The 506,993-nt window shown below is 27.9% G+C and overlaps 12 protein-coding genes across 23 annotated transcripts; 3 read left to right on the plus strand and 9 right to left on the minus strand.

Annotated features, from left to right (window-relative positions):
- Positions 1–12,879: 12,879 nt before the first annotated feature.
- Positions 12,880–102,844, minus strand: LOC123299082 (protein hu-li tai shao). Of its 5 annotated transcripts, XM_044881296.1 has the most exons (14): positions 102,827–102,844; positions 102,637–102,737; positions 67,073–67,120; positions 32,471–33,756; positions 31,278–31,401; positions 28,005–28,028; positions 27,417–27,533; positions 26,654–26,939; positions 26,265–26,384; positions 24,970–25,041; positions 22,739–22,801; positions 14,251–14,318; positions 14,054–14,182; positions 12,880–13,151 (listed from the first exon to the last, which is right to left on the minus strand). In XM_044881296.1, exons 4-13 carry the CDS (start codon positions 33,733–33,735, stop codon positions 14,054–14,056), a joined length of 2,268 nt encoding a protein of 755 aa, XP_044737231.1. In that variant the 5' UTR covers positions 33,736–33,756; positions 67,073–67,120; positions 102,637–102,737; positions 102,827–102,844; the 3' UTR covers positions 12,880–13,151. The 5 variants fall into 5 exon arrangements, with proteins under 5 accessions (XP_044737231.1, XP_044737232.1, XP_044737234.1 ...); XM_044881297.1 differs by lacking the exons at positions 102,637–102,737; positions 102,827–102,844 and adding an exon at positions 101,820–101,976; XM_044881299.1 differs by lacking the exons at positions 22,739–22,801; positions 102,827–102,844 and having other exon boundaries at positions 102,637–102,817.
- Positions 102,845–103,075: 231 nt separating this feature from the next.
- On the plus strand, positions 103,076–104,010 carry LOC123298341 (U4/U6.U5 small nuclear ribonucleoprotein 27 kDa protein). Its single transcript, XM_044880321.1, has 2 exons — positions 103,076–103,104; positions 103,258–104,010. The coding sequence occupies exon 2, from the start codon at positions 103,283–103,285 to the stop codon at positions 103,760–103,762; it is 480 nt and encodes a 159-aa protein (XP_044736256.1). The 5' UTR covers positions 103,076–103,104; positions 103,258–103,282; the 3' UTR covers positions 103,763–104,010.
- Positions 104,011–109,930: 5,920 nt separating this feature from the next.
- LOC123297915 lies at positions 109,931–113,339 on the plus strand. The gene is made up of 3 exons (XM_044879746.1): positions 109,931–110,355; positions 111,027–112,575; positions 113,037–113,339. The coding sequence occupies exons 1-3, from the start codon at positions 110,129–110,131 to the stop codon at positions 113,337–113,339; spliced, it is 2,079 nt and encodes a 692-aa protein (XP_044735681.1). The 5' UTR covers positions 109,931–110,128.
- On the minus strand, positions 113,336–116,402 carry LOC123297226 (beta-hexosaminidase subunit alpha-like). Its single transcript, XM_044878807.1, has 6 exons — positions 116,239–116,402; positions 115,943–116,073; positions 115,674–115,879; positions 114,952–115,064; positions 114,266–114,470; positions 113,336–113,969 (listed from the first exon to the last, which is right to left on the minus strand). Exons 1-6 carry the CDS (start codon positions 116,249–116,251, stop codon positions 113,402–113,404), a joined length of 1,236 nt encoding a protein of 411 aa, XP_044734742.1. The 5' UTR covers positions 116,252–116,402; the 3' UTR covers positions 113,336–113,401.
- A 5,691-nt stretch (positions 116,403–122,093) lies between these two features.
- Positions 122,094–122,732, minus strand: LOC123297921 (protein PET100 homolog, mitochondrial). The gene is made up of 2 exons (XM_044879752.1): positions 122,530–122,732; positions 122,094–122,447 (listed from the first exon to the last, which is right to left on the minus strand). The coding sequence occupies exon 2, from the start codon at positions 122,325–122,327 to the stop codon at positions 122,094–122,096; it is 234 nt and encodes a 77-aa protein (XP_044735687.1). The 5' UTR covers positions 122,328–122,447; positions 122,530–122,732.
- Positions 122,733–123,962: 1,230 nt separating this feature from the next.
- On the minus strand, positions 123,963–127,463 carry LOC123297558 (kallikrein-7-like). Of its 6 annotated transcripts, none has more exons than XM_044879270.1 (7): positions 127,314–127,463; positions 126,891–126,950; positions 126,193–126,394; positions 125,879–126,093; positions 125,171–125,274; positions 124,939–125,101; positions 123,963–124,291 (listed from the first exon to the last, which is right to left on the minus strand). In XM_044879270.1, the coding sequence occupies exons 1-6, from the start codon at positions 127,372–127,374 to the stop codon at positions 124,970–124,972; spliced, it is 774 nt and encodes a 257-aa protein (XP_044735205.1). In that variant the 5' UTR covers positions 127,375–127,463; the 3' UTR covers positions 123,963–124,291; positions 124,939–124,969. The 6 variants fall into 6 exon arrangements, with proteins under 6 accessions (XP_044735205.1, XP_044735202.1, XP_044735204.1 ...); XM_044879267.1 differs by having other exon boundaries at positions 123,963–124,528; XM_044879269.1 differs by having other exon boundaries at positions 124,935–125,101.
- A 4,847-nt stretch (positions 127,464–132,310) lies between these two features.
- Positions 132,311–346,701, minus strand: LOC123297349 (sestrin homolog). The gene is made up of 8 exons (XM_044878977.1): positions 346,154–346,701; positions 345,181–345,246; positions 298,913–298,942; positions 136,268–136,438; positions 136,008–136,190; positions 134,579–135,177; positions 133,588–133,882; positions 132,311–132,671 (listed from the first exon to the last, which is right to left on the minus strand). Exons 1-8 carry the CDS (start codon positions 346,613–346,615, stop codon positions 132,585–132,587), a joined length of 1,893 nt encoding a protein of 630 aa, XP_044734912.1. The 5' UTR covers positions 346,616–346,701; the 3' UTR covers positions 132,311–132,584.
- On the plus strand, positions 309,734–339,739 carry LOC123297350. Of its 3 annotated transcripts, none has more exons than XM_044878979.1 (2): positions 309,734–309,993; positions 337,847–339,739. In XM_044878979.1, the coding sequence occupies exon 2, from the start codon at positions 337,858–337,860 to the stop codon at positions 338,131–338,133; it is 276 nt and encodes a 91-aa protein (XP_044734914.1). In that variant the 5' UTR covers positions 309,734–309,993; positions 337,847–337,857; the 3' UTR covers positions 338,134–339,739. The 3 variants fall into 3 exon arrangements, with proteins under 3 accessions (XP_044734914.1, XP_044734913.1, XP_044734915.1); XM_044878978.1 differs by lacking the exon at positions 309,734–309,993 and adding an exon at positions 336,292–336,457; XM_044878980.1 differs by lacking the exon at positions 309,734–309,993 and adding an exon at positions 336,592–336,616.
- Positions 346,702–350,443: 3,742 nt separating the features above from the next.
- On the minus strand, positions 350,444–354,878 carry LOC123297508 (pyrroline-5-carboxylate reductase 1, mitochondrial). The gene is made up of 6 exons (XM_044879190.1): positions 354,458–354,878; positions 352,569–352,639; positions 352,325–352,504; positions 351,584–351,796; positions 350,719–350,923; positions 350,444–350,660 (listed from the first exon to the last, which is right to left on the minus strand). The coding sequence occupies exons 1-6, from the start codon at positions 354,525–354,527 to the stop codon at positions 350,578–350,580; spliced, it is 822 nt and encodes a 273-aa protein (XP_044735125.1). The 5' UTR covers positions 354,528–354,878; the 3' UTR covers positions 350,444–350,577.
- A 2,821-nt stretch (positions 354,879–357,699) lies between these two features.
- On the minus strand, positions 357,700–359,758 carry LOC123298330 (MICOS complex subunit MIC19). Its single transcript, XM_044880303.1, has 4 exons — positions 359,568–359,758; positions 359,094–359,197; positions 358,921–359,034; positions 357,700–358,052 (listed from the first exon to the last, which is right to left on the minus strand). Exons 1-4 carry the CDS (start codon positions 359,686–359,688, stop codon positions 357,858–357,860), a joined length of 534 nt encoding a protein of 177 aa, XP_044736238.1. The 5' UTR covers positions 359,689–359,758; the 3' UTR covers positions 357,700–357,857.
- A 203-nt stretch (positions 359,759–359,961) lies between these two features.
- Positions 359,962–360,952, minus strand: LOC123298282 (probable U3 small nucleolar RNA-associated protein 11). The gene is made up of 2 exons (XM_044880241.1): positions 360,780–360,952; positions 359,962–360,719 (listed from the first exon to the last, which is right to left on the minus strand). The coding sequence occupies exon 2, from the start codon at positions 360,715–360,717 to the stop codon at positions 359,962–359,964; it is 756 nt and encodes a 251-aa protein (XP_044736176.1). The 5' UTR covers positions 360,718–360,719; positions 360,780–360,952.
- A 3,133-nt stretch (positions 360,953–364,085) lies between these two features.
- LOC123297790 (venom peptide isomerase heavy chain-like) lies at positions 364,086–368,823 on the minus strand. Its single transcript, XM_044879576.1, has 6 exons — positions 368,738–368,823; positions 367,195–367,251; positions 366,935–367,127; positions 365,769–365,986; positions 364,333–364,439; positions 364,086–364,271 (listed from the first exon to the last, which is right to left on the minus strand). Exons 1-6 carry the CDS (start codon positions 368,802–368,804, stop codon positions 364,143–364,145), a joined length of 771 nt encoding a protein of 256 aa, XP_044735511.1. The 5' UTR covers positions 368,805–368,823; the 3' UTR covers positions 364,086–364,142.
- Positions 368,824–506,993: the final 138,170 nt, after the last annotated feature.

A 506,993-nucleotide genomic window follows, 5' to 3' on the forward strand; every position in this document is an offset into this window, starting at 1 on the left:
TTAGGTGGTCTAACAACACACAACAAGGGCATATTGAATGACCTGCCCTTTTTAAATTATGTGCCCGGCAAATTTTTAATTACTCTGCAAGGGGAAAATTGATAAATTAAACTAATACAACTAATATTTATTTATCGGAGGTTAACAAAAAAATAAAAGCATAACAAAATTTCGTTACAAAGAACCGTCGATATAAAATTCGTACTGCCCTGTATTTTAGGCTACTCGATATTCTATTCAACTAATACAGTCATCGAACAAAATTAACTTGTCAAACACTTCAATCTATTATATTGGTATTGCGCTTGAAATGAGTTCAATTCAAAATTCCAAATATCATAATTTAATTAAATTTTTTCTACATGCATTTTCATAAAAATTGATCAATTAATAAAATGGGTGTTTTCATCGAGAAAATACTGGGCATTATTATAGAATTTCGCTTTCTAAAATTTCTGAAAATTATCTGTCTCACAAATAATATCTCCCTCGAGGCACTCAATTTCGATTTAAATATTGGAATATTAATTAAGCTTATTCAAAGTTCCAAAAATTTCTGGAAAATTCAATTTTGTCCGTAAATCTTCTCAACTCCCCGATACACTTTGCAAATAAAAATGTGCACGAAATCTTCTCAAAAGAAGCCAATATGCTAAGAAGAGATTTATTTCCACGCATCCACACATACTTCGTTTGTAAAAAGTCTAATGTGAAGTTTTATCTAACTGTAACTACTCACACCCAGGCCCATAGACAAGGGTACGCCTGGACAGACCTAGCCTGCTCTAGAAAATCTAGAGCCTGCTCTACCCGATAGCTAATGCTTGTTAAGTATTTCAAATTTTTCTCAAAATGGCATTCTTAAAACAATACAAAGAAAGACAATCACCATGCTTGCGGGATACCTAATATATGATAAAACTGATGAAAGATCAGAAGAAGTGGACGAAAACTAAGCACATTACATAGCAATATTTTATTAAACACTGAAAGTTATTTTAAACGAAATGAAAATACGATTTATAGAAAACGATTAGCTCTTAATTGCAGTTTCTACTGCCGAAGAAGAAAACATTGATTTAGTGAAAGTAAATTACTTGAAAACTTTAGGTATATATAGTTTATACAAACCCAGAAGAGAGGGAGCCCTCGCAAAGAGCACAGCGACTATGTGGCGCCAACGAATATGCCAACATTTTGAACCTTCTCTACCACACGAAAAAAAAAACTAATAAACTTTAAGCATTGACATACTAATGAGAAAACTTAATCAGCAGAAGAACCGTTAACTAAAGTTTTTCTAATTATCTTTTTACAACAATTATTAAAATATATGCAACATTTTTCTTGAGTATCCCTAATAACACATGTACCCCTCTTATGTTATATTATTACGGCATGTAAGAAACCAAATTATTCTTCCAGATTCAAGTCACTAACACAAAACTGATATCCACTCTTATCGATGTTAATAACATTTGTTATTCTCAAACACTGAGAAATTCACTGGATACCCTTTCCGTCTTCTTATTTTTTAAATTTGTATGACTGTGAGATTAAATTTAACAGATTTTATCAGCCCCAGAACTGCAAATTATGATCCAAATTACTTACTATATAGCATTCTCAATTAATCAGAACGGTTACAGAGCTCTCTCACGCTTATTTAAAAAAAAATTCAACTGGAATAACCACTTGAAAATTTTTACTTTCGAAGAATTTTCTGTTTTACAGCATTTACTATCTCCGTAGTTTCTAATAAGAAAAAAGCTCTTTTAGAAATTATATGTAGGAATTCAGATACACTGTGTTTTCAATGACAGATAACAGATAAATAAAATATGATAATTAATTATAATGATATTTTTTAATTCACTAGCTGTAAACTATCCGCTTCGCTGGACAACTTCAATTTTAAAAACAAAGATTATGGTGTTATAACCATAGAAATATGAAGATAGAGAAAACGCTAGCCTGTAAGTGGATGCGATATGCGAAGAGAGAGAGAGAGGACTGTCAGTAAGTTCCCCTGTGTCCTTGTCTAATACATATACTTATACTTACATAATACGTATAATAAGTATATATATACATATGACTATGACAAGGACACAGAGGAACTCACTGACAGTCTTCTTTCTCATTCATCGTATCGCATCCACTTAAAGGCTAGCAGATCCCTCGCGTTCTAGCAGATTCTATGGTTATAACCATAGATAATAAATATTTATATTATACTATAGATAGGCATCTCTATCATCACCAAGGAAACTTGAGACTTAGTTCTCACTCCATTCACGAGATAGCGCTTCAATCAATTGACCGCCTTTTTTAAAATACTCAATGCCAAATTCTAAATACAATTTAAATTTTTACATTTTTTGTTTGTTTTACTGTTTTAGAACATGTTTTGGTATCACATTCTTTTTGAAATGCTATCAAATATCCTTTTTTCCAAATCATGTACTTAAAACAGTAAAACAAAAAAATAATTAAACATTTTAAAGTAAAAAAACGCTTTTAAATTATAAAATATATTTATTAAACAACTAATCTTTTATTGTTATTTATACTTTTATGTCTAATTTTTTTAAATAATTAATAAAAATTTTAAATTGTGTTTCTTACAACTAAAATTAAAACTAAAAAATGTTTGCATCCGTGTTGTAATTAAACTGAGGTAAATACGAATGCATTATCTCGAAGCATTTTGAATATATTTTTCGAAAATGTGTGTTTGACCGCAACAATAATTTTTTTTTGAATATGTCCTAATTTCAATTAAGGTATGTTCATTATCTGAAACAGCATCTTCTGTTCATGGTGGTAATGCAACAGCAGTTGATTCGCTGATTTGTTCCTCTTCAATATTTAAAGCCACAATCTTTCGACTGGTAGACGCAATAGGTGATCTTAAAAATTGATTTCATTTAAATTAGCCATATCGTTTACAGTAAAAATTTATTAAACAATTTTTTGGAACAGCAATTAAAAAACTCATGGTCTATATACATAACCAATCGCTATCGTCCATTTTTTAAATCGCTGTAAAATTAAGTCTTTCAAGAAGATTTCTTCCCAAGTTAATAATTTTTTTACTTACCTCAGAATTCTTAGGAATCTTATGTAAACTAATCTCGTTTTGCATTTTTCCACAAGCTTTCACACAACAATGAAAAACCATCTTTTAATTTTAATATTTATAATAAATATTTTATAATAACTGACACTATTTCAGAATAGTTTTTGTATTAAAGTCTGTCAAGTATGACCAGGTAACTACGATCAAATGGTTTCTATGGTTATATTTTTATGTTTGTAGATATTAAGAAAGTTTATGTGATACATAAAACGTTTTTGTAATATTCATTGCCTATAATATTTAAGTTAAGAGCTTGAATCTACTTTAGTGACATCTCTTGAATGGAGTGGTAAGTTTTTGGAGCTCACATGGTAAAAACTGTTCAACTTTCCCATCTATATTATAATTTATTGTCTATGGTTATAACCATAGATAATAAATATTTATATCTATGGTTATAACCTTCACTTCATATGCCGTCACTTACCCTTCTTTTGTTCCCAATTTCTTTAACCTCTAAAATTTCGCTAAATGTGAGATTTTCTCTCATCACAAGAGTAAGGATTGTGGTACGAAGGACGACCAATCTGAAGGATAAGTATACTACTTATTCTAGATAGCAGACGTAAAGACTATATGGGCGTAAATAAGAGACGAAAGAAGATATTACGCTCTCTGGAAAGTGACATTATTTGACCATACAATAGTGGTTTTTAGTGGAAGGTTTTCCACTGCAATTATTTTTGCCATATTTGCTTGGTATTAGGCATTAATAAGTCTTTTTAAGTCCATATTTTAGATACGGATTTCTAAAGAGGCTTGAATCATTAATTACAGTTTATTACAGTCAAGTTATTTTTATAAAATGACAATATTAACAATATCGATGTTACATATTACATATTACATGATACATTACTTTTGGTATACAATTTCTTATCGGTAGAATACAGTCGACTGTCGACAGTTTTCGTTCTACATATTTACTGCAACTAAAGTAAATTGAGCTTGAATAGTAAATGATTATTTTGTTATGATATCATAAAAACTAACATTCATTTAATATGTAAACAATTCATAAATATTTTTCCACTTGAAAATACAAAATCCTTTTTAATGGTTTAATAATACGAAATGGGAGGTATTAGATGCCTTTTTCTAACGACTAGTAATCGTAATAGAAGTGGGAAACATTAAAATTTTTATTCTTTATACAAAATTGAATTAAGGGGCGTTGTTTGGATCGGAAACTTTTGTTACATCTTTTAGATTATAAAATAAGTAACCATAACATGTAATCACTGACGAATATTTGTAATAGAATAAAATAAAGGTGAAAAACTACAACCCCGTCTACTACAAAATCACGCTCGAGAAAGTATGAAACAAGTTTGGTGTAATTTGTAAGAAAATATTATCATCTGATTTGTTATGATAAGTAAAATTGTCATTACCGTCGGGGGAAATCTAAGATTTCAGTTTTCCACAGTATGGTCCCCCGAATGTAATGACAATTTTACTTGTCATAACAATTCAGATGAGAATATTTCCTTGTAAATTACACCAAACCTTGTTTCATACTTTTAATAGATTTTGTAGTAGTCGGGGTTTAAATTTTTGAATGATTTACGTAGTAATATTTTATTGTGTATAATTAAAAATAATATAAGACTCTATATGGAGGTATATCAAATTACCATAAAGAAAACAACTATAAATTAATCAATATTTTATTTTTATTTACTTTACTTTTTAAATCCTACAACCAGCGGACGATCAAGACGCTTTCAACGATACTTCATTTGTCAAATTATGATAAGTAGTTTGGAAACTGTAAGGGAACAGATAAACATGCATATCTGTCAAACTGTAGTCGGGGTAAAAATAAACGAAATGTTACCGATAACATCTACGTCTCATAATAAGGCAAATAATGCCGGAAGTTGACAACAGAAATAATCTAGCTATATTAATATTTCGAGAGAATCCGAAACTTTATTGATGGCATTCGCTATAGCTTTTATGTAATAACCATTGCGTAAAAGAAAGTATAATATGAAGTAAAGTAAAATATAATATATTTAATAATAATATTTCATTTAAAATGATAGAACTTTAAATTTAAATTAAACAACTTGTGTATGAGATGATAGATATCATGAATTGTTTTAATTAAGTGTATTTTATGTCAATTTTTTTGATATTATATTACACATATTTTATCATAAAATATGAGTGTGAAGTTTAAGCTACTTTCTGCATAACACTTAATTTCAATTTGAGTGAACTTTCAGATATCATCAATTTGAGTGATTTTTTTATGGTTTGGCAAGAAATGTTAAATCAATCGGCTCAATAAATTATCAAAGACCATGCTACGGCCATTAAAAAGTGAGTAATACTCTTAAAAGTAAGCATAAACTTTGACATCGGTGACACATTTGGTTGGTATCGTCTAAAAAATTGCCATAAAATACAAATAAAAAAATTCATGATATATCATTCACAAGTTGTTTAATTAAAATTTAAAGTTCTATCACTTTCAATGAAAAAACCTTAACAATAACTGAATAACATCAAGGCATCGACTATCATTAAACCATCATTGAGGAAAAGTCTATTTAGAATCATAAGTACATCTGCTCTCATACATTCTGTTTTTTTTCAACGTTACTTTTTTTCAGGGCTTACTTGAAATTTCCTGCTGCCATCAAGCTATGCTCTTCTCTATAACCACCAAGTGAATGTCTGGGGATAGTTTTACCAAATTTCCTCAAAAAGTATAAAATGTTAAAAGATCAAAAAATTGAAAAAGTATAAGCAACCATATTAGATGAAATAGCTAATTGTACTTTTTCTTCGAAAAGATAGAAGAGAAAGTCAAAAAGATCCGTTTCTTAAAACTTACCTTCATCACATCTAAGTTTTCTTCTAGTAATTTTCTTTTTTTTCTGCCTTACCTGAATTCATCAAAGTTTTACTTGATAATCAAACAGCGACCACCCACATTATTTTTTATATGATTTATTTATTCAATATCTTCTTTATTTACAATTATTACAAACCTGGCCTTAGATGTGGGTCATGGGCAGGGCAGATGATTGGGAAAAGAATGTATCTACAGCAGGCTTTGATAAGAGTTATACTGATATATATATCTAGAGATCGTGGCCGAATAATTACTGAAAATCTTCGACTTATATCACGTTACATGTGTCTTAGCCGGTTACTTAATTATTGTCTATATAATGGAAATCAATTAGCCGATCCATTAATTATAACTGACAAACTGCCACTTCCGAACTTCGAACCCATACATAACCTTCTAATTCCAATTAAAGATTGCAGTGCCAATTTTCCACTGTATACTTGTAAGTGCATTCTTATGGTGAGGCTTTAGGTTCAAAATAAACAAATTTCTTTTTAGTGGATGGAAGTTTACAAATATGTTCACTGTGCCATTGTCATTCTAAAATGAAAAGTTGTCACTAAGCGTCATTTTCATTTACCACCAAGATATTTTACGGCCGCACTTTCGAAAGTAGAGGTATTGAAGGTTCCTCTACTTTTGAAAATGTGACGAAAAAGAAAGAGGATTTTGAAAATAAAGAAATTATTATTTCATTCATTCCCAAATTATATCAAGCTAAAAATATTCTTAACTGCAGTCGCGACATTAATTATTATTACTGTACAAATTGATGATTTAAACAAAAAATTAATAACAAAGTTCAAGCAAAAAGAAAAACTAAGCGAAAAAGCCAAAAACAATTCCAATATTCAAGTTGTGTTTCATTTTTATTTTTATATTCTATATTATAATTGTACATTTGAAAAGAAAAAATTTATTCTATACGAAATTTAAAAATGTAATTATTTTGTTTTTAAATGTATTTATCGCCGTTGTTTATCAAATGTGAAGGAGATTTCGTAAAATTTACGATGTCTCATTTTGTTTATTTATTGTTAGTAAGTATGTATGTAATACGTTTATGAACAAACAAATTTCAATACTATTTGAAACAATTCGGACTATTTCTATTTCATTCTTATGTTAATATAAAAATTTCAACTAACTACAAGAATGAATAGCCTGTCTTTATCTAAATGTTATTTTGTTAATGTGAAATTAACGGTAATTATAAAAGATGTTATAATCACAATATTTCACACTTGATATGATGAAAATTGTTTTATAAGTTTTAGTTGTTCATAAACTTCCAGAAATGCATCACGATTAGATTTTCTAAAAATGGTCTCAGGTTATATGCCGCTAATTATTTTATTAACCTTAAAACCATTTCTTGAAAACCTAATTACCAAACATTACTCAAAAAATTTATACAATTCGGTCCACAAACACATCAATTTGTTGTACAATTCTTCGCTTTAATTAACATATACAACCATGTAAAATTTTTAGTTTGATCTGTAACGAAGTAGAAAATCGTTGCGTTTAAGGACCGTTTTTGTATAAGTTATGGAATTATATTAAGATGATGTGATTGAATAATTAAAAAATATAAATATATTTTTAATTTATCTAACAATATATTATATTTTATACCGAAATAATTATTTATTTAAAAATAGTTAAGATTTAATTAAAAAATTTCGAAACATTTCTCGACGTAATAATATAAAAGTTAATGGAAACACCATATTGAATGGATTTTAATTTTTGATTAGAACTTCGTGGATTAGTTTGGGCTCATTTTTTTGTTCAACCTGTAAATTTAGAAAAAAAATGTTAGTAGCCCAATGTTAGTTTTAACGAACCCACACAACACTAAGGCAACATTCGATTATTGATCGTTTTGGCATTTAAGATTGGGCATAGGCATCAAAATATTTGCACACTAATACGAAAAAGCAATTATTATAGTCAATGTTATCATTTTACCAAATCAAAAATCGAATGCACCAAAGCACGTTGCCTTTCCAAATACACAGAAAATGAAAAATGAGATGGATCTGTTAAAAATTGAATACACATACATATGGGTGGATGAAATAAAATGAAACGTTACGCCGCAATCATAAATTGGGTATCCTGAATCTATCTCATTAAAAGGACAGTAATATAGAGGATAAAATACTAAAAAAAAATAAAGTTCCTTTACAATTTTAGAATCAATTAACGAAGGTAGAGATTCATTAATTATCGTTTTTAATTTTGAGCTTTTCTCGATTAATACTTGTTAAATTGCAATTTTTAAGATAAACTTAATTGCATAAAATAAACCTTATTACAAGGTGTATTTATCTAAGTTTAAATTTTACGGAAATATTTATAATTTTTATCGAAATATTACAGTTTGTTTTTATTTAAGTTTAAAGTTTACAGAAAACTTTACAATTTTTGAAGTTAGACTTCTTTAGACCCGCTTTGAAAAAATGATGAAAGTGAATTTTAAAAATTTTTGGGTTTGTTTACAAAATTTATAAATTATTATATTTGTTATTACCGAAGACTTTTTACGTGCGTACATACACAAATTTTTTTTTAATCGCAATATTTCAAATTTTGTATTCTAGAACCTTAAATATAAATATCTCTATAAATATAACTTAGAAAGATACTTTGAGAAACAATTGTAGTAAATTTTAATTTTTTCAAGTTTACCAAATAAATATTTCTAATTGACTAATATTAACCGAAAAATTCACAAAATTATTAATAATAATTAACAAAGAATGCTATCTCGTTAATGATATATATAGAATAAAAAAAACTCTTCTTAGAATTTCATCCGCTGTTATCACGCCATTCTCTTGCAGCGATAATTTCGAGGACACCCTGTATAACAACAAATACATTCCATAAAAATGGAACAAATATTAAGATTTTGATATAAAATGTAAAAGAATTTTTTGGTCATTGCCATTTTTTTTAATATATGAATTACTATATAGCGAATTATTCTTTGTTTATATTTTACTATCACAATCTTATTAAAGTATCTTAACACAACTAGAATTTCATTTTCGAAGCACAAAAGCTTTTTATTTATCTTCTCATGCTTTATTAATGATTTAAGTATATACTTTTTTTACTATGACAAAAAAATAAATTTAAAAAATTGATAAAAATAAATAAAAAATATATAATTTTTAAATAAACAACAAAATACTAACAAAAATTATAATTAATTATTTCAATAATACCTATATTTATACATGCCTTTGATTTTACTCAAAGGCAATATTGTCCTTGTACTAAGCTAAGGCTTACATGTCGTATTCTAAAAATAAGTTCATCAAGATATGTATTATTTAGACAAAAAAAAGGCTTTTTGCGATGCTACAAAAAAAATCAAACTCTGCATCATTTCCATTCCTAAGTCTTTTAATACTTTTCATGTTATTGTAAATTTCATGCACAGCAAACATGTTAGCTAATTTTATGCGTATTTTGGTCCACCTTTATTAAAATCCTACTAAAAACGCAATCTTTCGACGATCAATATCTAATCGCACCATTTTAAGTTAAATAATGCAATTCATTTTAGAAAGAGAACCGATTAACTTTTGTTTTGCATTTTTATTTCGGAATCATTTTATGGTATTAATTATTCTAATTAAATTTCATTTTTTCCTTAATTTCTTAAATTCATTTCGACTATAATACAAATACGTATTTATATAATACAAAATTGTTCTAGGAAATTCTGGAAAAATCGAAATTTAGTAATACTTAAAATTATTCTAATATAATAAAAATCACAACAAACCTCTACAAAATTATTTTTTCAACACAAGTATCACCTTCAAGTAATTCGAAAATTACAATTTCAACAAAAGCTTTAGCAAAAGAAGTGTTTCGATAAAATGGACGAAGTACATTATTAACAAAACGTACCAAGTGTAATCATATGCATTTCGAAAATATAAATTACTAATAGTCGCTAATTTAGTAATTTCTCTAAATAGTGACTACGATCTAGCTCATTTAAATTTTACCTTTTGGGATTCTCTTGCGCTTAAAGACAATATCGCAGTAAAAATTCTCAAAATACAGGCACGATTTTAAGAAATATGATGGGAAATTTCTTTAAAATTTAACTTTCTGCTGCAAGAGAAGACGATGCGGAAGCTTTTTAGATATTATCTTTCATTATTAAATGTTGAATTGAAATAAAAATATCATAATATTTCTAACGAAACTGTTGTTTTATAAACAAATTAAACTTTTTTGTTGATGCGTTCTAAATTTCCTGGCAAAAAACTGTGATACAAACGGGCTTTGCGACAAATTTTTATATATGGTAAATGTATTAAATTGAGATATTGAACGTAGAGAGATTGCTTTTTGAAGCATGCTATCATAAATTGTATAAATATAGGCACTAATGTTCTTTGTTTTTGAAATATATACTTGAATCTTTTTCAACATTGCAAATAGAGGCATCATTTATCAATATTCTTTTCTGTTTTTTATAGTTAAAAAAAAAAAAAGAAAACTCAATAACACCTCGATCAACTTTCGATAATAATTAGGTCTTATTTTAAAAAATATTGCTGAGTATAAAAAAATCTATTTAAAAGCATAAAATAAATTTTTATTCAAAAATAATAATAGTCAGTTGCCATCGGAGATGATACTATGACAAATATACAATTTTTTGTTTGTTTAATTTTAATTTCAACTAAATACATAAATAGTTTATAATTTTTAATAATTAAAATATAAATATATTATTATTTATTTTAATAATATTTTTAACGATTTTTATCGCAATATTTTTTTGTTCTATTTATGTATTAAGTTTTTATAAAAAATGTTAGCAACGAAACATAGAGGGCAGTGTATTATTATTTAGGCAAATTTTTCAAGCTTTTCCAATTTTATAATCTAGTAATAATATCAATGTAAAATCATGCTGCTGGATCATATCTTTTGGAATTTTTAAACATTATTGTAATTAATGAACACTTAAGATTTTCGTGAATTGTGCAACAATATATTTATCTTTATTTTTTTACACACAAACGTCTTCTTATAACTTTTTAATATAAATCAAAAAAATTGTATGCCCTCAATTCTTCCTCTATAACTAACTTAATTTTACAAAAAATGTAAACATAATATATTCTTATGTATTGTTATTAATAAAATTTAATAATAATGATTGGCAAATTAAATAAAACAGTCTTGTAATTCTCAGAGAACTGATAAATATCTCAATTGTGACAATTTAATTATGATATAAAGTGTATTAGATTTTTAATTTTTTTTTAAAAAGTACTCCTAAAATACATTCGATCAATTTATCACTTATTCACGATAGATTTGCCACCAGCACAGTCATAGCTGGCTATCAATAGGTCAAAAACAATGCATTTAATTCTAACAAATAAACTACAAGACAAAGATCTTACATTTTAAATTACACCCTATTTATTTTATGTCTTTCAAAATAATCTTCATTTAGAAAAAATTCTCTACAAATTGGTGAAGACTGATTACCAGAAGATTCGTACTGCTTGATATCGCTGGAAATAAAACGCTCCTCTATTTAGCCAGCTTAATCGGAAAATTATCTATATTGGTAAAGTTTTCTCAATGCATAATGTTATGCGAACCTTATTTTTTCGAAAATAAAGCAGAGCTGACAATTGGATTAGCCAGTTAGATTGCATGTTTTGTTTAACACGCTTACTTCCTTAGAGATAAACTTCCTCCTTCTGGAATTATGTTAAATTTTGTCTTTAAGTTTAATACAATGATCCAGCAACGTTTGAAGCTTTCAAAGTCAACAGCTGGGCAAAAATTCGTAAATTAAATCCAAAATTGTATAAAATAGTAACTGAAAAACTCTCTTGGAAAAAACATGCTATCAGAATAACCGAGAAAGCTAATTTCAAAATTAAAGTATAACATTTCTCAGAAAACTATTAATCGTTGAATAAATTAAAATGAAAGTTCTTGTTGGAAACACTGGAACCTTAAAATTCAATGCATTTCTGTTGACTTGGTAAAAGTTTTTAAAATTAGTTAAGAGTAGATTAAACTAAGCTTAATTTCAGCGAATAAGAAATTATTTGTACTTACACAATCGGAGTTATAACTCTATATGATAAATGCGAAGAAAAATGTTTATATCCAAGTTAGGAATTTATAACGGTTAAACTATGATTCAAAACTACTCGCTAAGACTAATAAAATTTGTCTTTGTACACGATTTTAAGACGAAGATATATTGCAATAATGAGAATTGTGTAATCCTTTTTCCTTTTTTTTCGTTACATGTCACTGTCACTAAAAAAATTCCACGTCAAATAAATAAAAATGCCAATTTTTCGAATAATAATAAAATGTGATGTATAAAATTTCGAAATCAAATAAAAATTATTAATAACAATACACATTAAAAAACGAACTTTGAACGAATATACATCATCAACTCTTTCTCTGAGCTTATAATATCTATAAAATTTTAAATATAACATCATTGCTTACTTTTTAGACAGGCTACTCTCAATATAATAATATTATAAATATAAAATTTTGCATAATACACTATAAAAAAAAAAGTTTAGGTATTAAATACCATAAACATATATACAGAGGTACCATGTTCAAAGATACACTCTGTATATATGTTCATTGAATTAAATTTTATATGGACAGTAAAAAATAAAATTGTAAGTTTTGTATTAAAAAGCATATTTAGCTAAAATTCATTTACAAATACATTATATATTAAATATAACTCAAATATTTTTTCTCTTTTCTCTTGTAGTTTGTTTTTTATGTTTTTTTTTTATTTTATTTTATTTATCCTCCACTATTCTCAAATTGCAACATATATATATATATACTTTGTTTTTTTTTTTTTTAAATTGATTCTTCGATAGTTTGTGAAAAACTCGATTAATTAAAATGTTTTTTTTTTTTTTTACGAACAAAACAAATGCAATAATTATTTAACGTGGTTAGAACACCACAACAACAATGAGGCAGCAACGCAACAAATCGAAGAGTGGCTTCTCATCACGCGGGTGGGTGGAGGCGGCTTATAAAATAATCTCTAACTTAGAGTTTATCAATAATGAGGCAGTGTATCTGTAATTAAAAAAAAAAATTTAACTTTGTATAGTAATCATATAATGACGTTTTACCTACAAGTAAATAGCGTAATTGTAGAATATGTGACGATCAAAATGATTAAGAAATTTTTGGATAAGGTGCATCCATAAAGCTACGCTGAACTAGCCTAAAATTAGACATTTTCGGCCTAAACTCGGAAAGTTACTTTTCGTCACCTTTTTGTGTACCCGCCTAGTTTATGTCGCGTAAGTATAATCCCTTTCTTTGACGATTTATGAAAGTTTAATATTTATATATTTAATTAACATTTGTGTTCTTGAATTCTCAAAACGATAGTATATTTTGCTCACTTAAAAAATTTTTGTGAATTTTACTATTTTAATTCCATCCAAGTTTTTGTGTTCTAACTTGAAAAATTATAAAAAATGGAGCAAAGAAATTTTTCTTAGATAGTAATTAGAGCCAAAAAATCACGATAATATATTTTTCATTTGACACTCTTTTCAAATTTGTATGAAATTGTTCCAAAGATCGCTCTTCGTATAGGATTTTGAACGATATCACAGAAACTATGCACTCAATCATTAAATGAATCCGATTTTTGTTTTTGGTTGAATATTTTTCATCGTATCACTCGAAATCTTCTGTGAAGAGCTCTAATTTGTTGAGCTTGACACATGTATAAAATTTTAGTGCTTAGATAATTAATAGCTTAGCTATCCTATGTTAATTGGTCGCCAGGATCTATCTGACATAAAACGTCATTTTGGAACAACTGAATGCTCAGCCTACAGATATATGTAACATATTTCATATTTTCGTTTGTCGTATCTTTAATTTTTCGTCATTTGCATAAAAGAAATTACTTTCACAATTGTTATGTAGTAAAATAGGGCGATTTTTTTAAAAATACATACCTATGCTTCAACTACCTTCTTTTTTTCTTTTTTCTTTTTAAGGAAAGAAGGAGTTCTTAATCCCTTCTTCTTCTTCTTATCCTTCTTCGGAGAATCTTCAGACACTGATAAATCTTTTGTAGGTGAACCCTAATAAAACAAATTTCCAATTAATAACTAAACTCATATAGAAATAAATTTTATTTTAGTAGACTTACTTCTTTACTACTCTGTGAGAAAGTACTCATGTGGGCATCGGAATGGTCACCATTTACGGTATTCTCGCCTAAAACATCAAAAACAAGAGAATTTAGTTACTAAGTTAATAACTAAAAATATACTTGCTACTTATTATTAGTATTACCACTCAATTTTATTATTTTGGGGTTAATATTTCATGCAGCGATATAACGTATGAGAATTAATATTTTTAAAAAGGTAAAATAATAAAAGAAAAGTAAAGAAAAATAAATACCATTTAAAATAAAGTTAACTTAATTCTTCATAGGATTATTTCAATTTCAAGATCTTCTAACTTCATTCCGAAATATTTTCTAGCTAATATTTTACCAAAGCTTATAAAAAATGACGTAGCATAAAAAAAAAATTGACATTTTTATGCAAAATACAGTTTTCGAGTTCTGAACCTAATTTCTTCGTAAGTTTGAATTTGATTCTGGAAAACAACTATTTTAACCTTCAGAGTTTAAAGATTGATATCGAATCGAGCTCTTTTGCATAATATTTAAAACTAGCTTCGGCAAACAGACAAATAATTTATTTTAAACTAAACTTAGAGATACATTTTTATTAAGACCTACGTCTTTACGTCCGACAAATTGCTTTCCATTTTTCCAAAAGAGGAGTTGTTTTCCAGAATTAAAAAATTAAGAATTGCTATATTATTGTTTTGAAAAGTATATATATTTCTATTCACGTATCGTTGATTTCTCGATTATTGCATATACTCCCCGATTTCTCATAAAATTGATAAGGGCAACTAGTGTATAAAATGTATATACTTTCCCACAAAACCTATAGAAATATAAACTGCTCAGTAATTTTTAGATCACTGTTATTTTTATATCATTAAAATTTGATAAACATACATTAGTACAAAACAAGAATTACTACGCTCACTAAGACTAAACAATTGAGTAATAGTTTAATTCATAATTATTGTTAATTAAAATCCAATAAGGAACCTTATCAGAAGTAGATGGTAAGGTTTCCTAATAAAAGCAAACTAATTTTCAATAATTGATTAAATTGACTCAAATTGTTGAACCTAAGTAAATGTAGTAACTTCATTATAAAAACTTTTTAAACTTTTATTGAAAAAAAAATTAAGAAAGCAATACAACAAGAATGTAGCATGATCATGCGTACAAAACAAAATGAATGATTCTGTTGAAGAGTTACATATTTTGAAAATTACATGCCATTCACATTAAAGAAATTTGATTTTCGCAAATATAATCAAAAATAAAACGATATATTCACAATTTAAATTATTATTTCAAAATACAATAAATATTGCTCCTATTTCCAATAAGATAAAGAAAATTATTTCTAATTTTTTTAAGTTTTTTCTATCTATAATTCGAATAAATAAATAATATTCAAGTAAAAAAAATTAATGCTTAGACGATTAAGTGGGAAGATACTTAAGTGCTTATAGAAAATATATTTAACATATATTTTTATGTTAACTTACCTCCTTAACTAACTTACATCTACATTTAATTCTAAACAATTCTAAGTGCATATGAAAGAGTAAATTAAGCAATCTATAAAAATTCTAATAAATTTCTTGTCTATAATAATTCTAATAATGCAGTCTTTGTGAATCATAAAAAATGAATTTTCTAATTTTTTGTGTATAAAACACTACATTCTACGCGAATTAGGTTCATAGCCTGATCTACAGGCTAAATAAATTTCTAGATGGTGTATTTTTCAAATTGTGTAAAAACATCACCCTTCACCAATACTTGAATCACCATAAATCATAAAATAATATGTTTATGCTAAGACTAGAGATATTTAATACGAATAATTAATTATTGTGCTTTGGATATTAAATCGATGAAATAAAAACGTCGTATTATTTATTGCCCAGAAACTTTTTAGAAAGAATTTAGTTCAATGTTTTTTCTATTTAAAACTTGTGTTATGAAATTTTTCCTAAATAATCAATTTTATTTAATCAATATTCATTTTTATATTTACAATTTTTTTTTTAATGTTCTTGGAAATAAAATTTTAAAAATATCTACTATAGATATTAAAAATTAAAGATAATTCCAGTATTTAAAAATATCTACTTCGATTAAAATATTAAATTTCGTATTTTTATTCACTTTAATTACACTTTTATAGCAAAATGCTCATCACTTTCAATCAAAAATATTATTTAACCGTGATTCTTTCTTTTTTTTTTTTAATTAATATTAACTTTAATTTGATTATTTTTTTAATTAAATGTAAAAGATGTAAAATAAAGGTTACAAAATTCCACATTTGCCTCAATATTTCTGTGTTGATAATTGATGGCTTTAAAAAAAATAATAATCAAAATTCAACAAAACGAATTATTTCATCGACCTAGCCTGGCAAATAATTGTAATATAAACACTTAAGTACACTAAAATTATTAGAATCACATACGAAAATCGCAAACTTAAATCACTTTCAATTAAGGTCAACAAATACTGCCACAGCTTTCAGTAAAATCTATATTTGATATATGAATTGCTTCATTTACACACGAATTTAAAATATTTTTTATAAAAATTTCATGTTTATTGATTTTCTCTTCAATTATTGAAGATAACTCAAAATTTGGAAATAAAGTCGAATTCATATCTGCGTGATAAGCTTTTGGGGGTTGGAAATTGAGATTGGAAATCTTTTGAGATTTTGTTTTCAAATTTTTTGGTGGAGTTAATGGAAAACTATGGCGACGTCTTGAAGATGATGTATTTAAATTAAACCAATATTTCGAACTACCATTTTTTCGTTCTGATACATTAAAAATTGATATTTTTGAATCATCTTCATTTATTTTCTGATTAGGGACTATTGTTTTATCCTGAATTGTTTCAGCTTTACTCAAATGTATTTGTTCTTCACCTAACTCGTGAGTCTTATCGTTGCTTTTAAGTACATCGACTACAGTTTTTAATGTTTCGTTCACAAACATTTCAATTTGCTCATAAATATTAATAAAAGACGGATCAATATATTGAGTAAAATATTTTATTATTAATTCGCGTTTTAACGGATTTGTATATAAAAATTCAAATTTAATACATAAATTAAGCATTATACGTTTTTGTATTAAATGAAATTTCATTTCATTAAATTTACCAAAATATTCGGTGTATAAACGTGTTAACGATTGTAATAGATCCAAATATCCCGGTGCTTGAAAAATATTATCACTTTTAATATTTTTGGTATTATTGTAATCATCGATATGATTATAAATGAAGTTATAAATAAAATTACAAATATTATTTTCGATAATGGTCATATGACGAACATCTTCAGGTGTTAACAAATATTCGGTTTCTTCTAATTGATATCCACGTTTTGAACCATATACAGACCTAGATAAATTATTTAATACATCGTGAACAACTTGACGATCATTTAATAATTTATAAACGCCTTCTAATAAATCGTCGAATATTTGTAAAACTATTTTTTGTGCAACATTAACTTCGGAATCCTTCGGTTCAATTTTTGTTTTTTCTAAATTTAACTTTGAATTTATTTCAAAATTATTAGTATCCGATTGAAGGCAAATATTTATCACCCCATCAACAAATTGTCTTTGAGAGCCTTCACCAATTTGAATTTTTGAATTATATAGTTTAAAAATAATATCTTCAATTGTATTATTATCATAATGAATTGTGATATCTAAATAAGAACTTTTTAATAAATATGGTGAATCTAAATTGAATTTTTTAAATATAAACCCAATCAAAACTTTCAAAATATTATAGATTTGCCCATTATTTGTATTATTGAAACATACTAATTTATTTTCTCGATTGTTACTCTCAACATCGGCGACATGTTTTAATATAATTTTTAATAAACTTGTAAAATCAAGCATAAAATAGTCATTGCGAATGGACAAGCTTAAATTTTTAAATGAATTCGAATTTTGTAACATTTCAAAAATTTCCTGTAAATTTGTATGGTATATATGAGCTATATTTTTTGGCGAATGAGTGAATTTAGTAACTCTATTGTCATGATTGATTTGCAGCTCTGAATGATCAATAGAAGCTGCATTTTTATGATCAAAACAACAATCATCAAAAACTAATTTATAAAAATTTTTATTGCTATCAATTAAATTACGATTCAAACAAGATGTTTTAACATTTTTTAAATATTTAAAATTTTCATTTTTGTAAAAATAATTTCCATTATTTTCGATGTCAAAATATTTCATCTCATCTTTAGATTTGATTGATTTAGAATAATCATCGTCCATTGGATGGAAAATTTCATTATAAAATTTTACGGTACAATCTAAATCCATAATATTATTTTCATCTATCATTGAGGTAGTTGTTGTTAAGTAATGACGCAAATCTGCTTTAAAAATATTATCAAATGTTTGGAAATCAATTTTTCGATATTTTAATAGTATTGATGTTTGATTGAAATAAATCGGTATAATATCGTTTACATTCGATTTTAAACCGTCATAAGTTTTAAAATAATTCCTTGAGTATTGTAACAACGAATTCATTTCGTTATCATTAAAATCTTCATCGTTGTCTCTTTTGTGAAAATTTTTATAAGTATGACTTACTGATTGAAAATTAATTTTTGAATATTTCAGAGGAGTTTTATTTCCATTAAAATCTACGATAACTGCATCATCATCATTTGAATAAACGAGATTTATATTACCAATCGTATCAAGTGATTTGTTTGCATCCTTAATAGTTACATCTTGGACCTTATTGTTAGAAATTTCGAAACTTGAAAAGTTATTAAAATTGAAATTATTCTCTTTATTTTCGATCTGATTAATAATTTCGGAATTTGACCATACAATCTCAGAAACATTTGAAATATTATTTAAATTGAAATTGTTATCGTTATTTTTCTTGATCAATTTATTTCTACTATTTTCGTTGTTCGATAATATGATTTCAGAAACATTTGAAATGTTATCAAAATTCAAATAATCCTCATTAAATTGACTAGTTTTAACAAAAGTGTTATTTATATTATATTTTTGTTTGTTATTATCGTTAAAATCAAATTTTTTATTTTCAAAATTCGGTAATAAAATTCCAGAAACATTTGAAACATCATAATTTAAATGACTCTCTTCGCATAGAAATGTTTTCGGACTTTCGGTGTTTTTATGATTTAAATAATATATATTTATATCATCGGATTCAGATGTTGTGTAATCTGTCTCTGAATCTAAATCAAGATGCAAGATATCATTTTGACTTTCATTATGATTCAAATGCAATATATTTATATCAGCTGATTCGGATGTTGTACAGCAATCTGAATCTGAATCAAGATGCAAAATATAATTTTCTTTCATATCGGATCTTTTGTAATCGTTAAATTTGTGACAATCTGGATCTACTTGAAATGTAGATAATCCATCAGAGTCTTTTTTATTTTCATCTAGTAAAAAAACAATTGTATCCTCGATTATAGTTTCATATTGTGTTTCAGTGTCGAAGACTTCTGACATAGCTCCATCAGCATTAAATTCGATGTGAACATCTTCTTCCGAAGTTCCAGAATTTAAATCAGTTTGTAAGTTATTTCTCAAAACATTTGAAGCAAATTCAATGTTACCGTCATTATTAATGCATTCAGTATTCGAATTGACTTCAATTTCAACAATTTCTTGTGAAATCGCAGCACTTGAAACGCTGTCGGTATTAACGTCATTGTAAAAAACATCTAATGAAATAGGAGTATTTGAAGTACAATCAGTATTAGATTCAAAACCAACAATTTCTGGTAAAATTGCATCATTTGAGACCCAATCGGTATAAGATTCTTTGTGTGAGATTTCTATTAAAATTTCAGCATTTGAAGTAAGGTTAGTGTTTGGCTCAATATCATCAATTTCTTGGGAAAGCATATTATTTGCCCTATCGGTGCTAGATTTATTGCCAACGATTTTGAGTGAAATCTCATCACCTAAAGCCCTAACAGTATAGTCAGTGTTAAGTTCATTATCAAAGATTTCTAGTGAAATCTCAGCTAGGGCTCCTACTAATGAAAAATCCCAATTTGTAGTCTGATCAATATTAGTTTCAATATCAACGACTTCTTGTGAAGTCGGAATATTTGAAGGCTTTTTAGTATTAAGCTCATTATCAACGACTTCTGGTGAAATTTCAGCATTTATTCCAGAATCCGTGGTATGTTCGATATCAACGACTTGAGTCGAGTCCTTATCATTTGAAGTACAACCAATATTAGGCTCAGAATCAATACCTTCTTGTGAAATAAGATTAGGTTGCTCAATAAGAATAAATGAATCCTGTAGTGACACATCCAATGTTTCTTTCGCTTCGAGTATAACATTTTTAAAAGTGTCATAATCTATGCTTAAATTTGTTGCCTTTTCTGTCATCTCATCAGCTGAATTGATCATTTCTTTCACAATATCAGAGGATTCACTATTACTTTCCTCTTCAATCGTAAATAGTGAAGGATGATTAATATCCAACTGATTTGCTGCTTCAGAAATTTGAGGTTTCTTCGTTGCGGTTGAATTTACTCGAAGAAAATTATCATTAGAGGATGTGGAAATAAAATCTTCACGTGGAATATCATCATCAAAACGACAATACATTCCACTTTCAATAATTTTTTCATCAGCTAAGCCTTCATTAACAATAGAATCCATTTCATATTCGATAAGAAATTTTGATTGAATATTTTCGCTATATTGGTTTAATTCCAACATCACTTTATCATAAACAGAGACAAAATAATCATTATTAGTATCCGAATCGGATGGAGTGTCACTCTCAATATTGAAAGGAGTACAAGCTGTGGCAACATATGGTTTACGACCTTTATTCACATCTGGTAATTCGATAAATGTGGTCTGTTCAACGGTATCGTCTGAACTAAAACTAAGTACAGTGGTGGAATTTAACGTTTCAGTAGTATCAAAAGGCATAAATGTTTCACTTGAACTTGAACTCATTTGTGTGCCAACATCAGAAGTTGGTACTTTAGAAAATATTCTATTCATTTGTGTACAAGCATCATTTTTATGAAAAATATTTGTTAAATTTTTATTAATAGGTTTGTTATCATTTGCATTAATTGTTATAAGCTTTGGACGCATGCGTGGTGCTGTATAAGTATGATGAGCTATATGAAAGTGCACAGGGTTTGGTATGAGATATGAGCTTGGTCGTGTTAATCCAATGGTTCTGTAGGTATTACTTGAGGTAGCTGATTCATCATCGCTACTTTGCCGCACATACCCACAAGCTGTAAGTAATAGCATACTGAAAATCACATTCAATAAAACAAGGAAACAACACAAGATTAGAAATAAACGTTTATAGAGTTTAAAAGAATATTATTCTGTTAAAAGTTAATTTTGTTTAAAGATTAAGTGTGAAAAATGAAAGCCAAGAAAGTTGATGATGTATAAACGCCTATTTATAACCTCCAAAATTAAATGATTTGTTGTAAAAGTTCTTGATGTTTTAAACGAAAAAAAATTAAGAATTGAATATTTTCTGTCGGATTTTTATCATATTAAAATTGTCCCAAAAAAGAAATAAAATTTGCCCAAAGGTTCCGATTAGTATTCTAATTTAAGCCCACTCTCTCTAAAATTTATTCATTAAAATATTAAACCATTGTTGTTGGTTTATGCATACATTATAAACAAAATTCGAAGGAAATTCATTATTCAATAATTTCAACCAGGATGGTTTGGTTAGTCATTTAGTAATCTCGATTTTTGATCAGTAAAGAAAAGTCGTTGACTGATAGGGTACATTTTAAGCAAGATAATTAAAAACGGAGCATTCAATTTACGAAATTTTTTTTAAAAATAATTCTCACTGGGAGTTTTTAAATGCTCGATGCTTTTTTAAACAGAATGTATTTGAAATTAATTTTAATAAAGTACGATTAATCCACAACCTTTTAATTTAATTTAATAATAAAAACAAAAACAAATAATATTCAAATTTCTTATTTTAACTATTCAACAGAAATGAGTTTTTCTTTACGACTACATTGCTAAACATAATGTACAATACATGAACTTTTACAACAATAAAAAATAAAAAATATATAATTTGTAAAATCTGTAAAGAAAATTTGGTGCAAACAACATAAATTATATGAAAACCAAATGTAGTTCTACTACACCACAGGGAATATTGGATAAATCCACATACCTTTTCCCCTCAGTTTTTTATAAGGTTCAGCGATCCATGATAGTTTTAAGTCATTGAGAGCATCTTCAGTAGTTTGCTCTGTTAGATGAAAGAAAGCAATCACATGCACATCATGCAAAATAAACCAATATTCAAAAAATGTTAAGGGGTAATGCATACAAGTATTTTTCATCAATAAATAAAAAATCTAATGTCTCGTATGCATTATTTAAATAATGAAATTAAAGCGCAAAATATAAAACAAAATAAATTTTACCTTTAGGTGGTAGGCGTGCATTATTTTTCCGTTCCATGGACAAAAATGTTGATACATCCGATTCTAAACATGCAGAGTAATAAACATGCATAATAATAAAATTTATAAAATTATAAATCTAAAAATAAATCAAATATGGATAATATTTTATTGGGGCACATCAGGATCGAATTACGTGTTTCTAGGGACACATTCCTTCATCGTCCACTTTAGATTCTATCCATTACGTGCAGAACCGAATTTAGCGCAGCACGCGGAAATATTTATAAGTTTTATAATTAATATGAGAGTTTTCGTACAATTATTTCATCATTTATGTCATAATATCTCATATTTTTAAATAAATAGTATTGATATTTTAAAAATAGTATTGATATTTTAAAAATATAATATTTTTACATAAAAGATGTAAAAGCTCATAGTAATAATATAAAAATTCGTAGCGCAGGAGCTGCTTTAGCTAAGCAAATTCTCTCAGAAATTGAAAAAAAAAACACATTTTTCTAAAAATCGAATATTGAATTTTTTAATTTTAAACATTATATTGAAATGTTATAAATGAGATTATTATTATATAATTATAATGTTATGATTTTTTCTTTGTGTATCAGATAGCCGCGCTTGTTATGCCGCTAATATACTACTACTAGTACCGAGTTCGAATCCAGCAGCAATCACAAATTAAAAAAAAAAAAATTTATTATCATATGTAACTCAATTGAATTGTTATGTATCTATTTAATTTTTGTCATGTTGAAATTTTCTTATTTTATTTTTTAATAACTCTGTATCGTTTTAAATAATTGAAATTCTTATTTTCGCGACGTTGCGAGCTCCTGTACTATGAGCTACGGCCTAAATCTGACTCTTTTTCTTGATCCATAGGAATTTAAAAGATTCAAACATAAGTTTGAAAACTCCTTGAAGTTGACAATAAAAGGTTTTGTTTTAAATTAATTATTATCTTTTAATCGTTTAAATGTCTTTAAGAAATTATGTGCTAAAAGAAGGATTGTGTTTCTAAAAAATAGAAGAGTCAAATATTCATACATAAAACTACTGCAATCCAGTAAAAGGTTTTCGGTAATCATGCAGATACATGAAGGAATCCATGATAATTCGGGGAAAGTTGAAAATCTCTTTACATGAAAGATGGAAACAAATATAAAAGACATAGATAGATCAGTTTCAAATAAATAATAACAAATTTAACACTAACAAATATCTACTGATTAGAAAGTTATTTCATTATATATGTAAATTTTATCCCTGAAATAAATATCTTTTGAAATGACATCAGTAAATATTTTAACTAATTAAAAAATAAAATAGATGAATATGAAGGCTAATCAAAACAGGCGGTCACTATCTTGATATTTCTATTCTCTATTGATGAGAATTTTGGTTTGGTTTTGATATGACCACTTACCATTATGCCATCATTTTCGGTTATATTTTACTAGGGAAATGGGAAGATAAAATAAACAAACTTTATACTTATAGTAACTACTCTAATTTAATTATAATTGTTTCCTTGAAAGTGTTCGAAAATTGGCCAATATTAACATTCCCCCGTAAATATCGACTATCATAAAATTATTTTTTCACCAAATTATCATTGACTACGACTCATGCGCTCTTAAATTGTTTGGATTTATTCAAACAACAATTCTAATCAATAACGATTATTTTCTGCAATCGAAAATTTGATCTGGTAGCATATTGAAACGCCAATAATAAAGAATATAAATCTTACGATTTATTTTAGAGCAACATGGAGCTATTAAACAATAGGTAATCGGGAAAAAATTATAATCGTTTTCGAGGTAATCGGAAGTTAAACATAGCGCATGGATCGTAGGTCATAGATATCTTTTCGGGCTAGAAAACAGCTACAATAATCATTGACATTTACTGGTTCATGTATAATTACCACATTTCGAACTGTCACGATAAGATTGATAATTATTTTTACTTATAGAATGTACAATCATTGTACCAAAAGAAAAACAATACACACTTAAAAGCCATTGCGTAAATTTAGTTTCAAATTTTTGCTACTGGGTAAACTACAAAAATACAAGAAGCATTTATTTAACACATAAATATAGGATGCCATAATATTGTATGGATTTATTTATTCACAAGGATTGTACAATCTAAGGGTCAGCTAGTTTGATAATTCTATCTTAATTACTATACAAATATTTACAGGATTGACTAGCACTTACCATCACTAAGCACCACTTCAGGTTGGCTAGGGCGAGGGGCAGTTTTAGTTTCTATTCGTAGCACACGTGGTTCTACAAATACAATAGCATATTTTCTAATATATGTTTTTAAATTGTTAGTCGAGGAATAATAAGAATAAACTGTTTGTTAATTAATAACTTTAATGAAATACTGGAAATAGATTTTTCGTAAAAATGCTTTTAAAATTTACGGTATTTTTTATCAATTTGGGCCTCTAACATTCAACTTAAGAATTTAAATGCCGTAATAAAAATTATTTGTTTACTCAAAACATGTACAATCATTTTGCGATTTTTTATTAGATCTTATCAAAACTCATCTGTTTTCTTGATCTTATTCAAATATCATCTGTTTTCCAAGAAAACAAGCAAACAGTCAGAATGCCCCTTCTTTGATTAAATTCACTTTATTAAAAAAGAATTTTTGGATATAAAAATATCTAGATATATCTATATTCTACGCGCAAGTGCAAATCTGGACACTTATTACATATACAAAGATTTTGTCATACTTCGTATATGATAAACATTAGCATACTAAATATATATACAATTTGTAAACCATATCGTTAGCTATTTATATTATATAAAGTAAGAAGAGTTCTTACGGATGTCCTTATGTATAAGATAAAGAGTGATTGAATATGTATATACATGAACCCAGCCGGCCAGAATCACTTGAAGCTTGATACATACAATACCAATCACACACAGTAACACATAACCATTACACACAGTAAACATTCCCTCTTTGTTTTATACATAAGAACGTCCATAAAAACTCTTCTTACTTCACATATTTTATATGGCTAAAGAGATCTTACAATCAGTATATACAAATTATTATACTATAGTTTATAAATAATGTATAAAGCCGATTAACTAACTACTCAAAGACGAATAACCTAAGTTTTACGTCTATTTAAAAAAAGATAACGGATTGATATCTCCAGGGTGTTAAGTGAAGCTTAGTACGACCCCACTACATAATTATAATTGATATATCTCCTTGAAGTGTAGGATGAAAGAATTATATTTCACTGTGGGATGTAGGAGTGAATCGATTGATTTGATTTTAAAGAGACAGGTTATTTTAAATTTTTTCTGTTCATACTTATGACTATGAACTTATAATTTTAACTACTCCGGTATACTCCGGTATATTCAAATTATTTCCAGTGTTTTCAAATTATTACATCAAATTTTTCACTATCCAACATAAGGATTTAAAGAATTTAAAAGGAAAGGAGAAGCATATTATAAATCATACATACCGTCCCTGCTTTCTTCTTCAGTTTCACTAGCGCCAGAAAGTGGAGATCGAACAGCATTAACATTTGTTTGATTAGTATTAAATGAAGACAAGGGTTCTGATTCGCTTAAATCCGTATCATCTATTTAAAAAAGAAAAAATACAAAGTTTACACTAAACATTTTTGCATCGAGTGCCAAAGTTCTTAAAAGTCTATTATGGATGCAATCTTCCCAATGTTTTCACATTAAATTGTTATGAAATAAAAGTCACAACCACCAAGATTTTATTTTCGGATTAAAAAATCGCATTGAAATCGATCCATCGGTATGACAAATACGCGATATCACAGACTAACAGACGCTTAAAACTCAATACATTCCTTTCTATTTTACTGATTAAAATACTTACATTCGCCTCTAGCTTTCCTTTCAACAACTTTTTTGTATTCATCTAATTCTTCATCAGTAACAGCATCAAATGGATTCTTAGCGTAGGGTGTTTTATATACCATTGCATTATGTTGGTATCCACGTTGTATGATACCTTTAGAAGCAGCACCAACCAATACAACATGATCACCTGTTTGTGTAACAGTTGCATCTTGCATTTTCTTAGCTTCCTCCCATGATACACCTTCTAATATATGTGATTGAGGTCCCGCCGAAATTTTATCTGCTCTTCGGTAATCTTTTATCTATATACATTATTTTATATTTTATTTTAAAATCATTAAGATTAAATTTCCCCGAAAATAATATTTTACTTTCTCTTCAAAATGACAAAATATTTACTTTGTGTCTAATTATTTTACGCCCTATATATTATTTATGATATATAAACCAACAAGTTAGTTTTTATCGTTATAGTAAAACGTTAAAGATGGAATAAATGAAGCAACCTGTGACGATCCGATACGATCTTTGTGAAATTCAAGTATTCTTTGCTAGAGTTCCTTTTTAATTTCTTTTATAATATTTTAATTCATCGTATCCTATTACTGTAAAGTATCCTCGAAATTCAACGATCATTTTCAAATTGATTCCCCCAAGACAGATCGTTTTACATAGGTCTCATTTGCTTTTATTATTTTATCATTTTGGCAGGAGTTAATTCCTTTGTATCTTTTCCGTCATCTTATTTTTCCCTATTAAAAATAATAAACTGAACTTACCTGTTGTTGAAGTTGTTTAAACTCTTTGGGATTTGTGTTCTTGGGTACAAATTGAAGGGCTCCATCAATTTTCATGGCAGTACCTGTCGAGTGAGTTGGAGATCCATCAGCTACCCACTGCGGAAAGACAAAACCAGCACATATTAGTGACGGCATCCAATATTTTTAATTGATTAATAATATTTTTTTGAAAATTAATAATTAGAAATTTGTTTTGATTAATTATTTAATAAAATATGTGCCTGCTTTTTTAAATTAAACATTAATTTTTAAAAATTTACATTAAAGTGCTGGTTTTGTCTTAAGGCACAGTAACAAGGATCAATTTTACAATGTCACAGAAAAAAAACAGGCACACACTTGAATTTAACAACTAATAAAGAATTCATTTTCGTCTAATTTTTTTGGCAATGGTGGAGTAAATTGATATCATGCTGTCTTATTTTTTTTGCATTCCGAGAAATTTTATAGAAGAATCGAAATTAGTTAAAAAAGAAAAATAAAAATAAACAAAAAAAAACTTAGACCAAATCCATTAGGAACAGGTTACGACAATAACTGGCCTATAGATGTGGACTAGAAAATTACCTCATCATTGTTCGAATCCACCCACTAAAAATAATAAAATAACATACAAAATATTTGTAGATTGGCTTTAGGTCTTTCAAAAATAATGAATTAATTCTTATTAATAAGTGTATATAGGACACTGACAGCTTTATTATTTTTGTTTATTAAAATTTTACATATTAATAATTAAACGAAAAAGTTTGTGTTTAAATAAACAAATAGCGTGTATATTATTTATTTATAAATGCAATTCAATTAGCAGCAATTTAAATTTTTTGCTCTATAAATAATAAATTTTACGTAAAATATTTTTTTTTATTAAATTAGATATTAGTACACATGATTTTGGAAAGTAAACATTTTCTTAACAAATATATTTACGAATGTTTTTTTGGCATTTTAAAATTTAATTAAATCGGCACATAAAAGACTAGATAAATATTTATGTAATATACTTCCGTGTAATTTGTTTAATTCAAATCTATCACATTTAATTAATTTTTTAAGGTGGAGTAATTTCTTAATTTATTATTGTTTTAAAATGGACTTAATTGAGGTATTTAAACATATAACTATTTCATATTTTCACTCTGATCAAATATGGTTACAAAAGACAAATGATTTCAAATAAATTAAAGTGCCGCATATTGATAAACAAGCAACCAGTAGGTTTGTGCACAAACATTACAAGAATGTAATACATATTGTCTATACGACTTGCGAAAAGACAAGAGCTACATATTTAGCACTTAATCAGGTTTATATACACTTTTCTGGTCATATTGGCATTAAATATACCTTCAAATAATCTTTAACATGAACAGACAGACATAATTAATAAATCGATTTACAAATATTATTCTCAATCGCAATACTTGTTAAGGGACATCGTTACCAATAATATGGGTTGAAATCCTTGTCAATCAATTTTTATGATAATGCATTTATTGTTTAAAATGCCTTGAATTAAGCACTGTCTTGATAAGCACTATGTCTTGATACTCCCAGTTGCAGTGATCGAAACAATTAAAGTAACTGTGCCAGATTTTATTTTAAACAAATTAATCACATATATTACTCAAAGCTTTGTTAATTAATTCTTATATGGCGATTTATAAATATTTTATTAGATACTAAAATAAAACATTTATTAAAAATAAAATTTCTAGTTATTTAAAAACTTAGAAACAATATAATAGATACGTATTTAAATTTGTGCAATATATAATTTTCTTAAATTATTCTTAATTTAATAAAATTAAAATTATTATAATAATTTTAAAAAATAGACTTAATATATCACAGTAATGCCCCGATTCTCAATCGAATTTCGATTTGTTAGGCCTAGGCTTGATTGGAGGTGATCAAGCTGTGATACTAGCCTCTTTTTACTCTGTGATAAAGAAATGTCCTATGAACTTTCAATCAATTATCATAATTTATAGTTACGATATTTCTGTATTACAGATTTAAAATAGCATCATCACATCTATAATCACTTGTTCTCAAACCTCAGCCTTTTTAATTAGCAATCAATATTCAAAACATAAATTGTCTCAAAATTATATAGAAACGTAAATTTCGTGAACTGAATTTCATGACAATGTAGCTTTCATTTAACCATGATTTCTTAAAGAGGGTTAATTCAAGAAAGCTAGTTTCGAGAATGTTAAATCAATTCGATTCTTTATAACCAAATTTTTAAAGCATTCCTTTTTATGGGTCTTCGATCAATTTCGAGGCATTACTCTATTTAAAAATGGAATGAAAGATAATATATTAAAATTGCACTAGATTCATGCCAACGGACCTATTTATTTCTTTGAACTTAACATAATATTTCATTACGTTTCGAGTATTAAATAGGGAATGATTTCTATATTATATTCGTTGATAATATCAATCACTGGATCTAAAGATACTACATTTCTCTTTTTTAAATATGTGCCATAAATGTATACATTTTAGTGAATGGATAATTATTCTAATTTACATTAAATTCTGTGTTCAAAAAAACTATTTAAGATTTTATTTTTGTACTATAATAAATATAACTAAATTGTGGAACTTTCGTTAACGTAATTTTGGAAATGTAGTTAACTTTTAATCGAATGTATTTATTTTGAGTTCACTTTTATAAATGCTAAATATACCCTTAATTACGTTTAGAATACGTATAAAATTATGTAAAAATAATTGTGGAATGTTTCATATATTTGAAAATTCTGAATTAATTTTACACCTTAAACACAAGAGCTCATTTATAGTCAAATTTCCCTAAACGAATATATTTTTGTAAATTAAATAATGAAGAATTATTAAGCCATCGAAATATTAAACATTTATGTAGCTGATTCGGTTTTCCATTTCAACATTAATAAACTATAATCTACTTAGAAGTTCTGTTAATTTAATTCTAAAACTGAGTTTTATATCATGAAAGCTATATATGGACGCGAATTATGTATGTATTGTCGTGGTATTAAGACCTAATCTAGTAATTTAATTTTCGATTCAATTCACAAATCATTATTGAGAGACCGTTACATTAAAAAAATTCATTGTTTGACGTTATTATGGGCTGGAGGACTCATTGGAACATATTTCTTTTAAAATCATACTGGCCAGGTTGACGATACCGACTTTGTATGTTCTAATTAAGCTGCATTAATATTAGAAAATGCTCAGAAATAGGACTTCTAAAAAAAATTCAAAACTTCATGTGACTTGAAAAATTGAAATGTATAAATACGTAAAGAAATTTATACGCTACATTACTATCGACATGCGGTCTCAGCCGTTCGAAATCTAGTCGATTTTATAAATGCCAATGGCATGCCCAAAAATAAACATAGATTTTAGAGCCAGTAACAAATTTATATATTTAATTCCATAAGTTATATAATTCTCAAATTTTCAATTACAAAAATATTCCCCAAGAGAAAGACTAATGTCGGCTCTTGAACTAATAATTATTATTTTCTGAATTGTAATCTTAAATTAAATGTCAAAACCTAATTGTATATTTATTTTACTTAAATATTCAAGCTGCATTTTTTTGCATAACACAATTAACTAGATAATATTTATATTAATATTAATAAAAGCTTTTGTAAAATTTCATAATGAGTGCTTTTATATTCACTATGAGTGCTTTTATATTCAAAATTAAACACAGATCTCTAATCTCTAATTACTTATGACGTTTAAATATAATGGAATGGATTATATAATCATTGTATTTGTATAACAACAATCTTATTCCTTATCCTCAAACTTAATATATTCTACCTTTGTAATCTTCTTTGGATCTGGTGTACCAGTTTCTAGTATTTCCACTTTTTGATATACATTGGGTGAATTTAACCATCTTGTACGATCCACTCCTTTTCGGCCGTCTAATCTCTTCCAGAGTCTATAAATAAAAATTATTATTAATATTTCTATTATTAAGGTAGTTGTAGTTCACTCACTCGTTCATCAGTCGTTATATTCAAGTTTATAAAAACATGCTCTTCGTGTACTAAAAGTGACAACAGTGTAAAATACTAATACATTGTATCTAGTCTACTCAATACACACACATACAACTGTAAATTTATAAATTGTTATTTTGCTTATCTTTACAACAAATGAGGCAAAAACAGTTTTTCGTCAATAAATTCGCCATAAATCAAAACTCGAAAAAAAAAGAGAACAGTTTTCGAGATATATAGAAAAGTATTTTTTTAAATATTCGGTACACCTGAACCACGCAAGATTAGATGATAGGAAATCATTCTTCATCTTTGGATCGCTCCCATCAAAATCTCTCAAAGCCTCAAAATTGTTTAACGAATAGTTTTCGAGCTACGGGCAATCAAAGCTACACATATATTATAGTTTAGTATGACTACCGTGTGTGATATGCATGTGTGTGTGTTTTTTGTATAGTTGTATTGTTTTTTAGTTGGTGCGTTGTACGTTATATCATTATTAAGGCGATAGTCATATACTAAACCGTAAGAGTTTTGATCCGAAGAACATTTTGGGGCGGTTAGAAAAATCGTCCGGGGCCCTTTTATACTTTGAAGTTTATTTTATTGTTTCGAGATTTTAACATTTCCAGAAGAAGATATTATTAGACATCATACATATACTCTGTATCTCTTCACTATCCCGTTGTCTTTTGTATTTTTAGTTTTTTTGTTTCAAATTTATGTTAATTGTTTAGTAAATTTTGAGAGGCCTCTCAATTATTAAAGGTAAAGGTATTTTTTAAGATTATAAATTTTGTTAACGGGGGTGTCTGGTTTGTGTAGTAACATTTGTATTATTCTTGACATTAACACTCTGAACCATCAGATGATGGTATTTTTTGCATTTTTACTTTTTGTTTCTGTTTCCTGAATATCTAAAGATATTCAGAAAGTCAGGACGTCATGTTTACAAAAGAATTAAAATTTCTACTATTTAAAAAAATTTGAATCAATCAAATTACTTACCCTTGTTTATATAGCTCTTCTTCTTCAAGAAGATATCCAAGTGAGGAAACAGCAGGAGGTACTTCACAATCATTTTTCGGTCTTGGAGGTTCATTTTTAACTAATGGATGACGGTAGATATAACCGGTTCTAAAACCAGCATTATCTAACATACGCATTAATGCCTCAAATTCAACACCACCAATACGCCATTTTCGTTCAATTTTATCAGCAAGTGCAGGTGGGACATCTGGTTTGGGAATACTTTCAGGAGCTTTACGTGCCGCTTCATATATTTGTTTTCGTGCTTCTTCTGAGACCAACACCAAATTATCTACACCAACAGGCATTAGTTTCAGTTGTGTTTCACATGCTAATACTGTGTTATACACATTAAAGAAAGCTTCTTCAATTGTTTCACCGCAGCATACAGCACCGTGATTTGTTAAGAATAAAACTTTGTTCATTGGTCCTAAATTTCTACCGATTTTTTCCCTTTCCTCTGGTTCTAAAGATCCACCTAAATATGTATGCGTGCTAACATCACCAATCACAACGGATTCTTGACTAATTGGAAGGAGTCCACATTTTAAGGATGATACAGCTAAAACTGATGGTGTATGTATATGTATAATACATTTAATGTCTGGACGAGCGGCATGGATGGCAGAGTGTAGCATATATCCAGATAAATTGACACCATAATTTGTGGTGCCTGCTTCAACAACATTTCCTTGCATATCAACTTTAATCAAACTGGACGCGGTGATTTCATGATATAATAAACCATATGGATTTACTAAGAAATGTTCTTGGTCTTGATTAAGTCTGGCAGTGATTTGATTACCGATTCCTTGAGTCCATCCATATAAATCCATTAATCTGAACACAGCTGCTAATTTACATCTAAGTATTTTTTCACCTTTTGCATATCCCATACTTTCAACACCACGAATATCATTTATTGGAATAACACAGTTGGAATTTTTGAACATATTACCAGATTGTGCTCGTGAACTGGGCACACCCATTAAATCAGATATTTGTTGTAATAAACCTGATGGACCGATACCACCCTCTTTCATTTGTGTTTCAATGATTCGTTCAAGTTCTTCACGGAATAGTCGGCTGTTCATTATTGATTCAACTCGTTTTCGTCGTTCCATTTCACGCATATCGGCATCTATGTCAGCCGGCCGTATTTTCGCTCGATCATCTTCATCCATACCATCTGAAATGCCATTTGTTTGAGGTGGAGGCTGTTCAACTTGGCTTATATCCGCCATATTGAATCAGTGTCGTTATATCTGAAACAATAAAGAAAAATATGTATTAACGATTTCTTTGAAATACAGATATAGGATATATTTAAAGTGGAATTTGAAGAGAGAACCAAAATTTAATTTAACTGGAAATGTAAGTTCCAAATAAAGTAAAAAAAAAAGGTTTTTCGCTATTTTAGGATAAAACAATTTTGGTACTGGGCGTGATGAAGAAATTTGAAAATCACTTTCAGTATGCCGAAATCGCTTATTTTTTTTAGCGCAATCGTTTCAGAATAATTTTAATGAGTGACCTAGGTATTTGGAGTAAAATTTCCTAGATCAATCATTTATTATTCACGAAGACTCCAAATGTATGTCAAGTTACATAACGTGTCAGATATCTGATGACGCTGGATAATAGCACTAGTTATTGATTGATTTAGGAATAAGGCGGATTTGATAATTTGAATTTTAGATCGATTTTCTCTTAAAAAGATAGTTATTCCTATGACAATACAATATTTTTAAAATTCCAACAGATTGTAAAAAAATAACTTGTGAGTCATTGGAAAAGTACAATATTCACACCATGCATCACAAAATTTTATCAACTGAATTTGTAACAAAATAAAAAATGCAATGCATGGTCTCGCATAATTACATCACTCCTATTTTAATAATGATTTACTTTTATCAATTCAAGTTTCAAATTTTATTTTTATGAATTTTAATTTTTAAATCGATAAAATTATTTATTTTTAGACATTTAAAACTCCTACACTACTTTTTGAAATATACGTTTTTGGAAAATATTTTTAAATGGAGACGATTTTTTTTAATACAAAGCAACAAGGACTTTACATAAGAGTTAAAATCGAAATGGTCACTAGGATGGAATTTATGATTTAATCAAAATAGTTTCGCGGCGCCATCTATTTTTGGATTTATTTCTTGTATCAAAATTACTTTATATACTGAGTTTTATCATATATATTTATTAGAGTTTTTACTATAATATAACCCGAAATTCCAGGAGAAGCCCCATATTTTGGAGATATTAACATTACGCAAAGGAATGGTTAAAATGTGTTTATCAGGTAACATATGTATGTGCGTTCCTTTATAACACACAAGAAGCCAACCAAATACGTGAGCTGACCTGGATGATTCTCACGTCAATCGATGTTTCTAATTCTTGCGAGTGTCACTGAAGATATGGCAGAAATGAAAATTCAATATGGTGACCATCATACGTCCGACTATGTTAAGTGGGGTATCTTTTAATAGCCAAATAGACAAATCGATTGACCATTAAAAGCAAGAACCATTAAAATTGGCTCACGCGTTTGGTGTCTGGACCGCCACAAAGATCGATTTTTTGAGAAGATTGCTCATATCTAAAAATTTTAGAAATATAATACGAATACCGGTTATAACCTCTAAGTATAAAAATATGTAACAAATTTCGTCTTATCACACATTTTTGGTAATGCATTTACAAATATTTGTAAGAAGATAAAGCGAAAAAAGATTTGATTTGTTTCAAGACAATGGAAGTAAGTAAATACTTTATAAATACTTTTTTTAATGTTTACATATTCAAAGGTTATCAGTTTTTCAATATCCTTTTTAAAACATTTAATCTCCTGTTGTCTGTGGGGGTGAATTCTTGTATCACAGTGTGTTATTTCCTGTCAAGGAATAAAATTATCGCCATAAGAATGTGATCAATTCAACGTTAAATTAATTAAGTTATAGACAAGAACAATGATTGCTATCTATCAATTGTTAAGTGTTGTGGTTTTTAGGCATTGTTCCAATATAAAATTACAATCTCCATTGGCTGTCAAATGGAATTAAATCTTAATCAATAGTCAGTTAAAATGACATTCTTGATATTTCATTCATTTTATTAAATCTATAACGTTTGATTAATTACTATGGGTTCACACATATCGGGTGCACCAAAATTAAGCTAACAAAATTTTAATTCCACGGTTGTTTAATAAGATGTCATTACTTACATAGTTGTACGTTTGACATCAAATTTTGGGCTCGCATATTTCTCGTAATTTAGCCATAAAAAATCATAAGGAGGGTAAAAATTTAGTTTAATTATTTTACGAGAGATAGAAATTAAAATCGATGATTTTTATAGAAAATCAATTTTCCTACAAATCCTATTTGAAACTTATATTCGCAACTTAATAACCATCGAGAAATTGGCAGAGCCGGAATTTTCTACTGAAAAAATTATAATTTTTCTTTGATACGTCTCCATTCGGACGAGTGTTCTAGTGTTAGAACCTAGAGAAAAGGATTGACAATAATTTTTTATTTGAGGTGAAAATTAAAATTAATTGAAATACAATTATTTTGGGAATGTCCCATTTGTTTTTCTATCTAGCAAGTTTTTCCTCAAAAAACTAGTTGTGTAAATATATTATAAAGGAAGAAATTGTTTTGGTCTACTAAATTTTAGACTTGTGCTGTAAAATAATTGCCATCCCTTACCTAGTCCAAACAAATATTTGCGAGTTAGCCCTAATAATATTTTAACTGCTTTTGTTCAAAACTTTTATTAAAAATTGGTAGAATTTGAAACAACTTCGAATTTACTAAGAAATATTACTGATATCTGTTACTATAAATAAAAGATAAAATTTTAGATTGATGAACAAAATTGAGAGTAATTAATGTACAAAATAATTTTTAATTTTAAATAGTCAATAATAAAATTCGACACAGTCAGATGAAGGCAATTTTGAATAAAATTAAATTAAAATTCCGAACAGTCAGTTTAATTGTTTTAATAAAAATTTATGTTTACAGCATCAATATATATATGTGCCCCTCTATAGAAAACTAAGCTACAGACTAGACGGTTCAGTTGTATAGAAAGAGATATAGTAAGCTGTTTATTAGATTGACTGATCCGTTTAGCACACACACTGAGAGGTATTGAATGAGAAGATTACAGGCGAGCATAGTCTTCCCATACAATAAAGAATATGAATGCAATTTTTTTTTTTTAGAAATTCTAAACAAAATATGAAAATACCGTAAAGAAGATGACAAAAAGTGAAATTAATTTTAAACTACTAATTAACACAAGTATTAGACAGAGAAAACCGACAGATACTGTGACGTGCCAGTTTATGTTTTTATTATGTTTTGCTAGAAAGAAATACAAACAAATCTTTGGAGGCTCTTATCTTGGTTGTTTTCATAGTTATAAAATAGATTTTCTCTGCTGTTTGTTACATTGATGAGCTATCACTAAATGAAGGAAAAAAAAATGCATTTTTTCTATTATACATAATAGGTCAAAATAAACTCTAGGATACTCAAAATGAATATTTTCTTTGGAAATTCAGCAATGAATTTTCCCGACATTTTAATATTTCTTAACTTCCGTTACTTTGCACAATAAACTGAAAATTTTGATGAAAAATCTGCCTGTTCTAAAATATACAAAAATCTGGGAGCCGTTTATATTTATTTATTTCGTTATTGTGGGTATAAACGGTGATCAGACCCGATTTTCAATTCAAAAAAAGTAATAAATCGTTATTCTTTGAAGTACACATGAATGAAAATTACTGGAGTAGGTCGGCTACAACTGTTATTCGAAGAAATCCCAATAATTGCTAGGAGGTTTGTACAAAAGTAGATTTTATCTATAGACTGGCAGTTACTAAAATGATTCTTCTTATTCAAGAGGTACTGATTATTAATTGAGGTATTGAAATCATTACTTTGGCACCAAAACGTATTTTTCGATTTTCAACGATATTTTTTTATGTCTGCTGTATATGTTAAATTGAATTCATTGACAACACAATACGTGAAACAAAAGTTTCAAGAAATTTGCAAGTCTAGGAAGAATTGAAAAATGATTGTTAGAGCATTATTAATTGACTTTCAATGACTTTCATTTGGCATTTAAACCGTAATAAATCCCAATTACTAATCAGTAGTTTTCAAATAATAAAAAAATTTTGAAAAGTATACGCTACGCGAGATTCGGTTGACACAAAGTTTATGTTAGTAGTACGATCTGCTACGGACCTAGTACTAAAACAACCATTTTGACTGATTATTCTTAAATGCATTTGACCTTTGTTATATTATATCGTGGAAGAAAAATGTAAGTGATGTTTGAGAGGAAGATGATGACATAATCGTAAATTATACATTTACATAATATTCTTATTTTTTAAAATTTTTGTTTAAAAATAAAAATACCTACTTCTTTCATTTATTAATTTTATTATTCACAAAATAACGTACATTAAAACTCATTTAAAATTTATTACCATTTATTTAAAAATAAATTCTAAGTTATTTGTCACAAAGTTTAGTTTTTAAAATAATATTGATTTCCATAAATTTTAAATTAAAATTATTTCATTTGTAAGTGCATAAATTATGTAATTTAAATGTTTTTTTGATAATTTCTCGCAAATAATTTTAGCAAACGATATTTTATCGTAAGTTTTTTACAAGTAAAATTTTAGAAATTTAAAAGTCTGTTAGTTTGTACGACAGTGATATGTGACAGCTTCAAGTTGGTTTTTGGTCGCACATTATCAGAAATTTTGCTAATATCTGAATTTGATATCTCCGAAATAAATTAAATAATTTCATTTGATAGCTCAGAAAAATGTATATAAAGATGTTTCCGATGTCGGTCAAAATCAATTCTTATAAAAATTTCTGGTAATGTATAATGTGTGGTCGGCTTTAATAGTCGGTACGACAATTTTATCTGTACGATTTTTTTTTGTATGCCTTTCATTGGTTTATTATTTTCACGGGGCTTTTTGATAATAATAATATTGGGTTTTAATCTCCGTTTCTCAGGCCACGTCTATAACAGAGGCCACTCAGAGGCCAATCCCATCTATACTTTTGTACAAACAGGGATAAAAAGCCACGGGTATCAGCTCTTACTAAATTACATTTATATAATTAAATGGATGATTTGTCTAGACCTTAATAAGTTCTTATTATTTAATAAAATACCATGAGTAAATAATATTATTCAAGTTCAAAATCGTTTGCACTCAACCGTGCACTAAAACTGCATAGAACACAATGCAGGAATCCAAGCATTTTCTTTCATTATTTCAATGGTATTGAGTTATTGCATTTGATTTTGTTTTGTAAATTAAATTTTTTTATATTTGACACATTGCTCGCTCTAGGGATGTGTGACTCACGAGACTGCATAGAGCAAAAGGCATGACAAATTTTTTCCCTTTAAAGAAAATTATAGCAAGCGGCACTTGTTTTTCCCAAAAATACATTTAAAGTGATAATTTTCCATGCATTTGAGTGTTATTTTATTTATAAGTGATTTTTTCTAAATCTTTAAACATCAATATTGTAAAAACTATGGTATATAATTTTCCCAAGTTCTAACAGAATTTATAAAATATAAAATCCGAAGTTAAAAGTATGATCATAAATTCACTTTTTGAGGAACTACCTTAATGAGGTAAGAAAAAGAATAATAATACATAAGAGGAAAACAGCAAATGGGTCCCTAGCACCTAGACCAAGAATTTCAGATTGACTAGAATTTATTAAGTAAAATAAATTTATCCGAGAATCATGTCTGCATTACTAAACACTTTTAAAAATTTATTACACCAAGACAATTCGTGATAAATAGTCCCAACAATACGTGATGCACGTAAAATAAATATCTTTTTGATCATATTAGAACAATAAAGTTAAAATAATTTATAAAATCTATTTAATTTACAGAGCATTGCAAAATTAGAAACCATAACGTTCAGAAATGATAGAACTGAATGAGAAAATAATCCACGATTTAAAAGTAGTACTTTTTCAATATATAATTATGGAAACTAGTGTGGAGCGTTTTTTGATATGCAATTTTTCGAAAACCCGAGCATAATTAATTTCGAAGGCAAATTCGAAATTGTCGTATCAAAATTGGAAAATTTTGCATTTGAAGAATCCCAAATTATTAACAAGTAAAGATTAGCAGATCAGTGTTATTTTTGGACTTATCAATATCTTTTTAAGTTATGCAATTCGAGTTTATTCAACATGCTGTATAATGTTTCTTTGTTTTTTTATTAAATTTATTACTACATTATTTGGTATTAAAAAAACTAGTGGTCACGTGACTAACTAATCAGTATCAGCAGAACATGTTGTTTTGCGTTGATGATGCGTCATCCACTGTTCGTCCGTCTGTCTACCATGATTATATTATTATTATTATAAAACAACGAGTCAATGGTCGTGGTAAGTGAATATGACTTCTTCACTGTTCACTCCTCTATTCCCCTTATCTAAATTAATAAACAAGTTACTCTCAATAATATGTCTTCTTACCTTTATTTCTCTAAAGCATAATTCTTCGCGTTAGGTATAAAGGGTTTAAGTCAAGCATATTAATTTCAAACTTGAAATAATTTCAAGTTGAATGTTTATTCTGACGCCACAAACATTTGTTTGTGGAGTTGTTTGATTGTGGATATTATCCTAACGTAATAACTAGTAGACGTGTGTCGTAATTTCGTAATTTACGTAATTTTCTTGATATATTTTTCGAGTTTACTCCTTCAGAATCGATTTTCATGTAAAGAGCCCGAAACTCACAATGACCTGAGGGACACAACACACTGTAGTTGTTACCTTAACTACTCAGGCATCGTACATCGTACGAGTTTTTTCGGGTTACCGTATAAAAAATTATTCTACATAGTATGTATAATAAACAAAGCATCTATTGTTTGAAACTGACAATAACCTGACGGGCATACCACGCTATACAACACTTAAGGATAAAAGTAAAGTCGTGCGTCGGAGCTGACATATACAATTTAATTTTTTTTGGCACAATGATAATAATTTGTACTTTAAGTTGCGATATATGGATATTTAATTTTAAATATTAGGTACTTTTCTATTTTATGAACGCCATATTCTTACAATGCCGTTATGCCAATGTATCAGAAAATACAAAATGTCTTCTTGACTTGATAATAAAAAAAACTACGTTCCATCCGCGAGGAGATCCTAGTAAAGGCAATGGTACGTTCAAGGAGCGAGGATTAAATTCTAAAGAGGCTAAAATTGAACTCCGTAGTTTTAAAAGCGGTATGGTTTAATGTGATTGATTGATTAATTTTACGCGTACCAGTCACACCTGATATTTATTAAGCTCTGGGTACCATCACTTGAATTAGCGGTAAATGGCTATAGAAGGTGGTGTTGTTAAATCTTCTCGAGTTAATTTATCACTTAGCTTAACCCTTGGCAATTGGTAAACTAGAGGCTTACACATTTATCTTAAAATGATCATTTTCTGACTTAACACTTTATACCTGACCACGAAGATAATTTTATATATTGCTGAATAAGTGAAATGCATAACCTTTCTGTTTTTAATAATGGAAGTTATAAATTTTTATTACATAATTTGATGAATATCTAATGTTTAGGTTGGATAATTTTGAACGCATACGGGTGTATAAATCATTAAGGAAAGTTTCAAAATATATGAGACATATAAAAACAAGTGGTTTTACAGTTAAGGGAATAACTTATTTTATGAAATCAGCATAATTATGCAATAATTTCCTTAAATAGCACCTTTAGGTTAATCGATAATTATAATTATTTATGCAAAATACTGGTTATTATAACCAAACCAATTGCACTATACTATTTTTAAGCTTGTTTACAGAAGTAAATCAGTTGTGGCCACCCGTAGTTCAGTGTATTAACACTTTTTTTAAAATACAATCACCAAAAATTAGTTTGGTCTGCAAAATTCGTAATAGGGGGATATCCTGTTATAACTCTCATACATACGTCTAATTTGGATAAACTGGACCCAACCCACTAACTACTTACATCATTTGAAGCTATTAAAAAACACGGTGATCACATAGGTAGTGTCATTTAAGGTAAATTTTGTTTGTAAAATTTTTTAGATAAATTGAAGTTTAGAGCTTCACAAATTGCACTTTCAACTTTCAAATAAAGTCTGTTAGACTTCTGTGCGATAATTATTTCAGGAGATACAGTATTCTAAAGTCAAAAGTTTTTTCTAGATAAAAAAAATTTGATAAAAATCGATTCCCATGTCATGAACTCTCTTTTAGCAACATTTGAACCCTTTTTGAGCTTCTGTACTGGTGAGTGTATTAACATAATTTTTGTGTCGATTAAAACACACCCGGTAACTTCTAAGCACCCGGTATTAATGGAGAATATAAAAATGATTAAAAAGGATTTTGGCAATATTAATATTGTATTAAAATGAATATTACTATCTAAATAGTAGGTAATTAAAAGTTATGAATGGTAATATTAGAGTATTATTTGTAATTTTATATGTTATTTATTCAAATAATGCCTCGAATATATAAATAATAATAATTTAATTCATTTCATTGGCTTCTGATTGCATATACATACGGGCGGTTATAGTTCGTACACGCGATTCGAATGCATCTAGCCAACTATATTCAACTTCAAACATGCAATCATTACCTTAATAATTCTAGGCTATAATGACCTTTTTGATAATATTTCCAAAAATTTAGGGGTGAATATAATATTTATTTCGGATATGTAATTATATATACAAGTATATGGTTTTCAACCCCTTTTTAGTAAATATAATTTTTGTATATGCACACTATTGACTTTGCATCAAGAAAATTATCGACATTAAGTATTACGTAGTCCGAAGAAAATAATTAAAATAATTGAGAAAATGTTGATTTTTGGAGATAAAATAAATAGTTGAGCGTATGACGTAACGCATTCAACATACGGGATTTCAGACTTTTATTTCGATGTGTAACACAATATCTCAAGGCAAGTTTAGACCTGTGGTTGAAATTATTTGTATCTTACCGATATTTGTCTTGGTTTTCGAAATATCGAAAACTTAATAATTAAACAAAATTTTTAATTTTCAATATTTTGAAGATATCGAAAAATTTTATTCTCACTTTTCGTTTTATTTTGCCTAGTTACAACACAATCAAAATTAAAAATATATATTTGTGTATACATATGTTGTCTACACTACCGTGCTCATACATCCTTAACTTTAATAGTTTTCATAAAATATAAAATTTAAAAATATAAAATTTCTATGATTCAAGATAAAACTAATGATTTTTCACATAAGATTAAAATTTAATGTCAAAACGTTTCAGAATTTGTGAGATAATTCATTTATAATAATTTTTCCACGCAATGAAATATTAAGTATTGAATTAGCATAAAGGCTTAATAAATAAAAACAGCAATAGAAAAGCAAGAAAACTGTTTAAACAAGGATGTCATTTTCCTTCTTTCCATATATTGTACTAGTCATGAAAATAATAAAAATTTATCATGCAGGACTAACACTGACTGAAAGAAAGACTGTTGTTTCAACTAGGTTATTTTAATCTCCAAGGTTGATTCGAGTGTTGTAGGTGGAATAAAATAAAAACTAATTTAACATATTCAGAGTAATTTGTGTATGAAAATTCATCCATCTCACTGGTGTATTACTAGAGTCATTTAACATAATTAACTGTTCAAATACGTGCTTTCATATACTGGTTGGGAAAAACAAGATTAAATTGACAAGATTAAGCTCTTTATGAAAAGTAGTTTTACTGTTCACCGGTAGCCGGCGCGAAATCAAAAACTTTAATGAAGAGTTAATAGTAAAAATGAAGATCAGCGCGTTATAGCCTTCACTCTTGTTTTCACTTTTTCCCCTTCCATAAGAATCGGTATAGGGATAGTTATTTACATAGGTAAAAGTAATCAAATAATCGGTTTTCATTTTCAAAAATGTAAAATTAATGAAATCTTTAGTTTGTGCTTTACGATGATGTTAAAAGATGGCGCAGTGAAATGTCAAAAAATAAATTAAATTTATTATTCACATTATTATTTTATTTTTAAATATTTTTATAAATAAATATTAGCTCATGTGTTATTCTGTGTATGAGCTATATTCTGTGTAAAGTTTAAGTAAAATTCATTGCGTAAATTTTGCGTGAAAGCGTAACAAACAAACTCACTTTCACATTTATAATATACTAGCTTGATACCCGCCGGCTTCACTGGACTTAAAAATAAAAACCACCGCTTTATAGCCTCCACTTCACTTGATTTCACTTACCCCCCTTCCATAACACTCGAATGGATTGTTTTACACAGCTAAAATATATGCACAGTTTCCAATTTTTTGAAGTGTATAATAGTTATTGAGTATATCAGAAAAGATGGCCATGAATTGTTTTACATTTACTATTTTAGATCAAAGGTGGGCCAGTAAAATGTCAGATTAAATTTGATTAATTAATTTATTTCTTTTACATATATCTTCATAAATTATAGCTCATGTTTATTCTGATGTATGAGCTTATTGTTGCACAGTTTCATTCAAATCCATTGGGTAGTTTTTGCTCGCAAGCATAACAAACAAACAAACTTCCTTACTTTGACATTTATAATGTAATAGGGATAGGAATGATCCCAATAATTTTTTATTGTATCAAAAATCGGATGAAAATATACAAAACGAAAAGATTGAAGAATTTAACAAGAATCTCTCTTTAAAAATTTAATTAAAAGGTTAAAAACATTTAAAGAAAATAAAATTAGGTTCATTAAAATGCGAATACACAGTGGATGATACTAAAAATAAATTTCCGATGAATATCATTTGACACACATTAAATAAACAAAACACTGTACACTGTCTGTAAGGTGTGGTTGACTGACACATATGTGTGTTTCAAAATGAATTATTATTAAACGATCCTATTTTATTTTGTGTATGTTATTAATATTACACAATACACAAAAATTATTATTTGTGTAATGGCCATGTGCTCTTCCCTAAAAAATTATATCCTCTCTATATCAAAGAATAAACCGTTGAAAAATCAACAATATTTCCTAATTTGATTGTGGATGTTTACTCTCAGAATTAGATTTAGCGACCTTGAGAAAACGTTACTTTAATTTAGAATGTGCTATTAAATATATTCTAGGTCTATGAAAATAAATTTGATATTGAAATAGTGAAAACAAACAATTGAATGAGTTAATTAATGAAATACCATGCATAGACAGTGTTGATTATCACATTACACATACATACATGTCACACATACATAACTGATATTCCCATATAATACATACTATATAATTTACACCTAATTGGCGACCTCACGGGTAAACAGTGATGTTTACGAAAAAATGTTTCAAACAAAAGTTGTTTAATTTTTGATAAGGAACATTTTTTACTTTAGTTCTATCTCTAACGGTTTACAAGATGGGTCTTACGGACCCAATTGATCTATGTTGCTCATTTACGAACTCGCCCTCACTTTTTACGTCCTGAGTGCGCTATAAAAATTTCATCTCGATATCTTTTTTATATCTTTTTCGTTTTTGAGTTATCGTGTTCACAGACGAACGGACAATCGAAAATGGACTAATTAGGTGATTTCATGAACACCTATAGCAAAATTTTGTGCGTAGCATCAATATTTTTAAGCGTTACAAACTTGGGACTAAACTTAGTATACCTTGCATATTACATATATGCATGGTATAAAAATGTAAAAACTAAATCCTTAATCCAGCCATTCCTGATGTAAGTAGCCTTCAAAGTTTTAAACAATATCAAATTATTTGATAATTTTTATTTATTTTCTAGACACCATATTGAATTTTCATGTTTTTTGAGTTTAAATTTGGATTCAACGAACTCAAAACCCTGTTTAGACGCATAATGCATTTTTTTTAAATTTTGTGGAGCAAATTTTTAATCGAAGGAATTGCGGCAAACAGATATATTATATTAGCATATTCATGGCATGCGCTAAATTTACCTGTCGCTTTCAATGAGCAGTTAACTCTTTGTCGTTGCAAACAATTCCTGCCGATAGAGAGAAATAAGGCGGCATTCATAAAAAAGTGTTTGAAACTCGTTCGGATTGTCTGTTACATACTCGAGTGGTAAAAGTCCTTGCTTTGTTATACTTGTTTCCTGTAATAATTTTTAAAATAAAGGACCATAACGCATTGGATATTCAGCAATTCATTCAGATATTCATATATGATAACTAAATAAAAAAGGATAACTATAAATCAAAATAAAAGTATGTTAAAAATTAGGACGTGGAAATTACATCATATTAATTGAAAAATTTAGATCTTAATTGATGTAAGGTCACTACAATTAGATATTTAGTGCAGTGCACTAGTATTTAGAGAATTATTATATCATAAATTGACGTCAGTTCTTTTACTAATTCATTCAATCTACTTTAAACATTCTATTTGTTCAAACATTAGTCAGTTTAAACTCGAGCAGAAAATTATTTAAAAGAATTAACATCACACAATCGTTCTAGAAATTGAACTTTTGTTATAAACGGGGAAAGCTTTCACCATTTGGGTGTAAAATTAACCTTAATCCGAATGTCTATTTTGGATCAAATCATTTTTATCGATAGAAAGATATAATCATTCATATTTGAATAAGATTTCATGGTCAGCTAATCAAACTTGCAGTTTTTTTTTGCATTTTTTGCTAAATGTAACGAATGTATTTTACAAAATAAGTGTGTATAACAAATCGAAATATTAATAGAATTTAATCTGGGGACATACTACATGAATGACTGCTAATATTATAATATGTAATAACATTTTCGTAAATAAATTTCGTACTGAAATCTCCATAATATTAACGAGTTTGTATGGTCAACCAGGTCAGAAAATTGAATTAATAGCAATCATTGAATTAATCAACTACCCCGTAAGAAAAAAAAAAAAAATTTGTGAATGTTGTGCGTTTGAAAGCGCCTAATGTGTACTCACTCAGAAGCTCATTTTTTGATTATTGATTTTTTCATGAAATAATACATTTGCTTGAACACAAAAAAACCACATGTTCATGAAACACGTTAACATTCATAAAAATTATTAGTTTGATGTGTATTTGTGTTACGTTGATGCTGTAAATGGATTATATATACCGTGGAACCTCGATATCTCGAACCTCGTTAAGTGGTAATCCTCAGTCGAAAAAAATGCCATTCCCTTCCGCTGAGCGCCGAAACACGCATTATCTCGAATTATTGAGACTTTTTAATTCGAACATAATGTTATTTACCTTCGAGGTATAGTACATATTTATATTCTGTAACTCCAAATTATAAAAGCCGACTCCGTAATTAAAATAATAACGTCGTAGTTAGTAAAATATAATCTCGCCTTTCTAAGTTGAAATTATTACAATTAAATTCTCTGTATCTCCGAGCTACTTGCTAAGTCGAAAACTCACTCGAAATTTTTTGTATTTCTCTTGAGGTTCGAGTTATCGAGGTTACACTGTATTTAAAAATGAAACTGCGCTTGTTTTTACGTCGGAGAGCCATTTATTTACATAAAATCATCTTTAAGTAAAAATGCCATGATCAAATGACTAAAATTAAAAAAATCATATTGAATTCTCATACCGTTTTATTTTTATCCCATTTTAAGAATGTGTGTCTTATCTGATCACACTTGAATTCAAGAAATCTTATGAGTACAAAAAATAATTTGTAAAAAATATTATATAAATTCCAGTGTGAAGGAAATAGAAGATTTATCAATATGTGCGGTAGTTATACAATAAAACTTGTAGCTAGTAAATAAATAAAAAACTTTTCATTTTTAATTACTAAACCATCATTATAAATTTTAATTGAAATTAATTAAATTTGAACATAATAGTAATAAAACATGATACGATATACTCGTATATCGTAATTCGTAATACAGTACAGCAGACACATTAAGTTCCAATAACGATTGAAGATAATAAAGCATTAATGATTGTAAACAATAATCATAAAGAAATATGAAACTGGAATTCAATAGAAAAATTATTCCATTAGAAGAATGTAATTGTAAACGTTCATGTTAGGTATAAGATTATTAGCCATTAGTAATACACTTCTATATATTGATTTAATTTAAGACTGTTCTATACACATTTTTGATTGGCGTGAAATCATTCATTGATTGGCGCTTTTATATTTCGAAATCCTGTTAATTTTCAAAATTTTTATTGTTTACACCCAGGTACTTTTACTTATTTCCCTGTAACTGGAAGTGAACAACGAAAAATTGTGAAAATTAACAGAATTTTCGAAAAATAAAGGTTTTCAGGACAGGTAAAATATGAATACCTATAACATATCCAAATTTTAAATCGATAAAGTAAAGGGTATAATCGCAGTTCTTGAAATTCAAATGTAACATTAGCCATTCTTATCTGGAAAATCGCTTTTCTTAGTAAATTTTTTTAAAGCTATGTTTCTTATTGCAGGATATTTGTTTGCTGGTTGGGAGTTAAAAGCAAAAAAACTGCAACAGACAACAAAAACCGACATCTAGGTTACCTAGGAAACTACAACTTTTTCAATCGATTCAGGTTGCCATGAATTTTGAAAAATTCAAAAATATTTGTACCTGTCAAAATTTTATGTTTTATAATTTAAAAAAATTGAGTTGTGAGAGTTATCAGAAGTTAAAGAAAACAGAAATAATTTAAAGTAAGTACTAAGTACAATGCAATTTTTATGTTATGTCATAATAAATATCCTAATTAAATCAAACGTAATGTACTTACATATTGGGTTGACTACTAAATCAGAAGAATGCCTTTTTTAAACTATTAATACAATATTTTATACAGTAAAACAGTAGCTATAAAATTAAATTCTTTAATGAATCAATTCAACAAGTATTTGACTTCTAAAATTAATACCATCAATTTTCAGAAAAATATCTTGTATATAAAAAAAGTAAGTGCTACGTTTATAATGTACGAAAGGAATATAGTTCCTACAGGATGTCCCACGACTCCTCTCGATATTTTTTTTCCACCAATGAATATTGAAGAGGACTCTAAAAAAAAATATAAAATTTCACGCCAATCAAAAAATCAACTTATATTGCTTATTACTTTCGTGATTATATTGCAGATTTATCGCTTCAAAGTTATTGGGGTAATTGTTCTTGTTTAATTCGTTTCACCTCGAGAGCTATCAAGAAGTTTCTTATCAGCAATTTCGAAAAACAGCATGTCAAGTTTATAGGTATACGAGATAGAGACAGGGATCATTCAATGGAAAATGTAATAACAGTTTATCTGTATACAGATGTCGTGCGAGTATTTAACACCATATTATTATTTGCTATATTATGTATACGTAGTGAAAAAACAAACATGTTTTAAGGCATTTATGATCATTATTATGTATTATTATTAATAGGAACAAATAATAGACATGACGATGTCATGGACATTGTTCTCTTATTAACTGTGCCACACCATCAGCAAAGTACCTATCAGACAGGGTGTCCTAAAAATAGTGAACAGTAAGAACTTCGCGGCTAATATAAGGGAAATCGAAATTTTTATAATATACAAAGTTTTATGGCATCAAGTCTACTAGAATTAACTACCAGGACATTTTTCGTTAAGCTTAGTATTTACTAAAAAATTTACGTTGAAAGCTTTAAAATTAATAATTTGAACTTTTTCTTTGGAAAGATGTGTCCGTTACAAAATAAACTCGAAATAAAATTTTAGAACTTTGAACGTAAAATTATTTGAAAATATTTGGCCTTATATCAGTCGAGAAATTCTTAAAGTGAATAGAAATAAGCATCGAAATCCCAATTCTTTAATTTGCCAATTCAGAAAACGCCTGAAAGCTTTTCGTATTGAAATTCCATCCACTATTCATGTTTCAGTTCTTCACTACTTTTCGGACACCTTGTATACTTTATGTTATTTCACTTTTAGAATAAAATATTAGATAAAGGCAACAAATTGATTTTCAAGTTAGTTATTCGTTTTACGTTTCGTAGATTATAAGATTTCACTTCGTTGATACGAAATGTGACGAAAAAGCTGGCACTGGATAATGCTTAATCAAATAAAAGTACTTTTTGTTTATCTTCTTATCATAGATGCGTTTTGATTGGTTACCGTAGCCTAACGCGAGTGATTTTCGTATCAATGCAATAAAGTCGCAAGTTGTATCTTAATCTAAAAATTTTTTTTAAAGTCTATTCTACAATAGGGAATAATCATAAGTTTGTTTTTGCTTTAATAAAAGTTCATTCATTTAACAAAAGAGAGAAAAATTATTATCCGAATAACTATAAAAACAACCTACTTAGAAACATTTGTATATATATTTTTCTAGCAAAACAGAATTTTACATGAATTCTAACAGCGAACAAATATACTATGTCCGATCTATCTGTCTAATTAGTAGTTAAAAATGCTTATGTCGTCCGTATTTCTTGGCCGATTTTAATTTTAATTACACTTTTTGACATCGCCAAATAAGCCATTTTGTCATTTATTTGACATTTTCTACAAGAAATGTTAGTAAAAATGTCTTATATTGCACTTTTCCGCCTGATACCTGACAAACGACTTTATTTGTTGATAAAACATGCGATTTTAGTCGAGGTAACGAATCAAATGTCAAGAGAATTATTTGGCATTCACAGACCTTTTGTCAATAATTTTTTGCTTCACGATATCTACTTCCATAATTTCGATTGAGCCAACATAATTATAGCGGCTTCGAAAAATATAAAACAAAATTTTCAATCTTATCCATACGGTTAACTAAAAGAAAATATCTTTTAGCTTCAACCAACATTGAAATAGATTTTAGTCACCTCTGAGAGAGAGGCGAGAAAATGGGGAACCCCGATCTGTCATCATTTAATAGTACATATCCATCTATATACATATCTTTTGTAAAAATAACTTAGGTAATAAAATTGATGTATTTCAGCTCACTGACTAGATGCGATACAAATATTTTATAGGCATACACGTGTGCGCAATCATAGACTTCTTGAATATATATTTGAATGCAATTAAAAAACAAAATTTACGATGTGGGTGATCTAAAATTATTATAAACTGAATAAATATACCTATGTACAAAAAAAAAACATTTTATTATCTTCATTTTAAAATCAGTGAACATGTCTTATCTATTAATGTTTACATTACAAGTTCGATAAGAGCCGATAAACAATTTTGTTTAAATAGAATTTGATGTGTGCTAAATGGTAATAAAACTAAAGTGTTTTCCAAATTCATTTAGTTAAATGAAACTGTAGCTTACTAGCTTACTTTTATAACAACCGGATGTTGGAGATTTTTAAATACAACTGTAACTCTTTATACTAAAAGAAATTTTTGAATGAAATAGTACAAAGAACCATTTACTTTATCAAGCTTCTTGCACTCTAAAAAACATTTTTGCCTGAAATTTCAAAAAATATTATTAATTGCTTTTGATCGGAAATTAATTTTTTGGTAGACTTAATGCCAAATTATTATCAATATTTGTTCGATAGTTTTAATTCTCAGTACATCTATTACATAATTCTCAGTTGCATCTTGGGGGATTTTTATATTACTCCGTTTTAAAATATCTTGAAATTAGAAGCAAAAATTATCCTCCAAATCCATAGCAAGTGTTGTAAAGTAATCCCATTTTTAGACAAAAAATATAATTATTGCCAAATTTATAAAAAAATTTTGTATTGGAACTACGTTCCTTATCACACGATATTTGTTTAGTGAATGGGAGGTAAAACCAAAAAAACTGCAGCAGACACCAAAAACCGACATCTAGGTTACCTAGGAAAATAAAACTTTTTCCATCGATTCAGGTTGCCCTGAATTTTCAGAAAATGCAAAAATATTTTTATAATCTGTCAATTTGAATTTTTTGTTAAAATTTTATGTATTATCAATTTAAAAAATTGAATTGTGGAAGTTATCAGAAGTTCAAGAAAACAGAGGTGATTTAAATTAAGTACTAAGTACAATGCAATTTTTATGTTATGTCATAATAAATATCCTAATCAAGCCGAACGTAATGTACTCACATATTGGGTTGACTACTAAATCAGAAAGTTAAAAATCAGTTTTTTTTTAAAACTAATATTACAATTAATTGATACAGTAATATTGCAATATTTACTTGTAACCTACCAGCTATTTTTAAGATTCGCTTATCTCTAACAAGTGACAGATTTATGATCTCTACTTTGTATTCAATCTGAGTTGATCAAATAAGCTCAATCCTCATTTACTTCGATTTTTAATTTTCAAATCCCGGTACGCTTCGAACACTTAAAAAATTGGAAATTCCAATCAAAATGAAGATATTTTTAGATCTACTGTTACTCGAAATTTTAATATTCTATTATTCGCTTCCGTTCGCAGTACATTCAAACGTACTGCGTGTTTCAATACAAATCTTTTAGGATGAAAAAACATTAACACCGAATCTGATTTCATCATATAAGTAATTATTATTGACCAAGTAATTTACTTTCACTTTTTTTTCAATATAGAAGTGAAGTATCTAGATAATTTTGTTTAAAAATAAAACCAGTTTTTTTTTTTTTTTTTTAAATGTGTACAAAACAATAAAATAATTTATTTAAAAAAAATTTAATTTTTATTTTAATAAATAATTATATGGCACGACTATGCGTTAACACTTGATTTAAGTATGTAATGATACTTATATGCCCTAACTCGCCCTATTTGTAAATCATTTTAATTATAGGTATAACAATTTCTTTTCTTGGATATTAAATCTGAAATTATGAGTTTGTTGAGTTGAGAGCCTATCAGCAGATGATATTTGACGGTAAAAAGAAATTAAATTATCATTTTTGATGAAGATCACGAATATTTTGAAGTTATTTCAAGTATTATTTTAAAATTTAAAAAGAGGAAACATTAAATCAGAATGGGGAATAAATCAGCTTCAAAATTCCATAACGATTCTCAATTTTTCTACAATCAAATACGTGATTTTTTTCTGACCTATAATCATAATCATTCGGAAACCAAGCTTTTTTTGTATTTATGCCTCATTCTAAGCCTTATATATTACACAAGTGAAATTTTCAAAATTTAAAAAAAACCGACAAATTTTCTTGACATGGAACCCTAAACTGCACTTAAAACATATCTAAGAACACTAAATCATTTTATAAACTGAACCGATTTTGAGATCATCGCCAATTATTGGTTCGGAACCCTAAACTCGCACTTGAAGGATAGTTAAAGACACTCTTCATTAAATTAAATTTCAAACGAAAGAAAAGAATCAAAATAGGTTCATCCGTTTAGGCGCAGACAGACAGGCAGGCAATCAGACACACATACACACATAGCGATCAAACTTATAACACCCCTTTCGGGAGTTAAAAATAGAGACAACCAACAATCTCTGATTACTTTTTAAGTGTAACAATTAAAATTTAAAAAATCAGGTATCGATAATATCAAAACAATCATATATTTTTTGCCTAAGGTAATTAACACCTAAAATTCATAAAAAGCACATGTTGTAATAATTACCTCAACAAAATACGATACCATGCGAATGTTTAGATTTTTTAAGTTTTACGATAATCTAATCAAAACATTTTCTGTATGTGTCAAATATTTATTAAAGTATAAAAGTATGTTAAAAATGGGCGCCTTCTTAACTATTCTTTAATGGATTTTCTTAAGACTAGACAAAAAGTATATCGATTCTATGAAATAATATAAACATTATGGCATAAACATTTTAAAATTGGGTGTTATTTATAGCATGATGTTAGAGAGAATTTTGTAGACCTAGTTCATAAAGTAAATATTAATGTTTTTTGATATATTCATATTTTAATATTATACCATTTCAGATTATTTTTATACCATGTATATATGAAATATATATACATATATATAGTATATTAAGTTTAGTCCCAAGTTTGTAACGCTTAAAAATTTTGTTATAGCTGTTCATAGAATCATCTAATTAGTCAATTTCCGGTTGTTTGTCTGTCGTCTGTCCGTTTGTTATCACGATTACTCAAAAACGAAAAGAGAAATGAAGCTGAAATAGCGTGCTGAGGACATAAAGAGTGAGGTCAAGATTATAAATGAGTAACATTGGTCAATTGGGTCTTGGGTTCGTAGGACCCATCTTGTAAACCGTTAGAGATAGAACAAAAGTTTAAATGTAAAAAATGTTCCTTATAAAAAAATAAACAACTTTCGTTTGAAACATTTTATCATAAACATCACTATTTACCCGGGAGAGCGCAAATTATGCGCAAACTGTATAGTATGTATGTTATGGCTATATCAGTTATATATTTGTGAGATGTATGTATGTGTAATGTGACAGAGTAATCAACACTGTAACTTTATGTAAAGAATTTAATCTGCAATTTACAATTGAATTTCCGAAAAATTTGTAGAGCACTTAGGATTCACTTTTTATTTTTCCATGCACTCAAATCTTTATACTATGTATTCTATTTTCTTTCGAAAAATCCCAGAAATGCGCTATACGAAGTGTCCCAAAAAAATTTATACACACTTTAATATCTCATTTTTTTCTAATCTTTTATTTTTTTCTAGGTATAACCCATTTAAAATAATGGCTGATAGTTAACTAGACTTTCAGAAACGTTAATTTTTATTTTAAAGTGCTACCATAAGTGTGAAGACGTTGTGAAAGTGCAAAGACGAGTTAGAAGGAAGTTTCAGATAGATCCACCGACGATGTATATAAAATATATTTAGCGAAATTCATACGCAGAAGCTGTGAACATGAATCGATTCGTGAATGACCTTAGGTTGAAGGAAGCAACATTATCTGCTAAAAAAAATTTTTTTCCTTGACTCTTGATTGCGTCCAAAAATCAATAATTTTATAAGCAAACAATAGAATTTTATAATGGGAAAATGGTTTATTTAGACTTACGTTCTTTATTGAGCCTTTCCCATCTTAAACCTCAATATCTATTATAGACATTGTTTAAAACAATTTGTGGCATTACTCTAGAGTTAACCAGATTCGAAAACTGATTTAGCTTAAGAAATACGTAAGAAAAACTTAGCTACAGTCATGAACACATCAATAACCTTCGAAAATTGTGCTTGGCGTTTGGACTATGAAGTAGAGTCATACAATTCAGCACCCGTTTAATAGTTTAGAAACATTTTATGAGTTTATCAAAACCATACATAAATTAAAAAGTAATTAATTTAGTTATAAACTTATAAAACAAGAACTGTTTTCATTAATTGATTGATAGTTTATTGTTTGTTTAGAACACTTGTTGATTACTTCAAGTTTTACAAACATTAGTTAATGCTTTCATAATGTTGTCAGGTTGAACTCTTTTATTCAAAAACTTATAAAATAGTAGGAAGAGATTTGAAAAAAATAAATAAATTTTTAACACATTTTATTAAATTGAATTGAATTATCCAACTGGCTTACTTCTTAAACGAAATAAGAATTCGAGCTAAAAATTTTCGAGAATACTATTGAGTCAAAATAATAACTCTATCATTAATTTTTATGATTATTTGAATACCTTCACATTGCACAGATTTGTAAGTATCCCGCTTTTCTCAAAAATAATTGTACAAAAAGCTAACGTTTCCGATGTCGGTTGGAAAGCCTTCCAATAAATACGCTAACAAATAACCTGTTACAAAAAGAGTGACGCAAGATGTATGAATTGGAGAATTTACAAACATAATTAATAATTCAGTAAGTTATTATCTTAGATCATATATTTTACTAGATAGGCCCAACGTATACCAAGTGTGTACATTTTTGCTTCACAGAAAAGATTATCAAAGACAACATTACAATATTGTAACAGCTGACAGAGAAACACAATAACATAGCATGGTATTCAATGCGCATGATCGTATTAACGGAAGTCAGCTGCTTCAATAGTTACTGTTTGTTTAATTAATTTTGTATAAAAGTTCTAAAAAATGGATAGATATTGTTTTGTTTGCAAGGAATATTAAATAATAAATAAAAGTTTAATTATTAAATAATATTTATTAAATGGCAATTATTATGTTGTAAATACGCGCTAGGATATTATATTGTATATTAATACATGCGCATTCATTACTATGCTCTCATTTATTATCCTTCTTAATCATCTTTCAGAGGTAGTTCCCGCTCTGTTGTTGCCAGTTCCATAGTAAAAATTCAAAGGTTATTTTAAAAACATTTTTAAATTCGAAAATAATGACTTCATTAAAGCCAACATGTATTTGCCGCCAATAAATTTTAAACAATAAACTTTTAAGGCGCTTGCGATTAAAGAAAATATAAAAAACATAGCCGGCGTGAACAAATAAAGTAAAATTTGTTATCAATATGTGAGAAACATAATAAAATTATAAATAAATTCATTCAGATTCACTTGAAATTCATTACAAACAAATGAAAGTTATTTTTAAAGTAACTTAGCCGTATAATTTATTTACAGAGTAAGATAATAATACATCGAAATTATAAAGTATTATAGAGAATTTTAAATTCACATCATATTATTTATATATTTATATTGGTTTATTTTATTTATTATACATGTAATATAAAGTGAAATTATTATGTAATAAATATAAATACTATTGTTTTTATTCTTAAAACTAACATTCAATGTAATTCATGAATATTCTGATGATTTAGTTTAAATTTTATTTTATTTATTAAAAGAAAGAGGTCGCCACCATCAATTAAAATATAAATTATTAATATTTAAACAATTAATATTAAAGTCAGGGGGAAATAATTATTCTTTCAGCATTGGTTTACCAAACCTTTGTTTTCCAGGCTAATGAATCAATTCTTGGTTTGGCACCGAAGCTTGAAATGATACGACCAATATTTTTACTGGAATGTCCTCAATACAACCTTTTAGGCAAATAGTAGTAAGAGTGCAAATAAAAAAATATAAGTAAAAAACCTTTATAATATTTTGTCTATTCAACAGTATTGGGTGGTATCACGACACGAAATACGAAACTTAAACGGACTGAATAGTTTTACCCAAAATTGTTTTTTCTTACACATTATTATTTCGTATAATTGTTTCTACGAAATCTAGAACCCATTCGAAAAAATTTTTTTACCATAAAAGTGGTTTGTTTTTCTATAGAGACGATTTTTGTTCAAATTGAATGAACAAACGCACAAACTATTAGTTTTACAAAAAAAATGTTTACGTATTTATAAAGAACAACTTTCTATTTAAAGTGTTCAACTAATGTTTAAATTGAGCCTGAAAACTTCGATGCATAGGATGTATGTCTTTGAAACTAACATTTTACGTTTGAAGAATTTTCCTCGATTAAACTTATTTATCAAGTTTCAAGCATATGTCAACTTAAAAAAAGGGGGGACACCCTGTAAATGCACATGTATGAAAAAAGTATAATCAAATCAACGTATCTTGTTGTGTCTGTGGACGACATACAACTATAGGGAATCACAGATTTTAATTAAAAATCATAGTCGAATTAAAGCAATCCGGATACGACTGGCTGAGTTGTTCAAGGCATTATGTGGTGGCAGACATGTATGAAAACTAGAGCATGTCCTACAAGTGGATCATGAACCTGGTGAATATGGACACGGACGTCCGGATATTTTATCGATCACACTTATATAATATACAAATATGTATATATGCATAAACATTATGTATTATAGTTCGTAATATGGTAGTCTTGGCAACGACGCGCGACGACGCCACAGACGTCGGCGCCACTACAATGATACTTGGTTGCTGTTCAGTTGGTTATGCGAACAAAGAGACACACATATTTACTACCTTAACAAGTCCTTTTGTCTACCTAGAATTTTTTTTTTCGTTACCTTTTTTGCAATGCGAACTTAGTATGTATATGATACTACAAAAGAATAATAAACGCTTTTCATAACAATAAGAAAAGTTTTTTTTCATGGGAATTATACTGTTTGGGTTTTTTATACTCTTATTGTGTCTGTCAAACAATATATAAAATGTTGACAATATATTTATTGTTATGCTTCTAGTAATCTTAAGGCACTTTTTAAGCTGCTTTTTAAAGAGATTAAAATAAACAAAAACAGAATTGTTGATTACTTTGAGAAAATTTTATAATAGGGTAAGATGTAGTATCTAGAGTACAATGTATATTAACTTATTCTGTATTTTTCCGAAAGAAATTGCGATATACTGGAAAGAAATAGCGAATTGCTGTACATAATTTGTATTGAAATGAGGATTTTTAATATATGGGTAGGATGCAAACTGTCAATATAATATTGTTTTCGAATGAACTAAAATTAACAACTTTTTCAAAAAACAGAATTTCTAATTGCTTTGAAAAGATTTTATATAGAGTAAGAAGTACTGGAGAGAAAAATGTATCTTAATTATTCCATAGTTTCAGCAGATATTGCTATTTTCTAGATAAAATTTGTATTGAAATGATAATATTTTAGTAGTATGCAGGTAGGCTGCAGACTGGTTGTCAATGTGGTTTTCATTTGAACAATAAAAAAGAAATAAAAAAATTACACAGAAGTCGGGATTTAAAATAAATTTTATTTTATCATTTTAATAAATATTGAGGAGTCTTAAATACGTAAAATGATGCCTTGAATCTAACAACATAATTTACCATTAACACAGTAACTAACATATATGCACTAAATTTTACAATTAAATTCATATTTTTTATTAGATACCCGGTGAACTTCGTTTCACCTACAATTAAATTAATTTTAACAATTGACAAGCGATTAACCTTAATCTTAATTAACCTGTAGCTCGAGTTCATTAATAGCTACTCTATGCTTGGCCCACCCGCTAAACACAAATTTTACTACTATTTCTTGGGCAGACCTTCAGCCTGACTGAAGCGTTCGGTAATGGAGCACGCTGCGATCGCATATAGCTCTAATAAATGCCTATTTACAATATCTTTATAATAATAAATAATACTTCAATAATTTTGAGAGCGTTAATTTGTGGAAGTTAACATTAATTAAACACATTTTAAGCAAAACAAAAATGTGTTTATTTAATGAATACCTCAATAATATTCAAATACCTATTCACAATTCTAAATAAATATGGTGGGAGCGCAAATAAATACATAGGTACATATTAAGGTCATATAATGCATTATTTATATGCGTTTCCACCATTTACTGCATTTAATATTTTTTCTTAAAGTATCTTATGTTTCGCTCAACTTCCTTCATTTTTTATTTCATAAGAACCTTCTCCTGACACTGCAAAAAAAAGAATTAGCGAAATGAATACATTCTTTCACGCGTGATGCGATGACCAGAGGAAATAGAGATTAATTTTTATACATATAGATAGAAACCAATTAATAGTTCAATGTTTTGAAGACTGGTCCAAAATGTCACTTTTATTTTTCTTCGTGTCTCACTCAAACATGTATTATAAATGTCATGAAAATTCAAAATGACATATTTATCGATTCAATGAACACCTCGCTATAGCGGGGTTTTCTATGTTTTTCTTCTATGTTCATAAAATATTCCGTTAATATTATAATTAATCGTAAGGCAAACATAATATTAACGACACTAAAATTAACTAGTTAAGAATCTTCTCAATACTGTGAGGTGTAAGAGGAGGGGGGTAATCCAAATGTAACAATGTTTATGAAGTACTCTTGTGCTTGTACAATATAATAAAAATAAACAAATCTGTTAACACTGTTATGAAAGCAAGGCATTTTATTACCTATATTTCATTTTAAAAATAATAAATAACTGTTCATTATATAAAATACAAATTGTACAAACACACAATTGTATTATGTAACATAATATATTCCCAAAACAAAAAAAATTGTTTATTGTTTAAATATGATACACTGAACACAAAATAAAAAATCAATTTATGTGCTCTAAAAATTTTATAACAAAATAGTAAAAATAGAATTTTGTTTATCAATCACAACAGGACATGAATTTAATGTAGTTATATTTTTAGAAAATACTATATCGTATGCTAGATGTCCTTTACGTAATTATTTACACGTAAGTAATTTTATAAAACGTTACCTTTTTTATTCATATTAGTGATTGTGAAAAAATAGCATTTGATAAAAATTGTTTTATATAATTAAAAACTAGGTCACTAATGGAGAAAAAAATGTGACCTAATTAATTAAAAGTTAAGAACGCATTTCGAATACACACGGATTTACGCATTTTATTGTACAAGATGAGCAGTGAAAGTCTGGCAAGAGAGGTAATGTTCAAAATGCCTTGACACTTGAGTGGCTCTATCAGATTATGAGAACATCCTGCGCCGTTCAAAATAACGAATTCCCATTAATGTACGGTATAGATCCCTATATATTATAAATGTCAAAGTAAGGATGTTTGTTTGTGTATTTGTTACGCTTTCACGCGAAGACTAATGCATGGAGTTGAATGAAACTTAACAATAATATAGCTCATACATCAGAGTAACACATGAGCTATAACTTATAAAAATATATTTTTTTTTAAATTAAATTTATTCTATGGTAATTTCACTACGCCAGCTATGAGCATCATTTTGAACCATAAATTTCTGTAAAAATGTTTGAACGAGATACAATTCATGGCCACCTGTTCTGATACAATAAATCAAGACTATACAATTTGTAAACCATATCGTTAGCCATTTATAAGAAGAGTTCTTACAGACGTTCTTATGTATAAAACAAAGAGGGATTGTATATGGGAATACATGAATCGAGCCGATAAACTCATCACTTGTACACATACAATATCAATTACACACACTAGCACATAACCATAACACAAAGTTATTTCTACCCTTATTTCGAGTGTTATGGAAGGGGGATAAGTAAGATCAAGAGAAATGGAAGCTATAACGCGGTGGCCTTTACTTTTAAGCCCAGCAAGCGGGCGGGTATCGATCTAGTAAAATAATAAATGACGAAAAGGTTGGATTTAATAATTTTATAAGAGTCCAGCCAGCTTAAGAAAAAATAATTCACTAAACAAAAACATGCAAAAAATATGCTAATTCCAAGTAGGGTGATTAATATAAAAATGGGTATTCCCAAAAAAGAAAAAATTAATTGAAATATTATTGTAATTATTTATATTTTAAAATCAATGCTACTTAATATTCATTCGCAGGTTATGCGTGACGGAATTTCTACTTCATACTCTGTCTACGCGTTATTATTAATGAAACAAATATTTGTATTTGTATAAAAATTAGAATTACACACAATGTCGTGTGTCGTGTCTTCCATTATAACATTCCAGTATAATTATAGTTCATTGAAACTAGTAGTTGATTTATCTGATCCAATTTTGATTATAATTAACAAGAATACTATTTTATATTATCTTTCGTCTACAAGCATATTAGGTGAGACACTGTCTATTACTTTTACAGAATGAATTTTGAGAAGAAGTTAAGAATAACCGCCCCCTTGAGAATTGTTTTTGTTCAAAAACAACTTAAATAATACCTCAAGGATAAACGAGCGACAGTGCATTTTTGGCTAAAAGGCTTGATTTTTTTTTTATATGAAGTTGGGCTAAGTCTAAATTAATTCTTAAAATTTTAAGGGGGGCAGGTTGCTCCACTTATTAAAAAAATGTCCACACAAATTTTCTCATTTATTATTACTTAATTTACGGAATTCCCTTAGATATACAACTACATTAAAATACTCTGATTAAAAGTTAAGAAGCTTTGCATAATTAATTTAATTTAAAACTAATAACAACTTGAAAAGTTTTCCAGTATGCGTCTATATCATTACGAAGATTTATTCAAAAGTTACTTATAATTACTTACATAAGGGAGTTTCAACAGGAAACGGAATTATGTAGTAGGAAACTAAATAATTCTGGTAGGCGTTCGTACAAGACTTTATCACATAGAAAACAATCGATATAATATTTTATATTGAAATAATATTATCCTGGGATATAATGTTTTCTTCATTCAAAGCAAGAATTTTTTTAATTCGAAAATTCTTAAAAATCTATTGAAGTTTATTAAAAAAAAAAGCTTCAAATAAAACTTGTTAATTTCGACTTCACAAATTAAGAGCTATATTTGAGAAAATAATAAAATTTGGGCATGCTATTCTTTTATACGACAGAAAAATGTATATGTGAAAATAGTTTTATATTATTTTGAAAATTAGATAAGAAACGGTTAAGTCTCTTCGACTAGGTAGTTGTTGAGGTTTTGGTTAGAACTAATATATCCGAAGTTTATATAAAGTATAGTAAATTCCGAAAAATTACTTCTTTAACAAGCATTTATAATAAAATAAAAAATGATGATTCGCTAATCTTTCCTGGAATCTATTAAATTTTCGTATGACTATGGTTTGCAGATTTTATCTATGAAAACTATTATACATTTTCAGTAAATAAGGGTTAGAACGCATACTTTAGCACGCAAATTTCAATTGAATATATTATAATAAAATTGCAAAACCAACAGAAAAAATTATCGCCTATCAATAATAACCTTGAACAAATAAGTGTATTGTTTTGTAAAATTTTTTCAAGTATATACAGAATTTTATTAAAAAGAATATGAAAAGCTTATATGATTTTTACAAAGTGTTCCATGTAAAAACATTAAAAATTTTGCATGTAGATAATTTTATCATATTTGTAAATGCTTAGCACAATGAGTCTTCTGTTTGACGTCACGTGTGACGTCATCGAGATCAAAGCATGATATAAACTAGCCACCACTATTCGCTTTTTAATTAGGTACAAGTAATTTTAGCCTATTAACATCCAGTGCTTATACGTACTTCTACGACGGTACTTGTACGTACCCGTACCATCGAATTAAACATCATTTGAAACTCCCTTAAAACTTAATTTTTTGAGACCCCTCGACTTCTAGCATCTGTAGATAATAATGCTTAAAGTCACAAATATCAACAAACGATCCTAAAATTTTTGAAACAATTAGACATTGGTTAGAGCAACTAGTTTGTCTCTGGTCCATACTAATTTGTTAATTGTCATTCGTTGCAGGATATCAATGTTTATGTTACTTTTCAGAGCTTGTGTATGCCATTGCAATTTTCATTCACTATTAAATGTTTTATGCATATAATAACCAACCATACTAACAATACAAAAAATTGGAAAATAATAATTATTAATTTGTATTTTCATGGGGCGGGAAAATTTAAGACAGGCGAAACCAACTATTAAATGTAAACCGAAAGAAATCACTTGGAACACGTATTAAAAAACTGTATTGGTAGATCGATGCTTGCCTATTAGTTTTCACTCCTGTCTACAAGTTAGATTTGTTACTCTCGAAAATGAAGTTCATAATGGGGCCTTGATAAAAATAAAGTTTGAGAGACGTTATTATAATGGGTCAAATTCTAACTTAACGTCAATTTAAACAAAAATTATCGTAATTAGATTTTTAATTTAACAGTTTCACAATCAGTAGTTTTGTTACAATCTTGCAGGCACATTTGTTGCTATAAAAGCTCATAACGTTTTGTTTTGATCGTCCGGTATAACCATACATAATGTATGCAGTAAGGAATTCAAAAACAGGAGAAAAAAATAGGCACATGTAGTACAAACAAGAAGGAGAACTTTTATACATTCAACAAATATAATAACACGGCGTCCGTCTTCTCCATTGTACATAGCGTCGTCATACGACGCCATCGAAACTGAAGTGCAGACGATAAACTATGTGAATATGTCAGCAGACAACTACTAACGCGACAAGTACATATTACTCATAATAGATGTCTCATTTACTATGATGCATTTATGTTCATAATTCCTTCTTACTTTCCCATTTATATCGTTTCATATATGAAGTATTTAAATAATGATATATTATAGAGAAAAAATTTTTCTCTTCATCAGTTTAAAACGAATTTTTTTTGTAGTCTTAACGGATTTTGCTTGTAAGTCCAATTGTTATTAAGAGTTTTTTTAAAACCTTTTCAATATAAAGAAAAATATATCTCTGATTTTTTTTAATAAATACAATGTGAAGGATAAGAGACTATACAATTTTTTTAGTCCGGCTTGGGGCCAAACTTTGGAAGAATATGAATTCTGATAGATTTTTGATCGTAAATTATTCAACATGCTGAAAAATTCGGGTAGTTTTTAATCACAAATTTTTGAACACGCTGAAAATTCAAGATTGTGTTATAGGAGGGGTCAAAGTTCGAACATGGGCAATAATACAAGCCTTTAAAAGGATTTGCCCGGTGTAATTTTTATCACAGCAGTCTTAAATAAGAAATACCTGAATATATTCCACCCTTGAGTGTTATTTACAAGATCATTCTATCCATAAAAACAGCAGATGAAAACTGAATTTTCGGATAAGTTATATTTTCCAGTGAATTTTCTCCTCGGGACTAGTACGTGTAATATTGATAAATTTTGATCTTGAACCTTCCGTATCTCAAAAACTAACATTTTAAGAACTTGTTTATGAAGATTTTTGATTCTCAGATCAAAATCGAAAAACCACAGTCTCATAAAGTTTGAAAGAGATTCGGTTTTTACCAAGATCTTTCCGTGCCTTCCTTTTAACTCGTATCTTTTCTAAACAACAAAATTTTGACCTTTAGTTTATATAAACCTTTTTTGAGTTTTCTTATAAAGCTGTGAAAAGTCCCTTTTAATACGAGTGCCACTAAGAAGTTTATATGGAGTTGAAGGTCTTAAATGAAATTTGTAGTACGCAAAAGCGGGAAACGAGATAAAATTCACAAAAATTATGAAGAAATTTTGGAGCTTGAATCAATTTAAAAAGAATCAAGTTATTTTGGTTTCATCTTGTGGCATCATAAGGTTCTAAGAAAAATAGAATTCTTCTAATGAAAGGACAATTTCTATTTACGTCGAAAAAAAACATAGATACAAGAAGAAAATAAGATGAAATTAAATAAACTCAAATAACAATTCTATTAAATTTTGTCACCATTTTTATTCCCAAGTTATGGTGAAGGTTCTCTCTTGAGAAGGGTACATAATTTTCCAGTAAATCAATAATATAAATAAGTAAAAATCTACTCATATTTCCTGTTCTTTTTGTATCCTAGTGTATACACACTAGATGCACTAAATTTAAATAGAAAAGCTAAACTATAATAGCACTATCGTTTACCACGTACACTTACAGTAGTACACCGAGGCAAAAAGAACAAATTATACATTTTTTATGTGATATATGGCGACATTATTATGCCTGATACGACCAACAAACTGTAAGTAAAGTCAATAGTATGTTATTATTTTTATTGGTATGCTATTCCCATAGCGTGTGTGCGAAAGAATACAACAAAAGTTGCTGTTTCTCTTAAAAAAAAAATATTTTTAACCACTTTCTCCGTATGGAAAAATGTAGGTATTACTTATAAGTAGGCCTTATAATATTTGTTCGTTTATTTTTTTATAATGAACATTTATAACGGCATAATATAATAAAATTTATAATTGTGTAAAATTTCATAAAACAATACTAAATGCAATAAATGTTTTAAAAAAAAATGCTGCAAAATATCATTATTATTAAACTTTATGTGACACGAAGAGGTTACATAGAACAGGAGTGACGGAATTCTAGATCGGATTCGAATCCCGATTTCTGTGTAATTTTTTGAGAACCTTTCTATTTGTTCAAATGAAAATACGTAACATGCATTTTCCATTAAAGTTACAGTCTCATCCTCATATGTTAAATGGTATAATATGTTGATATAGCAAATGCTATTAAAAGTATCATGTATCAGCGACTTTGACTTTAATATTTGAAATAAATGTAAAAAATAATTTAAGAATAAAAACATGAAACTTCACGTGAACTTTTCCCTTCATATCAAACTAATTCAATTAAATAGGTTCAAAAAGCACTTTTTTCTGTTATAAATTGAATACAGACAAAATTATTTTGAAGAAAATATGGTGATCCAAGTTATACAGGTTGAGTCGTGAGGCATGCATCGAACTCTAGGAGTGTATTACACAAAATTTTGCTACTTGTTTAGAAAAATTATAAACACACAATTTTTTTGACGATTTTAACCTCAAACAACTGTGGAAATTTAGGACAAAAAAAAAAGTGCAGCCGCGGTATTCTCCGGCTACGGAAAGTGTCCTGGCGACTATATTATTTGTATTATCGCAGGGAAGAATTTTTCTAATAAAAACAAAAACTTTCATAAAGAAATTTACAACAAGTGAAATTAAATATTTTATCAAAAAACTAAAAAATTTCAGTTTCAAAGGACAGAAATTTTACAAATTTTTATCGTTTTAAACCAAAATCATAAATTTACAGTGTAGTCACATTTCTACTAAATTGCATTTGAGCGTGCATTATTACTACTATGCATTATTATGAGAGAATTCCATGTTATTTTTAATATCAAAATGTACATATAAATATACTGGATACTAGCCAGTGGCGTAAAACTACTGTCGATTTACATGTGCTCGACCAAGCAAAATGGTCTCTCCCCAATATCAATTTTACAACAGGGGAAAAAACGAAAATTCTTTTACTCTGAAACTTATTTATTCATACAATACAAAATCTTTTTCCGATTTTTGTATATTGAAAAGGCGTTATAGATAATTAAAATCCCTCTTTCAAACTTTCATATTCGCTAGTACATTGATCAGAGGGGAATTGGCTAAACTTGCTTCTTCTTTTTCAATAAAAATAATGGCTAAAGACCTCAACTTTCTTTTCCTATTAAATTTTTGAATAGTTTCAATTTCGAAAAACTTCCTGCGATTGCTCTTGTGACAGGAATACTTAGAAATAAATAACAAGCAGGTATTAATCCTGTGAAACTACCACACGAAAAAAAATTTTAATTTTTAAAACTTTCCTGAAGCGTCCGCGTGAATTGTTACCTGTTTACATTATTGAGGATATAAAGGTTCTGTTTTTTGCCGTGTTGTGACATATACCCAAACTCTTTTCTACCACTCCTGCAAACCACGAACTTATTCGTATGTGTTATAGATGGCATCAATTCTAAATCTCGATTAGCGCAAATTAGGGAATTTATGAAATATAAGTTTTTAGCATTGGTTTATGTTCTAGCTAACAATGAATAAAACTAAATCAAAAAAGAGAAAAAATCTATGCAAAAAGTCTGAAATTTGTAAAAAAATCGCATGTGCTCTTCAGGGGGTCCTTTAGAGGCGCAAGGCTCGTATTCCGTGGAAAACAGTGAACATTGGTAGTTACGGCACTGGTAAAAGCAATGTTAAGAGCCGTAAGTTAAATTGTAAATTCCAAACAGTTGAGTTATTTTTTTTTTTGCTCTAAAAATAGATTTGAATATTTTTACGACACTTACCGTTAAAATAAAATCGTAATCCAATAATATGGATGGTGTCGATTAATCCTGTAACAAAAACAATCTTCATTATTATACATTTCATTGAAAACACAAAATTTCAAGGACAAAATTTATTTTATAGTTTTGTTTAAAAAATGTTACAATTTTATTAAAAAATCGATTTCGATTTTTCGATATAAAAAAGAAGAAAGATAACTAGATAGTTGAGACCTCCAGAAGGCACTTCTTCCTCGTCTTTAACTCAACCTACATAATGATTTTCAACCCTCCAATTTGGAGGTGTCCTACATACCGTTATCAGTTCATTGGAACAAAACGATAGAGATTGTCAAAATTAGCGGGCAAAATTCAAATATTTTTTCTTCCACAAAAAATAAATTCGTAAACTAAACGAATTTTTTTAAAACCCTTAAAATTTATGTTAAAAAGTTTTAAAAGTAAATATGATAAACGGTTGGATCGGATCGAGAAGTTAAACAGATGATAAATTGAAGTAAAATTTATTGTTAAAAAGTGTTGTTTTTAAGTATTAATCTACAAGACAGATATGGTCTGAGTACAATCGCAGGCGTTCTGAGAGACACAAATATTTTTGATCCCTAAAAGTATCTCCGAGATTTGTGTTAAAAATTCCGATATTATTTGAAGTAAAAAAAGAAAGCACAATATTATTACACACTTTATGCTTTAATATTTTCGTTTATATAAACAAATGAGTCAGAATAAGGAAAGCTTTCTCAACTAAAATATTATCCTTAGGAGATAAATAAAAAATAATCACTTTATGCCCGACCAAATCATTTTAAAATATTTTTATTGTTAAAAAAAATCCATTATCAAAATTATTTTTGAAAAACCTTCATGTCTAATATATAAAAAAAGAAAAATTAAAAATATATTCAAAATACCGAGAATTTCTATTATTATCTCATTCATATATGATTCATATAATTTAAAAAATAAAAAAGAGAACGACAAAAAAAAAGAAATAATATTGAAAGGAAATGTGGTAACAGGCGCACATAGACCTTTCTACACAACAATATGTGGGTGGGTGAAAGTTTTCTCTGTCTAACACATATATTATAAATAATAAATGGTGTATATGTAGTGCCTCACTATTACTGCATCATAGACATATACGACGTCATCAACGTACACGGAATATACCTCTGTATACATCAATCAAGGACAATGAACTCGCGACCTCACCAACCACACAATGAGGAGTCAAATTGATATCCATTGCCTGACTAACAGGTATTAATGTACGCAAGGTAATCATAATATTACAATATAGAGAAGGTATTACTTTTCTGATCAGTCTAGGGTCAGATGTTAAATTTATAATCATTTCAGAACGGCTGATCTGTGAGTATTTGTTTGCTGGTTGAGAGTTAAAACCAAAAAAATGCAACAAACACCAAAAACCGACATCTAGGTTACCTAAGAAACTAAAACTTTTTCAATTGATTCAGGTTTATAACTGTCAATTTGTATTTTTTGTCAAAGTTCAGAAGTTCAAGAAAACAGAGATAATTTCAAGTAAGTTCAATGCAATTTTTATCTTATGATATAATAAATATCCTAATCAAACCAAACGTAAAGTACTCATATATTGGGTTGACTACTAAGTCATAAGTTTGTCTTTTTTTAAATATGTAATACTACAATTATTTCATACTCCTAAAGACTTCTAAAATTAATACTTTAAATTTTCAGAAAAATATCTCGTTATAATGTACCAAGGTACGAAAGGAATATAATTCCTACCGGGTGTCCTATAACACCTCTCGATCTTTTTCACAAGACGAGAAAGAATCGTTTACTTGGTATCAAAAAGATCGTCATAAATGTAATAAACAAGTTGTTTTTAAAAAAAATAAAAATTATTCCGAATCTGCTGAAAATATTGTTAGAAAAATTTAAATGACGGTCAAATATTACGTCTGGTTCTAGACCTATGAATTTAATCGTACCCTCTGATAACAAAACATTTTATTACGACATGTAAACATGGACTTCAGCAGGTGCTAAATGCATTTGCAGTGTACTCACAATTGTCGCATTCGATCGCTAATTAACTGCATTAAATATTATACAGAGAACGTTATTATTTTAATGAATTTTTTAATTATTAAAAATCTAAACAATAAATAATTCCTATAAAATAGTTGCTATTGTCTATTTATATAAACAATTAACTTACTGTAATCTACTTAACATTACAATGTACAATGGTTTTAGCCGCCCTATTGGATTAGAACCAGAGTGATACGGTTGATCGAAACTTTTAAACTATATCAAAAAAACCAACCATCTTCATGCCAAAATGATATAATTTATTTCGAAACAGGATAGCTTTTTCTTAATTTTTAATACCCCTTGGGTATCTCAAAATATGATTGTTTCAGAGTCAAAATTATGAAAAACAAATCTATCTGTTCTTTCTCAAGACACTGATCTGATTAATGCGATCAAAGTAGGATTGTGTCTCGAGGGGGAACAGAGTTGATTGATTTCCGATGAATTTCCGATAGAACTCACGCTACATCGAAGTCGCTGATTTGCCACTCCGAACAAATCATACATACTTGAAAATTAGCCATGATGATAACTGGTGGATTGAGTAAAGAGATGTATTGCAAAAAACATTCACTTCTCATCCGGTAAAAAATCACTTGTTTTTCATGTCCCATCCTGTAATTTGCACTTGCTGGGTGACGATCAAAGTAGATTCTGATCATTCTTAAAGGCACATGATGTCCAGAAAAAAATTCTATCTTATTGAAATCAATACTGTCTTAATTTATGGGACCCGAGATATTGCTAAAGTTGTGTCATTTTCTCAGATCTGGTAGAATAATGGTCCGTAAAACAAAGATAAACACATCTTTTTCGATTTAATGGAATAATGACCTCCCCTCATTTTTATTAGTTTCATCATTAAATTTATATGATAAATAAATTCAATTTAATCACGAAATTTTATAATTCGTGATTAAATTGAAGAATTTCTGACGAGAGGAAAATTGCATGAGATGATAGCGTGTCACATACACGAATACTAACTAATATGTGAATGCGCTAAGAAGAAACCAATACGCACTTATTTTTATGGTGAGTATTACAAAAACGCAATTTTTAATTTTCCCCGTCCTTACTGAAAAACATGCGGTAATAATTTGTTAACAAAATTTTCTATGAATTTGATATTATAACATAATGTTAACGCAGTAAAATTGTTTCCCTTATTACGTTTACTGGCATAGCAGATAAATATGATGTTACGGTGTATATTTTTAGTGCTATATATAACAATTACGTCTTACATTTTGTACATGATTCTATATTTAAATTTTATTAACACGGAAGCTAACTATCATAATAATATATCATTGAGCATTAATTTTATAAAGTTTTCTTAGGAAAAATGATATTGCTGTTTTAAAAGTATATAAATTAGTTTTGAATTATTAAAATAAACATTTTACCCCTTTTTTTGCGTTCCTTAGGGACGAATATGTAGAATGTCGCTGCTTTTTAGGAAATCCGTACCGATTGTAATAAATAAAATTGGTGGTATAAAAACAGTGTACGAATATTTGGAATCGTAGAAAACAAATCAAAAATTTGTGTAGAAGTAATTTCATCACTACTGTATATCATACCCTGTATATAAGTAATATATATATCAAGGTATATTGTCTTTAGTCCCACATTTTTTAACGGTTAATTAGTCCATTTCCGGTTGTCCGCCCGTCTATCTGTAGACACGATAACTCAAAACGAAATGAGATATCAAGCTGAAATTTATAGCGTGCTCAGGAAGTTCGTAAACGAGTAACATAGGTCAAATGGGTCTTGGACTCGTAGGACCTATCTAGTAAGCCGTTAAAGATACAACAAAAGTTAAACTGCTATAAAATGTTCCTTATAAAACAATAAACAACTTTTGTTTGAAACATTTTTTCGTAAACGTCACTGTTTATCCGTGAGGGCTCAAATTAACACAAAACTTTAGTGTCCGTTTTCTCCAAATCTATAAAAGATAGAGTTGAAAATTTGCAGGTAACTTCAACTAGCGGTCTTGTAAAACATTCTAAAAATACTTAATTCTTAAAATACTAAATAATTGTGCTGGTTTTTTAAACTCTTCTAATTTATAAAGAAACACTGATATTCAACATTTTCTATACATTATATTTCAGTAATTAACTCAGCCAATTGTTTGTTTTCACTTGTTTTTTTCTAAGTATAATAAAAGGTTGAAAATGAGTGGAATAATTATCTAACCACAACCAATTATGAAAATTTGATAATTGCGAGACACAGAACTTTCTCAATAGAGCAGACTGCAAGATGATGACGTTTGAGACGGTATGACGATTCATCATGAGCAGTTCTGTACTTGTACCACAAGTTCTGAACCACAAGTTCAATTTTAACTGAACAGAAAAATTTCACTTTATCGAATCTTTTTTATCGATGCTATCTATATGCTTTAGATTTCATTATTTCAGAAAGCGGATGAATCAGGATTTAAAAATGTTTGTGAAATTTAATATATAAAATTTTTTCAACATCTTCAACATTTTTCAATCAAATTCACATGCACGCAAAAATATTTTGATCTTTCAAATTCAGGCCTGGGGTAGTAGAGTTCGAGTTCGAGAGAAATTCACGGTAAGAGAAAGAAAAATAATAAAAGATAATACTACAGAACCCTTATGTGATCGGTTTAATTCACTTAAAATCATTTTGTCCCCTCAGGTTTTTTTATTTGTTTTTGTTTTAAAAAATAATCCAATTCTATTATATCTTGCTTTACGTTATACGTACATATGGTGTATGCTGTATACAATGATAAAGTACCGTATCATTACTGTATTTCTGGTAGTACAACACACGATGACGACGCCTCCAAATACAACCTTTATCCATAACTTACTTACGTAGAGATAGTATTTTGCTAACGTAAACAAAAATTAATATTTACGAGAAAAAAAATGTATGCTGTTGGAATTGTCTTAGTTTTGTTTAGTCTTCTTCGTAACAATAAAAACATTTAGTAAATAACGACCTTAATCGTCTTGATAAATATTTTAAAATCAGAAGAATACGTCTACATAATTATTATGGTCTTTAGTTATTATCAAATTTAAATTATCACGTTTTAACAATATAAATATTGTCAAACATTTAAGTTTGAGAGCGTTAATTTGTGGAAGTTATTAACATTAATTAAATACATTTGCCGTTTGACACTCAGACAGATACTGTTCTTAATAATTAAAAAAAACTATTTCATCATTTTTAATTTTCCAGACAGAAATTTGGTTGCTTTTCTAACGCAACCAGCTTTACTAACATCCCGCGTTAATCAAGACCATCGTTCTCCAAGACATGCTTCATCTCTACTATTCTAGGATATGACACGTCAAAAAATCCTTGATCGTAGCTATCTATCGCGTGATAAATAAGCTCCCGAGTCGATGTTGAGCATTTTCTCTTATAAGACAGGTATAAAAGTCGAGAAAAATTTCTGCCCTTTAGCAAATAAGCTCCTTAATAATTTTACAAACGTTACATACTGCTGACAGACATTTCCCTCTTTCTCCCTGCACCCAAACGTCCGAAAAAGGGTAACTTGTTTTGTTTGATATTAATCGGGAAGAACCAGGGGAAAATGTCTGCTAGCATTTCGTACCATTTGTGCGGTCGTTAGGGAACTTATTTGGCAAGAAGCCAAAACTTTTGTTAATCATTATATTTCCTCCTTCCCCTCTATCTCGAAAATGATAGATCTACCATATATATGTCCTATGAGAGAAAATGTTCGCCATCGACTCAAAAGTTTTTTTACCACGCGGCAGAAAGTCACGATTCATGGGTTTTTTACGTACCATATCCTAGAATATACGTAATTTGTATAAGAAATAAAAAAAAATTCATTCACCTCTCAAAAACGTTGTCCTGTCGCTTAGAATACAAAATTTTTTTCAATGAGCAACGTATTTTAAGATAATTTTAAATTTTAGCCAAGTAAGATAAGTTGAGCGAGGGCATCTTTTTCTTGGTCGTCGTATTAGAAACGATGTCATAACCAAGCAAATAATAGATATTAAAAGTTGTAAATAATATCTGACATAAAAGTCGATTAGAGTCTGTAAAGAGAGATAAGATTTAATACACCACTTTGAATTATTATAATTTCAATAAATGAATCATTCGATTCTATCTAATGAGATTAAAAGTTGAAAGGTATACCTGAAGTCATAGTCCATCAGAGATTATAGAGAGATTAAGATTTATATCCCTCTGAATCATTCTAATTTCAATAACTATCATTAATAAATAAACATTTTTTGCTGCAGCAATAGCAAATATCCGGAATTTAAATTACCAAAAATAATAATTATAATACACCTATTGTTCAAAATGTATTAAATAATGAAAATATAGAGGTATACACATGTCGTTAATTTTTACAATCAGTCATCCATCCATCTGCCAACTATTTCCGCTTTAATAAAATAAATTTTATTTATTTGAATACATATGTTATTTAATTTAAATGAAATTTTATTAAGTCATAAAAACATCAAGTGGACCAATTGTAAAAAATTGTATAATTTATTATTTTGCTCTATAGGTCCTTATTGTTAAAAAGGTCCTAATTTTTTGCTCTGTTTCTTCAATTATGCGAATGGGCCCTAATAATACATATACAAAAGGCGTTTCGGTCAAATCGTCTGAAAATAAGATCGAAAATTCTACATATACAAAAGGCGTTTCGGTCAAATCGTCTAAAAATAAGATCAAAACTTCTTCTTCATCAACATGCTGGTAGAAGATTCCAGTGGGCTTAAAGTAAATTCATATGTTTGGATGAACAGTTCTGGAATATTTGTTGTCAAGGATGAAATCTAGAGATTTTAATTTTTACAATCAGTCATCCATCCATCTGCCAACTATTTCCGCTTTAATAAAATAAATTTTATTTATTTGAATACATATGTTATTTAATTTAAATGAAATTTTATTAAGTCATAAAAACATCAAGTGGACCAATTGTAAAAAATTGTATAATTTATTATTTTGCTCTATAGGTCCTTATTGTTAAAAAGGTCCTAATTTTTTGCTCTGTTTCTTCAATTATGCGAATGGGCCCTAATAATACATATACAAAAGGCGTTTCGGTCAAATCGTCTGAAAATAAGATCGAAAATTCTACATATACAAAAGGCGTTTCGGTCAAATCGTCTAAAAATAAGATCAAAACTTCTTCTTCATCAACATGCTGGTAGAAGATTCCAGTGGGCTTAAAGTAAATTCATATGTTTGGATGAACAGTTCTGGAATATTTGTTGTCAAGGATGAAATCTAGAGATCAGAAATTTCTATTATTATAGGACCGTGTACCTGTTGTAATATTCGCCTGAGGAGAATTATTGTCGCAGACCCCTTTGAAGGTTTCATTTTAAGATTTAACATATCTAAGAATACTCTCCATTAAATTACTTTTTTCCTTAAAGCCTTTTCCAAACTGAGCCGATTTTGACGATAATCCCCAATTGTTTAGTTTTTTTCGGGTACGGAATCCTTGAAAGATAGCTAAGAATACTCCCCATTCAATTAACTTTTAAACGAAACAAAAAAAAAAATCAAAATAGGTTCATCCCTTTAGGCTCAACCTGTCGAACCTGTGATACAACGATGTCTGTCGAATCTGTGGCGCTAAGATACCACAGACAGACAGACCCACATAGCGGTCAAACTTATTAACATCCCTTTTTTTTAGTTCGGGGGTATACCCGTATGGCCGTGTATTATGGCATTTGATTTCAAATATCTCAAAAAAATTGTATCAATACTTTTAATCAGCATAATTAGAAGGGCATTTTACAAGCTATTCAGACAATTTGATAAATCCTCGTCAGTGAGCTTCAGTGGAAGATTTTTGTAACGAATTTTGAAAACATGGCGTGATAAAATAGTGTATTAAACCAGCAAGATATTAAGTTTCAAGTATTTTTTCTATGTTTTCCAAGCAATCATAGGCGAAAAATGAATAGTTAAATTTTTCTACGGACCATCATATAATACAATAACTATAAGTGAGAATAAAAAGATATACTGTAATTGTTGTATTATTTACATAACGGTGTTGAGAAAACTTTTATATAAGTACTGCAGTATTTTTACTATGTTCTGCTACACACACACAAGATTCATAAAAAAAACTATACACAAAACATCCATTGTCATTTTGCTAATTGCTTTTCTTTGTTTATCACTATTAAATGTGTTTCAACTCATATATGATTATGATTACATTATTATGGGTTTTATTTAATCTGGGCACTAAGTTAAATATAAATCAAAGATATTATGCAATTAATGCAATTAATGCAGGCACTACCAAGGGTTCTGTGGACTTGAACGAAGAAGTTGAACTTGAGACATCATTTCCTAAGCTTTTTAACCGGTAGAATATGTTTTAGATGGTTTTAGACTCATCAATTCCGGCAATTTTCCGCAATCTGCTTATTCGTTTTTTTGTTAGAAAATGTGAATTGAGAAAAAAAGACCAATCGAGTGATTTTGGAACCTTCGAAAACAGATTCTATGGATCAAAAAACAAAGGAAATGACATTGACATATCTTAAAGCAAACCTAAATCTAAATATAGATCATTTCGTTTTATTTTTTTTATGCAAATAATCGACTTTTTATAGTTTCGAAATGACGAAACAGGTGTTATGGTAACATAGGAAATGATTAAATCTCGCTGAATCCCTACCAGCTTCTCCGAAATAGCAATAAGTTTTATTCTTATCCAGTTTTCTATATTCTAGTAGGTATTTATATAACATGTGCAACGAACGAAGGTGACTTTTTGTCAAATAAATCATCATTAAGATCTTTTAAGGCGGTATTCTGATCTAGAAATTTGAAATTTTTGTGTGTGTGTATATTTTCAAAGGTTAAACCCTCAAGAATGTGTCCTTAAATGGATTTTTCAAAATTCGATTTATTTTCGGAAATACAGTGGATTTTCTGGTAACGAAGTTCGAACTTATCCCTCTGAATTGCGAGATTCTGCTGATTCAAAAGAAGGTATAATAGCTCGGTTAACAGAAATAACTTTGCAAGACATTTCATATGAAGTAGAAGAGGGTCCAATGTGTATATGTGGGATCGCTGATTAATCCAAAGTCAGTAATATTATTACCCGAGTTACTCTTCCGAAATTGTCTCTCAAACTTAAAACGGGTTTTTCTTGAAACTAAATCGCTTCCCAGTAAATCAGTGCTTGAGAATTTACCAATCATTCATTGAATTCTACGAATTATTAAAAGAAACCGACACGTCCATTTTCGAACAGTTAAAATGTATTAGGTTGCAGAATAAATGAATCCATCAAAGAAGGTAATAGTCAACTCCACACGCATGTATGTAAGTGTAACGGTTTTTTGGGCTAATGAATTGAAATCGTGATGCGTTGCTAAATAATCGAGAGCAAATAAAATTTGAATTCAACAACAAATAATATTATATTTATTCATAAAAATTTTGTACTACTTTTTTTAATAAACTTTCAGTAGTCCATCGATTTCGATGAATCCATTTCGCCTGTATCGAATTAACGAGATTCTATCGTATAACGATAATTGCTTCATAAATGATTTAAATTACTAAATTATCTAACTGAAAGAAATAGCCTCACTTCTTTTAGGCAAGGTAAAGATAAATTGCTCAGAAGGCATTCATTACTTTACATAAAACAATTTTAATAATATACTAAGATGGTGTTTTTCGAATAAATACCACTTATTCATCATGATCATCATCGCGCGTCAGCTCAGTTTTGTAAACAAAAAAAAGAAATGTTACAATTTATTATTGTTATTGTTTTGTTAGTTTATTGACCTGACGACACATAATTAAATATTAATAAGCAATTTTTTACTACTGTTTTATATAATAACTAGTTGTACCCCGTGGCTTTGTATGTCTTTGGAATCCACATGAGACCCACATTCTTCTGCAAAATACCAACGAATTAAGAAAAAAATGAATATCCAATTTAAATTGGCAAGTGACCAAAAGTTTTAATGTAGTCTCTCGAATGATTTTCAGATTCAATTTTTTAAATTATGAATTTAAGTATGAAGCTATTGTATTTTTCAGCATAACTCTGTTAGTTAGAGCTCCTGCCTGTACATGGTTTTCCTTTTCTTCCATTGCTCTTTATCCATATAGAGCGTTCATTTCTAGATACAAATGGTTGAAATTTTGGAAGAAAAAGGATATTTTTGTTCATATTGTTTAGACTTATGTAGAAGTATCTTTAAAATTTACACTATCGACAATATTTATTGAGAAAAATTGGTCCTAATTGAAAACTACGGGCAGATATCTAATATTATCATCCATCTACTATGAAAAAACAGATTTTGTTATTTGTTATATGGCGCGGCTTTCGACCGCGTGGTAAATAAGCTTCTAAATCGATGTGTTCCCTCAAAGGATATACATATGACAGAGCGGCCATTTTCGAGATAAACGGAAAGGTGATAATAAAATTAGTAAAAATTGAGAAAAATTTCTACTCCTTACCAAATAAGCTTCCTAATGATGGCACAAAAGATACATACTGCTAGCAGATATTTTTCTCCACTTCCTCCTCCCAAACGCCCGAAAATGGGTAACATGGTTTGATTGATATTAGTCGGGAAGTATATCTGCTAGCATTACGCTACATTCGTGCATTCGTTAGGGAACTTATTTGGCAAGGCACATAAACTTTTTTTCAATTTTTACTCATTTCTTTTCAATCATATATATAAGAGAAAATGTTCCACATCGACTCAGGAGCTTATTGCCACATGGCAGAAAGTTAGGATTCATTGATTTTTTTTACTTGCCATATCCTAGAATAATTTTAAATAAATTATTTTTTGAAGTTAGGATTCATTGATTTTTTTAACTTGCCATATCCTAGAATAATTTAAGCCAAATTCTTTTTGAAGTCCGATAAATTACATTTAACGCATTGTTTCAATTTTTTATCAGGCAACGAAGGGTAAAAAATGTAACACAATTTGAAAATATTTTATTCACTAAGTAATTTGCAAATTCATTATTAAATCGTTAATTATTAAATAGTATCACGTTACAAAATTTTGCCATTTTTTATAACAATTTGTTACTTAAAATTCAGTTTGATAAGCATATTTTACAAATTTTAAATCAATACTATAATTGAGATTTTATTAAGTGTTTTGTTTCTTGACATTGTGAATAAACATATAATTTTTTAACTGCCTGTATATGATATTTTGCAGTATATAGTTTTGTGATAAAATGTTGTATCCACTTCGAATTGCATAACAAATTCTCTTTAAATTAATTTTTAATCAGTTTAAAATTATTTTTTTATCACAAACTCACTTGAAATAACCAAACACAAACCACATTGATGATAAAGTTTCAATGATAAAAAAAATTTAATGAAATTTTCTTAGCATAGAAACTAATTAGAACAATACAAGGGAGTGTAAAAATTAAAAGTCCTAAAGTTATGGACACATTGTTTATACACCCTCTATTATGGTCTTACAGATACGTGCTTTGAATTGGCGCCTTGATAGGATGATTAACCCTACAAATTTTATTCCTATTGATTTATTGATTTTTACAAGGTGATTGTAATATACAGTCACTGAACTTACAATTATTAATTTTGTTTGTACATAAATAATATTATTTTGAATTGATTATTTCAATATGGCTATAAATGTTTAACATATGTAACGTGAAATTTTAGTGTTTTACTGATGCATATGTGTTCTGAAAATGAAGGAATATTTGGATAAACTGTTTTAAATAAAAACTTCATCAATACTTAGTTTTGCTTTATGGCAAACATGAGGATTAAAGTTTTGAGATAGTGGATTTGATTGAGGGTGAATTTTTGATTTTATTAGATACATAAGCAATTTTTAAGGCCAATTGCTTCTCCAAATATTCCTTCCCTGATTCTCGAATGTGTGATATACTAGATAAACACTAGATAATCTGTGAGGGAAGGAAAGAATGGCTACCGAGACACCACGCAGGGACCCTCCACGCCGAGATCGTCGACATCAAGTGAGGATCACAGTGTCGAGATCATGGAAATGTATCTACAAATTTAAAAAAATTGCTACTATATTAAATAAAAGATTGTACAATTTATAATATTATTTATCATAATATTATGAATAAACTACTTATATAGATTTATGATTTAAAATTTGGAATCCCCTAATAAATAATTAAGACTAATTTGCATAAATATGGTAATAATTCTCGTGTCCATAAAAAAATAACACTGATGTTTATTTTGATATGTGTTATAATTAATACGATATGATAATTAGTACTAAGTCGACATGAAATTTTGTGTAATTCTTTCCGATAGCAAAACAATTAAGTTATAAAAAAAATATTATTTATTTACAAACGCAGCATGTGATTTGATTGACAGTGACTGAGGAGAGAGAGCAGAGGCGTGTAGCGTGGGTTAACATGATGATGAACAAGCGGAATAAATCGATATTAATTATATTTTGATTTCTTCATATTAAATTGTTTGTAATCAATTTTATATGGAGGTTTAAAATAAATTTCACATAATATTGGATTTTAGTTTGCATCAAAAAAGAAAGCTGTAAATGATTTTTTTTTTTCAATTATAATCTGTTAGTACTTAGGAAACAATTGAAAAATTGATTTTACAGATTTTTCTATTTAGTTTCTTCTTTCATATTCATTCTTTCTTTTATAATTTTATGATGCCTGATATGAATCAGGGAAATGAAAATGTGGATAGTATTTTGGGATAAATACCTGGGGATTTGGGGAGTCCCCAAATGAAAGAGAAATGTTAACGTTACTGTTTTCTATGTTTGGATTGGTACGCTGTTGATCTTGCGTTAACAGAACGTTGTAATTTTGAATAATCAGTGTTAATCAGTCAGATAATTTTGAATTAAATTCAGAAATTTCCTGTCTCTAGAAAGAGACTACTGACAAAGAATGAGATTATTTGATGTAAAAATTTAGTTTTGGGAGGTTACAGCTTATAGCGCTATCAAGCAATGTTTTAGTAGTTACTTTTTAAGAAATAAGATACAGGTAAACGCCGAAAACATCCAAAACGAATATACCAAATTTTTCATCATTTAAACCAAACACGACTTAAAATTGAACCAATCTGTATTATATTTTTTGGATTACCAGATTGCATTAATGTTGGTTGCCCTGTATATATGACGCACCTGTTCAATTTAAAAAAATAATATATTCCAAGTCGATGACCGTATATTATCCATTTTAGAAAAGACATAGACCCAGACAACAATCTTATTATTATTTATTAAATATTCAAAATGTTTTATGAATTTATAAAAACAATATTCATTTATTATGCATTAGAATAAAATAATATGATTGATTTGATTTCATAAAATGATATTCATACAGTGTGTAACACTTTGAGTGTAAGCACCCTTGACGCAATTTATACTGCTCTAAGAGACTATTAGATGGTCCAAGTTTTGAGCTGGAGCTATCATTTCATCCTGCTCGCTGTGGCATAGTAAACATATTATTGAAATAAATACCACGATATTCGAAATCAAATTGTATATTTTGTGATAATTTTTGTATTTTATTTTTACAAGTGTTACTGTAAAATTATGTAAAAAATGTTTCTAATGTGTGAAATTTAAGTCTGTTGTACGTTTTTTAATTACAATTTTTAGTAGATTTTCTTAATATATAATTTTATTTCGAGTATCGTGATATTTATTTCAATAACTATGTCTCAACTCGAAGTCAACAAAAATTTATCCTTATAGTAAGCATTGTTTTATTCCTGAAACTGTTTAGCATAAGCTTTTTTTATTATTAATATCTGAAATGCTAAAATATGAAGTTTCAAACAAAAATTACATACCCAATGTTTTTTAAATTTTTTTGTAATTGTGTTTTTTATTACAGATTTATTTGCATTATTTAGATTATTTGGTTGCGTAAAGTTTGAATGTTTCGATTAAAACTAATGTTTTTCGTATGGAGAAATGAATGTATTATACAAAATTGCCTGAACCCAGGATGTGCCGATGTAAGCCGGCGGTTTAAAAATATTCTACACATAAGTATTTTGTCGTTTTTATAAATATTTTTCTCAAGTTATTCCCCAGTTTCTAAAATTTACTGTGACACACGGTATATAATCTTTTTTGTTTATTTATGTATGAGTGGTAAAAAAAAAAAGTTTATGATTTATTATCGATAACCCAGTTAGGTGTCGCATATTATAATTGTCAATGATTAATCATTATTTGATATTTTGTAATCAGTACATGGAATCTCTGTTTTTACATGGAAAAATTTCATCATTCCATACGTGAATGAACTTGACTGAAATAAGACAGTTAGCAGAATTAATAATTACACATTTAAGCACTTTTAATTAACATTAAATAATCAAATTTTTTAAACGGGATCATAGTATTTTATGTAAATAGGGCTATTTTTATGTGAGTTGTTTGTATGAAAAATCAGTGTCACCAAAGCAAATTTTATCAAAATCGTTCGTTCTGCAGTTATAGAAGAATATTGGTTTCAAAATTGTAACTTCAAGAGCTTATAGCGCCAACTTTTACTGGGGCAAGTTTAGCTAAACCGACTATATGTGGTAGAGCTTTGTAGACTTTTTAGAATCACCTGTATAAGTATGGTGAAACTGAAAAGAGACACAGTCTCCCGGGAGCGTAACTGCACAAATATCTAACTAAACAATAAAAATTTTTTATTCTGATAAATACAATCAATGTATTAAAAATAAATCGAATTATGAAAAAAGTTTATATATAGGTTTATAAATGACTTATTCGATACTCTATCGAATGGTTTTACTCCATAAAATAATGGATACATAAAAAACCACTTACTAGTAGTTGGTGGTTTTTATATGATTTGCTTCATTTATATTTAATAAATCAATAAATTTTTTTCTAAATTTATTGACACAAATATTTTATTTTATTATAAAATCCGTAACGTATTCCTTTTTTTAAAATAATCAGAGTTAAAGTTAAAAAGTAAAGTCTAAGATCGTGTTAAAAGACAAGTGAAATTTAAAAAACCCCGGCAAATTTTTCGAGTACGGAACCCTAATATCTCACTTGAAACATAGCTAAGACCACTCTTCGTTAAATTAACTTTCAAACGAGACCAAAAAAAATTAAAATCGGTTCATACGTTTAGGCGCCCCTTTTTTTTATAACACCCCTTTTTTTTTAGTTTGGGTGTTAAAAATTTAAAATATCAGGTTTAAATAACTACATAGTACCGATTTTTAATGAATCAAATTATTAAAAAATTATTCGGTGAAGGAAATAATTTTAATAATTGGAGGTTTCGTACAATTACACTGTTAAAAAGAAACAGCTTCTATTAAAATTAAAAAAGCCCAATTAATTATAGTTCAAAGTATTACAGACAAGCCCTGGTCAGGAAAGCCAAAAGTTGTGATTTTGATACCTGTTAGAGCGTTCTTTTCCTCATGCCAGAGATTGATATCACAAATGTAAAACAAATGTTTATATTAAATCGAGTAATAAAATCAAAACTTACTTCATGGCACATATAAATGAACAAATAAATATTAAATTCTCACAGATGTAATTAAAAGGATTAACAATGTATGTTGTAATTATGACAATATTCCGTTGTATCATAAAATTATTCATAAATAAAATACGGTTTCTCTTGAATAAATAACCTATTCAAGTTTTCAATTATAAGATTTTTATCCGTTTAATAAAAATAAAATAATTTTTGCACCTTGTAATTTTCCAAAGAGCTTTATTTTTAATATAGAACTTTTTTTACTGTACCTCGACAAAGAAAATCGAATGAAATTAAATTTTTCTTACCTGTAACAAATAAAACAAAAAAAATTAAAATATGTTACTTTATGTTTTTGTTGTTTACTTTTAATCATGCATACGATATTTATTTACATCATGGTCTATTCGATTATCATTGATATTTTAATATGATGCATATACAGTGTAAACTAAATTGACAAATATCTTGTCTAGTAATTTTAATTCAAGAGAATTGAAAAAATCGATTTCCTAATTGGTAGGGCGCTTGACATGAATTCAAGTAGCCCGGGTTCGATTCCTGATTCGAGTGTATTTTTTTCAATTCTCTTTAATTAAGATTACTAGAAAAGATATTTGTCAATTTAGTTTACACTGTATACACAACAAAATAAAATATGATTTAAATTAAATTATTACTGTTAAATTATCTTTTAGTGTCAATTTACAAAAACCATTTTTGAGATTATTTTTGAATATTATTTGTCTTAAAAGCAAATTAGAGAATCAGCTCTAAAAGTACAAAAAACACATTGGCCTCCATGTGCTTGCTTTCAAGATGGCACTGGGCACTGTGGTTCTTGGTTTTAGTCCCGACATGATCTGCAATTTTTTTTAAATTTTTTATTTGAAATAAATTTGAAGAAGACTTTTCGCGTTGCTAGTGTGTATCAGATAGTATGTTATAATTCTATTTTTCTAATTTTGTTTTCTTCACCATTGCATTGTCCGAATGCGATCATTACAGGAAAATAAATCTAGAATAGAACTGAAAAACTTTTTCTAAATCGATGCAAATGGCTGGTAAATCTATGATACTTCTTGATTACTTGAATTCTTGTAACTGCATGGCAAAAGCTACCACACATTAGATTTCAATTGAAATTTAAAGTAACAATAGCCAACCAATCTTGGAGAACAACACATTGGATGTATGGTACATGAAGCGTAAAAACAACAATAAACTAAACAAATATTTTTGACCCACTTAACTTTACCAAAAAAATATATAACACTTAAAAAAGAACCGTTTATTTGGTGAATAATAATAAAATAAAATAATAAATAATAATAAAATTATTTTTATGAAGTAACTATAAATTTTTAATGGGTTGGTTCTTTTTGAATTTTGATATAAAAATATGTAATTAAAAATGTTTATTAGAAGACTTTTTATTGGTATCAAATATAATAAAAAATACTATGTTTCCTGATCTCAGTTCTTATTTGTAATAAAACAAAATCAGAAGGATATCGTACCAAACTTTTCTTACCGCAATACACCAATTTAAACAGAATATAGGAATAGGGAAAAAATAATAATAGTGATGTTGTCTAGATCCGATACTAAATATTTTGGTGGCATAACCAAAATTAGTTTTATAGTTTCGGAGGAAAATGGACACCAAAATTTTGACCCAATTTGCGTCCTCACAGATAAACAGTGACGTTTACGAAAAAATATTTTAAACAAAAGTTGTTTATTTGAAATTAATAAGCGACAAATATCCCAAATATAGGAAGGAAAGAAAGTTCACGTGTACTTGTATGTTTTCCTTTATTTTAGAATTAGAATTATAGATTATTAAATTAAAGTTAATAAAATTAATTTGAGACGCTATTACTTTTTTTTATTCTTCCTATTATTTGTAGATTTAACTGCTTGTCTTAAAATAATATGAAACTTAGAAAAAAGCAGTGCTAAAATTTTTGTATTAACTTTAATAATTAATCTATAATTTAAAATACACAAGTTCCGTATAGAATAATCCTTCAAAAAGTCTAATGTTATTGAAATTCGACAAATTTTTGCCAAATAATCAAATTGGATAGGCTTTTTTTTTTACAATTAAATTATAATTGCCAAAATATCAAGCCCGTTCATTCAACATCTTATCTACTAATCACCTATATTACAGAATTCTAATTTTAAGTCACAATGGACAATACCTACAATTTTATGTGTCAAATGGGATTCGAGTAGCATTAATTTTTGTTATACACGCATAAAAATAATGCCCTTTTACAATGCGACAATGTAGAACATTAAATAATAGTCTTTGTGTTATATTTAGTTTATTGTCTATTGTTACAACATTGGCCTAGGATCTGTAGGTAAAGTAGCAAGCACCATTTGAGCTATTGCCCGTACAAAGGACACTTATGGCAAATTGGAGTATAAAAAAGGGAATAATACATAAAATTTCTTAACGATTCCTTATTTTTTGTATAGTTAAGGTGTTTTGGATGATATCTCAGAAATTATGCACCTGAAGGTAATTATAATTGGTCGAATATTGTTTATAGTGCAACTAAAAGCTTATATAAAGCCCTTTTATGAAAGTTTCGGCGGTTACTTCAGAACTACTCATATAATCATCAAATGATGTTTTTTGTTTCGGAATTCGATAAAAGTCAGTTTATCGTGTTATTTTGATTAAAAATTTGTCAAGTACTATCTATGATATCGCCCAAAGTTCTATATCAATCGTTATACTTTGTAAGATATTATCGACAGTATCTTATTTATTCTTCCAATGAACTGGATTTTTTTTTCTTCTATATATGTTTCAAAAACAGAGACTTTAAATTTCTTTCTATTTTCTTAAGCGATAAAATTTCAAAAATCAAGTTTCGGTTTAATCGAAGCAATTATTAGTATTTGATAAGCTCAATACTGTTTTAAAACGGGTCCGTGATTAGAAAATACACCGCTTCTACGGTGCTAAACTTTAGACGCAGCGAGTCGAAGAATGAAGCATTGGCTGCTAATCATTACCTTTTTTAGAAACCCTACTGATCCCTATAAGTTACAGTTTTGAATACATTTCCACAACTGAGGTATATTTTATATATTTTTTTCATATGTTGATTTGAATAAATTAATTCAAATATTATTATAAATGAAATAACCTTGAATAGATGTGGTGGATGTGTATTGTTCAAATTGTTCAGCATAGTGAGCACTGAGTAGTGTTGAATATTATGTGAGGTGTAATAAATTGTTATTTCTAGTATAATCAAATGTCGGTTAGCTACTACTACTGTTCAGTATTTAGTTGTACCTTACATATTATGATCATCATAATATGTATGACACATCATCGTATCAACCAGCCACAATATCATTCACTTGACCAACTAACTTAAATTATCAAAAATTTAAAACAAACTTTTAAAATTAAACTTAAATGTTGAGAAAAACATTACTTAAAGCTATTTTCAAATGTTCAGTAAACGAACTAAGTTTTAATAAATTTTGTGCATTTCATAAGTAATTTCAGACCAACCATTTCCCAACATATTTTAAGAAGAAAATGTTATTCTTCATTGAAGCCATGATAAAAGTAAAATTAAAATTTAATATTTTATGAGTCTTTTGCAATAGCACATGGATGGATCGCAAAAAAAAAAACTTGATTTCACATATCTTGAAGACCAAAATATTTCCGCAAACTTGTGAGTATTGCAGAAATCACTAATAACGTCAATAATCAATAATACAAGATATATTTCTTTTTACCGTATCAAGACTCTTCTGTATACAGTAAAGTCTCGATAATTGGGACTTTATAAAAAACCAGAGTGGTTTACTGGATTTGTTCGGATAACTGAGATTGTATAGGAAAATGCATGTTTGTGTGTATATAGTGTATACAGTGTATACTAATCGTTCAGTTTACATCTAGACATAGACGTCTACCATGAGTATGACAGAGTACATGCGTTAAGAAATGCATCTAAGAGGTATTATAGATGTTATATGGAAATACAAAAGTATGCCTTACAACTGCAAGCGTCTAACAAATAACTCAACGGGTGTGGAAGCTTCAACACAAGTCCATGACACCTCTTTCTTAGATGCATTGCTTAACGTATGTATTCTGTTATACTCGTGGTAGGATTATGCCTATATGTAAACTGAACACTAAGTATACATATATCATTTTTATGCGATTGTACTCTCACAGGCGTAGGAAGCAATGTAGAAAGGGCGGACGAAAATTGTTGGTATAACCGGACTATCGAAACTCTGCTGTATACAATGTTTACCAAATTATTTGGAATATTTGATTAAAATTTGGTTATTTTTTTAGCCTTCAAAAATTTAATAAAACAATATATAATAGAAGGAAGGTAAAAAGTAATAAAATATCCCAAGGTGAAATTTAATTTCGATTTCATATTAAATTAAAAAATTTTGTATATACCAAATAATATCGCCCAAAACTTCTATAATAAATAAATTATGTTTTCAAATCTTGTAAATTTAGTTTTTTATTAATAAAAATTTTATTTTCGCGATCCTTATCTATTACTTTTAGTATAGATCTACAAATTTGAGGAAAAATTAATTTCATTTAATTAACTTGAAACATTTTATACTCTTTTTATAGACCTATTCAATAATATTAATTTCTATCACTGAACGAACGAACACGATTTTAGAAAATGTTTTGAAGAGTTTTTGAAATTTCTTGCCTGATAAAATTATAAAGGTATTTTTTTCCCTATTTGTCACCGAAATTGTTAAAACGACTTGAGAGCCAAATATTTAGCTAACAGCTCAAATTTTATGAACCTTCCTTGATTGCTGCACAAAAGTTAGTGGCTTTCGAAGTGTATGAAAAATTTAGATCTATTTTTTAACTCCTAATAATTCTGCCACCATCATAATTCTAACGTCAATTTTAAAAACGTTTTTCCATAGAGATAAAGGGATATGACGTACCTATAATGGTTCTTTGTTTCACTACAGAATCTTACAATAGAATTATTTAAAGTTTTTATAAATTAAAAATTAAATATTTTATTCAATGTGTTGAGATTTAAAAATAAATTTATATATACAAATATTACATTTGTTGTTTTAATCTTATTAAATATTTTATTATGGAAGTATTTAATGAATTCAAAACTTATTTAATTAACCTCATGTTATAGCAATATAGATAAGAAGACTATAGAATTCTAAGAAATGACCTAAAGTAAAATAAAATAACAAACCTATTGTATTACAAATAACGAACTTATAATATTGCTTTAGTTTATAGTGATTTCAGTACTAGATGAACACACCCAATGAACTCGACTATAGTAGTTTTTTAGATAACTTTAAGCTACAATGTTGCAAAATTATGAGAAATTAGTATGCTTTTAAGTTTATAATATTATTGTAGGAAATGTATTGGATAACTTTCTACGTAAAAAATTCCAGGTTCGCTTTCTCGGAGACGGGAAATTTTTTTCATATTACTCTTAATCTTCAAATTGATGGATATTGGTTTTTTAGTTATTGTAACAGGAAATTTATTGATTAATAAATGAAAAAATCTTTTTGATCGCCATCCATTAAATCTTTTATCCGTTAACCGATACCATAAAAATGTTTTTCTGAGTTGGAAAACTGGAGTACACAATATCGTTCTGGGAAAGTTCTACTTATGAATTGATGCGTGTAAAATTTTTTGTTAAAAATGTATCGTTGTGAAGAAAAGCAACCACAATATACAATCGCAAAACAATTTTTTTATTTATAATAAAATATCGTTTTGCATTTCCAACATTTTTAAACCATATATTTTATACCACAATACAGATATAGAGGTACACAGCACTGTACGTATTAACGACCGCAAACTTGTGAATTAGGTTACTGCTATGTATGCGATAAAAAATACAACTTTCAATACATTTGTTAATTTACATTTTGTATTTGTCGTAGGCAAATGGCATTGTTACAATAATTAGAAAATTATAAAAAACTGACCGATAGAAATTTCTTCCACTAAAGTACGGTAATGTAAAATATTTTGTTGTAGGTTAAATTCGAAAACTCATCGACCTAAAATTAAACTTTTCAGCGTCATTAGAATATAATAGTGTATTCTACTATATTTGAAAAAATACTTCAAAAAGTTGATTTTGCTAATAAAAAGCTTGGTGCGACAGAGGCAACGCGTCGAATTTGTTATTTCTTAAGGTTAGCAGCTTGATTAAATTTGATTCATGTACGAAATTTTATCTTCTGTTTTAGGTCCGAATCGATTACCTAGATCATTAGCAGCGCATCCACTTTTTCATAATATGTACGAAATTACTTTCGTACACAGTATATATCTTTAATTGCGTAAATAATAATTATGCAATTGCATCCTTGGAATATTCTAAAATATTTTTTTCTAAAAATTATTATTTAATAACCTTAAAATATTAAATATGATTAAATTTAATTACAATTTCACGTTCTTAAATCAAGGTGGGTTTATTAAAGTTCTAAAGATTATGCAATAAATAATTTTAAAACAAAAAATTGTATATTTAAATGCTATCGTGATAATATCTCACGCCACAAATTTTATAGCAAAACACCGAAGATTAATCTCGAAATAGAGCGTGTGTTAGTTAGTTAAATTACGAAAACGAAGTTCTAGATTTCGAAAACGAAGTTTAATAAAAATCAAACATCTAAACTAAAATATGTGATTTATGTGTAAAGCACTTTTGTGCTTAGGGCGTCAGTCAGATTTTCGAAAAAGTTAAAAAATTTCATTTAAGCGAAGTTTGAGGAAATTTAAATAGAAAAGTATTCATTGAGATACTGTCATCCCGACTAAGATATAATGACTGTGTCTGTGGCATCGTAGCTCATATACTGATGAACCGATTGTAATTTTTTTTTTAGAAGTAATTTGTCCAAGAGTGTTCTCAGCTATGTGTCAAGAAAATTCGGTCAGCCATTTGATGATTATTATCTCTTTTCTAGATGATGATGAAGAGATATAAACAACTTTCCACAGAGAAAAGGTACTTATTATGAGATTATGAAAATAAAATAATATGATGGCTACAGTATTCGCACCGTGCGTGAGTTTTCTTGGAGGCGTTTCCATGATAACGAAACACTACTTTATAGAATTGTATGGATGCAAATATAATTGTATGGATTGCACTTATGACTTATGTTGAAAATTTAATATTATTGTCTCACAAATTTAAATGAATAATTAGGATAATTTACATTTGAAAAATAATATTTGTGCAATTTGATTTCTTATTTTCATAATTTTTAATGCAATAAGTTAGTTTAATTAATTAGTGTTTTTCAACAATTTTAATTTGCATTTTCTATAACATTAACATATAAAGAATTGCAAACTAGTCATAACAGCCTCCTTTATCGCCAAAATTTTTCACTGGAAGCGCTGGCTTCAATTTTATTGTCCCTACCATGACTACGCACACAACGAATAGTTGAAATATGTATTTACAATACAAAAATAATTAAATCAAAGGATTGGAACAAATTTCACTAAAGATAGTTTTTGGACAACGGACATTGAACATTGAACAAAATTATAAGTAAATATGATTAATAATAATAAATAGAAAGTACTATTCTAGTAAAGATTATTACACCTGACTGGCTATCACTATTATAATAGTAATATAAAATTTATCATATATCACACAAACAACCTTGAAATAAAATTCATATTATATGCACATTATATTACAAATAATATAATTATTATTACAATCATAATATTTATACAGATCACTTATTAGAGATATCATTTCAAGTAAATCATGGATAACGTTTTTCATGTAATATAAATCAACCTTGTATTGTATTCTAATTAAAATGTGCAAATCCATCGAATCTTTAAACACCTTATAATTATTCGATCGAATACCATTTCAACGTCACTAAATGTTTCACTGATTTATTTGATACCCACCCTATGGTAATTTGGTACCACCCTAAAATAAACTTAGATACACCGGCACAAAATTACAAGCCGTTAGTCAAGCAATAAGTATGGAGACGCATTAATACAGGATAGGTCTATGGGCGATGGTGGAACCATAATGATTCAAATGTCATTCATTTTTCTTAAAGATTTTGATATCATAGCACTAAAAAATTTATCTGATTATTCTTTTTATGTCACATTCACACAAATGCAATTTTTCATTATTTTGCTCGAGAAATTCCAACCTCTTACCTACTTCATGAAGAATATTTTTAATGTGACAAAATTGAAGGTTTTGCTGAAATGTCGATTAATTGTCCTATTATTATGGCCCGCCGACTATCAGTTTTCTTTCCATAACTACGTAATTGTCTCTAATAAGAGTCGGCATAATGTTTAAGGTTAAAAAATATGTAGTATTTGTTTGGTCTAACGGAACCCGGTGGGGCTTCTATAATTTTTTTTGACTTGAAATGCATAAAAATTTGAAAGTAGTTACGATACATAATAATTTCCTTGATTTTCGTTCTATCCTGACTGGTTCAATTTTACTAAATTTGGTTAAAGAATTTAATTTTAGAGACAGAATCCATGGACTTTATTTTAATTAAATTTGCAAAAGCATGACAACAACTTCTACAAAAACAATTTATCATATGCAATTCGAATTAATTCTTGGAAATATAAGTGTGAATAATAAATGATGATGAATAATTAAAATTAATAGACTTTAGTTTCAGTCACCAGTAAAGATTCAGCGAACGTCGTTCTTTATCGGCACGATATCATTTGTTGACAAAATTAGTCTGCAAATAAAACGAAGCACGTTTTATTCTCAATTTTACTACACAAAAATTTCATTTGAAATTTTAACTATTAAGTCTAACCAACACAATGGCAGATTATTGCAACAATGATGCCATATTTTGGCAAGATATTACGATTCAAAAGTTTATAGGAATACGTCTACAAACACTGTTTAAAAATACAGATCTGGAAATTAGTGGCTAAAGAACATTTTCTACCCTATATTTGCGCAAAAATTATGAAAAATTGTAAAAAAGTCACACTCAATTTGCCACAGAAAAATTTACAAATTCTACTATCAGTTTGAACGGAAATCAAATACAAAAATCTAGTTTTGTATGGAGAAGCATTGTCGAAATATAATGGCAAAAAAAAAAAAAAGATCGACTCAGCAAAAACAATCAGTGCATATTATTAAAATAATAAAATCATATTTGTTTATTATTATTATTATTATAATTTGTATATTAATAATTATTTATTTATTTATTTATAGAGTTTAATTTTAGTATCAGAATAAAAAATTAAAATTGTTCTTTTTCACGGTGACAATTCACAAAGACAAAATAATCATTATTATGCTTCACTAAACATCAATACAAGATAAATTCATATTTTTATAAAAATTGTATTCTCATATTTATGACTATTGAAATACTTCAAAGAAAACAATGAAATGTCCAAAGGGTTTACAAGGTTAGCATTTTAAGCATAATAAAATTTTCATTTTGGTAGAAATAAAAAAATATCGTTCTAAATTTCATTTTTTTAGATCCTTACAAAAAGAAAAATTTTCAGAAAATGGCAGCGATTTTATTAATGTTTTGAATTTCCCCAACTTCTTCTAATATTTTCTCAGGCTAAGCAGCCGAGCGGTCTAAAGCGCAAATCGACCAGGCAGTGGCAGTGTGAACAATTATAATTAATGGGGCGGTAAAATTTTACATGTAATTTAATAAATAAAGATTAAAACTAATGATGTGGGTGGCCTCTGTTATAGACGTATATGCCAGAGAAACGGAAGTTAAACCCCCATATTTATTATTTTAATATTTTCTCACGGTTCTAAAAGTTATCTTCATGGTTTTTTCTGATTTTTGTTTAGAATTTAGATTGATTAGCAAAAGGTGAATAAAACTTAACTGAGTGAAAAAATTTTCAAAAATATGTCTGAAGACAAATTGCCGGTAACTTTTTTAAATTTAAAAAAATAAAAACATGCAAAAAAGGGGTAATGAGTTAGATCTCGATACCCCATTCCAAACAGAAAACATAATTGTTTTACAAAAACAGTAAAGACACATTTTTAACAAAGAATAAGAATAAAAAAAAACAATTAGCAACGGTTTTTTATCAAATAATACAAAAAACAATTTGAAATAAATGTGGGTCATAACTGTTAATATTAAAATGATGAATTCATAAGTCAGACAGGAGGCTTCTCGTTGTTATGCAATTATGTAAATTGAGGATTAATTAATCAATTAGTAGGTGGGATGCGATTCAAACAATTATTTTTAATACATTGACATTTTTATTTGTTTTATAAGAGCTAATTATTGTTTTATGTATGCACAAAACGTGGTTGGAGAGAGAAGAAATATATAAGGTGTATCAAAAAATAAAAGTTCAGAAAGTGGTAGGAAAAAATATAAAGAATATCAATAAAGCCTCCCACCGCCGGTTTATTAACCCCCCAGCAAAACTGAGATATTTAAATTAAATTAATAGTATTTCCTTTACAGATCTAGAAGCCATTGATGTCTTTTCATTTTAATAAAGAAAGAAATTGTAGAAACACTAAAATTGATTCTGACCCGATAAACAATTTTAATTGAGCAACAAACCAAAAAATAGATTATCGTTTATCGAGAGAAATATTTAATTTATTTAAATAAACTGTTGAAGTAGGGCCGAAAGTAGTGTTGGAAAGGACCATGGTTTCGATTCATCCTTAATACTAAGCGCCTCAAGCTTTTACAAATAGTCGGGTATGAGTGATTTATAGATAAAATTATTTTCTACTTTTTAGTACAATAAAAGCTTGTCCCTTAAAAAGTATTTTTTATTAAAGTTTTTTTAAAGACAAGCTGTATATAAAGAAGAAGCGGGACCTTGAAATAATATTATTTTAAAAAAACATTCTTACGAATACATGTGTACTCGCTGTTCCCTCGTTCATCTCATAAACATCTAACTCATCAACAAAAATAGATATTATTAAATCGAAATGTATTTTTTTTTATCTGAAGGTAAAAAATGTTGATAAATTTATAATGAGTTATAAACAATTACATTATGTGCAAGTTTATAAATATTTATGTTTATAATAATAATTAATTATCGCAAACAAATAATTGTTCTTGCATTTCCGTTGTGAAGTTATGAAAATGAGATGAAATATCTTGAAATTAATATTTTTGTAATTTGTTTTCAGTCTGTTAAATTAACCAAATTTCTTTTGTAATTCATGAATATTTAGCCAAGTATGAATAGTTTTTTATCTGATGACGGAATTCGAAGAAAAACCACAAAATTTATGCTTATAATTTTTTTAAGTCGAACAAACATTTTATAATTAATTTCTTATTTTCCGTTACGCAATCGTCACAAATTAAAAAAATGTTGTCTCTATGGTTTTTCGATTAGAACCTCTAAGTAATGAAACTACAATTTACCTAAAGTACAAATCTTTTTTAAGAAATTACCTGAAATCGAACCGAGAAACTATACATCCAATCATGAAATAAATGATCTGATTTTTGTATTTTTGGGGTAAAAATTATTTTATTTAATTATTTTTATCGAAATTGGAGACAGTAAATTTTTATCTCCCTTTCACATTTTTGATAAAGATCGAGTACATTTAACGAATGGGCTTGTAGTTTTCAAAAATCTTTGAATTAAGAGCCTTATCTCAGAAATTTCTCGTCCGAAGTGAAGAAAATTTTTTATTTTTTGGATCAAAATTATCGGACGTGTTTTAACGAAATTGAAGACCAAAAAATTTTCACGCTTTTTGAAATTTTGCTGAGGGGGTTATCAAAAACATCGGAAAAATACAAATTTTGTTTCAGAATTTTATAAAATTTGGTGTTTAGAGTAAAATTGGCCCAAAAAATTCAAAAATCGAGACCATGTGACGTTTATTCGATTATTTTTTATGGCATATTGAGACCTGAAGCGAAAAAAAAATTTGAAGCGAAAGTTGCTTTTTTGAGCTAAAGAATTTAAATATGCTTCAAAAAATTTGTAGTTCCATTTAAGGTCACTGCTTGGCCAGTTGGCCACTACTTGGCCATGAAGATGTCTCCGTAGAAAAAACCAAATAGTGCATTTTCTTTCCTTCGAAAAATGGGCCGACTAGTATTTTCGCCCCGTTCATCCTTTATGGTAGGGTACTTTACGAAAGATACTTATAGCTACCCTTGTATATATATCTAAACCCAATTGCGAAACACTCGCATTTTTTCTAAACAATTTTTCTAGCTAAAAATGAAAACGTTTGGAAATATTCTACATAAATAATTTTTTGTTACCTATTTTCAAAGATACCTATCACACAATTTACCTAATATCCGCTCTTTAGATATGAACCACGTTTCGTTAGTCAAACCGACGTGCATGTAGACATGCATCTTTAAACATTCTTGTGATTACTAATAAATATTTTCATAACAGACACAGAAAGAGATACTTTAAGAATGAAATACTAGTTACATAAACGCAAGATATGTTATGATAACAATTCTTATGGATTTATAAACACTTCCAACAAAGCATTAGCAGACAATTTCCTTTTTATTTAAATAAATAAAAAATTATTGTTAAGAATAGGAAATGAATATAAAAGTGAAAAACAAATATAAAGTAAAATCAATTATTTATTGTATATTTTTAATAAGAAAGTTAAGTAGTATTTCCACTTTTGTTTTAAATTTAATTTATTCAAAGTGAATTTTTTTTTCTATTAAACAAAAAAGTTATAAAACTAATTGCTATATGGTATAATAAAATTATAAAATTCGGATATATAATTAATTCAAGATGTATTACATGATTTATAATGAATTTCTTTCAATTAATTGTTGGCGTGGATCCTAAATTAAAAATAAAAGTACAAAAGAAGAATTAAAGGTCGTTTATGGCTGAAAATTATACGTAGAAAAATCGAATATGATTATTTTACTTGTCCCCACTATTCATATTTCATTAATTTTCTTTTTTTTATTAAGGATGTACGAGCGCCAGGGGTATTTTGGATAAAAGGAAAATTTTAGGGAGGGTTGCTCGATTATTTAAATAAAACAAGTAAAACACACAATTGACTGAGTTAATTCTTGAAATATCATGCATAGACAGTGTTGATTACTCTATCACATTACAGTTACATACATGTCACACATAACTGATATTCCCATATAATACATACTATACAATTTACGTATACTTTGCGCCTTCACAGGTAAACAGTCATCTTTACGAAAAAAAGTTTCAAACAAAAGTTGGTTATTTTTTTGTATTGAATATTTTTTACATTTAAACTTTTGTTCTATCTCTAACGGTTAACAAGACCCAATTGACCTATATTGCTCATTTACGAACTGGGCCTCACTTTTTACGTCCTGAGGACAGAACAACCGGAAATGGACTAATTAAGTGATTCTATGAATACCTATACCAAAATTTTGTGCGTAGCATCAATATTTCTAAGCGTTAAAAACTTGGGATTAAACTTAGTAAACCTTGCATATTACATATATGCATGGTATAAAAATGACTTTAAAAAGAGGCATACTTAACATTGGTATTATAAGAAAACGTATTACGGCATTTACTGCTCCATCTATGATTATGATTTTAAACCATAAATTAAAGATTTCTGTAAAAATTTATAATAGTAAATGTCAAACAATTCATGGCTTTCTTTTCTGATATAAAAAGAAAGGAAATAAGTGAGATCAAGAGAGGTGGTAGCTATAAAGCGGTGATTTTTACTTTTAAGTCCAGTGAAGCGGGCGGGTATCAAGCTAGTAATATATTATTTTCAAATAAAATATTTTTTATTTTCATTGATATTACGGTATTAAAATTTGAACTTCTATTTTATAAAATTTTACGATTTAAATAAATTATTAAAATTTATTCATAGCACACATTGTTTTTTTTTTTTTTAAATATTTAAAATTTTACGATATTAAATCATAAAATTTTAAAGTACTTGTATTCTTTTTCAAGGACAAATAATTTAGTCATTTTTATTATCAATTTTAAAAGTGAGTCTTCTAATCATCATAGATCAATATTATAATTGAAAGATAGTACTGTACAGTTTTAAACAAATAAATAATGAGATCATTGTACTTTTTATGTGTACACATATACTCTGTTCTTTTTTAGCTCGATGTAGAACACTAAGTGTAATTAAAAAAAGATAGTGTTATTACAATGTGACAAGACTATCCTTTTTCTTCTTACCAAACTAAAAAGAAAAAAGTGTGATAAATAAACAGTCAAAAAGAGAAATTTTTATGTTGCCAAGTTGTTCAATTAATTACACTATGCATATAGTTATATCTCAAATTCCTTGGCCTTAAATTTTGTGTTATGATTGCCATATTTATTTATCGTTCTCACAAGTTCAAAATGTCATATTTTTATCATCTAAATTTAACTTACAAATTTGAATGAATTGATTTATAAATATTTTTTAAAAAAGATTTATTATATTTGGAAATCGATAAATAAGAGAGACTTAGAGAAGATAAGCGGCAGTGAGATTAAAAAAAATTAATAGTTAATAATCCATTACTTCTCACTGACATATTTTTAGGAAATAATTTCAGTATATGAAATTAGGGCAAAATTTCAGTTAATTTCGAAATTTGTAGGCAGCATCATAAAGCGAGAGTATTAACTGCCGGAAAACGTGATAAAAATGATGAAATAATATTAAGAGCGAGTAAAAACTATGTAATATCAAAAAATTAGAAATTATCAATCAGGTATTAATTTCACTATTGACATCAATACTTGGTCTAAGCGAAATACTTAGCCATTGCCGAAAGCAAAAAAGGGCCACAAACTGAATACGTTATCTTTGAGCTTTCGGCAAAAGCTAGGTTTTTCGTTTGGGTTAATACATTATAGGTAATTCCTAATTTTTTGATATTACATAGTTTTTTTACCAGCTGTTAATATTATTGCATCTTTTTTAACAAGTTTTCTGATGTTTATTAGGTCATATCTTCGCTAAAAATGAAAATAGTGAGATCATATTGATGCCATTTTGTAGCCTAAATTCTGGATAAGTTTTACCCAAGTGTATACCTTCAGGGTATAATCTCATTTAGCATAAATACGGTGCAAATATTTGATGAAAAAAATAATAGACATGTCTCCCCCAAATGATCGCTACCAAACGAAATTAGTTACACTATAAAACTCAAAGCTGTATCAGTTTATACGTAAATTTTTCACTCTTTACGCTGGCATCAACAAAAATCTATATTTTAACTTGATCTTTATTCTTGTTTTCCTGAGAATTAACAAGATTAATCGGAGGAGGCAATAGAGGTTTATTTGATAGACAGTGATGACTTGAATCTAGTGTTTGTGTTTTGGCCGATACTTTTGGATTAAACTGTATAATAAATTATAATATGTTCTTAAAATACACGCCACACTCATTTAAATGGTTGCGTAATTTTGAACAATGTGTTAATCGATTTAACAAGTACCTTGTTCGACAAAATGTCTCCCATTTACGTGGTAACATCTTACTGAACAATCCCGTATTGAATTCTTTAAATTTTTGATGAAAAATGACAAAAAAAATTTGTAGTCAACATTTTGAATAAGCAAAAACTGTTTTATATTATAAACCATATTCGATTATTTAAATCAATAAAACCGAAAAAAAACTAGAGCCATAGTAGAAGTAATAAACAAAATAATAAAAATTTATACATTAAATTATCATAAATAATGATGTGTATAGGAAATTGACGAATAGAAAGAAAAAACAATCTTTCATCACGTTTTATGGAACATAACGGATTTAGAATTCGATGTCATTATTATCATTATGGTTAAATCACTTCATGCATGCTAAAATAAATTTTGTTCCAACGAACAATTTAAAATAATTATTTTGTTTTTTTACATCAACTTATTGTATTAAATTTTGTAGATTGTTCTCTCTGTTTAAAAAACTATCTTAATTAAATCCACACAAAAAAGTTGTTGAAATAATGAATTTTAAATTTTAAAAAGTTTTAACCACGTTAAGGTCGGGAATAAATTTTGATGCAGCTTGGTAAGGTGATATTGCAGTTTTGTGTAGTTGAAGTCAAATAGGTAACGCAGATTTATGTATAGTTGCTGTTTGTAGCAGTTACAGTAATTACATGAAGTCATTAACTATACAGAAAATTCTTATTAAACCTGCGTTTCCCACTGACTTAATCTACATAAAACTGCTCCACGTCACCTCACTAAGTTTTGTCTCAAATTGCGCTCAGCCTAAGTTCATAATGTCAAGCTGGAATTACTAAAGCTTTGATTTCAAAAACAGAATTTTTTTTTTAAATTACAAAATTAAAGGCGTGTGTCTATGTACATATCGAAATCAATAAATTCTAGGACTAATCTATGAAATATTAAAAAAAAAAAAAAAAAAAAAAAAAAAAAACATTTTTATTACACTTCATACCCATTACTTCCATATACAGACTAAAAAAACGATATACAAACAATTTTAGTGGGTTTTATCCTCTTGAGATAATAAAACGAAGCTGTTATAACATGTTTTTGTCAAAAAAGGAAGTCGGAAATTTTCGCCAGCGAAAACGTGCGAGAAACTGGAACATCATATTTTACAGGTCAAAAGCAAAGCCTTATAGAGCATACTGAAAATAGCCAAAATTTTTCAAAAGCGAAGATTAAGCCTTTTTTGATGATTTGACGTCTAATTCAACAGGATAATATAATAATACATATTAATAATATAACGATCTTATGGGTTACATACGCTATTTCAACAGGGCATTTTAAAAATAATATCAATAAAATTCACAAGTCTGTAACTAAAAAACTGTTAACTGCTTCTTATAGATTTTTATCCGCTGAAACTGGGTAACATATTAAAAAACTTCAATCGCGTCAAATTTTCTTGCAAAACTCACTTGAAAAAACCAAAATTTTTGGAATTCAATGGAATTCTGACTCAAGAGGAAATCACTTTGAAATTGTCAGTTGTACGCATTTCTAAAGATACTTAATTAGTTTGTCAGATCACATGCAGTTTGATGTAAAAAAATTTACTATATTTATATGGAGGTTATGTGGCGTTCGCACGAAATTTTTACTTATCTAATCAAATAATATAATATACTAACAATAAGTTGTATGTGACACATAATAGTATTAATTATAAATATACACAGAAAATTTAATACAAAACAAATATACTTAATTTATAGATTTTAGAAATCTATTTATTTTAAATAAATACTCTACTCTTTAACTATTTAGTTTTAGAATAAAATATTGATATTCAATAATATTTATTATGAACATGACCAACTAAGTCTTTTACAGTGTGTCCCCAAAACTAACGCATTACGAGAAAAAGAACAGAGCCGTACAGACGTTAAATTTCTTAAAAGAATAATTTTTTTACCCTACCTGACAAAATTTTTTTTATCATTTCAAATGAAAAGTTTTCACTGCACGGGTAGAAAAGTGAAGTGAAAATCTTTAGAAGTACACAAAACATGAACGTTTTCAACTACTAATTAATTAAAGAGTGAGATACTTTAAAAGTGACATCATTGTTGAGTACAGCCATAGAGATTACATATAAAACTCTGTTTTGCAAGAAAGAAGCTGGCAACAATCTTTGAATGCTTTTAACTTAACTTTAATTTTAATTCAAGATTTTGCTGGTTAAAATTTTATTTGCTGGAATATCTTAAACCTGAAGATGTCTAACATCAGCTAAGAAAAATTGAATTCTAATTTCCTTTTCCAAACAAAAGTTGTTTTTTGCGGCAAATAATCAAAAATGCGCCGATAGATGTTTTTACGTCTAATAATTTCATAATCCGCTTTCGAGATACAGGAGTGATAACTTTTTAAAAATTACTCTGTACATTTAGTTTTTACTTTTAACAATTTAAAAGATTAAAATTACAAAGAATATTAGCGAAGCTATCGTTAATTGTACATACATCAAATCAAAAAACCGCATAGGAACATTATTTTTAGAATTTTATCCTTTGTATCTGCTCTTCTAATGCGTTAGTTTTGGGACAGTTTGTTAGAAACATTAAATAATTAGCAAAGGATTCGGTAGCGTACAATATCGTGTATCTAACGGCTATCTAACATTAACGCTATCTTTAGCGACTTTTCTAAAAATAAAAACGCAAGAACGTCAGGTAACGAACCAAATTAAAGCATATTTTACCTAGATTACGAATCCGAAATTAATAGTTTTTCCTTGCGATTGCGTTCATACGCTGATCTACTAGTAAGCCATGCCTTGTAAAGGGGTCGAGATAGCACGGATCTGTGGGTTTTGAACATGCTTTTAATGGCTTTTTGGTTAACTGTTTCATTGCGTTATTTCACTGAATCTCAGAAAATCTGAGAAAAGCTCAAAAAACTTGGATAATATTTCGTTAACCGCAATAGTGCCCATATAACCTCACCCTAAAAACTTCTATCATTTCCTGGTAGATGTGTAATTTTCCCACTTCGATTCGTGATTTTATATCCATAGCAAAGCAAAAATTTTAATGAATACAATCTAGCATTCTCAATTCGATTAATTACTTATCAATTTTTTACTACATATTAATACCAGGAAAGGTTTTGAAAACTGTCGACGTTTGGTGTTTTCCCAAACACTTTTGCTATTAAACCTAATTTTAATCATCAGCCAAATAGAAACGCTTTAAATTCTATAATCTCTAATAAAAAGAAAGAAACTCCATAATCGATTTTTTTAAATTTAAAAATTGATGGAACTAATGATGTTATATTACATTTAAGTACCGTTGTACTGCATAAAAAATGTAAAATCTTAAATAAATATTATTTCTAAGAATAACAAAATGAATCATATTACTTTTTTAAAAAAACCTTCAAAATTGAAATTGAAAAGTATAGCGAATTTGATTACCGACGAAACTAAATGTTTGAACTAAATTTTAACAAACTCACCAAAAATTAAAATTTATTAAAGAGAATTTGAAAAATCACAAACTTAAAAACCTACACCAAACACCATTATTTCATTCACACCGAGTATGCACACAAAAAGTCATAAAAATTATTTATAAAAAGTTGGAATCAATTGAACAACAAAGATGTTAACTAGAAGCTAACTAAATTGATACTAAATTGAATCGTGTCTCATCGTTGATCAAACGATTGGTCGACCCAAAACTATCATACATTTATTTCCATTAAAAAAATGATCGTTGCAATTATTGAATTTATTAAATGACTTACAAAACTTCTTATAAAATTTACACAAATTTAAAGCAATTTACAGGATCTAAGATTTAGATTTTAAACGTTAATTAGAGTAACATTAAACGATTTTTCCGTACAAAGGGAAAACGGAAAAATTAGGACATAACGCAGACGCATTTTACACATTTTCTGTATTAAGTCAAAATTTGACAGCCCTTACCCAAATCAAATTTTTAAATTACCATTAGATCATTGCAGTATTTATAGATCAAAAATATTCAATGTGCAAAAATGATTCGTCACAATAATTTATTATTAATTTACAATATTTCATAAAAATTATAAAATAGTTTTTTTATTGTTAACAACGACAAGAAATTAAAAATTATTGAAAAAAAATTCAACCGCTTTCATCATTAAGTGGGAACTCTATAAACCGTGACACACCCCTAACGCAAATACAATTATGAAATTCGAAAACAATATTTTTAAATATTTATAAATTACAATGAAATAAAAGCAATAAATAAAAAAAATTTAATAATTTAATTATAAAACATACCTAAAAATCTCCACACATAAAAATTGTTAACGTGACGTTAAAAGTCTAGGAGCACTTCACTGAAGATACCGGACTGACGACTGAACTCGTATACCGAACACCTATAGTTATTAAATTGTATCCTGTGTATTAGTCGATATTTTATTTTATTTTGTATGAAAATTTATAAGAATTTATTAACAGTACTCACTGATTTTTAATGAAATTGAATTTTTTTTAATATTTAATTTTAATTTATTTTCTTTCATATATTTTAAATTTCATTAAAATATTTAAGTTAGCATTTGTTATAACATGAATAGCGTCGTTCGTGTTCTCTACACGTAATATGCGCGCGCATACATCAAAATTAAAAGAAACAGAAATTGTTTACTGTGGTGAGATCTATATCATAAAAAAGAAACGAAAAATTTTATTAAAAATGTCTACTTGTTTTGATTGACAGCGTTAAAAAAAATTTTTTTTTCGGTGAGAGTTTATAGTTTTTTCAGTGATTTTTTAACCAATTTTTAAATTTTTTTATTTCTTATTTTTTAAATATGTTTTTTTTTTTTTAATTTTTTTTTTTTGTAATGAATATTTACCTTAATTTCTTTCAATTATCACTTTGCTTATGTTTAGGATTCAAATTTTTTGATAAAAATAAATGGGCAGGAGCCGATCAAATTCACCAACACGAAGACGTGAACGTGTCGAACGTGAACGTGATAGAGAACGTGACCGTGATAGAGATCGTGATCGAGAACGTCGACGAAAACGTACCAGAAGTCGATCTCGTGATAGACCTGAAAGAAGACGTAGATCAGGTGAAAGAGAACATCGACATAAACGAAATTATTCACGTTCTCGATCACGGGAAAGAGATAGAAGTAGAACTCGACGTAATAGACCTAATAAACATCAAGAAACAGAAAGACCAGCTATTACAGCAGCTGATTTAGAAGGCAAATCACCCGAAGAACAAGAGATGATGAGAGTAATGGGATTCTGTAATTTTGATACAACCAAGGGTAAGAAATTACCTGGAAATGATGTAGGTGAAGTTCACGTAATATTAAAAAGAAAATATAGACAATATATGAATCGGAAAGGCGGTTTTAATAGGCCTTTAGATTTTGTTGCGTAATTTATTTTTTTATTTGTTGATTTAAGATAGAACTTAGTTTATAAGACTGAAATATTAGTATATTTCGAAGATAATTTTATATCAGGGCAAATCAGAGATAAGTATAGAAACAGTTTAGGAAAACTATTAATTTATCGGTTATATAACGGGGAAATTTAAAAATGGGCATTTTTATATCTATACCTCAGTTTTGTATATAACTACCTCATCATTTATTTTCAGTGTTTTTCTTAAATATGTGAACTAAATTCAATAACATATTTTAAAATCGAAAAAAATGTTTTTTCGATTTTAAAAGGAATCATAATTATAATAAAAATGGAGAAATCTGTTGGATAAACGGATTTCCATTTAAGTTAACAAATTATTTAAAATATTTGGTTTCGTAGAATATCTTATTACATAAGTAATACGAAAATTACAAAATAATTTTTTATATTTAATACCTCATGACGTTTTACCTTTTTTAAAAAGGTTTACGGGTATCATTAATAGCGAACCTTCATTAACGGGTACTACTCAGATCCTAAACTGTAAATTCTAATCTGAAATGCCTTAATATTTCAATAAAACGATGATTTGTTAAACAACTTTACGATTTAAACAGGGTGTTCGGTTGTTAGCACGTTAAATTTTTTTCAAATTTCTGGGGAAAAAAAACACTGGAAAACTTTTATTCTAGTTTGAAAGACCTTTCGAAAATTATTCCACACAATGGAATAATTGAAAAAAAATATCAATTCTCAGTTCTTTAACTATATTCCATCCATAAAATTGAGGAAAATATTTATTTTCGTACATCCCGTTGAGGGGTTCCAATAGGATAAGCGTTTTTTTACACTAAATACATTTTAGTGTAAAAAAGTATTCTAGTGATTTCTCTTATGAGGAAAACATTACATCAGTAACGGTTTCGCTAACGGGTATCTCACGAATATCTCATCAAACTGTTCATTTATAAACGTAGTGCCCTTTGGCAGTTTAGATCAACATTCAAGAATTATTTTTTACCAAATGTTTAGCCAATTTTGACTATTTGATTTTACAAGGCCCTAATTTATTACCGAAAAATGTACGCATATCTTCATAAGTTATAAACAACAAAACATAACGAACTGAAAAACAATGAATAACACTGATCACTGCACCCTGTATTTTGTTTCTAAGATAATTTTAAAATATTATTTAAAAAAAAATTATATATATTTTTTTATTAATTATTTAAAGAGAAAATTCAGATAGCAATATTGCTTTTCGAAAAAGAAATAAATTTTAATATATAAATTTTCTTAAATTTTGTTTAAAAGCGAATTAGATCAGTATCGTTGAGGGCTTCTCTCTAACTCATACTGAAATTTTCACACACAAATTTTTACTTCAAGAATTTTTCATGTCAATAACACAAAGCTGAAACAAATTGATTTGGCTTACGGTTGTTAAAATGTGTTGCTACGGAAAAAAACACAACCTAAAACTAATTTAATAAATTAACTTAAAATTTTGAGAAATTGTTCTTAAATATGTTAAGTCACAACAATGAAAATTTTTAAAAGACTCTCTGAAAATTAACATTAGTTCTTATGGGAATTAAGAAAATTATAATTTTTTTATTAGTTTTTCCTATATATTAATTGTAATTTACAGTAAACATTTTTTTTATAAAAAAAATAAAAGCTTAAAAATCATAGCTTTTCCATAAGAACTAACGTTAATTTACGCTTAGTTATTTTCTACAAAACTTAGCATAATTTTCAGACAACCTTTTTAAAAATTTTGTTGTGAATACTTAACATGTTTAAGAACAATTTATCCAAATTTCAAGAACAATTTCTTTTTCTGTATAATGATTTAAATTATTTTTATATAAATAAAATTTAATTTTTTTGGGATTGAAGTATGTTTATATCGAGTGTACTTTCAGCACATGATAATAAGCTTAAAAAATTGATTACGGTTATATTTGCTTCTGAACAAAACTAATGTGAATTTCATATTGAAAATAAAACACGTTAATTATTTCGTTTAAAAAATAATATAATTTCAATCGATAAAATCTAATTCATTAAGATGTCATTAATTAAAGAATGACCAATTAATCAATAGACAAATCATCTAAATAATTAATCATTTGTAATCATAATTTATATTGTCTCAATAAATACAACGCATTTTATGTGTTAACACTCTCTGGGTAATGAAACATAAAACCTCAATAGTTTAAAAAATTAAAGATTTATTAAAGAGGATTGATATCATTTGTTTATGATTTCTAAATCCTCTTTAACTATTTTTCACATGCATACCTCAATAATTAACAAACTCTGTTAAAATTTCCGATTATCTGATTATTTTTATTGTAAACACATAATAATCGATGGTTAAATTTTAACAGAGTTACAATAGTAAATCAGGTTTATTCTTAATCATTTTCATTGTTATTCGATAAATTGTTTTAAAAAAACATTCAGTGTATAATTAGATTTATTTCACAAACCGATTCATGTAATTTTATATTCTTGAATATAAAATATGTTTTTAAAGTAAAAAAAGCGTTTCATATTCGATACCAAATATTGGAAACATACCTTACCCTTTCCTAATGTTCCATGAAAATCTATTATAAATTAAAATTAAATCTATTTTAAATTGTTATTATAATCTATTATATTATAAAGAAAAACATCTTGTAAATTAAATCCTGGTTTACAATAAACAAAAAACTTAGTTGTAAAATTAAACATTCTATAGGCGTATATGTAGGACGAAAAATAAATAATTGTCTTCTAATAAAACGCAAGGACAATAATTCGTAAGGCAAAGTTGGCACGTGCCTACAGGCGCGTAAGATAATATACAAATACAGTTGAACGTCGATTATCCTAATTAATTGGGACCAAGGTGGTGGATTCGGATAATCGGCCATAGATAGACTGGTAATAAAGAAAAACGAACTGTCACACTTAGAATAAACTATATTAGGTTTAACACAATTCTACAATAACTTGCCTCTAAAATTCCAAAATTACATACATACTCGATTTTAATTTTTTGATGAATATGATTATCAATTGTGTTTTTAGAATTAAACCTTTATTCTTGTTTTATTAAAACATTAAAAATATCGAAGTGGCTATCCGCACAATACCGTCTACGGTCTAGACCGTCCACGGTATACCGTATACGGTCTATTTAGACGCGGTATGAAATTATTTTTGCCCTTTTATACCGTGGGGCCCTTATACCGTGCACGGTATACTCTTTATGCCGTCGAACCCTTACACCGTGTGCGGTATAGTCTCGTCCACGGTATACATTATACAGATGGGAAAGCGTATTCTACAGAAATGTAACATACCGTGTGCGGTATACTCTCGTCCACGGTATACATTATACAGATGGGAAAGCGTATTCTACAGAAATGTAACATACCGTGTGCGGTATACTCTCGTCCACGGTATACATTATACAGATGGGAAAGCGTATTCTACAGAAATGTAACATACCGTGTGCGGTATACTCTCGTCCACGGTATACATTATACAGATGGGAAAGCGTTTCTACAGAGATTTTTTTCCCTGCGAGGTTTTTAACCGCACACGGTAAGCTATAACACACGGTATGCGTTTATACAGAGATTTTCAAGCCGTGCGAGGTTTTTAACCGCACACGGTAAGCTATAACACACGGTATGCGTTTATACAGAGATTTTCAAGCCGTGAATGGTTCTATACCACACGCGGTAAGCTCTAACACACGGTATGGTATATATCTACTAGGAAGTAAACTACTGTGACTTGTGCTCCACTGCACAAGTCATAGTCAAGTACTGTGACTTGTGCTCCACTCCACAAGTAATTGTAAAATACTGTGACTTGTGCTCCACTCCACAAGTCATAGTAAAATACTGTGACTTGTGCTCCACTCCACAAGTCATAGTAAAATACTGTGACTTGTATCAGTTGTACATTATGTACGGTATACCCATATATGTAATACTAAAGGTATATGGGCAGTTCCTATAAGTGGAAGGCGTTCGGACTAAGTGAAACAGATAGTGTATCGTTCTCTCACTCTTCCGATCGCATTTGTCAGCTCTGCGCATTTTTCGTGCGCACTATTTAAAATTTTTAAATGGTAACCATGGTTACCATATTTTAGAGAATTCTCAAGCATGCGCAGTATAGATAAAATGTCTCGAACGAGAGAGAAAACAAATATTGTCGGCACCGTAAAGTTTGGACATTCTTTCCCGTAACAACTGCCCATATACCTTTAGTATTACATATATGGGTATACCGTATAGACGGTATACCGTAGACGGTATACCGTATAGACGGTATACCGTATAGACGGTATACCGTATAGACGGTATACCGTATAGACGGTATACCGTATAGACGGTATACCGTATAGAGGGTATCTATACGGTATACCATATACGGTCTAGACCGTCCACGGTATACCGTATACGGTCTATTTAGACGCGGTATGAAATTATTTTTGCCCTTTTATACAGTGGGACCCTTAAACCGTGCACGGTATACTTTTTCACGGTATACTCTTTTTGCCGTCGAGCCCTTATACCGTGTGCGGTATAGTCTCGTCCACGGTATACATTATACAGATGGGAAAGCGTATTCTACAGAGATTTTTGGCCGTGCGAGGTTTTTAACCGCGCACGGTAAGCTATAACACACGGTATGCGTTTATATTGGGATTATTAAGGCGTGAATGGTTCTATACCTCACACGGTAAGCTATAACACACCGTATGCGTTTATACAGAGATTTTCAAGCCGTGAATGGTTCTATACCACACACGGTAAGCTATAACACACGGTATGCGTTTATATTGGAATTATTAAGCCGTGAATGGTTCTATACCTCACACGGTAAGCTATAACACACGGTATGCGTTTATACAGAGATTTTCAAGCCGTGCGAGGTTTTTAACCGCACACGGTATGTCATAATAGACTGTATACGTCTAGATAGAACTTGTAAGACTTGAAATTGCTTTATACTGCACGCAGTGTGCTATATCTCACGGTACATCTATATATTTAACTTGTGGAGCCTTGTATGCTTTTATACTAATTAATTTGAATAAAGTAAGTAAGGTGCTTCGAATTGATAATAAAAATTGAATAATCTTCCACAAAAAAAACTACTTCCTCGTAGATGAATAAAGTACAACATAATGTACAACTGATACAAGTCTCAGTATTTTACTATGACTTGTGGAGTGGAGCACAAGTCACAGTATTTTACTATGACTTGTGGAGTGGAGCACAAGTCACAGTATTTTACTATGACTTGTGGAGTGGAGCACAAGTCACAGTATTTTACTATGACTTGTGGAGTGGAGCACAAGTCATAGTAAAGTACTGTGACTTGTATTTGTTGTACATTATGTTTTACTTCATCCATGTCCGAGGATGTAGTCTTTTTTGTGAAAGATAATTCAATTCTTATTATCATTTCTAACCGTATATACCCGTATTTCCCATCTGTATAATGTATACCGTGGACGAGACTACATCGCACACGGTATATTTTATTTGCTTCAAATAAGCCTTCCAATTTATATTGTGTATACCGTGGACGAGACTATACCGCACACGGTGTAAGGGTTCGGCGGCATAAAGAGTATACCGTGAAAAAGTATACCGTGCACGGTATAAGGGCCCCACGGTATAAAAGGGCAAAAATAATTTCATACCGCGTCTAAATAGACCGTATACGGTATACCGTGGACGGTCTAGACCGTAGACGGTATTGTGCGGATAGCCACACCGTAAAAATATATATTATTTTATTTATAAAATTCTCTCAAAATTAATCCTGATTAAATAAAAATAGGATATACTTTTCTATGATAAAAAGTCAGTTTAGGCCGTTCTGCCATCTGGATAAAAAAAAATCTTCAGCTTAACAATGTTTAGCTTTTTACGATTTAATGCTGTTGAAGTTTTTTTTTCATCCAGATGGCAGCACAGCCTAATCTGATCAGGTGACCTAATTTGACGCTCAAACTCAGCGTCAAGCTTCATCATGTAAATACACCTTAACGGAAGAAATGCACGAATTGCATTTCAACTTGTAGCTAATTTCATTCATATTCATAAAAATATAACCGAAAATAACAACCTTCATTTGAATCATGAATGTTGACAACTACATTCTTGTAATTTTACATTTTGAGTTTAATGGCATGAAAATAAATTAATTCGTAAATTAATAAAATAAGTAAACTAATATTTAGGATATGTAGAATATAATTACATTCGCTTATATATTTAATAAGTTTCACATAGTTTCAAAGTAAAATAACGAATCTACGATAACGATATAGAATTAACCTAAAATGGTACCATTTCGAATATCTGTTTCATTAAATAGCTTCTTTAATGACCAACGATCGTTGAGTTACATACTCATTGATAGCCGCTTTCAAACCATCGAAGACCTAGAAAATCATATAAAAATTGTTTTTAAACTTAAGCCTGATTGTGATATTTGCTTAATTTCTAACAACCACTTGTTACCATCAACAGAAGAAATAAACCTTATTCACGAAGGTGACTCATTACAGTAAGTAAACTATAGTATTATATAATATTTTTACACTGGAACTTCAGGTGACGAAAATGACAAAAAATCTGTGGTGTTAAATTTCGTTAATTAACGAACAGACAAATGATGCATCTTTGCACAATCTATTATGAACAAAGCAGGAGTAATCACATCGAAAGAGGCCGTTGAAATTCAAGTACCTTTTCAATGTCAAACTTGATAGCTTAACAAGAAAAGGAGGCACAGCAGACATAATTAAAAAACTTCTTTCTAGAGTAATTGAAGCTTTTTATTAGATATCGTTAAAAAATAAGTTGTCTCAAAAACAAATATCGTTTTTGGCCATCTTTTTCAAAGGAATGTTGCTTAATGTTTACTTCTAAAAAAAATTGTCTCAATAATATTCCATGATTTATAGATTATGATAACGATAAAAATTTAATTTACGACCCAAAGTCCAAAGGTTTTTTTTGTTCCCTTTATTTTACACATTAAGAACAAGTTAAGGCATTGCCATAAAAGTACTTGGTTTCTTTTTGAAGATGATTGAATTTCAATATTTCGCTTCGTTTGCTACTTCTTTAAAATTTGATCACTTGGTCATATGTAAATGAAGTCCTTCGAATATTTTTTCGTCTTTGGGAATATCTAGCAATGACGTTAGTACTAAATTTATTTTGTTTTTATAGTGTTTCACCCGCAAACAAAGATTTTTGTCTAAGAACAAAATCTAATGTAATTCACGAAGAAGATTTACAACCTCCAATTAAAAAACGTAAAACCAGCAAAAAACATTTAAATACTGCTTGCATTTCTCTCGACGATTCAAGCGATGAAAAAGATGTTTTAAAAATTGAACCAGAAACTGCGCCTCAGCCAGCAAAGAAGAAGAAAAAAAAGAAATCTGTACAATTTGGTGAAACTTTTCAAAACGATACTCATAAAACAGAATCAAATGAAACAGTTGTAATGGAAGTCGATAGTATCGATCAAAGAAATGTTATCGATAATAAAAACATTCAAATACTAAACATCGAAAATGTTTCGAATATGAAACTTGATTCAATAAATAGAACAAATCTAGAAAGTAAGATTGATGAAAATGAAATTTTATTTTGTACAACAGAAGTCAATAATTCAAATTATTATAAAAATGAAGCGAGTTCTTCAAAAAATTATGACTTAAAAACTAATTCAAAATTTACCAATACCGATTACAGTGCTTCAAATTTTGATAATAATGATACCACTGCATCACAATGTTTTGATCTAGGAACTAGTTCGAAGTTTTCTAATGTCGAATGCACTACTTCAAAGATTGATAATGATAGCAACATTACATCACAGCGTCCTGACCAAGAAACTAGTTCGAAATTTCGTGATACAGGGATTTTAAAAAAGAATCTCTCTACATCACAGCATTTTGACTCAGAAACGACACCGACATTGTGTAATACAGGAAACAATACTTCAACTCTTTATAAAAATTCAAAATTTGATATTGCCAGTACTTCAAAAATTATTTGCGGAATTAACGATACAATTAAAAATGATAATACCACTAATATTGATGAAAACACAAGTGTCGTAAAAGATGGTGAAACTTCAAATGAATTTATTGAGCATTTAAGAGTTTCCCATAATGGTAGTCGTGGAAAAATTCCACCATTTACTATAGGAGATTTCTTGAATTACGCACACTCGGTTGGAAATAAAAATGAAACTAAAATTGAAGATAACAATATGAATTCCCCATGTGCTCATGTAACGAAAAGACGCAAACGTATTAGAAAACGTAAGTCTCGCAGTAAAGATGGAAATATCTCTATAAATTCGATGTCAGATGTTGAACCGGAATTTCGAAGGCCTTTAATAGCAGCAAGTCCACGATTACACATTAGGTTTGATAGTTTAGATAAAAATTCTAATGAAACTACGTTATCTGCCACGAACAGTCCTATCTGCAGTAGCACACCCAATCCAGAATCAACTAAATGTACTGTTAAAAAAGAAAATAATGAAACAATTTTGAATAAAAATGATCGCAACTCTATCAAGGAAAATAGTATCACTGAAAGTAAAATTGAGTTTTCCCGAAATCTTGCAAATGATTCACTGGATGTTAATGACAATTTTTTTAAAAACATTGATCTCACCAATAATAATTTAGAGAATGTTAAAAACGTACTAATGAAAAAAGATGTACCACCGGAAATTAATGATATTATAGCTTTTAAGGTAAGAATAAATAAGGATTCAGGCGAGATTTATACAGGAACACTTGTACTTGCGCTCGAATTGACTGCGAGTAAACCTCGCGAGTTTTGTTGCTAAACGACTAAATTGTAGGGAAATAATAGAAAGTCCGATGACTTTTAACTTTGTCCGGAAGCTCAAGGCTGGATTAACCATGCCGATAACCCTGGGCAATGCAATTTTTGGGGCTCGTTTGAAGATCGTCAGTTTTGTTAGTAAACGATTTCATTCTGGGGGAATAATGTAAAGATTTTTATCTAAGAATATATTTTCTTCTTGAAAGGAGAATAAACAAATATATATTAAAATAGTTTAATTTGAAATAATACGTCTCTCAAAATCGTATCCGACTATTGTCATTCAATTTTGAAGAAGGTATCGGAATCTTTTAATTCCAATTCCAAATTAATAATTAAAACAAAAATTATTATTTAATGTTTCAGATGTATGAATTAAATGAAAAATATGAACCTTGTATTTCAAATTGGATTGTGGGTAAAATTTTAAAATGGTATCCTACAGAAAAACATGTGGATGTTTTTATTTTAGCTGGCCAAATAAAAACTAATGTCCCAAATGGAAAATTCGAATTGGAAGGTAATGGCGATTGTGAAAATGAAGACAATCAAAGAAATGAAAGTGAGAGTTTGGAAAACGGAGACGACAGAAGAAATAATAAGTCAAGTATTGTTAATTTAAATTTCACGAATCTTATTGATCCAAGATTAATAATAATTAAAAATTAAATAAAATTTTCTTGTTTATTAAAATTAACTATTTGTACATTATATCGATGTTAAGACTAAGTTTATACACAAAAACCAGCTCCGTTTGGAGGTTGGGCTGGTATACCACGATTTTTCATCCGACACGTATGTTCTTCTAGTCGGGGTTGAGCTGATGTAAATGAATTAACATTTTCACTTGACCATAGTTTTTCAGCAGTTGCACTTGCTCGTGGCCATATTCTAGTTAAGAGATTGGAATCGTCAACAACTTCACTCCACATACATGCTTCACCACCCAATATAAATTTCCTTTGTTTTTCGGATGAAACATAATCATATGGATCACATTCATAATATTTTTTCCAATCACCACCCGTTGATAAATGATCCAGATACCAACATGAACTGAGGATTGCATTTAAACCATCTTCAGTAACTTGATCGAAATATTTGGATTTCGCCCAAACTTGAACTGCTACATCTTTTGTTATATTAACACCTTCTGCATAGATTTCTTCCCATACTATTAATTTGGATCCTAAACTCGATCCAATTTCATAAAGAATCTCATGGAAAATTGTTTGGAATTGTTCGGGATCTTTAATATTATTTTGTGCCATAAATTCTTGAATATCAGGATTTGACAACCTATAAAAACGAGAATCATATAGAATATCGATGTCAAGAGGAATTAGAATTGGAAAAACTTCACTTGGTTTCTAATTAAAGTTTATTCATTTATTTAATATGCGTGAACTTAAATGATTACACGATGTCTTTATAGCAAAGTGAAGTGCTGTGTAAGTCAAAAAAAAGTGCTAGATGACTGTACCTTGTATTGTTTTAATATCGTTGCTGGCAAAAATCAATAGGAAAATTTTTTGATGGCAAGGTAAGAACTATTACTTTTCTATTTTCTGTTAAGTAAAAACTATTATACTTACCAACAATCTTTATCCACTTCATCCCCGCCTATATGTATGTAATTATCAGGAAAAGTTTCATTGATTTCTTTATACAAATATTTAAGAAAAGTATATGTTAATTTTTTTATTGGATTCATAGGTCCATATTTTCCATTTGGCTTATTATTGTCGAAGCATTGAGTTAAAATTTCAGGATAAGCAACACCCCATGATCTTGTATGACCTAAAACATTTTAAATAGCATATATACTATATAATATAAATTGGGTAAATTTGTAGAAACGTTATGAACTGTTTTTTTTAGTTTTATATAAACTAAACTTTTATATAAAGTTTTGTATCACCCAACCAATCAAGTGAAGAGTAATAAAAGTCCAAAAAATTAAACATGATTAAATGGATTCAAAAAACAGTTCTTAAATTTTCATTATCCTGATGAAAAAAATATTTGAAGAAAGAATAAGTCTTAACAAGTTAAAACTCTGAAAAAGTTTTAGGAACTCTGAATTTCTTAACGTTTTTGTACTGTCTAATTCAGAGTTATCCAGACTTATTCAGTCTGAATTAGAGAGTCCAAAAACGTTTAGAAATTCAGTGTTAATAGTTTTTAAGATTTATTAAGACTTATTCTTTCTTCAAATATTTTTTCCACCAGTATATATATCATTAAATCTTGTTAAATTGTTATTTAATTGTTTATTTACCAGGCGTATCAAATTCTGGGATTACACGAATTCCTCTAAGTTTTGCATATTCAATAATATTCTGAACATCTTGTTGACTATAGACCAAGGATGGATCGTAAGCACCCTTTTGACTGAAATTTTATTCATTTCAAAACTTTTTTAACCTCCAGTATTTATTATTTCTGAAAGGTATCCTCGTAAAATTATATCAGAAAATATCGTATCTCTCAAATAGGAACGATTAAAATCTTGTACGCGGCCACGAAAGTTTCATTAGCTAAAATATTGAGCAGCCAATCCACAGTTAGTCATGATATAAATGGTTCGAAGGCCCGTCGGGTGTGAAGGCCCTTAAAGCTTTTTTTCAAAGAAAATATTTTTAGTTTTTCGTATATGTCAAAAAAAAGCCATTGACGAAGGAAATGATAAAAATTTTAAAATAAAAAGATGCTTAAAACTGCCGAAACGGTTGAAAAATCGTTTCGAAAAATACACTCCATATTTTAACACTTTCAACAGTTGCAAACTTCCAGCCCTTTAATTGTACGCATTGTTTTTTAACAAATTATTTTAACGTATCCAACTGGCAAAAAAAAAAAATTAGTCGAAACATCAAAAAATTTGATTTTTTATGAATTCGACTGATTGCTAGTGAAAGTTATACATTTTTGAGAGTAAAAGATTATAGAATATATTTTTGGTTGGTAGAATTCCTTTCAGAAACAAACTATTATACAAACCTCAATAATGGAAACATTTTACTTTCATAAGGAAAACTTTGATCATCCGTAATATGCCAATGAAATACATTTAATTTGTTGTAAGACATTGCATCCAAATTAGCATACAGGTTTGATAAGGAAATAAAATGTCGAGAGGTATCCACCAATAAACCACGATGTGTGAAACGAGGATAATCAGTAATATTGGTTTTTTGTATTTGAAACTGTAAATGATAAGAAATTATAACTCAAAGAACTTTACCCTATCACATAATTAAGAATCTTACGAAAGGACCATTTTCAGAAGGGTGAATTAGTTGGATAAATGTTTCTAAACCTCGGAGTACACCCCAAATGGATTTGCTTGTTAACTGACCCTCGTATGTTGTCTCGTTTTTTAGTCCTATACGTAGGTCATCTAAAACAGAAATGAAAATTTTAAATATATTCAATGAACAACTGTTACGTCGTAGCCTAGATAATATAGACTTCCAAATAAAAGTAAATGTTTTGTTTTTTCTTTCGGGATTAAATTCCGAAAAGGATGTATACCGGATTAATAATAATAGTTACAAATGCTTACATTCTTCAATCATTTTTTCACGTGGTAAGTCTTCACATGGATTCGTTAAAGCTATTATTAAATTATTTAAATCATCATAATCTTGTCTTTGTGAAAATTGACGTTTGGCGGAAGATATTTTTAATTTTCTATATTCTTTGTTAATAATATTTTGATAACGCTGAATAGCTTTTCTTAAAATATCACAATCATTATATTTCACCTAAAATACAAAATTTAATATTAAGTAGGTTTAGTTGTTTAACAATAGTTATCCGCCTGCGACGCGGGGCAATTTCAACTTTATACCGCAGTATATAGCCTCCTCTTCCTATGGTTTCATTTATCTACCCTTTTTGTTCACAATTTCATGAATTTTAATTTTTTTTTTTAATTAAGAGGTAAAAGGGGTCTATTTCGGAGGAAAAATTGTTTTGTTTAAAAATTCGTTTCAAAGCATGAAGATAGAAAAATATTCAGATTCCATTTACCCCGCATTTTTTGTGTTCTTTTAAACTTATCTCATTTATAAAAATAATACAAGCACTGATTTATTACAATGTCTATATATAGTATTTTAACAATTAACTCAATCAATTGTTAATTTCATTACTTATTTTCGATTAAGTTCATAACAAAAATTGGACCAGAATATGGTCTTAAATTTCACCTTTATTGATATTTGATTTATTTTTTATAAATTAGAGAACAATTTACTTACTTGAAACTCAAATGTGGATGGTTTTAAATTAAGGTAATCTTCTGAAGATTGTTGCACTTGTGGTTTCGGCCATACTGCACCAATTGTTGGTTTAATTGTTGGCCCTGGTTCAACAATGTACGCAAGAGATATTTTGTTTAAATATAACAAAATATTTACAAATAATAAAATACTTATTCGTAACTCCGCCATTTGTTATGATGCTGTAATACGAAACATTAAACAATGCGGTTAGTCATTTTAAATATTTTTGTGACCCTAATCTAAATTTGGAGTGTTTTCTAAAGATTTTGTTATTTAAAGATTCCATAAGCAGACTTAATTATCTTTATCAATAATTACTTCTTGACAATTACTAGTATTTACAGCTTGATTTTTCATAATAAAACATGATTTTCTGAATCTAATGAGGAAATTGAGATTTCTAATTAAATCGAAGGCAAAAGCATCATTTAGCATAAAAAGTTTGTCTAAAGCTATGTAACGGCAATTTATGATTTTATTGCATATTTCGTTCAAATAGCAGTTTCGTTACTATTAACTCTGAAGATTAATGTTCAATATAGGAAGATACTCCATGACACATTACGAAAATGATCAAATTATTTTTGGAAAAAGTTCAGTCAATATTATATCGCAAGTTTCGCAAGAAACATCGCTAACTCCATAAGATTTCCTGTATGTGCCAAGAGTGAAGACTACTGTTAACCGTTTTCCAAAAATAATGTGTGATCTAAATGATAAGTCTAAAAAATTCAGATAATTGTTCAACTTGTTGTTCAATTGAACAAAATGTTCCACATAATACCGATTGATCATTTTTCCAAAATAATGTTATTAATTTTCCATATAGACTTTGTTTAAGGTCGGAAACAAAGTAAAATTTGAACAAAAATATTCATAAATAAAAATTTTATTAGCTTTTTAAGATGGAAATGTACTTTTTTTTTGCCCTACCTGTACATTAAAATTTTCAAAAGTAAATCAATTTAGTTTAAAACTTTCCGAAAGTATTATTAAATGAATTGTCAATACAATCAAATCTAGCCAGGAATTTTAGTGAAAGTGAAAAAATTACATACGCAAGGACGCCCGAACCTCAGACCTATCATCAGCTGGACAAGCGGTTTATAGTCACTAAACCACATCTGAATTACTGACTAGCTTTTTTTTTATCATGCAAACACATAAGCAAAAAAATTATTCGTCACGCTGACTAATTTACAGTGGCGGATTTAGAGATTTGCCGCCCGTAGGCTATTCAATTTTTGCCGCCTCTAAATTTTGATATCTTAGTTCACAATCATATCAATTATCTATCAATAAAATTGCAACTTTATGATTTGTGCTCCATTATCCTCATTACATCAACTTTTCTCGATGGTTAGTATCATCGAGAACTATGGTACCGTGTTAGATGTATTTTTTACGCATAAAGAAATAACTTTCTGGAATAGAATTTGACAATTTGCAAACTTGCTGCAGCAATCATGATTAGACCATCGATATTGTATCAAGAGTGAATTGTGTAAGGAGATCTCATAATTATTAGGTACACGGAGAAAAAATTATAGTAATTATCAGTGAAAAAAAATATGTAAAAATAACTAAATTTCGACTATAATATGGAATCGCTATTGCGATATTCTAAAAATTCATGATCATTACATTATAATCAAAAGCGTTTAGCAATTGTTTATGCAGAGATTTTGAGATATTTATTATTTAGCACTGTATATAGGACTATATTTCGGTTTTTGTTGAATATTTTAATTCCTCTATAATTTTTGAAATTCGTATTTTGTGTGTGTATTATAATTTTTTCTAAATTTTGTCAATCGAAATAAAAAATTTATGAACTAAATTTGCCGCCTCTTAAAATTTGCCGCCCTAGGCTCCAGCCTACTCAGCCTGCTGGTAAATCCGCCACTGCTAATTTACTTTATCATCAACCAAACAATTGATATTACAAAATTCAAAATGTGTCACTCTAAACTAGATATTCAACTATGAATCCTAGTAAAAACGAATTATTTTAGTTATTTGAAATAGTTCTATCCTGGAAGTTGCTCCGGGAAAATTAAACACAAATATTACCAAAGTATTAAATAATTTATTATAGACATTGGTGGACAAAAAAAATCCCAGCCGGCAATTCTTACAAGGCTTTAAAGAAGCAATACGTTGGCAGTACCATTGTAATGCTAACGAATCTTTATTTGGAAGAAGTACGAAATAAAATAAAAATTTTGACATTCTTAGACCTGGAAATATCGATATTTTCTATGGCCTTTTTTTAAATTTCTTTTTAAAGTACCCCGAAACTAGATTAAGTGATGCTTATAGATCTCACTCGACAAATATCTCGTTTATGCCGGGGCAATACTCAAAGATACTCCCTGCAAAGGTTATTTTTATCTTTTCATATATTTGTTCACTTCCAGAATTTATAGTCATCAGTTTTCATAGCTTGCGCATATTCTAGAACCCAATTAATACCTACATAATGCAGCATTTATAACCATTGATTCAATATTTTAAATTTGAAACTATAAGAAATAAATATTTAAAACGGGTGTATGGGTTTCCTTTTGTTTACTTATTTATACTAATAATTGATATCATTAATTATTTGTCAATTGATTGAAATATGATATATTATTTATCATTGATAAAATTTACAAATACCAAACAAGTCAGATGTCGTACCAAAGAAATTAAAATTATTTGTCTATCTAAGGATGTTTGACTATAGATAAGTGATATTTGTAGAATTTAAAACAACCCCTGACGTATTCGTTGTATTCAAAATCGAACTAGCATCGTAGATAACATAAAGATTAGGATCACAAATTTATAGAGGTAGGTTAAATTTGACCACAAATTTGAAAAGTATGATCCAAATTGAATACAATTTTATACTTGGTTTAAAATTGGATATAATTTGGATGTTATAGAGCAAAATTAAATTTTTTGGATTTTGATGACGTCATAAAGTTCCAAAAATCAATTTTTTTCATAATACACGCAAATTTTATCCGATCTGAATGATTTTTTTTTTTTTGAAATCCTCTAATTTTAGACCAAATTTTTCATTTTTGAAGTTATCTATTAGCTAACATACATCTTTGTGCGAAATATCGGTACCATGACTCAACTGTCTTAAAACCGTTTAGAGATAGGTAAAATTTGACCACAAATTTGAAAAGTATGATCCAACTTTAGTACAATTCCATACTTGGTTTAAAATTGAATATAATTTGGATGTTATAGAGCAAAATTCAATATTTAATATTACTAAAAAACTATGCAAATAATAAAATTTTACTAATCTGGTAAAAATTATCGCCACTAACGAAAATTTGTTACTTGTATAAAAAAAAATTTGATAAATAATGTTGTTTTGATTTATTTATTTTATTTACAATTTTTAATTATTATTAGTAATTAGATTAAGATATTATTGTTTATTGTTATAAGCATTTATAGGTAATATTAAAAAAATCAAAACAAAATAATCGAACTTTAAATCTAAATTGTAAAAATACAATGGATAATTGTATTCTATTGTTAAGCGATTTTTCTCGAACGGAACATTTTTCAATTCCAAAATATAAAAAATCTTTATATAAAAATCTTATGTCACGATGTTTGTTTACACTAAGTTCCGAAACCACGGAACCGATTTCGATGAAATTTTGTAGATATATATTTTTTGGTCGTACTTACAAGATAGGATCGTTTTTATCTCGGTTAGTAAACGTCAATTTGTTTATTGCGAATTTAACGTAAAATAAAGAAAGGATTCACTTCTAAGTCCCAAAAAATTTCAATAGATGGTAGTGAGAGTTATACAATTTCTCTCAATCTTATTTTTTATTTTGTAGGAGCATTCAACAGATAGTGCTGTGTTTCAAATTCAAATATTTTTTGGGTGCAAAATACAGAATTGAAACTCTTATATTAATTTGTGCTCTTATTAAAAAATATTAATAAATATCCCATTAGTGCAGCGTATTCCTTCGGCATATTGCCTAAATTAGTGGAGTACATGTAAAATTTTCTGGCGAGTAATCATTTAACAACTCTATACTTTATCGAAGCAACCAGGGAAAGGAAAAAAATTTTAGATTCAAGCGCTTTTAATTTTGCTGCACTTTCAACATACCTGATTTTATGAAAATAAAAATAGCGTTTGGCCAATCTTTAAGATGAAGAGGCAACCTAATAAGAGATCCTTTTTTCAAGCTAGTATAAATTTGAAATACCCCCACCCTAAGGAAGGTTTCCGTTGCAGTATCTCTATTACTAAAAATCGAGCACTGCATTAATTTATTCAGCCCTTATATGGAAAAGTAAATAATAGAAAATTCGTTTTCCAATACAATAAATTATCTAATGCTGTAATTGTGCCTTTGATATAGTGGTCAGTTTGTTTGTAAGAAATTTAATGGAGAGTCTTCTTAGCTATGTTTCCAGAAAATCTGTTTAGTTTGGAGAGAGCTAGGAGGAAAAACCTCATTTGAGGGTGTTTTTAAGATTTTGTAAATTTCATTTATTCTATTTGGCTGAAAAGGGAGTGGAGCTTGACAGATCTGTAATATGGTAAACCAATCCATACGCCATTAACCAAGTACTTTCTGTTTTTATTGCTATAAATGGCGATCAGATATAAGAAAGAAATCTAAATGGTTATATTTCGAAGTAAAAATGAGTTAAAATTTTCCGGAGTAGATTAGAAATTATTAATGGAATTTCATCAATTAATGTGAGTGGCGTTAGGATCAGAACCCCTGATAAAATACAAGTCTAATAGCAATTGCAGTTGCAATTTTTTGCATTTATTTTAAATAGAAAATGCAGGAGAATAGCCCAATGATTGTTGTTAGTTTGATTTTCTTAAATCTATTTTTGATATTTATACTCTGTGCCACAAAAAACGTACATTTATAGTACTTTATGTAAAGAGCAAAGCCGTGCATTTTTTGACACAGAGATAGGTACATTTCAACCTCTTTGATGTAAATGTAAAGACATATTATACATAATTGAAATAATTTTTATGTTATTAAATCTTATTTATTTATATTTAAAACAAATTTTAACGATTATATTTACATTTTCTAAATAAATATACTAAAATTAAAATTAAATACTATTTAAAATTTCTAGCAGCTTTTAGTAACTCTAAATCTCTTTCTTCTTGCATTTCAATAATTGTTTTTTCAATTAGAGCCTTATGATCTTTATTCTCGGGAGGATACATATCTCTTCTAACATTTTTAACCCAATCTTCAAATAATTCTGGTTGATTAAAATAGTAAAAAATTGCAACTGGAAATGCCATATACATTGCCATTCTACCAACTTCTAATTTCCAACCTCCCATTATTTTCGGTAAAGAATTTGGAGTAATATAGAAAAAGAAAATTGATTTATTTAGCCGGAGGATGTATTTACCTTTATTTTTTGAGGTTATGAAAATTCAAGAGCAGAAAGATATTATTTCCTAAAACAATTTTAAAAGTTAACAAAATATTTTTGAAGCGTAAATTATGTAAAAAAACAAACTAATTATGCGTAATATGTACCATTTATTCCAAAAAAGAATTCGTGAGTATATTTACTAACTTTCCTACAAATACAAAGAAGTAGGTACAGAGGTTGCCCAAAGTTGAAAAATTTATTGATGCTTTTTTATTATGCTATGTATTTTAAATCGAATTTTCTTTAAAGAGAAATAAGGTAATCAGAAAATTTTAATTTTTGTAAATTATCATTACCAATAATATTATTTAACAGAAGATGTCAATGTCAATTTAATTTTTTTACATTAGCGCCGCTACGTGGATATAATTTAAACTATCAAATAACTGCATAAAAAATGAAATACACTTACGTATAAAATATTGCCTATACTTATTTTGTAATAAATGGACAAGCAATGGAGCAGAAAAAGAAAAATTTGATGTGCAACATTTATGGTCTTCATTCCTTTGATATCAAAATACTTAAATTTATAAAGCTCTCAAAACACTATAGGAAAGTCATAGATATAAAACCTTCTATTGGGGAAAGTCGATACTCTATATACGAAGAAGTCTTACGAGGAAAAATTATCAGATTATCATTATAGACTTTGATATTTCTTGCCCTGAAGAATAATTTGAACTAACAGTACCCTCCACTAGCTTTACTTAATAGATTTATTGCTTTGACCGTTACTGCTAAATGAAATTGAAAATTTGATATTTAACCACAATGATTCTTAATAATTCAATTTAAATTTGGTTGTCACTCTGATCCTATTAAGAAATATTAAGAAAAGTGATCAACAGTAAGACAGGGGCAAGCAATTACATGCTCGAACGTCGAACAATATAAAGTGAAATCTGTTTGAAGCTTGAAATAAAAAAAATAAAAAAAATGAATTATGTTCTAGAAAAAGATCTTTTGAACAAAGTATCTAATACAACGTACAGAAAGTTTTAAGCACATTTTAAAATGGAAATTTTGCCTTGCCAGTTTGATTTGGTTTATTAATTTGCTACAAAGGATCTGACCGGGACAGTCAAAACTTTTAAATGCGTTTACCTAATAAATTATGGTAATATGCTGATAGGTATCGACACTAATATGCTGATAGGATATCCAATGTGTCTCACAGAAAAGAAATACAAATAAAATCAATGTAGAAATTAGGTCAAATTCCACGTTTAGACAACGATTTTTCGATGTTCAAATTCCAGGTTTCTAATTCTTCGTAAAGAAGAAGTAATAATCTCTATTAACTTTTCCATCTACAAAAATTCTCATGACTGGAAAATTTTCTTCTAGGTTTATCCGAAAATTATTCACTGCAAGTGGAAAATTTATGAATATTTTCCTTTTTATCCATCATAACTCAAATGAGAATGGGATTAGACTCGATTCGGATATAATTAAATGTACGGATAATTGGGGAATATTGGGCGAAGGGAAAAAAAAGTGCATTTTTTAAAAACCAAACACAAAATACATGAAATGGATTACAGTAAAAGTATACTTTATTAATTTTAATAACTAAAAAACAACGTTATTTACATTTTCTCACTACTGTTCTAGGTAATTTATGATTATTTATAATTTATGACAAAAATTTCTGGAATGTTTTTTCTTGAAACTCTGAATTACAAAAAAAAAGGGTAATTATTAATTTTAAATTAGTGGCATAATAATAATAGGTGATATAAAATTTTCCGGATGTCCTGGAAGGGAACATTCCGTTATAAAATTTTCTTAGTTGGTAGTCGCAATTATGCCCTCAATATAAATATTACAAAATGTATGGTATTATCTCGATTGTTAAATGCTCTATTTGGAAAACAAAAAAATCATTATCAATAAAATTATTCGTATCACTGATAAAAATTTAATTAAAATTTATTAATATCTTAGTTTTATTATGCACTACCTACAAAGCCTGACGTTGCCTGAGTATTCTCACTCATTCAAATCTGTTATATTTCAGATTCAAATTTTCTAACATTTGAATCATTCTTGAAAAAAATCGAATATTTTGAACCGCATTACAGATTATTCTCGAACAATCTGGAATATTTAAGAACATATTCCAAAACTTTCTAGAAAATTATAATACATCATCTACTCTGACACACTATACGCCATTCAAAATATTTTGAACTCGATTTATAGAAAATACAAATACAATGTGTTAAACAAAGATAAATTTATAGAAAATACATTATGATTAACAGAAATAAACTCAACATTATTGCCATCCACGTCCACTCATCGTGACCATGGTTTGCAAACTCCTCTTAATATAAAGGGGAGGGCTAGGCTTATGTCTACCATCACATGAGTGGATGGCAGAAAATGGGCATAGAGAAAAGTTAGAACCCATAGAAAATCCAAGGTATCATCCTGTTTTATATATTTGTATTGGTATTTAATATCCTACCTAGTACATGCATACATTTTCTTACATACTTACTTACACCTAGGAAACTACCATAGTGAGCTATAAAATTAATTTTCCTTAATTGTATTTTTAATAAATTGTTTGTAATAAGCCACATTGGTATAAAGTGCAGGTTTTGCTGTACATGGTACAGCGCCAACGGACGCTAATCCCACGACAATTTGTTCTCCTGTATTTTGCTGAAAATTTGTTAAAACAAATTTGTTATCATATTTAATATTAATTCAATAAAAATTTTATTTGCTTACATCATATTGTACAAAAGGTCCGCCAGCATCGCCAGAACATGCGACTTGTTGAGAATTTCCAACACAGAATTTTTCCTTTACATCCTTGTAATAATTATAGCATTCTGAAAAGAATATTTTTATAGTATTTTACAGTTTCAATAATTTAATAAATTGAACTTCTTTTACAAAAAACACTGCAAATGATTCCGGAATAGCTTTTATCTTCGTTTTACTCCTTTTTTTCTGTTTGTTTTTTGTATTAGAGGTTCCAAATTTTGGACCTTGTGACTTTCTTAATCATTTAACCCAATATTCGAACTCTCCTACTATTTGCAATAGTACTTCTAGATGTATCGAATTCGGGGTAGTAGTTCTAGATGTATAATTTTTGGAGAAATCACGGAAATTAAAGGTAAAAATCGAGAACTAAATGAGTAATTGGATTGCATTTATATTATGCATAGTGTTTAATAAAAAACGGACGGACTAACTTTCTCAGCTAAGAATGAATAAAAATCTTGATGAAAGATCGGGGATCAAAATAACCTGTAAGTTGTTGGATTTTAAAAGACGAACTTAAGAGTCACCTCGACTTTGACCTTGAAATAACTTCCAAGGCCATGTTCAAGATCAAAGTCAAGTTTATAATTTAAATTTTTTTAAATCCGTTTTGTACAGATCATTTTTGAATGGTGTAGCGTCGTTTATGATTATTTTAATACATACTTTCTTGATCTACAACATCCAATTCTGCGAATAGCAAATGATCTGATTGGGTTTCATCCGCCGGAAATGCATCAGCTCCCCATCCTACTATTTCCCCAATGCCAGTAGCCTCCAAATGGTTGCCTAGCCTGGCAACCATCACATTACTTCTTAACATAAAAGGTTCATTCATTTTCAGCAGCACCAAATCGTCCTTTAATATTATATTGCCATTTCTAAATCAAAAAATACGAGCTTATGTATAAAATAAGGGTTTATGTATAATATATATATTATCTATGTAGTTAGATTTTACATTTAGTTAAATTATTAACCTATTTTCATCCCGGCGTCGAACAATCTTTACAACTTTTCGAATTTGAGCGAATTTGTAATCATAATTATATGAATTAAGAATTCCAGCTAATACAATAATTTCATTTTGATCCACTCTAGTTTTGTCGACACACTGTGAATTTGTCAGAACCCATGATTCTGAAACTATTACTCCTGAACAATATTTAAATACTGTATTACCTGAAAATAAAAATCGTTATATCTTAAATTTGTATGCTTTGAACTGCTTGTATTTATCATAACTATAGTGTTTCCTAATTGTTTTGCCTGATAGTAAATCCTCAATTATTTATTTTAAGTGATTCATTATTTTGTTTTCGTATTTAAATAGAAAGAATTTTAATATAATAATTAATAAAAAAATAAAATTCGTATTCATAAATCTTGTAAACTTTAAAGCAGGAAATATTGCAGTAATAACATCACTTATTTTGTAATAGGTCAGTTTTTGTTTACAGATAAATTAATTCAGCATCACGTGTTTACTTTTAATAAATGTAGCTACCAAAATTCTCGACTTCTTTAATTTAATTCAGTATTGCGCGTTTAAGTTGAAAGATTCCCATTACTAATTTATTATCTTGGAATACATTATACTACTGGCAGATTTGCCGCAATATCCGGTAAATTATGGTCTATACATTTTTCTCAACACATCATGAGTTTTTATACTTACTTGCCAGCTTTTGTAACGATACCATAAATGGGTATGGATGGGCCATGGGCATTTCTTCTACTAGAAATAAAAAGTTGGAATTATACTAAACGGTTATCTACACCCTTGAGATTTTGATATTTTAGTATAGGTATCCTAAATTTGATAAACTATTAATCATCATTTTGGAATTCCGTGCAATAAATAATATGCTAAAATACTTATTTGTTCTATTATCCGCACATCACTTATCTTATTTTTTCTTAAAAACTTCACTTATAACAAGGAGGAAAATGAAAAATAAATTTAAATCAGAGATTTTTTTATATAATAATAAAATTTGACTCCATGATAAAAAATTGTTATTTTTCTACTTAAGAAAGTTATAATTTTCCAATGGATTTCATAAAAAAAATGGATAATTTATTTAATTATTATACATACCATAATTAGCATAAACTAAAGTACGCGTAATAAAAATAACAAGAAACAATTTAAATATCATTGTTATTAAATGAGTTGACCATACGGAAAATAATTAAATACTAAGTTGGTCTGACAATGTGGTTTTGTATTTATAACAGCTTTAAGGTCGCAACGATTCAATTCAACAAAAAAATTATTCAATTGGTACACGGCTTATATAAAGTCAGAGAAATAATATATGGAATGTATTGAAAGCACTATGCATCCTACTGTTCAACGGAATTGTTTTGTTTTTGTAATATTTTCATTGCGACTTTTATTGTGATCATTTTGGAAAAACCTGTAATTATTAGTAATAAATAAATTATAGAATATACTTACCTTTTGAACATGCTGAATAAAATTTGTGTAATCTTATCATAGTTTTTAATCAAATGTACTTATTTCGAAGATAACTTTCACTGATGTCACTTTTAATTATTAAAATAAGAGTAGACTACAATTTTAACTGGTTTCTTTACCAGGCCTGCCAATGGATACGGCTACAAGCAACAGAAAATGTATAAAATAACGTGCATAGTTAAACACTAACATTTGTTTGTAAAAAACACAGACCAATTTTTTACAGTCAGCCATTCATTTGAATAAAAAGGCAAGCCTGTTTTAATATACTTAAAATTTATTTAATACTAATATAATTATTGGCAGACGGTTTTCTCGTGTACAAACTTTAACTTAACAATATTTTTTACTAATATTGTTTTGTGAAAGTTTGTACACGAGAAAACCGTCTGCCAGTAAATTTTTAGTGTATTGGACAGTCTTGCCTTTTACTCAAATGAATGGCAGGCCGTAAAAAGTTGTTCTGTATTTTTTACAAATAAATGTTAGTGTTTAACTATGAATTTAATGCGATATGAATTTTTTACATTTTTCTGTTGCTTGTGTGAATGTAAAAAATAGATTTTTTTCTGTCCCTATCTAACAGTCTATAATGCAACTTGTGGTTGCCAATAAAAATGAAATAAGTGCAAATATAACCACGGAGCATATTGATTTCATCTAGACACAAAATGATTTTATTCATCGTGGCAATACTATTACAAAGTCAGCTTTTAGTCTATTAAAAAATTCTAGGCACTAGGTAATCTATGCATGTTTAATTTGAGAATACGATAAAAAAAAATCAAATATTTAAATAAAAATAGAATGAGTTTAAGTTGCCCACGTAATAAAGAATAAGTTTACCTAGCCGTAAATATCCGAATTCCTTTTTAAAATCCATACTAACAAAATAAAAAGTTTCACATAGAAATTGATAACAAACTGTAAGAATATTGCATATAAAATAAGTTTTTAAGTACGGATGAATCATTTTATTTTATTTTGGAAAAATTTAATTAAGCATAAAAAAAGATCGAATTTTATGTATGATATAGTTTTTTTTTATTTATAAAAAAAGTTTGATAGTTACTAATCACTAAAAAATGTTTATATACTGATGATGTGTACATGTCCTATGAATTTTTGTTTTGATATTTCACATAAAAGGTAATAAGCAGCAGCCTTTAGTGTTTTTAATTATCAAAATATGAATAGTTTAGTGACATGACGAGTTTTATTTTTCGAGATCGATTATCTTTCGAAAGCTAATAAATGGCATATCAATCACTCAATTTTTGAAATTAAGCCAAATTATTATATTAATTATGAGAATTGTGGATATTTTGCCACTATAAAAAAAAAATTACAAAATATTTTGCATATGAGGTGGAAAATCATAGTCCTGGTGAAATTTCAGATATTTTCTCAGAAAAACGTCCTTCACCTTTTTATAATACAACCCTTTAATATTATTTTGTAAACTAACAACTTTCAAACTGATTTTTAAACATTTAAATTAAAAAATTACAAATGCAAACAATTTGTTTAGTTAATGCTGGAACTTAATATTTTAAAAGATGTGTAAAACAAATTTTCAATTTATTTATAACACATGTTCATGCTTATTTACTGATTTGGCACGGAATAGAATTTTATTCTTATTCGAAAAGAAAATTCGTTTTGAAATAAAATAAAATTCACATTAAGATAACAAAAACAGTCCGATCTTTAAAAAGTAAATTTTGTCGGTTGTTAGCTTACAAACAAAAAGAGTTACATCACAAAATGGCTGACAACTTTTGTATGAAACGAATGAAAAATACTCATCACATCACTTGAAATAATTATTAACGATGATATTTTTTTGTAAAATGGGTTGAATATTTTAAATATTATTCATGAGTGTAATCCAAATATTTATTTTTGAATATTGTCTCCCTCATAATAGATGAATAATTATTCTTTTTATTGCTTCCCATAATAACATAAATTGTTTGAAAAGAAAATGAATGAAAACGAATATTACTTAAAAGACGATATTTTCCATGTATGTTGATGATATAAATTTTATAATTTTGTTAATTTAATATGTACCATTTTTGTACTGAAAAGTAATTTAATCAATCAATACATTTAAAGTTATCTCACTAAAAGTCTATACAAATTACAATATATTTATATATATATATATTTTTTTTATTTTTTATTACAAACATTAACAAAATATTTTTAAATCATATTTACATGAAACAATTCATTTAAATTGCTTAAATTTAATTTGTGGTATTTAGAATTTTTATTTTATTAGCCAAAAAACATGAAAATTAATTCTTAAAGAGCTGTTAAATAATAACAAAAAAAAAAGAGAATACATTGCATAAGTTGTTTCATGTAAGTACAGTATTTTTAACATCACAGCATTGAATAACCTACAAAATAAATTCAGTGTTTTGGATCTTTTCTTTTAATTTGATTTGACAATAGTACAGGAGACGGTATAAGGTCGATCTTCACCCATCTAATAATCAGTTGAGACATATTTTTTATGTTTTATTGATTGATAAACACGTCTATGATAGATTTTCTCTCGAAAAGTGTTCATAGGTATCATTAATTAATTAAAAATGGCCATGAACACTTTTCGCTAGGCAAGCTATTATAGGTGTGCTTATCAATAAATAAAATTTAATAAAACCATGTCTCATTTGATTATCAGATGGATGAAGGTCGACCTTATACCGTCTCTTAAACTATAATTGATTACAGTATTTTTAAAGAGGTAAATATATTTTAACACAATAAAACCATTTTCATAAACGTGTTTGTCTATTTAATTAAACATATTTAATTACAGAATACGTTTATTTTTAATGCCCACAAGGATGAAATATGTAGAGTGTACTATTTATTAATGTGAGATTCCTTTCTCAGAAAAAATTCTTGTGAATATATGCTCAAAGATTTTAATTTTTGAAATATAGAATCAAGCAGTTTCTAAGCAACTGAACCCCAAATTTCAATTTACTAATAAAAATTATCCGAACACATAAGTTTATATGAAGTTTTTTTTTTCGGAGAAAGGAATCTGATAACAGTTTTACATTATTAATGAAATCAATTTTGATAGAACGCTAACAAATTCTTATTATTCACATAGAATGAACTTCTCATGATTATGATATGCAATAAGATACGCATCAGTTGATTTTCAAACTTTTAAAATCGAGTATGTTTTATACAACGATTAAAAAATCAATCGCATTTTTCGTACTTTATATGGACGAATTTAACAAATAATACTTTTTTTTTTATCAGGAAATTGGATAGGAAAAACTGAAACACTATTATATCACAAAGTTTCGTTTTCTTTGAAGACTTCTTCAAGCTTTGAATAATAATTCGAAGTACGTCTTTTATCTTCTGATAAAAATCATTATTGAATTTTATAAGGATTTCAAATTATGGACAATTTTGATTCAGTTGAAATTCTTGATTTTTTGAATATAGGTCCATATACAGAGAAAGTATGAAATTGATACGTTCCAAGTTGAATAATCTTTTTTTTACATTTCTAAATTCTTTGGATAAAAAAATAACAGACCTCTTTAAAAATAAAAATTGTTTTTTTTATACAATAGAAACACTAGAATTTATCGATTGCTAATTTTTAAATGAAAAAAGCACATTAATTAAATTTTTTTCGATTAAATTAATATACAAATTAAAGATAATGATTAAAAAATTTTTAAATTTGAATTAGGCAGTGCAAATAATGAATTTTTTTTAAATTTCAAATTTTTAAAAATTAATTTTAATACTGAGATCACAATTTAAACTCGCTGGTTGTAATTTTTATACAAATTTTCAATATTATATTTTTTTTTAAGCAAATAATAAATCTATTCGATATTGTGTAGAGCCAATACGTGAGCTGTGATGAAGATCATCCATTTCTTTTTTTTTTGGCGAAAATATAAATGATGACCAAAGCAATGAAAGGGATATTATTATTGATATTTTTTAAGGGGAATATTTACACTATTTTTTTATGTCTGTCTATTCCATGATTTGCTTATATTTATATTAAAGACTTTATAATCACATTGATATCGCTTTATTTAGAAATATTTTTTAAAAAATACCAAAATTACAAAAAAAATAAACTCAATTAGATAAGAAATATAAATTTTAATGAGACAAAAATAATTTTTTTTTTAATATCACTTAATAATTTAAAAAAATGACTAATTGGCAAATATTTTGGTTTTCAATTAAATAAAATATATTAATAGACACCGATTTTATTGAAACTACAATTCCTTAAATAATTTAAATTTCATTTTCTTAATGTTTTTTTTTTAAGTTTTATGAATTCCAGATTCAACCAATTTCTTGTACGAATTTCATTTCAATAAATAGGTGTCATTTTTAACGAAGGTTTTTTTTAAATGAATTAAAAAAATTTGTTTTCTAATTTGATACGGTGGTGTTATTTAAAAAAATTTATATATTTTCAAAATACAATTTCTATAATAAATATTTTTTTTCATTTAACATTAAAAATTAAGTCTCAATAAATAAAACAATTACGAGCAAATTTATTATATAAAAATTAATAATATAAGCAAATTTGTTAAATATAATATTTTACACGAACTGAAAGTTTCACAACTGGCACAAACGAATAAGTGAATTCCTTGTTTTATTGTTTTCTTTTATTTAATAATTTGTTTTTCTGTCTTACGATCGTTAATTAATTCTTTTTTCATCTAGATACAAACATCACTGTAGTAAGAGATACACAAACAAAATTAATTCCTAAACTAATCGGCAGAATATTATTAAACATTCAAGAAACGATAACAGATTTAGAATGGATTTAAATCTGTGTACTTTGGTTTCTTTTTATGTCATATATCGCATAACGGCTTTTAATGCATAAAGTAATTCTGCTTGCATTCTTGATTCCAATACCATTAAATTTACGTGTACCTGAAAACAAAGAAAAAATATTTATTATTTTTATTTAAAAATTAAGTTAAAATTAAAAACGAAGATATTTTTAATTTAGGTTTTTATTAATCAGGGACTTTTGTAACTAACGTTTTAATAAGCCTGCCCGCATATATTTTCTAAAATTTAAATAGATAATTATTATTTTTACAAATTACGTTATTCTAAGTAAATAAAAAGGTAATTCATCGAACAGTTTGTAAAAAAATATCCAATTGCTTCAACCATGTTATAATATCTTTAATAAATTATAGTGGAACCTCAAGAGAAATGCGATAAATTTTGAGTTAACGAGTTTTGATTTAACAAGTAGTTCGGGTTACAAGGATTTAATTTCAAAAATTGGACTTAGAAAAGCGAGTTTGTATTTTACTAACTACGATTTACGGAGTCTGCTTTTTGAAATTCGAATTACAGAGTTTAAATATGTACTATCAATTCCACGCAGGGAAATACCATTTTGTTCGAGTTAAAAAATCTAAATAATTTGAGAAACCGCGTATTTTGCTGAGGATTACGATTTTACGAAGTACGAGTTATCGAGGTTCCACTGTATTTGCAGTGCTATTTTAACAATTATAAAACATTTTCATGCCAAAATAAAGAACTACATTTTGACTACTATGTTTTGTAAATAATTTTAATTTACAAATTATGAAAGTTAACACAGTTATTCCTTTTAAGTTTTAGGTTTTCACTTCTGCCGGCAGTCCTCATTTTTATTGGTTTATGGTATTTTCATATTATTGTAAAAATGTTTGAATTTTAACTGTAAAATTATTTTCTTACACTTTTGTTTAGGTATTTATTTCTACTCTTATGTTGCTTAGGTACAGGGTAAAATACAGGGATACATGGAAAAGGCAAGATAAATAGTTAAAAAAATGATAATTACCTTTTCACTATGTTCGAATTCTCTAAGAACACGATCATAATCTTTTTTAGTAACTCTCTCGGGATAACAGCATGCTGATTTAATAAATGTTTTTAAACTACGCTCCAACAAATGATTAATTTCACCATAATCGTAGTCGTCGTGACGAATACCAAACATACACTGAATATAATTCCATATGGCACGTCGAAAGCGTGATGTATCAACATCACGACGTCCACCCATTGTATAGTATGTTAAATTATATGCAGTCTTAAATTTATCATCAAGTAAATAACCCACATCATTATAAAGTCTGTAAATTAATAAATCAATTAAATTAATTTTTTTTTAATTGAACTAATATTTTGCGAATATTTAGCACTTTTTGACGGAATAGGGTGAATATTCATATAGATATGCTATTAAGGATGTACGAGCAACAGGGCAATTTTAAATAAAAAGCTTGATTTTTTTATGATTTTTTGAAGTTGGACTAAATCTAAATCTGAATATTTAAGGGGGAATTGAATTGCCCGATTATTTAAATAAATAAATGATTTCAAAAGTAGGCATATTTAAATTCTCATAGATTTCTCCAAAACTAGTCGGGGGAAATTAACAAAAAACTATTTAAATTAAAATTAATTAAACCTTAATAAATTATTGAAAACAAAAAAACAGGTTGTGTCCGACTAATTAAGGGTGTATGAGGTCGGTAGTGGGAACACAAATTTAAATAATGTATATTTTTAATTTTGATGGTGAATTATGTTATAACTTAACAATATAAGACGAAAAGTAAGAATACAAATTTTCAATATCAGGAGTAATTTTTAAAATATCGAAAATTGAATTGAAAATTGAATTGAAAATTATTTAGCTTTAGATATTTCGAAAACCAAGGCAAGTATCGAAAATATTTTGTCTAAGTTTGGTTTTTAATGAAAGCGGGTAACCGTCGAAAATTTTGTTGTTGGGACAAAAATTTAATAATAATGTGGATATTTACCTGTTAACTAAGGAATATCCATGATCGTCCCATGAATAATCTTGTACTCTAAATGTAGGTATATCAGATATTTCACCACGTCTAGCAAAATCTTGATATAAGAAATTAGGATCATCAATAAATTGACTAATATCAGCTGCCACTTCTGTAATTGGTTCTGGGACGGCACCTAATTCAGCTGATTGTGATTCAACATTTTCGAAACGTTTTGTTAATTCAGTCTGTGTACACTCTTCAGTTCGTTCTGATAATGTTTTCATGCGTGCCATTAACGTAACAATACCAACTTCTGGCTCTGGTGGTGGTGATCGTCCTATACATGATGTTGCGCCTTCATGATTTTGTCTTGTATCGTTAACAATTTTTTGTGATTGACTTCTAGAAATATTATTTGATGTTGTACATTCTGCAATGGCACTTGAATCATCATCAGGTGTGGGATTTGATGCTTGATAAGCGTGTCCACCAGCTTGATCAACTTCTTCATTTACACCACACGAGAATACAAAAGAACATAACGAATGAAAATGTGCTAATATTACAATAGCATGTACCACTTCGGCTAACGACCAACTATCTGGACCTCCTTTGGTTAATTTCTAAAATATAGTAAAAATAAAAATTACAATTGGAATTCACATGGATTTGCCTTTCTGTCATTATATCTTTTTAAAAATTGCAATTTTCATAAAGCCGGACAATTCACACTTCCATTTGTCAGACGGAGAAAATAAATTTTGACAATAGACTTTTGTCCTAAATTTGAAAAATTGGTTTCTAAGTAGTTGCATCATGTATTTTGCATTTTAAACCAATTCAAATTTACTTCAAAACAGTGTAGAGTGTCATGGCGTCTTGAATGACGCCCTTGATCACCACTTGCCAAACAATCATTTTTGTGTATGAAAGTTGTAAGCAGTTGTAAGTAAACCATCATTTTTGTGTACGACAATAAATCAAGTAACCTGCTTCGTTTTATTAAAATGTAAACAACACTAATAGAGTTTAGCATGGCGTGACGTAACGCTTTATGTTTGGTGTTTGCTGTCACGTGATTGAATTCCTAATTTTACTGAATTTATTTTTTTTAAATAATAATAATCTTTATTTTGCAGAAAAAATAATTTTGTGTTTTGTTATCTACATATCGATGATTAATCATTAGAAACTCTTATCTATCCGATTTATTCGTCACAAAAGCCTATTGTTTACTAGTCGCGCAATCAACAAATTTTCGGGCGCTGCGAAAGAGAACACGTCCCATTTACGAGAATTTTTTATTTTCGTAGAACAAGAGGTGACTTATTAGAAATTGCAGAATAGTAGGCTAAAAATTGTATAACTGTGGTAAACAATAGATTGCGTTCAATGCATTCAGATACAGAGAAATATAATTAAAGAAAAGTAATTAAACAAAAATTCTACCTACCTCAATATGAGATTTATTTAATAACCAAGGACGATGCCCTAAGATTTTATTTATTTCATATAAATTTCTTAGTTTCCTTGGAATATATGATAGTCCTTTCAACCACGTAGGATTACCACCTTGCAATAAAAATTCTTGTTTTTGAAGACTAATCAAATAACTACACTGATGTCGTCCTGCAGCCTATGAATATAGAAAAATAAATTATTATTTCCCCAAAATTCCATGGTTTTGAATTATTAAACGAATCGAAAACGTACCATTATTGCAATGTAATGCCTGAAGTCATATGGTAATGGCCCATCTCCACGCAAAATAAAGTATTGCGTTTTCAGGAAATGATTCAAGTATGCTGGATGTAATCCCATTACCTGACTGACATGATCCAATCTGTTGTTTTGGAGGAACGCATCGATGAACAATGTATGCGTCTGTAATGAAAAAGAAACACAAATTTAGTAAAATTTCGGTTATTGAGAGAGTTTTTTTCATGTACCAAAAACATGGTAAAAAGATATGCAAATGTATTTAATTTTTTAATCGTTTTAACAAATAGATTTGTTTTGATGTCTTTAAGGACATTTCAAGTTAATTGACCCGACATTACAGTATTTATCATCATCATATATCTTAAAATATTCTATTTTTAACTGAAATATATCACATGAGAAATTGTTTTATTTTAAATAAATTTTTTTATATTTTGTGTCTTGATAAAATATACAAAATTATGTAATTAATTTTCATTGTAATAATTCCTTCGTAAATTCAATGTTCTTTAGAAAAGTTTTAACTCTTATTTTCAAACATCCCTATATTGTGATTCACGTTATGACTTATGAAACATTAACGCATCGGCACTTTTTGTACATTTATTGTGTTCACATGAAAATAGCACATATACAGAGTGGCCCATTTTAATCTATACACCTAAATATCTCATTTTGTAGTTAACCAATCAAAAAATAACTTAAACAAAAGTTGCAGAGTTTGATGGGGGACATCATGTTCTGACATGAAATTGAATCTACTTCTTCGAACGGTAAGAGATCCTAAACGGTAAGAGATATAATAACACTTTACGGTAGAAAGTTGATTTTCATTAAAAAACTAACAATTTTTTCAAAAAACGTTAGCTTTCGGAGGAAATGCGACTTAAAAATATGTCATTATTGCATTTAATCGAAAGAAAATACGCATAAAGTTTATCGATAAGGTGCCCACAAGTGTTCTATCTAATTTTCTATGTTTTTAGTAAGATATTTGCAATATATTTGTAAAGCAACTTTGTGCCAGGCGGTTTATTATATCCCTGATTAATTTTTTGACTCATATTATTGTTGACTTTTAATTTGTGCTTATAAAGAGACCACTATTTATGACACATTTCACATAAAATTTATGGCATTATTATTTACTGTTTGCCAATTTAGATTTAAAAAAACAATCTTTTTTGATTTTAAAATGTGCACAAACGACTTACAAAAAAAAAAAATAATGAAACGTGTTTGGAATTTAATTACGTTGTAAATCATAAAACGGCTATTTTGGAATTATTTATTATTAAAAAGTACGTATACTCAATGTCACAAAAAATGCTCGTTTTAAAACATTCTAAGTGTTACTATTATAACATAACATATGATGCGTACGCTTAGAATGGTTTTAACTGTGGCACTTTTTCTGACAGTGAGTGTACATGTTGTGTACAAACAAAAAATGCAAATCATTTTACTTGATAAAGTTTTCATTGAAATTTTATATATATGGGTATACAGTTGTTTGAAAACATTTCTAGATGACGTTTATGAAACTTATTTACAAAACTATTTTCATGCAGTATTTATTATTTATTCATTTAAGAACTATTCAAAGATAAATATTTATCAAATTTCTATTTGTTAAATAAAAAAAAGATTTTAGAGGTGGTCCGAAGAAAGCATGACAGATACTTGAAGGAGGAAAAAGCCAGTAGTCATCGACTTACTATGATTTTTGTTCGGGGAAGGAAATAATTAAAATTGTACAAAGGCATCTGTTTGGATCTGTTTCAAAATTTTTTTTTAGAAGCCTAATAATACGATGGCGCTCTTTCTATTTTTAGCGAATTGCAGAAGGTAATGGAGCTATTGCTTTTGTACTGATGATGGAATTTTGAAATTTTTTTTTCAAATATTCATCGATCCTACTACCTAATCTAAATGTCAAAAATGACCAGCGCAAAGTACAAACTTTTGAATTTTTTCAAAATAAAAATCCCATGGCTTAGTTATCGGTTTTTAGAGTAAATCCCATGCTAATTACAAAGAATTGCTATTTTATTTATCTTTTTCTTTTATTTGCAATGTGGAGAGCATTAATTGATCTAATTATCTATAAGTAATTGCCAAAAAGAGCGTTTTAGCTTGCCTCTGGGAGCTCAGAAACTATTTTAAAGTTAGATTTAATCAGGTTTGACTATACAATTTGCGAAGAATTAATAAACATGTGAGTTCGAAATCAGAAAGTGTACTATCATTTAAAAAAATCATTATAGTTAATTTATAAGTAATTAAAATCACTTAAAAACTTATTAAAATAAATTAGTAAAAATAATTTGTATGGCCTAAAAATTAAAGTTGTTTTTTCTTTTAAATTGTAATTTGCATATTTAATTTTAATAACAGTGAACTCGAAATATGATCTCCAGTAAAACAATATTTTCTACTTAATTTTCGAAACACCTTGTATTATTTTATTGCAAGTATAAATATAGTCTTAATAGTTTTGTTTGTCGTACAAGGGAGCTACAACGCATGTGTAGCTATTGTTATCAGACTTAAAGAGAATGTTTTTGTTTAAATTACTAAAAAATAATTTTGTTTTAGTGATTTAAATTAATAATATCTTCTTTTTTTTGTAGATTATAAAATTTTATATAAAATCGGTCAACAACTTGAATCAACAAAATTTTTTTTCTCCTTAGCAACAAATTTAATTTTTCATATCGCGTGTATGCATCATTGATAATTATAGTACATAATTATTACTCATGATAGTATTTAATGTTAAAATTTTTTTTATACAATAAATACTTTTTTTCTAATAAATATATATATTGGCTATTTTATTAATGTAATTTAATAATATCTAATTAAAGAATAATTATTATTAATTTGAACTAAATGTTAAATAAAAATAGTAAATTTTTATTTTAAATACTCAATTTAAATACAGTTAAACCTCTTTCTATATTTTGAATAAAATATTTATTCCTTGTAAAATAGCGTATGAAAATTATTATGACTTAAATGTCTATAGGTATACTAAACACAGTAGTTGTTTCGTAATTAATTTGTATTAATTGAAAGACTTTGACAAAAAATACAGAGATTCTGAGGGAGGGGGGAGGGGTTATTCCTTCCGCCCGACATTGTTGTTCAGGTGGATTTGACAGACGCAGGTATAGATGCTAAGACTAATGTATAAGACAAGATGTGAAGCTGATAAGACTAAATGTGTAAGACCAAGATAGTCAAATATGATCTACAGCTAAATTGAAGTCTTGGAGACCAAAGCTAATGTGTAAGAGCAAGGTTAATAAATGGCTAGAACAAGACGTATTTCATCTTTTCCTTTCTAACAATGACTGTTAAATGATAAATTTTTTGGAATTGCATTTTTGCTAGCAGTAAAGTCTGTTCAATTTTTTTTTATATGTCTTCTTTTTTACACAATCGTGATCAAGAGAACCATTATGATTCGTGAATTTCATTCCTTGTACTTAATATCTTACTCAGTGAAAAGGTTTATTTTCTACTTTAAAGAGCATTAAAAGTGAATCCATAGATTTAAGTATTTTTATTTAAATTTATTTTAAGGCATATTAAAAATATTAACGCCGTTTTCATCATGATTAGATTTGGTAACGTATTTTCGAACTCAATTTGTAGTTTGACTACTGTTTGAGAAGCGATGGGCTAGTTTTATATAGTCATTAGTATCTACCAAAAGTATTAATACACTAAAAATTCAAACTGGTTTATATTTCAAACAAAATTACTTATGAAATATTACATTTTTCAAATCAACATCCAAACTATTTTCTTAAATTGTAACTTAAGATTTGCGTTATACAATTTTTTTTTTAAACCTGAATAAAATAAAATATCTTTTTTATTTTTTCACTTTTTTTCTTTAAATAGATTTGTGATTTTGACACGTAACAAACATTAATTCAAATTTATTGTAAAAACCAGAAGTTGTTTAATTGTTTGTCTTAGAGTTTCACTACAAGTTTTTATCATGAGAATATCTCTCTACCATTGTCAACACACGATTTCTTTTATATCATTAGATAAGTAAAGGCAGTCAGCATATTTAAAAATATCTAAACTTAATCACCTTCAGAGATAAATAAGATACTTTTAATAGTTCAAGTCACTGTTCGATGGTACAATCTTCTTTTTGAAACTTTTGTAACAGTTTGACTTTAATAGAAATATTACTAATCGAAAATAAATTAATATATTACTGGCATACCGCATATACACCGTGTTCTGTTATTAACTGCAGAAACCTAACTTTTCAAAATAAGCTCATCAAGAGCAACAAAAAAACTCTTTTCCAAATTTCGATCTGAGCCTTAATTTGGGAGCTACAGGTATGACAAAAATTGATAAATTTGATTATTCATTGGCTGTCATTCGATAGCCAGTAACCAATGATAATCAGAAGATATTAGTAAATTTTTTTAAAATAATATTCAACTGAGGTAGGGATTTTTAGAAATTATAACATGATTTGATTCGTTTATATTATTTTGCAAAAACATTAAATTATTGTACGTAAACAAATAAACTATGTGACAATGGGTGTGGTTTGCTTGCTTAGATCCAATGATAAATTGTTTACTTATAATTATTATTATTTTCTAAGAATAATAGAATAAAAATATTTAAATTATAAAAAGTGGGACAATTTAATAATTTGATACATTTTTTGTTTTTTTATTATTCTGAGAAAATAACAATACTTATAAGTAAACAATTTATCATTGGATCTAAGCAAGCAAACCACACCCATTGTCACATAGTTTATTTGTTTACGTACAATAATTTAATGTTTTTGCAAAATAATATAAACGAATCAAATCATGTTATAATTTCTAAAAATCCCTACCTCAGTTGAATATTATTTAAAAAAAATTTACTAATATCTTCTGATTATCATTGGTTACTGGCTATCGAATGACAGCCAATGAATAATCAAATTTATCAATTTTTGTCATACCTGTAGCTCCCAAATTAAGGCTCAGATCGAAATTTGGAAAAGAGTTTTTTTGTTGCTCTTGATGAGCTTATTTTGAAAAGTTAGGTTTCTGCAGTTAATAACAGAACACGGTGTATAGTAGCCATTATACCGTAAAAGGAAGTGTCTTATATTTTCTACAAAATACATGAAATTAAGAATGTACGAACACCAGGTATTAATTTTTTTTTATATGAAGTTGTATTAAGTCTAAATCAATCCTGGCAATTTAAGGGAGGTTTGCCCGATTATTTAAATAAATAAATGACTTCAAAGTAGTATTTTAATGGTGAATTATATTGACATTGGTCTTATGGGAGAACGGTAGATGGATGATATGTTTTCATAGATTTCTCCAAAACTAGTCGGTAGAAATTATAAAAAAGAACCGTTGTGCACGACTAATTAAGGATTTATGAGCATGGCAGTGGGGACACAAATTTAAAAAAGATATATATTTTCAATTTTGATGGTGAATTATCTTATAACTTGACAATATAAGACGAAAAATAAGAATAAAATTTTCCGATATCTGGAGTAATTTTCAAAATATCGAAAGCCAAGGCAGATATCGACAAATTTTATTATTATTTCTCGCCTACATTCATGAAGTTATAACAAAATTTATCATTTAAGTTGAAAATATGGTACAAATAATTTCAACCACAAGTCTAAATTTGCCTTAGCGTAAGTACTACTTAAAAGAGAAGTGAAAGAGAAAATATTTTGTTCAGATTAGTTCAGAAATTAGTGAAGTTGTTTCGAGACTTCTTGAGAGAACTTACCTATAAAATGTAAAGGAAAGCAGAATACTTTTTCCTACTTCTATTACGGAAACAAAAAAATTTTAATTCTGTAAACAATTTGGTAAAGTTCTAAACAGACGCTACGTCAAATGTCAGAATATTAGGATGACGATATAAAAAAACTGATTAGATTTGAAAAACAAAATGTTTTTGATAAAAATTACTTAAGTCATTTTAATTATTTTTCAATGTTTTATGTCAGATAGTATCTTACATCGACAAAAAGATAGTTTGTTTATCATTAAAAAATTTATAATAATTCTAAAGCCAGGCAATTTTTATTTGAAGATGATATTTAAGCTTCACAGCTTAAATATTTATACAAGTCAATTTAACAAAATAGTGTTGAAAAAGAATATACATGTGTAAAAAAGATACTTCCAACGCGAGTGCAATAAATGTACGCGTGCACTTTTGCTGAAAAATTGATTTTAAACTATTAAATTCACTAATCGTTATAAAATTACAAATTAAGAAAACGTGAACGTTTAGCAACGCAGCATAAAAAAACGTGAATATTTAAAAATTGCCTACCCGTACACAATTTTTATTTAATACTTCAATGGATATGCAAGTGAACACATATAATGTAGTCGCGGAAACGAATCACTAAAAACAGTCAAAATTAGAAAGATTTGAATAGACACGAATATCGCGAAAGAATTGATGTCCGCGGTACCTGATACCCGGTTCTGTCGCGATATTCATGTTCAGCGACCCCAAAAAGTCCAGAGTAAAAAGTTTGGAATCATTTTCATCACTATTAATCGAATTGTGAATTTAGTATATTTACGGTTAATTTAAAATGCAATTATAAAATACATATTATTTATGCAAAATGCATATTTTTATTTTTTTAAATCAATTCAGGTTACAAAATTTCTTGACGCTCTAACGAATCGAATGCGAAAAACCGCAATCAAATTTTTACTGTTCAAATTTTCGAACTTCAGTGCTTCGTTTCCGCGACTATTGTGAATTTGTACGTGGAATGGAATTTGTAATGTTGGTTGCATATTTCTTTACCAATACAATATACAGTAGAGTCTCGATAATCGAAACGTCTAGTAATCGGAACACTTTTTGTCCGTCCGAACTTTCTACACCATTCTCTTGCAATTACTTAAAATAATATTGTGAACTGGAGTCCGAATAGGAATTCGTAGATGAATGGCTGCTTTAACAATTGAATGTAACAACTTTGAAATTCGATTGATTGTATTTATTAATCGGATAAAGTTAATTGATTTCCTGTTGTATATTTTAAATAAATATCCATTAAAACAAATCTCGTGAATATTTTCCATTTTCAAATCCACATAATCTTACGTTTGTTTATGTATATACGTAAATAAACATAGAATTAATTCGATATAAATATTTAATTGTATCTGATTGAACTAATAAATATATACAGGATTATTTCTTTTTTCCCATTTCAAATATTTGGACGCGATAGTAAAAATTATATTCATCTGTCTAATATTTAAATATTTGGACCAGGAAGTTATGATAATAAATTGTGTTTTCAAACTCCACCAAATTCTGTACATTGTTCTATTAAGGTATTTCCAGCTTGGTATTTGCAGTTCCTATTATGTTTGAACTATCATAAAACCCACTTTTCGACAGAATTTAACGAATTTTTTTTTGACAGATTAAGAATAGGACTAATTATTAAGTCTCCAAGAATCAGAAATTTTGACCGTTTAAAACATGACATAATTAATGTCTAAAACAATACGACGTGATGCTATTTTTTTTTTTGTCAACTGTCCTACTTTTTTTTTCAATTCTGTCGAGAGAATTTGTTAATATCGTAAAAAATAGTTGAAAATCGCTAACTTTGCAGCTGATTACCTCGCGATCTAAACGACCAACAATTCTGTAACTACGGGATCTCACATCTAACGTTGTTTTGAGTCTGAAAAAAATAGTCCAAATCTGTTGACAAGGGCTTTCATGCTGGAATTACCTTAAATAAATTATATTATCAATTTTGTTTTACATGTATAATAAAGTAAGTAAGTTTTCTTTTAACGAAAAAAATCATTTATATTTTATGAAATTCAACTTAATTCATAATCCGTTAAATGATGACAGGTCAGGGTCTCCCAAATTTGTGAGATTTCAGAGTAGCTAACATATCGAAATTAAACATTGCCAATTTTGAAAACAGTTATGCTTTTTTTAGACTCTGCAATGTTCATTAAATAAAATCAAGAGGCATAAGTATTGCAAGTGACAAATAAGAGCCTGATTTTGTAAGAAAACATGCTAATATTCTGAGTTATAATTTCTACCAATTGTGAGGTCCATAAAAAAATCTTGCTGGTCTATCAATATTGATATACGAACGAATAAATACGAAAAAATGAGGCAATTAAATGTCCTTTCGGTTGTTCTACAAAGAATCAGAGAAAAAAGAGGGTGTATATCGATTTCCGTTTATTCTTTTCTAATTGACTTACGGTAACACTATTTTAATAAATACATCTAATTTCCTGTTGATATCAAAAAGCCCTGCTTGTATACATTAGGTAAGAATAAAAAAAATTGAGAAAAACAAATACAAAACATGTTTGTTGAATGCCCTTGACATATTGTAATACACTTGAATGAAGGCCGCAGTCACGCGTTTACACCTTAGAATTTCATTATCAGTATATATGTTTCTTTTTTCATAAACAAATAGGTATAATGTATTGGATATCTAATATATGTGCAGCATATAATATTACCCGCACTATACGAGCAACTGATAGTTGATCTAGGTTCAACAAATGAGGCTTTATAATAATTGGATTACATTTTAATTATGGTCTTATACAGGGTGTCCCGTGATTCGATGCACATAGTTTAAGAGTGTATTATTTTGAAAATTTTAAATCGAAAGTGTCTTATATACTTTTGTCTAAAACCCAATAGTTAAGGAGTTAAGTAAAGACATTATTGAGTAAAGTAGTATAATGTTTTATTATTTAAAAATTTTTGTATCGCTAATAAATGTAATTAAAGTTTTGGTTAAAGAAGAATATGATTGAAAAATAAGGTTTTAATCGGCTTGCATGTCAATTTTATGGTAATTGCATTAATTCAAAGATAACTTTGATAATATTTTTGTACAATAAATTTGATAAGATAGTTTTAAAAAGAGTACCTTAAGTAAAATATGCAAATTTCGTACAAAGTGGGTGACCTTAATATTGAACATATGTGTATTTGATTAGTTGTTTTTAAAGATTGAAGTATGAATTAGAACAATAAAAATTGAAATCATTTTACTTAGTAATTTCTATTTAGGAAGTTCATTTAATAAGATTGCACAAAAGTTTGTTATTTTATTAAACTAAATACTTTTATTTTATTTTTGCCTATTTCAGTTATATAATTCCTGTCTAAATGATGAAATCCTTAGTGGAGTGATAGAGTTTGGTCACGAAAATTCTTAAATGGGAAATTCATTCTTCTTTTATTTGCTTAATTTGAGTACGTTAACTTGAGTACTTTAACTTTGTCATTTTCAATGCAATTAACTTTAAAATTCCCTATATATTGCGAAGTAAGCATGTCTGTTTGTTTGTTTGTTACGCTTTCACGCTAAAACTAGCGAATGGTCTTAAATGAAACTGTACAGCAATATAGCTAATACTACAGAAGAACACATAAGATATATTAATAAAAACAAAATTTAAAACATTTATTTTGACATTACCATAAATTACAGGTTTCTATAAAAGTAGTCATTTGACATTACCATAAATTACAGATTTCTGTAAAAATAGTCAATATAAAATATTTCACGGCCATCTTTTCTAATATACTCAATGAATAATTACGACTATTATACATTTAAAAAAAAAAATAGAAAACCATACATATATTTTATCTGTGTAAAACAATCCTTACCATTATTTCGAGTGTTATAGAAAGGAGATGAGCGAGAGCAATCTTCATCAATCTTTACTTTTAAACCCAGCGAAGCGGGTGGGTACACTCTAGTATTTAAAAGTTTTAAGCCACTTTCCACACGTATAGCTGAACTTTTGAAACATCTCAAGAATTTCAATACGGAAATACGACGTACGAATCTATTTTTGAGAATATTTATTTACTCTTCAAAATAAAACGTTTATTTATTTAAAAATATTTTTCGTTGTTGATCCAAAATGATAAAATTAACGAACGATGTTATTAATTGTAGTGTTTATTTCAATTAATTTACATCTATATAGGTGTAAAAGTACTCGTATATCAAAATATTATATTAAATGAAAACAAGTCCGTACATTTAATATATTTGTTTACAATGTTTTTAAAATAAAAGTGGGTCAAAGTAATTTAAAAATTATGATGCCAATTTTCATTATTATTATTTTGAATGTGTATTTAATCGAAAATTATATTCAGAGTGGTTCAATTTTAAATTGGTAGAGTGCGTATGCCTAAAATATATCGAGGAGTGTGTCTTATTAAAGACAATGTAAGTTATTTTACAAAATTTTAATTAGACCTTCTTCATAATTAATTAAGTCTTAACAATAACAATTAAAAAACAAGTGAAAACAAACAATTGACTGAGTTAATTGACAGACAACCGGATACCTATACCTATACCAAAATTTTGTGCGTTGCACCAATATTTTTAAGCGTTACAAACTTGGGACTAACCTTAGCATACCTTGCATATTACATACATGCATGGTATAATTAATCGAGTTTCGAATTTATGAATTTTTAATTTAGTTTTGAGGCTGTCCTTGAAGTTCTTTACAAATAGACTATCAGTAAATTATGTAGACAACAATTATTTGTTTACACACTGGTAACAAAGATCGTTACTAAGGAATGAAATATTAAAAATTAAGTTCTTATTCAAATAAGTCTATTGATAACATTTAAAAGTAAACATCTTTATAAATAGTTTTTTCTTTTTTGAAAATTTAAATTAAAAATATTTTTAAACAAACAAAAAATACATAAATTATCATTGATAATTTATATACTGGGCTTTAAATGCTTTCCACACTTTATTTACATGATCTTAGAAAGTTAAATATAAATTATCTCTAAAGTTTGAAAAAAAATTGAGTCATGTTTAGATACACACACCGATTGGTATAAGTGTTGAAAAATTATGATAAAATGCCCCATTATTGATTAAACTGATTATCGGCATTACTTTCACAGAGGCTAATGTGGCAAAAATTCCACGTTTAGCCACAAGGGCTAAAACTTCAGAACCCAATCAACACCACTATAGTCTACAAACTCAACTATTGTTTCCGGGTTTATTTTGTTCGACTATCCGCTTATATTATAGATTATAATTTTTAGAAAGCTTTCTTCGAGTATTTTGCTATATATAAGCTAAAAACGTATGTCTCGACAATATTTCGACTTGGTAAGGTACAAATTTCAATTTTGTAACCTAAATAACTCCCATCCAAATTTTAGTGAGCTTCAACAACTCTTCCTAACGATAACTCTGCCTCGCATCACTTTTTCTTAGCAAGTTTTTAATTCTCAGTTATTGGTGTTGCACTAGATATGTATAGGAATGAATTGTTGGTATAACAATCTTTATGAATTTTTCTCCGTGTATTTATTTATTAAAATAATATTTGGAAAAATTGAATTTAATAACATCATATAATAATAATAAGTGTTTAATAAGCTAATAAAATAATATAAATTCGTATTGTCCTTGAGCACTTCAGTGCTAGAGCTAGCTAGTAGAGTCACTGTATAAACAATAAAGTGTATCAAATCACCTTCTCTCACGTATCAAGTGTATAATAACACACGGTAATACAATCATCAATGAAAAAAACATTAATCAGCAGCCTTAGCAACTAATAATAGCATTTTTATAATACAACGTTAATTATTGTTTTTAATTTAATTTTTAATAAAAACATTATTCTATTTGAAAACCGACAAGTTTTTATTATAATTGATTCACGATGCACTGATTTAGTATATTAAATATTACAAATATAAATAAATGCACATTAGGAAATTTTTTATTGAGCATTTATTACTAGAGAATTGACTGGACTTAGCCCGGATTGACTGGACTAAGCCAGTTTTTCGGATATGCTCTAGTCATTACAGGTGATCATTGAATTGTTGTCATGCAATTCACTTGATTATTCGATGTTTCCTAAACTGTTGGATGATTACAGTAAACATTTCCTGATTGTTTTTCAAGTATCATAATGTGGGAAAAAAGATAAATACTCTGTCTTAGTCTAGAATTCCGAAAAAAATATATTTGTACAAAGGAAAATCGTAAATTACGTTTTTTTGATTTAAATTGATACTATAGAAGTTATATACCTACTCGGAGATATCGAAAAAGGGATAAGTCTCCAAAATTCAATGTTAGTTTCTTACTAAGATAAAAAATCTCTGGCATTTCTAGAATCTTCCCTAAAATATTCAGATTTTTAAAGTTTACTATGTTGATCGCCACCTTATATTCGCAGAATCTAAAATTCCTTTACCAATGGCCGATTATTGATTTTTATAGGTTATTGCTGTATATTGTTGTAGGTTATTTATTATTTTCTTGTAAAATTTCGCATAAAATAGTCTCAACTAAAAGACTTTCTGGAGTCAGTTAAACGATTTTCTGAACTGATATTTGCATTTTGCAGGAGTCACTTCGGAGGTAAATCTTTTAAGTTCTACCCGATCAAAACTTCTTCCTGTCCATGTTTTCCAGTTTGGACGCGAAATCATGGGAAGAGAATTTTTTTTAAGCCAACACATAATAAGTGAGAACTGACTACTTCTCCTAAACGAACGCCAATTATGACGGAATTCTTTTTAATCCGTTACAATAAAATAGATAAAAAATGCTTGATAATCCATTATTTTTTTGGGCTTTTCCCTCACATAATATTAGTGTTCAATCAGTAGAACAAGACCACGCAAAAAAATATTTTATGCCTATTTAACAATTGACGCACGAATACTTTATTTATTTTTTAACGATTAAAAGACTTTACTGATATCATTATGATTTTGTAATAGTTCCTCAGGTCGTGCGAAAAACAATTATTTTTTAAAATAATCATTAAAGATTTAAATGTTCAAAGATTAATTAATGTTGAATGTAATTCCAATCACTAGCAAAGGTCTGACCGATTATATTATTATAAAGACCCCTATGTATAAGTGATAATTAGTATAAATTAAGTAGTTTATTTAATCGTTTCATTGTTATAAATTTAAACGAAATATGCAGGGTTTGTAAAACTAAAGCAACAACATTTTTAGAATTCTAGGTTATAAAATTTTCAAATCCCGTTTATTTTAGCCACCATGTGTTTGAGTATTTGAACTAGGTACTTAGTGCCTGTTTTAACCATTTTGCGAAATCCCGTGTAAACCTTCGTGAATTTCATACTGGCAAACTGGAATCAGAAGCAAGTATCGGTTGCAATGTTTCTAAATTAAGGCACTTCACTTGATTATATTGTCATACATTGTCGGTGCCATTTCTGTAGAAATGTCTTTATGCCGGTCTTCCACTAAACGGACAGTTGAGTTTTTGTTGAAAACAAAAATAAAACTGAAACTATAATGGCTACTTTACAATGCTATTCTTCAAAAGTTTGTAAAAAGTTGCAATTTTGTTTTTATCGATACGAGTTTCTGTTTTGTTATTGTCTATCTGTTTAGTGGAAAACCGGCTTTAGACTCAATAAAATATAAATATTTTTTTTAATTTTTATTATTTTTAAAGGAACAACTTAGCAAATTATACTTTTGATGTCTCTTTTTTCATTTTAAATAAATTATTAATCCTTCATTCAAGAATACAAAGCCTAATTTTCGCAAGCTTTAAGGATTAACCTCTTAATTAACCCTTTAACTCTTTTGATTTCTGAAATGAGCAATATTTGTTAATTCAACCGAGTTGGTGAGCGATTTAAAATATTTAGAAATCAGAGGACTGCTCGATCAAAGAGATTAATTAATTGACTAGATCGACGTTTCAAAGATTGGGGTGATTAGACCTATTGCCAAGTATAGCCGATTAATATTTGGAAAACCGGCAATACCTTCGAAGACTTACTATTGACGGTATACAAAAGCTCAAATATTTTTTTAAATGTCATATTTTTAAATGTTATAAAAATTTTACTTCTAAAGTAACCTACGTTTAACCTTTTTTATATTGGAGTCAAAATTTAAAATGTATACAATAATAAAAATTAACAGTAATTGTTTTGCATTATTTTTTCACATGTGATTGATATTTTCTGAGTTTGATAGTACAACATTGTTTTTTGTTTAAATGAATCATTTATATATATATATATATTATTCTTTTATCAACAAAGAGGAAAGCAAAGCTTGTTGATAAAATGGATTAAAGTTTAAATTTAATTAAAAATATTTCAAAATAATATTATAATTATAATTGTTACAAATAATTATTCTGACTTGTTGCTATCAGTCTAGAGATAATGTATTTTTTTGTGTTAATTTGGAAATATGATAAGTATTAAAGAGTAGGAATTAAAACTAATACTTTGTTTGAAGATAAACTTTTTGACAAACAAAGTAATTAAGATTTTTTTGAAAAAATTATTACCTGAGGACTTTTTTTGAAGTTGGGAGGAAGAAAGCAATAAAAGAAATTATCTTTCATCACATAAAAGAATGATGAAATATCGAATAAGTAGATTGTAATAAAAGAAATTACCTTTCATCACATAAAAATATGATGAAATATCGAATAAGTAGATTGTCATCAACTCATCAAGACAGGTAGCCAAAAAAAAACTTTCATTACCTTCATAGGGTCAATTTCACTTGTGGGTAATTTACAGTTAACGGTATGATGAAATAGTTCAACAATATGTGTTACAAGGTTTTTTTGTATGCCGGTATTTCACCGGTATACAAAAGAAAATTAAAAAATTACTTACTCCATGTCCAATTTGACCCATATCATTTGTGGGTGTTGTATCGAAGAAAATTGGGGGACGAGCCTCGGTGGGCTCGTCACTAGAGTGTGCCACCGGAATGTTGGCTGCCAAGTAAAATTCCTGAGGGCCAAAAACAACAAGTCCGTGTGTGACAGGTGACGCAAACAATATTATACTTTCTTGATAACAAATTTGTGTTCATTACACAAAAGAAACACCTGAATTAAAATATCACACTTTAGATTTTTTATTAAATGTTTTGTTGAATTTTTTTTTTATAATTAATTCAGTAAAAATTAATATTTAATTAAGACACTAAAAATTTTATTTATAAAAATATTATTTTTTTTTATATAAATTTTTGTATCACTCTGAATAATCACAGAATGTTTATAAGAAAATCACATAAAAAGCGAAGAAAATTTAAAAAATATCCTATCTAATGGTTGTTCCTTCAACTTGTGAAATCACTTTAGGCTTTATACTATACAAAAATCACTAAGAAAAGTTGTATAAAAAATTTGTTTAAAAAAACATATTCAAGTTTGGCTACGACAAATTTTTAAAAACATGATTACTTTAACAAATGATCGTAGCTAACTGAAGTAAGTATGAAAGATTGTTGAAACAAACACGTTGTTTGTTGAAATAAACAACAGTTAGTGGGGAATAATACCAGTTGATTGGTTGTTAGTCAACCATTATAAAAAGTTACGTCAGTCAGCTGATTTAACTTATATGTTGGACGCGTCGAGCGTCGTACATGCTACGATCTACGGTAGATGCCGCATATGTGTATCTAACTTTCTGATAGAAAGTTATTGCTTTCAGCCTGACCACTGAAATCAAAATTTGTTTGTAATTCAAGTTAAAATATTAAACTACAAACTACAAGCTTTTAATACTAATTAAAAATGTATGTGTATGGGAGTGCATCGTAGAAGCTAAGGTCGTCAAAAGAATGGCTTTTTTGCCCTTGCGTTTACCCTGTGATCTACGGGTTGGCCATGCCTTTGATGGAATCGAATTCGTATGGATCGGCGGGTTTTTTGACCCTTGTGTTCACCCTGTGAAGGGGTACACCCCGTGTAATATATGTAATTTTACCAAAAGTGAGTTACGTAAACATGAAAAATTATGACAAATTCCATTTTTTTCGTGTCCACATTCTAAAATCTTATTTTAAGAAAAATGTTGCTTGAATCACTATGCTTCTACCATTGACCTATTTATTAATTAAAATACTTTGAAGATAGAAATAGACAAGTAATGCGTTAAAAAGCTTTTCTCAGCTCACTGGCTTCTTGTAAGAAGCCCCAAAATGTTTTCAACCATTTAAGAATGAACTCTCACTAACTGAGAAGTGAAGTACTGGTGGTAGACGAAGATGTAAACCAGTTCTAGGAACTTTTGAGCTTTACGAAAATTTCGTGAATATTTTTAAGAGCTTATCAAAGAAAACAATACCACAAAGTCGAAACTTTTTTTTAGTTTATTGTTTTAAAATATTGTTCTCAATGAGGCCGTGGTCTTGTGGTTATAATGCCCGCTCCTCATATGGAGGGTCTTCAGGTCAAAAACCCATCAAAACGTCAATAGACTTTTTTCTTTAAATTTTAATTTACAATTTATAAGTTTTAGTAAATTATAGCGAAAAGAACATAGTTCCTATCAGGTGTCCTACGACACATTTCGCTTTTTTTTTCTTTTTTTTTTTTTTTTAATTTTACAGTTTTATTATAATTAACGAAAACAATAATATATATTTATTCAGAAAGTTATTAGCCTATCTACTAAAGCCCAAACTCATCCCAGTTTGTATTTGTTGTGTATAATATGTTATATATACTAACTTGTTGTACCACAAAAGTTGTTTTAGTGCATTGAACGCCGTAAATTTTTTCTAAAACAAAAACATTACGCAGATAGAAGATTTATTAAAATGTATTCGAATATGCTTCTATTTTCATTTTTGTTTTGTATTTGATTTGCCAAAGTTTATGCGTCGTTTGTATTAGATCCAAATTCCTTTTCGAACTATACAAATTAATATGTTGGTATGTAATTTAGAACAATCGCGTTTGCGTTATAGGTGATATTTAGCGAACGTATTGTTATTTTTATTGCGGATTACATTGACAAATTGTTCTATTTTACAAATAATTTTTATTTGTAAATAAGGTGTTTAACGACAAATGTACTAACATGACAATTTGATGACACTTAAATATGAGAAGGTAAATAATTCGTTGGCTAGCTACACAATTTTCATGTGTGTAATGATTTTCCTCTTAAGCTTACTGATTTCTATGCAGGGCCGGATTTAAATTTCTGCCGCCCTGGGGCACTTTAGAAAATGCCGCCCTATGACTGAAATTTTATTTTAATAGTTTTGATATCTTATTTAAAAAAAATTAGAATAACTAATTAATTGCAGAAAATTTATTATGTATTACATATTATTTATTACTGTTCTTTTAAATTAAAATTAATTAGTATTATTTGATAATTCTCCAATTTTAGGAAAATTCATTGATCAATTAAAGTTTCTGTTATCAAAAAGACATACATAATTTGAAAATATTTTTAATTCTTCAAAAAAACTATATTAATTTATCAATTCCAGAAAATAAAAATATCAAATTTTATTTTTGCAAACCTTTATGGAAATAAATTAAATAAACTATTTTAATAGTTTTCACTTAAATTTCCTATATTATAATATACAAAATTTTGATTTGATACATAATGCATAAATTATATTTCTTGAAAAATAAAATGTTTATTTAAAAGAATTAGTTAATTATATATTGTATAGAAAATATTTTCTCACATTCCAAATTTTGCCGCCCTAGAAAATTTGCCGCCCTGGGCACTAGCCCCGACTGCCCCTAGTGTAAATCCACCACTGTTTCTATGCGTAAATTAGCAATTGTTGCTCCATACATTACAGTGCTAGCACATTTCTTAACTATGTGCTGTTGAAAAAGTTTCCTGAACAATGAAAATTTACAAGATTTAGTAAATAATAATATTATCATAAACTCTGACCAGAAAATTTCTGTTCAGCGCCGGAAATAGTTCATTTACATATTTTTTATTTTAAAGCTTTGATCAGATTTCTGGTAGTGTGCAGCAAACTTTAAGATTAAATGCTTCGATGCTATAAGCATTAAATAGAACTTACGTAATAAAACTTTGGTGGAAACGCTGATAACATTGAGTTTGGTACCAAATATATATGTTTAATGTAGTGACATGCGCTCCCACCATTATAAAGATTACTAAAATGATCTGTGATTTTGTAAATGACAGTTCAAATTTTCACCAAACAAAGCACACAAGTGTTCGTTTGGGAAATATGATGTCTAAATTAAAATTTTTTAATATTAACAAGTGAAAGGACTCCTCACGATTGATAGGAAAATAGCCTTCAGTGAAACTTTTTCAAACCGCTTCGATTTTCTTTGGATCGTCAAAAACTCTCACGCCAGAAAATTTGTTAACGGTTAATTTTCGGGGTAAGGGCAATGTAAGCTACAAATATATACTTTAATCGCCCATAGTTAGAAAAATACCCGTTTAAAAATTTTGTGGTCGTGAGAACTTTTAATCAGAAAGATTCGAAGAACATTTTGGGGACGGTTTGAAAAAGTTTCAAAGAAAGACATTTTCCTATCCAACGGTGCGGGGTTCTTTAAAAAAATTTAAAAAACCTCCGACAACTGCTGTTTTTTTCTTGTAGGTCTCTCCAAACTTAATCGATTTTTTAAACATAGCTAAGAATACTCTATTGAATTACCTTTAAAAAAAATCGGATCATCCCTTTAGGAGCTACGATACCACAGATAGACACCTAGATAGACACACATAGCGGTTATATTTATAACACCTTCCTTTTTGATTCGGGGGTTAAAAGTCTGTTGTTCAGGTGCATAGAGTTTATTCTTGCGAACAGATTTACAGAAATCATGTTTTAATGTTGTAATTCCACAAAAATAAAAATTTCGGTATTGTAGAACGCTTTGGGGAACACAAGTTTGAAGATAAAGAATTGAAGAAGCTACTCGATGAAGCTAAATTTGCAGAATTTGGATAAAATGACAAATTTTTATTTTTTAATCAAATTATTATTTTAAAACATCCAAAAATAAAGATAAACCTCCAATTATTTTTGCATAGATAGTACAGATTGATCTAACAAATATGATAAGACCAAAGGTTACATAAATAAATATCTATCTAAATATTATTAAGTTACGGAAGTATTGTGGATCAAAGTTTTATTGGTATCAAAAATACTTATTTTTTGTAATTACAAGGCCTCAAACATGTGACCTGTTTGAGTGATATTAATTATTTACAAAAACTAATTATTATTCGCTAACTTAAAAACTAATTGCTAACTTATTAAAATGTTTGTGCGATTACTAATATGTTTACACGTGCAAAAAAAAGATAATCGTGACATCAAAAAATTCATTGTTTAAGAATTTGAACCATATTTTTTAATTTTTATAAAATTTTACGCGTGACTCATAATTATTAAGTACGAAATTACACGATATTCTTCCTGGGTATAATTTTTGTCTGTATATTGTATAAAGTTTAGAATTTATCTTCGATATGTTTGACAAAACGATAGACACTGTAGTGCATCAAAGCATGCTTTTTCGCAGCAAATAGCAAAAAAATGGACGTAGACGTTATTATTATCTGTTTTTTGGGTATTAAATATTAATTAGATTGAAATTAAAGTAAAACATATGATTAAGGTATAGAATTTTCTTGACGCAGGAGGGCGATAACTAAAATTTGTATGCAAGAGTTTTGTGTCATCCAGTAAATAGCATGAATCCAATTGTAGTGAGTGCAAAGCACTTTCGAAGGATGAATTTTACAATGTGCTCCTTCAATATACCAAGTGATTTAATAAGACAGCTAAAGATACGAGATCTGGTAATTCTTTCGAGAGCTTATTAGAGATTTATTGAGCTTATTTCTTTATTGAGCTTAGATAGAGATGCAACCTAATTTCTGTCAAATTAAAATTATATTCTTTAACTAGCATAATACTCACCCGCCTATGTTTTTCACCCCTTTCGTGTGTAGAGATCCTTGCAATCAGCGGTTTAAGCTGTGCGTTGATCCGTCAGTTAATCATTGAGGACAAAGCATTTTATATGTATAGACAGAATGTTTAAGCAAAATTTGAAGTAGATTAGACCAACGAATTACGTTGTTCTTATAAATTTTTCCCCCGTATTTTTCACCTCCTTGCGTATCTCCTTCTGGAAATTCTTTCTTATCGGAAGCCTATGTAATACAAAGAACACACCTTTCAAATTTCATATCTCTATAATCAGTGATTTAGGCTGTGCGTTGATCTGTCAGTCAGTCATTCAAAACAAAGCCTTTTATATATGCATAGATTATAAAACTAAATTATATTAAAGTTAAAAATAAGCTAAATTGATTTGAAAACTTTGCAAGGAAAAACTGTCAGCACGGTGATTATGTTGTTAGTCAACGAAATTTTATATAAATCTTACTAAGAATAAAATTGCATTCATTTATTATTTATTAGTTCTTTGTGTGAGTGATGGAAAGCCTGATAATATCTTTCTCTTTCCATTTCTAAAAACCGATTCGATTTATTCTACCTGAAATATCCGCTACAAGAGATTTAACTTCTTTTAATTTACGTAATTTACTTCTGAAATTACGTAGATTAAAAAATAAACAAATAAGTACTTCTACATTCAATTTTTTCTAAATTATAATTTGAAACCTCGAAATAGTAATGATAGCTACGGACCTGATATCTATTTTTTTATTATAAAATAATCCCCCCAGTATATATGAATAATTAAAGTATATTTTACACTCGTTATAAATCACATTATAATTTCCTGGTATTATTTAAAAAAATAAAAATTTTTAAAAATAAAAAGATAATATCAATAAAACTGTTACTTTTTCTCATATTAAATAATTAATTTTTTGTTTAACACGTAGCGTGACCAGTTATTGTGTTTATAAAAACTGATATTAAACAGTTGAACATCCATACCGTATCATACGCATTCGGTGTACACTGTTCGATAGAAAAATTGAAACAATGTAATGAAAAAAATAATTGCAATACCACAAATTTCACACGATGCATTAAATAAAAGTGGATATGAACCCAAATAAGAAGCATATCGTAAAAAACATTACTAAATGCCCTACAATATCCATAAGTAATAAATGAAGAACTTAAAATTCTACTGATTCATAATATTTATCAGCTAATTCAACCAGTGGAAATTGAATGAAAATTGCTTAACTCAGTAAGAAAATAGCGAAATAAATAACATTCATTTTTCATTGTAAATTTGAATACGAATAATTAAAGAAAACAGGAAAGCTTTGATTTCGCTGTGTGTGTATATTATTTGTTCAGTCAATTTCCTTCTCGAGGAAAAAAATGCAATTTAATGTAAATACATATTGCATTTCCGTTTTTGTGTTCACTGACAACATTTGTGACCCAGTATTTCAAAAAATGATAAAATAAATTTCAAATATATTCAGAGAAAATAATAGAAATTTTTAATGCTATTTTAATCAATTCAGATGAATTTATAAGAGCGAATGAACTTAAGGAGGGTTGACCATTTTAGGGAGCTGGTATAAGTTGAACATGAAAGTTGGCATGAGTATATATGAAAACTAGTTAATAATTCTGATTTACAAAATTTTAATTGTTCCTGATTTCAATTTTCAAAGTTCATTACATAGAAATTCTAATTGAATAAATATAGAGATTCAAATCTTTATCCACTAGCTACAAAGCCAACAGAAAGACACCTCAAAGTTATAACACATTTGTTTTTACTCCAGTGCACTCACGGATTGACCCAAATGTTTTGACACTAGATTTTTTTATTTATTCATTCGGTAAGTCTTTTCGCCGCCATCTTGGAAATAAATTTGTTTACATTTTGGCCTACGTCTTGCGTTCTATTCATTCAAATTTGATGATTTTGATGTCGTTGGACTTGCCTGCGTTTTATCTTCAAACCCTTTTATGTCAAAGTATACGCTCCGATTGATAGCAGAAAAGTTATTCAAGCTCAAAATCAAAAAAATTTTCGAGAGCTTCTTTTTCTAACGGATTTTTTAAAATACTTTTTTAATAGTGCATTGAATCTGTTGATTAAATGAATATTTTTTGAAAAGGGCTAAATTACGCGTAATTTGATATGCATACCACTTAAATTGGTTGATTTGTCGCCGAGCAAACCAATCCCAAAGTCCAGTGCACTTATGGACTGACCCAAAAATTGTTGACACTATATTTCTTAATTCATTCATTCTATAGGGGATTGTTTGGAGAACTTAAATCTGATTTTGCGTATTCGGGAAATTAACCTTTTCGTCGCCATCTTGGATAATGACTTTTTTTACGTTTTGGCCTATATCTTGCGTTCTATTCATTCAAATTCGATGATTTTCCAAGATGGCGGCGAAAGAATAAATAAAAAAGTCTAGTGTCAAAACTTTTGGGTCACACCTCTACGATTTTTTTAAGTGCACTGGACTATTTGTAGATAATAACGAACAAATGACATTAATAATTTTTTTTAAATGTATTTTTGTGGCAAGTATTTATTCTCAAGGTTAATTAGACGTAAATTCAAGAAGAAATTTAAAGGAGTAAATGAAAAAAAATTTGACCAAAATATCCACAAGTTATAATAAAACATTGAAAAAAATTGGTGTCGTTATTATAAAAATTTTCTTCTAAAAAATTAATTACAATACCTCCTTATTTTCATTTACAACAAATCGGTTCAAATTTTTTCCACTTATAGTGTACTTCCCTAGTTAGTAAAACGAAATTCGCATATCAATTTACAGATGTTATTGTCAATAATTATAGACCGTAAAGAGAAAAATAAAAAAAAAGGTCGATTATTACTGGACCATTTCCTTGTCATTTGAATAATTTAAATATTGTAATTGCCATTGAATTAATTTTATCAAATTAACATATTATTCAAATGAACAAAACGTACGTGTACTTACGCTGTTATTATCAAATTCATATAAATTATGTTTTTATTTGAAATAGAGCAACAACCATAATATATGGAGCATCAAAAAACAAATATCTTGATTATGCATATGGTAGAAATATTATTATAATGTTTTAATTATCCAAATATTTAGCGTACAACACTTCCAAAAAACAATTATTATAATTATCATATTCATCATAAATGATTCTAAACCGTAGTAAATGATTAAAATGTAGTTTTTACAGAAGAAACATTTAATTAATATACATTTTTATCTGGACGTTGATAAAGTAACTATTTCTAATAAACAAATCTAGGAAATCAATTTTCACCCATTAAGTACTCATTCGTAGCCGATGAGCTAGTGGCGGATTTAGGCTTGATGCCTCCCTAGGCCCGGTTAATATGCCGCTCTTTCGGTCGCCATTTATTTAGTTTTCGAAAATTTTCGACAGTAGTTTCTAGATTTGTTTTTCATTTTTCGAGTATTTCTCTCCACTTGAAGCTACTTACAAATTTTCAACTGCCTATCTTTTATAGTTTTGGAGAAAATGAACACCAAAGTTTTGTTTTAATTTGCGTCCTCACGGGTAAACAATAATGTTTATAGAAAAATGTTTCAAACAAAAGTTGTTTATTTTTTTATAAGGAACAATTATTACATTTAAACTTTTCTCATTAACGAACTCAAACTCACTTTTTACGTCCAGAACGAACTCAAACTCACTTTTTACGCACGCTATAAAAATTTCAGATACCTGAAAAATAAAGAAACTAAATTTTGCTTGCTTAGTATCATAGTTTATAAATTAGAACAGGTAGCGTGTTTATCGCAAAATGAAAAATTTCGTAAAGTAATTCAATGTAAATGTTCTGATTTAATTCTGTAAAATAAGTTCCAAATTAAATCAGTCCTTGTCTAATAAGAGTTATAAGTAAGATAATTTTTACACAAATAAAATTGTATATTTATTTGTTTGTTTTTATTCTTAGCATAAATCAAAAATTCTAGTTTTAAACCAAAGGACTCCTGCGTTACTAATCGACATTTAAAATATTTTAGTAAAGGAGCTGTAGATCTAATAAAAGTATTTCAAGGGGAGACCTGCGACTCTAAAATTTAAATATTTTTAACTGATCATTGAAGAGTCTCACGAAAAGATTGTGTAAAAGTACTTGTTGTACTCTGTATGATTTGTATTATCTGAAGTGTGTAACGATTAGAAATATTAAGTGTAAAAAACGATGGTAAATATATAAATAATTGGCCTAATCTCACATTTTGTCGCCAGTTCGTAAGGTCGACAACTTAAAATAAAAAATTGAACTTTGAGTAGTCAAACGAGCACATTAGGTGAATTAGTTACAAATAAAATCTTGCAACCGTAAAAGAGGAAAGAAAAGGTAAACTCTTTTTTTTTTGCAATCTTAATCGACTTTAGTTTATGGAGAGTATTGTATACTCAAAAAGTTAATATTTTTCAGTAATTCAAAAATACCCTTCTCTTCTGCATTGTAATTTACTATTCCTCAGTAATTCTCTGAAGAATACAAACTACAAAAAATAAAATAAATATCAGTCATTTTTAAAAGTTAGTCTGATTCGAAATTACCTAATGCAATTATCTCTAATATCGCATGTATCGTAATTGCTTGTAGCGACTGTTCTATATTAGTTATAAAATTTTGACCCATTGTAGGTTTGAATTAGAAACAGTTTGTTATTATTTATATTTATTATTGAAGAGAAAACAGGCTTGTATTATAAAACACACACTACCATAAGTACAGTACAGAGCAGCAAAGAACATCGACCTTTCATCAAAATGAACTAAATTCAGTCAGAACCAGTCAGTATGTCAACTGCGTGGTTTGCTTTGTGCCCTGCTGCATACAATATTATGAGTATTGTACCGATTAATATTATATTTTAGTTTGTTTTTATTATGTGCGTTTATCATTGAAAAACCACTAAAGTTATCGTGACATTGATGTCATTAATTGTAAAGGGTATGGGTTGAAATGTTACACTAAAACAAGCATTATGATATTTGAGCATGTTTGTGAAAACGATACTCTTTAGAGTTTTAGAAATTTTCATTACGAAACAAATTCCTCAAATCCGTTGGATTTTCGAAAAATTATTTAAATCAAAACTTGTTGGTGTTTGCATGAGACAAATTTTTGTTAGTTAAAGTTTTTCTCTATCTCTAACAATCTGTTAAAGATAGAGCAAAATTTTAAATAGCAAAAATCTTTCTCGTAAAAATATCAACAACTAAGAAATACGTTTTCGAGAACCAAACAAATAAGCTTAAAATTCAATACGATATCTAATATTTCTAACGTCTTCTTGTTTTTGTGTATTTTATCACCCCCTTGATAATTGACAATTTTTTTTGATACACTCGTTATAAAATAAAAGTAACGGTCAAATATTGTATATTAGACATTTTGACTCTAATGAAGTTCCTTACAAAGGTGCCAAATAAGGGATATAAAATTAGTATACAAAAAGTATAAGATGTATTTTACGTATGAAGTTAAATATACTTAAATTTCCGTAATTTTTTTTTTGTCTAAACTGGGCAGTGTTACCTGAAAAGGGAGCAAAGCAGGGAACAAAATTTATTTACTTTATTGTTTTGTATTCCTATTTATTTCATTTTTACATCCATTTCAATCATGACAATGCGTATCATAAAAGGTGGGGGATAAAGGGAAAATTATACTGCTAATAAGATATAATTAGATGGAAAAACCTTACGACTTCACGGGCATTAGCTAGTTTTATATAAAACAAAACAAACAAGAAATTATGTTAGAAAGAGAAAATATATGCAGTATTGTGTATACTTTATCTTTATTCGACGTATCATACTATTCATGCATTTAAAATTAGACCTACACACCAATAGTGTAGAGTCCACACACAGTACTAAAACGGTGTGCTTAGAAATATACTGGATGACAAAAAAGTAAGTAGATACATATATAGAAATCACAACGAAACGTTGGAATATCATCTAATAATAAGTTAGATTCTGCTATCAAAATTAGTTTTGGTTTATTAACGCTTTCAATTTCCAAAATAGCTCTCCGACCAACATAGACAGACGACAATTTGAAATAACTTTACGATAGTTTATCAGTAAATGAGTCAGTTTATAAGAATAATTGCAATTACAAAACATCAGTTTCAACTACGATGTTAAAAATTTTTTCAAATTTGGCAAAACATGTTACGGATTTTCAAAACGTATTACGGATTGATGACCTTACAACTAAAAAATTGATTAACGTCTAGTTCTACCCAAATTATATGGTTCTATTTCTGATTTGTTAAGTTCTAAATTGTGTTTTTTTTTGTGTAGTTCTAAAAATTGCTTTACATATCCAGCATTTCTCCATCTTTAAATTCATTGATATTTCCAACCTTTTATAATACAACAGCTGCGTATTAATGAGAAAAAAGTATGTAATCTGTCGTTTTAGCCAGTAAAACAGTTTTCGATTTCTTTTCGTACAACCATCTTAAATCTGTGTAGTTTTAAGTCGAATATATTAATGTATAAACCGTATTTCCATTCTTCCAAGTGTTTTTTTGTCTTATTGTATAATTTATTTATCCCATATTTAAATTTATATACCATTCTGTATTTCGTGAACTTCTCTTCTCTCGATTTGTTTTAAGAATTCACCTTATTATTAAAGTACGAAAGCAGAGAACGATATATAAACAACTATAGAAAATTTATTATTGTTCATTTAATAAAACACAACAAAATGAGATATGAAAAACCCATTGAAGAATCATTAGTCCTTTTTATCTACTGTCACAGAGTGGTTATGTTTTTCGCGCATATATTGTATGTATGTATGTATGCATGTGTGTTTGTTTGTAAATTTTTTTATAGCCTCGTATCTTCCAACCAGCTCCATGGATTTCGACATTTAAGGTATGTATCGTTATATTCGTCCTTAGGTAGGTATTTGAACAAAAAAGAAATAAATTGAAGGATTTTTGGCGCAAAATAGTAATACATTAAAAAAAACCAAACCTATCGAGTAGAGTATCCAAATAAAGGAAATTAAATGAGGATTACAAAAATATCAATAAAATTTAATGAAGAATGAGAAATTGGATTAAAAAGTTTTAATATTGTATAATGTTTTTTTAGAGCCGGGACAATAAAAAGTCTAAAATAAAATAAATAATTCAAAAATTTTAAAACCCGACTATCTTTAATAAAACCCGGAAAGAAAGAAACAAGTATTGCGTTTTATATAGCGACTTTAACAATCGGGGTCCATTAAAATCTAGACCGGCTCAAATATTCCTAATTATGGGCCTCGACTGTTAAAGTCGCTATGGACTACTGGACTAGTTTCTTTTCTTTTCGAATTTTATTTATTATTAACTTTTTGCACTGTTGTAAAAACACTTTTAATTTTATTTTTCAGTAGCAAACACAATAATTGTTTAAAATTAATTTGGCTATAAAATTATCCTTAAAAAGCTTTTTTCATAGAAAAGCTGTGGTTATTTCAAAATAACAAATTACCTATTCATATTCATAGGAATTTCACGTTTTCATAAAGCGATTTTTTGTACGATACGATATATTCCATTGAAGGCATAATTTTAATGTATTTTGAGATAATATGGTACATTAAACATCGTACGTCGGATATCTCACAAGAGATATAATCAACAAAAATAAATATACATGATAAATAAACTTTGCACATATAATAATATGTATTACGTCATTAAATTCATTGGCCGATTGACAGTATATTTAAATAATTTTTTCTATACAACAAAATAAACTTTATTTATTATAATTACTTACATTTCAAAAGAAAAATTCTTAATTATATCAATCAATTTTATCTTTCAAAGTTATCAAAACAATTATAGTAAGCAACACACGCTTAGAAAAACTAATTGCAAGAAATTATAAACTGAACTTTTGTACTAAAGGATTCCGTATAGATACAGTTTTTCTTCAAAATATAACAATTAATTCTCTTTAATTAACAAAGTTATGTATGCCAGAAATAAATTTTATTTTTCTAGGTATTGAGATATCTAAAAAGAGAAGAGATTAATTTAATAAATAAATAAAAATTTAAAATAAAATAATATGAATACATTAACTTGATCACGTATGCAAAATTTTATCTCGAATACTTACTCCAAATTTTATACTCAAGTCGAATTTGTTTATGTCTCGGCTGATCGATCTAAAAGTTTGTACATCGACAAAAGTGCTATTGTAAAGTCATCCTAGATTTTTAAATCGCATTTTTGGGGGAAAGCCCGACTTTTTGGCTACGCTTAGGACGGTCAAAGATAAGTTAAAATTTGAAAAGGCGGGATGCTACCTTTTGAGGACGTCATCTTGGTTTGGAGGGGTGAGTTTTTTATTTTGCAATAACTGATACACTATTTATTTTAGTAGAAAAGTGCCGATAATTTTTGTAGAGAATAAAATTTTCTATCAAAAAGGTCCTATACATTTTAAAGTATAGGTCTCATATTAAAAAATCTATTGGAAAGTTAGTACAAAATTTTAAACAAATAATTTTGAAATTTTACAATGGTCAATGGTCACATTGCAATAATTCCATAACAGCAACATATATATGGGTATTTTACTAACAAATAGTGCGCAATTTTGGCGACCTCATGCGCGAGAACAACGTCATAGTAAACAATTGTTTAGAAAAATGTTATTGCCCGTTATATGCTGTATGTAAATATTTTCTTGGTTTAACCAAATTCTTAAGCAGTTCAGGTGTTTCGATACCAAATCGAAAGTGTTACCAGAAAGCTGAAATTTTGTGTGTCAATTAATATTAATTGATATTATTATTTAATACGTCCTCTGTATAAATTTCAAGTCGATTCTCTGTACGAGTTATGATATATTAGTTATTTTAAAAAAAGCCCTTATATGAAGAAGTCGTAATAAATGTTGGTTTTTTAGTCAATAAGTGCGTTTAAAAATGTTTTATCATTTACATAAAAAAACTTTTATCAATATTCCTCAAATTTTATGCTTTAAAATCATACCAAAATAAAGAACTGTGTATAAAATGAGTTTATTTAAAACTTTTTTTGGTAAAAACTAAACAGAGAATCGATGTCAATTGTTCAAAAAAGATGTATAAAAGGATGATTAATTGATAAATAAAATTTCAAATCTTTGGTATCATTTTTTTTAGAGGTAGCGAAATACTTTAAAGAGCTTAAATTAAAATGATCGTTAAATCGTTATTTTCCCAAGTAAACGTATTTTAAGAATCGATGTGTTTGGCATCTCGATTAGAACCCAGACGCATTTTTCCGGATAGATACCTGTCTAAAAATTTATAATATAATTTTATTATACTTATGAAGTAAGTAATAAAAACCGCATATATATTAAATATATAGGGTTTCAATTCAGACGATATTAGTGTTTGCAACAACATATAAAGTACTTCCGGTACTTTTAAAGTTTAAATGCACGCTAATAATCTAATTTAAAATCGATAAAATAATTATATACTTTATATTTTTATCTATTCTATTTTTTTTTATAACGATAAACTTAAATGAACTTTACCGTTGTTATCGATCGATGTATATTTTTTAACCTTAAAACTTATTAATATTATTTATTTTAATTAGATGGAAATATTATTTTTGGCAATAATTTTTGTGTTTTATTTTAATATTTCCTTGAACATGATTTTCCTTAGTGATATACTTTGTATTATTTTCTACAATTTTCTATTTTTATTTAAAAAGTAGTTTTTTTTAATAGTAAAGTTGTTTACGACAAATAATTAGATAACTAAAAAGGAAGTGAACAAATTAGATTTTTATGTTAGTTTTATATTACATGCGTGTACTGCTTGTGTAGTTTATTTTTAGGAAAGGCATTCAAATCAATTTATCATTTAGAAAATTTTAGAGTTTGTCTACGAAAAATTAGAAAATTAAAACCTGTGATCAAAGTTTTTGCAATTATTAAATGCGATCAATAAAACTTTTCCTTTTAAATCATAACATCAATGTCAAATTTTGATGCCATAATTGTTTATTGCAATCTTTGCCTTATTATTCAGTAGGTATTTCCCGGAAACATTCTTACAGGTACTTTTGATTAAACCTTGGCCTTTCAGACGATCTAAAGATAAATTCGTTTATGTTACTTCAATACTTTAAGTGGTTCCACTATTTTTATAAAACACTTGTCAGGAAAATTTTCATTATAAATGAAACTTATTACGAAGTTGGTGGGAGCGCTATGAAGTATGCAAGATTGGGCTTGGTTTTCTTTACCTATTACCAGGAAATAACATGAAGATGATTGAAATTGATTAAGTTTTTACCATAAAGGACCGTGAGTACACAATACAGCGAAATTTGTATTATTCTTGATTAATAAAGGTAATTATGGTTATAAACAAGTATGAGGAACAAATCGTGACTCGAGTGTTAAATTTATGCAAATCTAGGTTTATGAGCTTTATGTTTCGCGCTTTGTGTTATACGATCGCTTTTGGAATGCCGTGTTAAGAACAAGAGGCACTGAAAGCTATGAATTTAAAAAAAAATTAAACTTGAATGTTATCTATCTATATTGTTATCAAAGAAGTTTTTTATGAAGTTCCACCATTCCTGTGTGAATAGAGAACTTGCATGTTTTTTAATTTTATTTATTTTTTCGAAAGTTTACTAAAAGTTACCAAGAAAAAAAATTTTTTTTTTAAATTGTTTATTCATGTAATTTTACAATTGAGCACATCGTTTTTGGTTGCGCCACCGCACGGAGAAATGATAAAATAACATGCAGAATGATGTTATAAATGGCTTGTTTCTAAACTTGCTTTCAATATATTATAAAGTAATTTTCCATAGAAACAAGTTGATAAATGTGAATTTAGTGTGATTTTGATTGGCCCACTTCCTCAACGGGTGTAAATACGTTACTGCCGTTTGTTTATTCAAAAATATAACTATATTTTTATTAATCTCTATATATTATAAATGCGAAAGTAAGCATGTTTATTTGTTTGTTTGTTTTTTACGCTTTCACGCTAAAACTAGCGAATGGTTTTTAATGAAACTGTACAGCAATATAGCTCATACTTCAGAATAACACATGAGATATAATTTATAAAGGTATATTATTAAAAAAAAAATTAAAAATTAATTTAATTTGACATTACCATAAATTACAGATTGCTGTAAAAATTGTCAATATACAATATTTGACGGTCATCTTTTCTGATATACTCAATGAATAATTACGACTATTATTACATTAAAAAAAATAGAAAACCATACATACATTTTACCTGTGTAAAACAATCCTTACCATTTTTTCGAGTGTTATAGAAAGGAGATAAGCGAGAGCAATCTTTATCAATCTTTACTTCTATCACTCTAGTAATAAATAATAAATAGCATTATTAATTTTAAAAAAAAGTTGCTTAAATATACTTTAGATGAATTATTCTTTCATTTATATATTAATTTGTGACAAAAAAATTAATACAAGTTCTCTATTGCCTTCAACATATTATTAAAATTTACAATAAGAATAGCTAATGTCTAATGATAAAAAATACACACACAGTAATATATGCCATCATATGTGTGTTATATGTATGGTTCGTTTCATTGAAAGTTATTATTTAAATTAATTCTGTTTTATTGCTTAAAAACATTTTCAACTATTATACTGAATTAATAATAATATTTAATTAAATCATAATTATGTAAATATTCATAGCATAAAAGTTCATATAATAAAAACTTGCTTTGGAAATTAGCTAAAATAAAAAATTTTATTTATATTATATACATATATATAAACAAAGTCATAATTCATTTCATAAAAATAAATGTACCAAAACACAAAAATTGAACTTTGAAATTTTTGATTATTCATAAATTATTATTTTAAAATAAACATATGTATGTATTAATGTGGATCATTTTTTTTCTACTTAAAGTTTTGTGAAAGTCTGAAGCAATAAAAAAAACTGGGGTGAACCGTGAACACGACATCTATAGACACCACGACGATATCAAGTCATTGATTTCGAATTCCTTAAGGAGAATGACTAGCCAGTAATAGTAGAAAAATAAATAATAAAAAAAAGATCGATATGTTTCGTGGGCATCCGGTAGGAACTATATTCCTTTCGTACCTTGGTACATTATAAACATAGCGCGAACTTTTTTTATTTACAAGATATTCTTCTGAAAATTTAAAGTATGATAATTGTTTGATTCTTAAAAAAATTTTATAGCTAATTTTAGTTTTTACTGTAAAATAATTGTAGTATTAGTTAAAAAAAGATATTTCTGCTTTAATAGTCAACCCAATATATGAGTACATTACGTTTGGTTTGTTAAGGATATTTATTATGACAAAAATTGCATTGTACTTACTTTAAATGATCTCTGTTTTCTTTAACGTCTGACAACTTTCACAACTCAATTTTTGTTTAAATTTTCTCAAAATTCATGGCAACCTGAATCGATTGAAAAAGTTTTAGTTTCCTAGGAAACTTTGATGTCGGTTTTTGGTGTCTGTTTCATTTTTTTTGTTTTAACTTAAAAACTGGGGTGAACGCCACATTTATAGACACCGATATCAAGTCACCGATATCGAGTCCCTTAAGGAGAGTGATTCGCCAGCAATAATAATGGGTACCTGACCGACCAATTAAGAGAGTAATTAATTAATCAAAAATACACTAATTCATTATCTTCTAATTTATTTATTTTTATTACTGGCGCATCACCCTCCTTAAAGAAACAAAACTGATAGTTTATACATATCAAATTCTAAATTGTAAAACGTCATCAACAGAGAAATTTATTTAAAAACTAGAAATTTCATCATCACGTATGGGGCCGCATATAGCCATAGGTTGGGCAGGCTGGGTTTAGGAAATGTTTTCAAGAAATGTTATAAAAATTTTATGAATTCGGATCACAAGATTCAGATGTCAATTGATGTTAAATATAATAGATTTCAAAAGAAATTCGGTGATTGGAAAAATTTTGTAAATGCAAATAAGAACGTGTGTTAATCATTATATATGCAATAAATAAGATAATGTCATTTAGTTGGCCATAATTGAACTAATTAGATAAGAAGAAACTATTTTAATTATTATTAACTACTAATTCCATATTAAAAATGTTTTATAAATGCATTGCATTATAAATTATTATAAAAATTTCCATTGCACAAAATACATTTTTACATCCCATTATGTCTTTTGATAACTATAAAAGTTAATTAAAAATATTTATGTTTCTTTTAAAATTCATTTTCAATATTATTTTAAAATTTTGAATGTTTTTTTTTTTTACTTATTTCGAGAAAATTAATCATCCAATCATCTTAGCGTTTCACTTCGGAATCTTACGAAATAAGCTGAATTTTTGTACAAACCTTTATTTTGATAGTACAAATGTTTCCTCAAAAGTCACATGTGGTCACTCGTGTGCGTCCTTAGATATTCAAAGTCAAAGGCCGCGAAAATCATTTTTTTGTAAATATCTCGTTTCTTTTGCCTTCAATCATATTAACATATATTATAAAAGTTGTACAGGATAAAAATTTCTACAAATTTTGTGAAAAACTTTTTTTTGTACGTTGAACCTTTTTTATAAATAGAGGGCGCAAAAGATGGTGTACACAGCTTCACGTACTTCAGTGCTGGGGAAACTATTTATAAATATAAGGTATTAAATAATTAGTAAGTATTATTTAATGAGTAATTAGGGGAAAAAACCGCATAATAGACTAGGATTCACGATTTACCCTTTCCATTACGGTTTCTCACTAAATTATCGATTAAATACTACTTAAATAATTATTTAATACCTTATATTTACGTACCTTAGTGCAAGGTATATATATTCGTAATTATAATGTATTAAATAATTATTCAAATAGTATTTAATCGATAATTAAGTGAAAAAACCGTATAATAGACAGGCTTAATCGTGAATCCCAGTCTATTATGCGATTTTTTCCCTTAATTATTCATTAAATACCACTAAAATAATGCACTGAAGTACGCTTAGCTGAGCGCACAATCTTCTGCCCCTTTCTATTTTAAAAACGGTTCAACATACAAAAAAAAGTTTCCGACAAAATTTGAAGAAAATTTTATCCTCTACAACTTTTATAATAAATATTAATACGATTGAAGGCAAAAAAATGAGATATTGACAAAAAACTGATTTTCGAGATCTTTGACCTTGAATTTCTAGACGCTCACGCGTGACCATATGTGACAACATTTGTACTATCTAAATAAAGATTTGTACAAAAATTCAGCTTATTCCGTTAGATTCCGAGATTGACCACTTATTTTGACTAAGATGACTGGACTATCTGTATTAATTTCACTTTAAGGCGAAAACTTTCATTTTCCTCATTGAATATACGAAGAATCTAATGCAGAGAAATTCATTCCTATCTAGACGTCTTTGCATACTATGAAAGAAAAATGTTATGATTCTACATAAAGTTCTACACTTTCCTCTAGTATCGAGTTATATCTACGTTTTATTGGCTAATAGCTGTTCTTTGTTATATCTTAATCAAACAGAAAGGAAATAAAGGTAAAATTAAATATAAAATCATACCATGCAATTCATTAAAAAAAAAAGTAAAATTTTTATGGTTTTATGAATCATGTTTTCTTATCAGTTTATTAAGTCATTTTCATACATGAATATACTTGTTTATTTGTAAAAATTGGAACAAATAAAAAAATTTCCCTTCTCATGTGATCGATAGGATATTATGTGGGTGTGTAATACATAATATACAAACCATGTGATGTTATCAATAACGAAAAATGATTTGTGGTTTCATTAATATAATTATCCAATTTCAATAATAAAATTTTTAAAACAAACAATGATACAGTTTTGGTTAAACTAATTGAGAATTTGCATTAATTTTTTTACCACAAATTCATATATAAATGAAATAATAATTCATTTAAAGGAAGTTTTAGTAATTAATATTTTTTTAAATTAATAATGCTATTTTGTTATTAACTGAAATTTACAAAATGATGAAATTTCATAAAGCTTTTTCCAAGCTGAGCCGATTTTGAACATCATCGCTAAATTTTTATGTGTTTTTGGTTACGGAACCCTAAACTCGCACTTGAAACATAGGTAAGAACACTGCTCAATAAATTACCTTTCAAACGGAACAAAAAAAATCAAAATCGGTTCATCCCCAGCTACGCTACGATGCCACAGACAGACAGATAGACAAAAACACATAGTGGTCAAATTAATAACACCCCTTTTTTTAGCTCGGGGGTTAAGAAAGAGATATTTTTGAATAAAAAAACCGGAAGTGACGTATTTACACCGGTGGAGGCTGTGAGCTAAACGGAATCACGCTAAATTTACTTTTTTCAGTTTGTTACTACGGAAAATTATGTTTAATTAGATAAACCATTCATTCTGCTTGTTATTTTATCATTTCTCCGTGCGGATGCTAAAACGATGTGTTGGCGTTACTGGCGTTTGAATTTATAGAGAAGAACTATTGTACCTATACTGTTTCAGGCGACAATGAGATAATTTATTCAGGCATTCCTTGAGGAAGCGAATATTTCAAGGTAATTTGTAATAAGATCGTACAGTATTGCCGTTTAAAGTTTGCCTTATAGGTCGGCGAGGCACAAGTAGACTACGCCAACGAAAATAAAAATAGAGAGTCCATGAGAATGGAGTTCCAAAAAAAGTAAAAGATATAGGAAACAAAAGTTAAGATGTGGAGTTAGCTAAAAAACAAAAAAGTCTCCTAAAGCATCAAAAACGCCGGAAAATTTGAATAATAGATTTTTGTGTTAACATGTGTTAACGGTCTAATAACTGCAGTTGAATTCAGAATTCAAATTTATGTCTGATTCATACTCGTCATATTATGTATTTGTGTACTCATCAATGAAAACTGGTTAAAAATACACTAAAAAAATATTGTAAAATAAATATTTTTTTGAATATTTTATTAAACCCACAAAGGTTTGTTTATTTCCAAATGATAAATATTTATTTTGCAATAATATATTTAAATATATTATTAAAAATACATGTTTAATAATGGAAAGATTCTTTTTCAAGTATTAAGAAAACAATAAATTGTAATTTTTCACGAATAAAATAAAATTTCTAAACAAGTCAAATAATATTAATAATAATAAAATTTAAATAAAAAATTAATTCCAAAATATCTTATAGATGAATATCTTTTTTTATCTTTGAATTTTATTTGAAAAAATTATGTATTATTACTGTGATTGCGGTACTTTCTAAATTTTGATATTTACAAAAATTAAAAAAGTCATCAAATATATGTTGAATTGCTAAATTTTGTCAAAATTTGAGGTATCACTAGGAACTGGCAGATCATCTATATGTATAAATAATGGCAAGGATTGGGAATGAATTTTTAATAGTGTGTAATATTCCACCAATTTTAACCGCCCTCAAAAACGACAATCCGTATATATTATAAGTGTGAAAGTAATGATGTTTGTTTGTTTCTTACGCTTTCACACAAAAACTACCGAATGGATTTTAATGAAACTGTACAGCAGTATAGCTCACACACCAGAATAACACCTGAGCTATTATTTATAAAGATGCATTAAAAAATAAATTACATTTAATCTGACATTTAACTGCTTCATCCATAATCATTATTTTGAACTATAAATTAAATTCTGTAAAAAATTTCTATTTAAAATAGTAAATGTAACAATTCATGGCCATCTTTTCTGATATACTCAATGAAAGTTATGGAAGGGGATAAGTGAGATCACGAAAGGTTGAAGCTATAAAGTGGTGATTTTTACTTTTAAGCCTAGTGAAGCGGGCGGGTATCAATCAAGTCTTTCATATATACGAAGGAATAGGTAAAATGGCTAAGCTTTTCACAAAAATTTACACGGTAAGGTATGATCGAAGCTTCACTATAAGATGGATAAAAACTTAAGCTATTATAAAAAAATTATTTTTCCTTATAATCTAATATTTTTTAATTAACATGGGAGGCGTATGGGCTCCTTAAGAATATAAAACAGTGGTGATTCATGCTTGCATAATATGAGTTCCATAAGAGCCTAAGTGGCCGAGCGGTCTCAAGCGATAGACTTTAACTGTTTGTCTACATAAACTTAGGATGCGGGTTTGAATTCAGGCAGCGGCATTGTGAGCAATTATAAAGTGGAACGGTAGAATTGATCACACTGTCGTCGCTTGGATAAGAATGAAGTAACCGATTCTACCCAAATCATAAGTCTAATTGCATATATGGATGTAGTTTAACAAATTAAGATTAACAAATGATGTGGGTGGCCTCTGTTATAGTCGTATATGTCAAAGGAACGGAGTTTAAATCCCATTATTATTTATTACATTATATTAATATGAGTTCCTAGACTGCTAGACGTGTGAGTGATTTTTAGATTTTCTCAATATTGATTTTGTTTTTGTAAATAATTTTTATTAGGTTGGTACTGCGACCAAGAATTGTAAATTCGACTTCAACAATAAAATTAACCATAGTTTTGGGTAGAAATATACATTGAGTAGATAATGGTAATTATGGTAATTTTACCAACATAATTATTAAGTTTATAGTTAGTATATGGTGCTTTGATAGGTCATTATGCTGTATTATCATTTCTTTAGGCAATATATTCTGTATACTAATATCTATGCAGTATAATTGAAAGCGGTTAACCACAATTCTGTAACATACACCTTTGGGCTGGTTCTGTTGTGTTGCTATTTCTAATTTGATTAATTACAATTTTGAATATAAAGACGACTAAGTGAGTTTTTTTTTGTATGAAAAAAGAAATGTATGTCACTTTAAAAACTTTTTTACAGATCACAAAAAAAATTATTTTACATTTCAAATTATAAATTTGAATTTACTTAGATCTGGTTTTGCATTTGATTAAATTAGTTATATTACAGTGAATGGTACAAAAAGTGAAATAAAAAAAGGTCCGTTTCAAAATAAATTGCAATAAATTTTTGCGATAATCGTGGATTAATCAGTGGAATATCAGAGAATTCCATGAGAACAATTCAATCACTCTACTATAAAAATTTCAAACAATACAAAATCACCAATATTTGATTTTTTATTATTAGTATTATCTCATTCTTTTTGTTTATCAGTTTTTACTATAACCAAATAATCATATTAGATGAAAAAAAAGTTATTATAAAATCAATTTTAAATTTAACTTTCCATATTATTAATTTGTTTAAAATGAATCTTTTTTCAAATGAAATTTTATTAATTTAAAATTGATAGACTGGGTGGGTACCGGTAAGTTTGAATAGCTTTAATTATTATTATCTGCAAATTCTGAAGAATAAAAAAACTTTTAACAAAAATAAAACCGACTTCAAAAGAAAAACTTTTCCAAAATAAATTAATATGCACTAAAAAGTAAAAAAATAACAAGTAAAGTAAATAAATAAATAATAGTTAATGTAGTTAAAATTATTGTTATTTTTGGAGTCGATGTCACCCAAGGAAACAACTCTGACAGAACAGTTTGCTACATTAGCTTGGCTGACAACGACTCCAAAAATCACAATTATTTTAACTACATTATATTATCGTTATTTTTTTACTTTTTAGTGCATATTAATTTATTTTGTAAAAGTTTTTCTTTTAAAGTCGGTTTTTTTCTTGTTAAAAGTTTTTTTATTTTGTGATTTTTAGTAAATCTGAAGTACACTAACTAATTTGTCCCTAAAGAAAGAATCATCGAAATTGATTTGCGTGATATTGAGTTATTCGTCCTCTTGACGTGCATACATGAAAATTTAAGACTTTTATGGTTTTCTCATGGATGTCGTTGTCAAAACTGGACCAAAAATGAAATGGGACCACACGGGAAGCACCAGCTTTCAAATAGATAAAGAATCATCAAAATCGGTTCACCCAGTCGAAAGTTCTGAGGTAACACATATAAATAAAAAAAATACAGCCGAATTGATAACCTTCTCCTTTTTTGTTTGAAGTCGGTTAAAAATATTAAACTTGCAATCTTATAATAAATTGAAATTTAGACCATAACAAATTAATTAAAATCAGTAATTTGTTTTGAAGAAAATAGTAAAATTGTTTTTGTAAGGAGTAGGTAATATTTTTTTACGGTTCAAGCCAAACAAGATCAAGCTTATTTATAACTTTACGTATTTTATCCGAATTTTTTCTTTATCATTTTTGAAGTGTAACAAATTAAATAATACAAAAAAGCAACCACAAAGAATCGATTTTGTTTTTCTTTAAACTGAAAAGACTCCTTTAGAAAACCTCTCAATTTAAACAGCCATCATTAGAAATAGGCCCAAATAATATATTTTCTCCCTAGTCACGTTTAATCAACATCACTTAAAATTAAGTCAACATAAGTTTTATAATTAGTAGTTATAAATAGATGAACCTTGGATATTTAATGCTTAATGTTGTTTACTCATTTTTATTGCTTATCTAAGCTAATTTCTTTCAAAACAAAATTTTTCTTTCTTGTAAGGCGCAACCGCTGAAATAATTATTAAATTTGTCTACTATGAGTCTATATATTACTCTGATTTCATGCATTATCATCTAAATTTACTTAATCACAATAATATTCTAGCTTTATGATCCGTTGTCTAAAACAAGAGCCTTTACAAAATTGAATTAATAAAAATTGAGTTTTTGTCAATTGAGTATTGGTAGGCATATTGTTTTCACCAAACTTGAAAGGATAGAAAGGTTATATTAACTAAACCTTTATATTTTTATTTATAACTAGATGTACCCTTTCACGCTTCGCTGTAGCACATTACGATTGCATGAAAATAGATGAGAAGTTTAACAGCTTGTAAATTTTATAAAATTTGACAACCTCCCGATTAAAGAGTTCAGATTGTTCATTTCCACTTCCATTCCACTCCCATATCCCCTTGCGTCGGGGGTTATAGTTATGTAGGTAATGTACATGTCATGCTCTTTTATTCGATACCTTACTTGGGTATATTTGAAAATAATTGATTGTTCATCCCCACTTCCCCCACCATAACCCACTTGTGCCGAGGGTAAAAATAAATAAAAACCATCCTCTAAGCGGGTTGTATATCGTGTAAAAATTTGAGCTGAATCGATGCAGAACTTTTTGAGTTGTTGAAGCGTACACAAACCTTAGTCTATGAGATAGATAGTTAACTTGGAAGTATTATTAATTTACACTCAATAATATTATATCAGAATAATACATCAGGTCGTAGATTTGACCTGATGTCCTTAAACTATTGGGAGCGGCAAATTATGAAAGAAAATTAAAATTTATAACCAATTCGATATAGAAATCTAGGAGAAAAAAAATTAGCCCAAAAAATTATTGAATAAATATAAAAATGCGCTATCATTAAAGATTTTCCACCCAAAAATATTTAAGAAACAAATTTTAGATTTTGTTCTTCAACTGATTGAGGATTCTGTCAATCCCTTTTGATAACACAAGGACCGCTTTACACTTACTAAAAGTTGTTGTTATTTTTTAACAAAGCTTTTAATTTGTTCTGTTATCAAGGATCGATGACAATACAATAATTTAATAATTTTATTCTAGTATCCTGACCATAACCAGTATAATATTAATAATACTTTAATCTTGAAATATTAATATTATTATCAACGGTAAGATAGTACAAGATAGTACATAATGGCGATAGTGCCCGCTCTCCGTGCGGAAGGTCATGAAGTTGAGACTCAATTATGAGAATATTTTTTTTTTTATTCTACTTTGTTACCTAAAGAGTACGTATCTTTTACTGCGCGATTCTTGTTTTTTTTAAACTATAATTTATTATAATAAAGTTGATTTGAAGAGGTTTGTTATTTTCCCCGTTTCCAAAAATGTATTATTTTCATTTGATAAGGACATCTCACCATAAAATATTACATCAATTTTGATAAAACCAGTAAATCTTAATTATTTATAAGTATTTCTAGTTTTTTTTTTTTAAATACAAAAAGATTATTTTATTCTGATCTAAAATTGACTTTTGTACTTTTGTCATGTAAACCGGTAAATCCTAATTGAAAACTAATTTTTTAAGTATCATCAATTAGTGAACGTTTTAACAGCTTTTATAACATTGCATTTTATCATTGTCATATTATTTCTGATTTTGGAAAAACAACTTTTAATATAATGATTAATTTGTTTATGTATGATAAATTGAAATTTTTTTCATATTTTAAATACTTAATAATTTTTTGTATATTCAATAATTTAACAGTCCTTGAAAAACTGAAAAGTACAAGTATTAGTATTTGATATAGCCTTGAAATTTCTTTTAAACAAACCGTAAGCTTGATAATAGGGCATTTGATTGTTTTTTCGAAAACGAATTTATGGTTCTGTACCCGAAACATCTAAAAAATAGGCCATGATTCTCAAAATCGATTTAATTTGGAGAAGGCTCCATGGAAAAAGATAATTTAATGAGGAGTGTTCTTAAGTATGTTTCAAGTGCAAGTTTCGAGTTCCAAACCCGAAAAATTTGACGGGGGTTTTTTTAAATTTTGTAAACATTTTGTTCGGAAATTTGATAATTTGAAAAGTTTTAGTTAGAAATATCGATCTTTAAGCGAAGCACGCACATTACTCACCTTATTCAATTTTATTCTAGGTTCATCAATTTTGTTTTAGTTTTAAGGCGAAATTTGCACTCATCGTATTGAATTGAATTTAAGTATGTAAAGGCAAAATTGTTTTTTTTTTATAGACGTCATCAAATTCATAAAAACTGATTAAGCTCGCTCACACGCAACGTTTTCAATTTAGATTAACCAAGTTATTGTTACACTAATTATACAAATTATACTAGATTCGAAACCAGTCATTTAGATCATTCGTGAAAAATAAGAAAGAAGAATAGACAACGGTAACAGCTAGGCGCTAAAAGAAACCCTCTTCCTCTCTTGATTAGTTTTGCAACACCTTGGTGGATGCATTCGAACACTCGGTATATTCAGCATATCAACATCAAGCTAGAAACAATTTTACATATTAATAAATTTAATCCAAATAATTAAAATGATGGCCAAATGTGTAATCTTTAGATCTCATCTCCTGATATAATTTAAAATCAATACATATTAAGTTAATCAATTATTTATTTAAAAAAGGTATTAAACCAAATCACACCGATTAGGATTCATAAGTCTCAACAAAATTAATCCTTTCAAATTTTGAATTCTTTTATTCATATCAAAAATAGGTATAAAATTTGGAATGGTATAAGTATTTTTTGATACTTAAACTTACAGTTCAGGCCGAATAAACTTGGACAATCATAAAACATCTAGCCTTACTTCGAAAGACGACCATTGGAGAATATTTCGTCTTTGCCCAACCAGTGTCCTGTAACAGCCGCAACAACTTTGCTTATAGAGGCCCTTGGAAGTGATATAAGATCTTCGGAACAAATTTCTAACACTTTTGTTTTAAGTAAGTATTATATCGAGTTTAGTTTTTGTTTTAATGGTCCTTCTCGTATTGAAGCAATCCATAAATAGGACAGTTGCATAGTGACTCAGTAAAGTATTTGGAAACAATGTTATCGATGTAACTTACCCACACATTTGTATATTTATTAATTGCTATCAAAAATGACGTGATTATTTTGAATGTTATTTTTATAGACATTTCAAAAAATAACATTTCAAATAAATTATTAAACTTGTTTATTAATAAATTTTAATTATAATGACAAAAAATAATTATTTTTAAATTAAATCTATATGCTTTATGACATAATGAAAAAATTTTATTTTTTTTAACCGACTTCAAAAAAGAAAAATTCTCTGCTCTTTTCTACTTATTAAGTACGTTTTTTTCATCTGTGGATACTATAATTTTCTTAAAAAACGTGACTTAAAATTTAATAAATAATTAAAATAATAAAAAATAATTTTATTATTAGTATATGACTACAAGCTTCTTTATTCGATCTCAAAATTTTTCAATCTAAATTGATTGAATCTCTTTTGAATGAACGCATGTTCGAAAAATTTTGAGATCAAATAAAAAAACTTGTAGTCATACATTAATAATAAAATTATTTTTTATTTTTATTATTTATTATAATAAAGTATGTACTACCAAAAACCTAATATAAATTCAATTAATTAAAATTTAATATATCTTGTCTCATTTTATTGTTATATTGAATGAAAAAACTTCTGAGAACTTTCTGCTAAGAATTTTTTTTCAACATGTCTTATCCGAAAGTGGTCGGAGTTTAAAAAATGCATTATCAAAATGGATGATACTGAGAAATTTGGAAACATCTATGAAATTAGGAAAAAGTATTAAATTAATTTTTAAGTTGGTTTTATTTTTTTTCTAGGCTTTTTAACAGTTAAGATATAATTAATTACATTCCTATGCCTACAATATAATCTATATCTTGTTGTTTCAAAATTCGGTTGTCGTACAAACAAAATACTTCAAAACATAATTTGACGTTCACATTCATATTTAACGATCTTTAATCCACGGATTTCGTCACAAGATAATATAAATATACAGAGTGCTCGAAAATGCATATTTGCAAGAATTAAAAAAACAAAGAATAAGGAAACACTGACCATGTGATCTATTGAGTGAGCAATATTTCGTCTGAAACTTTGGGACTGTTTGATTAACATACGTTTTTGCGATTCAAATGACAAATTCCAATTTCTTCAAGAGTTTCGGACAACGAATATTAGTTTGTCGGGAAAATCATTCATAATTTGAATAATAAAGTTGATACCGCAATTTTAAAATAATATTTATTTTACTAGTTTTTACACAAGGAAGTCTTTTACTAACAGAAGTGACAAGCTTTTAGCTAATTTATCCGAACAATTTCTTGGCAAAAATTATTTTCTTAAAGAAAAAAAGAGCTTGCTAAGAGCTTGCTTACTCACTTCTTTTACGGTATCGAAACCACACTGCAATAAAAATTTGATATCGCAAAAATGTCAATACCTAGAACAAATAGTTGGTTTAGCCAAAATACCATTTTTTGCTTCTCTTTGAAGTACTTCTTCCGAACCTTGCTTAGACATTTTTTTTTTTTAAATTTTTAGCTAAGGATATTTTCGTACAATACAGCTTACTCTATTCAAGTAATATTTAAGTTAATTTGTATTTAATTACTTATAAAGAGAGTATAATAATATAGGCATTAGAAAAAATCTCAAAATTGACTAATAATAACTTCAGGTATTTCGAGCATGAAAGCACTTGTAATGCCGAAGTTGCAGAACTTTTGGACGCTCAGAACGCGAGATAATAAGCTGAAAAGTTCGCGATTTTGATGGATATTAAAAAATTATTTCGACGGAATTGAAAAAAAAAGTAGAAGAGTTGAAAAAAATGTTTTAAGAATAAAAAAAATAAAAAGCACCATGTCGTTGCTTTCGAAATATTAATTTTGACATAAATTGTTAAAATAGGGAACTTAGGCATTCATTATCTCGTGACTTAAACGGTCAAAGTTTCTGAAATTTTGGGATTTAATAGTAAGCCCTATTTTTAGTCTGAGAAAAGTTCAATTCTGTTGAAAAGTGAGTTTAACCATAGTTTTAGCATAGGAACTGCAAATACCATGTTGGAAATACCTTAAATTACAAGTTTACCTAAAATATCCAATTTTGTCAAGAGGTGATAAAAATGACTACTTAAATCCTAATTCAATTTGGAGAATTTTAAAAGTCAACATTAGTAATATAAACTTTTGAACTATGATTATTATTTTGTCCAGTTTTAATGTAAATATACATTAAATACAAACTTTTCGAAAATACTAGATTAACTAGAGGGGTGAATACAAATTGTTTATAACAATAGGGTCAAAAATTACAATTTTGTTTGTGCATATTATCTATCAGCCGATATGATACAAACCTTAAAAATAAATTTTTCTATTTATAGCAACTGTTATCCAAAAATTTTTTCGAATAATTTGTAAATAAAATTCCAGATTTAAGATATACAATATGAAAAGTTTTGGCAAATATTTGTTATTTATTTATCATGACAAAAAGGCATTATAGTTTTGACGTCAATGTATTAATGATTAGATGTATTTTTCAAAAATGTTTATCATAATTATGAGTTGAAAGGCACAACTATTTTTAATTTTAATCAATTAATTAGGATATTTTTATAATTAATTTGACCCATTTTTCCTAAGAGAATATTTGTATTTCACACGACATTCATAGGCTATAAAGAGTAGGGTTGTTATGGTCAAATGTTGAAGAGGTAATTGCTTTATTATAAAAACACCTGGGTATGCGGCACAATACAACATCCATATAGTACTTTGATAATGGAGATAACCTAATTTAATCTAACATTATACTTAATAAAAATATAGTTTTTGAGTAAGAAGATGTTTCTCAAATGTCTAAATCAATGATGGACTCAGAGGGGTGCCAGTGGTGGTAATCGAGTAGCCAGAGCTCTTGCTTTAGCCGTAGATTTCATTATTTTTTTCAAATCTTACCGCTTTAGTGCTTTTTTTTTCATAATCGATCGTTTTAAAATTTTTTCTTCACATCTTATAATATTTCGAGCAATACCATTAGAGCAAATACTCGGCTTGAAAGCTTAAGATATTAAGCGATATACACGGAACTACATGTCCAATTGTGAAAAATATTCAAACTGAGTTCTACCAAATTCTTATGATTTCTTCGAAATTTTATAGAGGAACATACCCCTTAAGAAAATAGCCAAAAATCGAGTAAATTTTATTATTTCCGATTTTCACAAAACTTTATTTAAGTTTATAAAGTAATTTTGAACCAAAAAATACAAAAATCGAGGTCCATTTTTTGATTGTACACTAAATTTTTTGATTGAGTCTAAAACCTATCGCTTTTTGAAAAAAATTGGCAATCCTGGATGAAATTGTGTCCCCAAAAGAAATAGAAACAAATGTTTGTTTTATTGCTAAATTAATAGACCAAATTTTGACTTTTTTAAACCCGCCACGATTGGCGTTATTTTACTATCAAGAAAAACTACATAAATAATATATTCCTGCTAAAAAGAATTATCACTGTATTTGGATAAGTTTCTTCATATTACCCGTACAAAAATTCTCTTACAAATGCTCTTCAATAACTAATATTTGCTAATGATTATGGGGTGTTTAAATAAAATTCGGGTAATAAGTGGTTTAATCTGGCTTTATTAAATATATCATAAACTTATCTATTCCTCTAAAATTTATATTATTTTGACAATAAATATAAATAAAATCAGAATTTTTATATTGCAAATGATATAATTTGATTTGAAACAAAACAAAAAATCAGACGATAAAAAATTAATGCCCTTTTAATCTATATTGATAGTTAACATAAATTTTAAATCAAATGCGTAATAAAATGAATAACTAAAATTATAGAAAAAAATAAATAAATAATTTAAATGACGTATTGTAAACAAATCATAATGATTTGTCTTATTGGTTTACCAAAAATAAATTTTAAGTCATTAGATTTTTAAATGAGATTAATAACATTCGTTCAATTCCATAAAGTTAACAGGTAAGATATAATTTATTTCATGAACGGACGTACGCAAATGTAAGTATACAATTTTCACCCGTTTAAAAATACTGAGAGTTTTGTTAGTCGGACGCCTCACTTTGTAGCTTTAGACGCATCATAAAAGAACTACAGAAGATATATCAAATTTTTAAAATTCATTTTCAATAGTGATTCATTTTAAGCATATTAACATTACTAAAATAATTACTATGCTTGTCAGTGGCGTAGCGTGTTTAACTTGTGCCCGGGGCACAATACCTTTTTAGCTAATACCTTTTTTAATTGTTTTTTTGTGTCAAATTATTCCGATTTTCAAAAGAATGCTTCAAATTGTGTGTAAGTATCTAGACTTCAATCAACCAAGTTGATAAATAGATCAGGAATTAGTCTTGTTATTTGCATACTCCTTTAACCAGAGAATCAGAGCGAATTACTTACTACAAGTCGGATAATTACTTTAAAATCAATTCTGGCCTACATAACTTACTGGAATTAAATTCGTATAATGTATGTAACAGTAATTATTGACTGAATAAATCAAAGTAATTTATTCAAGTGCCACATTTTGTTATCAATACAAATACAGAACGCATGACTACAGCATTATTGATGCACAAAGTTCGTCCAATTTTTTTTTGTGTAGACACAACTTTTATTGTAGAGATAGTACCAACAAATAAATACTCTTATAATTTCGAAAATAAAATTCATGCTTTGTATTTAAAATAAAATTACAGTTATCAATATTTTCCCTGAAAATTCGATCAGGTTTTAATTACAAATAAAATAACCTTGACTTTTGAATAACACAAAATTTTTCAAATTATCCAGCGATTTTGCTGAAATTATTAAACAGTTTGTCTTTTGTTATTTGACCTAGTTTATTTCATGAATCAAATTTGTTTAACAAAATTTAGGATGTACTAGCACTTAGGTAATTTTAATAAGCTTGATTTTTTTTAATATGATGTTGGACTAAATCTAATTCAATTCTGAAAATACGGGGGGTTGCCCGATTATTTAAATAAATAAATAACTTCAAAACTAGGCATTTTTTACATTGGTTTTATGGTAGATGGATGATATGTTTTCATAGATTTTTCCAACTAGCCGGTGGAAATTAAAAAAAACTCCTTGTATTAAAGTTAAAACCTTAATAAATTATTGAATACAAAAAAAACCCGTTGTGCCCGAATAATTAAGGATGTATGAGCACGGTAGTGGGGACACAAATAAAAAAATCATATTTTCAATTTTGATTATGTTATAACTTGGCAATATAAGACGTAAAGCAAGAAAAAAACTTTTCGATATCTGGAGTAATTTTCAAAATATCGAAAATAGAAAATTTAGTTTCATTATTTAGCTTTCCATATTTCGAAAGCCAAGGCAGGTATCGAACGATTTTATTCTTATCTTTCGTCTACATTCATGAAGTTATAACAAAATTAATCATCAAAGTTGAAAATAAGGTTCAAACAATTTCAACCACAAGTCTAAACTTCCTTTGGCGTTCGTACTACATTACAGATGTTTTTAATAACGAATGCAAGAGATTATTAAAATAAAAAAAACACCATGTATGGAATCCTCGTCAAATAAAAACATTTTTCTCTAGATTTCTCAAGTAGACTTGACGAGTAATTATTTATAAAAAAGAAAACATATGATAAACGGAAAATATGTATTTTTGATGTAACCTCTCAAGGTTACACGTGTAAAGCTTACTTACATAATAATAATAATTATTTACTTTTATTTTTATTCGAATTTCCCAGTAGGTTATATTTAAAAATGATTATTTTACAAATGATATAATGATAAATAAAGAAAATTAAAAATAATTTTTTATTGATTGTTACACAACTAAATGAAATAAAATTATTGATAAAGACAATTTGTAAAAAGAAGTCAGTTGAGTGTGAGCTCCATTATCTATTTTTGTAAGTATAAAGTATTTTGTATTACTGCTCTAACAATCTCCAATTAAAATATTATGAAAGTTTACATTTCATGAAATATTCACTTTAGGAGAATAATGATCTGTCAACTCGTAATTCATTTTAAAGACCTTTTAACAGTACCCAGCACAAAACGTTAATAAAAAAAAAAAGGTTTCACTCAGTTTCATTGTCAAAAATGACGTTTTACTAGTTAGTGAATATTTTATTCTACAGAATCCTAGGTTTAGACACGCTCAACATTATTTTTTAGTATAGGCAATTTTTTCCTTACAAAATTATTCTATCTATTCTATCCTATCCTATGATATATCCTATATCCTTTATATGATATTGAATATAGGATATAGGATATAATTAATTGAACATTTATTCAAAAAATTCACCACTTTCAATTTAGGGCAGATTCAATTAGGCAATCTAAGCTCAATCTATTTGATGTTATAGTGAACAGACATAATAAATGATGAAGAAGATAGAAGTTTTCATGAAAACTAAAATCATTACTTGGCTAAAATTTCTATTTTCAGATATAGAAATTGGATCGAACGAAAAAAATAACTACTAAAATATAATTTTTATGAAAACGCTTGAAACAAATTTTCTTATTGTTCACCCTGAACATGATAAAACTTAAAAAGAAAATAAAATTAGTTTTATTCGTTTTGTGGAAAATACCTATACATACTATTTTTAACCGACTTCAAACAAAAGGAAAAGGTTATCAATTCGACTGTATTATTATTATTTTTTTTAATGTGTGTTACCTCAAACTCTTTTGACTGGGTGAACCGACTTTGATGATTCTCTCTATATTTGATGGATCCATTTGAAAGTTGGTGCTTCCCGTGTAGTCCCATTTCATTTTGGTCCAGTTCTGACAACGACTTACGAGAAAACCATAAAAGTCTTAAATTTGCATTAAGTATGCACGACATATTGAGGACGAATAACTCAATATCACGCTAACCGATTTCGATGATTCGATTTTTAGTGACAAATTAGTTAATGTACTTCAGATTCACTAAAAATCACAAAATAATATAATGCAATTTAAATTATTGTTATTTTTGGAGTCGGTGTCAGCCAAGCTAACGTAGCAAACTGTTCTGTCAGAGTTGTTTCCTTGGCTGACACACACTCCAAAAATAACAATAATTTACATTAATAAGTACATTATATTATCGTAATTTTTTTTACTTTTTAGTGCATGTTAATTTGTTTTGGAATAGTTTTTCTTTTGAAGTCGGTTTTCTTTTTGTTAAAAGTTTTTTTTTTTATATATGTACGAAGCCATTCAAATAATTTTCATAGAGTTTTATTTATATAGCAACAGTTATCTCTCAATTAAAAATTTTATTTGCTACTAATTAAATAGATGAATCACAATTGTTATGAGTGCTCTAACTTATATTTTCATTTAATTAGAATTATATATAAATTTTAATATTTGATTTTAGTAAAATCCAAAAATAAGGAACTATTTTTATCAATGACAGAATGGTTTTTTTCTTAAACAACAAAGCACATAACTGCATGTAAGAAATACTTTTAAAACCATTTGGAATTCCTAGACCGTAAATTATTGACTTTCTGCCGTTTAAGATTTCTATTATTTTAAAAGAATTGATTAGCAATTGGGGTAATAAAATTCTGGAATCATATCCTTGAAAAAGGAAACATATACTTAATTCCAAAAAAACTGCCACAATTAAAACATTCTAAGCGTGCTCATCATATGTTATGTTATAATAGTAACATTTAGAATGTTTTAAAACGAGCATTTTTTTGACATAGAGTATACATTTCTTTTTACCTTATACGTTAAAGGAAAGTCATTAAAAATTAATTTTTAAAAATTTTTTCTCTTTCAAAAGTTCTACATAGTTCCAAAAGCCGATAGTATTCACTTTTATTGTTTATAAATAATCTCAAATCTGAGGAACATGCACAACAGTTAAGATTTAGGGAGTCTGCAAAAAAGGTGTGGCATCTTTGCGATGGGAAATAATTTAGGAAGAAAAATCACCGTGCTTCTACATTTCACAAAAACCTCCGAGGTGCTTTCGTTTAGGTACTAGATTTCGTTCTATAAACAATTTTTTTTTAACATTTGAGTATAGTCAAAGGTGAGTATAGTCAGAACTCTAGATGAAAAGTTATTTACAATACTAGTGGGATACGAGTACTATTAACGTACACCAGCGAAATTTGCACAACGAGTGCGTACCACGAGTTGGACAATCTCAGAAGTATTATTAACGTACTTCTTATTGCTAAAAATAATGCAATCTGACTAGTTGAAAAATGAAGTTTGGCAATAATTCATTTGATTTGTATCTAAATCAATTAATATATATTTTCCAAAAATTATAATGCCAACATGCCAAAATTGTTAAAAAAAAAATTCAATCTTTATAACATCTTATAAGTTTTATTTATAAAAATATATTATCAATTTCATAAAAAGTGAATTTCAAAATGGCTTTAAAAAATGTTTACTTAAGCAACAAGGTCATACATAAAATACTATATAAATATGATAAAAATATCGATTAAATGTTAAACATATTTGGTTTTTTGACTTGGTAATCAATCATTTCATATTATAATACTCATATATTTAGTTGCCTTGAGATTTTTACAAATGATGTAAATCAATATAATCAATGTTTGATTAAATTATGCTTAAATTTATTAATTTTAATCATAATAATAATACTCTAAAATAGGGAAATCGACGAAGCACAACGAATTAAGACTATAAATTAATTATATAACAATCATTACCAATAAAATTATACAGTTTTTTTAAATAAGAGGATACCTATTAAAAATTTAGAGGCGTTGTTTGTATGATACTTTTGTACTTTTTTTGTAATGCCTGAATGGAAAAATCGGAAACTTGGTATCGTATCGTAGAAAAATTTCATATTTACAAAAATGCTTGAGACATTTGAAAATTTTAATACATGTTTAATATATAATGAAATAAAAAAGCTAGATTATTTGAGCTAGGTTTGAAATGTGGTCAAACGGTTTCAAATTATATTTCATCAATATCGAAAACTATTTCGGGTAGGGTTTGACTTGAAGGTGCTAGGTTAGGTTAGGTTAGTAGGACTATGAGATATAACAAAATTTGTATGTTATTTGTAATATCATAAATTTATGATTGTTTGTGCAAACTTAAAAAGGAAAACTGAATTTAAATGCTTAAAAAACTCGTTACAACAATATCGTATACAAAGAAAAGTTTTGATTTTTCGAAATTCATCCCCTAAAAAGGTGAAATAGGGGATGAAAGTTTGTATGAAAATATATACAAGCCGTCATTTTTTAGTTCACCACTTTACCGATTTTAAAAATTATTTCACCCATAGAATGCTACATTATCAGCAACTAAAATGGGCTATATTTTATTTTCAAAAAATAAAGGTTCCGTACCAAAAGTAAAAATCCATTAAATAGTGAAACCGTCATTTTTGTGGTCCCGACTTTTTTTTAAATTTGTTCTTCTACTGTATAATAGATAATTTTGTGTCTGAACTTTTCGAATATAAGTTTAAAAAACGTTTATTTGTTTCTATTATAACGGTTACATTTGCTTGGTTTTAGTGTAAATCTTACATAACAAATCGTAAATTTGATTAAAAACAACATAAATTTTAAAATATATTAAATTGAAATATCTTTAAACAGCTTATAAATTTCGCAATCATATAGTCAATTAAAAATATTATTCAGAATTATTATTATAATATAATTTCCAAATATTTATATGGATCCATTCACAATATAGTACAGAGAAAAACCTTATTGAAAATACGGAAAGTGTCTTTTTATCCGACTGTCAAGGAATGGTTATGTTTTTCATGCGAATTTTGTATGTATGTATACAAATGTACATACAAAAACTTTCTTTATATAGGAAAGCGTTATTTATTAAGGTAACCTTATATCCATCTCAAAAAGCCAAGCCAATACGTTGAAAATAATTCAGAAATCTATCGAGTAGGGTATAAAAATAAAGGAAATTAAAAAGGGATTTCAAAAATAATAAATAAATTATATTCCTAATAAATGATTTTTAATTAGGAATATAAATTGGTTCAAAAAGTCTTAATATAATATAATAAGAGGGTTTTTTTAGTGCCGGGACACTAAAAGAATAAATAAATGAAAAATAAAAAAAGCCCGACTGTGTTAAGTAAAAAGTGAAAGAAAAGAACCGGTCTAGAAGTTAAAATAGTAACAGTTGGGGCCCCTTCTTGGGAAAATTTGAGCCGGTCTAAATTTTAATGGGCCCCGACTGTTTAATTCCCTATGTAAACTACAAATCTGGTTTTCTTTCAGTTTTTATTTAACACAGCCGGGTTTTTTTGATTTTTGAGTGATTTATTTTTTTATAGACAAATTGTGTTAATCTCATGTTTAAGACATAAGTTATCAAATTTCTGTACGTTCTTTGAGAAAAAATCAAGTGATTTTCAATTTTTATTCATTGGAATCGAAGTAAACGTAAATTTGATCTATTTACGACATCTTTTTACACAATTTCACATTTAACGTTTGTTTTTCGCGTTATTGATATATCAGAGGATATCACACATCGGATATTGGACAAACTACATTTATACATGGTGCCTTACCAATATCGTCTTTCATAGAAAATTTGGAAATCTTTCTATTATTTTTTCAGCGATGCACTCTTAAAACCTGCCGTACTTTCCTTGAATTTGACTTTGACTTGAAGGTCGTTTTAAAATCAACTCTTCTCCAGGAGTGATAAAGATATAGCAGATTATTTTAAAGCAGAAGCTCCTTCCCAATAGAAAATTTTCATTTGAATCATTGTCTCCAAAAACAATTAGCTTTTGAAATTTACACATAATTAAAGCTATTATTTGTGATGAAAATAGTTTAACTTTGATGGCTAAGAATGATAACAACTTAAAATTTTTACTGTATAAGTAAATAAGTTTAACGGCGCCTTTCGAATTTTTGACAAATCTTCATATTCTGCAGTCTCGTAGATCCATTTTTTCTCATTTTTTAAATGATGTCTAATACTGATGGGGCGAATCTTTGTTTCTAATATTCGCAAACCGTATAAGTCAAAATTCAGTTTTTTTTTTATTTGAGGTAAATTTGCTATAATTGCATTTGTCCAACATTCTTTAACTTTGTTAAAAAAGTGATAGAAAAATATGAGTAAAGTACATTTTAGTGAAGTTTGGGGTTATTTACAATTTATGATACAAAATGATAATGATGATTGATTTGAATAATTGATTAATAATGATTTGTCAAAAATATTCGCATCGTTTTTTGCGAATGCGAATATTCGGCACATCACTAGTGTCAAAATAGCCGATACATAGGTATCATTACTTTTTCATAATCATATTATTTTAATAACCTCCCTGTAGCTATAAGATATTCTGCAAAAATAAAAATTTCGATAATATTATGGAAACTGATAAAAATCAATTGTTTATTACTTAGTTATTGCAGAATGGCCATGTAACAAAATGCTTTTACGACCCATTAAAAACTGCTCAAAAATAAAATAGTGAACATAAAATTTGTTAACCGAGGTCGGGCACGTAAAATAATATGTTTTTCATTTTGCAATAAAAACATACTTCGTTTTAATTATCATGAATTTCAATTGAGTCGTTTTTCTTATCGCTAATAAACAATATTTTGCGTAGGCGATTTTGAATTATGAAATGACATTTCTATTGCACAATACGAACAATGAAAATTAGATTCTGTTCCGCATAGAAAAGCACAACGAGTAACTTAATTGTAAAGTAGAAGATCAAAGGAGTTTGATCAAGAATAGAATAGAATCAAGAATCAATTTGAATATCATTGTCTGAAAAGAAAAAATTTTTGGGACATTAAAATTTTAATCGTGATAAATTTAGTTTACTTTTTTTATAATCTTGTTTAATGCGAAAACATTCGAGTTCAGATTGTAGTTAACTTTTATATGAATTCAGATTTTTATCATGTGTTGTAATCGGATTTTTTGATTGCCAAAAAAAATGTTCGATGTCAGTTTGGTTGAAACCCAAGAGTTCTAGCCCAAAAGATGTATTTCTGTGCTTAAGGAGTTGAAAGAATGAAAGTAACGTATTTTCATGATATACATTGCTCTTCCAAAAAAGTACCATAAATTATTAAATAAAGACATATCAGGAACTGTTTTAATCCCGAGGGAATAAGTACTGAGCTGAAGAAAGTACGCTTTTAATTAAGCTGCCTGTCTGTTACGCAATTACGTGTAAACTAATGAACCGATTTAAATGAAATTTGGTACAGAGATAGTCTAGAGCCTGAAAAATCACATAATATTTCTAAATTCTTGCTTTTTAGACATTTAAAATTAAGTTTCTGCCAATAAATACCTTTTAGAATTTTTTAGGAAATAGATTCGGTTGTTGAAAACATGGTTAAGGTAGTCGACCATAACTAAGGTAGTCTTGACATCTTCCAATTTTTAAATTTTGCGTCACTCTTAGTTAGCAGGCTAAGAGGAGCTTTTTAAAAAAATTTCCGGATCCATTGATTCAATTTAACGTGTCTGTGTATCTGTGTGTCTGTTTTTGGCATCGCAGCTTCTAAAGAGATGATCCGATTTTGATGTTTTTGTTTCCATGAAAGGTACCTTATTTGATAGCAAGTGTTTTTAGTTGTGTTTCAAGTGCGAGTTTAGGGTTCCATACCAGAAAACAAGTAGAAAAGAGGCAATGATCTTCAAACTGCTGAGTATTTTTGCTATAAATATAGCTAAGAGCACTCTCGATCAAATTAATTTAAATGGAAAAAATTATAATTGGTCCACCCGTTTAGAAACTACGATGCCAAGCCACAAACGAATCGATCAAACCTGATTTTATAGCGGGGATTTCCTCAAATACTTAATCAATATATCATAGATTATTGATTAATAAATGTAGGTTACCTTATCTTGTTCAAGTTATGGAAAATAATCAACGCTTGTTTTATTACAAAAATAATAATGGCCATGCAACAACAGTGTATATTTCATGCTTGCATTTAATAGTTTTGTTTTTCTAGATTGTCACGGAAATTATTTTTTAATTTGATTAGAAATTATCGTAATGAATGAAATGCTTTTATTTATATTTTCAATTTTCAAAAATATTTAAGCTATTGCAAAATTTAAAAAAAAAAAAAAGGAAAACAAAAAATTGTTTACTTTAAAAATTGATTTTTATAAATACATAACCTTCGATTTCATAACATTATACTAAAAATTATTAATATTTTAAATTTTTAATACAAACAATTGGTTGGTTATAAGAAATAAATATTAATATTTATAAAAATAAATTTTGTTTTCCTTATAATAACAAGCCGTGATGGATACTGCCTTTAGATATTAGATCAAAAACTTCCTGGTAAATAAATTTACTTTATTCATTGATATAAATTGCATGTGATGTCATAAGCGAGAATAAGATATGTAAGTTCAACACAGCCGTATTCCTCCAGATTCACTGCAGAATCTTTTGCCATATATAAAGCACTAAAGAACACAGAAAATGACAGCAACAATAAAAAGTTATCGATCCGCACAGTCGACTTCCTAAGCGTCCTACAGGTAATAAACAAAAATCAAAATAAACAAGTGAAAACAAACAATTGACTGAGTAAATTGTTGAAATACAATACATAGACAGTGTTGATTACTCTATCACATTACACATACATACATGTCACACATACATAACTGATATCGCCATATAATAGTGTGCGTAGTCATGGTAGGGACAATAAAATCGATGCCAGCGCTTCCAGTGAAAAATTTTGGCGATAAAGGAGGCTGTTATGACTAATTTGCAGTTTTTTACATGTTAATCTTATCGAAAATGTCAAATTAAAATAATTGAAAAACACTAAATCATTAAAGTTAATTAATGAGTTAAAAAATATGCATTAAAAATATGCTTTTTTGTTTGAAGTCGGTTAAAAAATTGATTTACTGTATTAAAGTTTACCTTAAACAATCTTTATGGACCTTATAAAAATTATGATCGGCAGATAAATTACTATAAGATATATTTTCTACAAATTCAGTTTGAATAAATATTTAAATTTTACTTCTTTTAATCAAGAAATTTTGGAATTTGTGTTGGGCAAAAATTCCTGTAAATGAAAGTCTTATAAAATAATTTTAAAACAGATTTTTCCCTAAAGCTGTGTTTATGATAAGTCATTCGAATTTAAAACGAAACTTTCGAATATTTGGGATCCAGTCTTCGCCTAAAACCTCTCAACATAACTGTTCATGGTTTGAAGTTTTCTTAAAGTTTCCCAGGAAATTGATCGCAAGCGAGTAATACCTATAGATAAACTAACCTATATCTTTTTTTGAAAAATTGATTGAAGGTAGATAAAATATAAATCTTTAAGATATATACAAATTTTGTATCCGATTTTCACAACGAATACAATTACTTTCTATCAGAAATTGAATTATTGCAAAACATAATTTGATGAATGAAAAATTGTTTCGATTTCAATATAATTAATATGGAATAGTGTTGTTTTCTATTTAAGTATTCATGAATATTTAATACGTTTTTATTAATGAGTTCATTAAGTTTTCATGTAAAAATATATGTTTAGCATCAGTTCCTCCATGTTATGTAATTTGTTGTATTTTGTTTATCTTTAAATGTTTTATGTGATTGCTGATATCGTTTACCTATATAAAAGTTTGGGAAAGTTCTTGAAAGGAACGAGCAAAAACCGTTGTCTCCATTCTCCCACCATACCACCCTAATCTTAAGCGAGTAATTTTTTACTTCATTATGAAAAGGGATGTTTAAAGTTCATTATTAATTAATATGAATAAAAAAACTTTGAATATAAAAAAATGTTTCAAATATTATTATTTTTTAATCGACTTCAAACAAATAAGGAGGAGGTTTTCAATTTGACTGTATTTTTTTATGTGTGTTACCTCAGAACTTCCGACTGGGTAACCGATTTTGATGATTCTGTGTCTATTTGAAAGCTGGTGCTTCTTTTGTGGCCCCGTTTCATTTTGGTCCAGTTCTGACAACGGAATTCATGAGAAAACCATAAAAGTCTGAAATTTGCATTAAGTATGCACGACAAGAGGACGAGTAACTCAATATCACGCCAAGCGATTTCGATGATTCTTTTTTTAGAGACAAATTAGTTAGTGTACTTCAGATTCACTAAAATCACAAAATACAAATAAAAATAAAAAACTATAAAAATCACAACATAAAGAAAACTGACTTCAAAAGAAAAACTTTTCCAAAACAATTTAATATGCACTTAAAAGTAAAAAAATAACGATAATATAATGAAATTAAAATTATTGTTATTTTTGGACTCGGTGTCAGCCAAGCTAATGTAGCAAACTGTTCTGTCAAAGTTGTTTCCTTGGCTGACACCAACTCCAAAAATAACAATAATTTTAATTATATTACCGTTATTCTTTTACTTTTTAGTGCATATTAATTTGTTTTGGAAAAGTTTTTCTTTTGAAGTCGGTTTTATTTTTGTTAAAAGTTTTTTTTATTTTAATTGAGTGGGAGTAGATTTATATATTTCTGACTTGATTACAAAGGATTATTATTAGATAAAAAGGTCTAAATAATAATTTAATTAACACAGACAAGGAAATGAAGAATATATTATTAAAATTAAAATTAATTAAACTAAATTAACAAAACGGAAATATTATTTAAAAATTATTTTCTTTCTATTATTATTTAACATAAACATGTTAAGTCCAGCCTAGAAAGTCATTATTATTAATTGTTTAAAGGTTAGTATTATGATACAATATTTATTCACGGAACCATTGTTCCAACAAATTTCTAAATCATCCCAGATATTCTTACTAGGTATATCATAGATATATTTTAACAAGTGAAAACAAACAATTGACTGAGTTATCTGTTGAAATACCATTTACAGACAGTGTTAATTACTCTGTCACAATACACATACATACATGTCACGCACATATAACTAATATACCCACATAATACATACTATACAATTTAGCGATAATTTGCACTCTCAGGGGTAAACAGTTTACATTTAATTATTTGTTCTAACGGTTTACAAGATGGGGCCCACGGACCTGCCTAACTGACCTATATTGCTCATTTACGAACTCGAACCTACTTTTTACATCCTCAGCTCGCTGTAAAAATTTCAGTTTGATATCAGACTAACTGACAGACAAGCAGAAATGGACTAATTAGGTGATTCTATGAACACCAATACCAAAATTTTTTTTCGTAGCATCATTATTTTTAGGCGTTACAAACTTGGGGCTAAACTTACTATACTATGTATATTTCATATATACATGGTATAAAAACACACAGAACGTAGAGACTTTTAAAAGTCTATTCGATATAAAATCGAAGTAATAAAACATATTTTTCAACATTAGTAAACGATTCTTTTAAGAGAAATATATTTAACCTTCAGGAATCTAGAAGAGAAATACATTAGAAGTATTAAAATACAAATATAGTCATCTGATAACAGCTTTCATATTTTTTAACCTTTAAATACTGGCATAAGATGATTGAAATGATTTTGAGTAATTTATGTGAGTTCGATAGGAACTAATTTGGTTGACGAGCATTTAAATTACCTTTTGAAGAACGTGGAAATTACCGAAGATTCATTTGTACATATGTAAAAAATTTTCGGCAAATAGTTTCAAAGATTGTATATCAACTGCAAAATTATTTTAAAGTAGTAAATTTTTTTGACAAACTTAACTTACTACTTTCTTAAGTTTCTTAACATAATTTATTGAGCACTTAAATTCGAAATAACATATTAAAAAAATTAAAGATGATTGCCAACCATGATTCTTTCGAGTTTCGATTGGTTCGGATGTCAATCATGAATTCTTTAACTGCACTAATATCTTTAGTCAATGATCGAAATACTTCAATCTAAATATTGCAAATATTTATTCATTGAAAATATGTATTTGACTGGTTTAAAATTTTCTTGAACCAAGAAGATATTTCCTTGCAATTAGCACTTTTTTTAACTACATGCTTGACATTTGAACATAATTATTTTTTATTCATGAATGGTATAGAACTACTTCTCATTTTTAATAAAGACACGCGGGAAATTAAAGGTTAAAATAGATGTATCAATGTTATTTATAATATATTTGTTTGATTAAAATGCGAAAGTACTATAAGACTGAATACCATCAAGTAAATGTATTCAATTCTATTATGAGTGATAGATACTTATTTTTCTTTTTACTATATTTTCTCAGTGAAAATACAGATATTCATATTACCTTCAAAGTTATTTTCACATAAACAACATACATATATTTTATTGGAAAAGATGATGCAAATATTAAAAAAATTACAACTTACAAGGACATTAACAATTTTCAAAATATCGAATAAAATTTGTATAGGGTCTTTCAAGAAGATTGAAACCCGATTTCAATAAGATTGAAAATTTAAATAAAAAGACAAGTGAAACAAACAATTTACTGAGTTAATTGTTGAAATACCATGTATAGACAGTGTTGATAACTCTGTCACATTACACATACATACATGTCACACATAGACACGGTGTTCTGTAACGTTAAATTAAAGACACGACTTTTATGACGTAATTTGTTTTTTTCCTAATAATCTAATGTTTTCTTGCAAAAATATAATAAAAATATGAAAAGTAGGGATTTGACAAAAACCAATGAAATTTTTTTAAAAATGTTTTTTAAAATTCCAAAATTTAAAGGTATTCCAAAATGCTGTTGTGGATATTTGAACTATATCTTGGGCACACATAATTTCTATGCCTAAGCTTCAAAATGAAGTAAAACTTACTATGATACATTTAATTGTTTTATTTTTGTTGAACCCCGACTAAAACAGGAGTGTTATAAGTTAAACATGTCTGTATATCTATGTATCTGTGTGTTTGTCTGTGGCATCGTAGCTCCTAAACGGATGAAGCAATTTGGATATTGTTTGTTTGTTTAAAATGTGATGTTATCGAGAGTATTCTTAAATATATCTTAAGTACGAGCTTAGGATTCTGAAACCGATTAAATTTCTGTCCAGAGTAAATTTTCTTCAAAAATAGCTAAGAACACCCTTGTTTTATTTAAAAAAAAAAAATTGATTTATCTGTTAAGGATCTACGATGCCATAGACGAATCGATGAGACCTGATTTTATGTCTGAGGTTATTTTAAATTATTAATTTAATATATTAAAATTTTTAATTTTATATTATTAAAAGTGCCACTCTTATTGAAACACACTATACAAAAAAAGTTTAAATGACTGTAATATGATTGAAGGATGAAAGCTTGTTTGTTTATCTATTGGAATTTTTCCACCTGCTTTTATTCTGAATAGTGAATGGTGAAAATTAATTCTGACGAAGAATTGATTAGAAATTAAAATACTTTCTCGAACAGTTTTTCCTGGCTTTTGTAGTAACGGTGATCTTAGGTAAATTGTAAATTGTAATGATTTCATGTAATCTACATATCTGTTCCCAGTTTAATAATTTCGAAGCTCTTAAACGATTTTAGTGCGAAAATTTGTCCGCTAAATTTTTTGAATATTTTGCTTTTTTAATTTTTTGGAATTCCAAAAAATTAATTATATCTTAACAATATTGACATAAAAATATTAAAATAACTAAAACAATTTATTTTACGACTTAAAAATTGAAATTTTATGTATACAATTTTTTTTAGCATATCGAGTATTCTAATTTAGGAACATCATGGCCTTTTGATATAACTCAATAGGGGATCAAATTTGTGTGTATATGTAATGTATAACTTTCAAAATTTAAGTAATGCGCAGTAAGTTGCTGATATCAAGCCCAAAAGAATTATGAAAAAATTTGCAAAAAAAATTTATCAATTAATACGTAAATGTTTCAAAAAAACTATAAATAATTAATACATGTCAAAATAGATAACGATTGAACGACTTTTGCCATACTTTTATGTTATAAGTTTAGAATACCGTAGCACAATCTTTAACTATACAAGAATAAAAAATAAGAATATAAATTTTTAGAAAAACACGCTTATTACAGTGAAAGTGGATAATAATTTTAATTGTAATGTAAAATTCAAAGCGTGGGATGCTTTCTACTTACTTTTTTTAAAGTAGCTGATTTGACAGATATCGAGCACCCCATACTTTGAATTAAACATAACAAATACATTTATTATCCACTTTTTAGTGCAATAAAGCGTGCTATTTTGGTTTTTTTTAACTATAATTTATATAAACAATAACCGTAGCTAATTGTTAGGAGGGCGAGCCCAGTAAGCCATATCAGATCGAAGTTCGAAGATGACAACAAACCCATTCAATACGGCATTGTTGATTTTCTAATAAGATATTTCAATTTTCATCTAAAAAGAAATATTTTTGATCTTAGAGGAGGTATTAGTTAGGTATATACATACATATAAGTGAACAAAACGACTGCACGTTGAAAATATCCACCTGAACTAATAAAAACAGATTTTACATATAATTTACTTAAAAAATTCCAAAGAGAAAATTTTCTATGTAATTAAAATTTTCTATTCAATTTTAAATAATATAATTACTATTAATTTGTTTGAAATGTTTTTTATAACAATAGAAATTTTCTACGAAATTCAAAAATAAAACAAACTATCATATACACACATCTGTTTTGAACGGGTAAATTACACGTTTCTGATCTCAAGCCAAAGTTTGTAATATCTATCCAAATGCCAGAAATATAAAGCATATTATTGTTTTGTTTATAGGGATATAAATGGTTTCAAGGACGATGTTTTATTAAAAGATCTGACAAAATAAAAATGTCTAAAAATAATTAACCAAAATAATTGTTGTTACCTAATTACCTGTGTTCTGTAATTACATATTAGTTATCGCTATTATTTGTTTTTACGGTGATACTGATGACAATAAAAACCTCAGAATATAGTGTAAAAATGTTATCAAAAAGCTCAATAAGCTAGCAAATTTGTAGAGCATGTAGATTTGCCACCACTCCATATTTGATCTAGACTCTCCCGAAATCGTTTTGTCCCTCTCCACTCCTAATATAAACATCAATTCTCCAGTTCAGTAAGCAAAAATATTTTTGGATTATTTGTTCAAATTCAGGTAAATTAGTCAATTCTGATCAGTTTTTATTTTCAATTACTCGAAGCATATTTATTTAAATATCCAATTTAAGAAAAACTGGGTGCACAAAATATCAAAAAATTGGGCAATATTATATTTCGGTGGTGCAATTGGATTAATTTCAATATTCTCTCGACATCCTGACCGATTTATCCCCGATTATCGGAATTTTGAGGTGGCAGCCCTAAAACAGCGTAATTTAACGTTTGTTTAACAAAAGCAACACTTTTTACGTCCTGAGATCGCTGTAAAAATTTCAGCTTGATATCTTTTTTCGTTTTTGAGTTATCGTGTCCACAGACGGACGGACGAACGGACAACCGGAAATGAACTAATTAGGTAATTTTATGAACACCTATACCAAAATTATGTGCGTAGGCATCAATATTTTTAAGCGTTACAAACTTGGGAATAAACTTAGTATACGTTGCATATTACATATATGCATGGTATAAAGATTGAAACCAGATTTTTGTCCGATTCGATCGATCTATCCTCTAAAATATTAGTCCTTATTATCAGATTTTCCTTAATAGAGCTTTAGTTTTTAAAATTTTATTTTTAGGTAGGTTAATTTTAACAATCACGAAACATTTGAGTGAATATTTGAAATAGTATTGTGTACATAAAATTTTGAAATATTTATCGCTTCGAACAAAGTGATTTGTTTATTTGATATAACTTGTGGGAAGAAATAATTGAAATACGTAGGATTCAAGTAAATTATTAGATATGTATTTTGTTCATACACTTATTAAATGTTACGTGAATGTCGTTCAATTTTATTACATGAGTAACAAGCTAGACAAGGACAGAGATGTTTATTAATTTTATTTATGTGTTTACTTAAACTCCTAGAGAGTGTCATTGAACTTAAAAAAAAAAGAGTTAATTTTCAAAAATAATATCTTTTAAGATATTTTTACTAAAAATAAAAAATGTTATATTTAATACATTTTTTTGAAAATTATTATTTGAATCAAGACTAACATTACAAATAAAAAGCTTTAAGTAATATTATAAAAGGGTAGGTAAATTAACGCAAGGGTAATAATAATGTCACGAGTCTGATATTATGCGGGTGGCTGTGGAAAGATCTAGAAAACAATGAAATTAAGTCAGGTGGCCATCAAAGGAGTCTGTGGACAAGGAAAATTGTTACATGGTTTCCATGAAAATGACATATATCAAAAATTGTAATTATGGGTCTTCTGTGGAAATAACAGTTTGTTGAGATGAAATCGTTACGAGTAATTAGTTCTTAAATTATTAAAATATTAAGGTAGTACGAGCGCCAAGACTAGTTTAAACTTGTGGTTGAAATTACTTGTACCATATTTTCAACTTGATGATGAATTTTGCTATAACTTTTGAAAATATCGAAAGCAAAATAATTAAACAAAATTTTCAATTTTCGATATTTTGAAAATTACTCCAGATATCGAAAAATTTTATTGTTAGATACTTTCCGTCTTATATTGTCAGGTTATAACATAATTCACCATCAAAGTTGAAAATATACATTTTTTAAATTTGTGTCCCCACTACCATGTTTATACATCCTTAATTAGTCGGGCACAACGGTTTTATTTTTGTTTTCAATAATTTATTAAAGTTTTAACTTTAATTTTAATGTTTTTTTTTTTTTTTTTTTTCACAGACTAGTTTTGGAGAAATGTAAACATATCATCCATCTACCGTTTTTCTATAAGTTAAATATGCCTAATTTTAAAGTCATTTATTTATTTAAATAATCGGACAACTCCCCCCTAAAATTTTCAGAAATGAGTTAGTCTAAAAAAAATCATGCATTTTATCCAAAATTGCTCTGACACTCCTACATCCTTAATTGTGAATGTATTTGGAAAGTCAAAATTGTAGATTGATTTTGTGTAAAAATTGAATTTTATTTCCTTAAATTGTAAAATATATCAAAGTTTTACAAAGATTTTACAGTGATTTTATAGTGTCGAACCTACGAAAAGTTTTACGAAAAAAATGTTACAATATATGCGCTCGTGAAAGTATTTGCTATTTATAAATGAGAAGTTGTCCGTGAAAAAAGCTACTGAAGTAATCGTTTTGGGAAACATGATTGGAAATTTCGATAATTATATTGTCGCCTTAAGAATTATCGTTGATTTGGGGGATATTATTTTCCAACTGAAATGCCAGACACTACATCAAAAATCTATCTCTATTCTTTCCTTTCATTTTTTAATCTCTCGAATACCAGAAAACCGAGAAAAAATGTGGCAATAGTTAGCCGAACGTAGCTTCAAAAATTGATTCTATCGGGATAGTTATTAGTTAAGTTTAATGACAATTAGTTTATTTAGACGATTTTTTTAGCTTTTTCGTGATTTGTTTATGATTCATATGAAGCGGAAGATTTTATTTAAGAACAATAAACAACAAATCTTTTACCAAATTTGTATAATTCTATTATATGTTCAAGGAAATTAGTAAAAAAATTATAGATTTTTAGCAAATAGTTGTTAATAAATGGACAGTTAAATATTTATATTTTTAATTTGTCTAATTATTTTATTGACGTAAATGTAAATGTGGCCACGAGTTTAATTAGCCAAAGAATATATATTTAGAGTGGAAAAATAAATAATTTTTTTCTTACTTTAAAATCATTTCCTACAAATTCGATCTTACTGAACGAAAAATAAAACACCTTTTATTGAAACTAAAACAATGTAGTTGAGCATTAGGAAGAGAACAATTTTGATATCATCAGTATTTTTTCCATTCTGGCTTGTACAAAATTGATCTTACGGAAAGCCGACATGCTCATTAAAAATATATCACTGAAACTGCAATACTCCTTAAAAGAAAAGGCAGAGAAATTTTTTGTGTTTTTAGGAGTAAAAACTTCTATAGGCGCGTTAGAACACGTAAAATCTTATGAGTTCAAATTTTTGTGGGATAATTTAACCAAATACAATTACATCATTTTATGCTTTTTTTAAAATCCTTTCCATTATTAAGTGAAATTAACTAATATCTATTGATTATCATTGGCTACTGGTTACCGAATGATAATCAGTGATAATATAGATAATGAGTCAGTGAATGAACAATTTTATCAATTTTTGCCATACCCGTATCTCCCAAATTAGACCTCAGATCCAAATTTGGAAAAGAGTTTTTTGTTGCTCTTGATGGGCTTATTTTGGTAAGCTGGGTTTCTGCAATCAATAACAGAACACGGTGTATTTATAGTTATACTCATAACATTTCAACAAGGGTACAGTGGCCTAGTGGTAGAGCATTTTACTCCGATACCGAGGGCCAGCGTTTGAGCTCAAGAATCTTGTTGTTGTTTGTTTTTCTTTAAATCCATAAATTATTTCATTTAATTTATCACATATTTATATCAAATCTACCTTGTTACGAAACAAAAAAATTAAATTGGTCTCACGTCTCATGTAATATTAAATTAATGTTAATAATTTTAATCAAAATAATGTTAATAATTTTAATCAAATTAATGTTAATAATTTTAATCAGGTTAATGGTAATAATTTGTATTAAAAATAATGAAATTTTAATTTTGACCCGACTGTAAAAGAGTGGCTATGTTTTTGAATATATATTACCATCAGTTTGAAAACTTAAAATACAGTTTTTTTTCAATTTTCACTTTTGTCATTCGCCTTTAAAAATATATGGAAATTGTTAATAATTAAATGGATTTTAAAAATGGGGAGGGGGGGGGGTTGGATGGTTATTTTAACTTTTGATATTTAATGTAAATGATATCTGTAATAAAACAAAATTTCATTTAAAATTTTAATGTTGTTTCGACCTTGAAAATTTAAAAAATCGACAATTTTCGTGAATCTATTTTAAAAATAAGTTTGCCAAAAGGTCAATACCATAATATCGCATAACTGACTTCTATTTAAATAAATTTTTTAACTTTGCTTTCGATTTTATAATTTTGTAAAACTTGTAAGTTCTCCATATTTAGTCGTGTATGTCATACAACATTATCTAAAAATATTTTGTTCTGTTGTTAAACACAAAGTGTCTGGATAATGTTATTATTTTGACATTAGAAACCTTTGTTCAAATCGGAAATCATTATGACATTGCAAATGATATTATGATAATTAGCATATGGCAAAATTTTTTCCAGCAATTCAGAATTTATTTAAAGCTTTTTATGCCTGTTAATTGCAATTATTTTATTTTGAACAGTTTCATAGAGATAAAGACGTGACGAATTTGATAAGAGATTGGACTTTAATAAGGCACATGACTGTCTTTTAATTGCAAATTTGATAATCGAATATTATAGAAACAAATTAGGAACTCAGATTATTTTTATAAATGTTTTTATTTCTCAAATTTATTGATATATGTGAAACTTATCATAAAGCCAGAGACGGACTCTACATGAATGATTTTGAAATGAACGATATTTAAAAATGCCTATAATGTTTATAATTTAAGACTTATTCGCTTGCTTTTGTCCAAATATTGTTTCAATGCGAAATTCTAAAAGTACTAAATTGGTCTATTTTGGTTTGTTCATTTGTCTGGCTATTGATATATTTGTTATTATGATTATAGACTGGAAAATTGCTTGACATTTTAAGGCAAGGATTTTCCCCTTTATGCCTCCGAGAATACTGAAAGATAGGTAAAAAAAAGTTAATTTGATAAGCCCCCACGTCCATCAAAATATGCATCATTTAATAGTTATTTACGATACTAGTGGGATAACAGCATTATTAACGTACGCTTGCGAAATTTGCACAACGAGTACGTTGGACAATTGGACAATCGCAAGTACGTTAATAATGCGTTATCACACGTATATCATACAAAACTTTATATTTGCCTCTAAAATGTGAAAATAAAAGATAATTATTATTTAATATTTGTCATGGCTTATTGAGAAAAATAGAAAATTAAAAAAGTTACTATAGTAACTGAATTCATTACCGCCTTAGTGCGGGAATGCATTCATTATCACACTAGGGATATGGCCACGCATACTGAGTGCGAAAAGAACTTTTCTCACGGGCGTAGATAAACTTCTATACTAGACTTTTTATATCGTGTTCTGGAGCTATGAGTCAATGAGTTCCACTCAATTATATTAAACTGTAAGAAATTTTAAAGACAATAATTGGATAAATACTTAAACTGAAATACACCAGAAAATTGACAAAAATGAGAATGTGTTGTTATTATTTTTCATTTTGACATGATATGATTTATCATATTTCAAAAAATTCCTCGTAAACAATAGTCATGGAAAATATAATTTCTGGCAAAAATATATTTTATGGAAAAATATTTTGAGTAGTTTGTTTTTGACATCTGAAAAATAAAAACATATTTCGTGGAATGAGTAATAATTTAATGACGCTTCCTTAATTTTTTTTTCATACACATAAAAACAAAATGTTATATAGAAATATGGTTTAATAAATTTGAATAATAGTTATTAATGCTACAAGTGGGATAACTAGCAAATAATCTGACAGTCGTGGTGTTGCGGCATGAGCGTAAGGTTATGAGACATTCTTATGAAGACGAGTGTGGTAGATGTCGCTACGAGCCGTAGGCGAGTTGCGACAACCACACGAGTCTTCATAAGAATGTCTCATAACCTTAGAGCGAATGCCGTAATCACGACTGTCATATTTGCTAGTTATTCCGCAAGTAGCATTCAATACTTTTTACAACAGTCGCTCGGGAAGTTGACTTTGAGAGAAATTTATCAATTTGAGAAATGATTTATTTACTTATTTTAAATTTAAATTTTATTGCATACAAATTTTTATTGCTCGTTCATTTTAATTTCAATTTTTAATTTTGTTTTTTTGTATGTAACACTCGCGTTTGACACAATCAGTGTGGTAACTTTAATAAATGAGGGTTATGATTGATTACTTATTTTTTTTTAGTACAGATGGCGTGTCAGTAGTACATACAATTATGTAGTCTATAACCGAACATGTGCGTTTATGAAACACCTATAACCTAACATGTGCGTTTATGAAACACATATAGTTCAGTATGCGATTATTGTGTATTTTGAAGGTGACATACAGCGCTCGAAAAGTCTACTTCCCGAGTGAGCGTTGTAAAAAATATTTTGACATACTTATTTATCAATATTTTGATTTGTCACCAATAATCGTACATAAACAATATCAATATTTAATTTATTTTATAAGGTCATTTTACTAATCATTAAATTGATGTTTGTGTAAGTTAATACTAAAAATATGCTTTTTGTGATAATCGATATGGGGCGGCTTACATAGATTTTTTTATTTTTTTAAAATATAAGTACTGATTTTTTTATTCAAATTAAAATGCGCATCGAAATATTGTTAAATGTGATTGCAGTTTATTACAAAGATAGTTAGTTAATAACAACAAATAACAAATAATTAAGTTTCAGCACAGAAGGTTGTAGTGTCGCCGCAAAACGTTTTGCCTGCAGTTGTATCATATCCGTTGTTACTCAAAATAAATCTGACTGTTTCTAGTGCCGAAACTGAAAATAATATCAATAGAAGATAATTTTCTTCCGAAACTCGATACAAAATAAACTTATCTGCTTTTGAATCACTTGACTTTTCTAGAGATTCGCGAATATCAATTCGAAGTTCTTGTTTCAAATGTAATAACTGTTAACCTTTTATTTACACATATGATTTTCATAAATAATAAACCCCTTGGAAGAGCTGGAAAATATAGAAACTTGGCGCAATAGGACTTTGGATTTATAGAAAATTTTTTTAAATAGTTATTTATTAATCATAGGAATTAATTTTTTATATTTAATTACCATTCTTTTATCATTCCCATTTACCGACTTTTCCACCTTTCGGTACACCATATTGATACAGACATTAATTGCAACAACTATAAAATTTGTAAAGGCGAAATATTTAAGGAGGCTGAAAAGACGAACTTTATATCTAAATAGGGCCAAGGATAATAAGGGGAGGCTGTAACGTGGCGGTCTTTACATTTAAGCCCAGCGAAGCGGGCAGGAGAAAAGATATGCATTTCAAAATTAATTTTCACAATTTTCCTACGTACATTAATCAGTCATCTGGTTGCATATCTGCAATCAAACGTGGTAATAAGCTTAACTTTTGGTTGATATTTTACTTAAATATACGTTTTGTGGGAGTTTTCACTTTTAAGATTTGGCTAATTTTATTAGAACAGAAAGAATTCGATAGAAAATTTATCAAACTTGTTTAAGATTACTATTTTTGAATTCCTTTTGGTTTTATTCTTAAGGCGTACCAAAAAATTAAATAAAATTAATTTTTACCAAAAAATATTGAATTGAGGCCATAGTCTATTTTGGCCAGGTCAATATTTAATGTACTTGAAATAATCTTAAACAACGTGATTTGCTAGTGGTCTTTTATGAAACTAAAAATATAATTGTCTGCGACGTAAAAACAGTAGATTATAGTTATCAAAAATAAATATAATTTTATCGCTTAATTTTTTTAATATAATAGACCACATTTTATTATGTAGACAATGAACCAGGAAATGCAAGAAAAAATAATTCAAAAATTATTTAAGGTTTTTGTGGAAGAGGCTAGCAAAAAATTCGAAAAAATAATTGATATAAAATTACTAAAAATGCAGGAAATAAATCAATTTTAAAATGTTTTGACGAAAGCAATTTTTGAAAAGGAGAGGAAATTCCTTTCAGTTCGTAAATTTCAAGTTTATTGGTAAACAAATATTTACTGGAGAAACAGTCTCTCTGGAACGAAAATCTAATGGTGTTCTTTCTCACTCTCATAGCGTTGTGTGTTACGTGAAAATGGAGTTTCCTTTTTTCTAGCTAAATTTTAAATAGAATACATTGCCACTTATTACTTTTATAATTGATATACCACGAATATATTTCAAACTTTTTGATCTTGGAATGCTTGAAATTATATTTAAAGTTTTAAAATTTTATAGATTAAGATTTTAGCTTTGGTCACCCATTAATTAATTCAAACTTCAAACAAAAACAACTTAAAAATAGTATAAAATATAACAAATTTTTGACATGCAATACCTACATATTAAATATATGTCTAAATAATATATAAATAAAGTATACTTGTAATAATTAGAGAGAGTAAATTGCAAATTATAGTTAAAATCAATTTATCTTAATGGACATTGATGGACAAAAAAATTGTCTTACTTATCTTTAAAAATGTCTTGTTTGTCTGTTCCAACAGTCTCATATGAGTCAGATACATGAAACATTGCTGTTAGACTAATAAAATTAAACAGTCCATATTTAGGATTATAAAATTTAATTTTAAATTTTTGTTTACTGATCGATATTGATTAGTATTATATAAAATTATAAAAGAACAAAGGACACTTTGAACATTTCAATGAAGAATATTCAAATATTGATAAAATATTATTTTAGATGATGACATATATTTTAATATTTCATGTACCTTATATTGATGTTATTATTGAAATAATTAATATATTGGAAAATAATATTTATCATTCAACAAATATTTACATTCAGAATTTAATTCAATACCATCTTAATTACGAAAAACTATGGCCCAAAAAAATTAGAACCAAGATTCACTTAAATCTCGATTGTTTTTCCAATAAACAAAGTTTTATTAAAATTCAAACAAAATCGCAGATTTTCAGTGTGTTAATAAATTAAATTCAAGTTTACTTGTTAGTTCAATTTAAATATTGGCCATTCTAACTAACACACGCTTAACGTCGAGGTAAGCATTTAATTTATAACAGGAAAATAATAAGCTTTGCTATAAAATGAAATAATTTAAGCGAAGGTTACCAAGCTTTTCAACGTAACTAAAACTAACCTAAGCAGGCAATAGACTTTAATCTAAAATTAAAACAAATTAAATTGAATTTATATTTGTTACAGAAGGATTGAAAAACATAAACTGTAAAATAAATTTGACTGGATTAATTGACTGACTGTAAATATTTGTAAATTTCTAAAAATATTTCTTGAGTCGTCGATCTCAATACTTATTATAAGTATTTAGTTGCTTAAAAATGTACTCAGAAAAAATAAACTAAAAAATTTCTGTAATAGTGTCCCATTTTTGAACGCAAGGGCTAAAAACTTTAGAACCCAACCAACTCCTCTTTTGTCCCTTTTGTTATAAAACCCTTTTTTTTTGGTGTAAGGGTTAAGAAACGAAATTAAAATCTAATTAGTCGCGCAAAACTACAAAAATTTGTAATAAACGAACTAATTAATATTTTATAGGGTAATATTTACATTTGGATTTATGGTAATTTGTGTTATGAATCTAGAACCGGTAATCTTTATTCTAACGAAAAATCATGAAATATTAATTCTTCTGTCTAATGAACATCTTTCGAAATATCTTTCAGTATGAGGAAGCCTAATATTTTCTAGATGCCTCCCATAATTCCAAGGTAAATTCTTCTCAAAACAGTACAAGTTTTCGTTGATTTGTTACTTCGTCACGTTTTTGTTCACATTGTTCATGTTTTGGAAGTGGTAGTGAGAAAACATAGTATCAAGTGATACTGTGAGATATAAGAGATTTTGGCACACTAAAAACTTATTTATAATTTTCATTACTGATTTGGTGGTCGGAGGGCCATTTTGATACCATGTATGTATTTTATAACCGTCGGTTATTTCACCACCTCGATTATTTTGAGAAGGTGCGAAAATCTCTCTCATGTATCCATGCACTCTACATCACCTCGTCACAATTTTTAATTAAATTAATTTTTGTTGCCGATATCGAACTTGCTACTCGATCACATCAAAATTGGTTAAGGTTTATGCCATTAGGGTGGGCTAGGGTGTAAAATAATCATAAATTTAGAATATAATAGAAAATAATTCGAAAATTTAAATGTACATTAAATTTAAAATTAAATTTTTTATTTATGTATGTATACATTTGAAATTAAGCAAACGTGATTGGTATTCCATGCGTTTATTTTTGATAAAAAATTAAACGCATGCAAAATATAAATTTTACAGTTAGCTTAGTTTTTTAATGTTTGTTTTGTTTGTATATTAATAATCGTATACAAAGTATTATGAAATTAATGAGCCAAAGTGTAGAAAAATTTATTTGTTAAAAGAACGAAAACCTGAAGATTTCATGTATTCTTTTATAATAAATGCTCCTGACAAACTTATTTTCAAAGACTGTATATTTGACTATTGTCTTCTCTAAACCATTAATAAAATGATCAATCTTAAATCTATGAACCTTACTTTATCTTTCAAATAAATCTTAAGAGGAAGGTGTTTAAATAAAATTATCAATGTTTTCTTCCTATAATGGTTTGGTAATCTAATATCTACAAATCTCGTGTCACGAGGTTTGTGTTTGAACTCCCCTGAAACGGCTTAACTGATTAATAAACAATTTGTTGTATATTTCGTAGCTATGAGGATTGGTTGTCAAGTATTTTTCATCCTCCTACCCCCACCCAAGATAATGAAAAAGGATTTGATAGTTAGTAGGTATATGGAAATCCCATGAAAATAATTTTATAGACAAATATAGATCAATGTATGCTATAATGTCAATGTTACTAAGGCTTTCTAAACTTCATGTGGTTTATAATACATATTTACAAAGAGAATGCTAATTATTCTTCTCACAAGCAGTATGTTAGAAATATTTCTTTATAAATTTGAAACTATATTTTATCATTGTACGAAAAATCGGAAAAATGTTTATAATGCGATAAGTACAAAGTTCAAATTTGGCAGTTTACAGATTCCTTATACACACTGTATTTGTAAGAAAGTACTACAGTTTGCCTTCAGTGGGTGGGGTAAGTGGGGAGTTGGCGAGCGAGCGGGTTAAACATAGTACAGTTATTAACTAATGGGAGCTATGCAGGTTAATTAAGATTTATAATCGTTGATCAAAAGTTATAATCAAATAAATTGTAGATGAAACGAATTTTACAATCAATGGTCAATCTAGTTTTTGATTAATTTTAATTTAATTTAATAAATTGAAGCATTTCTAAAAAAACTTCAATTTTGCATAAAAAATTTATTAGATTTCACAAATTTTGCAGACGTTTTATAAGGGTCTTTTAGAAAAAATCCATCATTCCCTATTAGCACATGAACTGTGCTAATCGTTCATTCTTGTGAACTGTATAACAAATTGAACATTCGTTGTACATTTATTTCTATGAACAATGGTTGCAACTAATTGTCCAGCGACAGTAAGGTTTAGGACCACACTTTTGCAATATTTTGTATAATTAATAAATTCATTTACAGCATTAATTATTAACATTATTATTCATTGAGAGAGGGTAAATGGAGGAGCGAATAATAAAAATGTGTAAAGAATTATTTACATAAATTATCACATAAAAAAACTATACTATTACTTAGTTTCCTGACTACTTGATAATAATAATAATAATTTGCGCATGATGTTATTTTCTCTATTGTTAATGTTTTTAAGTGGTAATTGTTTGAATGCATATGAAATATTTAAATATGATTATTTTAACCAATTAGAATATTTAAAAAATTTTTATGTGTATGTCCTTCAAAAAGTTAATTTACAAAAAAAATTTTCTTTGATTATTTTTTGTGTGTGAGTTGTTTGTAATGGTTTATTATTTTTATGGCTCCGTATCCAAAATGTAGATACTGAAGCACCCTAGCAATTATTTGAATTTTCTGCATTTTTCTGCATAAAAGGAGTACTTAAATTGTACTTAAATACAGTTCAACCTTAATATAACGAACCTCAATATAACGAATTCCTCGATTTAACAAATTTTTCGCAATCCCCTTGAATTGTCCATAAGAGTCAATATAAAATATACCTCTACATTACGAATACTTTTTGCGAACAGTCTCTTTATAACGAATTTTCAACTATAATAAAAAATTTAAATACCTCTAAATAACGAATTTCGTCAATTCAACGTATAAAGTCCCACCAATATATGACAGTTAGTATGCTCCATAGTATGTAATTCATGTCGCGAGAGGTTCCGACACTTTTTTCCTCTTTATAACGAATTTTAGCCAACTTAACCTCAATATAACAAACCTCAGTTTAATGAATTACTTGATATAACGAATATTTACTGGTTCCCTTCAGATTTGTTATATCGAGGTTGCACTGTATTTGTAAAATCCATTAGCGCTCAAATTTACAATACCAAGGGTGGTTCAGATCTTCTCAAGCTTTATAAACAGTCAAGTATCAGTGACTCATAGAAATAATTATTTTTCATTTTTTAATACAATAGAAACTTGTTCTTAAAAAAAAAGCTTTATCTAAATTTGTAATTTAACTAAGTATACCTTGGTATATTTCATATACATAAACTAAAGTACATAAACGAAAAATCGAGCCAAAATATGAGATAATGGGTGATATTTCAAAAACTATGCTTCCAATCATTAAATGAATACGATTTTTGAATTTTTTGGGTCAAAATTACCTTATAAACAGAGTTTTATCGAAATCGGAGCCAACATTTTTTTTTCGATTTTTTCGATTTTTGTAAAGGGGTACCCCTTAAAAAAATTCCAAAAAATCGAAAAAAATTTATGGTTTCTGATTTGGATCAAACTTAGTATATAAGGTAATTTTGACCCAAAAAATTCAAAAATCGTATTCATTTGATGATTGGAAGCATAGTTTTTGAAATATCACCCATTATCCCATATTTTGGCTCGATATCTCCGAAACTAGTTTCCTAATCGTTATATAAATACGATTTTTGTAAATTTTGGGTCAAAATTACCTTATAAACAGAGTTTTATCGAAATCGGAGCCAACATTTTTTTTTCGATTTTTTCGATTTTTGTAAAGGGGTACCCCTTAAAAAAAATTCCAAAAAATCGAAAAAAATTTATGGTTTCTGATTTGGATAAAACTTAGTATATAAGGTAATTTTGACCCAAAAAATTCAAAAATCGTATTCATTTGATGATTGGAAGCATAGTTTTTGAAATATCACCCATTATCTCATATTTTGGCTCGATATCTCCGAAACTAGTTTCCTAATCGTTATATAAATACGATTTTTGTAAATTATGGGTCAAAATTACCTTATAAACAGTTTTATCGAAATCGGAGCCAACATTTTTTTTTCGATTTTTTCGATTTACCTCACAACCAGCAAACAAATCAGAACGATAACGTGCGATAAGGAACATAGTTCCAAAAACCCGACTACGTTAAATAAATCCTGAAAAGAAAGAAACAAGCCTAATAGTTTACATATAGTTTACAAGTCCAGAAATTTACATAGGTCTGTTGGAAATCGACTGTTAAAGTCGCTATGAAAACTACTGGACTTTTTTCTTGCTTTTCAGGATTTATTTAACGCAGCCAGGTTTTTATCTGCTTAAGTGCAATAAAAAAAGAAATATCCAAAAATTCACCCCTCTCATATTAACTGTCGAATCAGTCTTTTTTACCAAATAATAATATCAGTTTTGTAAACTATAATAAATTTTCCTCGACAAAAAAAATATATGTTTTGGGAATTAAATTTTTTTGTAATGATTTTGCAAGTGTTAGCATCAACTTTAACACCCATTGTATTTAATTTGTTTACCATTTATGTGGAATCAAGTTTATTTTTGTTTATAATATTTTATGAATAACTTTTGATTTGTTTATTACTAGGTAACTTAATATGAATATAGAACAGATCCCATTGGTTAATATTTTTTACAGTTTTGCAAATCGATATTTAAGATCAAATCCGAAATCTATTTTACTTAAAATAGGTTTTTAGGATTTCAATAATTTGAGCTTAGCATTTGCTTATTAACAGATAAACAGCATTTCTTCAAACAATATATTTTACAGAACCTCGAAAACCTAATAAAAAACAAAATTTTTATAACTCCTGAGTCGATGAATCTCATTTTTTTATCATGGTTAAAGAGAGAATCTTATGCCCTTTCAAATGAGATATCACAAAGTACTTAATGTCATTTGAAATTTCTCTAGGTAAATTGATGTGTTTTCACTCAAAACAATAATCACATCAGGTCAAGAGTTATTAAGGGTGGATACTTTTATAGGGATAGAGATCTTACACCGTTTTGTTTTCATTCGAATCCTCCCGTTCATGAGAAAATTTGTAATAGGGAAAATCTATTTATGGATCAATTTTTCAAATATATACAAGAAAGATCCAAATTAAAAAACGAGCGGTTTTTTACTAAGTGCATCACTGAGCAGTAATCCTACATCTGCATGTGTACAAGCCAATATAATCTGCACTGTGTTGTACATATAAGCAATGGATTTAATGAATCAAGGTTTTGTTGTTTATTCATTTATTTATTTATTTATATCATAATAAAAATTTTAATAACAATAACAACTATTATTTAACATTACATAAAAATATCTTATGGCTGTTATTTTGAAGAAAAAAAAAATGAATTTCATCATTCAACCATATCCTGAGCTATTGGATAAACAAAATACTTATTTAAATTTATTTTATAAGAATTTTGAGAATTTAATACTGTAATTAAATAAAGAGCAGAAGCTTAAAGCAATTTAGTTTTTGTTTAAGAATTAAAAACAAATATTAAAGATTATATATTTTTGGTGGAAGCATTAAAATTTAAAATTATGGATAAAAAATAAAAATTTTGAGACAAACACATACGCTTAACACATTGATTTGCGCTTCCACCATATAACATTGATCTAATATTATGGGAGCGTCTGTTTGAAGGAATATTCTTGGATCTCTTTGGTCTCATTTCATCCATTTATTTTATATGAAATTTTGTTGCGACTTATGAAGTTTTTTTTTTATACATATATCGTTATTAACCTAAAACGAACTTACCTATAAATTAACGAATTATAAAATGGAATTTACATTCTGATACAAAAAAAATGGAATATACAATATTGATTATATTTTTATCCGACCTTCCAGAAAAGCTTATTTGAGGATTCATACACAGTATCAATAGATAGGCTGAATTTATTTTGAAATGAGACCCTTATAAACCTCTTTGTTTTTTAATATAAATTGAAGGGTGATTGCCAGTTTTAAAAATAAATTCACCCTCAATTTTATTTTTAGTTTATTCAGGATTAAAAAAAATTAAGAAATATTATTGAAACTGATTTATTTTTTCACGCGATTTTAAAATATTGATATTAATTAACACATTTAAAAATATTTTCAATTTTTAATGGTAATAAATCTTTGATACGTTTCACATATATTTGTTGGCTCAATTAAATTCGTGTTGATGTAAATTTTGTTTTTTGTTTGTGTAAGCTATGTTGACAATCAATCTAAAAGTGATAGTTTTAAGGCTGTATCTGAAGAACAACATGTGTAACACAATGTTGATGTATATATGTCACAGGCAACTTACCTAATTGGACGTTCAATTAACAGCATAGGTTTTTTATTAAACAGCGTCGTTCAACTAACGGCCTGATATTTAGTCATTTTTATAAAAAGCTAGGCCAATGGCCTGGATCGATAAGGTTTAATTACTTGCCTAGCCTAGTTATATAAATTTAGTTCTACTTTCTGACAAGTAGCTTTGAAATCTATACAATGCGAATATGGCATCGGCAAGGGACAATATTGCTAGTATTTCTTACAGTTTTCGTTCAAGCAAAAAAAAAGTGATCTGTTCAAAATTGGTTTTCACAGCAAGAGTTTAAGTACTCAGATACAAGGTATGACGATGAAATTTCGAAAAAACGATTCCTTTGAGTCAGGTTGTGGCACGTCAGTTATCTTTTGGTAGCCAGAGATTGTAAAAATGTAGTTGTAATCAGTGTTGCAATAAAAGATGTGATTGTTTTGAAAACAAAGTTCTTTGCCAATCCAAATGTCATGGAAGTTTAAAAATAATATTTTAATTACTTACATGTGTATTTTGTTATTGAGTTACCAAATAACAATGTCATATTTTAAATTATGTAAATTAAGAATTTCTAATGCCAGATAGTTCAATTTTGTTGTTGTCAAATGGCACCCTATTCTACGAATAATCTAAGCATCAGCCAGTCAGTTTATGAAATGTTCTACTAGACGCTACGGCGGAATATCTAATTAAGTTAGTTAACTGTGACAAATATATACATATTATGAATTATATTTAAAAATAGTGCTAGATAAATGAAATAAATAGATCAAAGGCATTTAATGTTCATTTTAACATATTCTACGAGTACAGTCATAAGAAAAAACATACCACAATCAAAATTATATTATTGTTCAAAATAAACTTGAAAAGATGAAACATGTTATACAAAATATTGAAACCATTTTTACCATATTCTTGTTTTAAACATAACATAAATTTCTCTAAATTTTCAAATTCTCAAAGTTATGTATACCTTAGAAACCTTAGAATTTTTTACTAAATTCATAAAAATGAATAATCAACGCAGAGTATACCTTGAATCTAACAACATTATTGTACATGTGGTAAAGTAAGCAAAGTATGTAAGTGGGAAAAAAGAAGTTTTTTTCACTTCGAGTCTTTAAAAATACTAGTTGTGCTTGAATAACATATATTTTATGAGATCATCTTCAGGTACCACCAGTTGGAGTGAATCGAGGTACACTATGATATAATATGGAATCATTATGTGCCATGATTCACACGCTTTTATCAATATAGTGCTATAAACAAAGACAACGTTTTTTTGTGATACTTTAAAAATGGTTTTTTAAAAATATACAAATATTAATGTTAATTCCAGGTGGTACAACTTCCCTATCTTTTAAAAAACTATTAAACTATTTTTGTTTAGTTTCTTCTTGTTCAGTGTATACAATTAGATATAAATATTGGATCATTCCTTTATAATAATAATATCACAATATGTGTTATTAATTAAATATTTGATGTCTAATTATTGTAATAACAACATATGGCTGACTTTTGTGCAGAAATCGTTGAAAAATTATTTAGATAAGAGAAGGATTTACTTGTTTATTTAAACATATGCTTATTTTATCATAAAAATATTCATAATACAGAAAACATACACGAAGTAAATTTCCAGGTTAAAACATGGTTAGTTACAAAAATATCATTTAAAGAGACTTCAAGAACCTATGTATTATATAGTGAGTATCAATTTTATATGTGTGACATGTATGTGTGTGTAATGTGACAGAGTAATCAACACTGTCTATACATGGTATCTCAACAATTAACTCAGTCAATTGTGTATTTTCACTTGTTATATTGTATAAATTGTAAGATCAGAGACTTTAAGGCTTAATGGAGTCCAATAACTTAGAAAAATATTCAAAGTTGACTTTTTTATTTTTTCTCGTGTACAAAATTAACAACCTTATTTAGTACCTAATGTAAAGAAAACATTAAAACACTAAAATACAAAAATTAATTATTAGAAGATTGGTAAAATATTTGAATTCGAATAGTTCCAAAATGATTGGCACAAAATACCCAAAGTTAAATTACTATTAATGGACTAATAAAATATTTAAAAAGAAGAATAAATTTTTCTCCGTGTAATACAAATATTTTTAATAAAACTTTAATATGTTTTAATAAAACTCGCTTTTAAAAATACACTTATCATTTTTGTAAACAAAATTAAACGACTCGTTAGATTCACCAAAATTATTTGAATATCAAAATGGGCTTATCTTCACAATCTAGCAAAACTGTTACAGTTTCTAAATATTACTTCAAAGTCGTATGGGATATTTTATCGTCATAGTAGATTCAAGTGTAGAACGTATAGTGGACAGGATTGTAAAACAACAGTTTTCAAAGGACACGCATAGGACTTAGAGACTCAGCAAGACCGTGTGAACCATTTGATAAATATTATAGTCCATACATAAAGCCAAAGACAAAGCTTTCAAAGAAAAAAATTCAAATATATCTCAAACACAACTTGTTTTAATATAAGTTCAAACGCTTTTAATAGAAGACGATATTTAATAATTACGGCGAGCGAATAGACGACAGTTTTCTAGAAACTGCTTAACAATTTAAGAACTTATTAGAGGTAAAACGTTAATAAATTTAAAAAAAAAAACCGTTGTGTCCGACTTATTAAGGATGTATGAGCACGGTAGTCGGGACACTTTAACACATTTGGGACATTTGACATTATAAGACGAAAAGTTAGAATAAAATTTTTCGTTATCTGGAGTAATTAATTTTCAAAATATCGAAATTTAAAATTTTAATTATTTAGCTTTCGAAAACTAAGGTAGATTTTATTTTATTTTTATTAAATTTTAGTAGAAAAATTTTATTTTTATTTTATTATCGTCTTTATTCATGAAGTTATAATAAAATTCATCATCAAAGTTGAAAATAAGGTACAAATAATTTCAACCACAAGTCAAAAATTGACTTAGCGCTCGTACTATCTGATATAACTTGAGTCGGGTTGAATTACCACGAGTTGAATTAAAAAACATGTGTGGGTCATATGCCGTGACATATTTTTCTAGAATCAATTGTCGAAATCTTACAACGATTTCACCATTTCTTATTTTGATTTGCAATTTAAATAAAAAAGTTGTGATAATTAAAATTAAAAAATTCAGTTTTTAAAAGCATTATCGATTTAAATTTTTTATCTAATACTTTTATATAGTACTGTATTTATTATATGTATAACACTAAATTAAGTGTGTAAATTTTATTAATGTGCCTTATAAAATGTGGCCTTGATGCCTCGTGCCGCGGAAGTGACTTCTCTCTTGGATGTCATCACTAACTGGTCTCTAGACAGAGATAGTCATAATAACAACAAAGATCACAGCAATGTAAAATAACAAACATTGTATTAAATTTTACAAATATATTCACATAAATGTTTATGTATACAATGTTACTGAGTATCGAGTCTCTCTCTCTCATTTGTACTCTATTATGTATAACTTCTGATAACTCACAACTCATTTTTTCAAAATTAATGGCAAGCTGAATCGATTAAAAAAGTTTTAGTTTCCTAGGTAACCAACATGTCGAATGTTGGAGTCGTTCTTATTTGTTGCACATTTTACCTTCCAACCAGCAAACAAATCAAAACGTGCGATAAGGAACATAATTCCAAAAATTATAAATTTGAAAAATCAGAAAGCCCGATCAGAAACGATAATGTCATTATTTAAATGTTATTTTACTAAGTGTTACCCTACATTTTGATAACTCTTCTATACCTAAAATATAGACTCTGAAGCTCCCTTTTTGTAAATTCAATGACGATTAGAATCCGTCTAATATGTTAGCTGTTGTGGTTAGATATACTATTTGTGTTATGTACCATGAAGTAATATGTGAATACCGCGTGTTCGCTATAAAAATATACACAGTTTATAAATATCTACTAAACTTTAAACAAAATATAAAAGAAAATGATTTACTAATTAATTTCTAAGAACTTCGGTTGTAAAGTTTGTTGTTTTTTATATGATCGTGAAATAAAAATTTTCAAAAAATTGAAATGTAGGTATTTAAGACGATCTACTTTAAGAGGCAAAAAAGTTTATTTTTTTGAAATATTTATTAACTTTTGATTACACTTATTTCTTGTTTGTTAGTTTAGATTTTAAAGTAGTACTATCGGTAATAGAATTTTCATTCAGAATTTACTGAAACTTGGCATAGTTGTCCATTATTATATCATAATTAACCAGTTAAACGTGAACGTCCAGTTTTGTGAAATAAAATAAAATCTGTGATTTCCCATAAGGATCAATGTTAAAATATCTTTTTTTCAGTTCTCTGCAGGCCCCTAAAAATTTAACTGGTTAATTATGATATAATAATGGAAAACTTTGCCCAAGTTTCATTAAATTGTGGATGCAAAGTCTATTACCGATAGTATTAGCTTAAAAGCAAGGTGCAAAATTTTTCTGCGTGCTTAACAATTTTGTAAGAATTGTAACTTTAGGGTTATAATAGTCAGATAAATGTACTCTGGATAAAGATAATTGAATTGTGAAGAAACGTGTAACGCTGCAATTAAAAATATTTGATATGGACTTCAAATAAAATTGTAAAAAAAAAAAAATTAAAAAAAAGAAGACAGGTGTACAGCTAAAATAAACAAATTCAAATTGAATCTTTTTGCGACTAATTGTTTTTTGAGATTTGTTAAATAAACTAAATTTGTTGAATAGAAATATAGTAAATTTACCAAATAATGCTTCGTTTACAAAATACAAGTTATTTTTAGTATTCCATGGACTTGAATTGAAAGGGCAGATATATTAAAAAATTTCTTCCCTTGGGTAATATATCAAGATCCTGTACAAGGTAAAACAAGCGAGTAATCAATATCTTATACGATGAACGACGTTGTCATTCAGCTGAGTTAATAGGACCTAATCATGAAAAAAACAATGAATACCACATATTATTTTGCAACTAGCGTGTTGCCTAGTCAGTTTGGCGCAGCCGGCGGAAGAAATCACGTCGTAATTATTCAAGTTCAGAGAATCCTGGCAAGGTCTACGAAGACTTAGTTCTACTTAATTTTTTTTAAATGTTTTAAATCAAAAACTTTACAATATTTTGTCTATGTCGCTTACGATATATTTTTGATAATTAATAGACTGAATTTCGAAACTAGAATGTACAAAATATGTCGGGCCAAAATCAGACTCAGTTTTGTTCTTAGTTTGTAGAACATTTAGAAATATTTTAAACTTGGAGAGTACGAGATGAAAAATTGGATAGACGATGTAGGCACAAAAGAGTTGTTCAACTATGTGGATATGCCTTGAGACAACATGTACCTAATTTACATATACAAAATGTAAAATTTATTCCTCACTAGGTAAGTAAATAAAACAATGAAACATATTTTCTAATGCAAATTCTTTTTAGCAAATAACAAGCCTACCACTTACTCATTTGAATAAAATTTTAATGCAAAAAAAAAAATAATGAGTATATTATTTTTTGAATATACATATGGCATGTATAATGTGGGATTTATTACAAAAAAAAAAAAATGAAATGTCAATTTTTGGAAAAAAATAAGTTTAAGAATATTTTATAGATATGTTTGTTTAGTTTTTTTTAAATCAGGAGAGAGCTAAATAAAAACGTACATTTAATTTAATAAATCGTACAGCTTTTATATTTTTCACAAAGTGAAATTATATTTATGATTTTTTCTAACCGATATTGTGCAACTGGCTTCATAGTTTTTTGCAGTATTCTGGCAGGGCTTACTTTATGTATTAAATGAAAAAAAATAAATCTTTGAGAAACAATTTATTTTTGTTTACATTTATGCAATTTCCACTTCTCTTAGCTCAAACTAAACTTTTCGACATCAGCAGGACTGTTTCCTTCAAAAAGTGGTCGGTGACACCTTTAAAAAGCAGTTGGTTGATTTTAAACACGCTTTTATTAGCTGGGTATGTATCTATCTATCTATGTAACAGAATCTTTGAACGTGATTTTCACCCACTTCAAAACGTCGGATTGAATTGAAACTTTGCACACTTATTATGAACCGATGCCGATGACAATAGAATAATGTTGTAGATTATCTGATTACCCTGATCAGGAACTTCAGAATTGACGATATCATCTGATAATATGTACATTTATTTTATTTGCGCTCCCACCATATTTATACTTAGATTTTGATAAATAATTTAAATACTTTAAGGACATTCGCCCTATTATCTCAGCTGGTTAAGGCGTAACCAATTCGGTCCACGGTATGCTTAGGGTAGCGAGTTCGATTCTCGCCATCGCAACAAGGAGGTGCACTCAGCCTCTGAAATTGAGGAGCTGATAAATGAAATTATCAGTGGAAAGGTGGTAAAACACATATGTGGTATCACAATGGGGTCTATAGCGAAAGTGTGTCCTTCGTGGACAGCCAATATAACCTAACCTAACCTAACCTAAGAACATTTGCTTTGAAATATCATAAAACTTAGTAAATACATTATTGTTTACTAAAATACAAAAAACGGTAGGGTGGATAAAAATGCAGAAAACCTCTTCTAAAAGATGAGATCTATCATTCTTGGCCATAAAACATACACCGGAAAAATAATTGAATTAATAAAATTATTAAAATTATTATGGAATGGAAAACTCTTTTCAATCGTCAGATGGTATAAATAATTTTATGTACATTTTTTTGAATAAACATAATATTATTTATTTATCTTTTCATTTATGTTCAAGGATAAATGTTGATAAAAGTGATACCCTGTAAATCTACCTCTATAAAACCATAAAAGCTATCATTTAAGTTTAAGGCTCGATAATTTAAATAAAAATAATTTTTTACGAAAAATTTGTGAAAATGATTGGAAATAATATTCTTGAGTGGGATTTAAGTCTCTTTGAAACAGGGTTCGAGGATATATATCAATGGATATATATCATGATATATACCCGATATATATCCGATATACATCATGTGAATTTTTATGATATATATCAATACAAAAATTATTTAAAAAATTGAATATTATTTAGTAATTTTTGGCGTTTGTTACCGTATTTCTACTTCCCAAATTTTGATGCCATTGGAGTAGAGTTAAAACCTACTAATACTTAGCTCAAATCGTGTCGTGTCAGAAAAAATGCGTTTCAAAGAGTAAGTTTAAGTAAGATTCAGAATCGGAAGATGATATAGCTTTATCTTCCTTGCAGTCAAACCAAGCACAATTATGAAACGACATTTTTTTTTTTTTGATAATTAACAGTTTATTACGAATGACTGATGACTGATTTGATAATTAAAAGACTGATTATACTCTAGAGTTATTATTTGTAATGTTGCCTAAGTGTAGGTATGACCATTGACTGATAATTTATAAAATTGTTTTTAGTTTTTAATTGATTTTGCCTGATCTAGAAGAATATTTTATGTTTTGGTTTCATTTGTCTGATTTGAAGCGCCTAAGTAAATAAAACCTAAAATTTTGATATATATCGGATATATATCAAAAATATCCGATATTTTGATTTTTATAATAATTATCGGATATTTTCGAACCCTGGTTTCGAGAATGTGGAGACCTGGTCACGGAATTAAGCACATATGTGATAGCTAGCGAAAAACTGACATCACAGTTGAAAAGAATGACCCAAAATTAGTGGGTTTCAAAAAAAATTCCAATAAGATCGGATAAAAATTGCTTGTGTTATCAAAAAAATCGAATTTTTGAACTTTATGACGTCATCAGAATCCAAAAAATTTAATTTTGCTCTATCACATCCAAATTTTATCCAATTTTGATAAACCAAGTATGTAATCCTACTAAATTTGGGCCATACTTTTCAAATTTATGGTCAAAATTAATCTAGCCCTATTACGTTTCAAGATTGTGGAGGTCTGGTCCTGGAATTAGGCTCATATGTGATAGCTAGCGAAAAACTGACATCATAGCTGAAAAGAATGACCCAAAATTAGTGGGTTTCAAAAAAAATTCCAAGAAGATCGGATAAAAATTGCCTGTGTTATCAAAAAAATCGAATTTTTGAACTTTATGACGTCATCAGAATCCAAAAAATTTAATTTTGCTCTATCACATCCAAATTTTATTCAATTTTGATAAACCAAGTATGTAATCCTACTAGATTTGGGCCATAATTTTCAAATTTATGGTCAAAATTAATCTAGCTCTATTAGGTTTCAAGATTGTGGAGGTCTGGTCCTGGAATTAGGCACGTATGTGATAGCTAGCGAAAAACTGACATCACAGCTGAAAAGAATGACCCAAAATTAGTGGGTTTCAAAAAAAATTCCAATAAGATCGGATAAAAATTGCTTGTGTTATTAAAAAAATTGAATTTTTGAACTTTATGACGTCATCAGAATCCAAAAAATTTAATTTTGCTCTATCACATCCAAATTTTATTCAATTTTGATAAACCAAGTATGTAATTCTACTAGATTTGGGCCATACTTTTCAAATTTATGGACAAAATTAATCTAGCTCTATTAGGTTTCAAGATTGTGGAGGTCTGGTCCTGGAATTAGGCACGTATGTGATAGCTAGCGAAAAACTGACATCACAGCTGAAAAGAATGACCCAAAATTAGTGGGTTTCAAAAAAAATTCCAATAAGATCGGATAAAAATTGCTTGTGTTATTAAAAAAATTGAATTTTTGAACTTTATGACGTCATCAGAATCCAAAAAATTTAATTTTGCTTTATCACATCCAAATTTTATCCAATTTTGATAAACCAAGTATGTAATCCTACTAAATTTGGGCCATACTTTTCAAATTTATGGTCAAAATTAATCTAGCCCTATTAGGTTTCAAGATTGTGGAGGTCTGGTCCTGGAATTAGGCTCATATGTGATAGCTAGCGAAAAACTGACATCACAGCTGAAAAGAATGACCCAAAATTAGTGGGTTTCAAAAAAAATTCCAAGAAGATCGGATAACAATTGCCTGTGTTATCAAAAAAATCGAATTTTTGAACTTTATGACGTCAACAGAATCCAAAAAATTTAATTTTGCTCTATCACATCCAAATTTTATCCAATTTTGATAAACCAAGTATGTAATTCTACTAGATTTGGGCCATACTTTTCAAATTTATGGTCAAAATTAATCAAGCTCTATTAGGTTTCAAGATTGTGGAGGTCTGGTCCTGGAATTAGGCACGTATGTGATAGCTAGCGAAAAACTGACATCACAGCTGAAAAGAATGACCCAAAATTAGTGGGTTTCAAAAAAAATTCCAATAAGATCGGATAAAAATTGCTTGTGTTATTAAAAAAATTGAATTTTTGAACTTTATGACGTCATCAGAATCCAAAAAATTTAATTTTGCTCTATCACATCCAAATTTTATTCAATTTTGATAAACCAAGTATGTAATTCTACTAGATTTGGGCCATACTTTTCAAATTTATGGACAAAATTAATCTAGCTCTATTAGGTTTCAAGATTGTGGAGGTCTGGTCCTGGAATTAGGCACGTATGTGATAGCTAGCGAAAAACTGACATCACAGCTGAAAAGAATGACCCAAAATTAGTGGGTTTGAAAAAAAAAATCCAATAAGATCGGATAAAAATTGCTTGTGTTATTAAAAAAATTGAATTTTTGAACTTTATGACGTCATCAGAATCCAAAAAATTTAATTTTGCTTTATCACATCCAAATTTTATCCAATTTTGATAAACCAAGTATGTAATCCTACTAAATTTGGGCCATACTTTTCAAATTTATGGTCAAAATTAATCTAGCCCTATTAGGTTTCAAGATTGTGGAGGTCTGGTCCTGGAATTAGGCTCATATGTGATAGCTAGCGAAAAACTGACATCACAGCTGAAAAGAATGACCCAAAATTAGTGGGTTTCAAAAAAAATTCCAAGAAGATCGGATAACAATTGCCTGTGTTATCAAAAAAATCGAATTTTTGAACTTTATGACGTCATCAGAATCCAAAAAATTTAATTTTGCTCTATCACATCCAAATTTTATCCAATTTTGATAAACCAAGTATGTAATTCTACTAGATTTGGGCCATACTTTTCAAATTTATGGTCAAAATTAATCAAGCTCTATTAGGTTTCAAGATTGTGGAGGTCTGGTCCTGGAATTAGGCACGTATGTGATAGCTAGCGAAAAACTGACATCACAGCTGAAAAGAATGACCCAAAATTAGTGGGTTTCAAAAAAAATTCCAATAAGATTGGATAAAAATTGCTTGTGTTATTAAAATAATTGAATTTTTGAACTTTATGACGTCATCAGAATCCAAAAAATTAATAATTTGGTTTCATAATAAAAAGCAACATAAATTTCCAGTTTAATGAATGTGGGGGGGGGGGTAAGTGAGATCGTCCATCGGGCGAGTTATTGCCAGTCTAATATAATTGAGAAATGTTCCTATTAAAATGGTTAGCAAATGTTGCTTACAATAACACAAAGGATTATATAACTCTTTCAAATGAATTATTAAAGAATAGAAAAAAGTTTTTTTATTTTAAGAAAGAAAAAACGTATACGTATAGGTATATAAATTGTGTTTCATACATAAAGTGTAAAAAAATAGTGTTTTAATTATTTCACTTCTATTAGAGTGCAGTTCAATGACATAGAAATACATAAATATAAAATGAAAAAAAATCTATATTTTTACACATTACTTGCCACCAGCAAACAGTATTTAATTAATAAACTGATTATACTTAGATTAAAAACTTTTGACCAGATTTTATTTATTGCCAAAGGGCTATTTAATCACTTGTTAGTATATAATAGGTTTGAATGTAATATAGTTCATATTTTATAATCACTGTATTCCCCTCATCTGATAACACAATCACACAGGTGTTTCTAGAATGTCACAAATGTATATTATGTTAATTATGTATTTTATAATTTTGCAAAAGTCAATAGCTTGACAATAACAATGAAAAGTCGCACAGTTATTTATACAAATGAATTATTTATGTTCAATTTCTATATTAAACAGGATAATTAGAAAATGACTCATTAGCTTTTGAAATCTTGCAGCTGCGAAACTATAAAGTTCACTCGTTTGTTACCCATAATGCGTTTAAATTTTATTCTACAGTTTTCTCTTTTTATAACCTGTTTTTTATGAAATATACAGGTTGGGCTATTTTAATTTGTACACCTTAATATCTCGTTTGGTAGTCAGCCAATCAAAAAATTACTTAATAAAAAGGTACAGAGTTTGATAAGGGACATTATGTTCCTCGTAAAAAAAACACTTTTTTCGATAAACGTTAGCTTTCGAAGGAAATGCAACTAAAAAATACATCATTATTACATTTAATCGAAAGAAACAAACAACAGACTCATCTATTCACGGTCGTCATTTTTTAAAATTGTTGCCACCTGACAAGTCACAAGCAAAGTTGCAAAGGCAGAAAAAACGTTAATGCGCTCCCCACATAATTTTAACCAACTTTAAATAGAATCAACCTGATGTTACAATAGTCCTAAACTCAAAATTTTAACATTCTAAGGACAATAGTTTTTCAGTTATTTGAGATATCGAAATTTTTCGACATCGCCGAATACAAGGAAGTTAAAACGGTAGATAGACAATCATATGTTACAGCAATTGTAAATCATAAACTTTGAAAATGCTAAAGGTCAATGGTTTTCAATATTAAAGGTATTAGAAACATTTTTCGAACAAAATTTTCTAGTTCTTTCTAAGTTTTGGAATTTTATCAATATAAAAGATGGTCTATCTAACACATAATGTGAATGCAATTTTATTATAGGTGAAACTATTGCTATTACGATTGGTAGTAAATAAATTAAATTGCTTTATTATTTTCTATAAAATTATATTTCCTGTCAATAGAAATATTATTTTTTACCTCTTTTATATAATATTTATATATAATTAATTCTAGGTCTATATAGATAGAATAGATGAATGATTGTTATGATCATTAAACAGAGGATGTTCGGATTATCATTTCTAGAATAATACGATTCTTTGAATTAATTGCAATTTTTTATTATTATTTATATCGAAATGATAATAAAACTTATCTAGTTCAAAGAATGAGTCATAAAGTAAAAAATCTTTAAACTTTATTTATTATTTCTATAGTGTGTTTTTTCCTGGGTACGGAATATCTTCCTTATTCTTTTATCAAAGTCCCTGATTTATCCTTCATTTTAAAGCTTATGACGAAAAATAGACTTTTGTTCAGAAAATGTTGCGCTTAGGAACAAATAAGCTAGAGAAATATAATTAAGATTTAATGTTGTTCATTATGTAATTTGTATATCATATCTGTAAAAAATCTGCCTATAAATAAAACGAAAGTAGATTATATTTAAACTTTCCATTGATAGATCATAAACTTTCCTTCCTATCTCTAAAAAAAATCTTTTAGAAAAAACGGTATAAGTTGAATGGAAAAAAAAAATAAATAAAAATTGATTTTTAAAGTACAAATTTAATCTTAGCACAATAAAAGCTTGCCCTTTAGTAAGTTTTTTTATTAAAATTTTTGATTTAAAACTTGAAAAAAGATGGTGTATATGTATTAAATATGGTGGAAGTGATGGAATAATGAGTACGTCCAGTTAACAACATCTTACAAACTGAACATGTAAGCGAAATTTTAGCTCAAACGGTTGAGGGTATCTGCTTTCAAATTCAGTTGCTAGATTTGACCCGAATATACACATACATACATACAAACATTACAAGTTAAATTTGCTTTCTTATCCTACTTTAAAATTTTATTCTCAACAATTGAGATAGGAAGTTTATAATAAGATAATATGGGAATTTACCAAGAAATTCCAGATTGTAGGTGTATGGCAACTAACCGATTTATAACTGCTTCATGAATTTATCTATGGAAATTGAAATTTTCTATTTGTAATTTTAAGCAAAGTAATTTAGACATTTTTACATGCGTTTTCTTTTTATGATTCGTAGTAAAATATTATAAAATTGAGAGGTTGTAAAAAAGGGTGGCGTTTTCAAAAATTCTGTACTTTAATAACCCTAACAATAAAAAAGTTGCATTATTTTCCGTTACATAGTTCCAAAATAAGACTTTAGTAGCGCAGGAGCTACGTCAGCAAAGCATTGCATTTTTAGTTTTTCAAGAATTTTTATTTCAAATAAGCGTCTAAAGAAGAAATCACAAGATTACTTTTTTGCTTAAAACTGATTAAAAAATATTTGAAAAAATTTAAAATTTTGTGCTTTGCGCGTCCCCCCACCCCTTGGTTACCTGTCGATTTTTCTCATTAACGAACTAAACCTTTCAAATACAAAGACCCTTTTTGATACCAAATTTTATTCAAATCGGACTTAAATTGCGATACATACATATATTTATTTTAGGATGGTAATTTTTGACATCTATTAGGTAGGATCGATGAACATTTAAAGAATTTTTTTCGAAATTCCATCTACAGTACAAAAGTAATAGCTCCATTTCCTTCGGAAATTCGCTAAAACGGGATAGAACTAATCCATGCGTCTGTTTAGACCTTTAGAAAGACAGACTCTTTACACTTATTGCATACAAACATCCATCCTATTTTTCGAATTGGTATCTAACAAGTGAAATTTACAAAATTAAAAAAAACTCCGACAAATTTTTTGGGTACGGAACTCTAAACTTGCATTTGAAACATAGCTAAGAACACTCTTCATTAAATTACTTTTCAAACAAAACTGAATAATCAAAATTGGTTCATCCATTTAGGCGCTACGATGCCACAGACAGGCCGACAGACAGACAAACAGACACCCAAACATAGCGATCAAACTATAACACCCCCTTCGTTTAGTTCGTGAAAAACAGTCCATTTTCACAGTATTCATATATTTAAAAATAATATATTTTTCCATGTTATCCAAACCTGAATTGACATTTAAATATAATATATACAATTATATCCATTTAGTGGTTAGCCTGAGATTAATTTTATATTTAATTGTATGATGACGTCCGCAAATCATCATGAAAATATAGATATATTATTTTTCTGTCTATTTACATAGAAGATACTTCTTATTCTACTATTGTTATCCTTGTTGCAATTCAATTGTATGTAATTTTAAATAATTTATACTGCATACAAAAATGCATTTGGTTACTATGTGCATTAATAGTATACAGTTTTTCACTCAACGTTTTAATGATTAAATAAATTATTAATTATATTACTTACTTGTTGCATTTCACTGCCAATTATTTTAATGGAATAAAAAAAATGTTTTAGTATCTGTATCTAAGGTTGTGAATTAGTGTAATTTAGTATCACCGACTTTCTAATTGAAAGAAAAAAATAAATTTTTTCTAGATAATTTTAAATGAAAATTTTTTTTTGAGTTTGTTTTATTCTCACTTATTTTTGGCGAAATATGATAATAAAAAATTTAATAATAGGTTCTTGATTGAAAATTATTGTGTTCATCCAAAACTGATTTGATCAAGAACAATTCCTCAAAATTGGTTTAAATCATTTTTAACCCCCGAATCAAAAAATAGGTTATTATAAGTTTGACCGCTATGTGTGTGTGTGTGTGTCTGCCTGTCTGTCTTCTTTCTTCAAAATTAGTTTAAATCATTATTAACCCTCCAATTAAAAAAAGGGGTGTTATAATTTTGAGCGATATGTGTGTGAGTCTGTCTGCCTTCTTTCTGCAAAATTGGTTTAAATGATTTTTAGATCCGAACCAAAAAAGAAGTGTTATAAGTTTGACCGTTATGTTTAAGTATATGCCTGTCTGTTTGTGCGTCTGCCTGCCTGTGACATCGTGGTGCCAAAACGAATGAACCGATTCTGATTTTTTTTGTTTTGTTTGAAAGGTAATTTAATGAAGAGAGTTCGTAGCTATGTTTCAAGTGCGAGTTTTAATTTTGTAAATTTCATTTGTGTTTTCTTAATCCAAAAATAGTAGTAGTTTGTGTATTTCGTAAAAAAAGTAATAGTCGAGGTCAGTGACTATAGGAGTCCGAGAAAATACAAGCTTTTGTAGAGTCAAATTCACTTACTCGAAACTTGCTATTGTTTAACAATTTCAGTCATTTTCTTGAAATAAATTGACAAATTCTGGCATTAAACTTCATCCCTATCAGAAAATATTTTTTGCCGTGCATTTTCTATTAGGGGTGGTTTAGGGCAGTAAAATCAGAGCAGGTCAATTTTTAGCAGGGGCTTTCCATTTAGGACGGCTTTTAGGGCTCATTTCATCCGGACCTGACAAAGTTAACATGGGGATTTCCTAACAGGGAATTTGTTACAAGGTACTGATCGGGACTGCACTTGGAAAACTGTAATTGGTTATACTCTGCTGTAACCTGATACGGACATGACCACTTTTGAGTTTGCCCTGAATCATTTCTACTCGGGATATTGCATGGAACTCAATATTATTCAATATTAGAACTTTCGTTGACAGAGAGAAGTTTAAAAATTTTATGAATTGTTTTGCTACAGTTATCAAATTTATCTAAAAAGTGGCTAAAACATCTTTTTATCCATCCATTAGCAGTAGACGTTTTGGTTTCAGGACTGTTGTAAAATCTAGTTGTTTATCCAATTTAGATACCCAGAATATATTTTAACTAATTTATAGATGGATGTACAAAGAAGTTATATGGTGTTCACATCAAAATTTTCTATTTATCTTAAACTATTTTCCTTGTTTAAATATAGACAAATATATTTATTTTCAGATGCATTATAATTCTCTAAATGAGTTAGGAACAAATGTTAAAGTTTGTACTTCTTAAAATAATTCGAACACCAAATCTAATTTCTTATCGCACATGCATTTAAAAACAAAAACAACTTTTATATGTATATTTTAGATAAAAATAACAAAATTATTAAAATGAGATAGTATGTATACTTATGACTTAACAAATAATATCTTTGTCTTTATTTATTATATGTATGTGCCAGTCAGTCTTTGTGAATAATATTGATTAAATTGGCTTATGCAATAAAATGAGAGTATTACACTAGACTTAAACAATAATATTATATTTTAATATCAATATTTTTTTAACTTTTAAAGCATTATTATTGTAAATTATAAGTGTTTTACAATAATAATGTGTTACTATGCTCATTATGATATTTTAGGTTATATTTATCATGCAATTACATTTTCAGGCGTCTTTGAATTCTTAAATAAATCCCATTTTCATTGATATTTTTTGGAACTATGTTCCTTATCGCACAAAATTTGCTTGCTGGTTGGGAATTAAAACCAAAAAACTGCAACAAACACCAATAACCGACATCTAGGTTACTTAGTAAACTAAAACTTTCTCAATCGATTCAGGTTGCCAGAAATTTTGAGAAAATGCAAAAATCTTTTTAATATCTGTCAATTTGTATTTTTTGCCAAAGTTTTATGTTTTATCATTTAAAAAAATTGAGTTGTGAAAGTTATCAGAGGTTAAAGAAAACAGACATAATTAAAAGTAAGTACAATGCAATTTTTGTGTTATGTCATAATAAATATCTTCATCAAACCAAACGTAATGTACTCACATATTGGGTTGACTACTAAATCATAAGTATGTCTTATTTAAATTAATAATACTTCATACAGTAAAAACTAAAACAAGTATTTGACTTTTAAAATTAATACCTAAAATTTTCAGAAAAATATGTTGTAAACACAAAAAGTAAGCGCTACATATATAATGAACCAGGTACGAAAGGAATATAGTTCTTACCGGTTGTCCCACGACAAAATAATCTCGTGTACCTTTTATTTGACCCTAGACTCTAAGGTCGAGAGTATTCTATAGTTTTTAATTTTTGGTAGCCTTTTTCAATTTCCCAAGCCTTCGATCATAAATAGTATTCTTTTCTAATGAGAAAATTAAGTAAAAGAATTTTGCTACGAAAAAGGACCCGTTTATTTTTTATATATATTTTAATTTTTTAATCCGTGAAAAAACAATTCAAAGAGTTATAGTAATTAAAACTTACGGAAGATGACTCCAAAACGTTTCTTACCTGAAAAATAAAAATAAATGGTTATTCAAATTTTCGTCAATAGTAGACTTTTGGAATGAAAACTTCCTTAGCTATAATACTTTTTTAGTAGGGGGTAAAAATTCTAGTTTAGTGGTCAGCATTAGTTTTAGCCGTTTACTAATTCGAAAATATTTTTTGAAATAGCTATAAAAATTTCAGATTCTTTCTTCACTTTTTATTTTAGTTATCATGTGTTTACAGACAAGCAGGCAGACAGGTAGACAGACAGACAAAATAAGACGTCACTTCAGAAATTTTGCTTCAATATCTATAAAAATTAATTGCTGGGCGATTGAATTTGATAAAATATAGCAATCATTACTTAATTTAAGCACTCAGATTTTTGTTGAAAATTAATACACAGCTGTCAATCAAAGATAATTTATAATCTAATCTTCAGTAATCTTTTAAAAATGGCTTAATTTTATAGATGCCCAAAAATAAATTTTGCATATTGTAGTGATATTTAACTATAAGGCAAATTTTACATCTGTAGACCTGTTGGAGGTTGCTAAATCATTGTATGAAGGTACTAATTTTACAGAGAAAAGAGTAGTAAATTTTGTATATCTCGAATTAAACGCCTACCTCTATATTTAAGACTTATTCGCTAAAATTAAAATACATTTTTTTTTTGGCAAATATATTGAATCGATGAAAAGCATGAGTATATTTTGGAGTATGAAAATAAAAAGAGAACAATCAAAAAAGTTAGTTAAAAAACTAAGTTGGGCGAGTCATGATTGAAAAGTGCAACATAGGCATAAATAGCATTGATTAATTGTTAAGTGTTAAAGTTAGAAGTCATGTTTATTGATTAATTGATGTTTATAAATATAAATTATAAAAAAATATATACGATTACGTAATTATGAAAATGTACATAATATATCACTTTTATATTTGAACACCAACAATTCATTCAAAAACACTTATGGGTCTGTACTAGAAGAATTGGATGCTTAGACTCAATAATACCGCTTCTTTTTTTTTTATAAAAAATCCTAATCAGTATCGACAATGTGTTATTGGCCTTCAATTCCGTTCGCGGTATGCCTAGAGTAATGGGTTCGATTCCCGTCGTCACAACAAAAATTAATTTAATTAATAGTTGTGATGAGCTGGTGTAGTCCATGGTATATGCATGTAGGAGGTGCACTAGGTCTTGGAAAATAATTGAGGAGCTGATAAATGAAATTATTAGCGAAAAAGATGGTAAACACATATATGGTATCACAATGGAATCTAAAGCCTAAGTGTGCCCTTCGTGGACATCCAATATAACCTAATGTAACCTAATAAACATATTGGCCTAGCACAAAAATTTGTAAGTTGATTAAGTACAGACACAAAATCTATTTTTCTCATCATACAATTCTCAAAAAATTACTTTTAGATTTTGAACAATTTTGGATGGTTCACTTTATTGGTTTTGCATGCAATATTCTTGATATTTACCAAATTTTTACTGACAGGCAACATGCACCTTCTTGCTGGTTAAACAAGAATTCCAGTACCTATTACTATCGTAAAATATTATGAAAAATCAAGGTTTCAAAGATTTTCTCCAAAAATATAAAGAACAGACTATTTCAAAGTAGTTTAGGGTGATAGTTTGCTGAACCTGTTTCATGGCAATCCAGTCTAAATCTCCCAAGAACAAATTTTTTGTTGTTAAATTTAATCTCTTGGCAAAAATTTTTTTTTTTCACCGCATTAAATACGTAAGTCCATAAAAATGATTTTTATGCCATGAAATATATCAAATTTATTTTTATGAAATATATCAAAGTATATTAAGTTTAGTCCCAAGAACGATATTATAAGGATAAGCATAAAAAATTATTTAAGTTTGTCTAACCTGTAAGTAACAGGAAACGTGCTAAATGAACAAATTAAACTCACTCTTAGACACGTCATTTTAAATGAAAAAATAAACAAAATTATTAATGAAAAAGTTTAATTGAAATTGATTATATTATTTTTTATATGTTTATTTAATTATTTTTAAAGTGGTTTAGAGACATTAGAGCGACAGACACCGTGGCTATCCCAACTTTAGATGAATAGAAAACAATTGTATGTATATGGGGCAATGGAAATAAAGTACCTATGCCTAATGATTTTTGTATATATATGAATTGAGTCTACCCTGGTAGTTCAGTTGGTTAAAACGTAACCAATTCCGTTCGCGATATGCCAAGTTCGCCTCGTGCTCTGCTCTATACAATACAAAAAACTTTTATTTTAATAGTTTTTTTTTTTTTTTTTTTTTTTTTTTATTATACAGGTAACTAATTATGAGCAATTAAAATAATTACAAATAATATAACAACTTTCATTACTTAGTTGTCAATTTTATTAATTTAATTCAGTTGTTTTTATATTAGTATCATTTGTATACCCAATATATATGAAATATTAATCAAGGTACACTAATTTTAGTCCCAAGTTTGTAATGTTCCTTATAAAAAATAAACAACTTTTGCTTTAAACACTTTTTCGTAAACATTGTTTAATCGTAAGGGAGCTTAAAATTTACAGGTAGGTTCAATTAGTGGTGAAAGATTCTCCAAATACAAAAAAAAATTTGCGATCGAAATTGTGTTGGTTTGTTAAACATTTCTCATTTATTAAAAATAATGCAAACACTGACATACAAAACTTTTTATAAAGAGTATTTCAACAATTAATTCAGTCAATAGTTTGTTATTTATAGTAATTAATTCTTTAGTAAATGCAGTAAGGAAAACGATAGCTTCAACATTAAGTAGTTAAAGCAATTTTTAACGAATCTCTAAGTTTTTTGTTTTTATTCTTAAAACGTTTATTCCATAAAGCAATAGAAAGTTTGCTTTTTGACGTGATGAATTTTTAATGAAAAAGAGAGAATAAAGCCAATTAGTAACCAAAAATTGTATCATAATTTGAAACAAGACTTTTTTCAATATCCGTTTAAAGAAACATGAATTTTTAAGAGTGCACAATATTTCAAATTCTGTAGATACAGCAAACTATTTCACATCAATTTACGTTAAGAGAACAAGTAAAAATCAAAATTAAAATTGTATAGGAGATTTTGATGTGTATTAAATATTAAATCATTAAAAAAGTTGCAAACTAGAATGAGGTAAAATGGAAAAAATTTGCTCCTTTAATTATTTTAAGAAGGTACCATGACCGTGTTACCTTCTTAATAATATAATAATCTATGACCATCTTTATTTAGGTTTTATTTTAGCTATTTAGGAAAATTCATTAATCATACACAATAATGGATCTTTCATTTTAATAAATATCTTAAAATTTTCCGATTTTAGTAATTAAATAATAACAATTTTCTTTCATATTATATAACGTGGCAAATGACATGCATTCACGTCTCAAGTGAGTACATGTTTGCATAATTTTTTTCCACATATTTACAATTATTATGTAATTAAATTTTAATATATTTATTATCGTTTATATCAGCAGCACGTCGCCATAATTATTGAATCGATCAAATTATATTATACTAGATTTGTCTTATGGCGGCAGTATGTTTTGTTGACTATACTATAAATATCTATATAAAATTTATGTCTACTTTAATATATTCATCACGTCATCCTTCATATTTGGTTTGTTTTAAATAAAATATTTCTTAGTATGATTTTATATGGTAGGTATATACCCTGAAAAATAATTAAAGGATAATTTAAAAAACATAAAATTTTATCCTTTCAAGCAGCTGTATAGTACAATAGTTGAAGCCCAAAAGTTTTATTTTTGCTTTGACAGTGATGAAAAATGTGAAATGTTCGTTAATGCGTTCGGCAGAGAAAGACAAGCCTTCGAGTGCTTCTTTATATTTGTAGTAAAATAATTTTCAGATTTTTCAGACGCTTAATAATTTTCAGATTCTTCTTAGCTTCGTAAAAAATTTAGGCATAATATTTTTCACTATTTGAAGATTCAGTGTAAAGTGTTAGAGGGTGATAAAATTTTTAGCAATGGATTCTAGAAAATTAAAAACTAGAAAAATAAAAAACTCAACCTTTTTTCTCAGATATACATTAAAATTCGACATTTTAATGTTATGTTTCAACAATGAATTCATTTAATTTCAGGTATTGATACAAAAATTTAAGCTACACCGCCGCAGACCTAATTTTTCAGCATTATAGCAGCTATTTGAAATAGTCACGAGAATATTATAGGCAAAGATGTTCGAAAATAATTAGTTAAAAATTAGATCTATTTTAGTCTGCAAAAAACAAAGAAAAGCGTTTGAAAAGATCGATTAATAATCATATTCCGTTTACGTCTCATTGACCAGTTCTACAATTATCATTTTTCATTCAATAATAAAGTAATTCGGCCAATTAAGAGTCGCCAGACTTAACTCTAACAGGCTAGCTCGAATTTTTTTGTCAAATAATTCTCCAAGAATACTTAGTTTTTACATGAAAATTAATGGTACTCTCACTTAATGCATGCATACCGCTTAGACAAAAATATTTTTATCTGCGTAAAATTTCTTAACCAAAAGGTGTATTTTGTGATTCATTTTTAAAACAATTATTAATTACATAAGAATCATAATTAACTATTACAATTGAATGTATTAACTTGTAATATCTAGTAAAATGTCTTTTTGATATTATTGCAACTATCGTATACTGTAAAGTCAATTTTGTTATATTGTAATTTCACTAGGTATAATATGCAATTTTCTAATGCAAAAATCGAAATTTAATATTCTTCATTTCATAAAATGTTGAATATGATTTTATTTACATACAAATCGTAATAAAATCCAGACAAAACTCTTTCAAATAATCAGATACTTTATTTGTTAATAATTTCGATGATTTGGGCTCCTACACCATAATTTATACATAGTAGTTGCTACGAAAAAGCTATTGGTTTTAAAATATTGCAAATATTGCCCATGTTCGGTAAAAATAACTTCAAATTGATCCCCTTTTATAAATTGAGCAAGTTTTAGGCATAGTGTTCGCAAAAATGCCTAGCCTAAAATGAGTACTTGTCTAAATTCTATTTGCACTTACGACATATATTTATTTTATAATATTATCGTTTTTAACGATTATGTAAATTTTTTTTTTTAGTTTGAAACAATTATTATCTTCGTTGTACAATAATTATGAATTCATCATTGTGGTATGTTATGTATGTACTGTATATAGTTATTTATGTACATAACCTAGGTCAATAAAGAATTATTTAATCTATATAACCATAAAAATAATAATAAATAAAATGTCATAAAAAATAAACATTATTATAACGAAGTTTTTACGAGTCTCTATGCCATATCTTCACATAATTATGGCATTATTTTTATTTTTATGAATAAATATGTAGAATTGCTAGGTTTGTCGTCTATAGATCAATAAAAATATGTGGCCTAAGATTTTATACATTGCGTATGTACTCCTAATTAAGAATGTATGAGCACGGTAGTGGAGGCACAAATTTTAAAAAAAATTTGTATTTTCAATTTTGATGATAAATTACATTATAACTTGATGATATAAGACGAAAAGTAAGAATACAATTTTTCGATATCTGGTGTAATTTTCAAAATATCGAAAATTGAAAATTTTGTTTAATTATTCAGCTTTTCATATTTCGAAAACCAAAGCACATATCGAAAAATTTTATTCTTATTTTTCGTCTATATTCATGAAGTTATAACAAAATTCACCATCAAAAAGTAAGCAATGAACGTATTTGCTTAACGCATTTGGTAAGCATTTCTTGTCTGTTTGCGTTTTTAATGTTTTTGTAAGCGGTGATCGCACTATTTTGGTATAATCATACATGCAAAACCTATACAGCTCTTCCATACTATTGGATTTATTCGATTTCTGTGAAGACAAGAAACCTATCATAGGCAATATTTTTGCAGAGAATGTCATGTTCTTCAAATCAGTTACTTATTATTAATCACTGCCCATCCAAAGGATTTTACGAATGCAAATTACTTAATAAATTAAATCAATAGTTTCCTACTATGACTAAAACTTGAATTAGCAAAAATAAAAATGTTTAATTAATATTTTTAAAGTCATTTTATTAACAAAAGAACCTTGATCCAAAAAAACTTCTATTAACAATTAAAACTTTGCATCCACTTATAAAGAACAATATGTAATTTGTAATTACAAAAACAAGTACATAAAATTAATTAACATGAAGTATTATTATTTATTTTTAAATTTTCATAATTTATTCAATTTTTATTATAAATTATTTCAAATAATATAAAATTTTTATCATATAAACGAAAAAACTATATATAATTATAATATAATATTTAATTTTTGATATAGAAAGTTATTGTTTTTTTACAAAAAATCAAAATAAAAATACTTCTGATATAATTAAGTTTTGAGACGTCCACAATTTTATTTAAAAAATTCATCTGCGTATATGAAATGGGAACTGATTTTTTTAATGGGTGAACCTATTGAGAAAGTCATATTAGAAACTTCGATCGATCTGAAAATTGTAGTTAAAAAAAGTGCCAGTTTCATACTCTATTATCTTAAGGGAAAAACAGTGACAAGCAGCTGAAGCGGCTCCAAGGACAAGGCACATACTTCCGAAAGTATCAAAAAAAATTTATTTTTCCTGTATTTATCACGATTATAATAAGGTTGAATCGGTCGAAATTTTATGTCCTTTATTATGTCTGATTCCCAAAATGGACAGGTATAAGAGATGAGAATAAATGCCGAAAATAAATTGTTTCTTTCTTAAAAAACATAAATATGTGACCGTAAGTCTACCGGCCCCATATTTACAATCTAAATGCAATTTAATATAACAGTGTAGAAAAAGGTCGGTCAAATAGGGGAGAAGATTACAAAGATATAATCATAAAGTTTTGAATTTCTTGGTTGGCATTAGTATCAAGGTCAGGCATGGGCGAGTTATTTTAAGTCGAAGATACCATTGTTATAATTTTATTGTGTGCCATAAAGTTTATTATGTGTCTCTTTATCCAAGTCCGCATTGCTTATAAAGGAGGAAGCGAGACGGGTATACGACTCTTCTACCTATCTCAGTTTCTCTAATAGTAATGAGATAGGTAGAAAAAAATGTTGTCTCTCTGTCTTACTGGTATTATTGGTTGACACTGGTTAAGTTGTCGCTGTCTTGCTCGTTGTTTCGTTACAGAAGTCTGACGGACTTCTCTGAGTCACATTCGCCCATGCCTGATCAAGGTCATGGCTTTCAAAATAATAAAATTTATTTAATAACATAAACTTATTGATCTGGCCGCTAAAGATTGTATCCACAACAGCTTATTATTATCTACTAATATTTTTCATAACTTTCTGGCACTCAAAAATTTTAATAATGCATTGAGAATAAAAAAAAATTTTTTTTTTTGCATTACCACATTTCATAAATTATTGTAAATGTAATCGCCAGTGTTCCATTTTCGAATATAATTATGGTATTGTAAACAATTTTTTGCGCCAAAACATCTGGTGAGATTGTATATCCAAATGTTTTTAACATAAGTTGTTTATAGAACAGTTTATCGTGAAATATCTGTTTCTATTAATATAAGGTCTTTCAAAATCAGAAAAATTTCCATTTGGTAACAAATTTTTTTTCAAATTATTTATTGTTGTTGTTGAATTCACAAAGTTAAGTGATGCTTAAATAAAGAATTCTGCCTTAGTTGAAGCATCAGATTTATTATGAAACAAGGTAGATGAGACACTAGCTAAAATTAGAATGCTTTCGACGATTGGGATATAAGCATTAAAATAATTGATAAAATAATAATACTTTATAGTTTCAAAATCATAAAGAGTACCTATTTCAACCAATAACCAATTGAAAGAACATATTTTGAAGTTTTGCTTACGTGATTTCAGTTTTTTTGGTATTCTCTAGCAGGCAATGTGATAAGAAGTTTTAAAAATGGATAATATAACTACTAACAAGAGCATTTCTTGGCTGGACATTTCAACTGTATTTGCCGGTCGTCTGTAGTTTTCTGTGCAGCTGGAGGTTTCATGCGAATTACAGGTTATAAATTGCATGACAGCTCTAAGAATTAAAGATAATAGTTTAAAAAACTAAAATTCACGCTTTTGTAACTAACTGAACTAAAATGTGGTAAACAATTTCTTTAAAATCAAAAAAATCATTTTGTCGTAAAAAAGCGTGAAGTGCTAAATTTCGTGGTGTGCGTGGAGGTGCTAAAGAGTAAAGTCATTATAAAATATCTTAAAAAACACCTCACGCTTTTTAACGATAAAATGATCTTTTGAATTTAAAGAAATTATTTTCCATTTTTTAGTTCAGCTAGTTACAAGCTAGTTTAATGTTTAGTTCAGCTAGTTTAATGTTTTTTAAACTATTATTTATTTTGTATTTTTAAGTTTTTAGACTATTATTTATTTATCAAAAATTGGTGGGAGCGCAAGTAAATGTGTATATTTTCAGATATAGAAATCGTTAATCCTGAAAATCCTGATCAGGATAATCAAATAAAGTTTGGAACGGGGTCAAAATCATGTTCAAAGTTTCCGTTACATACTAACATACGTATGAAACTAATAATCCTGTATAATGTTTCTTTTTCTATAATAATAATAGTCTATATTTTTTTTTTATATTATATATTTAAATTAAATTTTAGCATCTTTATTTTTGATTTTTTTCCATATAAAAAGTGTAAATGTAAATATTAACATAATTATATGCTAATTATCAATTCCTACATGAAAATTTACAATTAAAGGTGTGCTATATTTTCCAATATTACTTTATTGTGTACTTATGAATTCAAATTCTAAATTTCAAATTTTCAAATGAGTATTTTGTAATCATTTTGTAAGTATGGATATTAATATAATTTCTATAAAATGCATTCGAATATTTATGTAGGTAAATATAAAAAAGGCGTTTATTAACTGAAAATGAATACAAGGCACGCCATAACAAACAAGTACCTGATATGTGAGCACATATTATCATGAACAACATCTCTATATATTATAAATGCGAAAGTAAGCATGTTTGTTTGTTTGTTTATTTGCTTTTTACGCTTTCACGCTAAAACTATCGAATTTTTAATGAAACTGTACAGCATTATAGCTCATACTTCAGAATAACACATGAGATATAATTTATTAAAATATAATAAAAAATAAATAAAAAAATTAAAAATTAATTTAATTTGACATTACCATAAATTACAGATTCCTGTAAAAGTAGAAGTTTGACATTACCATAAATTAAAGATTTCTGTAAAAATAGTCAATATATTTTACCTGTGTAAAACAATCCTTACCATTATTTCGAGTGTTATAGAAAGGGGATAAGCGAGCGCAATCTTTATCAATCTTTACTTTTAAACCCAGCGCAGCGCGTGGGTATCACTCTAGTCTTTCATAAAGAAGAAAAATATTTCTTTGTAGTAAACATTACTGAAATTTGTGTGATAAGCAAAATAAAATCTTCAAAAGAAAAATAATTGTTTAGAAAAGTAATTTCCATATTAGGTTTGAAGACAATAAAATTTTGTTTTGTATGAAAATAAAGTTCAGCCAAAATTTAAATGATATAGCAATTCATTATATTCCATTTAGTTCGTTTACATGTATTGTTATTAATTTTAATAAAATAAATTTGTTACATAGTATGCAAATCAAAAAATGACGTTCTATCACACACCCACCATTTAAATTAAAACTTACAAAACAGGAAAAAACAGATATACTAATATCAAATTTCTCTATATCGCAATTGAAATCCTTCCGGTTTTATATTTTAAACGTAACAGCTGTAGGAAACATAAATTATTTCCGCGAAAGTCAACAAAATTCATTTCACTTTAATAAAATAATTTATATTAGTTCGACCTGCGCGGTACCCGTGGCTAAGAAAAATAATATACAGTGAGGAATTTACTTTATTTTTATTTTATAGGCAATTTTGTTACAGATGTCATATACAAATTACATAATGAACAAAATTAATCTTAATATTTTCTGTTTTGCGTACTCCCCCACCCTTTATTTATTTGTCGATTTGTCTCATTTACGAACTTGACCTTAAAATACCAAAACCCTTCTTGATATCAAATTTGATTCAAATCAGATTTAAATTGCGAGTTTACAGACATATATACAACAAGAATGGCCCACCCTCGATAAATGAATATTCTCATTAACGAACTTGACCTTCAAATACCAAAACCCTTCTTGATATCAAATTTGATTCAAATCAGATTTAAATTGCGAGTTTACAGACATATATACAACAAGAATGGCCCACCCTCGATAAATGAATATTCTAACTAAACCCCTTTTACACAAGTATCGATAATTTATTCTAAAAAATTTGACACACTTTGTAAAAAAAAAATGTGATTAGATTGTCCATTGTTTTCGTCTATAAATTACAATTGACATTCAAGATAATTGTTAAGTAAACATAATTGACCCCCACTAATGTTCAGTAAGGTTTTAATCACGGGTAATATACTAAGGGTATCACCTATGTGATTTTATTAGTTCATGAAGGTTAGAATTTTATTATTCCTTATATATTATTAATGAGTATGCTATCTAGATGATAAGAGGCAAAGACACAATAGAAGGTTTTTGTTCCTCACTTTCAAGTTGCAATAAAAGCGAGGTAATCCATACATTCTTAAAAAGAAATAATATGACCCCTGATTTTAAAAATGTGAAAATGACTTATAACAATCAATATGACAATCATAAACAACTTCTGTTCGAAAGATTTCTAGACTTTTGGGTCATCTGGCATCGTAAAATCAACAAAAGGATACATTACAATAAAAAATAAAATATTGAGAATCCATATTCAATAAATTTTAGTCAGCGTAATGATCCATTTTTTTTTCTTATATAAATCTCTTAAATGATAAAATAAACAAGTGAAAACAAACAATTGACTGAGTTAATTGTTGAAGTGCCATGTATAGACAGTATTGATTAAGGAATCGTTTGTTTTTTCACGTCATGTTAGTAAAGAGAGATAGCCAACCATAAGTGGAAGTATCAGTCACACACACATGACTGATACTTCCATATAATACATACTATACAATATTCGAACCTAATTTGCGCCCTCACGTGTAAACAGTGTTCTTTTCGAAAAAATGTTTCAAACAAAAATTGTTTATTTTTTTTATAAGGAACATTTCTTACATTTAAACTTTTGTTCTATCTCTAAAGGTTAACAAGATGCGTCCTACGGACCCAAGATCCAATTGACCTATGTTGCTCATTTACGAACTCGGCCTCACTTTTTACAACCTGAGCACGCTATTTCAACTTGATATCTTTTTTCTTTTTTGAGTTATCGTGATGACGGACGGACAGACAGATGAGTAAAATTTGCCTCATCGATCAAAATAATCTTTACATAAAAGTGTGAATTTATTAGATAAAATTTAGCAAATTAATGTTTTGTAAATAGTAGTCGTTAATGACCTAGCCGTTAAAAAGCGACTTTAAATTAATAAATAAATAAATAATTTTGACATAATTTTATTCAATTTTATTTTAAATATAAAAATTATGAATTATTCTAAAAAATATTCATATCAAAATAGAAAAGTATAGAAACTTCACTGATTATTTATAGATTTGCTAAAAATCACAAATCAAACGCATGAAATATTTAAATGATTAAATTTAATTTGAACTATTATAGATAGTGTAAATAAAATTAATAAATTAAATACTAATTCAGAATTCCAGATTAGTCTAAAGATACACTTTTAAAAAGTTGTAGATATTTAAGATGAATAAGGTCTGATGAGTTTTGAAGAGCTTTGTTTAAGTATAATTGTACTTTAAAATCAAAAACCAATCAAAATACAACAACGAATTAATTCAAACTGTGACTCAGGACATAATTTATACTTTTTACATTCAATAAAAAACATTAATTGTAATAAATTATCGGTACTTGAGAAGATTATTACGATAAAGATTAAACAAATGTTTCAAGATTAAAATAGAATTTTCCTTAATTTTCTTGGAATTTTCCTAAGTATTTACAATTAATTTTCACGTAGACAATATGTCATCACCATAAACGGTGTTAAGATTAAAATAGAATTTTCTTTTCTTTTCTTAGACTTTTCCAAAGTACTTACAAGATTATCGTCACGTAGACGATATATCGTCACAATATTGGCTGTTTGGTATTTCTACTTTACAACCTACTTTTAACCCCTTGAAGGTTTTTATACCATGTATATGAAATATACCAAAATATACTAAGTTTAGTCCCAAGTTTGTATCGCTTAAAAATATTGATACTATGAACAAAATTTAGGTATAGGTGTTCATAAAATCACCTAATTAGTCCATTTCCGGTTGTCTGTCTGTCTGTCGTCTGACCGTCTGTCATCGCGATTACTAAAAACGAAAAGAGATATCAAGCTGAAATTTTTATAGCGTGCTGAGGACGTAAAAAGTGAGGTCGAGCTCGAAAATAACCAACATAGGTCAATTATGTCTTGGGTCCGTAGGACCCATCTTGTAAACCGTTAGAGATAGAAAAAGTGTTTAAATGGATTTATCAGTTATATGTGTGTGACATGTATGTATGGGTAATGTCTATACATGGTATTTCAACCAATAACTCAATCAATTGTTTGTTTTCACTTGTTATAATTGAACTAATTTGTGGCCAATAAAACTCTCGAGTTAGAGTAACTATTTACTATTCAATAAGGAAAGAAATATCCGAAATTCAGCTTTCTTAATATAAGCTGTCGAAAACATTGCCAGCTCTGGTACAATTAGATGATACAAACAAAACGCATTATATTTAAACTTTAAATAAAATGATCACATTTTTGTAAATAAAATTATGTGATTCTTATGTTTCTATTCATATAAATTATTTTTAGGTAGGAAAATATTTAAATGGCAAACACACTAAAGAGATACTAAATTAATTATTATTATGATTATAATCATGAAGATATGTGTTGTGTGTTTATAAAAAATAAAAGTGGATAGAGGCCGGTCGTGAGCCCAAAATAAAACCAAATTTCTATGATTCTGTTCCTCTCCATTTGGAGGACCGAAAAAGATAAATAAGATTTAACCGTAGCTGCAGGGTCGAGTTTATGGACACTGCATTTTTTTTTTTTGGAAATATGTTTCTTATTACACTGAATTTGCTCGCAGTTTTTGAGTTAAAAACAGAGATAATTTAAAGTCAGTACAATGCAATTTTCATACTATGTCATAATAAATTTCCTAATCAAACGTAATGTACTCACATATTGGGCTGACTACTAAGCTAGAAGTATGTATTTTTGAAACTAATACTACAATTATTTCATACAGAAAAAACTAAAAGTAGCTATAAAATTAAATTCTTTAAAGAATCCAAGTATTTGACTTACAAATTAATACCTAAAATTTTCAGAAAAATATCTTAAGCAAATAAAATAAGTAAGCGCTACATTTGAAATGTACCAAGGTAAGAAACGAATATAGTTTCTATCGGATGTCCCACGACACCTCTCGATTTTTTTTAAATTCTAAGGCTTAATTTTTATATTTAAGTTTCTTACTTGCAAGTGTTGGCAGGCTTGAAAAATCGGTTCTTCCTGCGAATTGCTACTGTGTTGTCAATAACTTAGCGGTAAGCATTAAAAAATTGTCATAATACGAAAATAAAAACACAAAAACTGAAATAACCTTATTTTTCTTTGTATAAAATCTTTTTTAACCCTACAAAACGCAGACCCAAAAGAATTCTAGAAATTTTTACGAAATTATGGGCACACGATCTAAAATAACAAACAGTGTGCAGTCACTCGACTACTGCGTGATATCAATATGTGTGCATATTGTACGTACACACATAAACATATACACACAACACACCGGCCGGCACACCAATGCGAATGAGAACCATGTGTGAAGGACTTCTTCCGTATTTAAATAAAGTTAGGTCTATGTATATTGTAATACATTTTAATATTTATTTTATTATTAAATATATTGTATTTACCGAATTTACAGAGTTGGAATGTTTAAATTTCAAGTACACAACAAATTCTGATTTTTACAATCGAATAACAAATATTTGTTATTTCGGTAAAGTTTATGGTAAAAATTGGATCAAAAGCGTTTTCGCTCTCATTTCCAAATAATAAACGATACGAGCTCATGTAAACGAGAGATGAGCCTTTAATAATAACCTTAAATAATAATTCAGTATCAAAAAGATTTTAAACAATAAAAACAAGTATAAATAAGATTGAATCTCTTGAGATTGAACGCAAGTTCTAAAAATTTTGAGATCAAATAAAAAAACTTGTAGTCATACATTAATAATAAAATTATTTTTTATTATTTTAATTATTTATTATAATTTAGTATGTACTACCCAAAAGCCTAATATAAATTCAATAATTAAAAAAATTCAGTTTGATTTAACTAGGGAGTAAGGAAAGTATAATAAAATCATAGAAAATTAAAATATGATATAAAATTCCATTTCGAGATTAATATCAGATTGATAAAAATTACATGTTCTGAATACATTTATGATATTCAAGCCGCAAAGAATCCTTGCATGTATAAGGTAAACAATGGATGTACATTTTTTAAAGTCTCTAAACACAAGTACATACACATATCATCTGTTTGTTGTATGTTATTTAAATGCTAGCCACACCAATGTTTTAATAGATGTTTAGAATAAACATATTCATTCTATTGTAATATTATTAAGAGATATATCCTTGCTTTTTATTATTAAACATAAGTTTTTTACATCATATGTGTTGAGTATAATATAATGTATAAGTCACCGGGTTGTAATAATCGGTAGTTTATAATAGATCTAGTCAGATTGTAACCAACGATATATTTTGAATGAAAAATAAGATTTTCAATTAAACGTTTTTATTTTCGTAGGTTCATAAACTAAGAAAGGTCAATTTACAATGTAAAGATTTCCAGCTGTAACAAAATAACGTTTATAAACATACACGCTATAATCCAATCACTGCATAGTTCGATTACCATTATCTATTATACATATATATATATTTCGAGTATGTATATGTTAGTGACTGTACTCCTCCTAAACATACGAACCGATTTTTATGAAATTTAGATAGATTTACCTCGGTCCACTACAATTGCTTTGAGGGTTCTGTACCAAAAAAAATAATTAATTTCATTAAATGGTGGGAGCGCATATAAATCATATATTACATTATATTTACTATATACTATGACTATGTATTTTTAATAGTATTAAGATATTATTTATTATTAAAATTACATTATTATTATAACTAACTATGTACTATGTATTATGTACTATGTAGCTCCACTGCCAAAGGCTCCAGCCAATTCCGAAGACCATACCAAAGCCCAAAGGTCAGGCCGTGGCCTGTCCAATAAATTGGAGTAAAATTTGGGTTTTGCAGGATCGGTTTAGCGGAATGGATTAAGCGAGATGAGTTAGCGGGCAGGCTAAGCATAGTATAGGTATTGATGAATTAGAGTTAAGTTCCGACAGGAAAACGTCTGTCAGGTCCGCCAGTTGTTTATAAATCTTCAAAAATAAAACAGTAAGATTGTAATTTTACCAGATTCATTAAAACCTAACGATTCTTAAATATCGGGTGACACATATGATACAGAGTCTTCAATTATTTATTTACATGACTCTTCAATATTGACAAGAACTTGAACTATAAAAATAAATAATAATTGATCACTTTCAATTTTAATATTATAAAACTGATATGGAAAATAACTGAAGTTTGAGAGACAAATGCTCTTTTTTAGCACTGTTTTCCCGGCGAAAAATAGTAATACAAGACCATTGCGTGAGCCAAATTTAGAAAACTTATATTCCTTAAGTAAAAGCATGACAAATATTTTCCTATAAAGAAAATTTTAGAAAGCGGCACTCTTTTTTCTATAAAATACATTTAATGAATGGCCTTTATGGGTTATTTCTTCTATAAGTGATTTTTTAGAAGGCATCAATATTTCAAAAATGGTTTATATCGAAAATTTTAAGCCTAATTTTCGTCTTATTTTCCCAAGTTCTAACAGAATTCTTCTTCAAAATTTGAAACGTGAATGTACAAGAAATCGTAACTATAAAATCTGATACAAAAAGCTTTGCTGTTTTACAACGGAGATTGTTTTAAAAGCAAACACTTAGAGTTCTATCAAAACTAAGTGGCACTGAACAAGAGAGAGTATAGATACGAGTGCACATACATATACATCATACACTCTCTCTTGCTCGGTGCCACTTTGGTTTGATTGAACTCTACTAATGTTGATATTATTATTTTGAAGACCCTGTATTATACACCAAATGTTTAGTTACATAATATTTTATTTTGGATTTATTATTGCTTTGCTGATGTTAAATACATACACATTTTAATATAATTTATATGAGTATTTATTAATATTTAACGATTTAATTTTATTAATTGCATGCACATTTTTAATATAATATATTTAAAAATATAACAAAATTTTATTAGATTGTTTGATGTTTTTTGTATGTAAAATAGTATCATTCTGTTTTAGTGAACAATAAATTACTTCCATTTAAAAAAAATTTAAATACATTAATTTATGATTCATAAAAAATTCATTTTTATTAAATTACAAAACAAAAAAATCTCGTGTATAACACTTACTTAACCTTCATATGTTTTTATTTTCATTTTTATTGAAAACAGAAAGAACTTTTGGATCAAGGTCTCCCATTTGTATTTGAGAATCCAGTAAAATTATCACATAAAACAATACTAAATGAAAATTTACATAAAACAAAATTTTACAATTTTAGTGATTTATCTGTTCTTGTTTACACGAAAAGAAATTATTTGTGGATATCACTACGTCAGTATCGGTGTAACCGCCATACTGATTTGACCATTGATGGAATAGTAACATTAACAATAGTTTTGGCAGACGAGTCAATGCAGTATGGGCATCATTCCCATACTGGTTGGCGTTACCCACAATACTTATCGTAGATAGCCCTTTTCAACACTAACATTACTTATGCTAGTAATTTTTTTCTTTTTGTTAAAAGTGTTTTTTATTTTGTGATTTTAAGTGAACCTGAAGTACACTAACTAATTTGTCACTAAAAAAAGAATCATCGAAATCGGTTGGCGTGATATTGAGTTATTCGTCCTCTTGTCGTGCATAAAATGCAAACTTAAGACTTTTATGGTTTTCTCATGAATCCCGTTAGAACTGGACAAAAATGAAATGGGACCACACGGGAAGCACCAGCTTTCAAATAGATAAAGAATCATCAAAATCGGTTCACCCAGTCGAAAGTTCTGAGGTAATACATATAAAAATAAAAAAATACAGTGGAATTGATAACCTCCTCTTTTTTGTTGAAGTCGGTTAAAAATCAAATATAAGATCTATAACTGAATTTCTGAAAATTTAACAGTGTTCTGTATTAAAAGATTTGTAAAAACTACTAAATATTTTGTTAATATAATACAACTGGAACGACCCATCAAGATATTGGAAAACTACCTCCAACAGTATTTTAAAAAAGTCATTCGGTATTTTTTAAAGGCGTGTAGTATGTTCTAATGATGATAATAAAAAAAATAAAATTTCAAAAAGGTGATGCAACAAAGATGAATTTTAAGTAATATAATCGATGAATAAACATTCCTGAAACCAATTTACGTAAGCCAACAAATTGAAAAAAAGGATAAAAAACGAATCTATATCTATGTGTATTTAAGTCATTTTATTCAGGGCCGAAATTAAATGGATATTTGCCAAATACTATGACTGAAAATAGAAGTATGTAAATATTTTTTCTTCTTTGAAAATAATAATAATAATAATATTACTTCCGTATTTTAAAATACTTAAAATTTATAATATTTTACCAATAAAAATTTACTTTTGGCAAACAATATATAACAAAATTTTTTATTTATTTATTTAAATAATAATTAGGTATTGTTAATTAGCACATGTTTATTTTGATAATATAAACATGGAAAACAGTGTTGTACTGAACAACTTTGATTCAGGAACTGAATCAAATGCAAATATTTCAATGAATTCAATTTATTGAAGTTAATACAATTACATTTACAATTTATTTTAATTTTATTATTTCAAATTATTGTTCATATTTGAATGATTTTGACACATTATTTAATACGTGATAGATATATTGTAAAGTAAATGTGTTTTGCTCTAGGAGCATCTTGAAATAGACATCGTCAGCGAGGATTGAAAAGAGCGTCCTAGTTGATGACTCATATCTCCACCATTTTTCATGTTTTTTTCTTATTTATTTATAAGATTGCTTGTTTGTATGTTTGTTATACTTTCACGCAAAAACTACTGAATGGATTTCATTGAAACTGTCGAACGAGAGGTGTCGTGGGACATCAGGTAGCAACTATGTTCAAAGGAACACTTAACTTAAAGAAGTGTAGCAACAGATTGTACGTTAAAAGCCATCTATAAACAATAAATAGAAGTTACCAAAAATTAGAATCTGAAGTTAATTAACAAAGTAGAAATGGGTTTGATTTATACCTATTACGAAAAAGATATACTACCTTGTACAAAAGTTGAAAAAAGAATCAGTAAAGAATTGTTGCTTCCAAAGGCAAATGTCAATAAGGCTCTCCCGTTTCCTTAATTAGTATCATTTAGTTCAACACAAATTAAACCTATTTTTATAACGTGGATGTGGTTTTATTCCATTTAAATAATCATATTTTTTTAAAAAGGAAATAAACAATGCTCTTAACTGCTCAAAAACACACACACATACATACCATACGTTAATTACCAATAAAAATACAAGGTTTCACTTAAAAAAAATTTATTTTATGATTTTATTATAATTATTTATTTTTTCTATATTTTTTGAAAAATGTGGGGCATAATGATTTATTTATGAAAACCAAAAAAAAAGAAGAGATGAAATTATGTTAATGTATAAAATAATAAGATTAGTTGATGCTTTGTAAAAATAATTATTTGGCAATTTTTCTGTTTTTGTTGCGAGTTTTTTTGACCTGAAATTTATTTGATCTAATTTGCCGATATGTTGGGTGGAAACAATGAAATTCATTTTGTATCTTTACGAGAGAAAATCTCTGCAAAAGAAAATAAATTTAGATGAGTAATTTTCAGTCAGAAAAGTGCATTGTGTTATTTTTCTAGGCCCATTAACAAAGTAAATTAAATAATTTTGAAATTACACGTAGATTTATTTCGAAAAAGGAAAACAATTAGTGTAAAATTTTTTTTATGTTTAACGAAATATTTAATTGATTAATTGTTGTAAAGTATAACAAACAATTAAATTTTTACCCGACTGTCAAGGAGTGGTTAAATTTATCGTCGGTATGTATGTATGTTGTATAGGTATTTGTTTGTAAATTTCTTTATTACCTAGTACCTTGAACTTAAAAATCCAAGTGTCTATAGATAGGTGTTTGAAGAAAATACAAAATGGTGGATAGTAATACGTTAAGAAAAAAAAAGTTAACCAAACCTATGGAGTAGGGTGTCAAAATAAAGGAAATTAGAAGAGAAAAAAAAATAAATATATATATATATATATATATAAGTAATATTTAATATTATTAGGAATTTAAATATTATAAGGAATAATAATTGGTTTGAAAAGTTTGAATATAGTATACTAAAAGGCCTGGGACACTAAAAAGTCTAAAATACAATAAATGATAAAATAAAAAATAAAAAACTAGACCCGCTCAAATCTTCCCTATAAAGAGCCCCGACTGTTAAAGTCGCTATGTAAACTACTGGACTTGCTTCCTTTTTTTAAGATTATATTTAACGCACGCGAGTTTTTTTTATTTTTTTAATGATTTATTTTATTGTTCAGTATAAGATATTTGAGGCCAATTTTCCGAAATACTCCAATAATATAATTATTGTCTAGACTATATTCAATTATATTAATGAAGGTTCACATTTAATTGACTCTTTATGATTACACGTGTCGCACAATTTCTTATTATCTAATCTTAAATTGAATTGATAAAAAATTTTTATAAACACAATTGTAAATTGTATGTATTTCCATAAAAAAATTCATTAAAAAAATATATGCAGCAGAACTCATATTATTATGATTAATAATATCAATTTATTGCAAAATGTAAATAGTATATAAAAACAAATGAAAACCAAACAATTGACTTGAGTGAGTTAATTGTTGAAATACCATGTATAGACAGGGTTGATTACGCATTTTATTGTTTTTTACGTCATGAAACTTAAGAAAGATAAACAAACAAACACATACACATAGGTTTCTGTTTGTTATACCTAAACACATGCCTATATATTATAAATGTGAAAGTAAGCATGTTTGTTTGCTTGTTTGCTACGCTTTCACTCTAAAACTAGCGATTGGTTTTTAATAAAACTGTACAGCAATATAGCGGATATATCAGAATAACATATTAACAATAATTTATAAAGATATATAATAAAAAAATAAAAAAATTTAATTTAATTTAATAGTAAATGTCAAACAAATCATGACCAACTATTCTAATATGCTCAATGAATTATGACTATTTTACATTTAACAAAATTGAAAACTGTGTATATCAAAATAGGGTGGAGGCTATAAAGCGTTGGTTTTTACATTTAAGCCTAGTATAGCGGGGGGTATCAATCTAGTGCTATACAATGTTTCTAAGCTAATTAGCGCTCTCACGGGTAAACAGTGATGTTTACGAAAAAATGTTTCAACCAAAAGTTGTTTCTTTTTAATAAGGAACATTTTTTACATTTAAACTTTTGTTCTATCTCTAACGGTTTACAAGAGAGGTACCACGGATCCAAGATTTTAACCGATGTTGCTCATTTACGGACTTCACTTTTTACGTCCTGAATACGCTACAAAAATTTCAGCTTCATACCTCTTTTTGTTTTTTGACAGACAACCGAAAAAAGACTAATTGCGTGATTTATGAACACTTTATATCAAAATTTTGTTCGCAGCATTAATATTTTTAGGCGTTACAAACTTGGGACTAAACTTAGTATACCTTCATATATATTACATGCATACATGGTATAAAAATATTATTATATACTCTACAAGAGTCATATAAGAAAGAAACAAATATAAAAATTTATAATTAGAACGAAATAAATATTTCTTATCACAGAATGAATACATGTAAACATGAACTAACCAACAGCATACATTTGTGTTATAAAATGAGAAATGATTTTATCTTAAAAATGAAAGTTTTTTAAATGTTTTCAAAGCTATATTTAATAACGCCCAATAAGTAGAAAAATATATCTAACTTTTAATAAATCTATAAAATAAACAAGTTTCGAATTTAGGAGCTCTCTTAGCTCGATAATATTTGATTCAACAAATTCTTAAGGTCGCTCAGATGTCGATTGTCGCAGAGACCTACTTAACCATAAAAATGTTAAAATAACGAAGATAAATTTAGCAAATTTCTTGTATCCAATAACTTGGAAAATAGGTATCTACGAGTAAATTTCATTACATTTAGATTCTGTTTATGTATCAGGCATAAGTCAACTTGCCAATTTTACTTAATTATTGTTATCCGTCGAATCATTAACATTTGATAGATCTGAAAGTACCTACACGGAAAAAAATGTATGGCGCTTATTACAATACTGGTATGGTATAGGGACAGATACTATAATATCTATGTTAGCATAAGTAAAATTACAGTTAATATTGCTATCCACCAGAAGTATTGTGAAATCTCAAACCAGTATGGGCTTGACTTTGACTCCCCTGACTGAATTTTTGCCTCCGCCATAACTATTGCTAATGTTACTATTCCCTCAATAGTCATATCAGTATGGCGTACTGACACAGTGATATCCACAAAAAAATACTTACCGTGTAGGAAATATATCTTATCAAAGAATTTTAGGGTCCAGCCCACAAAACGAAAAACAAAACTTAATAATTTTACAATTTTTTATCAGACTAGAAAAAGTCATCAGGTTAGTTGCCAGATGTATTTTCTTATTTTGTGCGCGAATAATATATTTTTACGGTTCCCGACATAGTGCGTCCCTGCTCCACTAATTCACCGATTTGGATTACCTTTCGTTGAAAAAATTGAAGAAGTAATAAAAGCTCGAGACTTTTTTGATTTTAGAATTGCATGGTTATTCAGTCAGAAGAGGAACCAAAATTTTTACAGCTTTGGTGGCTTGTGAAATATTTACGGAAAGAAAACAAAAATTTATTAAATGAGAACCGACCAGTTTTTGCCATTGATCTTAATATTGAGCCAAACTAAGATATCGAATCATATTGATAATGATTATTTTATGAGTCATATTATACCAATATCATTGTCAAATTTTAAAAAATAATCGTTTAGAGTATATTATTATACAGAAATATTTTATTTTTATTTTTAATTAATTCATATATAAATATTTTATTTAAATTAAGAAGGAAAATTTAATTCACAGAAAAAGTATTAATTAAAGTAAAATGAGTGAAAAGTTCATTTGTATGAAAAATGTATAAGGTTACTATATTTATTTATGTTTTTATTTAGTATTTAGATCTACATAATTAGCATGGGAAAATGAATGAAAATATGTGCAACTTTGAACATTATGATTTCATTGTGAACGATTCAATACGGAAGAATAATAATACCTAATTTAAATATTTTATAAAATTATCCATTTTTAGTCACATTTGTTTCAGTGTACATTAAAAAAATTTCCAAAAAGGCTTAGAGCGGCAGTATCCGAAAAACTTTTAAACCGGACAAGCTTTATTATAATCTTTCTATTAATTCACTTTTTTGTCTATCTGTATGCTTTCTTTGTTTTCCAATGAGATTAAATATTGCAAGGTTTCTAAAGCTAGAAGAGAAGTTGAAAATTTGGCAGTACATAGTCGGTGTGGTACTGAAGTCACGTGAGTGCAACCCCTACATAACTAACATAACTAACTTCTCCGAAGGGGAAAAAACTTTCAAAAAAAGATCTTGTTAGCCTTTATAGATTATTCTACTTTTCAGATTCTGTTTATTCAGTTTTATCCATTTTTTTTATTACCATTTCTGCTGAAAACTTTTTCAGGTATTAAATACACGATTACGCATCGAATAAGCCCAGTCACGTGTTAATGCCAATAACTGGATCGCGAAATAATCGAGGCGAAAGAATCCGAACACACACACACACACACACACACAGACATCACATTGAAAAGGTTTGATTCGCATTTGTGGCCTTGAAACCGCGGATATATGTAAAGCTAAAGATTTTCAAAATCGGTCCCATTACATTAACTTCCTCTGGAAAGTTAACAATCGTTTATGGCGGGAGTGTAATTACAAAGCTTTTATTACACTTACAAGAAACAAATAATAATTCTCCTGAGTAACTAACCTATACAGGGTGGGCCATTTTAATCTATACACCTAAATATCTCGTTTTGTAGTTAACCAACCAAACAAATTTTTTAAAAAGTTGCAGAGTTAGATGGGGGACAAGTTCTAACATCAGATTGGACCTAATTCATGAGGATTCTCTAATAGCCAAGAAATTTGACCCTCGTAAAAAAACTAAATTGCATTTAATGCGAAATAAAATACGCTTAAAGTTTATGGATAGTTGTAGGTCAAAGTCATGAACACAGGCAAATGTCCTCTATTGCCCTTAACAAATTTTTTTCGATTAAATGCAATAATAACATATTTTTAAGTCAAGTAAAAAGAAAACAGTACCAAGGAGAGGACAGATTCTGTACAAATAAAGAAATTAATTAATAAATTTATATACCTGTAATGTACAGCATATTGTAAAAAAATTTGTTCTTTCATTTAAGACATCATTTAAGCCCTCTGGCTGGGTATCAGCCTTAATTTACTATAACCCCACATCTCCGCTGTTTAACTTCTAGTTCAAGTTTATAATGCACATAAATTATCCTATGTATAATAAACATATCCTATGTACACAAACATATTAATTTTAATAGCAAATACAATAACAGACGTGAAGTCAACCTGAGAAATTAGATTGTTTAGCAACATTTTTTAAATATTATGTATTTCCAGCTTTTGTTATCATTTATAAATATTCATAAGCATGCGAAAGAAAACCCATTGAAAAATCTATGCCAGGTTTAAAGAATATTTGACTGACTGTGGTAGAAACATAGTAATCCAAGTATGATTTTTCGCAAAATAAAGATTTTAGTATATAGGAACGAAAAAACGTAATTTTCATAATTATGCTATGTCACCCAAGTGACTATTTGCCATCATTTTGCCGAGAATTATCAAACTCCTAAAGAATTGATTTTCAAATTCCTAATGTGCAAAAACGATAATTACTTTTCGGAACTATGTTTCTTATTGAGCATTCGGCGTATGAGGGCTAAAAAAAAAAGAGTGTCCGATCGAACCGTTTTTATATTATACTATCCTGAAATATTTTTCTCAGTGAGGCCGTTCGTAAGATAACTCATCCACGGTAATAGCCGCATTTTTTTTTTTAAATGAAAAATTTAGATCTTAATAAAAATATCACTGAATACATTTTTAACTTCCCAGAGGAAGTTAATGTAATGGGGCCGATTTTAAAAATCTCCAGTTTTACATAATTTGGCGGTTTCAAGGCCGCAATATCCGAATCAAACCTTTTCAATGTGATCGTATGTGAGTATGTTCGTATGTTCATTTTAGACATTAACACGTGGCTGGGCTTATTCGACGCGTAATCGAGTATTTAAGAACTTAAAGAGTTTTCAGCAGAATTAGTTGAACCGTTTTTTAATGGTAATAAAAAAAACTGGAAAAAAATCTGAAAAGTGGATAAAACACATCATTTACCTATGGAGATAAAGATCATTCCAGCATAAACTGCAGTACATGTTCGAAGAATAATCTATGCAGGCTAACCAGATTGTTTTAATGTTTTACCCCTCTGGGAAGTTGGTCGTGTGGACTACAGGGTTGGCATTCACACGACTTCAGTACCATACCGACTATGTACAGCCAATTTTATTATTTTCAGTATCAACACGAGTATTACTCCTATTAATTCTTTAACGACGAATTTTCTCTAGATTTATTGCAAATTTAGCGAATAGAATTCAGTATCTCGTGCATCGAACATATAATGAAATTGTATAAACGAATGTATAAAATATGACTAACAATCATATTATTATTAAATATTTAACAATTATAATTAAAATTAATTTATTCTATTTTATTGCTAGAGTGAATTACAATTATTATTAAATCATAAATTTTTTATTTTTAAATTTATGACAGTTTGTATTTGAATTAATTAGCATAATTGTATTACTCTATAATAGAAAAAATATAGAAATATACTATTTCATGGTTAAGACCAGAAACATAACTTTGGAACCGATTTTAATTTAATTTTTGCTATTTTTTCGAATGTTTCCAATTACTTCACAAAATCAATACTTTATGTCTGAAGTTCGAGTATAATAAAAAAAATGATGTTGATGGGCCCAAATTGTATTAAAAAATATGTTTCATGTTGTTAGAGCCGAATTTTTAACGAATCCCTCAGGATTTATATTTAAACGCTTTTGATTTATCCACGAAAAACTGATAAAATTTTGGGCTTCATGAATATCGGTTTAATATAATAACCCGACTATTTGTAAAAGCTTGATTAAATTATTTTCTACTTTTTAGTACAATAAAAGCTTGTCTCATAAAAAGTACTTTTTATTAAAATTTGTAAGACTTCAAAAAAAGTATACATATCAAATATGGTGGAAGCGATGTGAAAATCAGCATGCCACCATGCATTGTCTTCCAAACTAAATGTGCATGCAAAATTTCAGCTTAATCGGAAACCGGGAAGTGGATCAAATTTGACCTGCAAGATCCGATTACAGACAGAAAACGGGACAGGCGAAACTAAATAAAAGCTTGTAAATAGGAATTGTATTAAAAAGTGGCATATCACTCAGACAATTTTGAAGCTAGAAAGACGAATAAAAATGAAATGTGCTGATTTATGTCGGGTATAACTTTAACCGCTAATATATAATTTTCAAGCAGTTTTTTTTTCATTTCCAAATTTTTCTGAGCTCGAAGTGACCGCATCTTTGTCATGTTATTCCTTACATCCTTTCAACTACCTATAACCAAATTTTCAGCGAGATGGTAAAATTTTGAGCTCACAATCTGTATTTTGTGTGCTATACTTATATGAAAATAACTCATAAAATAGAAACAGGTATGTATATAATTAATATAAACAGCAATAAAGGGTAATTTGTTTGTTTTGAAAATGTTAATTGCTCTGTGTGTAGGTATAACAAAATTAGTGAATCTAAATTTAAATAATTAGATAATAGATTATATTTATTATATTTATAGTTTTATTTAATATCAAGGTGAACACCTGATTGAAGTAGTGGTTGTAGTTAGTAGTAGTATTAGATAATATTTAAATATTTTGTATTTTATGTTTAATAAATAATCAATTTTACAAAAATATCAAACAAAATAAATAATAGTAATAATGTTGGACATTCAAAGACCTTCTAAAAGCATTAGCCTAATTAGAAGAATTATACACAAATCCAAAAATGAAAATACACATTTGAAAATTAATGCAGAACAAGTTATTTTCAAAATTAAACAACTATTATCTATTATATTTCTTGTAGATGTTAGTCACTCTACTCCTAATAAACATATGCACTGATTTTGATGATATTTGTGAGTGTTCAAGTGAATCCGATGATGGTTTAGTTTTCAGTCCACTACAACTATTTTTAATAGTTCCACATCAAAAAAAATTAAATTTCGTTAAATGGTGGGAGCGCATATAAATAATATATTTCATTATTATTATAACTTACTATATACTATGTATTTTTAACAGTGTTGAAGTATTATTCAGGTACTGCGAATAGGTATTTATTAGAGCTATATGCGAGCTTCACTGTCGAAGGTCAGGCCGTGGCCTGTCTAATAGATAGGTCTAAAATTTGGGTTTAGAGGGAAGGGGTGGGGTTTAACAGACTAAACATAGTTTAGGTATTAATGAATTGGAGTTACGCTTCCACAGGACAACAGAAAAACTATAAGCGCACAAACATAAATTACATATGATGATATTGGCAAAAAGGCATTTTTACTGTTTTTATTCAACTGTCTCAGATTATAAGATGAGTCTACTTAAAAAGTATTCTCTTAAAAACATTTAATTATTTTATGTAATTCTTCAAAGCTTTCAATCTCTCGTGTCAACCGCAAGATCAGGGATTTGCTTACGCGTTCAGCACACCGTTGATACTTCGCGCTTACTTACTCAATTAAACTAAGAACTAAGAAACTAACGTCAGTTACGCAAGCACATCAACAAACGGCGGTTATGAGAAAAAGTAAAATAATTTTAGAAAGCTTCAACCACGTATCTATTTTCGTTCATTTATTGTAAACCAATAACCAGGCTGGCGAAAAAAAAAATTAATAAAAATCTTGTAAAAAATTAATTATTTGGCAATCATAAAAATTTCTGAATTGGCCGTCCTAGCGATTAACTGCCTTCCTTAATTAACATACATACAGAAATAAAACTAAATTATGAACTAAAACAATGAAATGTATTATTTGTGACAAAATAAGTATGGTCTGATACTGATTTGGAATATATTTATTTTAAATGATTCATTTTATTATTTTTGTGAACAATAACAACCTTGCTCAATCGTTTTTAAATTATTTGGCATATTAAATTTTTATTTTTAAAATAAAACAATAAGACATAAAATGAATAAAAAATTTAAAAAAGAAATGTGAAATATTATTTGCATAAAATTAAAAATCCATTTAAAAACTTTCTTAATCAAGCAAGCTATAAGTTTTAATTTATTAATAATAATAAATATGTTGACTGTATCTGATTTTACTGTAAAAACTTGGTGTCGGATTTACTCTGCTCATGGCTGAGATTATGTACACTTATAGTACAGAGAGCTTACTGTTAAACGTATTCGAAAATTTTCTTTAAGGAATTTTTAATATTTCTTTCTTTATTGAATTGAGGTAGGGATGAATTACGTCTGATTATAATATAACCCACAGAGCGTGTTTATACTTAAGTTGGCTACATATACAAAACTATTATTATCAGCTTTACGAAAATAAGTTTTTTTTTATAAAATTTTGACATCTTCTTGAAATATTTTGACATCATATGTACAAGGTATCTACGAATTGAAAAAGTTCGATAGGAATTATAATGGTCGTTTAGAAATGTAGACCATTTAGAATACACAATAAGGGAAACGGTTCAAGAAGACAAAAGCTCGTTGAGGCAAAAAAGAACTGAGCATAATTTTCGGCATTTTCATGATAAAAATTAACTGTTTAATATCGAAGGTTATATAATTTTAATTTGTTTTCAAGATCGACTGACTGTTATTTTTGAATAAAAATTGTTTAAAATCATAATTATTGTAATTTGTGCTAATAAAGATTAAAATCAGAAGATTTTTGATTATATCTTTTATCTGTATCATCCATGCTTCGCATTTGCCAACCTTACTCATAAAAAAATTAATTAATCAAAAAACTTCCTTTACCACTTTATATGCACGCATAAAAAATGAGGAAGTAAAGTTTTTTCTTAAAATAAATTTTAAAGTACATTATTTACAAATTAATATAATCCCACTATTTATTTTTTTTGAAATGGTTAAAATTCTTAAATTTATTATCAAGTTATCCTTATTAAATACATAAAACCGGTTTATTTTTTACGTAGTCAATAATCATTTTTTTACAATTCAAATTTTCTTTTCATTTTATTCTGAAACAGAATCGATGGTTGTATATATAATCGCACAGAAGGTGCATACAGAAAAAAAGCCAAGTTAAATAAAATACATGGAATAGAAGGGAAGTGGTCATTTGCACTCGAGTATTACCGTTCGAGTTGGCGACAGTGCTTTTCTTTGCAATATTTTTCGTGTAACATTAAATTTATTTTGCTTATTAAATAACAGTCGGGTGTGATAAATTGTTTCTTTGTAAGTCTCTTATAAATACCATCTTTCTTACCTTCCTTGGATTATCATATTAGGTAAATACTATCAGAAATTCGATAAAAACTTTATACTTTCATGTATTTTTATACCATGAATATGAAATATATCATAGTATATTAAGTTTAGTCCCAAGTTTGTAACGCTAAAAAATATTGATGCTATGAACCAAATTTTGGTACAGGTGTTCATAAAATAACTTACTTAGTCCATTTCCGGTTGTCCGCCTGTCTGTCTGTCTGTCATCACGATAACTCGAAAACGAAAAAAGATATCGATGTCGAGTTCGTAAATGAGCAACATAGGTCAGTTGGGTCTTGGGTTCGTAAGACCCATCTTGTAAAACGATAGAGATAGAACAAAAGTTTAACTTTAAGAAATGTTCCTTATATTATATGAGAATATCAGTCATGTGTGTGTGGCGTGTATGTGTGCCTATCTTTCTTTACTTACATAACGTAAAAAACAAACGATTCCGTAATCGACACTACCTATACATGGTATTTTAACAATTAACTCAGTCAATTGTTTGTTTTCACTTGTTACAATTAATTTTTTTGTAATCTACCTAATCGATTTACGAAAAAATAAGTCGAACAAAGAGGTCCCTTATTCTATTTCTTATCAGTGGCGAGCTAAAAGTGACTTTCAAATGACCTGGAGGATCAAAATTGTCTAGTAACTTAACTAGTTGTCTAAAATATGCCACCCTTTGAGTCCAACATTTTTTGTTTGAATATCTTTCTTGGTTACTAAAATTTCAAGATATTTCAACTTATCTACTAGTACCTGTATACATATACCTTTATTCATCTCTTGTGATTAATCTCCGGTGCGAATCATGCATATCGCTGTTTTATTTAATGAAGACAACATGAATATATAATAAGATGAATTATAAGGCAATGTGTTTTTTTTAAATATTATTAAGTCTATTTATAAACTAAAAATTGTGTCGTTACAAATCTACTGATACAGATAAGAAAGAAAAAATAATTATATATTAAAACAAATAATTTAATTATGGGTAGGTTAATTCATTAATTAATATTTATAAAAAAATAAAGTGTTTTAATTTTTCAAACGACTATAATTAAACACCGATTTAGGTAATCATGATTCGATTTTCATATAAAATCTGATGTAGTTACTGGAACATATTCACTATTCAAGTTAAGGAATTCCAAAAAAATAAACAATATTTAATATTTAAAAAAAAAAAAAAACAATATTTCAATTACGATGAAAATGACAAAGGCGCAAAAGATATTTTCAAAGGCGTAGTTTTAAACTTAAATATTTCTGCATTAAATTCCTTACGATTTTCCATATTGATTTTATAAACCAGTATTTAATAAATATTATTTCAATCAATAATTTTTAATAATTATTAATTACATCTAATAATAGGAAGTCAGTAAGTTGTTTTGAATCAATTCAAATGTACCATTAACTGTTAAACTGTTGTACCTTGGATCAGTAAATAATAAATCTTCGATTATTCACTCTTCAGTTCTATAAGACAACAAACATGAAGAAAAATTTAACTTACTAAAAGGTAACAAAGCGCGAGAATGATTATCCATGAGCTTTTGTTTTGAAATTGCAAATAATAAACGAATACTAAATTTCGTTTTTCGTTTTTACTATTTGTTTTCTTACAAGTTTATTATTATTTCATTTTGAGTTTTATAAATCAGTGGTTATTGGAGAGCAATTCGTTAAACTAATTTTTTTTTTTGAAAAGATGCATCGTCATCGTCAAGATAACCTGTTGAAGAGAGTGCGGATGACTCAAGCTCAATGAAAATGTGATCTATGATACATTATGGTATTATACATAAATAAAGTTTTTTAAAGTAAATTTTTATCGATAGTTGTTTAATGTTCAAATTCTCAAAAAAGCATATAGTTTTTGACGGTGATACTAATGGATACTATTTCCATCGTTATATTTAACAAAAAGACAAAAAAAAAATATAAACGCCAAGATACTGCACTCTCCCTTTTAAATTGTTTTTTGCAAACATGCTGAAGTAATTCATTAATCATTACTTGATATAATTAAAATTAATAATAATGTTATTAAATCATGATTTACTCTTACGATTATTACATTTTAAATTGAATTATAAACAATTCTTTTATTGGTTTCTATTTTTGGTGATTTGTAATTTTTTTTTTAATATAATAATTTATTTATTATATTTTTATATATATGTTTCTATTGTTTATTGAGGCTTATAGCTATTTCATCTAATTAAAAAGAGACAAGTTAATAATTTGAAAATTATTTGTATTAAGGGTCGTGGTGATTATATACTTGTGTATTGTTTATTAAAGCCTAGATTAATGCCTAAAATTTTTGGATACAATTTTAAGGAAGAACTTGATTTGTTTTTTCCCCTTTTTAACCATCCCAACATTTTTATTAATTTCAGCGTAGCAAAGTCGCCTCATACAGACTTTGTTATTATTGCACCTATAATTGATTAGAAAAAATTTTATTTTGAACTTTTACGTATTGAGTTTTTATTTCTTTTGATAGTAACTATGTGAGTTTATCATGACAAATATGAATAATTTTAACATTTTTCACATTTCCATTTCAACTGGAAAAATCTATATCTCGTGAAATATTCAATCAAGACAAAGCGATAAAACTTTTATAAATATTATTGCCTTTATATTCTGAGCGCGTCAAGCTTTTACTTATATTAAAGAATCAATAATTATAATTTTTGAATGATAGTATACAGATCAACAATGGATGGAAGCATTGGTGGCAAAAAGAAATTTATTTTTAAAACAATTCGATCATAGTTCTATCATATATTGTAAATAATATTTTATCTATATTGGTTTTACGATTGACCTCCGTTTTTCGGTTTTATGTTTTATCCGGATCTTCATTATCATCTTAATTTTCGAACCAAATAATTTGTACCGTACTCAGATAATCAATTTACAGACGGTCGGTTAAGAAAGCAAATAGACTTTAATAGAATTCTTATCACTTTTCTATAACTAATTATTTATTATCGATAGAAGTATAATTTCATTTTCATTGCACTTTCATTTTACAAGACAATAGATTTTGTCAATGTATCTCCTATAGAAAGACGGTTTCAAGTTCTTCTCAAGAACAATGCACATATTATTGAACTTTTACAATGCGTAAAATTTACAGACAAAACAATAACAAGACAATAACAAACCTATTATTTGGGTGAACAGCACTCTGTATTTTAAAAAAATATTACCCATTTCAAGGTAAACAGCTATCACACATAATATAACTCAAATAACAATGGTTCATATTATCTAATGTACACATGTGTATACGTACTAAATGTTTGTAAAATGTTTTATAGTATTAGTATATGGGGGCACGATGTACCTTGCATCATTATTAACAGTAATTTGATGTCAGATATAGCAACCACGAGTTATTGGAATAATAAGCGAACATATCGTGTATATTGACCAATGCATGTGCATACATACTTTTGTTAACTTGAAAAAAAAAAAAATATTGAAAATTTTTGCAATCAAGTCATATTCGAACGCATAGCAGGCAAGTGTCTAAAAACTACTGATTTTAATTGATGTTGTTGTTTGTCCAAGATGTGGGTGACAGATTGTTTATCCACAATGTGGGTTGTTATTAAAAAGGCTAGATAGAGTATTTTTTAGCTGGAAAACCCTATTCACTCTACATTTTTTTAAGAATTTAAACATTAAATACTATAATGAATAATAGTATGAAAAGGTAGTAATTTTTATGTATTATTTATGATATTTTAATAAAAACCTGATTGTTTTGGAAAATTGATGTACCGCCGCCGACAATTGAGGGAGTTAGCCACCAAAGTGAGCCGCCTTAGGTCAAAATATCTACAAAATATTAAAAAATCATTTTTTTTAATTAACTTGCCAGTAATGACAGAATTAACATTTTGAACATTTTTCAAAATTAATTTTTTTTTGAATTTTTTAATAAAATTTTTTAAAAATGCCCCAAATGTTTATTCTGTATTTACTGCCAGCCGCCAGGCAAGTAAATAAAAATATTTCTTTTTTAATATTTTGTAGATATTTTGTCATACCTTAACCTGAGAGGTTCATTTTCGTCGAAAGCTTTCTCAATTATCAGCGGCGGACCATCAATTTTCAAAAACGAACAGGTTTTTGCCCGTTCCTATTAAAATATCATAAATGGTACATAAAAAGAAAATTTGAAATAAAATGGTATCTTACAAATTAATTTAAAAAATATTTCTGTCAGGATAAACTCTGGCACACTTAGCCCATATTTTACCTATAGTTAGTATTGATTCATGTGCGAAATTTCAAAATCCATGTAAGTGCAGTTTTACTGTCACCGGCTTCAGGGCTAAACAGAAGAAACGTGCTACACTCCTCTCGTGGTAACACAAGGCACAACACTTAACCCTGAGTAGGTTATATGCAATGTGTTTGTGTACATTTGAGTTATTTTTTTTAAATATTAACTTGTGTAAATAAACATCATTTACATAAAATATGATTAAATCTTTATACAAATATAGTTTTATTTATCGTTACATCGAATTATACGTAATAAAATAATTTTTTATAATGTGGTACTATTGTGTTTCAAAATATGTAGTTAGTGTGTATGTCCCGTGTGGGTGGGCTCGAAAACTTCGCTTCTCGTCACACGGAGTAAATGAGATCAACATAGATAATCTGGACCTCTTTGGAATGAAAAATAATAATCGGTGATGAAAGTTATTCTTTACGAATTATATATTTTTCACATGGAGATTCAAAGAGAGGGATTTCACTTCCCCGTTTATCCCAGTTAAGCATCCACAACATTACCCACATAAGTCGAATTTTTGATTTTCAATTCACATCCGTGCTCACAATTTTAGATAATTAGGATTTACTGCTGAGGGTTATAGTATTATCCGTACTGAAATCGTGCAACAAAATAGAAAAATTATTGTAGTTTGTTACTATTTTTGGTGTAGGTACCTATACGGTTTTGTTGCGTGAAATCAGAGAACATAGTTCAAAATATTATACTTTTTGATGAAACATCAGTCACTTTTTCATCTAACAGGGCGGAAGGATAAAAGCACTCTTCCAACCATGTGAAGATTTAAGATTTATATCTATCCCTGCTGGGCTGCAACGATGTTTCTTCCAAATAATAAATTAAATTCTTAAGTCGAGTTCAAAAAAAGGAATTTCTTGTCTGAATTATAGGTACAAAATCTTTTCAAGTCCGGTTTTATTTTTTAAATTTTAAGAAAATTGTTGAAAATGTCAATTCAAAGAATTTAGATAAAAGACAACAAAACATGCATCCCATAAACAATCATTATTATGTTATTGTTTTCAACAGGTTTCATCATAAGCGATTAAAAATTTGCTTTTGATATGTCTTGTTTCAAATATATAATTATTACCTATTACCTAATTACAATAAGTACTAAAAAATTCAAATCACATCATACATAATTATTAAGACAAGTTAAAATGTTTAATTATCTGTTTCTAATACAGAAGCGTACTTAGAAAAAACAGAAAATTAATTGCCTAACTTGCCTTTAGGTTAGGATAGGTTATATTGGCTGTCCACGAAGGGCACACTTAGGCTATAACCCACTTTGATAACATGTACGTGTATTACCACCTTTTCCGCTAATAATTTCATTTATCAGCTCCTCAATTATTTTCAGAGGTTTCCGAGAGTTTCAGGTATGTAATTATTAACAATAACCAATTATAAAACAAATTTATGTAATATCATAATAAAATTTTATAGAAGCTATGGGGACCTTTCATTTTATCACGTAAATATATTTCTCTTTTATTCCGCTTCCACTTCCGCTTCCACCAATAAGAAGAACTCTTGATCCTTTAAAACTAGAAAAAACTTTTATTATAATAACGTTTTATATAAACGTAACTGTTGTATTAGGTCTATATACAATTACTCTACTGACAGCTTTCTGGATAGTTTTAGTAGTTTGGCAATGGAATTTTGGTCCAAATAAATTTTTTAGAAATTTTTTTAACTCTTGCTTAGCAGAATTTGTTAGGCCGAGATTTTGTGGTTACGGTCCTCTCCCCATGCGCAAAATCATCACGTCAAATCCCATCCACGTCAATGGATTTTTTTAACACTCTTTTACACTCGTGTATAACAGAAACATGATTTTGATCCCCTTAAAAACGTCGGATTAACTCGAAGTTTGGCATACCTATCAAGGACAGGTAACAATTCGCGATTAGCGATTTTTTCGTATATGATATCCGGTAATGTCTTTGCGCCGTGACCATTGTCATAATAGTTTAAAAAAAACTAAAAACACGCTTTTATAGAAAATCCAACTAAAAAATGAAAAATAAATAATTGTTTAAAAAACGAAAAAAAACACGCTTTTAGAGAAAATCTAATTAAAAAATAGAAAATTAATTTTAATAACTTTGTATTAAGAAAACCAAAAAAGGGATGTTATAAGTTTGACCAATATGTGTGTCTGTCTGTGGCATCGTTGCACCTTAACGGATGAGCCGATATGGATTAAAGGTAATTAAATGGGGAGTGTTCTTAGCTATGTTTCAAGTGCGAGTTTAGGATGCCGTACCCGAAAATTTTTTTAAATTTTGTAAATTTCACTTGTTTAAAACAATACTAGAGTTGAAAATGTATGTTTTATTGTAAGTCGATATGATCAAATATAATAGAAAAATGGCCCAAAATTTATGAAAAATATAATTATCAAAATTCAAAATTTATATACTATGTAATTCAGGTTTTTATTACTTTGAATGTGCAGCGCGTGTATGAACTTTGGGGACACTTTTCTACGCTTATGTTCACACTTCTATAGATATCCGATATAAAATAAAAAATATATATAAAGAAATAATTATAGTAAATTTTTTGGCTGTAAATCAAATTGTTCATAAAAAGAAATTTGCATCAATTCTAGGAAATTGTAAAACATTTAATAGAATTAGAAATGAATACGAGCATTGGTGTAAAAAAAAAATAAATAATTACACAATTGAAAATGCCACGTGGATAACATCTACTACGCCTACAATATGGAAAATTTCAATATACAATTCAGTACTATTTAAAGCATTGACATAACACATAATAATAATGTGTGCATATCTACTTAATGTATTATTATGAAATATTTAATGGGAAAGATAGAAAACCCGATGAAATCGAAAAGGTAGTATAAGCGCCAAGACTAGTTCAGACTGTGGTTGAAATTATTTGTACCTTGTTTTCAACTTTGATGATGAATTTTGTTAAAATTTCATGAATGTAGACGAAAAATAAGAATACAATTTTTCGATGTCTACCGTGGTTTTCAAAATATCGAAAGAAAAAAAATTCAAGTAAATTTTCAATTTTCGATATTTAGAAAATTACTCCATATATCGAAAATTTTTATTCTTACTGTTCGACTTACATTATCTAGTTATAACATAATCCACTATCAATTTCCCATAGCCCAATGCTAAATATGCTTACTTTTGAAGCATTAATTTATTTAAATAATCGGGAAACCCTCCCTTAAATTTTCATAACTGATTTAGACATAGTCCAACTTCATATCTGTAATCAATCTTGCAAGTTAAATTTCATCCATTTTCTTGTTTCCGATTGAGCTAAAATTGCAAGCATATGTAAATCAGATGACAATGCATTTATATTGTAACATGGCCTGTTTTTCCATTGCTTCCACTATATTTCATATATATTAAATGAAGACGTATATCTCGATTTTTCACTTCAAAATAAAGTAACATGAGGCACAAAAGGAACTTCAATTCGAAGCCTATTTTACCAGATCCTAGACCTGAGCTTGACGATGCCGTATGGTTAAAGAAAGAAATGACAAACCGTATTTTCGTTTGAACAGGAATTCATTTTGTGAGGAAAACACTTCGGACAGGGGGTATTCAAGAAAATAATTTAGGTATATAATGTGCTTTTCTTTATTTCGATAAATATGACTTAACAATAGAAATAAATAGAAATTTCAATGATTTAAAACATGCATGCGATGAACGAATTTCACTTAGAAACAAAGAATTGAATTTAGAATAAACAAGTGAAAACAAACAATTGACTGAGTTAATTGTTGAAATACCATGTAAAGGCAGTGTTGATAACTCTGTCACATTTCACATACATACATATCTGACATATTTAACTGATATTCTCATATAATGCGCAAGTGTTGATGCGCAATCGTTTGTTTTTTTTTGACGTCATGTAAATAACAAAAGATATTCACTTTGATATTCCTATATAAATACATACTATAAAATTTGTACCTAATTAACGCCCTCGTGGGTAAACAGTGATGTTTACAAAAAAATGTTTCAAACAAAAGTTGTTTATTTTTTTGTAAGGAACATTTTTTACATTTAAACTTTTATTCTATCTCTAACGGTTTACAAGATGGGTACTACGGACCCATGACCCAATTGACCCATGTTGCTCATTTACGAACTTGACCTCACTTTTTACGTCCTAAGCACGCTGTAAAAATTTCAGCTTGATATCTCTTTTCGTTTTTGAGTAATCGTGACCACAGACGGACGGACGGACGGACGGACAACCGGAAATGGATTAATTAGGTGATTTTATGAACACCTATAGCAATTTTTTTTTTGTAGCATCAATATTTTTAGGCGTTACAAACTTGGGACTAAACTTATAATACTATGTATATTTCATATATACATGGTATAAAAATATTCAGCCAACTGAAATGTTGCTAGAGTGTAGATCACTTATCATAAAAATCATGAATCGCGCATAACTTATTTCATTTATGGAAACAATAAATATGAAATTAAAAATAATTTTTAATTTAAATCAGTGCAAAACTAATCTCTGGAACTTTTCAAATTGATCAGCTCCATACTAATAGTTTGGACGAGGATGAGTTAAAAACACCTTTGTATTTTAGTCTACATAAAGTAAAGAGCTATCTTTATCCAGCTCCGTCGAGTTAATTTTAAAAAAAAATACTAATCGGTTTGCTAGATTATGCCATTTTAAACATGTGTATGTACTAATAAAGAAAAAACCAAGGTTGATCAAAAGAACAAACTTGAGACTAAAATTAGTATACCTTGATAAATATTTTATATATACAGAGTACAATAAGGAATGATCATAATTATACTCTGTATATATATGAAATATAAATATATCAAAATAATGCAAGATGACATTCATCACTTTCTATACAGAGTATTTCTACAATTTTCTTAGTCAATTGTTTATTTCCACTTGTTTTTCATTAAATAGTCTGTGTGTTTTTATTTATCAGTAGTGTATAAACAAATAATGAAAGTAAGATTTGTTTTTGTGACAATTGGTGAAGTATAATTAATCGAAATGTCAGATATATATTGATGTATGGACAAATGAAAAAATCAATCATTTTTAGAATTCCGTACCAAAAATGTTCGTAAAATCTAATAATGTTCTTACGGACCAAAGATATTTTTGAAGAATTTTGTTCATTCTGATTGATATGATTACAAAAATAAGAAAATTATATTATTCATATATCACCCGTACAATTTAAAATTTGGTTACAGCTACGGGTTTCAATTAACTATAGACATACAGCCAATAATCATATTTACATGGACCGAAAGTATGCACACTATAATTAAAAAAATGCACAAAATAAGGCAATATTTAAATTGTAATGGCTATACTTGTACATAAGCCTTCGGTGCGGAAATCAAACTTGCACTTGTGTAGATATTTTAAATAACAAATGTAATCGTGACTGTCTTATGGCTGTTATACATCTAGTTTTTAAAAAACCCCAAAATTTGGGTTATATGAAAAACTAATCAGCTAATTAATTAAATAATTAAAACACTTTATGAGACATATTGTAAACAATTTATTTACAAAAATTAATTACTATCATAATTTTGGATACCTCTATGTACAGAATAAAAGTATGAAAGATAGAGGTTGTGTCTTCAATGCTAAATATTAAAAACAACAATTTCAGTCATTGATCTATGTAGGTACATCGGGTGAAAATCATTCATAAGCACTGATGCCAAGATAGAAATTTTCTTAAACATATACAGATAAAAGCATTTCTTGATGCAAGAAATTTTTCCTTGCTTTAAGAAAGTGTTTGTCTTCCTTTTAAAATATAAACTTAAGTCAGCAAAAAAGGCCTGTAAATCTTGCTGTAAAACAATAATTTTACATAGAAGTTGTGTGGCGTTCATACAAAATTTTTTGCCATATAACATGAACCAATATGTTATAATAAAATTAGAAATGAAAAAAAAAATTTATCTAATAAATTATTTTTGTTGTTTTGATATAAATTGTAATTTAGGTCAACAGATAAAAAAATCATAAAATAACACAACCAGAAGTAATGGTGTTACATAAGGCAGATGTGTGCTGAGTGAAGCATGGCCTTGTAAAATTTTTAATATCTTAACTTTACAAAGTAAACACCACAAATGTTTAAAAAAAATAGATTAGGAATTATTATTATTATAAGCATAATAAATACACGCATGAAACGACTTCATATTCAGTTGAACTCACCAGTATACAGTGTGTTGTATGGAAATTCAGGTAGGTAATTTGCTGGTATATTCCTTATTTCGTGAAGTCCGCGCGAATAATGGATAACAATTATTCATGCTATACACCCGATTAATATAGAAAGTGCGATTATTAGTGAATTGAAAATATGTACCAAGAAACGGCTTTATTGTATTTATAAGTCTATGGAATGAATATCTAAGACTCTTTGACAGACTTCAACACGGAAGCTACAAAATTAGCAAACATTTTCTAATGTTTTGAATGAATGAATTTCGTAAAGATGAAGCTATGAACAATAAACTTATCGTCATTTTGTATGTTTCTCATAATAATTTCGAAAGCTGTACGTTAAATGATCAAAGGACTATGTTCCTTATCACGCGTTTGGCGGATGGGGCTTGACGAAAAAAAAAAGTCCGACACTGATCGTCTAACACTTTGTTTATAGTTCATTTCAGATTTTTAAAATTTAAAAAAATTTTTTTTTTTTTTTTTTTTTTTTTTTTTTTTTTTGTAATTAAAAATACATAAGTTATAGCGAAAAGAACGTAGTTCCTACCGGGTGCCTACGACACATCGCGATATTTTTTCTTTTAATTATAATTCTTAATATTCCTTTTTATTAGTAAAGTTAATAGGTAAATTGCAAATAAATTTTTTTCTAAATCCCTTCAAAAAATATGAACTCATAATATACAAAAATCGGGTCCATTTAATAATTGGATGCATAGTTTCTGAGATATCGTTCAAAATTAGGACTATGATTCAAGACATCGAACATACATAAGAAAAGGTACGGGAAGTCGGTAGTCAGTAGATTTTCAACACAAAATCGTACTTAAATCGATGAACGAATTTTCAAAATTTTCATATCTTGAAAAATGTATTTTACTATTAACTAACATGTGAATAGCATGTTATAACTGTCTCTAAAAGATTTCTTAGCAGGAAATAAAATAACAATAGACTTATCTATAATTGATAAGAGACAATGGATGAGATAATTTGCAAAGCTTTCAAATAATATTTAAAAATTAAATTTCATAAATTTATCATCTATAATAAAAACATGTTTTGTATTTCATAATATAATTTAAATTAAAACCATTTATTGATAAGTTAACACATATGTTACAAAGGAGTTTTTTTTAGGTGATAAAGTTTAAACCGAAATAAAACTTTTAAATTAATGTCAATCATCAAGATATTGGCTCCATTCAAAAACTAATTTTGGCTTGCTAGTCTGAAGAACGGAACAAAATATCATCTGTAGGTTCCATTTTCTACCTTTTTATTGAGCAGTTAGGGCGTATACCGGCAAATAAATCCGTAAATACTGATGAAAATTTTCCTATTTTGATTGCGATTTTTTGGCGTAAGTTTTCTTATGGTAAAACAAAATTTATTGAGCCTAAATCAACTGGCAGCTGTCAGATTGTCTTTCACCAACTTCCACTAGACAAAATTTTTCAATTTCCCACCAAGGATACTTTAGACTCTTTTCCAGCCAGTCACGATGCTTTTAAGCTCAAACTCATATTTACACAAATGTTATAAAATCGTTAAGATTGACATTATTTTGATGTGTTTAGTGTTTAAAAAAAAAACACGCTTTATAATTGAAAACATTTATTGATAAGACCCATATGTTATACTCTTTGCTCATAACTATTTCTGTCTTTTAACATTATTTGACAGTATCGCTTAATTTTTTTTTTAGTAGCTGATAAATTTTATTTAGATCAAAATTAATTTTTAAATTATACAAGGTGTCCCATGATTTGATGGCCATAGTTAAAGAGCGTTTTGAAAATTTTAAGTCGAAAATGTCTTTTATAATTTTGTCTAAAATCTAATAGATAGGAGTGATGAAGAGTAAAGTAGTTTAATGTTTTATCAATTAAAAATATTTGTATTGCTAACGCAAATGTAATTAAAGTTATAGTTCAAAATGTCATCCTGCTACCTCTCAACACATTTTTGCTTTTCTTATAATTGAAGACTCTCTACAGAGTATGTGGATCCTCTCATATGGATACAGCTACAGCCTAAATATTTTGAAAAAGCGCATCTCTGGTTTGTGGTTTATTTCAATACTAGTTCATGTGTTCCTATAGATAATATTCAAGAGGAGTTAGGTCTGATGCACACAGCTTCATAACCACTGAATTTTTGGGAAAAACATATCAGGCACTCGATTTAAAATTATTATCAAAAGAATACGCCCTGAAAATATGGCCATCGAGTCATGAAGCGACACCCTGTATGTATTAAAATATTTAAAAGGTCTTTTGAAGTGTTAAAGAAATAAATATTTTTGATTAATTATAAACATTTGTGTATATTAAATTATTAATTAATACAAATGATTGATTCTACTTTGTCTAAAAGTGTTTGATGATACAAAGGTTTCAGCTTGATATAAAAAAGTGGCCAGAAAATAAACATTTTTCGTATGTAGGTATTTTAACAAAGATTTCAAAACATCGATAAAACTTCAATATTTATATTTTTCGTATATTAATGCTCTCTAATGCGCTCTTTCTTTACAGGTAGGAAAGTTTCATTTTCCCAGACGTATCATGATATTTATTCACTCTTAATCTGTTTAATTTTGGTTACCGACCTACCAGGTGCCACGAAACCTCTCGATCCTTGTTTATTAATCGATCAACAATCAATTTTTTCACCAATTTATTTTAATATTCTGAGATTTTTCCCAACTCTCAGCTTTATGTTCATGAGATCGAAATGCATGAAACAAATTTGAGAAGATTCATCAAAAAAATGTTGGCCATTGAAAGGTATGTGTGAAGATTGCACCAGCATTATCGATATCTCCACAATGAATTACTTAATAACTATAAATATTACCTTTTCCTTAGAAGGAAATTTTGTGTAGATAAATCAATTATCTTTTCCTATACTCGATTGGGAAACCAGTAATTATTTAATTATGCGTTAAAATTGTTAAGTGGAAATGTTGTAATTTTACACACAAAATAAATACGAAAATATTTTAGGAATGAGGAACAACTTTTCTACTTAAATGTTAGAACATTAAAAATAAACCACAAGTAAACAACATATGTGAATTTCTAGTTATCGAATTCATATAGTATGAGAAGTAAAATATAATTTATTTAAGACACTGTAGAAAGTAGGCCACTTGAATCACATTATCTGTTATTACGTCGTCTTAAGCTGTGAATTATTTACACTCGATATAATTTTTTTTTTCTTTAAAAAAAATTAGTAAATCACAAGAAATAAATCAGGATCAATCATAAATAAAGTCATTATTACTATATGTTGTCTAAATATAATAAATTAGATGAAACTTGTCGAAAATTACTAGTCCAATGACCATTAAATCCAACTTAAGGATGTATGAGCATGGTAGTGGGGGCACAAATTTAAAAATTGATATTTTCAATTTTGATCACACACATTCACTTCTTGTAATCTAAATTAACATTTCAATTTGCCTAATTGCAATTTCTAATCGGATTGCGTAATTGAAAGTTTTGGATCGTAATTGAAAGAAGAAGCTTGTAGATTTCAAATTCAGTCATTATAAAATATTTCACGGCCATCGTTCTGATATACTCAATGAATAATTACTATTAATAGAAAACCATACATATATTTTACCTGTGTAAAACAATCCTTACCATTATTTCGAGTGTTATAGCAAGGGAATAGAGAGAAATCTTCATCAATCTTTACTTTTAAACCCAGCGAAGCGGTGGGTATCACTCTAGTAAAGTACATAAAGGTGAAATAAATTTACTTTCAAAGTAAGATTTGTTGTTATTAATTTACGTTAATCAATTTGATATATAGGTGTATTTTGATCGTGTTAACAGATAGATATAGGAAATTCATTTAATGGAAATTATAGATGATTTGTTTTTTAATGCAAGAGTAACTGCAATCTAAAATAAAATACAAAACGTATACAAGTGCATTATATTTTCTCTATATTCGTTCGTTAAAAGGTGTGACCATAAGAAATTGATTGTCCTCGAAGTATGAAGTAAATATAGATAATTTTTATTAATTGTGTTTAGCATTATTACTTTTTAAACACCGTAGATGAAATACATAGCACGGTTATCTTTAAAAGAAAAAATATGAGTAATGGTTATTAGAGGAAAGTTTTTTTTATTTAATACAAGTTTAATTAAATTGAAAGCAGTAACAACTGGAAAATATTTTGTATATAAGTTTTTATTACAGAGAAAAGAAAAGCTATAACAATTTTTTAAGAAATTTTTTTTTTTTATAATTAAGGAAGTCATTAATTATTGGAAAACAATTCGAACGAAACTTGATGAGTTTTTTATAGTCGAGTGAACCGAACGGAAGGTATTGTCTTTCGGGTTCCTGTATGTAAGTACACGGTGGGCCATTTATAGAGGAAGCAATAAAGTCAAGCTACGTAGTTTTCTACGATACATTTTTTTGGGCGCAATAAAAAAAATTTGCGAATTTAAGTTGCGAATTAGGGATATTTAATTTCAAACATTGATTGAAAACAAGCTTGAATTTTACTTTTATATTTTAAGGCCGCTATATCCTTACAATGCCGTATGAACGTGTGACCTTTAGCCATATAATGTACGGCTTCTTTTCATAATTGTCAATTTTTATTTTTGGTCATAATATGTGTTATTATCTTTTAAAAAAATTAAGTTGTGAAAGTTATCAGAAGTCAAGAAACATAGAAAATTTAAAGTAAGTAAAATGCAATTTTTATGTTAATAAAAACCTAACAAATATGAAATATCCTAATCAAACCAAACGTAATGTACTCACATATTGGGTTAACTACTAGATCAGAAGTAGGTCTTTTTTAAACTAATACTACAATTATTTCATACAGTAAAAACGTAGCTACAAAATGAAATTCAAACAAGTATTTGACTTCTAAAATTTATACCTTTAATTTTAAGAATAATATTTTGTAAATAAAAGTACCTAAGCGCTACATTTATAATGTACCAAGGTACGAAAGGATATAGTTCCTACCGGGTGTCCACGACACCTATCTTTTTTTAAAGTTTGTGAACTACTAATTTTGTAGACTACATGGAGCGAAGGAAGAGTTCTAAAGTAGTTGGAATAGAACTACGCAGTTTATGAACTCTCTCTTATAACTTCTCAGGAAACTGAACAGATGCTACAAAAAATGAGCCTTGAGCGCAATTAACTTCTGCTAAATCTATTAGGTTTTTAATCTTTTTAATTTTTTATACAACCGAATTATTCAGAAAGCTTCTTATCGTTTGTGGGCATGATTGGACTGAAACTGAAATGATCCTGAGAGAGAGTCAAGACAAATTCAAAAAAATCTCCCCATCGTTTTTCTTTGGTAAATCTTTTCTTGAAGAGTTATTTCCATTTGGATCAACTTCAATTGTACATCCGTTAGATGTTATTTTACATACAACAATAATCCTCATTATAAGCAGTTAGATGAATTTTGATGAAACTATATCGTTTGTAAACTTTTTTTCCTACCAAAATATTCAAAATAAATGTTCAATATGAACCTTTTACTTGATAGTTTCATTACACACATTCATAAATTGTTTATTTTTCACTATTTTATTTTATTATGTTTATGTTAAATAAATTTGTGTTTGTAACAACTTTTATTTGCTATAAATAAAATAATTATTATTATTGCATGTCTGTCTCAACCTGCCTTTCACGTGTTGACATTTTCATACATTTTATTGTAAGTATTTAGAAGCTAATTAAATTAACAATAATATTTTTATTAATTGTATTTTGTGTATGTACTGAATGCAAGTCATAATAAACAAAAATTTAATGGTTGCACATTTATTACGAACATAATAAACAAACATGATCTACCTTACACAGAATTATGTTAGGAAATTTTTAACTGCAAGGCATTTTTTGAAAATGTCGTAAACATTTCTATTTTAAATCTGTTAAAATTCCACGAAATCGTTTTAAATAAATATAGATAATGCTTTAAGGAAATGGAAAAATTTGTATTGAATTAATGTCTGCCACATGTTATTTGATGAATCATCAAATTCAAAGTTCGAAATCTACAAAAGGACGCTAAAGAAATTAATGTATTCAGAAAAAATCGTAGAAGGAAATTGCCTACCCATATATTTTTCAATAACTAGACTCGTCCTAACTTCCAATCAGAAGCTGAAAAAACAGACATTTCAAAAAAAATCCGACTTTGTAGATAGTAATAAAAAGAAAACAACCTATTTTAATTGTAATCTAAAACTCAATGCTCTGCATTCGTTCTTGTAAATAGGTAATTTAAAAGAATTTACCACTTTTCTCTATTGTATAACATATATTTCTACATAGCAAAGAAATTATTTTGAACTTTTTTGTCCACAGTTAATAAAGCTAAAGTTTTCTTAGTTTTTAAAAAAATATTTTTAATTTAATACCAAATTACCGTCTTATTTCGTCAGATTGGTACTGAACTATTGAGTTGATATCGATTATTAATACATATTTTTTGCCTGATTTAAGATACCGAAGACATATTTGTGAATATACATACAAATCAGTGACCAAAATATTATATGGAAAGTAAATAAAACAAAGTTTTTCTATAAAGTCTTGCGTAGTTCTTTCCTTCTAAAACAAGTCTTGCTTCAATCAATAACAGCAATCTTACAGTATAGTCTCGAAATATCTCTAGAAATTGGTTTGTAAGGTATTTCCAGCATGGTATCTGCAGTTTCAGTGATTGAACTACGGTAAAACCCACTTTTCGAAGAAATTCAACGAATTTTTGTTCACAGACTAACAATAGGGATGACTATTACATCCCAAAGTTTCAGAAATTTGGTCCGTTTAAAACACGAGATAATTAATGTCTTAGTTCCCAATTTTGACCAATTTACGTCAAAATGAATATCTCAAAAACAAAACGACGTGGTAAATTTAATATAGTAAATAAGTAAGAGAGCAGTAAATTTTACATACTTCGATCTTCGAATTTGCGAACTTTGCAGCTGATTATATCGCGATCTAAACGAAAAAAAATTCTGCAACTGACAGAATTCGGGATCTTACAGAGTCTATGGAAAAAATAAGCCAAATATGTCGACAAGTGGTTTCATGCTGGAAATACGTTAATTGTGCTTAGACTAGCATCATTTTTAGTTACGAAAATTATTTTAAGCTGGGCATTCTTTTCCACGCATATTAAAAAATCTTTAACCACACGTGCAATCTTTAATTTCATAGACAAATTAATTATTTCATAATTAAAAAATAAATGCAATAATCGATTTGCTTGACACTGAATGAAAAGACGTGGTCATTGCCTGACAACTTGAAAATTACGATTTTCTGCAACTTTCAAAAATCGTCTTTTTTTCAGTGTCGGGCAAAACAGTTTTTTCGTTTCTTATTGAATTATCTCATATGCATAACAATTAAAATCTTAACACAAGAAAATAATTATTGTTTATAAATACACGAGAAAACTATTAATTAATAATTAATTTAATTAACTGGCTTCACTTTAAATAAACAAATTATATTTATTAATATAATTATTTATTTAATTAACAATTATTATTATTATTTATAAATCAAGAACTGTAAACAAAATACACTATAAATAGCTGTTTATGCGAAATAAAAAAAACCTTGGATCTTATAAATTTATAGGACAGACATTTTTTTCACAATGATTATCATTATAATCCTAATTTATTTGCAATTCTTATCGATTTTTTTTTTTTTTTCAACATTGATTTTAGTATAAAAAATGTTATCATTAATTGTTTGAAAAATAAATATGCCTCGACAGAATTATTAATAATAAATTTTAACAAAAAAACTCTAAAGTAGTCACAAATAAGGTACTTTCGGTAGTGAAAAATAAATTAAGAAATTTGAAAAAAAGTTAAAATTTACGTAAAATTATACTAATAAAATATTCTGATTTCGAGTCATAAAAGCACATTTTTCTTTTATAATATTAAAATTAAAAATCGTAATTTTTAAACTGTATATCACGTAACCTAAAACGCGGGCAAGCCCTGATGTGTTGTCATATCAGTATGAACCATAGACCATCAGTTAGTTCAGTGTAGACAGCTGTATAGTATATCCATAGATAATAAATATTTATATTTATTATAATTAGTTTTCTATGAATATTTTTGGTGGCTTTTTATTAGCAAAATCAACATTTTAAAGTACTTTTTCAAATATAATAGAATACCCTATTGTAAAATGAGCAAGCATTCTGCAAGTTGCCTATACAAAATATTTGGCTGTGCAAACCTTAAACAAATTTTTACGCGACATATTTGTGAGTCCAATATACTCTAAAACTTTTTGTTTTCTTGATCTAAAAAGAAAAGTAGAAAACACGTCGTTAAATATTATTGAAATGTTCTAGGCCGATATCTATTCGGACTCCGATCTGAAATATACTTTCAACAATAACAATATAATAAATTATAATACATTTTATAATTATAATAAATAATTATTATTATTTATGAACAGTGATTATGTGAAAATTAAAACCTTGATGCATATGCATTAATGAAATTGCTATGCAAACATTTTCTCATATGCATATTAAATTACTGAAAAAAGCACAATAGAAGTTTAAAAAAAAAGAGAAGGCTACACATGAATAGATGGGACGTTTAACGACTCCCTAAAAATATAAAAAAAAGGTTTATACAAGCAGTGAGCTTTCCCGAAATTATCGTGAAAATTTAGTGAATTACTCGTCCATTATTTTATATTTTATATTTATTTTTTATTAAAATTGATTTTAAATGGATCAAGAACCAGAGATTAATGAAATGTAAGTATTATATGAAACTTTCCTAGAAACTAATAATTTTTTTCAACACGAATAGCATGTTTTTTATTAAGAATCTTTTTAATTTTAAGTGATTTTTTAACCCCCGAGCTAAAAAAAGTGGGTATTATAAGTTTGGCCGTTATGTGTGTGTGTCCGGCGAAAAATTGGCGATGATCTTCAAAATCAATTCAGTTTGGAAAAGGCATGACATATAATTTTAACATATTTATAATTACTATGGAAGTAAATGGTCAAATAAACCTGGATCAATTCATTCCGAAAAGTGAAATCCTAAAATAATAAGGTAATTCAAACCAATAATTCAAACGAACAAACAACTCAACTCAAATATTTCAATTTTAATGAAAAAATTTCCAAAAATTGATCCCAAAAAATGATAGCTCTCTAAGTATCCTTTTCATCTCATCTGATGTCCTTGATCATCACTTTGATATTGATTTAAGAGGGAGTCTTATAAGTTTAAAGTGTTCATCTGTTCGTCTATGTGTTTCTCAATGGCATCGTAGCCCCTAAACGGTCAAACCGACTTGATTGAGAATATTTTATAGCTAAGTTTCCAAAAATCGGTACAACAATTAAGTCACATTTGTCGGGGGTTTTTTAAATATTGTATATTTCATTTGTTTTATTGAGATACCTACGAATTTATCGGCTCGGCCATGTTGACTAAAGTATAAAATTAAAGATGCACCTCTAGAACCAGAAAACGATCTGCATAAGAGTTGGAAGTGATAAGAAGTTTGGAATAATGACTTAAATTTGAAACTCATTTGATAATATCTATTTTTAAAAATTTTTTTAATATAAAGTATGAAAGTGAATACCTTTAACAAATATAATAAAAAAGTAATAATATAATAAATAAGGCCTTAAGAATTCGAAAAATGAAAAGTAAAAGTAAAGTTTTTCAATATTTTGGTTTTTAGGTTTCCCTCACTATTAGTAAATACTGAAATAATTTTTAACTCCTTCCAACGCATAAAATAAAAAAATGACTCATCCAAATATATCGATGTATTTTACGGTCTATTCTAGATTACCTCATACATAAAACTTAATTAATAGATGAAGATAATGAATTTTAATCCGCTTTTTATTTTCATGAATTTAAACGTATGAACAAAATTTAAATGAATCGTTTTTTTTAAATCCACGATGGTATAATAAATACAGCTACAAGAACTACTGAGGTCAATAATGTTAAAAATAAATCATTACATATATACATTTTTTTAATTGATGAATTTCAAATAAATAATATTTATACTTTTAATAATCCATCCACTTGTTATTTATATTTTATAATGTCTACAAAGCTAGCGTCTCCAAAATCATCGAAAAATTTTTTGCTACAGTTTTGATTTTTTGCTTTACCTATTTTTAAGAAATAGAGGATATGCTAGCCGGCTCTCAAGTTAGCAGTTCCACATCCGTAATTTAAAATCTAAAAACGGGGATAAAACGATTTCTTTTATAAGAAATGAGATAAAAAATATCATATATTAAAAAAATAAGAGCAAAAAAATTTCCAGTTAAGGATGTTCCCTCGCCAGTAATAGAAAAAAAATAAATTAGTAGATAAGGATCCGAATTTATAGTATGTTATAGTTCACGAAATATATTATTGTATAAAACAAAAATTTGGGTACCTTACCGTTCAATTAAGAGAGTTTTTATTAATTAAAAATACACTAAATAACATACCATCCTCATAACAGGTTATGTTATTTAGTGTGTTTTTAATTAATAAAAACTCTCTTAATTGAACGGTAAGGTACCCAAATTTTTGTTTTATACAATAATATATTTCGTGAACTATAACATACTAAAAATTCGGATCCTTATCTACTAATTTATTTTTTTCTATTACTGGCGAGGATTTTTGACATTATGGCGCTGAAATCTTAAATGAAAAACCCAATAGATTATAGATTTCGAGATACAGCTATCGATACGCTAGTTTACGATTCCAACTAGCGTATCCACATTTACGATATTGTTGCCCCATGATTTAGTTTGTATACGGTAACTTGATAGACATTTTTCTATAAGTTCTTTCGCTAATATAATATATATTTAAAAACAGTACCTACTTGAACAAAAAAAATAAATAAATAAAACACGAAAATAAAATATTATTCAAGGTAACAACCATTTCTACCACACCTTCGATTATTACTTACATAACAAGATTCAAAATATGGGTGCTCCTCATCTTTTCAAGTATGTCGATTGTATAAAATAAACACATAAATATAGCGATTATTAGTACTTTATTATATTATATTTATTTTTATTAAAATTAACATAATGGATTATTGAAATCGAATCGAAACCATCAAATTTAACCATACGACTATTATTTATAAATTTCGAAAATAGCAGTTACTAAAGTCCATACAATAACGTTGTTTGTGGGTTGAATCAAAAGTTTTCGGTGAGAAATAACGCTTTGAAGTCAAGACTAATGAATCGATCTTCTAAGCTATTAAGGATGTGGTTAGCGTTATGGACTAAAATAACTACTAAATCGATTTTGATGAAACAATTATTGGGCAATTTGGATGGTATATATACTCTTTCAAACTAAAATAGGACTACTTATAATGAAATATATAGCCATCGTTTAAATGGGGCGAAATTTTGGTGAACAAAATTCTATATACTATAAAGAAAGTGTAAGTTGGTTTTTTTGCTCTAACCCCGGAACATAGTTAACAAATTATGATAAGGAACATAGTTAAAATATTTGGTTATCGTTTTTGATCCTCGAAGCCACCACTTGCGGACATTTAGTAAAATGTAAAGTAAGTGTTTACTAACTATTAATGTCAGAAATAAAGTTTGGGATGAAAATTGGCAAGCTTGACTCTTCCCTATATATTATAAATGTGAAAGTAAGGATGTTTGTTAGTTAGTAAGTTTGTTTGTTTGTTACGCTTTCACTCAAAACCTAATGAATGGATTTGAATGAAATTTAACAATAATATAGCTCATATATCAGAATAACACATTCCCATATATTATAAATGTGAAAGCAAGGATTATATAGCTCATAAATCAGAATAACACATGATCTATAATTTATAAAGATATATTAAGGAAAAAAAAACTAAGAAAATTAAATTTTATCTGACACTTAAAAAGAGTAAATGTAAAAAAATTAATGGCTATCTTTTCTGATTCCTTTCACTAAAGTAAACTTGGAAAGCTATACAAATACAATGAAATTGTCTCAGTTATTCATACTATTCTTTTAACTAATATTATTTCCTAAACAATAAATCTATTAAAAAATTTTCTTTTTTTAAATAATTATCGCCGTAAATCAAATAGTTTTAGAAAAAAACAATAAAAATTTCAATCTTTGCTCTTTAAACGATATGTCTAAATAAAATAACAAAAAATTTCAAAATAAATATTACAAACATCACATCATAGGTGATGTTTTTTTATTTAATTCTCACTCATTGTCAAAGTCGTAAATTTTTTGTTTGTTTGTAACATGCAACAAAACAAAAAAAAAAACATTTTAAAAAGTTTCAATAATGACCTCTTTATTAAATGGCAGAGGCGATTTATTATTATGGAAATTGAAAGTTTTATGGCAGAAATGTTTCTTTTTTATTAATATTTATTTTAATCATAATAATTAATGTTAAATCAAACGTGATATTTATTTTAGAATTCATTATTTATTACACCATTTCCTTTATGCAAACACAAATATTATTATTAAAATCATAATTAACAATCGCTATATGGTTGGGTCATGTGTTTGAACTAAAATTGGGGTTAAATATACATTTAGAATTATGACCGGATGGCACGGTTACTTATCCCATAATATGAAAATATCCAAATTTAAACTAAAATAGAATACTGAAATAATGTTAACGATTTTGTTGCATAAAATTTAAAAATGGAAAAATAATATTAAAATTTACCTTAATTATTAAAAATTTGCATACAATTATTTATAAAACCAAATAAAAAAGTAATGTCGTTTTTTTGAGCACTTAATAAAATGAAGAAATTCACGAAACGTTGTGCATTCATTATTAATAACTAAAATAAATATTATCTAACAAGATCGTTTTCGGAATTCTGTTTGCGTTTAAATTTAAATGTTTGTCAAATCATTGTTTTGTTTAACTGGTTGCAATACGATTAATTTTTTAGAGGTTTGACAGTATTTGACGGTTTTTGTTTGTCAGCACAGCTATAATGGTTCTTGAATAATTTTTAGAGGTTTGACAGTAGTTGACGGTGTTTGTTTGTCAGTACAGCTATAATGGTTCTTGAATCAATCTTAAGATATCAAAAATTGTTGACAAGGAAGTTCAAAAGGCAGAGTACATAACTAGATGTTACAACTGTCTGTCTAAAATATAAAATTTGACGGCTCATTATGCGAAATTTGTCCATATAAGATTTTCCATTAAGAGTTTAAATTATAACTAATAATAAAAATAACTTAATAAAATAACTTTTGTATAAGAATTTTTTAATTGAGAGTATTTTTGCCTGATAAATGACACCTACTAAATGTAGCCCAAAGCTTCGCAGGGAAGCGTGTTTGCAAAAAATACTCTCTTCGGTAAAAATAATATTATTTTGGGTAAAATAGTTCAACATTGCATGTAATGTTGCCTGGTACTTTTCCCAATATTATTTACGAAGCGATTAGTCTATGATTGGCATTGTATAACACACAAATTTAAAAACCCTTTCAAATACGAAAAGATAATTTTATTATCTCTCAAATAATAAAGAGAAGTGTGGTGGCACCCGGTAGGAACTGTGTTCTGTTCGCAATAATTTATGTATATTTTATTAATTTTATTTTAATTAAATCAAAAAAATCAATTGACGTGGATAGGTTCAACATAACGGCCTTCTGCATAAGGAGTGGGCAACGTAACCACAAGACTAAAGCCTCATTGAGAATATTATAAATATTTCAAAATATTAAACTATAAGAAATGTGTTGAACGGTCAATGTCGGGCATTCTTTTTTGTCTAGCTGCCATTCCGATTAAGAACGTAGTTATCAAAATTTTAACGAAACATTTTTTCTGATGCATTTAGAAAATTTGAAGTTCAAAACATTTTTATGTTTTGTGGACTAAATGCAAGCAAACTTTTTATTTTTAACTAAAACACTGTAGTACAAATATTTTAAATATTCCTGTAACTTTCTCTCAGTTTTTCGACAGTAATTGCTGAAACTTTTCTGAATTTTGATTTCTATAAAATTCGCCACTGTTGAATGTAGTTTACACACTATAATATATATTGTGAAACGAAACAAACATATTTGAACTATCTATTTAACAACAGAGAAAATCTATTTTTGTATTGCAAAATAATGTATTTATTGAAAGCAAAGAAAAATTGTTGCCAAGAAAAATAATTATAAATGCATAAAATATTCAAGCAATAAGTAACACTCTCTATATAAATTAGGAGATATTTTCTTATACAGAACATAAAGAAAGAGGTCACTAAACTTTTTTTTTTGTTGTAAATATTTTTCAGAAAGCAATTATTTTAATTAAACATATGTACTACCGACTGATTTAATGTAAAAACCAAAATGAAAAATTAAGTTATTTCACTGAAATAACTTGCAAATATAGAGTGTTTCAGAATGAGATAACAAATGAAGTCAAAAATACCGATTGTAGAATCGAAAGTATGTCTATTTGCTTCTCTTTTGCTTTAAAATTTAACTATCAGTGAATGTGATGTGATCAGATAAGACAGTTAAAAAAAGGGAAAGTATAAATAAAAGCTAAATTTATCCTGTGCAAATAATGTCAATCCTTCGAGGAAATTCTTAATAAAATTCTTACGAGTAATTCGATTCACATAAGTTAATTTCACTGCTCTTCCACCATTGAATTTATTGCTAATGCATGCCGGTGTTAAACTAATCGGACAGTTGAGTTTAAGTTGTGTTTATGGCCATTAAAAATTTAATGGCGATTACATTGCCAGTCTTCAAAAATTTTTGTAGGTAAAAATTTGCAGTTTTGTTTTATTCGACACGAGTTTGTGTTTTGTTTTTGTTTGTCCGTTTAGTGGAAAACCGGCATAAAGAGACGATCATGAAACTATGTCAAAATCTCGAAAACAGTAGTCTAACAGTAAACACTAATTATTAACAATTAATGTCTAATTACTACCAACAAAAATATTAAAATACTAGTTGATTGCATATATGTATCAACATGCATGAGCTAGTTATTCCCGAATCTACGGGGCACATAAGCACTTCTAAGGCGAACTATCTAAAAGCAGACCAATCCATGCAAACAGAGCCCTTGTTAACACAATTAAGTTGTAAGTATAATTAAGGTATTTTAAGCAATAGTAACTGGAATTGGTGATTTTTTTTCAAGCTTGTCTATCAACGATTCTAGATTATTGTGATTGGCTTGCGTATCCAGACATCATCGGATCAACTGGGTAGAATACTGCTACTAAATTTGCCATATTACCCATCAAATTATAAAACCAGATCTAAATCCACCATAGAACTTGAGAATTAAATTTAATATGATTAAAAATAACGAAGTTATAAGTTTTTTAATATTATTGTGTGTTTCTTTCTTGCAAAACGGTGTTTTAAATGTTAAGTGTCTCTGTGGCAATTCATACAAATGACAAATAATTTTTAAATATTACCCTCTTTGTCTAATAAGAATATTAAATATTCAAATTTTGCGTATTTCTGTAGATTTTCAAAAACTAACTTCAATACCTATATTTGAAGCTATTCTTCATCTTCATCTGAAATAAAACAAATATGAAGTTATCATCCAAATTATTATGTCGACCAGTGAACGCAGATCAACTATTATCCTCGGATCAACTTCAATGGTTACGACACTATTTACTATTACATCTAAACAAACGCGGGATAATTCCGTAACATTCTGTTTATTCAAAATTTAACAATACAATCGTGTTTTAAAAATTCTTTTTTTCGAGTATTTACACAAAAATATTAAAATATGTGAAAATTGATTTATTTTTATTTAAATAGTTTTTAAAATTAAAAAATTCCAATGGTTTTCTTTTTTATAAATACAAATACGATTTCAAGCATTTGTATTATTTAACGTTAAGTTAATACTTTTAAAATGAGCTCTCACTCGGAGGCGAATAGACAACCGTTTCTGCTTCCCTGTGCTAAAAATTATCGTCTCATTAAACCTTTATTTTGAAATATTTCTCAATTTTTATTTTTGCCATTTTTTACCATTTTTAGATTTTACCAATATTTCAGAGTAACGATTCTCAGCGTTTGGACAGATTGGATAAAAACAGTTAATTTATTGCCTCTCCTTCTGAATCTAAACCGTGAATACATAAAAGTTTGGAGAGTTTTTTTGGAAGATCCATAAAGATTAATTGGTTGATTCAGAAAAGGAATTTAAGGTTTTAAATTTTCCAAAGTGTTGGTAAAAAGAATCACAGACTTTCAATTTCATTATAGACTCACTGCTCAATTGTATAACTAAAAATAGTAGTTATCTTTGTGTATAGTGGGGTCAGAAATTTCGAGTTGTGATACAATCATCTCAATTCTTTTTTACGCTAACTAACTTTTTAATTTCTGATTAAGCAGATTTGCATGATCATGTTTGTATGCTGATTCAACAGCTAATCAATTTTTAAAATAATTTTATATTGATTTTACAATTTGTGGACAGCCGATGCCAAAAACATACACGAAACTCAATAAACAATAAATCAGCTTTCATAATTAGTCAAACTAAATAAAACAAGTATAATGAAAAGTTTGACCTTCACATTAGATATGACAAAATAGGAATTATTTACATAATGTTGTTTACATATGAATATGTTATTATACCCTGTGTATATGAAATGTATATCAAGGTATACGAATATTAGTCCCAAGTTTTTAACGATTAGAAACATTGAAAATACGAACAAAATTGATGTAGGTGTTCATAAAATCACCTAATATCATTTCTGGTTGTCTGCCTGTCCGTCTGTCTCCACGATAACTTAAAAACGAAAAGAGATATTTAAGCTGTAATTGTCCAAAAATTTTCATGTAAAATATTTTGGAATCAATTGTTCCACTCTATGTGATAAGGCTTCTTTCTTAATATTTCTATTATAAGTACAAGATATAGTATTCTGATCCACCCCTAAAAACTTACTGATCCTAGTTGGGAGTTTATAAAGGTGTATGACCTATTTTGCATCTAACCTGCTAAGATAATTCTCAGGGTTGGGACTTTCTCATTCTAAAGCTTCAAATTGAAGAATATTTTTTTAACTGCAAAATAATATAAATGGAGAAATCATTTTGTATGAAAATCAAATTGCACAAATATTATTTCTCAAATGTAAATTATTATAATTATTTATTTTTTGTGAGACAATAATATTAAATTTTCAATGTAAGTCATAAATGCAATCCATACAATTATATATGCATCCATACCATTCTATAATTAAAGTAGTGTATCGTTACCATGGAAACGCAACCAATAAAACTCATACACGGTGCGAATAGAAATAACAAAATTTATATTAAAAATACCAAAAATAAGTGATTCCTAGTAGGTTATAAAACGATTTTGAATAAAAAAACTTTTGTCAAAAAAAAAAAACTGACTCCAATCAAAAAGTTATTCTAAAACAAATTGATATGCACTAAAAACTAAAAACATAACGATATAATGTAGTTACAATTATTGTTATTTTTGAAGTCGGTGTCAACCAGGAAACAACAGTTTGCTACATCAACTTGGCTGACACTGACTCCAAAAAGTGCATATTAATTTGTTTTGTAATAGTTTTTTGATTGTAGTCGAATTTTTTTTTTTTTAAGTTTTCTTATTTTGTGATTTTTAGTGAATCCGAAGTACACTTTCTTACTAGTTTGTCACTAAAAAAATAATAATCAAAATCGGTTGGGGTGACATTGAGTTGTTCGCCCATTTGTCGCGCACATACTTCATGCAAATTTGAGACATGTGGTTTTCTCATGGATGGCATAGTCAGAACTGGTCCAAATTGAAATGGAACCACACGGGAAGCATAAGCTTTCAAATAAAAAAAGAATCATCAAAATCGGTTCACCCAGTCGAAAGTTCTTAGGTAACAAACATAAAAAAATACATTCGAATTGAGAACCTTTTTGAAGCCGGTGAATAAAGACTACGGAACACTCTATTTAGTGCGTAATCTAACATTCACTTAGTACATTTTTGTCTATTGACCACGACTAATACAAGATGGTAGTAAAGTAAGAATTGTTTTGTTTTGCCTTTTTTTTTATAGTTTGTGTATATTATGATGAAGTTAACCTTGATGTTGAATTATTATAAGCCAAGGTCTCTCTCTATCTGTCGAATCATTAATTTTAGAGGAACGAAAATAATTGTATAAAATAACAATTAATTTATAGCATTTTTGATAATACTTTTTAACGATTTTAACTTCCATGATATGTTTGCTCTATACTTACAAAAATTTATGAACAAACTGGAAAATTTGGTTTAATTGGATGAAATACGATAATTTTCGTTTGAAGTTTGCAATCCAGACGTGGGAAAGTCCCACGGCAAGTTATGGCGTAATATCTGTACGTATTTATGTACCCATGCGTTTATTGTAACTAAAAAACCACTGACAGTAGAATGTTGAAAGTTTGGATTTATCACTGTTGTAAACTGAGGATATAGAAAATTTGCTTTTCCAGTATTCAATAAAAATATATATTTTGAATGTCCTTAAATCCACTTTTAATGGTTTATAAGTGTAAAAGGAAGTCATGCAACCAAAATGACCAAAACACAACATGCAACAAAATCTGGAACCAGCATAACCGGCAGGTTTTAGAACAAAAGTGTAATCATTTTATACTACTAACTTTAGGAGTCAAAAAAGGAAATTTTAATCTAAACAAAAAAAAAATGTTACTGATCAAGGTCCCTAAACTATGTTAGTGACCAAAGCCAAAAGAACTCTCTACCACCCAACCCCCCTCACCCAATTCTAAAATTATCTTATGTATGTAAATTATGTCTTGTCAATCGACAATCATGCTGTTTTCCATCCTATAGCCCCCCAGATCAATTTTTTGGATACGACCTGTTACTGACTGAAGTTGGAAAACTATATTCAATTTAACATCCATTCGATCTAACTCTTTTACATAAGTTATTACATATCACTTAAACACCCACATAATAATTTAATTGAAATAATTAAAAACAAAATAACAAAATTTTTCATCTAAACGTTTAAAAAAAATACAGTAAAATAATTGTTTTACACAGTTCATAAAATTAAATTTAGTTTAAGTCAAGGTCTAATATATTTAATAAAAAATAATTAAAGCATAATTAAGGTTTAAGGAGCATTTTATATTTATAATGAGGTGATAGGTTAATAACATAAATTATTTATTTTATTTCAAGAAATAAAACAAAAATTATTGGAAAATTGCAAACATAGTATGTGCAAAAATTGTCACCAATAGTAACTAACAATGTTATTTAATCGTAATATATTGCCGTCTCGAGTTTTGCGATTTCGGTCCGCAATCTTGACAAAAATAAATATCTTATCTTCCTCTTGCGACCCTCAAACCTCATGAGCTTGTAATAGCTGCACTTCACTGTTTTTGCTAAGCACTTCAGAACCAGAAATGCTAGAACAAGATTTTCACCTAAGCCTGAGAAAAAAAATAGTCTAACAACCCTTCCACTCACAACAAGTGACAGTAAATGCGGGTCATTCGATCAAATCATTTCGAAAATGATGCTGATGAGACCGTTTCAATTAATGAATTGATTTACCGAATGATGTTGATTACCTTTTTTGGTCTGAACTTGATGCTCTAGGCGTGAATGACGCGCCACATTTCAAACAGCTGGTTAAACAATGGTTCTATTGCGTGAAAAATTTCCTGAATGTTTGATACCTCAAATGGAAACTCTGATTTGCCAACAATATCGTGCCTCTCAACACCATTCGAATTTTTACTTTGGGACTTCGGTAAGGATAAAATCTACTCCATGCTCCAGCGAATATTCAACCACTAAAGGATATTATTAGAATTGTTATTCGCGAGATACAGCCGCAATTATTCAAAAATGGGATGAAAAATTTTATCAAAAGAATGAAATTTGCAGATATTAATTTTATTTTCACAAAAATAGTACTTTTTTTTATTTAAAATGGGTACCTCTTGTTGAAAGACCCTGTATAATAATTCACGGACACGTTATTGTCGACGTTTTCTGATAACGGGAGATCAACGTTGCCTTTTTGTCTTTCGTTATGAAAAGAATATTCTTTAAATTTAGTAAAAAATTTGTCGATAGTGTACAAACTGAAGTAAATTTTACAGCATAGACACTCGGACTAGAATGATTGAAAAAATGTTTGGAAGAATAATAAATTTGTATTAAAAATTGCACAATCAGAATGAATATTAATGACATCAATAGACAAATTGTTTCTAAACTATTAGATTGTCACTAGAATAAATAATGATCATGATTTAAAAATAGTACCTAGTTAGGATCTCATTTAAAATATTCAATAATAATTGATTTTGATTTTTATCACACAAACATCAACAATATATTTATTTATTTAATGATCCAAAAAATGAAACACGTCAAAGTAAAAAAAAGTTCGTTTCGTAGGTGGTATGTAAACTCAGTGAATTACTCTTTTATTAAGAATCATTAACTAGTTTAAAAAAAAGAAGAACGTTTTTTATGAACATTTTCGTCAAATATTCATGCATTTTGAAAAAATGAAAGGATGTAGTTTAAGATCGAATACCACTACTTGCATTTCAGAGTTTGTTGTTATAATCAATCGGCTTTAGCAGCAGTTATAAAAATATGTTTTTAAGTTTGAAGTAATGCATGAAGCGGATCTCAACCAAAATAAATCTAGCAATTTTACATCGAATTTTCATTCCAAAAGTTCCTCTGCAATGCTAATTTTAGCAAAACTGATATTTAACAATAAACTAAGTTGTAATGGTTTATTTCAGATTATCTTTTTATACGTTTCAAATTTATTTCAAGAAAAAACGCTAGATAAGTAAAATTTATAACTTCCACAAATTTCACCGCTACAAAACCAATAGATTATTTTCCTTGAAGATGACATTCGCTGAAAAAAATTTTATGATGTTTCTTTGTTTATTTTCACACACAAATTTTTCATATATTTCAAGAAGGAGGAACATAAAATAAAAAGAATAAAATAACAAAATATTTTACAAGATTTTAATGGTTTTTTGAATAGTAAAAACAAATGAATTCCGCTACTATTGAAAATCAAAATATGGTGTTTGTTAAGGTTTATTAAGTAATTTAATAATATTTATAAAGATATTCTATTGTTTTTAACCTTGAGGGAATACTAAATATCATGGTCTAACTTATTAACAAATGGATGAAAATTATTTTGTTTCATTTCATTTGGAATGTTTGTTTATTTAAAATCTGTACTAGTACAGAATAAGTCGAAAAATTCTTAATGTTCAACTGTGATCCATTGATCACTGTCATATTTTTATTACAAGTTATTATATTAAGGATGTACGAGCACCAGAGAAATTTTGGATTAAAGGCTTGATTTTCTTTTACATTAACTTAGACTAAGTCTAAGTCAATTCTGAAAATTTTAGGGGAGGGGGGGTGCCCGATTATTTAAATAAATAAATGACTTCAAAAGTAGGCAAATTTAACATTGGTCTTATGGGGAAACGGTAGATGGATGATGATGTTTTCATAGATTTCTCCAAAACTAGTCGGTGGAAATTATTTTAAAACATTTAAAATTAAACTTAAAACCTTAATGAATCATTGAAAACAAAGAAAACCCGTTATGCCCTACTAATTAAGAATGAATGAGTATCGTAGTGGGACGTAAGACGAAAAATAAGAATAAAATTTTTCGATATTGGAGTAATTTTCAAAAAATCGAAAATTTTGTTTAATTATTTAGCTTTCGGTATTTCGAAAACCAAGGCTGATCTCGAAAAATTTTATGTTACTTTTCGTCTACATTCATGAATGTATAACAAAATTCATCATCAAAATTGAAAATAAGGTACAAATAATTTTAACTACAAGTCTAAACATGTCTTGGCTCATGTACTACTTTAACTCGCTTTCTTGTCTGTAAAAATATATGAAAATTTAATTCATATGCTGAAAACTTGCAAGCATGAAATTCCTAAAGTACCTATAAAGTCATTGATATGCAAGAAATTCTGTTTAAACTTTTTGGATAGAGTCTTCAAAAGAATATTTTTACCATGATGACGTACTTTCTCCAAGGTGATATACAATTTATGTAAATATGTATTTATAATTTATTTAAAAGAATGACTTATTAATGGTTTAGAAATCTGCAGATGTTTTTCCTGAACAATTCCACCCACAAGCCACCACCTACTTGGAACTACTTGATTTTAAATGCTTATCAAACTAGACATCAATCTTTCGTTTACAAATATGTAAATATAGGAAATATAAAGAGCATATTTTGGGAAATCATCAATTAGTAATTTCGTTCTGGAACGAAAAATAAATTTTTGGTCCTTAAACGATCATTTTGTAACCTCTGGCTTTTTGATTAACTATTGCAAAAGTTTAATGAAAAATTAATAATATGTATCATAGTAATTGAATTCACTTCTGACATACGAACTCCCGGAAGGGAAACCTAAGTATTATAGTGACGTTTATTGCCTACCATTAAAATTGCCTCAGAATCACTAAGTATTTGTTACAACACTCATGCTGCTGTATAGAAGACTTAGATATAATATGTATATTCATACTCAATACACATACTTATTAAAGCTGGTTTTTTTTACATACTTATAAAAGCTGTTTTTTTGTTTTTCTATTCAACAAAACCGACAGGAATCGTTTTCTTGAAATCAAAAAATTCATCATAAATAAATGCATTAGAATGTTGTTTTTAAAAAAAATTGTTTTGATAATTGTTAAAAAGGAATTTAGCAATTATCAACGGGGAGGTTATTCTTAAGATGTAATCAAAATTTTATTTCATTCTTTTAAAAAGTGGGTTTACAGACATACTACCTGAATGTTACTTTAATCTCTATTTTAAAGAACAACACTTGTATTATAATATGTACAAAAAAAATTTCCTAGCGCAAAAAGGACTCAAAACAATGTTTTACATTTTGAAATTGTCTTGGGACGAAAAGAAATTAACGCAAGGCCAGCAAAAATTTTTAGCCCTAAGAAGTTTTTCTCCATCTCAAAAATTCAAAATGCAAATAATTTTCAAGAGACAGAAGGTAAGAAATTTTTGTTTTCTGTGTACTTATTATTGGTTCAATCCATTGTTGATGCTCTTGCTCAAAGAGTAAAAACTATATTCAGTATATATGAAATAAATTTTAAGTATTCATATCATTTAATAATTATATCAAATTGATATACGGACGTAACGCTTCAGAAGCTACAAACAAAAGCAAAAATTAAAAATAATTATTTTATTTTCTTTATCAGTTGATAAATAAAGGTAAAATAAATTAACTAAACGATCCAGATAATAAATTTACTATTCATGTGCGTGAAATTGCTATTTAATCAAAAATTATCTAAAGTGTATTGCCAATATTTTCATTTCGCATATTGATAACTTTGGTCCGGAAGACCAAAGGGTTATTTCAGGGTGATAAACATCAAGCAAATATTTCGTAAGTGGCTTCGTTTCAACGAGACGTCCAACTTTTTATTTACAAAATCTTTTGTAAGTAGTTCTACGTAGTACGTTGTTTTTCACGCAACTCGAAACTTTTTAATCGCGCATTCATTATTAAATTATCTTCGTCAGTTTTATAATAGTCGAGACGCATGAATTAAGAAAACATACCACAGTAGATAAAAACAAGTTTGGCTTCGTCCCAATGAAGCCATTTACGAAATATTAGCTGGACGCTTATCATCCCGAAAAAACCTTTTGATTTCCCGGATTATTCCAGTTTCGAATTTCACATGTTTTGGATGCAAGATCGTGTTAAACATTCTGATAAAAAAAGGAAAGGACTAGAATTCAAAACTATATATTTAAACTTACATAGCATGTATAAAAGCAGAATTTTTAGAATTATGTTTCAGTCAAGACATCACTAATATTCGAAAAGATAGAGTTTCACTATCGATAGACCTTCGATAACATTTTTTGAAAGAACTTTAGTATACAAATTAACACTCCAGCAATTTGATTTTTGAAATGGGTATTCTATTCATAAAAGGAGAAAAATAATATTTTGGATAGAGACCCTTTTAAAACAGAAAAGCTTTGGTAGGTATTTGAATATTTATTACCAACGAGAAAAGGCAACATAATATAGTCTCAACACTTAGTTTTGCACTTATTTAGTTTATAGGCAACGTCTGTCACATATACGAATACTCTTTACATAACTTTATATATAAAATATTTCAAAAGCTAGAGATATGAGAAAATTACAATTCAAATTTTTGAAGCATCCTTTCCATGGTTAACAGAAAATGTTTTACGTTTGCAAGGAAAAGTAAATTGTTTGCCTTGAACTTTATCTTATGCCTCCCACAGTTTGAACATTTGCAAAATCAAATTCAGAACGACTGTAGTAAAAACACGTATTTTGATATAATACAAAATTTATATTTTAAATTAAGTACGAGCAAAGCTAAGGAAATTTTTCGCGCAAAGCTCTGAAAACTATTTTTAATGAAAAAATAAAAATAAAACTAATTTAAATTGGTGGATCATATTTGATTTCTGAGTGACATATTTTTCAAAATATTCAGTCTTAGGAGTGGCATTTGAGTATATTCTGTATTGTAGTTATACAATATTTCTTCAACTTTTCGTCTAATTTTTTTAATTGAAATTTTCAACATATCTATACGTTTCATGGTTAGGACAAGGCATTCATATCAATTTGGAGAAGAAGTAAGTGTGTGTGTGTACGTACCTTCACAACTTTTAGAGGTAGGTTGATTTTGACCACAAATTTGAAAAGTATAACCCTATTTTAATATAATTTCATCCTAAGTTTATTAAAATTGGCCATACTTTTGATGTGATAAGGCAAAAAATGAATTTTTTAGATTATGATGACGTCATAAAGTTCAACAAATATATTTTGTTCATAATACACCCTAATTTTATCCGATATAGCAGAAATTTTTTTTTAATCCCACTAATTTTGGGCCAAACTTTTTATTTTTGATATTATAATTTAGCTAACATTCACCTTTGTATGAAATATCGGTACCTGGCCGTACTATCTTCATAGCTTTTAGAGGTAGGTTAAATTTGAATTCGAAAACTATGACCCAAAGATAGTATAATTCCAAGTTTATTAAATTGGATATGTGATAGAGCAAAATTAAATTTTTTGGATTTTGATGATGAAGTAAGTTTGTGTGTGTGTGTGTGTGTGTGTGTGTGTGTGTGTGTGTGTGTGTGTGTGTGTGTGTGTGTGTGTGTGTACGCCCGTAGTCATTTTTTTCGTCATCGATAACGCGTGAACAAAAAATGATATCAACTTCTTTGAGGTGTCGATCGAAGCGTATTATCGAGTTTGTCGTGTCGAGTTTTGTCGAGTTTTTATTTTTTTTTTAAAATATTTATAAATATTTATTATACTGGGAAGTAATTTGTGTAGACCTCAAGGGTCGCACCAGACCTTACCCTCAGCTTGTTTTCTTTTTTAATTCGTTGGCCAATTTTTAAGTATTCAAAAAATTAAAATAAAATTTTTAACACACCATTGATCGTTTGAAATTTTTAAGTAATAAACATATAATAGGTATAAGGCTATAATATTTGAAAATCATTTTAGAGCAACTGAAAATTTAGAGATTGTAGTCAAGTACCTAACTTATTTTTCGTTTTCAAAAATTTTCAGAACTCGGGGATTCTTTCAAGATGCCTGAAAAATGTGTATCTGCGCATTAAAAATGGGAAGCGAAATTAAATATAAATTTAAAAAATGCACAAAAAAAGTGTCAGTCGCCTGAATTCTTGAAAATTGCAATTTTCAAAGTTATATCAAATATCTTCTTCTTTCGAATGTCCTCAACCGATTGAGCTGAAGTTTCGCAGATACGTTCAGTTTTGATGACAATACATGGTAAATTAGGCTAAGTGACGTTATTCTAAATCACTAAATTCTAAATCACTAAATCTAATGTAGTGAACAAGTTATTTTGTATGTACGTACATACAATACCCATATCCATATCATGGGAGTACTCCCATGATATGGGTATCTAATGAAAGGATTTGTTGAGAACAATACGAATAACATATGTAAATTGAAAGACAATGAATTTTTATGACAAGCATTTTCTGATTTTTCCCATATTTCCTTATTTAGTTCCACCATACTTGATGTATATGCCTTTTTTAGCTTTAAATAAAAAATACTTCTTAGGTAAAGGACAAGCTTTTATTATACTAAAAAGGAGAAAATAATTATGTGTAAGTCACTTACACATGACAATTAGTAAAATTCACTTGAGACGCTTTGGATCATTCATGATATTTTAAATTGAGCGCCTCCAGCTTTTACAAAAAGTCGCGTATCAGTCTTTCGTAGAAATAATTATTTTCAACTTTTTAGTACAAAACAAGCTTTGCCCAAAAAAAGTTTTTTCTTTTAATTTTTTTTTTGTTTGTTTTTATCATATCATTAATCATCTTCTTAATAAATATACAACAAGTTCAAGCTAACCATATAAAAATTTTAAAAGAACCTTGAAAAACAAGTCTCCATCTATAAAAGTTTCGGTAAAAGAAAAATGGTTAAACACGACCTTAACACCAGCCTTTCAAAATTCCATCCGTACTGAAATGACTGTCAAATCTGGCCATAGACCTATTACACTGTATATAAAATGTATTATTATTTTTATTAAATTGTTTGTTTACAACGACACGAGTCATAGAATTAGTAGTAGTAAAAGCAGGTGCAAATATCATCGTGCCAATTTTGACGTAGCCATATCTAAGTATAACGAGCACAGCTCAAAAGATTACTTTAAAATTTGTAAACATTTTAAAAATACTTCAATCATTTTATAAAAACAATTATTTTAATTTAGAATAGCATTTTGTGTTCTCATTTCTTTTTTTTTAAGTTATATCTTATGAAAAATACTATGAACGTTTTATGTTTGAATCATAATTTTAAATACTGCTAAAATTTTCTAAATCAGGGTTGGATTCAGAAATTTATCCTCTTTATACTAAAAACGTGCGGCGCTTAGTTAAGAAAATCCAAATTCCATAAAACAAAAGAACAGAAATTAAATACCATAGTTAATTATGCGAATCTACGGAAATAATATAAGGGTTCATGAAATAAGCGACCCCGCACCAAAGTCTAAGAAGTTGAAAATCACGCAATACAGGTTTCATTATTGTTATTTGAGTTTGTTTTATATAATTTATATTAGTTTAGTAGGTAGAAAATAATTTTCAAAAGATTATGTTAAGAAATTCAATGATGACTTCTCGCACATTGGCACACTTTTCGTATGCGTAGGCACTATCTCAGCCACGGTCTCAATTATAGAATCTGAAATTTCAATAAAAAATTCAAACTTACCTTATCACTTTGCGTATCCCATGACAAAAACTGTAAACAAGAAAATTTCCTATTAGTGAAAATGTACACAATCAATAATAACTTTAACAAACTAAAAATATGGTACTACATGGCCGTAATATATTTCTAATCTAAGAATGAATTCAGTTTTAAAATTTCTTGAATTCAATTGTTCTTTGGATTTTGAAGAGAAGTAAAAAAAAAGGAAACATTCGAAATGGGGAAGGAAAACTCAAAATAGTAAAATATCATGAAAAAGAAATTGTTTGCTCAGGGTTTTCATACAGTTGGTACAGTTGGTACACATACATTTAAAATGTTAGTTACTTCAAATATTTTGTACTCGACTTTACATTAAACTATAAAAAAGGTGTAGATTAATGAAGTTTCGAATATCCGTATCCGTGGATATCCGCCATTAATAAAAAATCCGTATACGTAATCGTTTCTTTTTTAGCGAATCTTACACGGATGTTTCCTAAAATTTTTCTTTTATAAAAGAAGAAGTAGAAAATTTGATTGATAAAAAATTTACAACAAAAAGACCATTTCAAAGGAGGCAAGTTAATTTGTGAAAAAAAAATATTCGACGCATCAAAACATAGTACAATAAACGAACCTTTTTCGTAAGAAAAAACTGTTTGCGGGTGTACTAACTTGTAGTTTTTTGCATCTTCTTTATGCTTTATAGTAAGAATATCAACATTAATCTTTCTCATTTTATTCTATGCTATTACTGATTTGCTGCATCGGTTGCATAATTGTTTTTAATGAACATTGTATGTGTGTTCTTTTCAACTATATCTCTAGTTTCTACTATGTGCCGGATTATAAAAACTTATATATGTAGCCCCGCGGATACGTATCTTGACTCAAATAATCTCTATCCGTGGAGCTATATTTTTGTTCGCAAATCCAGCACATCACTAGTAGAAACTAGAAGTGTAACTGAAAAGAACACACGATAATTTTCATTAAAAGAGTTTATGCAACCGATGCAGCAAATCAGTCATAACATAGTGATAAAGTGGTAAAGTTTGTTTCTTTCTTTGTTTGTTACGCTATCACGGAAAAACTAACGAATGGTTTTTAATGAACAGTATAGCAATATAGCTCATTCATCCGAATAACACATGAGCTATAAATTATAAAGATAAAGAAATTAAAAAAAAAAGGTGATAAGTGAGATCAAGAGAGTTGGAGGCTATAAAGCGGTGGTTTTTACTCTTTAGCCCAGTGAAGCAGACGGGTATAAAGCTAGTATATATATATATATATATATATATATATATATATATATATATATATATATATTTATCAAGGGATTAGTCAAAAAAAATTTATTTAACCTCATGATAACCAGCCACTGAGATCATTTTTACATCACTTGATAGCTTTTGCTCCACATATTGGACATTCATTTTTTATTTTAAATGACGAAAAATCGCAAATAATGATATTTTATGTGCCATGTACTGGAAAGTTTGTACAACTATTAAGCTACCTTTATTGTTAAACTTTCAAATTATCGGTAGTTACAATATTCAACTCAAAAAAAAAAAACAAAAACAAAAACAAAATTTTTTCCACCTGTCAATTGTGCTCAACGGTTGTAAAATGTTTCATGGACAAAAGTTATCATGAGGTTAATTAAATTAGTTTTTAAAGGTCTGAGTAAAAATTACATTACCCAAACGCTTTGTTAATTACCAATAATAAATTTTTGTAGAAAAAATAATTTTTTTATATAAAGCATCTGCCATCTATTAAATTATATTAAGAACTTGAATTTATGTACAAAAGAGAAGCTCTACACTAGCAAATATTTAATTTGAAATAAAAAAATTATTTTAATTATCTGTATAAATACACATTTATAAACAATTGTATTCTATAAATCCAATCATTCAATCAAGCAATCAATCATTCGCAAACCCAGAAATTTCAGCAACTTTCGAAAGTATTATGTATTATTCAAATTCCCACTAATTATTAGGTTTAGAATAAATCTAGTGCGAGAAGTATTTAGGAACGCAATACTATAAGATTTTATAAAAAAAAATCGTATATGCAATATAGTAGACTTATATGTAGAAAAAGTTACATACATTGTATACTAAATACTTAAAAAAACATAGAGTATTTAGTTGCTTAAACTTACTCTTGCGCCAGCTCAATTGTGCACTCAACGAATAAAAATTTATCTGAAATAGTTTCTTTAAATTAAAGCACAACTGGGAGAGCTGAGCTTGGATTTTTAATTTAAGTAAGCAGTAAACTAAATTATTTCATATATATACTCCAGTCAAAATATATAATTCCCTTATAGATGATATAAAAAAAATGAGCCAGAAAGATATTTTGGGATATGGTGAGGGAAGCCTTTGGCGAGCTTAAATTCAAAAAGTTGGGATGCTATCCCTAGGGAAACATACCACCATATTGAATTTAAGGGTTCGTTTTGCAAAACAGATTTTATTTGTAATCTCTATATGGCGACATTCAACAATGACGTCACTTTTAAAGTATCTTTCTCCTTGTTAAGTAAGAAGTTTAAAACGCTCATATTTTGCGTACTTTTTAAAGTTTTTCCAAACAGTAACGTCACTTTTTTTTCCCATGCAGAGAGAATTCTTCACCTGAAGTGATAAAAGAATTTAATCATCATCACAATTACTACAAAAAGGTTAATGAATTGCTTTAATTGTTATTCTTTTTAAACAAAGACATTTATTGTACTTAAAACATTATGAAATCTTTATAATTTATATGAAATTATTCATATTTTAATGAATAAGCTTTTTTATACCATGCATATATGAAATATACATAGTATATTAAGTTTAGTCCCAAGTTTGTAACGCTTAAAAATAATGATGCTAGGAAAAAAATTTTGTCATAGCTGTTCATAAAAACACCTAATTAGTCCATTTCCGGTTGTCCGTCCGTCCGTCCGGCCGTCCGTCCGGCCGTCAGTCCGTCCGTCTGTGGTCACGATAACTCAAAAACGAAAAAAGATATCGAGCTGAAATTTTTACAGCGTACTCAGGACGTAAAAAGTGAGGTTAAGTTCGTAAATGAGCATCATAGGCCAATTGGGTCTTGGGTCCGTAGGACCCATCTTGTAAACCGTTAGAGATAGAACAAAAGTTTAAATGTAAAAAATGTTCCTTATAAAAAAATAAAAAACTTTTGTTTGAAACATTTTTTTGTTAACATCACTGTTTACCCACGAGGGCGATAATTAGGTGCAAATTTTATAGTATTTGTATGTTGTATGTGTGTTTATTTAAAAGTGAATATCTTTTGTTATTTACGTGACGTCAAAAAAACAAATGATAGCGCATCAACACTGTCTATACATTTTATACATACTGTCTATGCATGTGTTATGTGATAAAGAAATCAACACTGACTATGCATGGTATTTCAACAATTAACTCAGTCAATTGTTTGTTTTCACTTGTTTTGATATAAGAAACAATGCCATGTATGTAATAAGACCTCCAAGACGGCGTCAAAGTTGAACTTCAAACAATAAAAAAACATATGACCAACAGAATAATCATTGAGATCATATCACCCCCTCTTCATTTCGTCTTTTCATTAATCAATGTTTTCTATTGAAATGGAATTTTTGTCTTTTTCATGTTTTTGAACATAAGATATATTTACATAAAAGGGTTCGAAGCAAAGATAATTAGTCAATACTACTAAAAGACATTTTCTTAATTTTAACTCAATCCTTACATAAATTATCAATTTTCTATCTCAATTTGGGAGACCTATAGAAGTGCGCAAAGTTTAAAAAGCCAATAATCGGTATTTATTAATCTGAAACGCAAAAATCCTTGATATTTTGGTGTAAAAAAGGAAGAAAAGAGCAGAAAAATTGCTCGAATAAATGTAAATGTCTATATTTTTTTAGAATATATGACTAAAAATTCATAATTCCTTTTTAATTCAAATACAAAACACTTAATTATAAAGAAATACTTGAAAACATTTATATAAAAAGATTAAGGTAAGACTTATATATGGAAAAAAAAAAGAATTAGTATCATTTTTTCCAGACAACATTAGTTTAAAATTTTATTTTACGAAAATTATATAAATTATTATTTTTTTTATATATTTTTATAAAGTGTTCATTTATTAGTCGATTTATAAATTCAGTCCTACTTACACAGATATGTTAAACCGGTTGCTGTACAAATATCAAGTTGAAACAATTTATAAGCAAAGCAGAGATTACAGGCAGATCCATATTATCTTACCCAACGTGATTATTTATCATTTCAGTGCCGAAAAACGATGTATTTCACTAGAGTTTATTTACGGACAGTACCTTCGATAAATATAGTAGTGTCAAAATCTATACTCGCTTAAAATTAAAAGCCAGAAGTTTTCGTTAATATAATTAATGAATTTTGAACCTTTTTAATAAGTGTCATAAAATCACCATCGTAAATTTTAGGTGATGTAATGACAAATTTTTAGTCAATTCAGAATGATTTTTTAAATTAGAAGATTGTTCCTTATCAAATATCGAACATTTCTTGTGTGTAACATATTTGCCTTTAATTTCTGAAACTAATAAGAGACAAGAAAAACTTTCAATTATAAATTGGTGTTCATTAAAAAACCTACAATTGTTGGCAATTTTGCAAAACCTATTTTTTTATTTTTTTTACTTTTTATGTGGAACAATTTTGTAAGATAGATATACATCTACTTCACTGAACCGAACAACGAGTCTTTGAAACATTTTGCTACTCACAGCATCTCCTAAAATATATTGCTTATTAATTGCTAATGCGTCATGGGAGAAATTATATATGACTTTATTATTTATAATTCAATTATAAAAAAAAGTAAATATCTTTACTATTATAAATATGCAATTAAGCTTTCTTTTATTGAGATGCTCATTTACGTGAGAAAAGCACCGGGGTATAGATAGTTGTTATACATAATTGCTCTATTTGCGTCACACCAATATTTTCCAAAATGTTAATAATAAAATGATAATAATATAAAAGAAGATACACTTAGTTTACTAATAATCTGAAGTACAAATAATTTCCTTTGCAACATAGATTATACAGGGTTTTCTATTAAAAGTGTTCGAATTTGAAAACTATGCCAAGATGTCATTTTTAATCGACTTCAACCAAAAAAGGAAGATGTTATCAATTCGACTGGAAGTCTAAAATTTGCATTAAGTATGCACGACAAGAAGGCGAATAACTCAATAGCACGCCAACCGATTTCGATTATTCTTTTTTAAGAGACAAATTATATTATAAATTCGTTATTTTTTTACTTTTTTGTGCAAATTAATTTGTTTTGGAAAAGTTTCCTCTTTCTTACACATATTACTTAACGCATGTACTCTGTCATACCTGTGGGAGATTCCTATGCCAAGATGTAAAATAAACATAGTGTATATCATACAAGATGCCAACAAAGGCTCTTTAGATTTAAGAAAATAATGATATCTCATAGCAAACTTGATTAATTTCAGTTTAATTTTTCGACATTCTTAATGGAAAACGGTTTTTTCTGAAGAAGTACTAATCTAACTCCATAAATAATGAAGGTGCTACAAAACATGTGCAATAAAAATATATTTGTTATAATTAATAAAAAATTATTACTGATATATGTATGATAGGTAATAAAAAATTATTATGACAGTATACATAGATAAAATACTAAAAAAATACGATGAAAATAGATATTCTATGTAAGGAAACAATAGCCAATTCAAATCATTCAAATACGACAAGTGTGTTTAATTTCACAATTAATACTGAATTCGGCGTTTTAATTTAGAAAAAAAAACTATTAACTGATAATAAATTTAGATTATCAAGATAACACTTATTGAGCCTTCCACAAAATGTAATTTTTAATTTTAATGGTGAAAAATTTTTAACCTTGCGATTTCTGCTTAGAAATCTGTAAAGGATTAAATAAACTTTAACACAAGAAAGTCATATTTGACCCATTGAGGCAACATAAGATTTGAACAAAAGACAATCTGTTGACTACTTTCCTATTAATTTTAGAGAATTTTAGATTAAATATTCAGGTAGTTTTACAAAATTTAATTCTCTTGAAAATGAGATAAACGTGAAACCCATAGTGTTTTCCGCTTGAACCAAAATTTATTAGTGATATTTAAATATTAAATTTTAATAACAAGCATATTGTAATAAATATACGTGAATTATTTTACTTGACACCTCCCATCAATTACTAAATATCAATATAAAATTTTCCGTTTAACAATTACAATTTACTTAATTATAAATCATGTTAAATCAAACGATAGATATATTTGATTAATTAACATTATAAGTAATAAATTTTAAATAATTTGCACGATAAGAGAATTAAATATATTAAATGAGCAAAATAAATTTAAAGACAATTATTTCCGTACTAGCAGTTACCCGCCTACTTGTACATTTTCTACTTTAAAGACAAAGACAAACACTTTTCAATTTTTTGGTTGATGAAATTTTTATATCATGTAAACAGTGTGATCATTTCAAAAGTATCCACCCTTAATTATTCTTGACCTGATGTGATTATTAGAGAATTTTAGGTTTCATTCCTTCACCCCACCCAACCCGATGTTTTAAAACAAATAGCCCTACCGTTCATTTGAAAGTTATAACAAACTTTATCATCAAAGTTTAATAATACCCAGAAAACAATCAATGAAACAATGGATTTGCCCACAGAGATAAATATTTCTTTAAAATACTGATTTTAACTGCAACATAATATTATTTTTGTAATTTACAAAACTGGACATATATACAATATCTATTGTAATTTTAATAATACATTATTATAAATTTATAACATATATTTAAATTTCATCGAAAATTCATAAAATTATAATAAAATGAGTATATATTTGTATAGCTTATGTAATTTCAGTGAAAATCTTTTAAATTTTATTGAGAAATGTTTAATGCATATTTGTATTAAATATCCCATAATATTATTATTACAACATATTGTAATAAAACAACTAATGGGTACCTTCCTCCAATGGAAACGATAGATTTATTTTTAATTAATAAATTTTTTGGCGAATTTTGCATTCCGTTTTCACCGAATTTATTTAGTTTTTGAAAAAGTTGTTTGTTGCTTTATAAAAAATAAAGTTATAGTACAAATTTCCCTCTTACTATACATTTCGTTTACCGGTTAAGAACATGAATTAACTTTGGCTCATCCGCCTACGTCATGTAACATCTAAAAAAACGTAAATTTCGCATTTTAACCCTCCAGACTCCTCTTTCTTTTGGGAATTCTGGGCAAATGCCAAAGGTCTCAGGGTGCATGCACGATCCGACTTTACTTTCTGAAAAATCATCATTAAATTACTTATACCGTATGAGCGACAAATTATATTATTCTGAAATTGCATGAAATGGTCACCGCGATTTGGTCTTGAAGTCTCTTTGGAACAAAGTTTTGATAGGCTGATTCAAAAAAAATTCCACAAGAATAAAATGTTATACCAAAAAGTACAATAGAAGTTCGTGTTTTATTTGCCGTTCTACTACTTTTGTTGGTCAGCATACTGTAAGAATTAAAAAAGAAAAAACCATCATAATATATAAAATATTGCAAAATCGCATAATGGATAATTATAGTTGCATCGGTATGCATATGCTAAATAATATGCAAAATTTAATAAATTATTGTGTCAGCAATCATAAAATAATGTAACTTAATGTAAAATTTTTACTTAACTATTCAATTTAAGCTCAAGTATTCAATTAATTGTTTTGGTATGGTATTGCTACACTTCAAAAAAAAATTAATTATCATTCAAATAATAATAATTTTTATAGGTAAGCAAATAATTTTATTATTGCTCAATCAATCATTTTATTTATGTTTAGGTTTCTGATAGAATATCATTATTTTCATCCCAAAAATTGAAATCAAACGCAATATATTTATAAGATTTATAAAATTATCATTTTTTCGAATATAGAGTATTGGCGATTTCGAAGTAGTTTTAGAATAGGTATTGGCAGTTTCAATTCAATAAAAACACCAATATATACACAGGTTGTAAAAAAATACCGATAGCCTAAGCAATGAAAAGTGAATTCTAAGTTTTAGACGGTTATACGTAGAGTAAAACCTTAAAAGAAAGTTGTTATAGTGTTTGGGATACCAGTTTTTTTTATATCCCGTATACATTTAAATTTAAACTGTCCTAATTTTTACTGTTCATATAAGTGACAAGATCCTCCACATCACATTGTTTAATGATGTACGCGCGTCGGGGTAACGTTCGATAAAAGGCTTTTGTTATATGTAGTTGGATTAAGTCTAAATCAATCCTTAAAATATTAAGGGATGTTGCCCGAATATTTAAATAAATAAATGACTTCAAAAGTAGACATATCTAACATTGGTCTTATGGGAAAACAGTAGATGGATGATATGTTTTCATAGATTTCTCCAAAACTAGTCTGTAGAAATTCAAAAAAAAAAAAACTATTAAAATTAAAGTTAATATCTTAATAAACAAAAAAACCGTGTGCCCGACTAATTCAGGATGTATGAGCATAGTAGTGGGGACACAAATTTAAAAAAATAAATATTTTCAATTTTGATGGTGAATTATGTTATAACTTGACAATATAAGACGAAAAGTAAGCCTAAAATTTTTCGATATCTGGAGTAATTTTTAAAATATCGAAAATTGAAAATATTTTTTAAATATTTAGCTTTCCATATTTCGAAAACTAAGGCAGATATCGAAAAATTGTATTTTTCTTCTACATTTATGAAATTATAACAAAATTCATCATCAAAGTTGAAAATAAGTCACAAATAATTTCAACCACAAGACTAAACTTGCCTTAACGTTGGTACCACTTTAAGGACCAAATTTTTCATCCAAAATGAGAAGTTGTGAAATTTTCAACGATGGGTAAATTTTATTTTCTGGACCTTTGTTTTATTATATAAATACAATTTTACATATACATATACAGAGTACTTAATTAAAAAATTTTCTTGTGCCACAAAGACATCCTGCCGATCGGTTCAACACGCAGAAAAAAATTGGTATGGGGCGACCAACACTGTCATTATGTAATATTTTAAAATTTTATTTTATTCAAACATCACGTAACAAAAAACCTTATGTTATTAATTAACATTTACAATTATTTAATCTAAATTCGCATTTGAAAATATTAGATCATCTTCACCTAATTTACAATTCAAATCATCAAGTTGGATGATATTTCATAAAACTACCAATAAAAACTATTATTATTATTATTATTATTATTATTGACTAATAAATACGTAGCGGCGACACGGTCACTGTGGACGGTAAATTAGTATAGGAGGCAATTATTATAGCTGGGTAATCATACAAACAGATAAATATAATTTAAATAGATATACAGCGTGGCTCTTATTAAACGACCACTTAAAAATCCATCTTTTAAACAAATGGTGTAAAAAAGAAGTCTAAGTTTATCCCGAGAAAAAACGTGGAGTTAGTTTCATTCTTTTAGTTTTTTTTTTAATTCAAAAAGTCTACGAAAACCTATGATGCCATCCATATGTGAGTCGTTCATTCCCCACCACTTCTTTGTGGACTTTTTGTGGAATATTTTTTGTCTGATTGATCAAAAAATTTGAATAGTTTGTTTTAAAATAAAAAAATTTATTTTTTACGTTGGACCGTTTTTGAAATAGGGGGCGCAGAAGATGGAGCGCTGAGCTATACGTACTTTAGTTGAGGTTCAATATTTATAAATATAAGGTATTAAATAATTATTTAAGAAGTATTTAATCGATAATTATTGAAAAATCGTATAATAGACAGGGTCAATCGGGAATCTCAGTCTATTATGCGGTTTTTTCCATAATTTTTCATTAAATACCACTTAAATAATTATTTAATACCTTATATTTATAAATACTGATCCAGCACTGAAATACGTTAAGCTGAGCGTACCATCTCTACGCCTTCTATTTCAAAAACGGTTCAACGTACAAAAAAAAAGTATCAGTCAAAATTTGTAGAAAATTTTATCTTAAACATTTTTTATAATAAATGTTAATACGATTGAAGCCAAAAGAAACGAGATATTCACAAAAAACATATTTTCGAGACCTTTGACCTTGAATGTCAAAGGACACGCACGCGTGACTATATGTGATTTTTGGGATAACATTTGTACTATCAAAATAAAGATTTGTACAGAAATTCAGCTTCTTGCGTGAGATTCCGAGGTTGACCACTTATTTTGACTAAGATGATCGGGTTATAAGTTATTATGGATTCTTAATATCCTGGCTGAAATCCACTTTAAGCAAGTTATAACAGATGTATAGTAGCATATAAGTAAGCATATTATAGCAGATATATTTTAAAGCATCGGTTATTGCATAGGAAAATTACTTTCCCTATGAGTAATCCAAGAGTGAGAGTTCCCAAGAGTGAATTTGGAAATTGTGAAAATTTTTTACAGTAGATATTTTCGGACATATGATCAAGAAAAATGTATAATGGTACTCTTATAGTAGACACAATGTATGTCAGCTGTTATTTAAGAGACCAAAGTTATTCGTTGAACTAAAATATGAAACACAAATCATTCATACAAACTCTTGTCCTCTCCATTTCAATTCACTAGATTCTATTATAAAATCTGTATTCTCCCACTTTACCTTTACCCACAATCTTTACTCTTTGCATCCAATCTGTCTACAATAAAATTCTATTTTCTTAAGACGAACTTGCTTCTATGTTTTAAATTATTCACTGTCAATACTTTATTTTTTTATATTAATTTTATATCGATATCGACTGAAGTGTTTATTGATTTGATCGAGTGGTGATAAAAGTGATTGTGTACTTGTGTGTATGTCGTATCAGTTTTATGGGAAAAGAAACTTCTAATTGATATCTGCTACTTTCTCTATTCAAATAAAAATTCTACATCCGGAAGAAATTGCATATAATTGCATAAAACAAACAGTATTTTAATTACTGCGACAATACATCTCAGGTTAGTATAATTAATTTTGTTATAAGATAGTTTAAGACACTAAAATGATTGATAAGTTGATCTTTTTGGACTATCCAACACTGTGGGAAAGCCGCTCATGATCCAGCGCAAAAATTGTTATACCACTTTTTCTAAGATCTTAATATAAAATCCCAGGACCTCAACCTAGGCTCTAGGTGATGGAACCTACGTTTTGACCGATTTAAAATTGAAGCTCAAATAACTAAACTAAATTTTATTTTCTCACCAAATTCAAACAACTTTTACGTTTAAACAAAATACTTATTAATGAACTGACGTAAAATGTTTTTTTTAAATTGTGACAGCACTACATTTTCGAGTACCTAAATTGATACGAAAATAGTAGTTGGTATGAAGATTGTTAATCAATCAAGAATTCTTACACTTAAATTTCAGGTTGATTACTTGTCAGACAAAAGTGTTCTTATCTTATTACATTGTAAGCACGATATGCAATTTTGAATGATTTTTCACAAATTGCAATTTAATTTTTTACTATAAATCAATTTATGAAGAACTTTGTTAAACAATTTTTATTGCTGATAAAGTTCACATAACATGAAATTTTTTTGCAGTTATTTTGTCATACCACGGTCCAATTATAGAATATATTTGGCTATCATAGGTTATTACCTTATGTGTAATTTCAGTATTTAACGTACTAGCGAATTTCCGAAGGAAATGGAGCTATTGCTCTCATACTGATGATGGAATTTTGAAAAAATTTCTTCAAAATGTTCACCGATCCTACCTAGCAGATGTCAAAAATGACCATCGTTAAAATTTTATATTGATAAAATCACAATAGCTAATTTTTGCTTGAATCTGGTCAAAAAGTATTTTTTCTCTAAAGGTCGCAATTTAAGTCCAATTTGAATAAAATAAATAAAATTTGGTGTCAAGAATTTTTGGTATTTGAAAGATCCAATTCCTTAATGAGAATAATAGACAGATAAACAATGTTGATTTGCGTCCAAATATGACGTCACTGAATTGCGAAGAGAATTCAAATAGAATAATAAGGTATAATATTTATAAACACGTGTCCATATCCGCTCTAGCGGTCACAATTGAATGTTTGACATTTAACCTTGTTTTCGTAATAGAAAAGATAAGTTTATCCACAAACAAAATCGTATTGTAAATAGAGTGCGAGTTAGAGGAGTTAGAGAATGGGTTAATTCTATAAATTTGGACGTAATATCGATGGTTTCTATATAAGTAACATATCCAGTTTCGTAAGTGACATTAAAAATGTATTTTATTAAAAATTTGGCTTCAGATTTTTAGGTATCATTTATTAAATGAAATTAAAGTCGACAACCTTAACCCCTCTAAGTCATCAACTTCAATAATTTCTTTAAAACAATTTCAAGGACCCTTTATTAAGAAATTTCTAATCAGTATTATAATTAATTAAACTTTATTCAATATTATTAATTTATATAATACTTTCAAAAATAAAAAGTTTATAAATTAAAGTTAATTTAAATATTATACAATAATCACCTCTAGGGTGTTCATTAAACATTATTTTTATATAAAACTGTAAAAAAATAACATTTTTATGCAAATTAACTTGTAGGATAATTGAAATAATTAACAAACGGTTTTGGAAAAATGTCAACTTTTTCCTTTGTTAATTAAGGATATTCGATTGGCAATGAAAAACTCATGGGAAGTAATTTGTATTTTTAAGCAAAGTTTTTAAAAAATCTTTCAGTATTTATTTAATAATAAAATCTGTATATAATGGAGAAAAATGGATTTCTGCAGAATAAGCAAGAAACCTTGAGAAGTCGAAACATTTATAGATCTCTATTTTATTTCTTGTATTAGGTTCAATATACAAGACTCGAGACGGAGTATGACCTCACATTTCTTTAACTCTTCTTACACATTTTGTAATCTTTTTAGAATTCCTTTTATAATTTAGAGCTATAAGGAGAGAAGTGAAAAACTTGAGCAAATGGCTAAACTACATAAGCTAGAAAGAATGAAAAAAAATTATTAAGCGGAAAGCGAGAAAAAATTTACAGTCCTTTGAACTCTCGCTTAGCCAGAACGTATCCAAATAGCCATAAGTATATTAAAAGAAACGTTGCAGGCACACAATAGGCAGAAATGTTTTTGTAAGTCCGATTTAAGCACAAAAATTACCTGCCTCGTACGAATGTATACTAATTTTAATATTTATTCCAGCTTACTACTGTTGTATCGAATAAACTTAAAGTAAGCTAATTACATAAAAATAAACTTATATGTAAAAAAAAATATATTTGTTCATTGCACATTATAAAATTTAGATCAAAGATTTTGAAGGTCAAATTAATCAGAATTTAAATACGAGTTAGCCCTGAGATGATTACTGCTAGTAGTGTTGGATTGTATGATTCTTACTTAGAATTTTAACTCATCAAAAAGCAATCATTTTTTTACAATTCTTTTCGTTAGTTTCTTACTAATATGATGATGATGTTATATGAAGAGTTCAAGTCGTCTTATCTTTCAGTATTATTTCGGGCGAAGAGACAAATCCTACTTATCAAATTAAGCCGAGAATTATAATTAAGATAATGTGGTTTCAATACTGTAGATAGATGTATACGTATGCGATAATATAAAGTACGGAAATCTTTTTTACATCACTAGCAAGAATAAGTAAGACGTAAAGTAACTTCTACGATGCTTTGCGAAAGCAATTTATTAAGAAATTGCATCCTTACACTAGACCAGCAAATACTTGGTGCATCAACTGCCTAAGCTTTCTTAAACTGGCACACGGCAAGAATGAAAGGCGTTTACAATGCTGGTATGGTACAGAGACAGATACTATAAAATATATGTTAGCATAAGTAATATTACAGTATTAAATAGGGTTATCCACCAGAAATATTGTGATATCGCAAACCAGTATGAGCCTGAATAAGATACTATTGTAACGTATAAACCAATTTTTAAAATTTAGGACAAAAGCCTATTACGCACGAGTTAGTTTTATAAAACTCCCCAAGGCTTCAACTATTCCTTTATCTTTTCACAAACCGTAACTTCAATTATTTTTCACTATTATAACGTGGTACTAATCTTGAAGGAATACGCAAATATTCGATTTATTTACAATTATTATGACATTTTCATATGAGATTTTGATAAAACGTAAAATTTTAGAACTCTCCAAGGTTCTATTTTCTGTAAATAAGTCAAGTATTTATAATTCTTTATATAATCAAAAAAAAAAAAAAAAATCACCATGGTCATTTTTAATAATAAAATTTTAAAATTTTTTTTCTTATCAATATATTTTATCTGCAATATTAATCTAATGCACACATTATAGTTCCCCGTGTTAATTTTTCAAAGGGAATATTCAAATTATTCGCTTGATTCATTGCATTCATTAAAAAATAAAAGCTGTCATTTATTAATTAATTTAATTAAAGTTTTAATTAAAAATTGCATTCGTGTGTAAATGTGACCACACAGAAACATTTCAAGGTCAAAAACGTTATCAAAGAAACCAACATTTACTAGTTTTAATAACAAGATTAAAATTTCCGCTGATATAATATGTAAAAATTTTCAAAGAAATTTTGTACAAATTATCAAACAAAATTTGTCACAGTTTTTTGTGTACTTTTAAGAAAGTAGACGTAATGGAAGCGTAACGAAATGGGGGGCAGCATATAGTAGTACAAGGGAATTTTTCCCACGCAATTTTTTTCTCATTATTTGTTTCTAAAAAAGCATTAAGTTCTTCAAAGATTGTGTTTAATTGGGCAAGCACGTTTTACGAAACCAACTTTGAAGAACTATAGATGTTATTGGGTATTTAAAAGATAGTTTTACAAAAAGAGCCAAATGTGTCATATTTTGATGGTGAACTTCACTTTTTGCATAAATATAAATCGGTTGTGTATAGGCAATATACTTACATTAGATGAAATCATCGATATAAGGTGAGGATGGTTTTGTGCAAAACATTAATTTTCTTTTAAAAAGTTGATCCCAATGTTTAATCCAAATTTTATTTTTATCTTACGTAAGATTTATATTTTTGTCGGCAAAAATTAGAATAAATTGAACTCCACCCTCCCTTAGCCATCTTTTGACTCTTTTGAAGCAATTATCTGACTTTTTGTAATAAAAAGATTCGCAATTTAAAAATTCTTCGATTTGCACTATAGAAATTTAACTGATTTGGCTTTCTTATTTATTTTTTCCTCGTCTTTACAAAACAATAAAGGCCATAAACTTTGTCGTTAAATAATCTACACATTAATAAAATAACAAATCTTAACTTCTAGGTCAGTTTTATTTAAATGTTATTGCCGTGAGATTTTCAATATGATACTTTCTTAAAGTTTTATTTGTTTAATTTTTAATGGAATTAATTATTTTATTATTTGAAATATTTGTTTTATTACTTGAGTACATACTCTTAAAATACAATTGAAGATACTGTTGAAAATTGATTGACCTGTAAACCTAATAATAAATATAAAAATATAAAATTAAGTAGAAAATAACTTTTTTTTTTATGTTATCTGCGGTTTTGAGTTGCTTTTTTTAAAATAATAATTATTATAAGAATCTTTTCACTCTTTTGTAATTGTGAATTTTTTAAATTATTGAAATATTCAATCTACACAAACAGTTATATAACACAAAACGAGAATAAAAAGTTTTGTAACAAGATTTGAACAGACATACAGTGGCTATACAAAAACTTCTTATGGGTAAAAGAAACCATTTTACTCAAAAAAGTTTTTTATAAAAATTACCGGTGAAAAAAAAATTATTGCAAGAAAAAACGTTGTATGCATAAATTTCTGACACAAAAATTGTGATAAAGCTGTTAACAGACGTAGATGAAACATTTTTTTTTACAAAACATTTTGTTAAAACAGTACACTGAAAAAAAATTAAAATAATGACAACCTCATCTTGAAGTTGTCATTATTATAGGCCGTTTCATATTGACATAAAGTGAAAACACTTCCAAGCAATTTCCTAGTGATTGGAACAAGTACAGCTAAATATTTGAATTTACAATAGAATGGGGTTGAATTTAAAATATGAATTCATTGATACAAAATCACTGAAGTTGAATAAACAAAAGCATTACTTCTATGAAAGAGCTTGATTTTGGTTTAGTCATAAATTTTTTTTTAATATAAACAAAATTGTACGTAGTTGGAATATATTATTGTGTAAATAAAGCAAATTGATGAATTAAAAGAAAATTTTTGTTTGTTTGCTTTAAATAGAGGATTTGGTTACTATGAACACATTTATGTCATGTCTAGTCTAATTGAGATTGTGTCAACTACATGAAGATTGTTGTTACTAACTTACAGAAAGGTTGAAATAAACTTATTGATCATTTTTATAATATATAGCATGTTTTTTGGTATATATATATAGCAAGCATCGTTACCACAGTTGATATAGCGGTAGACCTAAGACACTAAAATCAATAGTAAACCATATGTCGCTGGTTCAAAAGACTCGAATAATTTTTTTTTTTTTAATAAACATGATAAACCTGCTCATGTGGTTGTGACAATCACATAAGTATTTTGTTATAATACTTAGTGGTAGAACCAATCAAACAACAATATTTGAAATTTGTTAGACAGTATATTACTTCCATACAAACAACTCATGCGTTTGTGTCAACTTCACCACTCAACCCGTACTGTAGTTGTATCACATTCGTGGTCCCATTCGCCATATTTGATGTCGCGATGAGGCAACCTCATATCGGTTGGTATTAAGAATTTTTTTCCCAGTATAAGAAACAAAAGCTTAATCGATTCTTGTTTCTTAAATTCATTAGATTTTAATTTATACTGAGTGTTGCAACAGCTAATTATGTTAGTTGTTATAACATTATTTTGCATACCATACCATAACGATTATTTTTAAGGGATTGAATAATTATATGATATGAGTCAAGTACTATTATAAATAATAGAAAAATTAACCCTTTAATCAGTAAATCCGCGTTACTCGTAAATTGCGTAACAGAAAATAGACGCTAGCATCTATTATTCTATTATCGGACATAGCCTTGTCAAAACTAAGCGTGTGTATTCAAATAATTATATGATAGAAATAGCAAAGTTTCGAAATTATGACAACAATAGAAAGATTAAAGTTCATTATGTATATTTTTATAACACATTTCTCTTATCAACAATGCTATTGATTATACTATTATAAGTGAACAGAAAGAACTTTGGAACTTTTAAAAATCATAAATATTTCATCCACAAATGATTTTTTATTATATCATGTAAAATTGCGTTTCTACTTACTTTAAAAAGTTTAAGTATTTAAAGAAATTACTACCATATATATAACAATGCAATTTAATGTAACATGATTTAATGTAACAAGCCATTCATGTGAGTGCGACACTGATGATCCATTCTGCTAGAATAGTATAAGGACAAAAAACTTAAGTATGTTTTTAGTTTAACTTTTCGCGGATGATGAAAATAAATTTCATACTGCAATCTTATTTATTTAATTGTAACAAAAATGTGAAGCTTCGAAGCTAAACACGCCCTATCTATGCAAAAAGTATTGGGATCAATACCCTACAAAACTATTGTTAATGTTAAACAAAATAAGACATTCTACATTTTCAGTTTCAATATAAAAAGAAAAACTTCAAGTTTTATTTTTCTCCTTCCCACCAATGCTCCAATTTCTACATACCACTTTTGTCTTTTCAGCACGCCTGCATATCTTTATATTATAACGTAACGATTGGCGCAAATCCGAGATTATTATCACCTGTCATTCACGAGAAATCGTAAATGAAAAAATGTCTACGAACGAAGGAATACAGAGACATCAATCTAAAAGTAATGTTAGTATATTTATTTCTTTGACTATCAAACATGACATGTTGAAGCTTTTAATTTGGATATAGGGACACATTACAATAACTTCCTTATACTGGGAAGTTAAAAAGCGTGGGGTGCTCTAAAACCTTCGTTTCACGACGAGAATACAATTAAGGAGCTCCCCAAATTTAAAATTAATTTTTTATTGTTCTGATTGTTGATTTCTTACTTTTTTTCAAATGCTAATTTTTCCTTTATAATTATTACTAGTACTGTTATTATAATACATTATTTCACACCAATTAAATTTTTACTGTTTTATCATCAAAAATACATACATTTTTAAAGTTTCAAATCAAAAAAAAAAAATTAAAAACGGGTAAAAAATAAGTTGTTTATATTTTTACTTTTTATAATACTAAGTAAGATTTCAGGTCAAGTTGCTTAAAAATAGAATGACTTATTTATTTTCTTAGAAAATTTTATTTTACATTAGCGAAAATTATAAACTAATTTATTGTTGGTTCAATTGATAACATTTGAGGCCTTGAGATGATCATCAGATGAATTTCATGCTAATTTTTATGATAATTTTGCATAATTTCTCAAAAAATATTTGCATCTTAAATCAGCGAAAAATTCAACAAATTCATTATTAATTTTAGGGTTATTCTATTGATAACATATAATATTCAACAACTTTGAAATGATATTCTGAGATCAAATTCAATTTGCTTATTCTACGTTTATTTACATTTTCGAAAAGAAAAAAACCAAAGAGAAAACTCTTCCAAACTGTCCTAAATAATTTTGCTAATTTAAAGAGTGTGAAAAATTATAACAGCTGGACTTCAGCAAATGATTATAATAGATAACGATAAAATAATGATAATTTCTCAATACACTTTTAGCCATCAGGAGAGTCTTTTTTTAAATACAGGATCTTCAAATTTTCGAATAAAAGAATATTTTTGTGAATATTGCTCAAATGGCTGTTAAAATTTACAATATGATCTAAAGATCCTTCGTGATTTAGCTTATGGTGGAGACTTAAAAGTGCAATAACTCTGTCTCAAAAAATATCTTACGCCACTGACTTCGTTAAAATCTAATGTAATGATGTCAGTAGCGTAAAAGATTTTTGGTTATACTGTCATTTTTTTCTAAAATTCAACAAATCTAAAAGGAGGGTTTCCCGGCTACGAGAGTATTGAGAAATTATCATTATTTCAACGCTATAGCTACCATTTGCTGAAGTCCTTCAGCAAATACTCTGAACCACCCTGTATAATATACTCGCATATGCTGTACATTAAAACACCGTTTTAAAAGAAATACAACACAAATATTTTATTGAAAGATTTTGATGTATATGCACTCATTTGATGTATATTAAAAAAATTAATATACAGAAATCAATATTGATTTCATATTAATTACATACCATTTATGAAGAAATGATATTGCATTTATTTTTTACTACAATTGAAGAGCAATGAACTTTTTAACTAATATAAATACTTAAATAATATAATATTAATAAAATGATAACTTGTTCAGTTGTACAGTTTTCTTAATTAATTTTTTAGTCATGTTTTTTTTAAGACTGTTATGGAAGAACTTTTTGTTAAATAACAAATAGAAAGTACTCTTTTAGCGAATTTCTTTCTCAAGGAAAATGAGCTATTTCGTTTGTACCGATGTTGGAATTTTTTCAAGTGTTTACTCACTCTAGCTAGTGGATGGCGAAAATGACCTTAAATTTTATATGTGCCATAAGCATGTTTGTTTGTTTGTTTGTTTATTACCCTTTCACGCTTAAACTAGCGAATCGTTTTTAATGAAACTGTACAGCAATATAGCTGATATATCATAATAACACATGAACTATAATTTATAAAGATATATTTAAAAAAATATAAAAATTTAATTTAATTTGACATTTGACATTACCATAAATTACAAATTTCTGTAAAAATAGTCAATATAAAATATTTCAGGGCCATCTTCTCTGATATACTCAATGAATAATTACTATTATACATTTAAAAAAATAGAAAACCATACATATATTTTACCTGTGTAAAACAATCCTTACCACTACTTCGAGTGTTATAGAAAGGGGATAAGCGAGAGCAATCTTTATCAATCTTTACATTTAAACCCAGCGAAGCGGGTGGGTATCACTCTAGTAGCATATAATTTCCTTTTACAAACATATTGGTATTGAGAAAATAAAATTGATGACATCAAGCAGCAAATATGTTATAAGCAAGCTTGAACCAACTTGACCACTAAATGTGGACTATGTTTTTTATTATACAATTCATTTATACTTTCGAACAGTTTTGTTGTAAATTACTATGGTTTACATAATATCCATCTATTTATGTATCGTAGTCCTATTTTAAGACAGCGGTTTGTCGCATAATAAAATGATTTTCGCGTTATATTTATGCATTAGCATTTTGAACTTTGAAAACCAAAGGATTTCTTATATTTTTTAAAGAAATTTATAATTAATAATTTTTGAAATATCCGAGTGACTATTGTATTTTTAATTATTCTTTTATGAGAATTCGCTTAGTTTGCGTGGTTTCTATGAACAATTTTTTTTATACACGTATATGTAATCAAAAAAAAAAAAATTTTTTTACCCAGTTAATAAATATTATAAATTATGATTACTTACAAACTTTCTTCTTGTTAAAGAAACAATGAGTTAATTATGTCAAAAAATAAAAAATATTTTTAAATATGTATTTTATTGTTTAATAAATAATTTTTTTTTTTTTACTTTTATGTGATAAAAAAAAAAAAGATGACCATGACTTATGAATTGGATTATCAATTAATTTATTACGTAATTTTCTAAGTTTAGTAAAATTTTCTGATTAATTTAGTATTTGGAATATATAACACGTATAACTTAACGTTGATAAATATGGCAGCCGAATTGTCAACTATAAGGTAATCAAAATAAATTGTGCAACGGCGGCCCGGTTAGGTTAAAATCACACAACTAAATCTTTTTTTTCGTAAATTTTTCCATATTCGATTCAATTGTACCTCCTTTTATTAAATGGAATTGCGATTTCTATCGATGGCAAAATTCCGTTTAAATATCTTTCTTACTTGTTTCTAAAAGAGTCAATTTTAAAACTATTCTTTTGATTTGCGATTTTCTGATATTTATCAAAATATGCCCTACTTTAGAAATTCATAAAGTTGAAAGCCAGGCTGAAGTAAATCTTAGTGAGCCATTTTTGCATTTTTCTCTTAGAATCTTGGTCAAATGATCGAAATTTTTGGAAACTATTAATACTTAACATTAATTTTTATGGCAGGCTTTAATTTTCAAAAAAACAGCAATGGTCAACGGAATGACTAGACCATAAAATGAGTGGCCTATCTTTTATAAGACATTTTGAACAGTATTGATATAAGTTACTATGGTTTCTTAATATCCAACTATTTATTCAACGCCTGCTACAAGTAATTTTAAGCCAGTTATCGTATAGTTCTATTTAAAGGCTCCTGGTTGTTACATGGTATGGTTAAAATAATTTCCCCAAAAGATTCTTTGTTTCCCAAGTACGTATAAGAGAAATCATTAAAGGTAATTTTTTATAGTTAGATTGCTAAAGTTCAAAAGTAAAATTTTATCGATATATGTCAAAAAATATAACAAAACATTTTATTATCATGAACACATTGACTTTTTTTTTATGTTAAAAAGATTTAAATAATTGTTTATCACAAAATATTTTTAATTGGATTAATCTATCAGCTGTACAAAAGTTCAATGTTTACCGAGTTTCATGTTTATTTATAATGATTTTTCAATAGAATCACTCAGATACTTCACTTCTCTATTGGTTTTATTCCTAACAATAAAATTTAGAAATCATATAAAAATTTAAAAAATATCGGTGTTAATTAAGGCTAATGAAATATTGACAATAATACTAAAATAAAAATGACGTCCTCGACTTAAAATCAGGTCTGATTGATTCGTTTGTAGAATCGTAGTTCCTAAAGCAATGAACTTAGTTAAATTTTTTTTATTGAAAATACAATTTGATTTAGAGTGTTCTTAGCTATGTTTCAAGAAAAGCTACTCAGTCGTTTGAAGATCATCGTCAACTTTCTAGTTGCTTCGAAAACTCTAATCTCGCACTTAAAACGTAGCATGAACGTTTTCGTTGTTTTCGCTCATTAGTACAATAAAACTAAATATCTAAAAGGAACAAATTGATGCATCTTTGAAATTTTCCTCAGTTGTTTATTAGGTTGTTAAAACATTGTACCCAAAAATCGGCCACTCAGGAAGAGGGGGTGATTAATCTCCTCTTTTGAGGAGAAGTGGGTTGTTTTAATCAGTGTTTTACAAATTATGAAAAAACTTGGAGGCAGATAAAAAAAAAGTTCGAATTAGAATTTTAGCTGATTTAATTTTACACATTTTTTTTTCGACTTTCTAGCTTCAAAATAAACCGACATATGCAAACTTTAAAATGGAAATTCATTCAACCAAATGAAAAATGATACCTCTTGTAAACCGTTAGTGATAGAACAATAGTTTAAATGTAAAAGTTATTCCTTATAAAAAATTTAACAACATTTGTTTGAATCATTCTTTCGTAAACATCATTGTTTACCCGTGAGGGCGCAACTTAGGAAAAAACTTTGTTGTCCATTTTCTCCAAAACTCTAAAAGATAGCGAGTTGAAAATTTTCAGGTAACTTCAACTAGTGGTCTTTTCACGTAAATATTTAATATATATTTTTTCCAAAGAAAATTTTAAATATAAAAATATAAAGTCATATATTTATAAAAACAAGGTACTAAAATTCTATTTTTAAGTGAATTTTATCTCATGGACGTATAAATATAATAAAATTTCACAAATTCGTGTAAAATTATACTTTTCAAATAGGTGCCAGAAATTATTTTAGTATAATAAATTCACCCACCTACAATTACATAAACAAAAATATTGAAAATTCCTCAAATAGCTTACGTACCATAAAACCTTACTTCAATTCCTTTCTGAGCGACTAAACTAAACCGTGAATTTCTCAGAAACTACTTAAAAATAAAAAAATACCAGGCTATTAGAAATTTAAATTGATTCAATTGTACCAAATTACACAACAATTGCATTTTTTTCGCGGAATAAAAAATTTAAAAACCAAAAAACTGATTTTTGCGTTTTACTCAAAAAATTTGAGGTTATGTTAAAAAATGGTACGAAAAGTTCTAGATTTTTTTGCTGTCTAGAACTATTATATTTAACTTTTTTGATCGGACGATTATTTACACCGCAAATCGCAAAAAACCGTTTGCCACTCCTTTAAGCCGCCACCCCTCTTCACCGGCAACCATTCAGCTGTTGGATTTTTTACTCAATATTTGTAACCCCTTTATCGACCTTTTCCTGTCGAATTTGCCCTGTAATGAAATATTTTATAAATTGACTACTTTTTCAGATAGTACGCTTAGTCTAATAAGCATCAGGAGGATATATTCAGAAAATTCAATTATTTGAAATTTGCATGTCCTTGATAATAACAATATTTTAGTAAATTAAAAGAAAAAATAATGCACTTAATAACAAATATTATTAATAATAATTGTTTTTATACAAGAATAATAATTTTTATATAATTATGATTAATAAATAATTCTTTTTTGTCATAACACACTAACTAGGTTAGGTTAAGAAAGGTCTGATTACATACTGTTAAGAATATAAATAAAATTGGTCATATGGAACATAACACGTAGAAATGGTATAAATAACATATAAATATCATATAATATTTACGTAACTGACGTAATATGAGTTTGTTATTATTATTTTGTGTATGGTGATAACCATTAATGATGTTGATAACTTCTTTTACATTATCAAACACACAAAATATGTACTCATGTTTCCTGATTTCAGATTTACACTCCATTGCACCAACATCAAAATATCGTATTTTATTTGAAACTATTATTTTTTAATTCACTATCAAATTTTACTGCCTTAATTTAAAATGATTGCAAAACTTCAGTTTTCTAATTTCACATAAAAAATTAACGTCTAGATATAATTTGTATAAAATTAAAGTAAAATTGTGCAAGAAAAGAAAATCGGGTTACCTCCACCACCGTGTTACCTTTTTTCTGAAATTATAAAACAATATTATTCTGCTAACACGGACTAACAAAAAAATTTAACTCGTTGTCACAGCAACGGTCGGCTTTTTTTGTAGATAACATTCAAAAACTTATTTACATTCACTAATATTATGTATGTATGAATTCAGAGATACTGCACAGAAAGAATGGTTTTCTTGGCTTACGACTTACTTTCATTTGAAAAAGAGAGTAAAAGTTCACTTAAAAGTTGTAAACTTCCATTTTATTAAGGTAGTTCACATAAAAACATGCTCTTATATTCGTGAATTATTTTTGACAGTAGTGCACAACACTAAGACATTGTATGCATACATACACTCAATACATACACACAATTGCCAATTTAAGTGGTTTGTTTTCTTATCTTTTCAACAAAACAGGAAAAAATCGATAAATTAGTTAAAATAAGTTAATGTTTCAATAGGTTCTTTAAAAAAAAAAAAAATGGTAAGAAAAGTTTACAAGCTTTTTCATCTACCACGTTGTCTGTCTGTAATCAAATGTTGCAAGTCAAATTAGATCCACTTCCCGGTTTCCGATTAATGCTATTGAATTCCCAAGACAAGCCATTTCACGATTATACTACCTTAAGTGCCGGACAAATCATTTTTGGTTTTATTATTCAAATATCTTCCTATAAGAATAACAAAAAACACATATCTGTCAAAGTGAAGCATGTGTGCGTGATTAAAAAGTTTCCAAGCCACGGGAAAGAGAACATCTCATTTACAAGATTTTCTTGGATAAAATAGCATATTACACATCTAGAGAGCAAAAGTAAAGAATGTATCAGATTTCATTTTCATTACCGCCCGAGGTAAGCCTAAGGGTGACAAACATGAGAACTGAATCATTTTTTACTTGCTGTCGTGGTGTGTACAATGTTCTGCTCGATGGAGACTAAAAGCGGCAACTTCGTTTAGCACAGGGAGGACGGCAAATGTTGACACTGTTCGCCCGTAAAGGAGAACCATATATTAATGGCTTGTAAAAAAAGGTGTTGGATACAGCAGCATATATATATAAGAGAAAATTTATCTTACAATTTTGACAGTCACATCTATTTTGATTTTACTTTGTCTTACGTTAATAAAAACAAATTAAATTATGTTAATCAACATTATAAATAATATTAGATCATAACCTTTCAAATATTCAGAGCAAAAAAAACTTTCTATTCAAAAGATTAAACTAAACTTCGCACGGCTGTGTAAAATATTTCTTACCATTAGATAATTCCTATTAATGAATATGTAAATAAGTATTAATTATATAATTAAATTAATACATTCAATTCAAATGAATCATTCATAAATCCAAGAAGTCAATTGTTTGATTAACTATTGAACTTCTTGTCAACCAGAAGAGACAGCAACAGATAAATTCATATTTCAAGGTGAAGTATGAATTTCATCATTTGAAGAAAAAAACATTAAATAAAAAAATACACTTCAATTTAATTTTGAAGTAAAGTAATTGCACAAAAAATAATTAAACCTTGAACTCTCTTATAAAAGTAAATGGAATCGTGTGGTCTGAATAAAATGTTCTTGAAGATACATCATATACACGTCAATTTCGTGGAAAAAATTAGAAGACAAGCGTTTGTCTACCTTTAATTACCATAGATGATGTAAATACGATTATAATTTTTTTGTTAGATTATAAAGTTTAATAACCAATGCTTGAAAACTTAATCAAGGCAAAAACATTCACTAATTTAAACGCACTTGGATTTTAAAATTTTTTGGAAACTGATAATCAAAAAAAGTAGTTAAGATGAAAACACTCGGATTGGCTAAAAGAAAAACTTATGAAAATAAATAAAAGTATAAAAAACCAAAAAAACATGGCTTTGTAACTGACTGAGCTAAAAAGTACAAAATTATTTCTATAAGTTCAAAAAAATCGTTTTATCGTAAAAAAGTGTGGGGTTCAAGATTTGAATTATTGTACATATTATATTGATAGATATGGGTAAAAGTAAAGTCATAATAAACTATCTTACAAAGCACCCCACGCTTTTTTATGATAAAAAAATGATTTTTTTGAACTTTGAATTATACTTTTTAGTTCAGCTAGTTACGTGTTTTTCTCTTTTTTAAAACTATTATTCATTTTGTGTTTTTGAGTATTTAAAGCTATTACTTATTCATCAAAAATTCAGTATAAATATGGTGGGAGCGCAAATAAATCATGGAAATCGTTAATCCTGTAGAACCTAATCAGATTCTAAATTACTGTATTGACGGTATTGACCGGAAACGGTTTGAAGGGAGTAAAAATCACGCTCAAACATTCCGTTACATTGATAGAAAAGGTATTTCTAAAACGAACGTTAAAATCGTCTGTCAGTCCTTAAAAACGTGGCAATAAACATGGATTAATCGAAATTTACAGATTTTTCGCGAAATTTTTATATTTTATTGAACCTTTCATAGTCCAAGAAGCAATCGGTTAGGTCGTTAAATGGAGTGTCTATCATATTTACCAAAATAATCAACTTAGAGAAATCTGCTGAAAGTTGTGAAATTTGATTTTCTACAACTTAGCGCATTATAAAAATTTAAATTTGACATTAACTTTTAACTTTTGACTTTTAACAAAAGTAACGAATGCCTATTCTGTTGAAGGTATATAAGATTCAAAAACAACTTTCTTCCAAGTTTTATCTTTCATATCACTTTGCTCTTCTAATAGAGTAGTTCTGGTACACCCTGTATTTTAATGTCATTTAAAATTTGCAAAACTACCTAACGAATATTTTCAGTGGCACTAATAATAAATTGTAACAAGTATTGAATGTGATACTGAGGATTAATGTTCTACAAATAGAAATACCCCCGCACAAATAAAACTATTTCAACATGCGTGTATTAAGAATAGAATATAATTAACTAGTTAAAGTAATCGCAATGTACATTCATAAAGATAGCCTCAAACATAATACACAATAATTATTTAATAATCATCATGATCGTATGATAAATTTAGATCTATTTAAGATACATATAATACTTGAGATCAGTGACATTCTATTTTATAGTTCAACTTTGCCGCAAAGTTAAGAAGTAGAAAATGAATCGTTTTACTAGACATAAAATCATTCGATCTTGCTAATAAGCACATGACTGATTTGAATCTTCCGTAACGATTATCGATTTCTTTCCAATAGGAGATCGGGCAAAATTTTTTTTATCACTTCAGTTGAAGAATTCTCACTTCACGAATAGAAAAGTGAATTATAACATAATTCACCACCGAAATTGAAAATATATATTTTTTTTTACATTTTACACAACAGGTTTTTCCCACAGACTAGTTTTGGAGAAATTTATGAAAACATCATCCAACTACACTTTTCTTATAAGACTAATGTCAAATATACCTACTTTTGAAGTAATTTATTTATTTGAATAATCGGGCAAACCCTTCCTCCACACCAATAAAATTTTCAAAATTGATTTAGATTTAGTAAAACTTCATATAAAAAAAATCAAGCCTTTTATCCAAAATTGCCGTGGCGCTCGTACAGAACCTTAACAAGTTGATTTTAAAAAAAAAATTATTTCATTGTTGACTAGTAGAAAATTCGTTATTGGTTTTAGTTCTGAGGGTCAACGCTTGGGCTAAATACACGTTATCTATTTGACTAAATTTGTTTACGATCGCAATAAATGTATCGTAAATACAATTTAAAATTTAACAACTTAAATTATTTATATGATTCTATTGTACATCACGTGCACGGCCACGTTTAAACAAATTAGAATATGCAGTATAAATGTTTGTATTAACAATTTCCTTTTAACACGAACGGTAGGGTTAAAATTGATTATATTTACAGAAATTAATGCTATTATCAATCAAGTTTACACGTCATTTATGCATCAAAGTCTAACAAATATATTGGGATATAAATATTTATAGAAATTTCAATAATCTTCCTTTTTACGTCTATATGATTTATACCTTATGTTACGCCTAAAAATTACAACCTTGGGCATGGTCCGATCCAACATGTTATAATATACAGTTATTTGGATAACTCTATAAGACCAGAGGTATTCCGAAGACTGTGATTATATGGAACAATTCATTTTAATTTATAAATAAAATAAAACACTGAAAAAGACCATTGGAATCTATATATTATTTAAGCGAAACTTGAAGTTTATACGTCCTTGGTTGTATTTTTCTTATTTCCTATTCCGTTTTCGAAATTTAAAGCTGAAAGCTTTTAAAAATACCACCTGTATAATCGTACAAAGTCAAAACTATCACATGAATAATAAAAAAAAAAAAACCAAGAAAAACGGTGAATGCTCCTCTTTAACTATTCTCATAAATATTTAATTTCAGTTGAAAATTATACACAGGGTATATAAATAGTTGACAAAAGTCAATTGTCCCATAAACTTATTTACAATTTTATAATTATGTCCTTTATTCAAAATGAAAAGTACATTTATGGGTGAATAAAATGCGTGGGTAGATTACATTTTGAACGTGCCTCCAACATTTTGTAAAAATTGTTATGTTCAAAGTTTGAAATAGTAAATTATAAAATTGTTCATAATAAATTAATCAATGTTTACATTTGATTATTAATTTGTTTTTATTGATTTGATAAAAGTATTTTATTTTTATGTGCATTAAGAGTGAGAGGAATGCGAATAATATTTGTCAACCACTAAAATTGAGTTCATTGAATAAGATTCAATTAAATTAATTAAAATGATACAACACGACATGTTCTCTCTCAATCATTCAATCAAGTGAAAATAATAGGCTTGCCACCTCTCCAGGTTTTATCGGGAGACACCAGAAATCGTGTAGTATCCCGACTACCGAAATCAGCATAAATCCTTCAGAATTCAAAAATAAAAAATTTTTGATTATTATACCATGTATATGAAATATACATAGTATATTAAGTTTAATCCCAAGTTTGTAACGATAAAAAATATTGATGCTACGAAAAAAATTTTGGTTTAGGTGTTCATAGAATCACCTAATTAGTCCATTTCCGTATGTCTGTCTGTCTGTCGTCTGTCCGTCTGTCATCACGATTACTCAAAAACGAAAAGAAATATCAAGCTGAAATTTTTATAGTGTGCTTAAGACGTAAAAAGTGAGGTCGAGTTCGTAAATGAGCAACTTAGGTCAATTATCTAGTATAAGACTCGATATTAGTTGTTGTAATTTGGTCAGGTAAAAAGTTCTTTCAGATATTTTGCATCCTACTTTTACATCAAAAATATTCTTAAGTATCGAATAAGTATGCCATTGTTTTCGGACCTTAAACCGAAATTTAAAAAACGCATTTCAAAATTATAAAACTCATAAAAATTTTAATGGAATTACATTAGCAATTCAATCAATATTCTAAGATTTTTACAATTGATTTGTCCTTTACAAAAATTTAATTTGAACACACACAACTCCATTAATGCATGATGGCTAATCATATTATTTTTCAATACAAACAAAATAATAACTAAAACGTGCGTTTTCAATGAAACCTCAATTTCCACATTTTCAAGGTAAAATAAATACCTACACCTTCGTTCGTTCGTTGTAATACAGATTACATTAAATTCATTATTAATAAATATTTGCGATTATCTATTCATTTTATTTTTGTTATACCATGTATATATAAAATATACTGTTCCAAGTTTGTAACGCTTAAAAATATTGATGCTACGAAAAAAGTTTGGCATAGGTGTTCATAGAATCATTTAATTCGTCCATTTTCGGTTGTCCGTCCATCCGTCCATCTGTCAACACGATAACTCAAAAACGAAAAAAGATATGAAGATTTTACAGCGCACTCAGGACGTAAAAAGTGAGGTCGAGTTCGTAAATGTGCAACATAGGTCAATTGGGTCGTAGGTCCGTAGGACCATTCTTGTAACCGATAGAGATATAACAAAAGTTTAAAACGACTTTTATTTGAAATATTTTTTGTAAACACCACTGTTTACTCACGAGTGAACACATTAGATGCAAATTTTATAGTATGTATTAATATCGGATTATCATTTATGTATGTGTGACATGTATAGGTATTTCTGTAAGGTGATAGAGTTATCAACACTGTCTATACATGACATTTAACCAAATTAACTCAGTCAATTGTTTGTTTTCACTTGTTTATCAATTATATGGTTATTCGATTACTAACACAAATTTAAGTTTAATTTGGACTAAGGTGACCAAATTTAATTTCTTTAAGTAGGTAGGGAACAAAGCTACTATATAATTATAGCAACTATATGGGCCTATATAATATATATTGTATGGGCCTACAGACGACTGAAAAACTGGCCGCACATAAACAGAAAATTCATAAATGAAAATCTTATGTTAAAAGAAAATAAATATTATAATATATACAGGGTTGTACAATAAGATGTTGCCACATAATTGGGAGACATTTTCATTAAAATAGATGTTATCATTTAAAAGGGAAAATCATATTGGCCAAAAAGATGTTACCACTTAAATAGAGGACACGTGTACTTTAAGAACATAATATGAGTGAAAAATGTGATTAAGTATAATTACAAATTTTTGTTAGAACATTTTTTCAAAAAATGAATATATTCGACAAAAAAACGTATGGATGTGCAGCATTATCTCTTTTTTGAAATCGATTTTTGCTAAATTTATTCATTTTTTGGAGTTATCCTGCTAATTTAGCAATGAATCAAGTGGTTTTATTAAAATTGTCTCACTGATTTGTTTGATGAGCCATCAGAATTTCTGACGTTTGATGATAGTAGGTAAAGAGTAGGTATTATATGGGTTGTTCAAAAAGTTTTTACCACGTGAATGGGAAAGACACATTGTTCAAAAAGATATTACCACTTAAAGGAGAAGGGGAGACCTAAATTTTAAGAACATAATATAGGAGTAATATATAATTTAAAATAACATACATAATCAATATAATATTATTCTATAAAGAACAATTTTATAATTTTAAATGATCCTCAATTATGAGCATGAATCTGAATAAGCTACTTCCAGTCTGAAACGGAAGTCGAAAACACAAACTATCCGACTTGACCGTTTACTAATAGGAAATTTTAAGTTTCACATTTAAGAAATACTTTACTATAATTTTACTTATGACCAAACTACATAAATATATTAACTCGTAAAATTTACTTTTAGGTTTTTCGAAATTCCCTATTCTTTTCTGGAACATAAATTAATACAAAGTTTAACAAGGTAGATTTATTGATATTATATTGAGATATAAAAATCGGCCAATTTGGGTAATTCACCAAATGATGAAAAGATATAATTTTTAATTTTTGTACTTAAAAATAATATGATAAAGAATGGATTTTGGACTATAATTTTGATTAAAAATTTACTTGAATTTAATATCGCACCTAACTATCTTAAAAATTAAGTGATTAAAAAATTTCACTACAAAAAAGGATTGCTTATAAATATGATTTTGCTATAAAATTGAAACATCTATGGTTACTGAATTCCCTAAATTTAAAAAAACTATAAAATTTTTTACGTGAGATGTTAAAAATTATATTTTTATTGCCCAAGCTCAAAAATTCAAATCTTCTATTCATTCGGCAATTTACAGACAGAGAATTAAGGTAAATCAAATCGTAATTAACTACAGGCATTATCTGCCATTAAAGCCATTTACAAACATATTTGAGTACTTTCAAAAGCAAGTAATGTCTTAACTATTTACCCTTGGAAGTTTTAGAAAATAGAACGATTACGACTACAACATGGCGTACTATTATAGAATAATGTTCAATTTTTTTAAATTAAAAAACAGTATTGTTTTCATGTTTTATCAGTCTCATGACCATTTTCTTCACTAGCAAATCGATTCAGGTTTAAAAAAATTCCCAAAGAACATCAGAAAAATGTCAAAAATTCTTAGAAAATGATAACAATCGATTATGTTTTAATGGAAGGTTTTAAAAGCTGCCTTTTTAAAATGGAATTTATATATGTAATCATACATTATTTTGATAATAATTGAATAAATATTGGAATTTTCATAGAAAACATATACAATTTCAATAAAAATCACCCATACTTATTCAAATATTGATTGAACGCAAAAGCAAACAAATAAATTTTAACAAACAAGTTTAAATCCATCCTTAGAGGATATATTTACTTCGTAAATTATACAAATGATATTATTTATGAATTAATATGAGTATATATTAGTCCAGTGTCAGGCAGCGTTGTTATCGCATCGTTGTTAACACATAAACCTGCAATCGAACCAAGGACTGACTCTCGGACTCATGTCAAGCGCCTTAACCAACTGGGCCATATAACTCGACAAGTTGTTGGTATTCATAGTTTATGCCATTGTTCCATAAACATTAGTTATAATTGTAATTCGATTTTGATGTATACAAAATTTAGTAATCAAACAAAAAATAAAAAAGGTAATTCATATCTGATCATTTTTATGGGAGAAAAAACAGTTTGAAATTTTGGAAAAATTAATAAATGTAACATGGTCCACTTCAATTTTTGAATACTTTATATAATTGCTATCTCATTCAAGAAACTGAAATCTATACAATATTCCTAATTTCCTAATATTCTGATTCGATAGTTTTCGAATGTTATTGCTGCCTGTTTCTGGTTTAATTTAAACGGCTAGTACTAAATAGTATATGAAAATATATGATACACACATACTCATTATACGTTGAATGAGTAAACATGTTTTGCACTTTTGCCAAGGATAAACTGTAATTAATTAATTACATGATACACGTAAATAGACACAATGAATATAATTAATATATATTTATTATTATTACATTCATAATAAATAATGAATTGTACAACAATATGTACCTATATAAATAAATTTTAGGTAAACAATGCTATGTTTATTTCTACTGATAAACAAATTTTAGCATTATTGTTAAAATGAATCGAAACTATAATGAGAATGATGATTGAAAATTATAAATGAAAAGTTGACGTATATTCATTCATACGTCAGCAAATTATAAAGGTAGGGAAAACGTGTAGGGAAAACGTCTATCCAAAATCTGAAAAATTATCTATGCCTTGACCTCACTGCTTGTAGTATAGGGGAAAATAAGTAGCGAGGTGGCGATTTTCCAGTGAGAGAGCGCAAATTATGTGCAAATGGTATAGTATGTATTAAATGGGAAAGCACTTATGTGTGTGTTTGACTTGTATATATGTGTAATGTGACAGAGTACTCAACACTGTCTATACATGGTATTTCAACAATTAACTCAGTCAATTCTTTGTTTTCACTTGTTTCTTAATTTTTTTTAAAATTCATTCATATTAAAAACTCGTCGAGATTTAATGTAATTTTTAAATGGTCGTGTTTTTATCTCGGAAGAAAATCGAATTATCATTAGAAAAATATTTTCCAGAAGAACGAAATCGATCTTCATATACAATTTTTGGAGATATTTCGGACACTTTGCACCTTAATCATCAAATTAATTCAATTTTTATATTTTTTTGGGATTAATATCGCCTGTTTTATCGAAATTGAAAACAAATTTTCTCTTCAAAGAATAATTCCTTTAAAATTGTTTTTTATTTAGAAGATATATAAGCATCATTTAACGCTTAGATAATTTTGCCCAGCTCTTATGGTATCGCTAAAACGATAATTACAAATAATAATAAACTAATTATCCATTTGAATAATGTTTAATAATAAAAAAAATAATTTTATATGTTGGATCCTTTGCAAAAAATTAGATACTTAGATTCTTATAATAATTTCTGGGCAATTATATTTCCAAAAATTTCTAGTTTTTCTCCCTTTTTGAAAACTTTTATTATATGAACATTAATTGATCTTCTTACCTTGAAATGTATCTGTATACCTAATCAAAAGTATCTATCAACATATAAAGACAAACTAAAGTGACACACCTTAATTTTTTTTAGATCGTATTTTCTAAATTCTATATTAAAAAACAAACTCATTTTATATCAGATCTTGACTACAAAAAAACCCATGAGATAATTTTTTTTTTCGTCAAAGGGACTTCGAAGTATACAAAAAGTTCACATTTTTGAGTTCGGAATTTCCTTATCCACACTATATTTTACTTCATTACTATAACACAAATTTAAAATAGTCTTTGTGACCAAAAATAGGTAGAGCCGTGCTTTACCGTAATTACCTAGAAATTTAATAATTGGCATTATTTTGATAAGTATCTGATTGGAAATTTGCCGTGTGCGTTTACGTAACACGATTACTGAATTTAAAAAGTTTGTGCGTACTGAACCGCGAGTAGTGCCACTCTATATTTAAATGAAGCATGCGTAAATATTTTTTTATTTAACTTAAGAATATAAAAAATAAATATCTATAAATATTTAATAATATTTTTTAAATTATACTGATTTGAAAACATGATTACAATCGTAAACCGGAAAAAAAATTGATAAATTTTCAAAAAATGTTAGTCCTGGTGCCCGCAAACAAATTTTGTGGCTTAGTTGTGCTTAGCCTAACAATTTTATAATTTGTACAAGCTTACGTAAATGGGTTTCACAGCTGTGTAATTTAGAAACGCATTGACCAGCTCTGTTTGCTGCTATAAATTTTCAAAACTGAACATTTTAAGTTCGCGTTTTTGCTATAAAAGGTAACTCCGCAAACAAAACTAGATATATGTAAATAGACAAATAAAGGGTGTTTAGAGCCTAAATAGAATGTAATTGGCGCTGTCGTTTACGAAAAAACAATAAACAAAAATTATTTTTAGAAGAGTTTATTTAGTCTAAGTGAATTGTACAAACGGTAACGTTGTTCATCTTTACCTGCTTGCTGTGAACGTTGTTCTGCTTGCCTTTACTGTGTAAAGTTTACTTACACTGTAAACACATGAGTAATATATAATATTATTCGTTGTCGCGTTGACATATTTAAAGCACTAATACAATTAATTTTTTTCCCTTTCTGAGATATCAAGTTCTCTCTCATGTCCTTAGAAATACCTTAAAGACACCGGTTGTCACATGGAAAAATGATTTTAGCATGTTGAAATACTAGCGAGCACCTGGTTTATTTGTTTTTTACAGATTAAAGTATAAAAAAAGTTGTTTTATTTTTAGCATTATGCTGATAAGCGCGCGTAACACCTATGAACTATTAGCCTTCAAAAATAGAAAAACGTAAAAAAAATTATTTTGAGCTATTTTATTAAGAGCAAAGATAAATGGATGTGATGAAAATGTTCCCAAATGAAATTCACTCAAATTTTACACAGAAGTTAAGCCTTATAGCATTCATAAAACAGGAATATAAAATTAAGCATAAAAGTTCTTAGGTCCAATCAAAAGCGGGAAACAATAAATTTTTCAGATGTTTCAGAATTTCTTAATGTTAACGAAAAAATTAAACAAAATTATCTATTGGTAATCCAATACGAAACTTATTTCATCATTCATTTCAAGCTTTTCTTGTACTAAAAAGTAGAAAATATTATATTTCTATCACTCATACATGATTATTAAATACAAATATTTAAAAGCTTAAGGCGCTCCGAGTCATCCTTGGTATTTTGAATTGTGCACATCCAACTTTTACAAATATTCTTTCAGGAAAATGATCATTAATTACAATTTTTTGCATTCATAATTATACAATGGTAGGCGTCAGATTTCTATCAAGCAATTATATCTAATGTATTAACAAATTTTTGCACAATTGATGAATGAAAAAGTTTATTATGTACATATGCCGGTACTGCCCGTATAATCTTAAAATACCGATTTACGAAATAGCTAAAATCGATTCGAGCAGAAATTTTTAATAACAAAAGTCGTAATTACATTTTAAAATACAAAGGATATATTAAATCTTAAATTTTTCAAGATCAATCAGATTTTATAAATTTTTTTTTAACGATTCAAGATCAAGATAACGAACAAAACACCTTTTAAAGGTCTTCGACTTAATATTAAAACTTAAATTAAAATATTTATGTAGGTACTTGAAATAAATTTCTAGGCAATCAAACTAAATGTGGAGCAGTCAAATAAATTATTCATAATATATCATTTCTTAGAAACCCTGACACCTTTTCAATTACCTATCAGATAATATTTTAAAATTGTATATACACGGAGAAATTTTTTTAACACTAAATATCAGATGGAAACTAGAAACTCTCAAGAATTAAAATAATTAGAATTTCCGTCTAGGGTTCTCTATAAACTAAAGTGAAAATTCTAAATTTTCTCAAAATTTTAAGCTCGGTAGTTTCGGAGACATGAATGGGAGAGAATAGTCACTAAGATTATTTTTAACCGATTTGAGTTCGGCGAAGTACTTCTTAAAAATTGTATTATTTGGCACGATCGACCAATCGCTCAAAACTTAAGAATACCACGAGCATCAAACAAATTTCTTCTTACTAAAAAAGTTTTATTGTATTAATTGATACATGTCCATTAAACTTAAGATTTACAGGAAAATGTTCAGATGATAGAATCTCGTAATAGGACCCCGCAAGATTACGAAAATGGCTTTCTGTGAAACTTTTTAGAACCCTCCCTCTATACTGGTCTTTGGATTATTCTGATCAAAAGCTTTCAGGGCCATAACAATTTTTAATCAGTAATTTTAAGTTCTTTTTTTCTTTGAAATCTATATATGTATATCTAAGTTTAATCACTCACCAACTGCTAAAATTACAAAACAGTCCCTTAATTTTTTCGTCAGTTATCGCGCGCCAAAATTCCAACAATTATATATAATTTAAATGTTTTATTTGGATTTTGGGAGAGAATAAATAATTTATAATAAACCTTTAATTTACATTTTTAATAAAAATTCTCCTTATATCGAAAAAGGAAGAATTATTACTCCTCAAACAATAACAAAAATATTTCAAAACAACAATACAATAAACTTATACAAAAATTTTTTTAAAAATAGATAAAAATAGGGATCAAAGTTTATCATCATGATATATACATTCAACTCTCAACAAAACTTCGTTTGTACGTCAAATGTGCGCATCAATACTTCTCACATTACATAAAATATGAATTATTGTTTATAAAATATCAAATATTAAATACATTCCATATGTATATAACTTTTTATTGAAAGATAAGCAATCGTAATATTATTAGAAGCAAAGTATATAATAAATACTGCATCAAATTAGTTTTTATAATCAGTCAGGTACAACATCAGGTTCATTTCACTTCTGTTACTACTACTAAGTGCTAATTATTGAGTGCGAATTTTAATTATTTTTCAATAAAATTTAATTCAGTGTTTGTTTTGAATTTGTACGAATACATTTTGAATGTTTAGGAAGTTTTTCTATTGCGAACAGAATTTTAGGTAAATAGAGTTTTCTTAAAATTATTTCGTATAGTGTGAGATCAAAGTGTTTTTTTATTGTTAGTGTTTTGTTTTGTTTTTAAAACCCTGAAAATTTTGACAGTTTCAAAAATACTTTTCAATATTGTTTGATGCGGTGTTTCTTGAGTAATTTTGTTTGTGAGTAATCGAGTTTAAACCATTTTTGCTTACTCGTAGATAGTTTTGGTGCTAAAAATCTTTCTCTTTAGAGGTATTCAAGTTTCACAAAAGAATTTTAAGAGCCTAGAATTTTTAGGTGATTGTTAATTTGAACTTATGAGTTCAAATTATGATGTCATCTTAAAACTATTCTTTTGAAATAAGCCTTAATGAGTTTCTAATTTTAGTTCTATCCAAACTTAACTAATATAATAAAGCTGGAGAGTTTGTTTGTTTGGTTGGTTGAACGCACTAAACTCATTAACAACTACTGGTTCGAATTCAAAAATTCTTTTAGTGTTGGATAGCCTATTTATCGAGAAAAGCTAATAGGCTATATAACATCATGCGCTAGCAATTATCCGCCCACTTAGCTGGACGATTTCGAAAAGTATTGAATGGATTTTAATGAAACTTTACAGTAATATAGCTCATACATCAGAAAAACACATCGACTATAATTTATAAACATAGCACTTACCTACCTGTTTCATAATAAAAAGTAACATATATTTCGAGTGTTATGCATAGGAGGGAGATAGCCCAGCGAAGCGGGCGGGTTATTTCTAGTCTAAAAATAAAGAACTCAAAGATATCACCCATCATATTTATGAAAATTCGTTATAAAACTACGCAGATTTGGAATTTGTAGATATTTATAAAATTTTGCTTTACGTAGTTGCTCATAGTTTTGCTTCGGGTTGGATGTAAAAATTACGACTTATCTCAAACAATACAAACAATAAAGTAAATCGATAATTTTTTTAAATTCGATGAAATACAAAAATTTAATTGAAAATGGTATATGCCTATTACATAAGGTCTGGGGTTCGATTCTATATTGACGTGTAATTTTTTAATTCTCATTATACCTACCAAATGAAATTTATAAAATTTAAAACAGGGAATTAACAAAATCCCCGACAAATGCGGTTTTGTCCTTGAATCTCTTTCCAAACTGAACCGATTTTCTTAAAACATAGCTAAGAACACTCTCAATTAAATTACGTTTAAAACAACAGCAATCAATCAAAATCGGTTCATCCTTTTAGGAACTACGAAGCCACAGACAGACAGACAGATGCATACACATACATAGTGGTCAAACCTGTAGCATCCTTCTCTTTGTGTTGGAGATTAAAAAACACTTTTACAAAAAATGCAAAAAATTAAATTTTATGAAATTAATTTTTATTTCTTTCTTTACAGAATATCGCAAAATGGAAGCAATGGATGCAATTTCAATTCAAGAACCCAAATGGAGATTAGATCGTCGTGACTCAGGTCATTTATTTTGGCGACAAGATTCACAAAAATCCAAAGTGAAATTTCGTTGTGATGTTGATATTAGAGAATTTCATAGACAAGACTATGAACGTGACATACATTATTGGGATTACCCCGAAGAAGGTGGAAGTCATCCTGTTGTAATGGGAATCACATGTGCCGTTTGTTTAATGGTAACCGTTATGTTACCATATTTTATTATTAGTTAAACACGCAAGTGGTTAAAATTAACGCAATTCCAATGGAATTTATTTAAGAAAATTTTGAATCTAGTTCAAACAACTGAGGAATAATTATACATATCATTAACAATTAATGTAGTATTGGAAAAACTATTTTAATTATTGAAACGAAATACGAAAAAACCAATAATCGAAATATTATTATTAGTCGATTAAAATATTTGGAAACCAATATTGTACACTGGTTAAGAAACGGTGGAAAAGTTATCTATAATAGACAAGTGTAAATGGAAAAATTGATTAAAAAATGATGGAATTAATCTGTAATCAAAAGCACTCTGGCTACTCGTGATGGAAATAATACAATCATCAAAAATTTCTAGATTTTTTTTTTTTAAGAGTAAACAAATTTTACAAAATTGTCCTTCACAAAAACAATTATTCACGTGAACAATTTTGATCTTTCTTTATACAAGAAAAAAAATTGATAACCCTTTCGTGCTCAATAAAAATTAAAATTAGTCATTAAATTTGATAAAATACTTCCGTTGTTTAGTTAAAACAAATTGCATGATTGCAAAATGATATTGATTGGATTAACATTAATGAAGTATCGTGACCGGGTGTTTGTAAGAAAAAAATTTTTATATCGTTTGTTGAAGTAGTCAATTTATTGGTGAATTTTAATATACTCATATGAATGTTTCGAACTTGTTGAAAAGTTCTTAGCGAATAGTAGCAGATCCAGAAAGAAAATTTTCTTTTGTGGGACTTTAGAACAAATTTATTATTTATTATTTATACAGGCGAGGCTTTATTCTATCGAAAAGAAGTTTCGATAAAATAAAGAAAAAATTGCTCCAAATTCTTGACATAAAAAGACAACTTTTATAATTTATTCGCATAACACGCGAGCCGTTGGATTAATTTTTTTTTTTATTCTATAATTTTCTAATTTATTTAACGGCAGATTATATAAAGCATTTTTAGCTGTGCTATGAAATTAGCCGTTTTTACATCATCTATCCTTTTACTTATAATTATAGTGACAAAGTGGAAGCGCTGGAAAAAGTTAGCTACTATTACTTCACACTTTCATAAAAAAAATAACTAATATTAATACTCGACCCGAAATTGAGGCTTTTTTAAACTTCTAATCTAGAAATTTTATCGGCTAGAGATTTTTTTCCATATCATGGAAAATTATAAATGCGAAAATTTGAATATTTTGCGAAATTTATATTTTGAAATATTGAAATTTTTACGAAAAAGTAAAAGATATTGTTTTTTTTTTATTCGAACTACCAAAAATATGTTTTTTTTATGAAAAAATTCAGGGGTAATAATAGGCTTAATTGATCGATAGCCCTAAATTTGGATTCGCTACTGGAACGATAAATATATACCTACTGTTCTAATTTAAGAATAAAAGAGAAAATTAAAAATTTTGTTTAGAGTGAATGAGAATTATTTTAAAATATTTCACATACATTCCAAAAGTTTTACGTAAACGAAACAAAATCGGAATTTATAATTTTCTTTATTTCAACTAATTCGAAAAAAAAAAATTCTAACAAAATTACTTGATAAAGAACCAAAAATGTTATTATTTACTGAACTGAATAATGTCGTCTTCCTTATAAGTATTTTTTTAGTATAAAATTAAGTATTATAATTATAGTAAAAATATATATTGAAAAATTACATAATTTATTAAAATAATGCCTAATATGCGGAAATTTATTGTTTTTTTTTTTAATCGAAAATATGTCATTATTTTTAAGTTATGTAATTAATATTTATTTTATATAAAAATTTGTAGAGTACTCGTTTTTTTTTTATAAATCGTGATATTAACTTTAAAAAAATATAAATATTTGTAAAAAAAGTATATAAATTCTTTTAATGAATAATTTATTTCACAATTAAAAAAATATATATTTTAAAAAATTAATGAAGCTTGGTATTTATTTCACACACCTAAATTCAAATGTATTCAAAAACAACATTTTAAAACAAGTTAAAATAAACAATTGAATGCGTTAATTGTTAAAATACCATGTATAAACCTTGTGGATTACGGAATGGTTTGTTTTTTCATGGCATGTAAGTAAACAGAGATAGCCAGCCATACATACATGTCCCACACACATGAATGATATTCCCATATAATACATACTATACAAGATTCGAACCTAATTTGCCCCTTTGAGAGTAAACAGTGATGTTTTTGAAAAAATGGTTGAAACAAAAGTTTTTTATTTTTTTATCAGGATCATTTCTTACATTTACACTTTTGTTCTGTCTCTAGCGGTTTACAAGACCCAATTGACCTATGTTGCTCACTTACGAGCACGACCTCACTTTTTACGATTTTAGCACGCTGTAAAAATTTCAACTTGATATCTCTTTTGTTTTAAAGTTATCGTGTCGACAGACAGGCAGACGAACGGACAGGCAACCAAAAATGATTTAGTTAAGTGATTTTATGAACACCTATACCAAAAATTTTTTCATAGTATCAATATTTTTGAGCATTACAAACTTGGGACCAAATTTAGTATACCTTGATATATTTCATATACATCACTGCTTTTAGTTGAATAGATTACTCAGTATTCCTCGACTACAATATCGATAGACGGAATTCGGATCTTAAGTTCGGTTGAGAATTTTCACTACTTTAGGAATTTACTTTCTAGTGGAAATCAGGCGAAAGAGGACGCAGGTCTTTAAAAACTTTGATAATTATTATTGACAGTAAGGCGGCCATCTTGGATCGTACATGCTCTACGATGCAGTAGTCAAGTCAAATTAATTTATATAAGTTAATTATTTTTCTTAAAAATTTAGTAAAAAAAGACCGGAAAAAATATTTCTGTAATACTTTCCCATTTTTGAACGGAAGGGCTAAAAACTCCAGAATCCAATCAATTCCTCTATAGTCGACAAACTCAACCCTACCCACTCACAATTACAACAATACTCCGGATCTATAAAATTTTCGGTCTATTTTTTCCAATTACGATATTAGGTTCAATTATTGCTGATTTGATTAATTTGGTATGACTTCATACTACTTGAACAAACTAATAAATTAATATTTTAAACCTAAAAATACTATCTTACACACTGTTAAGTTAAATTCTGAAAAATAGCAAATTGCCACAAATTACTTCCACAACGCGAGCTTTGAGCACTATCCAGCTCACGAACAAAATGTGGAACAAGTGACTACAATTTTATGCATTTGTTGCAAAATATACTCCTTAAAATTTGATATCTAGAAATTATTATTGATTTTTATCAATATAAATTCTGAAAAGTTCAATTTTTTGTTCAAGTTACATCTTCTTAAGCATTAGCAAAAGTGTTATTTACATAAAACTATTTTGCCCTAAATCGAAATAGTGAAACGAAATTATTTCACTCATAAAAGATATGTTAATAAAGACCTAATAAAAGAATTAGCTTTTATCAATATAAATTCCGAAAAGTTCAATTTTTTGTTCAAGTCACATCTTCTTAAATATTAGCAAAAGTATTATTTACATAAAACTATTTTTCCTTAATCGAAATAGTGAACCGAAATTATTTCATTTATAGAAGATGTAAATAAATGAGTAATAAAAGAATTCATGATAAGATAAGAAGTGAACTGAATTATTTAAATTACATTTAAAAAAAAAAATATAATCACTATGAAAACTATTCATGATATTGAAGGTCAAAGAAATGTGTGTGGAATATATTAGAATAATTATAATAGTGGAAAGTGTGGGACATAAAATATGTAATCACTAAGCAAAGTTAGAGATAGAAATGATAATTAGGTTTACGCACAGATCCATCTTTAAAGAAGTGCGTGGCAACCGGGCGCAGTGTCTACGAAGATTAAAACAACAAGGGAGAAAAAGACAAATCTGTAGAGAAGGGCAGCACAAAGATCAAAGTGCGCCAGGTTGAAAAAAAAAACGACGTCTTTTGATTTTCACACTCTGACGACCGATATAGTTAAGGTGGTTCTGAATACGCAGTACAAAGAGGTAAAAAAGTATGAAATAATAATAAGTCATGTAGTTCTATGACACACACTATTCAAAGTTCAAAAAATTAATCAATTTTAACATTATTTAACATTTAACAATCATTTTATTAACATGCATTCTTACTCAGCAAATGCAGTAATAACAAAATTTTTGTCAAGATTAAAATGTGTTGTTATTTTCAAAAGATTTTTCAACCTTACTTGTTCACTGACAAACAATTGATCTAAGAGCCAGTAACCAGTGGACTTACGGTATTTTAACAAACTGTTTTTCGTCAATGACTACAAGTCCATGCTGAAATTTTTCGGGACCCACAGGAAAAATGAGCCACTAGGAATCATGTTGAAAAGGATGCTCCTATATGTAAAAGTTAGTTCATCATGGCGTCATTTTAGCGCGGTACAGTCGAGTACAGGTCTGTATATGAATGTCACACCCCTTACTGTCTCACCCCTACACTACCAAATATGTACGGCGTTGCTGGATACTAACTTTGCATAGGTATTCGAAGCGAATTACATCTATTATATCTACCTCGCATTATATGGGGAATAATTTTTCTAACCATTTGCTACCTATTGAATCAGGCAAGTTCGAATGGCCAAAAACTTTAAAATCATTGTAGTAACAAGGCTACTACTTGGATATTTTATGATCCTCTATTATTATTTGTGAAAGATAACAGTGGAAAGTAGCTATAACAAATCCAAAGGCAGACACTTTTGAAAGTTTCAAAAAAAATTTAGTTTTAGTATGAGAATATTTTTACAAAGATGAAATTTAGGTTAATAATAATATTATCAGTATTTATTTACTCGCGGTTACAATACCCATCGTGCTTGATCGTAATTATACACCATTCTAACGTGACTGATACGATAGTTACCACCGATCAGAAAAATGTGTTCCAAGCAATTGACATAAATATATTGGATCAACTGGATCTTAGACCAAATTTTCTTATTTCATCAATTAATCAAATGATTGACACAATTAATTCAAGTGATCTTATTATAATAGAAACAAGTGAACACAAACAATTGATTGAGTTAATTGTTGAAATACCATGTATAGACACTGTTGATTAAGCAATCATTTGTTTTTTCTTACGTCATGTAATTAACGAAAGATAGTCAATCTTACACACAAAGTAATAAGAGTATCTTACCTCTCACTTCTTCAATGGATATAGTAATAAACAAACAAACACATACATAATAAATGTAACGTATAAATTTAAAATATATTTGCGTCCTGACGGGTAAACAGTGATGTTTAAGAAAAAAATATTTCAAACATAAGTTGTTTATTTTTGTACGATATTGTTTATAATATTATATTGTTCTATCTCTAACGGTTTACAAGATGCGTCCTACGGATCCAAGACTCAATTGACCTATGTTGCTAATTTATGAACCCGACCTAACTTTTTATGCCTAAATACGCTTTAAAAATTTCAGCTTGATATCTCTTTTGTTTTAGAGTTATCGTGTCGACAGACAGGCAGGCGAACGAACAGGCAACGGGAAATGGTTTAGTTAGGTGATTATATGAACACCTATACCAAAAAATTTTTCATAGTATCAATATTCTTGAGCGTTCCAAGCTTGGGACTAAACTTAGTATACCTTGATATATTTCATATAAACATGGTCATATACACATATAATCATTAATATCTGCATGACATTATTGTCCAATGAACCTTACTATAATAAATAATAACAATTTTCCAAGAATATGCTCTACTTAGTTTTAATGTAAATTACATTTCTATAAAACGTTTATTATTAGCAGGAAATTCTTAGCTTTCTATTTAAATTGAATGAAGTTTCGTTTAAATGGAAAATAAGTAAATATCAATACAACAAAAAACCTTCACGAAGAAGCTGCGAAAACTAAGCAGCACATTCCCTCTTATATTTAAAATAAAAATTACAATGGTTGAGAAGCGATCGATCCTTAATCGATCGAAAAAATGACCAGTTGATAAATTTTACTCAAGTTTATAGTCTGCATCTGATTATTTAGTATAATTAATAAGCCGGGATGCGTTTAAAATGTTGGGAAACAGCACCGATTTTAATGTATTTTTGTAACGTGTTTATAGGACCCAAAAAACATTCAGGCAACTTAGAAATTACTAATACCATGATATAACTGTGTAAATGTAAAATATGTTAAGATGGCTGAATGTTCCTTGAGGTTCTATAAACACGTTACAAAAAGTTGCTGTTTTCCAAATTTTCCACTATCGACACTATTTTCCGGCTTATTCACATTATTAATTTTACTTTGATGAATATTAATCGAGAAATTAAAAAAATTGCTTAGTTAAGGTCTCAATTTTCATTTAAATGTTCATTCCATTCACCGGAAAAATCATTAAATTTATTTATCTACTTTGTAAATCAAATATCGTTTTCCATAATTAAAACCAAGAAACATCAATTATCGCTAGTTATAAAACTAGTTAAACTAAGTAGGGCGGGCATATTCTTGGAAAATTGTAATTATTTATTATACATAGTAAGGTTCACTTCACAATTAATATCATGCAGATATTAAAGATTATTTCTTCTATCAAAATGTGATAATTTTAATTAATTGTGAGTGTCAATCATTTGATGAATTAGAAAATTTGAACTAAAGCCAGTTTTCCACAAAATGGACAAAAAGATCTCAAAGTCAAATAATACATTAACTTTTCGCAAACTTTTTGAATACTATCGTGTTTTGCGACAGTTGAAAATCTCATATTTTATTATAACCATTGTCGCAAAATTCGCCATTCTCCAAAAAGTTTGCGAAAAGTTAAGTTATTATTTGAGTTTGAATTTTTTTTCCTTTTAGTGGAAAGCCGGCATAAGATCCAGTGGCTGATAAACTTATTATTATTATTATTTTTTTAAATACTATATTTTCATCAATTATTCTTTTATACCTTGGTATCAGTAATATTTTGATAGAATGCACGTTCCAGAATATCTAAAGACTAACAAAATATGAAAAATATTTAACTTACCTCTCTTGAATTGATATAATCGCTCGGACCATTTTTTACCGGATAAGGCACAGGCAATCCTCGATCCTAAAAGTGTAAAATATAAAAAATAAATATCGTACAAAACAGTAAAATTAAAAAAAAAAAACTTTTAAATTTCATATAATTGAATCATTATTATTTTTACAATGGGGATGGCATCTTACGTATTATTTTTAAACTACATTATTGAAAAATACAAAATTTACTTTGCCAAGCATATGAAAACTATGTGAAGTCAAAGACACAGAGCGTGGGCTGAGTGTTCCCTATACAGTTCTATAGTAAATACGGGCAAGAAACTATAAGAGAGATAAATCGAATGTACGGCCAGTAGCTGTCTTTTTCTATAATTTCTACAAGCCTATAGAAAAGAGACAGGTATTGGTCGCACAGTTCCTTTGTCTCTTTTGTGCGGTCAAGAGCAATCAATTTTTTATATTTGTGTATTGCCTAGTCCACTCTCTAGGTCTTCGTGCGAAATATATTATGTTCTGAGTCCTTTGGATTTAATTCTGCTCTACATGTAAAGATTATACAACTTTTGATAAATCTAACATTAAACAAAACTCAAATGAGCTAGATAGGTTATGCATAGTTTGATGAGCTGGATAGTTTTAATGTTAAACTAAGTTTACTTTAGGTATATTTTCCTACACAAGTAATTATTTTCAGACTTAGAACAGGAAGTAAACCAGAATTCCTCAAGTAGAGTTTAAGACAATTAGGTCATATTTATCAAAAAATTACTTTATGCTTAAATTTTAACAAAAATGCATTCGCTATTGCCTATGTTGAACTCAATAACCAATCAAAATGGGATCGCGTTGTGTTAACTGTTACTTGAGGAACTCTAAAATGACCCAACTAAGCATTTTATTATTTTAGAATACCGTTATTTTAAAATATCATTAACATTTCTGTATTGAAAGTATAAAAATAATGAAATACAAACCCTGACAATTTGAAGAATTTGTTTACATTTTTCACGAACATTCGCGAATGGACAATTGATCGATAATCTCAAAATAATCGGTAAATGTAAAGCCACTAAATCCATATACTCTTTTGGTATATTCGCAATGACTGATTGACCATTTCGAAGTTCACTTTCACCATTTTTCTTTTCACAAAATGAATTCATATTATTTCCACTTGGTAAATGTTCGAGATTATTTTCGGTATTAGAATGTTTCGGACTCCCAACTCCGTCTAGCCAGCCTTCAACCGTTTTCGATATCACATCTAATGCAACTTCACGTATTTCATTATCACGACAACATATTGGTAAACAGAATCTCGATACCAGATCCAAATCATTGCATAGCTCCGCATAATTTCTATCAATATCCATCGTGGTGTTTTGTAATAACTCATTATTATTGCAATGATTGATTCCGAAGGTTTGTACGAACATTTTCTGTTTTTCTTTGCCTCTTATATTAAATTTAAAATTTGAAATTCGAGTTTTGTTTAAGTCACAATGGTATAGGCTTAGTTTTGGTTTTAAAAAGATCTGAAAAAATTTTTAATATTTTTATTAATGTTATATTAAAATTAATAAAATCTAAAAACTTTCTAGAACATAATAATTAACTTTAAAAGTGATCGGGAATCGGGAACTTGCTTTATAAGGAACCTGAAACCTACATAAAAAATTATGTATCCAATCACAAAAATAAACTCGTTTTTGTAAATTTTAGGTCTAAATTACGTTATCTAGTGAGTTTTATCGAAATTGGAAATAAAAAATATTTATCGATTTTTCGCAATTTTCTTAACCTTTGCTGGAAATCGAAAAAGCACCAATAATTTTTTATTTCGGAAGTTGATAAAACTCGATATATAGGGTAGCTTTGACCCTATAAATACAAAAATCGGGTCAATTTATCGAATGGTCGAAAATTTTCTATAGTATCGTCCAAAATCGTATATGAACTATATTGGCAAGATTTTCGGTGATGTCTAAATAATTATCAAACTAGTCTTCAAATAAACCAGATTTTTTTGTTTTTGTTTTTTTTTTACCCTATTGATTCTAACTTAATTTTTAATTTGTGAGTATTTTAAGCGCATTGATCAAAATTACAAAAATCGATAAAGTTGCTCTTCTTATGAAATTTTAGATAAAGTTGCTCGTCTTATGTCAAAAACTATGCATCTGGTCATCAAATGATTACGATTTTTGTTTTTTTGTATTATTCCAGTCAAAATTACTTTAAATACAGAGTTTTATCAAAATTGAAGACAACAAAAATTTATCGATTTTTGGGAATTTTCTTATGGAGGAAAAATACAAAAATCGGTTTCATTTGACTAATGATCGAGTATTTTCTGTGGTAACGCCCGAAATTTTTAACATATAAAGCTATATATAAAGCTATACGAAATATTTTTGCCTATTGGAGAGATTTTCGGCGATCTTGAGAACTATCCGTCAGTCGGTCAAATGAACTAGATTCCTGTTACAACAAAAATTCAAAATTTTTTTGGTAACTTTTACACTATGTTTCAAAGTGAATTTTTTTAAATGCACAGGCTAGACTCCGCATATTTAATTTTTTTAGGCCTCTAAGCAACATAATTTGTTCTGGACAAAAATTCAATTCAAATTTATTACTCAAAACATTGATTGTACGTTGACCACAAAAACTCGCAAGTAAAGAGTTACTTAAATATTTCCGTGGTAATTTTTGAGGATTTTTTTCAAATATTACGAATGCTTCATGCCATCAGAAATTAATTTTTTCGAAAAGTTTTTTCATCACAGAGAGGTCTACTAATAAAAAGCACTCAAAATTTACAAGGGGTTCTGAATAAAACGAAAACTAAATACTAAACTGCAGGTACATACGAAAAAGCATGAAAAGCTATCAAAACCATTTAGCGATTTCAATAGCATTTCTACAGCTATCTTTTGTGAAATCATAGTTCATTTAGAAACAAATACATTATTCAAATAAAAAGTACTTAATCTCGACACACTATTTATTAATTTAGAAAAACAGAAAACAGCGTTACATCGAATGAAACTATTTCTAGCAAACCTCCGAATGTATTTCTCAGGCCAAAATTTTACTTATATACATCCTATAATTATGAAACTAAATTTATATTCTTACCTAATTAATACCGAATTAAATAAATGCCAAACTTATTTAAATTAGCGCAATGTCTTCGCAACTAAAAGTAGAAAATCACCCACAAAGAATGAATGTAGGAGATAACAAAAAACTTATTTTTTCTAGGTTTCTTTAAAACAATTTTTCAATTTGGATAAATTATACTTTATAAAGTTTAATAAAACGGGTAAGAATTCGGATAAAGATAATTAAATTAACTAGAATTATCGTTTTAGATTTTATATTATGTGCACAATGATAAAGTGATGATTCGAAACTATTAAAGTTAATATCAATTATGTTTCATGTTAGTTTAAAAAGTAATTTAAAACTTAGAATCAAAATACAATCAATTTAAAAAAACGAAAATTAAAACCGGCCGGCTTTTTATTACAATATCGGCCGAATCGAATGGAAATTTACTTATACTCATGCGCATTCATATTGAATAACTATATATATGTTATAACCAAATAAATATAAACAAAAGAATTACCAAAAAATGTATATAATTTAAATACCTGATTATAAAATAATATTGCATTACTCTTAAAAATGTTTGTAGTTTAATAATTAATCACAATATGGTTACTTAATCGTTCATTTCTGTCATAATTTAACACAAGAGTATTAGTATCTGACAGCTACGTTGAAACCTTTTTGTCATAACAATCCCCCATACAGCTGACTGTCAAACATAACAATGTCTGCGTCTAGCTGAACTCAGCGCATGGTAGCGCTCAGTTGGTACCAGCATCCCATATATCGATAATCTAACATAGGGTGCCGGTATTAGCGCTGCCATGCCATTCGCCAAATTCTGCTAGGTGTACCATCAAAGCAAAGCTATTTTAGGTTGTTATTATGTTTTATTTATAGTCAAATGAAGTATTTTTAATTTTTTGTCTTTAAGCGTAGAATCAATTTTGTTAGGATTTTAAAGAATCTTCTTCGATAATACTTTACTGTAAAATGCAAAAGGTTTTCAGTCAAATTATTTGAAAACAAAGTTTTGAGATATTTGGAGTTATTAGGCAATAATAAAATCCTACGAGCCCCGTATATCGGTCGTATCGACGTTATATTCGCCTGAGGAGTGGGTGAAAAACCGTGTCATCCTTTTATCAGTTTTATACACTAGATTGTATCTCGTCCCGGATTAATCCATGTTGGGGCCCATAGACAATGCAATTCTCCGGAGTCCCTAGGCAATGTGAAAATTAGACGGCGCCGTTTTCTTAGCCTTCGTAAATTAATTTGGAGCCCTTCGTCTTGTGTGGGACCATTCTCATAAAATCTTGATCATAAAAATTTGCCTTTCCTATTTTTTTACTCCTCGGTAATTCAACTAGACGCCCTTTACCTAATTTGTATTTTCTCTTTGGACCTTTTCCTGGGACCCTTAGCCAAAATGATTCCTCTACACAGTTGCCTACTCTGCTTAATGGTTAATGCATCACTGATTGTATCCATAAAATGGACGGATGAAAATTTTTATTTATCCATATATTTCAACTTTGACCGCAAATATCTCAAAAACTGATCTTTTAAAACCGATGGACCATTATTGACACTTTCGTACAGCACGATAAGAAGGATCTTTTACCAAATTTTCAAACAATTTGATTGAAAGGCTCTTTACATTTACCTTGTGCAGGGTAGTTTGAATTTTTGGTATTTCCGATTCCTAATCATGTTGGCCCGTGGTTGTCAATACACATCTGAACATAAAATTTTGCAGTCTATCAGAATTCAGAATCAAAAATTTAAATTCTCATTTGTAAATTTCAAATGGATCTTAAATAAATTACAAGGTCTTCATTAATTTTATCTTTTAAAATGCAACAAATTTAATTTAATTCAATCGGCCGACCTGATACTGGTCGGTTTGTATACATGTAAGTAATGTTTTCTTAACATTCCATTTTCTATAAAATAGGAATTAAATTTTACTGTAAACGATTGGATTACTTCATTGACTTCACTAAAATGTTGAATAATCAGATCGTATTTTTGAATGTATAAAACTAATTTTTCAATGATTGGAGGTGCAAAAATAAAGAATCGTTTTAAACTTCCAGAACTTAAAATAATTTAATTTAAAAAACATCAACAATATAAAAAAAATATATATACAAATTGTAAATCAACATATAAGTGAGTCATTTCTTAAAGTAACAGATTTTATTGCTTAACATCTATATTATCAATTATACTTATTGTTCTATTTTTGGAAGACAGTTTGTTAATTGAACATTTATTTTCCAGCATATACATCACCAACTTCACGACATCTATCGCAAGCTTTTTCAACAGCACCAATAATTGCAGAACGAAAACCTATATAAAAAGAAATTGATTATAATTTGTTTATAAAAATGATAAAAAGTTTACGTACCTTTTTCTTCAAGGTAATGTAAACCGGCTGCAGTTGAACCCGCGGGTGATGTTACATTATCTTTCAAAACACCTGGATGTTCTTTTGTTTCTCTTACTACTAATCCAGCGCCAATAACTGTTTGGGCAGCCAAACGGTATGATATGTCGCGAGGTAAACCCATTTTAACACCTCCATCAGCTAAAGCTTCAATCAAAACGTATACCTAAAACGTATAATGGAAACACTTAGTTGCGACACTGATTTTTTTAACAGGCTCAATTGAATTTCAATAGGATTGAATTGGAAACTCAATTTATTAATTAAAAATCGATTGAATATTTTTGCTGGGATTATAGAATTTGATTTTGTGTATACAGGAAGTGGTAACCACGGTTATAAGTAGTTAAAAGTTATGCCTTGAACAACTATAGCAGTTGAACTTGATAATCAAGGAATTATCTTCGAAAGTAAGTGTAACTATCAGTAAATTTGTGACTATCTGAGAATTTGTGGTTTGTTTAAACTGGATTTGGCCACATAATTTATAAGGAGTACCAATTATAATCTGAATCATTAAAACTTAAATCACTGATAAATAGTATTTCCCCGATTATATCATTGTTAAAACTAATGAAGTTCAAGGTAATTTTTTTGGTTGTGGTTTTTAGAATGCAAAAAATTTAAGAATACACATTTAATGAAACCAATCAACATTCGAAATCGTATGAACTCCCGACAAAAAAAGATGAGTGTTATAACCTTGACGTGCCTGTCTGTGGCATCGTAGCTCCTAAATTTTTGACCATTTTATTTTCAATGTTGTCTGTCAATGACGTAATATGAATTCTTTCTTGAACACTAACTTTTAATGGTATATACTTACATATGCAGGTCCAGATCCACTTAAGGCAGTAACTGCATCCATATGGTTTTCAGTAATTTCGTCACAACTACCTACTGCTGTTAATAATTTTCGCGTGATGTTAGCATCCTCATCAGTTGCGTTTGTACCTCGAACAAATACTGATGCACCTTCCCGAACTAAAACCGGGGTATTTGGCATTACTCGTATTACTCTTGCATTTTCTGGTGCCAACTAAAATAAAAAATAAAATTTTTTCATTAGAATTTCTTTAAAATATTGACAAAATTATTAAAGATTAGAAATTTTTTCAATGTTTTCTGATTCCTTCTGGACATTAACCGTTTATTTTAAATTTTGTATCAATCCATGTCAATTTAGTCAGGTTTGTGAGTTATTTTTTTATGCCGGTTTTCCATTAAACGGACAAACAAAAACAAAACACAAACTCGTGTCGAATAAAATAAAGCTGCAACTTTTTACAAACTTTTGCAAACAGCAAACATTTCCAGTCTTCAATCTTTTGAAGACTGGCAATGTAATGGCCATTCAATTTTTTTTTTTTTTTTTAAGTTTTAGAAAAGAAACACAACATTAATTCATTATATCCGGCATTCGAATATTTCAAACTTTTTATCAAATGCAAGTTTGATTTTTAAAATATTGGATATTTTAGGGAAAGGTATTTGGAAAATTACTTATTCATTCAAGCAATCCTAAAGTTATATGTAATTAATACAAATCGATAAAAATTGTACTTACACTTTCCAGCTCGTTTATCGTAATTCCCATAGCAATTGATAAAAATAGTCTACTTTTATCTACCATACCCTTGATTTGCCCTAGTGCTGTAGGAACTATTTGTGGTTTTACTGATATAATGATTATTTCTGAATTTCTTACAACCGGTGGGTTTTCTGTAATTGCTTCTGCACCCAATTCCTGAAAATACAATTATTTCAATTAATATTTTGTACCTAATAATTTATACAATATAATTTCATACTCTAAAATTTTCGAGACTGGCAGTATCATTTGGATGGCAACTGGCTCTGATATGATCTCCTTTGGTAAGTCCTGAAATTAAAAAATCAACCCCATTATTACTTAAGGTTTTAACGAGTTTAAAGCCATGGTCACTTTCAATTGTATGTATTCGAAATGATAGCAACAGATGCTTATAAATTTTTTTGGGATAAAATTAATTTGATGAAATGAATATATCTAATATATTTTGATTAATTTAATTCGTACTACATTGTTGAAAACATTGTTTCAACTCTTTTGAAAAAACTCGACCTCTTGAAGTTTATCCTATTGTATTTTAATTTTATGCATTATTTTAATTTAATATTTCGTTGGACAATTTCGAAGGACTTATTTTATTATTGATTTAAAATAAAAATAAAAAATTTTAATTAAGTTTATCTCAATCAATATTAACTTTGAGTTATTACATAATTATTAAGATAAGAATATTTTAATTTATGCAATATCAAGTGTCAAGAAGTATTTTCAAATGATATAGTTTTATTATTTAATAAGTTTTTAGATTATGGTAGTTTTAATATAATCAACTGATAATTAATGATAAACCAAAATAGTTTCAAAGTGCATGAATTAACTTTGTAAATAACAATTTAAAAACAATAATTGAAAAAACTTTAACAATTTATTTTTCATAATTGAAGGAAATTCTTCAAGCAATAAACTCATTTAGTTAGTAAGCCTGACACCCTAGATAAATTTCAACTTAAAAAAGCGTATTTTAGTTTTCATGCGGAAGTAATTTGAATCAAATGTACTCAAAACGTCCGAGATTTTTTGTTACTTTTTACAAAAAACAAAAATACTAATATATTTAAAATTTTGTTGAATCATTTTGTTGATTTTTTGAAAATTATACTACAATTTAAAGTTGTTCGAGTGAGTTTTATGCCATGTGACTAGATTGTAATCTTTCTGAAGTGTGACTGCTTTGAATGAAATAAGCACTTCAACTAAGTGTCTTCACTTATTATTAAAAATTTTCCACACTCTATAGAACAATTTTTTGAGTTTTTGTTACATTTTATAATTGTTTGTACAATGATTGTAGCATCTCAATATCTGAAATAAATAAATTCTTTATCGGATATCATTTTGTCAAATAATCTACTAGATTGTTTATAACTAATTGATTCATTTAAAAATAATAATTTAAGAAAAAATTTAAGCCCTATATTTAAAAAAAAATTAAAATAAACCTTCAATAGTTATCAAGTCACGTGAATTTATTCTTAGATTACTGAAATCTGGTCCGACTCGAATCTCTGTTCTCGAAGATTCATGTAGATACTCAAAATTTTATGTGATAAGGACGTAAGCCTATTGCTTATTTAAATCCGTTCCTGACCATGATTCACCAGTATAGGTACATAAGTCCGGGGTAGTATCAACATTTAATTACCTTAAGTTGAAATAAACGATAATTAAATGATTGTTGCAAAAATTACTATAATTTTAATATATTTTAACTAATTATTTCTCAAATAATTTAATATAAACAATGCAAGTTTATAGATTTCATTAATAATTACGAAAAGTTTACAAATGAATAAAAATTGAAAAAAATCTAAATTTAAACAACAATAAACATGTAAGCAAAGATAAAATATTTTATCAGTACATTAAATAAATATTATTTTAGATTTTATTTTTAAAAATATTTAATAAAATTAAATGTTTTCATTGTTTATTAACAAAAATATTATCCTCGCAATTATTATTTACACATTCAAGGAAAGCGAACTTTGAGCTATCTAGAGATAAACAATATTTATCGGAATTTACATTTGTTTAGTTTTTCTAGAATAGCCATAGAATTAATTTAATTAAATATGTAAGTATACGTACCAGCCGCAATGAATCCTTTAGCCATGGCATGTGCCATTTTTCCACCACCCAAAAATCCAATTTTCAACATGATGACTTTTTTCTTTAAGTTTTTGTAGTTAAATAAAATTAAAGCGATGACAAATGTATAAGTGAAGATCGTTTATTTTATCGTAATATTAGAGGTAGTGAGATTTCTATATTCCAGATCTAAAAATTTACTTTAATCTAACATAATGAGTTGATGATTATCTCTGAATATTATTAAAGAAACAACGATTAATAATGTGGGGCCTAAACAACTTCATTAAGAACTTTTGTCGCAAATTCCTTTGTTGTTTAATCGATTATGTACGAAAAATTGTCTTCTTATTTACCACTATGTAAATTTTGTATACAAAACACTTATCAACAATTTAACTTGAAGACGTTTTTGAACCGAATGTGGCCGATATTAAAATACTATAAGTTTATATACACGCTGTAGGTTATCGTTTAAATTTTTGTAAGATAAAATAAATAATAATTAAATAAACTGAAATCTTTTTTTATATTATTTATCATTAAAATAACAAACTAAAATTTTATTTAAAACTTGTATTCTAAATTTTATATTTGTACCCTCTATTTTAATTGAAACATATAAAGTTCATAAAAATAATTTTACATACCAAAATTAATAATTAATGCTCATTATTGCAATCAGATGAATTATTTTAATGCAGAAGATATTTAACTAAGGTTAACATTATAAAATTTAACTAAACGATTTCGAAAATAGTTTAAAACGAAAAAAGGTCTTTAAATAATACATAAAATATAAATTATTTTTAATTTGAGGGGGAAATATAACAGGATTAAAGTTATTTTAAAATTATAAAATTAAATCATTATATAGCTACGTTGATAAGGTTATTGTCAATATTAAAAGCACTGGTATGGAAAAGCTCCCATTAATCAATTGAGCTTTAGGCGGGAATTATGTAAAAAAAAGCTCATATACAACAAATGATATTTACATGCTTTATTTGAAGGTTACTGCAAGGGCATATTTGCTTGAAATTCGAACATGAAAAAATGAAAAGGGAATTTTTTTCAAATTAAGGATCCTCAACCACTAAAAACAAATGACAATTGCGAGAAATTTTTCCACCCCAAATTCTCCGAATTAATTAATTTAAATGTAATTAAACTTACATACAAATAATTTGTACTGTTCGATAGTGTAAAGTAATTTTGGCTTGATATTTGAACATGAAATATTTTTAATTAATTTATAATTTTATCAGGTGTTTTGGCACCGATAATTTTTTTAAACGTTAATTGTATTTTTACAGTTATAGAATCTAAAATTTAATTTATATTTATAAATTAAATAATACTTTATAAGCTTCTAATATATATAAAAATTATTTTTGTTAGTTTTATTACTTAATAAGGTAGCAAAAATTTCTAGCTTTTTCATTTGTTTTTACCGATTGAGGGACCTTAACTCATACTATTGTACTGCTTCTGAGCGATTAGCATAAACTATGGTGTGATAGAGCTTAATTTATGAAATTGAACTTTAGGCGTGTATTACTAGCAAAATCATAGAATGGAGTTAATAGTATTATTTTCAATTAGATGCTATCTTATCTTAATTATTTTAAAAACAAATGTAAAAAAAAATACTTTGAAAATTATGTTTATATTACTGAGATTTTAAGTGCAATTAATTACAGCATGTGACAGAAATCTTATAATTTATTGCTTGAAATTGTATATTGTTGTTTAATTGTTGTTATAAGCGCTAGCAACGTCTGGAAGAGGAATCCAAGACAGTTGAATTTTTTATATTCCTTTTCTAATTGAAATTAAGAAGGGATAAAGTACTCCTGGCATTTGAGAGCGTCGACCATTAAAAATTAATTTTTCATGCCCTTCTAACAGTATAAATGTATGTTTGCAGTTTTGCTAACCAGATACTATTTTAACAATTAAAAAAACGGCTGTAATTTTTCCTACCATTCCTACCTAGTCTCAATAAAGAAAGAAATATGCCAAATTCAGCTGTCTTAAAATTCACTTTCGAAAATGTTGCCAACTCTCGTATCATGTACAGAGCCAGTAGTAAATGTATTCTGTAGCTCAAAGCGTTTCTTTCTCAGTGGCAGGAGTTTAGCTTGAATTATGACGGAGATTTTTCCCAAGGCACAATTTTATATTGGTTAGTAATAATCGAACAAAAAGCCTACTAATGAAAAAGAAGGTTTTTTTCATAATTGAGCCAACGATTACTGACCCAAACAGAGATTGCAGGAACAGAATCACTTCAGTAGAATCACTTTCTTAAAATATCTTTAAAAATATTTTGCCGAATATTATCCTTAACTTTTATTATATATTTCCTTAACTTTTTTGAAATAAATCGACATTTGAAAAAAACGTTAAATTTTGTAAAATCAACATCAATTTTCAACGAATATAAAATAATTATTTTAGCTTCTGAAACTCATTGTACATAATTGAAAGTTGATGAAACAATTCTTCCAGTTTCATTTAATATTTATTTATCTATAATTTAAATAGTATTACCTGATAACAATAACACGAAAAACAAGAAAAAGTATAATTTAAAAAAAATATAAACAATATTTAATCAACAAATAAAATGCAATTTAAAAATTCAATCAATTGTAAATAAAAAAAGCTACAGATAATATGGTATTGGGTACACATCTCCATAAAATATAAACTTAGAGAAAAAATACAAAGAATATGAAAAGTAGTAACTTATATTTTCTAAAAATTTGCATATTATGAAAATTCCAATGAAAATTAATTGAGGTATTTTAAAAAATATAAGCAATATTAAATGAAATACTGTCTCGTTAATGGTACATAGGCTCCAAAAACTGAAAATGAGCTTTCTTTTTATAATTTCATACTTATTATGTCCTCAGCTCTTCTAGTGGGATAATTTTGTCATTTAAGGTACCATTTAATTATTTTACGAAAAATATATTTAAGCTTGTTATTGATTTTTTTTATCTTTCTGGAGGGTACTGTTCTACAGTCAGTGTAAAATAATTTATTAGAAGGCCCTTTGCTAAAGCTTAAGATACGCCAATATTAAACATGACTTTTAAAAAAATATAAATTTACTTTTTATGATGAAATTACGTAGAAAAAAATCCGTTGTAAAATTTACAAAAAACAAAACAAAAATTTAAAAACATAAAACAACTTTTTAATACAGGTGATTCTTCAAAAACAACAGCTATTAATTCCAATTTTATTAGGTATTACAAGTCATATACGTTTGTATGTACAATTTACATCTTTTTAAATTAACATCATTAATGTAAGCATATTATTTGAATAAATCGAATTTTAAATGTTAACGACCCTAAAATTTACTAAATTGTTTAATGACAGACTATCCTCTTTTATGTAATAATTCAGCACGTTCTTTATTTACGCACTGCGCAAATAACTTGACTTCTTGCGCACATTCAATGGGACGTTGTGAATTCTCTTGAAAACATTTAATTATTCGTGATTTACTTTCCAAACAGGGAGGTACACCGTGAGCTGTAGGTAACTTTCTAAAACGTTGTTTCACATTTTCAACCTAAAAATAATTTGAAAATATGACCAAATTCTAAATAAACCATGTATTATCTTAAGAGCCAAAAATTAAAATAAAATTTTGACTTATGCGTAATGTTACGAATAAATTAAAGGATTACAAAATTTCTATTCTTTTGGTGGAATTTACATTTCAAATATTATCCTACTTTCAACTCAGAAGACCAAAAACTGAACGAATAGAAAAAAATTCAACCCATTTTTAATTTTGGTTCATAATTTTCAGTAATGAAAAAACAATTTTATCTTTCTTAAGACAATCCCTTTTATTTGGAGTAGTAAAAATTGCTATAAAATATACAGAGTGAATATGTGTCTCATATTGTGAAGCCAATTCAATTCTGATTTAACAGCAATCAGCGTTTGATCAAATAATATTTTTTTGTAGATTATAAAGTCTGAGGCTATTCATACACAAGCGAGTATTCCATTTTTGAATACATGGGCTAAAAACTCTATAGTCGACAAACTCAACCCAACCAACTTGTAATGATAAATAATCAGTTTTTAGATAATTTATCTCAACAAGTATTCACGCTGAAGACACGATTGTGTATGAATAGCTTTATCGTTTTTTGTATTAGTATTTACGAACGGATTATAATATTTTAATGAAATCTTTGAAATTTTTGGTTTAAAACGACGAAATGCATGCATTTATTAGACTTTGCAATGCAAACTTATTACAGTTTTCTAAGCAGCAGATGTTACAAGTAAAATGGTCAAATCCTAACATATATTCACGGAAATTCTTAGTGAATTTTCAACAATATTATTTCTGCTGCCCTAAACATTAGTCATATCGTATTTCCGTTATTTTCATAATATTAATTAAGTTCCGAGCTACTTACTGCTTTTTCAAATTCTTGCTCCATTATGAAATCAATTTTTTTATGTTCTAATTCTAGATCTTCTATTCGCCTCATCCAATAATTATTATTATCAACTAGTTGCTCTTCCATATCCTATAAAAAAGCAAGATAATAATAAAGCTGCCAAGAATAGTCACGTTACAGAAACTGACCTTTTTTACTTGTAGAGCAGTGAAGCTAGGATAATAATATGGTTGGTTGGGATCATGAGACAATTGTCCATATTGCCCGCGGTTTAAATCTGCTGAACCTGCATCTAAAACAGTTAATTCTTCATTAAAAACTATCTTCTTGTATTACGTAACACCTTAAAATTCATTTCATATGTTAGCAAAACAAAGAGATATCGATAAAGTGAATAATTATTAAATACATTTAAAGCATTAAAGTGATTTTTAACATAATTTTTATCCAATTTGTGACAAGGATCAATAATTAGCCGAAAGCTACTTGCCGCTACTGCTAATAATTTATCGTATAAAACTTGATCAAGTGTCATTTTAAAAACTCAGAATTAGAAATTAAGATTTCTTTTAAATAATTGTATAAAGTTTTCTTATATTTTAGATAAACTTGTACGTTTTCAAGTTAAAACAAGTTTAAAATTTAAGGTTATGATCACTAACCATTTGGTACAGAATTTAATCCACCTCTTAATCGGTCAACCAAGGAGTCTGATATTTTAATCACGTTTGCAGCATCATCATTTTCAATGGTGATTTTTCTTGCACTTTGTGAAGCTCCCATTTCAATTTCAAAATTATTAATTAGATTTGTCAAAATTTGGTCATTTTATAGATAATATTCCATTAGACAAATGGAATAAATTCGCTAAAGAATAAGTGCGAATGTTACAAAAATTTGGAATGAAATATTTTCGGGTTAACAAAATTACATTGGTATGAAATATTATTGACGATTCATTAGGGTTGCTATGCATTAGTAAACATAATTTTAAAATAGAACAAAATAATTTTTAATTTAGAAAATTTTTTATTTAAATGTACAAAATGTTTACAATTATCGTTTACGTTCGTATGCCCAAACATAACTGGCTGAATTAGAATTTGAGCCATCTTTAACTTTTACTGGTTTTCTATGTTTCTTTTCTTGTAAATTTTTCTTTAATTGTAATTTATCTTGTATAACTGCTAATTCCTTTTCTCTAAGAATCCTCTTCTTAAGTTCTTTATACAAACTTTCTTTTTCTTTAATTGCTTTCTCATTAATTTCATCTATATTTATATCTACTTCTTCAAGCGTTTTCAAAGAAGGCCGATTAATTTTATAATCAACCAAATCGGGATGTGTTTCTAATTGCTTTGCTAGGTTAAATTTTTTCTTTCCTTCGTCATCGTCAACAAAAAAGATATGAGAATTTTTCGTTTTATTAGCCGTATCTAATAAATGAAGCTGAGCTTGTAATTTTTTTATTTTATTTGCTTCCAATACTCGTTTATGTGTTATGTACTTTAAATCTTGACTACGCATTAACTTAATTTGTTCAGGTGTATCTTCTTCGTTTGTAACATCTTCTTTATGGATTCCATCTTCGACTTTTGATCGAATCATATGATGGTAAAATTCATCGGGATTTCTATTTTGTGCTCGTTTTTTTAGTAATGCTATGGTTTTTCGTTTTTCTTGAAAATCTTCTGCTCGTTTCTTGTAATCAGAATGTTTTTCTAATAGCCCTAGACTTTTACGTGATTCAGGTTGGTGCCTTTCTCTGTGTGTTTTTTGGTTGATTTTGGATGCTTTTTTCCAGGACGACATATCTATAAAAGTAATAATTATTGAGTATTTTAGATATTGTAATGTTGAATGAAATTATTTACCGTAAATTATTAGCAATACTTTTGTTGACAATTATAAAAGGCTTATGCCGCTAAATATTACTTATTTACTATAATACATTAATTATATTCAATCAAATAAAAATATTAGGTTAAAACAATTCAACAATAAACACACTTTCAAGATATTAATTTAGAGGTTATGTTAACAATAATACATATATATTATTCCTCAGAATAAACTCGACATAGTTTTATAAAACAAATTATTTATAAAGCAGTGGTTACACAGCTTTTACGTACGTTTTTACACATATTTAAAATACATTTTGTCAAACAAAATTGAAAAAAATATTTCAGATATGAAAATAAATATTGATTTGTTAATTTAAGGGGGATCAATTAAATATTTCTTGCGTTTTAAAATAATTGCTAGATAATAGTGTGGATTTTATGTAAGAGGTCGTGTGGTAGGTACATGTTGTTACTTTAGTTTTATTTTAGAAAGTATGTCTGCGTCGTTAATTTTATAAATTAAAATTGTTTAAAGTTAAAAATGATTTTTGTGTTTCTCGGTTCCGACTTGACTTTAATACCATTTTTGGAAGTTCCTTTCTTAAACAGTTCTTTCCTATACATAATATAATTATCATATATGTATTGTAAAAACTTGATTTTGTCTACTCGTTAAAAATAGACCCAATTCTTAATCAGAATAATGAAAATATTATTGTATTTTTATTTTATTTTTTTGTAAAAAGTCTGGGATTATGACCCATAGCCTTTTTGAAACTATTTATTACGTACGGCTCTTGATATGGTAATGTATTAAAATTCCTATATTATCTATGGCAATGATCATGATTTTCTAAATTTTTTGGCCAAAATTGAATATCTTAGATAACAATTTTCGTTCAAAACTGGATTTTATTTAGTTTTTTCTTAGAGAGAGCTTTTATAATATTTTTGTATCTCTCTATTTGTAAAAGCTGTTGATAAACTTACTATGATAAACTTACTACACTCATTTGATATAAAATTTGACGATACTTTATTTAAATTATTTATGTTAAATATAGTCACATTTACTCTCAAACTAACATACCTACAATAATTACTTAAAAAAAAGTTCAAAATGTCTTCTAACAATTATACTCTTCATTCCTTTGACTTTTCTTACTTTTAATTGTCAGTGAAAATATGTAAAAATACTTACAAGTGTCTAACATTACACTTTTTGTAAATTTAATGATGTACAGGAAGAGATTGAACAATTAAGGGATATGAGTGGATGAAAAAAAATTGTTATTTCGTTTGATAAACTCAAGTAGTCTTTATATTGATTACTTTAATTTGATCATTAAATTAGTTTTTAATGATAGGTACGGTGTATGGTTAAAAACATTTTAAAATTAACTTGGAGGAAAGTTATCTCAAAATAATATTTCTAAGCAATAAAGAATACTAATTTCCAAAATCTCTCAAATCAAAAGTTTATCTACTTTTACAATACAGTCTTTCAAAAAAGAAAAATTGAAACAAGTGAAGTTATACATCTAATTATATTGCTAAAGTCAATGGTTAAGATGATTATGCAGGAAATTCGTATTTCTCGCCGTACGTACCTCTGTGTCACAAAAAATGCACGTATTAAATATAGTACCATATGTAATCGGTGCATTTTTTGTGACACAGAGATACCTACAACGGATGAAAGTACCGAGATAAAATTTGTTGAACATTTTACTGGACTAAGCAACAGTTTTTAAAAGTTAATAATTATTATTTCATAAATAATTTCCATCCCAAAATATTTCGAAAAAGTCGAAAAGATTCAATAAATGGAATAGATTAAGTATACCTACAGTCAAATGAAAGAATCTCTTTCGTTAGTTTTTTAAGGCATTTATTTGACTTTGAAAAAATTAATCCAAACAGCATGATAGTTATGACATTTTCATTTATAATCTCAGTCGATTTTCGTCTTTCTTGATAGCATTATGATAGTATTTATTAAAATAGGGAGGACAGTATGACTGTAAATTGAACGGTCAAGGTAAATGTATCTTACATGAGAAATATATTCACAAGGAAAAATTAAAATGTTGGATTAAATTCATTTTCTCAAGTGATTAGGATCTAAATATTTGAAATAAAAAACAATTTTCATTCAAGTTTTACTAAAAATTTTTATTAATTCTAAAAAAGATCACATACGTTTATAAAATTAAAGCTTTGAAGTTTGAGTCATAAAGAGAACAGCACAAATCAAAACAAGGTACAGTACAATTGACTGAAAATGTAGAATATTGTTCAAACTAGATAGACTTACTTATATACCAAGACTACCAAGAGCCAAGCTTGCCAAATTTTGATAAAGCTTGACGTCTGACTAGTACATACTAATGGAGTAGTCAGTTGACACTTACTTTGTGCTAAATTGAATGTTCGTTAAGCATAGAGTAGATGTTAAGTTCAAATGAATAAAACTTTCAATCGATATTCAGGGGTTTTTGGTCACTGATTACGATCCCGTAAAGAAGAATGGAAAATTTCAAGATATCGATGAAATTGAGAAGGGAGGAATTGTAATAATACTGCTTATAATCCAGCAGAAGATGAAGATGATGATAAAGCCATCACTCTTATCAGTAAATTCTAATAAATATTTATTGAATAACATGTTCAGCGGCCCAAAAAATTCCTGGATACCAAATTTCGTAATAATTGGTTGAATTGCAGCTAAGATATTAAATTTTTAATATTGTTAGCTTCTAAAGTGTATATGGGTTGTGTATAACAAATATGTAATACAAGTTGCCTATTTATTAAATTGTTTAAGGTAACTTCATACGACGCGACGTATTTAATTAATAATTAACAATTAATTGTTGATTAACAAATAAAAACATTAGCGCCACTACTTAACTGATGCCCTACTAATGATATTTGACACCCAAGCAAAGTGCAAGCGGTTTCTTTCATTTTCCTTTATTTGTAACATCTTTAACTTTACTATTAGTTGCTAAGGCAATATGCACATAAAATCTTGCATATTCAGTGATTGTTAAATTAAATTAAGTTTTACTGGCCCGATCCGTGGGGAATATCGCATAGACAATTTTATTACACATATGATATACAAATTACGTAATGAACATAATTATTTCTCTAGCCTGTTTTTTCCAAAGCGATATGAAACCCTTTACTATAACATTAGATAATCATATTCCATGCCTTAAGATCTTTCTTATTTTTAAACACTGGCCATTTTCGAACAATGCGGTTACTTTAAGAATACTTTTAATGAGGTTGTTATGAAGTAAAATATACTAAATTTCCATCTAATTTGACTGTACTCTGTTTTCTATTTAATCTGTGCGGTTTCACATGATTGTGATTTTTTTATTCATCTTCAAGAATTGTGTTGCTAATGAACCTTCTGAAGTATGCCACATTCGTGTAAAGAGCTGGTTTAGATCCACACGGCATTGCAGAAGCTGAAGCTAATCCAACAACAATAGCATGCCCCTCCTTTATAGATAAAAATTTGCTATTGTAAATAGTTTTTATGTATGATATAAGAAACACTTACTTCTGAATACTGTACGAATGGAGTACCTCCATCACCAAAACATGCTGTTTGTTCTGAATTCCCAACGCAAAATTTATCTTTTACATCCTTGTAATAATCTAGACAGTCTAAAAAAGTTAATTCATTAAAATAAATTTCAATAAATTCTTTTATAGAGTGTGGAGTTTAGTATAATTTTTTAATGCCTTACATTTCGAAACTGGAATGGAAAATGATAAAACGCATCAAAATATAAGGATAGAAACTTTTTAAAAATACCTATCAAGTAAAAAAAAAAAAAAATTTTAATGAAGTGTGCCCAATCTTTTAAAAAAATTGTTTATTGCTTTCTTCAAGGTTCGGCTGGAGGTTAATATTCATAAAAAGTAAGAATAAAAAAAGAATGGTAAAACTAACGGTTTCAACAAAATATAATTGAATTAAATAAATACAAAAGTGGATGAACCTGATACCTGACTTTATTATGTTAAACTTGTGAATAATTTAATTAATATAGCACCTTACTAGTTGGAATCATTGAATTTATAGACGGAAAATATTACCCCATTATTACTACCTATACATACACCGGCATATTAAATTTTAATAATACGCATCAATATTTATTCCAACATAAAGGAACGTATATATATGGCGAAGGTCACATAAAACACAACACGAACTTAAAATAGGCAATTCAAATACATATTTCAACTTGCAAAATTTATGAATTCCATTCATTTTATGAGCTGATATACCTACTTGACTAGCCTATATTCGCTTGTGTGTTTATTGTGTTTGATGCATAACTATCTGGCCACAGCTTAAGTCTGATACAGGTAGGGGAAATCTGATAAAATTCCCGATTTGTACGATATGTATATGTGCTTAATTTATTATTTATCTATTCTATACATATAAAATGCTGTGTCCTGAATGACTGACTGACTGACGAATCAACGCACAACCTAAACCGCTGATCGTAGAGACCTGAAACTTGGAGGATTTTGTATGGAACAATGTGGTTCTTTGGTCTACTTTAAATTTTGCATAAACATACATCGAGGGATGATGTGTTTCGTATTTTATTGAAACTCATCGCCTAACGGGGTTAAAAAGGGGTAGAAAGTTTTTTTGGGGGTAATTTGCATCGAAGTTGATATTCGTCATTTTTGAATTAAATACTTTAAAAACTAAATCTAATTAAAAAATTTTTAACCTGTAGAAAGTAACATTATTAGCGAGTATCATGAACTAAATTTTATTTTCAAAAAAATAGGATTCCAAACAAAAAAATTAAAATCCTAAAAATTGTGAACAAAAAAGAAGATAAGTGAGGTCATGGAAAGTGAAGGCTTATAACACGGTACAGTCTTTGTTTTTAAAGTTGAAAATGCTAAGCAAAGCTGGCGGGTAACTTCTATTACTTGATAAAAAATTTCTATACATATTATTACCATTGTAACTTGTAACTGTCAAGCTGGTAAATAATAAATCATTCGACTGGTGTTGATCGTCAGGACCTTGAGTAGAACCCCATCCAACTATTTCTCCCTGACCAGTTATTTGACGTGTTTTACCTAAAGTAACATCTTGTACATTTGATCGAAATACAAACGGCTTATTCATTTTCAACATTGCTAAATCATATTTTGGTATCTCTCCTTTTTTGAAACTTAAAAAAGATAATAACAAAAATTGATTATTTGAAATATATGGAGGTCCATCAGTTAACTTGTCAAAGTGGGTGATCATTCCAAATGGAGAAAACTACCGGGTAGAGTGTGTAGGTAGATGTATAGTGCATCTCGTTTAAGAAAATGTATCGTTTATGGATGTACGAGCACTAAGGCAATTTTAAGTAAAAAGCTTGATTTTTTTTATATTAAGTTTTACTAAGTCCAAATCAATTCTGAAAATTTTAGCGGGCAAAAGTAGGCATTTTTAACATTGGTTTTATGGTAAAACGGCAGATGGATGATATGCTTTCAAAGATTTCTTCAAAAACTCGTCGGTGGAAATTATAAAAAAAACTATTTAAATTAAAGTTAAAACCTTAATAAATTATTGAAAACAAAAAAATACAATTTTTCGATATCTGGAGTAATTTTCAAAATTGAAAATTTTGTTTAATTATTTAGCTGTCTTCTGTATTTCGAAAACCAAAGCAGATATCGAAACAATTTATTCTTATGTTCCGTCGACATTCATGAAGTTATAACGAAATTCATAATCAAAATTGAAAATAAGGTACAAATAATCTCAACCCTAAATCTAAAATTGCCTTGGTGCCCTTACTACTTTAATACTTTAAAAACTACTATATCGAAAATTTACTTGCAAAAGTAGTGTATTTTGCATAACTATGAGAAAATGCAGAACAGTTTATGATGAAAATGAAACTCTGTCAATACCTTCTGTAAGAATATTGATACAGGAAATTCACAGCCTCATTTCGGGAGTAACTTTTCAATATTTCCCATAATATATTTGATGCCATTTCTAACCCGAAGAATACGTACTACACATCCGACCACATATTCGCCACTTTTCCCAATCCTGAAATAACACTCACTTTAAAAAGTAACTACTCTTATTAGTTAAAATATTTTATGGCACCTACTTGTATTTGGGATTTTGAACAATTTTGCTGACATTTCTAGTTTGGGAGTTTCTATGATTAAAGTTGTATGCTTTAAGTACACCAGCTACCACATATATATTATCTTGGTTTCGTCCTTCAACACATTGGGCAGTTGTTAACACCCATGATTCGGAAACAATTACCCCTGAACAATACTTAAATATGGTATCATCTGAAATATAAACAAATTTCATTTTTTATGCGTTCAATATATCGTTAGGATCGTTTGTTTCTCTTACTTGTTCTTTGTTGCAATGAAACAATAAAGGGATATGAATGTGAAACTGCTGATCTGCCTAAAAATAAAAGCACATTTATACTTAATCGTAAAACAGCTTAATGACTTTTTTGAGTACAACTTTTTCCTAAATAAAAAAAGCATTTTCAAAACTTTATTTCTTATGCATAAATTTCTGAAAATTATTAATATTCATTTCATCATTTTCAAAAAGATCATGGCTATTAAATTTGGTGTCTGAAGAAAGATGATTCCCCAATTTTTATACCATGCATATATGAAATATACATAATATATTAAGTTTAGTCCCAAGTTTGTAACGCTTAAAAATAATGATGCTAGGAAAAAAATTTTTGTCATAGGTGTTCATAAAATCACTTAATTAGTCCATTTCCGGTTGTCCGTCCGTCTGTGGACACGATAGCTCAAAAACGAAAAAAGATATCGAGCTGAAATTTTTACAGCGTACTCAGGACGTAAAAAGTGAGGTCAAGTTCGTAAATGAGCATCATAGGTCAATTGGGTCTTGGATCCGTAGGACCCATCTTGTAAACCGTTAGAGATAGAACAAAAGTTAAAATGTAAAAAATGTTCCTTATCAAGAATTAAACAACTTTTGTTTGAAACATTTTTTCGTAAACATCATTGTTTACCCGTGAGGGCGCCAATTAGGCGGAAATTTTATAATATGTACTATACTTGATGAACAGTTATGTATGTGTCACATGTTTGTATGTGTAATGTGATAAAGAAATCAACACCGACTATGCATGGTATTTCAACAATTAACTCAGTCAATTGTTTGTTTTCACTTGTTGATTTTAAAGTTCTATCGTGGAATTTTAATCACACAACAATATTATGATACCTTTTAAATTCGAAAATATGATACGAGCTGGTTTAAAATTTCGGCGTTTCAGCTAAAATATTATGAAAAATGTGTCAATATATTTGTATAACATACTATTATCTTCACATATCTGGTTATTCTATTTGGCCACTAATGAATTAAAAATGATTATAAAACAATGATTATAATGATATACTACGTAAGCGACAAACTCCTGAAAAAGTGCGTAAAAATGAAAATGACTGACCAATCATTGAAAAAGTGAATCCGACTAAACATGTTTGTACTTTTCGTAAACCTTGGTTCAAAAGGAGTCAACTGGTAAAAAAAAAAACAAATTTGTGCGAATGGGCTATTAATTGTTATAAACAAATTAATTTGTTAACCAGTAAATAGTTGTTTTTTATATTCGAAAATGCTGTCTGAGGGTAAAACGGACAAAATACTCCTCCAGTCTTAAACTTTAACTGATTATTCCCAAGGTGGAATTTTGTACATACAATATAGCATAAGTATTGCCAAAAAGAGTGTACATAAATATGAGCATGTTTAACAAACTTGACTATAATGGGAATGGCCATAATACTTCAAGAAAAAGGTTAAAAAACAACTATAGACTTTTTCAATGGATTTCCAACTTTGAATGAATATTAATATAACAATATCTAATAAAGAAACTAATAATTTCACTTACCAAATTTGTAATCAGCTTTTACAAAAACAATGCACAAAACTATAAACAATAATTTTAACAAGATCATTATTACAAACAAACTATGAACTAAGTCACAAGTTACTAAACTGATTCAAGGAGATTTGTTTAAACTCTTCGCGGTATAAGATAATACAAATGATATGGTTTACCACATAAACTTTCCCAGTATTGTAATACAGTTAAAATATAAGCTAATATTTATTTGCAAAACTAAGTATGTTCTACAATATTTCAAATTCCATAGTAAGTATTTAGTTCGAAATTAAAAGCAAAAATTAATCACACGTTAATTGTGTACTTAAACTTTTGTTTGAAAATTGATTTTGGTATAAATTAAAACCCAGAGCAGTCATTTTTATACTTTATTTCTGGAAAATCTTTAATTTAAACTAAATTTTTTGAAAATTTTTAAATGATTAAATCATTGTTAAAGTTTATTTTGATCATATTATAAGAGCCAGTAGGTCGAATAAATAGACATTCCTTTGAAGAGACAAAACAAAATAAAAATTAATTTTTTATTATTTTCTAATCTGCAGCCTGAGATGTGATGGCCTAATCATGAAAAAAGCACAACAGAAAATGTGGACCTTTTTTCACCACTTCAAATTCAGGAAGTTAGGTTTTGATTATTCAATACTTTCGAAATTAAATTGGTTGGATAAAATAAACTATTAAAATGCCTGCCAAGATCAATAAGATAGGGGGTTATTTTGTTTTAGTCCCTTAAAAATTGACTACAGTCGTTTCTTTTCATATAGAAGAAAAAATGATATCAATATTATTTCGATCATCAAAATGATTACAGGTTGAAACTTTGCATCATTTAAGAAATTATGGTAAACGTTTTTTTTAAAGAATTCTATTTTATCTCATTTTTAAAATTTTCTGTTCTATTAAGTATAATTTTAAGGAATTTTTTGAATTTTGCATAGTTTTTAAAGCAATTTTTTGAACTGCATCAATTAAGAAAGTATGATAAACGTTTTTTTATTAAAAGGAATTTTATCTGATTTTAAAAATTTTCTGTTCTATTAATTACAATTCATAGCCATCAATTTTTTTTCTTATTATGATTATACATTTCTTATTATAATTATATATTTGTTTATGTATTAAGGTACGAAAAAACCCACAACTATTTACTATTAATGAAATCTTTCAAGCCTTGACCGTCAATTTAAATCCATTAACCCCACACTCAGATAATTCATCTATATACAGAAAATGACTGAGTTTCCATGAAGTGAATGAACGAGTTTCCATTAAATCTTTATGATCGAGGATAAAATTAAATTTCGTGAATTCAGTCAATAAGAATTTCGTAAACAAAGAATTTTACCTTCTCAAAAGTTGGTTTAAAATCATGTCAATACCAAAATCATATCCTCAAATCATATAAAGTATTTTTTATTAAATTTTTTCATAAAAATGTTGATTCCAAACAAAATTATATCCGCAAATGAAGGATGTTTTATATATATATATATATATACAATATATATATATAAACATAATAATGACACTACTATAGTAATTTTTTAGAATTTCTTAATTATCATGCATGTATGTTCTTATTCTGGTACCTACACATTACCAAAGTTCTACTTTTTATAATTTCAGAAATTAGTTAATGAAAAATTAGGATATATGTTAATATTAATTAAGAATAGATAATTTATCAAATAGATTCAAAAAATATTTAACCAATAATGAATTTCTATTAATTTTGTTTGGAGATACGATTAGGGAATGAAAACTTGTAACGTATTTCGAGTTGGTTTCGAGAAGATTATATTTTTTCCGTTTTGATTAGATCATTTTTGAAATGGGGATATATTTGGATCTGCGTCATATGCCATTAAAAAATGTATTGTCTAAATTTTCTCTGTTATCATGTAAAACGATTTAGAAGAAGGGAGTAAACAAAACTTGCTCCTAGAAACTATAATCGTAATTTTTACTTGGTATGCTCAAACCATAGAAAGTACTATGCTGAGACTGGACTTTGTTTTTCAAATGCATGTGAATTATTTCAATGTAGATATTTATTTATTTTGCCGGGTTTTTCCAACAATATGACGTACTAAATAGTAGAAATATGATTATATCTATTTGAGCGTCTAATGCATAGATAATAAATATTTATATTATACTATTTACTATTATAATTTATTGTCTATGGTCTAATGTATATCAATATTAATTAATTTATATGATACTTGATTTTAATCTAAAACAAAATATAAAAAATCTTGTAATGAATTAGACTAGGATATGTTGCTGTATGCGGTTCCAAAATTGTTTGTTTTCGGAGAATTTGTGAATCTGTTTCTATAATTTTTAACTTTTCAGTAAAGGAAGCTTTATTTAGTAATGGGTTCGGTTCATCAGGACTTAAAAATTGTTATAAAACTAAAAGTTATGGAAAATTATATATTTTGAAAATTATGATGTAGAATTTATGATCGCTTATATCCTATATAAATAATTCTACTAGCCATTATAATCATGCTTATGAATAAATTGAGAAAAAGGCAGTAATATAATATTTAATATGAATTTTCAAAGCAGTCTAATTATAATAACTCTAATATAATTAAGGCAAGCAAATAAGCTGGACATAGAGGGATTATTTTCAAGCTTACGAGCATATTTATTTTGTATCGGTTCGAAAATGTAGCCATCAGATTTATGATACGCTTATATTGTGTGATGGCTTAAATATTTTAACCATGCACCCTATGCCGGGTTTATATGAATATATGATTATTGGCAGATTTATATGTTGCTTTTCAAATAACTGTTCGAATTTTCGTAAAATACTTGTACTAACGTTGATCTTGCAACATTATTTATTTGTTGGGGGGGGGGGGGTAAAATATTGATTAACAGCTATGAAAAGAACAGAAAAAAATTAAGGACCATAGTTTTTCACGGCTAATTAATTAATTTGAATGGTAGGTCTCTATCCTGATTATAACCTATACTCTTGCCATAATAATGTAGCAAAAAAAAAAACTGGAACATTCAAGGCCGCTCTGAAAACAATTTCTGATGATTGTTGACTATAATGATTAATTTTCATAATATAATTGGAGTTAAAATAAGAACACATTTCTGATTGTACACCTCTTAAAATAAAATATGTATATTTAGATGATAACCTCAGTATATTATGATATACCCCACTCCCAATTAAATGAAATATATATGAAGTTAATGGTGTAATAATTAGTAAATGACATGGAACAGTATTAATGATTTAACTGTAATCAAAACGACCATATTTTCACTCAACAAATGTCATTCATTATTTATTTTTTTTCTGTCGATAAATTGATATTGACAACACTCTTAAAATTTTTTAAAATCTGATTGATAGTTATAGCTTTCACCTTGAAACTCCAAAATTTTGTATCTTTACATTTTTACAATGTCGTAGATTTTCAAAAAACGTTTGTATGTATTATGTGTATGTGTAATCAATTTTTCATCAGGTACTTCAATCTCGTTAGATTTTTAATGAAATTTAGGAATGGAAAATAATATTCAAAGGGAGGGAGAAACATTGTCAGACTTTCTTTGAAAATGTAATATCTGCTAGATAATAATGATAATTGAGTTTATTTATTTTATTAGACTTTAATATTAGTGATATTTAAGATATATTAGAGTTTGATTTGACATCAGTTACTATTAACATCAAATGAAAATTTTTGACAATATGAATATTTGTAGAAAATTAATTTTATTCTAAGATACAATATGGCCATGTTTTCTGTAAGTCTAATATTATCTCTACGCCATAGGTGCAATACACCTCAGCTGCTATTAAATGATAATCATGCTAGAGGAGTAGTTGAATATAAATACTTTGTTTTTCTGTTTACCTAAGTTCTGGGTAAGTATGATTATGAGGAGCAGGATAATTTTTTTCCACTGTGTGATGTAGTTTATGGTGATTTATGTATACAAGATTCAGGTTAAAGTGGTTTATGTAATTTTTGAAGAAAATTGCTTACAATAGATACAAGTTTTTTTCATTGATATCTAGTTTTAGGCAATTTACATTACATTTATGTACAAGTATTTGCAGAACTGATTTTTAGAATTGATTTTATTGATTAAAATTAGTGAACAAAAATTTACTCGTTAGAAATGAGTACATACTACGTACAATCATTTCTTCCCCATAATTCAGGGAGAATTCCACGGTTCAAAATTGAAAGAAGTTTTCAAAAATATCGAAATTATTTTCTAAGACTTTTTCCTAAAAAGTCAATTTTTTTCGTATTTATTTATTGAACCGTGGAATTCTCCTATTTAAAAATGAAGTTTTTACAATGAAATATATACACAGATTTTACGATTTCAATGTTCTAGAATATAAACTATTTATATTAACTAAAAACTGCAACTAAAACTGCTTCTTAAAGTCTAAATCTATATCCACTGAAATTGGGCCACATAGTAAAAAAATATTTTAGGATTATTTGCTGGTTAATTTGAAATTTCGAAAAATCGAAGGAATTCAGGGGACAATACCTATGGATTGATGCTGGTTGGATGGTTCAAAAAAGTACAATCTAACTCACAATCTTGGACAGTGTCAGTCAATAATATCCCAAAAAATTAACAATATATATTGTTTTGCGGTAAATGCTCGAAGGAGTATAAATTGTTTCAAAGACGAAAAAAGTAAACTTATAATTCAGGGGTTAATATCATCCCTAGTATGATTTCAGGGGTTTGAATCATGCCCAATATAACACCAGTATAACACAATTCAACTTCAAGAACTAGTATCATCCCAACCCGCTCCTTCAATTTATCTGATTTCCGATTTTTAGTTTTTATAAATGATAAAGAAAAGCTGAAGTGATAGAAGGATGTCGCATTTACCTGTAAAAAAAATTTTTTTTGCAGGTTTGTGCATTTATCAATTGATGTAATCAGAAAGTTATTAACTGAATTTCTATAGGTCATATCTATCCTAACTTCCCATTATTATTTCTATACATAATACACTTAAAAATTTGAGTGGATTTTTCAATTATTAATCTCTATATCTCATACTCCAATAATTGATTGAGGATGAATGAATATCATTACAGTAGTCAGTCAGTCAGTATTGTATGATTGATAGTCACGAATTGCTTTTGTATTGTTCTCATTTGGAATAATTATTATTATTTACTAAATAATAAATAAACTTACTAGTCATATTTTATATAAATAAACTCTAGTCATATTTTTATATTAAATTGTTATTATTATCATAATCTCTATCTCTATATATTATAAATGCGAAAGTAATTGATATTAAATAAAAGCTTTTGTGCGATATTTGTACGAATACTACCTTCACAACTGTCTTTCACTGTTCTTCTGTTATAGCCGATTATTCTTCATAACTCCCGACTACCCTGGCCTATCGTTATGCTGGACTCTAGCCCTTGACCAATCATTGAATAAGAAAGTTTGATCGCTCTGCTTGCGCTTTAATGGTAATGTTTGATGAAAATATCTAAGTCCCATACTGATACACTACCTGAGAAGCGCAATATACCTATGGGTAATGAAAATGTATAAACGTAATGGAAAGCTCCAGAATATTATAGAACTTTTGTAATTATTGAGATCGTATATAAATTTTTAAGAGACATTTAAACGATAAATTTCAGTCATTCCGAAAAAGATGATATAAGTCTGGGTAGAACGTACCCGGTCAACGCGGAATATTAAAGCTAGTATTATAAAATATGAGATGAAAACTCAAGAATTGATAACAGATTTTTAATATTGATTAATAATTGCACAAATTATATCATCATGCATGCAGTCGAAGGCTTTCATTAGATGGTATCTATTCATATTCATACAACAGAATGACAAGGATGTTATTTCGATAATAAAACACAGAGCAGAGTGGCGCAGTGGAAGCGTGCTGGGCCCATAACCCAGAGGTCCGTAGATCGAAACTACGCTCTGCTAACATAGTTTTTTTTAAGCAGAATTATAGGAGTGAAGAACGTTTATGGTTGGACACAATCACTTGAGATGTTGAAATTTGAATTATTTTTTTAACATTGCCAGTAACAGAAGCCTTCTCTTCTATTTTATACTCTTTGGTTTAGATAAAAATTGAAGGTCTTTAATCTACCGTCAAAGGATTTACTATACGAAATTCAATAATTCTTTCATCTTTTCGTTTCATATGTATGTTGCCGAGATTTTTGATTTTTAAAAATTTATTATTTTTATTACTTATAATCATTCAGACAAGGTAAGAATAAAAATATTACTGCAAAAGAACACATAAACGTATGTTTGTAGTTAGATGAATTGTATCAATGAGGCGTTACTTGAATAAGTGCCAAGTGTTTGTATGTTGTACGGATGTCCATACATTTTTAGTGCAATATATTACTCTTTCAGTATTACATATACGAGATACGGACATCTACAACCAAATAGGAAAATGACGATATTTATCTATTGTATGCCATAACTCTTTATCTCTAAATGTATGGAACGATAGATACAATTTGGTGATAAATGTTATCAGAGAAAAAATCTTCAATTAAATTTTGTCGCTTATATATTTTTTAAATCGATGACCCATAGTACCTTTTGTTCGAAAAAAGTTTTAAATTTTAAACCTTAATAATTATGGTGGGAGCGCAAGTAAGTTCATAGAAAATTACGTGTAATACAAGTGTAATGAGATGTGTAAATTAATTTGCACAAGTAAATAGTTAAATCTGTTCAAATAGATAATTTTAAAGTGTTTGAATCTGTTTAGAGTACTTATATGAGCATGCAATCGAGAATAATTAATCGAGATTGCCTACTAACTTCCCAACTTAGTGGACAAGAAATTGCCACTGTTTGTCTATCAAGTAGATTGGTCACTTTTTTCACATGTTCCAAACTGAAAGGCAAAAATTTAGGTTTTTTTAACCATAACTTAAAAAATTGACCACTTAAGGATGTACGAGCACTAAGACAATTTTAAATAAAAAGCGCGATTTCTTTAAAAAATTATGAAGTTGGATTAAGGCATATTTAACATTGGTTTTATGGTAAAATAGTAGGTGGATTATATTTTTTATAGATTTCTCCAAAATTAGTCGGTGGAAATTACAAAAAATCTATTTAAATTAATTAAGGATGTATAAACACGGTATGTGGTACACAAATTTAAAAAATATATATTTTCAATTTTGATCGTGAATTATGGTATATCTTGGCAATATAAGCCGAAAAGTAAGAGTAAAATTTTTCGATATTCTGAGTCTTTTCAAAACATTGAAAATTGAAAATTTTGTTTAATTATTTAGCTATCGATATTTCGTAAACCAAGGAAGATATCGAATAATTTTATTCTTATTTTTCGTCTACATTCATGAAGTTATAAGAAAATTCATAATCAAAATTGAAAATAAGGTACAAATAATTTCAAAATTAAATCTAAAATTGCCTTGGTGCTCGCACTATCTTTAAATTGAAATATGATACTCATTTTTGTTTTAACACCACCCAGGTATAACAATCATTAAGCCAATTGTGTTTTTTTGAAATATATATCAAATATATCAAATGTAATGGTTTCTCGATGATGAGCTTCAGACTGAAATTCCTTTTATGCAATTGTTCGAAAATAACCAATTTGTAATTTTACTTTTTCGCAACTGCCTGCGTGAATAAAATATTCAACCAGGTTTAAGTAGTTTAAGTAAATATGGTTAGGATATATGACATGAGTAATGAATGTAGTCCTGGTGCGTTTCCAAGATCAAGAAGTTTTTCTGTGCCTAATTCAATAATCTACAACAATGTCTTAAATTGATTAATTCATAAACAGTCGCAATCAACTTGTGAACGTGTAACGCGGTATTATTTTAAATAAAGTATTGTGGGCTCTATCACATGGTACATTGGTCATGAAATAAAAGATTGGGGTTTGAACTGTAATAATAATATAGGTGGTATGTATGTATGTATGCATGTATGTATATACATATATGTTTTTATGTTTCATACATTTTTTATATGCGATGTCTGACAACACAATGTTTGTCTGGTAACAAACAATCCGATTGATTTAAAAATAAATTATTATTCAGTTAGTTTTGTTATACAGTTTTAATCATTTGTGGTTATGTCATGGAATCAAAATATAACTTAGTTACAGTTTGTATTTGTTAACGTCCATACACAGGCAACAGTGTAAGTTTTCATATTTCCACGAAAAATATATACTTAGCTTCGAAAATATAGCGACTTTCGTCGCTATATTTGGAATCTCCAGCTAATTCAAATGAGATAAAATTTAGTATATAGGCTTACTGCCTAAAGCGATGTTAAGTTAGGTTACAGAGACTGTCCTGGGGTGGGACATACTTGGACCATAGGATCTGTTGTAATACCAAAAGAGGGTTGACTCATCCCCAGCCACTACTTCATGAATCATTTGGAGCTGTTTTGGAACAGTAGGAGTGCTTTGACGTCAACGAACTTTAGGTCGGAGAGATCGTCAAATAAAGGCAGGTTTAAGTCTAAGACTCGAGTCCATCTCCTCGTGGAAAGAGCTCGGCAGTGACAGAGAAGATGAGACCTTTTCCTCCTCCTCACTGTGATAGCTCTTGCAGTAGTCATAATACACTGTCAGGCCCCGGCGCTCAGCAGAGAGATGTTGTAATAAACAATTTTTACAAAAAATCCAAGCAACACCAAAAAAATGCACGAAAAAGTAAAAATAATTTTAAAGTAAATACTTCAGTCAATAATTTCCATGTTTTAAAATACGCTTTGATATTTTTATAAATCGGTCCACAATTGGCGGAGACATCGATGAATTTACATAAAAAACAAACAGTCAAACAATTTGGAGGTGATTCTGAAAAATAACTTTTTCGACGTTTTATAAACCTATTATAAAGGTCAATATACTGACCTATTATACAGTACATGGTAATAGTAGTTATTTTGATTCAAGTCACTTGTCAAAAATCTATATTGTGCTTAAAGCTGAAAGATGGCACAGCAAAATAATCACAAATAAGTAAATGGATTTACAAATAGGTAAATAATCATTCTCCTATTTGCTTGCCTCATAAAAAAACTATGCCTTTTTAGATAGAGGTTGATTTATAGATAGAGGCTGTTTAGAATTCACAACAAATTGTTATTTCTAGTGATTATTGAGTGATGATATCATTCGATTAAGCATTAAAATTTTGTCACCGTGTGTCCGGTTTGTTAACTTTTTTTAATATAATTATAATTATTAAATAGTGATAAATATTATATCTTATTTTAGTGACAAATATTATTTAGTTATTTTAGGAAAAATAGATGAGAAGTACTTATTTTTGACGTCATCGGTATTGATATACAGTGATACTGAAAAGTACTTAATTAATAAGTACGATATTAAATATTGATTGTGTGAAAGGAAATAAAAAATGGATAACATAGTCAAATTATATCAACGAAAAAAGATAACATTTAGTCGATACCGTAGTTGTAGTCGATACCGTAAATCTATTATTTAATCTGCTTGGAGTGCGATACATAGACGATTAATTTTCTTTTTAGAGTTGAAATAAATTAGTGGATTACAACTTATCGAAATCTCAAGTCTATAATTTTGAAATACTACATTAGCATTATTAAATTCCCTTTTTTTTCTTAAACATCAATAAAAAATATCGCGTTTCGTATATTTAAAAAGAAAGTGCGAATTTCACTTATATGCTGAAGGATACGTTTATTGTTTACAACATTAATTTTTTTTTTTGAATGGGATAATGCTTACTTAAATATTGAGGCACATGTGATTCTAAATTTGTTTTTATATTTGAGTCAATATTTTAGAAGATGATACATGTTTTGTTAGAATTCGTAACTTGATATTTGTCTTCAAGTGTTGTTTTTGAGTAAAATAATGGATGTAGATTTATCTAGAGACCTTGTTTCAGAACTCTGCACTTTGCTGATTCAAGGAGTAACTTAGATCGAAGATAAGAGGAAGAAAGAAAAACAAATGCGTAGTATTATAAAATATTTATCATTTTTAGATTAAAACTTATAGAACTTTCAAATGCTAGTTTGCTGCTTTGAAACTTCTGTGGGATTTGTCTTTTGATCTTTCCTTCTCTCTGAGATAAACTCTAAAAAACGTAAGAACTTATAATTTTGAGTTCTTCAAATTGAAATAAAAATGAAATAATGTGATCCGACAGAAAGTAGAACGATGGTTTAATTTAAGATAGGTTTACCTATTTTTTGGTACGGTATCCTAATAAAAATGTGTAATTTTAAAGATGGTACGCCTACAAAAGGATAAAGAAAAGCTATACATAGTAGTTATACAACTAATTTATTATTGTTTCAAACATTTTAAATTATGTATATATAAGTCGTAGATGGGTTCCGAAATCAGCTCTTTTGCATAATCGTTAGTTTTTTTACATACCAGTTCCGTTGTGCAAGACAGCTAAAATACATCGTTAGGTAATCTTGTCCAAAATTACAAAAAATCATAATTATTGAAAAATTAACAGTTAATCAAAGTATTAATTCATTAATCATTCTAAACATGTTGTTATAAAAAAGAATATTTAATATAAAGAAATTCTTTTCAAAGAATATTTAATTATTTTTATTTTTGATTTTTTTTTTTTGGGTTTGTAACTTAAAGAAAATTGCTTCTGTCAATAAGCTGTTGACTTATTTAGACTTTATTATATTTGTTCCACTTAATTCAAAATATTTGTTTATAATATTAATTATTAATAATTTTTTTATTTCATTTTCAAACGGTTATTGTGATTGCAAAGCCACTGAATTATACGAAAATAGCTTGGGTAGCAATTTTCTTAAACGTAGTGGAATGGCAAGCTTGCTCAACGTTGTTTAGCATGTTATGACTAGCGGAACTGTTTTTTAAAACAGCTTATGGTTTCGTAAACAACTGATTCGGCAATCCATCTGCAACATATACATAAGTACTACACGTATAAATATAGTTCAATGTATAATTGTATATTGTAAAAAAAAAAATTAAATAATATAAAATATTATGCCAAGTTTGATTGACATAACGTAATTAATAACTAAAATGATATTCAAAGTTTTATATTTGTTCATATATCTGTGCATGGTTTACTATTGATTTAATAATAATAAGCTACACACAAAAAAAAGAACTAGAAATATATCAGAAGATAAGTTGAGACACTAATTAAACTCCCGTTCAAAAATTGAGTTTAATAAAAAAGAGCGAGAGGTGTCGTGGGACACTCGGTAGAAACAATGTTTTTTACGCTATAATCTACATTTTATCAATTTAAAAATAAAATTAATTTCTTTTATATTAAAAATTATAAAAAGTCTATTGATGTGGATGAGTTTTGACCTGACGACTTTCCGCCGGAGGACCAAGCACCGTAACAACAAGATCACTGCCCCTTGAGAAAACTATTAATATTACAAGATAATAAACTGTAAAAAAAATGCCGGACACTTTTTTTTCCTAGCCCCCACATTTCGAACGCGCCATGAGAAACATAGTTCCGAAAAAAAATTGTAAAACTGAAATCAATTTCTCGTTGTGAAATAATGTCATTAAATATCATTATTTAATGCATTATTTATCAAACTAATGCCTAAATAACAGGAAAAAAGTACTTGGTGTATATGATTCATTAAATGTAATGAAACAAATATTTGCCTTTAAATATATTATTTCTTGATTAACTACAGAAATTCAACAAAAAAAAAAATTTCATAAGCTTGAGCGTGAACGTTTTTTGAAAATGTATGATTTCTTACAGGATAAATAAAATGTATAAAAATTTGAAAAATATACCACGATGAGATTGCAAGACTATATATGATAAACATCTTATCGTTCGCTAAGTAGAAAGTTGGATAGTATACTATCTCCGCGCGTCGTGTAATCATCATTGATATTTAATATAACTAATATACAGTATGTTTCGTAAAAGGCATACTGGCGATTTATTTTTGTATTATGTATTTTAAAGGAAGTATGCGGTATCCCTAACGCAAATGCATGTATAGCTTGTGCGACGAAATTTTTAATACTTTAAATGTGGATTTCAATACTGTAAATTAAAAAACATCTTTTTGTTGTGATGTTAATGAGTTGATATGGTAATGATATTACAAAATTCTTTTTTCTTCTCAATACTTCCACATTTTTGTCCATATTTATATCTGTACAATCCTTAAAAAAACAATGATTTTTATGCAGGAGAACTTGCTTTAAATTTATAACATTCCTCTTTTTGATCGGAGATTGAATTACTCTTTCGGATATTATCTTAGGTAACTTAGCACTTTTTATTAGTTACCTATATGTGCTTTTGTTTTTGATATGTTTATACCATGTATACATATAAAATATATCAAGGTATAATATACATGTGAAATATATCAAAGTACACTAACTTTTGTCCCAAGGTTGTAACGCTTAAAAATATTGATGTTACGAAGAAAATTTTGGTGTAGGTGTTCATTAAATCACCTTACTACTCCATTTCCGGTTGTCCATCTGCCCGTCTGTCTGCCCGTAAACGCGATAACTCACAAAAAGAGATATCGAGAGTTGAATTTGTAAGTGAGCAACATAGGTCAATTGGGTCTTGGGTCCGTTGGGCCCATCTTGTAAACCGTTAGAGATAGAACAAAAATTTAAATGTAAAAAACATTCCTTATAAAAAATGAAAAACCTTTGTTTGAAACGTTTTTTAACGTAAACATCACAAATTAAGTTCTAACATTACATAGTATGTATAATTATGGAAATATCAGTTATGTGTGTTTCATACCGCAATCGTGTATCGTGTTACAAAATTTGAATTAAAAAAATACACGATTGAGGCTCTCTCAGAGTCGCTATCTTTGTTTACTGACATGATGTAAAAAACAAAACGATTCCATGATCAACAGTATTTATACATAGTATTTTAACAATTAACACAGTCAATTGCTTGTTCTCACTTGTTTTTTTATTAGATTTGCCTCTAAAACAAAGAAAAAACTTTATTTTGGTCAATCCAGTTTTCTTTGAGCATAAATATTAAACAAATTCACTTTCAGTAATTTCAGAGCAACTTGTACTTTAAGTAAAATTGAAAAATCGATTTGACTTTATCATATCATCACATTAAATATTCAGTAGGTATAAGTTATCTGCATATTTAATGCTCTATTAGCATCATTACTTGTTAATTACTTTAACGGCATCATTTCTTTAGAAAAACTTTATACAAACTGCACTGATGCACTAATACCAGATCTTTCAAAAATAATAATATCAGGTATTTTCATCAAAAAAATTTTCTTCAAATTTCTCCACTTCTGTAACTTTTGAATTTTTTGACGATTAAAAATCCAAAAGGTACGTAGGGCAAATTAAATAAGTAATACTTAAACAATCAGTTTGAAATAAAAATGCAAAGCTCATTTCGTTCGAAAATTTCTAAAAAAAATTGAATCCGGAAACTTAAATCATGAAACCTGGAATGGTACACTGAAAAAAATTCAAATAATGATAACCTCATTCCAAAGTTGGCCGTTTCATATTGAAATAACGTAAAAATACTTTCAAACAATTGCCCAACGACTGGAACAAGTACAGCTAAATATTTGTATTTACAATAGAATGTTCATGTTCATGTTTCGCCATCCAGCTTTTCAAAAATACCTCTTCGTAATAATTTCAATTTAAGATTTTAATATCTTCTTCGTGATTAGAGCTACGATATCGAGTCTTGATAAAAATTGGGATTAAAATTTTTACGCAAATTCTTGCACATTTTTTCTCGTGCATCTCTCGGATTATAAATGTATACAGTTTTATAAAGAAAGAATTTTAAGTGTATTAATTAAAATTACATTTACCATGTGTTGAATATCGCTGATATAATAAATAAAAAAATTGTTAAATTAATATTTTTCTTACACATGTTATAAATCATCTGAAATATAAATCTAAAAGAAAATTATTGCATACAAGAAAAACTTAATTATGAATTAATAATAAACATGAATAAAGTAAATACTGAAAAGAAAAATGTACGATATTATACTAGTTTTCTAGTTTTTCCATTTAAAGTATAGTTGAATATGACTCATTCTATTATATGGTTGAAGTATCTGTATATTAAATGAAAAACCTTACATATTACAAAAGAAAATCTAAAATGAGGAAAAAGAAGAAGATTTATGGATCAAGGGCTATCAACAGTGGCGGATTTAGGCTTGATTCCACCCTAGGTTCGGTTGAATATGCCGCTTTTTTGACCAACATTTATATAGTTGTCGAAAATTTTCGACAAGAGTTTATAGAATTTTTTTTCATTTTTCGAGAATTTTCACAATATTCACAGCTACTTCACTAGTTGAAGCTACTTTATAGTTGTGGAGAAAATGAATACCAAAGTTTTGTTCTAATTTGCGTCCTCACGGGTAAAAAATTATGTTTACAGAAAAATGTGTTAAACAAAAGTTGTTTATTTTTTTTATAAGGAACATTTTTTACATTTAAAGTTTTCTTGTTTACGAACTCAAACTCACTTTTTACGTCCTGAGCACGCTAAAAATTTCAGCTTGATATATCTTTTTGTTTGTGAGTTATCGTGTTGACAAACCTATACCAAATAAAAATTGTTTTAGGGTGCTGTACATTGTATAATGAGATTTTAATTGAAAATACAACAATTAAAAAACATTGAGGAACATAAATGCGATCTCAGAATTTTTCAATTCAGCATTCCTTTTATACCATGTTAGTATATATGAAATATATCAAGGTATATTAAGTTTAGTCCCAAGTTTGTAACGCTTCAAAATATTGATGCTATGATAAAAATTTTGGTATAGGTGTTTATAAAATCACCTAATTAGTCCATTCCCGGCTGTCCGTCTGTCTGTGAACACGATGCTACACGATATTCACTTGTTTTTTTTTTTTTTAATTTTTTTTTTTTTTAATAATTTATAGTATTTATCGATAAAAACTAATAATGATAAAAACCAATTGATCTATTCAAAAATTAACATTGAGGTAAAATAAAAAAACGTTCAATCATTAGATTATTCAATACATTATTGCCCTTGAATTGGTACGGTTTTAAAATTTGGCGTTCCGAAAATTTTGCCGCCCTAGACTCGGGCCCCGTCGTAGGGTAGCTTTGATATGGTGAATATTTTATTTGAATATGTCCTGGAACGTGATTTTTATCGAAATAAACTTTGGAATCTTTGGAAAGTTTTGCTCAAAAATGGCTCTAACAAACAAAATTTTTCATACTAAACGCATTTTGATGTATTTTTCAGTCCTATATTTTTGATAATATAATACATGGTAAAATACATGATAATGGAACGGGAGATATGCGGGGAAAATCCTTGTGAAATGGCTGCGTTGGGATTTTAACACCAGTCAAAGATATTGTTTTATTTGCAATTCTGTACCATTAATCGATATCGTAGCATTATATTGTAATAAATATAAATGCTCAGAATTAAAATAAATTGGGCAAGGCTGCCTCACGGAACATGAACGGATAGGAACCGATGTAGCCATTTGTAACTTTACTTAAAATTGCATAAATGGCCGAGCGGTCTAAGGCCTTAGAGTTTGACAGTTTATCTATTTAGACTTAGATTGCCGGTTCGAATTCAGGCAGCGGCAGTGAGAGCAATTAAAATTAATGGGGGTGGTAGAATTGATCATATTACCTTCGCTTTTATAAGAACGAAGTAACCGAATCCACCCACATAAAAAATGTAATTGTAAATATGTATGTAGTTAAATAAATAAAGATTAACAAATAATGTTGTGGGTGGCCTCTGTTATAGGCGCGTATGTCACAGAAACGGAGGTTAAACACCATTATTATTATTATTATTATTACTTAAAATTTCTACACTTTGCACGTTAACATAAATTTAATTTTTTTCCTACTGGGTCTTTAAGTATGAATTTAACTGATTCACAGATAAAAAAGTGTATTTATTTAAGCACAAAAAATATTATGCTATATATTATATCATAGATATACATATCGAATATTTATAAGGTGGACAATCTTTTCTTGAACTAAATTGTTTTCATTGTTTTAACAACGACAACGAATGTATGTTTACGAACAGAGATGACTAGCATTTACTTAATTTGACGTTAAGTAAAATGTCCGAACAAGTGACTTTCCATTCATTATTTTTGCAACAATATAATAAATACAGTATTCATTAAAAAAACTACATTCTTGCTTTGATATACAAAATTCAAGTCAAATTCTGCAGACCTAATTTCAAATTGAAAGAGGCTATTTAACTTTGTTGGAAAAGAAGGTTGTATGCGGTAAATTATTTCTTGATGACTTTTATTGATCGATTTCTAGTCGATTCTATTTGTATTTACGATAAAATATTTTATCTGCAGGTATCTATAATGTACTACATGTGAAGATAATTTCATTAATTATGTAGTATTTCATAAACATTTCTCGTATGTTTGTTTTAATTATTTTGTTTCGAAAAATAAATTAACTTAAAAATCTTTTTTATAATTCATTTGGACATATAAATACTAATACAGATTTCTACATTTCCATTAATGAACCAACACTTGTAAAATAAACTAAAAAAAATTTTAATTTTGCATTACAGTTTTTTCCTAATTCTATGAAAAAATCTTCTGTGAGAATTATAAAAAATTAAATATTTATACTATTACTACAACTGTATCAAATGTTTATTTTTATTTAAAAATTTTTATTTTAGTAACTAACTCGACTACAGCAGACATTAAAATAAACAAAAAAAAATCTTAAATTTAATTCGTTTTGGTTCAATTCTATTTTTATTATTTTGCGACATGTGAGAATATACATTGGTTGAAACACGCTGGGAGAAAAATTGGGTGTGAAATACGACTTCTATATACAAAGTGTCGAACTGATAGTTTAAAAAATATAAGAATCTTTCGATATAATTTATTTCCTTTGTTAAAAATCATATTGGAGCAGTAAAGAATCAGTTGAATCTTTCGTTCAGTAGGTCGTTCAAATGAATCGAAAAATGATTTTAGGGAACTAAATTTTGAATTTTGATACTCTCTGGGGCAAATAAATCAATTCTATACGCCAATTTTTTCATTTAAATCCTAAACTCGCATTTGAAACATATCTGAGAGCAATCTCCATTAAATTGCCTTTTTCCTCAAAGCTTTTTCTAAACTGAGCCTTGATGATTTGGAAGATCATAGCTACTTTAGTTTTTTCGGGTACGGAGCCCTAAATTCGCACTTGAAACATAGCTAAGAACATTCTACATTAAATTGTCATTCAAACAAAACCAAAAAAGGCAAACAAGTGTAGCTCAAACTATAAAAAATGTACTCTATATGAATGGGCACCAAATCCATTATTTGAATGAAATATTATTACCCTTCTAAGCGGAAGGTTTACTCTTGAAAATGAAGTAAATTCTTCAGAAATATTTATTCCAGAAATATGTATTAATTATAAACACAGGTACTAAACGATGCCTCACACTTTTGTAAGTACATAGAGGTAAAAAGAATGTATTAAAAATAATTTAAAAATAGTTTTTACTACATCAAATGTGTTGTTTAGTTTCAAAGTAACATAATAAAAAGCTTCCTTCTTTTTTGATTTTGATTATCTTTTACAAAAGTGTGCTACAATTATATACACTACACCCATATGTTTGCGTAAAATATATTTCAAGTATTTATTCTACATGTGTTTATGTTTCGCATTTGAATGTGCAGAGTTGACTCTATAAGAGAAAAAAGACTTGTAATTAATTAATTTCCAATTTTAACTTGGAATATAGTCAAAGAATTTTTTTTTTGAAAAATTTTTCGACATCTGTAAATAACTAATAATTAATTTAATTAAACTGAGAAATTCTATGGGCTGCATCATGCATTTTATTAAAATATCCCTCAGATTCAACAGTAATAGTAACGTGACGGTATTGAACGAGATATAGTTTAACAAATATCTAATTTTTAATAAATAGATATTGAATTCTCACATTCTTTACCTCAGATTAAAAGTTTGCCATTGGTCTAAGAGACGGTGTAAGATCGTTCGTCACTCATCTGATAACCAGATGAGATGTAATTTTTATGAAATTTTATTGATTTTTAAACACCCCTGTCATAGTTTTTCTATCGAAAAGTGTTCATGGCTATTTCAAATTATCAATTATTAATAAATAAATCAATTTTTTCCATGAAAGATTTTTTTCCGGCATGCCTATACCATTATTTTTGTAAATAAATTATGTTTCTTCTGATACCAATTTCGATTGGTTAACAGATCGATGGTACCTTTTCAAATGGTATGAACAGGTCTACACTGATCTGTTAACCAATCAAATTCGGTGTCAAAAGAAAGATAATTTAACTACAAATATAATGGTATAAGCTTAACTGAAAAAAACCGTTCATGGAAAAAATGATTAGAAATAATTTAATTAAAAATTCCTATGAACACTTTTCGATAGAAAAATTATGATAGGAGTGTTTAAAAATCAATAAAAATTCATAAAAATATGTCTCATCTGGTTATTAAATGGGTGAAGAATAACCTTATACCGTCTCTTGTACGACATCTTGCAAAATGTGAAAATTGATATTCATTTAAACGATTCAAGTTAAATTTGATTATAAAGAGAGAATACCAAAGATTTAACGAATTAAATATTGTAATGTTACATAGTAATTAAATTAAAGATAATTTTTCGTATTTTGCCAGATAAATAAAATTCGTAGAATACGTTTTAAAACTTTGTCTCTTGTTAAGAGCCAATCTATAAATATAAAAAATTGAAGTAATTTTTAATATTTTGGTTATTATAATTCATAATTTATATACTGCACAATATTTTTTTTTACATTTAATATTTTTAAAAAAAATGTCAATGTGCAGCATAATTTATTATACTACATTTAAGTTACACGAGTGTAGACACATTTAAATAACGAATATCATAATAATAATTATAATTATTTAAAATAAATTGTATTACTTAGCACAAGCGTGAAATTAAAAAATTGTACATTGTAAAAATCAGGGTATAGTTAAACCTGTTTTAAAACAAATCATGATTGCAGAAAAAGAATTGCAGGTAAAATTTTGTATTCAAGCAGTCCGTTGAAAAACTATTTTAACGGGGTTTTAAGCTGGTGAAACTATGAGTAAACTCAAGCTAGAGCCGGTAAGTGGTTTAACTATAGCGTAAAGGACCCAACTAGAGCTGTATAAAGCGTAGATCTCTCTACCAAATAGAGTTATATGACCCCTACCCCTTTAGCTAGAAAGTAGATTGCTCTCTGAATTGACAGCTTTAGCTAAATATCTCTGCAGATCAATTTAAAGCAAAAAGATCTTCTATGAAGTCCATCTCAATACTTTATTCAAGAAATAAGTAGTTAACTGCTTAAAAATTTCCTTAAACGAAGTAAGCAAAAAATGCTTTTATCTGTGTACCATAGTGTAGTTGTATCAAAAAGTTTAAAATGTTTCTTGTAGGAAGCAAATTCAATCCTTGGGCTTACAGCTAGAAATAAGCTTCATTTGGAACAGTAGATATTCACATTGAGATTAGACAATCGCATATTTTGAAGAAAGTAAAAGTATTTTTATACAAAAACTAGCGACCCGCCCCCGCTTCGCACGGGTGCAATGCTGATACTAAATACACTACAGAAAAACTGTGAACGTTGTAATAGCGGCCCGCTCTGGCTTCGCACGGGTATAAAATATATAGCCTATGTGATTAAAATCGATCCTGTAGTATTGATTTATTCATTACTGCCCGTGGCCCGCACGCGTTAAATTTGGAGTAAAACAATCCCCCTTTCACTATACCATGAAGATTTCCTGCTATCTTTGGAATATCTAAATTCATACACTACATTTTTACTTATTTACTTTTTACATTTTTAACTATTAACCTCAAAAATAGCAGTACTTCTCCACTATTTAATGGATGTTATTATACATATAAACCTTCCTCTTGAATCACTCTATCTATTAAAAAAAACCGCATCAAAATCCGTTACGTAGTTTCAAAGATTTAAGCATACAAAGGGACATAGGGACAGAGAAAGCGCCTTTGTTTTATACTATGTAGTGATAAAGTAATATTGTTTCTTTTATTCTATAAAAACAAAAATGGTGGAAGTGCGGGGAAAAATAAAAAGAGATTGGCTTAAAATTTATGGGCTGTTTTTAGTATTCTAATGGACAGATTAAAGAAAAAATCGATTTGCAGGGATGGCGACTTAACGAGAAGAAACTTTTGATACATGGAAATGAAATATATTCCCTGTTAAAGATATACGAGCGCCAGGGCAATTTTGGATAAAAAGCTTGACTTTTTTTTTGAAGTTGGACTAAGTCTTAATAAATTCTAAAAATTTTAGGAGGGGTTACCCGATTATTCAAATAAATAAATGACTTTTAACGCAGGCATTGGTCTTATGGGAAAATGGTAGATGGATGATGATATGTTTTCATAGATTTCTCCAAAACTAGTCGGTAGAAATTAAAAAAAAAACTATCTTAATTAAAGTTAAAATCTTATTAAATTGTTGAAAACAAAAAACCCGTTGTGCCGGACTAATTAAGGATGTATGAGCACAGTAATGGGGACGCAAATTTAAAAAAATATGTATTTTAAATTTTGATGATAAATTATGTTATAACTTGGCAATATAAGAATACAATTTGCAGTAATTGTATTCTTACTTTCTTTCTGGAGTAATTGAATATCTGGAGTAATTTCCAAAATATCGAAGATTGTAAAATATTGTTTAACTATAAAGCTTTCGATATTTCGAAAACCAAGGCAGATATGGAAAAATTCTCTTCTTATTTTTCGTCTACATTCATGAAGTTACAACAAAATTGATCATTAAAGTTGAAAATAAAGAACAAATAATTTCCAACACAAGTCTAAACTTGTCTTGGCACTCGTACTACCTTAACCGTATCAATATATTACATTAAGCCTACTAGGTATATTAGGAGACATTTATTAATTAGTTCAAGTTTACAAGTTGGTTTTTTTTTGTTTTATTTTTTTTAAAACTTATTCATGCAAATAGAAAATCCATTATTTTATTTTGCCAATGTAATAACATTTTATTTCCCCCATTCATTTATTTTCATGTTGTCTGTTAAAAATGAAACATCCATTTTTTATGAACGGTGGTAGTATGTTAACTGCAGAAGGTGTACATGTTGGCATAAGGTAGATGATGTGTTTTTTTGTTGTTGTTGTATAACTTTTAGACTTTTAATCTGATATTATCACGTGATTTAAGAAAAAAAAGTAGATGTAGATTTATCTTCTCTTGAATTTGATGTCTCTTTTTCTTTCCATAGTTTTTTTTTTCTGTTTTAAATTGCACACAGATAAACACAAAACAAGTGATATTTTATTTTCCATTGCGGTAAAAGTGAAATTCATGAACTTTCGACTATGTTGAAGTTTCGGTTTGTTTAAATTTTTCTAATAGTGTTGGAGTGGATGATTCTGATTCATAAAATGATTTATTTTGATTCAGTTATAAAAGTTTGATTTGTTTGATTCATTTTCTTGTACCGTAGTAAGTGAATAGTTACTCTCGTAATAAATTCGAGCACTGATCTTAACAAATTAAAATTTACAAAATTAAAAAAAAAACCGAATAGGTTGATGAAAACTTTAACATTATTTTAGAAAACGGTGGAGGTACTGAGATTACATATAACATTTTGTTTTGCTAAAAGCAGATGAGAAACGTTGGAATGCAATCTTTGACTGCTTATAACTTCTTTCTTTTTTACTCAATTTTAATTTTACTTTCATGTCATGGTATCAAGTGTATTTTTACATTTTATGGGTAATATGGCCAATTCGAAATCATGATTACCCCCTATTAAGCCCAATAACGTTCAAAGACTGGTAAAAATAATTCGTGTAATTATATCTTCGAAATATAATATATTATCTAATTTTGTTGTTTAGCATTCCAAAAAAAAATCATAGTTAAAATTAACACAGTAAAAAGATTAAGTTAAAAACATCTGTATGAAGTACATGAAGTCATGCATGCTTGTTGTAAATGTAATAAGCGTTATATTAAAATGGATGACATTTTATGGTTTTTTTTAAATAATTTTATCTAAACATGTTTTGGTATAAGATAATAACAATTTTATTGTATATTACTACTATGTTTCAACGGTGAAAATAAATTTAAAGCGAAAAAAAATTAAAAACACAACAAGATTACGAATAATAAATAACAAGCCATAACGAAAGTGAAAAAAATTTGTTATACATTATACATTTTTCATATGGCAAAAGTCATACCTCGGGATTGTAATTGGTCAAACAATTGGATAAAAATTTCTAAGTTAAAATTTACTTTAAAAGATTGTCGAGTATCAGTGGGATAGACTTCGGATAATGTAATGGCATAGATAAAAAATTCTAGTTAGGAAAAATATCCCGATGTTCATTCACAACGAGATAGGGTTCAAAGATTACAAAAATTTAAAAATTTCCTACAATTTTCAATCAGACTAATGTTCAAGACATATTAACTAACCAATCTGGCAGAACTTTTTACCTGATCCCGCTATCTGCCTTTTGTTTTCTGACATTTCTGGTGTGTTTCCTATACCTTTTGGCAACATTTTTATGACTATATCTAGTTTTTGATTTTTCGTTAATTTTCCTTAGTAGATTGGTGTTGGTATGTATTCATTCTCACAGAAGCCGTCTGCCATTAATACGCTGAATTTTTTATTGGTTAATCTACATATTTTCATTCTTTTTATCAGAACAAGTTTTGGTTTTTTTCTTAAATTTTTGCAATTTTGATATCTCACCGCATTTTTATTACTTATATTTGGCGGAGCAGATCTGTACCTTGTTGTAAAGCGTATTTAAAGCTATCGATTGCTACTATGTCTTTTCAACTAGTGTTTAAAATTTTACTTTTTCTAATTTTAGACCAATCTGCTAAGACTTTTTACCTGACAAAACGATCTGTCTTTAATTTTTCACGTTTTAATGATTTTTTCTACAATTGGATAACATTTTCATGACTACATTTTTCATTGATTTTCTGCAACTAGACTGCCATGTACTTATTTCCACAGAATCCATCAACCATAGTTTTTGGCATTTTTACGCATAGTTTTTGGTGCTTTTTGCAAATTTTTACAACTTTGGATCTCACTTTATTCTTGAGACCCATATTTGACTTGGCAGATTGGTATAACGTAAAGTCAAGGTTTGTAATTCCTTTACAGGCTTTTACAACACTTAATTTTAATATTTTACGCTATTATACCAATATTTTGCCAAGCAAATATCAAGTCCCATACTAATCATCGTGAGAAGTATCTTATCGTGAACCTACAGAAAGTGCATTTTATGGTTATTTTATACATAAGTCTTTAAAATTTTGTTTATCTAAGTTTTGATATTAGATAATAAAATTTTTTTATTGTATATGAGACATCATCTCTTGACTACAACGGTTATGTAAATAAATTTTGAAAAAAAAAATAAAAAAATAAATAAAAAAAAAACAAAGTTATAATAATAAGTTGATTTTATAAAATGTGTGCACAATATAATTAATAATATCTTATTCCTGTATTTTCTTTATTTATATTTGGTTTTTAATATTTTATTATTTTTTTTTGTACCCTGTAGTAATTAAATATTTACCATGAGAAAAAAATTGTAATAAACGAATGTCATTTAAGAATATATATATTTTATTTTTTATAAATATTAGTACTTACCGGGTGGGCTATACAGAGTTAATCTTTATGTAGATAATAGCTGTTGCTTATGGCTTATAAATACGAACAGAGTAAAACAAAATTTCAAATCAAGTGTCTCAAGTGCGAACGATCTTTAATAAGTCGTTACATGGCCATTATTTTAACTTCTCATCTCCAAAAACATAATCAATTTACGAAAATCACCGTCATTTTCCATTCAATGATTACGTAGTTAGGAGTAGCCTGGCATCTTAACATATTTATAATTTAAAATTTTTCCAATTAAAATAATGGCACTAAAAGAATATTAAGAATATTAAACATTAGTGTATTAATCTATTTAATGATCACATTCACATGAACAGTTTTTTTTGTTGCAATATATGTTGTATTCAGGTATTTTTTAAGATGTTCATATTGGTGGAAGCGTGATCACAAAATTGAATTTCTTCAGTACCTGAACATTTACACTACAATCATTTCACCTATCAAAAGTACTAGCAAGCAACTAACAAGCTAAAAGTTCTAGAAACATGTATATAATGTTTGAAGTGTACAAGTGAAATTTACAAAATTTAAAGAATACCCGAGAAATTTTTCGGGTACGTAACCCTAAACTCGTACTTGAAATGTATCTAGGAATACACTCCATTAAATTTCATTTTTCCTTAAAGTCTTCTACAAACAGAACCGATTTTGAAGATCATTGTCTATTTTTAGTTGCTGCGGGTACGAAACCCTAAACTCACATTTGAAACATAACTAAGAACACTCTCCATTAAATTTATTTTCAAACAAAACAAAAAATTTCAAAATCGGTTCATAATCATCTGCTTAGGCCCTAAGATCCACAGACACACATACACATATTGCGGTGAAACTTTTTTTTGTTCGGGGGTCAAAAATCAAATAAAAACAGGACTTTTCTGACAAAATATAATTGCTGATGTAGAGAAAAAACATGTCTGTTTATAGCCCAACACCTGAATAATCGACGCATTGTTGAATGTTGCACAAAACTTAACAGCTTTGAATAATCTGTTTCTTATTATAATTATCCATTTTCTTATTATAATTAGAAAAAAGTCAAAATCATTAATTTTTAAGTTGGTGGTGTTCAAAACCCGGACCTTAAAAAACGCGACTCTCTCAACATGATTAATGATTTTTTTTTTGTTATAGAACTACTACAAATTTTGACTAAAGGCAAATAAATCAAAAATTGTGCAAAGCCTTTATACCTAATGCACAATGTACAAGTAAGCGCCTTTACCATAAGAAGACCTCTACAATGTCTTGGTAAGAGTTTATTTAATAATAAAGAAATTATTAATGGTTTTATATTATATTTTATCACAGCTTTCAAGTTGGTTTATTCGTTTGTGAGCTAAGATGCTTGAAAGAAGTTCAAAAATAGAGAATGTCTTCTAATATAAGGCAGCCAAAACTAAAATACTTCAAAAACAGAGTCTCCGGATTACAAATTTTTTAGTCGGGAGATTTGAGGAGTACTTGAACTATTTTTAACTCCCGAACTAAAAAAGGGGTGTTATAAGTTTCACCGCTATATGTGTGAGTATGTACGAGTTTAGTTTGGAAAAAGGCTTTAAGAAAAATCGGTTCAGTTTGGAAAAGGCATTAAGGAAAAAGCTTATTTAATAGAGAGTGAGAAAAATTTGTAGGGGTTTTTTAAAATTTTGAAAATTTCACTTATAATATTATTCATTGTCGAATAAAAAACACATAAAAATATAGACACATTCACCCTGTAAAATTCTATGTATGTAAACGTACTTTCAAAACATTAAAAGTCATCATAACAAACAGTAACTTCTACTTTTATTTTTATATTATACAATTGGGAAAACTTAGCTTTTACAACACGTGGAAAATAATGTTTTTCACTTGTCTTCCTTATGTTTTTAATTAAATTGTTTAAATTTTCAGTTCTAGATTTTTAACACACATACTTTATATTATTATATTGTATTATACAAATATATACTACATACATATATAGACATACATTTTATTGATATTACCATTCTCAAATTTAATTAGATTCGTGTTTGTATATATTGTGGTACAACATGGCGTTCAATTCTTTTAAACATCAAAGAGAGAGGTGTGAGAATCAGTCAGTCACTTACATTATTTATTGTTTATGAAAATAAAAAATAAGAAAATAAGTGGGTGTTTTTATTAGTGTTGCATTGAGTATTACTGATTCTGTGATTGACTTGTTTGTTTGAAATTGATTTTCCCCATCTACAGGTTAATACTTGTTGTAATATATTGCTTAAATGAATTTTCTTTTGCAAGTTCATAAAATCACGCTTAGAAGCTTTGAAGTCAACCTCCGAAGATAGTTTGACAATAAATACAACTAATAAGCGGGGATTCAAAGAAGCAGTGGGGAAACAACACCCATTTGAATGAAATTTGTGGTAGGATATACATTTTCAGATGTAAGAGCAACCTTTTACAATATCAAGTCCATTAAGTCTAGCCTATAATTTCATTAAAATTTTATAAGCTAAATTGATTTCTAGAATGAAAAAAAGAACATCAGGGATGGTTCATTTTTATGGACAATCAATCAAACGAAAAATTTTATAATTAATCTTAGTCCAACCCTAATATGTGGGTAGATACTGTTGCTACGTGTTGTATATTCGGTGTATTTGTATACAATATTATAATAAAAGCTTTATATTTATATGGGTGGTTGGTGCGACGCTTTGGATATGCTTTTCTATTCATTTCAATTTGTGTTGTATTTATAAACAATTGAATTGTGAGATTTTCATTATCTCAAACATACACGATTTTATTCAATTTAAATCTATACAAATGTCTGACAATTTCATATTTAGTTGAGTGCAAAAATACGGGATTTATTGAAATAGATGGTATGTTTATTACATACACTTTTTCATTTTCTGTAAGGATTATAGATCTATGGAGAAAAGATCTAGAACAAAATATTTAACACAAGAGGTTTTTCAAAAAACGTCCCCATGAAAGAAAATCCGTTCAAAAGGAAAAAGAGTTATGTTGGGTTCTCATGAATAGTTGGCAATTTGTGAATAATTGCATATTTATCAAACCGAGTTTTTGGAACTATTTACCTTATCACACGTTACGATATGTTTGTTGGTTGGGAGATAAAACCATAGGATTACCTAGGAAACTAAAACTTTTTTAATCGATTCAGTTTGACTTTCTTGTCTAAAGAATGTTTAAGAAATATAGACAGAAGAAAAAAGCACACAATTGAACATGTGCATAATCAATCATTTAAACCAGCAAACAAATCGAAGTAAATTTGAATGAAAAGTAAGCTCTACATTTATAATATACGAAGATACGATAGATACATAGTTCTTACCGGGTGACCCACGACACCTCTCGAATTTTTTTAAAATTACTTGCTACTCAGTTGATACCATTCATGTTTGGTTTTCAGTCGCAAAGTGCTTACTGTCTTTGTATAGAATTCTATCTGGTAACAACGACAGAATGGGATTAAACATTTGGCAAATAAGTGCTATAAACATTTTTTCATCAGCCAAATTTCATATTTTTTAATTCCCAGATGAAATAAATTATTATTCAATTGATTTAGTAACTTAAATAATGCGTTTTTGGAGATGGTTACACATCTTTCCAGTTTGAGGTACACTCTTTTCTCAACGATTTGGATACTGTTTTTTAAATGATTTTTATTCAGGGGATTTTGAACCTCAAAATGGTAATAATGGTCAGCCAATTGAGAGTATAGTATTATAAATAAATAAATAAAATATGTAATAATTTAAATAGTGGCTTTAGTAAAATAAATATCGATGTTCTTTCAAGAACAAAAACTCGTTCGAGCCACTACAATTTAATAAAATTACATATGCAGAATGTTAGAAATAAAAACGCATACATATTAGAATTCTAGCCAACATACACAACATACATATCTATTTTCAGGAAATCAGAATGACGGAACATAAAGGGATGAAGATAATACCTTGAAGCACAATAAAACAGAAAAATTTGTATTACAAAAAACATTTATTATAAAAAAGTGTATGATTGTAAAACACATTGCACTATTGAAGAAATAATATTTTACTCACTTCTTATTCTATAACAACACAGAACATATTCATACCAGGAGGAGATATTTATATGCTGCGATATATGAAAGATATTGTGATATATTGTTTGCAGGGGAGAGTGTAGTACCTGGTGTTAAAATTTTCTTTTAAGTGGTTTTTAACACACTTTTATCACCTATCCATGTAACGGAATCTTTGAACGTGATTTCCACCCCCTTTAAAATGTAGACTTGAATTAAAACTTCGTACACTTATCAAAGATCGATGACATTACAATAATTTAATTAGTTTGTGCGAATATCCTGATGAAGATCTTCATTCGGGATAAACGATTTTATAATTATAAAATTCAAAAAATGGTGGAAGCGCAGATAAGATTCCATGGTGTTAAACTAAAAACTAGAAAAGAAATAATAGTTAAAAAATAAGCTAAAAATAACTCGCTTTTATAACTAGCTGAATTAAAATTAAAAAATAATTAGCTTAGTTTAAAAGAAAGTAGTGTGTTTAAGAAAAAATTCGTTTTATCGTAAAAAAGCGTAGGATATCTTTTAAGATATTTCATAACGGCTTTAATTTTAACAATATCTGTTAATAAAATATTTATAATAATCTAGCACCCCACGCTTTTTCACGAAAATAACTTTTTTTAAATGACCACTCAATTTTTTTTTGCTCCTATAGGGATTATTTTATTATTTTCTACTTTTTACACACTTGATGATTTAATATAAACGACCATATTATATAATGAATCACTTCCTTATATACTTAGATCTATCTTCAAGGATTGTTTATGAAGTCCATCTCTTCAACATGCATTTTTTACAGTTAAATCTAGAGGACAACATATACTGGTTGTAATTGAAACATTTAAAACTCGACTAGTTTTTCTTATCCTTTGGTAGCCTCAACCAAAGGATAAGGTAGACGTAAATTTAAGTGAGTACCTATAATCATATTTCAGCGGTATAATAGGTTATTCGATCCAATGTACATGACGGTGTTCCATTTCAAATTTTACTTCCTGAATATTTTACGTTATCTTTGAAACTGAAATATAGCATGAAAAAAACGCACCAATAAGTTATAGGTAATTTTGATAGACTTTTATTTCAAACACAAAATACGAAAATCAACTTGAAAACAAATCCACAAGGACAATTAATCTTGCTAAACTTTGTGTATTAATAGTTGGTGTAGTATAGATACTAATATCTTTCAGGAAATTAAGAAGTTTTCCGAATTTAATTTGACCGAAGGCTCTTCATATTACCCTAATATTTATGCTGTTGTTTTTTTTTTCTTTCAAAAAGACACTAAACAACAAACAAAATATTACAGAGGAAAGAAGAATCTCTTTTGTAACATTTTTATCATCTCCGATGACTCTGTTTGTATGCGCATATACACACACACTATCAAACACTTCACTTTTATTATATTTTACATTCATGAGAGAATATCTATCTATTGGACGGCTATAAACGTTAGCAGTGCGTTCTTGAACGTTCAGATGCAAACAACTGATTGTCACTCGGTGTCGTGAGCACGTGACCACGTGCTATACGCAAATAAACGTATCTAAAAAAGCCGGTATTATTTACTATAAGCACGTGTTTTAGTGTGATTTTTATCGAATTTTTTTTAGTGTTTGGTTTTTTGTGTGTTTTATTTTTTGTTTGATTGTGAAATGAAATAAATTTTTTTTGGTTTTTTATTTTTTAAGGATTTTTTCTTGGAATATAGCAGAAATTCAAAATGAGGTAGTCTATTTATTATTAATTACAAATTTAATTAAAAATTATATATATTTTATGCAATAACATGTATTCCAGTTATTATTATTATTAATTTTTTTTAATGTTGCTTATCAATATTTCTCTATTGTTTATTTAAGAACAATTTATTAAAGATCATCAATTTTATATTATTATGAAATTCTCTTGTTGTTGATAAATTATTTATAAATGATAAAACTAATATTTATTTATTCTACATTTTATTATAGTAATATTTAAAATAATATTCAATTTTTATATGAACTGCATATTTTTTGAAATAATATTATTTTATGAAAAATTTTCCATGTTAGGTAAACATATTTTATTGTTTTTTCAATGAATGTAGACGAAGAGAAAAGGTTATATGTGGGATGGCAGTTGCGCTGTTACGAAAATTCATGAATGGAAAATTTTTTTAGGATTTCCGTATATTTTTACGTCTGCGTAATAGTTTTTTTTTCTTTCTTCGTAATGTACAGGGGGTGCGTAAGCACATATCCACATATAATTCGTATTAGTTTCTTTGATTTTACTTCTTGATTTGTAACAAATCTTCATTTTATAAATTGTAAACAAACTAAATGTAACTATTGATTTACATAATGATCGATTTAATATTTTATTGTTTATAGACAATTTTCTTGCGGCGTTTACCAAAATAGTTTGTACTTTTGGTGTAGGCGCAGGGAAATTTAAAAAAAAATTATTATATATTTTTTTGCCTTTAAGTTATGTAATTTTATGTTTTGCGTACTAAATTTAATCCTAAAACTTCTGAATTCGACCTTGAATGCATATATTCTATTTGTGAATGAAAGTGATAAAATTCTAACATTTTATTATTTCAAAAATATTTTATTATTTATTTCTTGTAGCTATTGATACACAACTTTATACTATATATCTATTTATGCATCCCTCTGTATATATTTTTATTATAAATTTTGTTTTTATATACAATTATTGTAATGTCCTATCAATGATTATTGATTTTTTTTGCTATTCTTTTTCAGTTTTGGTTCATTAACCTTGAGATATCTTAAATTAGGTTTTTTAATAGACCACCCATGTAGAGATTTCTTGGATTTTAAGTCAAAATTTTTTGCTCTTAAAACTGACTGTATAGCACTGTATTAAGCTTAATTTAAATTTTAATCGGATATTTACATTTCAAGTCCCTTCAAAGATATCTTTTGTTATTTAGCTATCGGTTTCCATGTATTTTTGAATTGATTGATCAACATTAATTAAACTTTGAACGTAGAAGTGATATTTCAATTTTATGCTTTAAGTTACGTTTTTCTTTCGAATTACTTTGAAAATTGGGTTAGTGGACCATAGAGCCTGAAATATAGTTTTTTTTTGGTGAATTTTTTTTTTGGGAAACGTTGATTATTACAATCTTTTATTTTTTTGGGAGGGAAAAAGAAATGGTTCGGATATAACAATCCTTCATTTTTTAGAAGGGAAAAAGGAAAGGCTTATGCATCTAGTGTGGGGCTGATGTATAGCCATTAAACAAAAACTTTTTGTTTGAATATAGAGGTTGGGTGTTACTGTTGCTTGATTCTTTTCTTAATGTTTTTAAATGACTTAAGAGAAAACCATTTTAAATTTGATTTGGATCATTAACCCTGTCGAACCTATTTTGTGATTTAATAACTAAATTAAGTGCAATTTTGTTAAATTATAATAATATTACAATGAACTGAACTCCTACGCACATGCGCTAATCATTCTGAAATAAAGGCGTTATTCCGTTATATTATTCAAGAGGAAATTAAAACGCGCTAGACGTATTCAAAAATCTAATTACATCAAATGTATGTATGAATGTTGTCTGTGTTCAAGTCGGAAGTATTCAATTTTTCTATCGTGACATGATAGTTCATTACATCATCGTTAAATATGTATATATATCATTGTTTATAATGTCTAGGAAAATGATGTCAATTGATTTATGGGAAATTTATCTTAAACATTGATTTTACGAAGAAAATATTGTTTATTTACTTAAAAATATTAACATAAAAATATTTTGTCTTTCAATTTATTTACTCATTAGACTGGATTTTCATAGATAATTTTATTCACAATACAGCTGGCTCGTAAATGAACAGAAATGTTGTTTTAAGATTTTATGATTTTGTTGTGATGAATCTAATTTTGGTTGGACTAGTGAATCAAAAAGATCGGCCTTAAAGTTTTCTTTCATCGATTTAAAAAGCAGTAGATTCGGGATAAAATGCTGTTGATTTGAAAAAATTAAAATAATCCTATAAAAAATAACTCAAATTATTTATTATTTATACGAAACATATTTTTTGATTTTTACAATTTAATTGGAAACCGCTTTTTTATGATAACAATTTGTCAACAAAAAAGAAAAATTTATTAAAAAGCTTTGAGTGTTTTTTTAAATTTTCTATAGTAATAGGAATTTAAAAGCAAAGAACATACCGTTTATGTACCGTTTATCGAAATATTTTCTAAAAAATAGCCAATTAAAAACTCGATACGAGAAATCAGTTTAGGTATGAGATTTGGTCGATATCTCAGAAACAATGCACTCAATCATCAAATAAATGCGATTTTTGTAGTTTCACAAAAAATAAAATTGACCTATTTTTTTGCGATATTTTAAAGATAACCTTTTTGAAAATTATGTTCCAAATTTGATAAATTTAGCTGATAAGGATAGTTTGGCCCAAAAAATCGATTCGAAATGTAGTCGTCTAATTGTGAAATGAATTCAATTTTTAAATTTTTTGGATAAAAATTACCATATGTGCATAGATGTATTGAAACATGAGACGAATTTTTCTCGAGTTTTCAATTTCTTTGAAAAAGTTGAAACTTTTGTTAAGGAATTTGATAAAACTTTTTGTTTAGAGTAATATTGAAAAATACAAAAATGGGTTTTATTTGACTATTTGTCGAATATTTATATTAAATAAAGGAAATCTCTAAAAACCCTAGATTTGGCAAAAAAGGAGTAGGAGCATAAGGTTGGCCAAAAAAAAAATACTATTTTTATTATTATAAAACTTATCTTTGACCCCGAAAATGCAGACAAAAAGAATCTTGAATTTTTTTACTTTACTCAGCAATACTGAGTTTTTATTTTACGATCAAATATATATTCACTGTCACAATAACGATGACCTAGATATAAAATGTATAATTTTTTTCACCTTGAAAAAAGTGTCAAGTGTCAATATTATGTCAACATATAAACGTATACCTAACAGTAACACGATTAAGGTTTTTAATTACATAATTGAAAGATTGAAATCAATTTATGATTGAAAATGAAGATGATGTTAATAAACTGGAATTAATTAGGAATTAATTAAGAGCATCATTTGCTTCTCTGCCATAATAAAGTGTATTTGATATTGAAAAAAAAGAAACGAATATGTATAAAGAATTCGAAATATTTCAATATCTTATAGTTTTTTGAAGTCATTAACAATTTTTATTTCAAATATAATAAAAATGTTTTTTTTTTATTAGTTGGAAAAGAAATGTTTATTGTTGTGCTTCAGATGTGCAATATGCTGTAGTACATATGTTCAAAGTACTCGAGTTTGGCATGTGCGTTCTTTAGATTAGGTGATAGGGGTACTAACGTTCCGAAATGAAATCGATTTGAATAGAATAGAGGATAATCCTGATGTCGAAATGGCCATATTACCCATAAAAATTTAAAACTAACCTTTGATACCATTTCAAAATTTGAAATTGAAATTAAAATTGATTAAAAACGAAGAAGTTATAAGCAATCAAAGATGGCATTCAAAGAATGCCCACTTCTTTTTAGCAAAACAAAGGTTATATGTAATCTCCATGGGATACCCACGTAGTTTGTCACTAGTGAGTATCTTCCTCTTTCGAAGTTCGAAGTCCAAAATCATACTGAGAGCTTTCGACTACCTCCTCTAGAGTCACCTGACTCGTCTTAAGGATCGTAAACATTGGAAGAGTAGGCACCATCTCTTACAATTATTTAATGTTTTCTGTCTAAGCCCTTGAAAAAGATACAATTATGTATTGAAATACCGTGTGCATAGTAAATTAACATTAGTAAAAATATTGTCTAATACCAGATAAATTAATTTTTTGATAAAAAATTTTTTGACATACAAATCATGATTAATTTATAATATTAAAGAATGTATGTTAACTTTACAAAAATACTTTGAATTTATAAGCTTTACAAAAGTCTTAATATCTTATTAAAGTAATCTCCTGAATTAATTCTAGAAATTCAATTTGAATTAACTTCCAACCAACAGCATCCATACCACCTAGTCTTCATGGTTTGAATATTCTTGTGATTCATAATTCTGTAAAAAAAATTTTTAATTTAATTTTATGGTAATAATAACAATGTTAATAATATATTTTTTTTTATTTGCTGCATAGTCAAATCATATTGGCTCCTATTAAAATTATTTCATAGTTATAATGCCTTACCAAATTCGAGTTAATAAAGCTGTAAAACTAATTTGTCATTATTTGTTCATGAATGAAAGTTGTCAAAACAATAATTCAAAATGCTATTGCTTTCAATCTAAGCTGTGAATATTTTGTTCATATTATAACAGCGTTAGGTAAATTATTTGAAAACTTTGATATACTTTAATGTTAATTGCAAAGGTACATTAATTCTTTTCTACACAAAATCATTTTTAACACCCGAACCAAAAAAAGGGATGTTATAAGTTTGACCGCTATGTGTGTGTGTCTGTCTGTCTGTCTGTGGCAACGTAGCGCCTAAACGAATGAAACGATCTTGATTTTTTGTTTCGATTGAGAGGTAATTTAATGAAGAGTGTTCTTAGCTATGTTTCAAGTGCGAGTTTACGAACAATTTGTCGGGGTTTTTTTAAATTCTGTAAATTTCACTTGTATAATCTTGATTTCAAAATATACTCACAACTCATTGCTATGAGATATACAAAAGCGCAGATAAGCAAGCATAGTCTCTAAGTAAAAGATTTAACTTGAAAATTATCAAGATCGGTTTCTAGAACGATCTTGTTTCACCGATTTGGTTTATGAGTAGTATCTTGTATATGGAGGTAAGAAAAAGAAGAAGAACCGTATATTTTGATTACATTTCTATGTTATTTTCTTATTCGAAGAAATTCAATTCAGTTGTGTGGAAGTGTTATACATATTATTTTATTCTTTTGAATATTTAATGATTTTTGCTTTCATCGGAATGCTTTAATGTATTCTTATTTGTGTGCCATACCAGTAGTATATAGTAATGCACCTAACATTTTTATACATAGAATATATACTCCAGGCAATTTAGAAAAAACCACATACATAATTGGGATAATGACTAAATTTTTCCGGACAAGCGTCTTTTTCTGAATATTATATTCAGATATTTATATCCTCTTTTAGAAAAATAGGATATAATTGAATCGGTTCATAATGCCTAAAACATGCATAACGTTACTGTATGAACTGAAATAAAGTCAGGTTCGTTATAATTTTTTTTCGAAACAGGTGATAGCATATCCATAGCTCATATCACTACAGCTGGTTTCCGTTACTTAAGCTTATCACTAAATCCTTAAATCATGAAGGATTCCCTGCTCATACGGTCTAAATTACAATTTTCTACGCAAGTGTATATTAGCAGTATTCACAAAAATGTCGTTTTTCTTACAAAATTTCAATCATCTGTATCTAGAAATAACCGCTTTCCCGGCTATGAGTGTATAAAAAAATTGTCATTATTTTGACGTTATCTATCATTTGATCGTAAAAAATGTGTACGATCACCTTCAAATCCTGTTTTTGATTTTTTTTCGCACTAGTAATTATAATTTTTTAATATCAAAAATAAAATTGTAAATCAATTTTGGTCAACCAAAATCAATTTTGATTTGTTAACTGTTTTGACTACAAAAAAAAAAAAAAAAAAAAATCCAATAGTTACGAATAATACGCTGATTTTTTCTTTAAAACAAATCAGGAAATAAAATATTATCAAATTATCAGTATTTCATTATGACTGGTCTATTCTGTATTTATTCTTCATATGTGTAATGTAATTTATATAAGCAAAAGAAGAACGGTCTCAGGCACGTTCAGGTGTTGTTTTTATTTACTCAAACAGTGATGTCAATTTAGTTTCACTGATATTTATTTGTTTTCTATCACGATTGCAAAATAATTGCATTTGATTACAAATAAATGTATGAGATAAAACCTGAACTCAGATTAGAATTAAATTTTACGAAGGTTTATAAATAGCTTATATCAAAAAATTTAGAAAATTGGAATCGATATTTAACCTCATTTTTATGTCATTTTCAGTATAAAGTTTAGTTATATCTGGATTTATGTTCGTTATTACTCAACATTTGCTTTACCAAGCCACTTATGAAAGAGGAAATTCTAAGTAAGAAATGCGAAGCTTCACGATGGAATTGATACCATTCTAAAACCTCGATCAAGGCTAATTGATGAAGGTTTGGTGTGCCAACTAGGGTTGCCACCTCAGCGTTCCACGAAATCGGAAGATAAACCAGAAAGTCAGGAGATAGTGAAATTCATCTAAATATACCACCGAATTATAATACTCTCCGATATTTTGTGAACTCAGTTTTTCCATAATTAAATATATAAATAAATTTGCCACAAGTGATTTAAAATAAAAGAAACAAGACAAAACAAAAAATTGACTGAGTTAATTGCCGAAATACCATGTATGGCCAGTGTTGATTACTCTGTCTGATACTATAACTGATATAACCATAACATACATACTATACAATTTTGTGCCCTCATGGGTAAACAGTGATGTTTACGAAAAAATGTTGTTTAATATTTTATAAGGAACATTTTTTACATTTAATTTTTGTTCTATCTCTACCGGTTTACAAGATAGGTCCTACGCAGCAAAGACCCAAATGACCTTATGACCGTATTTTTTGGGTCAAAATTACCTTATATACAGAGTTTTATCGAAATTGGAGACGATAAATTTGTATCGATTTTTTGCAATTTTTTCAAGGGGTACCCCTTAGAAAAATTCGAAAAAATCGTAAAAAATTATTTCTTTCGGAATTTGATGAAACTCAGTTTATAAGGTAATTTTACCCAAGAAATTCAAAAATCGAGTTTATTTGGCGATTGGCCGAGTAATTTTCGAAAAAAAACGATATTTCGGATCGACTTCCGGTATTATCTCGAGAATTATTCGCCCAATCGTTAAATGAAACCGATTTTTGTATTTTTTGGGTCAAAATTACCTTATATACAGAGTTTTATCGAAATTGGAGACGCTAAATTTGTATCGATTTTTTGCAATTTTTTCAAGGGGTACCCCTTAGAAAAATTCGAAAAAATCGTAAAAAATTATTTATTTCGGAATTTGATGAAACTCAGTTTATAAGGTAATTTTGACCCAAGAAATTCAAAAACCGAGTATATTTGGCGATTGGCCGAGTAATTTTCGAAAAAAAACGATATTTCGGATCGATTTCCGGTATTATCTCGAGAATTATTCGCCCAATCGTTAAATGAAACCGATTTTTGTATTTTTTGGGTCAAAATTACCTTATATACAGAGTTTTATCGAAATTGGAGACGCTAAATTTGTATCGATTTTTTGCAATTTTTTCAAGGGGTACCCCTTAGAAAAATTCGAAAAAATCGTAAAAAATTATTTATTTCGGAATTTGATGAAACTCAGTTTATAAGGTAATTTTGACCCAAGAAATTCAAAAATCGAGTTTATTTGGCGATTGGCCGAGTAATTTTCGAAAAAAACGATATTTCGGATCGATTTCCGGTATTATCTCGAGAATTATTCGCCCAATCGTTAAATGAAACCGATTTTTGTATTTTTTGGGTCAAAATTACCTTATATACAGAGTTTTATCGAAATTGGAGACGCTAAATTTGTATCGATTTTTTGCAATTTTTTCAAGGGGTACCCCTTAGAAAAATTCGAAAAAATCGTAAAAAATTATTTATTTCGGAATTTGATGAAACTCAGTTTATAAGGTAATTTTGACCCAAGAAATTCAAAAACCGAGTATATTTGGCGATTGGCCGAGTAATTTTCGAAAAAAACGATATTTCGGATCGATTTCCGGTATTATCTCGAGAATTATTCGCCCAATCGTTAAATGAAACCGATTTTTGTATTTTTTGGGTCAAAATTACCTTATATACAGAGTTTTATCGAAATTGGAGACGCTAAATTTGTATCGATTTTTTGCAATTTTTTCAAGGGGTACCCCTTAGAAAAATTCGAAAAAATCGTAAAAAATTATTTATTTCGGAATTTGATGAAACTCAGTTTATAAGGTAATTTTGACCCAAGAAATTCAAAAATCGAGTTTATTTGGCGATTGGCCGAGTAATTTTCGAAAAAAACGATATTTCGGATCGATTTCCGGTATTATCTCGAGAATTATTCGCCCAATCGTTAAATGAAACCGATTTTTGTATTTTTTGGGTCAAAATTACCTTATATACAGAGTTTTATCGAAATTGGAGATAAAAGATTTTTTGGAATTTTTTCAAGGGGTACTATGTGTGTATAATAGCTGTACATAATACCAGAACTATAACAGCATACAACAAATCCAGCATTACCTTCATGATATGCTTAAAAAAATCATAATAGCCTTTCTGTGGCCTACGCTACATTCTACAGTGCATGGAAAGGAACAAGCCGATCATGAAGCAAACAAATGTCACATAACGGGAAAGAATATCAAAAAACTGCACGAAAGATAACTTTTTCCATCATATTGAAATTGCTTCTAAAGAAAAGCGAATGGGAGAACTTAAAAATAAATTACCTATGAAAATAAAAAAAGTAACGCAAATCCGTGGATAGACCACGTCTTGGCCATATCAAGCTTACTCACCAGAATCTAGTAAAAAAAGATTCGAAGCCTATCTTCTTACAATGAAATGTACACCTCACCGTTAATACCATAGATAATAAATATTTATATTATACTATAGTTGTCTATGGTTAATTCTTATAACATGCAAAAAAATTAAAAAAGCAAGAATCATGACCAAATAATCAAGTGACATAGTAGAGACCCTACTGAAGTAACACTACTGAACAATTAGACAAAGTTCTTCAATTCATCTGAAACGCCAATCTCGCAAGCAAGATATACTATCTAAATTTGCACTGTATGTGACATTGTCGATTCAATTAAAGGATTAAAAAACTGAAAAAATAAATAAATAAATTGACGCCTCATTATCGAAATGACAGACGAAATAATGGGAGAATAACGTTTATTGAAACATTTACAAACCAAAAAACCAAAAGACTATTACATTTAAAATTATCGATGTACGATAACATCGACGAACAATGCTCTTTTTAAATAGTATTTTATTATTCCAAAATATAATTTGCATTATCAACTGGATTTGGGATGGTTGATTGATAAAAAAGTTGAACAACCTGCAAACTGTTAGTGTAACTTAAGCAACAATTTCAATTCAACTTACATACTTGGTGCCCACAAAGAAAGTTTGAACGACTCGTTTGGTTTTAATGGACTTGTTACGTCAATGCACCACATCTAAGTTACTAATCGATAGGTTATTTTTTGGAAAACAGTATATGTCACGGTAGCAAATTAGGATTTGTATATGAGTGAGTTTTCAGACAGTACTGAAAAATACAGCAAAATAATGCAGTTTTTGGCCCAAGATAGGCAATCAGGAAATTATGGTCTGGAGGCAAATCACCTATTTTCCCTAGGAATTTCACAATTTCAACAGTATTTTGGCATAAACAAATACTCCCAGGTCCAGGAGCGGTAGTTTCCCTTACTGACACTCCTGTCGGTACGCCCATGAATGCTGTAGATTTAAATTGACAACATTGGATCTACTACACAGTAGCTACTCAGATATTTAAAATTCATGAAGAAATTATTCTGTGTATGTGGTAAAATTATGCATTGCTTGGAATGCATTTCATATTTTTAATGTTTCTTGTTTTGATGAAATATATGGAAATAAAATGTATTAATGCATAATTTATAATCACAAGTTTATGACATCAACTGGTATCAAATAAATGCATTTAAATAATGAAATTCGTTTATTTTATGATTCTAAATTTAATGACCACTGACCCACCCTTTATTATGTTGATATTGTACTAAATCTTGGTATTATTATTCTTACGAAGCATGCTATACTGTGTTTGTATAAGAATTAAAACTTATATGTTACGGAGTCACGTATTCAGGACGGAAGATGCAGATATAAGCCTCTCCCCAGAAATTCCACAAATTAAAGCGAATTTTGATTCGGAGCTCCCTTCCTGGCTTCGCCTACGGTGTTTTCAGAAAATTTCTTTTTTGTATTTCACCTTCAATATTCTTTCTAAATTATTTTCGAAAACTTTTTTTCAAGTGCGAGACTATTCGACAAAATTTACGTAAAAAGAGATCCAAGTAGAATTGATATTACTCCAGTTGGCTATTGTTAATATGGGCTGGGAATATGAAATAGAATTTGTGGATTTTTTGCTTCGATATACCGTACGTTTGATTCACACTTTTCCATAGTGCACCCCACAAGTGTGAGAGGGTAGATACGTATTCAGCATTGTGCGTTTAGGAATGTTTTCTTGCATGTTGCACCTTCGATTCGTGGATGTTTTGGTCCGCTTTGAGTTGTATTACGGTTCACTAACTATGATATGTCTTTGTATCGACTTTGAAGAGTGGGTTACAACACATACAAGAAAACTTTTTTTTTATTACATAAAATTTTTAAAAATGATTTTAATTACAAATAAAAACCATAATATAATTATTTACACTTCAAATTATTATTAATATCGATGACATATTTATTCAAATTTAATTTTTTTTTTTAGAAAGTTTATTCTAATTCAAATACTCTCTGTAAATATTTAGTTCGGGTGTTGACTTATTTATTTCATTATCAATTTATATACAGAGACCACCCACATGCTTTGATTTAATAATCAATTTTATTTGAAATAAAAATCTTATACAATTTAATATATACTTCAATTTAATTTCATTGGTTTAATAATAACATCATTAACCTATTTTCATCGGTTCATCATAATTACGTAATTAGAACGTCTTCAGGGCATTACTCAATTTAAATTGATAGTTAAGAAAAAAAAGATACAAATTATTTTAATGTGTTCATCAAAAAAATGGTACTTATAGGTCTAGAACCCGTCGTAGTATATCACAATCATTTCAGAATGGCTGCAAACTTGGACTGCTGTCAGGATCGTACCTAATAATGTTTTACTCTGCACAAATTTTTATATACGGAAAATTTTTTTTCTGGGTTTCAAAAAAGTGTTCCTACTGTGCGAAGATGTGAAAATCTATGAATATTAATTAAAAACGATATTCAAATAAGAAGATTATTAAAAAGTGGAAAATTGCAATTCGATAAAAAAATTTTGCATTTTATATTCAATAATTTTTTTGTTCCAACAAATATTCAACAAGCACCTCACCCGGCTTTATGCCTATTTTTTAAGGACCATATTTATAAAACAACACACACCTTAATAATTTTAATTACATGTCATTTGCTATAAATCATTTCTATTTCTGTTTGTTTGGAATTTGTAGCTACTTATAGCTTTTGTCAAAGATTCCGTACATAAAAAACAGAATTAATAATAAACCGTGTGGTTAAAATATTTTTAATTATGAAAATATTGATAGGCGAATGTGCTTCATTCATAAAAAAAGATTATATTAAAAAATATTGATGAGATTTGCCAACAGTGCCTCATTATACTGCCCTAAATTAAAACCTTATTAATCTCTTCGCTTTGAACTAACTGTTTGTTTTTTCTATGCCCATTTTCATCGCCTCTTGCAAGCTCTGAATGATTTAAATTTATATAGCATGTGCCGATTGAATCATGCTTGACGTTTGTTTGAAAACGCATAGTCTCGGCTTCTGAGTAAATTTTTCGTTTTTATCTAGTTTAAATAAAATTCGTTGATCGATTGAAGTGTGCAGCCCCGCTTTCATATTTTATGTGCTACATTTTGTAAATATGACAAAAGCTATTAAAAAAAAGCATGCCTTTAATTTGTATCAAGTACACAGAATTTGAGACAAATGTAAATTTAGTTTCATAAAAAAAAAAAACGATTGCGGTCGTGGAATACGGAAGCCTGAATCGCTCACAATCAATTAATGAGAAAGTGGCGCTAAACTAGTTTATTTTTTAAATGTGCACTACATTAAAATAAAAGTTTTGCTAATCCTCAGAGCCCTGAAATGCAGGACTCAACTAGTGTCTGAGAACAAAATGAAGTAGTAGAACAATCAGTACATACTGGCGACATGCTATAAGGCGCCACCATTACTTTGGAAATAAAAAAATGCCCATATTAATGTATTTCTTAAATTTTTATTGAGGTTTTTTTTCGAATAATTTATACTTGCGCATATAACGAAACTACTTATGAGTGTAATTCACAATTTATATGTACTTTTAATGAAATACTCAACTCAAAGAGAGTAAAGGTCACACAAAAGACAAAACTATTAGCCCAGGAGCTGTCGATCTAAAAAGTTCCCTCATACCGTGCATATATTTTTTTTAAAGAAAATAGATAGTTTAAAACTATAGGAATTCGAAACGGTAGGTTTGCGTGGTTTTGCAAAGCCGAAAAAATGTTTAAAAAAATTAATTATTAAAAAAATCGATAAATGTTTGTCTCTCATGTTGTGAAATGGTTTGCCTAAAGTATATTCTACAGAAAATTTTATTATCTTTCAGAAAAAATTTACGCAAACCAATTTTTTTAGCCGGGAGAGTCAGGCAAGCCTTTTAAAGTGTGTGATGAGGGAGGAAATTTCTCCCTCATTACGTAACATGATTTTTTTATTTTTATTTTGTTCCTTGCAGTGTCTACTTTAAGATTATCTTGGTTTGCGGGCTCAGATACGGCCGGAAATGTCCAGCAAACCAGCTTAAAGTTCATCTACTCTGAACTCATTTTCAATAAATATAATAGATAAACACATACAAACTTGTATAGACAATAAACACATTCAAACATGTATAGACACTTGTGGTATTTTTTCTATCCTCTGCATTTATAAACTGATATTATTTTTATTAAATTATTAAATCCATCCAAAATAAAAATTTCCTATTATTCCTTTAATTATATTTACCCTTTCATTATTTCAAATCGTAAAAACAACAAGACGTCATATCCTATATGAAGTTCGTACTAAAGTATATCAAAAGAAAATATAGAAAAGTAATTTTATAAAATAAAAGTATTTAATAGAAAATAAAAAATAAAAATCACCATAAAACAATAGTAATTTTACAACGAAACATTTTTCTAGTTTATATTTATTGAAAATGAGTTCAGAATAGATGAACTTTAAGCTGGTTTGCTGGACATTTCCGGCCGTTTCTGAGCCCGCAAACCAAGATAATCTTAAAGTAGACACTGCAAGGAACAAAATAAAAATAAAAAAATCATGTTACGTAATGAGGGAGAAATTTCCTCCCTCATCACACACTTTAAAAGGCTTGCCTGACTCTCCCGGCTAAAAAAATTGGTTTGCGTAAATTTTTTCTGAAAGATAATGAAATTTTCTGTAGAATATACTTTAGGCAAACCATTTCACAACATGAGAGACAAACATTTATCGATTTTTTTAATAATTAATTTTTTTAAACATTTTTTCGGCTTTGCAAAACCACGCAAACCTACCGTTTCGAATTCCTATAGTTTTAAACTATCTATTTTCTTTAAAAAAAATATATGCACGTATGAGGGAACTTTTTAGATCGACAGCTCCTGGGCTATATGAACGTGTAATAAATCGACTTTTACCAGTCATAAATTTTTCAACAAATATATTTATGTGTATAAAGTTTCAATTCCGGTTTTCTTAATGTCTAAAAATGGAATTTTTAAAACAATAAATCTTTATTTAATGCTTATCACAGATTAAAATAATTTTCTAACTTTCTGATGGTAAGTTATTCACCTCGAAAATAGAAACCAAAAGCTGTATGACATCCGTATGTGTGTATGCATATAACTGATGTTGAATTTCTATGTGGAATCGATTCTATTGGCAACTATACTAGACCGAAAATAAGGGCAGTTTTTGTCAAAATTTGTAATTTCTCGGTATATATGAAAAACCCAGGTCTAATAAGTACCAAAATTTTTTCCGAATAAAGATAAAAACAACCAAGATAAAAGGGTCAAAGATTTGTTTGCATCTTTTTCTAGCAAAAAAAAAATCATCGATATTCACTATTATAGGCCTACAGCTATGAATTTGAATAAAACATAATTTTACGCCTAGTTACATTGAAATCGATTATTCGTCATATAAAATAATATGACATAATTTTCTGAATAAGAACGCTATTGGCGAGGCTTCAAAACGCCATATACACAACGACTTCTTTAAGATTTTAATTCCGGTTTTAAATTGTTATTATTATAAATTAAGTGCATTGTTGTAGGTTTATTAAATTTGATATGCGTGCAGCAATTTTTATTTATGATTTACTTATTAAATACTTTATTAAGTCATAAAAAATAACTCAAGTAAATATTGATTCTATTCATATTATTAAATTAAGTAATTCATAATTAATTGACTATAAACATTTACAAAAAAAAAAAAAAACATTAAAAAATATTTAAAAATAGTAGCGGTATTCACTTTTATGTTATTCTTATTCATGTTATCAAGTTTTCAAGATTAAAAATATAGACTATGGCATGGCATGTTACATGCTGGCATTAAAATTAGATTTTTAATCACGCCGATGATATTGTACATTGAGAATTCCAGGTGTTGTCATTTCAAATATCAAGAAAAAAAATGAAAAATTACTATATACGATAAAGATATCTTAATTAGTAAATTAATCGTGTGTTTTTTTGACTCTAAATTCGAATCAAGAAAAAAATTTTTCAATTTATAAAGTAAACACGTTTATAATAAAACGAGAGCCTTCGTTGGCCATCGGTAGGAACTGTGGTGTTTTCGTTATATATTATGTATTATTGAATAACAAGAACAATGAAGGAATGAAAATGATATTAAATAATTTTTTTTCAAGTTTTCGTTTAAGTTATGAACTCACACTTGAAACATATCTAAGAACACTCTCCATAAATTATCTTTTTCCTTAGAGCCTGGTCCAAAATGCACCGATTTTGAGTATCATACCTTATTTTTTAAATATTTCAGGCATGGAATCCTAAATTCGTACTTGAGACAAAGGTAAAAACACTCTCCATTCAATTACTTTTAAACGAAACAAAACAAATCGGTTCATACGTTTAGGCGCTCCCATTCCACAGACAGACAGACACACACACATACATATCGGTCAAACTTATAACACACCCTTTTTGGTTCGGTGGTTTTGCAATTTTTTGCAATTACAATACTTTTTTTATTTTCTACAAGGATGTAAAACAGAAATGGTACATGCCTGGTAAATGAAATATGAATAGTTTCACCTCATGTTTTTCAGATTTCAAAATAAGAACGGTTTTCTTAAAATAATGCAGATTTTCGTTGACGATTGTAAAGAATTTTTTGACTGTGGCATTTTAGCTCATTTTGAAATGCTTTAGTGATTTTCCTAGCTCGCTTTCAGTTAAGCAGTAGACACAATCCAATCTCCAACTATATTTATACAAAAATGTAAATATTTGTCTGTGTACATAATGCCAGAATGTACACATAAATCTTTTCATCGATGAGGCTACCACAATCGAGTGCTGAGACACCAATCGCCACAGTAAAATCATTTATATTAGATTAAAAAACGTTTTATCATGCTAGCGTATGAATAGACACGATGAGTTAGACGCATAAGTAAAAAGAAATTTAATAAATTTTATTAATTAATATTTTTTATCGATAAAAAATATTTATTTTATTTGAATATATGTAAGTGATTTAAATTTCAAATGTTCTAGTGTAGTATAATTGATCAACTTTTTTCTGTAAAATTCTACATACCTATCTATGTATGTATATACGTCTACTATGAATTAATTTATATGATTATAAATTGATTACTCAACGATAAAATTACGAATACTTTGAATATAATATCAATAAATTGTATAGTTTTACAAACCTACACGCTTTTGTTCTTTTTTAAGGGTTCCTTATCTATTACATTTTTGATATTGACTTTCAATTTGATAAAACCACAATTAATCTCAAATAAATTTCGACGTATCACAAGGCTGTCTTAATTTGATGAAGTGAAAATGAAAATTTAAAATTCCAATATCATTTGCCAATCAATAACCCAATGCCAATATCATTTTATGATGATTACTTGATGATAAATGCATTGTAGTCGTTTATAAATTTGCGAAAAAAAATTTAAATTAAATCGAAATTGAAGTCTCGATAATCTGGAAACTTCAAGTCATCGGAATACTTTTCATCGACATTTTGCTAAAACCTCATGGAATTTGTTTCTGGGGTGTCAAATATTAGTTAGAGGCGTAAATGTTTCCATTTTTTAATATACAATAAATTGTTAATTCAGTGGAACGGTTAATGTTAAAGTTGCCTTACAAAATTAACTTGCAACTTGAATTATGTATACGTTATACTTGTATAATAGTTTTCGATTATTTGGCAAATACTTAATATTTACGTCATTCAAGGTGTCTAATTATTAATTTTTTAAGTGAACTTAAACATTGATCGTTTCATTGAATTAAAAATTGATTGATTATTAACAAATAGAAACATTTGCGCCACTAACTCATTCGTAACTAATGTATTAAGAGCCAGGCCGAAAAAATTCGTTGAATTAACTAAAGCTGCTAATTAGAGTATTGGTTATAGTAGTTGTGTACACACACATACTGCGGTCAGTCAAGCGAACGATAGAACAGGGGACAGATATTTGCTATTAAAACGGTTAAGTTTTACGTGGTACTAAAATGAATTTAGTAAATCTGAAAATTGTTATACAGATTGTATATTGCATATAAATAACAATTTTCTTAATATTTAAATATGTGTACAATGAATCTTATTATTTGTTGTACATAAGTAAGGGCTGACTGATCAGCGCTGTTCTAACATTTAACTGTCTGACTGTCATAACTGTTATCTATATGCAATATACAAGCTGTATAACAATTTTCAGCTTTAGTCAATTCATTTTAGTACCACGTAAAATTTAACCGTTTTGATAGCATATATTTGATCCCTGTTCTATCGTTCGCTTGACTGACCGCAATATGTGTGTGTACACAACTACTATAACCAATCCTCAAAATTATCAGTTTTAGTAGTTCATTTTCCTTTATAAGCCGATTTTTGTAACATCTTTTACTGTACTATAAGGACAAAGATTAAATAAACACATTTGAAATATTTGTATATATTGGTTATAATCACGCTGGTAGGCAAAGGTTTAAAAATTATTTTATTAATGAATGATAACAATCTATTCAAGTGCATTGATTTGATCCATACGCACACACATGAATACCACACACACTACCATGTACCAAAAAAAAAGGTTTACTATACCAAAACATGTTTGGAATTAAATTACATAGTTAAACTTTTTTCAAATGAGTGAGCAAAGGTCGCTCATATATTTAAATTATAAACACTGTAATTCATTGTAAAAAAGTATACAAAGTTTTATTATAAAACGAGAAAAACCGATATTAAAATTCTTGTATGTTTGGATATGTATCTTTTAACGAATATATTTATTGTAAATACTCTTTGCTATAAAATTTTAATACATAGGCTTTATGTATATTAATCTCTGCAGTCAAAATTTATTACTCAGAAATACACAGATTAAATAGGATGATTTTAAAAAATTTAACTGCCCTTATATTTCGAAAACGAAATGCAAAATCAAAATCATAAGATGCACATATCGACTCGTTTTTATGGGTAAGTGAATTTAGATTTTTACACTGGGACGCCTTCATAATAAAACAGTGGTCCCCTGATAACTTCTGAATTATTTATCACAGTTAAACACATGCGATATCGTTGAAAACAACTTGATCGTCCGCCGGTAAAAAAAATATGAAACGTAAAGTAAAATCGTCATTATAGTGGAGGAACTGTCCTGTGCTAAATTTTTATTCTTAACGGTAAGCTGTAATGACGATTTTACTTATCATAACAATTTCAGACGAAAATATCTTCTTGTTTCATGCTTTTAAGAGCGTAATTTGCAGTCGTCGGGGTTTTAGTTATTGGAACTTTTTAAATTGGAAAACAAAAACTATCTCTTTCAAATTTTTGACCCTGAAACTAAATTTTCGATACCTGATTTTACAATTTTTTAGGGTAAAAACTGTGGGAATAGTAAAGAAAAAGAATTTTTGAAAAAGGTTATTTGTTTTTTAATAAAAGATAAGAATATGTAAATACCTACTTTGAGAATTTTATTTCTACAAATTTTCTTTATGGAAACTTTTTAACCTGAAAATGCCTTATATCATGTGTCAAAAGTTGAGATCAAAGAAGTTTCGTAATTCCATTAAAAAATCTAAGTAGGCTACTGTTTTACCACGACGACACCCCCGTATAAAAAACCGAATATTTAATTTTTCTTCCCCATTCGAGCCGATACGTGATTTCTCGATTTTGATTTTTCATTCCACACACACTATGCAATAAATAAGGTGGCAAAATTTTTCCATTCGAAATGAACATGAGTGAAAACTGTTAATAAAATTCATTTAGAAAGATTATTCGTTTTCTGATGAAGGTTATGATATTTTGCGAAGGTTTCTTTCTGATCACTATTTTTCTACATTTAGGCCAAGTTTTATGATTTATAAACAGATAACGCAGTGCTACTTTTTTATAGCCCAACTCTAAAAAAAGAACTAATCTCTATTTTCAAAATTTATTATAAGTATATGAAACCTTTTTTTTTTATAAAAGAAAAGGTTTAATAAATATAATCTTTTTACTTTCACAATCTTTTTATATTTATTCCTGCCATCCATTTTTTTGTACATTTGATGTGACGTAATGTGAATTTGACACTTCTTAACAAAATATTTTTTTTTCATATCAATATGTCATTGTCTATTAAATTCATGGTTGTAGGTCAAAGAACTATAGAAAAAACATATCATCTTCTTCAACTTAACTCTGAGAGGCAGTAAAGAGCATGAAGTGTATTTATTTTCTGTAATATAAACGTGACAAATATTATTATGAAATAAATTGGCCATTAAACAATATAAATAATTTTATTTTCAAGATATTTTAAAGTTGTACATAATATGTGATCGATGTATTATCAAAGGCATTTTGTTGAAATAACTCTTCTCACTTAATCACAAAATAATCACTTCTCACTTAATCACTAGCAGTGCTTTGCCTTAATAGACAAAGATACTATAAAGGAAGTTAAAAGAAAGTTTGCACAAAGGAAAATCGGTTTCTATATTTCGTGACTTTGGAAAAGTGGACCGAATCAAAAATTTTTTATTATATAATTGTCGATTCAAAATATTTTCAACCGAAATTTCGTAACTAGACTGATATTTTCTTCCAGTCTTTCGAGAGCTTATTAAATTAAAGTTGCAATAATGACTGCAGTATTGTGCTATACAAGCGAGGATGGACAAAATAAGACTAATTTTTAACTCCCGAACCAAAAAGAACAATGGAATGAGTTTGACCGCTATGTGTGTCTAAAAGACGAAATTTGTGTTTGTGTCTGTCTGTGACATCGTAGCGCCTAAACGGATGAATTGATTTTAATTTATTTAATTTATTTTGTAAGGTAGGTAATTTAAGGGGGAGTGTTCTAAACTATGTTTCAAGTGGGAGTATAAAGTTCCGTACCCGGAACAACACTGTCTATACATGGCATTTCAACAATTAACTCAGTCAATTGTTTGTTTTCACTTGTTTAATCTGTCACGTATATGCTTTTGAAGTAACCCAACAAAAAATTTTAACTTACAAGCTTAGTATAAAACATAGAAATATTAAAAATAAAATCGACTGCAAAAAATCCAGATTGTTTTTGAATTTTGCTAGTATTAATATAATAAATTGGCTATCAAGTTTGAATGCGATTCACGTAACAAAACGTGTAATTTTGATACAAATTTCAATTTTTGTATGTAGTTTGCATGACTAAATGCCATTAACAGTAACTTTTTAAAAAAATTCCTTTTTTTTCTCGTAATTTTAGACATATGGATACGATATAAAAGCAAAAAACCACATGAAAATGAATAATTTATTTTATGTTTTGTACATAAAGGTAATTTGTTTTAATATTCTATTTAGATTTTCAAAAAGTATTTGTTCTAAAAAATTTGTAAAAAAATAAAAAACAAACACTCTTATTTGAAGAAATCGTGTGACCTGATTATGACCTATAAGTTTCATTCTACAATACACTCGAAGAATTAATTAAATAAATGATTTTGTTAAGATATTGTCGATTTTGTTGAAAATTAATTCAAAACTCTGATCTACTACTGATTTTTAGTGAATCTGAAGTACACTAACTAATTTGTCATTGTCACGGGAAGCACCAGCAATAGTTAAAGAATCATCAAAATCGGTTCACCCAGTCGAAAGTTTTGAGATAAACATAAAAAAATACAGTCGAATTGTTAACCTCCTCGTTTTTTTGAAGTCGGTTAAAAATGATTTAAACTTATTCATTTCTCAATAATTTCCTACAACTTTGCCAAATAATGGTACTCACAACAGGATATTTAGCTAATAAATGTGTACCTATCCACTACCGGACTATTAAAAATTAACTACCAGTGTTGCACATTTATATGGTGAAACCTTCAAAAACTATTATTTTTATTACACAATCATTTAAAAAAAAATGACAACAATAACAGCCATTGATTTTTTATTACCAATGCGTTCATAAAACTTTTATCTAATGTGTTTAATCAAAAATAAAAATTAAATAAAAAACAATTAAGGTATATTTATTAAAAAAAAACGAACTAAGTTTCAACACCCCATGATACTTTTAAAATAATAGAATCATGATACAGCACAAGTTTTAATCTTATTGTTTTATTCATCTTTACATTTCATTTTTATTTATCTTATTTCTTATGTTATGAAATATATTAAGAGAATATTTATAAAAAAAATTATTAAAATAATATATTTATGAATATGTCAGCTTAATCAACAATATAATCTTCTCACATGTTAATTAGACGGGATATAGGGTAAAAATTGTTGAGTCCTGTTGGTAAACTGTATTTCAATGTATGTTTAAGGCGCTGCTGGAAGTCTGTTTCAAATGTAAATCTGACAACTCTCTGGGTTACCTATGATATGTAATTTTGAATTTAAATTCAAATTATCTAGCAGAGTTTCGTTGTTGTAAACTGGAAAATAAATTTCAATATTTGATAGCTTAATCTAGTTTAGAAGCTAGGTAAGTATTTAGCTTGTCGAAACATATTGTTAACTAGCTGATGCTCGTGCATTGTGACTATGATGAATGCTGAAAAAAATTATTTCAAATTTTCATTTTATACATAATTTATACAATTCACACTTGTAATGTGACTCATTAATACTGTAGCGGTCTTGATACACTTTAAGACCTAGCTGAAAAAATTTTTGTTGTCTTGGCAACTTTATTGGAACTTTAGTTGATTGATGTTCCTTATCGTATGATATTTGTTTGCTGGGTGAGAGTTAAAACCAAAAAACTGCAACTGACATCAAAAACCGACATCTAGGATACCTGGAAAACTAAAACTTTTCACTCGATTCAGATTGCCATGAACTTTGTAATTTTTGTCAAAATACATATTATGTTTTATCATTTTAACAAATTGAGTAGAATGCAATTTTTATGTTAGGTCATTATAAATATCCTGATCAAACCAAACGTAATTATGTAACTACTCAAATATTGGGCTTACAACTGAATCAGAAGTATGTCTGTTTTAAACTAAGACTACAATTTCTTCATACAAGAAAAGATTAAAGGTAGCTATAAAATTAAGTTCTTTAAATCATCAAACAAATATTTGACAAGTAAACTTAATACCTTGAACTTTTAGAAGTATTTCTTGTAAATAAGAAGAGTAAGCGCTACTTTTATAATGTACCCAAGGTATGAAAAGGATATAGTTTCTACCGTGTGTCTAACGACACCTCTCGATCTTTTGTTATTTCTTGTGTCGTATTATCATTGTCGTATTATCATTGTGTCGTATATCATTTTAACTTAAAATGGTCACTGAAGTATTAGAAATATATAATAAAAACTGAATTTTGGCGTATTTTTTTGGCGAATTTCAAAGATGCAATATAATACAAAAGAAGTGAAAACAAGCAATTGACTGAGTTAATCGTTGAAATACCATGTATAGACAGTGTTGATTACTCTGTCACATTACACATACTTATGTCACAAACATATAACTGTTATACCCATATAATACATACTATAAAATTCATAAATTTCATACTATAAAATTACACAGGTAAACAGTGATGTTTACGAAAAAATTGTTTATTTTTTTAAATAAAATAAACAATTATTATAAGGAAGATTTTTTACATTTAAACTTTTGTTCTATCTCTAACGTTTTACAAGATGGGTCCTACGGTCCTAAGACCCAATTGACATATGTTGCTCATTTACGAACTGGACCTCACTTTTTACGTCCTCAGCACGCTTTAAACATTTCAGTTTGATATCTCTTTTCGTTTTTGAGTAATCGTGGTGACAGACGGACAGACAGACAGTTAGTATACCTTGGTATATTTCATATAATTACAATCCAGCAGAGAAAGAAATATTTCTTATTCCTTATATTACATTATAACAATATCAAGGATAAATAAAATGCAAAAATAAATTATTTTTGCTTTTCCCCGAATCGTCTTCTTAATATTCTCAATTTGAATATTTTTGACCCGTAACAAAAAAAGGTTAACGACGCCTGTTTTACCTTAAATAAAAAAAATAATATTTTTGACAAAAAACAAATTAACCTTTAAAATAAATAACAACCTATTACTTTTGATAATGAAATAAGTTTTTAATAGTTTCTATACTACGTGTGGAATTGCATACACGTAGTCAAGTTCTAAAAGGTTTTAAAATTATATGATTTACGAGACAGATCATTTAAAAAGATGAGCAGGTTATTTCAGGGATGCATCCTCATATATATGATCACGATTATTACAAAACATTAGTATATTTTACTATATTTAATTTTATAAAATTTACGAGAAAACCAGTTGAATATAAGATAGGAAAATGGCTTTCTGTGAAACTGTTTTTAACCACCCTCCCCCCTCTAAAATGTTTTAAGATCAATCTGATCAGATGCTCTCACGGCCACAAACATTTTTAACGAGAAGTTTCCGAGCTATGGGCCATCACAGCTTCGAATATATCATAGTTTTGGAGTCGTTGTCAGCCAAGCTAATGTAACAAACTGTTCTGTCAGAGTTGTTTCCTTGGCTGACAACGACTCCAAAAATAACAATAATTTTAACTGCATTATATTATCCTTATTTTTTTACTTTTTAGTGCATATTAATTTGTTTTGGAAAAGTTTTTCTTTTGAAATCGGTTTTCTTTTTGTTAAAAGTTTTTTTAAATCATTTATATATTAAAATCGGAGAGATTTACAGAAATTTAGTTGGAAAATTTGTTACTATTACGGAATTATTTGTACATTTTTCTAGAGAAAGTTACCAGACAAAGAATATTCAATAAAATTATAATAATCATAGATAGATATACCAAAAAGTAAAGGTAAGTTAGCTTACAAACTTAAATGTTTATAATATTTAAGTATTGAAACGTGTTTGTTTACGTTGAATGTAATCTAACATCTATATACCATATTATAAGTGTTTAACTTTGTTATACATAATTTTCATACTGAATTTTATTCAAATATCATCTCTATGTACTCTAGAATGCTTTTATTACATTTAAACAATTTTAAATATATTAAATTTTATACTTTATCAAACTTTTACTAAATGTTATCATAAGCATTTTATATATTTATATGCATTACATGTTTGTTTGTTTCATTTATATACTGAAATTTGTAACAAATAATTATTATTTTAGAATGAGTTTAGAGTAGTGTTTTTTTTTCCAAAGTATTGGATTCTTTACGTTAAAATCAATATAGGTAGTGCCGGGTTAAATACGTAGGAAGAGTAGCAAATCCTACAGGTCCCTGGGATTTGGGGGCCTCGCGCTTCAACGGCTGCCTGACCGTAATAAAAAAATATTAATTTAGATAGTTGCGTAAAATATCTTGCATGTCTTAAACACGAAGCGCTTAAGCTATGCTTCAATTCCACTTGAAAATCTAAAACTCGATTTCATCACGTTAAATCGCAAAAATAAATAGGTATTTTACGAACATTTTAACGTTAATGTTAATGTTTAATTATAAGCGATATATTTAGACCAGCATCTATATCACATTTCTACCCTTCAAGCGGCCAGATTTTATTTTTTTAAATAGATATACATTTATTTTGCAAATTTACGTAGCCGAGATTGTATTTTTTAATCGATTTTAATATAATATTAGTATTTCGAGAAAAAAGGCGAACTATTTAAATTTTATTAACTTAGTCATGATCCAATCTACTGTAGTTGCTTGATTTATTATAAAATATAGATGTGGCTACTGTTATTGACAGCAAGAAACAGGAGCCTCTGGATTAGAAATTTTATCAACTTTTATTAATAAATTTTTTAGAATCGTGTTTTCCAAACTTAGAAATTGCCTTGCGCATTTACTTGTCTCTCAGGATCACAAACTGCAGTGGGGAACGTTCTTTTTCACCATTAAAACGTATTAAAAATGAATAAAGGAACACGATGGGCCAAGCTCGTCTTTGTCATGTCACTTTGTTGATTATAGATCATGATTTGCTTAAAGAAGTTGATATTGAAAGTGTTATCTTTAAATTTGCCCAGATTAAATCCAGAAATGTTAATTTGTAACAGTTTTGTTTTATTTAATACCCTAAACTGGAGAACCTAAAGCAAACCAAGGAACCCTTGACAGAATTTGTTACAGGCCCCGCGCTAGCTTGATCCGGTACTGAATATAGGTCAGCCTGTAGAGTATTTTAAAGCAATTTTAAGAACTGCAGAAATTGTCAGAATATTTATTTAAAAGTGTGGTAAAATTATCATCTATAGAAAAGAAAAATTTACACTTCATGACAGTGTTATTAAAGTGTTATAAAACTATATATTCTTCTGAAATTGTTAAACAATGGCTAGCAAATTCTATAATCGTTCGGAAATGTATTGTTTTTCTTGCTAAATACACAAATTACTAATTCCTACTACTTACTCTTAGTGTAAACTCAAGTTCTGCAAACAATTAGAGCTTCTTATTTTTAACTCCCGCACTAAAAATGCGGTGTTATAATTTTGAACCCTATGTGTGTGTGGTTCGGTGTGTCTGTGAAATCGTAGCGCCTAAGCGGATGAACCGATTTGGATTTTTTTTCCAGAAGTAAAATGCACGTTAGAAAATGTTTGATATATTCCTGATTAATTTGTGAAAACAACCAACCAAATATTCACATAAATTTAGTCATAAAATTTTTTTTTATTTTCCTAAATTTTCCTTAATTCGACTTTTGCCCACACGTGGTTATTTTGGCACATGATGTACCAAATTCAAACTTAAAACAATACAAAACTATTGTATTTTTTTATTCAAATACTAGAAGTTTTATTTTAATTAAAAAATATTCATTATTATTTTTATTTGTTTTGCATTCTTGACATCAAGATGACATCATACAATTCGAACAATAAACTATCAAAAGATAAGTTTGGTATTATATTTTTTGTTGTTCATAAAGAAAGCGCCGATATGAATAATTACTATTGTTTAAGTCTTATTTTTATCTAAACTTTTGTATAAATGTTTCTGTTATACCAAAGATTAAAGTTACAAATTTTGAGTAAACCATGAGAAAAATCCATGTTTATGAGAAGCACATTTTTTATAGTAAACAGTTGCATCCTCAAGAGCGTATAACGTCAAAATTGAGCAACTTATACTAGCGCATGTTTAGCTAAATCGACTTATTTTGAGTTAAGTTAAATGTGGTTGTAACGACTTTTAAGTGACACTTACTATACCATAATGCGCGTTTTTTGTGATTCACAGATATACATCATGATTTTATTTTTGGATGAAACTGTTGGAAAACTACTGTTTTTATTGCTGTATATAATTAGGAACATTTTCTTAAGTACCCAAGCCCATTAAAAATACCATCAAATTTTTTATATTTTTGCTTATTCCTGATTCACATAACTTAAATGGGATGTTTTTAATAGCATTGAATGAATATAGAAGATTTGTGAAATAGTGTAATCACACCAATTCCTTTTCATTTTTTTTAATAAAACGATTTTCTGACTATATATTTTTTTATTTTTCTGTTTTTTTTCTGTAACAGTTGTTCGTTATATACACATGCAAGGATAATGTTACCCGTGGAATGAGGAACATTATATTTACTACGTAAAAACAAAAATATTTCTTGTGAACACATATTCTTTTTAATAACATCTCAGTTTTTTTTATGAATATCATCTCTGTCGAAAGTTTATGTGACAATTGTTCACCAAGGAGTTAAATTTTTATAATAGGATTTTGAACAAATTCTTTTCTCTTCTCTTTATATTATAAATGCGAAAGTTAGCATGTTTGTTTGTTTGTTTGTTACGTTTTCACACTAAAACTAGCGAATGGTTCTTAATGAAACTGTACAGCAAATTAGTTCATACTTCAGAATAACACATGAGATATAATTTATAAAGATTTATTAATGAAAAAAATTTAAAAATTAATTTAATTTGACATTACCATTAATTACATATTTTTTTTAAAATTAATCATTTGGTATTACTATAAATTACAGATTTCTGTAAAAATAGTCAATATAAAATATTTCACGGCCAACTTTTCTGATATACTCAATGAATAATTACGACCATTATACATTTAAAAAAATTGAAAACCATACATATATTTTACCCGTGTAAAACAATCCTTACCATTATTTCGAGTGTTTTAGAAAGGGGATAAGCGAGAGCAATCTTTATCAATATTTACTTTTAAACTTAGCGATGCGGGTGGGTATCACTCTAGTAATATATAATTTATTATTGTAGATATTAAAAATTTATATGTTTTTATATACTAAGGTATCGGGGGGTTTAAAACAGAGGTTTTCAACATATGCTTTTCATTTTTCCTGTTTCCATTAGATGTGTTTCAAGAATTGTAATCAGTTTATCTTCATTGTACTTTCATTTGTAGTTAATTCACTTCAATTAAGGTTTCTAGTAAGCTTATATGTAAGTATTCTGAGTATAAATTGTTTAGAAATCGACAAATAATATTTATTCACTTGAATTTGTGATTAATGTTCCAATAAAACAAAGCTGCGAAAAGAATCAAAATCGGTGCATCCCTTAGGCTCTACGATGCCACAAACAGACAGGTAGACAGACAGACAGGTAGACAGGTAGACACACACACATAGCGGTCAAACACCCCTTTTTTGGTCCGGGGGTTAAAAAACTAGCAGTGATCTCTGGAACGGCTAGAGATATTAATACTAGTAGCTCTAGCTTGTTCAAGAGAGATTATTTAGGATATTTTTATTAAAAAATTCAATCCTACATCTAAACAGATTTGTTGAAAACTGTACAATGGTTCCTTAGTACTCATCAATTTATTCAACGCCTGCTGAGAGACCCAGTTCAAGCCTGTTATCGTAGTTCTTTGTTAAGCCAATGGTTGTCATATGGCAAAATGATTTTTCTCATAATGATATACAAATATAATCTATGAAGTAGAATTATGGTGGAAGCGTTGGGTAATAAAACTAATGGTAGGCTTTTCAATTTAAGTGAAATGTTTTTTAAATGATTAGCTGTTATTTACCGTGATAAACTATGATAAGAGTTCAATAAAATTTGAGTACATATCTAAACATAGTTATTTTTTTATTAACTGTTAATTGAGTGTTGAATGCCTAATAATATCTATTAATGTGTTAATGTTAATGACCAATTCAAAAAATTAATTTGACACAATAAAATTCTAAATATAAAGCGGCTGACTTATATATCAAACTTAAATGGTTTGTATTTATAATAATACATATACTTAGGCGCCAAGTCATATGTCGAACATCACTTAGTTTGTAGTTATGCCAACATGGAGATTTCAAGCATTTATTTCAGTTAGAAAAAATGAAACATATAAAAAGGAAACATTTTTTGGTTGAACGATGTTTTTGTAAATCGAATCGTTCAGACAGTAATTGATTGCAAAAATACCCTATAAGACCCTGTAAGAAACTACGATTCACAGCTTTTTACGCGTTATTCAATTTAAAAAAAAATGGTCTCTGTAGAAAAGCAACAAACTACTTTTATTGGAAAATTATTTCGAAAAGTGTTACGAACAAAAATTTTTACCTTTTTAACCAGTAACTTTCTAATTTAAAGTATTAATCTATTTAATACTAGGCCTGGAATAGAGTGAGCTTTTCATTGAGCCTGAAAATTTGTGTCAAGTTTAATGTCTGTGTAAGATGTGGGCCTATAGACCCAAAATTTTTTGTTTGAAGCAATTTTATCGATAAAGCTTATTTTTTGAGTTTTAAGCATATGTCAAGTGTACTTAAGTCAAATTAATGTTAACTTAAATACACTAAATAAAATTGATAATGTGGTAGCTATGATACCACACTCAATCAGTTTTGATTGGCATTGTTTTTAGCCGCCTTATATATTCATTTATCTATATTTTCTTCGCTGTGTTTCAAGACTATCTATTCAGTTTGGAGAGATTCCCAGAGAAAAATGACTTTTTAAAAGCTTTGCCAACTGTACAACCTCTCTAAAATAAAATCGCTGAAAATTGTTCAGAGAGTATCGAAGAAATGTTTGTTGGGGCTGTTAATTACGCAACAACTTCACGCTCTTTTTATGCCGATAAAAAATATTTTTGTGATTTTATTTTTCAAAAGATTTTTTTTTTTTTTTAATACTATACTAGATATAATACAAAATATATTAAAGATACATATATCATAATTTTAAGTACCTACCTTACTGACTTCATAGTATATAATCCTTTACCCAAATATAATACGCTTAATAAATATAATATAATATAATATAATATGATGATTGAATTAAATAACTGTGTGACTTGTTGTCTCCACATAATCAACCTTTATAGTTAAAGTGAGTACATTAATATTCGTGTTCATGTATAATAAATAATATAACTTTATTTTATAATAGAAATGATGTCACTGTTGTTTGCTTTTAATCAAATTAATTACATTGCGTACGTACACAATACACATACACACATATACACATATGTATATTTGTTAATGTTATACACTCAACTATGTTATAGACATGTTTGTTGTACGGTGTTTGTATGTAATCCTGTATTCTTCATTCAAAATACTTTATTGTACGTGAAGAAACAATGTTTATTAGTGAGGCCATTGAAAATCTTCTTGTCTAACAACTACAGGTTATATAGAAGATTGTTACTCTTGTCTATAATGCACTAAATTACAGGAGTTATTTAATTATTTAAATAGGTTCAGTATCACGCAATGAATATAAATGCACAAAATCCTTACAAAAGTAGGCGGGGGAAGTGTCTCCATTTTAAGGAAAAGCGTTTTAGGCAATATTTTTATACCCGTGTACTTTAGACCAAAAATGGTAAAAAATTTTATTGTAGATAATCAAATTACCTACCTTTTTTGTAAATTAATTTTTTGTTTTATGACTAACTGTTTATGACTTATACGACTATGACGATTTACTTATTGACTATTTGACCGATGTGTCTTCTAATATTTGTATAAACAAGAAATGATAATAACTTAGCTCATAAATCTACATATTTCCTAAAACATTGACTTTAAACTCTCCCACCATAAATATGGTGGGAGCGCAAATGTATATATATTTTCAGGTATGGAAATCGTTAATCCTGAAAATCCTGATCAGGATAATCAAATAAACTTATTAAATTATTGTGTTGCCATCGGTTATTGATAAGTAATTCAAATTTCGAGTAAGTCCGATGTTTGCAAAGGGGTTAAAATCATGTTGAAAGTTTCCGTTACATACTAACATACTAACATACGTAAGAAGCTAATAAAAATGTGTTAAAAACAGTAGGTTTCCCAGACTTTTAATGAAATGATTAGTTTTGAAAATCGGAAGTAAATGGGGATCAATCTAGCTGTGTCTTAATTTTAGAATTCAATATAAATAAAAATTGTAAAAAGAATTTTCTTTTTATTCAATATGATTTCAAAAATAATAAACTGTGAATGAATTGATTAGATATATATTTATGATATATATGATATATATTTATGATATTTTTGATGATAGTATCACACCGATCTCATGGTACATCGGTACTTTGTGCTTTTAATTAATAATATTTTACTTGACAACATCAATAAGGAAATAATTCAAAATAATTTATATTTAATTAACTAAAATAAAATAAAAGTTTTATTCCCATTATATTAAAATTAAACTGTGCTTTTTATATCTGAAGTCAAAGTATGATGAGGTTTTTCTAGTAAATTTCTTATTCCATTTAGCAAATGAACCTCATTTTTTTATTTATTTTATTTATTGGGCTTAAATTCTCCTGTATAGTGAGTTTTATTGCAATTGGAAAGAAGATCTTTGAAAAATCGAAATAATCACAAGCTTTTCTGTTCGTAAACTCGGTATATAGAGTAGTATTGACCCAATAAATACACACATCGGGTTCATATGACAATTGGTCGCGTATTGTCCATGCTATCGTTCGAAATCATATAGGAGACCCTATATTTTGTAGATATTTTCGGCGGTATTTTGAGGACTTATTATTTAGTCGTCCATTAAACTGGATGTTTGGGTTTTTTGAATTATCTTTATCTGAAATATTCCAAAATAGAGACAAAAATTTTGAATGTATGGATATCTTATAAAGGAACAATGCCAAAAATCAAGCTTTGATAAAATCAAAAAATTTATGAAAAGTGAATTTATGTTTTATATATTGTTTATACTTCCCTGATTTCCAAAAATATTCCCGCACAATTACCAATTATCCCCACATGCGTTCATTCTGTGTCAAAATAAAGTAGAAAGTAAAGTTTCAAGTGTGTAATTATGCAAAAGGTAATTTACAAAAGAAAAAATTATCAAATTTGGTTCATTCAACAAAATTTTGAAAGTTCTTAGATGCCGCAGATAAAGATAGAAAGAGGTAGATCATCAAAATGCAGTCATGCAGGATTTAAATAAAAAAGTATTACTAATTCTTTTTTTTTTATGATGAAATATTTATTAGACTAAGCAGAAATTTATGAATAGAAGTTTATTCAAATAAACTTGAATTCAATTTATTTACAACTTAAGAACAAAATTTTAATATCTTGTTAATGAACTCGTTAGCATAATCATGTTTTTGAATCGTAATCTACTCCAAAGTAGAGTCTTTGATACTGGAATGCAGCCGTCTTTTCATCACCCATGTCTGCCGCGTCAATCGATTTTACTTGACACTACTCTGCTAAATTTTGCGTGACTTCATCATCATTAACTAACCAAATCTAAAATAATAAATATTATCTTGTTATACTTTTCTTATATTATGATATTTACATCCATAATAAAGTTATAACATTGCGTATAAGAGTTTGGTAGAGTGTTGTACCTTTAAAATAATATACCATGTAATACCATTTTGGTTCTTCGAAAAAATCTGTGATTATATGATAAATGTGTGTAGTTTTTAATGTTAAATTAGATGTCTTTGATATTATGCTGCTACCTATTGGGAAGATCACTAATGATACCAAGCAGTCAGCATGACAATCATAAACAGGAATAAATATTAAAAAGAGTTCATAAACAGGCATAAATATTAAAAAGGGTTAATAAACAGGTATAAATATTAATTTGGTCTATGGAATAACTAAATAACTAAAAAAGCGAGCTATTTTATTAATCCCTGAACCAAAAAAAGGTGTGTTACAAGTTTGACCGCTATGTGTATGTTTGCCTATTTGTCTGTCTGTGGCATCGTGGTGCGTAAGCGGATGAAACGAATTTTAATTTTTTTTGTTTCGTTTGAAAAGTAATTTAATGAAGAGTGTTCTTAGCTATGTTTTATGGTTCCATACCCGGGAAAACTAAAACATTTGCTTTGATCTTCCAAATCGGTTTAGTTTGGAAAAAGCTTCAAGGAAAAAGTAATTTAAGGGAAAGTGTTCTTCGATATGTTTCAAGTGCGAGTTTAGGGTTTCGTACACGAAAAATTTTTCGGGCTCGGGGTCTTTTTAAATTTTGTAAATTTCACTTGTTCAACAGTTCATTGATGCATTTTTATCGTACTTCTCTTCTTACCTATCAGGTGTCACATGCCCAAATGATATGCCCAATAGTGCACTATAAAGGTTCTATGTGGATGAGATTCTCTTCATTTACAATCAGCATAAATGATCTAAGATATATTAAGGTATGGTTCATGGTAGATTATGATCTTGAACCATGTTTATTTGTCCCTAATCCTTATGTATGCTTAGGAAGTTAAAACTAAGCAACAGATAGATTTTCAAATAGATAGAGTGATTCAAGAGGAAGGTTTTTATTTATAAAACATGCATAATATAGTAAGGGGTAAAAATACTGGTTGAAGAAATGTGCTTCAAAAACTTAAAAGTTGTGACAAATATTGATAAGATATGCAACTAGCTTCAAGGATTGGGGGTGGAAAGGTGGAGCGAGAAAGTGAGGATGAATAATCGAATATTTTCAAATATACCCAAATGGAATATCAAATAAAAAAGCATACATTACAAAACTGTACATTACAAGACGTGTACATTACAAAACTGTTACCCCCCTACGCAAGGGGGTTTGGGTGGAGGGGGTAGAAGTGGGTATGTTGCTCCACAAAGTGGGTAGTATACTTATAAATTGTGATCTATGGTACTGCAGTCTCCCATTTATGTATATAAATGAATCAAATTTATTTTAAACATAAAACAATAGTTAAGAGGATGCTTCATCTTTATTATTATATTTACAACAAACATATGTAATTTGCATATGAACCCGCCCGCCTACCATATCTACATACAATAACTACACATACGAGACATGTCTGTGATGTCAGTGAGAAACCTACAAGCATGTACAACATTTTAATTTACATTTTGAACCCTTTTTTTTTTTTTAAATTTTATCTTATATTATAAATCTGTTTAAGATTTTTCTTTATAAAAAATAAATTCAATTGTGTTTATTAACAAGGGTATGTAATCTGGGCATTATTCCATCAAAATGGGTTATTGGTATTAAACTATCTTTACGCATTTTATCTCAACGGTCCTGAAAAATACTTTGTGAAAAATGTTGTCAAATGATATTGTCATTTGATATTGAATACTGCATATCTTACGGATGTACTAGCACCAGGACAATTTTGGAAAAAAGGCTAGATTTTTTTATATGAAATGGGACTAAATCTAAATAAATTCTGAAAAAGTAAAAATGATTTCAACCACAAGTATGAACTTACTTTGGTTTTCGTACTACCTTTATGTTATCTGCCAATTTAAATGTTTGTTCAATCGCAGACAGACTTCACCCTGGATCGTACAAGATTTTTTTAACGCTTCTTTTTATTATTAAGTTATTATTCACGACGCTTCCACCATATTTCTAAGTTTTACTACAATTGATTCAATTCATTTTTGTAATCAGATGATATGTTGTTTAGTTTTTACTAAAATTTTGTTATAGTAAAAGTTATAATACGAACAAAAATTGATCTGAAGAGAGAGAAAGTGTTGTTTTACATCAAAGAAAAATATATGAAATAATGTTGAAGCATAAAAAGTTAAACTTTATTAAAGATTGAATAGTTTCGCGGATTACGGACTGTTAATTAAAATTTAAGTCGAACATAATTTCATCGAATTTTATTAGGCATAATTTCGTATTTGAGTTGCCATTCAAAGATCTTTTCAGCGAAATTATTCCATTCAAAAGAAGTAGCCTGGTATCTATTACTCAAATTAGAAGTTCAATAATTAATAGAATAATTCCCAAATTAACTCTACTCGAGCTAACTTCATTTTAGCAATAAAAATCTTCTTATTTTTTGAATGTTATTTTGTATATTTCATTTGAAGGACAAAAGGAAATTAAAAATTAAATGGCGTTAGTCACGTATTTATGTAAATATTTGCACGAATAATCAAAGGGAAGTAAAGTTATTTCCAGGTATTTATTTATACAACTTTCCTAGGATCACTTTAATCAGATGTATTGTATGGTAATGAATATTTATTTTGTTTTATTTAAGAGAGAATATTGTTGTTTATATAGTTACAATTCCGTCGAAATTCTTAAGGATCGTCGATATAGCTCACTATACTGTGGTGCAGTTTGCAAGAATATGCTCTAAAACTCTAACAATTTTGTTAGAATGAAATTACTACTTTAAATATTTTTTAGTATATGACTGCTTTCAATTATTCTAACTTATAAAAAAGTGTATTTTAAAATTACATAATACAAAAATTTATTTATTTAATAATACCAATTATCAGATACGTTGACCTGTTACAGAATCTTCTTGTTTTATAATTTTTTTAGTTTTTATAAACACCACTTTCATTACGTAGTTCTTAGAGTAGGGAGTGAACAGATATTTATATGAAAGCTACGAAATTGTAAATTGGTGATGGGAAACTCCAGAAAATCTTCACATGCATAGCTGGTTATTTCGACGTAGGTTAGGTTAGGTTATATTGGCTGTACACGAAGCTCCTCAATTATTTCCAGAGCTAAGCTCCCCTATATGCATATACCATGCATTACACCAGCCCATCGCAACTATTAAATTAAATTTTTTTTTTTGTGACGGCAGGAATCGAGCCCGCGCCTCTAGACATACCGCTAACGGAATTGATTACGGCTAAACCAACTGTGCTAGTAGGGGACTATTTTGACGTAACTATATTTTAATTCATTTATCGCCCTATCAAAAATTATAATTTTCAAACTAATGACTTTGTTGTGATTTGAACTCGTTATTTCTCAGCTCCAATCTTTGCAAGATTGTGTCTCTGCTACCTAGTTGTTTAATATTTTAAATTAATTTTTACTTCTTACTTTAAAAAAAGTTTAAATATCGATTAGACGGTACTACGTAAGAAAAGCTTAAAATATCCAGATAATAAAAAATAAAAAAGCTTTTAACAAAAAGAAAACCGACTTCAAAAGACAAGACTTTTCCAAATCAAATTAATATGTACAAAAAAAAATAACGATATTCTAATGAACTTTAAATTATTGTTATTTTTGGAGTCGGTGTCAGCCAAGGAAACAACTCTGACAGAACAATTTGCTACATTACAGCTTGGCTGACACCGACTTCAAAAATAACAATAATTTTAATTTCATTATATTATCGTTATTTTTTTACTTTGTGTGCATATTAATTTGTTTTTGGAAAAGTTTTTCTTTTGAAATCGGTTTTCTTTTTGTTAAAAGTATTTTTCATTTTTAGTGAATCTGAAGTACACGAACTAATTTGTCACTAAAAACAGAATCATCGAAATCTGTTGGCGTGATATTGAGTTATTCATCCATTTGTCGCGCACACTTAATGCAAATTTAAGATTTATTTGGTTTTTTAATGAATGCCAAAATGAAATGGGACCACACGGGAACCACCAGCTTTCAAATAGATAAAGAATCATCAAAATCGGTTTACCCAGTCGAAAGTTCTGAGGTAACAAACATTTATAAAAAAGTACAGTCAAATTGATAACCTCCTCCGTTTTGTTTGAAGTCAGTTGCTTAAAATTTCGGAAATTGTAAGGCTGCTGGTATACAAATTTTTACAATAAATACGAGACCCTCGTTACCGTACGATGTTCCTTAATACTCGTTACTAATGAAATGAACAATAAAGAATCTCTTAAAGAATAATAAAGTAGACAAATTTAAATCAAGTCAGTGAAAACAATAGTCTGTCAATTTGTTTTACAATTAGAAAAAAACAAATTATTTCCATTTTGAAGCAAATACGTACTCATCTAAAACAATATAAACAAGTATTTGTTTAATTCATCTTAATACAATTGAATTGTTTAATTTGGTACAGTTATTTTCAATAAAATTTGAAACAATGCTGTTTTAAAAAAGTTACGTGACCTCTTGACGTCCGAGTGCTTGTTAGTGAGGGCTTAGTTTTCTAGTTCGATTTTCTATTGAATCAAATCTTTTTACAGCGTTGCATTTTAACAAATTAATTAGAATGCTTTAATTGACAGATAGGTTAAACCAGTAGGAAAATTAATGCCATAAGACTTTTTTCATTGATAACTTCAAACTACTATAAAAGTAGTGCTTAATTGCGTTGGCAGTTTTAAATATATATTTTTTTAAACTGTGATTCTAATAAACATGAAAAAATTAAAAATATTAATTATGTCCAACACCCGAAAAAACAGTTCTCTTTGCTCACCATTTTGAAAATTTTAATTTCAAAGTCAATTATCTGCTTATTAGAAGACGAAAAAACATTTTTTTCATCAATTTTAAGCTGACAAGTGAAAAATAAACATTTGACTGAGTTAATTGTTGAAATACCATGTGTGGACAGTGTTGATTAATCTATCACATTACACATTTACCTACACATACACATAACTGATAATTCAGTTATGACAGACGGACAGACGACAGACAGACGACAGACGACAGACGACAGACGACAGACGACAGGCGACAGACGAAAGACAATAGACAGACAGACAGACAGATAACCGGAATTGGACTAATTAGGTGATTTTATGACCACCAATACCGAAATTTGGTTCATAGCATCAATATTTTTAAGCGTTGCAAACTTGGGACTAAACTTAGTATACCTTGGTATATTTCATATACATGGTATACAAATATAAAAATATTTTCGATCAATATTTAAATATAAAGAGAAATACATAATGAATACCTAATTTCATCACTTTTGACATAAACTTTTATAATCAACGAATGAAAAATATTTATATAAAAAATTATTCTATAAATTTATTCCTAAAAATAATATTTATAAATAGTCATATAAAAAAAAAATTCCTGAATTATTGACGATTTAGTATCTAATATAAAATGTTCATTTTATGTTGACAAGTATAAAATTTATACGAATAAAATGCTATTTATAATACAATATGAAAATTTTTATTTTACTGCTGACAGAATATTATTTTTATTCGATATAATAATATTTTTTTATTGAACTGATGAAAAAATAATATTTTTTTTAATCGAACATTTTAATATATAATAAAGTATATGGCGTTAAACAATAAAAGCATAACTGTGCAACATTATGAGCCTTTAAATAATAATTTCCCTCTATATTACAAAAAATCTATTGGGATCAATGACATTAAAGTTCCGTATGGGGAGGATAAGTACGAATGAAAAGGTTAAAGTATCCCATTTTATGGCTTCTCTCTAATTCTTGCTTCGAAGATTGAAAATATGTCAGTTATCGATGGGTAAGAAAAAATTCGAACTGTCCGCATGACTTTCGAAAATTTACGGTTATGTCGAATCTGCCATTTCTACTAATTTAAAATCTAGCATTAGTAAACCAATAGAACCAACGGCTGGAAATGGCAAAAAGGTTGATATAGGGACCGAATTTTCTAGGGAAACATGGGAAACATTTTTTGGAATTTTTCAACTATCTGAAGAATTTTGATCCTCATGTTTTTTCACAATTTCTCTTTTTTGAGTCAAAATTGAATTCGTTTTAATACCCTATAAAGTAGAAACGGTAAAATGAGGCACAAAAATATGTTACTAACTTGTAGTTTTTGATTTTGTCAAAGCTAAACAACATAAAGTACAGAAAAAATAAGTTATTATAAAAGACGCTTATTAAAATTAGAGGGGTTAAAGCCATGAGAAACCAGAGAACGCAAAGATATAAAAAATACAGCGCTTAAACGTCTACGATCTGCTATTCGTACAGTGCATGAGTTTTATTGGACGCGTTTCCATGGTAACGACACACTACTTTATTAATATAAATGTATGGGTGCACATATAACTCTATGGATTGCATATATGTATAACATTGAAAATTTATTATTATTTTCTAACAAATTTAAATAAGTTATTATGTTAATGCAACAAGTTTAATTAATTTTTTTTTTCAATAATTTTAATTTGATATTTATATGCAAAAAATTGAGAATTAATCATAACACCGCACTTAAACGCCAAAATTATCCACTGTAAGCTATGACGTCGATTTGATTGCCCTAACCATAACTACGCACGGAGTTAATACTTTTATAAAAGCATAGTATCGATGTATACGAGAATGGTTGATTATTTCCAAAATATGTATGTTTTTTTTTTTTTTTTTTTTTTTTATATAAAAAAGTACGTGAGGATTCTGAAAATTTAGTGACATATAATTTAAATCAAGATTAGTTCAAAAATTTAAAAAGGAAATTTTTTTTTGCAATCACAATTTAAAGGAATTTATCCATAAGAGTCTGTGTTTTGTTTTCTTTTTATTAAAAAAAGTAATGTAATCAAAAGTTGTAAAACATAACTTAAAAAATTCCAATAATTTTTTATTGTTTTAATACCCATTATTTCAGTTTCAAGAAATTTGATAAGGAAATGTATTATGATCGTTGTAAGGTTAGGTGAAGTTATTTTGGCTGTCCACGAAGGACACACTTAGGCTATAGAGCCCATTGTGATACCATATATGTGTTTTACCACCTTTCCCCTGATAATTTCATTTATCAGCTCCTCAATTTCACAGGCTGAGTGCACCTTCTTTATGCATATACCATGCCCATCACAACTATTACTTAAATTTATTTTGTTGCGACGGCGGGAATCGAACCCGCTATCCTAAGCATATCGCGGACGGAATTGGTTATGCCTTAACCAACTGAGCTAAAAATAAAAAAATTTTCATTAACCTGTATGTATAATGAGAGTTTCTGATAATATAAAACGTAAAATTTTCATCACTTTTGAAACATATTGTCATAAAGTATATGTTTCACCATAGTTAGTTTTTAAAATTTGTCTAAAAGCTTGTACATATTTCCATAAATATTAATTTACTATTAAACCTGTCTGTATCAATTAACTGTTACATTTTCATTACATTCAACTCGTGCATAAAGTACTCAAAATGCACACGGTAGTTAATAAATTACATTCCTGTTTGAAATGAGAGTGTTGAAAATAAATTAGTCATTCATATTTTAATTAATAGTCGAAATGTATTGCTCATAATTAAAAAGTCATGCTCAAAGTCACGAGCTAATAAATTCTTAATAAATATGCATATTGATATAAAATAATATTGTTCATCAATAATTGATTGGCTTTTAAATACATTCTGCAATAATGTATCATATAATAAAAATGTAATAACTGATTGCTTTCATTTCGGCCATTGACTCAAAAAATGTATATGGTATGTATTCTTTTTGGCTTGAATTATACTAATTTAGGGTTATTATTTTCAAATTTGGTCAAATTTAACCCACCTCTAAAAGTTTTGAAGAAAGAAGAGACTTGGTACCGATATTTCGTACAAAGGTAAGCTAAAAGATAACTTCCAAAATGATTAGTGCGCTTCAAAAAAAATTTCATTCAGATTGGATTAAATTTGGATGTATTATGAAAAACATTGATTTTTTTAACTTAACGAAGTCATCAAAATCTAAACAGTTGAATTTTGCTCTAATACATCCAGATTATATCCAATTTTAATAAACCAAGTTTATAATTATACTAATTTAGGGTCATTATTTTCACATTTGTGGTCAAATTTAACCTTTATCTAACAGTTTTGGAAATAGTGGAGTACGGTATCGATATTTTGCAAAAAGGTGAATGTTATCTAAACAAGGCGTGTGTAGGGTCTGATGCGACTAAAAAGCCGACCGACTGGAACGACTCGATCGAATATTATGAAATTCTTTAATGGGAAGTTAAAAATAAAAATATATTTATATAAAATGATGAGAACAGATAATCAAAGCTTGGCACAAAAACTGTTTTACCGAAAGTTAGTAAATAAGTTATTGTTTTTTCTTTAATACTGATTTTAACTAAAATGGGAGATCAAAATTTACTGAGATTTAACAAAAAAGCACATTGAAATTTTTCTAGGGGGATCATTAATTATTTTCAACTATACGTTTGGTTAAAGTCTTAGATCTTAAGATCTTAATGGGTTTTGAAAAATTTGTAAGACAAAAATCATGACTATTTTTTGTGTGCGGCAACTATACGCAGTTGAATTAAAAAGTAAACATTCTATTTAAATTCAAAAACTTAAACAACCTGTATAATTACAAATACAAATTATTGCCATAAAATATGTAAAGTAAATTTTTTTTAAAAATAAATTTTATATAATATACAAATCAATGAAGTGTTAATGACTGAAATTTCCGGTGTGATTTTTATTTATATTTCCTGTGACGTTTAATTGTTTTTAATCCCCTGACCTTTCCTCTTTCAAATGTAATATTATATATTGATATTACAAATGTGTTGAGCTTATGATAACGGTTGATGCAAATTCATAAATTTTACATAGGGTAAAATGGAGTGCCTAGACTACGAATGTACACTAAATCAATTTTTAGTTTCACGGTTTACATATTATATTGTCATATATTGGAAAGACTTTGTGGTGAAAAAAGAGTCATTATCAGTATGCAGGCAAAAGTTCAGACTGGTATGTGACTTTGTTTTTAAATTAACATAAAATTAATAATTTTTCTTACAATTATAATTATTCTCACCAGATTTTAATTATCGATTTTTTATATTGATTCAATTCATAAACATAAAGTTATAATTAATAATTACGATTTAAAACTGGAATTACGGGAATATTTTCAATAATAAAAATGTAATGGCTATTGTGTTGTTCTAATTTATTAATTTTTTTATCTTTTAAAGTATCTTTTAAAAATTATAGCATTTAAATTAATATTACGGATAGGTAATTATCAGCTTGTTTTTCTCATAACTGTCCACAAGATTAATTTGAATGCTATAATTTCTAAACTCTATTTTATAAAACCTCAAAAAATTACTACAAGAGACAATCTCTACTCATCTGATTATAAAGTCGATCTTCACTCATCTGATAACCAAATGAGACTATTTTTTATGAAATTTATTGAATTTTAAACACTTCTATCATAGTTTTTCTGTTGAAAAGTGTTCATGGCTATTTTGAATTAAATTACTTTTAATTAACTCTTTCCATAAACGGTTTTTGCAAGGCAAGCCTTTTCCATTATTTTCGTAATTAAATTATCTTTCTTCTGATATCAATTTCGATTGGTTAACAAATCGATGTAAATCTGTTCATACCATATGAACAGGGTAAATCAATATAGGTAACTACACCGATTTATTAACCAACCAACGTCGCTAAAGAAGTTTTCACTTCAAAAATGATAATGTTTGACAGTTTATTAGGAAAATCCGTGAATTCTTTACTAAAGTCTATAGCACATCTTCATCGTCATAGGTTTTATTCATTACTAGTCTAAGAGCTGAATGGCTTTTTTGAGTAAATATTTGAGGCACACTGAAAATATCAAAGTTGATAACTTGCGAATGTGTGGTCGGTGAAATCGACGACCTGGCTGGGAAGTTGGGGGGCGTTAGTGTCTTATGAAATTTTCCAATGTAATAAATGTTCTTGAGGCATCTTGAAACCTACACCATTTTAAAGTCCAATATTCAATCATACGAAATATCATCGTCTGGTATGATTTGGTTGGCGCCAAAATACCCTGGTAGGTGATTTTAATTTTCAATTTTTCCGATGCAAAAAATTTTCTTGAGGCACTTTGAAACTTACACCATTTTAAAGTCTTATATTCAATCAAACGAAGTATCATCGCCTGCCATGATTTCGGGGGGGGGGGGCTAAAATAGCCTGGCAGGTGATTTTAATTTGCAATTTTTCCTATGCAAAAAATGGTCTTGAGGCACAAAGCACTATGAAACTTACACCATTTTAAAGTCCAATATTCAATCATACGTAATATCATCGCCTGGCAATTTTATTTTCAATTATTGAAGATTTTATTATAATTTTTGAGCCTTTTGTCAAGAATTATAATAATTAGAAATGAGTCTTTTTGATTTTGGAAATGTGTTGTTCGTTGAATTACTTTATCATTCACCAAATGCGTAATTGGTATCTTTTATAGTTTATACAAATTCTGTAACCAAATGTTTATATACCTAAAAAACCAAATCGTTTTTACGATTATTGAATTGCTGTTAATGTGTTTCACTTTATCATATCAAAATATATGATTGTGCATTATACGACCAGTGGGTCTCTTACTTATTCATACATTACTAATGTTCACAAAAAAAAAAACAGCCATTTATATAATTTTATGACTGACTAGACATTTTATGGTTCTATTTCTTTATATTAATTTTATTGAGAGTATATCGTATAAATTTCAACAACGTATCTACTACCCCTTACTCTGTGTACCACCATACATTGCTTTTAAATGATAAATCACATTTGAGAAATTTCTTTGCACCTCTATACTTACTTGGCATGTATGGCGGTGTAGATACGATCTCCAATGTTGCAACCGAAGTTATTCTCAAAATGCGCAAACATAGGTGTTTATTTCTATTATGGTCACTGTTTGTAGTAAATGAAGTAAACTTAAGAATTAAAACAAAATTTTCTAACAAGAAATTTACGAAATTTAAAAAACCCCCGAAAAGTTTTTCGGATACGGAACCGTAAATTCGCACTTGAAACATCTCTAAGAACACTCTACAATTACCTTTTTTCCTAGAATCTTCTCCAAACTGAACCGATTTTGAAGAACATCGTCTATTTTTTAGCTGTTCCGTGTGCAAAACCCTAAACTCGCCCTTGAAACATAATCAACTTGACCTTTCAAACGAAACAAAATCAAAATCGGTTCATCCGTTTAGGCGCTACAATACCACAGACTGACAGACAGACACACACACATAGCGGTCAAACTTATATTACCCCTTTTTTGGTTCGGTTGTTAAAAATTTTTGATTTTTTTAAAGGCAATGTAATTATTTTTATATATTTTTAAATTTTATTGAAAAAAATTAAGTATTGCCTGTAACATTAAGTGTTTAGCCTAAAAAATTGACAGGTTTTCAGCATGTGGAGAAAATCAATGTCAAAGGAAAAATATTCTCAAACAAAAAATTATCTATCTAACTTTATCTCCTGATTATACGGGTTTTGGTTTAAACAGTTAACTGAGCGGACAAAACTTAATATGTTCTCCAATAAATGGCCAGAATCTGTAAAAAAACTGGACAAAAAAATATATAATAGTGTAACCTTTTTAACCTGAATATACTTGAAATCAAGCGCCAAAAAGTTAAGTCTAGGACAAAACAAAGTGTATCCCTGGCTGATCATAAAAACATCCCCGTATAAAAAAACTAAATATTATATTCCCCCTAGAAATACACTGATACGTCTTTTCACGTTTTTTTTATTTTTCTTTCAGTTTTCGAATTATTAGAGTGGGTTTTTTTTTTTTTTTTTAAAGTACTCTGCATTTTTCTTATATTGAGGAATTGTGGTATAATATATATTCGGAAATGGGCAGATCAACAGACAGACAACATTTTTAAAATTGTTACTAAAATTTTACATATTTGTAAAATTAAAATTTGTGATTTTTATAAGAAAGTTATTATTTCAAAAAACAGTTCTTAAAATATAGCTGAATATAGAGGTCGTTTCAGATCGTATCGGTATTTTTTTCTTTGGTTAATAAAATTTTAAAGGCATTAATTCATGACTAACAAGTTTGAGTAATAATCGTAATTATCCATTTTTATGTTTATGACATACAAAGTAAAGATTGATTTATGGTGAAAGTCAAGCTGATGTACATAATTCAAATGTATATTTGATGGCAAGGTTCACTCACTGACCCATTACTTAAGGTAGTCGTTATGATTGTTGATTGGAACTAATGCACACTTGCATATTAAAAATAATGAAAAGAAATACTTTTTTGAGGTTTTTAACATCTTATGGGATATGGAAACTTTCGAGTAAATATTGTGAAAAATCAACAAAATTCTTAGCCCGTCCTTCCGTTGGAGGATATTCAATTAACAATTTTTTTTTGGAAGGATGCCTTTATGCAAGCGAACTTGTTTTAATGTCCATCTTCACGAAGAAATTGCAATTGCAAGAAGTTGCACGAGTCATTGATGCAGGTACGAGGTATTTGACTGAAATCGTCAATTGAGATCTGAATTTTTTCAATATTGTATTCAATTGGAATTATGAGCTTCATTTAAGTAAGGAACGTGATAATTAAAATTAACTTTTTAAGATAATAAATCTTTATTTAGTTTTGTTAATTTTTTAAATTTCTTAGATGAAATGTAAATGAGATTTATCACTTATTTTACTCGGAAGATTATGATTTATGAAACAATATATAATGATTATGTTAATTATATGTTTACTCCGTGTCACAAACGTACCAAAATTAATGTTAAGCATCAGTTCATACATAAATGCAGTTCCTAAATATATGAACTGCAAATGGTTTTGAATTTTAAGTTCATAATTTGAAATTTTAAAATCTGGGTATTAATTTTTTACCTTTCACTCCTGTTTTTGCAACAATAACAATAAATAGAAGTTATTGTAATCAACTTAAATCAAGGAAAATCAAGCGGGAAAAATTTTAATCACCTCTCAAATTTAGAGGCTTTACTTTTCACAGTACGTAGATTTCTAAAAAGTAAAAAGTTATTTTCCACCGCACGCAAAGACAGTTCTAGATCTTTTATTCGAAGCTATAAGAGATACAAAGGGGAAAATTGGTATGTAGCGTCAAGTTATTGGTTCATATGGCCTAATAACATATCAATCACCAATTACGAAAAGAAATATCAAGCTGAAATTTTTATAGTGTGTTTAAGACGTAAAAAGTGAGGTCGAGTTCGTAAATGAGCAACATAGGTCAATTGGGTCTTGTTCTCGTAAACCGTTATAGATAAAACACAAATTTAAATGTAAAAAATTTTCCTTATAAAAAAATAAACAACTTTTGTTTCAAACATTTTCTTGTAAACATCACTGTTTACCCACGAGGGCGCTTATTAGATGCAAATTTTGTAGTATGTATTAATATGGGAATATCAGTTATGTGTGTGTGGCTAAATAAGAGTGGAAATCTTTCTTTATTTACGTGACATCAAAAAACAAACGATTGTGTCATCAAAACTGTCTTTACATGGTATTTCAACAATTAACTCAGTCAATTGTTTGTTTTCACTTGTTTATATTGTAATCGGACACATGCATTGATTGAGAATATTGATAGGCATCGACATATTGACCATAAAAATGTTTATTTATTTGGGGTAATAGTGTAAGGGTAAAATTAATAAGGGATGAAATACAATTATTTCGATCCATCACCAATAACAATAAAAATTAAATAAATGTGTTGGAATAGAAATCAAGAAAATCTTTAGTGACAATTTGTGTTCATTGGTAAATTAAATGATGTTTATTAAAATTTTATAGTATTTTGATGGAAACTGTACCCTATTAAAATAGTAAGAGCAGGGCTAGGGTCAGGTGAAGAAATTTGGGGTCGGCTAGAAATTTTAAAAGCTTTTGTTAAGATCTAGCATAACAACTTTTTCATATACGAAATTTTTTATAATCGGGGACTTCATTAAGATTGATATGGGATACAAATTATGTAAACATTATTTTGTATGACTCTCGAGCTAACGAGATATCCGTTGTTCGACATTTTCAAGTGGTCGGGGAACGAATTGTTTTGTTCAAGTCCTTTCATAAAATAAGTACCGCAATTTTTGTTCTTTGGACCCCTCTTTCGTTTTTCGTCACGTTGCATCACATAAGCATCATAACGTGACAATTGCTAGATCCCCTTTCCTATAGATTCCCCTTTCTCAAATAATGGCTGGTCATGGTGCCTGCCGACAGAAGTGAGTATTGAAAACTTTGGAGTACCTGTGTTTTTTTGAATTTTCAAATTAATGAGTGTATAATGAAAATTTCATAATTACAAATGGAAATTATAAACATACTATATACGCCTGGCCACGTTTCGCTGTGGCTTTGTCTAATATTAATTATTAGCAGAGTAAACGAAAATAGTCAAGAAACACATTTGACATTTATATAAATCTCTAAAATAAATCTCTCTTGGGTATAATGGAACGATCTGTTAAAGTCAATCCATAACGATGCTAGATTTTTATATGTATGATATACAATAGGTATAAAAAACTATTATGAATAATAAAAAGACAACAGCACACAATTCAGCGATCTCTCAATTTCTTATCTCTCTATCTATCTAAATCTTATTTATGATGCAAATTTTTGAATTTTTAAACAAGATCTTTAAAACAGCCCCTCAAATTAAAGGACTGTGAAACACTACGCCTGATCCAGATTAATAATAAACGTAAAGCAAGTATTATGTCCAACCAAATAAAAAATAAAAAATAACGTTGTACTTACTTATGAGAATAAAGTGAATCGTCTTCATTTCTGCTTCATCATTAATATAATATAATATGTTATGGGTTTATATACACAGTAGTGGACTTAAATTGTTAAATCGAGTGTATATTTTTATGACAAAATTAAATGACATAATTCATATATGACATTACAGTAGTAATATTATATTTTTTAAAATTACTTTATTTTATAGAAATAAATACAGAGTGTTCAATTTAACGGTACGCTTCTTCTGCATCTGATGTAGGCACTTTATATGATACAAAATATATAATGCTCTGCATGCGTGGGAATCTCATTCTTTCATTATCAAGGTCTACTAAGTTTAGTCCCAAGTTTGTAACGCTTAAAAATATTGATGCTATGAACAAAATTTTGGTATAGATGTTCATAAAATCACCTAATTAGTCCATTTCCGGTTGTCTGTCTGTCATTTGTCTGTCTGTCATCTGTCTGTCTGTCCGTCTGTCATCGGAATTACTCAAAAACGAAAAAGAGTAATCAAGCTGAAATTTTTATAGCTTGTTGAGGACGTAAAAAGTGAGATCGAGTTCGTAAATGAGCAACATAGGTCAATTGGGTCTTGAGTCTGTAGGACCCATATTGTAAACCGTTAGATATAGAACAAAAGTTTAAAAGTTAAGATAATGGTAAAATGTTCCTTATAAAAAATTAAACAACTTTTGTTTGAAACATTTTTTCGTAAACATCAATGTTTACCGGTGAGAGCGCAAATTAGCAAATTATGCGCAAATTGTATAGTATATATTATATGGGTATATCAGTTATATGTGTGTAACATGTATTCATGTGTAATGTGACAGAGTAATCAACATAATAAATGTAATTGGGTAGTCAAATATCAAAGTTGACACATTACTAATTAAAATGCAAAAACTAGACTTGATTCCCTAATAAAATTTAAAAGTTAATTTAAAATTGATTAAAACCAGGACGATACTCAACAATGCCGTCACTTTTACAGTATCTCCCTCTGTATTCAATTAGGAGTTTTAAATGTTTATACTTTGCTTACATCTTGAGGCTTTTTAAAAATTAACTTTATTTTTTAACCCCCGAACTAAAAAAAAGTGTTATAAGATTTGATCGTTATGCTTGTTGTCTGTGGCATCGTAGCGCTACAACTTTTTTGGTTTCGTTTGAAAGATAAAATAACGGACAGTGTTCTTTGATATGTTTCAAATACGAGTTTAGCGTTCCATACCAAAAAAAAAAAAAAAAAAACTAAAAAATTGGTGACGATCTTCAAAATAATGCTTTTAGGAGAAAGGTCATTTAACGGAGAGTGTTCCTATATATGTTTCAAGTGTGAGTTAAGGTTATCTGAAGTGATAACAAAAATTGAGTCATCATTCCATCATTCACGAATAGACAATGTTACTTGAAACACTCTGTATCTTCTATTTTAAAACTAGAAAAATGCTATCGATAATAAATTTCTATTTGAACGACTAAATGTACATGTTATGAAGATAGAGGGTATTTTTATGCTTGAGAAAAAATATACAAATACTTACTTAATATGATCATAAATTGTATTGTCACATACTATTAATGTGTTTTTTATAAATTATGAATGGAACATTTTAAAATAATGCTTGATATACACAATTGAACAAAATATGCTTTATCAGTTTCTATTTTTAACTTTTGGAGTTCAAATAAATGTTTGGAATGATGTGGTATAATAATAAATTAATTAAGTTGTTTTTTCAAAATAACTTCTCATCGTGGTATTTGTTCATGACCTTCTGACTATTCACTTGAACATACTAAATCTAAAAATTTTGGGAAAAATAGCTTCATTTTATAAGAGAATATATCGATGAGGTTTTTCAGGTGTTCCTCTTTTCCTTCACTATTATTTTGCTATTTATTTAAAAAAAATAACTGAAATGAAGTAGATTACTTGTCGGATGATGTTTTTATGAAAAGCAAATATTTATTTAGTCAATGATCGCAGTACTTAGACAATTAAAGAAAATTCGTAGTGCATGAGCTGCGTTAGCAAAGCGAATTCCCTCGGAGCTAGAAAAAATAACTCATTTTTCTTAAAATCGAATATTGAATTTTTAGTTTTCTAAAATTTTTGTTTCGAAAACTTAGCGCCTACTAAGCGAGAAAAAAATCACAAGTGTACTTTTTGCTTAAAACTGATCAAAATACAAAACCTCTTCAGTTGTTTGGAGGAAAAGTTTCTATTTATCTTTCTTTTTTCTTTGCAAAATCAAGAATAAAAGTTAAAGTTTCATTTCCTTCGGAAAATCGCTAAAAATAAGTATTTAATTGCTTGCTAAATATTTTTGTACAACTAGTAAATTTTTTACTGTTTAATGTATCCACAATTCGAAAAGTACGCATTTCTCATATATTAGTTTTCGTATTATTATATCCAAAGTATGAGACAATATTGTGCTCGCTTTTGTATAAGGGTATTTCAAGAAAAATTAGAACGTTATAATATTCAGTAATAATCATTAGTATAAATGCGCCCAAAGGAACAATTGTTTTGTAGCATAATTTTATTTCCATTGAAAATGTAATTATTAACATTTAATTACGTTTAATGCACTTTTAATACGTTGAAGAATTACAAATAAAAAATTTATACAATAACAAGATATTACCGTGATGCGGTTTGTGACTTGAAAGTATATATCATACTTGCATATGCACTTTTCAATCAATCTTTTCTTGGACAAAATCATTTTTGTCATGTGTGCTTTGGATTTTCTGGAACGAAGTTCCTTAATCGTCACGTAACAATGTCAGGTATGCTGTGTGTGTGTGTGCGCCATATCCTTGGCAACCCCCATATATTCACTTTCTTGACACAAACCAAATTCATTACTATTCTGATTTTGTACAAGTTTCGTAAGAGGCTTCGTTACTAACGGGGGTCCCATTTAAATATTTCAATCGTGTACTGGACTCGTAATTTGGAATTTCATTTTAGCGTGTACCATTTGCAATAAATAGAGAAATAAGATTAAAAAATGACAGTTGTCGGGGGGACACTCAGTAGGTACTGTGTTCATTTAGTTATAAATTGTGTATTAATGCATAGCAAGCATAATAAATTGCATTGCAATAAAATAGTATTAATTTGTTTTTTAAGTTTAAGAAATTGCACTTGTTGCTTTTTATGATTTTTGAAATTTATCCTTCTTTCAAATTGATTGACAAAAATTGCAACATATATACTTTCCTTTATTATCAATGTGATAGCAAAATAAAATTATTATGTTAGACATTGAAGTAGCGTATTCTTAATTGGCAGTGACTGTAGGATGTCAGTGATAACCACAAGCTGTATTCCAAAATGATATTTTGACACTGGGAGAAAAAATAAGAACTTCGGACTTGCGTAGCAATTACAGAAATAGATTTACGAAATAGGCCTTTGAAACGGCCAATATTGTTCACCACCCGCCAAAACGTGGTGTAACATGTTGGCAGAAGTTTATCAAGCCGTTAAAATTTTCATGGTATGTGATTGGCTATTTTTTATTTATGAGATAACTTAATTTTATTTTTAAAATTCCTGCAATTTATAAACAAAGTTTTGCTTCTTCTGATATTTATACAAAATGACATATCTTTGAAAAAATTCTACGTGTCGTCGATACGACCTATAAACACACAATTAAGAAAAGCACTTAGAGAATGAATGCACATACCTTGAAACATATATTATTATTTAAGAACTACATTTAAAAAATGGTTCTCGTTTTTATGAAACAAAGAATTGTATCGTATAAAACACTTTAAAATAAAAATAAAAAATTATAAAAAAGAGAACTACAAAGATTACATTCTTTTTAATGTTTTACGAGTATACGCATTACTGTAAAACTCTTGTGAGAAGGAATCTCTTTTGAAGATTTTTAATTGTTTTTAATTAAAGTTTTACGTATATGAAAATAATTCACAAACCAAAATATAAAATTGCTAACATATTTGATGCAATTGTTTTTAAATGAATTAAATTGGTTTTATATATTAAAACTTGGTTGTTTAATATTATACAATTCAAATTATATATTTAATAAATATGTTCAAATTGATGAAACAAGTTGAAAATTAACTAATCCATGATTAGTACCAGAATTTTTAAAACTCCCAACCAAAACAAAAAAGCGAGAGAGGTCGTAGGTCACGTGGAAAGAACTTTGTTCCTTTCGCTATAATTTATTTTGGATTGAACTTAACGACCTATCGCATGAGGAGCGGGAACCGGAACCCCAAGATCCCGGTCTTTTCAAGATAGTAAAACATTAAAAATTGGCTGTCTGACAGTTTTTAATAGCCCCCATCCACTATATGATAGATATATAGTTCCAAAAATGAATTTTATAAATTTGAAGCTACTGGCTGTATGGTTGTATGTAGCATTACAGCTCCAAATCCGATCGGTTTCCTATTTTATTTGAAAATTTTTATTTGATGTTTGATTTGATTGCGATGTTTTTCAACCGTATTTGATTTTTATCTGTCAGGATAGATTTAATTAACGATAAAAATGTGGAAATCTATAAAATTTTGATGTCTAATAGTATACAAAGTTTGCTATTTTCCTGTGTGACTAAGATTTTGAGAATTTTAGCATTTTAAAATATGTAAACATTAACAAGGACCCCTAGTGACAATGTTACTTAAATTTTTATCAATAATTTCCATGAACTAGTATATTTACAAGTAAAAACAAAAAAATTTACGAGTGAAAAATTACAAAATTTAACAAACCTCTGATAACTGATATTAACTCGCATTTGAAATATATCTAAGAATAGCAGACTGACAGACACACACGCATAGCGGTCAAACTTATCAAAAGGGGTTCTAAAATAAATAAGATTAAAGTTGAAGATAAGATAGATATCGTGATCTTGATCTATTATCTTCCCAAAAACTAGGTAATACATCGAAATGTAAAGTGATCCGTCCAGTTCACCAACTTGATAATTGGGTTCAATTTTCCATAATCAGTAAACTACGGTAAGTTTCCTGTGATGATTTTCTGGATTGCTTTTTTTGAAATATTGCTGTCTGTATTTCAGGATTGATATAATTTTGGAGGCTATGGCTAAATGACAGTGAACATACATTATAATTTTGTACATGTATACATAAATAATTATTTCAGAAATTATATTTTATATTCGTTATGTTGTTCAACTCGGATTAATTATGTACAAATGGTCTTTATTTAACCTTAATTATATGGTAAATAAATAATTTTAAATTTGTGTTATTTATACGCTAATGAGGAAACACAAAAATTATACACATTTGCGATGAAGATTTTTGCAAAAATATTATTTTATTTACAACCATGTCCAAAAGTTTCATACTACCCCAAACGTAATGTTCTCTTTTTATCGGATTGTACGATTCGTATATTATACGTCTCTATACAAAGGCGTTCTTTCCTTTACTAAAAAAAGCCGATGGAATTATATTGTGGTGAAACCCTATATACGTGTCACGTATATAGGGTTTCACAAACATACACTCTTTCCGACATGATTATGCGACATTCTTTTCATTTGGCAAAGTGGGGGGCTTTTTTATAGAAGAATTAGTTTTGCTCATGAATATAAAACAAACATGTGAAAATTTTGTATTTCCTATTTTCACAACACCATATCTTATCTGCTCACAACGAAAAGAGCTACGAAAAATTGTTTTGCGTGACAAAACGTTATAAAGAGAGACAGATGATTCCAAAAATATCTTGTTAACTGACGGAACATAAAAGTTTGATATTCAACAACAAACTTTTTCCTAATAATATCGGGATTTAACCGAATGCAACAATTTAATGTTACAACAGAAAGTGGAATGGAAAAAAGAAAATGTATTGTCTTAGAGGATTTATTAAGTCCATTAATCTTGGAGTAGTTCTTTTGCAGTAATATAATGCTGACTTAAACATCACTTTTTAGTGCTGTGTAAGACATTAATAACAGCACACCTGAAAATGAAATAAATGTCTAAGTTTTATAGTTCATTTTTATACCATGTATATGAAAAGGTATACTATGTTTATCCCAAGTTTGTAACGCTTAAAAATATTGATGCTATGAACAATATTTTGGTAAAGGTGTTCATAAAATCACCTAATTAGTCCATTTTCGGTTGTCTGTCTGTCTGTCGTCTGTCGTCTGTCGCTTGTTGTCTGTCGTCTGTCGTCTGTTTACCCGTGAAAGCGCATATTATGCGCAAATTGTAGTATTATATGAGTATATCAGTTATATGTGTGTGACATGCATGTATGTGTAATGTGAAGACATGTATGAAGAGTAACCAACGCTGTCTATACATGGTATTTCAACAATTAACTCAGTCAATTGTTTTTTTTTTTCACTTGTTACAACTCGACTATGTTAGACCATTCAGTTCTTTCTAAATATTAAATTATGAATTTAACCATAAAAATCAACAAGGCTGTATATTTACTCATTCACCCGCCTATATACTAAATAATCATTCATCATTATTTGCAAAGAAAACATTCCCACAATTGAATACACTAAACAATAAAATTTTCGTTCAGAATTAAATTGAACGAATAACAATAACCATTAAAAATGTTAAACTTTCAATATTTATGTATTAAAATAAATGGTAAATAACATATAAATGGTTAACCCTCCATTTAATATTTGTTTTTATTGCAAGAATTAAATACATAAAAGTATGTGATTTTCAGTTTGATACTGTCTCATTGAATTAACTTGGAATATTCGTCTTATGAATGTACGTTTTATTTTTATTTGTGATGTTGAGATCTTGTCTCTAAAATTTATGTTCATCCCAAAACAATAGATATATTTGTGTACAGAATGTTTTAAAAATACTGGGCCAATGTGTAAATGTATATTGTGTAAATGTAAATGTATACAAGTCTGTTACGTAGGGTATTTTTCAAATTAATTTCGAAGTTAGGTTTGGTTATATTGGCTGTCCACGAAAGACACACTTAGCATACCGCGGTTACGCCTTAACCAACTGAGCTAATAGGGCGACATTTTGAAGTTAAAAAACTAATATTTGAAATAATAGACGCAGTCAAAATAGAACCTTTCAATTGTGAAAGGTTCTGAAGAATTGAGGATGGAAGAACTGAGACTGGAGCTATATCGAACAATAACTACAGTCTGGGACTTTTTAAGACTCGTCAGCTCTCGTCAGACTCGATCATTTCCCAAATCTCAGCTTAGTTTACTTCCTCAAGCTTCAACCATGAATTCAGCCAAATTTAAACAAGTTTCAATTAAATTTAATAAACGACATCAAAGTTTGCCAAAGTCTTCTCCAAGGTTAATAAGTATTTGTTTTCCCAAGTTAAATTAAGGAATGTTTAGATAATGATGATAAAATTGATATGTGGAAGGGGATGAGATATGTGGAATCATTACGGAAATTAATGCCAATGTTTAATGTTTGAAAATATGTGGTAATTAAATCCTAAATTTTCTTTTGTTATGATGTGATTAGACAATGACGATTAAATTGAAGGTTAGGCTATTTGAGTAATCAATCAAAGTTGGCACCATATTTTACAATGCTATTAAACGAAAAAACGGGAAATTTGGTAAAAATATCTCAGAATAAGTTTGGAATTCCACGAATATGATGTGCGAGATAATTCATACAACTTACCTGGATTACAAAAGCCAATAAAATGAAAAAATATATATATAAAACTAAAAAAATGCCAATATAATTTTAATTTATTATTCATATTTGAAAGAAATTCTTCAATCATATATAGAGCTATGTATAATAATAAGAATATTAATGGGGTTTAACCTCCATTTTTCAGATATCTATGTTTAACAGAGGCTACCCACATCATTATGTTTTTAATCTTTATTTGTTTTATTTTAAACTACTTCCTTACTACTCCAATATACAGTTAAATTTGTATGTTGTGGGTGAAGTCGGTTACTTCGTTCTTATCCAAGCGACGACAGTGTTGAGCTAGGTATACTTCTACTGTAACATTCTGTAAACATAGGTTGGTGCATATAATGATAATAATAGTGCATTTATTTAAACAATAATATAATGTAAAATAATTTTATTAATTTATATAATCATATTTTATATTGTCTGTAATATATCAACAATAATACATTAGTATAACTAAAAAAATAAATACTTACGATTCAAAAATTAAACAATAATGACTATATAATAGATGCATTTGAATGTGCCTATATAATAACGTTTTAAAAATGACAAGAGATTATTCTTGTATATGGATGACAAGCATCAGCATGTGGTGCATGCACCAATTGCGATACGCTTGAACTAAATATCTAGAATGCATTTTAAACATTAAGCAGAATTTTAAAACATTAGGCAGATTTAAAATAGTACGAGCGCCAAGACAAGTTTAGACTTGTGGTTGAAATTATTTGTACCTTATTTTCATGATTTCAATTCATCAATTTTACGAAACTTACAGGAAAAATAAGAATATAATTTTTCGATATCTACCTTATTTTAAATTTTCGATATTTTGAAAAGACTCGGATATCGAAAAATTGTATTATTACCTTTCGTCTGATATTGTTAAGTTATAACATAATTCACCATCAAAATTGAAAATATATATATCCTTTATTAGTCGGGAACAATAGGTTGTTTTTGTTTTCAACAATTTATTAACTTTAATTTAAATAGTTTTTTTTTTCAATTTCCACCGACTAGTTCTGGAAAAATGAATGAAAACATATCATCCATCTACCGTTTTCCTAAAAGACCAATGTAAGATATGCTTATTTTTTATTTAAATTTGTTTATTTAAATAATCGTCCCTCTATCATATAATTTTTTTTTTTGAAAGAATTTTTGGATTATTATACAACGGGATTTTAATTGCATCGGATATGAATACAAAATGAAACATTCAGTTTATATGATCCAAACAAACGGATATTGGAGATATATATTTAAAAATCAAAATTTATTTCAAAATGTTTTTGAAAACAAACTTGTATCAAGCCGAATAAAACAGTCATATAAATAAATGTTTATTATTATATGCCTAACCCAAAATATAAGGTAAGAGTTTTTTTCTTGTAAATAAATTTCATAAATTTCATAAATAATATAAAATATAATTTACATTTCACTTGAATTATTAATTTTGATACATTAATCGTATGAAAAGACTAACAAGGCATTACCTCATAATTTAAATGCAGAATTAGATACATTAAAACCGGTTCCACGTACATAAAATGTATTATCTGTTGTATAGAGGGAGTATATATAATAAAAAATATTTATTAAATATTAATAATGTGTACACTTAAATTTACAAAAAGTTGAATCCAATTGAAATAATAATGTGTGACTAAATCTCTGGACGGATTTTTTATTATTCCATTGTTAATTTGATTCATATTCTCTAACCCAAAATAAAAACTTTGTTATATTGGGTTGTTCAATAAGATGTTGCCACGTTAATGGAATAAATTTTATCAAAAAAAGAGTAATATTTTGTGATAAATTGTAAGAAATTAAATACAATACTATAACTATCGTACCTTAGATTCATTATAAGCGCAGTAAATAAAAAAGTCAAGTAATTATAGATTTACGAAACACCGTTTAACTTAATGCCTATAAGTATGTTTCTGGGACTATTCTGTAAGATAAAAACAAAAAATGTTTACCATTTTTGTTTATATTGTAAAGCTATGAATAACATGAATGTTTATTGAAACTATTATCAGAGCTATGAACAATACATGCCACCTATGAATACTTAACAAAATTAAAATTAGAATTATGATTCAGTGAAACTATTTGATATTTATATGATTTTCATCCCTTTTTTCAGTCAGTTTTAAACATTTCCCGTTCTCGTGGAATCTCTGGGCTACAAAGCATGTTTAAACACTCTTGGATATAAATCCAACGATCTGTCACAATTTCTATTCAATATATTGAATACATTTCGTCTCCGATATACGTGGTAACGTCTTATTGAACAACCCTATATGTATTCATCCATCACATTTTGATTTTTTGTGAACATATTTATTTGCTGTTGTATGGATGTATGAAATAATCACCAAAGAAGGGTTTTGTAGAAAGTACGAAAAACTTCATATTGACTACTACGCAGATTTTAAGTTGGAGTCTTCGGTTTTCGAGATCGGAGTCTTCAGTCAGAGATATGCATCGAAGCCACCGCTTACAACTTTGTATGATACCTAAAAAAACAAAGTCTCGGTGCAAAATAGTGTAAAATACTAAGACATTGTATCTATACATGTAAAAATTATTTAAACACAAAAAACTATATATTTATAAATTGTTTGTTGTATTTATATTTTAACAGGACGGGCAAAAACCGTTTTCTAAGTAGTGACAAACTCGTTATAAATTAATGTTTCAATACGTTGTTTTTGAAAAAAAGAGAACAAACGTTTTCGATATAAGAAAAAACCATTTACGGTTGAACTAACTTAAACTAATCAAAGTATAATTTGAGAAATTTAACCCTTTAAAGCTCAATTCTAGTTAAACCTTGTTCTCACAGGAGTTTGTTTCATAACGACTCGATATAAAATCATTTCTGGCTCGTAGAAAGGAACTAGTTGAATAAAAAAACTGAAAAAACTAATCCTAAACATAATAAAAATTTTTGTTTATATTAGTTAAATGTTGCCCTCCTTGAGTTTTTTTTCATATAATCGTCACTTCCGATACTTTTCAAACAGTCTTGATATCATTATCTTACATGCGACGTGGGGCGAAAAGGCGATTCCTTGTTTCAGACAAACGTTTTAAAGTAAAAATCTTGTGATTTGAAACGCGTGAGTTTATCAAACTTGTATTGACAAAAATACAATGCATCAAACTGGTTTTCCCAAGATTTCGAAGAGAGAAACTTTTTAGCAAGATATATGAAGAAGTTTTTTATTGTAATTAGTTCCAGATTTATGAAGAAGCTCTTCATTGTTATAAAATATAGGAAAATTTCCCAGGATCAGTTTTCGTTTAGAAGTGCATAGTTCACTATATTGGATCATCTTATTAAATTGGTTTCAATTCTTTTGGATTTAAAACATACCTATATAAAACCTATATAAAGTTAAATGTCAAATAAAAATTAGCTACCTTTTTTGTTGTAAATGCTGATTAAATATAACTGATTATGAATATATTACAATCTCATATATTGTAATGATGAAATAAAATGACGTATTATAGTTCATATTGTGGACGGATTATATTTCACTAGGTAATATAATGTCAGTTAGGATTACATATAATTGAAGTCGTTCCTCTTCGTATAGTTACCTATATTATATTATTTTTTACTTGCTTTCTAAAAACCGTATATAAATATAAAAAAACGAGTCAGATGTATGTATATTATCAGATTGGAAACTAAGAAGAGTTACTTTGGAGGCGGTTTCAAAGAGAGTTATATACATATATATATGTATTTTACTTTGCAGTGTATGTAATCTATCTTCTTTATATTATAAAATAAAGTCGAATTTTACATGTTGCACTGTTGCATTATTTCTTCTTATTAATGAGTTATTAAAACATTTGAAAAGCAAAATCCTCAATGACTATGGACTTGTGATTTTTGTAAAAAATTTGCTGTAAGTATCAAGAAACCATCTAAATTCGTTTCATGTAGGGTAAATGTGTAGTATCTGGAGCAAAATGTGTTGCATATTGAATTTATTGCTTTTAGGATATACGAGCGGCAGGGAAATTTTATAAAAAAAGGATTGATTTTATTTTATATGAAGTTGGACTAAGTATAAATTGTAAGAGGTTGCTCTTACATCTGAAAATGCTGAAATATAAAATACGAAATAAAACCAAAAGAAGTATAAACAACAGGCGTTGCTTAGGTAATGTTTGTCAACAAAGCAAAGTCGTATTTATCGAATGTACATACATTCGATAGAAACACAATTACAATGTCCCTAAAAAATCTTTTTAAAAAAGACAATTCAAAGGGGGCTGCCCGATTATTTAAATAAATAAATGACTTCTAGAAAGGCATATTTAAAATTGGTCTTATGGGAAAACGGTAAATTAATGATATGTTTTCATAGATTTCGCCAAAACTAGTCGTTTGAAATAAAATAAAAAGTATTTAAATTAAATTTAATACCTTAATGAATTATTGAAAAAAAAAAAACGTTGTGCCTGAATAATTAAGGATGTATGAGCACGGTAGTGGAGACATAAATTAAAAAAAATATATTTTTTCAATTTTGATTTTGAATTATTTTGACAATATAAGACGAAAAGTGCTAATAAAATTTTTCGATATCAGGAAAAATTTTCAAAATATCGAAAATTTTAAATTTTGTTTAATTTTTGCTTTCGATATTTCGAAAACTAATCCAAATATCTAAGTTATAACAAAATCCATCATCAAAGTTGAAAATAAGGTACAAATAATTTCAACCACAAGTCCAAACTGGTGCTCGTGCTACCTTAAATGTAAATTTTGATTCTTAAAAACTCTCTTAGAAAAACTTTCCTAGATGAAAAGGTTTTCAGCGTCAGTATAATGAAACAACATAAAAATTGTATAGGTGTATTTATCAACGACATTACTGGCGGGCACCGAGACTAAGTAGTTTATAAATAGGTATATTCCATAGAAGAAGATTTTCATTATCTTTTTAAATAACCTACTAATAACACTAATTTTTCTTTATCTTAACTGCACCAACAACGTAGCTACATTTATGCATTTGCAATAAAATGTAGACAATTTTAAAATGGATTTTACATAGTAAAGAATTTTTTTTAAAACTTTGATTCACAGTGTGAGTTCTTAAGAACAAAATAATGTAAATATAACATTCAGATCAACATTAAATTGACCATAATAAAATAATTTATCTACAACCGTATTATTAACTAAGCGTTGATATATGAAATGCGCTTACGGTGAGAGTATCGCACCTTGGCCCTTGGGTTATAGTTAGCATTTGTAAGTTTTATACCATTTGTTAAAATATTACAATGGAAATAGTCTCAACTTAACATTCTAATTCTCACAACTATAGATAAAAGCTCATATTTTATTAATTTGTGCTACATGGGTTTAAGAACATAATGTATCCCGCCTCATACCTACTTGAAGACTATCTCTTCAGCATGTCATATTTACACCTCATAAAAACAAAAAATAATAATTGGGAATCGTGCTAGTTTCTTTTACAAGCATTCTCTTCCTTGACCATTCAGTAACAGCTTAAATTCCTTATAATAGTCTCTCTGTGGGTGAAAAATATTTCTTGTTTCTGTTTTTACATTTTTTAAGGGGTTTAAAACCATTCTAAAACTCTTGTGGCACGCTATGTTTTTTGATTAAAGGTACACTGTGGTGCATCTCTTCGAACAATACCATCTCAATTATTCACTTTATATGGTTAGAACAGAAATATGACAAGACAAAATAGTTATAAAGAATATTTATGTGATTTAAAACACGAAATACGAAAATTAAAGTAAATGGACAAATATGCACTCTTTCTTTCTGGGAAATTAAATTAACCTTGATAGAGTTGCTGTCTCATAGACAGCAATATCCTTCAGGTAACTCAAGAGTGATCTAAGGAGTATTATTCCAATGGTACAACACTTTACCATTTACGTAAAAGAATAGAATAGAAGAAGATTACCTTCAAATATCAAATTATACATTCATAAAGGAAAACTTGGTAAAAGTTTTTTTTAATTTTTCTATGTGATGGTTAAGTTTCCTGTAATGTTAGACGACGATGCTTGGTTAAACCTTATAAAATAGTGCTCAAGTTGATGCAACTTTGTGGTGTGTTCACTAAATGATAAAGTATACCAAAGAAATTTTAGGTATTATTTATTTCCTACTTATATGTAAAAGGTAAATAAAAAATATACTTTTGTTTATCGAATATCCCTATATTTTATAAATGTGAAAGTAACGATGTTTGTTTATTTGTGAATTTGTTACGCTTGCAAAAACTACCGAAAGCCCTTTTGGTAGCTAAAATCTAGCTTTTGAAAAATATTAAGAGTTTGTTTTCTTAGTCAAGTTAAATCAGCTTTTTAATTAAACGAATGTTATCTAGGTTAGGTTATATTAGCTGTTCACGAAGGACACACTTAGGCTATAGAGCCCATTGTGATACCATATATGTGTTTTATTCCGCTGATAATTTCATTTTTCAGGTCCTCAATTTCAAAGGCTGCGTGCACTTCCTACATGCATGTACCATGCACTACACCAGCCTATCACAAATATTAATTCAATTAATTTTGTTGCGACGGCGGGAATCGAGCCCGCTACCCTTAGCATACCGCGGATGGAATTGGTTACGCCTTAACCAACTGACTTAATAGGGCGACAGTGTTATCTAACAGATCACAATGTTATCTAACAGATCTCGAACTCAGCATCCAAGAAATTATAAGAATTTTTGTCACTTTGATGTGATATAACATATCACATCAAAGTGACAAAAAAAACAAATTTTGTTGGCCATTGTTTTTTGTCTAATAGTTAAATTTACAAATCATTCCATATTTATTAAAAAAGAATAATATCGAAAACATGAAATTCCATAAATTAAAACATAATAATACAACATCTAGCAATAAGAACCGCGTTGATAAGTCAATTAAAATAAGACATATTTATTTAAAGTATTAAAATAAGGAATGGAAAGGGTTTACCATCTATATTATAATAATATTCATTATAATGTAACGTTTTTATCATAATAAAATCGGTGGCATTTAAACACTTAATTAACTGAAAAAAGGTCTATTATTTAATATTATCTGATTTTTAAAGAATAATAGGTTCAATATACACACGAATGTCTTTTATCATTTAAATTAGATTCTAGCATTGTATATATTTTGAATCATCGCGTATAACTACTACGGAGTGGATCATTTAAATCGAAATAATGTAGGAACAAAATGATATTTTTATTCATATTCTCAAGATTTTTTTTAAAATCAATTTTCAAAATTTTTTGCTTATGTATCATCTGTCCGTGGAATCACAGCTATATTTAATAAAATTTGTATAGCTCTTAGCTATAGTCAATATAGAATTAATCGTATGAATGATTTCAAATTGTCGAAGTGTAGGTAAGAGGTAGTAATGTTTGTCATGGGCATTGCAGTTTGAAGTTGGTGTCGAACAATTATTATTTCTGGGAAAACTGAGAAAAAATAAAAATTGGTTTTTACAAAAATAACGGATCTTTTCATTGTAGACCTTATTTTGACAAGTTAATTAGTCGTTGAGCTCGAAGCCTCGATCTAAATTCAAATTAAATGTTATTATCATTAATTTTTATAATGTTATTATCAATAATATCTTGAGAACTATTTTTACGGAAATTTTGTACGGGGCTTTTTAATGTAAAATTAACCACAAACAAATTTTTTCATAGCTAAATCTGCCAAAAATTTAATAGTTTACGAGATATTTGAAATGACCTGTTTTTGCGACCTTTGACCTTGAATACTTTTTTTGTGCACATAGTTTTGCAATGGACATTTCATTGATTATTCTTGCGTCCGAAAAAGGATAATCTCGATGAAAAAACTTCACTTGGATTCATAAGCAGAAAAACCTTTAGATTCCTGGGCTAAGTGATCATAGTGTTCAATAAATCCACTGCTGCGTTTTTTCAGATCGATAGCTTCAATATGACGTTATCATGCCCATTTGAAAACGCAGCATAAATGAAAAAATTGTAGAGAGAAACTTTGATAGAAGCCAAAAGGAAGCCACTCACGTAGTTTCAATTATCTATGAATAAAAGGGTGCTGTCATTCCGTAACGTGGACATTCTGTAAATTAATCAAAAAGTCTGGCTATTGTTTTTACAATAATGTTGAATGTTACTGAATTTGGACAAATTAAGTGAACCACTCTATAGGTGCTATATGTTTTAAACTGTATAAATGTGCATTTAATTTTAACACAAAAATAATACAAAAAGAGATTATCTCTTTTGTGTATCTTACAATCTTATTTGTTCGAAATATGTTGTATAAGTATATTTCGTTTTTACAAGTGTTTTAAATTTCTCTATTAAATATGTTTATTATGTAAACAGTATTTTTAACGTCTAATTTTTCAATAGTTGGCGGGATAAATTAATAATAATTATTTGTAGAGAGACCAACAAACCCATTAATATCGTTTAAAGAATAGTTTTTTGAAATTATTATTTATATCTTTTTAAAATAAATTCTCAACTTTATTGATGTTTGTGGAAATATTCTCTTTTAATGGTGTGTGTTTTAATGTACGATCCGTCTTTAGTGTCGTATCAATTTTGTTTATGATTAAGTTGTTCCTTATTATTGTATTCTTAGTGAAACTAATAAACGCCGTAGCTTAGAATTAGTTACGGGTAATGCAAAATGCATAATATTTCATAACGCACACATATTTTTTATGGTATTTTTATAGTTCAATGATATTTAAAAAAGGAAACAGCTTAAGAATTTAAAAGTTTTAACAGATGTAGATTTCAAAGTGAGAAGGATCAAATCTTCTAGTAGATAAACATTGCCCGTTGCACTTTTACTGGAGTTACTGGAGGTTAATGGTTAATGATGAATTATTATTATATTTTGGGTTCCTTTCGAATCAATAGGATCTATTGATCTATTGTGGTTGAGCAGCTAGAAATTCACATAAAAAAAACTTTTAACAAAAAAAAAACCGACTTAACAAAAAACAAATTTATATGCACTAAAAAGTAAAAAATAACGAAAATATAATGTAGCTACAATTATTGTTATTTTGTGTCAGCTAAGGAAACAACTGTGAACAGTTTGCTACATTCACTTGGCCTGACACCGACTCTAAAAATAACAATAATTTTAACTACATTATATTTTCGTTATTTTTTACTTTTTAGTTATCATCGAAATCGGTTGGCGTGATACTGCAATCGTTGGAGAGTTCGTCCATTTGTCCCGTTTTCACATGTCATTGTCAGAACTAGACTAAATTGAAATGGGACTACACAGGAAACGCCAGCTTTCAAATAGATAAAGAGTCATCAAAATCGGTTCACCCAGTCAAAAGTTTTGAGATAACGAACATAAAAAACAAATACAGTCGAAAAAAATACAGTTTAGAACCTCCTTTTTTGTTTGAAGTCGGTTAAAAATATATCAAAACTAAAGGTTTTTTGGCTCCTACTTTAATACCACTTGTAAAATTGGTTAGCCTCTGTTAATGAATGGAACACGAGGCTGAAATGTGGTCGAAGAGCCAGCAATTAATAGATTTTATTAAAATTAAGAGAGTTTTTTCAACATATTTTGATAATTTGGTGGTGTTTAGGCTGTTTTTTTATTAGAAGACAAGAGAAAAAATATGGTAGAGAAATCAGTAATTGAAGAATTCTATTCAAATAAAAAGCCTTTTTGGACAGGGCAATTTAGGACAAAAGGCTTGATTTTTTTGTATATAAAATTGTGAAATATTAGGGGGGGTTGCTCGATTATTTAAACAAATAAATGTACATATTTAACATTCATTTTATGGGAAAACGATAAATGGATGTTTTTATAGTGGGTTATCAAAAATAGTCGGTGGTAATTATAAAGAAATTTTTTAGAAAGTTAAAACCTTAATAAATTCTTGAAAACAAGAAAATCCTACCAATTAAGGATGTATGACTATGGTAGTGAGGACACAAATTAAAAAAATGTATTTTTTCAATTTTGATGGTGAAGTATGTTATAACTTGACAATATAAGATGAAAAGTAAATATAAAATTTTTCGATATCTAGAGTACTTTTCAAAATATCGAAAATTGAAAATTTCGTTTAATTATTTAGCTTTCGATATTCCGGAAACCAAGGCATATATCGAAAAATGTTATTCTTATTTTCGTCTTAATTCGTTAAGTTATAACAAAATTCATCATCAAAGTTTTAAATAAGGTACAAATAATTTCATCCCAAAATCTATAATTACTCGTACTCCTAAACTGAGAAAGTATTTACATGTAACAAAAGTATGTATGCGTTGATTTTTATAACCGATATGTCGTTCATTTTTGTATCATTCGTTATAGTTGATATTGATTGAATTTTAACTGATTTTATTCGATTCAGCGCGAGTATTAGAAAATAAATAAATAAAATGCTAACAGTACAAAAATGAGACGCTTTATGGTCCTATATAGATTGTGCGTGCCATTCAGTACCAATTATTGATCCTACTTTTGTTTTAAAATCCACCTGCATTGATGTGATACCAATATGACCGCATCCATTGACATAATAATACAACAATTATAATTATATATTAATATGATAAATCTTTTTTATTTGACTGTTCAACCAAAAAAATACACAATGAAGTACCTCTACCTACACATATGAACGTAATACAATGACCAGTCTCTTGTTGCACAGTTGACAACACTAGACATACATGCACCAGCATATAATAAAATGCGTGTGTGCATGCATGCTGCCAGCATTCAATGAGTAATGATGTTTTATTGCATAATATATAAAAAGTTATACACACAACACATATGCACCTAATGTGTGTTTATTATTGTTTTGTTTTAATGAATGTAGTATATTTTACAGTCTACTCTAATGTTGCCATATTATAGTGTTATGAATGAGTTCTATTCGTTGTGTGCGTAGTCATGGTAGGGATAATAAAATCGATGCCAGCGCTTTAAGTGAAAAATTTTGGAGATAAAGTGGGCTGTTATGACTAATTTGCAATTATTTACATGTTAATGATATAGAAACTGTCAAATTAAAATGATTGAAAAACACTAATTAATTAAACTTAATGCATTAAAAATTGTGAAAATAAGAAATCAAATTGTACAAATATTATTTTTCAAATGTTAATTATCGTAATTATTTATTTAAATTTGTGAAACAAGAATATTAAATTTTAAATGTAAGTTTTCAATGCAATCCACACAATTATATATGCATCCATTAATTCTATAATTAAAGTAGTGTATCGTTGTCATGGAAACGAAATTCACGCTCGGAGCGAATACAGTAAAACTGTTTTTGGAACTATGTTCCTTATCGCACGGTATTTGTTTGCTGGTTGGAAGTTAAAACCAAAGAAACTACAACAGACACCAAAACCCGACATCTAGATTACCTAGGAAATTTTTTCAATCGAATTAGGTTTTCATAAACTTTGAGAAAATGCAAAAATCTTTCAATAACTGTCAATTTGAATTCTTTGTCAAAATTTAAGGTACAGTCATTGAAAAAAATTGAGTTATGAAAGTTATCAGAAGTCAAAGAAAACAGAAAATTTAAAGAAAGTACAATGCAATTTTTATGTTGTCAATATGTATATTGGGTTGACTATTAAATCAGAATTATGTCTTTTTTTAAAAAATACTGTAATTATTTCATATATCATATTTCAAAGCTAAGAGTAGCAATAAAGTTAAATACTTTAAAGAATCAAATAAGTATTTGACTTCCAAAATTAATACCTTAAATTTTAAGAAAAATATCTTTTAAATAATAAAAGCAAGCGCTACATTTATAATGTACCAAGGTCTGAAAGGGATATATTCTCTCAACATAAGATTAATTGGAATTTTCACGAGTGATACTTCATTCCTCCCCCTAAAATTATCTAGTCCTGAAGACATTTAGCCACAATAGATTCCATAATTTCGTATCCTATATTGAAGTGCCATTTAGAAATGGGTATATTTTATGATGAAATGTTAATAGTTCTCGGTCCCTTCACCATTTTTCAATAAAATATTTAAAAATATCTAAAAAAAGGGATGAAAGTCGTTTAAATGAAAATGTGTTTCTATTTTTATTTACTCCTCTAGTAGTCTATGTCATGCAAAACCACAGCGAAATGTGGCTGAGTTTGGCTAGTATGTGAATAATTTCAATTTTCAAATTGTGAAATCTTAATTATACATACTATAAATAATTTAAAAATTGAAAAAAACATGGGTATCTCAAAGTTTTAAGTTTCTACTTCTGTCGACAGTCCCCAGTCCCCATTACTGCCATTTTCTACTTGAAATCATTGGGTTGATGGTTGTACCTCTCAGCCACTATTCCATTCCTTGAAAAGGCAGTTGCTCGATACAAATCAAACGCGTCGCTCTCATTGTATTATTTAAATACTTACTTACAAGTTTTATTGTAATCCAACGTACTTGAGTAACTGTGAACAATTGTTATAAAGCATGTGAGGTCCACTTACAATACCTCCATAAAATCAATTAGATTCCAAAAAAGTTTTTAATGTCTGTAAAAGTGATTCTTCAATTAAATTAATTCGATATATTTTATTACATGTTTAATTTTTAGCTATAACTTCACTTCAGTTTATCGATTTATTAATTGCACAACACTTTTTATTATTTATTAATTATTTTTTGATTATCTCATAAAAATAATGAATAATTTTGCTTTTTACCGGTTTTTAATTGGGTTCCAATGGGTATAAATGTTTTATATTGACTAAAGAATAAAAAAATTACTTTAAAATGTAAGTAGTTTAAAATAATCTCTAGTAAAAGTATTATTTAATTTATAAAAAGATAATAGCTATTTACGATACTAATGGAATAACAGCATTATTAACGTACGCCTGCGAAATATGCACAACGAATGCGTAGCAAGAATTGGATAATCGCTGAAGTACGTTATTAATGCGTTATCACACGTATATCTTATAAAACTTTATCTACGTCTCTAAAATGTGAAAATAAACGATAATTATTATTTGAAATACCTCCTCATGGCTGATTGAGAAAAATAGAAAATTAAAACAAGTGAAAACAAACAATTGTGTTAATTGTTGAAATACCATGTATAGACAGTGTTGATTACTCTGTCACATTAGACATGTACCTATCTATACATGTCACACGTATATAACTGATATTCCCATATAATTCATACTAAACAATTTGCGCATATTTTCGCTCTCACGGGTAAACAGTGATGTTTACGAAAAAATATTTCAGTCAAAAGTTGTTTATTTTTTTATAAGGGACATTTTTTACGTTTAAACTTTTGTTCTATCTCTAACAGTTTACAAGATGGGTCCTACGGACCCAAGATCCAATTGGCCTATGTTGCTCATTTACCAACTCGACCACACTTTTTACGTGTTAAACATGCTATAAAAATTTCAGCTTGATATCTATTTTCGTTTTAGAGTAATCGTGATGACAGGGAGACCACCGGAAACGGACTAATAAGGTGATATAATAAATTTAGTTTAACACCTTTACCAAAATTTTGTTCATAGCATCAATATTTTTAAGCGTTACAAACTTGGGACTAAACTTAGTATACCTTAGTATAATATTTCATATACATGGTATAAAAAGCTATATAGTAACTGAATTCATTACCGCCATAGTGCAGGAATGAATTCATTATCACACGAAGACAATAATGAACTATTTTTTCGACGCACACTGAGTAAGAAAAGTACTTCTATCTCACGAGCGTAGATAAAAATTCTAAAACTTTTGAGCTTTTGCAAATCATAAATGAATTTGTTTAATTTATTATGTTTCTCAATTGGTTATTTTGTTATTTTATTCAAAATTTTCGTATAAAACTTTCATTTTAATTTTATTTTTATTTTTTAACAACAAAAAAAACGCATAATTTTTTTGGTCACTATTACACATTTCGTATAAAAATTAGAACTAGTTAGTAAACACTTACCCAAGTTTTTTTGCAAACATGTGATGTTAGATATATGAGGAAAGAAAGTCTTGTTTCAAATGTTTAGAATTTTAAGTATAACATTTAGGTAGAACATTTTTCTAACTAATACATATTTCCTTGTCATAAATTCAATCAATGAAATAATATTAGTTCTTATAAAGGTGCCTTCGAGAACGTAATGTGTAACAGACATTTCGAAGTATTACAGCACCATTCACGTATTCTATCTTGCTCCATCTAATATAGTTTTTATGAATTGCATAAACAAATTAAAGGTGTATATGTATATAAGGTTTTACTATTTATCCCTATTTAAAATAATGATAGATTCACTGTTGATAGCAACTAACAACACATCACATATGAACATTTGTGACAACCATGTGTGTGTCTGTCTGTTTGTCTATCTGTTGCTTTTGGTGTTATGTTGAATATGTTTTAATATGATGATAGATATATAGACAATACGATAATCATAATAATTATAATTTATTTTAGTTTAAATAATAATTGTTTACTGAGTTTAGTAGTACTTTCAAGACATTTATACCCAACACACATACACATGGATCTCGTTGAAAAGTCAATGGCGCAATTTAGTGATGAGTTAGACCAAGACACGGTCTTGGTCCAGCATATAAAATCTTTCCCTTGATTTTGCTTTATACTTCTAGCCTTAGTATTGGTTTTGCAGCAAGGCTCTTGCAAGAATTTCGAGTTTTAATAAAGCATAAATGTTGATCAAGTCCAATTTATATGTAATTTTTTCGCTTTTTCAAAACTTTTAAGGGTATGTTTACTGTTTAAATAACAAAAAAACTTTTGCCTGTTGCATTAGAATGAAGAATTTGCTTAGAGGCCCTAAAATTCGAATATGATGAGCCAATTTTGATTTTTTTGTTTCGTTTGAAAGATAATTTGGTTGAGAGTGTTCTTAGCTATGACTTAAGATCCGTACCCGAAAAAGCTTAAACATTGGTGATGATCTTCAAAATGGGTTCAGTTTGGAACAAGGCTTTAAAGGAGAAGGTTATTTAATGGAGGGTGTTCTTAGATATGTTTCGAGTGTTATAAGTGCGAGTTTAGGGTTCCGTTCCCGAAAAATTTCAAGAAGGCTTTTAAAACACTTGTAGTGTATATATACTAAAATCCGTGTGATTTTTGTGACATACGTCGATGTTACATTGTTCGATAGTTTTTAGTTTATAGTATAAGTTTGAATGATAAAAATAAATACACGATTTTACAGCAGGCTTTCCCTAATGGTCTGATCAGTTTCACAAAACTTATATGTTAAAAATAAAAACGAAAATGGGTAGAAAAATTCTTGCATGGGCTCGGTATTTGTCTTGGTACATTAGAGTAGTCTTTGTCTTAACTCATTTTGATTGAAGCCCAAAATTACAAACCCAAGAGCAAGACTGAAAATACAAAACTGATTTTGCTCATTGCTTCTTAACGTACCGACATATTTCATAATTTAATCTCTTTAACATATTAAATATTCTACTAAGTTAGTGTTGAAAAATATTGCACATGAATGGAGTAACATTTTCATGCAAAGTTTTATGTTCCAAGAATAACCTGCAGAGGACATTTAATATTCAATGAAATAATATACTTACATTATACAATATTTCCGCATTCACATCACACAAAATAAATAATAGTTCGGTTGGTATATAAATATTTGTTATGTTTTAAGAATTTTATTACAATAAAAAAAAAAACAAACTTTAGGGCATTATAATATAATTGTTAAAGTACATCATAAATTTTTATTATATTGTTCATTAACTTCTATGGTAAATAGACTAAATACAAGATGGTGCAAAAATAATCTCCCCATTAATACAACAAATATTATTTCTTGTAAAATCTCCAAAATTTATCATTTCTTAGAAGTTTCATCAAGATCTGATCATTTTCAAAAAACTTATTATACCATACATGTATATAATATGCAAGGTATACTAAGTTTAGTCCCAAGTTTGTAACGCTTAAAAATATACGCATAAAATTTTGGTATAGGTGTTCATAAAATCACCTAATTAGTCCATTTCCGGTTTTCCGTGATAAAAAAAATGAAAAAAAGATATGAAGCTGAAATTTTTGCAGTGTACTTAGGACGTAAAAAGTGAGGTCGAGTTCGTAAATGAGCAACATAGGTCAATTGGGTCTTGGGTTCGTAGGACCCATCTTGTAAACCGTTAGAGATAGAACAAAAGTTTAAATGTAAAAAATATTCCTTATAAAGAATAACCAAATTTTGTTTGAAACATTTTTGATTGTTTGAAACAAGCATCATTGTTTAGCCTCGAGGGCGCAAATTAGGCGTTAATTTTATAGTATGTATTAGATGGCAATATTAGTTATGTATGTGTGACATGTATGTATGTGAAACGTGATAGAGTAACCAACACTGTCTCTGCATGGTATTTCAACAATTAACTCAGTCAATTGTTTGTTTTCAATTGTTTGTATAAATTTTTTAATTTTCTAATCACAGAAATACATCTTGATAGTAGAGCCTTGAATCTAGTATTGCTGCGGTGAGTATATATTTTTAGTCTCGGTTTTGGTTTGGCAGTTTAGTTATTACGACACCAAGATCAAAATTACAAGACTTTTTCTTTTGTTATTCATCACTAATTTTTTACCATTGTGTATATAGAAATGCGTGTGGTATTATTGAGAAATTTTATCACATTACTTAACTATTATTATCGTTTAATAACAGTTCTTCAAAATATTAACGAGATGGAACAACATAAAATTGGTTTTATGCACTTACTAAGTTTTTATTAGTCGCTACCAATTTGTAATAAATTTTTTTGTTATACCGCAAATCACACGATTACTTTCTATAACGATTGACGAGAGTGCGAAATAAACAAAAGTTATTAATTTTATTGTAGTTAAATATTTATTATAACGATATTGGTTAACTTTAAATAGTGCCAATACATTGGCACAGGGTCTGTGGAATTTCAGTTGACATATTATTTAAGTCGTTTCTTTTGTGTTTTACCCGACTGTCAAGGAGTGGTTATGTTTTTCGCGCGTATCTTGTATGTGTGTATACATGTAAATTTCTTTATTCCTTCTTATCTTCCAAACGGAGTAATGGATTTCAACATTTAAGGAATCATTATATTTGTCTCAAAAACCTAATTGTTCTTAGATAGGTGTTTGAAAAAATAAAACAAAATGGCAGATTTTTGAGGCAAAATAGTAATACTTTAGTAAAAAAAAAAAAAAGAAAAGAGTAGGGTATCCAAATAAAAAAAATTTAAAAGGGATTTCAAAATATATAAGTTGTACGTTAAAATTTAATTAGGAATGATAAGTTGCTTTTAAAATTTTAATATAGTATAAGAAGAGGGTTTTTTTTAGTGATATAACACTAAAAAGTCTAAAATAAAATACATAATAAAGAGAATAAAAACCCGACTGCGTTATATAAAATCTAAAAAGAAAGAAACAAGTTCATAAGCTTACATAGCGACATTAACAGTCGGGGTCCATTAAAATCGAAACCGACTCTATGTAAATTTCTTAACTTGTTTCTTTCTTTTCAGATTTTATATAACGCAGTTGGAGTCTCATCCGCCACATTTACACAATTGGTTTAATTTTTTAAACTTAAAAAATAAAGATGTATTTCAATGAAAATTTGTGTGGAACTGTTATAACACCAGACGCACGCATCATCTATCACAATATATCTAAATATCTCGGTCTAAAAAATTACAAGTACAAGTCTTTTCTATATTTTGTGATCCATAATATCGGTGTTTAATGGTTTCCGACACTCCATTCGGATATTTTTTCTTAATCTTCATTTGATGTGTATTATTATTTATTTTTATGGGTAATAATTTCGAATAGAAGTTTAACGAATAGACGTTTAAACTTTGAGTTTTAGTGTTGGTTTACATTTAAGACAAAAAGAAGTGAAAATTTTTAATTGAAGAAAACCTGTTCGCATGACTTCAGAAAACTAATTAATGGCTTGACACCATAACTACGTTACTGTTTTTACGGAAAATTATTTTAAATAATAAGCATCAATTATTTGACTCATTTTCGGTAGGATTACGTTGATTAAATTTTTCCAATTTCTCTCTTAATACGAAATTTACCAACGTTGAATGTAAGAAACTATTCTTCTAAAGTATTCTTCTAGTATTCAGTAAAATAGTAAAGAGAGTTTTAGAAAGGTGATTCCCATTTTGGGGGGAAATTACTATGAACAGTTACTGGTATGTAATTTTTTACAAATTTTGGCAACGAAACTGCAATTTAAAGGTTTTAATCTTCTTTATATTAGTAAAAAAATCGTCGATGATTTATAATAAACATTTGAAGGTCTTTAAATTACAAATTTTTAAGATAACAAATTCGTTTGTATATAAATCATTATTTTTAAATTCTACCAAATTGGTAGGTTTCACCAACGAACCAATGTAATGTATAAATAATACCTATACTTCAAAATATAAAATATAGCTTACACAATATCGTATACGTAATTGTTTGCTCGTGTTATACGATCATACAATTTATGAAGTTGTCCCGAAACAATCAACAACAGGAGGAATGTTTTATAAAATTTTTTAATTAAATTCCAATATTGAAAAAAAAAATAATTGCCAATTAATTATGAGTTTGATTGAAAAATTTATTAGCCATATTATAAATGAATTGAAAAATTTTTGAATTACGTTAAATTTATTTAGTATTTATACTTATTCCTACAGGGATTTTGAAATATGTTGGCGAGGGAATTAGTTATAAGAACTGGATATTGTTCAATTGGCATCAATTTCTCATTAAAAGAGGGAGTTTAGAATCAATGAATATTTTCTGATTTTCCTTTGAAGTTTGCAGATCACACTGAAAGATATGAAAAATTATGTGTTACTGCACAGAATTTTCATCTCTTATTTTACGCCAAAAAAAGGCGGCTACACTTGCTATACTTTTGGCTACATTTTTCGCTGCCGTGCGTATTCCATGAATTTGTTAATGCAAGAGGCAACGCTCATATGAATATTGTCCGAGAGATTAGCGACAAAATAGTCGAGTAATATCTGTCATCACCTCCCATTTTATATATTACATACCAATTTGGAATAAAACATTCGACAAATTTTTTATTGTAATCGGTAGTAAAAAAATTTCGAACAATGAATTTGGATATATTTTATTAAGTTTATTTATTTATGCCGATTTTCAAAATTGATTTTACATGTAATTATCATAATTAAAAGACCGGATGAGTGGTCGTGCGATCTAAATCGTCTTTGGGACCTTCGGTGATAACAGGGAGGTTGCGGGTTCAAATCCAGGCAGCGGTAGTGAGAGAAATTATAATTAATCGGGCGCTAAAATTGATCACACTTTTGGTTAAGAAAGAAGTAACCGGCTCCACCGACATAAAAATTTAATTATATATTGGATGTAGTTCAAAAAAATAAATTAAAAATTAAATGAGATAATGGCCTATGTTATAGATATAATTATATCTGGAAAAACGGAATTTAAACCCCATTATTCTTCTTATTCTTAATAATTAAAAAGCAGTTCTAGATTTTCAATTGTACTCATTTTTTTGAAGTTTGGAAGGCATGCGTTCATAGATGGTTAAGTATATCTCAAAATAACATGGATTAAAAAGCAAATCTACCGCGATAATTTAAAATAAAAAAATGTTTTGATTAAATTTTAAAGTCATTATGTCTGAAGATAATTCAACCTCCAATAATTAAAAAATGACTGTACGTTTATTACATAGTATGTTTATTATTAGATACGCATAACAACTTCAAACAAATTATTTGAAATTAATTAAAATCAATGACGATAATAATAATAATTATAATAATTTGTTCTCTACAAAAACAATAATAACAAATAAAATAAACTGATTGTGTAGATACACATATATTGAATGAGACAAAACAACTGCTACTGACAGGGTTAGCGAAAAGGTTATTTCATACTTGAGGGTTTTGTGATAATTTTTTATGAATAATTTCTATCCTAAAGATAATAGGATAGGCAAAAAGCAGCCCGCAAGAGCTAATTTAAAATCGAAATTTACGAGTTCATCGTCTCTACCGAGTAAGCCTAAATAGTTTCCTTTCGAACTAAACAGCTAGCAGTCGCCCCCGTCAAGGCCGATAACTACAGATATAACTTGCATTTACATTTTATCTTCTCTTAACCCTATCCTGTTTCTTCAATTTATTTTTAAAATTAATGAATTGCTTGCTATCTACAGTTTGTTTATGAATTTTACAGTAAATGAGCGATTTTATTTGAAGTTTGGCTAGATTTATACGCACTTAGGATAACCCGTTTAGGTTGCTTCCGCCTTAACTTTTTTAATTTGTCGTAACTGTAATGTTTAACATACATTTTTTAAAACTAAACTAAATACTACAGGGTAAAATGACACCCTTCAAATAATAATTCTATTAATATTTATTTTCCTTTAGAGGGAATGCATTAGAAAATGCGGATAAAGATTTTGATAATCATGTTTTGTGACAATTTTAGTTTAAACTTCTCCTATTATTATTTTGTATATATTTTCGTCAAAATCACGCAAATTAAGTTCAAAATCAATCAATCAAAAAATTTTGATAATTTAAATATCGAACTTAGGAGCTTGAATGTAAACAAGAATCTGAATAAAATAAAATAAAAATATTTAATATTTTCAGGCTATATTTCTATTGATCATAATCTGCAATTATATACCTATTATACCTTGAAAACTGTTGAAAAACTATATTATTTTAGAATAAAATTAAGCCTTTAATCTATTACATACCAATTTCGAATTTTTATTCACAAATATTGATATATAATTTAGTGTGATCGCTAATTAAATTTCTAAACACAAAATATTTGTATATTTTCGTCCCATGAACTTTGATATATTAAGTTTTACTCAGTTTATTTATTTTATTTTTTCGTAGCAAAATCAAGTAAATTGACAGAATAAGAATTTAGGAGTCCTCTTGTCTTTGTACACGCCACACTTTAAATTATACGAATTCTTTTATATACTTATAATCTTATATATTTAAACGAGCAATTCTTGTATATATATATATATATATATATATATATATATATATATATATATATATATATATATATATATATATATATATATATATATATATATATATATATATATCAACGATCTTGGAAATGGCTCCAACGATTTTCATGAAAATGAGTATGTAGGGGTTTTTTGGGGCGATAAGTCGATCTAGCTAGGTTTCATTTATCAGAAATGTCGATTTATCGGTCTTTTCATGAAATATTAATCAGACATCTATTGGTGTATAACGTAGTTAATGAAATACAATGCAAATTATAACATAACAAAAAGGAGGCGTTTGAGTAGTATAAAGTGAAAAAAATTAATCAGACATCTATTGGTGTATAACGTAGTTAATGAAATACAATGCAAATTATAACATAACAAAAAGGAGGCGTTTGAGTAGTCTAAAGTGAAAAAAATTAATCAGACATCTATTGGTGTATAACGTAGTTAATGAAATACAATGCAAATTATAACATAACAAAAAGGAGGCGTTTGAGTAGTCTAAAGTGAAAAATATGACTCTTGCTGACATTTATTGGCGAATAACCGAGCAAAGCTCGGTCATCCAGATATTATTTTTTAAAACCAGATCTTATATACCCATTTATTATACCCGTGATTCTCAGGTTGAAAGTTAAAGTTACTCCGAGGTACACAAGCATACAAAAAAGATGTTCAATGTCAGTCCTTCTCCAGATATGGTGTGTTTTTTTTATCATAAGTTTTCCAGATCTAACATTTATAGGATTATTGTTAACGTTCTTAGATACGAGATGTTGGGATGATACTTTCAATAACCTTTTCCAAAAAAAAACAACATTTTTCTAATTAAAACTTGTAAATAAATTTGCACTATGCTTTACACTCTGTAAATAACGAATTTTTATAATATAATTGTATACTTACATTATAACGTCTATGTACAGAGTGGAGCAGAGAAGTGAGTGAATTTGAAAATGCTACAAAAACAGCTCACGAAAACACGTTTTTAACTCATTTTTAGTTAAGAAACTTATATATTTTAACAACTAAAATTGTTAAATTACATAAAAAAAACATTTAAGAGAATTAACAAAATGTAATTGAGTTGAAAAAATAATTAAATTAAGCTAACATCCATTTGTACTTTCGCAGGTCTTCAATTGTTGGTGATCGACTTTGTAAGGATTGTCTTCTATGTCTCCGGATAATTTGCTTTCAGAAAAACTGACAAGGAATTTAGAATTTAGCTTTATTTAGTAGAAGATACAATTCACAGTCTACAGATTAAATTTATGTTATTTTCTCAGATACTTTAGTAATTTGGAAAAATTGATTTTTAGTTTTACAGCATTTTCAAAATTACACATTTCTCTGTCTGCCCTGTATGTACTGTGTACATCGTATGGACCAATGAGTACACAAATTACAATGTTAATTTGTATTTTTGGACATATTTTTAATTACCCATATTATATTATATGTAATGTACCTACACAAGCTATTATTGAGTTAGTCTACCACTATTTTCAAATATTTTATGATTATCTGTTTATGCATGAAAATTTTGTATTCCATTTTTCTAGAAAAATATATTTTTTCAAGCGTAGGGTAGTTGACATTTACATATTGGATCACTGATTTTCTCTAGAAATAGTATATTACGGCCCCTTGCCTAGAAACTTGGATTTCCTGACATTTGTCGAGGAGGAGCTGAAGCCTTTTATCACACAGCGCAAGGTATACAATTTTCTGGTCGTGGCTGTGGGTTTTACACAGCCGTATATAAATCCGAGAAGAGTGGCTTTGGAGAATTTATGTTGATATCATAACTTGAAATTTCTGGAGTCTTTCGTTCAAACCTGCCGAGGTAGCCGCTCTAAATAGGTCGTTGTTGTTTTACATTAGCATATACGATATTGTAAATGAAATTACATCTATTGAATACATTAATTTATTAATTAACTAAAATAATAAATTTTATATTAATTAGGAAAATATTTAATAAACAAATGGTTTAATTTTCTAATTTATTAGCTTTATTATTATATTTAGGTATCACAAGCAATATTGAATATTGAATTATAAACAGTTTGTTGACCGATGTTTGACATATATTTGAATAATTATGTAATACTGTTTAAAAACTGACCTTAGATTCATAATTTTGATAAAGAACTTCTATTAATATTTATACAAAGTCATATAGTACATGTTAGATGTTTGAAAACTAATTAAAAATAAAACTTAATCAATTAAAAAAAATGTATGATTCATTCTTTATGCTGATAAATATTGTGTAACATTCTTTAAATATAGTACTACATGCGTGTATTTTGACCTACACGGGCTTATTTTATATCATGTATATACTGATATATATTATTATTAACGGCAAATAATATTTCTACTTATTTGGAATAAAAAATATCTCTTTTTCTTTAGTGTTCGAAAATATACTTCTAATTTTAAATTTTATAACGTTTTTTAATAACAAGGAACAATCATTTACTTCCATCAACCTGTACCTTAGTTTCAAACTTCAAAGATGGTTCAAGATCCCGTATGAAGAAAAAATGTCAATATTATTATAAATAAAAGTAGTTTATTATTAAATTAAATCGTTTTCTACAATCTTATAGCTTTATCTTAAGCATATAAATCGACTGAAGCTATAATTAAGCTACATATATTTTCAATAGTAGGAATATAATTTAAAACTGATAACATCTTTAACATATCCTTAAACATATATAAATAACAATTAAACTTAACAAATGTTAAAAAATTGTAACAACTTAATTTTGTACTTCATATTTCGTGATTACCACACAAAAACATTACATGATGCAACAATGGTAGTGACCTCACGCGTCTTTTACTTATACAATACATACATTGTGGATACGATGGCAACAGGCCATTCATTCACCGCGCTAAGAAGCAAAATGCAGTATTTATATAATTTCCTTAAGGCTAATTTTTTTTTTAACAATTTAAAAACCGGCTTCGTTGTTTTTAAATATATTGGAGGTATCATTTATTTAATACAATTTTTTATAAATTAGAATATGATGTAGGTAATTTATGGGCCAGAAATTTGAATTGTTTAAAGGAACTTCCCAAAAAAATACTGATAAATTTCTAGAAAGTTGCGTAGAAAAATCTATTAGTTTATATTCGCATACCTAATAGAAGCCAATCCAAATAATTTTTTGTTTAATATTCGACTTGGAAGGAGATTTAATTAAGAAGGATTTATAATTATACGAGTATTTCTCCAATTTCATTACACTCTAGTATCCAGAAAAGCAACCCCAATACTCGAGTACCTAATGATATAAATTTATAATTAAAAAAATGATAAATTTCTGTATGAAATTTGCTTTATTTGTGTAGATAAAGCTTAGGTTGCATAAAGGGTAAATTCCAAACTAGTGAAATTTGCAAATCCTCTTAAAAACTTTGGGCAAATTTTTCGAGTACGGAACACTTAACTCGCATTTGAAACATATTTAAGAACACTTTTCATTAAATTTTATTTTTCCTTAAAGAAGACTCTAAGCAAAAAGGAGAAAAATGAACCGATTTTGAAGATCATCGTATATTTTTAAGTTGTACCGGGTACGGAACCTTAAACTCACACTTAAAATATAATTAAGAATACTCTCCATTTAAATGCCTTTCAAACTAAAAAAAAAATTAAAATTAGTTCATCCGTTTAGGCGTTACGATGCCACAGACAGACATACAGACACACATACGCACATAGCGGTTGAACTTGCAACTTTTTTTGGTTCAAGGGTTAAAAACAAACTTTTTATGCATATAGGTAGGTAGCTATTTAAAGGACGGATAAATGAATCCCATTTGTTTTCGGAAGCTACATCTATGCATATGCTATCATACTTATGTTAAACCTACCTTCTATGTCACATTGCTCGAAGTACTTTAGCTTTGAAGCAATTTGCTAACATGTACATACACATTCACCTACAAATTAAATGCTTAGATCGTATTTTTGTAATCAGGGGACCTTGCTATCTAAATATTCGTTGATACCTTACCATTAATTTTTCGGATGCAAAACATTACTCTATTTCACTGCATATATGTATAGAAGTCTAAATATGTATAATATTTGAATACTACAATGATCTGATGAAACAAAAACGCTTCGCCAAATATTCGTGTCAAAATCTAAAAAAAAAAAATGCATTTCGATAATTTCTTCTCTTTCTACGCTGCTGGAAATAGTGTTGGCGAATATTATTTTGAGAACGATCTTGAGCAACCGTTCGGCTTGAAAGTGCGTACATTGCAAAATCACCAAGCGAGTGACGAAAATTTTATCATGTTTTCTTAGTGGCGGGCAGGTGGCCTAAGGAGAATATTCACACTGCTTCCACTCCCTCTCCAGAGAGGATTAAAAAATGTATACTTGTTACAAAAACGGATGGAGTGTATTTCAGTGCTCAATAAATTGATTAAAAAATTTTTCTACACATTAATTTTTCAAACTTTCGAAAGATTCGAGATTAAAGCACAAAATTCGAAGAGGGGGTTTCTTTGTATAAGTATTTCAATCTAGCGGCCTTACTTCTACGATTACAATTTAGGCTGCATGCTACTTGGAAATTAGTTTGTAAGCAGTAGATTTCCTTGATTTTTGTGCATTTATTTCATCTTGAGTGGCAAAGAACTCCGTTCACGTTCTTTGCCACTCAAGATAAAAAGTACTTCAAAAGTTCTATCATGTGGAGGAGATCCTATATCTTTGGTGCGTAAGTTTGTTGATTACCTAAAGTTGAATAAGAAAATCTAACTATATTTACTCTTCATATTTTATGTGTTTTTAACAATTATTTATTCTTATAACACTTCCTCGCACGATCATTATTTTCAAAAAGTTTACATTTCAATTTACGTTGTTATTTTATCATGTTTTATGTGCGTTGAGATTTAAAAATAATAAAATTACAAGAGATATAATAGTAATATTGGTAATTACTTATTATGTTATAATGCGGTACGTGATTGTCGGAAAATAAATTTGTACTTAGATCTAACTCACTGTTGAATCTTATAGAAACGAATGAATATTGGTATGAAGTTCAACTTTATGTATATTGCACGTACAATTTAATTTGATATGACGCTTCCAGATAATATGTACAAACGTTCAATTATCATTATTAACTGTCTTAGCAAAACTTACTTGATTTCATCCCAGAAATCATAAACTGAACGATTTTTATTTTTGAGATGCTTCGAACGTTTTTATATCAACAAAAAGTTTTTTTTGATCATTGCCTTGAATTAATTTGAAATTTTGAGTTTCACACAATTTAAATTTTGGGCTAAAATGATGAAAATAACACTGAGGACTGGTTGGGGCCTAACTTAGGGCTTTCAGGTAGTAAAAACAAAATTTTCAAAAGGTAATGAGTCATGGGGATTGTCGATGGAAGTGAAAACTTAAAACTTTGAAATGAGTGTGTTTTTTTTTTTTTTAATTTTTTAAGTAATTATAATATAAATAATTAAAATTTCCTAATTTGTTAATTGAAATTTTTAACGTGTGTATAAAAAATCAATATAAATAATAAAAAAAGTAACAACACACCGTTTACAAGCGATCCTCCATCCTAAAACTAAGTATGTTGCAACTCAATGTTGTTTTACTTCGAGTGAGCATCCAAAAAGTGCTCAAAGTTTTCAATTCAAAACTAAAAACAAAATTTTTCAGATAATAGCCATTGTCAGTTAGTGATAATATTAATATTAATGAACGATAATAGATATTAAAAACTAAATTTAGCAATTATGAATTAGTTTATTAGTAGAATGGAAATATTTTACATAAGCTTAAGTTGTAGTATAATAGTTATTTTTGAAGCACCCCCTTTCAACCCCTATTTCAACTCCTTGTAGCCTTTATGTTAAAAAGTAGTCTATGTCCTTTTTGAACTCTAGACTATTTCTGTACCAAATTTCATTTAAATCGGTTCAGTAGTTCAGGTGTGATTGCAAACATACATACATACAGACAGACAAAGTTCGCATTTATAATAAAGTAAGGATTTATATTTTTTAAATTCATTACATATTCATTATATGTCAATATTTTTACTTAAGAAGTATACTGGTCTGATCTCCAAAGTTTTACTTGATTGTTTGAAAGACAAATGTTCTGTTGTAAGGCAAATCTTGATATGAGATAAAATTATAGAATTACAAAGATACATAATTTTAGGACAGAAACAAAACTTTATTATTAAAATGCATAGTAATTATACGGCCACACAATGCATGTGCTCTTGGATGTATGGATATATTAATATAATGAATGCATGGACAAAAAATTGTAATTAAATTATTTTTTGATTACTAACAACAGAATATAATAAATTTGACAAACAGCCGAGTGACTAGTCTTGAGAATAGTCAGTTGATAAATTAACTTTAAGCGTGATTGAATTTTAATTATTGTCTAATCAATGATTAACCAAAAATTTTTTCTGACAAGCAATGTAATTAAATTTTAGGAGTCATAATTATCCTACTTCTAATTGTATAATTAATTTGAAAATTTGCACACAAATCAAGGTCTAATTACAATATAATAATTTAATAATTATTCAAGTATCTTGGTCAGGGTCACCAGGACGACTGAATAGGAACGAGGATATGGTATTTTGGTTAGGGTGTCCTTATGTGGAAAGTCGTCAGGTCGAAACTCAAACACGTTAACAAATTTTTTTTAATTCTACTTTATTAACCAAAGAGTACACAACTAAGCAAGACTTATAAATAAGAAGATTTGCACCAAAAAGGATATAATGAGGGGATTGACTGTAATGAATGTAGAGAACACCCCACTCTCTATAAATTTGCTAATGTCAAGTCATAAAGCATCTTTTTAATTTTTTTTTACTTATTATTTTATGGTTCTTTGAATCGATGTTTCCAAGACGAAAACTTTTTGCTCACATTTGGTAAAATAGTAGGTTTTAAGAGAAAAATTTGTATGAAAAAATTTTTATTCCTACAAATTATGTTCTATTCAAGTCCAGTTAACTTTTTATTCAAATGAATAGTGGCCAAGTACAATATCAAAATCCAATTTTGCAACTCGAACTTGGAAAAAATTCAAATCTAAACAAGTAAAAACAAACAATTGACTGAGTTAACTGTTGAAATATCATGAATAGACAGTGTTGATTACTCTGTCACATTACACATACATACATGTCACACCTATATAACTGATATTCCCATATAATACATACTATAAAATTTGCGCATTATTTGCGCTCCCACGGGTAAACAGTGATGATTACGAAAAAATATTTCAAACAAAAGTTGTTTATTTTTGCTTAAGGTAGTACCAGCATGAAATCACTTTTCGACAGATTTGGCCGAATTTTTTTTCTCGGGTTTATAATAGCTTTATTTATGAATTCCTAAAATTTCATAATTTTTGACCGTTTAGATCGCAAGATATTTAAAGACAAAGTTCGCGATTTTGAGGGTCATGTCCCATTTAAAGCATATAAAATGTCCGGTCTCTCCAACAATTTTTATGATATTATTATATATTGAAGAAAAAGTAGAAAAAAATGTTTATACAATAAAATTCTAAAAAAAAAAATTTAGAAATTAATTTTCACTTTCGAGATATTAATTTTGACGTAAATTGATCGAAATTGGGACGTTGGCATAATTATTTCCCATTTTAAACGGTCAAAATTTCTGAAACTTTGGGAATTAATAGTAAGCATTATTAAATTCTTAAATTTAATTTTTCGTTAAATTCTGTCGAAAAAAAAATTGTACCATTGCTTTAACATAGAAACTGCAAATACCATGCTGGAACATCCTTAAGGAATATTTTTTACATTTAAACTTTTGTTCTACCTCGACCTCACTTTTTACGTCCTGGGCACGCTATAAAAATTTCAACTTGATATCTCTTTTCGTTTTTGAGTAATCGTGATGACAGACGGACAGACAGACGACAGACGACAGACAGACAGATAACCGGAAATGGACTAATTAGGTGATTTTATGAACACCTATACCAAAATTTTGTTCACAGTATCAATACTTTTAAGAGTTACAAACTTGGGACTAACCTTAGTATACCTTGGTATATTTCATGTACATGGTATAAAAATACAGTTGTAAAATGAAATAAACTACATTATTTCTGCCTACACTACAAGAATACTACATACTCTGCACTACAACTGCATTATTAAAATTTAGTGTTCTCTTATATTATCATTAAAACTTAAATATATGTATGTATGCATGCATGTATGTTTGTTTCAAAGATGTAATTTAATTTTCTTTAAGTATTATAATTACAGCATATAGAAATAATATTATCTTAATAACATATATTTAAGTAATAAATAATTCAATGTTTTATATAAAAGAGAATATAATCAAAATTTACGATAGTCACATACAGAAGGTTGCCAGATTTACTCCTATAGCGATTAATGATTCGATTTCAGTTTTGTTTGTTAAAATTTGTATAATTTTATACTAAATTTAGTTTCTGAAATATCCAAGCGTAAAATTTACTCAATTTTTGTAAGTTTTGGCTCAAATTAACTTTAGTTTACAGAGTTTTGCCATATTATGAAATGAAAAAGTTTTTATGCTGAAAAATTACTTATACTGAAAAATGAGGTCTCTTTTATGATTTGACGCATAGTTTCTGATATTTACGATAAAAAATTGCTTAGATCTGGTGATGAGCACTAATACCAAAAAATGTCTAATTTGACTATTTATCTTACACACCTAGGCTTGAGCTTTGCGCTTTGTCTTACACATTGGTCTTGGTCCCCTTATAAAATTAACTCTTTCTGTCTTACATACTTGGTGTTGTACTTTGATCTTGCTCTTACACATATGCCAGACCAAACAATGCTTGTAGGACCAAAATCAATAAGTTAGACAAAGATACTTATAGTAGGGGAGCCCAAGAGGGGATTTGTGTAGTAACTCGAGCGCGTCAGATTAAAATAAGGGGGGTTCCTTGAACCTTCCTTAGTACTTCCACCAAATATAAGCCCTAAATATGGGGGGAACCGCGTAGGGAAGACGGTCAGATTAGTAAAAACAAAATTGCGATAGGTGAATTAACTCGTAAGCGCCAGATTAATTTATGGTGTGTTAATTACATGCTAAAAAATGTAAATTTCAATAATATGAAAAAATTTTGATCACGCTCGAGTTGCTACGGGTAACAAACTTTGCAAGCCTGCCTTTGCATTTCCTTGCGTCTCCCTTAAATCGATCAGATTATTGGAATGTACATTTTTTAGCATGTAACTAACCCACCATATCTTAATCTGATGCGTTCGAGTTAATTCAAATATCGCAATTTCGTATTTACTAATCTGATCGTCTGCCCTACGCGCGTCCCCCTTTATTTAGGGCTGGTCCCCCTACTATTAACTCATTGCACTAAATTCGTTAAACAAAGATAGTAAAATGTACTATTTGGATCATTTTCATGAAATTTCTTAGAAGTTATTTGACTAATAGCTAAAAAAACAGTTGATTTACATGGCTTTGGGTTCTTATTATTAAGGAAAATCCAAAAATAGAGAATATACTTTTTTTTTCGAATTTTTAGTTTACGGGTTTATATGAAAAACGGAGTCAAAACATATTTTCAAAATCATAAAATATATTTATTTTGTAATCATAAATAATTTTAGCAATCATTTTTAAAATGTTATATAGGTGAATTATGCCATTTTAGTGAAAAAATATATCGAATTTTTATCGGATCAACTACTATTTAAAAGATATATCGCTTGTTGGACAAAAAGGTCTGGCAACCCTGTAAAAACATTAATGCATTTTTGTTTTAAGAATATAATACATAAATTATTATCATGGGACACATAATTTAATTGTAATTATGTAAATTTTCAAAAGATTTAATTTTTTATATTCTCAAATCTTGATGAATCATCATTCGTCTTGGTTGCTTTTCTTTAACGTATTGTGATTTTAAATTGTGGATTTAATGTTAATAATGACTGATTTTTATTGTTTATTAAATTCATTAAGAACGCCCATTTTATCATTATGTATGTTGTATTAAATGTCAATTTTGGTATTATACAAAATTCATTTGTTAATGCCATATGAAGATATATAAATAAATAATAGCCGGCCGGCTATGTATGTATAGGTTGTGTTCAGGTTAACGTAACGAGCTCCAGGTAAATTTGCTCCACTTTTGGTCAAATTTCTTGAAATTTCTTTCTAGTTTGAAATAATACTGAAATATTGTAAACTGACGCCTGAAATATTGCAAAAATTTGCCAAGTTAGAAAAAAATGATGAATTATGAACAGCTTTTTTCGGAAACTGATGGGTGTTCAGTAGCGATTCTAATCTCATACTGTAGCAAATTTAGACTACTTAAAAAGCGTTCTGAAAAGGTTTTATCAAAAAACTAATCCTTTACGGTATAATCATCAAATTCCGAAATTTTTCCCGGATATTTCGATTTTTGACAAGGTTGCGTTTGCCACTCGAGGTTACAAACTTGGATTTTTCATTGGAATAACACCATAAACAAGTCTGCAGTAGATCAGATTTGATGCAGACGGTAATGTATAAAGTTACTGTAATATAATGTTAATACTAAGCTAAGATTTCAATTTCAAATTGATAGTAGTTTTGAAATTAATAATGAGGATATGCCTCAATATAATATTTTTCAGATAAAGAGACTAAATGGAAAAATTGAAAATAAAGCCTCTTTAATTAATGAACATTTTCAAAATTATTAAATTTTCTAATTTCTTTGCAGTATTTCCAACAGTTCATCGATTCTTTTTCCTACTGCAAATACTTGCCTTTGAGCAAATACTGGAGTGAAATTTTTTATTCTTGTTGACTGATTTTTCTACCGGTTTATGTTTAAAATTAAAGCAGAAACAAAATATGTAAAAAATAGAGCAGGAAGTTTATTTAATAACCCTTTCAAAATTTAAAATTTCTATTTTTCGCTATACATTTTCTTCCTAGTTATATTTTTATATCGCTCCTTGTTGTGATATCTCGATTCGCTGAATTTTCGTTTCAAATGACAAAATTATTGAAAAGATTAAATAAAATTGCCTATATATTAAAACTATCGAACTTTCACAACGAAATATTCCAAAATTATTCATTTTGATTGGAAAAGACTTAATTATATCACTGTTGTATGTATTCGTGATGCAGACATACCTTATATTTTGTATTGACATGTCAAATAATCAGTTGAAAGCAACTGAATATGATTTCCGGAATTCAGATATTCAATCAATCAACCACCTTCATTCATATTTGATATCATTGTTTCCAAATATTAATATTTCGTAGTATGTAATTTAGTTAATAGAAAATTGAATTTGATATCTTGTTTAATAATCAGCAGTATAGAAAATGAAATAAAGACCATGTCCTTCCAGTGAATTTTACATTATTTGTTTTAGCGGCAATGAATGCAAACATATAATTGTTTCATTTTTATTATAGCAAATAATCCCACAATTTATTTTCTGACTTTAGTTAAATAAATATTAGTTTTTAAACTTTGTCAAGGCTTTAGATAAAACTAGCATAGCTTTTAAGTGTTTATGTTCCATTTTTCCAAAACTATTGATACTTGAGTGATACTGAGACCAGGCCATGTTAGGTGATTATTTCTGGTATATTTTTAAGGGACACAGACACAAATAAATACAAGAAAAAAGCACAGGAGATTAATTTTGATTATTATTGTAGCTGTAGGTAATTTTTTAATGTTGGAAACGAGACGTGCTGGATAATTTTTTTTCATAATTTTTTGGAACTTATTGCTACGCTTTGTTAGGCTAATACGTATACTTTATATTGTCATCTTAAGATAAAGGAAAATTTATCGAACAGTATCCTGAGTATACCTTACAAAGCCTACATCAATCTAGACTAAATTTGTCTAACACTCTTAATCTTACAAGTTTACCATACTTACAAGTATATTATTTTCATGAAAATTTATTCAACTGCGTGTTTTTTCAAGATTAAACCTAACATTTATGAAGCAATGACTTTTCTAATGAGTTATGGTTGGTTTTCATTACACAGATTATTGTACAGACGACAAAGGCAAAGAACAGATAAAGAAAGTTGATAGAAAAAGAACGAAGATAGAGTGTTCGTGCAGATTTTGGGTGTTTTTTAAAGCAACCTATAAATAGACATGGAGATAATACTTTTTTTTGGAAAAAATAACGACGCTTCAAAGCAAATGTTTTAAAATCATTAACGGATTTTTTAGAGGAGTAGAACAATACGCTTCAAGCTTGTAAATAAGTGTCACTTGCTGATTAAATTCTAAGTAATTTAGTGAAGGCCTTTTCAAACTTTTTTATGAATATTAAAATAAGAACACATTGAACAAAAAACCAAAAAAGACTTTGAACGCAAAATCCACCTGTCTTTAATTTTATCCAAAATTTGTTTCGAAAGATTTTTAAGTTATTCGTATACAGGAAAATACCAAAACACTTCAAATAAATTTCTTCCATAAATCAGTATTAAATTTCAAGGTTATATTTTGTATTATTGTAAAATAAAAATCAAAATATTTAAATAATTTTGGAATAATTTATCCATTTATTTATTACATATTCAATTGACTTTACGATGATTCAACAATTACCATTTGGTGAATGACCTGTATTTATTTGCACAGAAATTTATGTGTCCATCGTCTTTGTAAATTTTTATCAAAAAATCCGATTTTATATGACACAAAATTTACCGTGAGTCCATAAGAAAGCGCAAATACTAGGCTTCTTTTTATCTGCGATTTAGAGGACTGGCCAAGGTACGTTAGACAACAAAGAAAAAATGTTGTTTAACAATGTCTATTTTAAGAAAATCGATATTTTCGTGTTTCGGCGTTTTTTACCTGCTTTATAAGAGAATGTTAAAATCAGCAGGGTAAATTTTTGATTTCAAGTTGAACATTTCAGAAATTAATTCAGAAAATACAATTAAAGACAAACAACAGACTTATATCTAACAAAATTTCAATATTTCGAATGCAACGCAATCATCGTCAGCGGAAAAATTTAATCATTATATCTGTAAGTTGGATTGAAATTTGGTATCATTAGTAAATTGGGTGTGTATACAAGTTCGCTATAGCTTACGAGAATTGTTTTAAAGCTTTAGTTTTAACAATTCCTAATTTTATCAATTCAGAGATAGGTACAGGGCCTTTATGACAGTTGATAGGAATCTCTCAGTTGGCATTAAAATTTCTTCCTTATGGGCTCAAGGCATAATATACCTTTTTGCGTTTTTATAAATATACCACCCACACACATAATATCCGATAGGTATTTGAATATTAAATAAATATACTTAAAAGATACAATATTTAATGCTGTTGCGGTATTTAATGTTATTTTGTTATGTTATTATATACCATGTTATAAAGTATTACGAGCTTCAATTAACAATACTGTTTATTGGTATTTATTACATTAAATGTCACATATTCAAAAATATATAAATTGTAAACGATACGAAGCGATGTTATAAAGGATAGCATAATACCTTCCATGCTTTGAATAAAATTTTATATGTATACTAAATGAACCTTGTTGAAAAATGATTAATACTGATTTTTGGAACTATGTTCCGTATCGCACGATATATGTTCGCTAGTTGGAAGTTAAAGCCAAGAAAACTCCAACAGACTCGAAATACCGACATCCAGATTCATTGGGAAACTAAAATTTGTTCATTCGGTTCAGGCTGCCATGAATTTTGAGAAAATTCAAAAATATTTATATTACTATCAATTTGCATTTTTTGTCAAAATTTTATGTTTTATCATTCAAAAAAATTGAGTTGTGAAAGTTATCAGAGGTTAAAGAAAACAGAAATAATTTAAAGTAGTACAATGCAATTTTGATGTCATGTTATAATAAATACCCCAGTCAAACCAAACGTAATGTGATCGCATATTGGGTTGACTACTAAATCAGATGTATGTCTTTTTTAAACTAATACTACAATTATCTCATACAGTAAAAACTAAAAGTAGCTATAAAATTAAATTCTTTAAAGAGTCAAACAAGTATTTGACTTCTTAAATTTATACCTTAAATTTTCAGAAAAATATCTTGTAAATAAAAATGGTAAGCTCTACATTTTTAATGTTCCAAGTTACGAAAATAACATAGTTTCTACCGGGTGTCCTACAACACACCTAGATCTTTTTTTTTTAAATTCAAGTTTTCGTTATGTTCAATTTCAGGTTTCAGCGTTATAGTTGTCAGATCTTATGTTTTAGCGGTAGATTTCATTCTTTTTTATTCTCCCACCTCTGTACTGCTTTGTTTTCTTAATTGGGTTTTTAGGTATATCAAGGTATACTAAGCTTAGTACCAAGTTTGGTATAGGTGTTCATAAAATTTATTTCCTGTTGTCCGTCTGCATGTTTGTCCGTTAACGATGTCACCACGATAACTCAAAAACTAAAACAGATATCAAGGTAACATTTTTATTCTACACTACCTTTACCCTGCTACTCAGGAGTTAAAAAATGAGGTCGTAAATGAGAATTATAGGTCAAGGCCTTGGATCTGTAGGATTCATCTTGTAAACCGTTAAAGATTTGAATGTAAAAAATGTTCCTTATAAAGAAAAATTAACAACTTTTGTTTGAAACATTTTTTCTTAAACATCACCGTTTACCCGTGGGTATTATGTGTGTGACACCACAATCGGTTTCTATATACACTACTGTGGCTTCTATCTTACAGTAACTTGAATCTGACAGCTCTGATCTTACAGTAACTTCCGTTCTTTACTTAAAAGACGTCAAAAAACAAACGATTGCGTAATTAACACTGTCTGTACATGATATTCCAACAATTAGCTCAATCAATTGCTTGTATTCATTTGTTTTTAGATTAGATGATGGCAGTAATTTGGAGTATGGTAAACAATTCATTACGATACCAGTGTGGTTATCAATTTGTTACGATACCAGTACGATAATGAACGATTTTTCTTACGCAAAATGAATGAAAAAAGTAGTTATTATCTCACGAGCGAAGATAAATAATTGTAAGGAGTAGCACACATCGCACATTGAACAAAAAACCAAAGTTAATATGATAGGTAATGGATACACATATAATAGTACATATTTTACACAAGTAAACTATCCATGTAATTTTATTATTTACACACAAAAATAATATTTTTTATTATATTGTCATTTTTATATCGATAAAAAAATACGTGCCTATAAAATTCAAATTATCTGTGGTATATGCATCATACATTTGTTACATCGCTTTGCCAATATTTCTCATTGTGTGTTTTCTATCTTTTATCCCAATATGCGAACCTCAAAGTGGTTTTCAAAACACAAGTCATGCCTTTGAGGTCAAAAATTATTGTTGATGTTTTACACACTTTTATTCCTATAGCTTTTATATTTTTATATAAAATTTTATTATTTTTAATAATTGTTGATAATATTTCGAAAATATCACTTTATTGATTATATTGGATCTGAAAAAGATTTTTCTTTTTCCCGTTAGGTAAATTCAACGGAGCTTATGTATATTACAATTGAATTTACAAAATTTAAAAAGCCCTCGGCAATGTTTTCGAGTACGTAACTCTTCATACTTAACCAATTTTGAAGATCATCGCCTATTTTTAAGTTTTTCCAGATACGTAACCTTAAAGTCGTACTTGAAACATAGCCAAAAACACTCTCCATTAAATTAGCTTTCAATAGAAACAAAAACAAATCATAGTCAGTTCATCCGTTTAGGTGCTACGAAGCCACAGACAGACAGATATAGCGATCAAACTCTTAACACCTCTTTAATTGATTTGGGGGTTAAAAATAAAAACGAAATAATTGGGTATTTTTATATACAAAAATATCAGTAGGAAATTTCGACCTATTTCAGAAAACAAAAAATAAAATTGATTATAATATTCATTATGGGAATGAATGATAATATCTGTTGAAACTAGCTGTTAGCTAATTGCTTGAATGATTTTGGAAATGTAATAAAAGTGTTTTAAATTTTGAATTTCAAATGTGTTCTATTTTCGTCATTTATGAATGCAATTCTTTTTCTCTAAAGATTTTCAAGATTTTCAAGTGCAAGGATAATAAACAAATTGCCATAAACAGTTGGGACCAAAAATTTTTTGAGTTTTAAAAAGTAGAAACAAATTGTCTTGAAACAATAAAAGCATACCCTTCGTGGAAAGTTTTTTCCTCAAGTAAATTTATTCTCGCTCCAAGAATAATATTTTCTTCATATTAAAATGGAAAGTATTCATAGTAAATTTTTTCGAGTCAAAAAATACTTTTATCGGTTTATATCTGAAATAAATAATAGTTTAAAAAAACATGCTTTTGTAACTAGCTGAATTAAAAGGTAGAAAATAATTTCTTTAAATTTAAAAATATCATTCTATCGTAAGAAAGCGTGGGGTGCTAAATTTCAATTAATGTAAATATCTAAAAAAATGGTAAAATTAAAGTCGTTATAAAATAACTTAAAAAGCAGCCCTCGCTTTTTTACGATAAAATTATTTTTTGAATTTCAAGAAATTATTTTCTTCCTTAGTTCAGCTAGTTACAAAAGCATATTTTTAAGTCTTTTTAAATTATTTATTTTGTGTTTTTTAGTTTTTTAAAGATTATTCATCAAAATTTCAGTGGTGGGAGCGCAAATAAATGTATATATTTTCAGATATGGAAATTGTTAATCATGAAAATCGTGATCAGTGTAATAAAATAAACTTATTGAATTATTGTATTGTCATCGGACATTGATATTTATGCCAAATTTCGAGTTTTCCGTCTTTTTGAATAGGGTCAAAATCATTTTCAAGTTTCCGTTACATACTAACACATACGTAAGACAAAAGCATGTTAAGAAGATAGTAAACTAAAAATTTTTTGAAACAAACATTATTATTATCAAGTTTATAAGATTGTTTGAAAAAAAATAAAATAATAGAAATTTTTCAAAATAAAATTACTATGCATCTTCTTCACTACGTCATATCACTCACATAAACATGATTTATAATAATCAATCTTAAACATCTTTATGTTTATGTAGGTATACTTGAACTTATTTGAAGTGATCTTATCGATTGATTATTACAAAATGATAGAACATACATACGTACATGGGTAATAAATTATTATTATTATTAAATATATGTAGAATGTCGTTTTCTAATGTAGCATCAATAATTATTGATCGATTTTATGATTGAATAGAATGATAAATTACCTATATTTATAAATCTTCCATATTAAACACATGTGCACACAAAAGGATGATGCGGAAGTGTTACAATCATGCGTATTTTTTTTATCCAGCTTTTTACAACGTGCATTGAGTTTTATCAGAATGGTGAAGTTGCATGCTTTTAAAATTTGTTTTTCGAAAGTTAACTATAAATTACTAAGAAATATTTTAAAAAAATTTTCAATTGAATTTTTTATGTAATTTTACAATTGAAAACAGTTTTTCTAAACTATTGTCAAACACGAGTGACGCCAACACATCGTTTTGGCAACGGCACCGCACGAAGAAATTATGAAATAACATGAAGAATGATAAATGGTTTGTTTCTAAACTTGCTTTTACATTATTATACCGTTATTTTCTATATTAACAAGCGGAAAAATATGAATTGAGTGTGTTTCCGATTATCTCACAGCCTTAACTGGTGTAAATACGTCATTATCGTTTTTTTTATTAAAAAATATAACTATTTTTTATTAATATTTAATAGAAATAATAGAATTATTAATTTTAAAAAAAATTACTTAAATATATTTTAGATAAATTATTCTATCAATTATATATAATAAAGTACATCTACGGACTGACCCAAAAATTTTGACATTAAATTTTTTTGTTCATTCTTTCAATAGGTTGTTTGGATACCTTAAATTTGATTTTACGTATTCTGGATTTTAACCCTTTCTTTTTCTTGCTCCATTCATTCAAATTTAATGATTTTGATGTCGTTGTACCTCGGTCGGCGTTATATCTTCAAACCCATTCATGTAAAAGTACACGCTACGATTGATAGAAGAAAAGTTATTGAAATACCCACGTTTATTAACGTGGGTTTGTATTTATTAAAAATAGAACCCCACGTTACCATTAAAGTAATGGTACGTTTCGGTATTCCATCGAAGACTTTCCAGCTACTGAGACTTGAGAAAAGTTTATACTTATCAGCCAGGGATTATCAGTCAGGGGAATTAAAGCCCATATCATTACATGCTTCAAACAAGATCCCTTCGTTTAGCCCCCAATTGTTGATTTGATGCTCATGTCCACCGGCGATATTTGGAGCACGCTTACCCATAGAACATCCCAAATTCTGATCTGTTATGGCAACCACAGAAATACTTTTTAAAATAGAATACAAGTTTTATACATATTATGTTAATTATCAGAAATAAATTAAAAGCAACCATAATTCTTTATATTAAACACATGAAAGATTTAAAATGCCATCTCTCACAGTATTTTAGACTCATATGTTTATAAATTATTAAATGTACCTTTAAGTATAAATGTTTTAAAATTTGTAAATAATATTTCTCACCTATAGGAAGTTATCATATATGAATAGGAATGTTGTCAAGGTAGACGATTCATGAATATTTCTATACCCCGCGTTTAAAAAAGCTTAAGGAAAGCACGTGGACGAAAAGTTCTGTGAAAAACTAAATAATAAATTTATAGAGAACTGATGTACCATTTTGGGCTAGCCCATCGCTAGAAGTTTATTAAATTGACGCCTGCACGATTGAAATTAATGTGGAAAATGTTTACAAAGAAATACAAGACTTAACTCTTGGTTTGTTCTGCATTTTTTTATTCGGAATTATAATTCAGAAGAATTTAACTTTTTCCTAAAATTTTCCATTATTTTATGTTGCAGGTTGAGTGACCCAACATTATAAATGCTCGATCTTGTCTCACTATCCCTAGATATTACCAAATACGTCATAGGAATGAGATAACCGCTAGGCATATTCTTAAACACAAGTTTGACTATGAAACCACATACAAAACTTGTTCCTTAATTTATATACCACTGATTACAATACGTATACTTATTAACACTTGGATTTAGTGAATTTGGATTGTTGTCAGTTAAAAAACAGTTTATTAACATTAGAAACAAACAAATTGCTGATCGAAAGGGATGATTAACGAGAAAATGCTGTGCCACTCTTATGGCAACAGACTTACCTAGACTACTCTTTCTTTTATAAAACTAATTTACATTTAAAAGTTACGTACAATCATTAAACACATTAAGAAGCATAAAAGGAGGATCGTAAATATTATTATTATAATATGAGTACAAGAGGATATGATTTATGTAGTGTATGATATTAGACACTTCTCAAGCAGCATCTTCTTCTCTATCATATTATGTAGACTTGTAGAGGTATTATATTAGTGGTTGGTAGTCATATATTAAATACTTCAAATGTGAACCAAGTGTGGCCTGATTCGACTGACTTACATAATTTTAACTTTAAATTTTATGATATATAAAATGTTATAGTTCGTCTTGAAAAGTATTTCTAAAACTTCAATCTTAGAAAAGAATTGAAAAAATACACATATACCAGGAATCGAACACGGGTTGAGTCGAAAGACATTGAAAAGATAGCAAATAAACAAAAGTTATAAATAAATTAATATTGACAGACAAAATAGCTAGTTGTTAAATTGAAAAATTCCACATTAGGCCTAGAGAAGATGGTATAGTTGGGTAAGACGCTTGGCATGAATTTAAGATACCCGAAAGTTCGGTTCTTCGCATATGTGTATTTTTTTCATTTATATTAAGTTAAGATTTTCGACAAGTTATTTGTCTTTACAGTGTTCGCCATTGTATCATAAACATTAATAAAAATCGAAAGACTTTGCTGTTTAAATTTGTATTCACAAATATGGTATATTCACAATGGTAACAATTACGAAGGCTGCTTTATCTATTCCAGGCACCTACATTGCCCAAACATAAGTTTTAGGTTTTTCATATTATAAACGGTTTCGCTTTTGTTGAAAATTATCAAACTAGGAAAAGCTTTTTACTGGAAGAATTTTTAGGAAAAAAGAAAACTTAAAGAGAGGAGTCGTAATTTCATGAACTATTGTTGAATTTAAAAAATTAGAATAATCAAAATTTCCAGTTTCTGAATATAAAAAAAGAAGAAATTCAAGTAAACAGATCAAAGTAGATTGAAGACCGTTATCACCATGGGTTCACGAACACTTGCGAACAAAAAATGACTACGAACAAACAAACATACAGACATTAATCTAAGAGTTGTGACTGGCTTTGAAACGTAAAGATATATTAAAAATTTCGATTTTGATTTTCTGCAGACTCATAAATAAAAATGCATCCCTTGGTTTTCTTGTCTCCAGTAGCATTTTGATTGTATCTTATATTCTGTCAACATGATTTTGACTAATGTTTTATTTGGTCTACAAATAAAGCAAGGGTACCCACATTTTTTAAACACATCTTTCTCTTAACTAATGATCTGTCGAATTTTGTGAAGTTTAAAAAACAAAGTGACTATGTTGTTAAATTAGTAATTAACACTGATAAACTAACTAATTTGTTTAAAAAGAAGATTTCAACACTTTAATTTGTATAAATAAATTCGTAAACTTTTTTTTTTAAGATAAATTTCTTCACAGTTTGATTATAAATTAACATGAATTGATTTGTATTTATTTTAAAATTCTTGTAAAGGTACATAAAATATACATAAATTTAAATTTTATCATCAATATTTTTTTAGATTTGTGTATGACCTACAGTAGGTAGATATTTTGTAAAAACAAAATATAAAATAACACAGTTTATTACATTTAACTTTTTTTTAGATGTTTCTATTTTATATTCAAAGGGCTCAATAAACTTATTTATTAAGTTTATTTACATCTTTAGAATATTCTTCGAATGTTTTACACCAAATAGGTAAATCGATAGGAAATCGATCCGAAATATTGTTTTTTTTTGAAAATTACTCGGTCAAATAATTTTTTACGATATTTTCGAATTTTTCTAAGGGGTTCCCTTGAAAAAATTGCAAAAAATCGATACAAATTTATCGTCTCCAATTTCGATAAAACTCTTTATATAAGGTAATTTTGACCCAAAAAATACAAAAATCGGTTTCATTTAACGATTGGGCGGATAATTCTCGAGATAATACCGGAAATCGATCCGAAATATCGTTTTTTTCGAAATTTACTCGACCAATCGCCAAATAAACTCGATTTTTGAATTTCTTGGGTCAAAATTACCTTATAAACTGAGTTTCATCAAATTCCGAAACAAATAATTTTTTACGATTTTTTCGAATTTTTCTAAGGGGTAGTACCCCTTGAAAAAATTGCAAAAAATCGATACAAATTTATCGTCTCCAATTTCGATAAAACTCTTTATATAAGGTAATTTTGACCCAAAAAATACAAAAATCGGTTTCATTTAACGATTGGGCGGATAATTCTCGAGATAATACCGGAAATCGATCCGAAATATCGTTTTTTTCGAAATTTACTCGACCAATCGCCAAATAAACTCGATTTTTGAATTTCTTGGGTCAAAATTACCTTATAAACTGAGTTTCATCAAATTCCGAAACAAATAATTTTTTACGATTTTTTCGAATTTTTCTAAGGGGTACCCCTTGAAAAAATTGCAAAAAATCGATACAAATTTATCGTCTCCAATTTCGAATAAACTCTGTATATAAGGTAATTTTGACCCAAAAAATACAAAAATCGGTTTCATTTAACGATTGGGCGAATAATTCTCGAGATAATACCGGAAATCGATCCGAAATATCGTTTTTTTCGAAAATTTCTCGGCCAATCGCCAAATATACTCGATTTTTGAATTTCTTGGGTCTAAATTACCTTATAAACTGAGTTTCATCAAATTCCGAAACAAATAATTTTTTACGATTTTTTCGAATTTTTCTAAGGAGTCATAAGGTCACTTGGGTCTTTGCTGCGTAGGACCTATCTTGTAAACCGTTAGAGATAGAACAAAAATTTAAATGTAAAAAATGTTCCTTATAAAATATTAAACAACATTGTTTCGTAAACATCACTGTTTACCCGTGAGAGCACAAAATTGTATAGTATGTATGTTATGGTTATACCAGTTATAGTATCAGACAGAGTAATCAACACTGTCCATACATGGTATTTCGACAATTAACTCAGTCAATTGTTTGTTTTCTCTTCTTTTTACTACATTTATAATGTACCAAGGTAAGAAAGAGTTACAGTTCCTACCGGGTGGCCCACGAAACCTCTCGATCTTTTTTTGCTCAAAAATTAGAAAGTGATCAAAACAATTTCATGAAATATCTAATCTTTATTTATTCATAATTTATTGTTCTCCTTTTTTATGAAAGGATTATGAACACCCATTCTTTGCTGTGTGAATAAAATGACATTTGAAAAAAAATTTCTAAAAAAAAATTATGATTTTGAATCATGTTGAAATGTACATCATAGCAATTCAAATATAACCCAAAGCTTACAAAATATTATTCAGTATCATATTGAAGATGAGATATTTTAAAGGAAACGTAACTTTTAATTCCATATGTAAAAATAATCACGTTTCTTATAAATTATTCAAAATTTGAGAAAAAAATTTAGATATTCAAAACTTCGTCAGTAAGTTGTACGTTAATAAATATTTATAAATATTTATATTATAAAAATTATTATTATGAATGAATTTATGAATTCTTGTTTATGCTTCTTTTGATTAATGAAAGGAAACAACTTATGTCATCTTTATATTAAAAAAAGGGAATACATGTTCTAGTTAATTTTGTTGAATAGATAGTATTCAGTTAGTTAACAAGAAATTTATTTTTAAATATTATTTTATTATTTATATTATTTTTCTACTATTTCTTTATTTATTTTTTATGGATATAAGTTGTAGTAGATTACGGTCGTACAGAATATTTTGAGTTAATTCATCATATATTTCTCTTTAACTTATTCTTAAAAATTGGCATCAACAATTATTATGATTCGTTTGTCTAACACGTCACATTTTGGTATGTATTATATGGGAATATCAGGTACATGCGTGTGGCTATCTAAGAGTGGATATCTTTCTTTATTAACATGACGTAAAAAAACAAACGATTAGGTTATCAATCGCTTAATATCAATGTCTATACATGAAATTTCAACAAATTAACTCTGTCAATTGTATGTTTTCACTTGTTACTTTTCATTTCCTCAATACTATTTAAAACGAGTGATTTTGTGATGAGGAACCTAAAGTTTGTTTTGCCCCGGGGCTTGAATACGACTGTTTAGCTGTATTAAGAATTCTCACCAGGTGAGTTAAAAATATAACTTTCTTTATTATTTGACAAATTTCAAACCGAAAGTAAAAGTGGTTTTTATTTAAAATGGTTTTCCTTTTCAATTAAAATTGTTATCTAGAATAATAAAAAGAATATTTTATATTTGATATTAATTTCATTTTATTAAGTTCTTAAATGATTTTTAATTAAACAACCTAATAATATTAGGCATGTAAGATTAAATGATTATACTATGATAAATAAAATCAACAGATATTGTAACATATGTAATAAAATATCTTGTATCGCTCTACGGGCGGTGTAAAAATGATGTAATAAAGGTTACTAAATCTAAACATTTTTAGTGATATCATTGTTATTACATACAAATATTTTTATGTTTTAAAAATTATTATTTATTATGATGAACTTCTTCTTTCTTCTTTGCGTCCAACTATTTATACTATGTATTTGAAATATACAAGGTATACTAAGTTTAGTCCCAAGTTTCTAACGAACATGCTACGAACAAAATTTTGGTAAAGGTGTTCACCTAATCATATCATTTACGGTTGTTTGAAAAAAGATATCAAGCTAAAATTTTTATAGCATGCTCATGACATAAAAAGTGAGGTCGAGTTCGTAAATGAGCAACATACGTTAATTGTGTCTTGGGTCCGTGGGATTCATTTTGTAAGCCGTAAAGATAGAACAAAAGTTTAAGTATAAAAAATGTTTCTTATAAAAAAATAAACAACTTTTGTTTCAAACGTAAACATCATTGGTTACCTGTGAGAGCGCACATTAAGGGCAAATTATACAGTTTGTATTATATGGGAATATCAGTTCAGTGTGTTTGTATGTTTGTTTGGCTATCTATCTTTACTTATATGACGTAAAACAACAAACGATTGCATGATCAACACTGTCTTTACATGCTATTTCAACAATTAACTCAGTCAATTGTTTGTTTTCACTTGTTTAATCGTTAATAACACTTACTTTAAAGAAATGAAGTGAAAAATTACTTAATCAAAATGCGTTCATCATCTTCTTTGGGTCCATTTGTTTAACTGTGAATAATTTAACTTATTATGAAAGAACTTGGGAATAATTACTCAATCAAAATGCGTTCATCTTGTAAGAAAGTGTGAATGAAGGTTGTTTAATACTTTAAGATGACATAAAACTACTTTGTTATTGTTGCTTTAACAATGGGATTAGTTAAGATAGTTGTTTGTTTAGAACCTATCAAGTAGTATCTTTCTACCTTTAATAAATTCGAAATAGTATATATAAAGGTATGTACCAATCGTGCATTATAAAGAGGACACTCTTTTGTTTGTTGTTGACTAAGAAAATGTATATTACACCAAAATAATTATAGGGAAATACAAAGAAAAATTTATGGCATACGTGTGGACTTTATGATCCCACAATTCATGTTTATGTTTGTAAAATAATTTAAGTCAATTTAAGAGCACATAAACCAAACCTAAATGTAAGCCAATGATTTTAGGATGCTTTGAATTTTCATTACATTAAAGTATCATGCATTTTAATTCCAACAATTTGAGTGTATGTTACTTGATCCAACGATATCTTTCAATTGACAAAAATCTTCGAAACATGAATCGATAATTTTCACATGTAAAAACTGCAGAAGGTATATGTAGCTTTTTTTGAAACATAGTTTAAAACACTCTGATCAAATAAAAAAATAAAAAATCAAAATTGGGTCATCCGTTAAAGAGCTGCAATGTCACGAATTGAATTTTTTCCTTTGTCTATAATATTTGATCTATTTTAACACAAGTTAAGAGTATGTCGTTTTGTTCATTATAAATTATAGTTAAAGTACGGATTATATATAACACAAATTTGTTCTTCCTGACTAAGTTCAGTGATATATAATTTGAGTGAATTGAGAATAATTTTTACAATGTTTGATGAAAGTCGAATCAGATGCATTAATACATAAAATTTTCTTCTAATTTTATCTGAAACTTTTTTTGTACCATTTTTGAAATAGAGGGCACAGAATATGGTGCACTTAGCTTAACGTACTTCAATAACTAAGGAAAAATTTTGAGAAAATTTTTTATTAGACTGGGATTCACGATTGACCTAGTCTATTATACTGTTTTTCCACTTAATTATCGATTAAATACTACTTAAATAATTATATAATACCTCATGTTTAAAAATATTAACCCTGCAAAAACGGTCCAACGTATAAAGAAAGCATTCAGTCAAACAGTTCTCGGCGATACGTACCTTAGTGCAGGGTCAATATTTATAAATATAATGTATTAAATAATTATTTAAATAATATTTTATCGATAATTAAGTGAAAAAATCGTATAATTGGCAGGGTATACCGTGAATCCCCGTCTCTTATGCGGTTTTTTCCTTAATTATTCATCAAATATTACTTAAATAATTATTTAATACCTTATATTTATAAACAGTGACCCAGCACTGAAATATCTTAAGCTGAGCGCATGTTCATACGATTGAAGGCAAAAGGAACGAGATATTCACAAAAAATTTCTAGACCTTGACTTTGAATATCTGAGGACGCGCACGCGTGATTATATGTGACTTTTGAGACAACATTTGTACTATCAAAATAAAGGTTTGTACAAAAATTCAGCTTATTCCGTTAGATTCCGAGGTTGACCACTTATTTTGACTAAGATGATCGGGTATTAGGGTTTTTATAGTTCCTATAATCAAGGGCCGCACGTGAACCCGTTGGCTAATCTGTAAACTCTTATTTGCAAATAATCCAATCTTGATTTAAAACACACGATAACACGCAAACAACACACATATTTTATCATTGTTTGTATAATGTTTACTTAAAAGTGGTATACAACAAATTAAATTACCTACATACAGAAAATAATTTTGGTTTAATGTCAATATTTTCATAAATAATATATAATGTTATTACATAATGTGAATAATAAATAGGTAGGTAACTACTACATACATAGATAGGTAGGTAGGTAGGTTGGTAGCTATCTATATATATATTCTCATTAATAATTATAATAATAGCAAATAACAACCACAGCTACCAACCCAACCGTTTATTATTATTAACAAAAACAAACGCGTGTGTATTATTAAATTATGTAAATGTATGTATATATGGATGTTTTATACTAACTCCTGTGTATAATGTAATATGTTCTGTTCAAAAAAGAACAAGAAACATCAAGCGCACTACAGATACGGCTGGCTAAAGCATCATACAACATTTTAATACCACTACTATTATAAATGGTCTGGTCAGTTACAAGCTAAAGTGAGAATATGATTTATTCACGCGACAGTTGTAATTAAGCAGAGTCTTATAGACGATATCATATAGAATGTAAAAAAATTCTAATCAAAAATACTTTTTCAGGGACAAGCTTTCATTTTACTAAAAAGTAGAAAATAATTTTGACTACAAGTCACTCATACCCGACTATTTGTAATAGCTTGAGACGCTTAACATAAAAAATGAATCGAAAAATAATTGGGCATGTGGAGTATAGATGAGGCATTCCGATTAATTTTTGATATTTTAAATTGAGTGCCTCTGAAAGCTTTTACAAAAAGTCGGGTATGAGTGACTCATAGATAAACTTTTTAGTTCAATAAAAGCTTGTCCCTTAAGAAGTATTTTTTATTAAAATTTGTAATTTAAGCCAAAAAATGTATATAAGTATATTAAATATGGTGGAAGCAATGCGAAAATCAGGACGCCCCAACCTTACCATGCATTGTCATCCAAACTATATGTGTACTCAAAATTTCAGCTCAATCGGAAACTGGGAAGTTGATCAAATTTGACTTGCAAAATTTGATTACAGACAGACAACGGGGGGACAGGTGAAACTAAATAAAAGCTTGTAAAAAAGAATCTAAGTTCTATTAATTTTTCTCAATTTTGATGAACTTGATGAATCATTCAATTACAAATTAATGAATCAATGCAAATTAATGCGGCAAAATGTTTTTGATCCAAAAGAGTCAACACACTGAAAATATATTTTTAGAATACTCATTGAGCTCGGTATATAAACTTAATATAAAACTTTTTCATCATCCAGTGGTAAAGCTTAGGCGTTTTGAGATAAAAACAAACGAAAAGTTTTTGTAAAACAAGTTCTAAGTTAACAAATGACAGTGCACTGTAACTAGATATTTATCTTTTATTATTATTTACAATAAAAGGTTTTATAACAATACAAAACGAAAGAACTTTTAGGATGTCAAACAAAATATTTTGTCTTCTAACGAATTATTTAACAACGTATTGACAAATATATATTTAATCGTGCTGTTTAATAATTCTATAAAATATGACATTTACAAAATTTAAAGAACACCCGGAAACTTCTTCGGAACCCTAAACTAGCTCTTGAAACGGATCTTAGAACACTCTGCATTAAATTACGTTTTTTCTTATAGCCCTCTCAAAACTGAACCGATTTTGAGGATTATCGCCTATTTTTTAGTTTTTCAGGGTCCGGAACTTTAAACTCGCACTTGAAACATAGCAAAGAATACTCCCTATTAAATTAACTTTCAAACGGAACAAAAAAATTCGAATCGGCTCATCCGTTTAGGCACTACGATGGCACAGACAGACAGATAGACAGACACACATAGCTGTCTAACACCCCATTTTTTGGTTCGGGAGTATAAAAACAGGTTAAAACAAAAGTATGCAACGATGTTCTTGGGACTATATTCCTTATCGCGCATTCGCCGTATGGTGGCTTACAAAAAAAAGTGTCCGAAACAAAATTTTCAATTTTTTAACTTACTAATTTTGATGTAAGTATACGGACGGAAGTATCAAAGCTCAAAGCTATTAATCGTTTTTCGAATACTAATCCAATTTTTGGGCGGCACAAGGCGAAGTTGCAAGTGCGGAAATACTCGTAGTGGCTGAAAAATTTAAATAAACCTGTAACATACGTAAGAGTCAAATTTTACAAAATTTAAATAAAATGTTAAGAGTGGAAAGTAATAGAAAAAAGTGTCTGGCAAATTGAAAAAAAAAATTAAATTTTTTGTCAAAACGAATGAATGTAAGGCGTATGTTAATAAACTTTTAAGAGTAGCTTTGGCCAAAAATCCATGTATGCTATTTTCTATTACATTACTTTGAGTTTATAACTCTTATATAAATCTTAAAGTTTATTTTGCTTTGAGTTTATTTTAGTTACTTTCATTTAAACTCTTTAAGAGGACGTGTTAACTACAACATGTTTTACACACGTTAGAGTACTTGCTTCCATGTGCATAGATCTAACATAAACTAAAACAAAACCTTTATCTTGTTAACAGCCTCAACTATATGATAAATCATTTTATAATTGTTATTATAATATTGTAACAGTTTTTTAAATTTTTTATGTTTTTTTAAAAAACACCATATTATACTTATAAAAATTAATTGTGGTAATAAATTTATCAAAGAGTTTTAGACTATAAACGTTATAAAACGTTGTTTGTTTACTTTTTTGTGGAAAGAAATTCTTATTATGATATTTTATTAATTAAAAAATTTCATCAGGAATGTTATTATTTTTAAGATAGTAGCGGCAAGTGTAAAATATTGAGATAACATTGTTTGCTCAACTGAAAGTTGATCTAAAACAATCATGTATTCATGAAAGGAACACGTTTTTCGTAGTTTTTTTTTACCCAATTGTCCCAGAAGGAGAGTATCTAACGCTAAAAATCGTATTTTTTGACGCTTTTAAATTGCCTAAAGGATCGTTAGATTAGTCAAAGTTGGTGGATTACTCTGTTTGATTAGAAATTATTTGCAAATCCTAGTTAATATTTTGTGAATTTTTATTTGTTTTTAAACACATCCATGTACGTTTCAAATATAAATTAGATCTTGTTATTGGCATTCTCTTGTTGGCATAAGCTTCAGGGTCACAATAATGGATATTTTAATTTGCCACAGGTATTACAAGCAGCAAACCTTAGAAGCAACAGACCTAAATATCATAATTTAATAACAGCGTATTTTGTATAAATATAATTCTATTTCGCCAAAAACTATGCTAACTTATTGTTCAAGAATAAAACTTTCATGAATATAAAAAGTTGTTTATATGCGCTTCCACCATTTATTGATCATATTGTTGAGAACACGCTTTTTTGCCCTAAAAAGTGGATTAAAATTTTAATTGTAATGTAAAATACAAAACGTGGGACGCTCTCAACATTCGTTCTTTAAATTAGCAAATTTTTAAAACAATAATTTATTAAATTCTCATTATAGGGATGGGATTGTAATATTAGTTCGAAATTTTCACATATATTTACGTTTCATGGTCAGGAAAAGCCATTTTCACCAATTTGGAGAAAAAGTATGTGTGTGTTTTTTGGTCATCGATATCGCGATAACAGAAAATCATATCGACTTCGTAAAAGTGTTGATCGAAGAATATTATTTCATAACATTCGAATGTTATTTCATAACATTAGAGTTGTTTCGAGTCGGTTAAGTTTTTCTTTAAATTTTTATCTGATTGATATCGCGTGATTAAAAAATGATATCGACTTCATTGAGGCTTCGATCGAAGTATTTAAGCGACAATATGATCCGAAAGGAAATTCATATCATTCGGTCGAGCCCTTTCGAGTCAAGTTTTTCTTTTTTAATTTATTTCTGAAATGAATTTAGTTTAATTTATAAGGGATACATTTTTTTTACTTTACGACGAAAATATCTAGGTTGAGATAAACATCCCTCTAGTGCAGGAATGTATTTGGCCAATTTGGATGGTGTATTAAAGCCTATGTTTATGTAATAATGGTTCAAGCAAAGCAATGTTCTTTATCATGTGTTCACGCTTTAGATAAGAATAAAAATAAAACCTCCACTAAATTTTTTAGTCGATTACAAGTACAAGATAAACAAACAATTTAGGAAGTACCTGGACTTATTTGAAAAAATATTAAAGTCCATTAATTTGGTACATGACAGAAATAAATATCTGATGAAAAAATATCCATAAAAAAATAAAAGTAAATATTTTCTAAAAAGCTGATAAATATCTACCGCACAAACCATAATAATAAATCATACATACAGTATGCCTATCAAAGTAGTCTTCTTTGTGTGAGTTATTTCGACGTGGATCTTCCACCATACATAACACTTCTCAACTGTCAAATATTTTGTCCTTGACACTCATTTTCGTTTATAAAAAAATAATCCAAATTCAATTTTTATATCATATTGGCATATCTTTTATTATAGAATATATGGTAAAGTGTTGTACCGCTGAGAAAAAGTTTCCTGAATAATATTGCTTATAATAATTTTCTGATTTTTGAGACAGCAACTAGATGAAGATAAAGTTTATAAATCAGAAGGCAAGCGACCCAAAGAACGGCAGTTTATGTGATTTTGCCTACGCCTAAAATACGTAAGAAAAATTTGTGAACTTAGTAGCTGTTGAACAGATTGAAAAGAAATTTAATGGAGAGTGTGTTTAGGTATGTTTCAGTGCGAGGTTAGGGATTTGGACCAGAAACAACTAAAAAAAGAGGCAATGATATTCAAATTGGTTCAGTTTGGATAGAGCTATAGGAAAAAGGTAATTTAATGGAGAAGGTTCGAAACATTTGCCAAAACCATTAATTTCTAGAACACTCCCGAGAAATGTCTCGGGTACGGAACCCTAAACTTGCACTTGAAACGTATCTAAAAACACTTTCCATTAAATTCCCTTTTTTTTTCTTCTCCAAACTGAATCAATTTTGGAATCATCGCCTATTTCTTAGTTGTTTCGGGTACGGAACCCTAAACTTGCTCTTGAAACATAGCTAAAACACTCCCCATCAAATTAGCTTTCAAAAGAAACAAATCAGTTCATCCGTTTAGCAGCTACGATGCCACAGACAGGCACACAATCAGACATACATAGCGGTCAAACTTATAATATCCCCTTTCTTTGGTTTGGGGGTTTAAAAAATATAAATTTTGATCCAGGGTACAACAAACACTTTTCTGTTTCTTGTTTCTATATCCATCCATACAGATATAAAATGAAAAATCAATAAAATAATATCTTCTTTATAAATAAAATACTATTTTGTCTACCGATACAATGTTTGTTGTATATATACAGTTTTTCGCCACATTTTCCATTATTTATACATTTACATTGGATGGGAAATGACTGACAAACTAAATTATATCTACTTATCATTGTTTTTTTTTTTAGCCTGTATAAGGTGCGTTGGGAGGCATGTATCACAATGTTAACCCTTTGTTTACTTTCTAATTTTATATATTTACATATTTTTGATATTTTTAACTTTTATATACGTAATTATCAGACACATTAAGAATAATAGAAGAATACTACCAAACGGATTTTGATGTGATTTTTTCTAATAAATGCTATGTTATTTGATACCCCACTTGGGTATTTTTGAAAATATTTGATAATTCATCCCCACAATATTTGAGATTAATCGATGCATAACTTTTTTTAAGCACTAAGATCTAAACATACATAGGGATTATGGACCGGCAGACTGAAGGGACTTTTTTTGCTATTATGAATTCATATTGATTTCGATCACAATCCATAAAATAAATTGCCATAAAATACTCGTTTCAAGCAAAAAACTTTCTGCTATTCCATTTCAAAGTTTTTAAGGTTTAAAGTTATATTATTTTAAATGAAGCCCTTTAGAAATGATCTGTTTTTTAGAAAGCTTAGGAACCACTTATGTTTTAAGATATCCAGAATCCAAAAATATTCTTTTCTTTTTCTGGTGTGTGTTCCACTTTTATATAGTTCACTCGAATTTCTCACATAAGATAAACATAAAAAAATTTCTCGACCTCGAAATCTTTTTTAATATTATTCGATGTGATTCAAATATACCAATCTTTAAGCAAGTTGGAGAAAAGTAGAAAACAATTCAAAATATGTTATTAGAATTTCTAAGATTTTCATATAATCACAACCAGAAGAAAAACGGTTAATTATATTAGTTTGACATGTTTTTACTGACTCATTTTGTAAGTTGCTGACCCATACAAAACAATATCCGTTAAAAGCATTTATATCCCAATAAGTTTTCGATATATGAATTTCAATGTCATCAGTTGAAAGAAATATGTCATTTTTTGTTATTTTTCGGTAGAATGTGACATGATATTCCTGTGACCGCATTGTTTATAAATGGTGCGATGATTC

Source organism: Chrysoperla carnea, chromosome 4, assembly GCF_905475395.1.
Source record: "Chrysoperla carnea chromosome 4, inChrCarn1.1, whole genome shotgun sequence".
Taxonomy (NCBI): domain Eukaryota; kingdom Metazoa; phylum Arthropoda; class Insecta; order Neuroptera; family Chrysopidae; genus Chrysoperla; species Chrysoperla carnea.

Coding starts and splice junctions, on each gene's coding strand:
- LOC123299082 (XM_044881296.1), bottom strand. CDS start 33,735: ATGGCGGATATAAGCCAAGTTGAACAGCCTCCACCTCAAACAAATGGC. Junction 26,940..27,416: donor TTAAACAACTTCAACAACAG/GTAAGTTCAGTT, acceptor TAATGTATATAG/ATAAAAGATTACCGAAGAGC. Junction 26,385..26,653: donor AAGGAAAGCTAGAGGCGAAT/GTAAGTATTTTA, acceptor TTTTTTAAATAG/ATGATACGGATTTAAGCGAA.
- LOC123298341 (XM_044880321.1), top strand. CDS start 103,283: ATGGGCAGGAGCCGATCAAATTCACCAACACGAAGACGTGAACGTGTC.
- LOC123297915 (XM_044879746.1), top strand. CDS start 110,129: ATGGTACCATTTCGAATATCTGTTTCATTAAATAGCTTCTTTAATGAC. Junction 110,356..111,026: donor CACGAAGGTGACTCATTACA/GTAAGTAAACTA, acceptor TTGTTTTTATAG/TGTTTCACCCGCAAACAAAG. Junction 112,576..113,036: donor ATGATATTATAGCTTTTAAG/GTAAGAATAAAT, acceptor TTAATGTTTCAG/ATGTATGAATTAAATGAAAA.
- LOC123297226 (XM_044878807.1), bottom strand. Junction 115,880..115,942: donor CTTCTGAAAATGGTCCTTTC/GTAAGATTCTTA, acceptor TATCATTTACAG/TTTCAAATACAAAAAACCAA. Junction 114,471..114,951: donor CCCAGAATTTGATACGCCTG/GTAAATAAACAA, acceptor AAAATGTTTTAG/GTCATACAAGATCATGGGGT.
- LOC123297921 (XM_044879752.1), bottom strand. CDS start 122,327: ATGGGAGGTTGGAAATTAGAAGTTGGTAGAATGGCAATGTATATGGCA.
- LOC123297558 (XM_044879270.1), bottom strand. CDS start 127,374: ATGATATTTAAATTGTTTCTTGTTATTTTTATTACGCGTACTTTAGTT. Junction 126,951..127,313: donor TTTAGTTTATGCTAATTATG/GTATGTATAATA, acceptor TTTTATTTCTAG/TAGAAGAAATGCCCATGGCC. Junction 125,275..125,878: donor GGATGTTGTAGATCAAGAAA/GTATGTATTAAA, acceptor TATTCTTTTCAG/AATGCTATAATTATTACAAG.
- LOC123297350 (XM_044878979.1), top strand. CDS start 337,858: ATGGAAGCAATGGATGCAATTTCAATTCAAGAACCCAAATGGAGATTA.
- LOC123297349 (XM_044878977.1), bottom strand. CDS start 346,615: ATGTTCGTACAAACCTTCGGAATCAATCATTGCAATAATAATGAGTTA. Junction 135,178..136,007: donor TAAATAAATCTCATATTGAG/GTAGGTAGAATT, acceptor ACTATATTTTAG/AAATTAACCAAAGGAGGTCC. Junction 133,883..134,578: donor GGATATTCCTTAGTTAACAG/GTAAATATCCAC, acceptor ATTAATTTACAG/ACTTTATAATGATGTGGGTT.
- LOC123297508 (XM_044879190.1), bottom strand. CDS start 354,527: ATGTTGAAAATTGGATTTTTGGGTGGTGGAAAAATGGCACATGCCATG. Junction 352,640..354,457: donor TAAAGGATTCATTGCGGCTG/GTACGTATACTT, acceptor TTTTAATTTCAG/GACTTACCAAAGGAGATCAT. Junction 351,797..352,324: donor CGATAAACGAGCTGGAAAGT/GTAAGTACAATT, acceptor TTTTTATTTTAG/TTGGCACCAGAAAATGCAAG.
- LOC123298330 (XM_044880303.1), bottom strand. CDS start 359,688: ATGGGAGCTTCACAAAGTGCAAGAAAAATCACCATTGAAAATGATGAT. Junction 359,198..359,567: donor ATTAAATTCTGTACCAAATG/GTTAGTGATCAT, acceptor TAACTGTTTTAG/ATGCAGGTTCAGCAGATTTA. Junction 359,035..359,093: donor CTGCTCTACAAGTAAAAAAG/GTCAGTTTCTGT, acceptor GCTTTTTTATAG/GATATGGAAGAGCAACTAGT.
- LOC123298282 (XM_044880241.1), bottom strand. CDS start 360,717: ATGTCGTCCTGGAAAAAAGCATCCAAAATCAACCAAAAAACACACAGA.
- LOC123297790 (XM_044879576.1), bottom strand. CDS start 368,804: ATGATCTTGTTAAAATTATTGTTTATAGTTTTGTGCATTGTTTTTGTA. Junction 364,440..365,768: donor GACAGTTACAAGTTACAATG/GTAATAATATGT, acceptor TAACTTTTTTAG/ACTGTCTAGATTATTACAAG. Junction 364,272..364,332: donor CATTCGTACAGTATTCAGAA/GTAAGTGTTTCT, acceptor TTATCTATAAAG/GAGGGGCATGCTATTGTTGT.